The sequence below is a fragment of the Corythoichthys intestinalis genome, chromosome 4 (assembly GCF_030265065.1).
Source record: "Corythoichthys intestinalis isolate RoL2023-P3 chromosome 4, ASM3026506v1, whole genome shotgun sequence".
Taxonomy (NCBI): domain Eukaryota; kingdom Metazoa; phylum Chordata; class Actinopteri; order Syngnathiformes; family Syngnathidae; genus Corythoichthys; species Corythoichthys intestinalis.
The window spans coordinates 15,784,455-16,290,269 of record NC_080398.1 but is presented as its reverse complement, the minus strand read 5'-3'; the positions used below and the strand labels follow the sequence as shown (position 1 = coordinate 16,290,269).

The window sequence follows — 505,815 nt, the reverse complement described above, 5'->3', positions numbered from 1 at the left end:
TCAAATATTAAAACCTACTCTCAATAGTTGAGGTAGTTAAAGTGTTGCTTGGCTCATTTAATGATTGAATTAATTAATAATGAGTCTTATGATTAATTGATCATATCCATACTGTATGTGCATATCACTTAAGACCAAAATGCTTTGTTTGTTATTGTAGTTGTGGTACGTGTCCATAGGAGGCAAAAGTATGGCCTGTATAAGGCGTGCTGCATTCTCCATATTCTGCAATGAAGTATTTAAATATCAAGAGTGGGAAAGTATTTGCCACATTAATTTTTCCGTTTTTCCTCGCAAATGGATTCATTAAAACTTATTTAATCATTTTCAATGAATTTATCTCAATTTTAAATTGTAAACTTATAAATGCAGGAAAGCATACCACGAGACATGACCAATGCACTGCTTCACAGACAACAGGGTGTTGACTTTCACCATTGAGGCTGTAAATGGCGATCGCGTTCAAACAAGCCTTTGAAGCACCACAGCTGGCTTTATTTCCGTGAGATCAGGCCGCGAGATAAGCTCTTTGATTGTCTGCAACAGATGTTCGCGAGTCAGTTATCCTGACAGGAGAACCCTGATGGAGGGTCAAGTATGACCTTTGAGCCCACCTGCAGTCAGTCACCGGTCCCCACCAGACCAGCAAACGTGAAAACATGTGACACTGAAGTATCCCAGAAAGAGACGAGTGGATTGCAGACTTGCTTGGATTTTCTTGTGCTGACTCCACAAGTGCCGCGGGCTGTTTTCCAAAATCCTCCACTGTTGCCATGAAGAGACAAGTCAGTGGAGATGGCTGCGTGTTTGCGCTTTGCTGCCATGTCTGCACATCTATCACAATCAAAGTCTCCTCAGTGTTCTGACATGGACTTGAATAATTGATTTATGCATACTCATTGGAGCGTCCTACAGCGCTGCAGTGTGTGATTCACTGCTGCCAGTCAGAACGTTAATGTTACAGCAGCTTGTTGATATTTCTTATGTCATTATGTGCATGCTTATGATTTTGAAGCTTGAAATTTATCAATAGGACACAGATTGAATGGATATATTTTGGATGGTGCAGAACATACAACACAGATCACACAACCACACAAAAGGCCCTTTAATGGTACACTTTTAAAAAGATTTAAACAATTAAGTACTTTAAATAAGTGGCTTCGGGTATGTTGACCATAGACGGAGTTTGACTTTTGGGGCAGGGGGGGGCACAACATGTTGATGACCCCGAAACGCAGTGTCAGCAATAAAATTAACTTACAAGAATATTTATAATAATAAGTTGACAATGAGCGTTTTTTTGTTTCCCATCATTCTTGAGGGGAATTCTAAATCAGGCTGCTTAGGCAATACTTTTTGCCAAGATCGTAATCTATTGAATTTGGTACGTCCGCTGGTGTCGTACCAATGTAGTTACCCCAGTCAAAAATTGTATCCCCTGGGCAGAGCCATATGGAAGTAGATTTGTGTCTTTATTATTCAATCAAAGAAAGTTCCTTTAATTAAAAAAAAAAAAAAAAAAAAGTTGCTTCAATCAAAATATATATTTTCAACCAAAAAAAAGTGTGTTCGAATGCAAAAATAAACTCAAAACTCAAAAAACTATATAATATATATATAATATACATAATATAATATAATATATATATATATATATATATATGTCCTTCAGTCATATATATATATATATATATATATATATATATATATATATATATATATATATATATATATATATATATAGTTTTAACCCGAGGAACATGTTTTTTGTTGTTGTTGGCCGTACAAGAATTAAGTATAATTGTACATCCACTCCATACTGCAAATTTATAATGTCTTAATCAGATTATTTTTCTTAAATCTAGTTAAAATATTTTTTTCATATCTTGTTTTAAGTTTTAAAAACTAGTTAACGGATTATATCCACTTTAAGTAAACATTACTATTTGTTCTTATTAAGCCCATACATCTAAAAGATGGTAAATTTTCACCTAAATCAAGAAAAAAATGCTTTCAAATAATGTTTTCAACAATATCTGTTCTTGAATTAAGAACATTTGACATTTTATAGCTTCTTTAAAGATTAAATATACTAATTTATTGCTTCAAACAAGTCTGTTGAACTTAATTTTAGCTAGCTATTCTTCTTATTTCAATAAATCTTAGTAAAATTTACTTGCCATACTGGCACATAATTGTACCTATTTCTAGTAGATTTACACTGAAAACAAATGCAATTAACTAGTTTTAAGGAGGTGTGTTTTTGCAGTGCAGTAGGTGACAATGGCGCTCTCGTCGCTATGCCTTGGATCCGGATATTTGAGACTTTGCGCACCTCCACCTTCTGCTTGAGGATCCCCCAAAGATGTTCTATTGGGTTCAAGTATGGAGACATGCTTGGCCAGTCCATCACCTTTACCCTCAGCCGCTTCAGTAAAGCAGTGGTTATCTTGGAGGTGTGTTTGGGGTCATTGTCATGCTGGAACACTGCCCTGCAACCCAGTTTCTGGAGGGAGGGGATCATCCTCTGCTGCAGTGTTTCACAGTACGTGTTGGAGTTCATGTTTCCCTCAATGGAATGTAACTCTCCAACACCTACAGCACTCATGCAGCCCTAAACCTTGACATTCCCACCACCATGCTTGACTGTAGGCATGACGCACTTGTCTTTGTATTCCTCACCTGGTCGCCGCCACACATGCTTGAGACCATCGGAACCAAACAAATTAATCTTCGTCTCATCAGACCATAGGACATGGTTCCAGTAATCCATGTGATTGGTTGACATGTCTTCAGCAAACTGTTTGCGGGCTTTCTTGTGTACGTCTTCAGAAGAGGCTTTCTCCTGGGGTGCCGGTACTAACAGCACTAACAGGCAGATCCCTCACCTCTTCAATCTCTGCAGCAATGCTGACAGCACTCCTCCGCCGATCTTTCAAAGACTGCATTTGGATGTGATGCTCAGCACTCAGCTTCTTTGGACGACCAACCCCAGGCCTGTTGTGAGTGGACCCTGCTCTTTTAAAGCGCTGGATGATCTTAGCCACTGTGCTGCAGCTCAGTTTCAGGGTGTTGGCAATCTTACTCACTACTCACTTTTGTTGCCAGGGTTTAGATATTAATGGCTATATTTTGAGTTATTTTGAGGGGAAAATAAATTAACTCTATTATACAAGCTGCACACAGACTACTTTTCATTGTGTCAAAGTGTCATTTTATCAGTGGTGTCCCATGAAAAGATACACTTAAATATCTGCAGAAATGCGAGGGGTGTACTCACTTTTGTGATACACTGTATATCCTGAGGATCTCTTGGAGAGACGACATTACCAATGAAGAATTGATGAGAAGGGCAAGGGTAGCACCTCTGTCTGACAGTCTCGGACAAGATAAGGAGAATGGCTGGACAAGTACTCTGACTACCAAGAGAAAGACCGGCAAGTGTAGCAACAGACCGGGTGCCTTAAGGGGGGGAGGAGGAAAAGAGCACGGCCAAAAAAGATGTGGAGTCATACAGCCAAGGAAGACCTCAGAGAGATGGGAGTCAGCTGGCATGCAGCAAGGAGGGCCGCCAGTGACCGGAACAAATGGATGGGAGTTATCGCCAAATGAGAGGAACGGGAGGAACTAAGTCCAAATACCGTATTGGCCTGAATATAAGACGGCCCTGATTATAAGACGATACCCTCTTTTTCAAGACTCAAGTTTGACAAAAAGACTTTTTGAACACCAAATTAATTTTTATACAGAAAATAATTACAATACATCCGAAACAAATGATTATAACAATATATTTGAGGGAAAAAGCATGTTATTTTTCCTCATTCAAATCTTAATATCTGAACATTTAAGTATGTAAACTAAAGTGCAATCACATTCGTAAATGAATGGCTTCTGGTTTTTGAAATGTAAATAAACCAATCTATTGTGATAAAACAACAAAATTGCAATAACTGCATTAACCATCAAAGTGAAGGCTAACTGTAACTGTAGTCTTGAAACAAACCTGAATAAGGAAAAACATTCCAATAAAATAATGCAAACTGGTTAAACTTGAGAGTAGCTGAGATCTGTCATGACAAAACATCGCTTTAATGATATCTGGTGCCATCTAGCATCGTGAAAGGGTATAATGTCTAGACTGTGAATATAAACGACCCTCTCTTTTTCAGTCTTATTTCAATGCAAAAAACACCGTCTTATATTCGGGCCAATACAGTAAGTCTAAGTAACATTTGGGCATATTTTAAGGTAGGCTTCATGACAATAGGATTTAACAGTTTACCAATAAGTCAATTTATTGTATAAATCTACTACAAGAAGAAAAAGAAGGTGTTCCAACCTCATATCTATGGTCTGTTTGGGTCTGCGAATGCGGAAGACAAGACTGGACCCAAGAGCAGACAACAACGAGCGATGGGTTCAAAAGGTTTATTAAATAAATAAAAACATGCGATGGCGAAATGGAAATAACAAAAAGGGGTAGTAGACAGCAGACAGCAGGTAGATGGGGATTACAAAACTAGTCCAAAAGGCAAATTAACGTGGTTGGCAAATAAGCCGACAAGGTAACAAAGCGAACTAACACAAAACCACTCAAGTACCTGCACAAGATATAGGATATCAAAACACGGCGGTAGACGAATAAACCCAGGTAGGAGCGAAGCCAGCTAAGTGCAAATGACAGGCTCAAGATTTCAAAATGTCCAATGGCGACCAGCGAGGCAATATCTGAGCAACCTTTCTTTGGGTCGTCTGCATTTGAATATACCACTGATGAGATTGGGCACAGGTGCAACCGTGGGTACATCACCCACACTCTGTAAAGAGAAAACAATCTGAACAGCAGCCGAAATGTGACAAAGTCTAACCTGAGGTGGAAGCCACAACATCAAACATCTTTTTGATGCACCAATGGTGATCGATATGCCCTTCCAATAAATGATGGTCTTTGCGTCATATTTGAAAGCAATGGCAGGCCAGTATCAACAAGGTCAGAAAACTAACTACCTATATAGTGGTTATTCTGTAAGTGCCACTTCTCAGGATACATACTGTACAGTCCATGTTCTGCTTTACAATGTGAATCATCATTCAGCACTCTCTTGGTGTGACATTTTCTAAAAGCTAGCACAGAGTTTGTTTGAAAGTGGAATCCATAATTCTTTCATTCTCTGCTAAATGAAAAGAAAACCTTTGACTGATTTGGCTAAAAAGGCAAGGCAGCAAGCCTTGAATATATGAATTGTTCTTACAAGGTTTTTCATACAGAAAACAAGAAGAATGTGAGTCAGAGTGAAATGTTTTTAACAACTGTGACAAAATATGTGCTGCCCTCATGTGACATTCAAGCTTATAAAGTTTTCTGTCTCATTTTGTTGTGTTGGCCAAAATTTGGGTTGAGAATTTTGATTTTTTTTTTTTTTTTTTTTTCTGCGAATGATCCGATATTCTATAAATAATAAACTTATCTCTAACTTTTAACTTTTATTCAAGTGCAATATTGGCTCTCACCTGTATTTGCTTTGCATTAACTCCAACTTTTTAACTGATTAATCCTCTCCATCTCAATCCTATCAATTATATTCAGCTTTCCCCAGCTCTGGGTCCTTTCACTCAGACGATACACTGAGTTCAGTGCAAGGGGTTGGGCATCTCAAGACCACCTCATACATCGCACCCTTCAACACCGCAACCATTACAAGCACTTGCGTGTCCTTCCCTCTTGTTTACTAGCAGTATAGAAGCTGGTGCCCCACTGTCGCTGCGCTAATGAGGGAACTGTAAGTCGACCTCAGCTCGGCACTTCATATCCTGACTAGCAAAAGCCTGTTTCCTGTGCTGCAACATCAACTAGGCAGAACACCTGAGTTTCCCTCAGGCCAGATTTGGATTTAAATACACTTAAATGTAAAGAGAACAAACATTCATACTAATTCTTTTACATGATAAATAAAGCTCATGTTCTTCAGTGTTCCATCACATATTTGCGATTGCCAACCCATAGCAAAAATTAGCTTAACCTCATCTTGTGAAACGGATTTGATTATCTCAAATTTATCTCATTTTTTGCTTATTTGTTTGTGCTCCTAAGGGTACCCTTAGGAGCAAGGGATGAGTCAAAATGAGCAAAGACATCATTGAGACAAATGAGATTGAGTTAAGAAAACCAGTTTTGAGCAATATTTGAGAAGAGAAATTCTCATAATTGAAAATGGAGTTATATAGCTCCTTTCCACTGTATTCTCATTGAGTTACCGTTGACGCAGCACCAAGTGCAATGTGTGGTTCAGTCATAAGAGGGGGCCGGGGGGGCTATGCTCCCTTGGTGGCCGAAAAGTGTCATTGCATGTAAATGACTTTCCCTATATTTGAGATTGATGATGAGTTTTCCGGTAAAATACTGTCTATGAAAGTTGTAAAGCAATAAAACAAACAACAAAAATGAATCAAATTAACAAAAAAAGATATTTTTATAATGAGTCAAAATTATTTTTCAAACTGATCATGTGACTAGCACCATAGCTGGTCATTGCTAAATGGATTGGACGTCTAGAACTGTCAATGGCAGCCAATTAGCTAAGACGAGGAACCAGAAAGTATGTGTTCCTCATTTACTGTAAAATACGGCCATATAAATTGTCAATCACTTTTAATGCTCATTACCGCTACCCATACACTGAGTTTTAGTGCCCTCCCCTCCCAGTGGCCGAAAAGTGTCATTACATGTAATTGACTTTCCCATCGACAGTGGGGAGAACAAGTATCTGATACATTGCCAATGGGAAAACCCATTGGCAGTGTGTATGATTTTAAAATTAAGAGTTTACCGGTAAAATATTGTCTATAAAAGTTGTGAAGCAATAAAACAAACAACAAAAATGAATGAAATTAACAAAAAAAAAAGATATATTTATAATGGGACAAAATGATTTTTCGAACAGATCATGTGACTAGTACCTTAGATGGTCATTTGCTTTGCTTAGCCAAAACCACCCGAGGACCAAAGTGGCAAGATGGATATACGTAATTTTTTCAAACCTAAGTTTTCAAAAATGACAACAACTACTGAGCAAGAACCAAGGATTGAAAATGTGGACCATGAAACGCCAGAGAGTGCCGCCGTAATGATGAGTGGAGTTTCAATTTGCCCCACTAAAGACGCTAATTGCATAACAGAGCCACCATCGGTACCTTGCCAATGTAGTTACCAGTTGTCAGAAATTGTATCCCCCCCGAATTGAATTACAGTAATAACAGTTATAGGTTATCTTATGAGTAAAACGGTAAAAATTGGCTTTTTTTTACGTTCAGTACGTATGTTACGTTATAAGACAGGAATTTTTTAAAATTCTTTTATGGATGGGCCATGTTGTAAAACCTCATAGATAACTACATCACTAAAACACAGGAAACAAGCAAATCAGTGCAGCGCAGTGGTTCCGCCCAGGCGATACAATTTTTGACAGGGGTAACTACATTGGAACGACACCGGCGGGCGAACCATATTCAATGGATGACGATGTTGGCGAAAATTATAGCTGTCCAAAGAAGCCTAATTTAGAATTCCCCTCAAGAATGACGGGAAACAAAAAAAAACGCTCATTTTCTTATAAGTTAATTTTATTGCTGACACTAACCCCCCCGCCCCAAAAGTCAAACTCTGCCTATGCGTTTAGTGTCTTCCTCAAGGATACTTAAATGAGTTCGTCAGGATGGAGAATCAAACTCACAACCATTGGAATGGGTACGACTACTCTACCACTGAGCCACCCACAGGCTCAAATGCACTGTACTCGATATGACGCAGGACAACTTCGGAAAGAGCAGGTAGCAGCAATGAAGCAAATTTATTTTTCTTCAGTTAATAATTTAAATATTTCTTTAAATATTTCAAAATACTTCCAAATTGCAGACATATTGGCTGTGAGCCAGTAGTTTTAGCGAGACAGTGTCAGCCAGCATGTTGCTTCTTGTCGTGTTTTGATTACGTAAACACAAGAGGACTAAGGTTCTTCACACTATTCGCTGGTCTTCAAATCCGATAATACATTTTTAGCTATTTTCAGCCAATAGTTTTCGGCCCCGAACTTTCAGTCACTAATTTTCACACTCTGTAAATGAACCAGAAATGTTTATAAATTATTCGCCCAATTATATTATTTTCTCAGATTTTGGCACGAGGTGAATGAAAGATGTGATTGGAAATGTCAGAGCAGACACTACTCTTTTCTTACAATGAAAGAATCTTGAGAACTTTACATGAACAATTATAGACTAGAAGGAGATCAAATTGAGAAATATTTGTAACTGGCACAATATAGGGTTGCTTGGCAAGATCAGGAAAAGACGCAGCTTTGAGGCAAGTCTAAGAATAAAATACTTCGCTCATCCATATCTTTCACTGAGACATGACTAAGATAGTGAGGCCAAGTAAGGAGATCAAATTGAGACGCATTTGAGATCAACACAAGATCTCATAGTTGTCTCTTGATGTGATCTTGAAATGAGACAGCTGTGAGACTTCGTGCCAGCAGAACTATTTCTCAAGACCTTCTCATGTAATGCTCACTGTGAGACTTACTAGACAAAGAAAACTGAGAAACCACTCTGGTCTCAATGTTGCTGATTCACCTCTCAGAGATGTAAATGAGACATGAACAAGATCTCATCTTCAATTTTGCTTTGCTATGTGAATTCATCAATTTACGAATTTACCAAACTATTTTTTTTTTTACCCACCCTTCATGGGATGGGATGTGGAGAGGGTCCACACCTTCAGGTTCCTGAGAGTCCAGATCTTAGATGACCTCTCATGGACAACAAACATCACAGCTATCATAAAGAAAGCGCAGTAGCATCTGCACTTCCTGTGAGTCCTCAGGAAGAACAAGCTGGATAGGAAGCTGCTGCTGGCCTTCTAACACTCATCCATGAGGGCCTGTTAACATACTGCATTTCCACCTGGTACGGGAGCTGCATTGCTGCAGCCAGAAGAAGCTTCAGAGAACAGCCAGGGCAGCGCAGAGGATCATTGGCTGTCCTATCCCCTCCCCGATGGACATCTACTCCTCCCGGTACCTCAGCAGCGCTCTAAACATCCTCAAGGACAGCTCACATCCTGATTTCCAACTGTTTGATCTGCTCCCCTCTGGGAGAGGCTATAGGTGTTTAAAAGCAAGAACATACAGACTGAGGAACAGTTTCTCTGCTAAAGCCATCTCCACCCTGAACAACCATATGTAACACCACATCACCCAATGTCCAATATTCATTTACATGCAATATACTATGTGCAATACTTACTACGTGCAATATTCAATGCCTCACTGTCAAGTGCTGCTACTTAACTTCTATTCACATATATCTTATGTGTAATACTTATTTACGTGCAATATTAATGTGCAATATTCAATGCCTTCACTGTCAACTGTTGCTACTTCACTTCAATTATTTGCACTGCCTCAACATAGGACTACCTCATACACATTTTAGATTTATTTAGATTTTATACCTCTATTCTTGCAAGTCACTTTTGTGATTTTTACTTGTCCTGCAACGTAGAGGGCGATGCTCCACAATTTCATTGTACTGTATAATGAAAATAAAGGGCTATTCTATTCTATTCTATTCTATTCTATTCTATTCTATTCTATTCTATTCTATTCTATTCTATTCTATTCTATTCTATTCATAAACAGAGTTTAAGGGGGCCAGAGGGGTCAGGCTGACTTTCCTATATATATAAAATAGTTGTAAAGCAAGAAAACAAACAACCAAATTGAATGAAATGAACAAAAAAAACGATACTTTTATAATGGGTAAAAATTATTTTTCGAACAGATCATGTGACTAGCACCTTAGACGGTCATTTGCTCATTGAATTTCATATTATTTTCAAATATAAAAAATAAAAATTGGGGAGGGCAATTTTATTTTTCGAATTTTTTTTTCGATTGAAAATATTTTTTTTTTTTATGATTGAAGCAACTTTTGGGGGATTGAATGATTTAGACACAAATGTCCTACCCACAATATGGCCCAAACACAAAAAGGATTGCTAAAATCAAATAAAACTTTTTTAAATGAAAATGTATGTGTTCAAATGTAAATGTTTGAGTCTCAAATATTTTTTGGCATTCAAAAACCTTTTTCTATGATTGAATTTTTTTTATTTTTTTTGATTGAAGTGATTTTTCTTTTGAATTTTTTTTTTTTTTTTTGTATGAAGCAACTTATTTTTTGATTGAATAATAAAGACACAAACGTCCTAGCCAAAACGGGGCCCAAACACAAAACATTACTTCAATCAAAAAAATTGACTTAAATTAAAAAAAAAAAAAAAAATCAAATCTTTCAAATGCATTTTTTTTTATTTCAAATTTATTTTATCAATCAAACACTTTTTTTTTGATTGAAGTGACTTTTTTTTAATTGAAAATGTATATTTTGATTAAAGCAACTTTTTTTTTGATTGAAGCAACTTTTTTTTTGATCGAATAATGAAGACATAAATCTACCTCCATATGGCTCCGCCCAGGGGATACAACTTTTGACTGAGGTAACTACATTGGCACGACACTAACGGGTGTACCATATTCGATGGATGGCGATCTTGGAGAAAAATATTGCCTAAGCAGCCTTATTTAAAATCCCCCTCAAGAATGTTAATTTTATTGCTGACACTACGTTTCGGGGTCATCAACATGTTCTGTCCTCCCTGCCCCAAAAGTCAAACTCCGCCTATGATTCTATTCTATTCTATTCTATTCTATTGGGAAAAAAATCCATATTTGCTGTTTTTGGCCATGTCGGCAAGCAATATATAGGCTACTGCTGATCGCCCTTATCCAATTCAATTCTAGTTACTTCTGTTAAACATTTTCAGAATTCAAGTAGAACACACAGTTGGGAAAAATGCTCGACAAATAAATGAAAGGGAAAAAAAAACATTTCACTCTTGGTTATTCAAGCACACTCTTCTGTGGCAGTTTTTACTTTGAAGGTCAATTCCTTGCAAGGTTTTGCTTAGAATTTTTTTCCCCTCTTGTGATTGAAGAGAAAGCTGGTTATCATCCACAGCCTATGCTGAAAACGTGTGGCATTCAGACAGACGCACAAAGTATGTTTGACTGACAAAGAAGGTGAATGTATGAATGCATGTGTGAAGAGAGAGCAAGAACAAGTAGAATACGGGAATTTAGTAAAAGGCAATTGGATGACACTCGAGGGTTAGTGTTAGGAAACATGAAAGATTAGGTGAAACATAGGTCATTCCCGAAAATCAGATGCACACAGTTAGCTTTAATAATGAATAAATTTATTTATAAAGTGTATTTATGAAGTGTTCCATCTCAATGAAGCACTACAAGATCAAAACATGAATTGCATTAAAGGAAGAAAAAAGGAGAGAATATGGAGACATACTAATGGTATAGCTTTGCTTTCCTCTTTCAAGGTTGAGAGTCAAGCTTTCTTCTTTGGATTTTCAGCCATTCATTGTATGAGTGACATATCGCTTTGATGGGTTCACTTGTCACTGCCGCTATTCACCTGCCAATCAAACTGTTACAGGATACTTTGGACGTGATGTGACAGAAGCCCTTCCAAAGAAAAACTTGAGTAGATGTTTGCAAAATACCCTTATAAGTTTGGACAGGAAGTTTTATAATCATATGTTGCTACTTTAAATTGGAGTTGAAACTTTAAATCCAACTCTGGACTAAAAATGCATTGTGTGTGTCTAACAAAATAATTGCATTGGTCAATAATGCCGAGCTCACGAACTTAAATCGAGTAAGTACTTACACACAAAGCGAAAAGTGTGAACTCTGCTCTCACATTCGCTGTAACATGAGCAGTTTACGGGTGGAACTGAGAAGGGGAATTGAGAGAGACGTGTCAACTCAGTATTGGACCGCAAGTTAACTCACCGCGGGGTCCGTCCGTGCTCATTTCTAGCCAGACAAGTGGCTCTTGGGGCCACTCTAGGAAAGGGTTACTTTCACGAAGTGCTCCAGGAATGTGGCTCTTTAGGGGGAAGGGGGAACATGATAGTTCTTTCCATGTGTAAACGGGAGCATGTCATTTCATTAACAGCTGTATTTCATTTTTACAGCTTTGGGTTGTGATGGGTTCATTCCATTTGGCTTTTGAAAAAAAGGCTTCTTGCGCACTACAATAAGATGAGGAAGGGCACAAATTAAATTGATTATAGTCTGACCAGCCACATCATTATGACTAGTTGGTGGTTATGGCAAGTTGGTGTACTTTGTAGTTGTAAACCATCTTTTGGGATCCTGTAATAAGCTACATAAAACATATTCTTCTGAGATCAACAAGAATAATTGAAAACCTAATAAATGTTTTTTTGAAACAGTTGGTTTATAAATAAAACATGTTGGTGTTGTTCTCAAACTTTGTAATATCCTGGCTGCCCTGCGGTTTGGCCGAGAGAATCCAAAGGGAGCCGCACACTAGCAGAGGCGGTATAAATCCATACGCACTGCATGCCTTGATGCCATTCCTTGTGCCTGAGGTGACAGCCCAGGCCTAGAGTGGCTGCCACGGCAACTAGAGCTCAAATACCAGAAAAGACGATTGAAAAGGTCCAAGGGTCATGCTGCAGGTAAGCAATATCACAACTCACAGGAAAAAAACATCAAGACGTTATTTACTTTATAACTGTTGTTGTGGTTGGCTGATGTACAGTATGTTCGGCAAGATGATATTCATACATTCTGTACGAAAATTGTGGAATGAAATAGTATAGCAAATTGGACTTTTTTTTTTTTTAATGCTGTGGGCTAGTAATTCTTACTGTTTATAATTATAAGAAGAATTTTATTGATGTTGTACTCATTCCACTATGATTGTGTTTCTGCAACAGGGTTTGGCAAAATATGACCGGCGGGCGGGCAGTTTTCTCAATCTCGCCCCCTGAGTTTTTAGATTATTGACACACCTGTTTAACATGTTTTAAACTACGGTAATCAAATGGGAGGAATTTCTTTTTGCAGTTTTAAAACTGCATACAGCTAGGTTCTGGGACATGGGCCGGGAACCTTTTTGACCAAGAGGGTCTAAACACCCAACATATCTTAAAATATGATTCCACGAGAGCCATACAGTATTTGTGTGTCGATACATATATACATTAGGGCTGTCCCAAACGACTAATTTTCTCCCGATTAACCAGTCGACTATTTTTATGATTAGTTGACTAATCTTTTAATTAATTTTTTTAAATTTTTTTTTAACTAATTTAGCAATGAAATTTATGTTGACACTTATCAATTCACAAAAACATTTTTTTTTTTTTTACTAATTTAGCAATGAAATTTTTGTTGACGCTTATCAGTTCACAAAAACATTTTGGAACACTTAAATTCTTTATTAAAGTACCAATAAACAGATAAATAACAATAATAAATCACAAAAAATGAGCTCAAATACTGATAGAATTAACTTGTGCAAAAGAATGGAATGTAAACAGATTCAGAACACTGACTTCACCTTTCCAACATGATTCAAAACAATTCTTAAAAAAAATACCTAGCATTAATTTTATAGTATACTGTAGTACTATATATAATAGTATTATAATAATTATTCATTGCCAATCAGACTTTTCTTAAAGGGTGTCATTTTAAAGGTATTGTATGTGGGATTAACTCCAGAATTTGTTATTTATATGACGAACATGACATGCTTTTATTTTGAAATGTTCACCGGAAGTACGCTCGCTAAACCGCTAACTTATGCTATACATTCCGCAAAAAAAAAAAACACTTTTTGTCATTGCATGTGGTGTCAGTAATAGATTTTTTTTTCCTTTTGCAAATGCTGTTAACCGGCGATTTTTCATGTTTGAAGTGCCACCTTTTAACTGCAAGTTTTGGACAAGGCTGCCTCTTTTACAGCCGGCTAAAGTAGGTCGTCTTTTTCCCCAATCACCTCAATGTAGCAATGCTAACGTATATAGTGTTTAATATAGATGTGTTTTCTTATTTTGTAGGTCTGAACTTTAATTCTACAGCGTGTTGATGACAGAAAAGAACTGGAGTCTCGTATGCTATCAGCACGCACGCACAAATGTATGCACGCACGCACGCGCAGCGATAAAATGCAGCCGTGAAAATGACCGCCCTCATTTTTATTTACCATTCGACAAATGGAATCATTGCATATCGCGACAGGCTTAGCAACTTCAATAAAACATATCACTAGTTAGTTAGATGGACTTACAATCTCCTGTCGTTATCATTCACGGCCGACGTGCAGCCAAGCTTGGCATTGAAGAGACAGGACACAACAGTGTACCCTGCTTTGTTTCTTTAAAAATAAGTCAATGTTTTGGACTCGGGTGCGCTTTTTTGACTTTGTGCCGATTTCCTCGCTTGCATACCAAGCGTCCGACATTCTGAACTATCCACGCATATATTTTTTTAACCCTTCATTAACCGTCGACGGGATGTTGTGCTCGTCAACGGATTTACGTCATCGATGACGTCGACAATGTCGACTAGTCGGGACAGCTCTAATATATATGTATATATCTTTTGTAACGAATTCTCTCAGTTAAACAAGACTGTAAGATGGATATTCAATAAACATTTCTTTATTTTATATTTGCGTGTCTGTTCTAACAGGTGGATAGTGGATTTGACATTTATTTTAATCTCCTCGAGTTGGCAGAAAAAAACACAAGTTTTCTCAATGTTTAAATAGTCTACATAATTTTATGATCATTATAAATGCATTTAAACAACGAAATAGCGCTGGAAACGTTTGTTGAATATATTTATCGTATGAGACCAAAGCGCCACATTCGTTTACATTCAGCGAAGCCGACACAGGGTTCTGTATAGCATCTTCAACAATCAATTTGAATCCTTTCCGTATCCCAAGTTGTTTGCTTTTCAGTTCCCCTGTCTTTAGTTTGTTTTGCACTCCTCGCTGCTCCATATCGAAAAGGAAATACCAGGATGCTCGCGGTTGGCGCCAGGGCGGGATGGGAAGATTGAAAAGAGAGCAGGGCCACTGCATTCACGTGCGCAGGCATGCACAGCGCCTTCTCTGTTTTATCCAAATTATTTATTTTATTTAATACCCATACTGCAATTGGCTGGCAACCAGTTCAGGGTGTCCCCTGCCTACTGCCCGTAGTTAGCTGGGATAGGCTCCAGCACCTCCGTGACCCTCGTGAGGAAAAGCGGCATGGAAAATGAATGAATGAATGAATAATATCCATACATCGTTTTAGTATAAATACATGAATATCTATTTATTTTTAAAAAAGTTAGCGAGAGAGAAGTCGGTCCGACCCAACCGTAAATAATCACACATAAGTCGTTCCGGAGTATAAGACGCACCCTCTGCCAAACTATGAAAAAAACTATAAAAACTAAAAAATATGGTATGTAAATAATTGTTCGCAGAAAACACCACACTACCTATGCCACTTTCAATAAAGAATGATTCCTGATAATGACATTGACTCCATACTGAAAGCTGAACTGGATCTCTCTCTGGAGCAGATACTAATAGATTCACATAGAAGTGTGCTCCTCTGAGACTGCCATCCATAAACAGAGAGCGGTAGAAAGCGAGCATACTAACATTAATCTTCCATGCATGCTTCCGTCATGAAATCACTTTTAATAACATCCCCTGTAGCTTCTCCTGTAGCATATCTTATACATGTGACCCATCACAACATTCTTAGGACATTTTACTACACTAGGTTGAACATCACAATGGGCTAGCAGTAGAAAGAAAGTCCTGCTGTGGTCAAAAGGAGATGCTAGTCTGCTTTTTGGCGACTATTGAGATGCCCTAAAGTTGTACTTCTTAAATATTGGGGGGCACCAAACCCCCCCATCTCCCAACTCCCAGGGGGGAAGCAGAGGGATTTCGGGTTGGCGCAAGTGACCGCAGGGAACATACTTTTTTGCTATCCTAGAATAAAGTGTAATTGCACATCCACTCAGTGGGTGGCAGTGGCGCTCACATTTTCATAGCGTGCGCAATATTTTTTAACCAGACAAGAGCACACAGCAAAGCGTATTGGAGATATTAAGATCTAAGACAAGGAAATATGACTATGTGTATGTAGAGTTTGACTTTTAATACAGTGGGAGATGAGGAAAGACCAGTCTGTTTACTCTATCTAAAAATGTAGCTGACAGCAGGAAGCCAAATCAACTAAGACATGGCTTTCAGACATGGGGAGATGTACGGGGAATCACCCGGGTTGGACACTTTCAGACTTGTCCCCTGCTGGTGACTTGGCGCTCTCTGTGCGGGGAGGATCTGGATATTACATCATTTTTAGTCAGCATCTGCAACAAAATAAACCACACATTTCGAAAGATGGATGATGGACTGTCTCTTCGTTGTCTCTAAGATCTAGTAACAATTTAATTTCCTTATGTTTCCATTTTAATTTTGCTATCTTTCCAGTTTGCCATGTTGCTAATTGTTGTTAGTTTCCCGCTTTTCGTCTTACTGCTAAGAAAGAGCAGCCCGCCATGATATTTATGTCATCAGCCTTTGCGCTATGATGCGGGAATTAAATGGCTGCTTTCACACATGCCGCATCCCATAAATCCCGGATATTATACTAGGACGCAACATGGTTAATGTCAGTCGACCCGGAAAAATTGCTTTGAGACATAAGGGCTAACCGTTCAAATCCCGAGTTTTAACCGGAGTTCAGTATGTTTGAAAGGGGCTTCAACGCCTCTGGACCCCAATCACATTGATTAGCCGCTTTATTTTTTTTTCAGCGAAATCGTGCCGAATAATGCTAACAATCGTCCTGCTTTGTCAGTGTTACATCAGGAAACCACCAAGCACTGTTTGCATTATATAGACAAGTTTCAGAGGTACTTCCGCTTTAGTTTCTAATGTCTGCCAGCAACTTCTGTTTTAGAATTTCTCCATTCAAAACAACAGTGGAGCTGGAGCAACATTACTCATCAAAATCCCTTTAAAAAAGACCATTTAGAAATACCACATCTATCTGCCATCTTCGCGACAGAGGAGGACAACATGTTCATGAAGGAAGATGTGGAACCAAGCTCGTGCCACCACAAAGACCGGGTGTTTTGAAGCCATGTTGCTGCTGTGTTATGGAAGTTATCCCTGCATTTTCATGTGTCCGGTGCTCTAAAAATACTAAAGCTAAAACCTTGCGCATTAAACGACTTGTTGCCTTTGATGTTGTTATTACGATGATGATTGTAATTATGATGATTTTTAATATTATCTACTACAACTACTGCATCTGCTGCTAGTCTTTTACTAATCAGTACGTGTAGATGGCACAATTATATCAACTAATAAATGCAAGTGTAACAAGTTTTTTGTTCGTTTGTTTACAGATAGAAAGTGCTGTTAGGCAAGGGAAGATAAGTTGATGTGCCTTACAAAAACACTTACTGTACGTTGATGGACTTATATCGAGACTTTGTGCGTGCTACCAGGGGGCGACCGAGAGGCTGGGGCTGAAGACGGTGGCTCGCCTCGCGACGGACCATCAGCTCAATCCCGAAATCCAGCTACGAGCTTTTTAAATGCAGCAACTTTAAGATACGCTATTGGAGCTGGAATTGCCGAGGACAGCGGGAAAATGCCCGTCTGGATGCCGCGGAAGATCTGCGTAATATCGGGTGAAAGTTCGCCGAGGCTCTCAAACCGCTCCGGAGCTCTGCTTTCTGACAACACATTCTCGTATGCTATTTTTCCAATAATTTCATAAATTGTGATTTATTGAGCTGTTTTGCACATGCGCTAATCATTTTAAATAAAACAAAAAATGGAATCATGTTGTTCAAATGTTTTATTGCGTGGCCGGTGGCCGACGTATCAGTCTATACCTCACGTCAACACAGGCGGACAGGTTGTTATAATTTTGTCCACAAATGATCAACGAAGTGATTAGAATAATCATACAATCTCATCTACGTCGTGCTGAATACATTTTTGGAGATTCCGTGAGTTCCTCTGCTTTAATTTAGCAGTTTTAACTTTGTCAACACTCAGCTTACTTCAACCGTAATTCATGTTTTTTCTGAATCGGAAGTTCGAGGCAGACATTGTCCAAGATGGCGCCGCCCGTGTTTCACTCAGGAAATTTGTCTATAAGGTGGCATAGCAAGTTGCTCAATGCAAAATAACCCCACACCATAGCAAAGGAGCTGATACTGCCTGCAGCAAAAATAAAAACTGTCCCCCTGTCCAGTGATACTGTCGTTTTTGTTCTATTAGTATTATTATTATTATCTATTTATCATTTTTTTTGGGGGGGGGGGGTCAATTGGTTTGGCATATTGTACTCATGAGTAAATGTTACAAATCAATTTGAATTCATGTTTATTTATTGGTTTTATCAAATTTTATTTTTCCGAATCAAATGGTCAAAAAATGTACCTTGAGTGTTTTTTTGTTTTTGTTTTTTTACAGTTTGGAGGTGACTTTTCTTTTTTTCTTTTTTTTTTTAATTCGGGCAAATTAATGTGGTTTACAGTATGTCTTTTCTACTGCAAACAAAACAATGTTAATAAATTTATACATTATTGAAAGTTGATCTATATATTTTTTTTATATTAAAAATGACACAATGTTATGCAGAGGTACTTTTAATAATAATTTTATAGACAAATGATACTATTTACAGTGGTGGCAGAGAGTTGTGGGTGAGGACGTAACAGAAAATAATTTAGAAGCACTGCCTTAAAGCAAGTTCATCATCAGTCTAACCCTTAATAGGGCACTCATTTAATTTAATGATGGCGCTTGACATACAGTCCTTTTTGACTGGATTAGACTTGTCAACGGCACTGAAACATGAGCATTAAACGCAAGTCCTTCCAGTTTAAATATATTGGATGTCTATCGTTGTCAGTGAAAGGTTGTGGGTTAAATACATATTCATTTACTATAATACATATATTTCTTGTTTTAATTATATTTACTATAAATTTGCATTTGAAAGCCATCATACCAGGCTCAGCTTCAAGCCAATGCTGTACTAACAGTGAAGCATTGCCCTCTAGTAGCTGCGAGGGGAAGTGCACAGATTGTAGGGCACAATGTGGTTCGGAGTAGCCAATGACAAGCCTTGCTTTTTTCTATTGGCTAAGAGAAGGATGTCAATCAAATCCCTTGGAGGTTTTTTTCCCCCCTCTAGTCTCTTCATGGGCGGCTGATGGGTGCATACCTCTCCGTGAAACCTGGAAATATGTCAAAGTAAACAATAGATCATAGTATTATTTATATAAATATACATATTTGAACTAAAAAATAATGTTCAAACATTTGGTACCACGACAGGGGATGTCACTGAGCATGTCATACCCAGGTGACACCCATGGGTGGCGACTCTGCTTCCGGACAAGCGACCCATGAGGACGCGGAGGAGACGGATTGGCGTGTGATTGGTCGGCGGTGTGCGCGTTCCCGTCGTCTCCTCCCGGTTTTCCTGGCATGACCTTTTCCCTTGGCAACCACTTCCTTCCTCCGAGCATCCAACGGCCATCTTTAATCGCAACTCGGCCACCGAAAAGTTATTTTCGCGCACGTAAACACGGCGGAGCGGCTCGTTTGGTGCCACCCAGGACGAGGAGAGCAGGTTACTACTGTCCGGACACGTCCCCCCACGCACACGTCCCACCAACCGAACCGAAGGACCGACGCGGGGTTGTCGCGTGTACGCCACAATAACGTACGTGTATTTTTCCCACGCGGCGTGAATGAGCCGAACTGCTCCACGCATACTTTCAGGCTGGAATGTTCAGTAAAGTAAAATATGTGGCGTGTTTTTATGGTAGAGTGTTGTCTTCCGGTTAGAATCCAGCAGGTGGAGCTATGTAAACATACGTCATCTGCTCTTGTTTGAAGGGTACAGTCAGTTTACCAACCATATTGAACAAAGGCATGATTTTTACCCAAAAAAATGAAACGGCAAGGCATCAAGCGAAAATGTCACTAGTGAACTCATTTTACTGTGAAATATGATTACTCAGTTACAAGGTGATTTGGAATCACTGAAAAGTGACCAGGGGTGGGTAGAGTAGCCAAAAATTTTACTCAAGAAACAGTAGCGTTACTTCCAAATGATATTACTCAAGTAAAAGTAGTCATCCAAACAATCTACTCATGTACAAGTAAAAAAAAAAAAAAAAAAAAGTATCCAGTGAAAAGAATACTCCAGTAATAATTAACATTGTGAGTAACTGCTTATTTTTTTAGATTTTTTTTTCAAACAATGGTACTTTTTGTTTTTTTTAAATTATTTTTTATGAACTGTTGTCATAACAAAACAGTATAATAAGCCATTATATAACCACAATAAGCCAAAGAAACACATTAAAAAAAAAAAAAAAAATCATCGAATTCCGGTGATGGAGAGAAAATGACAGGAATGAAGCCTTATTCGCCCAAAGAGCATGAGTGCCCTCTAGGCAAGGCAAGGCAAATTTATTTGTACAGCACAATTCAACACAAGGCAATTGAAAGTGCTTTACATCACATGAAGTTAATAAAAATCACATTAAATCAAAAGAAAATTTTTAACGATCTAGTGGACAAAATAGGTCCTAGTTTGAATACTTCCTTCGTAGTTACTATTATGAAATCAAAAGGATCATATCTCCGGTTTTCTTTGGTCAATCGGTGCCAAATAAAAACTGTTTGAGAAGTTTAAATCCGCGCTTTCGAGTCATCTTGAGGGCAGCGCTCTATGTCAAATACTTCATTTGTTATGGTGCTTTAAAGACGCCACGTGATTGAACAGGCTGGTGTGATCATAGAACGGCAAGCTTGCGTCAGATCGGTGTAATTATTGTTGCGACGTCTCATTGGTGAAACTGGTTGACCTACTATTGACATGGCTGGCAAGAAAAATAATAAATCTAATACGCAGTATAAAGGAAAATGTAACGACTCTTGCGTAGCCCAAAGTAGCAGAGTAAGAGTAGCGTTTCTTCACAAATCTACTCAAGTAATAGTACAAAGTATGGCCGAGTAAAACTGCTCTTAGAAGTATATTTTTCTCAAAAAGTTACTCAAGTAAATGTAACAGAGTACATGTAAAGCGTTACTACCCACCTTTGAGTAAGAGTAGTGCTACTTCAGAATATTATTGCTCAAGTAAAAGTAGTCTCCCAAAAAATGTACTCAAGTACAAGTAAAAAAAGTATTTAGTGAAAAGAATACTCAAGTAATGAGTAACATTGTAAGTAACTCCTTATGATGTTTGATTTTTGTTTTTTAACCCATAAGGTTATTGGGTTATGATACTGTACTTTGAAGAAGACGACTGTAACCTATTATATAACCACATCAAGCCAAAGGGGAAAAAAATGAATTCCAGCGACAGAAAAAAATACGGAAATGAAACATCATTCATCCAAATAGCATGAGTACCCTCTAGTGGAGAAAACAATTTTCCTAATATGAAATTAAAAATATCATATCTCCGGTTTTCCGTTTTCAGTCGGTGCCAAATAAAAACTGGGAGAGAGGTTAAAATCTGCACTTTCGAGTCATGTTGATGGCAGCGCTTTATTTGAAATCCTTATTTTTTGTAAGATACTTTAAAGACGCTTCGTGATTGAACAGGCCAGCTTGATCATAGAATGTCAGGCTTGAGTCTGATTGGTATAATGGAGTCATGCGATTATTGTTGTGACATGTCATTGGTGAAAATGAGACATTTACTGTCAGCATCTTTGGCAAAAATAAAGTCAATTTGTAGAATAAAGAGGAAAAATGTAACGACTCTCGTGTAGCCCAAAGTAGTGGAGTAAGAGTAGCGCTTCTTCACAAATCTACTCAAGTAAAAGTAAAAAGAATGGCTTAGTAAAACTACTCTTAGAAGTACATTTTTCTCAAAACGTTACTCAAGTAAGTGTAACAGAGTAAATGTAACGCGTTACTACCCACCTCTGCTGAAAAGTGACAACATTCAAAACGTCAACAATATGAGGATGCTGTTAGAATGAACTCAATTTATCTATTTCCAGTGCTGCAGGAAGGATGAGGAAGAAGCAGACGGCCAAGCAGAGGAAGCTGGAGGACTCTTCGGGAGTCGTGCAGGAGTTTGTGGTGGAGAAAATCACTCGTCGTAGGATCTTCAATGGAAGAGTCGAGTACTTTCTTAAATGGAAAGGCTTCACAGAGTAAGTGTATGATTTTTCTGGTGAAAAAACTATCGGCAGCAAAGTTGATTGTCGTAAAATAAAAGTATATTAATTGTACTAGGCTTTGATGTTTCACCAAATTTAATTAAAAAGTATTATAGCTGCAAAAATCAAGCCACAGTCAGTCTTTCTAATGGTATTTTCAGAATACTACTTTGCCCAAATTTTAAGTCATTAACGTTTGTAAGCAAGATAATTCACATCAAAAAGCTCAAGCCAATATTTGAAACAAAAAGAATTAGTCTGCTATTTGTCCAAACAATAATTCAATCTACTTAATCAAACAACAAAAAAACATCAAATTTCTATACCTGTAGGGGAGATTGATGGAGCCCAAGTGACTTAAGTGTGGTTAGGCACATATAGCTAAACAAAAATTTTCATTCAGACCATGCACCTACATATTCTCATCAGTCAACCCAACATAGTTTTTTAAATGTAAGGCAAGGAAAATTTATTTGTATAGCACAATTCAACACAAGGCATTTCAAAGTCCTTTACATCACATGAAGATGTACAGAGATAAAATGATACGTAAAAATCATATTAAATCATCAAGAAATTTGAAAACAAAGACTAAACAGGAAATAGAACTAAAACTAGTAGGAAATTAATATAAACAAAACCAAAAAACTATTGAAACAGGAAATAAAATACATTAAAACATATTAAATCATCAAGAGAGTTAAATAAAACAAAACAAAAACAACAACGATTTGAAATCGGAAATGGAAATACAGTACAACAACAAAAAAGCATATAACTTGAAATTTGAAATATATGGGCAGTTATGAATATGCTGTGGTAAACAATAGCATTTTTCGCCTTTATTTAAAGGAGCTAACAGTTTGAGCACTCTTCAGACTTTAAGGTAACTTGTTCCAGAGGTGAGAAGCATTGTAACTAAATGCTGCCTCACCCTGCTTGGTTCTTGTTATTGGAACATACAGCAGACCGGTTCCAGACGACCACAGGGGTAAAAAAATCAAGCATGTATTTTGGTCTAAGGCCCTTAAGTGTTTTATAGACAAGCAGGATGATTTTATAGTCTCATTTGACTCACTGGAAGCCAGTGTAATGATTTCATACCTGGTGTGATACAGTCCAGTTTCCTTGTATTTGTAAGGACTCTGGCAGCAGCATTCTGTAGAAGGAAGCTAAACACTGCACTAGACATGTGCCGATTACCGGTTTCAAGGTATACAGTAGTATGTTAACGTCAAGGTTTCAAAATGGGAAAAAATTTCTGTCATACCATTCCTAAGGTATTAGCTATTTTTTATTTCACAAAAATGCATGAAGAAATACCTCGCTTGCAGCTGCCAGGCTCAACTCTCCCCCACCGGTTGTTGCTCAGTAAGTCAGCTGTGCCACACAGTGGCCGGAGGAGGTTAAACTGTCTAACTTTTTCCCCCATCGAAGAAAACGAAATCGCTAGTATGGGAATACTTAGGTTACAGAAAAGTTACAGACAGCCGCAGCTTAGAGGAGGAGGGCCAACCAACATGTAAAACATGTTTGCGGAGGGTGGCTGCTGAGGAGGCAATACTTCCAATATGATTTTGCATTTGTACAAAGTTAAAGGTTAGTAAACACTGTCATGAACGTTTCCCACAGCTACGGGAGTTAACTCAAGCATGTTTAGTGTGTCTAGCAGTGGTAAAAGGTGGTGTTTTTTTCTCTGGCAACTGTCCGTGTTGAGAAAGAGAGTAATGTAAACACAATACGAGTCATACGCACGTGCTTTTTATGGAAAATTATTCAATTATTTTTGTTCTGGTGATGGTAATATTGTTGAGCTGTGGGTTTAGGATCACCAAAAGGACTGCATTTATTTTAATTTTATTTAGATTTTTTTGATTATCTTAACATTGTACATTATATACAGTGCCTTGCAAAAGTATTCGGCCCCCTTGAATCTTGCAACCTTTCGCCACATTTCAGGCTTCAAACATAAAGATATGAAATTTAATTTTTTTGTCAAGAATCAACAACAAGTGGGACACAATCGTGAAGTGGAACAACATTTATTGGATAATTTAAACTTTTTTAACAAATAAAAAACTGAAAAGTGGGGTGTGCAATATTATTCGGCCCCTTTACTTTCAGTGCAGCAAACTCACTCCAGAAGTTCAGTGAGGATCTCTGAATGATCCAATGTTGTCCTAAATGACCGATGATGATAAATAGAATCCACCTGTGTGTAATCAAGTCTCCGTATAAATGCACCTGCTTTGTGATAGTCTCAGGGTTCTGTTTAAAGTGCAGAGAGCATTATGAAAACCAAGGAACACACCAGGCAGGTCCGAGATACTGTTGTGGAGAAGTTTAAAGCCGGATTTGGATACAAAAAGATTTCCCAAACTTTAACATCTCAAGGAGCACTGTGCAAGCCATCATATTGAAATGGAAGGAGCATCAGACCACTGCAAATCTACCAAGACCCGGCCCTCCTTCCAAACTTTCTTCTCAAACAAGGAGAAAACTGATCAGAGATGCAGCCAAGAGGCCCATGATCACTCTGGATGATCTGCAGAGATCTACAGCTGAGGTGGGAGAGTCTGTCCATAGGACAACAATCAGTCGTACACTGCACAAATCTGGCCTTTATGGAAGAGTGGCAAGAAGAAAACCATTTCTCAAAGATATCCATAAAAAGTCTTGTTTAAAGTTTGCCACAAGCCGCCTGGGAGACACACCAAACATGTGGAAGAAGGTGCTCTGGTCAGATGAAGCCAAAATTAAACTTTTTGGCCACAATGCAAAATGATATGTTTTGCGTAAAAGCAACACAGCTCATCACCCTGAACACACCATCCCCACTGTCAAACATGGTGGTGGCAGCATCATGGTTTGGGCCTGCTTTTCTTCAGCAGGGACAGGGAAGATGGTTAAAATTGACGGGAAGATGGATGCAGCCAAATACAGGAACATTCTGGAAGAAAACCTGTTGGTATCTGCACAAGACCTGAGACTGGGACGGAGATTTATCTTCCAACAGCAATGATCCAAAACATAAAGTCAAATCTACAATGGAATGGTTAAAAAATAAACGTATCCAGGTGTTAGAAATGCCAAGTCAAAGTCCAGACCTGAATCCAATCGAGAATCTGTGGAAAGAGCTGAAGACTGCTGTTCACAAACACTCTCCATCCAACCTCACTGAGCTCGAGCTGTTTTGCAAGGAAGAATGGGCAAGAATGTCAGTCTCTCGATGTGCAAAACTGATAGAAACATACCCCAAGCGACTTGCAGCTGTAATTGGAGCAAAAGGTGGCGCTACAAAGTATTAACGCAAGGGGGCCGAATAATATTGCACGCCCCACTTTTCAGTTTTTTATTTGTTAAAAAAGTTTAAATTATCCACTAAACTTTGTTCCACGTCATGATTGTGTCCCACTTGTTGTTGATTCTTGACCAAAAAATTAAAATTTTATATCTTTATGTTTGAAGCCTGAAATGTGGCGAAAGGTTGCAAGGTTCAAGGGGGCCGAATACTTTTGCAAGGCACTGTATGTTCCAATTTGCTAATAAGTTTTGAAAAAAAAATCCTGTTTAATGGATTTTTTAAAAACCCTGATATCTCAAAGTAACACATTTTAGAGCTGCAATTGAAATATTGTGAAACCGGGAAGTTTTTGCTTAAGGTTATCATACCGTCAGAATAACATACCGGCACATGCCTACACTGCACCTAAAGATTCAAACTCAGAACTTGTTAAATGTAAGGCAAGCTTGCTAAAAACAACAGACCACCACACAGTCCCTCTAAAACAGTCTTAATTTATTTCACTTTCCAGCTTTGTTCTGTGGCCTATAGTGATATGGTAGTATTTCATTTTCAATACACCCCTCCACCAGTAAATCTTACTGTATTGCTTGATAATGACAATGAGGACACAATGCAGCAGTCTTGTAATTCCATCAGAAACATTTCATTTGCATGTAACATTATAAGCATCCTTGAAGTAAGCGCACTCATCCTTGTTGTAGAGCAGACAACACATGGGAGCCCGAGGACAACCTGGATTGTCCTGAACTGATTGAGGAGTATCTGAGAAATCACCTCTCGTCCAAGAATGAGGAAGAAGGGCAGGAGTTTGTTCCTAAGGAAGAAATGTTGGAGGAGACGGAAATAGTGAGTTTTTGAAGAGGCATCTGGGAGGGTGTGTGTTTCAGTGTTTAAAAAAAAAAAAAAAGGACCTAAATCTGTCCAAGGCTAACATACAGTCATCATGGCCAAGAGTTTGGAGGAAATAAATCTTGTTGTATTCTTATTTTTGTTTTTTTGCTAGAATTTGGTCACAACATCAAGCAAGCTTTTAATATTTACATTACTTGACATTAAGTAGACTTTTCTGAGAGTGCAACAACTGACAAGTACAAGTAAAATAAAATATTGAAACGTTTATTAAATGTTGCAGACCACAGATCCTCTTTGTTTAGAAAAAAAAAGTTAGCCACTTTGTTCCTTTTTGTGTTTGTTGTTTCGATTTCAGTTCTCTTTAAGAGCACATGAAACCACATTCCACTCTTTCTACCCTGTGTAGTCCCCACCACAGATACGTGCTCAGCACTGCCTTGATGATCCAGACTCACCCGCAGGCCTGGACGCTTACCCCGAACTTGAATGCATTATCGGCTCCACAGACAGACGCGGGGAGCTGATGTTTTTAGTCAAATGGTAACTGCAGTTCTTCCTGTTTTTAAAAAAAATGTTTAGTTTTACAATGTGCAAAGGGAGTTCCAAGAATGTTGTAATGACTGAAGGTTTGACGCTTAAGTATTGCTTTAAGGTGGTGCTTCTCAATTATTTTCTGTTATGCCCTCCTCCAAGAAGAAAAGATTTGTTGGCCCCCTTAGCTATAAATAGTACAATTTATCTGTAAGTGTCATTAGTACACCTCTAAATAACATTTTATTATTATTACCATTAAAGAAAACTAGAGGAATCATTGTTAAACTTAAAACAAATTATTTTATGAATGCAATGTTAAGCAGCAGCAGGAAAGATTAAAGTGCATCAAATTTCCGGAGGACAAAAAAAACCTAAAAACCCTTTTTTTTAACGTCTTTCTTTTCATCCCTGTTTAAAAATATGTTTCTTGAAGGTTTGTTTGTTTACTCTCTTCATATCATTTGCTTGGCGCAAAATAGCCCTACACCAGTGGTCGGCAACCCAAAATGTTGTGGAGATAAAAAAATATATATATATATATTTCTGGGGCCGCAAAGAAATTAAAAAATCCTTATATATGTAAGCCTTATAATGAAGGCATCACATGTTGTATGTATCTATATTAGCTATATTAGCCTACTATGAAAATGACTAAGTTGGCTACAATACATAATGAGCCTTCATGATTACCGTATTTTCCGCACTATAAGGCGCACCTAAAAGCCTTCAATTTTTCTCAAAAGCCAAATGTTCGCCTGATAATCCAATGCACCATCTAATGGGTGCGTAACACAACCCCAACCACTAGTATTACTATTATTACTACTACTACTGCACCTTATAATGCAGTGCACCCTATACCGTATATATACACGTATAAAGTTTTAAAATGGGCCATTCATTGAAGATAGGCCTTATACTCTGATGCGCCGTATAGTGTGGAAAATACGTTAAATTTTTCTTTTCCCTGCAGTTCCCTGAGATGGACACATTACGTGACTACTCTGTTGTACGATGCCGCCTTAAGTTTAACTTCATTACAATATTAATGAATTTAAAAATGTTTGTCCTCTTACAGAAACCATATTAAACAAACAAAAAAATTTTCCTCCCGTCTTTTTCCATTTTCAAACATTTTTGACAAACCTCCAGGGAACCACTAGGGATTTCCTGGCACAGCCAGACTGTTCTCCCTGTATTTTTCAAACACCGTGAGAAAAGTCTGGGACCTAGCTCCATATTGGCCTCTCAAGCCAGAACGAGCGTATCCGTGCAATCAGATTCATTTATTTGCGTGAGGTGTTCTTAACGAGCAACGTCACTCTTGTGCGTCGGCAGTCGTCTCCACAACAACACAGATGGCGAATGGGAGAGCCGAGAATAAGTTCCAATCCGCTGTAAATTGGGTTTTATATGACCAAAAGCACATCGAGTCGCTAAAACTCCAGCAACTGACAGCACTGGAAGCATTTCTTTTAAAACAAGATGTGCTTCCTCGCGCTAGAGTTTCTTGTCGCTATACCAACGTTATGTCCACCCGTCGCTGATTGGTCCACTCCGCTGTTTGCTTTGGCTTGCTCCGCCCTGGGAATTTGATCCGCGGAATGGTCGCCAGGCTACAGTGGGGAGAACAAGTATTTGATACACTGCCAATGGGTTTTCCCATAGGCAGTGTATCAAATACTTGTTCTCCCCACTGTATATCGCTGGAACAGTGGTGTGTCTGGAGTTCCAGGCAACACTAGGGCAGCGCTAAAGAGCCGTATGCAGCTTTAGAGCCACGGGTTGCTGACCCAAGGCATAGCGACGAGAGCGCCATTGTCACCTACTGCACTGCAAAAACACACCTCCTTAAAACTAGTTAATTACACTTGTTTTCAGTGTAAATCTACTAGAAATAAGTAAAATTATGTGCCAGTATGGCAAGTAAATTTTACTAAGATAGAAGATAGAAGATAGATTTTACTAAGATAGAAATAAGAAGAATAGCTAGCTAAAATTAAGTTCAACAGACTTGTTTGAAGCAATAAATTAGTATATTTAATCTTTAAAGAAGCTATAAAATGTCAAATGTTCTTAATTCAAGAACAGATATTGTTGAAAACATTATTTGAAAGCATTTTTTTCTTGATTTAGGTGAAAAATTACCAACTTTTAGATGTATGGGCTTAATAAGAACAAATAGTAATGTTTACTTGAAGTGGATATAATCCGTTAACTAGTTTTTAAAACTTAAAACAAGATATGAAAAAAATATTTTAACTAGATTTAAGAAAAATAATTTGATTAAGACGTTATAAATTTGCAGTATGGAGTGGATGTACAATTATACTTAATTCTTGTACGGCCAACAACAACAACAACAAAAAACATGTTCCTCAGGTTCAAACTATTTAATCATTATTTGATAAGCATTTCTTTTAAGCTAATAAAAAAATGCCTGAACATCGTTGAGTCAATCAAATCTGGTGAGAACCAGTTACTTGAGTGTGTTTTTCCTGTGCGTCGCAGGAAGAACTCCGGTGACGTGGCCCTGCTGCCAGCTCACGAGGCGAGCGCCAGATGCCCGCGGGCTGTCATCGACTTCTACGAGCAGAAGCTGACATGGCACTGCGGAGATGATGAGCAGTGACACACGCTGTCGTGGGTGGAGGGGAACTGACACCTTAAAGTTTGGAAGATTAGTTTTACCTCTTTAGAGCGGTGTCGCTTGGCTAACCTCAAGCACATAATGGCGACCTGTGCGCCTTGCGATAGACGCTGAACGCTGCCTTTTTTTGCAGCTGATGAACCTGGAGCCTCGTTTTGTGTTATCGTGTAGCACACCCAATCACTGTGGACTCTTTATTACATTGTGAAGGTAGTCATTTCTGATTTCTTGATTTAATTCCCCCCCCCCTTCTCTAGTATGTGTTGTAGCATATTTTGGCTTTAAGCACTGAATGGACATCTCTGCACTAAATCTTCAGTCAGGGGAACAAGTAGTAGTAGCACTGTAAACCCTAACCCTGTCGTGTATAACATGAAGCGCATATCACGTAGTTTGAATAATAAAGAAAAAGAACATAAGTATATGTGTTAGGAATGATCATGAAAAAAATCTGGATTCTTGAATAATTTGTTCAACTTGGTGGAATTGTGCTGAAGCAGTACACACAAAAATAGAGTGCACTACTAACATGTTTCTCACTGAATTCCATTTTCATACCCCCATAATAGACTACATTAAAACACAATTGCAGAGTAGATCCAATGAGGGAGTTTTATTCCCAAAATCTTTTGTTTTTATATTATGAATATAATGGACAGTTTAACCATGACTACACTAGTAAAGAAATGGTCAAGGAATGATCAAGAAAAAAAAACAATTGTTAAAAGTTAAATACATCTGAACTGTACTTAATAGAGGGACTTAACTGGATTAATATACAGTCCCTGACAAAAGTCTTGTCGCTTATCCATTTTGTACAAACAATTGCTAATAACCTGACTTTTAATTGTTCAGTTGGTTTCAGAAATGGCTCATATGAAAGCTAAGACCCTCCCAAATGATGTTGAATGTACAAAAATATATTTGTTTCACTGCAAAAACATTTATCATTTAATAAAGACATAAAGGTCAAAATATGGCAAGACTGAAGTTTTGTGGCCTAAAGAAAGTAGTGTGAAAATTGAACAAAAAATGTACTTCAAATACAAAAACATGTTGCATAACATAAGCGAATTAAGTAGTGGTGCCGTGAGATCCAAATTTAATATTTTGTATAAATTCCATAGGTACAACTAGTCCTATTAAGAAGTCCATGGGCTTCGTCAAAGATTCATACAATTTATTGATGAAGATATCAGGAACATCAGAGAAAGCAGTCTTGCATGCCTCCCAAAGTTCATCAACATTCTTGGGTTTCATCTTCCATGCTTCCTCTTTCATCCTACTCTAGACATGCTCAATGATGTTCATGTCTGGTGACTGGGCTGGCCAGTCCTGGACGATTTTGATCTTTGCCTTGAGGAACTTTGAGGTAGAGATTGAAGTATAAGATGGAGCACCATCCTGCTGCAGAATTTGTCCCTTTTTATGAATAGGGATGTATGAGGCAGCTAAGATTTGTTGATATTTCAGACTATTTATCCCTCAGGGTGCAGACAATTAAAAAACGTGTGGCATTTGCCAAGGCCCACAGCCTGTCAACAGGATGGATGCTGGAAAGGGGCAAAAGGTGGATTTTTCAGATGAATTTTCCAGTGAATTACACCACGGTCGCCACAAATATTGCAGGAGACCTACTGGAGCCCGCATGGATCCGAGATTCACTCAGAAAACTGTGAAGTTTGGTGGTTACATCATTACCAAAATCATGGTCTGGGGTTACATCCAGTATGGGGGTGTGCGAGAGATATGCAGGTTGAAAGGCAACATAAATAGTCTGAAATATCAACAAATCTTAGCTGCCTCTTACATTCCTAACCTTAAAAAGGGACAAATTCTGCAGCAGGATGGTGCTACATTACATACTTCAATCGCTACCTCAAAGTTCCTCAAGGCAAAGAAGATCAAGATCCTCCAGGACTGGCCAGACCAGTCACCAAAAATGAACATCATTGAGCATGTCTGGGGTAGGATGAAAGAAGAAGCATGAAGGACAAAACCCAAGAATGTTGATGGACTCTGGGAGGCATGCAAGACTGCTTTCTTTGATGTTCCTGGTGACTTCATCAATAAATTATATGAATCCTTGCCGAAGTCCATGGAAGTCATACAAAATATTAAATTTGGATCTCACAGCACCACTACTTAATTCGCTTATGTTATGTAACATGTTTTTGTATTTGAAGTACATTTTTTGTTAAATTTTCACACTGCTTTCTATAGGCGACAAAACTTTTGTCTTGCCAAAATATAACCTTTATGTCTTCATTAAATGATAAATCTTTTTTTCAGTGAAACAAATGTATTTTTGTACACTCAACATCATTTGGGAGGGTCTTAGCTTTCATATAAGCCATTTCTGAAACCAATTGAATAATTAAAAGTCAGGTTATTAGCAATTGCTTCTACAAAATGGATAAGCGACAAGACTTTTGTAAGGGACTGTACATATTGAAAAAAGCTTAAATCACTGGAAAATGCACATTTGAACATTTAATACTATGATTCTTTGTGTACTGCTAGAGCGAGCCTCCTTCCAATAGTGGTATTCATATGTCTTGAGAACTACTTGACTACGTCCTAGCAAAGATGCTGCTAATAGCCCCTCCCTTCCCCCACCACCACACACACATGAAGCCAGCAAAGGAAAGGAAAGTAACATCAATGCAACTTTGGGCACATCTCAAACTTGCGTTATTTTGCTGAATTGAGCCATTGCACTAAAAATGACATCTCAAAATATAGAAAAGTCAAATGTCCGTTCCATGTATTCATATTTAAATTTCATCAAGCATATGAATGCACTCTTTTATATACTTTTTCCCAAAATGTTATCTAAAAATCAACATTTCTGCTTTGGCTAGTTATACTGTTTAGTAGATTTTTTATTTTATTTTATTTTTTTAATTAAATTGTGCCCCTGTCTACACAGTAGTGTTCATGTGAAGCGTTAGTTCAATTGTCGTCCTTTGTGTTGCTCATTTTCAAAGTACCTAAACTGAAGCTTTCAAACAAATAGGGGAAAGTATAAGGTTAAGTGAAAAGTACTTGAGTAAATGGACTTTTTTTTTCTGTCTCGCTGTTTCCTTCTAAAACAATGTTTTGTGGGTAATGTTTCATTTTGGATTGTTGTCCAGGATATTTCTACGTAACTGCTTTGTACCAAATGTTTTTTCTGCCATTTTCCCCTAGGGATTGACCTATGTCCATTTAAACTGGTGCTATTCACCACAGAAATAAGCAAAAACAAAAATAGTCGCCTTACTGTCCTTCATGAGTTGTGCATAATGTTTGCATAGTCTCAAAAGGGTTCAATGTAGCACTTTAGATGAAAAGCGGGATGTCATCAGTCTTTATTCCTCACGTGCAAGTGACATGCACGCTCAACTTTACCTTAAACATCATAAGAAAACACCTACTCTACTACTGATCTGTTACTGTGCCTGTGTGTATAGACAGTAGATCTGTAATGTGGCAGCGAATAAAAAAAGAACGTTTGTGTGACCTTTAGTCTGGCCCATGTGTATTCTTTTCCCTCACGCGCGCCCAACCGCAACAATCTCCAAGTCATGCAGCAGTAAATGTGAGCATTTTGATAACAACAAGGATATTACACAAGGTACAAAGTAGGCCTACTGGAGGAGATATGGCTGTTCAGATTATTATTGGGATTTTCGGTTAGTAGTTTGGTTTACAGACAGCTGACTCATTTGGGGGGAAATTTGGGATTCATTTTTCAGCCTAATATACATTGTGAACAGTCGCTCAAAAAAATATTTCCTATCCTGTTCTCATAATTATCCTTATTAATATTTGTTTATATTCAACAAGCTCACAGATTGTAAAATGGTAAAAGATGCGTAAAATGGTAAAAGATGCAAGCAACTCGCCACCACTCATTTATGCAGCTGAAAACATCAAATAGTTGTCTTGCAGTCATCCTTTCTGACTTGAAAACTACAGTCCCTGAAAAGTCTTGTCGCTTATCCATTTTGTAGAACCAATTGCTTATAACCTGACTTTTAATTATTCAATTAGTTTCAGAAGTGGCTCATATAAAAGCTAAGACCCTCCCAAATGATGTTGAATGTACAAAAATAAATTTGTTTCACTGAAAAAAGATTTGCCACTTAATAAAGACATAAAGGTCAAATTTTGGCAAGACAAAAGTTTTGACGCCTACAAAAAGTAGTGAAAATTGAACAAAAAAATGTACATCAAACACAAAAATATGTTACATAACATAAGCGAATTAAGTAGTGGTGCAGTGAGATCCAAATTTAATATTTTGTATGACTTCCATGGGCTTGAAGGACTGCATCCATGCGGTTCGGCAAGGATTCATACAATTTATTGATGAAGTCATCAGGAACATCAAAGACAGCAGGCTTGCATGCTTCCCAGAGTTCATCAACATTCTTGGGTTTCGTCTTCCATGCTTCCTATTTCATCCTACCCCAGACATGCTCAATGATGTTCATGTCTGGTGATTGGGCTGGCCAGTCCTGGAGTATCTTGGTTGAAGTATGCGATGGAGCACCATCCTGCTGCAGAATTTGTCCTTTTTTATTGTTAGGAACTTAAGACGCAGCTAGGATTTGTTGATATTTCAGACTATTTATGTTGCCTTCCACCCTGCAGATCTCTCGCACACCCCCATACTGAATGTAACCCCAGACCATGATTTTGCCACCACCAAACTTCACTGTTTTCTGAGTGAATCTCGGATCCAAGCGGGCTCCAGTAGGTCTCCTACAATATTTTCGGCGGCTGTGGTGTAATTCAATGGAAGATTCATCTGAAAAATCCACCTTTTGCCACGAAACAGTGAAGTTAGGTGAAACAAATATATTTCTGTACATTCAACATCATTTGCGAGGGTCTTAGCTTTCATATGAGCCATTTCTGAAACCAACTGAATAATTAAAAGTCAGGTCATTAGCAATTGTTTCTACAAAATGGATAAGCAACAAGACTTTTGTCAGGGACTGTAGTAGCATAATTACTTTTTTTCTTTTTTTTGTCAGATGATGTGATGCTGCAACAATAAAGGTATTTGATCAAATGAAAACCATTTGGCAAATGTTAACCTTCAACTTATTGAAGAGTAAGGGCAATTGAAACCAATTTAAGTCAGGTGTGTGCCCAATCCCTGATGAAACAGTCAAGGCAAAGATAGCCGGAGTCGACTTTCTCTTTTTACACGTTTTCTGATTCTCTTAAATTAAAATAAGATGATGACACACAGTTCACAGCAACTTAAAAAAGAATTATGAAGAAAACTTGGAATAAAGTATCAAAAGACAGCAAAAGGACTGGAAATAATCATTTTCAAAAGACCACTTGTAAACAAGCCCAGGCCTCGACCCATGCCTATCATTGATGGACTCAAGAGAAAAAGGCTCCTTCTCCGGGGGACAGCTCTGATCGCGAAACAGGGCAGATTTTATATTTTTCCTATGCAAATGAGCTTGTTCATCCCACTGTTTTCTACTCGTGTATGGCAATTTTAAAATATCAACTTTTTTGCCAGGGCTGTTGTGTGTGTAATGTTTGGTGACAGTGTTGTTTTCTTTAATTATGACGATAATGAAAATATTTCATCGACGAACAAATTTTTCATGATGATGATGAGGCAATAACGAGCTAAAAATGTGTCTTGGGAGACTACAAGATAACAAGACGAATGCCAGATTTCGTCTGACGTGATGAAAACGAGACGAAAATGCGCCATAGTTTCTGTCACATGTTCACAATGCGTGGCAATTTATGTGTAGCTAGCCTGCATCTTATCAGTGTTGGGTTGTGTCACTCATGTGATGTGATGTGCCCCACCCCACCCACTCACCAGTGTTCTCTCCAGGCTTTAGGCTCTCTTGTTTTGAAACACACGGTAAGATTGGTTTTATTGTCTTGGCAAGCGAGAATATGCAATGTTGCTTTAGCTTTTAAAAGTCTGTGCTGAGTGATTATCACACACTAAATGTAACTAGTAGCGTTATCATAGCATTCCTGTTAGGATTAGGCTAGTGCTAACGTCGAAACTCTCGGACAAAATTTTTACATATGGGCATCCAGCGGTGTTAATTAAATTAAAATAATGTACTGTTTTCCTACCGAGTGCATTATCACCAAGTTGGCGTTGTCCTTGTAGACGCTACATGTCACGCTACATATGTTAATTTGAAATTGTTGGAGACCTTTGTGTGTTTTTGGACTAAAACAGTTTGAGAAAACGTCAACGGAATTAGGCTGAGTTTCCGTCAACAAAAACTAAAACACATTTTGAAATGACTAAAATATGACTAGGACTAATAAGTATTATTGTCCAAAAGACTAAGACGAAAATTAAAAGGGCTGTCAAAAACAACACTTTTTGGTGAGTTTTCAAGCATGTTTAGGCCCTTAAAACATTGTTTTCACATCAAATAATACGGACAGTGGTCACTGCTCAAAAACTAGGTATTTGTATTCATGTGATATTGTGAATGAATGTGTTTGTACCTTGTTGTGCAAAAGCACCACTGGAGGGGCAAATACAGTAGGTGGGGCCTGTAGAGGTCTTGTGACTAAACACTGTTTTGAAACCTTTGCTCCTTTTTTAAGAGTCAAACTGAAAACAAAAGCCTCCAGCTCACTGAGAATTGCTGCACTATCGCACATTCCTCTGAAAAACAAACACATTGCAGCATTTCAATCTGCGAGAGACAAAACTGACATTCTCATGAAATCAGGTAGGCCTGACAACTCAATCTTGACCTTTAACTCTGTCCACAAGATGTTTGCCTTTTTGGACCAGTGCAATACAAATATTTTATGGATTTTCCAAGCGTGTCATGTAACTTCCTCTTATCTGCTGACAGTAAAAAAGCTTCCTGTTTTCCTCTGGGCCAGTTTGTAGCTTCAGTCCTCCATGCAGCAGGTCATCAGCGTGTGGGTTCGAGATCCACGCATCCAAAAGAATGACTTTTGGCATGCTTATATGGACTATGAAGTTTGTTTGCATGTAAGTAAAAGAGCATTTTCCAACTGACAAATCTTTCTGATGACAAGATTTCTGACTTGTGGACATCTTTCAGACGAACAGCGTGTTCTTCACTAAGAAGATCTCAAGAGTGCGAAGGAGGTTCAGTGAGTTTGTGTGGCTTCGACAAAGGCTTCAAGCAAACTCCATGCTGATGTGAGCGCAAAACATTCGACACTGTCAGAGGGCTTCATTCGTTAGCTGCGCTCAGTCCCTTCAGGGTTTGGCCTTTGAATCTGTCATTTGCAGGGCGCAAGTGCCCCAGCTTCCCCCGAAGAACCCCTTTTTCAGCTTGAACAACGCACAACAGATCTCTGACCGCATGGCGGGCCTCCAGAGCTTCTTGGAACAGTAAGAATATCTACTTAAATTTGTTATAGCCATGAAATGTTTTTCAACTTAACCCTTCACTACGCTAGACGGCCAATCCATTTTGACTGGAAGAGGCTTGCAGCAACTAATCGATTAGATGTCTAACACTGTCACTGGCACTGAAACAAGAGTACTCACAATTAGTCCTCCCAGTTTAAATTAATTGGTCGTCTATTGTTAATGGAAGGCAATGAGTTCAATACTCTGAAATTACAAAAAGTAAAAAAAAAAAAAAATCAAGTTTAGTGTCATTGAGGGGCCACAATCAGAGTGCATTTCTGGTTTTATTTTAATCAATTTTATTTTGTTTTAATTACCGTAATTTTTGGACTATAAGCCGCTATGTTTTTCCTCTCATTTTGAATCCTGCGGCTCATAGTTTAGTGCGGCTTATTTGTTGATTAATTTGGGTTAATAGGCAACACTTTATATGACAGCGGCGTCATAAGACCGTAATAATTATGACATGGCACCATCATGGGCATTAATGAATGCTTATGACAGATGTCATTAAGTGTCGTCCGGCAAATAATGTCACTAACATCAAATTCTCTCACATTTGAATGGATGTAAAAGATCTGAGCTGGACATAAATGGAGTTAGTGACACAATTTGCCGGAAGACACTTAATGGCATCTGTCATAAGCATTCAGTAATGCTAATGGCAGTGTCATGTAATAATTATGATGGTCTAATGGCGCCACTGTGAACTAAAGTGATCCCAAATACCATAACTAGCCCTTAATGAAACAACTGGAACAGTAACTGAAGAAATAATTAGCACCAAACATTAATTTTGATTGGTATTTACAGCTGTAGTGCTGCAATGCATGCTAGGAGGCATGTTGGACAACAACAGTGTTGACAGCAGGTGGCAGCAGAGGTTGACTGTCTCCCCCAAGGAAGCAGTGATGGCCAAATGAAGCTTCTTGAAATAATGAAGCTTTGCAGCAATTGGTTCCAAGCTTCATGGTGGTCTTATGAGGCCGCTGTCATATAGTGTTACCGTTGTTGTTGTAAATATCTCATAATACAGTGAGGACAGCTGCGGTTTATAGTCCAGTGTAGATTATCGATGAGCAAATGCCGTTTTTGTGGAAAATTTGGTGGGTGCCGGCTTATAGTTAGATACGCCTCATAGTCGGAAAATTACGGTAACATTTTATGAATTTTATACATTTATTTATTGATGAAAAATATTTTTGAAAATAACGTTAAAAAAAAAAAAATCTAATTTATATTATGGCTTCATCATATGTGGACATGACATTATGGGTCATGTAGACCACACATGAATACCAAATATATGATGTCCACATATGTGAATGTCAGGTCTTTATGAGGTTAGTTTTTTGCTTTTTGTTTTTTCATTTCCAAAAATGGTCACTTGCCCTGTAAAGATTTAAAGTAGTGATTTTTTTTCTAAAATTTGGTTTCAATTAACATAATGTAAAAATGACATTTTGATGAATTAATCCCTGAAATGTCCGATCCCATCATCTAGGATCCTCAAGAGCCCGCTGCTCCTGTCGGACAGCTGCCTGCACCTTTTCTTGCAGTCGCAGCTCAGCGTGGCCAAGATGGAGGCCTGCGCCGCGGGAAGAACGCGCTACTCTGTAGCTGAGGCGGTGCAGTGTTGCAGTGTCAGGAGGTTTCTGTCCCTAGAGGACTTGCAGAAGGATGCAACCTTGTCCGGCAACTCTGACTCAGACATGTATGAAGTTACATTCAGTTTCATTTGCATCGTTTGTGCACAAAACCAACTCAAAATACATTTCACTTACTTTTGCACAGGGGTTGTCAACGTTTATCAGTCAAAGAGCCAAAAGTATTGGCACCCCAGCAATTCTGTCAGATAATGCACAATTTCTCCCAGAAAATGATTGCAATTACAAATGCTGTGGCAGTAATATATTCATTTATTTTTCTTGCAATGAAAAAACACAAAAGAGAATAATAAAAAAAAAAATCATTATCATTTTACACAAAACTCCAAGTAGGCCGGACAAAAATATTGGCACCCTCAGCCTAATACGTGGTAGCACAACCTTTAGAAAAAATAACAGCGAAAAACCACTTCCGGTATCCATCAATGAGTTTCTTACAATGCTCTGCTGGAATTTTAGACCATTCTTCTTTGGCCAATTGCTCCAGGTCTCTGAGATTTGAAGGGTGCCTTCTCCAAACTGCCATTTCAGCTCTCCTCGGTTGTTCTATGGGATTCAGGTCAAGTGTGTTTTGAGTCATTTTTCTGCTGGAAGACCCATGACCTCTGAGGGACACCCAGATTTTTCACACTCACACAGATTATGCTGCAAAATGTGTTGGCAGTCTTCAGAGTTCATAATGCCATGCACATGGTCAAGCAGTCCAGTGAGCAAAGCAACCCCAAAACATCCACCATTTTTGACTGTGGGGACTGTGTTCTTTTCTTTGAAGGCCTCATTTTTTCCCCTGTAAACTCTTATGTTGATGCCTTTTCCCAAAAAGCTCTACTTTTGTCTCATCTGACAAGAGAACGCTTTTGGCTTTCTCAGGTAAGTTTTGGCAAACTCCAGCCTGGCTTTTTTATGTCTCTGGGTCAGAAGTGGGGTTTTCCTTGGTATCCTACCATAGAGTCCCTTTTCATTCAGACGCCGACGGATAGTATGGGTTGACACTGTTGTACCCTCGGACTGCAGGACAGATTGAACTTGTTTGGATGTTAGTCGAGGTTCATTATCCACCATCCGCACAATCTTTCGTTGAAATCTCTCATCAATTTTTCTTTTCCGTCCACATCTAGGGAGGTTAGCCACAGTGCCATGGGCTTTACACTTATTGATGACACTGCGCACGGTAGACACAGGAACATTCAGTTCGTTGGAGATGGACTTGTAGCCTTGAGATTGCCCATACTTTCTCACAATTTTGCTTCTCAAGTTCTCAGACAGTACTTTGATCTTCTTTTGTTTCTCCATGCTCAATGTGGTACACACTTGCCTGGCACGGCCAGACTGTTCTCCCGTTTTTTTTTCAAACACTGTGAGAATAGTCTGGGACCCAGCCCATTAACGGCTTCTCGAGCAAGAACAAAATCAACCGTCCAATCAGATTCGTTTATTTGCGTGACGTGTTCTTAACGAGCAACGTCACTCTTCCGCGTCGGAAGTCGTCTCCACAACAACGCAGATGGCGAACAGGAGAGCCGAGAATATGTTCCAATCCACAGTAAAATCAGTTTTAAATGACCAAAAACACATCGACACAAGTCACTGACAACAGTCTGTCTCGCGCCAGCCATGTTGAATAAACTCCGCTCTCCTCGTATGTTTACTTCCGCGCGCAAGTCCTTCATCGCTTAACTAACGTCACGCCCACCCGTCGCTGATTGGTCCACTCCGCTCTGTTTGCTGTGGCTTGCTCCGCCCTGGAAATTTTATCTGCTGAATGGTGGCCAGACTCAAAAGCTGGAACAGCGGTGAGTCTGGTGTACCATGCTAGGTACACACAAGGGCACAGGATAGAGGTTGAGTCAACTTTAATCCATTTTAACTGCCTGTAAGTCTGATTTTGTTATTGCCACCACCTGTTATATGCCAAAGGTAAGAAACCGGTGCTGTTAATTACACAAATTAGAGACGTATGACATATGATTTTTCAAAGGGTGCCAATACTGTTGTCCTGCCCATTTTTGGAGTTTTGTGTAAAATGATATACATATTTTTTTCCCCCCATTCTCTTTTGTGTTTTTTAATTGAAAGCAAAATAAATGAAGATATTACCACAGAAGCATTTGTAATTGCAATCATTTTCTGGGAGAAATTGAGCATTATCTGACAGAATTGCCTGGGGTGCCAATACTTTTGGCCAGCATTGTGTATGCGCATACTGATATTTCAAATGATTGTGTCAGCTGGACAGCATATATTTACATAAATATATTCTGTGATGCATATTTGTCGTAAAACCAGAAATACACTGATTATGGCCCCTAATAACACTGAAGTAGATTTATGCTGTACTGTATATTTTCCAGTGCCAGTTACTTGGAAGGCGTACCCACAATTCTTTGCACCTGTGAATGGCACAAAAACTTGTTGTGAGTACACCTTCCAGGTTGCAACCGTGACTTTACATAGTTGGTGATTTCACGAGCAGTGTGAGTGTTCTGTTAACAAACAAAAGAGTCAGACTGACTTGACCTGCCTACTAAAAGAAAGTTAAACCTGTTTGTTAGGTCTCGCAAGCATCAGAAAAAATTCTAATCAAATATTTATTTAATGTAAAGCTGAGCCACATCAGAGGGTTCAAAGAGCCGCATGCAGCTCTGAGGCCGGGGTTGCTGGCCCCTGCTTTTGCATTATCAATGATACACAATTAAATGAGATGTTTACTGTTTGTTTTTCAGCTTCGAGTGCATAAGCAAGGCATCATCTGATCACATGCGGACCGAGCAGGAGCCAAGTGTCTGTTGTTCCTCTGATTCTCTATGATGTCATGATCCTTAAAGTGTATCTCTGGGAGTGAACTGTTACCGCGTGTACTTTTTACTCTTTTCATTGTGACATACGTGTGTAACGCATGTAAAGTAAGAGGTAATCGCTCTGGGAAACAAAATATTTATTTTAGGTCTCGCAGCTGTTTTTTTGTGTGTTAATCCAAAACGGATCCCAGTTATTTCTCTAACATGTCAAGTTTATTTGAACTATAGATGTCCATGTTCTTTAAAAATATGAAAAACCACTATACATATGTATGTTTTTTTGTTTTTTTTTTAGTTAAAAAGAAAAGAAAAAAAAGATAGGCTATGTCTAGTTCTGGACATAAGTAGTGTAGAATTAAACTTCACTTGCTAGGGGGAAAAAACTGACCTTAATTATTATATTAGCATGGCAAGTTTAGTGCTAATCAGTTTAAAAATCTTAACTCAACGGATTTTATTTCCCAAATTGTTGCCCAGTGCATCTATTCAATATGTTGTTTACATGTAAAGTATGCTAATAGAGCCAGAAGGTGGCAGTATTGTAACATCCTTCTATTTCTTGCAAGTGCAGCAACAACTGTAGCATGTTATCTATATTTAGTTAATAATAAACAAATGTATCCCATATCACAGTCATTCAGTGGGCTGACTTCCAGATATGGAAACGCACGTCTCACAGTGACTGCTTTTATTAACTTATTCACTGCAGTGTACAGTGATTGACATCAAATCAATTTGAATTGATAAGGCTTGCAATGAATGATGATTGTCGGCCCTCCTTGTCAAAATGGATTTGATGTTTATTGCCATCAATGGCAAGTTCATAAGCAGTGACAAGCTTGTCATGTATGGAGCAGACATGGCTGCTACTGCTATGTCAGGTTGGAGGTATTGTATTTGAATAAGGCTGAACTCTATGCATAATGATTCTACATGTGAAGAAAGTACTACTACAGTGAGCAGCAGCATGCTAATGCAGAGGTAATGAACACTAAACAGCTAGGATGAGGCTTATGTGACGTATCTCTAGAGCTAATGAGGTGAACTCATTACCCATTCAGAGCAGGCACAGACACAAAGAGTGTTGCGAGGAATTAGTAGGAGGGGGTCGGCGCCTAGTTAGAACACGCTGGGGTGTGACGAGCTCCTCTGTCGTTCTGTCAAAATCCCATGTTTCAGGTTTTTCTGGGTTTGCATAGATCACGGGTGTCAAACTCAAGTCCGTGGGCCAGATCTGGCCTGGCATATCATTTTGTTTAGCCCACAAATGCAAATCATGAAGCTCGGCCTCATACTCCGTGCCAAAAATACATAACTGCAGATTTTCATCTGTTTTAAAAACATTGAGATATTTCAAATATCTATTTCACCAATCCCGATTCTAAAAATACAGGGTGATTGAAAAGGACCACCCAATTTCAAAAATATTTTATAATTTATTCAAATGTCGTAATCTTGTTCTCAATTTTTTTGTGTGTGTCCCTTGATGTATGGCAGAAAACACAGACAAGGATGAAAAAGCAGTTTCTGCTCTTGCACACCTCTTTAAAATAAACTGCTGTATTTTAAGCCAAAAAATCTGTTGTGTTTGATAGAACAATATCTCTACGTATATGCTGCCATAGCAGTTTCATGGCGCATTAAGCTCGCAAACTATTTTTAATTTGTCCGTTTTACCCTGTAGACCCCGTTTACAGACACCGCGCAACCGCTTTTATTTCAACCCAGCCATAAAAAGAAGGTCATTATATTATTCGATTTTCTGTTATTTATAGCTAAGGATCAATCATTGATGTCTAATATTTAATTTTTTTTAAAAAAGGACTTAAAAAATTTATTCACCCGCATGTTTTAAACTTTTAAACAAATTACGTCACAATGAAAAAAATAGTGTCTGTTAATAAGTCACGGATATCTACCTCATAACTATCGCTTGATTGTATTTTATACTGTCGCATTTCCTCCAATATTTTAGATGATAATCGATCCAAACAACAACAACAAAAATAACGTTTAAAAGGGTTAATATTTGAAAAAGAAAATCTCGACCACTTCTTGATGTCTGCGATTTCTGCATCGCGACCATGGTTTAATTATCGTGTTTCACCCATAAAATCCCTAAGTCAGAGGTGATACATGCTACACGGAGTTTTTGAATCGAAATAATGTAAGTACACGATAATATCTTGTTAAAATCATGGTGTCTTTAATTATTCTCTCTCATGCTTTCACCGAATGTAGGGGTTTAAAAAAAAAAATTTTTTTTTATTTATTTATTTTTTTTAAATGCCCTCCTCTTCAAAATGTTTCTTCCCTCAGAAAAAAAAAGATTTTAAGCTTTCCAATGATGTATAACACATGCATATAGGACAATTTTGAAATCTGACCAAATTGGGGGTCTTAGAGCAGGATTTCAAGTCACCTGAGTGTTTTCCGCCGTATGGCAATTAAATCCATGTTCTCATTTCTTTCCAGATCTGTTCATTTGTTCGCGATTTCGGAGCCCTACAAAAATTACTTTTTCAGGTTATGGGTAAACATTTCAACTTGCAATACCCTTGGGTCCCTGGAAGTTGAAGGGCGACCGCTTCTTTGGGTATCAACCACAGATTCTATGAGTTTTCATGACAAGTCCTGATTGTCTTAGCCTCAACTTAAGCATGTCTTCTTGTAATGGTTCTCTCCACCATCTTTGCACTTGAACAAAGAATCTCGAAACTACATCCAGCTGCTTCTGTAGGGCTCTGAAATCTCAAACAAAATTAACAGATCTGGAAAAAAAATCGTGAACATGGATTTAATTGCCATACAACAGGGAACATACTCAAAGAAATTGACAAAAATATGACAACATTTGAATAAATCATAACTGTTATGAAATCGGGAGTTACTGTTCAATCACTCTTTGGATTAGTTGTTATGAAAAGGTTTTGCTGGCTTTTAATATTGAAACCTTCTCCCATTCAATTTGTTGGGTATATACAAATAATATTAGACAATTATATATTTAAATCATACACCTACGATCATAGCTGCGATTTGATTGCTGCCAGTCCTTCCCTATCCAACTGGATTGGACATCTATTATCGTAAATGGCAGACAAGGAAGTAATAGCCCTCAGAGGCAAACCGTGACTATGATGGAGCCCGAGCCAAAAATGAGTTTGACACACCTGGCATTAATTATATACAGTGGTATGAAAAAGCATCTGAACCTTTTGGAATTTCTCACATTTCTGCATCACCATCAAATGTGATCTGATCTTTGTCAAAACCACACAGATGAAAATGCAGTGTCTGCTTTATCTAAAACCACCCAAACATTTATAAGTTTTCATATTTTAATGAGGATAGCATGCAAACAATGAAAGAAGAGGGAGAAAAAAATAAGTTAACCTTCTGCCTAAGGAGAATAAAAGAGCAATTGAAACCATTTTTTACCAAACAATTTAAGTCAGGTGTGTGCCCAACCACTGATGAGTGACTTAAAGCTGCCCTCCCCACTATAAAGCACACACCTGGTAAGAAATGTCTTGATGAGAAGCATTGTCTGATGTGCATCATGGCTCGGTCAAAAGAGCTGTCTAAATACCTGCGATCAAGGATTGTTGATTTGCATAAAGCTGGGAAAGGATACAAAACCATCTCTAAAAGTCTGGATGTTCGTCAATCGACAGTCAGAGAATTTGTCTACAAATGGGGAGAGTATGGCACTGTTGCTTCACTCCTAAGGAGAGGCCATCCACCAAAGATGACACTAAGAATTCAGCGCAGAATATTCAGAGAGGTAAAAAAGAACCCTAGGGAGTTTGCTAAAGGTTTACAGAAATCACTGGCACAGTCCAATATCTCTGTGCACACATTAACTATACTAATACGTAAAACTCTGGCCAAGAATGGTGCTCATGGGAGGACTCCATGGAGGAAGCCACTGCTGTCTAACAACAACATTGTTGCTCATTTAATGTTCGCAGAAAGGCACTTGGACACTCCACACAAGTTTTGGCAAAATCTTTTGTGGAGTGATGAAACCAAAGTTGAATTTTTGGGGAGTAATACACAACGTCGTGTGTGGATGAAAAATGGAACAGCTCACCAACATCAACACCTCATCCCCGCTGTGAAGCATGGTGGAGGCAGCATCATGATTTGAGGCTGTTTTGCTGCCTCAGGGCCTGGACAACTTACAATCATTAATGGAAGAATGAATTCAAAAGTTTATCAGGATGTTTTGCAGGAAAAGCTGAGGCCATCTGTCAAACAGTTGAAGCTAAAAAGAGGATGGATGCTGCAACAAGACAATGATCCAAAACACAGAAGTAAATCAACTTCAGAATGGTTTCAGAAGAACAAAATACACGTTCTGGAGTGGCCAAGTCAAAGTCCAGACTTGAACACCATTGAGATGCTGTGGCATGACCTAACTAAAGACAGCGATTCATGCAAGACATCCCAGGAATCTGACTGAACTACGGCAGTTTTGTAGAGAAGAATGGCCCAAGATTAGTCCTGATCAATGTGCCAGACTGATCTGCAGCTACAGAAAGCGTCTAGTTGAAGTTATTTCTGCCAGGGGGTGGCACAAAATATTAAATGTGATGGCTCACTTACTTATTTTCTGACTTCTGCGATTGTTTGCATACTATTCTCATTAAAATATAAAAACCTATTAATGTTTGGGTGGTTTTAGTTAAAGCAGAAACTGTTTATTCATCTGTGTGATTTTTACAAAGATCAGCTCACATTTGATAGTGATTTTATGCAGAAATGTGAGAAATTCCAAAAGTCCGATACTTTTCATACCACTGTATTTGTTTAGATAATACTGTACTGTACATATATTCAGTATTTGTTCAATGGCACCAACCATAAAGCAACATTTTACCAAGTTTGGCTTCAAATCATCATGTAATCAACTCATCGTTATCACATCATATGCAGTTCGCTGACCTGATTTCTGATCATGCATCACACATGCATTAGTTTTGGAATGAAAAGTAAAAAAAAAAAATCGTAGTAATGATAAAAAAAATTCCTGCCTTGTGATTAATTGGCAACCCATCCAAAGTGTAGAACGCCTATCACCTTAGCGCCTCATGACCCTCAAAAGCGGTATAGAAAACAAATGGCTGGATGGGGACGTTGTTATCCTTCTGATGGGAAACTCATGACTATAGATTCATAAAAAATGGGGTTGCTAATGCAAAAGGGTGGCCCATTTTTTTTCATCATATTGCACTTTGTGGCAAGCAATTAAAGATATAATGTTAGGTTTGGTTAAGTAAATCACACCAAGATTACTCTGCAGTCCACCGCATCGCTCAGCAACGGTCAATAAATCAGAACAGCATTAAGAGCTTGTTTCTTTACTTAAAGTCTGAGCGATTAAAATGTTGCCAATGTCAGTCTGACCTGTCCAGCGGCATCGACCACTTCCTTTAATGGCGTATGACTGCGGCCCCTCGGCTGTTAACCTTGAGCCGAGGTGGCCTAGCCCGCTGCCATGACAACACAGACACCTTTAAACCTAACACATCGATCTGCTAACAGCTCCTCGCTTCATCCTTTGTGACCCCCAAGGGGTCAAAGGGAATTTTTTTCAAAAAAATGGAGGCAAGGGGGTTGCAATGTTGCTGCTGGCCATCGGAGCACAACACAACTACTCAAACAGGATCTAAAAATTTCACATTTATCACTGTAGCCAATATGACTAATGCATGCCGTAATTAACACGCGCGTGGTTTGACAGCGAAGAAAAAACGAAGGCGAATAGAACCTTTGGGGGATGCCCATCTGCCTCCGAGAGATGCGACGGATCTCTCAGGCTGGCAGCTCAAATCTCAAGTCTGTGATTTCATGCTTGTCTCACTGTTATCACTGTCATAGGCGAGGCCAAAAAATCCGTTTTATGTGCGGGAGAAGTACTTGTGTGTTCAAACTCCACCGCAACATTCCCCATTGTGCTCCCAAGCCAAGAACAAATGCGAGTATTGAGGGAGATACGCTCCAGTAGAGGCAAATTACAGATAAATCAGTGGCTGCTCATGCATTTTAAGTGCCACATTATACACAATCCATTAGTAGCCGTAGAAGTTCAGCATGACTTGCGATATTAAATCTCCGTGACCGAGACTATGCGGAAACAGTCGATATGTGCCAATAGATAGAAGATGAGACCAAAGGAATGACGCGGGGATGAGACACCGGCAGTCCAAATGATAATGGCCCGGGCTGGCGAGACTGATGTGTCGCTTTGTTATACGGCCGCGCAGTCCCGTTCAAGTGGGAGCAAGCTAAATGGTGTGGAAGTCCAGAATTAATTAAATTGTTAATTATACTCCACTCTACCCGCAATATTTTTTCACGCTATCTCGCTTTTCATGCCAAAACTGACCTTTGACTCGCAGTGGGCCGCAAAAATCGGCATAACTGAGCAGTCGAGATGATTAATTGGTCCTTCCAAACTTTCCTAGTCGATACAGCCAAGTGTGTGATTGGACAAAAATTGACGGGATGAAAATTGGACAGAAAGTTAAACTATAGACAGTGGTGTCTCGTGATCCAAGTCGTGTTTGGAACAATTTTGAAGCTGTATGTCTGCTGATCGTAAAAAGCTAGTGAATTTATTTCAACTCTTTTGACAACAAGTAGCTATTTAGCAGCAACGCACAATACTTAAAGAAAGAGGTTTAAAGTTGTTGGTGGCCACACTCACATGAAGTTTATCGTCATGCTAATCATGAAACAAAGAATTACATATTGTATTTAAAACACACACCTAGCTAAATAAAGTCAGTTCATCTTCGTGCCAATGAAAAATGCTAAATGCGAATAGCATCAGTGCTGTGGTGTTTAATTTGTTAACCATTTGCAAGTAGCTGTATGAGTTCCACTGGTGGTTCATACTTTCCCTAAGAAATCACTGCCTATGTAAAGTTCAGCTGTAATTGACCTTTTAAATTCAGTAATTTGCACTATTTAATCTTTACTCTTTACGCTTTGTTTTAAAACTATTATAAATGTTGTATGTGGAAAACATTCCAAAACAATCCAATCATTACTTAATTACATTTTTCTATCTTAATTTATTACATTTTGACTTTATCTCTAAAAATGTTTATTGTATTTTGGCTTTATTCTCAATTACCAATGTTTTTTTAAATGTAAAATAATTAAAAATTTTGTTTATTTTGGCTTTGTGTGGGTAATTGATTATACATTTCTTAATAGCTGTAGTTTCATCATTAATCAAGCATAACTTAGGACCCCCCCCCCCCCCCCCCCCCCATGTTATTAGTTGGGGTTGTTGTTTTTCCCATTAAAAATATATATTTTTAAATTAGGTAATGTCGCCCCACCTTAACATCTTAAATGTGCATTTTGAAAACTATATCATTTTTCCTTGGGATATTACAAATTGGAGATATTTGACCTCATTTCATTTTTAATTAGGGCCAAAAACACTGATTTCTTTTAATTTTGGTCATTCTAGCAGTTCTTGTGAGCCGACTATTTTTTGGGTTGTACTTAATAAAAAATCAACATGAAGCGTGGAGTTAACACAAACAGTGAGGAAAATAGGTATTTGAACACCCTGAGAAGTTCTACCACTTCGAAATGATGGGTGGGTTGGAAATTGTCATGGTAGGTGCTTGCCCACTGGGAGAGAATATCTTAAAAAGAAATCCAGAAATCACAGTGTATGATTTTTAAATAATTTATTTGTACTATGCAGCTGCAAATAGGTGTTTGAACACCTGAGAAAATCAACGTCAATATTTGTTGCGGTATTCTTTGTTTACGATTACACAGGTCAAATGTTTCCTGTAACTTTTCATCAGGTTTGCGCACACTGCAGCAGGGATTTTGCAACACTGCTCCATACAGATCTTCTCTAGATCAGTCAGGTTTCTGGACTGTCACAGTGAAACACGGAGTTAGAGCTTCCTCCAAAGATTTTCTAGTGGGTTTAGGTCTGGAGGTCTGGATACTTTTTACTAAGCCATTCCGTGGTTATTCTGACTGAGTGCTTTGGGCTATTGTCATGTTGAAAGACTCAATCAGGGTCCATTTTCAATGCTATAACTGAGGGAATGAGGTTATTCCCCAAAATCTCACAAAACGTGGCCCTGGTCATTTTCTCCTTATTACAATGCAGTCGTCCATTCCCATGTGCAGAAAAACACCCAAAACGCAAAGTTGCTACCACCCCCATGCTTCACAGTGGGGATGCTGTTTTTGGGATGGCACTCATCATTTTTCTTCCTCCAAACACTATTGACAGAATTAAGGCAAGGCAAGGCAAATTTATTTATACAGCACAATTCAACACAAGGCAATTCAAAGTGCTTTACATCACATGAAGATCATAAAAATCACATTAAATCAATAGAATGTAAAAACAAAGACAATCGAAACAGGAAATAAAAATATACATGCAAATTGAATCACTAATAGAATAAAAATATATATTTATTACTACTATCAATAATAATTGAAATCAGCAATGGACATAAAGCACAAGAGGAATAGAAAGCAAATAGACTGAAATATATACAGTAGATAGTTATGGATATGCTGTGCTAAACAAGAGCGTTTTTAGCCCTGATTTATAGTAGCTAACAGTTTGAGCATACTTCTGTCATGTACGAGACGGAGGAACCAGTTGCGTATCGCAGACACAGGATTTTATTGATGTTGACAGACAAATAAAACAATCAGGTCAAGCTGTAATGGCTAGTTGGCATGCAAACGTATGCTGAATCGCTGACGATCTGACACTGAATGCTAGGTGTTCGTGCCTTATATACTGTTCTCAGTTGTTCTTTGTGACATATGAAAGAGTACACAGTCTTTGTGATCGAAGCTTTGTGATGGATGAGTGTGATGCCTTATGCTGGCAATATCATGGTACATTGGTACATGACAACTTCAGACCTTGAGGTAACTTGTTCCAGAGGTGAGGAGCATAATAACTAAATGCTGCCTCACCCTGCTTGGTTCTTGTTCTTGGAACATACGGGGGACCGGTTCCAGATGACCTTAGAGGTCTAGATGTTTCATAGGAATCGAACAAATCAAGCATGTATTTTGGTCCAAGGCCATTAAGTGTTTTGTTGACGTGCAGTAGTATTTTATAGTCTATCCTTTGACTCACTGGAAGCCAGTGTAACCATTTCTAAAACGGTGTAATGTGGTCCAGTTTCCTTGTATTTGAGAGTACTCTGGCTGCAGCATTCTGTACTAGCTGCAGCTTCCTGACTGATTTTTTTAATCAAGACCTGTAAATATACAGTTGCAATAGTCCAAAAGTTCCATTTTGATTGCATATGACCACATGGCTTTCTCCCTTGACTTCTCTGGATCATCCAAATGGTCGTTGGCAAACTTAAAACAGCCTGGCACATGTGCTGGTTAAGCAGGGGAACCTTCTGTGCCATGCATGATTTTAAACCATGACATCTTAATGTATTATCAACAGTAACCTTAAAAACGGTGGTCCCAGCCCCTTTCAGGTCATTGGCCAGCTCCTCCTGTGTAGTTCTTGGTTGATTCAACATTCTTAGGATCATTGAGACGCTACGAGGTAGGTATTGCATGGAACCTCAGTCCGAAGGACATTGACAGTCATGTTTAGTTTCTTGCATTTTCTAATAATTGCTCCAACTGTGGATCTTATATCACCAAGCTGCTTGGAAATTGCCGTGTAACTCTTTCCAGCCTTGTAGAGGTATATAATTCTTTGTCTGGTGTACTCGGACAGAGTTTTGGTCTTGACCATGTTAGGAATTGGACTCTTCCTGTTTGTATGAGGTGGACAGGTGTTCATATGCAGCTAACCACCTCAATCAGGTCAAAGAGTCAGTCTCAAAAAGTCTACCTCCACTCCACTTATTCGTTGTCCTTTTTTAAAGGCGACAAACAGGTCTTTGAGGCTCCCAATTCTAGCTAATAAACAGGTGTTCAAATACTTATTTGCAGCAGTATAATACAAATAAATTGTTTTTTTTTTTTTTTTAAATATCATACACTGTGATTTAAGCATTTTTTCTTTAGACTGTCTCTCACAGTGGACAAGCACCTACCATTAAAATGGGAAACAACCCCATTATTTCTAAATGGGAGAACTTGCAAAATTGCAGGGTGTTCAAATACTTATTTTCCTCACTGTACATATTATATGACAAAACTCACAAGCAGATATGATTTAATCGTTGAAAAAAAAAAAACTGTAGTCAATTTTTTGGAGGTTGAAGGTGAAGTATAGTTCACCTTCCTGTGTCATTTGTGATTTCTTCACATGTATCCATGTTAGGGTCTACAAATGCGAAAACAAGGTTGGACCTCAAAGCAGACAATAACTGAGGGATTCGTACAAGGGTTTATTTAATACAAACAAAAAAAAACACGATCGCGGAAAAGTGGAAACCGTAAAATGGGTCCGTGACAGCAGGTCGAAGGGGCTCAATAATACTAACTCGAGGGTAACTAAGACGATGGGCAGAGAGCCAAAAAGACCAAATTAAACACTCAAATACCTGCACAAGGTAGAGGATACAAATGAGAACAGCAGATGAAACAAAAACCGCATGCAGTAATCAAATAACAAGTAATCGAAACGAGACTAGAGTACGATGTGTCAAATGGCGATCAGCAAGACATGATCTCGGCGCCTTTCTCTTGGATAGCCTGCGTTTATATACAGTGGGGCAAATAAATATTTAGTCAACCACCAATTGTGCAAGTTCTCCAACTTGAAAAGATTAGAGAGGCCTGTAATTGTCAATATGGGTAAACCTTAACTATGAGAGACAGAATGTGTGGAGAAAAAAAAGAAAATTACATTGTCTGATTTTTAGATAATTTATTTCCAAATTAGAGTGGAAAATAAGTATTTGGTCACCTACAAACAAGCAAGATTTCTGGCTGTCAAAGAGGTTTAACTTCTTCTAACGAGGTCTAACGAGGCTCCACTCGTTACCTATATTAATGGCACGTGTCTTAACTCATTAGCGGTATAAAAGACACCTGTCCACAACTTCAGTCAGTCACACTCCAAACTCCACTAGGGCCAAGACCAAAGAGCTGTCGAACGACACCAGAGACAAAATTGTAGACCTGCACCAGGCTGGGAAGACTGAATCTGCAATAGGTAAAACGCTTGGTGTAAAGAAATCAACTGTGGGAGCAATTATTAGAAAATGGAAGACATACAAGACCATTGATAATCTTCCTTGATCTGGGGCTCCATGCAAGATCTCACCCCGTGGCGTCAAAATGATAACAAGAACGGTGAGCAAAAATCCCAGAATCACACGGGGGGACCTAGTGAATGACCTACAGAGAGCTGGGACCACAGTAACAGAGGCTACTATCAGTAACACAATGCGCCGCCAGGGACTCAAATCCTGCACTGCCAGACATGTACCCCTGCTGAAGCCAGTACACGTCCAGGCCAGTACACGTCCAGGCCCGTCTGCGGTTCGCTAGAGAGCATTTGGATGACCCAGAAGAGGACTGGGAGAATGTGTTATGGTCAGATGAAACCAAAATAGAACTTTTTGGTAGAAACACAAGTTCTCGTGTTTGGAGGAGAAAGAATACTGAATTGGATCCGAAGAACACCATACCCACTGTGAAGCTCCACTGCACTACTATTGATGAGTTGGGATTAGCTGAAGGTGTGACGTCGGAACGCTCCCACAGCTGGCTCTGTGACAAAACAAAATCTGACCAGCAGCAGAATGTGACAATCCATATGTGACTGTATTACAGATGAAAGTGACTGTACTCTCTACTGTCTTCACTTCATGCCGACTTGAACGGTGCCTCGACATGAATATAGCAGTTACATGGAATGGCACCTTGCCTGATTCAATTCTGACTGACCAGTGATACCGTCTCCATCACATTGGCCTCAGGGTATACGGTGATCAACAGTTTTATCATTCCCTGAAGTCAGTAGATAAAATATAACGTGATGTCTTTGGAGAGGAAGGTGAGGGATGAGAAGAACCTTGAATTTGGACTGCTTGTCTTTACATACTCTACCTGTTCATTTATCCTTTGTGATATGGTTACACTATGTATTGTGTGGCACGTGAATCCTGACAGATGCTGTCACTGAGCGTAAACTGTTTGTGCATTATGACTTGTTCAGTGCGGTGACATCCAGAGTAGTGCAGTCACGCAGACTAACGAATAAGCGACACACTCACCTAGTGTGAGTGACTCGGTAATGTGCAGTAATTTTATTTACTTTTCCTGAAAAATAAAGGAAGAATAAAGACAATACACTTGTGAGTAGTGTTACTTATATTGTCTGTTTACGGTTTTGACTGGTTTTTTGTTTTGTTTTTTTAAACTTTTTTTTTGTAATTCAGTTGTTGAAAATGTTGACTTTTTTAAACACTACTGTACAGTGGTGTTTTGAGCATTGATACACAGTAAAATGCTCTTTTTTACTTTGTAGGGTGAGAGGCACCATCTGGCTTTTTTAGAGTGTTTGACAAGCTGTCCCATTTCTCATTTAGTTCATAATGTAATTTTTCTCCTTTTTCAGCTTGTTTTCAAGTTGAGTCACCTCCGAGTTTTCAATGAATTATACTTTCATTCATTCCATTGGCATCTTTTATTCAAACTTTTCATTATTTTTACTTAAGTCAGCCTTAACCTACGCCATTGAGCTTCCTGCAGAAAAGTGTTCCTCCCCTACCAGATGTGAAAAAAGGACTTGCTACAGAGAGTTAAGAAGCAGTTGTCAGATCTGAGAACCCTGGTGCGGGCGTATATATATCATATGTAGCATATGGAAGATGAAGGTTATGTCTTGTTTAATGGAAAGGTTGTAGAACTAAAAACTCCAAAGAAAAAGCCACTAATGCTTGGGATCGCCTGCTCGTTTCCTGAAGAAGGTGACGTATCATTGTCTGACTCTACATTAAAGTGTTCGGAGTTGTTGGTAGATTTCTGTTTGGGGAACTTACAGTCAAGAAAATAAGTATTTGAACACCCTGCTATTTTGCAAGTTCTTCCACTTTGTAATCATAAAGGGGTCTGATATTTTCATCGTAGGCGCATGTCCACTGTGAGAGAGATAATCTAAAAAGAAAAATCCAGAAATCGCAATGTATGATTTTTTTAACGACTTATTTGTGTGACACAGCTGCAAATAAGTATTTGAACACCTGAGAAAAACTATGTTATCATTTAGTACAGTAGCCTTTGTTTGCAATTACAGCGGTCAAACATTTCCTGTAGTTTTTCACCAGGTATGCACACACTGCAGGAGGGATCTTGGCCCACCCATCAGTCAGGTTGCTGGGCTGTCTCTGAGAAACACAGAGTTTGAGCTCCCTCCAAATGTTTTCTATTGGGTTTAGGTCTGGAGACCAGCAAGGCCATGCTAGAACCTTGTTATGCTTCTTACAGAGCCACTCCTTGGTTTTCTTGGCTGTGTGCTTCGGGTCATTGTCACGTTGGAAGACCCAGGCACGACCCATCTTCAATGCTCCGACTGAAGGAAGGCGGTTGTTGCCCAAAATCTCACAATGCAGAACCCCAGTCACCCTCTCTTAATTACAGTGCACTTGACCTGTCCTATGCACAGAAAAACACCCCCAAAGCATGATGTTACCAGCTCATGTTTCACAGTAGGGATAGTGTTCTTGAGATAGTACTCATCATTCTTCTTCCTCTAAACACGGTTTGTGGAATTATGACCAAAAAGTTCTATTTTACTCCTATCTGACCACAAAGCTTGCTACCATGACTTGTCTGCATCATCCAAATGGTCATAGGCAATCTTAAGACATGTGCTGGTTTAAGTCGGGGAACCTTCCGTCCCATGCACGATTTCAAACCATGACGATGTGTTACCAACAGTAACCTTGGAAACGGAGGTCCCAGTTCTTCTTAGGTCATTGACCAACTCCAGTCGTGTAGTTCTGGGCTGATTCCTCACCTTTCTTCGGATCATTGAGACCCAACGAGTTGATATCGTACATGGGGCTCCACTCTGATTGAGGTTGACCGTCATGTTTAGCTTCTTCCATTTTCTAATGATTGTTCCAACAGTGGACCTTTTTTCACCAAGCTGCTTGGCAATTGCTGCGTAGCCCTTTCCAGCCTTGTGGAGGTGAACAATTTTGTCTCTGGTGTCTTTGGACGGCTCTTTGGTCTTGACCATGTTACAGGTTTGAGTATTACTGATTGTATGGGGTGGAAAAGTGTCTGTATGCTGCCATCGACCTCAAACAAGTGCATCTGATTCAGGATAATACATGGAGTGGAGGTGGACTTTTAATAGGCGGAATAACGGGTCTTTCAGGATCAGAATTGTAGCTGATAGACAGGTGTTCAAATACTTATTTGAAGCTGTATCACACAAATAAATTGTTAAAAAAATCATGCATTGTAATTTCTTGATTTTTCTTTTTCGATTATCTCTCTCACAGTGGGCATGCACCTACAATGAAAATTGCAGACTCCTCCATGATTTCTAATTGGAAGAACTTTAAAAATAGCAGTGTGTTCAAATACTTATTTTCTACACCATACATATTTAATACATAATTTAATCTTATGGGATTTACCAGAGGGTTGAGTATAAGCTTTAGATTGTATGTTTTCTGAGGTCAAGACAAGGGTTTTGATATGTTACATGCTATACTTTGATGGACATAAAATTTGCTAATTTATTCAAGATGGCTGCCACCACCTCTTCTGATTGGTTGGTCACCTATGACCAGGTGTGCACATATTTTTTTTGCCCAGGTTCTCAGAGGACCTGGAGATGTGACTTGGTCCTCATTGAGCTTGAAAGCCGACCCGCCTGATGCGATAAAATTATGACAAGCTTTACTTAGAGCCAATTACCTTTAATTAATTATAATAACAATTAATGCTTGATTAACATCAACTGGGACAACAAAATTTGCCATCACTTTGAAGTGAAATGTAAAGAAATAAACATAAAAGCACTAATTCAAAATAAAGGGCATTATGCGGCTCCCACATTAACTCCTAGACTTTGTAAAAGTCGGATGTCCTCCTCATAAGAGCTCATTGAACATGCATGTTTAGCTTTGTGAAATGCGAGCAAAAACACGTTTGTCAGTGCATGGCGCTTTTCTTCATTAACTTTATTCCGCCACTTGTCCATAGGGCGAGTGGGGTCCTGTCTGACATCGATAGTTTGCTTAATTGCCACATGCTCTGTTTTTTTCATGCTTTTCAAAGTTTGGATGGCTGAAATTCTTTGACCCTACATAACATGCGCTGCTCTTATCAGGGACATTGGGATTCGCACGGCAAATTTTGTACCACATTTCCGTGCGAGCATCATTTGCGTCTAGCCATGGTATCTCCTGCAGCCATTTTTCAGCAAAAGTCCTTTTTTTCGGTAGCTCCGGTGACGTCTCTGTCGTCTGTCTGTCTGTCTTTTGACGGGGGTGGGGAAACACGGAAATGATTACTCAGTGGGGCCTGCCTCTTTGACATTTTGAGAAGTGACTTTCTCGTGTCCGCCGCAAATAGACCCTACTCACATGACGTCACAACCACGCCCCCGCGCCATATTGTCCGTCAACTCGTCGTGTTGATGCATTACCGCTACGTAAATTCCTCCTATTATGGCGTGTTTTTCTGCTCGTTAACATTAATGATCAAAATGGTGAAGGCGTGTGTGGCGGTCGGTTGCAGTAACAGAGAAGATAGACGGAGAGACTTAAAGTTCTACTGTATTCCGAGAGACCTGGAGAGGAGAGCGAGATGGACTGCTGCAATTCGACGAGAAAACTGGGCTCCAAAAGATTACCACAGATTATGTAGTAGTCATTTTATATCTGGTAAGATGCATTTAATATATATTTAGAGGGTTTTGGGCTGACAACCACAATTAAGATCATTGCTAGGCTAATCGCCGACAACATACCGTTTCAAATTCAAGATGCTTATTTCTTCCACCATCGTTATTTTTTAAATAATATTTAGCTGGTAACAAGTGAAAGAAGCTGGCCTCGTCTACGGATCATCGGTTAAACAGGGGCGTCCAAACTTTTTGCAAAGGGGGCCAGATTTGGTGTGGTAAAAATGTGGGTGGCTACCTGGGCTGATTTACGTAGAACAATACATTTAAAGAAATTTTAGCAAGCCCTTCTATGTGTCACATTTGCTTTATTATTATTATTTTTAATTCATAATTTCAACAATCTCGCCTTTGTGGCGTTCTCTTTCGACCCTCGGGCTCTTGCGAAATACTGCTGCTGTGAAATTAAATTAGCTTCAAGTTGCTTTAATTTCTCGTTGCGTATCTTCCACGACTGTCTCTTTGCAAATGAGGCAGACACAGGTGTGTATTTTATTGAAGAAATAGTCCAATATGCACATATCCTTGACGCGTCGCAGTCAACTTTTTTTTTTTATTGATTGTCGCCATTTTAGAAAATTGGAAATAAAGGGTCACACGGGGTAATGTTGCTTAGAGTGCTGCTCTTAAAGTTTTTCAAAGTTTCTTGAGAATAGGCTGAGTTTCTGTGGACAAGATAGTTGTAGATATCAGGGTAGCAGATGTCAGGCAGAGACGGCGAAGACAGTGGGTCGAAAAACATCGATTAAGGCATCAAATATGGATCTGGCGAATGGATAAACTGAAGCTTTTCCACATAACGCCTTTTATGCAACGCATCCAATGAGTTTACAGCGTCAGATAATACCGGGGCTTCCATGAATTGCTCTATAAATTGCACGACTAATTGAAACCATTGAGAATAGGGCTAAACAATGACGGCCGGATACAGCGACACGTCATTTTGTGACGTTGGTGAGTAGGGTCTATACAGTGGTCAGCCATCGGTACGCAAAAGCGTATAGAAGCCATTGAGGTTCAGTGCGTTTGTCTACGTCCAGTACGCATGCGTGTATGCAGACCACTTATGTGCACCCCTGCCTATGACATAATGTGCTACTTTCCTGCCATTATATTCCCGAATCCGCATTATCCTTGACCTAATTTATAGGGTTGCTGAGGATCAATGAAGGTGATGGTGATTACATATGATATCTAACTTAGCTTTTGACATCTCCTGAAAATATCCTCCAAAAATCTTTGTACAGTGCATGTTTCATTTTGAATAATAGAATAGTGAAAATCAGATAATAAAATGTGCTCCTTTCTCCGTAATAATCATTGAAGCATTTTATACACCACTAAGATTTGAATAAATCCGAAGCGGATTGATCTACCTTTGCAAGGGTGGTACTGAATTGTTCAGTCTTAACTCGTGGCATCACTTAAATTCTTTTCAAACCAGTTACAATTTTTTCTCCAAGTCCCTACTCTTTGCTCACATGGGCAAATGACTGCTTGTAAAGAGAGCTGGGGTGAGTTCACTGCCATCACACAGCACATAAATCACAATTTTCAAAGCAAACCCCGAAAAAATGCAATCGTGTAAGTTATAGTACGCTATGGTATTTGTTGTTTTTATTTTATGTTGTGCTGTCTTTGATTATACAGTGGCATACTTACCGTTGTAAAGATGTATAACTAAGCAATAGCTTTGATTTCATTTTGAGGCTTTATATTGTTTAACTGTACTCATTCTATATTTAAAATCTCAACATATACACTGTAAAATGTTTTGGCAAAGCTATACATTGCACAGACCTTTGGCGTCGCTTATGTCAGAGGGCGAAGCGAGCAGAAGAGACAGAAGTGCACAACAGCATTATGTGAACGCTCGTCTCTCGGAATTCACGCAATAAAAGGCTGCGGAGAGCCCAAACAGCACTTGAAGCCGTGCTATGAAACACGAGCGTTGTAAAATAGCATCAGTGTCTGTGACGGCTTCTACTCATCCTTATTTGTGTCTTGACACAGGGGAACATCCCTTCCGCTGTGAATAACACCCCCTCCCTACTAATGTCTTGTTAGAAATGAGGAACGAGTAGAGGTGGAGCTCTTTCGGGCAGAGCCACTTCAGTAAATGTTGAGACAGCGAGAGGACGAGAGAGGCTGCAGAAAGGCGATGGGGGAGAATGGAGGTGTTAGAGGGCACCGTCTCTGGAGGCCTCGGCGCTCGGCTGCCAGCGCGTGTAAATCAGCAGGCAGCTCACGGCTGCAATGAGGTAGAAAATAAAAAAAACATAAAAATGTCTGGGTGAAATAAGAGGCAAGGAGAAATCTTTTATGGTGAGCCTAAATTCTCCTTACTCTGCAGTAGATCCAGCGGCCAGCTCAGCTTGTCTTCTCCAGAGCCCATACATCATGCCACTGTCTGCATAGCCACAAATTACTCCAATTACCCACCTGCTCTTCATCTAACACACGCATGACCTAATGAGTATCCTAAATTCAACGAATTATCAGTAATGGTGACTTAATAGGTCTGTGTCACATTCCTTGATATACTTAATTGGGGTGTATCATGATGGCCAATAACAAATAAGTGTGTTTTAGAAAAGTGGATTCAATCCTTGGATGTGTTTTCCTTGGACTCAGCATTCAGGACCTGTGAAAATTGGAGCGATATGATGTGTAACAAGAGGATGCAAGGCTGTGTCTGGGTGTTCTAGTACTGACTCGTCTCTGGTTGGCCTTGATCCTGTGCAGTTTGTCTGTTTCAAAATAATAAAATGCGACGAAAGTGTGAAAATGGCCTCGCATTTACTCATCAACCGGATCTATGTAACTCTTCGCAAAAAAAAAAAAAAAAAAAAAGAGTACACATTTTCCCCCCCCCAATATCAGTACTTTACTTGAGCATTTATTTTCGTCGAAGCTTTTCCAATTTTACCGTCTGCAGTTGAAAAACACATCTGTACTTGGACTTTTTCTCAAAATACTAAACACATTTTATTTGAGAGGTGTAAGAAGACAGGAAGAAAATTGTGTCAGGGATCGTGGGCGTGCAAGTGAGAAACAAGGTGGATTGGACCCGAGAGCAGAGATGTAGGGAGGCCAGCCAGGGTGGTGATAAGTCAATATACAGTATTCTAATATCAAAAAGTCCAAAAACAAAGTACAAACAAAGGGATCCAAAAAACAGTGAAGGGCAAAATGAACAGAAACTCCGAAATGTGTTTTGGGTAATCAGTGCAGCCGACAAGCAAAGCGTGGTATGGCGCGTGGTTCCGTGATGTAAGCAATTACCTTTTCTGAACCGCTGTACCACGTGATTGATTCAGGAATTTGTTTGCTGGTTTGGATTAGACTATGTGTCATTTGAAATATAAAAGGCACCGCAAAATGCAATGGAGTTCCACGCATCTTGTGTCGTTATCACTCAACTAACAATATTTGCATTTTGCAAGTTTAAATAATGGACAGAGCTGAAAGGAGGAATAATTCCCTCTTTTGGAAGTTTTTCGTCCTCATCAGTAACAACAAGGTTTGTCTAGTCACAATTAGGCCTGAACGATATTGGAAAAAACTATTGTTTTGATTTTTGGGGGGTTTGCGATATATTGCGATCTTATATTGCGATATTAAAAAATATATACAGTGCCTTGCAAAAGTATTCGGCCCCCTTGAACCTTGCAACCTTTCGCCACATTTCAGGCTTCAAACATAAAGATATAAAATTTTAATTTTTTGTCAAGAATCAACAACAAGTGGGACACAATCGTGAAGTGGAACAAAATTTATTGGATAATTTAAACTTTTTTAACAAATAAAAAACTGAAAAGTGGGGCGTGCGATATTATTCGGCCCCCTTGCGTTAATACTTTGTAGCGCCACCTTTTGCTCCAATTACAGCTGCAAGTCGCTTGGGGTATGTTTCTATCAGTTTTGCACATCGAGAGACTGACATTCTTGCCCATTCTTCCTTGCAAAACAGCTCGAGCTCAGTGAGGTTGGATGGAGAGTGTTTGTGAACAGCAGTCTTCAGCTCTTTCCACAGATTCTCGATTGGATTCAGGTCTGGACTTTGACTTGGCCATTCTAACACCTGGATACGTTTGTTTTTTAACCATTCCATTGTAGATTTGGCTTTATGTTTTGGATCATTGTCCTGTTGGAAGATAAATCTCCGTCCCAGTCTCAGGTCTTGTGCAGATACCAACAGGTTTTCTTCCAGAATGTTCCTGTATTTGGCTGCATCCATCTTCCATCAATTTTAACCATCTTCCCTGTCCCTGCTGAAGAAAAGCAGGCCCAAACCATGATGCTGCCACCACCATGTTTGACAGTGGGGATGGTGTGTTCAGGGTGATGAGCTGTGTTGCTTTTACGCCAAACATATCGTTTTGCATTGTGGCCACAAAGTTCAATTTTGGCTTCATCTGACCAGAGCACCTTCTCCCACATGTTTGCTGTGTCTCCCAGGTGGCTTGTGGCAAACTTTAAACGAGACTTTTTATGGATATCTTTGAGAAATGGCTTTCTTCTTGCCACTCTTCCATAAAGGCCAGATTTGTGCAGTGTACGACTGATTGTTGTCCTATGGACAGACTCTCCCACCTCAGCTGTAGATCTCTGCAGTTCATCCAGAGTGATCATGGGCCTCTTGGCTGCATCTCTGATCAGTTTTCTCCTTGTTTGAGAAGAAAGTTTGGAAGGACGGCCGGGTCTTGGTAGATTTGCAGTGGTCTGATGCTCCCTCCATTTCAATATGATGACTTGCACAGTGCTCCTTGAGATGTTTAAAGCTTGGGAAATCTTTTTGTATCCAAATCCGGCTTTAAACTTCTCCACAACAGTATCTCGGACCTGCCTGGTGTGTTCCTTGGTTTTCATAATGCTCTCTGCACTTTAAACAGAACCCTGAGACTATCACAGAGCAGGTGCATTTATAAGGAGACTTGATTACACACAGGTGGATTCTATTTATCATCATCGGTCATTTAGGACAACATTGGATCATTCAGAGATCCTCACTGAACTTCTGGAGTGAGTTTGCTGCACTGAAAGTAAAGGGGCCGAATAATATTGCACGCCCCACTTTTCAGTTTTTTATTTGTTAAAAAAGTTTAAATTATCCAATAAATGTTGTTCCACTTCACGATTGTGTCCCACTTGTTGTTGATTCTTGACAAAAAAAATTGAATTTCAATTTTGTTGAAAGCCTGAAATGTGGCGAAAGGTTGCAAGATTCAAGGGGGCCGAATACTTTTGCAAGGCACTGTATATATAAATATATATGTATATATTTTTTTTTAAAGAAATTTTCACTAGATGACTTGAATAGCTGTTTGAAAAGACTTTGGATGACTCACCATCACCACAGTGTACAGTGATCCCTCGTTTTTCGCGGTTAATGGGGACCAGAACCCGCTGCGATAAGTGCACATTTTTTTGTGCTCAATGTATTTATTCAGATTTAACATTGGAAAAAGATACATATAAGACATGTTTTTTTCTCACTTTTTCCCTCAAAGCGATTGAAAAAATTGATATAAATAAATGTTTTTTAAGCACTTCAAATGTCATAATTATGATCAGTTTTAAACATAACTGTCCAACCAAATCATTTTTGAACAAGAATGAAGTACTATAGTAGAAAAATGCTTGGCTTTATTAAATGCTTCTGTTTATCTACCTTAGCTGTGACTCTTGGAGGGACATGTACAAATTTCAAACTCCTCATGATAACGTCTGGCATTTATTTTATATGTCTCCAACGTCTCCACACACACACACATTCATTCCAGCGCGGCTTCCTTGCAGAAATTGTTTTACAAGTTAAACGATGATTGACACATTACTCCGCTTTAAAGTCCGCTTCTTTGGCAAGATCAAAGACAACGAGCATCGTTAACTTTAATAAGCAAGTGCTGCAGTGACTGTCAGGAACAAAGGGCTGGGAGAGGGAGGGTGTGAGGCTGCCCGCAGAGCAGAAAGCAAGGTGTATGTGGATAAAAAAAAAAAAAGTAAAAACTATCGCACATGCTTGCGATGGGACTATTGCGCACGCACACATCGCGATGGCGATGTTTAAACGATATATCGTTCAGGCTTAGTCACAATCAAACGAAAAGTTCACTACTGCATAGCTCGCATAGACACGCATGCATAGGCAGAGTTTGAGTTTTGGGGCGGGGGGGGGGGGGGGGGTACAACATGTTGAGGACCCCGAAACACAGTGTCAGCAATAAAATTAACTTACATGAATATTTATAATAAAAAGTTGAGCGTTATTTTGTTTCCTATTGTTCTTGAAGGGAATTTTAAATCAGGCTGCTGGCAGGACAGCTATACTTTTCGCCAAGATCCTCATCCATTGAATATGGGACGCCCGCTGGTGTCGTGCCAATGTAGTTACCTCAGTCAAAAATTGTATCCCCTGGGCTGAGCCATATGGAGGTAGATTTGTGTCTTGTGTCATTATTCGATCAAAGAAAAAAAAGTTCAATCAGTTCACTTCAATCAAAATATATATTTTCAATGAAAAAAAGTCCCTTCAATCAAAAAAATGTGTTTGAATGCAAAAATAAATTTGAAAACTTTTTTTTTTTTGATTGAAGCAACTTTTTTGATTGAAGTAATGTTTTGTTTGAGCATAATTTTGCCTAGGATATTTGTGTCTTTATTATTCAATGAAAAAATAAGTTGCTTCATACAAAAAATATATATTTTCAAAAGAAAAAATCACTTCAATAAAAATAAAAAAATAAAAATTTCAATGATAGAAAAAAGTTTTTGAATGCGAAAAAATATTTGAGACTCAAAAATTTGCATTTGGACACTTCATTTTTTTTCATTAAAAAAAGTTTTCTTTGATTTTAGCAATCCTTATAACACCGTTATATATCATGGTGGATGGTGCTTTGGTGGAAAATATGCAATTTTAAATTCTGACCTAGATGGTGTCATAGAGCAAATGAATCATTATAAAGTGTGATGAGAAGCAGCGGATTGGTCGCACACAAGGAGCAGGCGACGACAGGTGAAATTAAAAAGGCAATCACAATGACAAGGGACACTTTTGTCAACAATGACGATAACGAAAATATTTTATCGACGAACAATTTTTTCATATTGACGATGAGCTAAAAACGTGGCTTGGGAGACAAGAACATATTGAGATGAATGCCGATTTTCATCTGATGAGACGACAAAGAGACGAAAATGGAGACTCATATGTTCACAAAACGTGACATTTTCATTTTGTACGTGGAGTGCATCAGCTTGCATCGTAACAGCTCCCTCAGTCTCCTCACCAGAGTTTAGGACGTGTTTCAAGCTAGGCTGCGTGCTATCTTGCTTGTTTGGAATCAGATGGTAAGATTTGTTCTCTTGTCTTGGCAAGAGAGAATATGCAATGTTGCGATAGCTTTTAGAGGTCTGTGCTGAGTGATCATCACACACCAAATGTAACTCGTCGCGTTACCATAGAATTCGTATTAGCATCAACTTTAGCGTAGTGAGCATTCTCTTAAACGCTCAGACGTTTTTTTGGTTTTTTTTACATACATTTTGTGGCTTCTAGATGTGTTACTTTACAATAATGTATTGCTTTTCCTGCTAAGTGTGTACAAGGTACGATATGTGCTTGTCTATCTATGTTCATTCTTCATTGTTGGAAACTTTTATTTATTTTTGGACTAAAACTTTTGAATTTTACAGACAAAAACATTTTGAGTAACTGTTTACTAAAACTAGATGAATTTTATATGAGATTTTATTGACTAAAACTAGACAAAGACAAACACATTTTGACATAATTAAAATTAGGGCTGTCAAAATTATCACGTTAACGGGCGGTAATTAATTTTTTAAATTAATCACGTTCAAATATTTGACGCAATTAACGCACATGCCCCGCTTAAACAGATTAAAATGACAGCACAGTGTGATGTCCACTTGTTACTTGTGTTTTTTTTTTTTGTTTTGTCGCCCTCTGCTGGCGCTTGGGTGCGACTGATTTTATGGGTTTCAGCACCATGAGAATTGTGTAATTATTGACATCAATAATGGCGAGCTACTAGTTTATTTTTTGATTGAAAATTTTACAAATTTTATTAAAACGAAAACATTAAGAGGGGTTTTAATATAAATTTTCCATAACTTGTACTAACATTTATCTTTTAAGAACTACAACTCTTTCTATCCATGGATCGCTTTAACAGAATGTTAATGTTAATGCCATCTTGGTGATTTATTGTTATAATCAACAAATACAGTACTTATGTACAGTATGTTGAATGTATATATCCGTTATGTGTCTTATCTTTCCATTCCAACAATAATTTACAGAAAAATATGGCATATTTTATAGATGGTTTGAATTGCGATATATTACGATTAATTAATTTTTAAGCTGTGATTAACTCGATTAATATTTTTAATCGTTTGACAGCCCTAATTAAAATATGACTAAGATTAATAAGTATTATCATCCAAAAGACTAAGACAAAAATTAAAAGGGCCGCCAAAAACAACACCAACCAACAACCAACCAGACACAAACCCAAACAAATGACCCGCTACAAAAAAGTGGAAACTATGTCAACACATTGCTCCAGTTTGCACAGTATGTGCTTTTGCACAGGGAAAAAAAATGCCTATAGTTCAGCACAGTTAGTGGTTAGCAGTTCAACCTCTGTAGTTTGGGTTCGACTCTCTGCTTCACCCCATATTCCAAAGGGGTATGTTAGTGAGCTTAATTGATAATGAAGGAGAAACGATATCGTCATCGCACACACCATATAATTGTCTGCATTAGTCTAACACATATATAGTCTAACACATACATATGGTACAGGTTGGCACCGTCTAACTGTTTGCATTACTCTAACACACGTAATATAATTAATCAGGAAATAGTATCATTTTCATATTTACAGTAGGACTACACTAATATAAAATAAACAGCACACCATAGTTTAATGAGAAGAAATAGAAGAGATACACAATGCCGTCTTATCACAAGATTGACGCACCAACTCGTGTAATCAGCTCTCCCAGCAAACTCCAAGGACAAAGCGCTTTGTCCTAAAACAAGTACAACCAGCCTGGACAGCAAAGTTGATATCGGGCGTCCCAATCCGCGCACGAACCTAAGCCGCCCAAAACCAGCCACAGCGGGGATGTCCCAAAAGCAACGCCCAGAAACGCCTTCGACAAGACCCGCGTCAGCAAAGACTTCAAAAAGACTGGACACTGAGATCAGACAGATTTCTTCGGCTTGGAAACATGTAGCCTTGTTTTGGATCCAGAATTGTCCCTCCGTCGTCTGTTTTTGCCTTGTTTTTTACCATTGTCGACGAATAAATTGTCAACCTGTTTTCGGCGAGTGTTCTTCAAGCTTTTGAAACATGGAGTCAGTGTGCAAAGGGTTAACACAGGAACGCGCGGAGTTTAGCTTCCTCCTGACCTGGCTCTTCGGGGGCGTCGAGCGGCGGAGCACATTTCCGTTCTGTTGCCGGCCTCCCCGTGCGGTTTGGGCTGGGAGGACTAAATTCCTTCAGTAATTAATATTGATAATTGGTCAATAAGTATCCTGTGATTGAATAGCAATCAGTCCAGGGTGTATGCAGCGTCTCACCCCAAAGTCAGCTGGGATGGGCCCAGCACACCCACAACATTAATGAGAACTATTGAAAATAGATGGATAGAAAAATAGGAACGGGGAGTGGAGCCTTGATTTTCAAATGTTCTTTAAAGTTGTCTTAATAAAGAATGACTTGCCTCAAGTGGTGGCAAAAGGCAGTGTAGTAACAGAGCAATGAGCTTGCTATTAAAGTTGGCCTGACTGCTCTATTCCACAGGGTAAAAAAAAAAATGTCTGGAAAGAGTCTGGAAAACAAAGGTAGATTTTACACAGCACCCAGACTACTTTATTGGAAAAAAAAAGAGGATCTCGACTATGTGGTCTGGACCAGGAAAGGGTTCCAACGATGCTGATTCACTTGAGCACAGAGGACACAGTTTCGATACAATATATTATCGTGCAACAGAAACACAAAATATGACAAAATCCAGATGCATCATTTTGTGAGTTCAAAAGTGCTTTTTTTAGTTAGCAACAGTGTTGTTTTTGGCAGCGCTTTTAAATAGGGATGTCCCGATCCAGGTTTTTGCACTTCCGATCTGATACCGGCCTATCTGAGCATGTGTTAAAGTTTAAAGTTATTTCACCTCCTTACTTAGTTGTCAGACTCATGTTGAAAAGGGTTTTAGTACTCTTGATAACAACTAGTCAGCTGAATTAGGTGAGTTTGAATAACACACAACGGTTGGTAACAAAAAACTGACCTGTTTATTCAGTGACAAACACAAAACATTATAAATAACAAACAGAAATGGCATAGTCAGTCAGTAAAACGTGCAAATAATATTGTAAACTGTCTTAAAAAAGCAAAACACACAAACAACCTCAGTGGAAAATCCCACAACACCCCCAAGCTATCAGATGCTTTTAATGTTTCGTGCATTAGTTACAATAATTGTATAAAAAGCCTCTCAGGTTTAAATAAACGACTATTTCAGTATCAAGTTAACATTTTAAAACAGTAAATAAAATACTCAAGTCCCCATTCTGTATCAGCAGCTTTAAACTACATTCAATTCATTTAATTTTGCGAATCAACTGTTAAAGTTGTTAAAATTGCTCCCGTTATTCCATAATTTCCCTTCTGTCTACTTTCGACATGTTAAAGTTTTAAAACTGTTTTGAAGATAGATTCAAGTCAAGATTTTGCCGATTTAGGAGTATTTTAGATAAAAAGTTAATTAGGTTCGCTTCGAAGGCTCAGAACAGCATACTAGGGAAGGGTCCTGCTTTAATATGGCGGCTGTTTACAAACCCATCTAGTTTTCCATACTTCAATGTTGCTAACGCCATCGAGTCTGTCATTTTGCATCTAGTTCTATATACATATGATATCTATTATCTACAGTAAAACGATGTTGACATAGTTTGTAGCGGCTGTCAGCAGCAGTCAGGTATTCTTGTGTTTTTTTATCCAGCGGCATGAGTTGCGCTAAAGCCGTGGGTCGAGCATTGGCATTACCCGGGTCTATGACAAGCATGATGTTTACTCTCAGGACGCAATGCGGTCCGTTTCTCATTGTGTCCCGAAGACCGCGCTGTGTATTAGTTCCGCTTAACTTGACATATTTCAATAATCGGAATTTGGATGTTTGTGAATCGTTCTCGAATCTTCCACAGACGAATCGCTCAAGGATGTAATGACGGCTGGGCACGTTGTACCGTGGTTCTAAGTGTTGGATGGTGCGTCTTTACTCACGAGAGATAATGGCTCGTAATCCAGAATGAATTCTTCGGCAATTACTCTTGTTATTCCCTGGGCTTTGGGACAGTCGAGTGCCAGTTTGTCACGCATAGCAAAAGTTTCTGCCAGTTGTGTTGTTAGTTGTGTAGGACCTTTCTTTTTGTCTTCGGTTTTCTTAACATACTCTTCATATTGTTTGTGGTGGTATTTCGCTAAATGCTTGATTAGGTTGGTTGTATTAAAACGTCTTACAGCTTTACCACCACGCTTGATTTTCTTGTGGCATATGTTGCACTCTGCCTCTTCGTCTTTGTCGTCCTTTAAGGTGAAATGATCCCACACAGCTGACATTTTTACCGATAAAGTCTCTCGGTAAATTGGGAGATGGTAATGTAGTGTGTTGAAGGTGTGTGGGAGACGGTAATGAAGTGTGTTGAAGGTGTGCCGTAAAATGCAGACCAGATTTTAGGGAAACCGAAGCAAAAACTGGAATGGATTATGTAAATCGGTGCGCTGGAAAACCCGGACCGGAGTTTAAAAAAAAAAACTGGATCGGAAGTCTGGATCGGAATTTTTCCATGTCAGCCAATCCGATACTAATGTGCATTTTTTTGCCCATATTGGCGTCCGATCCGATATACATCTCTACTTTTAAATTTGTCTTAGTCTTTCGGACGATAATACGTGTTAGTTGTTAGATGTTTTCATCAGATTTTTTTTTTTTTTTTAAATTACTCTCAAAATAAATAAAAAAATTTGTATTTTGAATTATCGAACATTGACAGACCAGCACATATTGTAGCATCTGCAAGAACAACGTCACCTTGGTGATTATATACTCGCCTGGAGAACAGTACATTATTTTCAAATAATTACACCCACCTGGACACCAAGAACTGGATGTAAAAAAAGTCAGAGTTTAAGAGGACACTCGCTGTTAGCATTAGCCTATTGCTAACGTGAATCCTATGCTAATGCTACGAGTTACATTTAGTGTGTGATGATAACTCAGCACACAAAACAAATCTTACCGTGTGTGCAAGCCTTCAAGGAGACTGGAGAGACACGCACTGGTGATTCAAGAAGGGGGGGGGGGGTGCGCAGCTCGTCACGAGAGACACAACCAGTCAAAGCTACGATGCAGGCTAACTACACATAAAATGTCACACATTGTGAAAATGTGACGGAAACTACTGCGCATTTTCGTCTCGTCCTCGTCTTGTCAGACGAAAACCGGCATGTGTCTCGTTATGTTTTAGTCTCCCAAAAAATGTTTTTAGTTCGTGATCTGCTCCTCATCGTCATGAATAAAGTGTTTGTTGACGAAATATTTTCGTTGTCGTCATCGTTGACGAAAACAACACTGGTTAGCAAGTTACTTTCTAATAGAAGATTGCGCCAAATGATGAGACGCCACACTATTATTGATTTTGGCCAAATTTCAAAATTGTCCGATATGCATTTGTGATGCATCATTTGAAAGCTGAAAATCTCAATATTCTGGGAGAAGAAAGTTTTTGAAAAGGAGGGCATTTTTTAAAAAAATTAAACAGCAAAACCCTATCTGGAGGTAAGAGCACACGAGAGCAGATATACAGACGCCATGACTTTAATGAGATATTATCACGTACTTACCTTGTTTCAATTCAAAAACTCCATGTAGCATGTATCACCGAGTGTCAAGACACAGCTGTGAATGGCCACAGCTGGATTTTTGGGGGACTTTATGGGTAAAACATGGTAATATAACAAGGGTCACGATGCAGAAATCGCAGACATCAAGAAGTGGTCGAGATTTTCTTTTTCATATATTTACCCTATATGTTTTTTTATTTTTCAGTTTTCTTTGTTTGGATCGATTATTTATCATCTAAAATATTGGGAAAATGCGACAGTAACGAAAAAAATACAATTAAGCAATCGTTATGAGGTAGATATCTGTGACTTTTTTACAGACTCCAAGTTTTTCATTATGATGTAATTTGTTTAAAAGTTTAAAATATGCAAGTGAATAATTTTTTAAAGTCATCTTTTTTAAGGTAAATATTAGACATATATTGTACGGTCTAACATAAAATTCCAACCTCCTCCTCTTCCTCCAACTCTTCAAAAACTTCTCCTCACTTGGGCTCGATCTGTCGCTTATATCGCTGATTGAATCATTGTTTGAAGGGCTTTGTATGGCGGCCGTATGGAGTGCTGCCATCGCTGTTCTCGGTGTGACGTGTCACTTCCGGGTTCGTCCTCTCTTAGGCTGGAACTTCGGAAACGCGATTATTTTGTGAAATATACAACATATAAACTATTTTTTCATGCTTTATTTGTTGGAAAATGTTTAATTACTTTAATTGTGACCCTATTTGACATTTTATGAAATTACTTCACATTTGGTCTTTAAAGAGGGGTGCAAGAGCAGAAACTGTTTTTTCAGCCTTGTCTGTGTTTTCCGCCATATACATGTGCTGGCAGTGAATGAGTTCACATGGTATTGCCAATTGCCATTCATTTTCAAATATTAGCCCCTGTGTTGCTTATATAGGGCACAGGAGGTTCCATGTTTGATGTCCTGCGCCACACATGTATGGTAATGTGTAAGCAGCGCAGTAAATTAGCTCGTGCAAGCTTGGCAGGCCTGCGTTTGAACAAATATCACGCGGCCACTTAATGAGAGTAATGACGGCAATCTGCTTTTTTAGCGGCTGGCAAAGCCCTGCAACTCGATACATTTTCTTTCTTCCTGTGTACTGAAAAGTAAGAGCGTCTATATAAAGAGATGACATTGAGAGCGGAGTTCACCTCGAATGTGAGGTCACTACGAGCAGGGCAGCGTCATTCCGTGTGTGTGTATGTGTGTGAGTGTAGTAAAAGAGGGAAAGATGGCAGTGCTTAGCGTACTGGAGGACTGGCAGGCAGTCGGCTGCAGTGAGGTGTTGAGCTGAAACAGTGCCCGGAGGCTTGTAATTACACTTAGAGCATCGGTCGCATCACACTGTAAACTATCCGGCCCGGGGTCGTTACTCAGCTAGCTAACTAGTCGAGTAAATCAGAGCTCTGACCTCATATTAGAGCCCTAGGCAGAGAGTAAACAGAGCCAGGATATGGAGGCTGGAGCCCAGTAAATAACCAGAGAGGAGATGGAGCAGGGGGCGAGGCGTAGGAGATGTTTATAGCAGGTGGACAAACACCTGTCAGGTCCAGAAGACTGATTTATCTTGAGTGGCATGTCAGCACATAGCTCTCAAACGCATGACAGCTTGGACCTTAAAAAAAAAAAAATTTTTTTAAAAACATCATGTGAAAATGTGGAATAAAAGTAAAGTAAAACCTCTCAAATTTATTCGGAAGCAAAGCAAATATACCCGAGGTGTGTAAATTTGTCATTTGATGCAAGGCACTACTTGGTCATGGATATTCGTGCATCAATGCAGGGGCAGACCTTGATCAAATTTTTCTGTCTGCAGCGTATAAATTCTTTAGGGAATTTCTTTTTATCCGGAGTGTCAATGAACGACTGAAAACACATGTTGCATGCGAAACTTATTTGGGCAGATCCAACACCTCTCATGTATAGTAAATAATAATAATATTCATTCATTTTCCATGCCGTTTTTCCTCAATAATATCTTTTTTTAATATTTTTTAATAATAATATTAAAAAAAATTTTTTTTTAATGTATAAAATAAAATAATAATATGCATAAATTAATTTACAGAACAAATCCCAAAAATTGCATATTGTTTATAAAAAATTAACGTCATTTTAAAGAGTCGGAGATTTGTTGATTCACTATAAAGCCTTGACCAACAAATCATGCCCCTGACATTTTTTTTTTTTTTTTTTTTAATATTTAAAGCGGCCAGGATCAAACGGTATTTCAACATGCTAAAAAGACAGTTGCATTTTCTGTCTTTTTTCAAAAAGAAGGAATATGGTTCAAAACGACTCAGAAAAGCAACAGCCGGCAATGAGGGCAGCTTCAGCGATCATGCTAACGGGCAGGACCGAGTGCAGCAGGAGGCCAGCAACGCAGCAGCTCGCCAGGTTCACGGACAGCCAGCCAAGCCAGGGCAGGAGGCTGCTACCGTGGCAGCAGCCGGTCAGGTTCAGCGCCACCCGGAGTGGAGGCCAGCTACAGCGCCAGCAGTCAGCCAGCTGGACCACCAACAGCCGGAGCAACAGGTCAGTACCCGTCAGTGGCGCCTTCAGAAATTTTTCATAGGGGTGGCCAGATGGGGCCACTTAAAATCTTGGGGTGGCACACCAAAACTAAAAGCCATAATTTCGGGTTTTCATTATATTATTGCAGTAAAAAGGTCAGGGGGAAACAATCAGAAAGACATAATGACACGGCTACTGATATACTTTGGTGTATTGTGTAATATTTGATGTTACCAATGATTTAATGTACATAGTCCATAACTGTCCAGTCAACATTTTGAGTTCCCAACAATTCTGTTTTATTGTGTCATGTATATATTAGGCATAAAGTGTACCAAAGTTTACCAAAAGAAAATAATTACTGGGGAAAAGCAGGTGCTGGCAGGTACAAATAAAAGCAAGTACAGAAGCAATCATATCTTAACTGGGTATTTCCTAACATAATGTTAATGGGACACAAAAATAATTATTACTAAATGAACAAAACATAAAAAGTACTTCCAAACAGGGATACGATATACTGGCTAGCGGGGTGGCCAGTGGGGTGGCCAACAAATTTTTAGGGGTAGCCACGGCCACCCCTGGCCACCCCCTGGTGGCGCCACTGGTACCCTTATGAGAAATTCAGGTTTGGACTGCACAATTTGAAAGGCGGTGGGACGAAGATGGGGGGGGGGGGCAGAAACTCGCAAAAGAATGGGATGGCGTTATTTATTGTAATCTCTGATTTTTAAAAAAAAATTATGTTTTACAAGTTAGACCTATTGAGTAACTTAATTGCTGACTGTGTACTAGTAGTAAGTCCCACCTGTGGTTATGTGAGCAATTTCCCATGCTGTGGAGAATATAACCTAAATAATTGTAAATTGTTGTCATAACATTTATACCACGAATATTATCTGAAATTGAGGCTTGTAAAGCCTGAGTTATGTTCCCGCGTTGCAGTGACGGCGCTGCGACTACTGACAATCGATGGTTCTCCGACCAGGTGACGCGTTGCTCTGTAATTCACCGCCAAGCCACTAGTGGCGTTATGTTTGTACGATTTTGGGGCATGCTTGTTGACTTCCTCTTGTCTAGTTAAACGGGGGGGGAAAATAAATAAACAATACAAGATGGAACGCTCGAATGTGGATCTTCAGCTCATCAACATTGAATGAATGTTGATCAAACAAATGGTGAGACGCAGGGGACGCAGAAGATGGTTTCGAGGCGGTCTGTCCAACTTTTGATGCTGCATAGAGAGTTCTAGCCTCGGGTGGAAACTAGCTAGCTGTGGTGGCTAGCTTCCAACTGGCATCAAGCGCTGCGTCCAGAGTTTTGTCCGAGGTCTGCAAAGCCCTCCAGCCCGATTTGTTTACCGTGTCCTACAACCAGCCAGTGGGAAGCCATAGCAGATTTCTGGCGTCTATGGAACTTCCCAAACTGCGTTGGAAGCCTTGATGTTAACGTTATCATATAAGCACCGAGGCACTCTCAATCAGTGATGATGTATCGTGTGTGAACTGTCTGTTGCTGAAAATTAAACATCAAAACAACTCTTCTGACACCAAACCTGCGTTTTAATTCTTCATATACTTGAAGTGTGACATGTAAATAAGTCACAGACTCAGAGCAAACATATGTACACAATAAATGAAGAAGTGCACCAACCAAAAATACAACAAAGTGATAAAAATCTGGCAGTTTTTGGCCGACTGAGTCACCACTTCGTGTGGCCACTCGATTCCGAACACACACATACTTGTCTCGTGGTTCTTCCATTTTTTTAAAAAATTCAATCGCTGGCTGACCTCCAGCCCCATATTTTCAGCAATCTCCTCCCACGAATTGCTTGCCATTTGGCAATCTTCATAATGTCTTGATGAGACATTGTAGTAGGTGTCGTACTTGCTCTTCGTTGATACTTTCGTCGGCTTGGTCCATTTTTGCGTGTAGAAAAATAATGTTTGACAGTGATTTCGCATTGAACCGTAAACAACATTCTGAGGGGACCAATCATAGTCCATTTCCACCACGGCACACGCGTTGACGCGACGCGAAGTCAGAAAAAAAGGAAGGAGCCAGAGATGCTACAGCGGAGGGTCGTAAATCGGGTCTTCCTTGATGGAGCAGGTCTGACGCGTAAGCATAACTCGGCATTAAGTCCCACAGCATAGCAAGTGGGCATTTGCGTTTTGTTTTCAGCACCACTTTCTGCGTATGTTCCGGGACCTATGCCCGTCTCCTCATCCCTGCGCTGTCATATGTACTGTCCGTTCCGGCACCGTATGATTTACAAATTAAGCACTGCTTCACCAAAGCTAGAAGTAAGGGATGTTCAAACTTTACTAAAGTGTTCTGCCTGCCCATCATACACAAAAAAAAACGTAACACTACCGATTTTAGGAATTGTGTTAGTGGTTTCCACCCTGAGCTGCTAATTACACCAGCCAAGGAAAATGTACAGCGACCACAGCTAGGAACTAATGTGGGTCTGTCAACAATTCTACCAAACTCAGCCGAAGGGAAAAAACATAATCCGGGCTGGGGGAGCCTTTATAGCGAAGGATTTACAGCCGTATTCCATGGTGGACAATGCCAGGTTTCAACACTTAGGATGTTGAAGCCTCCATATAAGACCCTATGATGCTGCCACTTTACAGAAACGAAAACGCCTAGTCTTTACGATGAAACCAATGCCAATAAAACAGCGCAAATGAGTCGGCGTCCCCCACATCCCTCCACAAAACATACGTTATTGATATTACGTATATTAAATTGTGTGAATATGTGTGTTAACCTGTGATCATAGGGCTCAACCTGACTTCCCTTTTAGTCATGGGGAAAAAATTCCCAAATACCAGTTACACCCATTAGGCTTTATGAATGAGAAATTTAAGGCTGACAGGAAGACGGATAGACATAGACACACACACACAGGAAAGTACTCCAAATCTATAAAGTATTGCATTGCACCTATTGAGGCACTGACTCAATCTTTGGTAACTGTGACGCTCCTCGGGATCTTTCAGAATTTCGGTATGTCACATTTTCTCCCTCTTTGACTTGATTTTTTAAAAGATTTTAATAGATTTGTTTAAAGGGATCCACTGATAGAAAGACTTGTAGTACTTAAAAGATAAACATTATTATGAACTAAAATAATTTGATATTGAAACCTCTACATTATACAATTTTTAAAATTAATTTAACTAGTAGGTCGCCATTGTTGTTGATGTCGCAGGGCGGTGACGTCACATGGTTACGCTGCCGGGCTTCCGGAGTATGACTCTAGTGGCATAAACATGTCATCAGTTCGACCCTTTTAATTTGAATCTGAGAGGAACATGAATGAGCATGACAGCACTGTCAATATTTCTCAAAACGAGCAGCAAAAGCAAAATGAAAAGGAAAGATGGGATGAGACGAGATGAGAGTAAGTAAAAAAAATGGAATGGCTGTCAGAGTACAGTATGTGCAAATAGAAGAGCAAGCGGTGAAACTGAGTGAGATTTTTTCCGTGTTTTTTTTTTTTTTTTAACCTGTCCTGTATAGCTGTTTAGACAAGGAGAATAGGTGTGTCCCTATTGTCTGAACATTTTTAATGTAGGAGTTTGATATACTCCCATTGTGGTTGTTCATTATCTTTTATTTATGAACTCACCTATGCCACAATTGGACCTTTTCCAGGCCAAAGCAGGACTCTTCCCATGGTTAAAGCAGGACTCTCACATATAACATAGTACACATCCCATGAACAATGACACTTTTGTCTTTTTCATTTTAAGTGGGCCAATTCAATTATATTAAACGTAAACTAATGCAAATTGCCGCTGTATTTTCATTACCGTATTTTTCAGACTATAAGTCACAGTTTTTTTCAAAGTTTGGCTGGGGTGCGACATATACTCAGGAGCGGCTTATGTATGAAATTATTAACACATTATGATATCATTTCACATGTTATTTTGGTGTTTTGGAGTGACACTGATGGTTTGGTAAACTTGTTAGCATGTGCATTATGCTATAGTTATCTGAATAATTCTTAATAGCTATGGCCACGTTCGCGTTCTGCCTTTGTTAATGTGTGTTCAATTGTATTATTGACTTTTTTATAGTGATATGCATGCTTTTAGTTTGTGGCGCTTTCACACCCACGTGGGGGCGCACTCGCACTTGTTTACGTGAAGAAGAGCACTCACACGCCAGAAAAAGACAGACAGCTACGCCTACGCAGCTCTGAGTGAGTGGGTGAGTTACGCAGCTCTGAGTGAGTGGGTGAGTTAGCAAGAGAGAAACACGGCTGCAAACCTACCTACATTCATTGTTTATGCTTGTAAAATATCTCTACAGAGGCAACGCCTGTGTGTATCTTTTCTGTTGTTGTGTGTTTTCCACCCGCAATCGGACACTTGCCAGTTGAGTGGTTGTTTGAACGATGTGCTAATGCTAGTGAACGCATGCTAACCATTTGTGTCATTGCTGTAATAGCACCTAATTGTCATTTATTTACGTTGATGCGAACGTTTTTGGTATCGAGGATGAAATGTGCTGTATAGCCAGGACCGAGCCGTAGCGTCCTGGTGAGGACAGTATATTCGCATTTCGTTGTTCATGCGCTGTACTCTGTACACTTATTCAGCATGTTGTTCTCTATTGTATTTTTATATTAAATTGCCTATCAAGATGACATATCTGTTCTATGTGTTGGATTTTTATCAAGTAAATGTCCCCCAAAAATGCGACTTATACTCCGGTGCGACTTATATATGTTTTTTTTTCTCTTCGATGGGCATTTTATGGCTTATACTCAGGTGCAACTTGTGGTCTGAAAAATATGGTATTTTAATATGCCATGTAACTTGCTATGATCCAGTGTTTTGAAGAAGCGTGATACTGGGGTGTGGCCAAAGTGTAAACACTTGATGTTGCTCACAGTGGTCCTCAGTCTGCTCAAGGAGCTTGTGTCTCTGCTCAGACACATGAAAAATTAGAGGGAACATTGATACAGACAGAACATACTAAAGATGCCTTAAGAAAATACTTAAAACCTCAAATAAGGGTGGTTTAAATATGCTACATGACTAATGTGGTCAAGAGATCAACAATCTACTTTAAAGCTACCATAAGAAAACACAAAAGGTTAAAATTATGCCGCTTTCAACCGATAAGCGCATGTGTTGGACGTCTCGCCGCGTAGAAGGAATTGCAGTAACCCGGTAGTATTCGTCGAGTGACAGTGATATCATCACCCCAAGTGTCCATTGCGCGCTTAAAACATGGTGCCCTTCGTAGGTGAAGACATGTACTAAATATTATTGATTTTTAAATCAGTGGCAATACTTTATGTGTTTCCAACAATGTATTTTAGTAAAAGAGAACAATTGTGACTTATTACAGCCGACAAGTCTTTAAGCCCAAGTTATTTTTTTGTTTTTTTTTTCCATTTCAGGTAGTTCATTCATTTTTACAGATACAGACAAAAAGTCAGAGTTTCCCTTTAAGTTGAAATATCCTTAAGTTCAAAAGAGTAAAAATTCAATATCTGGGCTTCAAAGTGATGTTTAAATATCTCTTATTTTTAATATTATTGGCAGAAAAATCTTGAATGAATGGCAGTCACAACAATGTTTGCTGTGTGGCCTTTCCCAAATACGACAGCCTTTAGGCAGCATCATTATCCAAGCCATCTTTGATTACACCCCCAGGACGCTTTATGCCATTTAGAAACATTTCTATTGAAGACAAATAAGAGCAACAGCCCCTAAAAGCATGAGGGCAGGTGGGCCTGCGCAGTGGGTAAGGAACATTTTTATTTTATTCCATTCATTCATAAATTATTGAGTTCAAGGCCCATCCGGGAGCAAGATGGATAGCAATCAATTTGCATGTCTTACAACTACGGAAACCTTTTGCGAGGACATGCCAAAGCTATTAGCATTCTTCCATGGTGTGGTTAGCCTCTACTAAACTGTTGGGTGGATTGTAGGAACTTCAAAGTGAAGTGTCATGTCAAGAGACTAATGATGTCATTATTTCCAAAAAGTTGTGTAATCCATGTCAACAGAATGACACTTGTGAGGCGTTTTAAGAGTTGAGAAAAATGTCAGATGAAGGATCATGAAACAGTGCGTTCGACCACAACCCAGAAATCATTACTGATTTTCCAAAAATGTTTTGTAGGTCAGGCGTAACTCAGACATGATGAAAAGCTAAATATGAAAGGAGGGATTTTGAATAGGCAAGGCAAATTTATTTGTATAGCACAATTCAACACAAGGCAATTCAAATAGGGAAGGCTATCATTCCATTTTACAATGCCATGCCATAAAGCACTTGATTGGAACCAATTTCATCCTCCGGAAGATGAGGCAGCTGGTATTCTCTCTATGATAGAACAGCCAGCATAGTCACCAGATCTCAACCCGTTTGAGCTGTTGTGAAAGCAGGCTCTCTGATACGTAATAAAAAGTGCCCAGCAAGACAATCTTGTTCATAGGAGGGGCTCCTGGCAGCATGAGGTGGAATTTCTCCAGATTAACTCAACAAATCAACAGCTAGAATGCCAAAGGTCTGCAATATCGTAATTGCTGCAAATGGAGCTTTCTTTGCCAAAAGCAAAGTTTGAAGGAGAAAATTACTATTTCAAATACAAATCATTATTTCTAACCTAATCAGTGTCTCGACTTAATTTCTTATTTGATAAGCAACTCATTTTATTAAAAAAGTTTTCATGGAAAACACAAAATTGTCTGGGTGATGCCAAACTTTAAAACAATAGTGTACCCGCCATCATTTAAGGTGCAGGGGTCGTACACTTTTTTTTCATGGCCAAATTCAAGCACTTTTTCAGGACTTTCGAGACCAATTTTACGTATTTTTTTTCCAGTAACTTTTAAACAATACCCCAATGTTTATTTTTGTGGTTTTTAGTGATCAAGTGGAAATAAAATACAATGCTACCTGGACATACGATCGCTTCGACACACGATCTTTTTGACATCTGACGTAAAATTTGACCCGCCATTTGTTTCTACATCCGACGACATGCTTGAAATACGACGATTTATGACAGTGCCGCAGTTTGCTTTCACACAAGATGGACACATGGCGAATTTTCTTGTGAGAGAACTGAACATGGGTTTGAAGAAGTTTAGAACAGGTGGTGAAAAAAGGTCACGCTTACCATTGAAATGAAGATGGAAATGATTAAAAAAATATACGTATACCTGTAAGCGTGCTGTGTGCGTCCGTGAACTGGCTCGACAATACGGCCGTAGAATGTCTACGATCTCGACCGTCCTCCTCTGACCCCCGTAATCTTCTTTCTTCTTTCGTCCTTATAAGTTAACGTGACAATTATTTTTGTGGTAACATCGCCAAAGAAATCACCAGCTTGGTCAGGTTTTTAATCATTTATGTCAGAACTTGGGCAACACAACACTCCTACTGTCCGCCGCAGTTGACGCCAACAACAACAAAACATTAAAAGAGAAAGTAAAATCTCTATCGCACTCACTCATTCTTACTGTCACGTCAGCGACGTGGTGCGGCCAGGTACAGCATGCAAAATACATTGGATCCCAATTCGTACATTAGTACGGGAATTATTATTAATATCATTATACTGTATTATTGTTCTGATTTTATATCTTGCCATTTATAATAGTACCAGCAATATTTATACAGGATTTAGTGTAGGTTTTCGGGCTGTGATACGAATTAATGGAATTATGATGTATTGTTATGGGTAAATCCTGCTCGACATATGACCATTTCAACTTCTAAACAAGATCCTGGAACGAATTATATTCGTATGTTGTGGTACCACTGCATGGTGCCTTCTCAGAAGTACGCAAACGTCTTCCAAAATGTTCTACGACCCCGGAGACTCGAGAAATTTAGCTTGAAAGGTGCTTATTCTGAAACCCCATGGAAGGGTGCGTTCCGGGGAGCAGTGAACGTTTTGTGGCAAACTCTGAACGCGTCCTATTGCAGAGGTGCTGGCGTTGTTATGGCATTCCGTTCGGTGGACGGAGACACACACGTCACGGCTGATGAAACATTAAAAAATGTGCTTTTTTTGGGAAGTTTGGGACACTCGAAAAATGGTTCTCATTCCTCCAATTTCTAAGCTAAATGATATCTCGATGTACGTTTCTGTGGAACTGTAGTTCTCAACAACAACAAAACACTTCTGTTCTCGCCGAAACCAGTAAAGCTCTTTATAAGATTATTACAATCTCTCCTACTCCTTAAAATAAGACTCACCATTTTCTTATTCAGCAAGGGGAGTTGATCAAGAGCCAAGCAAGTACGCCGAGTTCTAGCAGCAACGAGGCCGAGCAAAGTGGCTCCCAGCCGGATTAAACGGCGACTGACAGAGGGGATGTGGAAGTCTTGGGAAAAAATGTGACAAAAAGAGGAAATGGTCTTGCGATAAAAGTATTGTACTAAACCACAGCAAATGCACATGTGTGACACATATATTTAGATAGAGTGCTGAGAAAATATTGTGCGCCTAATGGGCCCGTCACTCGTGTTCAATACATTTTCTCGCGAAACACGACATTCATGCACGTGAAATTTCACTCGTGCATATATACGTGCACATGCGGACCAGCGACGCGATGTAAGAAAATAGGAAATGCTTCTATTTCTGTCACTGTCGCCTGGCACTAGAACCAATCAGTCACGGATTTATTGATCGACAAGTCACCTGCGAGGACACTGGTCAACACAGAAGTTGACATCCACACGCCACACGTTGTCAATATGGGAGGGGGAAAAAAATCTTTGTCAACATGGAGGAGCGTATCATTTTAGCAGTGTGCAACAAGCACATACTTTATGATACCTCTGGATCCAGAGTAGTTTGTTCTTTTAATAAATCAAATGGTAAAGGTTACAATCAGTATCTCCGTTAATTCCCACAAAACTTTCTGACTTTGCATGGTTGCAATCGAAAAAGACCGGAAATTTTCAAATTTCCTCCAAATTTATAGCCAATCAGAGAAGAGCAAAGACGCACTGGCTGAACTTAGGCTGTGCGTGTCGCTTGCCACTGCAGTCCCATTGCGCAACACATGTTGGTTTTCACCTCAATGGTGATGACGTTCGCATTTCGCCATCGCTCATCGCCTTCCGTATGTCGAGCCCTTAACACTTCCAAGCATTTTCAAGGACTTTTCACAAAATTCAAGCATTTTTCATAGCTTGAAAACATGACAGTAGAAAAAAAAAACAAGCATTTTCAAGGATTTCAAGGACCCGTACGAACCCTGCAAGTCTCTTGATTAAGCCAAACATTTTTTGTGTGTGTCTTAGCAGAAAAGGAAGAATGTGGCCTCTTTGTAAAATATGGCCCAAAAAAATTTCAACCTTGGTTTCAAAGTGCCATAACAAAATTTTCTCATGAAATGTAAGAAAATGTGCAATAAAGGTTGAACATTTTGGCCAGTACTGCAAACAAAACATTGTGTGTGGCTGAGAATTTCTACCATGAAAAATATTCTATTCTACTGATTACGCGCCAAATTAAGCTGCATGTTGACATACTGTGGTTTTAACAATAAAATATTATTTATTTTAAAACAACCAGTCCCAACATTCTGTCATCAGTCAGACCTTTATGTGTCAAGTGCGGTGAGTTATGTTAAAAGAAGCTGACCTCAATTAAGACAGACTTGCTCTTGAAAAAGGTCTACGTGGACTTTTAGGGATGTGGACCAGCAGAGGGCTTTAATGGAACGCTGACAAAAAAGCCAGTTGGAGAGCCAATACATTTGCTGTGAAATCCCAGACGATGGCACATAAATAAGGCTGCGATGCTATTCCTGACAGAAAACTCTCAGTGAAGCCGCATGCTGATCTCCTGTATGTCACAACGACCTGGTGAAAGCACAGAATGTGAACAGCTGACAGCTTGATCAAGATGAAGTCTCTACAGTGGTGTTCATTACGTCTTCGCCCTTTGCAGAAGCACCGAGGATTATAAGAGGTCAAGAAGATGCATACGCAAGACATACCTCAACTGTGGTGAGCAGGTATCACTGCTAAACGTTTTCTTAAACTACGCTGTTTTGCAGTAACATGATCGTCTAATGCCCAAACCCCCGTAGAGACATAAACTGCACACATAGTTGAACAACATGTTGCTGACTAATTTTACGTTGTTTTTTTTTTAATGAAGATATTTCAAGTCCCGTAATTTTCAGACTATAAGCCACTACTTTTTTCCTTAATTTTGAATCCTGCAGGTTATAGTCCAGTGTGGATTATTTGTTGATTTATTTAGGTTAATATGTAACACTTTATTTGACAGTTCCGTCATAAGACTGTCATAAGTCCGTTATAGTTATGACATGACATTATCATGGGCATTACTGAATGCTTATGTCATTAAGTTTCATCCAGCAAATTGTGTCAGTCACTCCATTTATGTCCAGCTTGGCTCTTTTACATCCATTCAAAAGTGAGATAATTTGCCGGATAACCATAAATGACATCTGTTATAAGCATTCATTAATGCATTAATGCTCATGACATGTCATAATTTTGATTGTCTAATGACAATTGCGTTCGTTACATCTAGATTGGATTACTGTAACTCCTTACTTGCAGCTTGTCCTAAAAGTTCCCTAAAAGGTCTTCAGCTAGTCCAGAACGCAGCAGCAAGACTTTTAACAGGAAGTAATAGAAGAAAGCACATCACCCCTGGGCTCCAAGCCCTTTACTGGCTTCCAGTCAAGTTTAGAATTAAATTTAAAATCCTCCTTCTTACATTTAAGACCATTAATGGTTTGGGGCCATCTTATCTCACCGATGTTCTGGTTCCATACCGCCCCAACAGAACACTCCGTTCTCAGAATTCAGGTCTACTGGTAGTTCCCAGGGTCTCTAAAAGTACAGTAGGAGCTAAAGCTTTTAGCTAACAAGCTCCTGTCTTATGGAATCAGCTTCCCAGCTAGTATTAAAGAAGCCGACACAGTCTGTACAGTTAAGATTAGACTAAAAACTTTCCCATTTGACAAAGTTTATGGTCAGGCTAGTTGAAATCGGACTAGACTCACAGTTCAGTCTAAGCTGCACTAGAAGCTTTAATGCTGGGGGAAGTACAGCCACTGAGTCCTATCACCTGTTTCTCACTCTACCTACCACTTGTCTTTCCCCCCTCCCCTCTGGGGGAGGGGCTATTTTTCAGCCGCAGCCTCCTGACTATCCTGACCCCTGGCTGGATGGACGTCCTTGTTGCCCGCCCCCACCCCCCACCCGCCTCCGTCTCATCTGGCTAGATGGACCACCTCTTGTTTCTTCACTCCATTGCATCTCTACAAATTGGACCTCCTGCTGCTAATATCCACCATCAGTCCTGGTGCATCTATAACCTGGGAGTGGATCTCTCCTGACTGTGGTTCTCCCCAAGGTTTCTCATTTTTCCCAAAGGGTTTTTGGACTTTTTCCATGCCGACACGGCGGGTCTAAGAATGGGGTATGCCCAGGACATGAACTTCATCTAATTCATCTACTGTTTCTGACTGTATATTGACTCTGCGAAGCCCTCTGAGACAACCTTGTTGTGATATAGGGCTATACAAATAAAATTTAATTGAATTAATGACAGTCTTATGGCGCCACTGTCAAATAAAGTGTTACCAAATACCATAACTAGCAATTAATGTAACAACTGGAACAGTAACTGAAGAAATATTTAGCACAGAAGATGAATTTGAATTGTTATTTAAATCTGTAGCGCTGCAACGCATGCTAGGAGGCATGTTGGACGACAACAGTGTTGACAGAAGGTGGCAGGAGAGGTTAACTGGCTTCACCAGTGGAGCAGTGATAGCCAATGAAGCGTCTTGAGGCAATGAAGCTTTGCAGCCAATTGGTTCAAAGCTTCATGGTGGTTCATTTAGTCTTTTGACAGTCGTTTGATGCCTCTGTCAAATAAAGTCTTACCGGTTAATATCTTTTGGAGTAAATATCCCATAATATAGTGAGGACAGCTGCGGCTTATAGTCCGCTGCGGCTTATCTATGAACAAATGCCATTTTCGTGTCAAATTTTGTGGGTGGCGGCTTATAATCAGGTGCGCCTTGTAGTGCGATAATTACGGTACATTACATACTAGAGACGTCTCCATCACATATTTTTGCACCCAAGTCAGAGTCCCCTATTCTTGAGGATGTGCCCATACCTCGGGAAAGTAAAAGAAAGTTTAGTATAAATGACCTTCGTGTGAAAAACGGTTGCTCAAAGACTCTAAATATGCAGATAACGAATTACTTAGAACTATGATAACGGAAAAAAATAATGTTAAAACACAGAAAATGACACAATTCATAGACATTGCCATTTTGGAACGAATGTCACATCAGGTATTCCCACACTCATTTGTGCTGGAGGCAATTTGGTTTGTCAGGAAGGATGTGTCCGAACACCAGAGAAGGCTGTGGGCTCATCAGTTTTGGGCTTCAAAGCAAAATAAAATGGCGGATGAAGTTCCTAATTTAAGATTGTCCAACCGTTGAGCCTTTCTCAAGTTATGTGTTGGAAAGCCAATTGCAGGCTGAAGGTAATCAGTTTAAGCCGAGCCAAGATGACTAATGGATTTAGCTTCTTCATTGGGAGAAGAATCACTGTGACAATCAGAATGAAGCGATAAAGAAATCAATGTGGAGACAAGTCATTTAGCATACTTAGATATTTATTATATACTAGTATTACACACTTTTGGTAACACTTTATAATAACTATCCCTTTTACTAGTTAATAGATCATTAGTAAACTGTTGATAAATTATTTATTGTTGATTTGTGAAGTATTTGTTAACAGTTTGTTAAGCATTTACAGGGTGTTCCAATATGATTGACCCCATTCTTAATGCCCATGCTAGTTGATGGATCTTAATAAAACTACAGTATATACACTTTATGTTGAAGGTGTTAGTTTTATTGGTTAAATATTAGGGCTGTCAAACAATTAAAAAATTTAATCGAGTTAATTACAGCTTAAAAATTAATTAATCGTAATTAATCGCAATTCAAACCATCTATAAAATATGCCATATTTTTCTGTAAATTATTGTTGGAATGGAAAGATAAGACACAAGTTGGATATATACATTCAACATATGGTACATAGGGACTGTATTTGTTTATTATAACAATAAATCCACAAGATGGCGTTAACATTATTAACATTCTGTTAAAGTGATCCATGGATAGAAAGACTTGTAGTTCTTAAAAGATAAATGTTAGTACAAGTTATAAAAATTTTATAATAAAACCCCTCTTAATGTTTTCGTTTTAATAAAATTTGTAAAATTTCAATCAAAAAAAATAAACTAGTAGCCCACCATTGTTGATGTCAATAATTACTTACACAATGCTCATGGGTGCTGAAGCCTACAAAATCAGTCGCACCCAAGCGCCAGCAGAGGGCAGCAAAACTCCATAAAACACAATTAACATGTGGGCATTTCACTGTACTGTCATTTAAATCTGTCTGAGCGGGGCATGTGCGTTAATTGCGTCAAATATTTTAACGTGATTAATTTTAAAAATCAATTACCGCCCGTTAACGCGATAATTTGACAGCCCTATTAAATATACAAAGAAAACTATAAATATTTGTTGGTTCTATGGCAGATTTTCATAAATGTGCAACATGAGCGCTGCCTACAAAAAGCCTTATCAAAATGCCTTTTCTTTTGAAGTGAACGGCATTTCTTAACCTGAAAAGATAGAAATGCCAAACGTTACACACAAAAACTTGAAACGTTTCTACACAAACTGTGTTTCAGGTTAAGAAAACCCTGTAAATGCTTAACAAACTGTTAACAAATACTTCACAAATCAACAATAAATCATTTATCAACAGTTTACTAATGATCTATTAACTAGTAAAACGGATAGTTATAAACGGATAGTTATTATAAAGTGTTACCACACCTTTACATATCAATGACAAATATTCTGATGTTAGTGCATTCTTCACAGTAGGCTACAATGTTGACACACAGCACGTAAACACTGATAAACTTCAAACAGCTATAAACAAGCAAAAATAAAATAGGTGCACATAATTCTAAGTCACTAAAATCAAAGTTCTTCCTTTTTTCACTCAAGCAAAATCAGTGTGTATATACTGTAAATGCGACTTTTTATGTGATGATCAACATGTAAAGAACATCACCATCGCAATTATCTAGGAAATTGAGGGTATAATTGACGTCACGAGCAATGGCGGACTACCTAAAACAATATCATTCGATTGGCTAAAACAGTTTGGCATTTAAAATGTCTGCTCACTAAAATACTGGCTTTTATTGACGATTTTCTCTACTATTACACATCATAAGAATGACATTGTGGTTTATTTTAAAATTGTTAAGCAAGATTATTTCTGCTGGAATGTCCTTAACCCAACCTTTTAAGGAGATTTTTTTATGAATTCTTTAGATTCTAGAATCTAGAGTAACTTTCTAGTTGAAAGTTTTTTTTTTATATCAGCTTTTTTGGCTTAGGAGCGCCACGAAGGCTGCCCTCACCTCCGGTTGCCATGAGTCCCCCCAACGTGCGCCTTTTTCGGCTTCGAAGCATCATAAATGATGCTCTCATCTCCAGTTCTCTTGTGTCAGCCCGAGAAGCCCCCTTTTCGGCTTGGGAGCCTCATGACGGCCGCTCTACTCTCCGGTTCTCACGTGTTCGCCTTGGGAGCGTCATGGCGCCCACCCTCGGCTCCGATTCTCCCCTGGTTGCCGAGGATGCGCCGTTTTCGGGCTGGGGTTGTGCAGCGACTTGTCCGCCCAAGGAGCGCCATTTTCGGCTTGGGGGCGTCACGACGCCCGCCCTCAACTCTGGTTCTCCTCTGGCCGTCGAGGCGCGCTTTTTTTGGGCTGGGCTGGCGCAGCGACCCGCTGTCATCTCAGCAATCAATCGGTCAACGATCAACAGTAATTTATAACTATTAGGGTGGCCCCCAACAGTATTTTGAAGGATACTCAGCCTTGTTAACAGCACGCGGACGTTGTCGGGTGGAGTTGCAGTACAAAGGAAGGAGTAGGGAGGTTCTCAGTCATGTGCAGGCGAGCGAGTTATTGCTGTTGTTGCGTTCAAGTACTGCTGGGATTTCTAGCCATCAGCCACCTCGCTGTCCACGACAACTGGTTGGTGTAAAACGCAGGGGGGATTGACGGTCGTAACATATGGATAAAATGGAAAGAAAACTTTCGTGTATATCGGCACTTGACGACCCTGGAGAAGATTCTGACCCAGATGAAGGCCCTCGTATGAGTCGTGGTAAAAAAAAAAAATATTTTTTTTTAGGGCTGTCAAAATTATCGCATTAACGGGCGGTAATTATTTTTTTCAATTAATCACGTTAAAATATTTGACGCAATTAACGCACAGATTAAAATGACAGCAGTGTCATGTCTACTTGTTATTTGTGGGGGGTTTTTTGTGTTTTGTCTTCCTCTGCTGGCGCTTGGATGCGACTGATTTTATGGGTTTCAGCCTGACACAACAGTTTCCGCCTGTTTCACAATGAGTATTGTGTAATTATTGACATCAACAATGGCGACCTACTAGTTTATTTTTTGAATGAAAATTTTTACAAATTTTATTAAAACGAAAACATTAAGAGGGGTTTTAATATAAAATTTCTATAACTTGTACTAACATTTATCTTTTAAGAACTACAAGTCTTTCTATCCATGGATCACTTTAACAGAATGTTAATGTTAATGTCATCTTGCTGATTTATTGTTATAATCAACAAATACAGTACTTATGTACAGTATATTGAATGTATATGTATATATCCGTCTTGTGTCTTATCTTTCCATTCCAACAAAAATTTACAGAAAAATATGGCATATTTTATAGATGGTTGGAATTGCAATTAATTACGATTAATTATTTTTTAAGCTGTGATTAACTCAATTAAAAATTTTAATCGTTTGACAGCCCTAATTTTTTTTTCTTAAAAAGCCAAGACGGAGGGCTCAAAGGGCTATGTTTTTTTTCGGATTTACTTTCACCGGGATGATACAAGACCTACTTCATGATGTTTCACGTTCCATTAAATATCACACTGAGTAAATATAAATATTGAGAAATTATATGATAATTAAATATACTGGACAGAAAGTCATTTTGGAACGTTTTTAGTTTGTGGTGTGCCGCAAGATTTTTTCCAATGTAAAAACATGCAGTGACGTAGAAAAGGTTGAAAACCACTGGAGTAGTGTATATGTCATATATCTAACTATGATATAGGAACATCTTTTATGGTTCCAGGTATTAATTGGTGATGTTGTGCTATCATTAGTGTAATTTAGTGAGCTACAGATTAATGATGTTCTGGCATTTATCTATGAAACATTTTATCTTGATGTTAAATTGCAATAAAAGAACCTGTATATTTTGAGGATGTGGCAGTCTACATCTAAACGGGGGATGAGGGTACAGTTGACATCCATTAAGAAAATCCATTATTGTCACATAAAAATGAAAGGCAATATTTAGACTTACTTGCCTCTGGCAACCATATTGGGACGGTAAAGTAGAACTCTGAGGGAACTACAGATACTAAGCCAGACAGCAACGAACGGCATGGTGACACCCTCATGTAAGTCTCAAAACATTAAAGTGTTGGCTAAAGTGACTACATGATATATTGTTGTTACACATATGTCATTTGATGATCTGCACTGACTGAAAATCCCATTGGTCCACTTTGGACATTTCCCGCCCTAAACAAAACATTTCCTCTTTTACCTAAAAAGCACCAGCATAGTAGCATATTCAATAACTAATTATGGCAATTCATTAGATCTCCAATCAGCAGAGAAGCTTTACGGCTGCTCTGTACAGTAAAGAACAGGATTGATGTTTCTTCTGAATATCACCCAAAGGACGCGAGACTCGCTCATCACTCAAGAGGACCAAACCCCACATGCAAAAATGCAGGAAAAAGCAGACACATTTGCCTTCTTACTTTGTCACAACCTTGACGAAACCTTGAGGGGCCTTCTTTGTGCGCCAAAACAACTGTGCAAGAACTTCGCTATTTCACTCTGGAAGGCTGTAAAATGATATGTACAGTGTGTGCCTAACCTCGGCAAGAACGCGCCAAGCAAACGCTGCCTCGCCTGCTGTCAAACGGCCCCTCGGAGGGCGATAAGCGTCCGTGCTATCAGAGTGGCTGTCTGCCTTATTAGTGCACCTCAGGCACACGGCCCAGCCGGCCATCTGGCACGCTGTGATCCGCTGCCCAGCAAACTCTCCCAGGCCCCATAAAACACACCGAGATCCCTTTGAAGCACGTATCCAAAGTGCTGACCGCATGAATGAATCATTTTACAACAAATAGATACATATGTATCGATCTGAAAACTGACTGAAAATATCTCATATTGATAGTATTAATATATCTGACTACAACACTTAAGGGGCAAAGGTTATGGCTCAGTTAGCTCAATGACCTTCAAAGGTTCTACATTGCCACCTTGTGGTATAATTATAGGGTCCAGCCATTTTTCTGACAAAAGCAGACCATTACTTCAGTCATCCTGGGACTTGCTTCTTTCTCTTGCCGCTAAAACGCTGGCCACTTTTATCAAAGTTGAGAGCAATAAAGAAAATGTTGAAAAAGAGCCATTACATGCATGATGTACTGTTTTTTGTTTTGGTTTTTTTTTTAGCTTTAGTTGCCATTGATGGTGGTAGACAAAACATATTTGCTCTAAAAATAAACTGTTTTTACATTGACTGCACAGTAACTTGGCATATTGCCACCTACAACACTGAAACTAAGGAAACAGATCCACAACCACTGTTGTAAGTGCTTTAGAGTGGGCAACCCAAAATGTTGAAAGAGCCATATTGGACCAAAAAAAAAAAAAAATGTCTGGAGCCGCAAAAAAATTAAAAGCCTTAAATAAGCCAAATAATGAAGGTAACACATGCTGTATGTATCTGTATTAGCTATATTAGCCTAATATCAAAATGACTAAGTCAGCTATAAATGCATAATGAGCCTTCATGATTTAATGTTTATTTTCCCTGCAGTGCATCCAACACACCACGTGACTACTCTGTTGCATGATGCCACCTCAAGTTTAACTTCATTACAATATTAATGAAATTTTTCATTGCTTTTATTAAATTATAGAAATGCAATAAAGACATCCGATTTTCGATGTCGTTTTTCGAAAAACAACAAAATGGAACGTGTATAACATGCCCCTTATCTGGGCATGTCCTTGATTTTCTTTATTATCTCGGTTTTGTTTTTGAAGTTAGCAAATAGGTGTTTTTATATGTTGATGAATGTCTCCTTCATGTACTCACCATCTCTAAACGGTTTTCCACGCTTTTTTATCTCCCCGGTTGCAACAAAACATGCAGCAGTAGTGGAGTTTGGCGATGCAATCCACTTCTTAAAACTATTTTTGCACTCCTTTAAGTTCTTCAGAAGTAATGGAATCACACTTTTTCTCTCACTCCTAACTGGGTACTCGGCTGCCAGTTTGTTTACAATAGCCACCTGCCTGGCATCCAGCCCTGCTGATAGAAACGTGAGTCGCTGGCTATGATGCAAATCTTCATTGACGGAAATGTTGAAATTTAATATTTATTCAACAAATTTTTACAGCATTGGAAGACATTAAGAATGTGTCATTTTGTCCTCCTACAGCAGGGGTCCCCAAACTACCGCCCGCGGGTTGGATATGGGCCGCCTCCACATTTGGTCTGTCCCCCTGAACAACACCAGAGAGCATTTTGATTTTTTTTTTTTCCCCCTCAATAGTGTTATCTATTTCCTGGCCTTTGTCTGTGAAGAACTCAGAGAGGGTTATTTGGTTATTATCTATTTAATTAATAGTGTTATTATTATTTATTATATTTAGGGCTGTCAAAATTATCGCGTTAACGGGCATTAATTAATTTTTTAAATTAATCACGTTAAAATATTTGACGCAATTAACGCAGATGCCCCGCTCAGAGAGATTTAAATGGCAATACACAGTGAAACGCTCACTTGTTGTGTTTTATGGAGTTTTGCCGCCCTCTGCTGGCATTTGGGTGCGACTGATTTTAATAGGCTGAGCATGACCCATGAGCATTGTGTAAGTAATTATTGACAGCAACAATGGCGGGCTACTAGTTTATTTTTTGATTGAAAATTTTACAAATTTTATTAAAACGAAAACATTAAGAGGGGTTTTAATATAAAATTTCTCTAACTTGTACTAACATTTATCTTTAAGAACTACAAGTCTTTCTATCCATGGATCGCTTTAACAGAATGTTAATAATGTTAATGCCATCTTGTTGATTTATTGTTATAATAAACAAATAGTCCTTATGTACCGTATGTTGAATGTATATATCCATCTTGTCTTATCTTTCCATTCCAACAATAATTTACAGAAAAATATGGCATATTTTATAGATGGTTTGAATTGCGATTAATTACAATTAATTAATTTTTAAGCTGTAATTAACTCGATTAAAAATTTTAATCGTTTGACAGCCCTAATTATATTATATTATATTATAATTTTTATTTTATTTACTTTGGTTCCGTGAAGAATCCAGAAAGGGTTATTTGATTGTGGCTTTCTGAAAAACAATTTTTTACATTTAGGCACTCCTACAATCGTCGCACTTTTTCTGTTACAAACTGACCCCGGCTCGTCATCAGAGAAGGGAAAAGTTATGTGGCCCTCACAGGAAAACGCTTGGGGACCCTTGTCCTACAAAAACCATATCAAAACAGTAAATATATTTCCCTCAACCATCTTTTTGCATTTTCAAACATTTTTGAAAATGCTCCAGGGAGCCACTAGGGCAGCGCTAAAGAGCCACATACGGCTGTCAAAACACGGCTTAACTTATTGGTGGCTGTTGCCTGTGATAAACATCCAATCGGACATTATCCCCTTAAAAGGTCAATGCCAGCTATCCAATTTCAAATGGACTTGACGTCTAAATCTGTCAATGGCAGTGAATTAAATGGTGTTATGGTAAATGGTGTTATACTTATATAGCGCTTTTCCACCTTTCAAGGCGCTCAAAGCGCTTTACACTATCTCGCCATTCACCTACTGGTGACACAGCAAGTGAACTGTCATTTCATATGGGTACACGTTCAAAGTGAAATGAGGACAAACTATGACAACTGAATGCAGAAATAACACATTAAATAAAATGTCACAATTGGAATAATACTTGGTCTGTAGCTATTGAATATTTTATTAATCGAGTATTCTACTGAAAATTTCATCGATTAATCAGATCAAACTTTTTCAAGTTAAAGGGTAATTATAAATATATATGAGAAAACAAGACATTTCACCTGATATTGAATAATTTTTAGACATTGTCTTTATTTTACATGTACATTGTTGAAAACAGCCAACAATTGCATCTCAGATGGGAATAGGAAAAAAACCAACACCAAATTCACTGCTTTCAGTCAAAAAAACTTAAGATCTTATTTTTTAAAATCTTATTTCTTACCTAAAAATGTCATCATGCTTGATAATACACATCACCTAAAAGTTAGGTATTTTCCCCACGTTTCAATTGATTTTCCATCCGAGGTACAATAACGTTAATCTTATTAATTAGCTCTACGTTAACTTAATTTTACCTTGTCTGGGGTATCGCTCCTCCGCTCACCGGGTAAATGGGGTGCCTTCGGTGGAGCTGCAGCATTGAGGACGTGCTGTAGTGGTATACAAGCACTGTTTTAAAGTGAATACATGAAACAGTGTTGCCTTGGTGTCAAGCTAGAATTGCTCCCACATTTTCTGCTTTTTCTTAGTGCATTTGACTTAGCTTTCATCGGCGTCTTCGTCGTTACCTCTATATTCATGCATGGTTGAAATCAAATGCCGCTGCATTCTTTTTGTAGGCACATGGCGTCAGCGTGTTATGCCTCATTAAGAGTAGTCCAGGCAAACCGCAATCCTGAGAGCTGGCAAAATTTAACGATTCCTCGAGGCGGAGAAAATTCCTCAATCAGTTTTTTAAATCGAGTTATTTGAATTATTCGAGTAATCGTTTCAGCTCTAAATATTTCACCTACAATATTTGTAAATATAAAAAATATATATTTTATACGGCTAGTACAGTGGTAATGGATTTCTCACGCTGCTCTTCAAGCTACTTTACTGCGCAATGCTTGTAACATCAATGTAAACGCAAGAACCCCTGAAATTCTTTATCGGCAATCTGCAACCCACCCAAATAGGGTCCGACTCACCAGTTAAGAGTAACGGACCTACTAAAGTACATTTGATGAGGGGAAAAAGCAGTACAGTGCACAGTGGAGGTGCATGCTATTATACTTTAATGAGCATTTTTTTAACCAAATAAACTTAACAATAAGACCTACTCACAGCAATGTACTTATATAGCATAGAGCTCCAGCATGTAGTCTTTGGGCACGATTCCTATATTTCCATTTTTCTCTCCAACCCACCAACCATAGCTTTGGTACTCCTGAAGGAAGAGAAATACATAAATAATTTCAGATGGCGGATGAGATGATGGCAAGATAAAAAAAAACACAATAAACAACTATATCTCCACTTATTCCCTCCTGAAAATCAGTTTGAAGAACATGAACATATAGTCTGACTTCAAGACCACATTGTTTCAATGTTATATTGCATTTAGAACTGCCCAGCAATCAACAAAATGAAATCAAATAGCGATTACAGTTTTTCATTGTTGAAATAGTGTCAATAAACATTTTACCTTTCAAGCATTCAATGTAACATTTTGCCTTTGCGTAAATGCTGGATATTGCTAAGGACAGCAAGTTATACTTATTGTCCATTTAACGACTACAGGTCAAGATGCTTGGAATTTGTTACTTGAGCAGACCACTTGCATTCAAGGTGCAAAAATTAAATGAACAATAAATGATTTTTAAAATGAATTATAAACTCATTACATATAACTACTGTGTTACCAGAAAGAACTAGTCACTAAAAGTAAAGTAATAAAATATAAAAATCTGTGCAAACCCCAGCAAAATGCATCTTGGGAAACGTGATTGCATTGTCATGTCCTATGATTGCTTGCCTGTATTTGTAATGCTATGATCGTCCCCTAGTAGCTCTTTGGAGTAACTACTGTAAACGTGATTTAATTGTGAATGATTCCTTTTATTTAATTATGGACATTTTGGCTCATTTCAATTTATATCATTTTTGTGGGACATTTATTTTCAATAACTTAAGTTGTTCTCTTATTTGTCACAGAATGTTTATTTTATTTGGAAAACCTTGAAGTCCTTACATTTATCATTATTAAAGCATCCAGTGGGGCATCACAATACAATTAGCAAAAACACGTTAAGTGCACAACCACATATACGGGTATCTGTTTGATATCGGTATCGAATTTTTGGAGTTGGGCAGGATCGGTATATCGGCTAAAAAGTCATTATTGGACAACACTAGTTGCATTGTATTCTGCTCACCATTATTTATCATCATAACATTTCCTGCTGACCGTCTGACTGTACACACATTAACTTTAATGTATGCAAAAGACATCGCGTTTGAATCTGTTACGGCGCAGGCAAGGCAAAAGTTTCTCTGAGTGGCTGCTAGCATCGCAAGCAGAATGGAGGACACTGTGGAGAGGCGTCTCGCCTCTCTCTTTGACCAAGAGCCTGACCTCACATCAAAGTCTTGGCCAGGATATAAATCAGCAACGGGAGCTACACAAAAGGGAGGAACAGAAACCTGCGCAGTGTCTGAAAGCCAGACCTGACCACATCTGTCTCCGCTTATTGAGTGAATGTTTTTGTGTAATCCAAGAAACAAAACCAAAATTCATTATTCTCCCATTCCTTTGTTTCTCGGCTGCTGAACAGCAGCGCCATCGCTGAATGGATTCAAAGAAAATCTGTGGCTCATTTGGGAATGCTGAGCTACCGTTTTTCTCGGTTCAAACATGTATTGTATTGATTGAATATATTGGACTTTTTCTACAAGAAGATTAAATGCGTGCCACAGTGTTCCCAGCATGCATCCAATCCGATTGCTGTGGCGTCATCGCTGTGTGACTCACAGCTCCGCGGGGTACCATATTTACATGATATCGAGGGATTGCTATTACAGTATAAGCTAGGATGCATTAGTGCGCCGTCCTCAATTCCTTTTGTTTTATGCATTTTAGCTCTTTATCTCGCGGCATTCATCTACTATTTATAGTCATTAAAGTCTACTCAGAGTTTCAATAGCATTGGTTGTTGTATTGCTGTGTACTGTCTATTTGGATGACAGAGAAATATGAAATAACACAATATCATTAACACGAAGAAAAAAAAAAGCTGCAGCTATCGATTATTTTAGAAGTCCATTAAACTATCAACTAGTTAGTTCGAATAATCAAGTAATCGGATTAGGAACAAATAATGCGTTGTAAATACATTTTAGAAGATTTAAAACAAAGGCTTGCTAAAATTGTACTTTCAAAAGAGCATTAAATGCGAACACAAAATAAAATTCCGGAGTGTTTCTTCAAAGTATGCAGAATTGCACTTTCATTGAAAAATAAATTAAAATACCTGAGCTCAGCCACAAACAGTATAAAATAAATAAATAAATAAATAAATGAGGATCTAAGTACGACAAAAGAACAACTGGCTAACTTGCATAGCTAAAGTATGCTAACTTAAATGCTATAACATGCTAACGATTTTTAACAATGCCCTGAACTAATCATTCAAACACATATTCCCCCCCAAAAAAACGGCTAAATATACCTTTAAACTAAATTATGAATGTAATGAAAAAACATGTTAGAGCAAACAAAAACTTGGCTTATGTTGGTCTTAACAGGGAGCAGCTGGATTCAGCCATGTTAAATGAGTTATGACATATTCACTGCTGCCACTAGGGGGCAGTGTGTCCACCTAAATCAATAACCCTAAATGCAAACACTTTCGAAACAAACCATAACAATGCAACTCTTAATTAAACGAAGACTCAAAGCAGCAAAATTTTAAGCTTTAGGCTTTTTGTCTCATCAAATTACTCGAGTTAATCGATTATTCGTTGCAGCCCTAAAAACACGGTATACCTACTTTTGACCATGCCCAGATTGTAAACTTTAATGCGATCCGATTAAAACCGTGATAATGATTTTACATTGTAAAAATAACACAATTATTACAACCCTCCATGTCACAGGCATTGTATTTGCTTGTCACGTGATAAAAGTGACATTTTACCACAAGCCACTTGGTAATAACAGATGAGAGTGACCCATGGGTGTGTGCACATAACAGCTTCCTGACACAAGCCTTTGAAAATGGCAACACCTCATTGTGCAGTTCTGGCTAACAAATAAGTCGTGCTTGAGTGGGTGCGGGTCACAACATGAGAGAGAAAGAGAGACAAACGACTAATGGCGCCCTTCACTGGCTACACACACTTCAACACACAGAAGCCTTGGTGAGCAAGTGAATGCAAAAGAAACAATCAGTGCATCTGTTTACAAGCACATATTGTACAGTATGTGTTAAGGAGTGGGTTAATATAGGTTACAGTAACATCTCGCAGCACCAGCATTATGCTGGGACAGTGTTTACATTTTATCAGCCATTCCAGCCACTTAAAGGAAGTGAGACGTTACTTTTCTCCATTAGGTTTATGTGCTGTGACTTGAACTGGGAAGGAGGAGGGAGCGGCTGCTCGGTGCAGCATATCTGGACAAAACCCCCCTCCGTCCTCAGCCACAGTCGGGCACTATAATCCACACTCAGACCCAACTGGGGGGTCCCGCAGCTGTAACACTACGGCTATTTCTGAGCTGAGGAATGGGGGAGGGACGAAAAGGAGAATTGGGGAGGGGAGGGTGTTAGAGGAACGAGGAGTCGGCTGTCCCTCCTGCTGCAGCCCAGACAGGTTTTATGGTCATTGCCCTCGCAGTAGGCCACAACCCCCAACACCAAGGTTCCATCTAATGGCGCTGGCAGTCCGAGTGAAAGGGCAACTTGATTCTTGGCCCTTTTCCACACACAAAGAGAAGAGTCGTAAACAAGCATTTGGTCATTGAGCACTAGAACGTCTTTCTGCTTTGTTTCATTTCATTCCTCACGCCAGTGAAAGGGACATTATTCATTTTGTTGATCAACATCAATGATCATACTAAGAAATTCCGACTTCATGAAAATGTGACACTGTCTCTTATGGAAAAATAGACAATAATGAACATTAAAATGAATCATTGAGTGGTTCAGCTATTATTATTGTGTGTATTTATGATGGTTGTAGAGTGCAGTGGTGGAGAACTGCGCTTAATCATACTGCACTTTATCATTTCTTTTTTTGTTTAGTGACATATTAGAAACATACTGGCGTAATGCAGTAACATCTTGAACTAGAGTTCATTAGATTGTATAAATTCACCTAATTTTATAGGTGTATCCACATTGTGACTGGCAGTTAAAGATGATTTTTTTTTGATTCAATACAAATCTGTTTTATTACATTCTGATTTTTATATATCCTTGACTCTTTTCAATGACTGCACGCAATGGCCACTAGATGGCAGGCTAGACTACAAAAATAACCTGGAAAGCTGTCATCAAACTGCAACATGGCCCAGGAACTCATTCGTTTCCAATGATAACATATCACACATTGGATTCAAACCACTTTCCTTATTTGCAAACAAAAATGTGGTGAATGTCACATAACAAAGTCCAATTCTAGTTACAAGGATTTTTTCAGAATAAAAATGCTCCTGTTTTGTGCAAGTAATTAAAAAAAGTCCTGTCAGTCCTCCACACCCTCCAGCTAGTTGACAAGCTTAGGAAATTGAACGTCCACTACACGTCCTCGCCTGCTCTGAATAGCGTGTCAGACTGTGCCTTGGCTTCCTGAGAACACACATTCCCATTTGGCGAGGTGAGTGAGACGTCTGATAGGTGTGTGGGCCGAAGGCAGCAGCGGAAGCACGCTGAGGCGGCCCAGATGGACGTGATGGAACGGCGCACCGAGCCAACAGCACTAAAACAGTTTCCGTCGTGACACATCTAATCCCCATCAGACAGCCAGAGGCTGACTCCGGCACAGTCGGCCTCCAGCTCCAGGCACCGGGCCAGGTGCTGCCAGTAAAGGATATCAAGAGCCAGTTCCTCTCAGGGCCTTGGAATAACTTTGTTCAGGTGGTCCTGGCTCAGCAGCACCTCGCTCAACATTGCTGTTGAGTTTGCGCATTAAGAAAAATATCGACATTCAAGGTTTTAGACAAGGCAGGTTTTCATTACCTTGCTCAGTATATAAATGGTGTCCCCACGCTTGAAGGAGAGTTCATCTGGGTGGTCCCCAACACAGTCCCATAAGCCCTGGTAGTAGTTTTTGTAGTCTTTGCCAGTGTCTAGATAGATCATAATCATGTAGAAAACAAAATAAGAAAATTGGGCATTTCCAGTTTAGTATTTTACATGTGAAGGAAACAAAAATGCCTTATCTATCCCTCATGGTAAAAGGAAGTTGGTTAACATACTGTAGTTGCATACATGTAAAACTTCCCCTGCAAATGTCACTTCTTCTTTCCAACAAAAGTATAGCGCTTATTGATTGTTTAGGGCCACCTGATGGCATTTTCTTCCATTCAATTTGGCATTTTATATCTAAAACAGAGCAATGATTCAATTGGGAAATGAGTGCATATAAATAAGACTTTTCCCGTAATCCTGATAGTGCTGTTTTGTCAGCCCCTAGTTTGTCATCCAAACAGCCCAGTGTGCGTGGCACTCATGGGCCAATTTTTTAATTGGGCTTTGGGCCTCTTGAGCGTAACCCAAAAGTGACAAGGAAAATGTGTGACAGGACCACGAAAAAGCATCCAAGTCATTCTATTGATCTACAACGCTGCGTCTGCTAGATAGCCAAAAAGTTTATTTCAGTTGTAAAGTTTTATCATGAATCACAAATGATTTGTGTTGCCTCAGCAATTTCTAACAGCTGCGCTGAGGCAAATTGGAATTATACAAAATCACATCAGATAAGAGTACCTCGCTATGCCCAACATTTTTTTCTTCCACACAGAACTGCTCCTGCTTTAATTTTTTCACATTTAGTGAAAGTTGCAAGAAAAAAAACGTCCACATTGAATGATTTGTTCATCACACCAAAGGCGTAGGTTTGCATTGGACGGCAGGGACAAAACACTACCAACTTCAGGATGCTCAAATTGTCCCCACCAACTTTTAAGCAACCATTTTCGCGTTATATAATGCCTTCGGTTATATAGGCCATTATTAAGTGAATTACTTTTATTACATTCAGACTTACATGTACCTCTTTTCACTTGCTGAATGTGCGGGTCCATTTTTTTCCGCCTAAATGCACATTTGATTGGCTGATGACTTGACCTACTCCCCACCCCCACCCTTCACAAACACACACATACAGATACACAGACATTAGATATTAGGGATATTAGACATTTTTTTCAGCCAGCAGAAGCAACTGTAAGAAATGTAAAAAGACGTCAATGTTGTGGAAGTGGGGAACACACCACTATTTTTGCTATTAAAAGTCCGACCTGCATCAGAGTTAGCATAACATTAAACTGTGCGAACTTGCTAACCTGCAAAACTCAAGTAGGTAACTGCTTAGAGAGAAGTGTCCTCCTGTATGTGAATTCTACTGTTAACGTTTATTAAACTGAGAAATGTAGTGAACCGAGGTTTCCGCCCAACTCCCCAGTTTTCTTTATTTTATTTATGTGGTCTTAAAGCAGCCCGCAGGAGCGTTCTTTTTTTTTTTTTTTTTTTTTTTTTTTTTTTGAGTTGGCTATGCTTGTGGACAAAAGCGGTAGTGTTTTACCTGAAGGACGGCTCCATTTTATTTATTTTTGTTATTCCCTGAGAAAATAGTTTTTTTCAGCTCCATTTAATTTCTTGATTTAGACAATATTGAGTAGTCCTTGGACAAATGCATATTTTTTGCATTCCTGGATAGTTAAGAGATGATTAACAAGTGTGTATTTATTGTGTATGTTAATATAATTTAAATTTAAATAATGCAATTTTTGCTCATAAAATCTGGACATTTTCCTGGAAGTTCTCAAAATGTTTCTTTAGTAATTCCAAAAAAAAAAAAAAGGGTTAAATTGAACAGCGTAGGCTGAACCAAAACACATAAAAGTTAGTATAAGTCAGTAAAGAGTTATTTTGCATTGATCATTAAGAATGGCCCGTACACAGCAAAAAGTGTACATAGAGGCAGTGTTGTTAATAATGGCGTTAGAATATAACGGCGTTACTAACGGCGTTATTTTCTTCAGTAGTGAGTAATCTAATTAATTACTTTTCTCATTTTAGCAACGCCGTTACCGTTACTAAGGTGGGAAAGGCGTGCGTTACTATGTTGGTTGACTGACGCGAGAAAAGTCTGAGAAAGACAGACTCACGGAGACGAGAGAGCAGAGCAGGAGTGGGGAGGAGGCAAGGGAGGGTGACGCCGTTGCAAACGCGATGCTACTAGGTGGCTCCAATAATACCTGACTGTAGCCGATAGCCTACAAACTACACCCACATGATGTTTCGGTAGATATCACATATATACAGAACTACAGTAGATGCAAATGACAGACACGGCTGCATTAGCAACATGTATAATAAAGAACTAGATGCGTTAGTAAACAGCCGCCATCTTAAAGCAGTAGACTTTCCAGGAAGGCTCCGTTGTAGAGAACCTTCCTAGCGTTCCTAAGTAACTTTTTATCTAAAATGCTCCTAGATCGGCATAATCTTGACTTAAATCGATCTTTAAATGATGAAACCGTTTTAAAACTTACACATGTCGAAAGTAGACAGAAGGGAACTAATGCAATAACGGGAGCAATTTTAACAACTTTAACGGTTGATTCACAACATTAAATGACTTCCACACATAGCAAAGGTTACTATCTAGTTATCGCAATATCCGCAATACCCCTGTGTCTCTAGTTATGTTTAGGGTAAAGAATTGGGCTAGGGTCAATTGTCCCAAAAACCCTTTAAACTTCACATTGTGTGACCTGTTTTTTGTTGTTGTTTTTTTTTTTGAGAAAAAAAAAAACATGAAAATTATCACCAGTTACTTTGACAAGTAACTAATTACTCTAACATTCAGGTAACTGAGTTACTAACGCAATTACTTTTTGGGTGAAGTAATTTGTGACTGTATTTAATTACTTTTTTAAAGTAAGATTAACAACACTGCATGCAGGTTATGCCATATCGTCCCTATCAATGTTGAGACCAAACCTACGCCTTTGCATCACACCAATTGTGCACTTCGGAGGTTGCACTGTGTAATTACATGACCGATATCATTCAGTACAGTAGTAGACGACTAAAGTGATTTATAAACAATATCGTCGTTTTGTGTGACACGATATCATTACCTGGTAGCACCTCGTAGATGTCTGCATCTGGTGCAAGTCCCACATCATCATACATTAGCTGTTCCACTTCCACCTTCTCCACCTCTTCATCCTCTTCTTCTTCTTGAATGATACCACATTTATCTAGAGATATTTGGGAAAAAAATAGGATCAGTTTCAGTTTATTTTTGCTGAGGCCATAATTGGTAGTAGCTGTATGCCAAACCTTTCAAAACAAGGTCGATACATTTCACCCATTCCTTTGCCTCTTTTGCCGATGATGCACAGAACTAGTGTAAGGAAAGGTAAAAATATGGCCGTCAGAAACAAATTATTCATGTTGCAGTTACCATAAATAAACATTGCATTCATGAATCAAAAAAAATGCTCCACAAGCAAGATATTTTCATGTTGGAACATACACATTTTAATAAAAATATGCAAGGCGGAGACATTGAGAAAGGAGCAATGTCAAATGAATGAATACATTTGCAGAAGAAAAATGAATTACATGCAGACATGCACTCACACACACATATTGACAAAACAGCATAGTCAATATACCTGATAGTCTCGCTTATCTGGAGCTGAGATCTCAAAACAAAAGTCCTTCTTAGAGTCTTTCCTGAAGCTGTTGTTCATTTTTACATGGTAGCCGTCAATGCCAAACTCGCCTTTCTGCTGCTTGTCTGTTACACAGCGACATCACTGTCAACATTGTCGAACCACAACCACTCTGTATGATTCTTAATTCGAAGAGAATGTAGGGTTATAGTCCAGTGTTGTTTTTGGCAGCCCTTTTCATTTTCTTCTTAGTCTTTTGGATGATAATACCTATTGGTTTTAGTCATATTTTGGTCATTTCAAAATGTGTTTGTCTTCGTTTAGTTTTTGTTGACGAAAACTCAGGACTAATTTTGTCTCGTTTTAGTTGACATTTGCTAAAAATGTTTTCGTCTGTAATGCTAACTTGGTGATAATACACACTAAGCAGGAAAATGGTACATTCATCAATGAATAATACCCACCTAGACGCCACAACCTGTAAGTAAAAAAAGTTGTCCGAGAGTTTAAGAGGACGCTCGTCGCGCGAACGCAAATGCTATGCTAACGCTACAAGTTACATTTCGTGTGTGATGATCACTCAGCACATGCAGCGATCCAACGCCAGATTTAGGTTGAAAAAGTACGAAAGCTGTATCACATACAGACAGGAAGGATTGTCTCAGGAGTGATTTGTTAGAGGATTCAAGGTAATTATTATTTTTTTCGTACCATGCATGCATTTTGAACATGAAAAAGATCAAGGGGAGAAATTAACCGCTACGGCATTGGCGTTATAATTTGCAATATTTACGTAAAATAAATGCTAACTGCCAGTTTTTTTTTTTTTGTTTTTTTTTTTGCTTTTAACAAAGAATCGAGACCGTTTTACATCCATATCTATAACGAATTCAGGGGGTTAAGCATTTATTCACAAGAATTTTCAACGTAAGAAGCTCTTTGTGGTGATAAGGCGGCACCACAGTGGCATAAAGACTAGCAGCACATTCGACATATTTACGTAAAATAAATGCATACTGCCCTTTTTTTTTTTTTGCTTTTAACCAGGAATCGAGACTGTTTTACGTCCATATCTATAAAGAATTCAGGGATTTAAGCATTTATTCACAATAATTTCCAAGGTAAAAAGGTTTTTGTCTGTTTCCACTCGTTGAGCTTTGACGGAGATGCTAGGACACTTAATGACACCTGTCATTAATTCATTCATCTTCATGACAGATGTCATGTCATCTGTCATTATAAGAAACATTCAGATAAGGTGTTACTAAAAATCGAATGACACCAATACCTTTTTCGTGGCCATAATAGTAGAAGGTGCGATAGCTTAGCGCACACCATCTCTTCTGCCACTCCTGGCCAAAAAAACTATGATCTGTTGAGACAAAAACAACTTGAAAGAATTGACAACACATTTTTTGTCTTATGTGAGGATGAATGAGACATTACTTGATTTTGTATTCATCAAAATCCTGGCAAACATAATTCAAATACAAGTGTAGGCACAGCTATAACAATTTATGAAATGTAAAATGTATAAATGATTTTTATTGTGTTAATGTTGTGCAGATGTACCGCTAAAAAAACATGTTTCAAATGTGTATTCTATTAGGAGACCACACACCCTTCCTTCGTTTCTCCAGGTATCCTGACATGAGAATAGACTGCAGGTCTTGCGCTGCTATTGGTGGAGACTGCTGGTAACCTGAAAGAGAGTTATGAGCATTGGAAAATGTTCACTAGTAAAACAACGACAGATGGGCTCTAACTCGAGGCTGACATCTACAATCGGATGATGCCTGTCAAAAAGTTGCGTAGCATCCATTGGGGAACATTTTGCTTCGTCAGTGTGCTGTGCAACTTCAATGCAAATGTTCAACTGCTGTGTCAAAGTTGCTTTGTGAGAAAGAGACGCTATAAAAGTGGCAGCTGCTTATTGGCCATAAACCCTCACCCCCAGAATTGCCACTTCACTTGGACTTCCCTGACACTTTATTTTGAAATGTGAATAGACAGCCATCATTGGCTACAATTTTAGGTACACCTGCATAAGTCAGAGAAATATAATGGGGCTCAATTCCCAATAAGTATGTCAAAATCAATTAAGAGTACTGTAACTAAAGAATAATAAGACTAGAGATGTCCTGATCCAATATTTGGATCGGATCGAATGCCGATATGAGCAAAAAAATGCGCATTGGTATCGGATTGGCCAACACGGAAAAATTTCGATCCAGACTTCCGATCCAGTTTTTTTGAAAGCCCAGTCCGTGTTTTCCAGCGTACCGATTTACATAATCCATTTCAGTTTTTGCTTCGGTTTCCCTAAAATCCGGTCCGCATTTTACAGCAAACCTTCAACACACTACATTACCGTCTCCCAATTTACCGAGAGACTTTATCAGTAAAAATGTCAGCTGTGTGGGATCATTTCACCTTAAAGGACGACAAAGACGAAGAGGCAGAGTGCAACATATGCCACAATAAAGTCAAGCATGGTGGTAAAGCTATAAGAAGTTTTAATACAACCAATCTAATCAAGCATTAAGCGAAATACCACCACAAACAACATAAGGAGTATCATGTTAAGAAAACCGAAGACAAAAAGAAAGGTCCTACGCAACTAACACTGGCAGAAACTTTTGCTATGCGTGACAAACTGGCACTCGACAGTCCCAAAGCCCAGGGAATAACAAGAGTCATTGCCGAAGAATTCATTCTGGATGACGAGCCATTATCTCTCATGAGTAAAGATGCACCATTAAACACTTAGAACCACAGTACAACATGCCCATCTGTCATTACATCCTTGAGCGATTTGGCCGTGGAAGATTCGAGAACGATTCACAAACATCTAAATTCCGATTATTGAAATATGTCGGGTAAAGCGGAACTAATACACAGCGCGGTCTTCGGGACGCAATGAGAAACGGACCGCATTGCGTCCCGAGAGTAAACATCATGCTTCTCATAGACCCGGGTAATGCCAATGCTCAACTCACGGCTTTAGCTCAACTAATGCCGCTGGATAAAAAACACAAGAATACCTGACTGCTGCTGACAGCTGCTACAAACTACGTCAACATCGTTTTACTGTAGATAATAGATATCATATGTATATAGAACTAGATGCAAAACGACAGACTGGACGGCGTTAGCCACACGTAAGTATGGAAAACTAGATGTGTTAGTAAACGGCCGCCATCTTAAAGCAGGAGACTTCCCTAGTAGGCAGTTGTGAACCTTCCAAGCGAACCTAATTAACTTTTTATCTAAAATACTCCTAAATTGGCAAAATCTTGACTTGAATCTATCTTCAAAACAGTTTTAAAACTTTCACATGTCGAAAGTAGACAGAAGGGAAATTATGGAATAACGGGAGCAATTTTAACAACTTTAACAGTTGATTCGCAAAATTAAATGAATTGAATGTAGTTTAAAGCTGCTGATACAGAATGGGGACTTGAGTATTTTATTTACTGTTTTAAAATGTTAAGTTGATACTGAAATAGTCGTTTATTTAAACCTCAGAGGCTTTTTATACAATTATTGTAACTAATGCACAAAACATTAAGAGCATCTAATAGCTTGGTGGGTTTGTGGGATTTTCCACTGAGGTTGTTAGTGTGTTTTGCTTTTTTAAGACAGTTTACAATTTTATTAGCACGTTTTACTGACTGACTATGCTATTTCTGTTTGTTATTTATAATGTTTTGTGTTTGTCACTGAATAAACAGGTCAGTTTCTTGTTACCAACCGTTGTGTGTTATTCAAACTCACCTAATTCAGCTGGCTAGTTGTTATCAAGAGTACTAAAACCCTTTTCAACATGAGTCTGACAACTAAGTAAGGAGGCTAAATAACTTTAAACTTTAATACATACTCAGATAGGCTGGTATCGGTATCGGCCAGTATCGGTATCGGATCGGAAGTGCAAAACAATATCGGTATCGGATCGGAAGTGCAAAAACCTGGATCGGGACATCCCTAAATAAGACTCAAATAAAAGTTAAAAGTCTTCCAAATAATTTCACTCACAGCTTACCATATTGTGGCTCACTTTGCACAGTTTCATAGAAGCACAGATTTTTAAATTTCACATTTTCATGTTTATTTGATCATGTTTCAGTGGAGTGAAAGTTTCTGATGTGAGAGTTTTTTCATAACACATTGGTTGCGATTGACAGTGTTAAATGTCCATTCTGAAAAGGGAGGAGGATCATTCACTACTAACCCACCCAGTAAAAATGGATTGGACATTTATCACAGCAAATGGTAGTGGTAGTTAAGGCGAATGAAACTTTCTTTTACACTTGCGATCAAGAGCCACTACGCAAAAACCTAAGAAAGTGTTGGAATAACAAAATATAATAGAAATTATGAAAATAAAGTGCAAAGGGATATAGCGAGGAGATTGTCAGATTGAAAGGCTTTTCGTCGTGGATTCTACACCTGGGATGGGTGACAAATAATAATAATAATAATTGATCAGAGCATCTTGTCTCTCTATCAGCCTCCCTCTCTGTGCACCAGCAGCAATATACAGTGGGGCAAATAAGTATTTAGTCAACCACCAATTGTGCAAGTTCTCCTACTTGAAAAGATTAGAGAGGCCTGTAATTGTCAACATGGGTAAACCTCAACCAGGAGAGACAGAATGTGGGAAAAAAACCAGAAAATCACATTGTTTGATTTTTAAAGAATTTATTTCCAAATTAGAGTGGAAAATAAGTATTTGGTCACCTACAAACAAGCAAGATTTCTGGCTGTCAAAGAGGTCTAACTTCTTCTAACGAGGTCTAACGAGGCTCCACTCGTTACCTGTATTAATGGCACCTGTTTTAACTCATTATCGGTATAAAAGACTCTTGTCCACAATCTCAGTCAGTCACAGTCCAAATTCCACTATGGCCAAGACCAAAGAGCTGTCAAAGGACACCAGAGACAAAATTGTAGACCTGCACCAGGCTGGGAAGACTGAATCTGCAATAGGTCAAACGCTTGGTGTAAAGAAATCAACTGTGGGAGCAATTATTAGAAAATGGAAGACATACAAGACCACTGATAATCTCCCTCAATCTGGGGCTCCATGTAAGATCTCACCCCGTGGCGTCAAAATGATAACAAGAACGGTGAGCAAAAATCCCAGAACCACACGGAGGGGCCTAGTGAATGCCCTACAGAGAACTGGGACCACAGTAACAAAGGCTACTATCAGTAACACAATGAACCGCCAGGGACTCAAATACTGCACTGCCAGACGTGTCCCCCTGCTGAAGAAAGTACACGTCCAGGCCCGTTTGCGGTTCGCTAGAGAGCATTTGGATGATCTAGAAGAGGACTGGGAGAATCTGTTATGGTCAGATGAAACCAAAATAGAACTTTTTGGTAGAAACACAGGTTCTCGTGTTTGGAGGAGAAAGAATACTGAATTGCATCCGAAGAACACCATACCCACTGTGAAGCATAGGGGTGGAAACATCATGCTTTGGGGCTGTTTTTCTGCAAAGGGGCCAGAACGACTGATCCGTGTAAAGGAAAGAATGAATGGGGTCATGTATCGAGAGGTTTTGAGTGAAAATCTCCTTTCATCAGCAAGGGCATTGAAGATGAGACGTGGCTGGGTCTTTCAGCATGACAATGATCCTAAACACACAGCCAGGGCAACAAAGGAGTGGTTTCGTAAGAAGCATTTCAAGGTCCGGGAGTTGCCTAGCCAGTCTCCAGATCTGAACCCCATAGAAAATCTGTGGACGGAGTTGAAAGTCCGTGTTGCACAACGACATCCCCAAAACATCACTGCTCTAGAGGAGATCTGCATGGAGGAATGGGCCAAAATACCATCAACAGTGTGTGAAAAGCTTCTGAAGTTACAAAAAACGTTTGGCCTCCGTTATTGCCAACAAAGGGTACATAACAAAGTATTGAGATGAACTTTTGGTACTGACCAAATACTTATTTTCCACCATGATTTGCAAATAAAGTCTTTAAAAATGAAACAATGCGATTTCTGGGGGGGGGGGGGGGGGGGGGGGGGTCACATTCTGCCTCTCATGGTTGAGGTTTACTCGTGTTGACAATTACAGGCCTCTCTAATATTTTCAAGTGGGAGAACTTGCACAATTAGTGGTTGACTAAATACTTATTTGCCCCACTGTAACTCTATCTTTATGGCGACCCACAAATTCAAGCAGCGCACGAGTGAGTCTCTCTCTCTGACACACACAATTTAGCCACTTAGCTTAGCTTATTTGCTACTTCTACAGCACTTTTGATTCAAGATTGTTATTTTTGATTTGATTTTGTTTCAAAAGTTTTGAAACAGGTCTTAAATTACTTTGGCATTTCTTTCAGTAAAAGACAATAAAAGTAAAGTAGATGAAGTGAACTGACCAGGGTTTGTTTTTCCGGTCCCGCCCACTTCCTCTGGATAGCAGTCCTGCTGTTGTAGCCTCAAACTCTTTGTGTTCGTTCACATGTTTCGTCTTAAAATGTTTTATCAGGTTCGAGGTATTGAAACTGGCTTATTTAACTCCACCTCTCGAAACTTTCAGGCCGCAAATCTTGCATGCAGCCATTCATAGATTTTATAATTGTATTGACGGCCAGCCACTGCGAAACGCCTTCAAGCAGGGGGCCAGGCATCCCACAATCCGCTTCAGTTATTCGCAGTCGGTCACAGCGACACATGCAGCATTCAACGCCGGATTTAGGATAAAAGTACGAAAACTGTACCGCATACAAACAGGAAGGATTGTCTCGCCAACAATGCAGGCCGCCAATTTATCGGCCCGGCGCCCCATGTCCCGTCAATACGTTATGAAGTCTATGAGCCACTGTACTCGACGGAGTTTCTATGCTGAAATATTTCCAGATCGCCGAAATTTCTACTCCTGGTTTGTTTTTCCTCCATATGAAAAAGCTACACCGGCATTGGTTAAGAGCATCTATTGGCCCGCTCTCATTGGTCTGGAGCAGGCAAATAGCAGGCAAAGTGATAATGTGTCATCACACAACACTCAGTGCAGTAAGTCTCAGGAGAAGGAAGGCTGCATTCAAGTGATACCAGCAAATGGGATCGGCGCCCTATTTGCTGGTACTCGCTGATACCGATACCACCATTTTAGTGCCGTATCGCCCCCCACCCCGCCGATGCTGGTATCGGTATCGGTGCAACATTAGCGCAATCAAGTGAGAACTGACGGCGGCATGGAGCTGCCAGACCGCAGTTGTGAGCAGCCGGTATGTTTTGTCCTGTTTTTGACATAGTGTGTGAGCAACGCAGTTAACATGGAGATTGGCAGATTCATACCGAAGACGCGCCCAGTATAATTTGGCCTTTAGGAGTTTGTTCTAAACAATGTTGATAGGAATATTTTATTTATTTCTTTAAAATTGCCACAGTGACTGAATTCACAAGAATGCTGCACTGTCTTCGGTAAAGCTGAAGAGAAAAAATCCAAAGAGCAGTCGGCAAATTTGTAGCGATTCTTAACACTTTTTTTACCTATTCATCACCACGGATTTATTCTGTTGTTTACAATATATATATATTTTTTATATATGTCCATTTTATTTTATATTGATTGACTTGTCTTTATATTGTTGAAAGATTCACTGTAAGTTAATATTGTATTCAATATGGCCCTGAAAATAAAAAAGTTTTATTTTTTTGACAGTTTGTGTGCACGTTTGTTTTTTTTAATGTACTGGCAAGAACCGTTTAAGCACCGGAACATTTAAAAACAGCAGTGAGTAGTAACCAATATCAGATAAACTCCATCAACCCTTGTTCCAACTGAGAATTGCACGCCTTATTTTCACTTCATTATTTCTGCCATGCTTCAATTAAATGAGTGTTTGCTTCTGTGTGGTGCTGCAGTGACTTTGAATGCTGTCATGTGACAGCCTGGCACTGTTTGATTGGTGAAAGCGGCTTTGTTGGATTGGTGAAATAGTCACGTGATAGCACTCGAGGCAAGGAATTCTTAGATGAACCAAAATTAAATAAATTGCACAAGCAGTGATAGCAGCAAATCAAAGTAGAGAAGAGAATGTATTTGAACATAATAGGTGTAAAAGTAGAATTTCTTTTATACTGCACACGGGAAGAATTGAGAAGCATATTGGGTTACATCTACTCTACATTTTGTCATTTATTTATTTCCTCAGACTCAGTACTTCAGTGTCTCTGCGCGCAATAAAACACCCTTCTGCAGTGAAACAGGTGGCGGGAAAAGTAGTTAAGCTCTCAAATGTCTTCCCAAATTGTGTTGCCAAGTTACAAATGGAATGTCTCCTTCACTGTGACACTTCAAGTCACTTTGTTTAAAGGAACAACTCGCCTCTAACAAGTGGCACCTTGGCAAATAGCTTTTACCCTCATAGGTCTCCTCCTCCCTGTCGGTGCGATCAGACTGCAGCGAGCCTCCTTCGTTGTTGCTGCTGTCCACCTCCTCTCCATTATCACCTGAGTCCTCCCCACCTGAAGGAGGAGCGCTGGTTGGTCAATCTGATTGCACAACAAAGGAAAAACCAGCACCGACATTCATGTTTTTGTCATTGAGCAACGGTATCAAACTTCCTTTTACTTGCAGGAAACGTGGTGGTCATGGTTGCCCTCAGGAAGCGGTTAGAATGGTGAAACCACATACTGTAAGTGTACTGTATAATCGATAGGTGTCAGAATGGTAAACCAGAAATAACTATTAAAGTAATAAATATATCATTACAGTGTATTTGTGCAGGGAAACTCATGTGTCTGGAGCATAAGGTAGTTAGAATTCTTGTAATTTTACCGTTGCCTATCAAAATCAATAATCAGCCAACCTATATATCAGGGTTCACTAAATCCAGACCTCGGTGCCACTTTTCCTGTCGTGTTTTCCACGTCTCTCTCCCCTAACACACCTGAATCAAATGATTATGTGTTTTCCGAAATTTCCGGGTTCGCGGTGAGTCAGCAACCAGCACACTTTTGCTCAATAGACGATGTTTATTGATTAAAAAATGCAGAATAAATGAGATTTATTGATTACAATCCCACAAGAGCAAGCAACAAGTATCAAACAAGTGGTAACGATGACGTTAGATCTAGTTTGTCAATCCCAGAATCCCCGCGTTACCGTTGCAGCACAACAAAATGTTCCTTAACGATGAAAATCACTTACCGTTGACAAATGAGCGGGGAGCCAAACGCTCCGGCAAAGCGGCGAAGGAACAAAGCCAAGCGACCCATAAGTAATCCTCTGGCAGACTTCCGGGGAGTTGGGGGAATCTCCCGACTCTAATAGGCACGTCTGACGCGGGGACACGGGTGGCCACTCCCTGCCCCCACGAAAACGCACCACCCGAACTCGTGAGACCCCCCCCCCACAAGGGTATGAGATTCCCTCCTAACTATGGGACTCAAGAGCGCGTACTATGGTGCAAAACAAGTTATCTCGTGAGATTCCCTCCTAACTATGGGACCCAAGGTGAAAAACAATAGAAGTTGTTACAATGTAGGTCACAGAAGCAATCATACATCACAAAGGCATAATGTGCTAATGTTAAGGCATCACATAATATTTTCCCCCATCATTATGCCATCAGCAACCTCTCCAGAAGCCTGATAATGATCCTGATTATTTTGATTCAGGTGTGTTGGAGGAGGGAGACATGGAAAACACGACAGGAAAAGTGGCACCGAGGTCCGGATTTAGTGAACCCTGCTATATATTATATCTATAGATATTTGGAAATTTGAGGTATATCGGTAACGGACTTTCTTTTTTATTCGACTCGCCGATATGAAAAAAATCGATTTAAAAGTGGGTTATTTTGGCTCTGATGCAGCCGCGCCTCTCTCTCCTCCACTGGTATTCACCACGTCCTCTGATTGGTTAAATGGTAATGGTTACACAAGTTACACTAGTATTGAGCCTTTCCACCTTTTTAAAGCCATCAACGTGCTTTACACTATATCCTCATCTACCTACCGGTGATGCAGCACCAGGAGTAACCTGGGTTTTAGTATCTTGCTAAAGGAAACTTAGACGAGGTAATTCGTGTGGCGAATCGAACAAACTCGACTACTCTACCACTGAACCACGCCACCCCCTTTTATTAGCTGTATTTGTGTAATTCAATAAACATGCTTTAAGAATTTCAATGGAGTTCAGTGTGTGCATTATTCAATTTTTTAACGCCAATTTTCACACTTTTACTAAAAATTAATATCGGCTAATATGTAATAATCGACTTTTTCAGAATGTCTGTAAAGAATTAGATGGCAAGTGATTCACTTCCTGAACTGATCTGAAATGATGGCAAGATTTAGTGTTGCTTCGCCAGATTTGTTTGTTTGTTTGTTTGTTTGTTTGTTTGTTTGTTTGTTTGTTTGTTTGTTTGTTTGTTTGTTTGCCCATAAAAGAAAATGCTAATTATTCCAGCAAAACATTTAGTTACAAAATTTTGATGTCCTGTACAGAGACAACTGCAAGACTACTTGAAGTGAAGAAGCTACTTCAAAAAGGGACAGACTTGAAATTCAACCAGTTGCTAAAATATTTGGTTTAGTTGTCTTGCAGAACTTTAGTAAAAAAAAAAAAAAACAATGGCTTTCCCACCGACAGTGCTATGTCCATTTCAGCATCAAAAGAGTATGCTTATTCTGTTAATCCAAGTCAAGGAAATATCCATTAGCCAATCCCTCGATAATTTCAACTAAATCTGAATGTTCACCACTCCTATTTGTTAATCAATATAGTAGACATGTGCCGATTACCAGTTTCAAGGTATACCGTGTTATAAAAACGTCAAGGTTTCAAAACCGCAAAAATTTTCCATCATACTGTCCTTAAGCTATTAGCTATTTTTTATGTCCCAAAAATGCATGGAGAAATCCATCGCTTGCAGCTGCAAGGCTCAACCCTCCCCCACCGGTTGTTGCTCAGTGTCAGTGAGTAAGCTGCGCTACATGATGGCTGGAGGAGGTAAAACCCCTGACCTTTTCCCCCATCAAAGAAAACAAAATCGCTGGTATGGGAATAATTTGGCTACAGAAAAGTTACCAACGGCCGCAGCTTAAAGTAGGAGAGCCAACCGACATGTTAAACATGTTTGTGGAGGGTGGCTGCCGACGAGGCAATACCTCGAATATGATTTCGCATTCTTCAAAATTAAAGGTTAGTAAACACTGTCATGAACATTTCCCACCGGCTACGAGAGTTAACTTCAGCGTGTTTAGTGTGTCTAGCAGGGGTAAAACGTGTTTTTTTCTCTCTGGCAACCGTCTGTGTTGAGAAAGAGAGTGTGTGCATAATGTAAACATGATGCAAGTCATACACACGTGCTTTTTATGGAAAATAATTATTTTATTTCTGACGGTAATGTTGAGCTGAGGCTGTAGGTTTAGGCTCACCTAAGGATTGCATTTATTTTAATTTGATTTAGAACTGTTTGTTTTTTAAATTTATTTTAACTTTATACTTATGTTCTAATTTGATATGTTTTGAAAAAAAATCCTTTTCATTGGACTTTTTTTTTAAACCCAGATATCTCAAAGTAACACATTTTAGAGCTGTAATGGCGTACCGCAAGCAACATGCCTTTTTTGCTCATTAATATTCATGATGTTAGCAATTGTGGCTAGGCGGGTCAACCTCCCGTTTGTCCCTAACAGTAAATGAATGGAAATAGTGTACGAACGAGATGTTTACTAAGCTAAACCTACCAATTCTGTCTGAAAATGACGTCCCCGGTGCTAAATTCACTGGTACAGATGTGGAAGGACATACAAATGTTCAGTTAAAGAGATGGCTTGAGTGTCGAGGGCTGAAAAAGACAAGCCGAACTGATCCAGAGTTAGCTTTTTTATCGACACGTTTTTCTTGTGTGCATTGCCTTACGCCACTGACAATGACATTCTCCTGTTCCAACAAATCTACCCTTTACCACCATATGCCCTGTCTTTCTTATATATTATATACCATTTGTCCTACTTCTGTGACCTTTCTTGGGGGCAATTTACATTGCTATTCTTGTGTAGTGATCGCAAATGCTACTCAGAGACAGCCAACGAACACTTTTAATTTTTTCACCTTTTTCAACCTTAATAACAAATCCTAATTCTATAATTTATTTACACGTCCCCTTTCTAAACTTTTTTTTTTTTTTACAAAACAAAAGGTAACACTGGCAGTCAGATACCATTTTATTTTTTTTCAGGTCATTCATTGTCAGACAGAAGCAGCACGGCAAAACGCTACGCTAAAAATTAAGTAAAAATATCAAAATGGCTTACCCCTTCGTCCTCTGAAGACCATGGCCCCCAACAAAATGTTTACTGCATACGACATGTGAATGGCTTCACCTTGTTGGCGTTAAACCGGTCTTTTAGACATCCGTGCGGGTTGATTTATTCTTCACATTTTTTCCTCCGAATTTTTGGTTTCGGGAAACGTATGAAGAAAACATCCTTCATATATCGTAATGTCTAGAGTCGTTTCTACAAGTTCCATAGCAGCAAAGTTTGATCGGCATGTTCTTTTTTGAAAGCTTACCGGAGAAAACAAGCAGAAATAACATGGTTTGTATGTGAGGGCGTGTCGATAATGTCCCACCTTCGCCTTACGATGGCGACGTCACGTTCGTGTGGTACGCTATTGCAATACCGTGATTCCGTGAAACCGTGATATTTATCATACAGTCAGAATATCATACCAGCACATGCATACAGTTTAGCAATTCTAACGAAACCATGGTATTAATGTCTCAAGCTAGTTTGAAATCAAGTCAAGGAAAATTGCAATGAGCTGTCAAAAGCCATATTAAAAGACTTGGAAAGTTTGAGTTTGACACCAGAAATAAAATAGTTGTCATTCGCAGATCAAAATTATTTTAGGAGAAGAAATACATATCTTTAGACAGAAGTGTGACTCCATTGAATGTGGGATGGCATTCAAATCACTCATACTTGTAAGAATGGAAATGATAAAGGCAACTTACATTTTTCCTTGAAATCATATGGGAAACTGTTGTGAAGAAAGTTTTATTAGTGTCACAGATATGTAGACAGAAACATATATAGAGACTGGATTCATACCCCAATTTGACCTCTTTAATCCGTTTAATGAAGGTTTCCCTCTTATCTTTGGCCTTCTTGCTCAGATTTTCTCCTTTTAGGCAGTCGCAGAGAAAAATCTCAAAGTCTAAACAAGAAGGAAAAATAGATATATTTCTCCCTCAAATGAACACTAGTGCATGTTCGATGGGACGGGAAAGTCACAGAAGGTAAATCATCTTTGCTTCCTCTTTTTAGAAGTGGCAGATGGAGAAGTGGGTTTATTCTCAATTCACAAGTCGCAAAACGACCAAAAAAAATAAGTCTAGCAAGTGGTCTTAAGCGAGTATTTTACCTGAAATGAGCGCGGTGATCTCCTCTGGGACGGCTTGCATTGTTGTTGTTGTTTTCAGCAGCACGAGTACCGTTGAAAGTAGAGGTCACGTGATGCGGAAGTAATGACGAACAGAACCAACGCGGAAGTAAACCGCGCGTTATTTATTAGCGGACACGCGCACGCACGCGCACTGACGTTTATGGGCGCAGCGGCCTTTCTGTGTATGCAGACGATATACGAGACAGCTACTGCCTACTTGATGCTTTAATGGGGCTTGACGCACTATTAAAGTCACAGCACAATAGCATTGTCATATTTTACATTGATTCTTGATAATATCACACTGGGTTCTTGGCACATGTCACGAATGGAGGTGAAAGGGAATGTTTGCTTTATGGTGTTTATGTCAACATTGTAAATCCAAACTGGGATTATTGATAGGCAGAAAGGTGTTTCCTCCTTAGATAGCAGTAACATCTCCCACAGCATCAATAAATGCTATGTGTAGTTTACAACATTGTAAATCTGCAAGGCAAAGTTTGCTCTGTTTTGGTTACGCCCTCTAACTGCAAGAAAGAAAATGGGAAAAATTTAAAGTTTTTAAATATGATACATTTGCAAACTACAATTTCATGGAATTTTTCAAACAATTGAAATTGAATTTTCAATTTCCTCCTTTTCACGGGCAACATCAGTGCCTGTTGTGCAATAACGATCAAGCAATAATGTTTCATCGCATAAAATCTCAAGGTGTCAGATGATGTTGACACGCCGTTGTCTAAATTTGTTTGCTTTATGGTTTTCCTGGGGCGCCCTGGCTTCCTCCAACAACATACAAAAACATGTTCGGGTCATCAAAGACACTAAATTATCTGTATAATGCTTACTTGTCTATATGTTCCCTGCAATTAGATCGCAACCAGTCAAAGGAGTACCCCGCCTACAAACCAAAGTCAGTTAAAATATGTTTAAACTCACCCTGCACAACCCTACCCTATTGAGGCAAGTAAAAAATGGAAGATAGGTTTATTTTTGTGGTTGTAGTTAACATTTGGTTACGTCAAAGAAACTATTGTTCAATATACAGTTTATATTTTGAAATTCAAGTTGATTTGAACAAGTGTCACAGTGTAAATACATCCATTTATTTGCCACAAAATGTCAAATTATTGGTGTTGGGTAGAAACCTGTGTCTAATTTGTTGTTTGTTTGTGTAATATGTTGATCCATATTTTTTCAGGAATCTTTATATACTGTCAGTTCTCAGTTTGTTTACATGGAGCAAAATGTAGTTGACAATAACAAAAAAAACGTGTTTAGCTACATTAACTTTAAAAAACTGACATGTTTGTCCTGCTGCAATCAAGGAATGCGCCTCCCTGTTTTATTGCTTGTATAGGCGTGTCAAATGTCAATCATTCAATAATCATCTTGTGACAGGCAGGTTTCATCATACAGTCCAGGTGAAGAGACCAAGCCTTTGAACTAACCTCAATGTGACCTCATTGTCATTGTACATCTGAGGAGATGGGAGGAACCACAGGCGTGCAGTCAACCTCCTTATTTTCCTGCCCTTTGACTTTGTTAGTGAGCCTGATAATAATTAAATGCAATTGTAATTATTTATATTTTGCCTTACTAAAATAATTTTTTAACATCTAGCTTTATCTGCAAATTCTCTGTGTCCTTTCAAAACATGACCCCCTCCTGACCCGGCAGTTGTTCTTCCCAGCTTCAAGAGGAAAGGAGAGACAGCTTGACCTTTAACCTATGTACTGCTCAGGAATCCATTGGCATACTTTTTGTTGTGTTTGAAGATTTACCCTCCTTTTAAATTGGGTACCAACAAATAGTCAAACACTGTACATACATCATCATAATGATATATTGTAATTTACATTTAGGTGTGTATATAGTGGTACTTTAATAAGTTGAATTTATTTTCCGGTCAATACTCAAAACACTCATATATCAAATCATCTTTCACCACTGAAATAAAAGCTCCAAGCACCAAAAAACAAAAGTTTTTTTTAATTAGAAAAATATACCTTTATGATCTTGCACTTAGACATAAACAAACCGAATTGTTAAAGAGTTTGTGTATTGTTAAAATTTACTGCCTCCTGTGCTGTTTATTTTTCAGACACAATTAAACTGCAATAAAAAGTCGTGCTATTTGCTGAGGATAAAGAATATATGCCTATGCTGAGTCTGCATGTGCAGCTTCTTGTGTTCAAATCATAGATCTTGAAAAGTTTCAGATAACCCGTTATGTCTTAGCATTAAGCATGATGTGAAGTGATGTGAACCATAGCTCATGCTTGTACTAAAAATTGGGCTTTCCACTCAGGACAAAAAATAATCTGCCGGCAATGGCTCGTACCTGAAAATACGCGTGTAATGGATCACTCGTAAAAAAAGGGGGGGGGGGGGGGGGGGGTGCAGAGAAAGAGAGAGAGAGAGAGAGAGAGAGAGAGAGAGAGAGAGAGAGAGAGAGAGAGAGAAATTGAAGTGCTAACTTTAACTGCTTCTATTCAAATGAAACCGTGAATGTTTGCCCTGAAAATGTTTATGGGAGTTGATTTAAAGCTTTTCCATGGACAATGTGGTTATCAAAATGATTTGCCATAGTTTGAGTTTAATATGACAGCAGGGGCAAAGCAAGATGGCTGTATGTGATTACAACTATGAATGTCACATCAATATCTTCATCATTTTAAATCTGTAAACAGAGAGCCATAGGGATAAAATGAATACGACATTGCTTCAGATTGTCTCATTGTTCTGTATTTCAAAAATTATTTCGGCAATTATTACAATATGAAATAACAATTAATGCATTTAAATATTGTACTCAATGTACAACAGTTGTTGTTTTTTTCTTTCACAAGAAGCAGCAGCTCTTATTTAATTCCCAAGTGTTCTGTTGCTCATAAAAAAAAAAAAAAGTTTAAGTGAACCACAATTGTGCAAGCATACTTAATTCAAAGAAGGCATTACATGGCGAAAAAGCCAATAAACAAGCACCCTCACTGCTTTGAGTTTTATAGGCAATAAAATGTAATTAGAGAGGCCAAAAAGCCGTGGCTTTTGCTCTCCTTGACTACAAGCTTGTTTTGTCCAACTTGTTTCTTTGTTTGAACATTCAGATTTATACATTTTTTTAAAATGATAATAATAAAAACAAAAGCCGCTGGAAATAATTATTTAAGAAAAATCAATTTTACAAACGTTGTTGGAAAAATACATTTCGTTACAATAAATATGATCATTTATTTCCAGGTTAAATTTGGATTATTTTCTTTACAAACATATTTTAATATCTTGTAAATTAATACTAAACCCGTTTCAATAACTCAAATTGTGCTAGTCCATCGTTTCAGGTAATAAATGGACAATGGACCGAATTGGTCCAGTGTGGCAAAATGGAAGAAAGTTCCCGCAAAGAGGCGTCCATGCACAAGGAGTGCTCAGTGTGCATTACGGTAGAAGCATCATTGTCCGGGCCTATTGTGGAAGCACATGCAGGATGTTTAAAATTTGTCTCACTTGTGCACAAAGTCGAATAATGGTCTCTATTGTGGCTGCTGGGACAGTATTGCGAATTGAAAATATTTGGTTGGAAATACCTCTCCCCTTTAACGAGGAGCGCCTCCTCTTCATCTTCCAAAAAGTCCTCGGCGTGTATGCTTTCTCTCTTCCGGTTTTCCTTGCAGTGAGTCTGCCTTTTGTGCTTCATCCTGCGGTTCTGGAACCACACTTTGACCTGCTTATCGCTTAAATCCAACGAGGAGGCTATCTCCTGCCGCCTGGGTCTGCAGAGGTACTTGTTGAAGTGGAATTCCTTCTCCAGCTCCAGAAGTTGCGTGTTGTTATACGCCGTCCTCAGCCTCCTGCAGGACACCGCGGGACAATCGCCCTCGGTGATCGATTCCGTTGGAGCTGAAATTAAATGAGAAATATAATTGTGGACGAAAAATGTGCACAAGGTAAATGTGGTTTCGCAAAAAAAAAAAAAAAAAAAAAAAAAAAAGATTTATGCGCTCCATGTTGAATATGACACCATGAGATTAATGCCAGATGTATAATCCATCACGATTTAAAGACATGATTTAAAATCCAAATCCTGCAAGAGACGCCCACGTAGGGCCTGTCAAGCATGCGTGCAGATAACATGGAAGTTATTAACATGGGAATTATGAATCATGTTGTCTTGCCTTGCGGCGGAGAGAAGCCTGCAGGAGTCTCTCGGTGCCTCTTGCTGCTTTTCTCCTTCATCCACGGGTACTGCGCCATAGCCGATGGCTGTGGGCTTCCGGAGACCCTCGCCGGCCGGCCCGGAGGTGGGGGAGGAGGAATCGGCGTCGAGGTGGTGATTGAGGCACTCTGGAAACAGGCATCGCGCTGCTCAAGGGATGTCAGGCACTCGGCGAGCGACGGCTGGCTGTTGATGAAACCACTTTCAAGGCCGAATGTGGAATTCATCTTCTTCTCTCCCTCATTTGTTTCTCATGTTTCTTTGGGGAGATTAGTCATTTGGGAGGAAGAAAGTGAGATGAAGGAGACTGCTATACCAGAGTCGTTAGGGGACCTCTATAATCGGTGAACTGTTGCTTTCCGGAGGACATGGCTCGGAATCAGAGCGTGAGCTTTGTCACATGGTTGCATCTGCCCAATGACAATTTGGCGTTTTTATCAAAAGAGGCCATGCACTGTCCCTCCTCGTGATTGATAGGGTGAGGGAAGGGGAGGGAGGGGGAGAGAGAGAGAGAGAGAGAGAGAGAGAGAGAGAGAGGAGAGAGAGAGAGAGAGAGAGAGAGAGAGAAAGAGAGAGAGAGAGAGAGAGAGAGAGAGAGAGAGAGAGAGAGAGAGAGAGAGAGAGAGAGAAGAGAGAGAGAGAGAGAGAGAGAGAGAGAGAGAGAGAGAGAGAGAGAGAGAGAGAGAGAGAGAGAGAGAACGGTATAACGCAAGGGCGTAGGTTTGCATATAGGGAAAGTAGGGACATAACACTAACAACTTTTCAGGATGCTCAAATTGTCCCCACCAACTTTTAAGCAACGTTATTTGCATTATATAATTAGTTCATTTATATAGTATAAGAAATGTATGTCTTCCCATATGTTGTAAGGATAGAATCATTATTAAGTGATTTTTTTCCCCCATTATGTTCAGACTTACATTTATCCGTTTTGACGTGGTGAATGTGTCGGTCCATTTTCCCCCCCGTCAAACGCACGTTTGATTGGCTAATAATTTGCCCCCCAGCCACCCACCCGACAGATTCATGTCGACAACATGCCGCCTCCTCCGCCCCCTTCGAAGAGGAGGGATATTAGAAGGGTTTTTTTTTTTTTTTTTTTTTTTTGGCCAACAGGAGTAAGTAAATAATGTAAAAAGATGTCAATGTTGTGGAGGTGGGGGAAACACCACTAATTTTGCTATTGAGTGTCCAGCCTGCATCAAAAGTTGGCATATTATTAAACTGTGTGAACTTGCTAACCTGCAAAACTACTGCGGTCAGGCTTCTCCACAAGGAAGAACGAAGTCAAGCATTTGGGTCATTGTTTGCATTGTTTGTATAACGGTAATGCAATGCATTGGATTTAGAGTGCAAGTTCCTTGATTAAAAAAAAAAAAAAAACGGGGGACTTCAGGGTACACTGGCATGAACAGGAACTGACATGAAAAAAAAATCTGTGAAATGAAATCACACATCAGAATTTGATATAGAATACTTTGGTTCGAGTCTTGGGGTAGTCTAGTATGCCTCAGATGTAGATCGGTCCTTGGATATCTCAAATTCTTTTTCATTATTTTTTTTCCCATATCACTTTTATTTTACAGTAATTTAGGTAGGGTGAAGGGGTGCTCCAATGTCACCCAGAAGTGGACCCATTCTGGATGGCTCTCCATCCATTTTTTAAATAAAGGGACTTGCACTTCAAAATGTTTTCGTAGTTTTTGAAAATAAAGGTTTGAATCAAACGTTGTATCACCTGAGCCAATACACATGAAAGTTAGAATAAGCCAATACAGATTTATTTTGGAATTATCATTTAGCCTATCAATTAATTGGGTTCATATTCGTGAGAAATGTAGCTTTGACCCCCGTTCAATAATCTGTTTGGTCTTACTAATGTTCAGTCCTCAGCAAAAAGTGTACATGCAAGTTATGCCTTTATATCGTTCCTACCAATCTTGAGACCAAACCTACGCCCTTGGTATAACATCTTGTTGCAGCTATGCTGTGCTATTGGAAGGTTCTTGTGTAAAACAGTCCCATAGACAGACATACAGTATAACAGGTGGAAAATATATCTCAAATAAATATAAATAAATAAGTGAATAAAAAAATAAACAAATAAATAAATAAATAAATAGGATTTTTAAACAAAAATGCGGTGACATCTTGAATAAGAAACTGGAATATGACGTAAAACCTGCACCATACATGTGTAATTATATGAGACCCCCCCCCCCCCCGCTAAATATGTTGCAGTATTTAGAAATACGTTAGATGATTTAGGGCTGCATCAAATTATAGTAGAGAAATATAAATTCAACTCTATGTTATTAGCACTTTGAAACAACACTGGAACAAAGTACACTCAAAAAAATGCACATACACTATTTTAACTTTTAATTAGATGTTTTCATTGTATATACATATTAGTATTGTGTTTTTACACATTACTGAATCAATTGTTGTATTTAATATGTAAGAGAGTCAATTAAAACATTAATGAATAAGCATTGCTTAATGGTTACCAAACATGATTATAACTTTTAAATAGGTGTTTTTCATTGTATATACACATTAGCTTTGTGTTTTTACACATTACTGAATCCATTGTTATATTAATTATGTAAGAGAGTCAGAGATAACACCCATGAAAAAGCATTGCTTAATACTCTGTATGTAATGTGATTAAATAAATAAAATTAAATTTTAAATAGGTTTTTTCATTGTATATACATATTAGCTTTGTGGTTTTACAAATTACTGAACCCATTGTTGTATTTATCATGAAAAGAATCAATTAAAACACTTAAGAAAAAGCATCGCTTGGTATATGTATGTTACGTGATTGCACAAATTATATGACTCTTGTCCCTCTGAGGTTGCCGTACAAAGCAAAATCTGTGGAGTTGATTTAGTAGTGTTAAGATCAGTCTTGGCGCGGTGTCAATTAAGTGAGTAGAACACAGACACCCCTGGCAGAGTTAAATGTACGAGTAGATTTAATCAACCACACCCAATTTAAGTGCACGTGTTAGAAAACAAAGCAGGCGCAAAAACTTGTGGTTGAAGTGACACCACAACTGTAAGTAGTGCTGTCTGTAAATAGCTGGAGTGTGTCCGGTTGAAAGAAAACCTAGTAGTTAGCCTGACTTCTGTGCTAACTTAAGGGATGCAAAGTCCCTCTGTTGCCGCTCGTGAGTGCAACAGTAGGGTACAATTGCCAGTTTAGGCCCATGTTTTGCTCTAGGGTCTCCCTCTCATCCAGAATATTAATAACATCAGAATGAATATTTAAAATTAACACTCCTATTTTAAGAAAACAAATAGTGGTTACACATTTTGCATGTAAAATATTTGAATAGGAATTGCTTAACTTGTTCAAGTAGTTTTTAAGTCTAACTTAAATCATTCCGGCATTTTTGATCGAACTACATAACTTATGGTAATAGTTACTTAAAGCAGTTGTGTGAAACCACTTTAAATAAGGTTCTTGCATCAATACCATGTTTCATTTTTTTGAGTGAAATAGAACTCAAAGATAAGGCGATATAATATATCTTTTTTTTTTTTTTTAACTACATTTTAACGGTATTGTAGAATAAATGAATTTAATAATAAACAAACAAATAAATCATTAAATAATAACAAATTAGATGAAAGTACTGTGATACTAGAAAGAAGTCACAATTTTACAAGCGAAAGTTGTGTTTACAAGAACGAATCTGGAATGTTACAAGCAAAAGTCAACGTTTTACAAGAAAAAGGTCACAATGTCACAATTTTACAAAGTCCAAGCGAAACAAGTCAGCATTTTACAAGAAGTCAAATAAGAAAGTTTTGTTTTAATGGTTTTAAAGTCATGACTGTTAAACAAAAAAGGTTACAATTTTGCAACGTTAAATTCCATAAGAATTTCGATGAGGGGGGGAAAAATAAACAAGTAGAAATTTTACAAAGAAAAAGACAATCTGTTCAACGTGGTATACATTTATGCTGTTGAAATTACGACTTTCCTCTTGGAAAATTATGACTTCACTCTTGTAATTCCATATTAGCCTTTTCCTGCACCAGACCTCATGCCCCCTGTCGTACTCCCCCTTGGTCTGCACACTCATGCATTGGAGACCGTCTTACAGGGATTCGCCAATCACGTGACAACCCCTACCCCCACACAACCAGACACACAGGGATTTGAAATAATATGGATTTTGTGCACATTCGTTCACAATTCGAATACTTTTCTGTATAGAGGCCGTCCATTTACGTGTCTTTAAGCATTATGGAGTTTGCGTCCTATCCTATTCCACCTTTTCGTGAATGCCATAATACGTGCATAAAACATGGTTGGCTGCAGTGGAGAGTAGAAGTGATGTGCAGCCTACTAAGTATGAGGCAAAGGAAGGGAAAAGGTGCAGGAAGGATGTGAGGGCTGTTTATTGCACGGCTCTAAACAAAGAAGCCTGCATGTAATCAATCTTTCTCGCTCTGAGCCGTGACAGTTCCCTGCCCCAGGAACACATTTAAAGCATCTAACACTTCCTTACATCAGATTAGGACTAGCAGAAATAGCGAGAGGACACTCGAGCTGCATGAAGCGATCCAAAAAAAAAAAGTATTTATTTATATACAAGCGAAAGTCCATCTAAAGAAAAAAAATGAAGGTTTTTTTTTTTTCCGTTTTTTAAAAAGGACTACAGTGGATACGGAATGTATTTTTTGAACGAATGGAGCAGCTTTAGTATTGTTTTTGGAGGTGAGTGGGTGTTGGCATTCCCATTCACTCCTTTAAAAACAAAATATTCCAAGCAACCATATGCACGCATAACCCCAAAAAATCTATAATACCCATACTAAAGTGCTCCTATTAGTGCATGTATCTGAAGTTATGAATTATATATCCATGAAATCATGCACCTAGTGGATGAAAATAACAACAGGCTATGCGATGCCATAAATTTGTGTAATTACGCTTATGGACTCTTTTTATAAATATATACATGAATCAAATTGCAATATTCCGGACAATCGACTGAGTAATATGAATTCAATTCAATAATGGCTTCCGTATTTCCCATGCATGCGTTCAAAGAAGTACGAAATGTTTCAATTTGACACATGCTGTGTCACAACTTGCAAGTTGCACTTAAAATCAGCTATGCCTGTATAAGCAGTTTGGAAAATGGACTGATTTTTATTTGTGAATATATATATACTTGCAAGTTGCACTTAAAATCAGCTAAATAAGCAGTTTGGAAAATGGACTGATTTATTTGTGAATATACAGTATATGTTCGGGTAACTGAAGATAGGGGGTTGGGAGGTGTGTGCTGATATGTTTCCCGTCTGTTTCAACAACACGAGACATCTGGAAAGCAACATGACCGACATGTCGTTTTGGAAATATTTTAGAAAATGTACAATCTGCATATATTAAGTGTGATATATTTCAGCGAAAAATAAACACTTGCAAAAATGGCACGAGGGTGTCTCATTCGTCCTTTGGAGCTTTTACTTGATTATATACTGGATGTTTACAAAGTGTGACATTGTGAAGCGTTATTGAGGCTGTTAGTTAAAATGGGTGAATGTGTTTTTGCAGCCCAAGATCATATTTCACAGCATATTGTACCTGAGAGGCAAAGTGAAAGAAGACCATTCAAGCTGCCTAGACATGGAAAACAGATTTTTTTGTGTGTGTGCGTATACGTGCGTGTGTGCATGGTTTCCAACAGGTTCAGATTTAAAATAAATAAATAAATAAATAAATAAATAAATAAATAAATAAATAAATAAATAAATAAATACAATAAAACTTGATTTTATTTTTTTATTTATTTGTTTGTTCATAAATTCAAGCTTATATTAGTGATAAGCGATAACAAGACTTCAGTTCTAAAATGCCTAATTTTTTGTCCAAAAAACATGCAAAGGTTCCTCCCTAAATTTCTTTACGACTGTATTAATATTGTACGTAATATTTAAACCATACTGCAACACTATGCATGGTTGGTCACCTTACTTAAATAAAGTTTTAAAAAGTTTTTAATTACTTTTCCTAAATAATGTTTACATTAAAGTGTACTGCACGAAAGCAGATTCCAAAATGAACTTAAATGCAGCAAAATAATCAGCCATCAAAGATTAAATGCAAATATATCGTGTGCTTAAAAGTTAAATATAACCGAAATTTATACACATAAAGTACACTGTACTGAATTAATAATAATAATAATAATAATAACAATAATAGTAATAATATATTAATGATAAATGATGAATGATAATGATGATAATGATAAAGCAGACTGCATTGTTATTTATTAGCTTATTCTTGTTTGAATAAAATGCATGTTTCAAGTGTTCTTCATTTTATGTATATACGTAGGTGATATACCATATTTTTCGGACTATAAGTCGCTCCGGTGTATATGTCGCATTTTTGGGGGAAATTTACCTGATAAAATCCAATACATAGTACAGATATGTCATTTTGAAAGGCAATTTAAAATAAAAATACAATAGAGAACAACATGCTGAATAAGTGTACAGTATGATAATGTTACATGGTGCATGAACAACCAAATGCGAACGTGGCCAGGATGTTAATGTAACATAGCTATTAAGAGTTATTCAGATAACGATAGCATAAAGAACATGCTAACAAGTTTACCAAATCGTCAGGGTCACTCCAAAACACCAAAATAACATGTGGAATGATATAATAATGTGTTTATAATTTCACGCATGAGTCGCTCCTGAGTATAAGTCGCACTCCCAGCCAAACTATGAAAAAAACTGACTTATAGTCCAAAAAATACGATACTTATTTTCATACCACTAGTAAGAATTGTGTACTACACATCAAACTTTTAAAATAAGCTAGTTTGTGCAGAAGATTGGATCCCTCCCAGTAATGGGTTCCTCATTGGCTCATGTAGCAAGTTTAATGACACAACTGCAGTGGAGGTACTAAAATGTGATGGCCCACACATTGCATGTTCAAACCACGTGTTGTACAGCCAGGTGGTCTTGCAGGACTTGTTGGCATGTAACAATGTAACGTCTTGTCATACAAATCTTATCTCTGTAGATTTAAATAAACATTTTGTAAATGTTATTTCAAAGAAAAATTATATACACCTCAGATATGAAAATGCCATATAAGTACTGCCAATATGTGATACGTCCACATTTGGCTTTGATCAAAGCAGGTGAAGAGGACTGTACAGTCGATGAATGAACACCCACGTATTTTAGACTTTACTCCCATTTATAGTTCACTTGGAGGATGTCTCAGCTATGTTGTCAAAGATCTCTGATGAATTGGCCGCAGGCTGATAAGGTGATCGCAAACAACATCCTGCTAAGTTCTCTGCTGTTATTCATTGTCATATAGCTCCTTACAAGAAGCGGGGCCATAGTTAACAAATGTCGAAATAATGATCTAATGTTAACTGCCCTCATAAGAGACTGTATATACAGAATGTGTGTGTGAGGGTGGAGATTGGGTGTAATGAGAGGGGGTCATGTGAGGGTGTTATATTTTGGCCAAGTATTCACACCGCATCAGTCAGTTTGTGGGTATTGAGACAAAACCATTTTAATTTCAGTATTACAGAGCAACACATAATGAAATATTTTGTTTTTCTTGTAACCATTCCCTATTTCCAAGTCTCCCAGGTACTTCCCCTTCACTTCCAGCTTTCTGCTAGCGACTTCCGTTTTCACGTTAGTTTACATTGACACGTTAGTTTACATTGACAGCAATGGCGCTGGAGTGGCAACACTCACTAAAAACCCTGAAAAAAAAACACTATTTGGAAATACCACATCCTTCTGCCATCTTGACGTGGGAAGACAACATAAAGAAATGGCAGAAGGGTGACCACAAGTAAAATAATATCATATATATCTTATTGACTCTACGGCATTGGATGGAAACGCCATCAGGAACCTGAAAAGCTCCGAGACATTCCAGTACCTGCACAGCCACAAAGTTGAATGTATCCTCATACAAGAACACGGAATTTTAGTCATCATGAAGGCGGATGTGGAACCAAGCCAGTGCTCAATGCTCTGTACCACAAAGCATGGGTGCTGGTAACAAAGGAGGGAGAGGTCGAAACTACAGGCTGTACTTGTATCGCGGGTTCCGGTTGTTCGTGTAGTCATGCTGCTGCTGTGTTATGGAAGGTATGTTCTCCAATTATTCGAAACCTAAAATCTGGCGTATGAAAGGAATTGTTGCCTTTGCTATTGATATTACAAAGATGATTTGAATTATGAAGTTTAATAATTTTTTTCAACAAGTGGAGTTCATAAGAATAAATGTATAATCTTTTAGGTGGACCCTTTATGTTTAGAGAAGTGATCCACATTCTTGAAATATTGTCTGCTGGTTTCGCATGTAAGACATATGATGGGGTACATCCACAGTGGCGCTTTGTAGCTGGTCGGTGATAAAAATATTCCCCTTCAAACCATATATTTAGGCGCTTCCAGGAGTTCGCACAGCCACGCACATCACAGAAAGTCCTGGACCCTCGTTTACGTTGTGCTAAATCCATTTTTGGAGAATCAGTGGGTTCGTTTGATTTGATTTTGACCTCATCAACACACTGCTAACTTCAACCGCAACTCCTGACGTTTTGTCTAAACCGGAAGTTCGGAGCAGAAATTTTCCAAGATGGCGCCGCCCATGTTTCACTCAGGAAACTTGTCTATACTTTTCAAGATACATTGTGGGACATACTAAGGGAGCTCCGTATAAAAGTAAGGGATACTCATTACATATTTGAACAGCACCACAAAATGGCAAATATCTCCAGACAATGGGCAGTGCATGATTCTGAAAACTGCTAAAGAGCCTTTAAATCCAAACTACCTCCTAGTCGGGGACCATTGAAAGCCCGCCATTACAAATTGCTCCACTTCCTTAATGTGCAAATTTACTGCATAAATGATCACACATATGATGCATGAAGTAATAAATGGATAAAAGTTATAGAGCTGTAGAGTTGTAGCGGTCCTTCACTGCCAGCCCCAAATGGATTGGACGTCTATCACTGTCAATGGCAGCAGATGAGTTCACCACAAATGTGTTGATTTTCAGCAGAAGCCTAAAGGTTGTAATGTACGCTAACTTAGTTGTGACCCTTCAAGGCCGTGTCCTCCTCCATTGGAGGAAGGCCCTGCTAAACGCGGAAACCAAATTGGATGGTCTAACCATTGGAGTACTAGTATATTTTAGTTCAATCATGAAAAAAATGAAATGAATTTTCTTTTACATCAAATAAAATAAAATATAATAAAATAATATAAACTTAGGAAGCACCAGCTGAATTTCAAACATTTTTATACAGTGTACTATCAAGCTATAACCCTTGCCAAGCACTTACAGTTTCAAAAGCATTCTGGATCTGCGATACGGATATTAGCAGTCCACCAAAATCATAATGAGTGCAGGTGAGGCGCATTCAGACCAGAGTTTTAATGGACTGGGACAGGTTTTCGCGCAATCTTGCAACATAACAGACCTTCAAATGCAAACTTAGAGTTTGTAGACCCCAAATTGGGACATAACTATTGAAACCTCTTTTGACTTGGTCATAGCATTTGGTCATAATTTCAAAATGTATGTTTAGCAAAATCACAACATTGCTCACCAAAAGTTCAAGAACATACAAACAGTGAAGCATGGTGGCGGAAGCATCATGTTCAGTTGGAAATTGGGTATAAGACAACTCAATTCAACCAAAAATCCAACCTGTACATCTGAAATTTATTTGGGTCCATCAAATGCAGTGATAAATTCAGTCTGAACAGGAGTAAATCTCAATAAAACAGAGGGTGTGCACACTTGTGCAACGACAGTCTCTCACTGGTATATTTACACACCCATTTTTTTTAAAAAAGAAATTCAATCAATTTGTACAGTCAATAAGTTATTTTAATGGTAGGGAAAGTTTGAAATGATTTATAATGCTTTCAAACCTGACATTAAACAAGGGTTGGCAGATTTTTTTTAATATCCATCCACTGTGGAGATATAAATTGTAAGTGAATTATTTGATAATTTATGTATGCACCGGTCAAAGGAAAAAAAGAAGATATCGGCTTTCAACATTTTAACCCTTTATGTTTGTAAATTCACTGACGTCAACAAACGTCTCAATACAAAACCAGATGGAAATATTTTCTTTGCTCCAAGTAAGCCGGTGCTGCCACCTGCTGATCTCATGAACACAGCGTCACCTCGAGCGACCCAAAAAGATGATAAATTTGCATCATACTTTTTAAAAAAGCTGAAATGTGTCGCAAATCTTTTACACGATACTCAAACTGATACACTTTAACAATGCATTGTATGCATATGTTTTGGTCGCACATGTCATTTATTTGGTGTGGGTGTATGTGTGGGGTATTGATGTTGTTTTCTATCTCTGCAGCAACAAAACAAAACATAAGGGTAAACGTAAACGAACGAAAGGATTTTCCATCGCGACTGTCTAATTGTTAGAAGACGGTTGTAAAGTCATTAAGCTGATGTATATGGGTGTGTGCTTGCGATTGTATGGATATGTGTGTGTGCGTGCGTCTGCGTGGGTTTGGGTTTGGGCCTAACTTGCAATAATCTTCCATACTGGGCAGATACAGGCTCGTTACAAATGTCTGCTTTAGTGCTGTCACGACGTCACGACATGCTTTGCTTTTTTCACACCTTATAAACAGTCCACAATGCGATTGCCACCATTGCGCTTTATGGCATTGGGAACATCACCGCCGCGGGATGTTTAAAGGCCCAGACAACAAATAACACGCTGGGATCGTCCCAAATAAAATTTAACACATGATGCTAAATGTAGTAAATTATTTTCACATACTCCAAATTTTGCCGCCCTTTTGCATCGTTCTTAATTCTGGGAAACATTTTAATTTGTTGAAAATTTATAATAATAAAATAAATCTTTTTCTTAATTTAAAATAAATACAATTGTGCAATAAAACCCAGAGTGAACGTATTTCCTTTTTGATTCTTTTTAATACATTAGTTTTCTCAGTTCAGTCACGTAATTTGTAGAAATAATTAAAATACGTCTTTGGGCGAACAGAACAATACATTATAAGAGCGGTCAATTTTGGTTGACTATTGTACATTTTCTAAAAATGCATTACATTAAGCATAATAAAAAAAAATCATACAAAATCATTACATTTCTCTACTGTTAAAAAAACACCTACGACGATTTATTTTGAATGTGCATTTTGCTTTTACAATAAGAGGACACCTAAAGAACTTCTAAAAAATAATAATTAATGTAAACATTGCAAATAGGTAGCTGAAAGACATTCAGGTAGTCGAGGATTATTTCATGCATTTAAAAAAGAACAACAACATATTGTCTAACTTTAACGAACACACGTGAGATAGACGAAATAAACATTCAACATTATTTACCAACACAAATTCTAGACAACAACATGTGTAACAGTTGAGAATATTGAGGACAGACCCCCCCCCTCCCCAGAACCCCCACCCAACCCTCTCACAGCTCGAATCAGTATTATTCTGGCACTTAACTGTCTCTCCGTCGGTCTTTGTTGTCTTTCTTCATTTTCATCCTGCGGTTCTGGAACCAGATTTTCACTTGTCTCTCAGTCAGATTGAGCAATCTAGCCACCTCGTATCTGCGGTCCCGCGGAAGGTACATGTTGTACAGAAACTCCTTCTCCAGTTCCAGGATTTGGTGCTTTGTGTAGGGGCAGCGCTTCTTTCTAGTAGGCTTCGCGTGGAGCCAGTTGGACGACGGGTTGCCTGGGCAGATACAGGCTCGTTAGGACGACAAATAATTTGACTTGTCATCATATTCAATATTCTTTGCATTTGAAAAAGTAACCATGACATAGGCCTAAGGACCTACCTTGTCCATGGGAATTATGTTATAAATAAATACGTTGATGAAATAAAAATAATAATAATAGAAACCACTTAAAATAACATTCGTATAGAAATTGCATGGTGTTGTTGTACATGTATACGGATATACACTGTTATATGTATACAGCGAGTAGGTGTGTGTGTGGGGGGGGGGGCCTGTGGGCGGAGTGTGTGTGTGTGTGTGTACTCAATAAGAAACGCATGATGTCATTTTCTGTTTTGTAAAAAAAAAAAATAGCCTGAATAAGCACTGTACATAAATATATATGATAATTTATAATTTTTAAATTAAATTATATTTTCCCTCAAGTCGCTGTTTTTTTTCTTGAATAGTAAATGACATATGTTGTCTTTCTTAATACGTGTGTGTTGCATATATGTATACTGCGTGTATGTATGCATGCACACACACCCGCACACACACACACACACCGGTGTGTGTGTTGTATAATTTTGAATATAATTTAATATATTAGTTGTGTTGAAAATATTTTATGTTGCAAGTATGTTAAATATGTTTTTTAATATGTATGTTTCTATTTTGTGTGTTTGTGTGCACACATACACATACATAGTGTCGATATTCAAGCTTTTTTTTTCTTGTACAAAATAGAAAATGACATGTTGCGTTTCTAATTGAGTCTCTGGAACAAGATTAAGAATGGCTTACTATTAAAAAATACAAACTTGCCTTCATCATACATTTAATTCCTATTCTGACTTGTACTAGCATATTGATACAATGATAGACCCTTTAGAAATAAATATGATTTGGAGGTGAAAGAAAGAAAGAAAGAAAGAAAGAAAGAAAGAAAGAAAGAAAGAAAGAAAGAAAGAAAGAAAGAAAGAAAGAAAGAAAGAAAGAAAGAAAGAAAGAAAGAAAGAAAGAAAGAAAGAAAGAAAGAAAGAAAGAAAGAAAGAAAGAAAGAAAGAAAGAAAGAAAGAAAGAAAGAAAGAAAGAAAGAAAGAAAGAAAAAATACCGTTACTGGACCCAAAACAAAATTGAAACGGTTCCATTAAAGCCCCCTGCCCAAGTTTGGGAACCCCAGTGCAATAAGGATAAGGACTGCAAGACAAGTGGTTTTATTTGTGCAAACGCTGCATGTCTGGGATCGTGGTGTGGGTTGGGAATTCTAATGCATTTTAACACATGGGTCAGACAGTGGTGCATGGCATTATATTATTATGTTGATTGATATTTAAATTTTTTGGGGGGGCAGTTTGTATAGGAAATGCTTTGAAATAGGAAATGTGCAGTCAAGCAGCATAAAAATGTTATTTATGAGCAGTGCACAGACCCTCAAATATGGCATTTTGCATTGCTCCAGTGGAAAAAATGCATCTTGGTGTAAATTGCCGTTAAAACCGATGAAGAGTTATAAAAAGGAGACAAAACGCATGTCTTACTGGCATCCATGTCCCTCCTTTCGCCGGACGAAGGGCTTTCAACGGGCGGCTTGGACGTGGATGTGCTCTCGCAGGGGACCTCCGCCTGCAGGGCCGCGGCACTCTCGGCGTCGGACAAAAGAGGGGTGTGCGTCTCCAAAGTTGTGCACTCGCCACTCCCAATAAGGGGCTCCGGTTTGATCTCGTAATGCATGGCGGCCGTCGACGGCAGTCCGGTCAGGCACAGGGGCGCCGACACGGGCTCCAGGGCCCAGGAGCGCGCGAACATGCCGTCGCTATCCCCACTGCCGGTGTAGTGGTGATGGATGTAAGTCGGGGTGCTCGTGTTGGGTGGGTGCGCCGCGATGGGACCCCAAGAGGCGCCGAAAATGGGCGATTTCTGCAAAGGGCAAGCTTCCTGTCCGCCATATTCGGCGAGCATCGCCTGCTCCACCCCTGCAGCTGATGAGAACCTCGCCGGCACGTCCTCTTGCAGCTCGGGGACCACACCGGCGTCCGCGTAGTAGCTCAGCGTCGACATGGCAACGACAAAAGGACAAAGAAACCCGAAAGGAGAAACACGACTATATCCCGCTTTATAATCCCGCGAAGTGGCGCAAACGGCGTGTCATTGCGTGATATTGCGCCTCGTCGTGCACCAGCCCGGCCGCTCAATGCAAGTTGAACGCGGTGAACATTGTCCACGCAAGGATAGGGCGCCCCGAACACGTGACCGTGGGACAGAACAATAAATAATAAATCAGCCTGCTGCTGCTGCTGTGCTCTACTGCTGCCGTTGCTGTTGCTGCTGTTGCTCAACTCAATAGCCACCCTTTTCACCACCATATTTTAATAGCAAATTCCCTCGCCTTTATTGGGGCTGCCCGTGCTAGTAGTAGCCGATTTTATAAGCAATAAACCTTATGATTTTTGTCAAGAGATCTTTATTTATTAATGGAACACGCTTGTAACACCGGAGGCTTCCTAGCGAGACGGCACTGCAAATAAATAGGAGTTCATTAACATCTAATAGGGTTATTAATTGGCCTCGGTTAACACTCAAACGTATTTAAAGGTGATGGGTTAGTGGGCGAAGGAAATCCAATTGAAAATATGATTTTTTTAATAGTTGGGTTTTAAATTGGGGAAAAATCTACAAATAAATGAAATAATTTATGACACTAAAAAACATTTTAAATAAGGCTAATATGATTTAAAAGTCTGAGGTAACAATTAATCAAGTAAAATTTTATTGGTGCAGATCATGTTTTAAATGTGCTATTTTTAAGAGAGACCCCCCCCACCCCCCCAACTAATCAATGTTCTAATTCTATTAAAGCCAGCTCCTGTGTATTTTTAAAAGGCTCGTTTGGATTTACGATAGCAAAACACGTCCATGCAGGGCCACTCTCCAAGATGCCCATCGCTCACGTCGGGGCTTGTTGCTCTCTTTGGGCCCATCGAAAACGAGCGCACACAGGCAGGAAAGTAGGGCGAGGTTTTTTGGGTGCCATAACGGCCTCTTTTATCACGGGCAATTGGGGTTGTTTTTCTTAAGGTTACAACCTGGCTGTCTAAGCTAAATATCCCCCAATAAAGCTGAGCCTTTGTCTCCTTTCTGAGGCGCAAAGCAGACGCATCCGGCGTTTCCTACGGCGAGGCAACTGGCAGACTGCAATGATCATAACCGAGGCCTTGTCTGTGCTCTCTTCCCCAGCCTGCTGGAACCTTCTTCTTTGGGAATAATGCCCATTCAAAGCTTCTCTTAAATTGTAGGCGTGAATAAAAAAGATAGCTGTGGAATAAAACTGTGGCTAAATGGACGTTACGTCACTGGGACAAAACCCACAGAGGTCTAGTTCTTATACGCAGGCGTGCTTTTACGCACAACAATAAAACATAATGTGGCGCTTGTGGGAGGAATGGGTTTTATTTGCTTGCTGCCAAATTATTGATAAGTACAATGGCTAATGAATAGAAAGTCACTTTTCACAATATGCGACGACTTTTTACTGAGGTAATCAAGGCAGTTTCCTGTTGTGGGACGAAAGTCAGATATAGCCCAACAACATGAGACTACCTAAACCACTGCACAGCCCTGCTCTCCTCTTCTGTTGTTACACTGGTGTGGGAAACCATCGGAAAATGAGGCATTTCAACATATAGTGTCCTTGGGAATCACAACAGATGCACTTAACACTGGATCTTTGCAAATAAGATGCATTTTAACACTGCAGGAGGTACCATGAATGTTAACAATGAGTCATAAATGGATATTAAAATGCATTTTAACATTGTGTCATTGGGAGTACAGATATAATTCTCGTTGTGCCTTTTGGAATGAATATCATTCGAACATTTTGTCATTGGTATTACATAACAGTCATTGCGAATTCAAATGTGTTTTAACATTGTGCCATTAGGAATAGCCATAACAGATGCACTTTAACATTGTGTCATTGTGAGTTTCCCTAACATGCGTTTTAACGAGAAGTCATTCGGAATTAAAATGCATTTTACAACTCTGTCATTCAGGGTCATACTATATGATAAATGCATTTTAGCATACCGTTATAGGAAGTGCAATAAAACATGGATTTCATCATTTCACCATTGGGAGTTGCCAAAACATTGGTGTCCATAGGTATTAAAATGCATTTTATCTTTGTGCCATCATAGATACAGATGTATTTATTTATTTAGAATGCATTTTACCTATAGTTCCATTGGGAATAGCGCTGCATTTCAACAATGCCTGTTACTGTTGAATTTTAACATTGGTATAAACATTTATTCTTTGGATTTTTTTTGTTCTTAATTCATTGGCTGCCATTGAGGCGATATAAGGTCCAATCAATTTTGATTCTTAACATGCCTTTTAAAACCATTGGGCTTCAAAATCCATTTTAACATTGTGTCATTAGGGAGTGCATAAAATGTGCATTTTAATATATCATTGATTAAAATGCGTTTTAACATTGTGCCATTGGATAAAGCATTTCACCATCGTGTCATTGAGTTTCAACAAGAATAAGTGCATTTAAACAGTAATAGCGAATCAGAAGGCATTTTATCACAGTTTCGCTTGCAGGAAGTACAGATTCATTTGGATTGTGCCACAAAGATCGAGCACAAAAGAGTGATTTCAACATTTAGTCAATTGCACACACGTACCCTGCCAAAACGTGTACCCGATTTTTAAAGAAAACTAGTTATCAGGAAAGAAAAAATATATGGTAAAATACGAGGCAATTCAGAATAGCACAATTGTTACACAAATCATCGCACTAAAGGGGAAAAAACGAAATTTATCTGGGTTCAGTCATCCGTCATATTCTTTTCAAAATATCCAATATTTCGGTTGTTTTATGCCAGTGTGTGTAAATATGATCAGGGATTTAATATAAAATAAGCATTTTAACATCGGACCATTTGGAATTTAAAATGAATTTGACCATTGTTCCTTTAACAACTACAATGGCGGATTATTAATATTAACAATAAGAATAGACTGTTATAATCATAGAATAATAATGATAACAACAATCAAAATAATAATAATAATAAATATTATATTAAATTAATAATCATTCTTATAATAATGATGTTGTACCATTAGTTGTTAAAATATTGTAACACTGTGCCATATAAATTACTATTAGATGGTTTTCAACATTGGGAATTAGATGTAATTTACCTTTGCGTAACTTGAAAATGCTTCAAAAGACACGTTCGTTGGAAATTATTTTTCTGACTAAACTAACTGTAGTACAGTCCCCCAAAGTCCCCAAAATAATCATTCCTAGGGGAGTCATTAATACAGCGACAATGAAGTATATGGAGTTGGCATTCGTGAAGATTGTATTTTATTATGTTGGCCAGCAAAATGTGCAAATACTCATAAATTTCTCACTGTAACACCAAAGGGGTATAATTCTGCATGCACATATGGTTCGCTATCTATACACAATGTACATTGCGGCCCCATTCTGAACATTTCAAAGACAACGTTTACAAATGTCATTTATATAAATACACGCCCACGACGATTAAAAGCCAAAATAATAACATTCAATAAGTTAGCCAAGTATACAGGGTCCTGCTTATTCTCACAGTCGAATGGGATGGTGGGAAATGAATCCGCCGGGTCTCAGGAAAAGGTGAAGTTTCCCGACAGCTCCCGGATCCTGTTCTCCCGGCTCATTTTTTTCAGTTTCATCCTCCTGTTCTGGAACCAGATTTTCACTTGCCTGTCGGTCAGGTGTACGCTGCGGCTGATCTCCAGGCGCCGCTCCCTGGTCAGGTACATGTTAAAGAGGAACTCCTTCTCCAGCTCCAGAGTCTGGTGCTTAGTGTAAGGACATCGCTTCTTTCTTCCACTCTTGGCGGTCAGCCAGTTGGCCGGACTCTCCATTTTGCCAACATCTGCCGAAAAAATGCAGTGTGAAGGTAGGCAACAGGTGTGGACTACAATGGGCATGCAAAAACATCCAGTATATATGACATGCATGCTATTACAACACATTTTATCTTATTCTGTGCACGAAAATCATCAATAATGCAACATATTTGCAATAAAAAATTAGAACACATTGCTGATCGAAAAACGCGAAGTACTGTATATTCATTGCATTGACATATACCCTTGTGGAAACGTACACCACAACATCAACCCAACAAATGCAATTCATCGTTGCTTTATCAATTACAAACACTGCCAGGCACGCCAACTCGCGTGTTATTATTAGCAGTTTAATACATAAAACACAAAAGCCTCTCTGCTGGAACTACTCCAAGGCAAGCCACAAGACCAATGGGATACAATAGGACTTTGTATCTATTTATCTCTCCTGTGGTTTTGCAAGATAACATGACTATATTTCGGAAACAGTTCCATACAGAACCTCACTATTATTGCACGTGTCAAATTAAATGTTATTATTAGAATGCTCCAATTTTATACCTTAATTTATTATGCTAAGACCACAGCTGTTCTATTGCTTCTATGCATGCATGCCTCATGAACTGATGTTTTGTAAGTGTAAATCCCTATATGCACCTTTTATGGGCTTTTCCTCACAGTCCACACTGCAGGCATCCGCAGGCTCTGGTGACGAGGAGTCATCGGAGGACAGCCGGTTGTCCTCATCCCTGTCCGGGACGCATGGATCGGTCACGGGCGCCTCCTCGTGGCTCTCCCGCGGCCCAGAGGAAGCAGTCCGAGCGGGATGAGCCTGCTGCAGGGGCGCGCGGGGAGGTCTCTGCGGTGGGAAGTTATTCACGCTCGGCTGGGCTTCGTGGTAAAGCCTGGGGGAGGCGTAAGTCTGCGACAAGCGGAAGTAACCGGGAACAGGCACGGTGCTGCCGCCTGTGGGTGGACACGGTGCACCGGAGAAGGAGATATCCTCCACCGTGGCTCCTTTTGGGCATTTATCTGACTCGTAAAGACAATATGCGTTCTCCTCCTTTATGGCGGTGGAGAAAGAGCATTGCTGGCCCATATGTTGGCCGCTGGGCTGCTCCACTCTGCAAGAGCGAGACGCCTCCAGCCACGTCTCCATCCCCGCGGCGTAGGGCGCGGACGGCGGGATGCCACTAGGCGCGCTTCCCTCGGTGCGCTTGGCGATCCCGGGGAAGCAAGAGGAGCCACCGGGGAGTCCGTACGAGTATTCCGGTGGCAAATACACGCCGTTGCTGTGGTAATAGGCGCCAGCATCGCCCCTCACGTTGATAAGAGAGTCCACAAAAAAGGGATTGGCAGCATGGTTGTTCGGGCATGTCATGGCTGTGCTAGGGTGAAGATCGCCCTTTCTGGCCGACATTTCTTGTGCAAAACATTGCTGAATAATTAGCGATACTCACGCTTCTCACTGTAGCCCGCAGCCAATTAAAAGAGCAGGCGGCTGCAGACTCCTCCCCGTCCGGCCAGCCTCGCTCCACCGTGTCGTATATTTTGTTTTAGGTTAAGTCAAGAAAAGTGCAAAAATGGGGAGAAGGTTTACACATGCACAGGGAATTGTGGGTAAAATATCATTTGAATGAGGGGATCTTGAACCGTGAGCACATTCTGGGTGCATGCAAGCTGAACTATAGGGTTCAATGTGTGGCTGCTGAAAGCTGCAAACAGTCATGTACAATGCATTGCTTTATGGCCGTTTTTACTGCATTGTAAAAAAGGGAGCAGTAAAGGTGCATCACGGTGCATCATACTTCCAAAAGGTCCTCAATGCCTTCCAGAGGGACTCTTGACCCCTTCTTGGTGCAGCTCTTATCATTTCTGACGCTTGCTCTGCTACATTTGGCCTCACGAAGCATTAAGCGTGTGCTATATTTTTAATGGATGAAAATGAATCTTTCACTGCAGGAGGCTATAACTTCATCTGTAAATACTCAAAACTGCTTAAATTTCTACTAAAAGGAAAAAACTGAAAAAGCCAATGAAAGCATTGGTGATTGGAGAACAAAAATCCTTAAAGTGATTTCAACAAGTACATAAATACTACCAATTAAATGGACAATTTCAACAAATACATAAATACTACCAATTAAATGGATATTAACTATACCTTTGGAAATGGCGTGTTATTTACATTATTGTTAAACGTGATATAAACTATAACGTAGGCATATACGTCAACATTATAGACATGTTATGTACTTTTAGCCTATACAAAATATTTCGTTTTATTAATGCCGTGGAACACGTATGGTTCTTAAAAAATAATAATAAGTAAAAAAATAAAGTTCATTTCAGATTCGTTTGTTTCGTTTTTTTTTTTTTTTTTTTTTTTTTAGTTTAGATTAGTTTATTTTTTAATTTCATTCTTTATTCGTATTTTTTTATTTTGTTTTATTCAACTGACACTGCACCTTTGCAGAGTTGATGAAATTTTGGACTTAACCCCTTCTTGCCAAATGTATCACATTTGATTCACTTAGAATTTCATGATTTTGAGACTAATTCAGAATTTTGAAATATCTTTCCTCAAAAAAAAAAATAAATAAATAAAATAATTATAATAACAATAATAATAATAATAATGGATACAAGTCAAGTCATGCATCTTCAGGTTCCATGAGAAAAAAACAGGATTTAGCTAGGGTTATAGATATTAGAGCGCTTATTACGCATATTAATATTTTTTTCTTTTTTACAAATTTGGAAAAAAAAAAGGTTTAGTTAAGACCTTATTTTTCAAATTTTGTGATTCCCTGACAATTGCTTCATATTGCAGGCATTAAATGGTTAAATTTCCGTATTTCCTTAAATTCAGTCTAACTTGTGTGCATTTCGTTTATGAAATACACTCAAACCAAAGCTAGCTGGTTTAATTTTATACAATGTAATTATTAAATATATTATTACATTAATATAAAAAAAATACAAAATATGCAAACCGATTACTGCCCATAGTTAGCTGGGACAGGCTCCAGCGCCCCCCGTGAACCTCGTGAGGCTAAGCGGCTCGGAAAATGAATGAATGAATGTATAAAATATGTGATCATTAAATAGTACATTTTGTTGAATTATTAATTTGTTTTACAATAATTTAAATGAATTTAACTGCAGAATGAATACGTTTAGCTTTGTAGTTTGCATCGTTAAATACTTTGTAAACTAAAATTGAAAGTGTGAGACATTTGTAAGAATTGGTTAAATTGTGCTTGTACGTTTACACATCCTAGAGAATAGGCAATTTGCGGAAAATACGACAAATGGATGAAAACACATCATATAATATTTTTGTTGTGCTGTTCTGAAAGGTCGTGATTCGGATACAAAAATAAACTGTTTTTTGTTGTTTGTTTGTTTGTTTGTTTTAAAGTACACATCTTAAATTCTGCCCCTTTATGAGCAAATGCATTCAAAGCAAATGTGTGTTCTGTCACTTGCACTAAATTATTATTTTTATCAGGCGCTGTTAAGGTGTCATGTGTGATGGATGATTAGCTTTTGAGTTTTATCACTTCCATTTTGTTCTTTTGAATCGTTACAAGTCTATTACAAAATTTGCCTGCAGGTTGCCACACAAATAAATGTCAAATAATATCATAGTATCACTTCCAATTCACTTGTGAACTAACAAAACAAACCCAATTCAATGTTCATCGCAGAACATTAGTGTTTGATCTTAAAAGTGAAAAATTGCATGCGGTTATTAAGACAATAACTTTTGCACCATCTCAAACCACAATGTTTGACTTTAACCCAATACTTTTATTGCTCGATAACATTCTTGGCAACAATGTGTGCCTCCGTTGTATTTTGCAATTGAGAACGTGAATTTAAAAAAAAATCCAATGAGCAAACACGAAAACCACAAATCATTATCATATCATGTTCTTACCTGAGCCTGCGTCTTTAATCTGAAAGAATCAAACGGCAATGACATTGATCGGTGGAGCGCCCTCCAGTGGGTGAAAGCAGCAAGGCCTTGCAATGCACCACAATGGGCAACAGGAAGTAAAAAAACAATCCAGAATATATTCCTGCAAAAGCCTGGCGAGCTGATGCTGCACCAAGGCGAGCCACAGCCTTCAATGGTGCAGCACCTCTTGTTTTGCAAGCCTCCTTAAAGTCGCAGTTAATAACCTTGGTTCTCAGACGCTTTATTGCACTCCACTCCAAATGCTCCAGACGAGTCCGCCTTTTTATGACCAAGTTACTGGAGCAACTGGGAGGATGTGCAGCAATCAAAGCGGAATTCCTGGGAGTCTCACAGGATGTACGGTATAAGGAAGCCATATTATCTTATGGCAGGCCAATTCAAGCTCTTTTTAGGATCCTGCAGGGGGAAGACTACACGTTTGCACCTTTAAATGTGGAGTTTAACTCCAAAAAAACGAATTTTGTTTATATTGCGAGTGAAATTAATTCTTTACTGCACAATTCATTGTGCTTTAGTAAATAAATAAAATTTAAAAAAAGCTCATAAAACATTTAACATATTTAGATGGGACAATTCAGACTCTCAATTTCTCACTAAAACGTGGGGATTTTTTTCCTATCCACTAACAGGCATGTTAGGTTAGAAATCAGCCTGCAGGAAATGGGCGAGCGCTTAGTAATGGATATCAAATTAAAAGCTGCAGCAGATCCTGTTACTGAGGCTCCAGAGAGCAGGCGTTTTGCATATGAACTGTACGTGCTGCAATATAAAACAAAAATAAGGGCTTTACTTTCATGACAGGGATTTTTGTTTTATATCACTGCATAGTTTACAGTTTAGATTAAGCCAAGCAAAGGAAGCAGCGGTCAAGTAGATGTTAAATGACTGAATATGTCCCGGTTAAAGCATGAAACACGCGGAAATCACACAACCCCCCATCAAAAAAAAAAAAAAAAAAAAAAAAAGAGAACACCTTCAGCCAACAAACAATATACAATATATATAACGTATAACATATAATTTACACAATAAAATAATAAAAGTCTGAATAAAACAATTCCAGTCTGCGTGTGCGTGTAAATGTGAGCATACAAATTTGGGGTAGAACATAAGAGCATTTTTGTCACAATAATATTAATAATTATAATATAGAGAATAGAAGGTTGAATTAAAAAAAAAAAAAAAGTGGACTTTTAAAGAGTTCACGATGGAGTCCAAGTGTTTGGCGTGTTATTGTACATGTTTTATAGCAGGGGGTTGCTGGTGTAGTACTGTAAACGGTCCCTGTTGAGTTTCTTCTCCTTCATTCTCCTGTTCTGAAACCAGATTTTCACCTGCCGGTCAGTCAAGTTGAGCATCCGGGAAAGCTGCAGCCGCTTCTCCTTGTTGATGTAAACACTGAAGAAGAATTCTCTCTCCAGCTCCCTGATTTGATACTTGGAATACGGGCATCTCTTCTTGCGCGTCTTCTGGCCACCTAATCATCATAATAAAGATCATATCAGTAAATTAGTGAAACAGGGCCGAGACAAGAGTTTGACGCAAATTCGTTTCATGGTTCAAGTGTCGCTCTTCTTTCAATGCCTTGTAAATAAAAACTGATATGATGAATTAAAAGTCATTTTATAAACGTCCAATAAGTCAAAGAGGACATTTAGACCCAAAGTATTGAGGCATAGCAGTATCAAGCGCAGTTTTTATAGTCCGCTTTGGGTTTCACTGGTCTGCGCGTAAAGTGTTGCATATAGTCTCCATGTTGGTGAGGCCAGCTGCGTATTAAATCCCTAGAAACCCAGTAAATTTGTACACATATTGCTCATTAAATTATAAGCAGCTCTTAAAGGCAGAGGCTTGAAAGTTGGATTAAACGCCTCGCTGGCTTTTCAAATTGTGGATATGGAGAGAGCGGGTGGTGGGGGGACAAATGGTCAAGTTTAAATGTTAATTCCCTGTTTAAGTAGCTAATTAACAGCTACAAAACACTCGAAAGTTGAATCTGAAACAACATTGAGAGTAACGGGAAGTACAAGTCAAGATTTCAATTTAAGTGGATGTTCTAGTGGTTTATTTGGATATAAAACAAAATCACAGTCGTCGATAGCTTTTCATTGGGGTAACGTTACGAAAACTAGGGGAAACGTGGTTATTCAATTATATATATATATTCTATTATATATTTTAGCAGTGAAACCAATGTTGAATTTGTTAATAATTAAATTGAAAGAGTTTTTAAATATTAACAGGTTACAAAGTATTTCACACTCTGTTCAACGCGTGAGCATTTATTTAAATTTCCCGTTTAAATGAATTGTAAATACCCTAGTGCACTAAAGTTTTTAAAACACAGAAGTGGGTTATTTGCATACAGTTAAAGAAAATGTTTAAAATTAGAAAAGGAAATTTTCCGTGTCTTTAAATTTTCGCTATATCAAGTCTTCATCAAAATTGCACAAGTGTAAATATAAATCCACGATTAAAGATTATTAATTATTATTCTGATCTGCTAAAACATGCCGAATGTGAGTAAATGTTTTTCAAATATTTGATATTCCCACACAGGGCGGAGGTGGGGATTGTTGACAAAGTGAGTCAATGTTTATTGTTTAATAATATATAGACGTGAAGTTGTAAGTATAAAGTGTAGATGTGTTTATTTTAAAGTGAACCTGCTGGATTAAATTGTTGATTAAAGGAGTGAAAAGTAAAATATGAGTATAGTATGTGCCTTGACTTGAAACCCCTCACGGCCAATTTCAAGCCCAAGCACGTGATCTTGTCGTTTATCCCATACTTTTTGTTGGGCTGAATCTCGGGCCCTCCATAAACCTGAAGAGTGTATAAAAGAGCACATAAAACGACTTTTATAAGGGCATCCGAATGACCCGGTCGTCCATACTCACCACCGCCTTTTCCGCTCCTGTCCTCGCCGAGGCCGGGTGACGACTTGGGGCTGCAGCTCTCCGCCGTGTCCGAGCCCGGAGCATGAAGAGCCGGCGCCGGGCTCGTCTTGACGGTTTCCGCATGTCTGTCCTGGGTCGGCGTGGCTCGGTGCTCCTGGCCGCTGTAGGCCGAGTCGAAGAACTGATCGAAAGCCTGTGGCAGGACGCCGTTCCTGGCCGCCCCGCTGCCGTGGAAGCCTCCCGACGGAGTCGTCGAACCGGAGGAGGAGACGCCTTTCCCCGGCACGTCTCCCCCACGAGGGGTCGGCCCTGACCAGCCGTCGTCCGCGTAGCAGTGCGGTAGACTCCCCCTGCCGTGGTGCCATTTAGCCGAACCGTCCATACTATAGTCTCTGAACGCCACATCTCTCACGGACGGAACCTGAGGAAGAGCCGATGACTGGTACGAGTACGCCACCGGACAGGAGGGCTGACTCTGAGCGAGATAGTGCGGGAGAGCCGCGAAATCCGCTCCGGGGACGTAGTAAGTGCAACTGGGTAGATACATATTGGAAGCATCAAAATCCATATTCTCGTCCTCCTTCAGTACTGGCTCATCCTCACATCGTTGCCGTGCGGTACTGACTGAGTGAGCTGCAGTGACTTTAGTGAGGCGCACTGCTGAGCCTTGCAGGTCCTAGGCTGACGTGCGTGAGATCCATGTCTATCCCGAGCCATGTGACCATTGGCACTACATGACACACGCCTCAATGGGCCCGCATGTGCATGTGAGTCAATGGCTCTCCGCTATAAAGTCAACCTTTGGCTGCACGGCCAGAGGAAAAATACATGGGGAGGAGTAGGGGGAATATTGCATCTCTTCAATGCAAGCTATTTTAGAAGCACTTGCGTAAACTTTAAACACTATTTTTCCTCTTCTGCATATATGTAGGCCTTTAAATCAGCTCTTACATGGTAAGAAATGAAACGAAGAGGGTTTGTCGTCCCAAGTGCAAAATGACTTTCTTCTTCATAGTTTTTTTAATTATTCCTTCCACGAACTCGAGGTTTAACATGTAAATAGTACATTTATTAGCTAGTAAAAATAACTGAAAAAACTTTTTAAAAAATAGTTTCATACATTTTAAAGGCTATAAAATCCTTCATTTATAGTACTTTTCTCATGCAGGCGTCATTGGCATTATTTTTGTGCAGTCAAAAGGGACATAAAAATGATCTTGACATTGTTATGCTTTTGACCGTCAACGCAAAGGCGCATGTGCAAACGATGTTTATGTAAATATTCATGTACGTTCCAATGCTGGGAAAATAAACGCTAATGTGTACACATGACATTTCAATGAAGTCAAAAACGCAGTGTTAAATGGCTGATTTTGATAGTGACGTCATGATTACTTGATTTATGATGACCTCAAATATTGACATTTTCGTTGAAAGTTTATAAACCTACATGCGTTAAAATTGTAAAACCAAAATGGCCACAATTTTCAAGGCCCGATTGGCTAATCTACAACGTTCAAAAGAAACAATTACAAATGATTAAAAAGAAAAACAGTACACAAAATATCTGGCACATTAAAGAATGACAGTTTTAGAAAACATCGTTCGTTTGACTTTGTAGGAATTTGCCTGGAGACAACTGGGGAGGGGCACTATGGGCAAAATAAATACACTATATTTAGAATTGGTAGTTCTTTTAAAAATTGGTTATTATTAAATGGTTAGTACGTCATCAGTAGTTACAGTGATATGTTATTGCCAAATAGTGAGCCGACTTTGTCCATACTATCAGGCCCTTAAATAACTAAAACGTAGCAGTACCCTTATACCTGCCACACTGTGAGTCGACGCCCCACAATTTATGACTTATAATTAATGGTTTAGAAAACTCTACACCATCACTTATAAACAATTTATAGCACTGCATAGGCATTCCAGTTCCCAAAGTGTTTCCCATAGTTCTCTTCTATCTGTGTCTATTTAAAAGGATTTTTTTAGGCTTGAACCAAGGTAATGCTGAAGGATCATATTTTATTTTGGGGCAAATGTTACACTACCCTATATAACAAATAATACAACCACAAGTTAAGCTCTTTAAGCCTATAGATTTGCACATGGATACCCAAATAATATCCTGTCACTTTGGAATAATATTATTTGCTCTTAAAAAGCATATAAACATAGCATACGCGTACGTATATCTTTCGATTTACAATGTGGTAAATGTACAACATCGCCTCTCAGAATTGTTGACAGGACAATTGGAAAACAGGTGCACTATGCTAGCCCCCTTGAAAAAAAAAAATTCAAGTGGGTACATCCTGTAATGTGAGACCCGATGCCAAAAATAAACCAACACAGAAATGTCAAAAATGGCTTGGTTTGACTGTAAATTTAAGTCATTCATTTGGGACATGAGGTATCACAGTTTTGTCTTAATTGTGGTTTGGCCAAATTGAATTTGCAAAAGAATTAGGGGTTTACAGTGCACTGGACTGAATGCATTTGAACGGTAATATTTTGTAATATAATCCTCTACAATATGATAACTCAGTTCTAGAGTTGTTTGAAAAACAACTGTCTTGGTGCTGCATAGAATAAAGACTCGACGTAAAACACAAGAAATAGAGCAACATAACAAAACAAAGCTGTTTTACTCACTGTTTATACAGTGTTTGACACTATTTGTACAGTATAAATACATACACTTGTCCTCTGCATTATAAATTTTCATTTCTCGCAATTTGCTGTGTTACTTGTTTTGACGTCAGAGGTGATGAACTCAGTTGAAACAAAACTATAGGTAAGCTGAAATATGTTCTAAAATTATGATGATACAGAAGAGACGGACAAAAGGAAAACAAGTTATGTACTAAAGCATTCGGTGTGTTCTATATTCAATTATGTCATTTTGTTTTCTGGAACAAGTTGTGATTTGTCAGATTTTGCCGTTACTTTAGAAGGTAACTAAATAACTGGTTAAAGCTTAACAGGGCTTCAGGATGAATATAAATACAGTAATATACAGTATTATGGAGAGGATAAAGGGGTGGAGTTTAATCAATATTTTAGTGATGTACTATATGGCTTCTAAGTTTTTTTAATATTAAGCCTTATTTAATTTGAGTGGCCGGAATAGAACTCGAAACTTTATAGCTCAGTCAACTAAATTATGACAATTAACTGTTACGACCTTAATAGTGATGAGCTACTTGAACTGTTTGGGATTACAGTGTAGTTTTGTTACGGTCAACAATAGTAATGAAAAGTTGGATAAATGTTTTTTGTTCGGTTACTGTTCAATTCAAATGTGTTCAGTAGGAAAGATGAACAAGTATGTATTCTATTGACGTGAATACTTTTTGGCTTTGTGGATCACATAAAATAATGTTGTGGGCCAGGTCTGGCCCCTGGGCCTTGACTTTAACTCCTGGAGGATAAATATGTAGATTTTTACACAAATTGCATTACGCAATTTTGTACTAGAATTTTTTTATGTGTGTGTGTGTGCAGTTGCTACGGTATGCTGACCATTTACTATTTGACGTGACATATAAATTTAAAAAATTATATGTACAGCATATGAATTTGAATTGGTTGTTTAGATATGTTTTTCAAAAGAGTTTCTAAGACATTGACATAACCCGAACCAACCAATCACTAACCTACGAAAATGCAGAAGTCATGTTTGTATTGGATAATAAACCTATAGTTCAGTCAAATGAAAAGCAATAAACAAAACAAACAGTGTATAAACAACTATAACATAGTATAGTATATATATTGTACTGTATTTATAGTGAAGGTGGGGTGGGGGTTGTTCTGAACTGTACCAAAGAAGGAAAAGACTACAAGAAAAGCTTAATTTTACCATGGATAATCAGATCAGAGGCACTCTATATGCGAGCGTGTGTATGTTGACTCCCATTTAAGATGTATTTAATGTGACTGGTTCCTTTTTTATAACAGCCCCAAGCCTAGTTAGAAGTGGGTATGCACACTTGTAAGATCTCTGTTTATCCTTACTTCAACTCTTGGAATGATCCACCCCCCAAATTGTCTTGTATAGATCACACTAATGGTGGGGAAAAAAAACATTTGGAAATGATTTATCTTGGTCTTTTTTTCTTTAATATCCCTAAATCCTGGCATTTGAACAGGGGTGTGTAGACTTTTTACATCCACTGTTCGTGAGAAAAGAGTCAGGTTTTGGTCAGAAAAGACTTGCAGCAAATAGGAAAGATGGCGGAGGCTTCAGAGAACCCCCAAAGGATGCACACACCTCAGTAATCACACTTCTATTAGTATATAAATACACATGTTCCACATTAATTTCCCCCCATTTCTATGCCAGTGTCCCAATGCTGACCTGGCCTAAAGAACACTGCAAACCTAAATGACATGTGGTGTTTTTCCAGCTCGAGAGTCCAACCCCACCCGCACTCGATACATTCCCTGCCTCTGGCTTCAGCCAGAGATGAAATAAGTGAAGCCCTAAAGATGAAGTTACCAAGGCAACGAAGAAAACAGGCGTATACATGTCTCGTAATGCTTCCAAAGCATTAAATTTAAGGTTAATACTGACCATTTTCAATGTTTAATAGCTGCGTTGACAGCTTATGTATATATGATGGGGTATTCTTTGGATCAAATAAACAATCTTGTTGATTTTTGAGATGCTAAAAGATCATTTCTTGAAATGAATACTGTGTGTTACTGTTTAAATCTTAAATAGGGTATATTGGAAAATATATTCATGTCATTTTATATTATTTATATGCAATATTGCCAGTGTCTCGTTGTTTAATTTTTATTATTTTTTCTTAAATTTTATCATTCAATAGCCATTCAGTCTGTAGCAACTTTGTAAAACCAACTTTCTATTCTCTTTGCACGTACAGAGTATGATCAAGAAGGATCGGAATCTTTCTAACATTTCAATCCAATGCCAAGAGGTTTTAAAGCTTTTAGTCAATGATGAAAAAAAATATTTTATGAAACAATTGTTGCAACCATTTATCCTAACAAGTTTGCATGTAAATCTAACTTTATAACTACCTTTGTCTGGAACTGTAATTCATTTCCATAAGTGGCCACACGTGTCACATATATCACACTGCCCTCTTGTGTGGACATTTTCTAAATGTACTGTACTGACTGATTTACTGCTCACACATCAATTTAAGTCATTTCATTCTTTCCCTCATTCAAGATGAAAAACATTTTGGTCATTCTCATTCATCTGTGAACAGTTTCAGCTTCCAGAGTGGCATAGTGGTGGCGTGTTTGGCCCACCAAAAGAGGTTTTCAAATAAATATTTTGGGTTAACCAGACGCTCATAATGTATGTTATTGCATTAATCCCAGAGAGGCACTTTCACTGGGATGGAAGTCATAATAAAAACATGTCTGCTATGAAGTAAAAGCCACACTTCTCTCCCGCCTGCACTTAAAATGATGACCAAAAGCAACAAGCAAACAATTATTCTTGCTGTGCAGTTCATAGGCTATTGACCATGTCTGTGACAAGTAAATGAAGTGATTATTCGGAGCTCTGTTTGTCAAATTTACATATAAAATGAATATATATATGAAACCAAAAGTGATGGGGAAAAAAACTATTTTATTTATTGTAATTGTACACTTAAGACACACTATTTAAGAAACTGATGAAATATTATTTTATTTTTTATTTTTTATTTACGTCCTTTAGTTGGCATCGTCCTGTACGAATGCATTCTTGAAATCTGCTGTTGAGAGTCCTCACTGACCGCTGCAACATCTCAGCTGAGATATTGTGAATTTCATCCTGAATTCACAGTTACTAAAATGGGAGAGTGTTTACTTGCTCAAGGTCAGTCTCACAATGCTTCCATTTGCTCATGTCTGCTAATAGGCACTTCAAAAAATTCTTGTTTTTTTGGGGGTCATCCTGTATATGCATAAGTCGGAAAACAGACAAGGCTGAACAAGCCGTTTCTGCTCTTGCATCCCTCTTTAAAATAAACTGATGTATTTTAAGCCAAAAGAACTGTTGTGTTTGATAAAACAATAGGTCTATATGCTGCCATAGCAGTTTCATGGCGCATTAAGCCCGCAAACTATTTTTAATTTGTCCGTTTTACCCTGGAGACGCCGTTTACAGACACTGCGCAACCGCTTTTGTTTCATCCTAACCATAAAAAGAATTTAGGTAATTATATTTATTATTAGAAATGTATATCATTTTTAGCTTAGAATCATTAGTTAATGTGTAATATTTGGTTTAAAATACCTGACCTAATGAAGTTATTCACTCGCATATTTTAAACTTTTAAACAAATTATGTCACAATGAAAAAAATATTATCTAAATAGGTATAGATATCTACCTCATAACTATCGCTTATTAGTATTTTTGTTGTTGTTGTTGTTTTTGTTACTGTCGCATTTTCCCTATATTTTAGATGATAAATAATCAATCATATTAAATAAAAATTGGAAAGAAAAAAAAACATTTAAAAGGGAAATATTTAAAAAAGAAAATCTCAACCACTCCTTGATGTCTGCGATTTATGCATTGCGACCCCTGTTATATTACCATGTTTCACCCATAAAATCCCAAAGAAGTCCGGTTGTTGCCATTCACAAAGGCCATTCACAATTCACTTGACACTCGGTGAGACATGCTACACAAAGTTTTTGGATCGAAACAGGTAAATACGTGATAATATCTGGTTAAAATCATGGTGTCTTTAATTATGCTCTCTCATGCTCTCTCCTCGAGTTAGGGTTTAGGGATTTATTATTATTTTTATTTAAATGCCCTCCTGCTCAATTTTTTTTTCCCTCAGAAAATTGAGATTTTAAGCTTTCCCATCATGCATCACACATGCATAAAGGACAATTTTGAAATTTGGGGTCTCAGAGCGTAACTTCAAGTCACCTGAGTGTTTTCCCGCTATAGGCAGGGGACACTCTGAACTGGTTGCCAACCAATCATACATATATATATATATATATATATATATATATATATATATATATATATATATATATATATATATATATATATATATATATATATATATATATACATATATACATATATACATATACACACATGGTTACCATGTCCAAAGCACTTTACATTAGCACACATTTACCCGTTCATGCACACATTCACACACCGCTGCCATGCAAAGCGCTGTCAACCCATTGGAGGCAAATCAGGGTTCAATGCCTTGCCCAAGGGCACTTCGACAGTGGGCAGTCATAGCCAGGAATCGAACCACTGACCCTTCAGTCCAAGGATAGCTCCAGCTACCAACTGCGCCATGGCCGCCACACACAACTAAAGTAGTTCAAGCCTTTCATTGTTTTAATATTGATGATTTTGGCAAAAAAGAAAAAACAAAAATCCCTATCTTTATTAGCTTATTAGCAAATTAGCATATTTCATCCGACCAATACAAAAAAGTGTTTTTTAATACAAAAAAAAGTCAGCCTTCAATTATTTATATTAGCTATGCACTCAATACTTGTTTGGGAATCCTTTTTGCAGAAATGACCGGCGTGGCATGGAGGCAAGCAGCCTGTGGCACTGCTGAGGTGTTATGGAGGCCCAGGATGCTTTGATAGCGGCCTTAAGCTCACCCACAGTGTTGGGTCTGGTGTCTCTCAACTTCCTCTTCACAATATCCCACAGATTCTCTATGGGGTTCAGGTCAGGAGAGTTGGCAGGCCAACTGGGCACAGTAATGCCATGGTCAGTAAACCACTTAGCAGTGGTTTTGGCACTGTGAGCAGGTGCCAGGTCTTGCTGAAAAATGAAATCTTCATCTCCATAAAGCTTTTCAGCAGATGGAAGCATGAAGTGCTCCAAAATCTCCTGATAGCCAGCTGCATTGACCCTGCCCTTGATAAAACACAGTAGACCAACACTACCAGCTGAAATGGCACCCCAGACCATCACTGACTGTGGGTACTTGACACTGGACTTCAGGCATTTTTGCATTTCCTTCTCCCCAGTCTTCCTCCAAACTCTCGCACCTTGATTTCCGAATGACATGCAAAATTTCCTTTCATCTGAAAAAAGTACTTTGGACCGCTGAGCAACAGTCCAGTGCTGCTTCTTTGTAGCCAAGGTCAGGCGCTTCTGCCATTTCCAGCGCACGCCTGTGCACGGTGGCTCTGGATGTTTCTACTCCAGACTCAGTCCACTGTTTTTGCAGGTCCCCCAAGGTCTCGAATCGGCCCTTCTCCACAATCCTTCTCAGGGTGCGGCCCCTTCTTCTGATTGTGCAGCATTTCCTGCCACACTTTTTCCTTCCCCGCAGACTTCCCACTAAGGTGCCTTGATACAGCACTCTGGGAACCGCCTATTCGCTCAGAAATTTCTTTCTGTGTCTTAGCCTTTTGCTTGTCAATAATGGCCATCTGGACAGCAGTCAGGTCGGTAGTCTTGCCCATGATTGCGGTTTTGAGTAATGAACCGGGCTGGGAGTTTTTAAAAGCCTCAGGAATCTTTCGCAGGGGTTTTGAGTTAATTCCTTGATTCAGATGATTAGGTTAGTAGCTTCTTTAGAGTACCTTTTCATGATATGCTAAATTTTTTAGATGGGTGTTTTTGGTTTTTCTTTACTTACTTTTTTGCCAAAATCATCAATATTAAAACAATAAAAGGCTTGAACTACTTCAGCTGTGTGTAATGAATCTAAAATATATGAAAGTCTAATGTTTATCAGTACATTCCAGAAAATAATTAACTTTATCACAATATGCAATTTTTTAAGAAGGAATAGTATATATATATATATATATATATATATATATATATATATATATATATATATATATATATATATATATATATATATACGCAGTGTATCACAAAAGTGAGTAATATACGCAGTGTATCACAAAAGTGAGTACACCCCACGCATTTCTGAAGATATTTAAGTATATCTGAAAAGATGATGAAAAGTAGTCTGTGTGCATCTTATACAGTATAATAGAGTTAATTTAGTAACAGTAACAGTTTGCTGAAGACATGTCAACAAAGCACATGGATTACTGGAAGCATGTCCTATGGTCTGATGAGACGGGCCGGCTTTCTTGTGTACCGTCTTCAGAAGAGGCTTCCTCCAGGGGTGACAGCCATGCATGCCAATTTGATATAGAGTGTGGCGTATGGACTGAGCACTAACAGGCTGACCCCCCCACCTCTTCAATCTCTGCAGCAATGCTGACAGCACTCCTGTAACGAGCCACATGACATTTTGAATGGAAAATGACAAGCAGTACTCAATTTGGACATTTAGGGATGTACGTTATTTCAAAGGGGTGTACTCACTTTTGTTGCCAGGGGTTTAGATATTAATGGCTATATTTTGCGTTATTTTGAGGGGAAAATAAATTAATTCTATTATATAAGCTGCACACAGACTACTTTTCATTGTGTCAAAGTGTCATTTTGTCAGTATTGTCCCATGAAAAGATATACTTAAATATCTGCAGAAAGATATCAATTGAGCCATAGGAGATTAAATTAATTAATTATTATTAAACATGCATGCCTTTCTAAAAAAAATGTATAGTTAATTTCTTAAAAGTTAGTGATTAAAATTATTCCCTTGCTGAAGTCATCTAAAAATGAAATAGTGTTTCTTTTTTTAACACTTAGGCTGTTTTAAATTCCATGTAGTAAACCTATAATACTTCCTTTCTTAAATCTGAGTGGAGGATGGCGAGCAAATGTCAATAATTTTGCACACTGATTCACTGTTTAAGATGAAGTTGATCATTGTTCAGCACATCACAAGTTGAGGACGCATTTGTACACAAGCACATGATTTAACTTATTCAGTGGCTTTGGATTCAATTTTGAGAAGTGTGACAAGTCTTTCAAATTACAAAACCTACATTGATAAACACACCCCCGTCTTTTTTTGGAGGATGGAGTGTTGTTACGTTTTTATGCCGTAGGGGGGCACAACAACACCATATAAGTGACTAAAGACGTGAGGTTTGTATAGACAGTACTAAAAGCTACTACCCCACCTGATGAAGGAAATCTAGTATTTTACGACTCTGCAAAGATATTTATTGATCCGTAGAGCATTTTAAATATGCAAATAAGACCCCTCAAACACACCTCTTTTTTACACAAAGACAACAAAGTTTTCTTTTTGCAGAGCAAAAGGTCGTACGAGTGATACATGGAGTTTAATCGGAAAACATTTGGTTAATATATGATATACTGTAATTATGATCAACAATAACAACATTAAAACTATGCGAAGATTATGCGATTGGGATGCTGTTGATATGCAAACCTTCAGGTTTCCAACGTACATAGTTTGTATTTTGAATATTTCGATTTCAGTCAGATGAGATTCCAGTTTAACAACCATAGTTAGGGGTATCTTTAAAAACTTACCTTGTAGAAGCTTTTCACATCCTGGGCCTATTGAAGAAAGAGGCATTCATTATTTAAAAAATGATTCTACAGTATCCAAAATAAAGCAAACATACTGTTGACAATAACGTATAGTCAATGATGTGTTACTCTCCAACAACTAAACAATTCCACATATCTAATATTTTAGCCAGTAATGATCTCATTATTATTGTGGAGGAAAGTTAAAACAGTGATGCCTCGCTACTTCGCGCTTCAAACTTCAATTGAAAAATAAATAAATACAGATGAGCCATCCCGAGCCGATCACGTAGTGTCACTCGTTCTCTTGCTGCTCATTGTTGGTCAGGCAGTGCACTGGAGTTGCTTATTAAAATTAACGATGATTGACACACATTTAATATTTGATCTTGCCACAGATGCTTGGAAGCCGAAGCTTCAACACGCCGCATGCGTCAATCATCGTTTAACTTGTTAAACAGTTGCTTTGGCAAATCATTGTGTGTAAGTGAGCAGCTTGAGCAGATTTGAGTGGACTCACTCAATGAAGCATTTAATAAAGACAAGCATTTTTCTTAAAATAATTCGCTGGAACAGTAACATGTTCAAAACTATAAAATTATACTTTGGGGGGGGGGTGAAAAAAACATGTCTAATATTTATCTATTTCCAATGCTAAATCTTAAATAAAAACATTGAACACAATTTAAATATATACACACACACTATATATATATATATATACACTATATACTATATAATATATATATACTATATATATACTATAATATATATATACTATATACTATATAATATATATATATATACTATATATATACTATATACTATATATATATATACACACACACACACATATATATATACACACACATATATATATACACACATATATATATACTAGGGCTGTCAAAATTATCGCGTTAACGGGCGTTGATTAATTTTTTAAATTAATCACGTTAAAATATTTGACGCAATTAACGCACTAGGCCCGCTCAGACAGATTTAAATGTCAGTACAGTGAAAGGCCAACTTGTTAATTGTGTTTTATGGAGTTTTTCCGCCCTCTGCTGGCGCTTGGGTGTGACTTGCATATGTTATGTGGCGTAATGTCGCCCTCTGCTGGCGATTCAGTGCAGCTGATTATTTGGGTTTCGGCGCGCTTTTCTGACGTGATTATATGTCGACGCGAACTCACACTAATAGACAGTGCTATTCAGACCAGCTAACGTCCGCATCCAGTATTCAGTGGCAGTTCTCATAGCCCCATCACACTGTTTGTGTCTAATACATGCATCGCTTGTGAGTTATATTCCTCCTTTGTTTATATTCACGAGCATTAGATAGTTATTGATGATGTGTATTTGAATTTGTTCACATATATGGTGAAATGCAGTTACTTGTTAGACGCTTGTGAGCTAATTGGCTAGTGCTACTGCTCAAATGGACACGTGTGTGTACATTTTATGTTATTTTGTGATTTATGCAAGTTATTGACACATTGCCTTGTTATTTTCAGTTTTACAAAAATACAAGAAACGTGCTCCTGTCAAAAAGAGATGACTTCAGTAAAGCCCATGCAACTTTGCCACACCGTCTGATTTCTTTTTGGAACTTATGTTCGCTATCTGTCAATTTGTGTACTCACACACATTGAGGACAGAATAGGGCTACTAGTTTATTTTTTGATTGAAAATTTTACAAATTTTATTAAAACGAAAACATTAAGAGGCGTTTTAATATAACATTTCTATAACTTGTACTAATATTCATCTTTTAAGAACTACAAGTCTTTCTATCCATGGATCACTTTATCAGAATGTTAATAATGTTAATGCCATCTTGTTGATTTATTGTTATAATAAACAAATACAGTCTTTATGTACCGTATGTTGAATGTATATATCTATCTTATCTTTCCATTCCAACAATAATTTACAGAAAAATATGGCATATTTTATAGATGGTTTGAATTGCGATTAATTGCGATTAATTACGATTAATTAATTTTTAAGCTGTAATTAACTCGATTAAAATTTTAATCGTTTGACAGCCCTAATATATACATATATATATATATATGAGGGGGGCGCTACTTCGCGGTTTTTCACTCATCGCGGCAGGTTCCCATTAACAGCGTAAAACGAGGGAACACTGTACAGTATAAGGTTTTCTTAAGGCCACTTTATTACAGTCCAAAGAAAACAGTGGGTGCACTTACAAATCATGTGCACTAGATGGCTACAAACACCAAATATAGCCTCAAATTCAATAGCATTCAATAAGACACGCTTTTAAAGCAGCTCTGAAACATTTATTGACATTGTCGTTTGGCTATGTCTCAAAAATATTTACAAATTTAAATACGTCCATATTCAATACTTTTCTTTTTTCCTTCTTTACTTTTCAAAGTCATATTTACAATCAAGAGAATTACACAGTGATGACCACCTCGATAATAAACACTATGTTTCTTATACAGTTGACTGAAAATGTCAGTGTCTGGAATTAATATTTAGAATTTTAAGAGGGCATACGAGCAATTCAAAGGAGGTGTCCAGTGCCACGTATACGCAATGCAATTTACAAACAACACAAAAATCAGTTGAACTGATATTTGTTTGATTTTTTTAAATTTGTTTTTAAATTGAGACTTTGTTTTAGATGGAACTTTTTTTGTAATCGAGCCATGAAGGCATGTTGCTACTTTGTAAATCAACATTTTTTATGACGAATTTGACTCAACATATTGCCACACTCCAACAGCTTGTTTGGTTATTCTAAATCGAAGTTTGAAAATTAATAAAGACGTCTAATTAAGACGAATATGCTTTGGGTCTTATGGTAGAAGTGGTTGGGAAGCAGTTTGTGGCAAACAGTTCCGACTTTCTGTCAACGCGCCGCGTGGACTGCTTCCAATTAAAACGCGAGGAAGGAAAAACGTGAAAGGAGGCACTCTGGCGACAAAAGTGAAGGTAATAAATTATAGCAGAGTTTATTTGTGATAAGGCACCACTGTGTCCATTTTCCTCCAAAAGCAAAATAGACGAGGAGCTAACAAGAGCTCTTGAATTTGTTGACGATTTTCTTCTCCTTTACGCGTCGGTTCTGAAACCAGATGGTGACTTGTCTCTCTGTCAGGTTGGTGTGCGCCGATATTCTCCTCCGCTTGTCCTTGGTGATGAACTTATTTGTGGCGTACTCCCTCTCCAGTTCTTTCAGCTGCACCTTGGTGTAGGGAACACGCTTCTTCCTGCCACGGCGGATTTGGCTGTCCCCTCCACATGCGTTGTCTGCTGTTTGGGGGATACAAGATGATGTGTGAATTCAAGAAAACAGATGAACGTGACTTAACGAGCACAAATTATGCACATTTACGTTTCCTCGTGGATTATTGTACACGACGGAATAACAGACTAACGGAGTTTAATTGCGAAGAGGAATAAAATAATTAAAATGGTGTGTTATGTGGAAGAACTATATGAGTAAATGCATTAGGGGGAAAATCATTAAAGCAATAAAAGAGTAATGTGATACTTAACCCTTCAAGAGCTGCAATATGAAGCAATTATCTGAGAATGCCAAAATTTTAAAAATAAGATCATAATGAAACCTTTTTTTTCCTCCAAATTTGTACAAAGAACTGTCAAAATGAATATGTGTAATAAACGCTCTAATATCTATAACCGTAGCTAAATCCTGTTTTTTGTATTTTTTTTTGTTTGTTTGTTTGTTTTCTTTTCTCATGGAACCTGCAGATGCATGTGTTGACTTGCATCAATCTTTTTTTTTTTTTTTTTTTTTCCAAAAGAAATGTCAAAATTCTGAATTACTCTCAAAATCATGACATTTTAGGTGTATTAAATGTGATACATTTGGCAATAAAGGGATAATGACGTGCTGGGAAAAAAATACTGAGGAACATTTGATTAGTGAAAGTATATCGTATATGATACATATACGGTAGCAGATTTTATTTTTTAAAATTAATATTCAAACAAATGTTACTACTGTATAATATATATATATATATTTTAAAATTTTATTTATATATATACATACATACATACATACATACATACATACATACATACATACATACATACATACATACATACATACATACATACATACATACATACATACATATACATAATGAAATAGATACCAGTAAAATATGTTTGAATATCCAGCAAGTTATTCAAGATGTGGCATTTTATTGAGTTCAAGATTAGGAAACTCATTTTTTGTGCAATATTAAGTACTAAAATTATACAAATATATATATATATATATATATATATATATATATATGTATAATAGACATATATTTTATTGGGTCAGCAAAAGATATTTTAATAATTTTTCCTTTACTTACATGAAGATGACGATTATTCCAGCACGACTGAAATTCTGCGTATTATGTATATATATATATAAGTTTTATATTTTGGCACATCAGGCATTTTGTCTGTGTGTGTGTAGTTGACATTTTAGCAAACGTCCTCACACACACATGCACTTTTAAACAATACTTTGGTCAAAATCAAGAAAATTGATTCTTACATGCAGTTTAATGGGGGAAAGGAAGATTTATTTCAATATTGGTACGATACTTTATTTTGCTGTCATACTCAATAACAATACTGGGGTAAAATGGTAAATATTTTATAAATATACAAGTAAAAGAAAAACTATATCCCATTTGAACGGGGGAAGAATCAATACTTTCCTATAGTGAATTAATTTCCTGACGCTTGTACTATATTGTACATAGGAAATAATGCATGCAGGCATGCACGTATAGACCACAATGTATGTCCTAATAAGATACACAAAAAAAAATAAACATGTCACCGCTGCAATGAGCTTATCCTCAATTTTCGTGCATCAAAAGAAAACATTTCAGATAGTACACTTGAACTCTGCGTGAAAAGGGAAAAAAATATATAGATTTATTTTTTTTAAGGAGCAAAAGTGTAGAGCATTGCATCGATATCTGTCGATTTTTACGAAGTGGAAAACCTGAAGAAATACGACGTATTACATACATCTGAAATATACAATATATATATATAAATATATAAATATATAAATATATATATATATATATATATATATATATATATATATATATATATATATATATATATATATAAGAAAACAATGAAAATATATGTTTTATGTTGTGAAAAATCAATTCACCTTGCAATGAGGCCTTCCACATGGGATTGGCCTGGGGCTGCTCCTTGGTGCAGTACACTTGGCTTGCACTCCAACCGTTGGTGGAGATGGACCACGGCTGGTAGGGCTCCATTGGTAACAGGGGCTCGTGTCTGGGCTCGGGAGGCGCACTAAGTGCGGGGACCACGGGTACGTCCAAGTAGCTCGCCTGGTATGGAGTTGGAGTGTAGCCTTGATAAAATGCGAACTCCTTGGCTCGGTTGGAGAATTCCTCAGTGGGGACCGATGAGTCCACGTACTTGTCGCTGTAAGAGGAGGGCTGCGCGCAGGCCTTGACGCCACCGTGGGACACCGGCCTGCACGGGTAGTAGCCGCTGCCAAAGTATCCGTAAGGGAGAGAGGCGTTGGGTGAGCTCTGCGTGGCCGAACACGGGCTGCACTGCTTGCCCGGCTCCCCTAAACCGGACACGGGCACCTCGTTGCTGGCGTAGGCGTTGCTGCTCGGAGCCAACGAGGCGGGATGCGCCAGCAGATTCCTGCACTGGTTGGGCGCAAAGTTCCCCCCCGGGAACGGCGCGTCCTGCATGTTCTTGCCGCGCTCCTCCGCGCTGCTGTCGTAGACGAACATCAGCGGTTCGGCCCAGTGCGAGTGCAGCAGCAATGACGCGGTCATAGCATGTCTCAACACATGCACGCGTGCGGCTCTTTTTCCTCAAACCCCCCTCGACCGAATGCACCCAGACAGGGACTCTTTGGCAGGGGAACCATACCCGCACGGAACCATCGCGAGGTTATTGGTCCGAGCCAGACACGTGATATGCAAAGGAGATGATAAAGGTCTGTACAGGAGATAATCAAGCCACATTAGCCCAACATGCTCACGTAAATGCACTATTTCCTTTCTTTATTCTTTTGAATTTGGATTAGAAAACTGCTTTGGCATGTCTAACAATTTTAGACTTGAAATATTGATGCACGGTTGCATATATTCCTGTCCTAAGTCTTCAAAGCATTCATGAAACACTTAATGAGTCCAAGGTGCAGCTTTTTAGCCCCTTTATAGGGAACCCCAGATTTGACAAATGAAGTCCACTTATTTATCAATTGAATGGAACATTCATATCGATATTCCTCTTTTGGTTAAAACGAGGTATTTCATGCCTATACTAAATGCAAATAATAAAAAAGACCAAGATATACCAACATTTGGCTGCAAGGAGTCTAAAAGCAGCTGGGCGCGGCTGGAGTCCAAGGTCAAGTTGAAAGACAAAAGAGCTGTAAACACAATTAAACGGAAGAGTAAAGAGAAGAAGCTCAAAACAGAAACAAAGCTGCCCATCAATCAGCATTTGCTTCACCTACAAACAAGACAAAATCAAAAGAAACAAACACAAATGAAATTGTCAACAGCAAACACGGGATTAGCTCAGGGAATTTTTTAAAAAAATGAATAAAAGCAATGTAATTTTGACGGGAAAACACTTTTAAGCAAAGCATTTCTGTAAAATTCTATTTGCTTAGTGGTTTATGAAGTAGTACACGTTAAACTAAATCTGAGTCCCTTTCGAATATCTTTAATAGAATTTTCCTCACCTTTTGGAGGTTGTAAATTTTTATGGGCCAAGTTCGTATATAGGCATGTGCAGGGAAATGTTATAACCTCCGATTTAATGTTGCTAAAACATGCGTAAACATTTAAGAGATAAATAAAACACATCAAACCTGACATAACTTGGCAATACCTTTACTGCGAAAATTGAAACATTCAATTAAAAAGTAGAGCCATATATGGTAGATTCAAAAAACGTATCACTCTCATAAGCATAGTTTTGACACCTTTAAAAAAAAGTTAATACGCAGGATTTTTTTTCTCTTTTCATATGTTAACTTTTTTCCTATATTAACTGCACCAAATTGAAGAAAGTAAATATTAATAATATATGTATGAAATATGACAAGCAACAACAAAAATGATCTACAGCCCACTACTTTACGTGCTAATGTTCTGGCCTTTGGAGCAGTATTATTAATCAAGAAGATCTGATTGAAAATGTTGGTTACACATGGTAAACATCATTAATAATCTATTAAAAAGATATGTTGAGGGTAGAAAATATTCGATAATTCTAATTTATTACAAAATGTGATTGTTGCTCTTATTGAGCAATTGTGTAAAGTCAAATATAAGTGCGCAGATGGCCTAACAGTTATCCGATTTGAGGGGAGCACCTCCACATTAAAATGGGTGCAGCACAATTCACTACTTACTGTATATGAAGATACACAAGCACACTGCCCTATACCATTACAGTATATCTGCAACCACATCCGAATCCTGACCCCACCCCCACAAAAAAAAACAAAAACAAAACAAAACAACATTGTAGCAAGCACTATCACTTCAAAGGGATAAGCGGCTCAGAAAATGAATGAATGAATGAACATTTTTTACATTATGTGTGTAACGTGAAGTGAGCATGGGCCCAAGACCATGGGCGTAGGTTTGGTCTTAACATATAGGGACGGTATAACAGCATAACCTGCATGTACACTTTTTGCTGGGGATGCAACATTAATAAGACCAAACAGATTGGGTGAACGGGGGTCAGGGCTACATTTCTTAACAATATGAACATGATTAATTGATAGGCTAAATGATCAATGCCCCAAAACATCTGTATTGACTTATATTTCACGTGTATTGGTGATACACCGTTCGATTCCAACCTTTGTTTTGAAAAACTACTAAAGAAACATTTTGAAAACTTCCAGAATAAATGTCTGGATTTTATTAGCAAATTTAAATTGCAATATTTGAAAATAAATTATATTAACAATAAATACCAACTTGATAATAATTTAACTATCCAGGAATGCTAAAAACAAAAAGATTTGTCTTAAGACTACTCAACATTGTCTAAATAAAGAAATTCAATATAACTAAAAAAAAAAAAAAAAAAAAAAAAAACTCTTAGGTGGGAACAATAAATAAATACATGAATAAATGAAGGTTTCCTTCAGGTAAAACACTACTGCTTTTGTCCACAAGACAGCCAAGTCAACAAAAAATAAAAAGATCTTTTGGGCTGCTTTAAGACCACATAAATAAAATAAAAATTGCGGAGAAGGGGTAAACCTCGATTCACTATATTTCTCACAGTTTAACGTTAACAGTAGAAACACATACAGGAAGACACTACTCTCAAAGTAGCTTCCTATACTCAAGTTTTGCAGGTTAGCTGATGCAGGTTGGATTTTTAGTAGCAAAATTAGTGGTGTGTACACAACCTCCACATTATTGACGTCTTTTTACATTACCTACAGTGGCTCTTGGTGGCTGAAAAACTTCTAATATCCCTACGATTTGAACGGGGTGGAGGAGGTGGTTGTGTTTCTGTCGTGGCTGTGAGTGCGCGTGTGTGTGTTGTGTCAAGTCATCAACCAATTAAACGTGCGTTTGAGGAAAAAAAATAGACTGGCACATTCAACAAGTGAAAAGAGTACATTTGAGTCTGAATATAATGAAAATGATTCACTTAATAATGGTAGGGTCAATTCTATCCTTGCAGCATATGGGAAGAAAATCTAAATTATCGTACGTATATACTGTACCTGAAGTCATTATATAATGCAAATAATGTTGCTTAAAAGTTGGTGGAGACAATTTGAACGCCCTGAAAAATTGGTAATGTTATGTCTCTACCGTCCCTATGCAAACCTACGCCTTCGCCCAAGACTTTCGCACAGGACTGTATACATATTAAATGGCTCAAGATTACAGTCAATATGATAATCTTATGTTGATTTGAACTACATACAGCCTATATCTTCTTTTTACAATAAGTGGTGGATTTAGAATGAATGTTTCCCTTTATAGAAATGTGTGATATCAACTTAACAGGAACAAAATATGCACAAGATGGTGGCACATCTGCTGCATGCAAAGAAGTAGCCATTTTGAGTTTAAACGGGTGAGAGTTGGCGTGACAGCGTGCATGCAGGCCTGAGAGCAAAGTACTGCTGTGTTTGCAGTACCTATCAAGCAGTTGACAACACAGCTCTCAGCCTACAGTGCTTAATGGACTTTTTATGGGGTTGTCTTGTGATCGCATGACCTGTGGCACCTTGGCCCTTCAGTGGCTCTCTTTGGAGGAGCAGATCAGAAACATGCCGCACCAAAGTAAGGATAAAATGACTAATGGTTCACATCTCAAATGTTTCTAAAAAAGGTCAGACAAAAACAAGTCAATAGTATGCATTTTTTATCCATGGGAATTATTGGTATTATTTTTCCCATTTTATTTGCTTGTAGGGTTATTAAAAAAAAGCCCATTCCATATGAAAAGCTTTTTGGATGTTTTGTTACTACTTTGCGAGTCAAACTAGGATCCATTGCATTTATTAGTGGCAGAAAACGTATGTGGCACAGACGCATGGTATTGATCTTTTATTTAGACATTTCATTGCTAATAAAACCGTTTCACCAGAAGGTAAAATGTGCATTGAACATCTTTGAATTAAACAATGCTGATGTAAACAGTATTATGATGGCAAATATATATTACTGTAATTTAGAATTCAGGTTTCAATTAAAGTATAAGAAAAGGATTTGTTTTTATTTCTTTGCAAGATATTATCACACACCGTTGAAATGACATTGCCATTGAAAAGTAACAAAATGATTATAAACGAGAAATACAGTCTCATTCTTGTAACTAAAAACCCCAGCTGACACATATTGTGAAGTAAGCGCTCTATTGGGACAGCCTTAAACATTTTATTCCTCTCCATGTCTGACAGTATGGCCTCCAATTGAGAAAGGAGTGTTGCATTGTTTAGTCATAAGGTTGTTTTGGGAGCTCATGTGGCTCTGCCACTGACAACTTCGGAGAAGTCCTTATCAGGCCGCTGAAGATGCCCCCTACAGTGCAGTGGCAACAGGCCAGTGACGGTAAGGCTTGCGTGGGACGGAGAAGAGGAGGCACATATTACTGTCCCTCCTCCTCGCGCAAGAACTGGAACACAGAGGAGAAATCTTTACTGGCGTAACCACGGGCGCACATCATCCGGTAGATCTGATGCGCTAAAGAACCGAGTGGAACAGGAGTCTTTGTGTTGGTAGCTGTGTTCTGGGCCAGACCAAGATCCTGAAAAAGACAATAATTTTGGATTTTTTTTTGGGGGGGGGGGGCGGGGGGGGGGAATCGTTGGTACTGTATATTAAGGCATAAGGTACAGTGGTATGAAAAAGTATCTGAACCTTTTGGAATTTCTCACATCTCTGCATAAAATCATCATCAAATGTGATCTGATCTTTGTCAAAATCAAACAGAAGTTAAAACAGCGTCTGCTTTACCTAAAGCCCCCCAAACATTTATAGGTTTTCATATTTTAATGAAATCGCAAACAATGATAGAAGGGGGAAAAATAAGTAAGTGAACCATCTGCCTAAGGAGACTTCAAGAGCAATTGAAACCAATTTTTACCAAACATTTTAAGTCAGGTGTGTGCCCAATCACTGATGAGTGGTTTGAAGCTGCCCTGCCCACTATAAATCACACACCTGGTAAAAAATGTCTTGACGAGAAGCATTGTCTCATGTGTATTATGGCTCGGTCAAAAGAGCTGTCTGAATAGCTGCGATCAAGGGTTGTTGATTTGTATGAAGCTGGGAAAGGAAACAAAACCATCTCTAAAGTCGAAGTTCTTCAATCGACACTCAGAGAAGTTGTCTACAAATGGAGAGAGTTTGGCACAGTTCCTTCTCTCCCAGGGAGTGGCTGTCCACCAAAGATGACGCCAGGAGTTCAGCGCAGAATACTCAGAGGTAGAGTGTCTGCTAAAGATTTACAGAAATCACTGCACAGTCAAATATCTGCACACATCAATTATATGTAAAACTATGGCCAAGGATGGTGTTCATGGGAGGACTCTTCGAAGGAAGCCACTGCTGTCCAAAAAAAAATTGTTGCTCCTTTAATGTACGTAAAAAGGCCCTTGAACACTCCAAGTTTTGGCAAAATATTTTGTGGACTGATGAAGCCAAAGTAGAATTGTTTGGGAGTAACACACAACGTCATGTGTGGAGGAAAAATGGAACAGCTCACCAACATCAACGCCTCATCCCCACTGTGAAGCATGGTGGAGGGAGCATCATGATTTGGGGCTGTTTTGCTTCCTCAGAGCCTGGACAACTTGCAATCATTAATGGAAGAAAGATTTCAAAAGTTTATCAGGATCTTTTGCAGGAAAATCTGAGGCCGTCTGTCAAACAGTTGAAGCTAAAGAGAGGATGGATGCTGCAACAAGACAATGATCCAAAACACAGAAGTAAATCAACTTCAGAATGGTTTCAGAAGAACAAAATACAAGTTCTGGAGTGGCCAAGTCAAAGTCCAGACTTGAAACCCATTGAGATGCTGTGGCATGACCTAAAGACGGCGATTCATGCCAGACATCCCAGGAATCTGACTGAACTACAGCAGTTTTGTAGAGAAGAATAGGCCAAGATTGATGCCAGGCTGATCTGCAGCTACAGGAAGCATCTGGTTGAAGTTATTGCTGCCAAAAGGGGGGCCACAAAATATTAAATGTGATGGTTCACTTATCCCCCGCCCCTTTCTGTCATTGTTTGCATACGATCCTCATTAAAATATGAAAACCTATAAATGTTTGGGTGGTTTTAGTTTATGCACTGTTTTTTCACCTGTGTGATTTTGACATAGATCAGATCACATTTGATGGTGATTTTATGCAGAAATTTGAGAAATTCCAAAAGGTTCAGATACTTTTCCATACCACAGTATATTAAGGCTAGGCAAACAACCATCACAATGCACAATGAAAATCAAAAGTTTCAATTGTAGAAATATTACATTGGCTACTCATCTTGATAGTGCATTTAAAAATATTACGCATACAGTTAATAGAAAGGTCTTGTTTAAGCTTTAGACCCAAGATGGTTTACAGTTTTCATTGAGCAAAAATGTGCCTTAAAAAGGATGTTAATTTAAAAATGCAGGATTCAACCTTCTGCTGTTGGATGCATTATTGGATAGCAGCTGCAAGCCTTCATGTGACAATTGTAAAGGAAGCAGACGAACCTTTGCCATGAGTTGGGTGCCAAAGCCTCCCTGGTAGTTATTTGCAGACGGGACTCCCTCCATCACTCCAGGCACAGGATTGTAGGTGTCACTCGACCAGCAACGTCCTGAACTCATGTTTAAGATCTTTGCCAAGAGTTTTGGATCAAGACCAAGCCTGGGAATTAGGAATGCTTAAGAGTGTCAGTACATTAAATTTGAGGACAAATTCGTGTCATAACAACAGTGAAATGCTGTTACCTGATTCCCAAATTCATTGTTTCTGCCGTACCGATCATTCCAATAGCAAGGAGCATGTTGTTGCAGATTTTGGCAGCCTGAATCCAGCAAATGAAATACTATGCTTATTAACTTGAACAACTTTCAGATATGTTCTTTTTTTCCATACAAAAAAGCCATTTTGAAATCATGATTTTTTTTTTCGTTCATACCTGTCCAGTTCCAACCTGACCACAGTACACCACATTGGCTCCCATGCAGCTAAGTAGCTCTTTGGCAGCAGTAAATTCTTCCTCAGCTCCTCCCACCATAAAAGTCAGCTTTCCTAAATTGGCGGCACCCACACCTAACAATGGAAATTGTGGCACTGTCACGGTTTGTTGCAAGTTTCAAATAGTTCCAAGAGGTTGAAAGATAGATGAAATGGAGCGAAGATAAACCAGATCAATGTGTTCATAAAATGGCCATGTGAGTTCATATTTGTCTCACTCCCTGACAAATTTTGCCTGTGGAGTGCCGTAGAACCAGAACAGAAAGAGACGATACGTTATTTGCTATAGTCTAACAATGAATTTGTTTTAATGTCAGACCATAGACTTCATTATGGTATTGACGGGTCGGATCGGTCATGCACTGCGCCTCGCATTCAAGTAGGGGGGCTGCTCACATCAAGAGGAGCTATTTACAAAGACACGTACGCAGCGATCTAACGCCAGATTTTTGTTGAAAAAGTACGAAAGCTGTACCGCATACAAACAGGAAGGATTATCTCAGGAGTGATTTAATGAGGATTCAATGTAATTAAATTAATATTTTTTGTACCATGCAAATATTTTGAAATGTGAAAAAAATAAACGGGAGGAATAAGTCGCTACAGCATTGTCATCATAGTTCACAATATTTACGTAAAATAAATGCTAATGGCACGTTTTTTTGGGGGGGCATTTCACCAAGAATAAAGACTGTTTTACGTCCATATCGATGAAGAATTCGAGGATTTAAGCATTTATGCACAAGAATTTTCATCGGAAAAGCTCAGTTTACATAAGGTGGCCGCTTTTTACATTCACTAACAGACTAGCATTGTGATTCGATATATTTACGTAAAATAAATGCTACCTGCACTTTTTTTTTGTTGCTTTCTACCAAGAATCGAGACCGTTTTACGTCCATGTCTATAAAGAATTCGGGCATTAAAGCATTTATTCACAACAATTTTCACTGAAAAAGCTGTGTTTACATAAGGCTGCTGCTAGCTACATTCACTAACAGACTAGCATTGTAATTCTACTTATTTACGTAATAGAAATGCTAACTGCATGTTTTTTTTTTGCTTTTAACCATAAATTGAGACTATTTTACATCCATGTCCATGAAGGATTTGGGGAATTAAGCATTTATTCACAAAAAGTTTCACCGGTTTAGCTATGTTTACATAAGGCGCCCGCTAGCTATATTCACTAACAGAACTGCATGTTTTTTTTGCTTTTGATCAAGAATCGAGACTGTTTTACATCCATATCTATAAAGAATTTGGGGATTTAAGCATTGATTCACAAGAATTTTCACCGGAAAAGCTGTTTACATAAGGCGGCCGCTAGCTACATTCACTAACAGACTAGCATTGTACTTCGACATATTTACGTAAAATAAATGCTAACTGCACGTTTTTGTTGCTTTTAGCCAAGCATTGAAACGGTTTCATGTCCATATTTATAAAGAATTCAGGGTTTTAAGCATTTATTCACAAGAATTTTCAACTAAATAAGCTCTTTGTTATTCCACTCTGTCAGCTTTGATGGCCTTGCCAACAATGCAGGCGCCCTATTCATCGGCCCTGCACCCCATCAATACATTATGAAGTCTATGGTCATTGGTCAGACATTGAACAAAATGAACCTTTATTAAACCTACATGTAAAGTAAACAGACTATTATATTATAAATGGCGACTACATATCAGAAGTAAATACTATCCATACAAGTATTTGTAAATGTAAGGTTGTATGACTACTTCGCATTTCAACATGGTTTATAGGGGAAGAAACTAGTTAAAGTAAGGAAAAAAAAACAAACAAACACAAAAAAAAAAACAAACAAACAAAAGCAAAACAAAACAAAAAATACCAATCAAATCTGAAAAAGAAAAGCAGACCCTTAACTACCAGTAAATTCAATACAGTAGTTAAAATGTAGTAGGTACATATAGGGTTAAAGCAAGCCACACGAGTACCAGGAAATGTTGAAATCAGTCATCAGGTTTACAGGACACCTAATGGAAAGAAGCCAAGATCCCCTAAGGTCTTCCAGATCATTGGTCTTGAGAGCAATTCAGCGCTGTACAATTTGGGTGAAGAAGTGAAGTAAACCAATTAAACTCTCGCTTTTAAAAAAAGATTGCAAAAGAAAAATGTGATTTGAAAAAGGTGGTTTGATGCAATGAAACGGATATACTGTATTTGCAGTTCATGAAAGCAACTATTATTAAGTTTGAAGTGTTTAGGTGAAACTGTCTCTAATTCTTGATTTATTCTCCACAATTATTTCCCATAAACTATTCTCTACAACTCAAATGCACAGTTTCCATTATTCTGAAGTTGTTGGCAAACACTAGTGTTAGTGAATAAGACAAATCAGAAGGCAGTTCTCTCATCTGGTTCTGACATTTTTTCACATGAAGAACCAGCAAGACACATGCTGACTCAATTAGGTTCCCAACTCCATGTGTGCTTTTAACATTTATGATTTAACCATACAAAATTAAACAGTAATTACCACACCACTGTACGTCTTTTGATTGTTGCACACACAAAGTTTGCTTCTTATGATCTTAGCATGGTGATGGAAATCAGACGTAGACATGGACACATTTTCAGACTCCTGCCGCCAGCGAAGAATTTAATTCACGTGCACTGTTTGCCAGGCTGTGAGCCCCTGTGATAAAGCAACTTTCAAGTCAAGAGAAGCGAGCTTTCCTGGGGGGAGATTTCAGGGTTGACCCAGGACATATTAGGACGACTATGTCACTTGGATGGCCTGGGAACGCCTAAAGATCCCCCTGGAAGAGCTGTAAAAGTGGATGGGGAAAATAAAGTCTGGGCCTATCTGCAAGAGTTGCTGCCTCACAACCTGAATTCAGATGAGCGGGAGAAGATGGATGGATGAGCTATTGTGTAGGTATAGTTCAAACAAAATGTTTGTGTAGAAACTGATCTAAACGTCATATCACCATGACGGAGTACAAATATCAACGAACAAATGAAATCAAACAAATTAAGAAGGTAGTATCCGAAGCTATGAATGTAAGTCAAAAGAGTCTTAGGAATATATGATATGAACAATATGAATTTAAGATTGCATTGTAGAAACTAATGACTCCAAGTGACCAAACAGTATGACGACAATGTTCAAATTGTCTTGACAAGAACTTCTTAGCTGACTGTTGTATAATATGTAGGCCTGTTGTCTTCATGGTTCACATACGGGTCCTTCTCAAAAAATTAGCATATTGTGAAAAAGTTCATTATTTTCTGTAATGTACTGATAAACATTAGACTTTCATATATTATTGATTGATTACACAAAACTGAAGTAGTTCAAGCCTTTTATTGTTTTAATCTTGATGATTTTGGCAAAAAAGTCAAGAAAAACCAAAAATCCCTTTCTCAAAAAAATAGCATAACATGAAAAGGTACTCTAAAGAAGCTACTAACTTAATCATCTGAATCAAGGAATTAACTCAAAACCCCTGCAAAAGATTCCTGAGGCTTTTAAAAACTCCCAGCCTTGTTCAATACTCAAAACTGAATCATGGGCAAGACTGCCGACCTGACTGCTGTCCAGAAGGCCATCACTGACACCCTCAAGCAAGAGGCTAAGACACAGAAAGAAATTTCTGAGCGAATAGGCTGTTCCCAGAGTGCTGTATCAAGGCACCTCAGTGGGAAGGAAAAAGTGTGGCAGGAAACGCTGCACAACCAGAAGAGGTGACCGCACCCTGAGAAAGATTGTGGAAAAGGGCCTTTTCCAGACCTTGGGGGACCTGCAGAAACAGTGGACCGAGTCTGGAGTAGAAACATCCAGAGCCACCATGCACAGGTGTGTGCTGGAAATGGGCAAGAGGTGCCGCATTCCCCAGGTCAAGCCACTTTTGAACTTAAAACAGCGGCAGAAGTGCCTGACCTGTGCTGCAAAGAAGCAGCACTGGACTGTTGTTCAGTGGTCCAAAGTACTTTATTCAGATGAAAGCAAATTTTGCATGTCATTCGGAAATCAAGGTGCCAGAGTTTAGAGGAAGACTTGGAAGAAGGAAATGCCAAAATGCCTGAAGTCCAGTGTCAAGTACCCACAGTCAGTGATGGTCTAGGGTGCCATTTCAGCTGCTAGTGTTTGTCTACTGGGTTTTATCAAGGGCAGGGTCAATGCAGCTAGCTATCAGGAGATTTTGGAGTACTTCATGCGTCCATCTGCTGAAAAGCTTTATGGAGATGAAGATTTCATTTTTCAGCACGACCTGGCACCTGCTCACAGTGCCAAAACCACTGGTAAATGGTTTACTGACCATGGCATTACTGTGCTCAATTGGCCTGCCAACTCTCCTGACCTGAACCCCATAGAAAATCTGTGGGATATTGTGAAGAGGAAGTTGAGAGACACCAGACCCAACACTGTGGATGAGCTTAAAGTGCATGTGACACGAAAAAGCATGTTTATTTCATAATACACGCGGTATTTTATGCTCCTGAATGATATGGATCGCTTGGATGTGTGTGGAAGCGATCGCTATATTTATTTAGTTTTTTTAATCCCGCGCCATGAAAATGAGTGACTTCCGGCTTCGGTCTTGCATTGAGGAGGAGGGCGCTGTGACGTGTACGGGTGAAGGCGTACTCTTCACTATACAACGTACTGCTGTGTATGAGGACTAAGGATTCAGCTGATTTTTCGGATTAACACGTTTATTTTTCGCATCACGCCAGCCAAACGGCTGCAGAAAAATCTTGCTGTATGAGGGAGAGGCGTGTGCGCCTTTTTGGAGTTTCAAAAGAAGAAACAATGACATTTTGCGGCTCTCTTCGTCGCGTTTTCCTCGTTCTGAATAATTCCCCCTCAATGGGCTGTATAGTAAAACCGATGAGCCCAGTCACCCGCTGACGTTATCCACCTGTTGGGGACGCTTGAGCCCTATAATGGTAGGCGTGGCTAACCGGCAGATTAAAAGACTAATTTCTCGTCATCTACGCTTTGCTAAATTGTTGTATATAGTCGAATCGTCTCAAAATATGATTCTAATTCACATAATAATGCTATTTAAGACTTTTTTTCTCCTGTCGTATGCTCTTTAAGGCCGCTATCGAAGCATCCTGGGCCTCCATAACACCTCAGCAGAGCCACAGGCTGATTGCCTCCATGCCACGCCGCATTGAAGCAGTCATTTCTGCAAAAGGATTCCCAACCAAGTATTGAGTGCATGGCTGATATAATTAATTGAAGGTTGACTTTTTTTTGTATTAAAAACACTTTTTTGTATTGGTCAGATAAAATATGCTAATTTTTTGAGATGGGGATTTTTTGTTTTTTCTTGACTTTTTTGCCATAATCATCAATATTAGAACCATAAAAGGCTTGAACTACTTCAGTTGTAATGAATCTAAAATATATGAACGTCTAATGTTTATCAGTACATTACAGAAAATAATGAACTTTATCACAATATGCTGTTTTTTTTTTTAGAAGGACTAGTATAGTTTATGACAATGCATAAACTAAACTCTTAAATTATAAGGAAATGTACTGTCCACTGTAGATCGCTGGTGTCAAACTCTAGGCCCGTGGCCAAATCCAGCTCGTCACATCATTTTGTTGGGTCAAATTAAATCCTGTGTATTGACTTCATGCTTCTTGCTAAAACCCCAAAATTGACAATTGTTGTCACATCTAAAAATGTGACATTAAAAACCTTTCTACATGCATACATGTATATGGGCTTGCAGTCAGAGCTAGGTTTATACCGCAGGTCTTAATGGGCAAATCTAAATTTTTCGTGTTTTTTCGATTCAATTGAGGCACTAACTTGACTGTCTGAATGGGACAAGTTGCATAGAAGTGGACCATTTCAAATCCGATCTAGGTCACTTTCGTATGTGGTTAAAGTCTGATCTGGGTCCCATTTTTCCAAAGATCTGGCTGTGGTCTGAAATGTCAAGTCTCCCAAATTGGAATTCATGCAGCAATAACATCAGTAAAGAGCAAGAGAGGTAGGGAGGACGTCAGCAATGGAGCTGCGCATTAGCGCAAGCGCCTAGCTTGAACTCTGCTTTTAGAGAGGACACTGGCTTGACCACAGTCATAGGCCTGTTTAATAGATCAAGTGCACCCATTTAAACGCGATAAGAAATCACAACTAAAAACAATAGACCATGCCCCTTAAGTAAAAGACAACAATATTAACACGGCAGAGAAACACAGAATAAATAAAATGTGTTTTTCAAGAAAAAAGAAATACAATTGCAGTTAATAACTAAAGCACTTAGGCAAATGAAAACTTCCCCCCTTGTAGCATCTGCAATGGTGCTCCATAGGGATGCAACGATACAGTTAAGTCACGGTTCGGTATGATTTTCGATCTTATTCAATACATTTTATGCTCTGGGAAAAAAAACAACCCAACAACTGTATTTTTTGTTTCGTTTTTTTTTTTTTTTTTTTTTTTTTTTGCAAATGAGCAAAAATTAAATTGCCATCATATAAACATGCATTTTAGTGCATAATATCTATGTGCTTACTTCTTACTGATCTGAAGAAATTTAGTATAAAAGTGCTGAGAACAATTTTTACTGTAAAAGAGGATGGATGCTGCAACAAGACAATGATCCAAAACATAGAAGTAAATCATTTTCAGAATGGTTTCAGAAGAAAAAATACACATTCTGGAGTGGCCAAGTCAAAGTCCAGGGGAGATTAAATGTGATGGTTCACCAACTTATTTTCCCCCTTCTGCATACTATCCTCATTAAAATATGAAAACCTATCAATGTTTGGGTGGTATTAGTTAAAGCAGACACCGTTTTTTCATCTGTGCGATTTTGACAAAGATCAGATCACATTTGATGATTTTATGCAGAAATTTGAGAAATTCCAAAAGGTTCAGATGTTTTTCATACCACTGTAGCTACTACAATGCCATTAATATTAGAGATATTCTAAAATAAGGATACCATTGTAAGGTGAACCACAAGTAGCACAAAGAAGAAAACGACTGTAAAATGGACTACTGTAGATGCCATTAATATTCGGCCACATTTCCTTGTCACACTGAACAACTTCCGCCTCGCTCTCCATCTTGAGAGAAATGGCAGTGTCTACTTTTTTTTTTTTTTTAATAATCGCTCGCTTTACCTGCCTTTTCTCTGAAGGACTTGAATCGAATCGTTCAAACAAATTCCTTCAAATTACTGGACAAAGGCAGTATGCGTCGAATGATATTCACAATTAGGAAGGCAAGTTAGCATGCATTCATGTTTGCATGCATTGCCTACTAGTGGGTACTTGCACCAAGCACTCAGGTGAACTTATTTATAATCGCTTTTGTCTGTGGTTTTCTATAAGGCACTGTCTTGAATTGTAATCGTGTTAAAGTTCAGTTTCAAATACGGACTCCGGAGTTTAACGATTTGATCTGAGTGCTTCAAGTACCGGTAGATAGGAAGAGAGCAAACTCCACAAAGTCAGAGTTCAAGCAACCTCTACAGATATAGCCTATAAGCCGACCATTGAATGAACCTTTCAGCCTTAACATCTAGATGTAGCACAATGACCTCGCTCAATTGGCAACCATGATAACCATAATAGCTATTGGCCTCGATGTTTCTTCTGCTTTTACCTCAATCCTTCCTTTTCCGATTAGAGTTTAGTCATTTAATTATCTAATTTATTATACGTTTTATACATGGGTTTGATGAATGTATGGCTTAAGCAATTTACTGGTGTAGCACTCAAATTATGTTGTATTTTACATGCAATGACAAAGGTATTCAATACATAAAACTGTTAAAGCGTAAGAAAAGGTTTTGATCATGTGCATCCCAGTGGAAAGAATCTTTTTATGGTGTAATAATTGAGAAAAACGCAATCAAAAGCCAATGTTTCCAGGAAGTAGGCAAAATAGCAGTTGTCAGAAATTTTTAAATGCCTGAACCAACTAGCCAAGCGAGTATTTTAGATTGTCCCGCCTACTCGTCATGCATTGGCTATACAGCTACAACGATGTCTTTACCCCTGTCCATTCTCATAAGCTGTTAGACCTCCTATTGTGTATATGTATTAGGTTGATACTGCAAAAAAAAAAAAAAAACAACTAGCACAATGTAATTTAAATAACTTGTGTTTCTTTACCCACCAAATGCTGCACTCCACCTGCAAAAAGCAGGTACACAGCAATGCTGACCGTAAGTGTACATTTGTCTGCTGATGTATTAATTTTTCTGGTCCTGTTGACAGATACAAATCAAGCCAATATAGTGAGCTGGAAATAGTCGCACCCCTTAAAATTTGTCACCGCAAACCCCGCCATCCCTGTGGCATATACTCCTTAAAAAGGATGAGATTTGTTGTGTAAAACGGAACAGAACTTACCTGATAGAATGCTAGGTCTTGTACTGTAAACGCATTAGCCATCTTGCTAAAGGCTGCAATTTTAGATCACCCACCTTATTCAGCACAACAGCAGCACACCAACCACATCCTCCAAAATTTCCATAAGGCACGTGAGGGAAAAAGTTTGCACACAAAATCGTGCACTCTGCCTATATTACAATTAAAAGTACTGCTTATAAAATTCACCTCCTGACACAGGTGCATCCATAAAAACTGCTCCCATCTTCTCAGCAGCTGCCGCCATCTCTTTGGAAACAGCCGGATCAATTGTACTGGAATCAATCAGCAATGAACCCTTCTTCACTTTCCTATTGTGAACAAAGGGGCGGGTGTATTTAAAATATAATTGCTATGCAAGATTTTAGTGAAAACAAGGTGAAAAAGAAAGCCATACTTGAGAATTCCATTAGCTCCAGTATAGGCATCAATAACATTGGGATTGGAGGGAAGCATGGTGATAATGCGGTCAGCCTTGTCTGCTACATCTGCAGGATTGTCAACAATCTGAAAAAACACCCAAAATACACGACAGTTGAAGAAAATTAACAAGTGGAAGCAGTGTTGTTTTTTCCAAGATGTTTTAACATCTTTAATATCCCACCTGGGCACCCAGTTCCTGAATTTCCTTACAGGACTCTGGGAAGACATCTGTGGCAATTACTGGGTATCCGTTTTTCAGCAAATTCTTGGCCATTGGGTTTCCCATATTTCCAAGGCCAATAAAGCCCACCTGTGTCTTGGAGGCCATGGACCTCTGGGAGGCTAAAACACAATGATGTTATCACCAGGGGTCCCAAGAAAATGATATTTTTTAAAATTTCATTTAGTATTCCAATTAATTTTAAAATACAATACGCTCATGAGAAAACGTGATGGCATTAAAATTTCAATAATCTTGATTTTGACTTTTGTATTTCCCTCTTTGATAATGATATAGAAAAAGCAGTGACAATGACATAGTATTTGTACAAAACAAATTTGCTTTATTTCCCTTGAAACCTAAACAAGCTTTAATGTTTTTGCCTTACTAAACTATTCCCCTCTGTGCAGTAATTTACTGCAGTTCAACTTCTGGAACACAATACATATGACGGAAAACACAAACAAGACAGAAAAGCAGTTTCTGCTCTTGCACTCCTCTTTAAAAGTAACTGCTGTATTTTAAGCCAAAACAACTGTTGTGTTTCATAGAACAATATGTCTATATGCTGCCATAGCAGATACATGGCGCATTAAGCCCCTGAACTATTTTTAATTTGTCCGTTTTACCCTGAAAAACCCCATTTACAGAGGTCGTGAAACCGCTTTTGTTTGAACCTAGCCATAAAAAGAAGGTAAGTAATTGTATTTATTATTCGAAATGTCTGTCATTTTTAGCTTACAATCATTAATTGATGTCTAATATTCCGTTAAAAAAAAAAAAAAAAAAAACTTATAAAAATTATTCACTCGCATATTTTAAACTTTTAAACAAATGACGTCACAATGAAAAAAATGATGTCTGTTTTAAAGTCACGGACATCTACCACATAACTATCGCTTAATTGTATTTTTTTTGTTACCGTCGCATTTTCTGCGATGTGTTACATGATAAATAATCGATCCAAACAAAGAAAAATAGAAAAAAAATGTTTAAAAGGATATATTTATGAAAAAGAAAATCACGACCACTCCTTGATGTCTGCGATTTCTGCATCGTGACCCTTGATATATTACCATGTTTCACCCATAAAATCTCCCAAAAATTCGGCTGTGGCCATTCACAGCTATGTCTTGACACTCGGTGGTACATGCGATATGGAGTTTTTGGATCGAAAAGAGGTAAGTACGCGATAATATCTCGTTAAAGTCATGCAGTCTGTAATTCTGCTCTCGCGTGCTCTCACCTCCAGTTAGGGTTTTGCTGTTTTATTTATTTATTTATTTTCAAAATGCCCTCCTGTCCAAAATTTTTCCTCCCCCAGAAATTTGAGATTTTAAGATTTCCAATGATGTATTATATGTGCATATTGGACAATTTCGAAATTTGTCCAAATCGTGGGTCTCAGAGCGGAACTTCAAGTCTCCTGAGTGTTTTCCGTCATATACATTTTTTCTTCTTCCAGGGATGGAGTGATATTCTATGGACTGAAGAAAAAAAAAATCTTTTTGGATGGGTTGTTACATTTGTCAGACACTGTAATCACACCAACAATCAAACATGGAAGCAGAAGTTTTCTCTACTCTACTCTACTCTACTCTATTCTGTGATTGATGGAACCATAAATTTTTGTCTTTATCAAAAAAAAAAAAAAAAAAAAAAAAAAAAAAAAAAGAGGCCTGAATGACAATGTTTGGGTATCCATTTCTTTTCTAAAGCTCTTCTGCAGCATGTCATCAATTCAAAACACAGCAGGAAGTTAACTTCTGAATGACTTTAAATAAATAAAATAAAGTTTTTGGAGAGGCCATGTCAAAGTGGATCCAATCAAATGCTGTGGGATGACCTTAGAAAGGCCATTCACTCTAGAAAATCCTCCAGCGTGGTGGTTGAATTCAAACAATTCTTCAAGGAAAAGTTCTCCAAAATATTTCCAGAGATATGAAAGTCTCAGTGATAGGTATAGAAAATATTTGATTTCAGTTGCAGCTGCTCAGGGTGGTCCAAATAAGTATCGTCCCACAAAAACACGTTTCACTGCAGTGTGTCAAATTTATAATAACCCACCCTCCCTACACACTTTAAAAATCAAAATGAGCTGTCAAACAGCATGGCAGCACAGTTCGTTTTTGTAAAGTCCTGTAGGTTCTCTTTGGACTTGTGTTTTTCATGTAGTCAATTGCACATCAGCTGGGATGTGCCAAACAGCTTTAAAAAAAAAAGTGTACAAATGAAGTTGAATCGATTGCCTTATTGACAGTGCCATCAATTATGGGTAAGTTTGCTAGTGCCGGCAGTTTTTCCAGACACTTTTACCCCGAAATTAGTAAATCAACCAAATTTGCACCCACTACCATAGAGTACACAAGAAAAATGACTTCACTTTTCATGTACCCTTATCATTGATTTTATTACAACAAAAACATTACATAAATTTACAGAAAGAGCAAGTGGACAGACAAAAGCTTTTACTAGATTAAAATTTTCATGTTTTCCCACTTAAACAGCCTGGCCTTCAGAAAGGTTCCGTCCAATGACATGTTAAGTAGAGTTACACAATTATCCCTTAAAAAAGGACTAGACTCAAACAAGAGAAAAATATGGACCGTTTTTTACATTGCAAATTTATAATGCAAACACGTTTGGCATATTCATATCAATAAGTTTTATAAACTAACATTAGTCGGCAAACGCAGTGAAGCCGACACAGGTAAAAAGTACTAAAAACGTGGAAATCAGAGAAGCACCCTGAACTAGCTTAACAGTGTCAAAAATGTATCAAACTTCTGACAGTATCAAGCAGACCTACGTGGGTATTATGGATGCAAAGAGCGTTAAAACGCAAAGAAAGTAAGAGCAGCGCCTGTCAGTCTGTTCGATATCCTTACCAATCGCATATTGAACATTCCTGCACCGCCTTCCCACTAGGTACTGGGTCCCTCGCAACACGGCCGCCATACTTGTCTCCTCTTAACCCAGGTTGCGTGACGTAATTACATAGTTAAATGACGGACTTCTCGGCCAATCAAATAACGTACGGACCCAGGACGCCCCTGGATTTCAGCCAATGGGCTGCAGCGGTGGGTGGACGACTTTCTGCCATGGTTTGGTTAAAATCCAGCACATTTTGCGTATTTTTTTTTTTATTATTATTATTTTTTTAAATGTATCTAATTTAATTAATAAATTTTTTAAAATATTTGTTTTACTTTTTATTTTTAGTAAATATAGTTTTGGAAATGTATTTACCAAGTTTTATACTTGACGTTTTATCAGTTGAAGCACATCGGAAATGGTTATATTAGAAATATTATAATGTTTATATTTTGGGTTCCCAAGTTTTAGTAAGGATGATAATGATGCGACCGTATTGCTGCAACCAAATACTGTATATAGTTTATTCATAAAACCAGTTTTCTCCAGCAAACAAATGCCCGGAAATGACGTATGTTGTTGTTGTTCCAGGAAGAGCCGACGGGAAAGCACTGAACTGCGTCAACAGGCATTTTTATGATACATAACGATTTTTGTCGAGGTTCAGCATGTCAACTGGGTATGTACAAGGTCTTTTCCCACTACTTTGCTGATAATATAGTTTTCGTTTAATTTGGACTGTTTTGATACGACGCTTTAAACGCTCGAGAGTCGGCGTTTGTTATCTGTTGACGTTAGCTAACTGTCGTCGAGTCGACGAGTCGCTATTAGGTGGATATATGTTCTGGATTGAAGCCAGTATTATAAGGGATTTTATTATTGCCAATAAAAATATGGTTTCTTTTTACTTTATAACTGGGCATTACCCTTTATTGATAAACAGGAGGCTAACCTCATCCAGCTAATCGCACAGCCGTCGCTTTAGGCCTCGCCTGGAAGTTTCAGTCCTTTAGTCTTTCTGGAATGTTAGGTTTCAAAAGTTTAAACCTCTGAATTTACTTTGATATTAAGGAAGTTCAAAGTTTTTGGAGGTCCAATTTAGTTAAAAGATGATTTTCGAAATACGTTGGTATCGTTAAATGCATTAGTATTTAACGTTGGAAACTCAAAAGACATGAGTTTGGGTTTATAAAAAAAAAAAAAAATCATTACATAAATAGTAGCATCTCACTTAATTAATTCAATCTAAGGTTCAAACAGAAAATATTCCACATTTATGCCAGTTGAAGGGAAAAAGCATTTTAAGACAACATTCACTTATAGACAAAAACCCGCACCCCGTGTGGGAAATATATGTATGGGCTAACGAAACTTCGCATCCATATGCATAACCATAATTCCTGTAAATTTTGTCTTAATAAGCATTACCTACCTTTGCAACAACAGACCTGTTTTACTTGATAAATATCAATATTGAAAAGGGGCAGGCCTCCATAAGCCTCGGCTTCTGCCCGCTCTTTTTGAGCATTTCTGTTCATAATAATACGTGGAAATGTCTGTTTACGCTTTCATGTCTAATGATGTACAACATGTTAAAATAAAATGAATAAATGAAAAATTAGAGTTCAAGTATATAGATAGGTTCCCTCAATTACATGTTGAATGTGTAATTTCCTTGATAATGCTACATAAATTTTATCGAACTCTTCAGCTGTTTCAGACAGCTTGTTACACTGCACTTTGTCTTGAGGTTTTACTTCAACTTTGACTTTAAAGAAAAGAATGTACAGTATTTTAAGTTCAGTTTTTCAAATGAAGAAAAATATCACTGTTTAGTGAGATAATCAGCAGGCCCGTTGAAATAAGATGGCTTTATGAAAACAATGTGATTTGAAAGTAATACTTCCTTTTTATAAAGTGTAATTACTGTCTGTGTTGAATATTAGCATTGGACGTGTGCCTTTAAGGGCTGGCCATAGTGAGTGATGATCAAAGCTCGATTCGGGTTTACAAAGATATTCAACAGCTCCGGGGCAATAGCTGTGGCCCGACTAGTGATGGCCAAACAAAACGGAAGCTCCTAAGCTTGTGTCACTCTAATGAACTTCAGCATTTCGAATGAAAGTGTTTTATCAAATGGCAGCTGTCACGTGACTGATGATGTCCGAAACTTCATCCGTCCCAAAAATGCTTCAAACTTCATCAATCACGTGACTTAAAAAGAAAAAAAATTGGTACCAAAAGCTACGCCACTTTAAAGTCGACACGTGGCGGTTCATTTGAATTTATAGTGACACAAGTTGGTATTGTTTGTCTACAAACATGGCTTAAAAAACATAAAACATGAAGCCTCAATGCTTCAGAGGACTTCATTTGCCCACACTTGGCGTGACGAGCCTTCAACATGGTTTCTTCGAAGAACAACAGAAAAATAATAGACAACTGACATGAAAGCCTCAGTGCTTCAGAGGGCTTCATTTGCCCATCACAAGGAGTGACTAGCCTTCATTGTAGTTTCTGCAAAGAACCTCAAAGAATATAACAGATAAATAATAAGCTGTTCAAACATGGATCCCTTAGCTGTCCAGTGACGTGCCTGACGTAAACTTAAGGAACTCAACAAAAAATTAACACCTAACTGCAGCAACACTAAGGACTTCATAACATAATGACTGAAAGTGGATCAGTGATTAGTTGGGTATATTTTTGTCATTCACGCCTAAAATTAGTTTGGAATCTGTGAATTAGACAACACCCTATTTGAAAAAAAAAAAGTAAGTTAGACGTGATCTTTAAGTCATGTGTGGGTTTTTGTGGATTTTGCTTGAGGGTTTGGCTTGGACAAAGATTGTTGGCATTTGACACTTGACACTACCACAAGCTCTTACCGTGATCTCTGCCATGCATTCATGGAGAGTCATTACCAAGGCAACAACGCACGTGTAACTGTAACCCTGTGATGAAAGATTTATATTTGGCAGAATTACAAGACCGTTAGTGCAGTGAAGCTCCAAAGTCAAACACACGCCATTGATGGCAACTATGACCAAGTGGTTAAGAATTTTGCCTGTTCCTGTGGTAGTCGTGGTTCAGGAAAAAAGTAGGCAAAAAAATAAGCCTCGCCAACTTTGTCAACTGCAGCTAAAAGTAAGCTTGGGCGATATGACAAAAATTGTTCTCACGATAAAACTTTCTTATCAGTCGATATTGATAATTGTCACAATCATTTTTCTTTCAAATTTAAAGTCTAATTATTGTCACTTAGTGAAAGTTGACAAAACCAGATGCTGCTTTAACCACTCTTTAATGTCAGAACAAAGATGCATTGTGAAAGACTACTACAAGGCATTTCACAAATATGAGAATCATTGCACAAAATTAAAGTTAACAAAACGCAGAACATTGCTCATGAGGTAATCAAAATACAGAACATTAAGGGTGTGACAAAATATCTAAATGGTGATATATCGTGATACTTTGTATCCCAAAAGGTTATCGATATGCTCCTGCCAAGAATCGAGATATCGTTTTAAAAAGGTGCCAATTGTATTAAAAAAAAAAAAAAAAAAAGGAACCAACAAGTTGCAACCACCAAAATCTACCACCATGATAGTGTCTCAGTTAACTCTAAGGCTGCATCTACGGTGCTCGACGCCCAATCCATTTAGACTGGGAACGTTCATTCATTTGAAACCAGAGCATTCACAGTCATTCTGTCCGATGTTCAGGGCATTTACAGGTCACTTGCTGTTCATTTTGGGGCATTTCCAGGTCATTTCCTGCTGAGTTTAAGTCACTGCCTATTCATTTGGGTGATTCCCAGGTCACTTCCTGTTCTGTAACGCAAAATAAACAGGAAGTGACCCATAAAATATTCCAAAATCAACAGGAAGTAACTGAAAATCAACAGGTAAATGATCTTAAATGGCCCAAAATTACCTCATTGCCTGGCATTGGCTGCCACTTACGGCCATAGACGTTCAATCCGTTTGACGTGCGAGGGATGGCAGCGAATGGACGAATGTTCATTCGCTGCCACCCTCTCATCTCAGCTACTGTCCCCATTCACGACGCTAGATGACACCATTAATCATTGAAGCTATGTTCTGTCATGACAGATCTCAGCTACTAGTTTAACCAGTTTGGTCAATTACAGATCTTCTATTTTCTGTATAAAAATTAATTTGGTGTTCAAAATTTTTTTTTCTCAAACTTGAGTCTTGAGAAGGAGGGGGTGGTCTTATAATCAGGACTGTCTTGTATTCGGGCCAAAACGGTATATCAAACTAGATGCAAAATGACACTCGGCAGCGTTAGACTATATAAAGAGAAATGGATGCGAAATGTCTGACTCGTTGGCGGTAGTAAACAGCCGCCTTCTTAAAGCAGTAGACGCCTCTGTTAAAATCAACAGTATTAAAAGGATTTTTGTTTTGGAATCTGTTGTGTTGCTTATTTAGAAAGAAGCAACCATATGAAGCATCCAATAATTTTTTAATGAACTCGTAGCAGTGAAAACATAGCATCACATCACAAAGCATCCTAGCCAGAAGTTCTCATCTTTTCTTTCCCGCATTATACGTACACACTCCTACAGCATCACTGGTATTGTCACAACATAAACATTGCATTTGTCTGTTATCATGACAGAATTGGTTGTACAAATAAGGAAACCTTACTATTTTGCCTCATCTAGATCAAATTATGATCAATAGAAGAATTTGTACTAATGCTTCGTTGTAGCTCCCAGCTAAGGTACAGTATGGCAAAAGAACAAAAGTAAATGTTTTCTCGGTGAGCTTTTGAAAAATAAACATCCTTGTGAACGTTTACTCCTGTGGAAAGAAACTTCATCACATTCGAGTTCAAAGATTGATATTTATATAAAGGTTAAAAATAATCCTGTGAGCAGTTCATATAATTTATAAATTTAATATTACCGTAATTTCCCGAATATAACGCGCACTTTTTTCCCCCAAAATCAACTTGTAAAGTCATGGTGCGCATTATAAACGGGTACATGGATGGAGACAGAAGTGTATATATATATATATATATATATATATATATATATATATATATATAAATCGTTTTTTTTTCTTTTTTTTTTTTTTATTGACACGGCCACGTTGTGTAGAAGAAACGTATGCGGCGATGCATTGCCGACCATTACGGTACGGGACGTCACCATTTTGTTTCGGTAATACTTCACTCTGATCAGCCGAATGATTTCGTCTGTGTTAAATTCTGCTTTCTTCACTCTTCATAAAGCACAGAATTTAGTTTCTTGAACTCATTTGAGTCAATGTTTATTGCAGCTCCGCAACTCGGATCATAACAAATGTAACAACACAGACTTCCTGTGTGTGTCCGTCAACTATATCTGTCCCTTGGGAAACTCAAACTCAAATAACAATAGTTCCGATTGTTACTATCGGGTCGACAGCGATGAGCTCTCTCGGATTCCCGACTTACGTTCTTACTTTCATTTTACCGTATCAATCCATGGAAGAAACATTTATTCATCATGATGAAACGAGCAAGTTATACAGCAGCCTTTAAAAGAAAAGTCACATCTGTTTTGTTTTCTCCTAGATTCTGGTAAGTTGGAGAAGTTGTCAAATCATATTATTACCGTAAATAGCAATATGCTATGCTTGTGCTGTGTTTCACCAGTCAGTAAAATGACATTTCTGTATCTGTACACAAGCTTATATTCATCTATTTATTGGTGCTAAAATTAGGGTGCGCTTTATAAACGGGTACAATAATTTTCACTCGATTTTACAAGTAAATTTGGGGTGCGCATTATACACGGGTGCGCCTTATATTCGGGAAATTACGGTAATTGAATTAATAATAAATAATAATTTTAAATATAAATATTAATAATACATTTTAAATTCATAGAATTTAAAAAAAAATGAGAAGTTAAGACATTAATATAAAGTAATACATTTTTAAACTAAAGATTTTTTGACCCTGCTTTTTTTTTGGGGGGGGGGGGGGCCCTGCCTCTTAAAAGAATTGGAATCGAGAATCGTTTGGAACCGGAATCGAAATATGGAACTGGAATCGTTCAATTTCAAATGTTGCCCAACCCTACTGGTACCTACAGTATCTGTGGGGTCTAGGCACAGACCTTATGAGATCCTTTGAGAAACTCTTGAAATTTTAACTATAGCAGTAAAATTTGATGGCTTCGACACACGTAAAATATGAAAACACACAAGTAACATTTTTGTCACAGCTTTTAGCTTTATCAGTTTTTTTATCAGTCATTTCATTACAATAGTGATCAGTGGAAAATGTTCCTTATTTATTAATTCATTTTTAAATTTCTTACAGCCATCGTTGACTGATTAATGGCGCTGATTGTGGATGGCCCTTCATTAGACAACAACATGGACACATCAAATTTTGCTCACGTCCTCTTCCAGAATGTAGGCAAGAGTTACCTGCCTCATGCTGCCCTGGAGTGTCATTATACTCTCACACAGTTCATCAAACCACACCCAAAGGACTGGGTTGGAATCTTCAAGGTAACAAACCATTTTGGTATTTGAAAGCAACCTATTACAAAGAAGAACAAATAACTGGCTACACCTTTGTTAAAATACACGTTTTGATTAAAATACTGAATATTATTTAAAAAAAAAAACCCAATATGTTAGCAAAACTGACAAAGGTCATATAATGAGTTTTTAGTCTGTGTTTACTTAGATTAAGCAATGTGGTAAGGTTTTTGTTATTCTGTGCACACCCAAATTGCTCAAAGTGCTTTAGTATTTCAAGCAAATAACCACTTTAAAAAAGTCTATATGCTATTGATTACCTTGTTAGTGGATTTATACATTTAATGTAACCCTATTTTTTAAATTGTATTCAACAACCTGCCAAGGGATTAAATAAGTAAACTAGCCTATGGCTATAATCTGGCATACATACATGCTATTGATAATTAATATGTACCTTTTAGATTAATGAACCAAATAAATACATGTTAATATGAGTAGGTAAGGTTTTAAAGCATATGATAGATCCAAAACTAATGCTCAGTCATGTTAGTATGTATATTAAAATCCAGAACTTCTTCGAGACACTGTTGATGGAAGAATGACTGCTGCCAAAATTCTGCTTTGGCATGCTGTGTTTGTTCAGTACAAAAAGTACTTTCCAGCCAGCAGTTTTTTACTCAAAGTTAACTGTTCAAATAGAATGTGCAACTACAAAACCTAACTAAAAGTGTAAAATGTAAAAGTTCACATTCAGTTTGAAACAACCTTGCAAACAGTTGATAAAACTGGGAATAGAAATGTGTTCTGTAGTTAAAGTCACAATCTTAAAACCTTTATTAACTGCCAGTGTTGGCCATTGAGTTTCAAGAAGTGGGAACCTCAGGGCACCTCACGATACGATACGATTCGCGATACAAGGCTCACGGTAACTATTATCTCACGATATCACGATACAGCGATTATCGATATATTGGTCAGAAATTGGATACATGACATTCTACGATACAACTGTTGAAACGAGAAAAAAAAAAACTTCAAAATTGAAAAAATACTGTTTAAGTCATTTATTCAACAGTGACACCTTTTCTGTGCTACATTGCTGTAAAATATAAATCTACTGTGAATTGTGCACCTGCACATGTAGAGGAAACAAACCACAACCACTGATATCGCTTGGAGAGATCATGATGAATGGCACCCTTAATTTCTTCAAAGTTTTAAATCTTTAAAAAAAAAAAAAAAAAAAAAAAAAAAAAGTTGTTGTCAGCAGTTGAGCTTGGAGTGGGGCAATGATAAAATTGGTGGGTCTTTCGTATGTGACCTTTTTTGCTTGGTTTGAGCACTTCCACTATCTGCTTCAGCATTTAAGATGTCAGACTTGCTCAGTCACAGTCTTCCTCACCTTAAAAAAAAAATAAATAAAACAAAAAATATTAGCTACTTCGTAGCTTTTGAGTTGAAATCCTGATTTTTTTTTTTGTGTTGGAAGTATTGAATTAAAAAACAATATGAATTGAATGTATAGAAATTAAAAATGCAATAATTACCTATTTTTAATATGTAGGCTACATTAATTATCACGCACATCACTTTATATATCTTGGAAGCTTTTCAAACCATTTTCATAGCTTATTCTATCAAAATGAGAGTAATAACAGTTTGTGTAGTAAACTAGATGGAAAGTGGTTCTCAAATAATATCAGATAAATTGGTAAATTCATGTGGGCTTGTTCGATATTCATTTTCATCTAGTTTAGTGTCCTGGTTTATTTTATATCATTCAACACCAAATGTCATCAAAATAATACATGTAAATTAAAAATCAATTACATTGCAAAACTTTCTTACCTCAAGTGATGAATGCGATGCAGTGAAGAAATCCTGTGTGCACTTCGTCACCAGCTCCCAGTGAACCTTATTTTTGTTAGACAATTCTTGCATACAGCAAAGTCTTTGTTCACCTTACTTTCTTTCTTGTTGGTGTAAAATCTAAAGTGTGTCCCCATGTGTGATTTGTAGCAATATTTTTCTCATTTTTTCCTCCACCGTTCTCACAGAGCTTTTTTATTTTTTCAGCCCACTTGGAGCTTCCTCTCTTCTTCTCTAGACTACTTGTGCGCACTTTACCTTCACCGCCACTCCCGAGCGCTCCTAGTGGACCGCCAAGGAATTGCTCAACAAACATTGAGCAGTTTACAGCATCCATACTCCATTGTATGGCCAATATGTTAAATAAAAGTATCGATACTTGGCGGGAGCATATCGATAACCGATCGGGTTGCAAAATATCGCGATATATCGCTGTATCGAGATATTGTCACACTCTTAATTCAGAGGCTACGATTCGATTATAAATCGATTATTGATGCCCCCCCGGCTTTTAATGTTTCGTACATTAGTTCCAAAATTCTTCAAAAATCCTCTCAGGCTAAACCAAACTACAATTTCAGTATCAAGTTAACAGTTCAAAAGAGTAAATTAAATACTCAGGTCCCCATCCTGTATCAGCAGCTTTAAACTAAATTCGATCAGCCAGGTTCAATGAAGTTAATGTTGATTCCAAATGCCATAATTTTCCTTCTATCTACCTTCGACGTGAAAGTTTTAAAACTGTTTCATCATTTAAAGATAGATTCAAGTCAAGATTTTGCCGATTTTGGAGTATTTTAGATAAAAAGATAATTAGGTTCATTACAACAGAGCCTTCCAGGAAAGTCTATTGCTTTAAGATGGCGGCCGTTTAGTAACGCTGGCAAGTCTGTCATTTCGCATCTATTTCTATATGTATGTGATATCTACCGTAGCATTTTGTGGCCTTACGTTTGTAGCAATTAGCAGCTGGGCATTGTTTGTAGCGACTGTCGGCCGCAGTCAGGTATTATTATTATTATTATTTTTTTAATTTCTATTTTTATTTTTTAACCTAGCCGCATGAGTTAAACATGACATTTACTCTCGGACCGTTCCTCATTGCGTCCCGAAGACCGTGCTGACTGTGTTTTAGTTTTGCTTTACCTGGTATGACTAAATAATCGGAATTTGGATGTTTGTGAATAGGCATGTGCCGGTATGATATTTTGACGGTACGATAACCGTGAGCAAAAATACCGCGGTTTCACGGTATCACGGTATTGCAATTATAGCTCCAAAAAATTTTGAGATGCATGGGTTAAATTTTTTTTTTCCATTTAACAGGATTTTTTTTTTTTCAGACCATAGTTGCAAATTGGAACATGAATATATTGTTAAAATAAATAAATTATCTATATATATATATATTTTTTTAATAAAATTAAACTAAATATGACTTATAGACTATACTCACAGCCACAGCTGAAGTTGCTCAAGATTAGAGCAAGAACAAAATAATTTCTATAAAAAAGTAAAAACACTTCTGAGTATTTTTTTTTATTTTTATTTATACTGCATGACTTTTTTTTTTTTAATGTGGAAAACCTTAAGTGAAGTTTTGCCATTTTCAGCCACTGTGTCAACTCTAGTCTACATGATGTCATGCCTTTGTGTTAAAAAGAACATAAAGAATTCATAAGTTAATTAAAAATGTATAAGTTAGTTAAAATGTCAATATTGTTGTGGAAAGGTTTCATCTAAAAAATAAAATAAAAAAAACATTGGGAGTGAGACCTCCTCTTGATCCAGCGAACGTGGATTTGTGCTTAGGGCAAGATCATCTTTTGCAATTAGCGATCTTTGATGCTTTCACTTTTTCCCCTTCATTCAATCGAATCAAGCTTGTTTTCTCACTCTGCGGCTGTCACACTCAACAAAGTTGCTCTCCCAGGTAAGCCTAGGCTAACAATCATCTTTGTAAGCTTTTAGTTAGTTTTTATATTGAATATAAAAGGAAAATGTGTGTTTTGTTTTTGGCGAACTTTTACCATGGTGCTAATCTGTTGAAGCTACTCACATGGAAAAATCTAATTGTACAACATTTTAAATGTATTCATTTTGTACATTACACTTACCACGATTTGACAGCTCAATAAATTGAAGAACAGTACGCCCTATGTTTGGAGTAATTGTTTTTGGGTTAGCTGGCTGGCTAGCCGATAGCGTCACTTTCACACTCAGCAACAAACGGGAGGGGGTGAGCGCTGCTGCGCCAAGCCGCTTCTGGCTGCATTTTTGAAACAAGAAAAATAGCGAATACCGAACTACGGTCTGACGGAAAATTTTAGTGGTTTTGAAACCGCAACGTTTTCACACCGCGGTAAACCGTGAAACCGGTAACCGGCACATGCCTATTTGTGAATCATTCTGGAATCTTCCATGGCCGAATTGGAAATAATCTAAGAATCAGAAATTTCACACGCCTCTCATGAAATCCCTAAATTTCCTGCATTTGTATGTTTAAAACAGTAGTTTCCAAACTGTTGGACTTTTTTTTGCTCATTCAGTTCCCGCTAAGTGGTAAAACACATCCCATCCTTTCCAGGGATCCTCCGTTTAAACTCTCTTATGACACTCACACTGTTCCTATTTAGACATGTGCCGGTTACCGGTTTCACGGTTTACCGTGGTGTGAAAACGTCGCGGTTTCAAAACCACTAAAATTTTCCGTCAGACCGTAGTACGGTATTCATTTTTCATGTGTCAAAAATGCAGCCAGAAGTGGCGTGGCGCGACAGCGCTCACCCCCTCCAATTTGTTGCTGTGTGTGAAAGTGACTATCGGCTAAACAGCCAGCGAACCCTAAACAAATACTCCAAACATAAAGCGTTCTTTTCTTCAATTTATTGAGCTATCAAATCGTGGTAAGTGGAATATACAAAATGAATACATTTAAAACGTTGTACAATTGTATTTTTCCATGTGTGAGTAGCTAAACAGATTAGCACCATGAAAAAGTTCACCAAAAACAAAACACATATTTTCCTTTTGAAATTCGATATACAAACTAACTAAAAGCTTATAAAAGACGAATGTTAGCCTAGGCTTAGCTGGGAGAGCAACTTCATCGAGTGTTACAGCCGCAGAGTGAGAAAACAAGCTTGATTCGCTTGAATGAAGGGGAAAAAAGGCATAGCATCAAAGATCGTTAATTGAGGAAAGATGATCTTGCCCTAAGCACAAATCCACGTTCGCTGGATCAAGGTGAGGTCTCACTCCCAATGATTTTTTTTTTTATTTTTTATTTTTATTTTTAATTAATTTTTTAAATTTTTTTTAGATGAAACCTTTCCACAACAATATTTACATTTTAACTAACTTATACATTTTTAACTAACTTATGAACTTTTGAATTCTTTGTTCTTTCTAACACAAAGGCATGACATCACGTAGACTAGAGTTGACACAGTGGCTGAAAATGGTGAAACTTCACTTGAGCTTTTCAATCCTCAAAAAAAAAATTATGCAGTATAAATTTTTAATCCTCAAAAAAAATTATGCAGTATAAATTTTTAAAAATTTTATTCAGAAGAGTTTTTACTTTTTTTATAGAAATTATTTTGTTCTTGCTCTAAACCTTGAGCAACTTGAGCTATGGGTATAGTCTACGTTATATTTTAATTTTTATTTAAAATATATATATTTTTTATTGATCATTTATTTATTTTAACAATACATTCATATTCCAAATTGCAACTGTTCTGAAAAAAAAATCCTGTTCAATGGAAAAAAGTTATTTTTTAGTTTTAACCCATACATCTCAAAATAACACATTTTGGAGCCATAATTGCAATACCGTGATACCGTGAAACCGCGGTATTTTTGCTCACGGTTATCGTACCGTCAAAATCTCATACTGGCACAAGCCTATTCCTATTTTAAAAAAATTAACATTCCTCAACCTTTTGCTGGCTATATACTGTATATTGTGCGACAAGTTAAGTGTTTGAGTTGACAGGAAAAAATAATTTTCTAAAATAATACTTTTACCTTCTTACAATTCACATGCTTGTATTGTAGATTTTACTTTGCAAGTAAACTATAACCATAAATCTGCAAAAAATTCATTTACACCCTCAGGTCATAAATGTCATCCATCACAAATATATACAGTACTGTACTAGACATTTTTTTCCTTTTGTCACATCTGCTAATGCAGCCTTCGGCCCTTTGAACAGTTCTCATACAGAGTTGCTCCAGGGCTCACAGAGGGTCGTGCTGGCTTGCGAGAGGCAGAGGAGAAAGCGAATGCTGCTTTATAATTAATGCCTTACTCACCATGTGATTCATGAACACTTCCTGCATGTGTTCCCTCTGACTGGCACTTGGACAGCAGATAGTGTCCTGCAGCAACCTGTAGTGTTTTTTTTAAACTGTTAATCTGTAGATCTCTTTGTTTCAACACAATGAGTCTCTCCTATATCACAGTTCATATTTCACACCGTCACAAGATTGGATTTTTAAGACAAATTCACATGTCTTTAATGGTCTGAATTCGACTCTTATTTAGTTGTATTTTTTGGGTGCCAAATCACAGCAAAAGTTGGATTAAAGACACTTAACAAAGGGAGTAGATTTCGAGTCGCAGTCCTTTCACATTAACAGTGATAGAGTTGCACATCAACAATGTAGAAATGTGGAATATTGCATTATGCGCTACTAAATCGAGATGCAGCATAAATAAGCAAGTAGAAGAGGCAGAGAATACTGAGTTGCAGTAATAGGCATTGTTCCCTGAGAGCAAAGACAATACATACTCATTTTTACATTTGTGGTAGCAACACGCAGTTTGCCACGCGGAAACCCAATTATTGTATATGTTGGAGGGGGCGTTCCTGGTGTTGTTGAGTGTTGGGGGCCATAAAGGATAGAGCAGAAAAGAGTGAGTGAATTTGCCCTGGAGGGGCGGGTCCCATAATAGTAAGTTGTTCTGTTTCAGAGTGGCAAACTCTGAGAGTGTCCAACAACAGAGGTGCTGGCCTAGTGATATCTTAACCATTACTGTATTGATGGATGGATACACACAAGTCATGGCAGAGGAAGCCTTGATAAATATGCTTCCATGAGCTTTGGGACACTTGATAAATGGTCTCACATCTCTCCCTGCTAGGATAAATGATATCTTGATACTTCTTGTTTGGAACTGTAGTTTATGAACGACATAAACTGTCCAGTGAGAAATAAAGTCCTTTTTATGGCTGTTTTCCTCTCCCTTTCATCCGTATGATGAGAAAAGTTGTGGCTGTCTTGAACAAAAATAAATGCAAACGTGCCTGTGACTATAGTAAAACGGCTTGTCAGCGTCGCTTTGGGTACTTAATTTTGCCGTCGTTTTGCACTTTAATGCAGGACCTTTTCACACTGTAGTGCCGCAAGTGTAATGCGTTCATGCTGTAATGTGTTAAAAGTGGCAGTTGTTTGATTGTTTCATTATTACTATTACACATATGCAAATTTTCATTAGCCCAGCTATAGAACTTTGCATTTTGTGTCAGAATTAGGCTGAGATTTTTTTATGTACTGATTAATATGCTGATACTGACTGGAATTAATGCGACCTTCAACTTTAACAAGATTGACAGTACCTGCACTGGCCACACAGCCCCACGGCATGATGAAACTACCACCAAAATTTACTGTGGATAGCAATTTTTTGTCTTGGAGTGCGGTGTTAAATGCTAAATGGACTTAAAAGTGCATGTGACACGAAAAAGCATGTTTATTTCATACTACACGCTGTATTTTATGCTCCTGAATGATGTGGACTGCTTGGATGTGTGTGGAAGCAATCGCTATATTTATTTAGTTTTTTGAATCATGCGCCATGAAAATGAGTGACTTCCGGCTTGGGTCTTGCATTGAGGAGGAGGGCGCTGTGATGTGTACAATAGAAGACGTCCTCTTCACTATATAGCGTACTGTTCTGTATGAGGACGAAGGATTAAGCTGATTTTGCGGATTAATACGTTTATTTGTCGCATCACGCCAGCCAAACGGCTGCAGAAAAATCATTCTGTATGAGGGAGAGGCGTATGCGCCTTTTTGGAATTTCAAAAGGTTCCCATTCACCGTGGATATTTACTGTGGGACCATTGGACTTACGAGGAAGTGAGTAAACATCTTGTTTTGTATTATGTCAAATACGAATACAGCGACTACAAAGTAAACACTACAAACTTTCTTTAAATAAAGGACTACTTACGTTTGATCATTGATAGGCATGTAAAAAACTTTCCTCATGCACATTAGCAGCACGTTAGCTGCACAACAACTGCAGCCACCCTCCTCCGGGGAACGAACTGTAAATTGCTCTCTGCCGGGCGGTTTGCCGATCCGCAAAGACAATCGACAACCCAGTCGTCATGTCAATAAATCCAGGCTAGTTATGTGTGATTTTCAGCTTCGAAGACTTTGAAACATCACTCGGTTCGGGTTAGCATGTCGGCTAGCTGTCACGCCTTTTGGTTTGTTTACATTCTCCGAAGCCGGGGAAGGGAAATGACATGTCCAATTTAGGTGTCATAAAATATCGTTCGGGAGGTGCGACAGTGAAGGTGAAGTCGACAGTTTTGACCATTATGGAGTAATTTTGCCATGTCGTCCTGAATAAATGTATTTTTATTATTTCATATTCCATTTAGCACAAGACTGTTATTTGTCATGACCATGCCATTTATTTAGCAATTGGGAAAAATACTTAGATAAAAAGAATATCCTGTAAAAATTTTGAAGTAAAGAGACCGAAACAATGACATTTTGCAGCTCTCTTCGTCGCGTTTTCCTCGTTGTGAATAGTTCCCTCGCGACGGGCTGACTGGTCCTTCTCAAGCCATTTATATAGCTATTGGGGAAAAATACTTGGATAAAAAGAATATCCTGTAAAAATATTGGAGTAGAGAGACTGAAACAGTGACATTTTGCGGCTGTCTTAGTCGCATGTTCCTCGTTCTGAATAATTCCCCCTCAGTGGGCTGAATAGTAAAACCGATGAGCCCAGTCTACCGCTGACGTCATCCACCTGTTGGGGACGCTAAAGCCCTATAATGGTAGGCGTGGCTAACCGGCAGATTAAAAGACTTAATTTCTCGTCATCTGTGCTTTGCTAAATTGTTGTATATAGTCCAATCGTCTCAAAATATGATTCTAATTCACATAATAATGCCATTTAAGACTTTTTTTCTCCTGTCGTATGCTCTTTAAACTTGGATAGCGCCTTTCGAAGTTAATGGCACTGAAAGCGCTTTGACATAATATTCGCATTTACCTAGTGATGACGCCGTATCAGGAGTAACGTAGGGCTTAGTATCTTGCTGAAGAATACTTTGGCAACGTGACTAGGGCAGGAAATTGAACCAACAAACTCTGAGTTGGGAAGCGACATCTCTACCACTGAGCCACGCCACCACACAATCCTCCATGCTTACTGTACGTCCCCTGTTGTTTACAAATAACTCAGTTTCTTCTAGGCTATGGCTAGTGTGAAACAACCAATACTGTTTGTCGATAACTTTTTCCCATATATATTTTTATTGCTTTTTTTTTCAAAATAAAGGGGTCGATGCAGAAAAAGCACTATATTCGCTGAGAGAAAGATTGATCTCGATATTCATGACACAGTTGAAAATAACTTCTTGATTAAAAAAGTGAATCAAGAGAAAGGTACCCTTCCCGCTAAAAACATTCTCATTCACAACTTTCACACCACAATTTGACAAGACAGGTTAACTAATTGGTAGGAAACGTAGTAGGAAAATAAAACAAATTTTAAATAAAATGTCAAACATACAGTAATAATCTTAAAATTAAAAAAAAAAAAAAAAACGGGGCGTAATGTGCAAACAGGTAAATAAATCAATATGACATGTTTAACTTCTTAATACCAATATGGTTGTGTTCTAACTTCTAGTCCAATGTTGTGTGAAATGGACACCTTTGATTAAGTTGGTTGGCCGCCTCCTATTTCCGTATTAAAATGCAGATTTATGCAACAATTATGTTCTCACATGAAACACGAGGGATGTGACGATACAGTTAAGTCACGGTTCGGTACGATTTTCTGTACGAGGGACATGATTTTTAATTTGATTCAATACATTTAATGCTCTGAAACAAAAAAATACAAGTGTTATTTTTTTTTCGAGTTTTTTTTTTAATTTTGCCAACAAGCAAAAATAACATTGCCCTCATATAAACATGCATTTTAGTGCATAATATTTATGTACTCCTTACTGATCTGAAGAAATTTTGTATAAAAGTACTGAGGACAATCATTAGTGTTTGTAAAGTGAGGCGGGGCACACTCTTGATTGCTACAGCTCTCTTAGCTCCTAGGTTTACCACATGAGCAAAACATCCTATTTGTGGTCCGAGTTCATTTGTGCCACGTGCTGAATTGCCAATATTTGCAGCATTATTGATAGTCACTGGTATGGATTTATTTGGCCTGCTTAACTTCCATTCAGTCATGGCAGTTTTTAATTCATCGTTGTAGTATATGACATCGTGTCCCATGATCACTCTGGGCTCACGTAGCCAATGGCATGGGACGTGGGGGATCTAACATAGCACATCTAGTTTGCTTTTGATGATATCTAGTTTGTGTGCCCAAGTTAAAAAAACGCCACAGAAGTCACATCTGCTCATTACTGCACAACATTAGCATATGACAATCGACTTTCATAAACAGGACGAGTGTGAAGTACAGTGCTCTTAATTTGCCACTCATTCAGTGTCACTCAATGTCCCGGGTTATCCAGCTGTCTGTTGTCAAAGCAAGGTTGTTCGTAGCAGCCAAGTCAGTAACAATGTTTTAGCAGACTTCGTTGTAAATATCCGGGAAGATAGTCTTTGTGAAATATGTACGAGAGAGGATAGTGTATCACCAAGCCCAAAATGCTGCTACACAGCGGATCTGTACGACGCTCAAGCCGCCTCCTCAAACTTCTGTCTTTCCTCGTTAGCCATGATTGTCGTGTCTGTTATCTCTACCACAAACAAATGCAGTGTGCTTCACTCTGCCCTCCACGCAGTTTGGGGGAGGATAGGAGGAGGCTCAAGAGTTTTTCAGGGCACAGCCCTCAGTTTTCGATGCACCCCCGGGCATATTAGCGAGCGCAAGCAAGAAAAAATTTGGAAAGCACATTTTGGGAGCTTTTCATTTGCATCGAATATTTTTGCTTATTGAATCAAAGAGGGTGTATCGATGGTTTCAATATAAAACTGAGTATTGTTGCATCCTTATAAAATACGACATCTACTTAATACAATGACAGTCAGCAATGGTTATTAGAATATACAGTACAATACAACGACAGGAGCAAACATTGTTAAACTAATAACTTTCTGAAGCTAATGTTGAGGAATGCGAATTTCCACACACATTGTGGGCATGGCTGAGGCAAGTGAGTTTCTCTCGAGTTTTCAGCCGGTGTCACTAATGAGTGGACTGGTGGGGGTTTGCCTCCAGTAATGACATAAACTCACTGTGTGCATGTTTTAATTGCTTCCTGTTCTTTACTGCTAGAGGCTGGAAATGCACCGGTTAACAACTGGGGTTTTCGTAGCACACGTGGGGGCATTCTATCTCTGGCTCTGATGAACACTCGCACTGTTTTAGCTCTAGGCTTTTATAATATTGTTTAACACAATCTTTTTTTCCACATGAGAATAATGAGTGTAGACAGGTAAGGATAGATTTCAAATGACACAGGACTCTGACTTCAAGAGTATGGTTATGCTGTAGGTAGATTTGTTTTGGTTGCATGTGTGAAAGCATGCACACTAACAGCTAGCCCATTCCTTTGACTCTGATTTTGTTTGACGGCTTTATGGCAGCAGAAGATTTTAAATTTGTATTCTCTGTACTATGCTTTTCCCAACCGTCATAAGCCGTCGTTAACACATGAAAAAATGCTAGTTTGAGTTGTCATTCTTTTTTGGGGGTGGGGTCGGTGGGGTCTCTGGCTTTGAAGTAACAGCATGCTGATGATAACTAAGAGTTAATCAATTTGTTTTTTATGTTTCTTTACCTTGTATTTCCTACGTACATTTCAGTCATCATGAAAATGTTTCTGCAATCACAACACACTTAAACGGTTGTGTGTAACCTCTGAAAAGTCTTCGTTTTTGACATCTTCATTGTTGTTATAATCATACAGATGCAGTGTTCCCCCTAGGATTTTTTGAAGCTGTGGTGGTGTTGGTGGGCCGCGTTAGAGTCTGACAACCCCATCATGTGCCGCAGTGAATTTGTTTAATATCATGACAAATAAGGTTTTTTCCAAAGCATTTTTTTTTTTTTTAAGAACCTTAACCTTTGCAAAGTTTGCATCCTGCCTGCAAACATTTTATTTTACTGGACTAAAAATAAATAGATAAAAAGGCAAACCAGCAATAAATAGTCAATTTTTAGTGAGGCGTGCTGCAAGATGGACCCCCTGATTCTCAAGTCTGTCTTCACCTACACTGGAATAAGAAAAAATGAGATTTAGGAAATGAAGACACTCAAGCATCTCTAACTTACATTGTACAGTTGACTAAGGCTACGTTCATACTACAGGTCTTAATGCACGAATCCGATTTTTTCGTGTTTTTCCGACTCGAGTGAGGCATTAACTTGACGGTCTGAACGTGACAAGTCGCATAGAACTGGACCATTTCAAATCCGATCTGGGTCACTTTCGTATGTGGTTCAAATCCGATCTGGGCCACATTTTTCCAGACTGTCGCGGCGGTCTGTACTGTCCACTCTCCCAAATCGGATTTCATGCAGCAATTACGTCATCAAATAGCGAGAGAGACTCTACCGTAGCGATGTAGCTGTGCGTTATTAGCACCTAGCTTGCAGTGAACACGGCTTTTGGGGAAGGGCTGGGCTTGACAACAGTCATAAAAAATAAAAATGGGTTGAGGGTAAGCCTGAGAATGCTCAATTTTCTCTCTGCTCCAAGTGAGCAATATTTCAACATTGCCTGCCCTTATGTGTGTGTGACATGCACGGACAGTGCGTGCATGCTATCGATCCATATAAACTTTGAATATAAGCCTAAACGGGGATTATTTATGTCTGTTATTTGTGTCCTCCTTTTGAAAAGCAAAATATGATATCCCTGGAATGACGGATGACGTGTGTCATTTGTTTTGATGCTTCTGCGCATGCGGGTCTTCTTGCTCAGCGTGTGTCGGACTGCGAATTAGTGCGCATGCGTAATACTTGAACGGTCTCAATGGACGAAGGCAGTCTGAACGGGCACCACAAAAAAACGGATATGACAAAAAATCGGATTCGTGCATTAAGACCTGTAGTATGAACATAGCCTAAATGTCTTACTCTGTTCATTGCAGACAAATCTCTCTCACAGTTCACTGTTGAGATGGGCACTGTCAACGCAATGGCCGACAGTTGCCGTCGGCAGCACTCCCCATTCATCAGTCTGTGATGCCATTTTTGACTTCATGACATATGACCTGGTTCATATTCTGAAACACATTCAATGTTTTACCCATTTGGATTTAAATCAAATATGTCTAGATTACCCTCGTATTCAGGAACTTTTGTGTTTCCAAAATACTGTACTTCGAAATCCTCATCTAAAATTACCACGAGTGACGTTAGCGCCGAGCAAATACTATTATAGGAGGCGACGATTCGGGTCAAAGACACGCCATAAAGAACTTACGTTAATGTCAATATCAAGGTCGTTTTTACAGTATAAGCCATAGGTAAATTCCTTAACTTCAAATGCCTTTCTGTGGATTTTTCTCCCCATTTCAATCTCCGTGCCGACGTCCTCCATGCGCAAACCTTCAATAGGAGAACTGATGCGCTTTTCAAAATAAAACATGTAAAGGAACAATTTGTATTTTTCGTGCTATTTCAGACGACTTATGACAAATAGTGCGTAAAAATGAGCTTCTTATATTCATTTAGACATCAAGTTGAATAATACGAATTAATAATTAGAATGAATTTTAAAAAAATAAAATAAAAATCCCATCTGCGAGGTGTGGCGGCTTTTATTTTGGTGTGGCGCTGCGCGACGATTATTAATATGTAGGGGAAAGCCTGAGATGTGATGAAGACGTCTGGTTGAACAGATTCCTTGCAATATCTTGTAGGTCGGTTGGAGCACAGCAAGGGACTATTACACATTCTTGTGGTCCCCTCTCCCTGAGAATTATGTGGATGGTACTGCAGTCAACAGAACAGTGGTCTTTCAGGGTAAGATCAGTGTTATACTGCAAATTTTGTTATTGCAGATCATATGCCTGTTTAATTTGTTGAATGTGGAATATGTGATGTGTTAGAAGTAATTGAGTTGAAGTGTCGTGTGTTTTAGTTAAAGTCTCTTCTCAGTGATGTTTTTAGCCTTCCACTCCTTCCACCAAACTTAAAATATAACTTTTATGCCATTTTCAATAGCTTTTTCATATTTTGTCACCTCATCCCAGGTTACTATGTGCCCAATGATGACGGCGAGTTCTACCAGTTCTGTTATGTGACCCACAAAGGGGAGATTCGTGGTGCCAGCACACCCTTCCTGTTCCGTGCCAATAGCCCTTCAGAGGAAGAGCTGCTGACTGTGGAGGATGAGTGCAACTCTGACATCCTGGTGGTCACCACCAAGGCTGGCTTTCTTGAGGTAAAATCACTACAGGTAGTCCCCGTGTTACGTCGTACCCGACTTATGTGATTTCGACAGTACGAAGCTGGAGTCTCGTCCGCCATTTTGTCTCCAGTCGTTTTATTTTATTTTTTTTAAATCATGTAAACAGTACTTAGTTCCCGCTGCCGTTCTTTATGTCAAGATCCCCTCTCCAGGCAAGGTCACCACTGTCCTGCGCTGTCAGGTCCTGCTTCCTTCTTGTCATGCTGCTGCTGCTTGTCCCACGGCGCCAACTCTTCTTGCGAGTCAAAATCCGTTTGAGTTCGGACAGCGGACTCGCGTTGAGAGAGGCGACGCTGGCCTCCCTACTCTTTCTAGAGTGCCCTTTTCTATCAGCAAGGCAACTCACTCGCGAACAAAGCCCGAATTGTCATTGCATAGAACCGCATTTAACACAACGTACCTCACAGTATCTTTATTTATTACTAGGGCTGTCAAACGATTAAAATTTTTAATCGAGTTAATGACAGCTTAAAAATTAATTAATCACAATTAAAACCATCTATAAAATATGCCGTATTTTTTTGTAAATTATTGTTGGAATGGAAACATAAAACACAAGACGGATATATACATTCAACATACGGTACACAAGTACTGTAATTGTTTATTTTAACAATATGTGAACAAGATGGCATTAACATTATTAACATTCTGTTAAAGCGATCCATGGATAGAAAGACTTGTAGTTCTTAAAAGATAAATGTTAGTACAAGTTATAGAAATTTTATATTAAAACCGCTCTTATTAATGTTTTCGTTTTAATAAAATGTGTAAAATTTTCAATCAAAAAATAAACTAGTAGCTCGCCATTGTTGATGTCAATAATTACACACTGCTCATGGTGCTGAAACCCATAAAATCACTCGCACCCAAGCACCAGCAGAGGGCGACAAAACACAAAAAACACAGCAAGCGGACATTACACTGTGCTGTCGTTTTAATCTGTTTTAGCGAGCCATGTGCGTTAAATGCGTCAAATATTTTAACGTGATTAATTTAAAAAATTAATCACCTCCCGTTAACGCGATTATTTTGACAGCCCTATTTATTACTTTATTTTATTAGTATGGCGTACAATACATGTTTTTTGATAATTATTTAGAGATTTAGGGGGTATTTAGGGATACTGAAAGGGTTAATTCTGATATACGCGGAAATTTGGGTTACATCGCCAGCGTAAGAACGGAACTCATTCCTAACCCAGGGACTACCTGTATTTGTAGCATCACTGAACAGAGATGCTCACGTATTAACTCTTTATAGGGCACTTGATTAATGTGTTGGCTGCCACTGACAACAAACTAAACAAGTTTTAAATTCTCTGTCCAGCAAAAAGTGGAGGAAGCACAGCGAGTGAAAGATGAGCTGGTAAAGAAGGTGGCTGTGTTACAGCAGGAAATGGCCCAGCTGGAATCAACCAAGGAAAGCCTGGAGAACGCGTGCAAACAAGAGGAGGAGAACTGCGCCCTGTTGAAAATGCAGAATCAGGTAATCTGGGATTAGGGGCCTGGAGAAATTGACATTATATTAGAATGTAGAAAAATTTACATACCTTCAGCTAAGGTTTTTGCTCTCCTTGGCTTTTAAGAGTTGTTCAATTGGGTCCAAACAGTCTCATAGCACCCCCTAGTGAAAGACATGCAGAGCTTTTTAAACGTATGCCACTGATGGCATAAATCAGATTTTGACAGATATGTATGTGCGTATTATCAACTCGCAATCCAACATTTTTACAACTCAGCCATTAAGTCTTAAAAGTAATGTCAGTTAGAATTCATATGACTGCCTTCTGCCATAAATCTGTTGGTTTGGAAACAGCTTTCATAAGAGAGCAATAGTATTTTTTGTGGCTGTTAATTTTATGTCTATACTTTTTTTTTAATGTGGTGTAGCTATAAAGAGTCACAAATGATGCTCTTAAGAAGTATAAAAATGTGCAAAATTGCTTTAGAATGTTAACAATTATTTTGCATGCATTTTACTGTACCTGCTGTAAGCCTTTATTTTGTTCTTTAACAGATAATAACTATTTACTCATTTAAAAAAAAAAATGAATTAAAATTATATGATATAAATATTTTATTACAAAATGTATGATTTTTTAAAGATACACTAACTAAATTTTATGACAAAAGTTTTATTAACTGATGTTTTTACATGTTTTAGAATTCACGTTTAATGAATTATTCCTTGGTTTAACCAGTGTTGTTAATAACGGCGTTACAATATAACGGCGTTACTAACGGCGTTATTTTTTTCAGTAATGAGTAATCTAATTAATTACTTTTCTCATCTTGGCAACGCCGTTACCGTTACTGAGGCGGGAAAGGCGTGCGTTACTATGCGTTACTAAGTTGGTTAAATAAAAAAAAGTCTGAGAGAAACGGACTCACGGGGACGAGAGCAGAGCAGGAGTGGGGAAGACGGCGCCGTTGCAACCGCGATGCTAGATGGCTCCAATAATACCTGACTGCAGCCATAGCCGACAAACTACGCCCACATGACACGGTAGATATCATATTATAGAACTAGATGCAGATGACAGACACTGCTGCATTGCCAACATGTTTTAAGGACTACATGCGTTTGTAAACAGCCGCCATCTTAAAGCAGTAGACCTCTCAGGAAGGCCCTGATGTAGAGATCCTTCCTAGCGAACCTAAGTAAATCTTTTAAATCTAAAATGCTCCTAAATCGGCAAAATCTTAACTTAAATCTATCTTTAAATGATGAAACAGTTTTAAAACTTACACATGTTTAAAGTAGACAGAAGGGAACTAATGCAATAACGGGAGAAATTTTAACAACTTTAACGATTGATTCACAACTTTAAATGACTTCCACACATAGCAAAGGTTACTAGCTAGTTATCGCAATACCCTTGTGTCTAGTTAAGTGGAGGGTAAAGAATTGGGCTTGGGCCAATTGTCCCCCAAACCCTTTAAGCTTCACATTGTGTGACCTGTTTTTTTTTTTTTGAGAAAAAAAAAAAATATCACTAGTTACTTTGCCAAGTAACTAATTACTCTTACATTCAGGTAACTGAGTTACTAACGCAATTACTTTTTGGGAGAAGTAATTTGTAACTGTAATTAATTACTTTTTTAAAGTAAAATTAACAACACTGCATGGCACTAAATGCGTTAGTAGACAGCCGCCATCTTAAAGCAGTAGACTTTTTAGGACGGCTCTGTTGTAGAGAACCTTCCTAGCGAACCTAAGTAACTTTTTATCTAAAATACTTCTAAATCGGCAAAATCTTGACTTGAATCTATCTTTAAATGATGAAACAGTTTTAAAACTTTCATATGTCGAAAGTAGAGAGAAGGGAACAAATGCAATAATGGGAGCAATTTTAACAACTTTCAACAAGTGATTCAGGGTAAAGGGTAAATTAGGGTAAAGAATTGGGCTCGGGCCAATTGTACCAAAAACCTTCACAAAAAACTTCACATAGTGTGGCCAATGTTTTTTTTTTTTTTTTTTTTTTGAGGAAAAAAAAAAAAAGTAATTATCACCAATTACTTTGCCAAGTAACTAATTACTCTTACATTCAGGTAATTGAGTTACTAACGCAATTACTTTTTGGGAGAAGTAATTTGTAACTATAATTAATTACTTTTTTTCAGTAAGATTAACAACACTGGGTTTAACAGTGTATGTTATGACTTTTAGGAGCTTCAGAGTTCTTCAAGGGTCTTGCAAGAGGAAAAGGAGGAAGTCAAGAGTAGGTTGGAGGAGGCCACATCCAAGGTGTTACAGCTGGAGGCAGACCTTATTGGTGTTACCCAGAGAGGCTTACTTAAGGAAACTGAGCTGGACTTGTAAATACATATAATATTCACATTTACACTGGTTCATTTTCTTAACATAGTCTCTTACAGACCAACATCCACTTAAGACAACAAGCCTACATCTACACCGTCTCTCTTTGATTTGTTTTTGTAATCGATAGAAAGATAGATAGGCCACATTTTATTCTACTGTTATAAATGTTTCTTAAAATCTATTCGACTCTGAAGCATTGAATAATTTTATACCACAATATTATTGGAATTCCATACAGATAAAGACACTTGTTTTCTGTTTTACAGCCTGAAGGACAGAATGAAAAAACTCACAATCGAAAAAGAAACTCTTGAGTCTCAAGTGAACAACGAGAAAGATGAGAAAGAACTTTACAAGGTAATATGACGGTACTTTTAGGTTGTTTTTTTTCTGGCAGGATTTTTGCTAGGGAAAACCAAGGGTCTCATTGCAATGGTACTGCTCGATACATGTGTTATAACTCCCATGATGAAAAGCAGGGCCCACGACAAGGCAACAAAGACCTCTCCTGTCACGTAATAATTTTCTCAATTTGGTTGGCAGTAAATTTACTTGACAACTATTTTCAGTGACAGCTTTATGTCACATACAATTTACGTTTTTTGTGATATTAGATTGGCTTAAAAATGAGCTCCGTTTTGAGCTTTTTTAACTACTGTGATTATTTTGAACTATTTTCTCCCTAAACGTCATCTAAAGAGGGCTTGCCATATTAAGCCATCTTCTGCTGTGTCTGGTGTTTCTGTTTCTTTGTTGTGGTGGGCAAAGCGAAGGAAATGGCATTGCCGCAAACAACACAGTCACCACGGAAATGGTACCCAAAAAAAACTCCACCTCTTATTTAACTTGCACGATAAGTGTTGGTTTGCGTCCCCCGCTCTCCCTTTTTCTTGTTGGTCATGATGGATTTATTTGAACTGTCACATGGTTATTACAATGACTACAATAAAAGTAAAACTTGCTTGTTTGAATGTGGTAAAAAAAAATATAGCCAGAATTAAGGGGCTTCTGACTTAACAAGACATGGAAAAACTTATGCATGCATTCATTTTCAGCAGACTGGACTATTGCAACGGTATATTTAAAGGTCTTGATAAAAAAATCAGTCAGGAAGCTGCAGCTAATACAGAATGATGCAGCCAAATTCCTCACAAATACAAGGAAACTGGACCACATTACACTGGTTTTGAAGTCGTTACACTGGCTTCCAGTGAGTCAAAGGATAGACTATAAAATACTACAGCTCGTCAACAAAACACTAAATGACCTTGGACCAAAATACATGCTTGATTTGTTAGATTCCTATGAAACTTCTAGACCCCTAAGGTCATCTGGAACTGGTCTCCTGTATGTTCCAAGAACAAGAACCAAGCAGGGTGAGGCAGCATTTAGTTTTTATGCTCCTCACCTCTGGAACAAGTTACCTGAAGGTCTGAAGTATCCTCAAAACTGTTGGCTCCTTTAAATCAGGGCTTAAAACGCTCTTATTTAGCACAGCATATCTATATCTATATTTTTCAATCTATTTGCTTTCTATTCCTCTTGTGCTTTATCTCCATTGCTGATTTCAATTAGTAGTAGTAGTAGTGGTATTTTTTATTGTATTCTATTCGTGATTAAATGCGATTTTTATGTATAATTTTATTTCCTGTTTCGATTGTTTTTATGCTCTATTGATTTAATGGGATTTTTATGATCTTTTTGTGATGTAAAGCACTTTGAATTGCCTTGTGTTGAATTGTTGGTATATACATAAATTTGCCTTGACTAAAAATATACCTGTGTTTGCATCAGATTCACCTGAAAAACCGTGAGTTGGACAACACTAGGCTGAATGCAGAGCTGCAAATGATGAAGTCAGTGGACGTTAACAAAGAGAACACCATCGCTCAGTTCAAAGACGAAGTGGGCCGCCTGCAGCTGTGCCTTACGGAGAAGGAGCAGCAGTACAAAGAGATCTTGGCCAAAGTTTCCCCCTTGGTACGTACTGTTGAATTTATTGCTCATATTCCATGTCATAAAAACCACGTTGCCCACTTCCTAGTACATGTTTTCACATATGACAGGGAGATTTAAAAGCCCTGAAGGAGCAACTGCGTCAGAAAGAGGAGCAGCTCCAGGCCAACCAGCAGCAGTCGACCATGCTGGCCGCTGAGCTGAGGGATGCATCGAGCACCCGCGACCGCACAATGTCCGAACTATACCACATGAAGGTGGAGGCCGATATCCTGCGACAGGCAAAAGCTGAGGCGCAGGCTAACTGTAGCCGTCTGGAGAACCTGGTGGAGCAGATGAAGGCAGAAGCCAAGCAGGAGGCTGTAAGTTACTACAGCAACTTTACAATTCATCAGGTACTTCTGATGTAACTGCAAGTTGAAAGGAATTGTCTACCTCATGTCTCGTCTTGGAACACCCAGAGGGAGGTCTCAAATTCTATCTTTTTATCTTAAAATGGCTGCTGCTCTGTTATTCGATCATATTGACATTTTGTTGGTATATTTGGACTGGGAGTATCGCTAACAACACTCTCAATCCAAATGGATTGACCGTATACTCCTGTCAAAGGCATTAAAACTAGAGCATTTAATGCCGGTCACCCCAGTTCAAATGGATTTAATGTCTGACCCTGTCAATGGTTGATGGCACTGATTGAGGCAAAAGTCACGTAGACAAAAAACTTTACGTTCCTACCTAATTTTGATAAGATGACTATGTGTTCTTTGATATTGGAGTTTTGACTGTTTCAATATAAGGTGGCTGACTTGACATAACTGTTGGTGTAATTTGGTACCTTCATAAAAGTGTTGCTACCAAAAGTTGGATTCATGAGCGCGTTTTAAAAGTGTAAAAAAATGCTCCCATGCTGATGGTGGCCCAAGTGCCCATAATGATTACACACAGTGAGAAAAATGAGAACGCAATCCAGTCTATTTGAGTACTTTTGGAAGTTAAGGCTTTCATATTTCCTTTGGGGTCGACTGCAACATAAGCTTAAATAGGCCCATATGAATTTACCCCAAAAAGTGTTACAAACACAATACTGTTTGATGTTTGCATAGTAATTGTCAAAAAATAGAAACTAAATGATTGACGGCTGAAAAAGTTGCAGCTCTACAATTTTTAAGGATCATTGACAGTTATGTAACCTAATATGGGGTGTCCACCAGGCCAAAGCGGAGGAAGCCTTTACGGACCCTGCTCTTGTGGCAGAGCTGCAGAGAGAGGTGGAGGACCTTAAGCTGCGTCTGCACATGGCTGCTGAGCACTACAAGGAAAAATACAAGGAATGTACTCGACTGCAAAAACAAGTGCTCAAACTGTGTGAGCAGCAAGGGGTAAGTCTGCATCCTGATTACTAGTGCGACTATGCCTCTACATTCCCACACTCATGCTTCACATATTAATTTTTAATGTTTGGAAAATATTTTCTAGTCTGTATTTATTTTTAGCAATGTGGTTCTTTTGTTGTGTGTAGGAGCTTAAGAGAAACTCTGCACAAGACCTGACAACAGTACCTGCTTCAGCGAGTCCAGACACATCTGTTCCAGGTAGGCTTGTCACTCTGCTTTATTACTGAATGTTGTTGGCTTTTCCTTGTTATATGGAGTCTTGGTTCTGCAGATCCTATGTTGGAGGCCATTATCCAGGAGAAGCTCAAAGAGGGTTCTGACAGACAGTCCAAATACAGGAAATACAAGCAGTTGTTGATGGTAAAAATCTTCAATGCCCACTGTGCAAGATCTATGGGCATTTTTTTAACCATCTGTTGATGTTTCAGGAGGAAAAGGAACGTAGCGGCATGCACGATGAGCTTGCCAAGATGGTGTTAAAAATGAAAGAGCAGCAGAAGATTAGTGAGAATCTGAAGCTGCAACTGGCGTCAGGGGAAGACCGTTATATGGTGGGTGCATTCACCACTAGCTGGCTTTTAAAGATCTTTCTGGCCTTTTGTCCACATCCAAAATTGCTATTACTGCATTTATAAGATGGTGGAGAATTTACAGTACCTTTGTTGCAGTGTTTGAGTGTCGACAAGGAGAAGACTATAATTTTCAGACTTTACGCGCACCTGCCTATAGGCCGCCACTAACCAAATTTGACACAAAAACGGCATTTATTCATAGATAAGCCGCACGGGACTATAAGCCGCAGCTGTCCTCACTTTATTATGGGATATAGACACCAAAAGATATTAACCGGTAACACTTTATTTGACATAGGTATTATAAGACTGTCAAAAGACCAAAAGAACCACCATGAAGCTTGAACCTCTGCTTCCACTTGCTGTCAATATTGTTGTCGTCCAACATACCTTCTAGCATGCATTGCAGCGCTACAGATATAAATAACAAGCAAAATTCATGTTCTCTGCTAATTATTTCTTCAGTTTCTGTTCCAGTATTTCATTAATTGCTAGTTATTGTAGTGTGGTAACACATTTGACAGAGGCACTATAAGCAAACATGAAAATATCTCGCCTTTCGGTGAAATTCGCCGTTTTGAAGTAAAAGGGAGACCTATGAAAATTTTTAAAGAGGGGCAGTTGGTAGATATTTTGTGATGTCGGACGCTTGGTATGCAAGCGGGGAAAGTGGCACAAAGCCAAAAAAGTGGCCAAAACATTGACTTGACTTATTTAAACGAAACAAAGGAGGGTACACTGTTGTGTTCTGTCTTTTCAATGCCAAGCTTGGCTGCACGTCGGCTGTGAATGAAAACCTAAAGCGCCGTCACCCAGTTGTAATTTTTGGAAGACGACAGGACACAACTACAAGCTGGCAGATTGTAAGTCCATCTAACTAACTAACGACATGTTTTATAGAAGTTGCTAAGCCAGTTGCAAAATGCAAAGAGTCCATTAATTGCACGGTAAATAAAAATGAGGGCGGTAATTTTCACGGCTGCGTTTATCGCTGTGCTCGCGTGCATGCATACATTTGTGTGTGCGTGCTGATAGCATATGAGACTTCAGTTCTTTTCACAGATGTTTATTGGTCATCAACAAGCCGTCGAATTAAAGTTCAGACATACGAAATAAGGAAACACATCTATATTAAACACTTTAAATGTTAGCATTGCTACATTGAGGCTAATGGGGAAAAGACAACCTACTTTAGCCTGCTATAAAACATTGGCAGTCTTCTCCAAAACGCAAACTTGCGGCTAAAGGGTGACACTTCAAACATGAAAAATCGCTGATTAACAGCATTTGCAAAAAAAAAAAAAAAAAAAGAAAAAAATTGATGACTGCCACCACATGCAATGACAAAAAGAGCTTTTTTTGCGGAGTGTAAAACTTAGGTTAAGCAGACGTACTTCCGGTGAACATTTCATAATAAAAGCACGTCATGTTCGTCATATAAATAATGATTTCTGGAGTTAATCCCACATACTTCAGAATTCGGATTCTACACTAAAAATAGCTTTAAAATGACACCCTTTATGAAAAATCTGATTGGCAATTAATTTTCATTATTCTACTATTGTATATAGTAGTAGTAAGTATAACACCATAACCATATGCTATATTGTATATTATTTTTCACTGTTGGAAAGGCAAAGTCAGTGTTCTGAATCTCTTAACATTCCATTCTTTTGCACTAATTAATGCTATTACCATTTGACGTCATTGTTTATTTGTGATTTATTTTTGTTATTTACGTCTTTATTTGTACTTTAATAAAGAATTTAAGTGTTCCAAAATTTTTTTGTGAATTAATGTCATCAAAAATTTAATTACTAAATTGGTAAAAAAAAAAAAAGGAGGGGGGGGGGATTAGATTAATCATAAAAATACCGTAGTCTGCAGACTTATCGGGAGAAAATTGTCATTTTGGACAGCCCTTGTTGTACAGTGTACCGGAACATATTTCCTCCACACCCTTCTCACCTTTTTAACCCCTGACCCATTTTCATGCCTGCATAAGACTGTCATAAGACCATCATAATTATGACGTGACACTTCCATGAGCATTAATGAGTGATTATGTCATGTCATTTTGTGTTAACCGGCAAATTATCTCACTTTTGAATGGATGTAAAAAAATCCGAGCTGGACATAAATGGAGTTAGTGACATACTTTGCCGGATGACACTTAATATCTGTCATAAGCATTCATTAATGATTATGATGGTCTTATGGCAGTCTTATGACACCACTGTCAAATAAAGTGTTACCTATTAACCCAAATAGATCAACGAATATGTCGCACTGGACTATAGGCCGCAGGATTCAAAATGAGGGTTAAAAGTAGCGGTTTATAGTCCGAAAACTACTGTAGCTTTTATTTTGGGATGTCGTGTTAATAATTTATAACACGTAAAATGGTGTTCGCTTTGTGACTTCCTTTAGATGCATAATCCTCTCACGAGCTGTTGTTTATATGTACTTCTATTGTTTTACAATTCATGAAAAACGGATGGGTGAAACTCTTGGAGTATATGTTCGGAAGAATACGAATGGAAAATTTTACAAATGTATGTTTTCTTTTAAGTGTATAAGTGGTTTGATAAGAAAGTGTAGAATTTAATGGAACTTGGGCAATGATGACAAGCTCAAACGATTACTTCCATGATACAGGAATCCGTATTGGAAAGAAAAAAGTTATCATATGGCCAGACCGAGCAGTTATGGACTTGGTCTAAATCAGTCCAGTTATGTGTCCTCATTGTATGGCTAATGTAAGCCCAGGGGGATCAGAATTTGATTAGAAGCACAATCCTTGTGACAGTGTTGTTTACGAGCAGGCCTGTCTGGGAGACAACACTTTACGTTTGTTTATGTCCGCCACTGGAGACAAGTGAAGCTTGGCTCGAACGAGTCCTCTCCAGTTGCCGGCCTAATGCTTCGCTTGGCTCCGGGGCAGGCGGATATTTGCCCTCGTGTCTGTGAGGAACTCAAACATGTTGTTTTGCTCCCAGCGGCACGGCACATAAATCAGCACTCTGCATAGAGAAATCTTTTGTAGAGTATTGCAGTACACGTTGGCTACTTTTTGACTGAATTTTCTCCATCGGAGAGCGCGTCATTCCTTGGTTGTTGTATCCCTTTGTATACTCTAGAGCCAGGTAGCAGAGAAGGGGCGGGAGCTGATAGAAGTCAGGGAAAAACAGGAGGTTCCCTGCAACCGATTCCTTTTCCTCTTTTATACAATCATTCCACCCTTAAAATGCTTCCCGAAAAACAACAGCCATTTTCCCCACTCTGGTGGAGAGAGTCAAATGGCTCTTAATTGTAAAAGAGAAGTGAATGTGTTTTTGTTTTGCTTTCCATTAGTTTGGACCACAGCAAGACCTATATTGCCCTGAAATCATGTTTGGAGTCACTTTAAAGGGCCCGAATGACCCAATTAGAGGGTTAGACTATAAATTCAATTGCCGTCTGCCCCTGACGTCTATAAAACAAAATGGTTGCATTGCCTTTGAATTGAAATTAGTTTTTGTTTTTTCTTTTTTTTTTTTTTTTTTTAATGTTGGTACAACTTAAACGTTTGTGTAAGCGCCCAGCTGGTGAGTTTAAATTAAAATAACGTTTGACACAATTTAAAATATAAAATGTCATACAGACCACATATTATTCAATCACATAAGCTTCATTCTTTAATCTGATCCACTTTATCAAAAGAGCAGTAATACCTGTTGCATTCTTTAAAGCAACACTAGATAACTTTTCAAAACTTGATAAATATTTTCATTACATTTGTGATATGTCAACTGACAACTAGTTGAATGACAGCTCTTTTATATCTTGAGGGGGTCTATATCGCTTTCAATTACATTAATTAACTTCGAGGAGAGTGGGAGGGGTGCCACACAAAAAAAAAAAACCTACAAATGTGCTGACTGCTTTACGGCATACGTCACTTCCCCCTGTCCCCATTTATTATAAAGACGGAAGTCGATGCGAACGCTTTCATGCGAATGCTGCAAAGATGGCAGACCAGCAAATGAGGAAAGAAGTTTCGGTAACACTTTATAATAACTATCCATTTTACTACTTAATAGATCATTAGTAAACTGTTGATAAATGATTTATTGTTGATTTGTGAAGTATTTGTTAACAGTTTAAGCATTTACAGGGTGTTCCAATATGGTTGACCCCATTCTAAATGCCCATCCTAGTTGATGGACCTTAATAAAACTATATACACTTTAAGTTGAAGGTCATGTTTTATAGGTTAAATATACAAAGAAAAGTATAAATATTTGTTGGTTCTATGGCAGATTTTCATAAATGTGCAACATGAGCGCTGCCTGCAAAATACCTTATCAAAATGCCTTTTCTTTTGAAGTGAACGGCATTTCTTAACCTGAAAAGATAGAAATGCCAAACGTTACACACAGAAACTTGAAACGTTTCTACACAAACTTTGTTTCAGGTTAAGAACACCCTGTAAATGCTTAACAAACTGTTAACAAATACTTCACAAATCAACAATTAATCATTTATCAACAGTTTACTAATGATCTATCAACTAGTAAAACGGATAGTTATTATAAAGTGTTACCGAAGTTTCATCTGGGGAGGAAAAAAAGAGAGGCTGCCAGGATATACAGAATAAACATTGACCCGGCTTTCACTCGCTGGTGTGACGTCGACTCGTTAGCGCTGAAGAGTTCGAGTGGGGTTGGGGGTTAGCGACACTATGCTACATGGTTGCTAACAGTCATATGCTATAGTTTGGCCTCAACTGAATTCAATACCTTATTACTATTCATTCTTTACACAGCCGCTGGAAACGGAAATGTTTTTTAATCCATCTACAGGCGACCGGGAGATTGATTTTTGATTCACTGATAATTTTACGACACTGTTCGGTGTTGATTTTTGATTCATTGATAATTTTACGACACTGTTCGGGTGTGCGCTGGTCCTCATGGGAAACACAGGCTTCCTTAAGGCAAAACACTACTGCTTTTGTCTAGCAGCGTCGGTGAAATCGACCAAACTGAAAAGTTACAAAGTTTTGCTTTAAGCTCTTCTTCCTGCCAGTGGTGGACTGAAATATCGACGGTTTCTGAAAATAGAGTAAAATGAGAGTAAAAAAAAGGGAACTGTTTGTTGAAATTTGGGTATTTACTGACATTTTTTTTATTCTTGTAAAAGAAATGACAGCCAATTATAAGAAGGTGACGACATACTGAATTTAATCAGGATTTATTTCTATCGTTAGGTAATTCAGAATTTATTATGAATTTAATTTTCAAAGGGTGTCCTTGGCAACCAAAATTAAATATCACCCAAGTTGAAAAAAGTTATATTTATCAATCATAATTCTGACATTTTCAAACTGATCAACTGATTCAACACAACACAGTGCTACTCCTGAGCTGTTTGAAGTCGTCATAGGCAGTGCTGTTAATAACAGCGTTAGAATATAACGGCGTTACTAATGGCGTTATTTTCTTCAGTAGTGAGTAATCTAATTTTCTCATCTTGGGAACACCGTTACTGGGGCGGGAAAGGTGTGCGTTACTACGTGTTGTGATGTTGGTTGACTGACGCGATAAAAGTCTGAAAAAGACTCATGGAGATGAGAGAGCAGAGCAGGAGTGGGGAGGAGGCAAGGGAGTGTGACGCCATTGCAAACGCGATGCTACTATGCTAGGTGGCTCCAGTAATACCTGACTGTAGCCGATAGCCTACAAACTACGCCCACATGATGCTTCGGTAGATATCACATATATACAGAACTTGATGCAAATGACAGACACGGCTGCATCAGCAACATGTATAATAAAGAACTAGATGCGTTGGTAAACAGCCGCCATCTTAAAGCAGTAGCCTTCTCAGGAAGGCTCTGTTGTAGAGAACCTTCCCAGCGAACCGAAGTAACTTTTTATCTAAAATGCTCCTAAATTGGCAAAATGTTGACTTAAATCTATCTTTAAATGATGAAATAGTTTTAAAACTTAAACATGTAAAAAGTAGACAAAAGGGGACTAATTCAATAAAGGGAGCAATTTGAACAACTTTAACGGTTAATTCACAACATTAAATGACTTCCACACATAGCAAAAGTTACTATCTAGTTATCGCAATATCCGCAATACCCCTGTGTCTAGTTGAGTTTAGGGTAAAGAATTGGGCTAGGACCAATTGTCCAAAAAACCCCTTTGTGTGAAACATTGTGTGACTTTTTTTTTTTTTTTTTTTTTTTTTTTGTGAAAAAAAAAAACAAACAGGAAAATTATCACCAGTTACTTTGCCAAGTAACTAATTACTCTTCCATTCAGGTAGCCGAGTTACTAACTCAATTTCTTTTTGGGAGAAGTAATTTGTAACTGTAATTAATTACTTTTTTAAAGTAAGATTAACAACACTGGTCAAAGGAATGAAATCCATACTTTTTTGTGGCCTGCTTTGAGAGGGAGCAGTGTGATACACTTCATAACCTATGTGGTAGGACTGCCCCTCAAAATATCTGGGAGGAGACAATCGTAGGGTAGAAAGTGTCCTGTCATTGATCCTTTGCTGTTTTGACAAAAGAATGTCATAGAAGTGTCTCAAATTGTGTGTGTCTGTGGGTACACAATATGTCCTCTGAACTTAGTGACAACTTGTTGTTATACGACTGAAGCTATTGAACACATTGCATATAAAAGCCACACTTAATAACAATTCAACCTTCATCAAACAAATTCTTAACTTTTGTGATTAAAAATGGACTATAAGTAGTTGAATGCACCTCTGTCATGGCCCCAATAGGTCTGTATCACTTTTACTGGCACTAAACATAGAGGAGGATACTGGGAACTCTGCCACACAAAAAACTTCAAATGTGCTACCTGCTTCACGGCATACCGCTTTCCCCATTTGTTACATTGTCATATGATATTGTTTAGCTAGAGTTAGATTAATTACCTCATAGCTTTTCATCCTTTGCATGGCCACTGGAAACAGAAATGTAGTGCAGTCTGACTGCAGGCGACACTTGCGCAGGTCTTCATGGGAAATGTGGTCTGCCATTCGGCAAAACACTATTGTTTTTGTCCACTTGCGTCGTCAAGATCACCGAAATCTGAAAGTTGTTAAATGTTGCTTTAATGAACCCTGTCAAAGTTATTCCAACGCTGCTTTTGCCTCCCCAGGAGATCCAGAAAAGCAACAAAAAGACAGAGCAGGTCACGGGTGGGAAAAGCGCTGCGGAGAATAGTCATTTCAGGCTTCCTCCATTCAATCCGCAGTACCAGATGCCATACACCCAGGATACTCCCAACGCTCTGTTGGTCTCTCAGAGCCCCACTAAGCTGCAGTTTGGAAACCCATACACTTCAGTGTCTGACTCTAAAGGTCAGTGCAGTGGAACCTTGAATGTCAGGCACACATACAGTAAATGCTATAGAAATATACTTTATTTTTGCCACAAATATTTTTCACCGTGCTGTCTGCAGACGAGGATGATGACGAGGTGTCGGACGAGCAGCTGCTTTGCCTCCCCCCGATGGGCCCGCCCTCCTGGGACAGCAACGTGGTGTGCATCCAGCCCACCCGCAACCAGGCCCGACCCGACGGCCGTGAGGAGTCTGATGAGAAGCAGAGCAACACCAACAACAACAATGTAGCTTCCTCTCCTTGTTTGTTAATTAAAGTGCCTGTGACCGCATTAAAAAAAAAATCTTAAATAGCATTATTATGTGAATTTTAAATCATATTTTGAGACAATTTAACTATGTACAACAATTTGGCAAAAGGCAGATGACGAGAAATTAGTCTTTTAATCTGCCGTTTACCCCTACCTGTCATTATAGCGCTCTAGCGTCCCCAAGTGAATGATGACGTCAGCAGGGTAACGATTTCAGCTGATTTAGAATTCAGCCCATTGAGGGGGATGATTCAGAACGAGGAAAATGCAAGAGAGCAGCAAAATCATTGTTTCAATCTCTGTACTCCCAATATTTTTACAGGATATTCTTTTTAAGTATTTTTTCCCAATTGCTAAAGAAATGGAATTGTCATATGCTAAAGTCTTGTGCTAAATGGAATATGAAATATTAAAAATTCATTTATTCAGTATAACAGGGCAAAATTGCTGCATAATGGTCAAAACTGCTGACTTTTTCACCTCCTGAACGGTATTTTATGCCACCGGAGTTAGTCCAGCTTTTGTAATTTCCCCGCCCAGGCTTTGGAGACGGAGGAAAGAGCATAAACAAAACAGGAGGCGTGGCAGCTAGCCAATGTGCTAACCCAAACCGAGTGGCTGTTCCAATCTTTTTCAGCTTTCCAAAACGAAAAATCACATAAGAATCACATAAGACTACCCCAACTCATGTCACACATGGAGGCGAGGGTGACAGCCTTCACCGATCGGCCAGCCCTTGGCGGCGAGCAAGTTTCTGCTCGTCGTTCCCCTGCTGCGGGGAGCAGTGCTGTTGCCGGGGACGCAACTGGAGAATGACCGCCGGACAAACCGGCCAATGTCGGAGGAGCGCAAGGTTGCCCGAGCCCAAGCCGAGGATAGTAGTGTATTGGCCGGCACACAAAGAGGACCAATGGGGTGGAAGTGATCGTGGTCTGTGACAAGCCGCTGGTCGATGGCCGAATGGCCTTCTCTGTGGACAGGGAGCATTGTCAGCCACCAAATGCAAGCCACCTCCATATTAAAATGTGTCCCATGATCCCAGTATTTGACATAATACAGAACACAATGTTTACGCACTTCCTTGTTTGTCCAATGGTCCCACAGTTGTCGGACTTGTTTTGGCCATTCTCCGCAGTGAACAGGAACTTTTTGAAACTCAAAAAGGCTCACACGCCTCTCCCTGTTGCAGCAACAAAAGCCTGCAGCACATTGAGCTGGCGTGATGCGAAAAATAAACGAATTAATCCGCAAAATCAGCTGGATCCGCAGCCATTCTGCATGCTATGTAGTAATTAGCTGCATTATGAGATGGTGACCTGGCTGACGTCACATTCTTCCTTAATCCAGGAAGTCACTCATTTTCTTGGAACGGGATATAAAAAATGAATGAAACAATCAATCGCTTCCACACACATCCAAGCGGTCCATTTCACGTGAAATATGAAATAAACATGCTTTTTGCTGTCATAGGCACTTTAAAGCATATATAGACTGTGGAACCTCCAGTTTGATTTGAATCTTATCAGTGTGTGTTTTATCTCTCAGGTTAATACCAATGAGAAGCCTGCCACAACAGAACCCCCCAACCCATTTGTGAATGATGGCCAAACTCCGTATTGCTTTGATCCCAGGTAACACGCAGTCTACGAAATGCTGAACTGGGTTTCCACGAATGCCGCGCGCCGTAACGTGTGTAATGTGTTTGTTCTGCTGTAATTGACTCCCCCCTGCCATTTTGTGTGCGGTGGCGGCGGCCCACCCACGTCGCATCAGACAGACGTGTTTTAACTACCTCGAGCTCCTGCTTTTCCCACGTCATCGCATGGCTGTTTGTTAACCAGCGGTGTGAAGTTGTAATACTTTGGGCTTGTTTATTTTTTTTGTCGGTGAATCATTGCATGTCATATTAGTATTTGCAATTTTTAAAAAATGAAATAATAAAAAAAATATTAGTTAAATCAAATCAAAACAAATTGAATACTGTTTTACATTTAAAAAACAAGGTGATTAAAAAAGAATGTGCCTAAAGTATCACGCGATATGTCAAAAATAAAAAAAATTACAAAACTCTGGCAAAGGCAAATGTGTTGAACATAACTTCAAGTATCTGATGTATTTCAAGTGCCGATGTTGGCCACCTTTGAGCACTTAATTTGAAAACTTGGTTATGTAATTTTCGGACGACAAGCCACTACTTTTTTCCCCTCATTTTGAATCCTGCGGTGTATAGTCTAGTGCGGCTTATTTGTTGGGTATATTGAGCATGTGTCCAATCTAGAGTATTGTAACATTTTAAATTTTTTATTTTTATTTTTGATCTATCGCATGAGGAATATGGCATTCTTTTTGAATCACCCTGTATTTTAAAATATTAACTTAAAGGGTACCACGGATATAAAGACAGGTAATTAAAAGATAAATGTTAGTATGAGTTATAATAATTTGATATTAAAACCCCTCATAACTCATTTACTCCCAGCCATTTTCACCGGAGCAAGGCCCTTCGCTCCCGGCCGTTATACTGGATTTTGACTGATTTTGCGAGGCTCACAGAAAATTCTGTTCTATTGCTATATAAACATGGAACCCACCAAAAGAAAGATTACTCTCTTCTTTCAACAGAAAAAAAAGTTATTTCATACCTTTTTCCATTCTTTAGAAATCAGCATTAGAAAATAGCTTAGTCTGAGCAATTTTCCAATTTCTGATGAAAAAAACTGGGCTTTTTGTGAAAGCATAATTTCTAACATAACTTTGACTTATACACAGCTATTTTTTGGTTTAGTTACATCCCAAACATCTGAATAATGTTTTCCTTTTACTAAATAAGATAAACAACAAGTCAAATAGAGCTTTTAGTAACAATTTGTTTACACATAACTGAAAGATGACGCTGTTCTGGCCGCGACAGCCGGTTAAACTTTTCTCTCATCGCCGTCTGTCTCATAAAGATGAATTTTTTTGTCTCTGCTTGCTCTGCTCGCGAGCAGCACGTACTCAAAGGCATCGTCCGCTGCACTCGTGGTCCTGGTTGTTCTGCTCGGTCGTCCAGTGCCTGGTATCCCGGGCGTCCTACCGGTTGTTCTGCTCGGTCGTATGCCCCCTGGCATCCATTCGGTCGTCTTCCGCCGGCGCCCGGCCATGCGGCTTGGCCGTTCGTTGCCGTTGAATCGGGTTGCGGGTCTTACCAAATGCGCTACTGCCCTCCAGTGGCCAGTTTTATTGCTTTAAAATGGATTTTCAGCTTTGTGCTGTGGAGCTAAGTTGAATCACGACCCAGAGATGTCTTTTTTGGAGGAAAAAAAAAAAAAACGTAAAAGACGTATAAATACGTCTTTGGGACACTGAAACAATTAAAAATAGAACGTATTTATACGTTTTTGGGAGCAAATGAATTAATGTTTTCGTTTTAACAAAATCTGTAAAATTAGTTCAACTTGTAGGTCGCCATTGTTGTTGACAACGCAATGCACTCTGGGCGGTGACGTCAGTTGCGGCGCTGCCGGGTTACCACAGTGTCACTCTTTAGTTACATAAACATATCGTCGGTTCTGCCCTTTGAATTTGAACTGTCAATATTTCACAAAACGAGCAGCAAAAGCAATTAAATGAAGGTCTCCAGGGGGATTCACAAAGGTGTTTCCTGTACGACAGACGAGCACGTGGACGACAGGACTATACTTCCACGAGAAGTCATGATTTTCCTTATAAAGCAGACGCAACCCAAATGCGTTGTCTGTCTCTGCGTTAAAACCTGAAAGGGAAACGCAGACAATAATAACATATGGATTGCGTAAAAGGGTTTATTGAACACACAAAAACACACGATCGCGAAAATAGAGACACAAAAGGGTCCGTGACTGTAGGTCGGGATCAAAAAAAAAAAAAAAAAAAAAGCAAATAGCAGCAAGTCAACTCTCGGTGAGCCGCCTAGCATCGGTTTAAAGACACTGCTGATGAGTTGGATTTAAATGCAGGTACGACGTTGGGAACTCATCCCACAGCTCTCTAACAAAACAATCTGACCAGCAGCAGAATGTGACCATATGATGCCAGTCGTCATACCAGCTTCACTTGCTGGCTAGCACGGCTATCCTCCTAGTCCAGCCAACCGCGTCATCATCCCCAGCGTGCATTGTGTGCGTAAAACATGGCGCCCTCCTCAGGTCAAAACATGTACTAAATAGATTTTTAAATCAATGGAAATAATGTGTTTCTAATAGTATTTTAATAAAAGAATAATTGTGGCTTATTAGACCCTACAAGTCTTTTAAGTCCGAGGTTCGCTTAAAGAAAATCAAGAGTATATAAAAGAAATTATATACAATAAAAAAAAACAAAACAAGACTTAAGACTGCCTCACTGACATTGACAGTGATGATGTCCAATTGATTTTGAATGCTGCTAGCGGACTGCCCATTCCAATCATGCTGCTTGTCCTTCCCATTCAAAATGGATTGGACATCTAGAAACATGATCATTCACTGCTAACCCTTCAATTCAAACGGATTCAACTTATCTCACCGTCAACATTAGCGATTGACTTAAAATTTGCCTCTTCCTTTTGCTTTGTTTGTACAGCATGGACATGAAGCGTTGCCCGCTGTGTGAGGTCATCTTCCCGCCCAACTACGATCAGTCCAAGTTTGAGGAGCACGTGGAGAGCCACTGGAAGATCTGCCCCATGTGCAGTGAGCAGTTCCCACTGGACTGTGACCAGAAGGTGTTTGAGAATCACGTGCTCACCCACTTCGATGGGAACCCGCTCGAATTTGACTAGTCACAGGCCGAATCGACGCTTGCATTGGCGGTGTCATTCAAAATCTTTATTTTAGTTACCAACTGGCGTTTTAGGGTTGGAAATGTCATTAATTAACGTTTCCAATTTGCAGTTAATCCTGAAAATGAAATGTTTAACCTTACACTGTTTAAGATTTTTAGAAACTGAGGTGGGGAACACAATATATACAACGTAATTAACAACCAAAACAGTTGCCCCACTACTTCTCTTAAGAAAGCTATATTGAAATGAAGTCATAAATACAGACGTTTGTCAGATTTTAGAGTAAGCCAGTGCTATTGTTACAGCCTTGATACTATGTGTACAACTCTGGGTTTCTTTTCTATTGGCTTTACCTATTTCGTCGGTGAGTCATTGCATGTCATACTCCCAACTTCTATTATTTTCTTCATATACTTGTTTTATCTGTTGACAAAACTAATAAAGATCCTTTGAAACATCAGAACGTCCTTTATTCCAAACACAAAGCAGCAGCTTTTTGTGGAATTACAGTACAATAACATTTTGTTTTTTAATTAACATATGAAAATATACTTTAATGCACTTTGCACCTAACGCAGTACATTCATTGTTCACCATAGTATAAAGACTTGTGGCAGTGCAATACTGTCAATCACAACTTGACACGACTGCAGTGATAAATGCTCAAATGGCTTTCCATTAATCCGAAATGGTTCACGATTCAAGGCAATGACATACGTCAAAATACGGGAAACACTGGAATTTTAGTGCTCATTTTTGCAAATGGCTGACATTTGAAATATACTGTAGGCTATTATGTACATAACACCAGAAACATAGCGTTGTCAAAAATGCTTTGTTGGCAAAAGTGCTTCGAAAACTACAAAATAGAAATTGGCTAAACAATAGCGTACTGTAACTTTCATCGACGACGACAGACGTCCAATCATGTTTTTCAGCCTTCTGTGTGAAATTAAATGACTGTTACTCACTGACGTCCAATGCATTTGAACTGAGAGGGCTGACACGGAATGAACATCTATCGCTGTTAATGGCAGCTAAAACACTGAAGAGCTGTGAAATGCTCTCAAAGGTCACCTGAGTTCACCCTTGGGCGTTTGCACACACACAAAAACTTAAATGCCGGAAAAAATAAAAAATGTATATACAGTGGGGCAAATAAGTATTTAGTCAACCACTAATTGTGCAAGTTCTCCCACTTGAAAATATTAGAGAGGCCTGCAATTGTCAACATGGGTAAACCTCAACCATGAGAGACAATGTGGAAAAAAACCAGAAAATCACATTGTTTGATTTTTAAAGAATTTATTTGCAAATCATGGTGGAAAATAAGTATTTGGTCAATACCAAAAGTTCATCTCAATACTTTGTTGGCAATATCGGAGGCCAAACGTTTTCTGTAACGCTTCACAAGCTTTTCACACACTGTTGATGGTATTTTGGCCCATTCCTCCATGCAGATCTCCTCTAGAGCAGTAATGTTTTGGGGCTGTCGTTGGGCAACACAGACTTTCAACACCCTCCACAGATTTTCTATGGGGTTGAGATCTGGAGACTGGCTAGGCCACTCCAGGACCTTGAAATGCTTCTTACGAAGCCACTTTTTTTGTTGCCCTGGCTGTGTGTTTGGGATCATTGTCATGCCGAAAGACCCAGCCACATCTCATCTTCAATGCCCTTGCTGATGGAAGATTTTCACTCAAAATCTCTCGATACATGGCCCCATTCATTCTTTCCTTTACACAGATCAGTCGTCCTGGTCCCTTTGCAGAAAAACAGCCCCAAAGCATGATGTTTCCACCCCCATGCTTCACAGTGGGTATGGTATTCTTCGGATGCAATTCAGTATTCTTTCTCCTCCAAACACGAGAACCAGTGTTTCTACCAAAAAGTTCTATTTTGGTTTCATCTGACCATAACACATTCTCCCAGTCCTCTTCTGGATCATCCAAATGCTCTCTAGCGAACCGCAGACGGGCCTGGACGTGTACTGGCTTCAGCAGGGGGACACATCTGGCAGTGCAGGATTTGAGTCCCTGGCGGCGCATTGTGGTAATGATAGTAGCCTTTGTTACTGTGGTCCCGGCTCTCTGTAGGTCATTCACTAGGTCCCCCCACGTGGTTCTAGGATTTTTGCTTACCGTTTTTGTTATCATTTTGACGCCACGGGGTGAGATATTGCATGGCGCCCCAGATCGAGGGAGTTCCACAGTTGATTTCTTTACACCAAGCGTTTCACCTATTGATTCAGTCTTCCCAGCCTGGTGCAGGTCTACAATTTTGTCTCTGGTGTCCTTCGACAGCTCTTTGGTCTTGGCCATAGTGGAGTTTGGAGTGTGACTGACTGAGATTGTGGACAGGTGTCTTTTATACCAATAATGAGTTAAAACAGGTGCCATTAATACAGGTAACGAGTGGAGCCTCGTTAGACCGCTTTGACAGCCAGAAATCTTGCTTGTTTGTAGGTGACCAAATAGTTATCTTCCACTGTAATTTGGAAATAAATTCTTTAAAAATTGAACAATGTGATTTTCTGTTTTTTTTTTTTCCCACATTCTGTCTCTCATGGTTCAGGTTTACTCATGTTGACAATTACAGGCCTCTCTAATCTTTTCAAGTAGGAGAACTTGCACGATTGGTGGTTGACTATATACTTATTTGCCCCACTGTATATGTATATATACCCTGGCCACGATAAAAGTTCAGATTTGAAAAATGCTGAAAACACATGTCATAAAAGTGACAAACTCAGCTGCTATAGGCTCCTGCTTAACTGAACCTACTGAGGATGCAGAAAATGGATGGACAGACCATTTTTTTAGTTCCATAAAATTGCCACGTTTTCTGAATTACAGTACAATATTCTTATCAAATTTGGAACAACTATGGTTTTATCACAACTTCTTGTGCAGTCGTGACTTGATTGCAAATCAAGTATGCAAATATTACAAGCTCATGCTTGTAGGAATCAGACTTATTGTAAAGCTACCATTTATTTTTCTGCATATATTTTGTCTTTTTCTCTTTGGCCGCAACATTCCATATATCCATCCATCCATCTTCAATACTGCTTAGGTATGTGAGATTGGAGTCTAGTCCAGTTGACAGTGGGAATTCAGAATACTATATACTAAAGATTTGCCAGCCAATCACGGAGAATTTAGAATACTCAACAGGTTTTTGGGACATAGAACATAATATATACTGTCATTACATGATATAATACAAAAAAAATAATTTTAACAGTGCATGTACATTGGCTTCTTTAAGGGTTTGGCACATGTCGAATTACAAAGGCATTTTAAAAAGTAAGCCGTTTGGAAAGTATTAACAAGCACCATAGAGGCCTAAAGTAAAAAAAAAAAAAAAAAAAAGTGCAAATTACAAAATTGTGTCCTAATCGTACATTTAAACATCCAGAATAAAACCTATCCCCTTTTGAAGCATTCAACAAAATCTTGTGTCCATAGCACAAGGTAAGAAAGTGTGTGAAAAAGCTGAAGAACAAAGTGCCGAAAACAGCAGCTATGCGTTGAAGTCCCTACTACCGTATTTTACAATGGATGACATCAGCAGTGACAGGTGGGTGGAAGTTGACGCTGTGGTAACGGAGACCCTGAGATGTCTTGTAGCTCTTCCCGCAGCGGCACTTGAAGGCTTTTTGTACTCTTACCTGCATCCGGTGGCCGTTCTTGGCGTGATACTTGATCCCGTTGACATTCTGCAATCAAGATGAGGCAAAAGAGAAAAAAAACATAAAATTACTTGCAGTGTTATTAAACTTCTGACCGAACAAAAAATGGGAGGGGAATTACGTTTTATGTTCTCAGACAGAAAAACATATCAGATTGACAAAGAAATCATATTATTGGTTCAAGAAAAGTAATTAATATCTATTCCCATATGCTTGCATTTTTTCGATTTCTTATTTTCCTAAATTTAATGGTCATATAACCACATTATTATTGTAATAAGAATAAAAATATGATTTTGTGTAACATCACAACGTGTAAAATTCACAATGGACTTTGGTTTCCTAATATCATATTACAACTCAATTTTGCTATGACTCTTATAATATTACCTTACATTATTATTACTTTTCATGAGAAGTGTTATTTTTTTCAACATACTAATGCAAGTTTATTTTCCGGAATACATACATCTTTTAAATATGACTTTAATCCTGTAAATTTATTCATCATAGTATTCCAGCTGTCAGCGGGTAATACAACAATATAGTGGTATAATTATTTAATGCAATGTTGTTGTTGTTGTTGTTTTTTTTTTTTTAAATAATCAAATTACCGCAAGTAAGCTTTTACCCTCACGCAAATAGCATAATTTTCACATAATGGAAAGAATTCTTCAAAAGAAATACTTTTTTTTTCTAGAAATAATAATAATAATGTAATTAATAAGACAATATGTAATTGTTGTAATAGTATGACTTTGGTCTTTAATATTTTTTCACTGTAATTCACATAAAATTTATTTATAAAAATTATAAAAACATTACTTCATGCTATTAAGACTTTTATTCTCGCAAATGTTTAATTTTGCCATTAATTTATTCATGTAAATTCAAGACCGTTTTTGTCATCCTGTTTTAACCGCATTCTTTTATATATATATATATATTTTTTTTCTTTTATGTTACCACTTTACTTACTTAACCCTCTTCGTTCCCTTTGGAACATAAGGCCGTGACAATCTGCTTCCATTTGGTACGGTCTTGTGCAGCATGTTGTGCCTCACACATGACATATTACCATTTTAATCAGAAAAATGAGGACTTCACTTCATTTTCAACATTTTCCTCGTAACATTAAATTGAAAGTTTTGTAGGTATTCATTTTTTTTCCTCCTGGAAAAAAGGCAGAATTCTTAATTTTGAGAGAATTTCAACTTTTATCTTGAATTTTTTAAAATGTTCCAACAGCTTGATTGTTTTAAAAGACCCCCTTTTTTAATGAGGACTTTAGCTTTATGTAATCTTACAGTACTGTATATATACAGTACAGTATATATACAGTATAATACATGTATGTATTTGTACCTTTTATGATTTCATCCACATTTTTTTGGTTTTGTTTCTGCGATTGTGCCAATAATTCTTAGATCCAGACATGTGGCTGTGAATGCAACTGTAAAACCAACCTTATATCTCTTTTTACAGCCCGGAATGGGGCAGGCAAAGGGTTTCTCATCGTCACCATTCATGCACATTGAGCTGAGGATTGACTGCGAGCTGATGGCGTTCTCTGTAGTCCACGACTTGTCGCTGTCAGAATCCTCAAAGTCCATCTCCTCTTCGTCGCACTCGCTGCCTGTGCGTGGGAAGCCGTGTTAAAAAGCAACCCAAAAAACAGTAACATGGTAAATGAGTCTACTGAGAAGTTGTGCTGAATAGTGAGTAATGGTAATAATTACCATTTTTATTTTATTTTAAGTTTGAATAATTAGCCAGCCTCCAGTCAAAAAGTTACCGAAATTTTCTAAGCGGTCACGTTTTTCTTTCATTTTGAATCCTACGGCTTATAGTCCAGTGCGGCTTATTTGTTGATTTATTTGGGTTAATAGGTAACACTTTATATGACAGCGGCGTCATAAAACTGTCATAAGACCGTCATAACTAGACATGACACTATGATGTGCATTACTGAATGCTTATGACAGATGTCATTAAGTGTAATCTGGCAAATTTTGTCACTAACTCAATTTTTGTCCAGCTTGGATCTTTTACATCCATTTAAAAGTGGGATAAATTGCCGGATAACACTAAATGACATGTGTTATTAGCATTCATTAAGGCTCATGACAGTGTCTCATGTCATAATAATGATTATCTAATGACAGTCTTATGGCCCCACTGTCAAATAAAGTGTTACCAAATGCCGTAACTGGCAATTAATGAAATATCTGGAACAGTAACTGAAGAAATATTTAGCACAGAACATGAATTTCGATTGTTATTTACATCTGTAGCGCTGCAATGCATGCTAGGAGGCATGTTGGACAACAACAGTGTTGACAGCAGGTGGCAGCAGAGGTTGACTGTCTCCCCCAAGAGAGCAGTGATGGCTAAATCACACTTCTTGAAGCAATGAAGCCTTGCAGCCAATTGGTTTAAAACTTCATGATGGTTCATTTGATCTTATGACAGTTCAATGATGCAAATAAAGTGTTACCAGTTAACTCATTTGCTCCCAAAAACGTATAAATACGTTCTATTTTTGTTTCAGTGTCCCAAAGTCGTATTTATCAGTCTTTTACGTTTAAAAATTTTTTTTTTTTTTTTACAAGAGACATCTCTGGGTTCTGATTCAACTGAGCTCCAAAGCGCAACGCTGAAAATCCATTTTAAAGCAATAAAACTGGTTACTGGAGGGCAGTCGCGCCTTTGGTAAGACCCACAACCTGATTCAACAAAACGAATGGCCGGGCTGCACGGCCGGGGCGCCGGCGGAAGATGACTGAATGGACGTCCAGGACGCCAGGCGGCGGACGACCGAGCAGAACAACAAGGAGGACGCCCGGGATACCAGGTGCCGGACGACCGAGCAGAACGACCAGGACCACCAGTGCAGCCGACGATGCCGTTGAGTCCGTGCTGCTCGCTGAGCAGAGCCCGCGCCACCATGCTCGGCCGCTCGCATCCCCTGCACCCTCCAGTGTTTCGCACGGAAATGCGCACAGCCAAACCAGTTCCCCCCCCAGGAACACAAGTTCCCCAGGCGAACTCTGCCACGAGGCAATGGTCACCACAAAAGAACGACTAAAAAAAAAATCCATCTTTATGAAACAGGTGACGATGAGGGAAAAGTTTACCCCGGCTGTCACGGCCACAACAGCATCATCTCTCAGTTATTTTTGTGTAAATAAATTGTTACTTTGCAATCAAAAGCTCTATTTGTCTTGTTATTATGTTTTTTGTTTTATTGTTATATTATGTTATTTTGAAAAAGAAAAAAAATATTCAGATGTTTGGGATGTAACTAAAGCAAAAAATAGCTGTGTTAAGTCAATGTTTGAAATGTATGCTTTCACAAAAAGCTCAATTTCTGTTTTTTCATCAGAAATTGGAAAATTGCTCAAATTAAGCTATTTTTTAACGCTGATTTCTGAAGAATGGAAAAAGATATGAACTAACTTTTTTTTCCTGCTGAAAGAAGAGAGTCTAATCTTTCTTTTGATGTTTATATAGAAATAGAAGAGAATTTTCTGTGGGCCTGGCAAAATCAGTCAAAATCCAGTAAAACGGCCGGGAGCGAAGGGGGTTGCACCGGTGAAAATGGCTGGGAGTGAATGAGTTAATATCATTTGGTGTAAATATCCCATAATAGAGTGAGGACATTTTATAGCTTATAGTCCAGTGCGGCTTATCTATGAACAAATGCTGTCACACTGCCAAATTTGGTGGGTCGTCGCTTATGGTCAGTTGCGCCTTATAGTGCTAAAATTACGGTAGTCAATATTGTCTCCATGAAGACTGTCCTCAAGGTACTTAATTATTATTAGTATTTCTTTAATTTGTGTATTATTGTAGGTTCTGTGTTCACTGTGTATCGTAACATGACATTTCAGTAACATTGTGTCACTTTGTTTTACCATCATGCTATTGAAATAATGTTGATCCATTTTAAACGTGGTGTGAGTGGCCGTGTAGACGACAAGTTACCTGTGGGCGTGCTGCAACGAAAAGATGAGGATGGAGTGATGGGCGGTGTGACGGGAGGGGTGAGATTTCCGCTGGTGTGGCGAGGTTGTGCGGCCACATTGCTGCGACACAGACTCCCCATTAAAGACAGATAGACTTTGGGCTGAATCTTCTTCTTCAGCGAATCGTGCTCTTGCCTAGCGGCTCCTGTCATAAACCTGCAGGACAAAAGAAAACATCAAAATATATCGTGTGCTTGTTGTCTACAGAGTATACAGTAGATAAATGCTCGCAGTTTCTCCAAAACAAAAACGAATTTTATCAATTTTTTTGCCTGAAATTATTTGCGAATAAACCGTTATCTGAAGGTTTGCATCTTAAGGTTTGTTTGAACATGCTTTTATAAATGGTTGTTTTTCAAAATGCGCCCTGAGATTGGCTAACAACCAGTTAAGTGGGTACCTTGCCTCCAGTCAATAGTCAGCTGGAATTGGCTTCAGCACCCCCTTCTTGTTAGAATAGAATATTGACAAGTGCGGAGATTGAGGGGAGGCCGGCGGGGCAGTGACCCCCCGGTGGCCGAAAAATGTCATTGCTTTTCTTATATAATTTAACATAAAGACCTAGCTGGTAAAATGTTGGCTAGAAAAGTTGTAAAGCAATAAAACAAACAACAAAATGAACTAGGCCTGCAAGCAGGACTGAACGGGCCCTCGCAATCTAGCGCAACTCGGACGTCACGCTACTCGGACAGTGTGCAGGTCAGGGTGGTGGCAGATCGTCCTCTCTAATCATTGCATTGGAACCTAACATGCTTGAAAGTCGCCCATTTACATTCACACACCTAAGAGATAAAAACCCCTATTGGAGAGAGTTCTACAAAAAAGGATCGAATAAAGGGTCGTCACGGCAAAAGACATGTGGGCATAGGCCGTAAAACAAGTATTTCAAAAGGTCTTGAAACTACAATGACCAACCTGAAAAGAACTAGACATTTATTGGAAAAACGACTTTCTATTGCCACTAGTTGGCGCTTTAGGGTTGATGCAAATGACCCCTACAGGACCCTTCAGAGTATGACTCAACAAGCACGAGATGTTTGGCGCAGATATGCTATAGAAGTTATGACTGTTTAAAACTTGTGGTGAGACAAAATGGCTTCAGTCATTTTCACACCTCCTGTTGGACCCCTCCGCTTCAACGAAACCTCAATATTTTTCATCAGGCACCTGAACACATGTCTTATTGCTCCCCTGATGCAGGTTTGAGGTCAACAGATTTTTTTCCCTTGGAGAAGGAACCTGTCTCGTAAAAAAAGGCATTTCCTGTTTTCACTAGGGGGCGCTAGGCCTAATGGGTAATGTTTCAATGCACTCGTGTTAAGGGTGGGATCCCGCACATACATGCCAGATATGAAAAAGATTGAACGTTGTGTCAAGGAACCATTAGTCATTTACAGAATTTGTCATTTTGCCGAAAAAATGGCCGACTTTGGCACCACGCCCAGGTCAGACCCGTGAATGAAAACGCACCATTTTGAAAATTTTAGATCTCCTATGTCTCCTGAATAGTCTCACGAATTTTGAAGATGATCCAACTAACTCCTTCTGTGACAAGGTCTCAAATGTGCACCCTGTTAATTGATAAAAATTTAACATCCGATCCAAAGTACCCGATTTCCGGTTGGGTTTGGAATATGGGTTCAAGAGACTTTTTGGAGCAGTTTTGCACATGGTATCGACTCCCCAAATTTCATTGCTTTACATTAAAAAAACCTAATAGGAAACGCCTTTTTGAAAAATTCAAGGGGGCGCCACTGAGCCATTTTGTTACATTTTTTTGTAACGTCGCAACATTATCGAAATCCACGCAAAGCCGCATGTATGTGCAAAATTTGATGAGTTTTCGTGCATGTTCAGGCCTCCAAATGTAAACTACACTACAAATGGATAAAAATTTCACATTCGGTCTAAAATACCCGATTTTCTGTTGGATTTGGAAAATGGGTGCAAGAGACTTTTTGGAGCAGTTTTGCATAAGGTATGGACTCCCCAAATTTCATTGCTCTACGTTGAAAAAACCCAATAGGAAAGGCCTTTTTAAAAACTCCTTTCTGTCGCCACTAGTTGGCACTGTAGAGTTGATGCAAATGACCCCTACAAGACCCTTCAGGGTATGACTCTCAACAAGCACGGGAAGTTTGGTGCAGATATGTTGTATATCTGCTGAGTTATGACTGTTCAAAGTATTTTGCGAGACAAATTGTTGACGGTTATTTTCACTTTCATGTTTGGACCCCTCCGCTTCAACGAAACCTCAATATTTTTCATCAGGCACCTGAACACAGGTCTTAAGGCTCCCCTGATGCAGGTTTGAGGTCAACAGATTTTTTTCCCTTGGAGGAGGAACCGGTCTCGTAAAAAAAGGCATTTCCTGTTCTCACTAGGGGGCGCTAGGCCTAATGGGTAATATTTCAATGCACTCGTGTTAAGGGTGGGATACCGCACATACATGCCAAATATGAAAAAGACTGAACGTTGTGTCAAGGAACTATTAGTCATTTACTGAATTTGTCATTTTGCCGAAAAAATGGCCGACTTTGGCACCACGCCCAGGTCAGACCCGTGAATGAAAACGCACCATTTAAAAAACTTAAGACCTCATATGTCTCCTGTACAGTCTCACCAATTTTGAAGATGATCCAACAAACTCCCTCGGTGAAAAGGTCTCAAATGTGCACCCTGTAAATTGATAAAAAATTTCATATTTGATCCAAAATAACCGATTTCCTGTTGGGTTTGGAATATGGGTGTAAATGCTTTTTTGGAGCGGTTTTGGACAAGGTATAGACCCCCCAAATTTCATTGCTCTACGCTGACAGACCCTAATGTTATAGGCCAATTTTAAAATTTCAAGGGGGCGCCACTGAGCCATTTTGTTATATTTTTTTGCAACGTTGCAAAATTATCAAAATTTACAATTTTCCGCACGTATGTGCAAATTTTGGTGACTTTTCGTGCATGTTCAGGCCTCCAAATTGGCCGTTTTCATTTGCCCTGAAAAAAAAAAAAAAAAAAAAAAAAATCCTTTGCAAAACAATAGGGCCTTCGCACGCCTAGTGCTCGGGCCCTAATGAAATTCACAAGAATCCTACGAAGTATTTCATAATGGGTCAAAATTATTTTTTCGAACGGATCATGTGACTAGCACCTTAGAGAGGTCCTTTGCCTTGATTAACCAAATTAACACCTGAGGAGGCAAGATAGATATTTGGAATTTCTTTAAACCTAAGCTTTCAAAAGCTTCAACAACAACTGAGCTTGAACCGAAGATTGAACACGAACATCTTTAATTGTTAAAAAAAAAAAAAAAAATCGTTCATTAGACTCCTTTGCGCATGCGCGAACCGGCGATGGTCACCGGCGACTAGAAAGCTGGTTCGCAGTAATTTTAGTGGGAAAGTGGCAAACATACATGTCGTTGTGCCTATCTATCTATCTATCTATCTATCTATCTATCTATCTATCTATCTATCTATCTATCTATCTATCTATCTATCTATCTATCTATCTATCTATCTATCTATCTATCTATCTATCTATCTATCTATCTATCTATCTATCTATCTATCTATCTATCTATCTATCTATCTATCTATCTATCAAAACTCACCTGTTTAGACTAGCTCAGGGTTCACTAAAAACTCACCTGTTTAGACTAGCTCAGGGTTCACTAAATCCGGACCTCGGTGCCACTTGGCCTGTCGTGTTTTCCATGTCTCCCTCCTCCAACACACCTGAATCAAAATAATCAGGATCATTATCAGGCTTCTGGAGAGGTTGCTGTTGACAATCATTTGATTCAGGTGTGTTAGGGGAGGGAGGAAAACACGACAGGAAAAGTGGCACCGAGGTTCGGATTTAGTGAACCTTGGACTAGCCTATCCACAATAATCACTTAGTTCTGGTCTTTTTAACTGCCCTTATATCTCTTTTAGTATTTTAAATTTCCTTATACGTTATATACTTTCATTTTCTCACTTTTAATATGTTTAAATGTTTTAAATGATTGTACGGCGACCTTAAGTGCCAGAAAGGCGCCTCCAAATAAAATGTATTATTATTATTATTAAATACTCCTTAATGATTAGCAACAACATAACAATGTTATTAAAAAGAATTCAGAGAATTACTATACTTTAAAAGTGTTGAAATTACATAAAATGCACACATTACTTGTATTTTTAGTTGTAAACACATTGTATGGCTCTCACTAGGATTGTTCCGATCATGTTTTTTTGCTCCCGATCGTTTTAGTTTGAGTATCTGCCGATCCCGATATTTCCCGATCCAATTGCTTTTTTTTTTTGCTCCCGATTCAATTCCAATCATTCCCGATCATATACATTTTGGCAATGCATTAAGAAAAAAATGAATAAAACTCGGACGAATATATACATTCAACATACAGTACATAAGTACTGTATTTGTTTATTATGACAATAAATCCTCAAGATGGCATTTACATTATTAACATTTTTTCTGTGAGAGGGATCCACGGATAGAAAGACTTGTGACTTTGTATATTGTGACTAAATATTGCCATCTAGTGTATTTGTTGAGCTTTCAGTAAATAATACTGCAGCCATTCAACCCAAATGCATGATGGTAAGTGGAACCATGACTGTGCGTAGTGCTACCAATGGATATATCTTCTCTGCGTTGGGAAATAACATAAGGTGTTAGGAAAAAGATCAATTGCTACCTTGCTTCCCCACATTGCTTCCCGTGATATTCCTAATCGTAGGGAGAAGGATTGTAAGGCTTTAGCCTATAAAAAAAAGGCTCCAAAGGCTGACAAAATTCACTCTACTCATTTTACGTTGCCTTTTATCTCTCTAAATGGGTAAAACGGCATCATTACAGATTGAGCGCGACATTGCGTGAGTGGATCGGGCAACGCATGCATTAATTGCGTTAAATATTTAATGTGATACATTTTTAAAAAATTAATTACCGCCGTTATCGGAATAAATTTGATAACCCTACCTTAAGCCTAAACTAAAGACTCTGGATGAGTGTAACATATTATGTCTGTAACGTTAAATACAATTAGAAAACGATTTAATTAAAAAATATATATATATTAAAAAAAGACATGGCCGATATTTTTTTGCCGATTCCGATACTTTGAAAATGACGTGATCGGACCCGAGCGACATCTCTAGCTCTCACGGAATTACATTTAAAAATATGTTGTGTTCATGGCTCTCTCAGCCAAAAACGTTCCCGACCCCTGATATATACCGGTATGTTGCAAGTTAATTTTATTGCTAACACTGCATTTCGGGGTGATCAACATGTTTTGCCCCCCACAAGAGTCAAACTCCGCCTATGAATATTTGTGAATAACTTATTTTTATTTTTATGGGTGTGTGGTATCTTTAGTCATGATTTCTTTTGTTTTCTGTCAAACCCATATCCTCATTTGCTGTTCATAATGATAAATCTCTGCTGCAACACAGTTCCATATCGTGTTAATGGATCTGCTCATGGATAAACACCTACTACTTGTTCGAGAGTTGTACAAAAGTATAGAATATACACTACTGTATGTTTTAGTCCCAAGTGTGGAGGGGGACACACCACACATCACTAACTCTAGTCCCATAAAAAGATGTATGCAAGGAGTTTATGGACAGTTAGTTTAAACGCACGCTATAAAAATAAAAACGTTCAAGCAAAAAGTGGAATTTAAAAATGAAGTGATAACCACATAAACATGCTTTCACGCAGGCAGGGAGACATCGGCAGACGTTTCGAGGTAATGCCCGTCTGAGTCACCATATCAAAGCTGACTTGGTGTCGTAAAAACGAACCAGCTACCAAATCCCGATTCAGATCCTCTGAACGATCCCCCAGATGACGTCTGAAATTGCTGTGGGGTCTTTAAATGAGCATTCATTGGGCTAAGCGCTTGAACTCAGTGACGCACATCCGGCACTTGTTGAAAAACTGAAGTGGTCGATTGATCTTCTAGCTTGTTGTGTTTATTTACCTGTTGATGTAGCTGAGGGCGACATAGGTGGGCTGCTGCTGCTCCTGTGTCTCCAAAAGGCGTGGATCTGTGTCTAAGGAAAATAAGGGTATGCTTTAGCTTTTTGCATTTAAGAACGTTGGAACTTTGTCAGGTCGGTTTGAGTCAAACATCGCATGCTAGGTGCATTATTTAAATTAGTTTATTAATAATCATAGAACCCAATTAGAATGCAAATCCAGGGCTGCATGGCGCCCGTAAATAATCTCATGATGCAAGGAATGCCTCTGCATTATTGGATGCTTTCGTTCAAAAGTCATGGTGTGGTCCCCAATCCTCCCCTGACCTCAACCCTGTTGAGAACCTTAGGAACATCTTCAAATGGATGGGAGGTGGTTATTCTGACAGTCTCAAAGAAATCCATGCCAAGAATCTGCAAAAGCTCACTAGTTTAACAAATTTAAGAATTGTGAAGCTGCTATCAAGATAGGGATCATGCACACATTTATCTACTGTTGATATTTTTAATTGAAATACAATAGTTTTTTCCTTGCGGTTTATGTGAACTCTAAATGCTGCAAATAAAAAAAAATGACTAGTATCGATTCTTTATAACGTATAAAATGTGCTCAAATGACAATGTCCAAGTGTGGCCTCAAAACACATACTCTGTCAAGATTACTTTTACGCTTCAGAGCATCCTGGTGAGGTAATTGCGTCTGAGTACTGCTGTTTTTTGTTTTTTTTTAACATCATTTATCACTAACCTACACAAATACAGTTAATAATTACAGTAAATATCTATATGACAAAACAAACAAACAAAAAACAGCAGTAACTTTGCATGCATTATTCAGTGTGTTTACAACCTTTAAACGTATGCGATAGTCCTGAACGTCGTGAACCTAGGACCCCCTACAGTTCTAAATTAATATAATCTGTTAACTGATCTTGTAGAACAAAATCTACCGTTGTAACATCTATTTTTCCTTAAAAATAGGCTTCCTGTCATAATCTTTAATACTGTACTTTTTGAAAAGCAGCCCAGCACACTCACACATACACGCAGCGTTGCTCATTGATGACTAAACTGTCAACACACACTGAGCTGGGAGCCACACATAAATTTTGTTTGGTGGTGCTAAATGTACAACAATAGCCAGTCTCCACAGCCCGAGGTGGAGCAGGCTTGACTTCAAACGTTCCTCACAGCAGCATCCATGTGGGAGAAGAAAGATGGACCATAAAAGTGAGCTGGCTATGCAGCTCCGCCTCTGTTTGCCTGCCTCTGACTGAGCTGTGAAAGACTGCTTCCCCCATGTGGTTGCTTTTCATCCACCAACTCGTTTACTCACTGCAGCTTACACCCCAGGCTGTTTGTACTATTACTTTGTACATGATGCCAAACACAACGAGGCCTAATGCATCTGTCAGCAAACTGGTAACACGCATCAATTGACTTGAGAGTGTTTTTAAAGCATCTATATTCTAAACAAAACTATATCGCTGCCTGAAAAAGGGAACATTTATCTTCTCCAAACTATTGTCTTACATCTTGTTGCCTATGTGGTTGTGTTTTATATATTCCTGAATACCGGTTCAGGAACTAAATCACAGCAAAAATGAATTACGCATGCCGTAAACTAGGACAACTGTGTTGTGAGGGTATTGATCAATAAAACTCACATGAGGGGTATAATGGGTTCATTACATGTACCGTAATTTTCAGAATATATAACCCTACTTTTGTACCTCATTTTGAATCCTGTGTCTTATAGTCCAGTGCATCTTATTTGTTGATTTATTTTGGTTAACAAGCAACACTTTATTTGACAGTGGCATCATAACACTGCCATAAGACCGTCATAATTGTGACATGACACTATCATGGGCATAAATGAATTCTTATGACAGATGTCATTAAATGTCATCCGACAAATTATGTCACTAACTCCATTTACTGTATGTCCAACCCGGATCTTTTACATCCACTCAAAAGTGAGATAATTTGTCGGATGACACAAAATGAAATCTGTCATAAGCATTTATTAATACTCATGACAGTGTCATGTCATAATTATGATTGTCTAATGACAGTTTTATGGCGCCATTGTCAAATTAAGTGTTACTAAATACCATAACTAGCAATGAATGAAACAACTGGAACAGTAACTGAAGAAATAATTAGCACGGAACATGAATTTTGATTGTTATGTACATCTTTAGTGCTGCAATGCATGTTAGGAGGCATGTTGGATGACAACAGTGTTGACAGCAGGTGGCAGCAGAGGTTGATTGTCTCCCCCAAGGGAGCAGTGATGGCCAAGTGAAGCTTCTTGAAGCAACAAAGCTTTGCAGCCAATTGGTTCAAAGCCTCATAGTGGTTCATTTGGTCTTATGCCAATCTTATGATGCCGCTGTCAAATAAAGTGTTATCCATTAATATCTTTTGGTGTAAATATCCCATTATACAGTGAGGACAGCGGCGGCTTATAGTTCAGTGCAGCTTATCTATAAACAAATGCCGTTTTCGTGTCAAGTTTGATGGGTGCCCTTATAGTCAGGTGTGCCTTATAGTCTATAGTTTTTTTTTTTGTTTGGCTTTTTTTTAATTTTCTTGTATCTGTTTGAAGTGAAAATTACCCCACAAAAAGCAGAGAGGCAAATGGAACACTATCAGAATCAAGAATGAGGGCATTTTCAAACAATTTAAGATTATGTACCCCAGTAGGTGCTGCCGTTTCTGTCAGTAAAAGTGTCACTTGGCTTTGTTTACATTGACAGGGTACACTTTGCCCATTTTTTGCTTCAGTATTCAAATCTTGCAACGTTTTCTGTCTAAAATGGTATCCCTGATATGTGTGTGTGTGTGTGTGGGGGGGGGGCACTATGTTTAGGACTGGGGTTTACCACAGATGCCAGTAAGTTCCCCCCCTGCCTGTCACATTCCGTCAATGCTTTTTACGGGTGAAATGTGGACACTCGCCAGCTTTGGTTTGTTTCAAATGCCTGGGTTCCAGAGCCAGCATATGCACACGAGTGCTGTTCAGTTATTGGCATTAGTTTTTTTTTTTTTTTTTGGTCAATAAATAATTACATACAAAAAACAATAATTATAGCATTGCGAGACTAGCATGGATGTCATGTCATACACGGGAATTAAAGGGGGGGCTGGGGGCATAGCCCCCCCGGTGGACGAAAATATAATTGCATGTAATTGTTTTTTTCCTTTATATGAATTTAAAACTAAGACCTTGCCGGTAAAATGTTGTCTATAGAAGTTGTAAAGCAATAAAACCACCAACAAAAATGAATGAAATGAAAAGAAAAAAAAAAAAATTTTTTATAATGGGTCAAAAATTAATTTTCGAACAGATCATGTGACTAAAAGACTAGAGCACCTTATAGACGGTCATTTGCTTTGCTTAGCCAAACAAACTTAAGCTTTAAAAAGCGACAACAACCAACGATTGAAGATGTTGACCATGAAACGTGGGAGAGCACTGGCAAAATGGTGAGCGAAGCTTCAGTTTGTCCCACTAAAGATGCTAATTGTACAACAGAGCTACGACCTGGCATACCATATTCAATGGACGACGTCCTTGGTCAAAAGCATAGTTGTCCTAAGCAGCCTGACTTAGAATTACCCTAAAAAATTATGGGGAACAAAAAACGCTCATTTTTAATGTAGGATTATAAATATTCCTGGCTGGAATATTCAGTCAAAATGGATGCAGTCTCCTGTTTTGCCTGCTGCTATTTTCAAACTCATCGCGTTAAGGATTTGTTTCACAAGGGTGTGAGTGACTGGAAAAACTTGGCATTAAAATGGATTTAATTATCAGACCAAAAATCTGCAAAAATCAACGTCTACTTCCCCGCAGAAAAACGCACGAACTCACACACGCACGCAAACCCACATAGCTGAGGTGCCTGTATTTATGAGCATGCGTTAAGCTACTAATCGAGCGTCTATCTTCCAAGTTAATTTTATTGCTGACACCGCGTTTCGGGGTCTTTAACATGTTTTTCCCATTCCTGCCACAAAAGTCAAACTCCGCCTATGATGGAAGTAACAACACACTGAACACACTACATATTTTGTTTCATTCTATTTCTATTTATTAGTTTTATTCATATAAAACATGCATTCTAAATAAATGGAGAAAAGAGAACATTCCCACAGGTTTTGATGCAAATTTCAAAAAACATGCCCGTACTCAGCTGGGATAGGCTCCAGCACCTCCGCGACCCTTGTGAGGAAAAAGCGGCATGGAAAATGAATGAATGAATGAAAATACTGCATTGCGTAATTATCCGGATTTAGAATATCTAGATATAATCTCAATATAAAAAAAATTTAACCAATTTGCCACAGCAGAATTTGTGATAGAGCTCCTGAATTAGATCTTATTATGTTCTTATGTGTGTGTAATGAAGGTTCCAGTGTACACGCCAGCATTCTGCTCTCTGTAATTAGGATTTCCAAAGACACAGAGCATCATGTGGTAATTGTCCAAAGCCTGGCTGCTTGGCTGACAACATACATGTTTTATGATACTGGCAGGTAAGAATCTGACTGAAAACAGCTCAATGTCTGACACTTTCAAGGACACGCCATAACGTAAGCATGTGTTTCATTAGCAGTGGATGCGGTCAGAGCAACGGAGTCACTACTCACCGCCCACCAACCAAAGTCGTGGAAACTGTTTAGGAAAGATCCTGAAACCTTCCAAAACCAAAGGCGGCTCAGAGTCCTGTAGTTGTGAGTGTTGTACGTTGGTATGTGTACACCCACCAGATCACTAATGAGCCTCCGTGAGTGGAATGGCAGTTCGCTCACACAGCGGATCAATCTTTTCCCACACGCTGTAAATCACACACACCTAACGTAGGGACCACAGAGATGGATGGTCTCCGGGGGCTAATTCCCTACAGCTTCTGCTATTCTTTGGGGGCCCACCAGTATCCAGGCCAGTAGAGATGGAAACCCCTTTAAACATACTACACAGGTGGTCCACCTTGGTGGGCAAAAATTACCAGGCCAAGAATAGACAGATTTTAGTCACTATATCTAGTTACAGTTCCTTCCTATGAACCTAGGTGAGTGTTAACATAGATGGGGGATTGCTTGGTGTATATTCAAGCACTAACCAGAATTGATGGTCACTAGAAATCGATCTGGATTACTAGGTATATCGATTGGTTAAGCAATGACCGAATTGAATCGATTCAAATGCAAACAACTGATCAACATCAGCATCTTTTAGATACGATATTTTAATTAATTTATTTATTATTTTTTTTAATTTAAATGTCAGGAATATTTCAGCAACAAAATTGATGAAAAGGTCATGATTTCTTCATATACCGTTTTAGGTAAATACTAACTGATTGTTTTGGGTACATGATATTTTATCAAATAGACCAAAGGCACTGGAGTTGAATCGTGGCCAGCTTTGTAATATCAACAAATATCATTGTTATCCAAAGAATACAGTATCGTCATGAATTTGGTGATTTTGTATGTCCCTAATAGTTGCATTATGATTTTTACTTCTATTTAATCAGAATTCCATAATATTAAGGCTTATTATTAAGGCTTCACATTCGCAGCTCAGCCGTCAACGCGTACAGCGCACTCTGAGCTCCTGAAACACTCTCTTATCTTAACCAATAAGCGCTCAGGGCCCGCAAGCTCGACTCCCAGTATGGCTTCAAAGAATCTGAAACCTGGAGACTTGGATGAAATAAAATCCTTCATACAGAAGTTGGAAGTGACCTTGACTGGCTTGATTCAAAACCAGAATCAAGAAATCGTCAGAGAGCTCCAGTTACTTCGCGCTGAAAACGAGAAACTCAAGCAGGCGGTCGAGGAGAGAGATGTTCGCATCAAGAGGCTGGAAATTTTGGCTGACAATCTCGACCAGTGCCGACGCGCAGATGAGCTCATCATTTCTGGATTACAACTGACGCCTAGCCCAGGGGACACAGTGGTGCCTGGCAATTGCTAAGCTGAAAGAGTATGAAATAAACATGGAACCGCTGGACATCCGTCGCTGCTTTCTGCTCCCATCTGGGGGGAGAGGACCGGCGACGGTGCTCATGAAGCTGGCAGACCACAAGACCAAGACTGCCCTGCTTAACCAGCGCCATCACCTAAAAGGGTTGAAGATTTTTTTGAATGACAACTTGACTCGCCGAAATGCCGAAATTGCAAGAAAAGCACGTCAACTCAAGAAAGCAGGGAAAACAGCCAAAACCTGGGTCTCGGATTGCAGGTTCCTTGTCCAGATGCAAGATATGAAGATAACAGCTATCATGAGTCTTGACTAGCTAACTATAATAGCTGGATAGCTGTAAACACCACACAGCGGACCAGTATAACAACTCGTGGATGTGGACGGTAAGCTGAAACCTATCAACGGCAGGAGTCTCTACAAGAATCTCGAACACACTAAGGATTATCTACTAAAGATAACAAAGGCTGTGACTTTAATTTGCACGGACATAACATGACACGAATGGATCGGGCTTCTAAGGGGAGAGTGGGTGTTGCAAATATGATTGACAATCTCCTTGAATGTATTACAATTGAGCTCCTAATGCCCAGTTGTAAAAACATAATTATCTGCTGTGTCTACCGAGTTCCTGATTCAAATGTCTAGTATATGGAAAAGATACCGTATAGAACGAATAATAAGCATGTTTTCGTTGGGGAGACATTAATCTTGGGATAAAATATGTACAACATGTTGTTTGATTTTATACATACATGTCTGATGAAACTGTTACAGTGACCTTTGTGTGCGCCAATTGTTGCCGCTACTCACACCAGCTGTGATAACACATAATCACTTTTGCCACACACATAGCCATAACAAAATGTTCCACAGCAAACAGATGCAAATATATGTTAGGGACATGACTAAGACTGGACGCTAACTTACTAAACTCAGATTGTTGATTGTGTTATTGTACAGTTTTGATGTATGTTCCATGCCTGAATGTGCGTCTTTAGTTGTATGGGGGACGGGAAACTGATAAGCATATGCTTCATCTCGTTCGCCTTTGTCTTCTTCGGTTCCCTCGGGCAAATCATATCACATTTTGTAATTGTCAATGATACCGATGATGATGACAATAAAATTCCATTCCATTGCCGAGAAAGAAAAATGTTTTTGATTCCAAGGTATATTACATTGCAAAGAAATAAAAGTTTCCAGTTTAATGGCAAACATTGAGCATTCTAACATCAAAATTGATACATCTGATTCAATTTAGGTGTTGTAAAGAACATTTCTTTTGTTGTTTTGACTGTGCCAACATAGCATTACGTTTCCAGAACACGGTGACTTCTACGTCGCTTGACCACTACATAAAATACACTGCTCAAAACAAAGAAGGGAAGACTAAAGTAACACATTGTCGATACGAATGAATATTAAACACTCTGTTCTTACCATAGTTGAATGTGCTGACAAAAAAAAAAAAAAAAATCACACCAAAAATTATCAATGAAATTCTTAGTATCAATCCATGGAGGTCTGGATTTGGAGTTTTACTCAAAATGAAAGTTGAAAAACACACTACAAGTTGATCCAACTTTAATGTAATGTCCTTTAAACAAGTCAAAATGAGCCTCAGTGGTGTATGTGGCCTCTATGTGCCTGTATGACCTCTCTACAATGCCTGGGCATGCCTCTAATAAGATGACGGAGGGTGTCCTGGGGGATCTCCTCTCAGATCTAGACCAGGGCATCACTAAGCTCCTGGACAGTCTGAGGAGCAACTTGGTGGCGCCAGATGGACCTAAACATAATGTCCCAGAGGTGTTCTATTGTGTTTAGGTCAGGTGAAAGGGGCCAGTCAATGTTATCAGTTCCTTCTTCTTCCAGGAACTGCTTGCATACTCCAGACACGAGGTTAGGCATTGCCGTAATGAGAAGAACCCAGGTACCATAGCACAAGCATAGGTTATGACAATAGGTCCAAGGATTTAATCTATATACCTATTAGCAATCAGGGTGCCATTACCTAACCTGTACAGATTTGTGTGTCCTTCCAGGGATATGTCTACCCTGACGATCACTGACTCACCACCACGCCAGTCATGCTGAATGATGTTGCAGGCAGCATTACATTTTCCACGGCATCTCTGGACCCCTTCACGTCTGTCGCATGTGTTCAGGTTGAACCTGCTTTCAGTTGTGAAGAGCACAGAGCCAGTGGCGTAATTGCAAATTCTGTTGGTCTATGGCAAATGCCAATGGAGCTCTACTGTGCTGGGCAGTGAGCACGGGCCTCACTCCAGGATGTCGGACCCTCAGGCCATCCTCATGGAGCCAGTTTCTGATTCAGTCAGAAACATTCACACCAGTGGCCTGCTGGAGGTCATTTTGTTGGGCTCCGGCAGTGCTCATGCTGTTCCGCCTTGAACAAAGGAGCGGATACTGATCCTCCCAAGGGTTTAAGGACCTTCTAAGGCCCTGTCCAGCTCTCCTGGAGTAACTACCTGTCTCCTGGATTCTCCTACAGGCCTCCATGAAACTGCTCCTCAGATTGTCCTAGAGCTCAGTGATGCCCTTGTCCAGATATGGGAAGAGCTCCCTGAGAACATCCACCGCCTCATCAGGAGCATGCCCAATTGTTGTAGGGAGGTCCTACAGGTACGAGGAGGCCACGCACACCACTGAGTCTCATTTTGACTTGTTTAAAGGACATTACATCAAAGTTGGATTAGCCTGTAGTGTTTTTTTCCAATACCTCAATGGGTTGATACATTTGATTTCATTGATAATTTTTGTGTGACTTTGTTGTCAGCACATTCAACGATGGAAAGAACAAAGAATTTAATAAAATATTTCATTCATTCAAATCTGCAATATGTTACATTAGTGTTCCCTTTATTTTTTTAAGCAGTAAGGAAATTACAACCAAGGATCTCCCTGCCCACCGAAAATGTAATGCAGGACAGTAGTGTGCAGTTTTGAGAGGAATAACATCATGTTATGGGAAGTTAGGCAATATCTATGTAGATCTCCACTCTGACACAACACCTTTGTGTGGCTTGAATATATACAACAGGACGTTGGCATTAAAACAGGAGGAGAATCGATATATATGCAAATGTAATGTATGTATGTATGTATGTAATGTAATCAATGTAAATAGAACAATTACATTGATGAAGGAGGTGTCGAATGTCCATCCTTAGTAACATGCTCTCGATGGAACCCAAGTGGTGGTCAACACAAAAGAGGAAGTGACGCCTGCTGCACGCCAACAACGCCCGCTACAACCCTCCCCCCGTCCGTCTCTCTCACACACACAACACTCATTTCCACCGTTGTCTGGCTCACCCCATCCACCCTCAAGGCCAGATGCACCGTGGGGTAGGGCCGAGTGGCGAGCCTGACGGTGACATGTTTATGGCGGCTGTGAGCAGCAGGGGACACTAGCAGGAGTGGTGGCACAGGCGATTCATTATGATGTGGCCTCTCAGAAAGGAAATGAAACAGAGTAGTGGAGCTCAATGTGTCGCGCAACATATGAAGGGTTTCAAACGATTTGTCAAAAAAATATTCACAGTATGTACACCAACTCCGCAAACACACAGAGATGTTTGTCATTTTCAGACAAACATTTTTTGCCCAACTAAATGCGACGTCTACCAGCAATGTCTATAGTTACTTTCAAACCATTTTGCTCAAAGGCACACACTTCCATTACCACTTTGGCAACGATAATCTTTAATTTTTTCTTAAGATATGGACTGTACATTCTGCACGTTTTTTAGCTGTTCTTTTTATCCTTTTACACAATAATATTAACTCATTAACTGCCAGACCCTCCTAATTCAAATGGATTGGACGTCTATTGCGGTCAGTGGAAGTCAATAAGTAAAATAGTATTGCTAGTAGCCTACATTGTTACCTTAAATAAAATGGTGTTTCAATCAAAAGTTTAAAAAAAAGATTCACAGCCTACTAATTGTCATCTACATAAGATAAAAAAAAGTTTACAAAAAACGATGAGTGTTAACACTTTCATTATACCTTGACAGGTTGCTTATGTGTGACAATTCTGCTATTTTGGTGAGCAACAGATTGCGAATTAACACCACAGTTATCATAACCATTTAACTATTTGGCTGACATTGACGGAGAAAGATTAACTAGAGTTGCTGTACTTCGAAAACAAGCCGTTTTTACATTGACCACACAATTATTTTGATGTATTACCAATTATAATATTGAAGCTAAGGAAACATATCAACAACCGTCCTATTGTTCTATCAGCTTTAATGTTCTTTAACAAATTAACTCATTGGCTGCCATTAACAGGGATAAACGTCTAATCCATTTTGACTGGGAGAGTCACCGTCATCCCTCCCAGTCAAAATGGATTGGACCTCTATCATTGTCAAGGGCACTGAAACACGATCATTCAATGCCAGCCATTGTTCTATCAGTTTTAATGTTCTTTCATAAAATAACTGACCACACAATTATTTTGATGTATTTGTTAGGGTCCGCGAACGCGGAAACAAGGTTGTACCTCACAACAGACAACAAACGACTGAAGGAAGCGTACATGAGTTTATTAAATACAAAACAAAAAAACACGCATTCGCGGCAAAAAGGGGAAATAACAAAACGGGTCCGTGACAGGAGGTCGACGGGGATCAATACACAAACGCGAGGGTAAACCAAGGTGCTAGGCAGAGCCAATAAAACAACTAAAATACACTCACATACCTGCACAAGGTAGAGGCATACAAAACTAAAGTGACTGGCGACTAAAACCCCCGTAGGGTGCGAAATTACCAAAGTAGCAAGTTACTCGAAATGCAAGGATGTCAAATGGCGACCAGCAAGAATAAATATCTCGGCGTCCTTCCAGTGGATTGCCTGCGTCTTTATACTGTTGTTGATGAGCTGCAGGTGTGACGTCGGGAACGCCCCCACAGTCGGCTCTGCAACAACACAAAATCTGACCAGGAGCAGAACGTGACAGTACCCCCCCCTCAAAGGGAGCCCCTTGGCGACCCACCTGGCTTCCCCGGACAGCGTGTGTGAAAGTCTCGGATGACAGATGGATCCAGGATCCAGGAGCGGGGGATCCATTGGCGTTCCTCAGGACCGTAACCCTCCCAGTCGACCAGATATTGAACCCCCCTGCCCCTCTTCCTGGAGTCTAAAATGGACCGAACCGTGTAAACCGGGTCACCATCGAGCAGACGCGGAGGCGGAGGAGGAGGTTCCGGAGGGCAAAGCGGGCTGGTGGAGACAGGCTTCAGCAAGGAGACGTGGAAAACTGGATGGATCCTGAGGGATGGAGGCAGCGCGAGTCTTACAGCTACCGGGTTGACGACCTTATCAACCTTATAAGGTCCAATGAAGCGGGGACCCAGCTTCTTCGAGACCCCAGCAATGTTCAAGTCCTTGGTAGAAAGCCAGACCTCCTGGCCTGGTCGATACTCAGGGGCCGGTCTCCGGTGACGATCCGCCAACTGCTGGTTGCGCACTGCCGTCCTCGAAAGCGCTGCACGGGCGTCCCGCCAGACTCTATGAGCTCGTCGTAGGTGGTGCTGTACCGAGGGTATGGAGATGCTCGATTCCTGGGTAGGGAACACAGGGGGCTGGTAGCCGTAAGCGGTCTTGAAGGGCGACATACCTGTGGCTGTGCAGACCAGCGTATTGTGAGCGTACTCCACCCAAGGGATATGGGTGGACCAGGAAGATGGGTGCTGGTGGCAGACGCACCGAAGAGCAGCAGCAAGGTCTTGGTTGGCCCGCTCTGTCTGGCCATTGGTCTGCGGGTGGTACCCAGACGACAAGCTAGCTGTAGCTCCCATGGCTTTGCAGAAGGCTTTCCACACTCTCGACACAAACTGGGGACCCCTGTCAGACACTAGGTCCGTGGGCAGGCCATGGATGCGAAAAACATGATTCACCAGTAGGTTTGCAGTCTCTAGCGACGAAGGCAGCTTGGGCAGAGGAATGAAGTGTGCCATCTTGGAGAATCTATCAACGACGGTCAGCACCACAGTCTTTCCCTTGGACACCGGAAGACCAGACACGAAGTCCAAGGCTATGTGAGACCATGGACGGGGTGGAATTGGAAGTGGGCGCAGGAGGCCAGAGGGAGCATGATGGGACTGCTTGTTGCGGGCACACACCGAGCAGGCAAGAACAAACGCCCGGATGTCCTTGTTCATCCCAGGCCACCAGAACTTCTGGGAAACTAGGAACCGCGTCCGGGAGACCCCTGGGTGGCAGGCGACTTTAGAGGCATGTCCCCACTCTAGTACCTCAGACCTGTGCTCTTGAGAAACAAACAGTTTGTCCCTGGGGCATCCGACCGGTACGTTCCCGTCTTGCAACGAGCGGGCAACCTTCCTCTCCACTTCCCACCGAAGTGCTCCCACCACACGTACAGCAGGCACAATAGGCTCCGGAACAGTCTCGTGGTGGACTGGGCTGAAGATCCTTGATAAAGCATCTGGTTTGGTGTTGCGGGACCCAGGGCGGTAAGTGATGGAAAAGTTGAAACGGGTAAGGAACAGGGCCCAGCGTGCTTGACGGGAATTCAGACGTCGGGCTGCTCTGATATACGACAGGTTTTTGTGGTCCGTGAAGATTTCGAAGGGCACAGACGTCCCCTCCAACCAGTGCCTCCACTCGTGTAGTGCCAGAACGATGGCCAGCAGCTCTTTGTTACCGACATCATAGTTACGTTCGGCGGGACTGAGGCGACGTGAAAAGAAGGCACAGGGGTGAACCCTCTGGTCGACTGGGGAACGCTGTGACAGGATCGCCCCCACTCCCGTATCCGAGGCATCCACCTCTACAACAAATGGCAAATCGGTGTTAGGGTGAGTGAGGACAGGAGCACGAGTAAACGAACTTTTAAGTGCTACGAAAGCAGCCTCAGCCTCTGGGGTCCATTTAAATGGAACTTTTATAGATGTAAGCCTCGTCAAAGGTTCCACCTTCTGACTGTAGTTTCGAATGAAGCGCCTATAGAAGTTAGCAAACCCGAGGAACCTTTGCAAGTGCTTTCTTGATGTCGGAGAAGGCCACTCGACCACAGCCTGTATCTTCGCTGGATCTGCTCTCAACTGGCCCTTCTCCACAACGAACCCCAGAAACTGGACCGACTGGGAATGGAACTTGCATTTCTCTGCTTTGACATATAACCGGTTTTCGAGTAACCGTTGTAAGACCAAACGTACGTGCTGCCTGTGCTCATCAAGGTTTCTGGAAAAAATAAGGATGTCGTCGAGATAAATGAAACAAAACCGCCCGATCATGTCTCTGAGAACATCGTTAATCAAGTTCTGGAAAACCGCTGGCGCGTTAGTGAGCCCGAACGGCATAACTAAATACTCAAAGTGGCCGATAGGAGTGTTAAACGCCGTTTTCCACTCGTCCCCTTCCTTTATCCTCACCAAATGGTAAGCCTCGCGTAAATCAAGAGTGGTAAAAACAGAGGCGGATTGCAACGGAGCGAATGCAGAGTCAAGGAGAGGTAGGGGGTATTTATTCTTGACGGTTATGTCGTTTAGACCCCTGTAATCAACGCATGGGCGAAGTGTTTTATCTTTCTTACTTATAAAAAAGAACCCAGCCCCAACTGGAGATTTGGACGGTCGGATAAGCCCAGCTGCGAGGGACGACGTTATGTAGTCGTTCAGGGCCCCCTGCTCCGGTTTAGACACCTGATATAGTCTAGAAGTGGGCAATTTGGCGTTCGGAACCAGATCGATGGAACAATCATAGGGGCGATGTGGAGGAAGTGACTTAGCTAGGGTCTTGCTGAAAACTAACTTGAGGTCATGGTATTCGCAGGGCACCAAGGACAAATCGATCGGTTCCGGCTTAGATGGCACTGACGCTCCAGGGAAAGATGACGCTGCACGTAAGCAATGGGAGTGGCAGTGAACACTCCAATTAACGATCCTAGGGGCCTCCCAGTCAATGTCTGGGTTGTGCTGCTTTAACCATGTTAACCCGAGAACAACTGGAGCAGACTTGGTTGGCATAACAAAAAATGGTCTACGCTCGGCGTGATTACCAGACACAACCAATGCGAGGGCTTCAGTTTCGTGGGTAACTGTGAAAACAAGGTCTCCATTAAGGTCCCGTACCTCCCGGGGCTCCTTCAATTTAATTAGGGAGCCACCAAGCGAGTCCACGACCGAATAATCCACAAAGCAGTCATCTGCCCCTGAATCAACTAAGACAGTTACCTTTAAGCTGTGACCGTTCCCCGTAATAATCCCAGGCAGTTGCAGTCTGGTGTTCTTGAGCTGTCTTGCGGCTTTAGCGGCCGTAGACGGGTACTCACATGGCCGCGGTGGGGTGCCTCTTGAGGGGGACTTCCCCGCTGCGAGCCCGCTGTTTGAAGTAGGTCCGCCCCTGCAGGCTGCACGAGGGTTTGATGGACAAGAGGCGACGCGATGGCCAGGCTCACCGCAGTAAAGGCACAGCTGCGCCGCCATGCGTCGTTCACGCTCCCTTGTGTTGAGCCGCTTCCCGCCGAGCTGCATGGGCGCCTCTCCTGTTGTAGACTGCCCACCGAGACCAGGCGAGGGAGGAGAAGCCGGATTGAAGACACTCGTGCTCGCCGCTGGATCGGCTCTCTCGATGACGGCCCTCGGATCAGCTCTCTCAATGACGGCCCTCGTCGACCGGTTACGCCATTCCACGCCTCTTTCACGCTCCCGTTCGAGAAGCCGATTGTCCAAACGCACCGCCAGACCTATAAGATCCTCCAAATCAAGTGCTTCGTCACGGGCGGCTAGTTCGTCTTTTACTAATGGGCGTAGCCCCCTCCGAAATATACAGCGTAATGCCGCGTCATCAAAGCCGCTCTCCGCTGCCAAAATGCGGAAGGAGACGGAGTAGTCCGCTACAGACTGTTTGCCCTGAGTCAAGTCGAGCAAGCGACTACCTGCCTCCTTACCCCGAATAGGGTGATCAAAAACTCTCCTCATTTCCTCGAGAAAATCCGGAAATGAGTCGTGTATCACTGGGTATTGATTGCTGATCGCCATCGACCATGCGGCCGCTTTACCGGTGAGGAGGCTCATGACGAACGCAACCCTGGACCTATCGGAGGAATACGTGAGGGGCTGTTGGTCAAAAACTAACGAACACAGATGCAAAAACTGCCCACACAAGCCGGGTTCCCCCCCATAGCGTGGTGGGTGCGGAATGTTAGGCTCACGCGACGGAGAGGAAGCCGGAGCCGGCGGAGAGGCGAGGGGAACGTGGACGGATGCCGTAACCGCCGGTGAGACGGGGCGGTGAGCGCAAACCCGGTCTACACGTGCCTCGAGAAAGCGCAGGTTAACGGTAAGAGCGTTTATCGCTGACCTGATCTCATGGAGAACGCGATCGTGCGGGTCTACAAGCTGCCTCGAGTCTGAGGACGCCGGGGCTTGGGACTCGCTGTCTACGGGGTCCATTCTTGTGGCCGAGATATTCTGTTAGGGTCCGCGAACGCGGAAACAAGGTTGGACCTCACAACAGACAACAAACGACTGAAGGAAGCGTACATGAGTTTATTAAATACAAAACAAAAAAACACGCATTCGCGGCAAAAAGGGGAAATAACAAAACGGGTCCGTGACAGGAGGTCGACGGGGATCAATACACAAACGCGAGGGTAAACCAAGGTGCTAGGCAGAGCCAATAAAACAACTAAAATACACTCACATACCTGCACAAGGTAGAGGCATACAAAACTAAAGTGACTGGCGACTAAAACCCCCGGAGGGTGCGAAATTACCAAAGTAGCAAGTTACTCGAAATGCAAGGATGTCAAATGGCGACCAGCAAGAATAAATATCTCGGCGTCCTTCCAGTGGATCGCCTGCGTCTTTATACTGTTGTTGATGAGCTGCAGGTGTGACGTCGGGAACGCCCCCACAGTCGGCTCTGCAACAACACAAAATCTGACCAGGAGCAGAACGTGACAGTATTACCAATTATAACATTGAAACTATGGAAACATATCAACAACCGTCCTATTGTTCTATCAGCTTTAATGTTCTTTAATAAATTAACTCATTGCCTGCCATTGATGGGGATAAACGTCTAATCCATTTTGACTGGGAGAGTCACTGCTATCCCTCCCAGTCAAAATAGATTGGATTTCTATCATTGTCAAGGGCACTGAAACACAATCATTCAATGTCAGCCATCGCAATGTAAATGGCTATTGCTGTCAATGTCGGTAAATTAGTTAATGTATGTGAATAATAGCATGAGTCACTGTTGTTAATGACCATTAGTACGTCTTGACATGAGCTGGGCAATATTACGAATTGATGCCATAAGCATATGCAAAATACGACGAAATATCTTTTGGAGAAATATATTCATTTTCTTCGTAAATATTTCTAACAGACGGCATCTCACCTTGTGACATGTCAAGTTCACACGCACGCATCATTCTCGTTTGAAGTAACCACAGACAATGGATACAAGACACTTCATTGAACTGGGCATGCCAGACGCAACTACGTAAATCATCATAATCTCAAGATTCTTTTTCAACTCATTTTCATACTGTTGTTAGAAATTTATTTATTTGTAGGCCTGGGTACAGTGGGGCAGATAAGTATTTAGTCAACCACCAATTGTGCAAGTTCTCCAACTTGAAAAGATTAGAGAGGCCTGTAATTGTCAATATGGGTAAACCTCAACCATGAGAGACAGAATGTGGAAAAAAACATCACATTGTTTAATTTTTAAAGACTTTACTTTCAAATTAGAGTGGAAAATAAGTATTTGGTCACCTACAAACAGGCAAGATTTTTGGCTGTCAAAGAGGTCTAACTTCTTCTAACGAGGGCTAATGAGGCTCCACTCATTACCTGTATTAATGGCACCTGTTTTAACTCATTATCGGTATAAAAGACACCTGTCCACAACCTCAGTCAGTCACACTCCAAACGCCACTATGGCCAAGACCAAAGAGCTGTCGAAGGACACCAGAGACAAAATTGTAGACCTGCACCAGGCTGGGAAGACTGGATCTGCAATAGGTAAAACGCTTTGTGTAAAGAAATCAACTGTGGGAGCAATTATTAGAAAATAGAAGACATACAAGAACACTGATAATCTCCCTCGATCTGGGGCTCCATGCAAAATCTCACCCCGTAGCGTCAAAATGATAACAAGAACGGTGAGCAAAAATCCCAGAACCACACGGAGGAACCCAGTGAATGACCGACAGAGAGCTGGGACCACAGTAACAAAGGCTACTATCAGTAAAACAATGCGCCGCAGGGGACTCAAATTCTACACTGCCAGATCTGTCCCCCTGCTGAAGAAAGTACACGTCCAGGTCCGTCTGCGGTTCGCTAGAGAGCATTTGGATGATCCAGAAGAGGACTGGGAGAATGTGTTATGGTCAGATGAAACCAAAATAGAACTTTTTGGTAGAAACACAGGTTCTCTTGTTTGGAGGAAAAAGAATACTGAATTGCACCATACCCACTGTGAAGCATGGGGGTGGGAACATCATGCTTTGGGGCTGTTTTTCTGCAAAGGGACCAGGACGACTGATCTGTGTAAAGGAAAGAATGAATGGGGCCATGTATCGAGATTTTGAGTAAAAATCTCCTTCCATCAGCAAGGGCATTGAAGATGAGACATGGCTGGGTCTTTCAGCATGACAATGATCCCAAACACACAGCCAGGGCAACAAAGGAGTGGCTTCATAAGAAGCATTTCAAGGTCCTGGAATGGCCTAGCCAGTCTCCAGGTCTCAACCCCATAGAAAATCTGTGGAGGGAGTTGAAAGTCCGTGTTGCCCAACGACAGCTCCAAAACATCATTGCTCCACAGGAGATCTGCATGGAGGAATGGGCCAAAATACCAGCAACAGTGTGTGAAAAGCTTGTGAAGAGTTACAGAAAACGTTTGGCCCTCGTTATTGCCAACAAAGGGTACATAACAAAGCATTGAGATGAACTTTTGGTATTGACCAAACACTTATTTTCCACCATCATTTGCAAATAAATTCTTTAAAAATCAAACAATGTGATTTTCTGTTTTTTTTTTTTCACATTCTGTCTCTCGTGGTTGAGGTTTACCCATGTTGACAAATACAGGCCTCTCCAATATTTTCAAGTGGGAGAACTTGCACAATTAGTGGTTGACTAAGCACGTATTTGCCCCACTGTATAGGGCTATAGCTAGCTTGGTATAATTCCTGAAAATTACAGTAGCATGAGATAAATAGAACGTGTTAATCATATTTGGTGTTTTTGTTCATCTGTAAATATATTTTTTTAAAACTTTGAAAAACAATATATTGCAATGCTTATTGCAATATACCTTTGCCATATTGGATCACATCGTAATACGCTTCAAGCCGCAAACTAACCAACCCTAGTCTTGACGGGCAAGACAGCCTCTTGTCTGACAGCGATTGCGGAGGAACAGGAGCGTTTGTGTCGGGGGATGGGGGATCTAATTAGGCCAACCAGGTGCACAGATCAGGGAACTAGTTAGGGCTTTTCCAAATTTATTACTTCCGCACTTATTGGGGGGTGGGGAGGAGGGCTGCAGGGCGACATCTTCTAAATGAGCCTCCAGTGAGGATTGGCAACAGGCAGATGGATTGTTAGCTGGCTTGGACACTGCAGGCCATCATGACGCCAGACCCCGGCAGCGAGCACACACACACACCCACACACAGGTCGTAACAACACTTACTGTGTGCTTGGAGTCAACTTAGGTCTGGTTTCTTAGCAACAAAGCAAACATTTCAGTGATGTTTTTCCTGCCACACATTACTAACAGACCACTAAGGACATCTTTCAAGCTTAATAACTTGATTTAGGCTCCATGCAGAAAAGTTCCCCGCAAACTCCATTTTCTGGTTCTTGTTATATCAGCTCATTTTTTTTGTGGGTGAAAATGTTCACAAAGTTGGAGCCCGTTAGAATTATGTTCTGCCTTTTTTTGCAGATGTTACAGCTTCCGCTCTTAACATATTGTTTCTGTGGTTGTGGTATTGATTTAGGATTGTGACTGAGTACAAGGGTTACCATGAAAATATGTAGTTTTCAAACGTAAAGTAAAAATGCATGTTGACAAATACTTACATTGACACTACAGGAAATTTTTTTTTTTTTTTTTTTTAAATGTAAACATTTTCAGAATACGTACCACGAATTTGTCCTCATATGATGATTTTAAACTCTTAAAATTTTATTTCAATCTGTAATTGTGCAAATTTTGAAAATATGTAAAGCAACATTAGTGTTTAAAAATGATTATCTTTTAAGAAATGTTTGAAAATTTCTTGCAATACAGCATCTTCTAAAACTTTACCCCCCTTATTTTTCATAATGTAATGACATTAATTGCCAAATTACAATTTATGCTGAATTTTTTCGGGAATTGAATCAAACTTCATGGTGGCAACTTTAATTCTCAGTGAGCTATAAAAATTATTTGTAGACGACCACTTCGTGCTCATAAAAATGCTTTGTAGACGACCACCTCGATTCAAGTACACTACATGGAACAACAGCTAGCCATTTAACCAGAGGTGGGTATCAATACGTTACATGTACTTCGTTACATTTACTTGAGAAACATTTTGAGAAAAACGTCCTTCTAAGAGTAATTTTACCAAGCCATACTTTTTACTTTTAATTGAGTAGATTTGTGAAGAACAAAATTCACATCTTACCCTGCTACTTTGGGTTACATTTTTCCTTTTTATTCTACACATTACTAGTAGATTTATTATTTTTTTTGTTAGCGATGGCAAGAGTAGCTCTACCAATTTTATAATGGGATGTCGCTACAATAATCACATGAGTCCATTATACCAATCAGACACAAGCCTGCCTTTCTATGATCACGCAAGCCTGTTCAATCACGTGTCTTTAAAGCACCGTAACAAATGAAGTATTTGACATACAGCTCTGCCCTCAACATGAATTGAAATCGCGGATTTAAAACTCTCTCCCAGTTTTTATTTGGCACTGACTGACCACGGAAAACCGGAGATATGATCCTTTTAATTTCGTAATAGTAACTATGAAGGAACTATTCACTATTCAAATCATTAACTATATTCTCCACTAGAGGGCAGAGCACTCATGCTCTTTGGACGAATAATACTTCATTAGGTTTTTTTTCTCTCTTTAATTAAATGATTTTTTTTCTTTGACTTAATGTGGTCATGTAATGGGTTATTATACAGTATCATAACAACAGTTCATATAGATATGTTTGTGCTGAGAGAAAAAAAATACAATTGTTTAAAAAAAATCCAGCAAAAATAAGCAGTAACTAAAAAATGTTACTCATTACTTGAGTATTATTTTCACTTTTACTCTTACTTGACTAATATTATTTTGAAGTAACGCTACTCTTACTTGAGTAAAATTTTTGGCTACTCTACCCACCTCTGCATTTAACCTCCAAGAACTTTACATGACTGATATGAATTTGGTCCATTTTGCAGCAACCATAGCTGGGTAGCGCCATCTATTGTCTCTTAGCCTTACCTGGCGTTCCGTTGTTCTGGAAAGAGAATGTCGCTGCTCATTTTCCAGGCGCCTAATTACAAAGGAGAATGTGCTTTATGCAGCAGGCCACCAGATGAGGAGGAAGAGCGGCCAAATCAGGCCCTCTGTCTGTAATTATGCTTCACAGGCACTTGGCACAGAGCGCAAGATTTCGCACTTCTTCGTATGGGCACAGGCAAAGCACACAATGGGGGTTGAGGGAGGGATTAGGGGGGCACAAACTTTTTCCACATCGAGCACACTAATTGCCTCATTATTCCCCAATAAGTCATTTTGGGGGATTTTTCACCCTGCGACTAACACCTTAGACACACGCACAGCACACAATGAGAGAGAAGAGGATATTAAAGCCATTCAAGCAACAAACAAGACCAACAGAGGCACCTGGGTCTTGTCAGCTACAATAACGATCCTGAAATATTAGATCAATGCAACAATTGCAGGAATTGACCATGTTGTGGGACACACATTCTATATAAAATGTTTATCATTTTAAATATTATGTAAGAAAAACAAATGTTCCCACTGTCACAAGAAACAGAAATAAAACAAATAATAACACACCAAAAAGGAAATGTAAAATTTAGTTTAACCATTTTAATTTGAGATGGAGGTTGGGATAAGAGAAAATTATATATATATATATATATATATATTTTTTTTTTAGCGTGTTCCCAATACTTATTTGGTATTTTTTAAACTATTTTCAAGCATTCTTTATTTATTTATTTATTTTTAATTAGATTTAGTATTTTGTATGTTGATTATTTAAATTTTGATGGGTAGGATGTAAAATTTCCTCAAATTCTGGAATGACCCTTATGTAATTTCACACTAGATGAGTGACCGGCACTTTAGACACATTTTACAGTATATAGCAGTGGTGTCGTTAGGCCTATTTTAGGGGGGGGGGGGTCCTGAGATATTCGTAAACCCCTTTAATAATTTGGTGTTGTTTTATTTAAAAAAAATACCAAATAAATAAACAAACAAATAAATAAATATAAATATATATAAATACAAATATATATATATATATATATATATATATATATATATATATATAATGCTGACAAATTTACTATGAAGTTGCCAGAATATTAGTTTGAATCAATAAATATATAACCTGTCATTAATACCTGAAATATGATCATAAATCTATCATTTTCCCCTCAGTTATTAGAGTAAGGTAGAGAGCCCCTTCTGTGCGTCGTTACCCAATCCATTCCACTCGTTCGTATAGAGAACACACACATCACTGAAAATCCAGTCCGCGTTTTCCTTGTGACCTTGCTCATACCGGCACCGTGAGTGTGTGTGTGTGTGTGTGTGTACCTCTGCCGTACACAGAGCAGAGCATGAATAGATGGATGAAGGATGAACATAAGAAGATTTTACAAGAAAGTGAGTATTTATCACTGCTGGTAGTAACAGTTAGTTAACTCCAGCGCCCAGCTAACAGCAGAAAGTCCAATGTAATTAATAAACCAAATGCTCTGTGTTTTGTGGTCAAACGTTACATCCTAGCTCTAAAATAATGCTGCTACTTAGCTGCTGCAAGCTAGTTAGTCTGAAATACATTGTGAAGGTCCTAGAAGAGTTATGTGTGCACTCTTTTTAACACTAACTTTGGGGTGACTTCCTTCTGGCGCATCAGCTGTGTTTCTCGCTTTACGCATAAAGGAGTACAGTGCATGCATAGTGATTATCAAAGACTTGAGTAAATACTTCATCTTGAAGTGTTCGTTATTTATTATGTACCAGGACGGGTGTCCAAAACCTTTTTATTGAGAAACTTAAAGAATATTTCAAAGGTGTCAAAAATGTCTTTGTCACCTGGTCAAATCAGGTGAATCAGGTACTTTTAACGTGTCAGAAATGCCCTCCTGTTAAAAAAATTCTTCCCCCAGAAAATAGAGATTTCAAGCTTTCCAATGATGTATCACACATGCATATAGAACACTTTTGAAATTTGGCCAAATTGGGGGTCTCAGAGAGGAACTTTAAGACACCCGAGTGTTTTCCACCATATATATAAATTATGAGTCTTTGTCAGCTGTTTGTGAAGTTTTGTGATTGTAAGCTACGTTCAGTTACATCCTGTGCAACTCGTGGGGGCCAAGCCCCCCTGTTCTTAAAACCTAGTGACGCCCCTGGTATATAGTTTGTGGATAACTTTCAAAAACGTCTATTTTAAAAATAGTCATAAAGTTATCAACGAGAATAAATAGCTTTATTTTTTCCAGAGCTTCATTCATAACTTTAATGGAATTCTAAAATAATACAGTAGGTAGAGGTTGATGCAGACTGCCTGCCTGTAGTTTCGCTCGGTGCCTCCTGGCTGCTGCTACAATAAAATGTTGATGAGGGTTTTGAAAACACAAAATGTCAACAACTCGTCTTTCTGTCAGACTTAAATAAGTCGTCACGTTCCCTGATTCACACGCCAAAAAACACGGCGTTCGCATCGCGGTATGATGGACCGGAAGTACCAACACCCACCACACTTAGCAACAGGGTTGTCAAGGAGCAGAATCTACATGCTAGCTCGTTAGCCTAGCCACCAATGCTAACCGCGAAACTCGGCCGTCGGCTTTCTCACCGATATGGTTATCCTCGATGTGCAAGATGAGCTCGGCCAGGGAATCGAAGTGCAGCCCGCAGCTGCCGAACCTGCAAGCGTTGGAAAAGAAAGAAGCAGCGGCGATGCCTGTCATGGTCCCTGATGCATTGGAAGCGCGGGGCTGACGGCCGGAACACAGCGGTGGGAACCGCTGTTGTCGTAGGAGCAGTGCGCGCCGCGGTACCTACACCGCCTGGCACTTTTACCGAGCTGTGTCAAACTCGACGTAGACAGGTAATGGTAGCGGAAGTATTGTGACCTGCCCTTCACAACAAAAAATAGGTCTGGAAAGTAGTCTTTTGATAAATCTAACATTGGGTAAAATAGGTTTTAACTTCACCTTTTCTAATACTGCTTGTTGTACATTATGTATTTGAAATGTTTCCTCCGTTTTTTTTAAAAAAATGGTTTTTGTTTAACTTTTTCCCCCCCATTTGTCTTATAAATAAACATTGCACCCATGCCCATTTCTTCAATATTTTATTAAATGTAAAAACTTTTTTATAAAACAGAAAAAATGTTCAGGGCAGATTTTTTTTTTTTTTTTTACTTTGCGTTTTAAGAAAACGGAGTTCAAAAACAAATATGTGAGGGAAAAGGTTTATAGATTCCATTCCCAAATTTTGTTAAAACAGCTGTCAGATCTAGATGACAAAAATTATGATCCCTAGTGGAATGTGTTTGTCACATGACATGAGGTACAAATGTTCTACATGACACGTGTTGTAACACTGGCCTGAGACAAATCGATATATTAAAATCTGTCTTCAATACACATTTTTCATTATTTGTTAAGTATGCCATGTACTTCGAAGAAACAGTGAAAATAACGTTACTGCCACAAGAGAGCAGTGTTGGTCAAGCAATATACCGAATTCATGTTGAAACCAAATATCTCCAGTTTAGATTTTTACCAATACCGTATGGTTGGTGTGTTTAGTCATCTTAAAGGTCCACTTCAGAATGAGGACTCTCCATTATTTAGATTTAGATTTTTAAAAAAAATACATTGCGTACATGCACAGCATTGATAGTGTGAGGCACATCTGCTTTTACAGTTTTAACAGAGTTCAGCCTTCCACTGTGGGGTCTACATGCTCATTTATTTATTGATGTTACTTCTGAAAGATGCTGAAGTTAATCATTATGTTTCAATTTCGACGGTAATTATGGATGAATAATAGACTTATTTCTGTTCACTAAAAATCATAATTTGCGGAACTGTTTACTCATACAGAAGACGAATTTCATTGTTGTTGGCCTTAAGAAATAGGTCAATGTAAAATATTGTCACATTATTGATGATAACACATAGACTTCATAATGGTATTGACGGGACACGGGGCCGATGAATAGGGGGCCTATCTCTGTCAAAGCTGACCAAGTGGAAACACAGACAAAGAGCTTTTTACGTAGAAATTCTTGTGAGTAAATGCGTAAATCCCTCAATTCTTTATAGATATGTACGCAAAATAGTCTTGATTCTTGGTTAAAAGCAAAAAATCAGGAAGTTAGCATTTATTTTAAGTATAATTTATTTTACGTAAATATGTCAAATGTGCTGCTCGTCTTTAAGTCACTGTGGCGCCGCCTTACCTCAACGAAAAGCTTTTTACGTTGAAATTCTTGTGAATAAATGCTTAAAAAAGTCCAAATTCTTTTTAGATTTGGACGAAAAAAAGTCTCAATTCTTGTTTAAAAAGCAAAAAAAACCAACCAAAAAAAAAAAAAACGGGCAGTATGCATGTATGATACGTACATCATTGGAAAGCTTAAAATGTTCTGGGGGAAGAAAAATTTTGAGCAGGAGGGCATTTAAAAAAAAAAAAAAAAAAAAAAAAGAGGGCACGCAAGAGCAGAATTAAAGACGCCTCGATTTTAACGAGATATTATTGCGTACTTACCTTGTTTTGATCCAAAAACTCCATGTAGCATGTATCACCGAGTGTCAAGAGACAGCTGTGAATGGCCACAGCTGGATTTTTGGGTGATTTTATGGGTGAAACATGGTGATATAACAAGGGTCGCGATGCAGAAATCGCAAACAGCAAGGAGTGGTCGAGATTTTATTTTTCATATATTTACCCTTTCAAACGTTATTTTTCCATTTTTCTTTGTTTGGATCGAATATTTATCATCTAAAATATAGGGGGAAATGCGTCAGTGACGAAAAAATTCAGTTAAGCGATAGTTATGAGGTAGATATCCGTGACTTTTTTACAGACGCCAACTTTTTCATTGTGATGTAATTTGTTTAAAAGTTCAAAACAGGGGTGTCCAAAGTTTTTGCAAACGGGGCCAGATTTGGTGTGGTAAAAATGTGGAGGGCCGACCTTGGCTGACGTCCTTTACGTAGAACAATATACAGTATTTAAGCAAATTTTAGTAAGCCATTCTGTGTGCCACATTTGCTTTATTATTTTTTTGATTAATAATTTTAACAATCTTGCAACTAGCCTTTGTGGCGTTCTCTTTCGACTCTCGGGCTCTTGCGAAATACTGCTGCTGTAAAATTAAATTAGCTTCAAGTTGCTTCAATTACTCGCTACGTATCTTCCCTGTGATCTTGTCGTACATGTTAGCGTGTCTTGTTTGGTAATATCGCCTCACATTGAACTCATAGCGACTGTATCTTTGCCAATGAGGCAGACAAAGTTGTTGTGTATTTTAGTGAAGAAATTTCCACCTATCCTTGAAGCGTCGGCCGTCGCAGTCATTGGTCATTTTTGTTGATTGTCGCCATTTTACAAAATTGGGAGTAAAGGGTCACACGGGGTAATGTTGCTTAGAGTACTGCTGGCTTTTAGTGGGTAAATGAGGAGCAGCATTTAATGTGTAAGATACTTCATATGCTGGTAGCAGTACTGCTGACCAATTTATTAAGTCTGTGTGTGGGCCAGATGTTATTGATTTTATGACAGAGGCTGGGGGCCGGATGAAATTTGACCACGGGCCGCATTTGGCCCCCAGGCCGGACTTTGGACATGTCTGGTTTAAAATATACGAGTAAATACGTTTTTTAAGTCTTTTTTTTTAAACTAAATATTAGACATCAATTAATGATTCTAAGCTAAAAATGACAGACATTTCGAATGATAAATACGATTACTTACCTTCTTTTTATGGCTAGGTTGAAACTAAAGCGGTTGCGCGACATCTGTAAACGGGGGTTTCCAGGGTAAAATGGACAAATTAAAAAATAGTTTGGGGGCTTATTGCGCCATGAATCTGCTATGGTAGCATATAGACATATTGTTCTATCAAACACAACTGTTCTTTTGGCTTGAAATACAGCAGTTTATTTTAAAGAGGGGTGCAAGAGCAGAAACTGCTTTTTCAGCCTTGACTGTTTTTTCCGCCATACACACTTGTACACATGCAGTACATGTGAATGTTACTGCTTTGTTTGTAATACAGAAAAGAATTAAAACTTCAATTGGTGCTATTTAAATACTTCTTGAGTTAAGATGTTCTTCCTATACTTTTTAAAAAGTAGCTCTTAAGGTGGGATCTCATGCAGACATTGCTTTTTGTGATGTGGACGTAGAAAATTTAAATCATGTTTTTTCACTGCAATGTAGTTAATTCCTTCTGAAGTCAATTAAAGACTTGGCTGTATCTAAAAATGTTGATATGCCCCTGACAGAAGAAAAAAAATGTTTGGTGTTTATAAAAAAAGATACGAATTTAGAATTTGCTTTAAATGTGATATTGCATATGGGGAAGTTTTTTTTTTTATTCATAAGTGTAGATTTAAAAATTTTATTTTATTATTTTTTTTTAAACCAAACCATGTTTGGCTCACTGGAGAGCTGATTTGTCTATCTTATGCAAAGCCTTAAATTTGATAGATGGGAAAGCCCTTCATCTATTTTCTTTAGTTGAACAATAGACCCTACTCACCTACGTCACAAAATGGGCGTGTCGCTGTTTCCGGCCACCATATTGTACCTCTTTTTCAGACCTATTCTCATTGTTTTCAATTAGTCGAGCAAGTTATAGAGCAATTCCTGGAAGCCCCGGTGTTATCTGACGCTGTAAACTCATTGGATCCGTTGCATAAAAGGCGTTACATGGAAAAGCTTCAGTTTATCCATTCGCCAGATCTGTATTTGATGCCTAAATCGATGTTTTTCGACCCGCTGGCTTCGCCTGACATCTGATATCGATATTTACAACTATCTTGTCCACACAAAATCAGCCTATTCTCACGAAAGTTTGAAAAACTTTAAGAGCTTGGAGGCTTATAAATGCTACGTTGCTGGTTGGGTGAAACACGTCCTCGTACACGAAAATTCGGCAGGAATCTTGTGCTCGGAAGGTGAGTTACGAAATTTTCAATTCAAAATCTTTTGTTCTTGCTAACATCCACTGTCAAGTCTAATGTATTTCATGTCATTTGTCAATGGAGCTAGGGCTTTTAATGTTTATATGGTTTAGCGATAGCACTCACTACATACATACGTATATGTTGTCGGCGATTAGCCTAGCAATGATCTTAATTGTGGTTGTCAGCCCAAAACCCTCTAAATATAGATTAAATGCATTTTACCTGTTATAAAATGACTACTACATAATCTGTGGTAGTCGTTTGGAGCCCAGTTTTCGCGTCGAATTGCAGCAGCCCATCTCGCTCTTCTCTCCGGGTCCCTCGGAATCCGGTAAAACTTCAAGTCTCTCCGTCTATCTTCTCTGTTATTGCAACCGACCGCCACACACGACTTCACCATTTTGAGTATTAATGTTGACGAGCAGTAAAACGTGCAATAATAGGAGGAATTTACGAAGCGCTAATGCATTTCTATGACGAGTATGCGGACAACATGGCGCGGGGGCGTGGCTGTGACGTCACATGAGTAGGGTCTATATAAGTTGCTTTAGAAAGTCCTCTCTTGAAAGAAAATTTTTTGACGTTTTCTTTGTTTTCTTTTGTGTGTGTGTTTGTTTTTTGTTTTTGTGGTTGTCGTTGCTATTGTCTGCTTAATTATGCTCAGTCTATAATATTTTATTATAATATTGTATTTGATGTTGCTACTTGAGTGCTTTGTTTTGTGTGTATATGGTTCAATTAACAAACAAAAAAAAATTACTCGTTGCGCGGTGTAATGTCACCCGCTAGGTGTCAGTATGGGATCTCTGTTTGACCTAGCATCTAATTCAATTTTATTCGAACTCCAACACGGTCACGACGGTCAGTGTTCTTGTTGAGACCCAGATTTGTTAAATTTCTCGAGGTATATATATATTAGGGGTGTCAAACGATTAAAATTTTTAATCGACTTAATTACAGCTTAAAAATTAATTAATCGCAATTAATCGCAATTCAAACCATCTATAAAATATGCCATATTTTTCTGTAAATTATTGTTGGAATGGAAAGATAAGACACAAGGCAGATATATACATACAACATACTGTACATAAGTACTGTATTTGTTTATTGTAACAATAAATCCACAAATGGCATTATTAACATTCTTTCTGTTAAAGTGATCCACGGATAGAAAGACTTGTAGTTCTTAAAAGACAAATGTTATAGTTACAAGTTATAGTAATTTTATATTAAAACCCCTCTTCATGTTTTCGTTTTAATAAAATTTTAAAAATTTTCCATCAAAAGTAGAGTTAATAAAATAATAATAAGAATAAAAATAAAAATAACAATAATAAGAATAGAGTGACCAAAGTCTGAGTAAGTTTTACGTGTATTTTGCATAGCTATTTTGATATGGAATGCCAGTTCATTTTGCATTGTTTAACTGTGAGAATAGGGCCTCATTACTATAGACTGAAGTCCTTTTCTTTTTGTGAACAACTGAAGTGCTTTTCTTTTTGTGAACATTATTTTTTTTAGAGGGATAGGAATTTTTATATTATTATTATTATAGGATTTTTGTTGTGCTTTCACTAAACGATACTTATGTTTGTTGTGAAGGAGAAGCTTATGCCAATAAACGGCGCGGTCCAAAGAACGCCTGTGTCCACTCGCCTTTATAAGATATATACCTCTGCACATATCTTACCCAAAATACAACAAGAGACACATAATTGCCACTAAAAGAAAGAAAAAAAAAATTAAATAACGCCCGTTAACGTGATAATTTTGACAGCCCTAATATATATATATATAGCTTAGCTGTCCCTAGGATTGCGCTCTTCTGAACGGAGATGTCGGACGTTGTTCCTGGTATCTGTTGGACCCATGCACCCAGCTTGGGGGTTACTGCCCCTAGTGTCCCGATCACTACTGACACCACTCTTGCCTTCACTCCCCACATTTTCTCCAACTCTTCCTTCAACCCTTGATATTTCTCCAGCTTTTCATGTTCTTTTTTTCCTGATGTTGCTATCGCTCGGGATAGCTGCATCTATCAATACTGCTGTCTTCTGATGTTTATCCACCACCCCTATGTCAGGCTGGTTGATCATCACCAGTTTGTCTGTCTGGATCTGGAAGTCCCACAGGATCTTGGTTCGGTTGTTCTCGACCACCTTTGGAGGTGTCGCCCACCTTGACTCTGGGGTCTCCAGTCCGTACTCGGCACAGATGTTCCTGAACACTATGCCTGCTACCTGGTTATGTCGTTCCATGTATGCCTTGCCTGCTAGCATCTTACACCCTGCTGTGATGTGCTGGACTGTCTCAGGGGCCTCTTTGCATAGCCTGCACCTGGGGTCCTGTCTGGTGTGATAGACCCCAGCCTCTATTGCTCTTGTGTTAAGGGCCTGTTCTTGTGCTGCCATGATCAGTGCCTCCCTGTTGTCTTTCAGTCCGGCCTTTTCCAGCCACTGGTATGTTTTTCCCATGTCAGCTACCCCCTTAATTTTTCGGTTGTACATAACATGCAGGGGCTTGTCCTTCCATGATATCTCCTCAGGGTCTTCCTCCTTACTGTGCTTCTGTTGCCTGTGGCATTCACCGAACAGGTCATCACTGGGGGCCATTTTCATGATATACTCTTGGAGGGATGTAGTTTCCTCCTGGATAGTGGCTCTGATGCTCACTAGTCCTCGGCCTCCCTCTTTCCGCTTTGTGTAGAGCCTCAGGATGCTGGACTTAGGGTGAAACCCTCTGTGCATTGTAAGGAGCTTCCTTGTCTTGATTTTGGTAGCATGCATCTCTTCCAGTGGCCAGGATACGATGTCTGCAGGGTATCTGATTACTGGTAGGGCATAGCCTTTAATGGCCTGGATCTTCTTCTTGCCATTCAGCTGACTCTTGAGGCCCTGCCTCACCCTCTGTAAGTATTTGGTTGTGGCAGACCTCCTAATTGCTTCCTCATGGTTCCCATTTGCCTGTAGGATCCCCAGGTATTTGTAGCTGTCTTGCACATCAGTTATGTTGCCTTCAGGTAGTCCAGCCCCTTCAGTTGAGATCACTTTCCCTTTTCTGGATACCATTCGCCCACACTTATCGAGTCCGAATGACATCCCGATGTCATTGCTGTATATTCTCATGAGGTGAATCAGGGAGTCGATGTCACACTCTTTCTTGGCATACAGTTTGATATCATCCATGTAGAGGAGGTGACTGATGGTTGTTCCACTTCCCAACTGGTACCTGAAACCACTCCTGGTGATGATCTGGCTGAAGGGGTGTAGGCCTATGCAGAACAGCAGGGGTGACAGAGCATCTCCTTGGTGGATACCGCATTTGATGCTCACATGTGCAACTGGCTTTAAGTTGGATCCAGAGTTGTCTTCCACAGCCCCATTGAGTTCTGGAGGAAAGTCGTTAGTGTCCTGTTGATGTTATACAGCTTCAAGCATTCCAGTATCCATGTGTGTGGCATTGAGTCATAGGCTTTCTTGTAGTCAATCCAGGCAGTGCACAGGTTGGTGCTCCTGGCCTTGGAGTTTCTGGCGAGTGCCCTGTCCACCAGGGTGCTTGGCTACCCTGGTGTTATTGCCAATCCCTTTCTGTGCCCTGTGCATATATAGCTCCATGTGCCTGCTCATTTTAGCCATTATGATGCCTGATAGGAGCTTCCATATGGTGCTGTGGCATGTGATAGGCTGGTAGTTGGATTGTACTGTTCCCTTTCGGGGGTCCTTCATGATGAGGATGAGGACTGTCCGACCCTGGGTTAGCCACTCTGGGTGGGTCCCCGACTTCAGCAGCTGGTTCATTTGTGCTGCTAGGCGTTCATGGAGTGCAGTTAGCTTCTTAAGCCAGTAGGCATGGATCTTGTCGGGCCCTGGAGCTGTCCAGTTCATCATTTTGGACAGTCTTGTCTGAATGTACAGTATATATGTATATGTATGTATATATATATATATATATATATATATATATATATATACAATATATGCAACAGCAGACATCCAGACAAGACTGTTCATATATACTGGACTGTCTCAGAAAATTAGAATACACAATATTCTAATTTTTTGAGACAGTCCTGTGTATATATACAGGACTGTCTCAGGAAATTAGAATACACAATATTCTAATTTCCTGAGACAGTCAGGAAATTAGAATATTGTGTATTCTAATTTCCTGAGACAGAAATTAGAATACACAATATTCTAATTTCCTGAGACAGTCAGGAAATTAGAATATTGTGTATTCTAATTTCCTGAGACAGTCCTGTATATATACACAGGACTGTCTCAAAAAATTAGAATATTGTGTATTCTAATTTTCTGAGACAGTCCAGTATATATATATATATATATATATATATATATATATATATTTTTTTTAGGGCTGTCAAAATTATCGCGTTAACGCGCGGTAATTAATTTTTTAAATTAATCACGTTAAAATATTTGACGCAATTAACGCACATGTCCCGCTCATACAGTATTCTGCCTTTTGGTAAGTTTTACAGCAAGGCTTTTTGTGCTGTCTAACAGCGAACTCTTGTGGTCGCTTTGCGACATGGTTTATTGTTTTCTTGCCAGTTCAATATGGCTGCACGACGTCTCGGGCTGACGCCTACGTTGTAATGTTGTGCTTATATGATCCTTGGACAAGATTTGTCCGTAAGTATGGTTGTTGTAAAGAATGTACATACTATGTTAGTAAGCGAAATGTTATATTTTTTGTATGAGACGCTTTTTGTTTATGTTTAGTGAACCTGTATAGCGTGCTAAGCTAACGTTGTTGCTAATGCAATGCTTGTGTACTTTTTTTTGTAGTTTTACGACGGCGCGCGGATAACAAACGAGGTTGGAAACAACGAAGTTGGAAAAACAGCTTGTTTTGGTGATTGCTTGTTCGGCGTGGTTGCGGCCAACAGTAACCATTAATCCTGCAATAAAAAAGTAGGTGAGACCAACTCTCCGTGTGTTCTCTATATACAGTGCGACGCTACAATAGATATTCCTGACATTTTGATTGGGTGGGCACGACTCACGTCTGGGTGGGTCGTGCCCACCCCAGTCCCCCCATACACCCGGCCCCGAACACAACGCAGAACATTAGCATTTACAACCACCACTGATTGTCAAGGGTGCCCAACTTCCCATCATGCATTTGGGCGGAACAGTTAAGTCGCTACAGTATCATTTAGTAAACGCACAACAAAAATAATATTCCTGTCCCTCAAAAAAATAATGTTCACCAAAAGAAAAGCGCTCAATGTAACGAGAACTGGCATTCCCAATCAAATAGCTATGCAAAATACACGTAAAACTTAGACTTTGCCTTGGCTAGATCTCTAATTAATTTGAAACTTGCCATTGACACCTTGTGGCGTATTCAGTCACTACCTTATGTAGTTAAAGACACTGTGGAAGAACGGCAGGGAGGCCATGGGACGTCCCGCTCGGCGACGTCAACAATGGCGAGCTATTAGATCATTTTTTGATTGAAAACTTTACAATTTTTATTAAAACAAAAACATTAAGAGGTGTTTTAATATAAAATTACAATAACTTGTACTCACATTTATCTTTTAGGAACACAAGTCTTTCTATCCGTGGAACCCTCTAACAGAAAGAATGTTAATAATGTTAATGCCATCTTGTGGATTTATTGTTAAACAAATACAGTACTTATGTACAGTATGTTGAATGTAAATATCCGTCTTGTGTCTTATCTTTCCATTCCAACAATAATTTACAGAAAAATATGGCATATTTTAGAGATGTTTTGAATTGCGATTAATTATGAGTAATTAATTTTTAAGCTGTGATTGACTCAATTGCTTCTCTCTCTTTCTCTCTCTCTCTCTCTCTCTCTCTCTCTCTATCTATCTATCTATCTATCTATCTATCTATCTATCTATCTATCTATCTATCTATCTATCTATCTATCTATCTATCTATCTATCTATCTATCTATCTATCTATCTATCTATCTATCTATCTATCTATCTATCTATCTATCTATCTATCTATCTATCTATCTATCTATCTATCTATCTATCTATCCACGACGAAGAACAAGTGTAATTAACATTACTGCCACAAGAGAGCAGTGTTGGTCTCGTAATATACCGAATACATGTATAACCGAACATTTCCAGTTTAGATTTTGACTAACACTATTTGGCTGATGCGTTCAGTCTGTTGTGTTAAGCAATCCCCATGTATTCATCTATGTATATACTTGCATTGCGGACGCAATACAGTCATCTTTGGGGTCCACTTCAGAATAACCACTCTCCATTTATTTAGATTTAGATTAAAAAAAAAAAAAAATACATTGCCTACATGCAGACCATCAGTAGAAGGAGGAACATCTGCTTCACAGTTTTAACATAGTTCAGCCTTCCACTATGGGGTGTACATGCTATTGCCATGCTTGCGTGGGATTTTCACATTCCAAAAACACCTGGGATCCAGCCCACCACTGACACTAATGAGGATAAGCGCAATAGGATGTGGATGCACCATGGATGGGTACATTACATTCAGCGATAAATGGCTTTCTGCGATTTTGGCATCGTTCATTTATTTATTGATGTTACTGATGAGAAATGCTGCAGTTAATCATTATTTTTCAGTTTCAACTGTAATTATAGATGAAGTAATAAAATTTTTTTTTCTTTGCCAAAAATAAAAATTTACAGAACTGTTTACTCATACAGAAGCCACATTTTATTGTTGTTGGCCTTAATAAATAAATGGCTGTGTCTTAAAATGGATTTCAATTAGTAGTGGTAATAAGTAAATCACTGAATGTAAAATATATTCACAAGATTGATGATAACAATAGTCTATATAACTGCTATTTAATCACAATCAAAATGTTGCAGCTCGATGAATCGCATACAGGAAAACATACTGCAAAAACTGGCCGTCTGAATGATAACAGACCTGTTTTAAGGACCGTATCTGCCAGTGCGCTGAGAAAATTACATCTGGTATAGCAAAGGCCAAAGGACAAACTGTGTATATATATATATATACATATACAGTGTATCACAAAAGTGAGTACACCCCTCGCATTTCTGTAGATATTTAAGTATATCCTTTCATGGGACAACACTGACAAAATGACACTTTGACACAATGAAAAGTAGTCTGTGTGCAGCTTATATAATAGAGTTAATTTATTTTCCCCTCAAAATAACTCAAATTGTAGCCATTAATATCCAAACCCCTGGCAACAAAAGTGAGTACACCGCATGGGAACTACATACAGTGGGGAGAACAAGTATTTGATACACAGTCAATGGGAAAACCCATTGGCAGTGTATCAAATACTTGTTCTCCGCACTGTACATCCCTAAATGTCCAAATTGAGTACTGCTTATGATTTTCCCTCCAAAATGTTATGTGACTCGTTACAGGAGTGCTGTCAGCATTGCTGCAGAGATTGAAGAGGTGGGGGGGTCAGCCTGTTAGTGCTCAGATCATACGCCGTACTCTACATCAAATTGGTGTGCATGGCTGTCACCCCAGGAGGAAGTCTCTTCTGAAGACGGTACACTAGAAAGCCCGCAAGCAGTTTGCTGAAGACATGTCAACAAAGCACATGGATTATTGGTCTATGGTCTGATGAGACGAAAATTAATTTATTTGGTTCTGATGGTCTCAAGCATGTGTGGTGGTGACCAGGTGAGGAGAACAAAGATAAGTGTGTCATGCCTACAGTCAAGCATGGTGGTGTGAATGCCCCCCCCACACCTCTTCAATCTCTGCAGCAATGCTGACAACACTCATGTAATGAGTCACATGACATTTTGGAGGGAAAATAACAAGCACTACTCAATTTGGACATTTAGGGATGTACGTAGTTCCCATGCGGTGTACTCAGTTTCGTTGCCAGGGGTTTAGATATCAATGGCTATATTTTGATTTATTGTGAGGGGAAAATAAATTAACTCTATTATATAAGTTGCACACAGACTACTTTTCATTGTGTCAAAGAGTCATTTTGTCAGTGTTGTTCCATGAAAAGATATACTTAAATATCTGCAGAAATGCGAGGGGTGTAATCACTTTTGTGATACACTGTACATTTGTGAATGTTATTGCTTTGACATGTTTGACAATGCAAAACAGAATCATTAAAATTTTAATTGGTGCCATTTAAACACTTTTTGAATGGAGAGGTTCTTCTTACTTTTGAAAAAAGTTCTTAAGGTGGGATCTCATTATGGGTGCACGATATCAATTTTTTGAAACCGATACCGATATCGATAACTTCCTGCTCCTGAAGGCCGATGCCGATACGATAACCGATAATAATTTTTTAATGTATATCAATTATTCAATATCATTGATGATGTGTCCCCTGAACAATGAGTATTTATCTGAAACAAACATAAACCCAACAGGTATTTTGCTTTGTCAGCAGATAAAACATTTGGTGCAACAGGAGAGGAGACTCTCTTGTCGTCTTGGTCAATGAAACAACTTTCTCAACCTGGCAATTATAGAACAGCATGCCTATCAATAAACAAAAGGCCTCTCAATAACTTGTAAACATAACACTGTAAAATACGAACATTTGCTAATTGCCATAGTAAGGTTTATAACTCAGTGAAGGAAAAATACGGCCTCTAGAACAATTACAAGCCTTTGCATACTGGCAAAACAGGAGTGGAAACAAACGCACACATCCCAATCCGACACCAAAAATATTATTAATAGGCCCGATAACATATATTGATATTGGATTTATTAGGATGATGTCATAATTCCTATTATCGGACCGATAATTATCGGACCGATAATTATCGTGCACCTCTAGATCTCATGCAAACATTGGTTTTCCCATGTTACTAATACTTCTGTATTAATACTGGCTGTAAAATGTCATTGAGGAGTCAAATCAAAATGATTGTCAATATGAGGACATAGAAAAACCATTTTTGACAACAAAATCATTCATTTATTAGAGTTTACTTTTTTACAGTTTACAGTTTGAACATAATGAAGAAAAACAGCACTTAACATCTATGGAATAAAATGTCAGGAGTACCATTTCTAATTATGTATCAAGTAACAGAACGGTACAAATGTACTATGTATAAATAGGACTGTAAGGGAGAGTGTCACGTTATACTTCACAAGAAAGGTGTATATTCCTATTCGTTTTTTTGTTTGTTTGTTTGTTTTTTTGTTTTGGTCATAATGTCCCAGCACTATCATAATAGCATTATATCCCTTTTGTAGTAAGTTTATTTCCCAACCTCATAAATTTTTTCTCCCAATTTTAAACATTTTTCCCATTTCAGTGTCACAGCAGCTCCATTCAGATGTTAACAGAACTCTGGCCCCATGGTAAGCACAGTGAACATTATCCTACACGCTAATAAATCCACAGAAGCATCAGACAGGCAGCTGCATTCTCCAGCCAGCTAATGTAAATGTTAAAGGCTTGGGTGTTTGAGACCTGGAATGTCACTGGGGTTATCTATGGAAGCTTCCCAGCTCATACATTTTGTTGAAATAGGCTCAGCGGTCATGCTTGTATAGGCTCAACTGTTAATCTGCTTGTCGTTTTCAACTAGCTTTTTTTTTTCATTTGGATGAAACAAGGACACAAAAAACTCTTTGTTTTAAAAATGTCTTGAAATAGTTCTATACACATATCCGTTCTTTTAGCTCATACTGTGTTTTCTCAATATTCAGTATCTCGTCTTAGTCGCAATGCACTTGAGCACTGAACATGTGGGATGAACTGTAACGTACAGTGGAGCCTTCAAGGCTCTGCTGGTTGACTTCCAAGTTATTCTAATTTTCAAAAACAATTCTCCCCACTGGGAATAATAATATTGTTGTTGTAGTCACTTTTAGCGCCACAGCAACACACTCGCTTGTTTTGTTTGGCACAGTTTATATAGCAGACGGGAATCGCTTGGCCGATAATCGAACCCACAGGCTCTGCGTGAAAGACATCAGCATACACTTTTGTTAACAAGAATAAAATAGGATTAAAATTCAGTAAAACTGTTCATACTTTGAAGGTGCCTGACAGACATTTAATGGTAATGGAGGTTTTTTGGTTACTTTATACTATTTAAGTGAAAAGGCTGTGAAATATGTAGCTGGATTTTTTTTTTTTTTAACATCAAGAAAGATTTTCTTGCCCACCCTCACCCTCAGAAATGCATTTATGTGTGCACTGTTCAGACTGCTAGATTTTTTTTTGCTGGTCAAATTCTGACAGTTTTGCTCTGACCAACCAGTAAGAAGACAAAAAAATGCGGATTACAAATGGGTCGATTTGTGGTTGAAATGAAAATCTGATGGTTTAGAGCAGTGATCTCCAACCACTGGGCTGTGCAACGGTACTGGTCTGTGGCGCATTTCCTACCGGGCCACAGAAAAATAATAAATCCTTTGTTAACGACTGCAGTCTAGCCTGTGACTCTTGACACATCAATATCCCTGTCTAGTGACAAATCCAAGTCAAGCTTTGTGTAGGTCGCCATCTAGTGGTTGGCTGCAATTACTGGTATGTTTGCACACCTACTATAGCAGTCCAGTGCCAGTCAATGTAAACAGTAAGTTTAGCTGCTGTTGACTGTGTGCTGCAGGCGGCGATATCTTTGGACAGCTTTTTTCAATTCAATTCAATTCAATTCAATTCAATTCAATTCAATTCAATTCAATTCAATTCAATAGACTACAAAACGAGGCAACAAAAGCGAATGCACTGAATGCATCATACCTCATGGCAAACTATTGCTAAAGCCAAGAAACCTCATTATGCTTGTGACCACAGATATTTGACGTCAAATTTTAGGAGAAGCCGCTGTTAAAAAAAAAGGTTAATTCAGCGTATGGTGAGTGACATTTTCCCTGCACTAAATAATCATTTTTACACTCGTCGTGTTATTTTATATTTTTACAATGTCATTTTTTGCTACACATTGCCAGTCCGTGAAAAAAGGCCCACACCGCACCGGTCCGTGGTGCAAAAAAGGTTGGGGACCACTGGTTTAGAGAAACTGTCCCATTGCTCATTTCAGTAGTTTCGGTTACAGTACATTAGTTAGAGCAGGGGTTCCCAACCTATTCCACTAAGGCACACTGTGGGTGCAGGATTTCATTCTTACCAAACAAGATGACAACACTTTTTCCCCAATCTGGTGTTTTACAAGTGCAATCAGTTGATTGCAGTCAGGTGTGGCTTGTTTTAGCAGAAGCCTCATTGGTTCAACTGTCTCTGCTGGATCGGCTGGAACAAAAACCAGGACCCACAGTGTGCCTTGAGGACTGGGTTGAAAACCCCTGAGTTAGAGGGTCTAGGCAGATTTCATGACATGATGGCATCATATGGAGTCTAAAATCAAATAGGACAGAACATTTTTAACATCAGTTTACATGTGAAATGCTACAAAATGAGGTGAATAAAATTTAAAGAATGGAAAATATATAATTTTACAGGAAAAAAATAGTGTTTAGTGATGCACGATAATACATTTTTCAACTGATACTGATAATCGATCATTTCTTCCTCGTTCCAGCCGATAACCAATAATGTCAAGCAAAAAATTCTATTAAAAGATATATGTAAAATTTTAAAGTATACACAAGAGCAAATATTACTGTGCAAAAATAGAAATATTGCTCTTTTTTTTTCTACATCAAATGTGAACAAGTAGTAAATTCCAACATCTAAACAATTACACATTGTCTGACATTGTGTAATGGTGAACTTTTGGCCACAATTACTTACAGAGTAAATACCTAAGTTGCACAAAAATGCCTTTAAAAGTAAGCCATTCCCAAAATATATAACATTACTACACTGCAAAAACACACCTCCTTAAAAATAGTAATCCCCTGGTTTTCATAGTAAATCTATTGGAAATAAGTGAAATCTGCCAGCGCTTTAAGTGAATTTCCCTCATTTCTTGAAATGAGAAAAATAGCTAACTGAAAACAACAGCCTTATTTTAAGCAATAAATTATATTATATATATATATATATAAAATATATATATATATATATATATATATATATATATATATATATATATATATATATATATACATACAGTATATATATAATATATAATAAATTATAATATATTTAATCCTTGAAAAATGTTTGTCAGAAATGTTCTTTATTCAAGAATAGATATGGTTCAAAACACTATTTGAAAGATATTTTTTCTTAATTTAGGTGAAAAATGACAATTTTTTTTTTAGATGTATGGGCTGAATAAGAGCAAATGGTAATATAACTTCACGTAAGTGGAATAATCTGGCGCATTCATCTGTAAACTAGTCTTTAACACCCAAAACAAAAATGAGAAAATTATTTGACTAGATTTAGAAAAAAATAACCTGATTAAGACGTTATCAATTTGCAGTGTAATGAATGCATTACTGACTGACTGACTGACTGACTGACTGACTGACTGACTGACTGACTGACTGACGGATTTCTTGTGAGTGTGGTTTGGTGCATGTTGAAATTATCATCTAACCACAGTTCCCGTCATGATAAGCATGCTTACTTGACTGACGTCTCGTGTCCAAATGTCCTTGGTGAAACTGATGTGATCGGCATGTTTTTCATGAAAAATGGTGCATTATTTTTTAATCCAGGGCGTTGGCTCTCGAGTCACTTTGGTCAAAACGTTTCTTGTCTGACCGAGCCTGGCCATAGACTTCATAATTATTCACGGGGTGCGGGGCCGATTACCGTAATTTCCCGAATATCGCGCGCACTTTTTTCCCCCAAAATCAACTTGTAAAAACATGGTGCGCATTATACACGGGTACAGGGATGGAGACAGAAATATATATATATATATATATATATATATATATATTCAATATATAAAGACCGATTTTTTTTTTTAATGACACGGCAATGTTGTGTTGAAGAAAGCGTATGCGGCGATCCGTTGCAGACCATTACAGTACATGACGTCACCATTTTATTTCGTTAATATTTCACTCTGATTGGTCGAATGATTTCATCTGTGTTAAATTCTGCTTTTTTCACTCTTCATAAAGCACAGAATTTAGTTTCTTGAACTCATTTGAGTCAACGTTTATTGCAACTTGGACCATAACAAACGTAACACAACACAGACTTCCTGTGTCCGTCAACTATATCTGTCCCTTGGGAAACTCAAACCCAAATAACAATAGTTCCTCTTGTTACAGTAGCGACGCGCTCGTTCCGATTTCCGATTTCGGTCCTCACTTTTATTTTACCGTATCAATCCATGGAAGAAGCATTTATTCATCATGATGAAACGATCAAGTTATACAGCAGCCTTTAAAACAGGGGCACCCAAACTTTTTCCTGTGAGGGCCACATAACTCTTCCCTTCTCTGATGAGGGGCTGGGGTCAGTTTGTATCAGGAAAAGTGTGACGATTGCAGGAGTGCTGTAAGGGAAAAATTTATTGTTTTTCAGAAAGCCACAATCAATAACCGTTTATGGATTCTTCGGGGGAAAAAAAGTATATAATATAATATAATATAATATAATATAATATAATATAATATAATATTATAGACTAAGCGGAAGATAATGGATGGATGGATGGATGGATAATATAATATAATATAATATAATATAATATAATATAATATAATATAATATAATATAATATAATATAATATAATATAATATAATATAATATAATATAATATGATATGATATGATATGATATGATATAATAGACTAAGCGGAAGATAACGGATGGATGGATGGATGGATGGATAATATAATATAATATAATATAATATAATATAATATAATATAATATAATATAATATAATATAATATAATATAATATAATATAATATAATATAATTAATAATAACACTATTAATTAAGTAGATAATATCCAAATAACCCGCTCTGGGTTCTTCATAGAAAAAGCCAGGAAATAAATAACACAGGTAAAAAAAAAAAAAAAAAAAAAATTGTTCAGGGGGCCGGACCAAATGTGGAGGCGGGCCGTATCCAGCCCGCGGGCTGTAGTTTGGGGACCCATGCTTTAAAAGAAAAGTCACATCTGTTTTGTTTTCTACTGGATTTTGGTAAGTTGGAGAAGTTGTCAGATGATATTATTACCGTGCATATTGTCAATTTACGGATATGTTTTGAGCTACCAATGTGCTATGCTTGTGCTGTGTTTCGCCAGTCAGTAAAAAGACATTTCTGTATCTCAGTACTTCTCAAATGGTGGGGCGCGCCCCCCCAGGGGGGCGCAGAGCGATGCCAGGGGGGGCGCGAGTGACCTCGGGGAACAATTTTTTTTTTTTTTTTTTTGCCGTACTAGAATAAAGTGTACTTGCACATCCACTCCGTGGGTGGCAGTGGCGCTCTCATTTTCAAAGTGCGTGCAGTATTTTTGAAGTAAGCAAGAGCACACGGAAGAGACTCATGCAGAGCTGGACTCACGCAGCGACCCACTGACTTCTTCGGTTCTCACGTGTCCGGCCGAGAAGTGCCGTTTTCGGCTTGGGATCGTCACGACCACCGCCCTCACCTACGGTTCTCCCTCGGCCGCCGAGAATGCGCTTTGTTCGGGCCGTTTGCCTTTGACTTTTAATATAGTGGGAAATGAGGAAAGACCACTGTTTACTGAGTCTAAAAATGATTATACCGGAGAAGCCAAATCAGTTAAGACACCACTTAAAGACATTAGACCTCAATCTCATTGATAAGCCGCTTGATTGTTTTTCAGCGAAAATGTGCCGAATATTGCCAATTGTCACAATCGTCCCGCTTTGTCAGTGTTATATCAGTAAACCAGTGAGCACTGTGGTGAATCAGCGAAAATAAAAACTTTCCTTCTGTCCAAAGACCCCCCCCCCCCCCCCCCCCCCCCTTCTATTCAGTTTTGTTTTTTTTTCGGTCAAATTTTTTGGCATGTTGTCCTGAAGAGTAAATGTTTCTAATCAATTTGAATTTGTTATTATTTACTGATTTTATTACATTTTATTTTTCAGTATCAAATGGTCAAAAATGTACCTTGAGTGTATTTTTACAGTTTGGATGTGACTTTTTTTTTTTTTTTTTTTTTTTAACTTCAGGCAAATTGATGCGCGTTAAGTCTTTTCTGTTACAAGCAACACAATGTTTAAAAAGTTATACTTTATTATAAGTTGATCTATGTTACTTTTTTTCTTTAATAGAAAAAAAAGGACACAATGTTAGGCTGAGGCGTACTTATAATAGTAATATAGACGAATGATACTATTTACAGTGGCGGCAGCGAGTTGGGGGGGGCGCGAAACATTTACGTCTTCCTTGGGGGGGCGTAACAGAAAATAATTGAGAAGCACTGCTGTATCTGAACACGAGCTCTGTTTTCTTGTATTCTTCTATTTATTGGTGCTAAAATTAGGGTGCACGTTATACACGGGTACAATAATTTTCCCAGATTTTTCAAGTAAATTTGGGGTGCGCGTTATACACGGGTCTGCCTTATATTCGGGAAATTACGGTAATAGGGGGCCAGCATTGTTGGCGTGGTCATCAAAGCTGACCGAGTAGAATCACAGATACAGAGCTTTTTCCGTTGAAAATTCTTGTGAATAAATGCTTAAATCCCTGAATTCTTTATAGATATGGAGGTAAAAAAGTCTTGATTCTTGGTTAAAAGCCAAAAAAAACATGCAGTTAGCATTTATTTTACGTAAATATTGCGAACAAGGATGCTAGTCAGCAAGCAAATGTAGCGGCCGCCATATGAAAGCAAGAGCTTTTTGCGTTGGAAATTCTTGTGAATAAATGCCTAAATCCCTGAATTCTTTATAGATATTGACGTAAAACAGTCTTGATTCTTGGTTAAAACCCTCAAAAAAGCGTGCAGTTTGCATTTATTTTAAGTAAATATTGCGAACTATGATGCCAATGCCATTGTGGCTAATTTCTCCCATTCATTTTTTTCACGTTTCAAAACGCATGTGTTTTCCGAAATTTCCAGGTCCGCGGTGAGTCAGCAACCAACACACTTTTGCTCAATAGACGATGTTTATTGATTAGAAAATTCAGAATAAATGAGATTTATTGATTACAATCCCACAAGAGCAAGCAACAAGTATCAAAACAAGAACAAGTGGTAACGATGATGTTAGATCTAGTTTGTCAATCCCAGAATCCCCGCGTTACCGTTACAGCACAACAAACTGTTCCTTAACAATGAAAATCGCTTACCGTTGACAAATGAGCGGGGAGCCAAACGCTCTGGCAAAGCGGCAAAGGAACGAAGCCAAGCGACCCGTACGTAATCCTCTGGCAGACTTCCGGGGAGTTGGGGGAATCTCCCGACTCTTATAGGTACGTCTGACGCGGGGACACGGGTGGCCACTCCCTGCCCCCACGAAAACGCACCACCCGAACTCGTGACCCCCCCCCCCCCACCCCCGCAAGGGTATGCGATTCCCCCCCAGTTGAGGCTTCCAGCGGTTAAAGTAGAATGTTTATTTCAGTTATCTCGTGAGATTCCCTCCTAACTATGGAACTCAAGCGCGTACTCTGGTGCAAAACAAGTTATCTTGTGAGATTCCCTCCTAACTATGGGACCCAAGGTGAAAAACAATAGAAGTTGTTACAATCTAGGTCACAGAAGCAATCATACATCACAAAGGCATAATGTGCTAATGTTAAAGCATCACATAATATTTTCCCCCATCAGCATGCATGGTACAAAAAATATAATTATTACCTTGAATCCTCGAACAAATCACTCCTGAGACAATCCTTCCTGTTTGTATGCGGTACAGCTTTCATACTTTTTCAACCGAAATCCGGCGTTAGATCGTTGTGTGCGTGTGTTTGAGAATAACTCCTCTTAATGCTGGATGTGGGCAAGCCCCCTACTTGAAGGCGTGGCGCAGCGTCTGACGGATGTGACCCGTCAATATAATGATGAAGTCTATGGCTTGGCATCTCTTTCCGCCTGTGCTCTTCAGTTCGTCCGGCCACAAAATGAGCACCCGTGACAGGCCTTAGTCGGGCCATGGTGCTCGTTGAGTTGAACCGGAGATGAGTGGGGGCGGCGCTGCCTGAGACCGAGCTGTTGGCTGCTTGTCAAAGTGTCTTCGATTGTCACTAGCTATTTTTTTAATCTTAGTTTATGTTTGTTCACATTAGCTTTAGCCTTCGCGCGAGTGGAGCCTCGTATTTGTTCCACAAATCTTGGTGATGCAGCTTTAAATGGCTGATCAGGTTAATGGTGTTGAATGAGGACACTTTCTTTCCACCTCGAAGAACTTCTGTAGTACATGTTTTGCAGATGGTGAGAGCGTTATTTGTTTCACACACGGAAAAGTAAACGAACTCTTGTGACGGAGCCGCCATGATATCAAGCATTTCCTGTGACATCACTCATGCGACAGGGCCTTCAGAGGGTGGAGGGGTTGAGATGGCGGTGCAGAATTGGACAAAACTACATCGATTGTATACATTTGGAGGCTAAATGACGTATATAATTATCAGATTGCATTATCGTTTGAATATATATATATTTTTTAATCTGGATTATTTGTGTGACGTTATAATTGCCATTATCGGCCGATAATTATCGGTAACCGATATTATCATGTATCTTTAGTTTCTATAGTCGCTTTGCTGTGTGATACACTTCTTTGGCGGAATTATTAATTTTTTTAATTACACGCACTAGGGATGCAACGATACAGTTAAGTCACGGTTCGGTACGATTTTCGATACAAGGGACACGATTTTCGATTCTATTCAATACATTTAATGCTCTGAACCAAAAATACAAGTGTTATTTTAAAAAAAAATGTTTTTATATTTTGCTAAAAGGCAAAAAAATTACAATGCCATCATATAAACATGCATTATAGTGCATAATATTTATGTGCTTACTTCTTACTGATCTGAAGAAATTTTGTCTAAAGTGCTGAGAACAATCTTTACTGTTAGTAAAGTAAGGCGGGGCACACTGTTGATTGCTACTGCTTTCTTAAGCAGGTATGTTTACCACATGAGCAAAACATCCTACTGTATTTGTGGTCCAAGTCCATCTGTGTTACGTACTGAATTAACAATATTTGCAGCATTATCTATAGCAGGGTTCACTAAATCCGGACCTCGGTGCCACTTTTCCTGTCGTGTTTTCCACATCTCTCTCCCCTAACACACCTGAATCAAATGATTATGTCATCAGCAACCTCTCCAGAAGCCTGATAATGATCCTGATTATTTTGATTCAGGTGTGTTGGAGGAGGGAGACATGGAAAACACGACAGGAAAAGTGGCGCCGAGGTCCGGATTTAGTGAACCCTGATCTATCGTTACTGCCTCACTGGTATGGATAGATTTGGCCTGCTTAACTTCCATTCAGTCATGGCGGTTCTTAATTCATCGATGTAGTTTATGGACTACGCGTCCCATGATCACTCGGGGGGTTTACGCAGCCAATGGTTTGGGACTTGGGGGGGATCCAACGTAGCACATTGAGGTTGCTATTTGATGATATCTAGTGTGTGCACGTGAGTGTTGTCGGGCATTAAAAAAGTTAACAACGCCACAGAAGTCACGTCTGCTCATTACTGCACAACACCAGCATTTGACAATCAAATTTAATAAACAGGACGAGTTTGAAGCACAGCACTCTTAATCTGCCACTCATTGTTCATAATGTAACCATGAGTAAGCGCTCTGTGTTCCAGGGTCTTAAGGTGCCGTTGTGAAAGCGAGGTTATTCGTAGCAACCAAGTCGGCAACAATGTATTGGCGGCCTTTGTAGGTATGTAGCCGTAAAGACAGTCTTTGTTAATTATGTACCAGTGGGGATAGCATATCAGCTCACCCAAAATGCTGTCAAACAACGGATCTGTACGACATTGAAGCTGGCAAGCCGCCTTCTTAAGTTTCTGTCTTACCTCACGAGCAGTAATCCTCGTGCGCCACAGCTCCCACCTATCAGGCAGTTTGGTGCAGTGGAGGAGGGGAGCTGCTCGCGGCAGAGTTTGTTATGTCAAGGCAAAGCTGCGCTGGACATTTTAGCGAGAGAGACGACAAAAATAAATTCAGAAAATACATTTTGGACGCTTTTCATTTGGATCGAATAGTTTTGCGTATTGAATCGAAGAGGGCGTAATGAACGGTTCAATATAAAACCAAGTATTGTTGCATCCTTAACACACAAACACACTAACAAAACAAGACCCAAGAAAAAGCTAAGTGGAGGTCATATCTCATACTGTAAATGACTTGAACTCAAAATAAAGTTTAACCTTTAGGTCTAGCTTAGCAAAAACATCAAATCATCTACAATGGCACTCAAAAGATCTTCTTTTGATTTTTAAAGTCTTCATAGATACCTGCACCTTTTGCCATCCATGCAGCAGGGCTATTGCCTTCCAAGGTGAACTTCCTCATGAGTGTTGCACAAAGGCATAATAATAAAAGGTTTAGTATAATATAGATCAAATCGGCTTTAGTGTGGGTCACTGACCTAAACCGCATCTGCGCTTTCCAGCCTTAATAGTCTGCTTCTCTTAGAACATAATGTTTGGACTGCTTGGGTAATATATTGGCAATAAAGAGACAAAAGGATGTCATAAACGTTGATTAAAGCTCTGGTTAAAAGACACAGGCGGAGGAGCTCTGAGTTATGAGGGCTTTTCAGACTGCGTTATTGTTTCAGTGACAGTGCTCTTAGCGGAGTGGTCGCAGGCAAGTGGTAAACATCTCTCAATGTGTGAAGAGTCATTAATCCCAGGAGCCGGGCAGTGGCTTCACGAGCAGTGTCTGTGGCCCTCAGAAATCACAGCCAGTTGGCACCAGCAGGTCAAACAGCAACTAAATAAATTGTCTGTTCTCAGAAGTCCTTTAAATCTCTTCTTGGGTGCTGAAAAAGGCACACATTAAAACAGTATAGTGGAACAACCGTAGTTGGTGTGAATGCAAAGCAGTGATGGAAAATATCTGCAACATTATTACATTTTAGTATAAGGCAATTACTGTCCATAATAAACCAACATAGGGAATAGACTTGCCACAGCAGTCATCATGACATGATTGGCCTAAGCAAATATGATGTTTGACAACAATGCAAAAGAAAAGCAAAGCTTTGAAAGAAAGCAGAGAACTCAATGCATACCTGTCAAGTTGTAAGGTTTCGGCGTAATTTGCACAAGTGAGCACTGATTTCTAAAGTGTACGCCGTACGTTCAAAATCTGTTCGTTTTTCGTGCATTACTTTTTTTTTTCTCCATTCGGATTTTGTCACCGTTTCGAGAATGAGACGAAGCACGGAAATATTCTCTAGCCATTTGCTCACGAGAATTGCACGTTGAGCGTCTGCTTCCTCCAAACACGTGACTGCACTTGCACTTCCGCCACCATTTTGTGACTCACAGTCGACAAAGTTGATACAAACATGATAAAAATATGGATGAACCAGCTCGTAAGAAAAGAAAAACTGTAGCCCACGGACGCCATCTACCAGAATGGGAGACACAAACTGGTGAATACGCTGGATGGATAAAAGTGTCTTTGAAAGGACCACAGTATTCATTTTGCGTGCCGTGTGGACCGAAAAAGTTTCGGCATCAGGATTCTGCGATATCAGAAAGCACTTCGAGACAAAAGTTCATAAAGATGCAGTCTGCAGAAAGCTATACTGTGACAAAAGCGAAGATTTTATTCTGCCAATTTGTTGCCAGAAACAATTCGCCTGCAACTATTACTGATCACTTCTCAGAATTAGCAAAACAAATGTATGATTGCATCGGTAAGTTAATTTTATCAACTGATCTTTTTAATTTGTAATTAGACACACTAACAAACTACTTTCAAGTCAAACTGAATTGCGAGCTGATGTGCCATGAAGTGCAGCTATCAAAAGACATGATAGAAATTGCCAAAAGTGGTACATACAAATATAACAGAAGTCACTGATAAATTTTAGTAATCATGATGTTGTTGAATATATTGTTATTTGATTGCACCAGGTTATTTGTGACAATACTGTATTACCAATACATTCATATTATTTAAAAAATTGGGTTTTATTTTTGTTTCATATTGCACTCTATACAAAACGTTGTAAGATAAGTCACCAATTTGTAAGGGCATACGTCTCTATTTCAAAGATTGCCAACGGCCTCGGGTTGAGAGGTATGTAAATGTGAACAACTTGACAGGACAACAAAGCACACCTGAACAACACACAAGTGACTTGTTTGATATTAATGGCAGACACAACGAAAAATGCAGTTAGAGATATTTTGTTATGTTTGGTAAGCTGTGCTGTTGATCTTGAATGCACCGTCATGCTTTAAAAAAGCAAGCACACATGGCAATTTTCTCACATTAAAAAAAAAAAAAAAAATCTTTTAAGAAGTAAAAATTGGTACATGTGTAACTCATCTTTATCTTCACCTTTGGGAAAATTTAATTTAGCCCATATTTTTTCCATTAACACATGGAATCTACACTTCAACAATTTGAGCCACATGGAGGAAGAATCCAGGGAGGAAAGAAACAGTGATTTGAAGATTGGTGCCTAATCAAGAGCTACGATGATTGAAAGTGGACTGGCTTCTCTCCAGCAACTATGCCAATTTCCATATTTCGGTGTAGAGTTGAAGTCCTGCACGAATTGGAGGACTCTTGAATGACAGCGGTTCAGCTTTCTGAATAAGTGTTGCCAAAAAACAAGCAAACAAACAAAAAGCCACTCACAAACACCAAGAATCAATCCTTTAAAACATTCTGTGATCTTGCAAGATTTGCTAAGGTTTTTGCTTAGATCAAATATAATAGTGGTTCAAACTACACAGTTCAGGTCTACTGCTTTTGCTTTGGTAACCTTGAGCTTGAACAGATTGAGAGCAAATGTGTAGCTTTTTGGCAGTGGTACAAATAGTTGGGAGTCCAATAATTAGACCTATTGGGTGCATTAGTGTAGATTGTACCTTGAGACACATAAATGTTCTCCTCTTACAGGCCATAAAAACTCTTGGATGGGTCTTAGTTTAATCCATAAAGACTTTTCTTAATTCTTGAGGACAGGAGGGGGTTGCAGCTTTCAGGCTGCTGGAGAACAAAATATGGAAATTGAGCTACAGTATAGGCCTGCAGCCGCTTGCTACTGAAAATATCGTGGTTTACAACACTGGCATTAAAACAGACATTGTTTTTTTATGATTAATGAGTAATTCATAGTTTGTTTTCCCTGAGTTAAATAATCCCTGTACAGCATTAAAATCACAATCTAAATCTATCAAGCCACACTTTAATTTTCTATATCACTTTCTACAGATTAAGATTAAAGGCACATAAAGAAAACCAAGTATTTACACATTTGCACAATTTGGAGCAGTGGTCGCAAACCTACATCCCATAGGAGAGTTGCGGCTGCTGGGTTATATTTTGCAGCGATCTACTTAAAATCAAAGCTTTGTGTTATTGTGGCCCATACCTTTTTTGCATTTGTCCTTTTTAAGCATTCCTGTTGCTCAGGTTCGTGGGAGTTTTTGTGTTCGTCAATAATTTAGTTGAATTGAAGCAGTCACATTAATCCTGAAGCGATCATCGATATTCTACATCACCACTTACTCCTATAACGGTGTGGGCAAGAGCCTATCCAAGATGACAGGTTGCCAAACAATCAAATGTCACGGATAGAAAAACACCTATGGAGACAATTAAGGAGTTATATGAACTGAACATGAATGTTGGTATGTGAAAGAAGCTAGAGTATGCAGATAAAAATTCCCACAAGCCCAGAAAAACACGTGGATGCAAACTCAACACAGCAAGGGGCAGATAATCGAACCCTGAACCTCAACTTTGAATTACTTTGACTCGCAACATGTCAAGCAACTAGTGTTAATGCAACTAAAAGTGACTATCACGACATCCTTGGTTTTGCCTCATTTCACTTTATGTGAGTGACAGTTTTAACACTTTGCAGGATGATTATTTAACTCATTGGCTGCCATTGACAGTACTATACGTCCAATCAACTTTGACCAGGAGAGCCACTCCCAGTCAAATTGGATTGGATGTCTAGCACTGTCAGTGCCATTGGCAGTACTAGACGTTCAATCCACTTTGACCGGGAGAGCCACACCCAGTCAAAATGGATTGGACGTATATCAATTTGCCCCATTTAAGATTCCAATTGTACAACAGAGCCACCATTGGTGTCTTGCCAATGTAGTTGCGCCCGTCAAAAATTGTATCCCCTGGCCGCAGGAGCGCACACACACATTAGTTATGAGTTATGTCGACTTAAACAATTAATTGAAGCCACAAAAGAACCACAGTTATATGTTTTGGACATCGACGTTTATTAAACTGGAGAAACTCCATACAGGACTTGAATTACACTAAAACAGTTATAGGTCATCCTCCAAGTAAAACAGTAAAACATTGCATATTTTACGTTCAGTTCGTATGTTACGTTATACGACAGAAATGGATGATACATGTTTTAAAAGCTCATAGATACCTACACCACCAAAACACGGAAATCAAGCAAATGAGTGCAGCGCAGTGGCTTTGCCCAGGGAATGCAATTTTTGACGGGGGTAACTACATTGGCACGACACCGGCGGGCGTGCCATATTCATTGGATGACGATCTTGGCGAAAAGTATAGCTGTCCTAAGCAGCCTGATTTAGAATCCCCCTCAAGAATGATGGGAAACAAAAAAAACGCTAATTTTCAACTTATTATTATAAATTTTCTTGTAAGTTAATTTTTTTTGCTGACACTGTGTTTCGGGGTCATCAACTTGTTGTGCCCCCCGTGCCCCAAAGGTCAAACTCCGCCTATGGTACCACTGTATACCAAACTTTAATATTGTGGCCTATATGACAAAAAAATGTATTGTTCAACAAGGGCATAGGTTTGCTCTCAACTTTCGGAGGGACAGCATAACCTGCATGTACACTTTTGCCGGGGATGGGACATTAATAAGACCAAACAGATTGGGTGAACGGGGTGTCAGGGTTACATTCATTCATTCATTCATTCATTTTCCATGCCGCTTTTTCCTAACGAGGGTTGCGGAGGTGCTGGAGACTATCTCAGCTAACTATGGGCACTAGGCAGGGGACACCCTGAACTGGTTGCCAGCCAATCGCAGGGCACAAGGAGACATACAACCATTCAGGTACACTCATACCTACGGACAATTTAGAGTGCTCAATCAGCCTACCATGCATGTTTTTGGGATGAAACCGACGCGGGCACGGGGAGAACATGCGAACTCCACACAGGAAGGCCGAAGCCTGGGATTGAACCCTTGATCTCAGAACTGTGAGGCGGACGTGCTAACCACTCAGCCACCGTGCCGCCTGTCAGGGTTACATTTCTCACTAATTTGAACCTAACTCATTCATGGGCTAAATGATCAATGCAATAAATAAATTTATATTGAATTATACTGTACTAACCTTAATGTGTATTGGCTCGGGTGATACACCATTAGATTCAAACCTTTGTTTTGAAAAACTACCAAAGAAACATTTTGAAAACTTCCACAATGAATGTCTTGATTTTATTAGCAAATTTAAAATTGCAGTCTTTGAGCATACACTATATTAACATGCACAATAAATACAAACTTGTTAAAAATCTCTTAAGCTATCCAGGAATGCAAAAAAATAAACATTTGTCTTTAGACCACTCAACATTGTCTAAATCAGTGTTTTTTAACCTTTTCTGAGTCACGGCACATTTTTACTTTGGAAAAAATCTCGCGCCACACCACAAATAAAAAATGTTCCAAAATTACTTTCTCTACAGTATATTTGATTAAAAAAAATAATTTCTCGGTATTTATACTTACACAGTGGGAAACTTGAGCCTGTTTAGATTAACACAAAGCAGATATCCTGTCAGGAATCTTCTTCAACAGCTCTCAGCCTATGTTTTTTTTTTGTTTGTTTGTTTTTTAGCAGTTAGGCTTGAAAAGCTCGGAATTATCAGACAGGGGGACTTTAGCAATGTCTCTAACTGCATCAGGGCCGAGCATCTTGCTGACAATAGCTTTGCAGGCAGGTAGTATTAATGTCTCTGCCACTGTGTGGGACTTTTTGGATTAAGCAACAAGTTCGGCAACAAGGTAACTGGGTTTGAAGGCTTTCTCATTTACCTTTGTAGTTTTTCCTCAAAAAAGTCTGTTTCTCTGTGCTTTCACAAAGGCGAACAAAATAGTTCATCGACTTGTTTTGAAGTGACGGGTGTTTCGTTTGGAGATGACGTCTAAGCTTGCTTGGCACCCAGGTGCTGTTGGAGAGCTGCTCGTGTCACGTTCAAGAACTGCTCAGATTTCTAGCCATCAGCCACCTTGCTGTCCTCGACAATGTGTAGAAATAAAACACAGGGGGAGGATTGACAGTCGTCACATATGGATAAAACTGAATGGACATTTTTGTGTATATCGACACTTGACGAGTCTAATCAAATGATGTACAGTAGACGTGCTAGGGTCCTCATTGTCGCGGACAGCAAGGTGGCTGATGGCTAGAAATCCAAACAGTTTTTGAACGCGGCACGAGCAATACCTCACTCATCTGCACACAACCGAGAACTTTCTACCTACTCCTTCCATCCTACTGCTACTCCGCCCGACGACGTAAAAAAAAAAAAAAAAAATCGATATTGGATAATTTCTCGCGGCACACCTGACAATCTCTCATGGCATACTAGTGTGAAAAACACCAGTTGAAAAACACTGGTCCAAATAAATACATGAAATATAACTGAAAAAAATTCTTAGGTTATGACAACAATGAATAAAAATAGAGCCATCCTTCAGGGAAAACACTGCTTCTTTTGTCCACAAACACAGCTAAACGCAACAAAAAAATGAAAACTTTTACCTCGACGATGTTTTACAAAAGATCGTCGAGGTAGAAAGTAAAAAATGTCTGCATAGGCTGCAAATAAAAACATTTTTAAGTAAATAATGTAGAAAATAAACAAATACATTATAAATACATGCAAGTCATCAGCCAATCAAACATGGGATTAAGGGGAAAAAATGGACCGGCACATTCAGCAAGTGAAAAGGGATACAGTGTATCACAAAGGTGAGAACACTTCTCGCATTTCTGCAGATATTTAAGGCTATCTTTTCATGGGACAACACTGACAAAATGACACTTTGACACAATGAAAAGTAGTCTGTGTGCAGCTTATATAATAGAGTTCATTTATTTTCCCCTCAAAATAACTCAAAACATAGCCATTAATACCTTAACCCCTGGCAACAAAAGGGACTACGTCCCTTAGAAACTACATCCCTAAATGTCCAAATTGAATACTGCTTGTCATTTTCCCTCCAAAATGCCATGTGACTCGTTAGTGTTACTAGGTCCAGTTATCCATAGGGAGCAGGTGTGTTCAAATTTGTAGTGCAGCTCTCACGCTCTCTCATACTGGTCACTGAAAGTTCCAACATGACACCACATGGCAAAGAACTCTCTGAGGAACTTAAAGGACGTATTGTTGCGCTACATGAAGATGGCCAATGCTACAAGAAGATTGCCAACTCCCTGAAACTGAGCTGCAGCACAGTGGCTAAGATCATCCAGAAAAGAGCAGTGTCTACTCAGAACAGGCCTCGGGTTGGTTGTTCAAAGAAGCTGAGCGCACGTGCTGAGCGTCACATCCAAATGTTTTCTTTGAAATATTGTTGCAGAATTGCTGTCAGCATTGCTGCAGAGATTGAAGAGGTGGGGGTCAGCCTGTTAGTGCTCAGACCATGTGCCGCACTCTACATGAAATTGGTGTGCATGGCTGTCACCCTAGGAGGAAGCCTCTTCTGAAGACGCGACACAAGAAAGCCTGCAAACAGTTTTCTGAAGACATGTCAACAAATCACATGGATTACTGGAACCATGTCCTATGGTCTGATGAGACGAAGATTAATTTGTTTGGTTCCGATGATCTCAACCATATGTGGCGGCGACCAGGTGAGGAGTACAAAGATAAGTGTGTCATGCCTACAGTCAAGCATGTTGGTGGGAATGTCATTGTCTAGGGCTGCATGAGTGCTGCAGGTGTTGGAGAGTTACATTCCATTGAGGGAAACATGAACTCCAATATGTACTGTGAAATACTGCAGCAGATCATGATCCCCTCCCTCCAGAAACTGGGTCGCAGGGCAGTGTTCCAGCATGACAATGACCCCAAACACATCTCCAAGATGACCACTGCTTTACTGAAGAGGCTGAGGGTAAAGGTGATGGACTGGCCAAGCATGTCTCCAGACTTGAACCCAACAGAACATCTTTTGGGGGATGTGGGTATGTGGCAGTTTTGCATGCCATGCACATCCATGCCACTGACAGCTATGCACATCCAAATTTTCCTTTAATTTTAGCAGAAAAACACGTGTGGTTGTGGTTTTTGGCCATCCACATACCATTTCAGCGCATTGACACCTAAGTCAGGTGCTGCCATTGACGGCTATGCACGCATGCAAAAAAAAAAATGCCACATAGCAAAATCCATTTTGCCACATGGCAAAAGAAATGCTACATGGCAAAAAATGCCACATGGCAAAAACAATTTTGCGACCTGGCAAAAAAAATGCCAGGTGGCAAAATCCATTTAGCCACATGGAAAAAAGATGCCACATGGCAAAATCAATTTTGCCACATGGCAAAAAAAAATGCCACATGGCAAAATCAATTTTGCCACATGGGAAAAAAATGCCACATGCCAAAATCCATTTTGCCACATGCAAAAAAAATGCCACATGGAAAAATCCATTTTGCCACATAGAAAATACCACTTTTGGTTCTCGGCCCTGCTGCTGAATTACCTGTATAACTGAACTCATATAATGCAAATTAAGTTGCTTAAAAGTTGGTGGGGACAAATTGTTGCCTGGTATACCAGACTCACCGCTGTTCCAGCGATTGAGTCTGGCGACCGTCCGGTGGATCAAATTCTGTGGGCGGAGCAAGCCACAGCAAACAGACGGCGGAGTAGACCAATCAGCGACAGGCAGACGTGACGTTGTTAAAGCGACATGTAATTAGCGTGAGCGGAGAATGGAGCATTTTATTCAACATGGCTAGCGCGAGCCATGTTGAGTGTTGTACATGACTTGTTTCAATGTGTTTTTGGTAATTTAAAACTGGTTTTACCGCGGATTGGAACATATTCTCGGCTCTCCCGTTCGCCATCTGTGTTGTTGTAGATACGACTTTTGGCACGCAAGAGTGACGTTACTCGTTAAGAACATGTGACGCAAATAAACGAATCTGATTGGACAGTTGATTATGTACCTTGCTTGAGAGCCCGTTAATGGGCTGGGTCCCAGACTATTTCTCACAGGGTTTGAAAAATACAGGGAGAATAGTCTGGCAGTGTCAGGCAAGACAAATTGAACATCCTGAAAAGTTGTTAGTGTTATGTCCCTTGTTGTCCCTTGTTGTCCACATAAGCAGATGACAGATCTTCTTGGAGTTAAGTTAAGAACCAAATTCACGTGTGGAGTCCCCTCAAGGGTCAATTCTTGGACTACTCTTATTTAGCACACTCTTATTTAACATCTATATGCTTCCGTTAGCTCAGATAATGGAACAGTATGACATCTCCTATCACGCCTATGCAGATGACACACAACTGTACATTTCTGTGTCCCCACATGATTATAGTCCCTTAGTCTCCCCGAGTAAATGCATTCATCAAATCAATGAATGGATGTGCCAGAATTTTCTCCAGTTAAATGTGGAGAAGACAGAGGTGATCATTTATGGGTCAAAAAAGGAAAGGTCAAAGATAAGCAGGCAACTTAGCACAGTGTCACTTACAGCAACAAATCAAGTCAGAAACCTTGGCGTAATTATTGACTCAGACCTAAAATTTGATAAAGTCCGTCACTAAATCCGCTTATTACCACCTAAAAAATATAACCAGAATTAAGGGGCTTCTGACTCAACAAGACATGGGAAAAACTTATGCATGCATTCATTTTCAGCAGATTGGACTATTGCAACGGTATATTTACGGGTCTTGATAAAAAAATCAGTCAGGAAGCTGCAGCCAGTACAGAATGCTGCAGCCAGAGTCCTCACAAATACAAGGAAGCTGGACCACATTACACCGGTTTTGAAATCGCTACACTGGCTTCCAGTGAGTCAAAGGATAGACTATAAAATACTACTCCTCGTCTACAAAACACTTAATGGCCTTGGACCAAAATACATGCTTGACTTGTTAGATTCCTATGAGACATCTAGACCCCTAAGGTCGTCTGGAACCGGTCTTCTGCATATTCCAAGAACAAGAACCAAGCAGGGTGAGGCAGCATTTAGTTATTATGCTCCTCAACTCTGGAACAAGTTACCTGAACGTCTGAAGTATGCTCAAACTGTTAGGTCTTTTAAATCAGGGCTAAAAACGCTTTTGTTTAGCACTGCATATCCATAACTGGCTATATATTTCAAATTACCCACTTTCTATTCCTCTTGTGCTTATCTCCGTTGCTGATTTCAATTATTATTGGTAGTAGTAGTTTTTGTTATATTTTTGTTTTATTTTTATTTATTTATTTTTATTCTATTTGTGATTAAATGCGATCTTTTGTCTTGGTTTTTACGTTGTATTGATTTAAATGTGATTTTTATGATCTTCATGTGATGTAAAGCACTTTGAATTGCCTTGTGTTGAATTGTGCTATATAAATAAATTTGCCTTGCCTTGCCTTGCCTCAAGTTAGTGATTTTTTTTTTCAATTACCATAAATAGCAGTGCTATTTTCCTTCACTGTAATGGATAAGAACATTAAGTCCAGTTCTAGTGCCAGTCTTTGCCGTCTACTTAATTGGTCTGCTTTGTACCACACCCACCCGCCCCCATGCAGCTCATGGAGTCCGTCATCCGGGTCCATCCTTTCGGTGTGTGCACTTGCAAACCCCGCCCAGCTCGCACCGCCTCCAAGCGGACCGCAATGATTTAGAACTTCAGGAATCCCACGTGACGTCACCCCGGGGTGACGTTATGCTTCTCTAAATAGATCGTATTGTAATTTTTCCTCAGTCCAACGTGGTTTCTTCTGAGGGCTGCTTCACGTTTTCTACACTTGTTTGGTAAGTTGAAAAGCCCCGCCGCATGTGTCCCTGCAGCCTTCTTAACGCCATCTCCGCTACTTTTGAATGCAACAGCTTGTTTTGTCGTTCAAGTGACACGCTTTTGGAATGTTTCTGTCTCGTTGATACACGTTACTTGTGATTAAGTGTCACGATGCCCTCGCCGGACTGACCGCATTGTTGACATGTCACTTGGGTGTTAACCGTTAAGTGTGAAGTCCACAAAACTGATAGTAAGCTCAGCTGATTATCTAGATACAGATAATCATACAGTATGTTTATTATTATATTGGACCCACGGGCTATTCGTTTGCTGAGTTCTCGCTTCACGCCAGGGCTTTCATTGTCATGCTTGTCCCATCTCGGGATAGGCAGAGCCGGTGTGCTGTGCGCGCGCTGCAGCACAGCACAGATCCTCTTTAAAACATTGTTTTTTCATCACAATGACTGCAAGAAAATGAGTTATTCTCGTTTTGCAATAAATTCGTCCACATCTTGACGTCATTTTGCTAAATCGATGTTTAATTTTGTCGTGGCTTACTTTGCACAAAAACACACAACTACGCTCCAATCATTTGATTAGTCCCCACTGTCATTATGTTTATGTGACACGCTATCAACCACTTGTGTCCAGTGCATGCTGGTGTTAAGAGTTGATAAATGATTATGTAGGCTTCTACTATTATCTAGTGTGTTCCTCTTAATTATTCATAGCAATCAAACGCCTCATATAAAAGCTCTATGCTTGATGACACTATTATTTATTCTGCACAGCTTACATTTGTGGGTACTGTCAATGGAGGACATTGCATAGTACTATAAAATAGGATAACAGTTTTAAGTGAAGGCTGTTGCTGACTTTTACACTTAAATGCATTTATTATAGGATAAAATAACAATGCTTTTCATAAGATTAATGTTTTTTATTGTCATGGTTTACTCTAGCTTTAATGTGTCGTCTCCTATTAATCTGTTGCTATAAACACATGATGATAACATGGAATGACTTGGTTCAAGGGCATCATGATTGAGCCTGGGAATTTAACCAGCGACACTTTGGTTTCAGCATTATAAGCTCGATGGTTTCTTTAATCTTTTGTCTAATGTCCTAAAATCATAGTAATAATAATATATATGGTGGAAAACACTCAGGTGACTTGAAGTTCTGGTCTGAGACCCCCAATTTGGCCAGATTTCAAAATTGTCCTACAGTATATGCATGTGTGATACATCATTGGAAAGCTTAAAATCTCAATTTTCTGGGTGGAAGAAAAATTTTGAACTTGAGGGCATTTAAATTAAACCCCTAAACCCTAACTCGAGTGAGAGAGTCACAGAGCATAACTAAAGACAAATCGCAGACATCAAGGAGCGGTCGAGATTTTGTTTTTCAAATATTTACCCTTTCAAATATTTTTTTTTCTTCAATTTTTCTTTATTTGGATCAATTATTTATCATCTAAAATATCGGGGAAAATGGGACAGTAACAAAAAAAATACACATAAGCGATAGTTATGAGGTAGATATCCTGACCTATTTACAGACACTTTTTTTTTCATTGTGACGTAATTTGTTTAAAAGCTTAAAATATGCGAGTGAATAATTTTTTAAAGTCGTTTTTTTTTTCAAACTAAATATTATACATCAATTAATGATTCTAAGATAAAAATGATACATATTTCGAATGATTAATATAATTACTTACCTTCTATTTAAGGCTAGGTTAAAACAAAAGCGGTTGCGCAATGTTTGTAAAAGGGGGTCTCCAGGGTAAAACGGACAAATTAAAAATGGTTCGGGGGCTTAATACGCCATGAAACTGCTATGGAAACATATAGACATATTGTTCTATTAAACAAAACTGTTCTTTTGGCTTAAAATACAGCAGTTTATTTTAAAGAGGGACGCAAGAGCAGAAACTGCTTTTTCAGCCTTGTCTGTGTTTTCTGCCATATATATATTTCATGTAGTACGTGCATCTCCAATACTTTTGAGATCATTAAAAAAAAAAAAAAAAAAAAAAAACCACACAGGAATGTGAAATTATATTTTGTGCTCTTCTTAATAGGTCTGCTTTTAACTTAACATTTTACTTTGTATGGATAAACTGCATACAAAAGTTATTTTCTGTTGAACTTAAAACAACAAAATTATTATTCATCATTACTTACCAGGCGCTAAGAACTAATGTAAATATAAACTATATTGTGTACAGACAGTACTGTATGTATAAACTAGCCCAAGGGTAATTCTTGCTCATATGTGTAATGATTGACATGTGCCTACTGTGACTGAAATAAAGACCAATTAAAAGTGCAGTATGGGATGACTGACATTTAGACGGTCCAATGATTGCACAAAGAGTGACTGGGAAGATGGGTCATGCTGGTACAGTCAGACTGCACAGCAAGGAACAAAAGAGAAACAGAAACGCAAGTTGCAGCATACGGAATAATGCACATCAACTGTTTTTTTAATTAAATCACAGACAATAAAGAAAGTCATAGCACGTTGTAACTGCATAATTACTTTATGTATAACATGAAAGGTACGTGTTTTGTTGCGTTTGTTTGTTTTTTTATCATGAAGCAAAAAAGAATGTAGATAATTACTAATTTAAAAATGTTTAAAGTTACACTCAGTGTTCTTCGCTACTTAGTAGATCTGGTTCTAAACTTGGGCACACTAGAATGCCTTGCTCCAGGGCAACTTGGACAATCAACCCATAGACCTTTAAAGCATGTCATTCTTAACTAATAAGCTCCGATTGTCTACAGAATTGAAAATGTCACTTATGTTGAGAACTACACTCATTATCTTAACGCGGAGCTAATTCTTACCATATTTGAATCAGCTTGTTGATTATCCAGCTGCACATGAAATATGATCTGCATTTCCATTCCATTTATTTTGTGATGGTTGTTACATGTATTCAAGGTGAAACCATCCTCTCTTAACTATGGTCTAAATCTAGGAAATCAGTCATGGTTCAGTCAACAGTTTTGCTCAGGCACATATAAACAAAGATCCTTATAAGTAGTCTTTCCCAACGTTTTCTTTTTTTTCCCTTTCTTTTTTTTAATTGAGGTGTACACTTGTGCTCTTGTTTCATGTTTAGTCAAAGAGCTGGAGGTTGTGCACAGATATTGTCTAGCTGGACCATGTTCCCCGCCTCAGGGATTGTCGTGATCCCACCTTGAACCTGCGCTGTCAAAGGCCTAGGCAGTGGGGGGCAGGAGGTTTGAATTGCTGTGCATGTTTTCGCTTGCTTTAACCCCGTATGCCTTTGCACCATCGCCACTCATTCCCTTGATGTGCTGTTGAAATTCAAATATGCACTCAACCTGGAGAATTCATTCCCGTATTTCTTCATGAAATTGAACTCCGCAACCTTAATCCTTCCCATGCGCACACATCAGGTTATAGTTAATGTAAAGCGTAACAAAATAGCCTTTGCTAAACTCGAACATCTCTATCAAATTAGAGCCAAGTGGCCCCTCTGAGGAAAGGACATTTAGCACTGATTATGAGAAGTGTGAAAGTGATTGGGTCATTTAAAAAATAAATCATTACACTTTTTTTTGTCCCATATGGTTTGAATTTCTTGGTAAATGAGGTGAAGAAACGATTGGCATATTTTTACTTTACATTGTTAATATTTTTCTTTTTTAATTAATTTTTGAGTCAGTTGCCACGGGAATGTGTCTAAGCAGAACACAGAAACTGAACAAGTAACAATGGAAAAACGCATGAAAATTGTCATTTTGTGACCAGCTTAGGTTCATATTTTGTTTGTTGTGTCAAAGGGGACCAGCTGGGTTTTCAGGCGCCCACAGCAACCTGGTGACAGCAAGAGAGAGCAGGACCTCGTTGGTCCCTGACAAAGAGACCCTGTCCAGACCCTGTTCTGCAGGCTTTCCAATGAAGCACAGCTTGTTTGGAAAACAGCACTGCTTAGCATAACACAATATTTGAGTGTTTTGACTGTGCTTGAGGAAATAAGTCTGTAGCCCTGAAAAAGACACATTTAAGTAATTTACATTTGGTGCCCACTTCAACTTGCCCCAAGGTAAAATAATCATAAATGTGTTGTGTGGAATAAGTGACAGATATTGTGTGCAATAAGGAAGAATTAATCAGGCTCAGTCATCAGACGTCAATCCACCACTCCTTGTAAAGTATTTTTCTTAGTTAAGAGATGCAGCAAAATTGCAGTTAATTTAGTCAAGGTTTTTTTTTTTATTATTATTTTTTTAAAATCATGTTTCTTGTGTTTTTGACATATATTGATAACGTAGTACTAGGAGTGGGAACCTCTTGGTACCTCACGATATGATACGATTTGCGATACAAAGCTCATGATAACAATGATCTGACGATATGGCGATACAACGATTATCGATACATTGGTCAGGAAATCACTCTAGGATATTCTACAAACAACTAATTAACAGAAAAACAAGCTTCTAGTGTGAATTGGAATTAGTTTATCACTAGTAGACGTCCAATCCATTCCACTTCAAACGTATTGAACGTCTATGGCTGTCAGTGGCAGTCAATGCCAGGCAATTAGGTAATTTTAGGCCATTTAAGGTCTCACTGGAACAGGCAATATTTGGAGACTCGACTCAACTTGACTCGTGAGACAATGACGCGAGATTCGACAAGCTGACTCTAAAATTGGATTGTAGATTGCTTCTTATATGCCAGTGATCTCCTTGGAACACCTTCATGCTGGTTTATTTCCATGCAGACTATACTAAAGTTGTTTGTTGTTTTTTTTACTTTGACTTACAGTAAGGTTTCCCCTCAAAGATTCATCTAACTGCTTTGTGAGTGGTCTGGGGAACACTGGCGAAGGCCTTGACTAACCTGTGACTCGAATTGACTTGACAACGTTTTGACCTGACACAACTTGTCTTTACAAGCTTTGACCCTGCTCAACTCGACCTCGAAACTCGACTAGACTTGACTCGACATAACCTCGTGACTCGACTTAACTTGCCCGTGTAACTGGTGTGTCAGCGCCGCCCAGCGTTCTGCTCCCACCTCTGACTAGGCTGGGACGCGAACCCGCACTGACACATGGTTTACAATGGTGCCGTGACCCGGATGGGTTTGACTTTTTATTGTCTGCCTCTGCACAACACATGCACACGATGCGAGCTGGTCAGTCTCAAAGGCCTCGCCATAACGTGCTAAAGAATAATTGAAAATGGTTAGCTCTTTGGCGCTAAGCTAATAGCAACTTAGCAATGCTATCCAACTAACCTTTGCTGATGACAAAATACAACTGGCGCCATCTGCGGCGCGCCCAGCTATTTACAATCAACCTTTTGGGGGCGCTATTGTGCCTTCTAATGTGAACAAGTGGAATCACACATATCCATAATAACTCTGTTACACCCACAGCAGCTAAGGCTCGCGACTTACATGTGACATGGTTCATACTGACTTATGCAATTGTCATGGAACCATATTTCTGTTTTGACTCTCGAAAAATATGAATACTTAAAAACTAATTCAAGATATACTATATTGTACTATATGAAATGCGGAACATTGCTTAAATTGTTTGGAAATGACTCCAAAGTACATCATTTTAGTTCCCAGTAAAACCAACTTGTTGCAAAAACATGTTAAAATTATACAATTAAGGCTATCCAACAATTACATTAACACTGACTGAAAAGCTGGCAATGACTATCCAGGCAGGACATAAAAAGAAACGTGACTTGCAGCGGAATAAAGAATACATGCTGACTCTACTTTTTAAAAATCCACAAAAGGCAACCACAAGGCTAGAAAGCAGTTATGCGTGTGCTGAGATCGCAAAGAAATTTCTGTTGTTTTCCTTAAGTAGAAAGCATTTTTAGGCCTTTCAAAGTGCATTGAAGTTCTTGCATTTGTGAGATGTATGGGAAAACTGCCTTCTGATGTGTTGGATAGGTTAGTGCTTCACATACACTTTGGGTTTCAAATGTTCTTGAAGCACTAAATAATGATCAGAGCCTCTGCACCTGAGCAGGGACTCGAACTCTGGACCCTCATAAAAAAGTCTGATGCTTTACCAGCTGAGCTACTCATGCTCTTTTAGGGTGCTCTCTACTTTAAGAATCTATTTCTACTATCATAGTTTATACGCCAACTGTCCTTGAGTTACAAGTAGATCTCATCTTGTCAACAAGTTTGAGTGTTAGATAAAACGCTAGACTCTGCAATTGAGGCAGGTAGTCAAACCCTGCTTGTAGTTTTGCATTTGCAACACCGAGTCAAGGTTGTATTTTGCTAAACGCACTTGGGCCTCAGAGTCTTTAAACCGCCACATATCCGGCCTTGGACCGATCTTGAGAAGTCGTTAAAATGTTTTGATGTGTTTTTTCCCCTCCAATGCTCTACCATGAATGCATTTTTAGATCAATTCAGAATGTACACTGTGTGTTGTTGCCATGTCTACATTCCAATTACTATAAGTGAAAAGAGGGATGAGCGAGTCATATAACTTGTAGACCTATAATTCTTTGTGGGGATTTATGGCCAAAATATTTCTTAATGGAAGCTTGTATCACACGCATTTTTCGGAAATGTGCTATATTGTACTGTAGATTCTTTGAGTCCTCTTTTTTTTATATATATATAAAATTATTGCCAAAATGCGGCATGATACCAGGTCATTGCTTTTGGGTTGATCCTGGCAAAAATAATAAAACCTATTTTTACTGTCTTCATTTTGAATTCCCTACAGTCAAAGAAAATGGCAGGGTTGGAGAGAGTGTTCCCTTGGGCGAGGCATTAAAGTTCCCCGATTCTACCTCGGTGCTTCAGTGTGTCTCTAAATGAGGGGTGGGGGGACTCAGTGATGCCCATAGCCAGGCCTCCATATTCTGGAAAACTGAAATGGCAATAAATATTTTAATGCTAATTAGGGCTGCCGCTATCGATTATTTTAGTAATGGATTAATCTATCAACTAGTCAGTTCAAATAATCAAATAATCGGATTAGGAAAATTTAATGCGTTAATAAATCTTAAGAGATGTAAAACATGAGCTTGCTAAGATTGCAATTTCCAAAGAACATTAAATGTGAATTCAAAATAAAATCCCCAGAGTGTTTCTTCAAACTGCAGAATTCCACTTTAATTTAAAAATAAATTAAAATACCTGAGCTTAGCCTCAAATGGTTTAAAAATAAAATGTGGAGAACAATTGGCTAACTTGCATAGCAAAAGTCCGCTAGCTTAAATGCTATGAAGTGCTAACGTTTTTTTTGTTTTTTTGTTTTACAATGCTCTTAATAAAACGTTCAAACACATATTCCCACCAAAAAATATAAATCAAATAAATATAAATACACGTATGAACTAAATTACGAATGCATAAACATTAGCTCAAACAAAAACTTACCTGTTGTTGGTTTTAACAGAGGGCAGCTGGATTCAGCTACGTTAAATGAATAATGCCATACTCACTTTTGCCAGTAGAGGGCAGTGTATCCACCCAAATGAATAAAACTGCAGTGGTACCTCGACAGGCGATAACTTCGACACACGATATTTTTGACATCCGACATAAAATTTGACTCACCGTTTGTCGCTACATCCGACAAATACGACGACATGATAGCACCGCAGACGGACGCACGGCAGATTTTCTTGTGAGAGAAATCAACACAAGTTTAAAAAATATTGGTACAGGTGGTGAAACAAGGAAAAACGTGACGCTTACCATTGAAATGAAGATGAAAATGATAGAAAAATATGAGCGTGGGGTGTGCATCCATGAACTGGCTCAACAATACAGCAGTAGAATGTCTACGATCTCCACGGTCCTCCTCCGACCACCGTTCGCCAGTCTTTATAAGTTAAGGTGGCAATTATTATTGTAACATCGCCAAAGAAATCACCAGCTTCGTCAGGTTTTTATAAATTATTTCAGAACTTGTCAAACACAAAACGCCCACTGTCCGCCGCAGTTGACGGTGTTCTCAACAAAACATTAAAAGTGAAAGTAAACTCTCAACCACACCCCTCCCTCTCTCAGTCACGTCAGCCACGCGGTGCGTTCAAGTACAGCAGAAAACGTCAGCCACATTATAACCCGATTCTTTACATTATTACATGAATTATTAATATTATTATATAATTATTCCGATTTTTATTTGTTATCAATTTTTTTTCTATGTGTAATTGCCATTTGTAATTGTACCAGCAGTATTTATTAAGGATTTAGTGTAGGTTTTTGGGCTGTGGAACGAATTAATGGAATTATAATGTATTCTTATGGGAAATTCCTGCTTGGCATACGACCATTTCGACTTACAAACAAGGTCCTGGAATGAATTAACTTCGTATGTACTGTAGAGGTATCACTGTAAATGCAAACACATTCAAAATAAACCATTACAACGCCACTCGAATTAAACGAATACTCGAAGCAGCAAAATTTGATCGAAGCTTTTTTCTAATCGAATCACTCAATGTAATCGATTAATCGTTGCAGCACTAATGCTAACCACAATGAGTGCTACATACTTCTGATTGCTCATTGAATTCCCTTTACTGGTTCTCCAAGATGTAAAAAAAAAAAAAAAAGTCAAACACTCTTCAATTCAATCAAAAATGAAACCTTGAATGTAAAATAACTAGTGCTGTCAAATTTATCCCGTAAACGGGCGGTAATTAATTTTTTAAATTAATGTCTTTGAAATATTTGACACATTTAATGCATGCACGGAATGACCCGCTCATGTAATGCCTCAAACAGATTACAATGACACTGTTTTTGCACATTTAGAGATAAAAGGCAGAGAAATGGGAGTGGACACAGGCGTTTATTAGACCGCGCCTTTCATTGGCATAAGCTTCGGCAACTCTGTCACAACAAACATAACTAATGTGGCGAGCGACGTGGGGAAGAATGTCAGGAGATGATCTTTTTTCTTAACACGCTGTGCAGAACACAACGCAGAACATATACCATTTACAGCCACCACTGACAGTCATGGTTGCCCAACTTCCCATCATGCATTTGGGAAGAACAGTTAAGTCGCAACAGTATTATTTAGTGAAAGCACAATAAAAATAATATTCCTATCTCTCAAAAGAATAATGTTCACAAAAAGAAAAGCGCTTAATGCAAAGAGAACTGGCATTCCCAGTCAAAATAGCTATGCAAAATACACATAAAACTTACTCAGACTTTGCCTTGGCTAGATCTCTAATTAATTTAAAACTCACCATTGACACCTTGTGGTGTATTTAAATCTCTACCTTACGTAGTTAAAGACACTGTGGAAGAACGGCTGTGACCTCACCGCTCGGCGACGTCAACAATGGCGAGCTATTAGTTTACTTTTTGATTGAAAATTTTACAAATTTATTTAAAACGAAAACATTAAGAAGGGTTTTAATATAAAAATTACTATAACTTGGACTCACATTTATCTTTTAAGAACTACAAGTCTTTCTGTCCGTGGATCACTTTAACAGAAAGAATGTTAATAATGTTAATGCCATCTTGTGGATTTATTGTTTTGATGAACAAATACAGCACTTATGTACAGTATGTTGAATGTATATGTCCGTCTTGTGTCTAATCTTTCCATTCCAACAATAATTGACAGGAAAATATGGCATATTTTAGAGATGGTTTGAATTGCGACTAATTACGATTAATTAATTTTTAAGCTGTGATTAACTCGATTAAAAACTTTAATCGTTTGACAGCCCTAATAATAACTACAACACTCTACCTATGAAAACGTGACAAAGCTGAAATGAAGCTAGTTTGTTGCTGTCTAACGTTAGCGACTAACATTAGCAGTCTGTCCAAAATTTTAGGGGGGGGGGGGATATTTCTTATGCTGTGCTGTTCGCCGTTCAAGTTCTTACTGTCGTAAAACCTGATTAAGTGAATTTGACAGTGAAATGACTGCTTTATGATGGAACTTGAAGATATAATCCTCCAATCCAAAATGAGATTCAAGTGTATTATTTAAGTGTCTTAACCAATTTGCCTCATTTCCACTAATTGGCAAATTACAGAAACAATTGAGGTGAAAACAATTTTCTGGTAACCTTTAAGCCAGCAGCTGTGGGCTTCCTCCAAATTCTGTACGAGCTTTGTTTGTCAGGTGTCCCAAGAGGCAACTTTGCTAAATCCATCATTTTCAGTCCTTGAAAACCACAGCCCATTACATTAATGTAATTTAAAGTGAAATGTGAGCAGACGTCTTTTATTACTGAAATTACCTTGCAGCTGCTACAGGTGCAATATAATTTTATGCCACACAATGAGTGTATTTTTTCCCTCCACTTTGCTGCTGTGAAAACCTGCGTCACTCACTTCCTCTCTTGATTTTCATTTTTTTGCTGCTTTTTCTAGTTTAATGAGAAGTTGTGATGAACTCAGACCCGGAAAGGCCGTATGTTTGTAACGCTCCTGGCTGTTCTCAGGTAAGTGTGTCAAGACAAAATAACACATGTTCAGCATGTACGAATGTGTGTTCATCTGTGTAATACGAAGAAGACATAAAGGTCACTTGAAGAGGTTACTGCCTGTCATATCAAGGGGGAAAAGAAAAACAGCTGTAAAAAAAAATCTTCTGTATCTTTTCTTCTTTAACAACGTTGATATTGTTAACCGTATTCCATAAAGCATGTTTTAAATGAGTTTGATGTATGTTTTTAATACAATTTTTTTGTGTGACAGCGATTCCCTACAGAAGACCATCTGATGATACATCGACACAAACATGAAATGACCCTTAAGTTTCCTTCTATAAAGAATGACAACTTGTTATCAGGTGAGTTGCAACTTGCCTGTAATCTTCCCACGTGCCTTGTGACACACATAGTGTCTTGCTGACATATAACCAGGGGTGAAAGTGGGCCAAACGCGCCGGATCGGCGTTCCCCCATGAAATACGATGGGGGAACGCCGATCCGGCATACGATGCTTTGATCCCAAAAATATGACGGCAACTGTCAAAACCCCATGTTAAAAAAAAAAACCCTGCCACGCTGCCACACATGTATCTCCAATAAGAACAATCTACTGACATCAGATTTACATACACAGGTGTTAACAACAAGCCTAATAAAGAGCTTGTTTAGCGTCATCCGTTTACACTGATATGTATTATTCATTTATTCTACGTAGTTCTTCGCAGAGTCTCTCTCTATCTGACAAGTCGCGTCGCCCTGCACATACTAGTTTTGTATCGGTCGTGAAAGATTCGTTCTTTTTGAACGAATTGTTTGGGTGAACGAGACCGAACTAATCACCTTCTGCACTGATTTGTTCTATGAAGTTGGGGCTTGTTAGATGCGTGGGAGGGCGTTGAGCAAGCAGCAGCGTCTTCTGACATCACAAACGACCAATCAGACGCCAGCCTCATCGCGGGCAGGGGAGGGAGCGGAAACAGAATCAGGGCGTCTGTCACTCACTTCCACATGTGGCCAAAAAGCAGCAGGCGTGCACGCAGGGGGCAAGACTGAGTTATGTCACTTCACGTTCCCTTACTCGGTCGTCCGGCTCCTGACTGAGCTTGTTGCTAACTTGACTTTCCAGTCATGCGGTGAATGAGTCAAAAAATGAAAGGAAATGACTTTGTCACATATTTGTTAATGTGGAGCTTAATATGCTGCTCAAACAGACAAAAACACCATACAAACCTAGCGAGCATGGTTTAGTGTACTACTTTTCTCAACAGACTCGGGACTACATATGGCGACATACTATCAAATTTACAGTAGTTTAAAACACTTTCGTGGGTAGCTACGAGGCAAGCAAAAGCTGAGCAGCGGTCGCGTGACGGTAGTGCAGGGGGGAGAGAACTGTCATTGTATGGAGGCATCATGGCAGCGATATTTACCTAATATGTGCACAGAAAAAAGAATATTTAGTATGATCATCATAATACTGATTAGCAATGAAACTGTATATACATGTCAATTTTTTCCGAGTGTTTTATTGATTTTTTTCGTGTCAGAGCGTGTTGGGTGTGGTTGTCTTGACAAATTATGTCTGTCCATCCGTCCATCATGTGCTACTCAAGCACCCAAAAACAACGCACGCGGGCACGGGAGATGTCGCAAGATGTCTACATTTTTCTTCACAGACTAATGAGAGTAGAAAGGCGACATCGTAAAGAGCAAGCAATTATTTCTCGTCAGCATTTGACGATCTGAGATGAGGGGATGACAGGGGAGCTGACCGGATTATTTTATTTATTAATACCAGTGATTTGCAATGAAACTGTCTAATATCAAAATGTAGTATTGTTTTCATTTCACGCAACACATTTGCCAACTAGCTATTTACTTTAGTTTTAACAATACTTACCATAATTAACAGTGATGAGCATAAAAACAAAAACACAACAAAGCGTGAGGTAAATATGATGTGTTGGTCGTTCCATATTTAGAACATAAACTTTTGATTTATTTTTATTTTCGTGACAGCAAGCATGCCGCGTTGGCTGGTAGCAGCAGCATTGTATATGTGATCAAGATCATACTAAATAAAGTCCGTGTGCCCCCAAGTCCAAATCCACAAAAGGAAAATGTTTAACAGTGTCCTAAATCGAGATGCAAGCACAAGCCATGACTTTGATCCCATAGAAATACGACAGACGACGCGGGAGTTCTCCCTCGCTTTTGCAGCAGCGGGAGGGAGACGAGGCTGGGAAAGAATGAAATCGTCTGTCACTCATTTCTGAAACTACGACGAGCGGTCAATGAAGAGCCTGTGTGCAAAAGAGGGAGGGACCAAGCAATGTCACTTCCCGTTCAGTTATACTGCGAAGCTAACCGTTCACTAACCGAACGATTCATTTGGGCGGGGAGGGTGATGAGGGGGGCAAACGATTCGTTGAACGATTTGTTTGAGTCTTTTTACTGAACGAACTGGAAATGATTCGTTTCCTCAAGTGAACGACAGATCCCGTCACTCACAGTGAGTGCACATGCATACTCTGCTGTCCGTTCAATTGGCTGACATACTGACATGTGATCATGTGATCCTTTTTACGTTATACATTAATAATATTTTTCTTCCTAATCAATATTGTAATGTCCACTTTTATGCTGATGATTGTATTCTATATGCGCCCGGTTCTTCCCCATCGCTAGCTCTGAGTCATTTACAGACTGCTTTTGATAGCCTACAAATATCTCTTCATAATCACAGATTAGTTTTAAATGCTGAAAAAACTAAATACATGGTTCTCTCCACTTCCACCATGACTGACAATGACTTACCCGGAATCAAATCCCTAAATGGTACTCAAATTACTCTCACTGATTCATACAAATACTTAGGAATTTGGATTGACAGTAACTTATCATTCAAAACTCATATTCATCATCTAATCCGTAAACTTAAATTTAAACTTAGCTTCCTGTATAGAATCAAAGGCTGCCTGTCAACTTCTAACCGAAAAACATTATATTATCTTCTTTTCTTTCTGTACTTGATTATGGGGACATCCTGTACTGTCATGCAGCTCCATCAACTCTTCAACAGTTAAACCTGGTCTATCATTGTACACTTTATCAAAACGTTGGTTGGTCCTCACTACAATCAAGAAGAAATATCCATATCATGTTATTCATCTATACGGCTTTACTGTGCAAACTTCCGAACTACCTCACATCTCTCCTGTCATTCAAATCCAGTAACTACATAACACGATCATCCAACTACTTAACCCTAAACGTTCCATTCACTCGCACTAATGTTGGCAGAACTGGCTTTAGCTACTATGCTCCTCTTAAATGGAATGAATTGCAAACTACTCTTAAACTTCAGTCAATCATTCATCTTGGTGATTTTAAATCTCTTTTGTCTGATGTTTTTACTGATTATTGTAACAGTTTCCGTTAGTGTATTTTGTGTTGTTTGATATTTGTGAATGTTTCTTTGTACTCAGGCCTCTCTTGTAAAACAGATATTAATCCCAATGAGACTGCCTGATAAAATAAAGATAAAATAAAAAATAAATAAATAAAATAAAAAAATCAGCATGGCTAGTTAGCTGTGATTGGTTCAAAAGCACCTTTTTTTGGAACAACAAATAGAGGAGGGAAAAAGCTGGTTGAATTAAAGGGGCAATGCAACGGAAATTTGATCAGATCTTTAAGAGAAAGGAAACAGCTGAATGAGGTTTATTTTATTTTATTTTGGTGGTTCAGAACACCTTCCATTTTAATGTGCACTTTGAACTTATTTTTGTTCATTTATGTAAGGTTACATATTTATTTCCTTATAATTAAAAAAAAGTCAATGTTTGTGTCTTCAAAATATATTCAATTTCACTGTGCATAATGTCATTTGTACTTTTTTATGTACGTTACTAATATCTTTATGATTAAAAAAATGTCAGTGTTTATATTATCTTTAATTTTAAAGTACATCCTATGTTCTTGAATAGTTAAAATTGATGTTTCGCTTTTAGATTTGCGGAAATATAATAATTAGAATTTTGTAAATAAATTTTTTAAATGAAAATCAGTTTCTCATTTATGGCTTGTTCCAGTGTAATGCAGCAGCCTAATGCATGTGTGAAACCTTCAAATTCATTCATCCATTTTCTGAGCCGCTTATCCTTACAAAGGTCACAGGGGCGCTGGAGCCAATCTCAGCTAACTATGGGCAGTATACGGGGTACATCCTGAATCGGCTGCCAGCCAATGGCAGGGCACAAGGAGGCACGCACAGTCATACCTAGGGACAATTTAGAGTGTTTGATCAGCCTACATGCATGTTTGTGGGAGTACCAGGAGAAAACCCATGCAGGCATGGTGAGAATATGCAAACTCCACACTGGAAGGCCGAAGCCCGAGATTGAACCGTTGATCTCAGAACTGTGAGGGGAACGTGCAAACCACTGTGAAAACTGTTTTTCAAATAGTGTATTATATTTATAACTGTGCCAAAAGCAGTTTTAGCATAGCCTGGTACTCCAGACTGACCGCTGTTCCAGCTATTGAGTCTTGCAACCATTAAGCAGATAAAATTTCCAGGGCCGACAAGCCACAGCAAACAGACAGCGGAGTGGACCAATCAGCGACGGGCGGGACGAGGGACTTGTGCGCGGAAGTAAACATACGAGGAGAGCGGACTTTATTCAACATGGCTTGCGCGAGATAGAGTGTTGTCAATGACTTGTGTTGATGTGTTTTGGGTAATTTAAAACTGATTTTACCGTGGATTGGAACACATTCTCGGCTCTCCTGTTCGCCATCTGTGTTGCTGTGGAGATGACTTCCGACGCGGAAGAGTGACGTTGCTCGTTAAGAACACGTCTCGCAAATAAAGTAATCTGATTTGTCGATTGATTTTGTACTTGCTCGAGAGGCCGTTAATGGGCTGGGTCCCAGACTATTCTCTCAGTGTTTGAAAAACACAGGAAGAAAACTCCGGCCGTGCCAGGCAAGTTTTAGCATTTAGGTGGTTTTAGGAGGTTAAAGCCCCCCCGTCTCCCCCAAAAAAAGGGCTCCGTGCCGAACTTTATGTTAGGGAGTTCTGGCAAGAAATTCTAGCCACTTTCACCCCTGCATACGACTGAGAAAATCCTCATTATTGAATTGCATTCGGCCTGCATTACAGTTGGTATTTTGCTCAGGTGTTTGAGAAACATGACATGCTTATTTATAAAGAAGGCAGTTATGAATGTGACTTGTTAAAGATAAAACATATTTGAAATTTACTTTTAAATAAAGTTTTTGGAGTTTCAAAATGATAGCACCCTTTCTGGCAGATGTTAAATCGCAAATCCTTTATTCCTCTATCCATTAAATTGAGTTTTAAACTGTTTGAGAAGGACCAAAAAAAAATGGTTATGCATGGGCTTGATTTCCTCATTCTCCTAATCTTGTTATGCAAAAAGGAAAACCAGCTCTTGCTTTTATCACTCTGGTTACAACTCCAAATTGCAATATTTTCACCGTACACTTCACTATCAGTTGATGGGACACGGGCCTCGGGGCCGACCGTATGGGGCCCATTTTCAAAAACTTACAATTCAAATATTTTCAAAACCAAAGCCGCTAGTGACCTAAAACCGGAACAGGCACCTCTCTTAGGCATATATGAGTCTATATAGGCAACAACATTAAAAAAATTCACGTTCCCTAATAAAGTCGCAATTACTGGTAATTATTTATTATACAAGTATAACGAAACTTAAAATGGCTATAAAATTCTCAAATTTTATAATGCACAAAAATCACCAAACGCAGAGATAACCACCCATATTTTCAGGGTCAATAGCAATATTTAACATATATAGGTTTTTGCCCAAAATAGCAACTTATATATATTTTTTATTTAGTGCAAGTTTTCAACAGCTAACAAATCACTCAATTTTCACATCAGGAATTTAATACTTGAGGAAAGCATGCAGAATCATCTTAATTCTACTCAATAAAAGCAAAATTTGCATTTTTCTGTATACAATCACAACTTATTTAGGTCGAATTCTGAAGTTACTATTGCCTGAGCACGGAGGCACGTCTTGCCGGCGATCTGGCCCTCGTCTTATTTAGATTGAAATGTTACATTAAATAAAACATGTAAATGGCGATTTTTTTTGGGGGGGGGGGGGGGGGGGGATATGGATGCAAGTTCAAAATTCTTGTAAATAAATGCATACATCCCTGAATTTCAATAGATATGAACATAAAACAGTCTAAATTCCCGGTTAAAAGCAAAAAAAACCCCAGACAGTTATCATTTATTTTACGTAAACCTTTTTTCCCACAACGTTTCAAAGTGCATGCATGGGGCTATTTTAAATAATAATTACCTTGAATCCTCGACCAAATCACTCTTTGGACACTCCTGCCTCCTTGGGAGCTGTCTTGTCAACTGATGGTGAAGTCTATGATTTTCACAAGAAATTCGTTAAATTAATGTCTTCCTTTGAGCCTCACAAATTAGAAACATTCAAGAGCTCTGTGAATTTTTTTTTTAACGTGTACTTCATTGATTCATTCCCTTGCAAAATCATTTACTCATAGGTCTTATCAGCAGCTAAATGCCGGTACTCTCATTTTTTCTCTAGCACTTTTAACCTCCAAAAGAAAGAAAGAAAAAAAAAAAAAAACGAATATGCCGGACCAAAAAAAAATTATGTAGGGTTCATAGGTCAGCATGCCAGTCAGCGTAAACCAAGCCATGGTCTCCTGAAAGTAGATAAACAGACCGAGCTATGCTTTTAGTCTTTGAAACAACCCTGATCCCAAAATCGCCCACAACTGTCTGAAACCTGATCTGTGCGCACCCCCCACAAAGCCAAGTTGAATACCACAGGTTTTGAGTGAGCTCAACAAATGAGACCCTGCATGGCAGGTGAAATCTGTACTTTATCAGCTGCGTTGGTGCTGTCAACAGACGCGTCTCTCCTGCCCCATCGAATTGAAAAGTTGTCATCTTTTCTGGAAGATAATAGCAACAACATTACCATCACCATTACCAACATTAGTAATGCACCTTTTGTTTTTCAAGCAATAATGTGAATGCTACACATGTAACATGCCCCTGTGATCCCTTTTTCCCCAATTAATGACATTTTGGCAATAGAAGAACTCAACTACCGGGGAAAAATACACAGTCCTCAAAATATATATGGTGTAAAACACTCAGGTGACTTGAAGTTCCACTCTGAGACAAAATTGCCCTTTACGCATGTGTGATACATAATTGGAAAGCTTAAAATCTTAATTTTTTTTTGGGGGGGGGGGTACATTTTGAACAGGGTTTAAAGGGGGATACATTTTGAACAGGGTTTAAAAAAAAAAAAAAAAAAAAAAAAAAAAAAAAGAAGAAGAAGAAACGTCTAAGCCCTAACTCGAGGTGAGAGCATGAGAGAGCATAATTAAAGACACCATGATTGTAAAGAGATATCATTGCGCACTTACCTTGTTTGGATCCAAAAACTCAGTGTAGCATGTCTCACCGAGTGTCAAGACACAACTGTGAATGGCCACAGCCGAACTTTTTGGGGATTTTATGGGTGAAACACGGTAATATAACAAGGGTCGCAATGCAGAAATCGCAGACATCAAGGATTGGTCAATATTTTCTTTTTCAAATATTTACCCTTTTAAAAGTTTTTTTCTTTCAGTTTTTCTTTGTTTGGATCGAATATTTATCATCTAAAATATCGGGGAAAATGCAACAGTAACAAAAAAAATACGAAAAAATATTAAGCGAATGTTACGAGATACATATCCGTGACCTATTTTCAGACACTATTTTTTTCCATTATGACGTAATTTGTTTAAAAGTTTAAAATATGCGAGTGAATAATTTTAGAAAGTCATTTTTTTAAACTAAATATTAGACATCAACGATTCTAAGCTAAAAATGATAGACATTTCGAATAAAAATTACTGACATTCTTTTTATGGCTGGGTTGAAACAAAAGCGGTTGCTCGGTGTCAGTAAACGGGGGTCTCCAGGGTAAAACGGACAAATTAAAAATTGTTCGGTTGCTTAATGCGCCATTAAACTGCTATGGCACCATATAGACATATTGTCTATCAAACACAACAGTTCTTTTGGCTTAAAATACAGCAGTTTATTTCAAAGAGGGGTGCAAGAGCAGAAACTGCTTTTTCAGCCTTGTCTGTGTTTTCCGCCATACATATATTCAATACGGACGATAATAATGCTGCCACTTGTTCATTGATCTGCAGATCAGACGCCAACGCCAACACGCTTCTTAAAGAACTGCGAGGAGGTGGGACTGTTTAGTGAGCTTGACTGCTCAATTGAGCAGGAGTTTTGCAAGGCCCAGGAAGAAGAGGACTCCAAACAGGTACTGCAGGAATAGAAGCCTTGGGTTAAAACAGGTGAACCTGAAGCCACAATCTCTTTGTCAGAGGTGGGGTCAGGTGCTGATGACTTCCTTTCTAGTGAGGCCATCAGTCATGTCAGATCTCCACTCGAGGCAGCACAGTTTAGTTTGCTTCAAAGTGTTACCGTCAGAATAGCACAATTAGTTCATTTTGAAAGTTTACATAGTGATTTCCTTGTTCCACATCTTATGTTTTAATGCTGTAATCCGATTTTTTTTCCTTTCCAAATTTTTCACAGGTGGCCACAATGACAACATAAAAAATGCAAACAGATTTTTAAAAAGAGAGGGAAAAATCAATCACTTTAAAGTATTTTTCTAATCCTGGAGCAATTGTAAAGAAAATTGTTATCATATTTTTTTTTAAATACTGTATTTCTGAGGGCAAAAATATTTTTTCCCGAGGAAGTGTTAATGCCAGATATACAAAAGATAACTTCAGAGCTATTTCTACTTTTTAGCTGCTACTTTGGACACAGAAAAATGAGACATGGAAAATCTGTTCCAGTAAATCTTTTAATATTTTCTGACTTAAAAGACTTAAAAGAGCCACATGCATGCATTTATGTTGATCCGAGGAAAATATTCACCTTTTTAAAAACAGAAAAAACAGAGTAATTCTTTCCTGATTTGGCCTTGCGAAAATACCGTAAGGGATTTTATGCATCGTGTCATACTGCATGTCACGACATCTGTGGTAGCATCAATTTGCTTGAAAATAAAGTATTTTTGTATATATTAAAACATCTAAAACACAACATGTATTTTTCTTGAATTTAAAACTATTTAAAAACAATTATTTTTCTCACGTTGGCCTTAAAATCAAAATTGTCAATCCAATCTTAAGTTTAACATCACAAATAACTCTTTGTACAAAAAATAATTTTAACTTCAATTATTTAATTTTCCACTTCTGGAAGCTACGCAAAATCCTTAACATGGAGTTGCTAACTGTGAGCACTAACACTGTGCCTGCAACTCAGCCAAGATCGTATCCATTTGCGGAGCAGCTTTTATCTATCAGCGATCAAGAGAACGATAATTTGCAACGTAATAATCATAAGAAATAACTGCGATTTTTGTGCCAGATTGCTTTGCTGTGAACACTATGCGACATCCGTTACATACCAAGGACGTAGGTTTGGTTTCAACATTAGTAAGGACGATATATACCAGCATAACCTGTATGTACACTTTTTGCTGGGGCCGGGACATTAAAAAAAAACTAACAGATTGGGTGAAAAAGGGTCAGGGCTACATTTCTCACGAATATGAACCTAATTAATTGATAGGCTGAATGATCAATGCAAAATAAATCTGTATTAACTTATACAAAATTTAGTGTGTATTGGTTCAGGTGATACACGGTTCGATTCAAACCTGTGTTTTCAAAAACTAAAGAAACCTTTTTGAAAACTTCAGAATAACTCTTATTAGCAAGAGAGATTATAATAACATTCACAATAAATACACACGTGTTAATAATATAACTAATTTAATCTAATATATGCTAATCTAACTATCCAAGAATGCAAAAAATAAACATTTGTTTTACGGCCACTCAACATTATCTCTCTAAATAAATAAATATAACTGAAAAAACTTCTTAGTCGAGGTATTTAAAAAAAAAAAAAGAAAAAAAAAAGTAAGATAAAACATTACTGCTTTTGTCCACAAGCACAGCTAAACTCAGTGAAAAATGTTTTTTTTTATTTTTTTTTACTGCGACTATGATTAATGTATGGCTATGTAAAAAAAAATGTCTGCATAGGATCCAAATAAAAATATTTTGAAATAAATAATGTAGAAAATAAATTCAGTAAATTATAACAAAAAATGCAGGTCATCAGCCAATCAAACATGCGTTTGAGGGGAGAAAATGAACCAGCACATTCTGCAAGTAAGAAATGGTAAATGTAAGTCTAACCATAATGAAAATAATTCACTTAATAATGGTAGGGTCAATTCTATTCATACAACATATAGGAATACAATCTAAATGGCATATATAACTGAACGCATTATATAATACAAATAAAGTTACCCAAAAGTGGATGGGGACAATTTATGAGAGACAGCGAGAACCAAAAGTGGTATTTGCCATGTGGCAAAATGGATTTTGCCATGTGGCATTTTTTCTGCCATGTGGCATTTTCTTTTTGCCATGTGGCAAAATGGATTTTGCCATGTGGCATTTTTTTGGGGGGGTATGTGGCAAAATGGATTTTGGTTTAAAATGAATGGGAAATTTGGATGTGCATTTTCAAAACCAAAGCCGCTAGCGACCTAAAATCAATCAAATTCAAAGTCTAGCATAGTCGTCAATGGCATAGCCTTACTTTGGTGCCAGTTGAATGTCAATGTGCTCTAATGGTAAATGTATAATCAAAAATCACAGCCACACGTTTTTCTGCCATTTAATATGAATGGAAAATTTGGACGTTCACAGCCGTCAATGGCATAGCCCTATTTGGATGCCAGTTAAATGTCAATGCGCTGTAATGGTAAGTGTATGGTCAAAAATCAGAGCCACACGTTTTTCTGCCATTTAATATTAATGGAAAATTTGAACGTGTATAGCCGCAAATGGCATGGACTTGCATGGCAAGCAAAAATGCCATGTACCGCCAAAAAAATGTCACACACACCCCCAAAAATGCTGCAAACCGAAATCCATTTTGCCACTTACCAAAAAAAAAAACACATGTCAAAATACATTTTGCCACATGGCAAAAAAATGCCACATGGCAAAATCGTTTTCGCCACATAGCAAAAAAAAAATGCCACATGGCAAAATATTTTTTTTCCCACATGACCAAAAAAATGCCACATGGAAAAATCCATTTTGCCACATGTCAAATAGCACTTTTTGTTCTCGGCCCTGCTGCAATTTGCGCATCATGAAAAGTTGCTAGTGTTATGTCCCTACCATCCCTATGCAAACCTACGCTCTTGTTACATACACAAAACCAGAGCTAAGAAGCGATGCAGTTTTCGGAATATTGTCAATGAACTATCTTTACTTCATACGTTTTACTATTATCACATGAGCTGTGATCTCAGAAAACTGCTTGCTACAAACTAACAACTCATTGGAAATTTAACTCTCTCTGTCACATTCTTGTGCACCGGTATTAGAAACATACACCCATACAAAGTATACACAGCTTTTGCCATAATCTAAAAATTGAGCTCAGGTGCCTCCTGTTTTTACAGATCATCCATGAAATATCTCTACAGCCTAATTGGAGTCCACCGGTGGTAAATTCAGTTGATTGGACATGATTTGAAAAGACACACACCTGTCTATACAAGATCCTGCAGATGACAGTCTGTGTCAAAGCAAAAACGTAACATGAAGTCATAAGGAAATGACTGTAGACATCTGGGGAAGGGTACAGAAACATTTCTGCTATTATTTCAGGTCCAAATTCCTAATAAGCACAGTGTCCTCAATCATCTAAATTTCTGAGCTAAACTGTTGAAGTAAAAGTGCCCTTGTCAGTCGATTCTGAGGAAGCATTATGACTTAAACAAAAAGAGAAAGTAAATTCTTTTGAATTCATTTGTGGTCAAAGCTCATATATTAGTAAGCTTCTTCCTCATTCTTCTAGAATGACATATGTAACACTACTGTCATGTTATATTGCGTAACAACTAAATCAGTTGCATTATTGTCTCTATACCACAGTACTGCACTTCAGGTTACCTCATATAGTTGGACAAATCTATCACTTGCACAGGACCTTTGCACTACTTCTATCCTTACGTGGCTAAATGGTTGTCTGTACTTAAAGTATGTGTTCTGCTAAAGGCACTTATGTTGTAGTGGCTTCTTTAGGATATTATTTTACAGCTACACTACTTACCAAATATTAAATTCATTGCGTGTTTTTTTTTTTCCTGCGTGTATTCTAAAATAAAATGGGCAGGCAGAGGATTCTACCATCATTCGTTGGTGGGGGAAATGTTCCTTAGTAAATCAAACATTTGCAAACATTAAAAGTAGAATGATCTCTCTATATTTAAAAAAAATAAAATAAATAGATTTTACTTTTTGACATTCTTTATTTTACTTAATTTAAAGTTAAAACACTCTAAAAGTGTTTGGGATAGGATAAATGAACAAAAAAAAAATCTTTCTCCCTTTAAATTTAAGATTTTAACCTTTGTAAGCAGTCTGGCATTGATAAATGATGGTTCATTGTTGACCGGAGTTCACTGCTTCCTCCACACATAATACACTTTCATATTGTAACAAAATAATTTTTCAAATCCATAAACAGCATTCTACTTTCACCTTTTCGGGTGCAATTTTGTTATGTGTGTGTTCGATTTTAAACACCCAATCTTTCATTGATATTGACAGACCTGGGTAGCAGGTGCACATTTGTCATCCACTCCAATTGAGGAGATGAGAGATAGAGTTTCCACCTGTAACTTCAAATAATACTCCAGTCTCGGAAGGAAGTCCTCCATCTTTCTCGAAGCTGACAATACTGCACATGTTTAGGGAGATTCTTTTTCACGTTAAAAATAAAAATATCTTCAGACAGTATGCTATGTAGATTTGGCAGACGAAGTCGATGTGTTGCTACTTGTCAAATCATAGCGAGACGGATTTCTTATCTAATCTGCCTGTCTGGAAAAATGTGTGGTGCACGTTGTATATAAGCATGTTGTCTAAGTGTTTTGACTCTGGATTTCGTCTCTGCCCGGGTGGACCCTGTCTAGCCTCCCTACTCTGTATTCTTTATGATGGGAGGCTGTGCCAGTTTAGTCGGGGCCTGGTGTCCCAGCAAGCAAAATGCACAGAACTGATAGCATTGAAAGAATTGGCCTTTGAATGAAAACTACTTCTCTGTAAATCCTGTACACAAAATATAGTGTATGTTCAAAGAACCCATAAATAATAAAAAATCATATCATCCAATAATTACAGTGGAGCAAATAAGTATTTAGTCAAGCACTAATTGTGCAAGTTCTCCCACTTGATAATATTAGAGAGGCCTGTAATTGTCAACATGGGTAAACCTCAACCATGAGAGACAGAATGTGGAAAAACCCCCAGAAAATCACATTGTTTGATTTTTAATGAATTTATTTGCAAATCATGGTGGGAAATAAGTATTTGGTCTATACCAAAAATTCATCTCATTACTTTGTTATGTACCCTTTGTTGGCAATAACGGAGGCCAAACGTTTTCTGTAACTCTTCACAAGCTTTTCACACACTGTTGCTGGTATTTTGGCCCATTCCTACTTGCAGATCTCCTCTTGAGCAGTGATGTTTTGGGGCTGTCGTTGGGTAACACAGACTTTCAACTCCTTCCTCACCCCGTGGCGTAGAAATGATAACAAGAACGGGGAGCAAAAATCCCAGAACCACACGGGGGCACCTAGTGAATGACCTACAGAGAGCTGGGACCACAGTAACAAAGGCTACTATCAGTAACACAATGCGCCGCCAAAGACTCAAATCCTGCACTGCCAGACGTGTCCCCCTGCTGAAGAAAGTACACGTCCAGGCCAGTCTGCGGTTCGCTAGAGAGCATTTGGATGATCCAGAAGAGGATTGGGAGAATGTTTTATGGTGAGATGAAACCAAAATAGAACTTTTTGGTAGAAACACAGGTTCTCTTGTTTGGAGGAAAAAGAATACTGAATTGCACCATACCCACTGTGAAGCATGGGGGTGGAAACATCATGCTTTGGTGCCATTTTTCTGCAAAGGGACCAGGATGACTTATCTGTGTAAAGGAAAGAACGAATGGGGCCATGTATCGAGAGATTTTGAGTGAAAATCTCCTTCCTTCAGCAAGGGCATTGAAGATGAGACATGGCTGGGTCTTTCAGCATGACAATGATACCAAACATACAGCCAGGGAAACAAAGGAGTGAGTGGCTTCGTAAGAAGCATTTCAAGGTCCTGGAGTGGCCTAGCCAGTCTCCAGATCTCAACCCCATAAAAAATCTGTGGAGGGAGTTGAAAGTCCGTGTTGCCCAACGACAGCCCCAAAACATCACTGCTCTAGAGGAGATCTGCATGGAGGAATGGGCCAAAATACCAGCAACAGTGTGTGAAAAGCTTGTGAAGAGTTACAGAAAACGTTTGGCCTCCGTTATTGCCATCAAAGGGTACATAGCAAAGTATTGATATGAACTTTTGGTATTGACCAAATACTTATTTTCCACCATGATTTTCAAATAAATTATTTAAAAATCAAACAATGTGATTTTCAGTTTTTTTTTTTTTTCCACATTCTGTCTCTCATGGTTGAGGTTTAACCATGTTGACAATTACAGGCCTCTCTAATAGTTTCAAGTGGGAGAACTTGCACAATTAGTGGTTGACTAAATACTTATTTGCCCCACTGTATATACGACAGAGTGATTATTAAGAAATTGCAACTTAAATAGGATTAATTGCTATCATCAACAATCGTTTGATTTAAAAAATTGTTAATGTACTCTAGTAGTTTTCTATGGCTAGATTTAGGAATTTGTTAATACAGTAATTTATTGTCAGCCCCAATCAACCAATCCAAAATATGAGCTCTAAATTTTGGTGTCACTCTAACAGATTAGCATTGCAAGTGATTCGCTAAGATTATAATCTTTTCTCAGAAATCTTGAAGTGCTATATTTCATGTTCACTAACTTTAACAGATTACATGCAGGCGTAAATGTAACAAGGAAACACCTCTAGTCATTCAAAAGTGGATTCTTTCATTCCGGTAGAACTCATGGTTTCCACAATGAGGCAATCGGTAGCGTGATGCAATTCAAATTGTTTGTGTTGAATTGACGAAGACAACATCTTACTGAGTTGCAGAAAAGGAATCTATTGTCCCGGTAAATTCAGAAAACGAAGCAACTGCATAGAAGCTGCTTTCTGTGTGATAGAATTGTCTCAAATGCCCATGACCGGGGTTTGAAAGTTCGGACAGCATGCCTGGAAAACGTTCCGAAGGCTGCTATCAGAAAAAGTGTCAAAGTGTGTTAAAATTCTGTGCTAAAAAATCCTAACTCTGCATTTCAGAACATTGCTCTGCACAGTCAGGGTGGCCAACACCAGCAAGCCCACTCAAGATTGGGCAACCACGATACCAGCATAGTGATCCAGCAGGCTTTACCATCTCCCCAGTCCAGCTCCGTCATCACTCAGGCTCCATCCACCAACAGACAGATCGGGTGAGTCGGCCACACAACTTGCAACGTAACCAACCTCACATTTAATTAGGAATGAGAGAATGCAACAAAACTAAATGTCTCATAGACATTGACATTAGAAACACTGGCCACCAGTTGAAATATATACGCAATGCAAGAATTTGTAGGTTTCTGTTCACATGAACAGGCTCAACCTGTCTTTGTGTTGGATGCAGATTGTCATTCTCTTTAGTTCCTGACGTAATGTCAGTGTTTTGTTCCATTTCCAGAAATGTACCACAGGGGATGGCTGTCCGTGTTTTGCTCTTCATTCAGCATTGTCCCTAAGCAGAACATGCCAAAGATGAGCTCATTGTTGAACCCCCTCAGTAATGTTTGCTTTAACAGTGGTTTAACATTTCATCTTCTAATATTGCTCTTTTCACTGCGGGGGGAATGACAGCTATAGCAATGTGTTTTCTGTGAGTTTTGTGCCACCTAGCCACAGGTGTGGACTGACAACACTAGCGGTCTGTGTGTGAAATGAAATATAGTGGAACCTCTAAGGCTGAACATATTCCGCTCCTGGGTGTTCATATTTGGTACAATTTGGTTTCTTGTTTTGGAAATGTGACATGAGTTCATCCTTTATTCTGAGAGCGATGTGTTTTGTTTGACTTTAAAGATGTTTTTGACAGAAATGTTTTGGCTGAAATAAACTGTATGACCTCATTGACACGCATAGCTTTATGGGCAACTCATTGAAACACACGAGACCAGGGATTCGCAGAGTATGGTGTATATATAGCCCACTGTGTGCTTTAATATAGCTCACGGGGCATTTCAATATTAACTGGCATGGCTCAGTCGTAGAGTAGTTGTTCGATTCTCCGCACTGATGAACTTGTCTAAGTAGTATGAGCAAGATACTGAACCCCGTGTTTCTCCTGGTGCTGTGTCACCAGTAGGTGGATGGGGATGTAGTGTAAAGTGCTTTGAAGGCCTTGAAGCTGGAAAGGTGCGATACAAGTATAATTCCATTTACCATTTTAACTTGTATGCTGCCATTCACCACCAATCACAGCGGTACCTGTCATCCTTTTTAACTCATTGGCTGCCATTAGCGGTGATGTCGGTATGTCCATTTCATTTTGACTATTGAGGCTTGCAGTGAATGATCTCTATCAGCCCTCCCAGGCAAAACGGATTGGACTTCTACTCCCGTAAAAGGAAGTGAATGGGTTAAGATTCCCCTAATATTTATTTTCTTTAAAGAGGCATTAAGTCATTTTCCGATATTTTTCACTGCATCATGCATAAGATAGTTATAGACGGGAGTGTGCCCTGAATGAAGTGTGTTATCTATGTTATTTTTATTTGATTGAATCACTTTTAGATAGGAATGTCCCGATCCGTTCACGTAATCAGAAATCAGAGGATCATAATCGGCTGAAAAGGATCGGGTTTTAATTTAAAAAATATATTTTTGTTTTCTGCTTCATTCTCGGACAGCCTCTCACTCTCCCTACTGCTGCTTTTCTTGGTCACCTGTGCATTGGAGTTTGCTTGTTAAAGTTAATGATGATTGACAGGCGTTGAAGCTTTGATCTTGCCAGAGAAGCTTGGGAGTGCTACCTTCAAAGGCGGCAAATGCGTCAATCATCGTATAGCTTGTTAAACACTAGCGGTAGTGTGTTGTGGCAACTCATTGTGTGTGTGTGTAAGTAAGCGGCTGTTCTCAGCAGCGTGAGCAGATTTGAGTGGACTCACTCAATGAAGCATTTAATAAAGACAAGCATTTTTCTACGTTATTCTTGTTTAAAAATAATTTACATTATGATGGTGGCATGGTGGGACAGTAACATGTTTAAAACGTTTTTTTGGGTTTTTTTTTTTTTTTGGTATCTTGGTATCGGCAGATTCTCAAAATCAGGTGACTCGGACTAAGGTACAAAAATATGTGATCGCGACATCCCTACTTTTATATGTTAATTGTTTTGCAAACAGTAGGTTTTGAACCTGGTCTTATATTGCAGGTACCTGCCCTCTTTATTCTTCCTCCATGGCCACTAATATTGGTTGCGCTGAGCACTAAAAAAAAGCCGTCTGGGGGTTGCCACTTCTTCGTTCTTAACTGAGATGCATCAAGCATACAGTATATACAGTATATAAATAATCCAGCATTTAAATCTGCATTTGCTGTGAAATAGTACAATACCGAGGGCACTTTACTCAGATTGCTCGCCACCCAAAACTTGTCTTCCTTGCCTGGTTCTCTTGACTTGGTTCTACCTCTTGTGTGTGCCTACGGTTGTCTGCATTTTTTTTATTTAACCAAAATCAAAGCACAGTGTTAATGTTCAAACTGTGTCTAAGAAAAATTAAACCTTTTGGCTTACTATTCATGTACTTATGTACTGTATTTTGTTGTTGGCCGAGATGTTGGCACTCGGAAAGCCAAGTATTCTTTCAGATGGTACTTATTGTAAAATGTTGGGAAAGCACTGGCTTAATACAATCTAATGAAAATAATGATAAATATTGAAATTTAAAGCAACACTATGTAACTTCTCAGTTTTTGTCAATTTTAGCAACGCCAGTGGACAAAAGCAGTAGTATTTTGGGCTTCGGGAGGAGGGATGGTCTGCCCTTGACCCCCAACCCCCGCCCGCCCTCCCTCCCTCCCCGGGCTGGCTGGGTGGGGGCCGTGGCCCTGGGTTGGCGCCCGCGTGGCGTCTGCGTGGCTGTCGCGCGCCTGGTGGGGCTCACGTACGGCTGGATGTGATAGATTGCGCTCGGGTGGGGGGTCCAGGTGCCGGGATTGGCGATGGGGTGGCGTCGGGTTGGTCGCCAACGGGCTTACACTCACAAGGGATTCACACGATTACTGGGTTCTAGTTCACAGAGCTGATTTGTGTACACTCTACCCCTTTCAATCATTTAGCTTATAGATTCCCCCACCCCTGTCCCCCTCTTTCCCTGGTCAACAGGCCCCCTACATGGTGTCAACCGGAAATACATCTAGCTGACGATAGCACCAACATATTAGTAATTGTTCTTGATGTTCAATGTATTTCTTGTTGTAGTTTGTGTTTTTCTTTCTTCTCTTGTGTTTTTTTCTTCTGTACCCCCATAACCCCTTCCTGTTCGCTGCTTTGTCATAATAAACAAGGTATGTTGAGTGCCTTGAAAGGTGGAAAAGTGCTATATAAGTATAACACCATTTAATCACAATGGGAGTATGTCAGACTCTCAATGTGAAACATTAAAACTTTTCAGACTATCCGGGCACTTAGACTTCCATTATCCGTGTCAAACAGCTGAACAGGACAGGTTTAAAAAAAAAAAAAAAAAAAAAAAACCTGTAGTATTTTGCCTTAAGGAAGACTGTGTTTCCCATGAGAACCAGTGCACACCCGCATAGTGTCATAAAATCATCAATCAATCAATCAAAACTCAATCTCCCGGTTGCCTGCAGATGGATTAAACGACATTTCTGTTTCCAGCGGCTGTGTGAAGGTTGAATATTAATGAGGTAATGAATCCAGTTGTAGCTAAACAATAGCATATGACGGTTAGCAACCATGTGGCTTAGTGTGGCTAAACCCACCGTCAATGCTGACGAGTTCGGGTGGGGTCGGGTGTCGTCACGCCAGCGAGTGAAAGCCGGGCCAATGTTTATTCCGGCGTATCCTGGTAGCTTCCCTTTTTTTTCTCCTTGGACAAAACTTTTTATTTCTTTTGTTGCTCTGCCATCTTTGCAGAATTCGCGCAAAAGCGTTCGCATCGACTTCCGTCTTTATAATGAATGGGGAAATTTTATGAAAAATATTTTATAAAGGTTGGAAAGTTATCCCATGTTGCTTTAAAAGGAAATATTTTATTATGAAAATGTTTTACCTAAATATTTGTTGTTTTTTTTTAGTGCTGTCAAATGATTTAAAAATTTAATCTAGTTAATCATATGTCAACTGTGTGATTAATCATGATTAATCACATTTCCCTCGGGATGAATAAAGTTGCTCTTCAGGAAAGAAAATCTAGGAAAATACTATAATTGACTTAAAATTTGTTTTTAGATGAAATGTATAATGTATGAATGAATTAATACTTAACCAAATAGAGTTTTAAAATTTTATTTAACAACTCAGCTCGTATAAAATAAAATAAATTGTATTATACGGAAAAGAGTTTAACAGATTAAAGTGCCTCAGACGAACAATGTGGCTCAAGTACCGTTTGGCATATTGCCCAAAATTAACTGCTAACTTAAAGTGCATGTGACACGACAAAACATATTTATTTCATAATACACGCGGTATTTTATGCTCCTGAATGATATGGACCGCTTGGATGTGTGTGGAAGCGATCGCTATATTTATTTAGTTTTTTTAATCCCGCGCCATGAAAATGAGTGACTTCTGGCTTCGGTCTTGCATTGAGGAGGAGGGCGCTGTGACGTGTACGGGAGAAGGCGTCCTCTTCACTAAACAGCCGTACTGTTGTGTATGAGGACTAAGGATTCAGCTGATTTTGCGGATTAATACGTTTATTTTTCTCATCATGCCAGCCAAACGGCTGCAGAAATATCTTGCTTTATGAGGGAGAGGCGTGTGCGCCTATTTGGAGTTTCAAAAGGTTCCCATTCACCGTGGATATTGGCCAAGACTTACTACTGTGGGACCATTGGACTTACGAGGAAGTGAGTAAACATCTTGTTTTGTATTATGTCAAATATTAATACAGCGATTACAAAGTAAACACTACAAACTTTCTTTAAATAAAGGACTACTTATGTTTGATCATTGATAGGCATGTGAAAAGCTCTCCTCGTGCACATCAGCTGCACGTTAGCTGCACAACAACTGCAGCCGCCCTCCTCCGGGGAACGAACTTTAAATTGCTCTCCGCCGGGCGGTTTGGCGATCCGCGAAGACAATCGACAGCCCAGTCGTCATGTCAAATAATCCGAGCTAGTTATGTGTGATTTTCTGCTTCAAAGACTTTGAAACATCACTCGGTTCGGGTTAGCATGTCGGCTAGCTGTCACGCCTTTTGGTTTGTTCACATTCTTCGAAGCCGGGGAAGGGAAATGACATAAGCCCGATTTAGGTGGCATAAAATATCGTTCGGGAGGTGCAACAGTAAAGGTGAAGTCGACAGTTTTGACCATTATGGAGTAATTTTGCCATGTCGTCTTGAATAAATGCATTTTTATTATTTCATATTCCGTTTAGCACAAGACTGTTATTTGTCATGACCATGCCATTTATTTAGCAATTGGGGAAAATACTTGGATAAAAAGAATATCCTGTAAAAATATTGAAGTAAAGAGACAGAAACAATGACATTTTGCAGCTCACTTCATCGCGTTTCCTCGTTCTGAATAATTCCCCCTCAATGGGCTGAATAGTAAAACCGATGAGCCCATTCTCCCGCTGACGTCATCCACCTGTTGGGGACGCTGGAGCCCTATAATGGTAGGCGTGGCTAACTGGCAGATTAAAAGAATAATTTCTCGTCATCTGCGCTTTGCTAAATTGTTGTATGCAGTCGAATCGTCTCAAAATATGATTCTAATTCACATAATAATGCTATTTAAGACTTTTTTCTCATGTCGTATGCTCTTTAAAGAGCAGACAAGCACAATACAGTAACAATAGCTAGTGTTTCAAAAAATGTGTAAACAACTTGTCTGTTAAATTAAACATTTCACACAAATAAATGCAGCATTTGCAGTTTTACATTAAATGGCCTGAAAGCTGTGTGAGATTTAAAAAAATAATAATAATAATTTGTCAATTTTCACACACTTAACTGAAAAACATTACACTAAAATGTGTGTAAAGGTGTTTAGAAACACTGCTTAAGTTAGCCAGTCATACCCTTTTTTTGTTTTTTTGTTCAGTGGTCTCCTGTCAGTGCAACAAACGTAACTCTGGCTAGTTGCTCCACCTTCGTTGCCTTTTCATTTTCAAAAAGTTCATGATTTTTTGTGGCAATAGTTGCCCGTGAAGGAGTTCTGTATGTTGGGTCGCCCGATGCTATCTGGATGAGATTTTCAAGGCCCTTGTCTTCGACTAAGTTAATGGGTCTACTCTACAGTCTCTGGCTACCCATCTAGCGATAGCAGTAGTCAACCTACTTGTTGTCCTTTTGTTGACAAGTTGGAGTCCGCACTCTGCCAGTGTAGCTTGATGACTGCGGCTTGTGTTTGCGGTGTTAGCGTCATTGCTAACACTAGCGAAGATATGCTTTGCCCGAAGGTGGTACTTTAGGCTGGTTGCGCTTCGATGGAAGGACAGTTCATCACAGCAGTATGTGCACACAACTTCTATTTTATCCAGATTTCCATTAGGCAGCTTTTTAAAATGGAATTTGCCATGAAGCAGTCCTGGGTCATCATCCTCACTCATCGTGGCTGGCTGCATTTTGTCCTGCATTGCCGCGCGGAGAATGTAAACATCATCGTGTGGGACTACGGGAGGCAGTTGTGGCCAAACTTAGTGTGAGCGGTAAATTGCGTTATTTATTTTTTTAATGCGTCAATATTTCCAGATTAATCATGGACGTTAACGCGTTATTGTTGACAAGTTTTCTTTTTCCTCATGCGACTCTCTGTTGTTGTGACAATCAAATTTCATCAGCAGAATGTAATTCTGGAGTCACATGAAAAAAAAGATTTATCATATTTTTTCTTTGCTGCCTGATTGAGTGTTCAGTCTCATTGTGAAGTGTGCAGAAATCGTCTCAAAGCACTCACTGTAAGTTACCAAATATGGCCCTTGTCAGATAAAGCAAAGTACGGTATTTAGTGACAGTGAAGTCTTTCAGCTGTGCTAAGATTTGATATGTATGACCGAAAACCCTCTGGGAAAGTCTTCTTGTGGAGGTTGTTGTACTCTTTATCAAACTCTTATGATTACGCTGACCGACTGCCTGTGTTTCCAACCCAACCACCTTCAGACTTGTGCCAACTCTGTGTTACTTTAAACCAGGCCTGTAGAAAGCTAGACATTGAGATGTCTCAGTGTTGGGCCTGTGCTGTTTCGAGGTTATCCTGTGTAGATTTACAGCTTGAGAAGCTTGTGAATATTGGATGGGAGCCCCATCGCTGCTATAAGCCTGACTGACATCCCGTCAGGCTCTTTGTCAAGGACAAGGATGGAATTTCATCCGCTTTGGAGGTGCAGCGGCAATCACAGCCAGTAACCTAGACTTTGCGGGACCTGCTTCACCTGAGTTTACCTGTCATTAAAAACTCCTCACCTTACTGAAAAATGTTCCCCTACTCCCTGGTTTATGATTACATATGTGCTTGTTTAATGTTTAGCAAGATGCCTTCTGCTTGTAAACAATCATCTTGTTATTATACAAGTAATCTCCGAATGCAACTTTAGTCGTTTGGTGGTTAAGATATTGCAAAGCGAAATAATTTGGCTGATGTTTGCATGTTCTTTCCATGCCTCGGTGGGTTTCACCCAAGTGAGAAGAAGCCATTCAGATGGGTAATCTCCAGAAGCACATTTTGGTGATTTAATTCATGGAAAGACTGTCCACAGAACCACCATTTCCTATGCTAGTATTCTTCAGTAGTGCCATCACATAAAAATCCACAGAGCTAGTTGATTTAACCCATTAGATAATCCAGTTAGTCAATGTTTTGACTTCTAATTGTTTGAATATTAGGGAAATAATGGATTCACAGAAGGGAGGGAAAAACGTATGAATTGCTAATTACCTGCCAACTAATTATGTAAAGTAGAGCTGAAACGATAACTCGAATAATTTGAGTAACTCGATTTTAAAAATTGTTCAAGGAATTTTCTCCGCCTCGAGGAATCGTTTAATTTTGCCAGCTCTAAGTATGACGTGTTGCCCGGATTACTTTGAATGCGGCACAACGCGCTGATGTCACGTGCATACAGAAGGAAGACAGAGGTGGCATATATATTTGATTTCAACCATGCGTGAATATAGGGGTAACAACGAAGAAGCCGACAAAAGCGAAGAGAAAGGCACCAAGAAAAAGCAGAAAATGTCAAAAGTATGGTAGCATTTTAAGCTGGACACCAAGTAAAACACTGTGTCATGTTCATTGTAAGACAGCGCGTGCATGACACGACCGCACAGTCTTAAATGCTGCAGCTCTACCGAAGGCACCATGTTTGCTCCGAGAACAGAGGAGCGATACTCGGGAAAAGTTAAAATTAAGTTAAAGTAGCGCTAATATATAAGATTAACATTACTGTACCTTGCTAACATAACATTAGCCCTGACTACTGTCGATGCGTGGCTAACGTGTCTTTCATACAGGCTTTAATTACCGGTAATCTGTAAAAACACAGCGCTGTAGAGTGATGAGGGTTTAAAATAAAAACATAATAAAGTTAACTGTCAATTTTAGCTTAGTAGTTATAGATGGATAAATCACCAAGTAGCACTGGTGACTATATGTGCTCCAATACAGCAGGCATCATACATTTATTTTGCACACTGCAAAAACTCAAAATCCTATCAGGACTTACAATTTAGACTAATTTAAAACTTAACTAGAACTTAAAAATAACTTTATACAAATGAAAATTTGATTGAAACCCGTGGGAAAAACACCCAACTTGAAGTGATGCGTGTTATCAAGCATAATGACATTTTTAGGTAAGACATAAGAATTTTTTTAAAGATCTTAAGTTTTTCGAGTGAAAGCAGTAAAGTGTTTTTTGTAGTCACATCTTAGATGCGATTGTTGGCTGTTTTCAAAAATGTACAGTACATCTAAAATAAAGACAGTCATTGTCTAAAAATGGTTCAGTATTAGGTGAAATGTCTAGAGGTAAGATCTTAAGTCCGAGCCTGAGTCCGAACCTGGCTATGGCCCAAAATGTCAATTATTACGTACGGGTTTGGTTGGTTATTTAAAAAAAAAAAAAAAAATATATATATATATATATATATATATATATATATATATATATATATATATATATATATATATATATATATTGTTGTTGGACCTGACCAACAGGGAATTTTGCTGGAACACAGAGAGCTTGAGTTTGGAGATAAGGTCAACACTGAAGATGTGATTGAAGCTGTTGGGAAAATATGGCAGGAACTTCAGCCCATGAAAAATATTACAGAGTAAGCTATATATATATAATGTATACAACAATATATGGATGTTAAACTAAGGAATACTTATTATAAAATAAATAATTTTATAATAAATTAAATGAAATAATACACAGAGAAGGCGCTGTATGGTAATTGCAAACAGGAGCCACAGAACCAGAACATGCCCTTCGCATGTGAACGCCGCGGTCCTACCCTCTTTTTAATGTTCCCTTTCACATCCATTACATATTTTTGACCTGGTATTTCGATATGGAACAGCAAGAAGTTAAAAGCAAACTAAAGATGGTGGAATTGAAAAAACAAACACGCACCGGTAAGAGTGGGGTGTGAAAAGGTTCCAAATTGATTGTTGAAGATGCTGCAGAAACCTCTGTTGGCTTCAGTGAATGTGACAAATGTGGCACTTTGCTCTCATATGAGAGCAGAAAGACTTTCACTTCGACACTGAGCAGGCATTTTAAAAACTTTACTGGCACGTAGACTTCATAATGTAATTGGATGGACTGATAAATAGGGAGCCTGCATTGTTGGCGAGGCCGTCAAAGCTGTCTGAGTGAAATCACAGACAAAGAGCCTTTTTCGTTGAAAATTCTTGTAAATAAATCCCTGAATTCTTCATAGATATGGACGTAAAACAGTCTCGATTCTTGGTTAAAAGAAAAAAAAACGTGCAGGTAGAATTTATTTTATGTAAATATGTCGAATGTGCGGCTCATCTTTAAGTTCACTGTGGTCCCGCCTTACCACAACAAAGAGCTTTTTATGTTGAAATTCTTGTGAATAAATGCTTAAATCCCTGATTTTTTAATAGATATGGATGTAAAACAGTCTCGATTCTTGGTTAAAGGCAAACCCCCCCCCAAAAAAACGTGCAGGTAGCATTTTTTATTTTATGTAAATATTGCGAACTATGATGCCAATGCCTTAGAGGCTAATTTCTCAATTTTTTCACGTTTCAAAATGCATGCATGGTACGAAAAATATAACAATTACCTTGAATCCTCAAACAAATCACTCCTGAGACAATCCTTCCTGTTTGTATGTGGTACAGCTTTCGTACTTTTTGAACAGAAATGCACCGTTAGTTCGCTACGTGCGTGTTTGTGAATAGCTCCTCTTGATGTGGGCGGCCCGCTGCTTGAAGGAGTTGCGCAGTGCATGGCCGAGCTGACCCATCAATAATAATGCTGTCCAGGTCTTACTGACCCATCCCCTCACTTTCCTCTTGAGTCTTAAAAATAAAACATACATTTTCAGGTTTGTTTCGGGCTCGGGCCTGCAAATCAAGTTAATTGATCGGGCTCGGGCCACGTCTGGCTTTAACACCCGCGGACCTGGGTCGGATTGGGCTGGATTTTTTTTAGGCCCGATCTTACTTCTAGAAATGTCTTATTTTCTCATGCATATTTATAATGTCTTTACCTAACAAAGAGTATGTTTTATCCCATTACTTGATTATTCGGTGGAATTTTCAGTAGAACACTCGATTACTACAATGTTCGATCACTTACAGCCCTAATGTAAAGAATTTCTGCAATAATTTTTTATGCTAAACTAACAGGTTTCAGGACATTTGACATTCTTCGTAAGTTAAAGCCAGGAATTAAGTATTGTGCTCAAATTCATTGTTTGACCCTGGCCACGTGTATTAGTAATCACTGCTGCTGATCTAACATTGGATTTTCCCCGTCTACACTTATGTTGTATTTCATCCTTTGAGGCTAATTTATTGAACGAAGTTGCATAACTGTACTTAAAATACCTTTACGTACAATAAAACAGGCATCCTGGTTTGGGATTGATAGTTTTCCAAGCAATTGCTGAAGGCCTAGGCTATAAACTTTTATTCTTTCTATATGAGCTCAGCAGAGGTTATATTGTTAAAAGAGGAAAATACGACCAAACCGCATCATTTTGCTTCCTTGAATTGTTCTTCAGCTTTGTAAAACACACAGTGCGAGCATCCAATGAATTAGGATAACAAGTCATTTTCATTGCCCCACAATGTTTACTAAAGAGCTTTGAGGCTTGGAATCAATTAGGATTGGCTTTCCTCAAGTCCATTTACTTTAGAGTTGAGCTGGGCCTGCAGCTGTGAAACCTGAGGACTTCTTTCGCTCGCCCTCCTTTTTCCTCGCCTTTCTCTTTCCCGTGTCCCCAAAAATGGTCTTTGGGGAGCGACACTGACACAAACCAGTGTTAAAAACTAAGAATAAGAAACTCTGAAAGTCATGGCTATCATTATCATACAAAGGAAAGGGGTCTCCAACTGATTTAAATGCTTTTCAATTGTAAACATCTGGGGCTGAGTTGTGTCAAAGTTAAATGAGTTGAACATTACTAGTCAACCATGAGATACAACATTCTACGCAAACCTCAACTTATTTTTTTTGTCAAGTTATAACGCGGGATGTCCTGGAAGATGGGTGTGGGCACAAGACTTTTAGAATGACATTATTCTGCTTTGGCTCCTGAGAGGGTTTTAGAATGACATTATTCTGCTTTGGCTCCTGAGAGGGTTTCAGTCCAGTTGTTTCCATTACGTCGTACAATTAGCTTAAATGCAATGGAGTAAATTGAGTGGCGATTTATTTGTTTTATTTGTAAGATGTCATTTCTGAATGGTTGATGTCATAGAAATGTGTTATTTCAATCAAGGGTCAACAGTTGAGCATAGCTTTTAGTCATACGTGTTGTTTTGGACAAGAACCCCTTTAATTATTATCATAAAATTAATCATAATAATTAAGGCTAATTTATTACTACCATTTAATAAGTTGTTCATTGAAAATTTGGTCAATGTTATCGGTTTTATTTTGATTGTTAATGTCTGGAATTTATTAAGACATTGGCATGCACTACTTGGTTCAGTCTAGTTCATTAAAAAAGTGCGTTTATTGATGGAAAGTTAAATTCACACAGTGCATAATTTCTCTGTTAGCATTAAAAAAGGAATTTAGAACATTCAGTGAGTAATTTTCACATTCTCAATAACTGCCATTAACAACAGTTGAAATGGATTAAACATGTTTTGCAGTCACTGTCAACCAATAAATTCATATATTTAAAAAGTCAGTATCAATTAATTACTGTAACTGTCCTCATAGTCAGTCAAGGTTAGTTTAGTCATTCCCATTCCCATCTTAATATGACAAAATGTCTCCAATGTTTCACATTTTGGTGTTTAACCTCGTGTATTGCATCTCAGCACTGAAGGAAGTCATTTGTTTCCATTCTGCATGAAAATGCACAGTAATTTTCACACCTTTGAGCCACCAGCTATTTGCGGTTCTTATCTTTGCCTTTTAAGCAAATAGAAGTTAGTCAATCTAAAACATGTATGAGGCCTTACACATAGCTTTGTTATATTAAAACTGTGATTTTCAATTATTTCCTGGTATAATAAAATAAATGTATAAATAAATAAATAAAGGTAATATCATTTGTTGATAACATTTTAATTAGTACACCTCCGTATAACATTGTATTACAGTTCACTCACAAAAAAGAATGACACAATGGTTATCAGTACCAGAAAAAAAAAAATATATAGTGCATCTATTTGCCTGAAATAATAATAATTAAAAAAAAAAAAAAAAAAAAAGAAGTCCTTTTTTAAACTGGCTAAGTACTACAATTGTATGAAAAGGTATCTGAACCTTTTAGAATTTCTCACATTTCTGCATAAAATAATCATCAAATGTGATCTGAACTTTGTCAAAATCACACAGATGAAAAAAGAGTGTCTCCTTTAACTAGAGCCACCCAAACATATATAGGATTTCATATTTTAATGAGGATAGTATGGTGATTTTATGCAGCATTGTGAGAAATTCCAACATTTCTGCATAGAAAAACCACCAAATGTGATATGATTTTTGTCAAAATCACACAAATGAAGAACAGTGTCTCCTTTAACTAGAGCCAGCCAAACATATATAGGTTTTCATATTTTAATGAGGATAATATGGTGATTTTATGTAGCATTGTGAGAAATTCCAACATTTCTGCACAGAATAACCACCAAATGTGATCTGATCTTTGTCAAAATCACACAAATGAAAAAACAGTATCTGCTTTAACTTAAACCACCCAAACATTTATAGGTTTTCATATTTTAATAAGGATAGTATGGTAATTTTATGCAGAAATGTGAGAAATTCAAAAAGGCTCAAATACTTTTTCATACCACTGTACATATGCAACTACATTTTGTCATACTTCCTCTTCCTAGAGTTAGGGTAACTTTCTTTTGTCTCATTATCTCCGTCTTTTGCAGCATTTCATTTCATCTCTGTGCAAAAAAAGTTGTTTCTGAAGGGTTTCTTTCATTGTTTATTTACACTCTTCATATCGTTTGCTTGGTGCAGAAAAGCCTGATACCATAACGATGGGAGCGCAGTGGATGAGAAATTACACTTTATTCTAGTACGGCCTATAACAAAAAAAAGAAAAACATGTTCCCAAGGGTTACATTCCCCCCACCCCTCCTTCCCGGCATTGCACGCACTGTTTGAGAAGGCCTGGATTTAAGGTTTGAATACCTCTGGGTTTGGATTTATCTAGTATACTAATTATTTTTTTTTCTTTCAAATTTTCCATTTTACATTCTACACTTTTCTTTCCATTTATCAAGAATTTTCGAAAAAATAAGAACCCTTACAGCAGTGATTTAGTACTGCTCTGATTGTGAGTCCTGAATGCAAAGCACATTAAATATACATTTTCCCCTGTCTCCAATTGAACAAGCGTGCCAACAGAAAGGCATCTGGTATCGTTTGACGTTTCTTAAATACAGCGCCGTTTAGCATTTGAATATTTCAGTCTGCTTATGGTTTCTATACCTGCCAAAACGATGAAATGCTCCGTACTAGACAGCGCTTTAGGCATTTTGTGTTCTATAGATAAACTTTAACCTCGTGGAGTTGACAATTTAAACAAAACACATTTTATTAGTGTTTCGGCTTGGTTCGATGAGATAAGAAGGGAGGTCTTTTCCTGAGTGCAGGAGAGCAAGACCTCTACAAACTGCCTGAGGTGTCCTCGTGTCCCGACTTGACAATTACACTTCTCCCCATGAGCCAAAAAAAATCCACCATGCACAGCACTTAGTGTATACAGTACTTTATAGGATATTACAGGACTTCAGAATACGCATAAATTAAAAGTTCCAGAGAATGGTGTGGAGTTGATTAGAAAATGAAAAGAGACAAAAAGAAAGCAAGAGAACATCCGATGTACATCTGACCTGAATTAAGATGAGCTCATTGTGTACTGCAGTGCGTTTAATAGTGCGTTTGTAGAGGAACGCCCAGTCTCTGTTCCCTCTCATTCCAGCGGGGCTCTGTCATCCCTGCCCCGGGGCCACCACACATGCAGCCTCCTGCACAAGCAGCTCGCACTCAGGGACATGCCTCACCGGGATCACTGCATGGGGAAGTGTGGAAAAGGGGGATCAGAGGTAGACAGAGGAAAGGAAGAAAGGGATCAGAGGTGGATGGAAGAGAGGAAGAGGGGGCAGGAGGTAGATGGAGAAGAGGAAATGAAGGATTCGGAGAGGGAAGGCATCAGATGGCTTAGGTAAGACTGCGGGAGAGGATCAGAGATTTGTTTGTGCAAGGAAAGGAAAAGATAGATCATGTTTAAATTGTACTAAGGACAAATGTGATTACAGAAATTAAAGATTAGGGACAATGCAGTTGGAAAATCAAGACAGAGTGTCGATGTAAAACTGAGAAAGGAGAACTTGGGCGCAAAAGATGTGATTCAGGAAGGAGAGTGAGTTGAAGCCAAATTAAAACCATCAAGCGCTACAGTGGCGTTTGGTCTGCCACGGGACATTTTTGTTAAGTCAATAGTGTTACACCATACCAGTGATGAAGCACGTCATTTGCAGAATAAAAACAAGAGATACTCAAACATTGCTCCCTTAAACAGCTTTAAATGCTGCTGCTTACCTCTGAGCTGGAGCATGGAAGAGGGAGCACATGATTGTTTCTGGCCTCCCTCCATAGTCTGCCTATGCACATTAAAATTCATTTTAAGATTATTTTATTCTTTGTCAATTTTAGTTGTTTGAGCTACTCCAGCCCTACTCGGCTGACCGGTGCCAGGTCATCTGACTAACAGCTGCTGGAGATACTGAGGTCGAGGTGGAAGCTCAAAGAGGACAGAGCTTTTTCTGTTGTTGATATGAAACTGTGATAATCTCTCTTTCTGTATATTAGAGAAGTCCCTCAATGTTTCAAAACACATCCTGAAATTATATGGTATGTTATTGTTTTTAGGTAATGCACCATTTTCCCTTAAAGCAACACTTGGTAACTTTTTAGTTTTGGTCGATTTTAGCGACGCCGGTGAACAAAAGCGGTAGTGTTTTGCCATAGGTAAGACTGCGTTTCCCATGAGGATCAGAGCACATCCACATAGATCTCCCAGTCGCCTGCAGATGGATTAAACAACATTTCTGTTTCTAGCAGCTGTGTGAAGGATGAATAGTAATAAGGCCATGAATCCAGTTGTGGCTAAACAATAGCATATGATGGTTAGCAACCGTGTAGCTTTGGGGCCATTTACATGGTGTTAATCCGAAAATACGAAAAATTTCAAATTTGCAATTATATGGTTCTGTCACCATTCGAACAATGTCGCAATTTCGCATGAAAACGATGTAGTATTCATGCCAGGCCATAGGGGGCAGTGCAGATTTATAAGGCGACAGCCAATGATGCAGTTTGACCCCAACAACCTCTTCATCCCTGAAGACAACATACCCGCCCACTACAAGCAACGGCATTTTTCTTTTGAACCAAAAGGCACAAAAATGGAAACATTCAACATATGTAAATTAACCATAATATAAAAACAGTGAATTAAAGCCGACGTTCCGCCATATTTGCTGTTTTTTTATGTTTCGTAGCACCGCTGCACACGCCCAATGTGACCTGTGCGAGTGTTGACGTTATTGGCACGGGAGCTTTCCATTGATATGGATGTGGAGCAAGCCCCCTCAAGCCTCCGCAATCGAATCCTTTCACTTTGGAGCTTGGATTCAATGCATCTTTGCGTCTTAGCCTTCCGTTTTCACCGACACCATATAAAGGCGAGGCCATTCCACAACACAGTCATTGCGTCTTGGTGTCACAGAGTCACCATGTAAACTGCCCCATAGTGTGGCAAACCCCACCACCCACTCGAACTCGTCAGCGCTGACGATTTCGGTTGGGGGGGGGGGGTGTTACGTCAGCAAGTGAAGGCTGGACCAATGTTTATTCTGTATATGTTAGCCTCCCTTTCTTTTTCCTCCTCAGACAAAACTTTTTGTCTCTTTTGTTGCTCTGCTATCATTGCAGAATTCGCCCAAAAGCGTTAGCATCGACTTCCGTCTTTCTAATGAATGGGGAAGCTGGCATATGCCGTATAGCAGTCAGCGCATTTGTAGTTTTTTTTTTTTTTTTTTTGTGCGCAAGGTTCCTGCCATCCGTCACAAAGTTAATTAGTACTGATGAAAGCGATACAGACCCCCTCAAGATATGAAAGAGGTGTTATTCAAATAGTTCTCAGTCAACATATCATCCCAGATGTTATGAAAATATTTTATAATGGTTGAAAAGTTTGGTATTGCTTTAAATCAATCACTTTTTCTTTCTTTTCAATGGACCACTAAGACTACCTGTATCATGTACCTACGATCTTGCCAGTGATCAGCAAGTTTCCAGTTAACTTCAGCTGGAAAATCAAGAACCACAAAAACCTGAGTGCTTTAACTGCCAGAAAAATGAGTAAAATTAATGAGAAAGATACCTTTATGAGATATACAACAAATTTAAAATGACTAAAACAACTTCACTAGAAGCAATGTTGTCTCGACCAACATTTGAAAGTTCAATGTCATGTTTAGAGCAAAGTAAGGAGGTGTCAGAAGGGCAAGAAATAACATGTTCTACAGTTTTCAACCAATAACAGCCAATAACACTTGTGACTAAACCCCATCAACACCTAGCACTACAATTAATTTGATCCTAACCAAAATGTCTGTTTCAGTAGCCTACATATCTTACTGTACTACAGTCCCTGACAAAAGTCTTGTCGCTTATCCATTTTGTAGAAACAAATGCTAATAACCTGACTTTTAATTATTCAATTGGTTTCAGAAATGGCTCATATGAAAGCTAAGACCCTCCCAAATTATGTTGAATGTACAAAAATATATTTGTTTCACTGAAAAAAGATTTTTCATTTAATGAAGACATAAAGGTCAAATTTTGGCAAGGCAAAAGTTTTGTCGCCTACAGAATGTAGTGTGAAATTGAACCAAAAATGTAATTCAAATACAATAATATGTTACATAACATAAGCGAATTAAGTAGTGGTGCTGTGAGATCCAAATTTAATATTTTGTGTGACTTCCGTGGGCTTGAAGGACTGTATCCATGCGGTTCGGCAAGGATTCATACAAGTCAACAAACAATCCTAGAAATCCTCCCCCAGACATGCACAATGATGTTCATGTCTGGTGACTGGGCTGGCCAATCCTGGAGGATCTTGACCTTCTTTGCCTTGGGGAACCTTGAGGTAGAGATTGAAGTATGCGATGGAGCACCATCCTGCTGCAGAATTTGTCCCTTTTTATGGTTAGGAATGTAAGAGGCAGCTAAGATTTTTTGATATTTCAGACCATTTATGTTGCCTTCCACCCTGCAGATCTCTCGCACACCCCCATACTGGATGTAACCGCAGACCATGATTTTGGTAATGATGTAACCACCAAACTGCAGTTTTCTGAGTTAATCTCGGATCCATGTGGGCTCCAGTAGGTTTCCTGCAATATTTGCGGCGACTGTGGTTTAATTCAATGGAAGATTCATCTGAAAAATCCACATTTTGCCACAAAACAATTCAATTAAATTTTATTTGTATAGCCCTCAATCACAACAGAAGTCTCAAAGGGCTTTACAGAGGCAATATGATACACAATTAGAAATGAAGCAACAAAGATGAATAGATACAGTTCAAGTCCTGGGTATCCCCTATCCTTAAGACCCTCCATGCCGGCAAGGAAAAACTCCAAAAACTCCAGAGACAATTGGGAGAAAAATGAGAAACCTTGGGGAGTACCACAGTCAGGAGAGATCCACTCCCAGGACGGATAGACAGGAACCCCAGAACTACTAATGGGAATTAGCAAGCGAAGTTATAGTCCGTAAAAATACAGTGGAGTAAAGGAGCAAGAAGAGGTCCCTCTAGTCAGATGAGACGGGGGTAGCAGCGAACAGAAACAGAGAAGTTTGGTGGTGGCAAAATCATGGTCTAGGGTTACATCCAGTATGGGGGTGTGCGAGAGATCTGCAGGGTGGAAGGCAACATAAATAGTCTGAAATATCAACAAATCTTAGCTGCCTCTTACATTCCTAACCATAAAAAGGGACAAATTCTGCAGCAGGATGGTGCTCCATCGCATACTTCAATCTCTACCTCAAAGTTCCTCAAGGCAAGGAAGATCAAGATCCTCCAGGACTGACCAGCCCAGTCACCAGACATGGGTAGGATGAAAGAGGAAGCATGGAAGACGAAACCCAAGAATGCTGATGAACTCTGGGAGGCAAGCAAGACTGCTTTAATGTTCCTGATGACTTCATCAATAAATTGTATGAATCCTTGCCGAACTGCATGGATACAGTCCTTCAAGCCCATGGAAGTTATACAAAATATTAAATTTGGATCTCACAGCACCACTATTTAATTCGCTTATATTATGTAACATGTTTTTGTATTTGAAGTACATTTTTTTATTCAATTTCCACACTACTTTCTGTAGGCGACAAAACTTTTGTCTTGCCAAAATTTGACCTTTATTTCTTCATTTAATTATAAATCTTTTTCAGTGAAACAATTATATTTTTGTACATTCAACATCATTTGGAAGGGTCTTAGCTTTCATGTGAGCCATTTCTGAAACCAATTGAATCATTAAAAATCAGGTTATTAGCAATTGTTTCTACGAAATGGATAAGCGACAAGACTTTTGTCAGGGACTGTACATGTCTTACTGTTCTCGTTAATCCAGAAGATGGATCATTTTGCTGACCAATCAATGGCCGGCATCATATCTACCAGAAGTGTGCTGTTGAGTCACAACAAAGGATTACTGGAAAATTGAACAGTTTAAATAGTTTTAGACCTTTTTAATGTACAGTAAATGCAAATAAATATAAATACTGTACCAAGCGAACCTGTAGAAATAGCTAGCACTAGCCGACTTTGCACAGAAAGATTCTGCAAAATTGGTAACAAAAAGCCCCTCATTTATCAGGATCCCAAAGAAGTGAGACTTCGATGTAACAGTGTGCACTTTCACTGTGACACAGCATCTTACCCTAAGACAAAAAGCATCTGGACAGTGTAAAAAATGTTGCCAGTAGGTTTATCTCATTTTGTGGTGAGATGAATTTATAGACAAGCTTTCACAATCTTTCATATGGAATGAAAGACAAATCCTTGGTGTCCTCATAGTGCCACATCACATCTAGTAAAATTATTGAGCAACAAGCCACTAATTCATAGCAGACTATCATTCACGAGCTCTCCTCACTTTGTCTTTGCCTCATCCAGTGTCTCCGTGAAATGTGAACACCCCCACCCGAGATCCACCCCATCTTTTCTTACAGCGTAGCGCCATCCTAGTATCCATCCTCCACTAGCCAGCTAATAAAAGTCAGCCTGTGTCTTAACCCATTAGCGCTGATTTATTTGATCAGATTCGTTTTATTTCCTCAGCCCAAACCCCATGGCACTCTCCTCCCACCAGTGATTAAAGGCAGTAAATCAGGGGCAGGTCCTGTGTAGTGTTTACTCGGAGAGCCAGGCAGCTGCAAGCTGTTTGAGGCCCTTGTTTCTCCCTCTGTTTACTTCGGTTTCCATGGCAACGGCACCACCGTCTCCCAAGCGTCTGGAACTTGGCCCTGGGATGTTTTGGTTACGTCCGAAAGTTTTTAGCTGCTGTGTCTACCCCGAGCCCAGTGACTTCACCCCGGCACGGGGCGAGTGCATCAACGTTGGATGTTGGAGGGAGAGAGCGAAGGGGAGAAAGGCGAGAGGACTCCAGGAGGGAGGGACAAAATCTTGGGGTAGGCAGGCACAGGGTGGGGGGAGGGCGGAAAGCCAAAAGCATTACATCATTCCTGGAGTAGACTCAGAAAGGGAAGGATATGAGTCAGTGGACCTGTGCCTTGCTCTCTCTTTCTCTCTCTCCTTTTGGAGTGTAGCCAAGGCCCTTGTGTTGAAGCATACAGTTCTCCAGTTGGAGTCGGAACACTTCATGCGCATATAGACTACATTGTGAACTAACAAGCTAATCTGGAAAGTCTTGAGCTGAAGTGGTGGGCAAGTGATTGGTAAGGGTGAAGCTGTGAATGTGGCTAATTCTTAATAATGAAGAGAATGCGCTTAATATAAGATACATACAAGAAGGTCTGGCAGTGATGTAATGGTGCACTGAAGGTGGGTGGTGGGTGGAGGCTCTGTGGTTCAGGGGTGGGGATTTGGACGGAACAGAGACGTTGTGAGAGCCCAGCACTTGGTAACGTGAGAGCGCAGGGTCAGGACTGTGGAGTGTCTACCTGCTCTCCCCAGAGACCCACAGCCCAGGCTATTATCAATCCCCTCAGAGGAGCCGCAGCCTGTCATTATTCACTCATCTACACACACAAACACACATAGGAAGGAAAAGAACGCATGAGGCGCCTCAGTGTCATTTAAAAAGCTGCTGTCTTACACAAATGTAAGCCATATTCAAAGCACAACTGAGATAAGGTAGAATAATGGTAGCTTGAAAAGCTACCATCAACGACCTTAACAGCAAATACAGTGGTACCTCGACATACGATCGCTTCGACATTCGGATCTTTTCGACATCCGACATAAAATTTGACTCGCCATTTGTTTCTACATCCGACGACATGCTCGAAATACGACAATTTTTTACAGCGCTGCAGTTTCTTTGTTTTGTCGGAAGACGGACGCACGGCCAGGGGTGAAAGTGGGCCGGAACGGTCAGGAACGCAGTTCTGCTAAGATTCAGGGCCGGAACGCAGTCCCGGTATAAGATTCAGGGCCGGAATGCTGTTCCGGTACACGGTGTCTTGATTCCGAAAATATGACGGCAACTGTCAAATCGCTATGTAAAATAACATGCATTTTATCTCCAAGAACAAAACAAACTATCAACATCCGATTTACATACACAAGTGTTCACAACAAGCATAAAAAAGGGCTTGTGTAACGTAAGCCGTTTCCACCGATGTTTATTTATTTTATTCCACGGACAGCATGGAGGTTTCCCCAGCTGCTGCTGTTATCGGAGTCTGACGATGACGAGTCACGTCAATGTGCTAATGCACGCAGAAAAGCAAAACACCTGGACTCATTTATCTGTTTAATTGGCTGACATACTGAAATGTGATGACCAGAGATAGTTAGCTCTGGTTGGTTCAAATGTGAACGTTTTCTGAAACAGCAAAAAAAAAAAAAAAAAAAAAAAAAAGTTTGTTGAATTGATGCAACAAAAAAAGGGCAATGCAACGGAAAATAGATCAAATTTTTAAGAGCAAGCCAAGAGTAAAGGAAGCTTATTTATCATATTTAGTTTTATTTGCTCTGATGGGGAGGTTCAGAACATCTTAGCTGTCAATGTGCACTTTGGACCTATATTTGACTTGTACTTGGACTTGTATTTGTTAGGCTACTTATTCATTTCCTTATGATTTAAAAAAGTCAATGTTTGCGCTATCTTCAAAATGTATTCCATTTCACGCATAATATAATTAATTTGTACTTATTTTTCTGAATTTATGTTACTTATATCTTTATTATTAAAAAACACAACATAGCTAAATGTTTATATTAACTTCAATTTTAATATACATCTTATGTTCTTAAGTAGTTAAAATTTGGCATTAAGTATGTGAGGAAATGAGGGAAATAAAAATTAGGAAAAAGAGGTTGGGGTTATTGCTGTTTTTGTTAACTTTTATTTTGGAAATCATTATAAAAAGTTTGAATGAAAATCAGTTTTTATATGTGTTATAGAAATAGCTGACCAAAACCGTTTTCTTTGCATTTAAGTATTGTTTATTGCACGGCTGATTTTCTTGTGAGAGAAATCAACACTGGATCAAAAAATGTTTGTGCAGGTGGAGAAAAAAACGAAAAGGTGACGCTTACCCTTGAAATGAAGCTGTAAATAATAGCAAAATATGAATGAATGAATGACTAAGCATGCTGTGTGTATCCATGAACTGGATCGACAATAGGGCCATAGAATGTCGATCTCGGCCGGCGGCCCTCCTCAGTTCGCCAGTCTTTACAAATTAATGTGACAATTCTAATTGTGGTAACATCCCCAAAGAAATTGCCAGCTTCTTCAGGTTTCTAATCATTCATTCCATCAATTTGTGCAACACAGTGGCAGCATCGAAACAGAAAGTAAAATAGTCACGTCAGCCCCGCGGTGCGTTCAGGTAAAGCAAAAAAAGTCTGCCATATTAGAACCCGATTTGTTACATTATTACAGGTATTATTATTACTATTACTATTATATTATTATTATTCTGATTTTTACTCATAATGTATTTGTTTTGCTCTTTGTTATTGCTATTTGCAATAGTAACAGCAGTATTTATTAAGGATTTAGTGGATATAGTGTAGGTTTTTGGGCTGTGGAATGAATTAATGGAATTATAATGTATTCTTATGGGAAATCCTGCTCGACATATGACCATTTCGACTTACAAACAAGGTCCTGGAACAAATTTCCTTCATATGTAGAGGTACCACTGTACTATACCGGACTATAAAATCTTCATTGTGTGAACGCAACCATAATAAAATCACATTCAAATGGCTGTCAACATATACAGTATTAGGCATGTGCCGATAACCGGTTTCAAGGTATACCGTGGTATGAAAACGTCACGGTTGCAAAACCGTAAAAAATTTCCGTCATATGGTCCCTAAGGTATTAGCCTATTTTTATGTACCATAAATGCAAGGAGATATCCCCAAGGCTCAACCCTCCCCCACCGGTTGTTGCTCAGTGTCAATAAGTCAGCTGTGCTACACGGTGGCTGGAGGAGGTAAAACCCCTGAAGTCCTCCCCCATCGAAGAAAACGAAATATGATTTCGCTTTTATACAAAATTAGATGTTACTAAACACTATCATTAACGTTTCCCACCAGCTATGAGAGATAACTCTAGCGTGTTTAGTGCATCTAGCAGGGGTAAAACGTGTTTTTTTTTTTTCTCTCTGGCGTAGCGATAGAGAGTGTGTGCATTATGTAAACATGATACGAGTCTAGCCCTAACCCTAACACTATACACATGTGCTTTTTATGGAAAATAATTCAATTATTCGTGTTCTGATGATAATGATGTTAAGCTGTGACTGTGGGTTACGTTCACCAAAAGGACTGTATTTATTTTAATTTTATTTAGAATATTTGTTATTTTCTTTATCTAACTTAACATGACCACTTATGTTCCAATTTGCTAATATGTTTTGAAAAATCCTGATCAATGAAAAAAAGTTGTTGTTTTTTAACACAGATATCTCAAAGTAACGCATTTTAGAACTCTAATTGCAATACCGTGAAACCGTGATATTTTTGCTTAAGCTTATCATACCGTCAGAATCTCATAATGGCACATGCCTATACAGTATACATACAGTATAATACAGTGCATGTCTACACACCCATATTCAAATGTTATTTGTAAGGAAGTAAATATAAACAGGTGAAATAATGTGGTTGCACAAATGTGTTAAGACCTTCCATTTGACTTGATGTAGACTTTATATCGCTGTAAATTCAAAGTTAAATATTTAATCAATGTAGCTTGTGTCCTGGAACCCATTGTGTTTACTTTCGCGAGCGTCCACTTTATTTTCATTTATGTTCATAGTTAGAAACTACGTACTTATTTAACTAATCTTTTACAACAGTTTTATTTTATTGTTTATATATCATTTTTATATAGCACCACATCAAATGTCATCGTCACAGAGAATTTTATTGCAAAAGGACTAAACTTCTGTATTTATCCTTTTACTCATATCCGAATTGAAATGTTACTCAATAAAAACAAAATACAATCATCTAAATTAACAAAAATTTCACATTGCCCTGAAATATTTAAAATACAGAGCTGTGAAAAAGTATTTGCTCCTTTCTCAATTGTTTTTGGTAGTTTCCCAACTGAATATCACAAACATAGACCAGTTAATAAAGATGCAAATTTTAAATTACTTTATCAAGCCCTCTGTGAAAAAGTAATTTCCCACATGTTAAATCATTAATTCATCAGAGCTGATGACATTTTTGGAATGCAAAGTTTTTTTTTCAATGACCACACCCAATTCCTAATACATCCACACCTATTTAAACAATAAATCACATAAATACAACCTGTGAGACAAAAAGAAGTTGGCCAAAAGAGCTCCAAAAAGTGCAACCAAATACCACAATCAATAAAAATCTCTAAATCTCGTCACAAAGCTTTTTCTAAGCCAGTGTGAGAGGCATTATCCACCAGTAGGGAAAAAATGCGATCGTGATAAACATTTTCCCGTTTCCACACAAAAAAAGACCCCAAAAGCACAGTGACATGTATACTAGGTCACAAATGAACGCAGCTCAACAAAGAAATGTCCTTCCCTTAACTAAGGTCAGGACTAAAGAATAGGGAACAGATTTGGCAAAAATTGTATAGACCCTACCCACGTGACGTCACAACTCCGCTCTCCTGAGTGGTACCGCCCAATTGTCCGTCAAAACATAGTGTTAACCTGTTACGGCTACGTACATTCCTCCTATTTACGGCGTGTTTTTCTGCTCCTTAACATTAATAATCAAAATGGTGAAGGCGTGTGTGGCTGTTGGTTGCACTAACAGAGAAGATGGAAGGAGAGACTTGAAGTTTTACCGTATTCCGAGGGATCCAAAGAGGAGAGCGAAATGGACGGCTGCAATTCGACGTGAAAACTGGGCACCAAAAAATCACCACAGACTATGTAGTAGTCATTTTATATCCGGTAAGATGCATTTAAGATATACTTAGAGGGTTTTGGGCTGACAAATAACCACAATTAAGATCATTGCTAGGCTAATTGCCGACAACATACAAGTATGTATGTAGTGAGAGTGCTATCGCTAAACCATATAAACATTAAAAGCCTTAACTCCATTGACAAACGACATGAAATACATTAGACTTGACAGTGGATGTTAGCAATAACAAAAGATTTTGAATTGAAAATTTCGTAACTCACCTTTCCAAGCACAAGATAGATTCCTGCCGAATTTTCGTGGACGAGGACCTGTTTCACCCAACCAGCAACGAAGTATTTATAAGCCTCCAAGCTCTTGAAGTTTTTCAAATTTTCGTGAGAATAGGCTGATTTTGTGTGGACAAGATAATTGTAAATATCAGCGTAGCAGATGTCAGGCAGACAAGGCGAAGACAGTGGGTCGAAAAACATCGATTTGGGCATCAAATATGGATCTGGCGACTGTATAGAACGAAGCTTTTCCACTTAACGCCTTTTATGCAACACATCCAGTGAGTTTACGACATCAGAAAGCACCGGGTCTTCCATGAAATGCATTTTAAATTCCTCGATCAATTGAAACCAATGCTAATACAGAGACAAAATGACGGACAAGTGGGCTCAACCATACAGCGAGCACGTGGTTTTGTGACGTCGGTGGGTAGGGTCTATACGTGGGAGAGTCACAAGGTGAAAAGCAAGCAAGAATATTCTATTGGCTGATAAGTCTAAAGTTGAATTTTTGAACAGTGTGTGATGTAAAGCAGTGTTTCAGGAAAATTAACATCACACCAATTGTCAAACAGGGTCGTGGTTTTGTAATGGTCCGGGGGTGCATTGCTAATTAAGGACATGGACAACTGGCTGTAATTGATGAAATCACAAAATCTGCTTTTTACCATACAAAACTGAAGGAGAATGATGGGCCATAAGTTCATGACCTCCAGCTGAAACACACTTGGGTTCTGCAGCAGGACAATAATTTCAGTCGATGCTACTGAGAGTGACTCAACCAGTTAATAGGTTTAAAGGTAACTAATTTTTTTTTTCGCAAAGGGCCTTTACTTGGGGCTATCTTAGTATGATATATATAGACTTCACTATCAAACACACACCGCGTTCTAACGCCGGGTTTAGGTCGAAACAGAACGAATGTTTTAGTGCATACAAGGAGGCAGGAGTGTCTCAAGAGTGATTTGGTTGTATAGAATAGCACCATGCATGCACTTTGAAACGTGAAAAAAATGCAATGAATGGATAAAATTTGCGTAACTTGAGCTTGAAATGTTTACATAAAATGAATGATAACTGCCCGCATTTTATCTTTTAACCAAGAATCTAGACCAGGGGTCATGAATTGAAAATCCACAGGGTCCGAAATTAAAAAATTACAACAATCTCGGGTCCAGAAATATTTTTAATGCTTCTTTTTTTCCAAAAATACAAACGTATCTTTACGTGGCCATGCTGATAATTACAACATTCAAAAATGTAAAAAAAAAATATAAAAGGCGCATAAAACTAAAAAAGTGCTCTAATTGATTAAATAGCAACATAAGAGCATGTTCAAGACTTCTTTTTTATTTTTTTTTAATTGTGGACGATGACGGGGGATTTGCTTTATTTTTTGACAGACCTCTTCTTTTTGCTTTCCATCAAGTTTCAGCAACTGCGCTCATACAATCTTTGACAATCGGTGTGTCACTGAAAGACTTTTTGTTTTGACCCAATATCCACACTATTGTGAGGGAGAATTCATTTGTGCGTTGCTATGAATGATGTGAATATGTGAATAAATGAACCATGAGCCTTGAGATGCGATCATATTGAGTGAGCCCTTAATTCCGCTATTTTTTGAGAACGGATGGCAAAGTTCATAGGGATACTTTGCAAAAAAGCTGCGTGCTTCGTCTCATAGTGCCTTTTCAAATTGCTGCTTTTTACAAGCGCTACCTTCTCTGAACAGATGACGCATAGTGGTCTTGTGCTGCCGCCAGGTAAAATGAACAAAAATGTGTTGGTCCACTGTTCCTTAAACACTCAGTTTTCTGCATCAGTCTTGCGTAGTTTTGAGCACGCCATTTGCCGTACCTTTTCGCATCTTCCTCCAACTTCATTTGACTCAGTTTTTGGCTGTCACTTTGCGGAGCCTGGAAAGCAAGTGTGAGACATGCTGTTCCAAAAATAACTTTCAAATGCTTCACTCCCATTGGCTGGCTCACGAGCGTCACCGTTTGCAAACCCGCAGAAAAAAATGATTTTGTTGTTGCAACGTGTATTAGTCCGGACAGCTTGAGATCCGGTCCAGATGGCTTGGGGGTCCGGAACCGGACCGAGGTCCACGGTTCCGTGACCTCTGATCTAGACTGTTTTACGTTTTATATCTATGGAAATTGTGGGATCTACGCATTTATTCATACGAATTTTCAACTTAAAAAGCTCTTTGTTTTGTGATGGCCGCCAAGTTTGATTTTGTATCCATACACAAAAGCGTAACTTTCAAATAATCAGGTAATTTTCGGCCAACTGCTCGTTTTTGGGCAAAAAAATTCTTGGAGTCTAGATATTTCTGTGCCCATACAGAAAAAAAATAGGCTTTTACGTGTTTTATTTTATGTAACATTTCAATCTAAAAACGATGAGGGACAGATAGCCAGGAAGACGTGCTGAAGCAATAGTGACATTGGAATTCTACCTGAGTAAGTTGTGATTCTATCCAGAAAAATGCAAAAGTACTTTTGTTGAGTGAAATTACGATGATTCTGCATGCTTTCCTCAAGTATTAAGTTTCTAATGGGAAAATTGAGTGATTTATTAGCTGTTGAAACTTATCTCAAAATTGCAATACACAAAAAAAAATGAGGTCGCTATTCTGGACAAAAACTGACATGTTATGACATGTGATGACATGTTAAATATTGCTCTTGATCCTGAAAAATAGGTGATTATCTCTGAATTTGGTGATTTTTTTGTGCTTCTAGTGTAAAATCTGAGAATTCTATAGCCATTTTTGCTTATAAAAAAATAATTAATCGGGATTTTATTAGGAAAAGGCTTTAAATTTTTTGATGCCGCTGCTCAATGAGACTCATATATGCCTAAGGGAGGTGCCTGTTTTGGTTTTAGGTCGCTAGCGGCTTTGGTTTTGAAAATATTTTCATTTCAAGTTTTCAAAAATAAGCCCCCTACGGAGTGGCCCCGCGCCCCATTTCCCGTCAACTGATATAGAAGTCTATAATATTTACATAGGTTTAATCATCTTAAAGTGGGGAAACTGTGAAAAAAAAAGTAAGAATTTGAAAGGTGTAAATTTTTTTTTTTTTGCACTGGCAACCCTCTTGAGGATAAGCGGGTAAGAAGATAAATGAATGATTAAATGTATTTTTTAATTAAGATGGTTTTGTTTATTTCAACAGTGTACATGACATGAATGAATTTCCAAAAGAAGAATAAAAAAAATAATTAGAAAATCAACAGTTTATTTCTGTCGCTACCTTGTTATTATTCTGTGTTCTTGACAGCTGGAGGATGGAAACTGTTCTACTAGTGCACAGCCACACTACATACCTCATTGTATTTTCATGACTTTTCCCATGTGGAAATGTTTTGATATGTAGCACTGCTCAGGTGTCATATGTGCTGTTAAATGAGTGTGATTGTGATAAATTGTTATGTTAGACTGAAATGACACACAGTCGGGATGGTAATAGTGCTATGTGTACAGAGCAATCCAAAATGTCTGGAGGGTAAATGCACATATTTAGGTTTGGAAAAATACAGGTATTTATTCAGGTGTGGGACCATTGGCACTGCTGCTGTAGCCCTCCATCCCACACGGGACCATCACAGCACATGACCTTACCTATATAATAATTCAGGCTTTGATGTGGTCAATTGATTACACTGACCTGCTGAACACAGTTAACCTAACTGCTTCTTGTTTGCACTTATTCCTAAATGTTTCTGGATCTTTATTCATTAGAGATATGCAGTGCTGGCCAAAAGTATTGGCACCCCTGCAGTTCTTTTAGATAATGATCAATTTCTCCCAGAAAATTATTGCAATTACAAATGCTTCGGTAGTAATATCTTCATTTATTTTGCTTGCAATGAAAAAACACTAAAGGGAATGGGGAAAAAATCATTATGATTTTACACAAAACTCCAAAAATGGACCAGGCAAAAGTATTGGCACCCTTTGAAAAATCATGTGATGCCCCTCTAATTTGTGTAATAAACAGCATATGTTACTTACATGTGGCACATAACAGGTGGTGGCAGTAACTAAATCACACTTGCAGCCGGTTAAAATGGATTAAAGTTGACTTAACCTCTGTTTCGTGTCCTTGCGTAACACATTGAGCATGGAGAAAAGAAAGACCAAAGATCTGTCTGACGACTTCAGAAGCAAAAATGTGAGGAAGCATGGGCAATCTCAAGGCTACAAGTCCATCTTCAAAGACCTGAATGTTCCTGTGTCTATCGTGCGCAGTGTCATTAATAAGTGTAAAGCCCATGGCAATGTGGCCAACCTCCCTAGATGTGAACGGAAAAGAAAAATTGACGAGAGATTTCAACCAAGATAAAGAACCTCGACTAACATCCAAACAAGTTCAAGCTGTCCTGCCGTACTATCCGTTGGCGTCTGAATGAAAAGGGACTCTATGGTAGGATTTGTCTGGTACACCAGACTCACCGCTGTTCCAGCAATTGAGTCTGGCCACCATTCAGCGGATACAGTTTCCAGGGCGGAGCAAGCCACAGCAAACAGACAGCGGAGTAGACCAATCAGCGACGGGCAGACGTGATGTTAGTAAAACGACGAGGGCAGGACGAGGGACTTGCGCGCGGAAGTAAACATACGAGGAGAGCGGAGTTTATTCAATATGGCTAGCGCGAGACAGACTGTTGTCAATGACTCGTGTCGATGTGTTTTTGGTCATTTAAAACTGATTTTACCGTGGATTGGAACATATTCTCGGCTCTCCTGTTAACCATCTGTGTTGTTGTGGAGACGACTTCCGACGCGCAAGAGTGACGTTGCTCGTTAAGAACACGTCACGCAAATAAACAAATCTGATTTGTCGATTGATTTTGTACCTGCTCGAGAGGCCGTTAATGGGCTGGTTCCCAGACTTTTCTCTCAGTGTTTGAAAAATACAGGGAGAACAGTCTGGCCGTGCCAGGCAATGGTAGGATACCCAGGAAGACCCCACTTCTTACCCAGAGACATAAAAAAGCCAGACTGGAGTTTGCAAAAACTTACCTGAGAAAGCCAAAAACGTTTTGGAAGAATGTTCTTTGGTCAGATGAGACAAAAGTAGAGCTTATGGGGAAAAGGCATCAACATAGAGTTTACACGAAAAAAACAAACAAACGAGGCCTTCAAAGAAAAGAACACAGTCCCCACAGTCAAACATGGCGGAGGTTCCCTGATGTTTTGGGGTTGCTTTGCTGCCTCTGGCACTGGACTGCTTGACCATGTGCATGGCATTATGAAATCTGTCTCTAACCCACTGCATCAATCTGTCTCTGCTCTCTGGAGTGGTGCCCCAAATCGCAAAAATTGCACGAATCATACCAATCTTTAAATCTGGGAATAAAAATGATCTGAGCAATTACCGGCCAATATCAATTCTGCCTACCCTCTCCAAGGTTTTAGAACGAGTAGTCCATAACAAACTCAATAATTATCTAGACAAACTAAACATCATTGTCCCATCACAATATGGATTCAGAAAAGAAAATACTACATATATGGCAATACTTGACTTAACAGAAAAAGTCTATGATGCATTCGACAAAGGTGACTTTGGAGTTGGCATTTTTTTAGACCTATCCAAACCATTTGACACCATTAACACTGAAATACTCATCAATAAACTGCAGCATTATGGGATTAGAGGCTTAGCACTAGACTGGTTCCGCAGTTATCTGTCTGGACGACATCAGTGTGTCAACATTAACAATTCTAAATCATCATACAAAGTCATCAAACATGGAGTCCCCCAGGGCTCCATCTTAGGGCCGCTCCTCTTCAACCTGTACATTAATGATTTTGTTAACTCCACGTCCGTTTTACATAAGGTAATATTTGCTGATGATACAAATTTGTTTTTTTCCCATAAAAATCCAACTGCACTTGAGCAAATCGTAAATAGTGAATTAAAGAAAATAGATACATGGTTAAAATGTAATAAACTATCTCTAAATATCAATAAAACAAATTACATTGTGTTTCGCTCCCATAAAAAACAAGCCACTAAACAAATCTGCCTAAACATAAACGGAGAAAACATTGAAAGGGTCGACTCTACAAAATTTTGGGGAGTCCATATTGATGAGTGCCTTAATTTTAGAAAACATATTGATGAAATTACACATAAACTGTCAAGATATGCTGCTCTTTTCTTTAAACTGAGACACTATCTCCCACTCTCTGCACTTCTCATTTTGTATAAATCTTTATTTGAACCACACTTACAATACTGTAATGTCATATGGTGCAACACATATCCAACTTATTTAAAAAAGCTTGAAATACTACAGAAAAAAGTTAGACGTGCCCTAACATGGTCTGAGTTTAATGCTCCAACTAAAATAATTTTTCACCGCCACCACCTCCTGAGGCTTAAAGACCACAACTATTACCAAAATGCTTGTGTAATGTATAAGATTATCTATAGACTAAATTATAAATTAGGTGACCTCGTCCCAGTCTGTACTCCTCAACACACATACACTACCAGAAGAAAACATCAAATCACAGGAAAAAAACGAAGGCTAAAGTGTACAAGTTTTAGCATTGTGTGCAAAGGACCACACATTTGGAATGAACTGGATGAAACACTTAAAATGTCACACTCCATCTCCATCTTTAAGAAAAAACTCAAAACTCATCTCCTAGCAATGTATATATAATATGCTGATTCTTTGAATAATACTACTGGTGTCTCTTATCAAATCCAATGTAACCAAAATTTTGAAATTGCCCACAGTTAATTGTGTGTGTGTGCATGTGTGTATGTGTGTTTTGTCTAACTGGGCCCCTGCTAAAAGCTTTGAATAGCTTCTTTGGAGTGTCCGATTCGCCCACCTTAACATGTGAACTGCTAGCGTATGATCATGTACTGTATTTGTTGATGTGCGAATAAACTGAAACTGAAAAGTCTGACGACTACCAACAAATTTTGCAGCATAATATAGGGCACATTGTGAGAAAGCTGGGTCTCCCTCCGAGGTCATGGGTCTTCCAGCAGGCAATGACCCAAAACACACTTCAAAAAGCACTAGAAAATGATTTGAGAGAAAGCACTAGAGACTTCTAAAGTGGTCAGCAATGAGTCCAGACCTGAATCTCATAGTGCACCTGTGGACAGATCTGAAAATGGCAGTTTGGAGAAGGCACCCTTCAAATCTCATAGACCTGGAGCAGTTGACCAAAGAAGAATGGTGTAAAATTCCAGCAGATCATTGAAGAAAACTCACTGATGGATACCGGAAGTGGTTGTTCGCAGTTATTTTGTCTAAAGTTTGTGCTACCAAGTATTAGGCTGAGGGGTGCCAATACTTTTGTCCAGCCCATTTTTGGAGTTTTGTGTAAAAGGATAATGATTTTTTTATTTTTATTTTTTCTCTTTTGTGATTTTTCATTGCAAGCAAAATAAATGAAGACATCACTACCAAAGCATTTGTAATTGCAATCATTTCCTGGGAGAAATTGAGCAGGGGTGCCAATATTTTTGGCCAGCACTGTATATATTTTGATGGCACTGATGACTAGAGGAATTGATTATTTGATTATAGGTGATATGTAAGAATCATGTTGTGAAAACTGGGGCATTTTAGGTTGGCCTTGCAAACAGGGAATGTGGTGGTTGTGCGAAGGATGTTACTGTGTGTGGCTTGTTAGTGTGTGAGTGTTGTATTGCTGCAAACCCGATCCAGTGACTGTGACGGAAAATCTGTCCGTTGTTGAAATGTAGCCAGAGAACTTCTCTGTTCGCTGTGGTATCACTGAGAATTTTCCCACAAACCTTTCTGTTTGTGAATGGGAATCTCTGGTTTTCGTTATGATAAATGCTTTGACTTTATCATCATCTGTCATTGTACATGAAGTGTGAATGTTTTAAGCGCATCCATAATCCATCCCCTGATACCTCTACTTTTGCAGCCTGACTTTTCCATCCTGACATATCACATCTAAAACAGAGATTCACTAGAAAAAAAGCTTGCTTTGAAAATGATTAATATAAGAGCAATTACTCATAGAGGGAAGTAAGATAGTCTGTGGGTTATAACCACACTTTTTAACAGCTTTATGTAGAGGTTTCAGAAGTGTTCCATAATAATCTGACAAATGTTTTAGATAATTCTCCTGCTCTCTCTTTTGAATGATTTCTTCTCTCTGGGTTATGAATTGTGAGTTATGAACTGAGTTTGTGTGCTCCCTTTAAGTTTCGAGAAATCCATTTGTCTATATCACTATCATCACCACTTTTTATAACTAGCAGCCTGCATCGACCCTTATTCTTGAGGAATGTGACAATCAATAGCTCTTTGGCAGCTTCAACATGGAGCATGCTGTAGTTAAAAAGGTCGCAAAGCTATCAAGCACTCTAAGTAAAATGATTACCCTTCATCCTCGGTATTTAATCTTAAACTGTCATAGCACTTTATTTTTTTTTTCTTAGAACTCATGGTAAACTTAGTTATTGCTGCTGTTTTTTAATTTACTCAGTGTTTTCGTGAGAATACGTAAAAGACTTGTGCAAAAAAATTGTTTTTTTCCCATTTACTTGAATGTCATTAGTCTGTGTGAGCTTCATGCACAAATCCTCCCAGCTCTCCCTTACCAAATTGGCCAGTGGTGCTGTAAGTCACTCTGTGGAAAATGTAACAGATTGCCATGAAATCGTAAAAACTTGGTTAGCGGGTTAGGGCATATTATTTTCATTACATTCATTAACAAAAAAGAGGCTCGTTTTCCAATAGTAATTACAGTACAGTATATTGCTTTTCTATGACGATCCTAAGTCAAATTCCTACTTTGAATGTCGGGTTAATTGATTTGACCTGGTATTTTTTCATATACTCCCATGACAATTACTTTATGTGTCCTCTCAGGCCTGTCCCTGGCTCTCTGTCCTCACTGCTGCACCTACGAAACAGACAGAGACAGCCTCTGCCAGCCTCCATGCCTGGAACACTGCCAGACCCAACCATGCCTGGCTCCTCTGCTGTGTTGATGCCTGTGAGTACAATGGAGCACACAGTCACTCATGAGCAACCACATGCACCATAGTTTTTCACTCACATACTGTACATTACATTTACACACTGAACCTTGCAGAGGCGTTCTGTCTGTTCTGTTCTGTGGATTAAACTGACTATGCACATGATAACAAGGAAGTAATTACTTAAGAATAGAGAAAATCTATATCTAATAACCCTTTCCCACTGGCCAAAAAACCCATGTCAACACACTAACAATCGGCTTTTTGTGGCAGTGGGAAAGGTGCAGCGACCCGCCTCCACCCGTGTCAATCAACCCATCAAGCGACCCGCGTTAAAATCACCTCGGCTCTGATCGTCATGCAGTGTGAAAGCAAAACCCCAGGTCAACGGTCAACACCCTAATCTACTGTACGTTGTGACGTAGGCTCTTACGTGATGCGTCATAACAACGTGCCAGTCGCCTCCCATTTAACACGCCCCACAACCGTAGTTACGTCGATGCTCATAGCAAAGCTAGTAGAAGAAGAAGAATTCACGTCGTCTACATTGCCTCAGCAGAAGCAGAGTGTTGATCCTTTGCTGCATTTCGATCATTTTGAGCGCAGTAAAAAGCATGAAAACAGAACACAAACGGAAAGGAGGCTTCCATGTTGCTCTGCATTGTTTACTTCCTTGAACTGAATGAATTTGGTCGCACTAGTCGACGCGCATTTTAGCGTGGTGACGTCACATAACCTTACGCACGGCTGAGGAGGGGTGGGGGGGTTAGACAGGTGGGGAAAAAAAAAAAAAAAACACGGCTTTTTGTTTTTGTCCATGGGAAAGGTGCCAAATGCCAATTGCTACTGGTTTGCATCGGCTTGGAAAAAACGCGCGTTGACCCACTAGTTTCAGTGGGAAAGGGGCATAAGAGGGGGTGTACAGTAAAGGAAATTACGTAGGTATTTGAACATCCTGCGAATTTGTTAAGTTCTCCCACTTAGAAATAATGGGTGGGTTTGAAATTTTCATGTTAGGAGGCTTGTCCACTGTGAGAGGCAATCTAAAGAAAACAAAATCCAGAAATAACAGTGTATGATTTTTTTTTAACAATTTATTTGTATTATACTGCTGCAAATATGTAAGTATTTGAACACCTGTCTATTAGCTAGAATTGGAAAAGTCCAACGAACAAGTGGAGTGAGGTAAGACTTTTAGAGTCTGACTTTTTGACCTGTTTGAGGCAGTTAGCGTTAATGGAGTTCCTCTTTTTTTTTTAGATTGTCTCTCACAGTGGACAAGCACCTACCATGAAAATTTCAAACCCGCCCATCAATTCTAAGTGGGAGAACTTGCAAAATTGCAGGGTGTTCAAATACCTTCTTTCCTCACATGCTATTTTTTATTGACTTGACGCCAAAGAGTGCACTTTTAAGGATGGGAGTTTAGTCGTTCGGCTATTGTAATACAGAATGTAAATAGTGTTTGTTTGTTTTTTGTAATTAAGTGACACCCCATTAAAAGTGAGAATTTTTGAGAAAAGAATCAATAGTTGCCTATACCAATAATGTGGAAACGAAAAGTCGAATTTAGCTTTGTTGAAGCTGAACTTTAATTGGAAAAAAAAGTTTAGTGCTATGTTAATCTCCTCTAGAGACTGTTCATCAGGTAACTACCTGGGCTCTTTTTTTATGAATCCAACCAACTGTGGTGAAGTACATAAAATAATCATGAATATGAAGAATTCAAATTCAGCTGGAGCAGATGGAATATCCAATAAAATTCTGAAAAGCATCTCCAACATTATTACTGCACCTCTAACCCACTGCATCAATCTATTTTTACTCTCTGGAGTGGTGCCTCAAAAAACAAAAAATGCACGAATCACACTAATCTTTAAATCTGGGGATAAAAATTATCTGAGCAATTACTGACCAATATCAATTCTGCCTACCCTCTCCAAGGTTTTAGAAAGAGTAGTCCACAACAAACTGAATAACTATACAGACAAACTAAACATCATTGTCCTATCATAATATGGATTCAGAAAAGAAAATACTACATATATGGCAGTACTTGACTTAACAGAAAAAGTGTACGATGCAATTGACAAAGGTGACTTTGGAGTTGGCTTTTTTTTTTCTTTTTTACCTATCCAAAGCATTTGACACCATTAACACTGAAATACTCATTAATAAACTGTAGCATTATGGGATTAGAGGCCTAGCACTAGACTAGTTCTGTAGTTTTCTGTCTGGAGGACATCAGTATGTCAACATTAATAATTCTAAATCATCATACAAACTCATCAAACATGGAGTCCCCAGGGCTCCATCTTAGGGCTGCTCTTCTTCAACCTATACATTAATGATTTTGTTAATTCCTCATCTGTTTTACGTAAAGTAATATTTGCTGACGATACAAATTTGTTCTTTTCCCATAAAAATCCAACTGCACTTGAAAAAATCGTAAATAGTGAGAGAAAATAGACACATGGACAAAATGTAATAAACGATCTCTAAATATCAATAAAAACAAATTACATTGTGTTTTGCTCCCATGCAAAACAAGCCACTAAACAAATCTGCTTAAACATAAAAAGAGAAAACATTGAAAGATTCGACTCTACAAAATTCCTGGGGGTCCATATTGATGGGTACCTTAATTTTAAAAAACATATTGATGATCTTACAAATAAATTGTAAAAATATGTTGCTCTTTTTTTTTAAACTAAGACATTATCTCCCACTCTCTGCCCTTCTCATTCTGTATAAATCTTTATTTGAACCACATTTACGATACTGTAATATCATATGGTGCAACACATATCCAATTTATCTAAAAAAGCTTGAAATGCTACAGAAAAAAGTTATACGTGCCCTAACATGGTCTGAGTTTAACGCTCCAACTAAATTAATTTTTCACCGCCACCACCTTCTGAGGCTTAAAGACCACAACTATTACCAAAATGCTTGCGTAATGTATCAGATCATCTACAGTATAGACTAAACCATAAATTAGGTGACCTCATCCCAATCTGTACTCCTCAGCACACATATACTACCAGAATAGAAGAAAAAAATCAAATCAAGGGAAAAAAACGAAGGCTAAAGTGTACAAGCTTTGGCATTGTGTGCAAAGGACCACAGATTTGGAATTAACTTGACGAAACACTTAAAATGTCACACTCCATCTCCATCTTTAAGAAAAAAACTCAAAACTCCTCTCCTAGCAATATATATATATATATATAATATGATGATTCATTGAATAACATTCCTGGTGTCTCATATCAAATCCAATGAAACCAGAATTTTGAAATTGTCCACAGTTAATTGTATGTGTGTGTGCAGATGTATGTGTGTGCTGTCCACCTGGGCCCCTGCTAAAAGCTTTGAATAGCTTCTTTGGAGTGTTCTATTCGCCCAGCTTATCATGTGAACTGTTAGCGTATGACTATGTACTGTATTTTGATGTGCGAATAAACTGAACTGGACTGAACTGAATCCTGGCCTTACGCCAGGGGTCCCCAACCGTTTTTTTTCACGGACTGGTGTTCTGTAAAATTTTGCACCCTTATAGAATTTTGCTCCCGAAGCTTTTGTGGCGGCGAAAAAAACAACAACTATTTACATCGTAAACATGCATGGGCAACACGAAAATGGCGTAAATTAATGCTTAACGACACGGCAAAGTCATTAAGTGAGAGAGCTGCGTGCAGTTGTTGTGTGCAGCTAACGTAGCAAACGTAAGTTAATATTCCTTTCTTGAAAGAAAGTTTGTAGTGTTTACTTTGGAATCGCTGCATTCGCAGCCATTTTTAACGTTACGCGCATGCAAAATTTGTCAGAACACAGGCAATGTGCGGCAGAAAAATACAGCAAATATAAAATAACATTTGTTTTTAGCATCGTCGTGTTAAGTGCAGGGAAAATATAACTCACCCGGTGAATCATTGGGAGGCCTGAGCTTGTTTCGTTGAGACGTGATGGTCCCATCAATGTGTGATGGGAGAGTGAGAGAAGCCCGCTTGACAAAGATACGATGTTGGAAATTGTAGCACGGTTTTCAATGCTCTCCTAGCGATGTCAGGATATTCCGGAATGACTTTAATCCAGAAACTCGGTAGAGTTGTTTTCTCAAATGTACGTTTAAGGTCACCGTCACTTGTGATCTTTACAAATTGATCCTCCTGTTGCACAGACATGCTCGAATCACTCGGTTTATGCACAAATGTGTCACGAATCCACTCCTTCGCAGTTCGTGGGTCTTTAGTGATTGGGAAGTAGTGTAGATTTTGTTTTCTTCGAGGTTGTAGGCTCATCTTCTGGGCTCGTCAGGTGCCCTTTTCCCCGTAAAAATTCTGTCCAAAGACATCTGTTTTTCAGTCATTCTAGTGTAGGGGCTAATTATTTCCGGGAACAAATGTAATGCGCCCGCCCTGCGGCCTACGTCATACGTTATTATCGAGGACAAGCGCACATAGATATAAAAAACAAAATGTACTGCTAGCAGTCCAATCAATGGATTTCTATGACGACATTCCATCCTGTAGTATTATATCTAGAGTAGACAGGGATACTGGTGTGTTAAGGGGCACAGGCCGAAGTTAATTTTGCCATTATGCAGTCGATAATAAATTATTATTTCTTTTGCGGCCCGGTACCAAATGCGCCACGGACCGGTCCGGTTAGCGGCCTGGCGGTTGGGGACCCCTGCTTTATGCCACTTAAAGGAGATATATAGTACAGTTTTTCCAATATCCAATATTGTATCTACTAGGGCTGTCAAAATTATCACATTAACGGGTGGTAATTAATTTTTTTAATTAATCATGTTAAAATATTTGACACAATCAACGCACATGCCCCGCTCAAACAGATTAAAATGACAGTGTCATGTCCATTTGTGACTTGATTTTTTTTTTCCTGTTTTGTCGCCCTCTGCTGGTGCTTGGGTGCGACTGATTTTATGGGTTTCAGCACTATCCATGAGCATTGTGTAATTATTGACATCAACAATGGCGAGCTACTAGTTTATTTTTTGTTTGAAAATTTTACAAATTTTATTAAAACAAAAACATTAAGAGGGGTTTTAATTAAAAATTTCTATTAACTTGTGCTAACATTTATCTTTTAAGAAATACAAGTCTTTCTATCCATGGATCACTTTAACAGAATGTTAATAATGTTAATGCCATCTTGTTGTTTATAATAAACAAATACAATACTTATGTAGAGTATGTTGAATGTATATATTTGTCTTGTCTTTCCATTCCAACAATAATTTACAGAAAAATATGGCATATTTTATAGATGGTTTGAATTGCGATTAATTACGATTAATTCATTTTTAAGCCGTGATTAACTCGATTAAAAACTTTAATCGTTTGACAGCCCTAGTATCTACACAATATGTCCGTGCACATTCATTTAATAATATTAGGTCTTTCTACCATGTAACAGGATGAATTCAACATAGGATTTTTCCCTAAAAAAGTCTGCGGTGTCCCTTTATGATATAAATCAAAGCTGTAAAGTGAGATAAAGGTCAGATGATTACAAAAAAAGATTTAAAGCTCATGCTTAGATGAAACAGTCGTACTGGATCCATCCAGCCCACTTTTTTTTGTCCTGTCAACTTTCATCTTCATAGCTGTGTGTACACGTTGCTTTTCTGCCTGCTCCTTTCAAACGTGTACAAGCCTTTCTACACCGAAAGAAATCCATCGTGTCTGACTGGGTGAGCGGAATTGAAATTTGCATTCATATGGTACGGTTGACCTGCAAGCTTTCTTCCACAGAGCATTACATTTTGCAAGTTCAGATGGAGACAGCCTCTTGTATGTCTCTCTTTTAGGCAGACACAGATGACTGGTATGACATAGCTTTTCTGTTTTTAGTAGTCCGCTCCTGTATTTTCTGTACAGATCACCCTCTTTTGGGTCAAAAGTGAGTTGGGCCTTATGACCCTTATCTGTAAGGTAAATATTTTAATTTCTGTCTTGCATTAATTAAATGAGTCACTTTAAGAACTTTGCTTTTGTGTGTGACCGACATTGAAACAAAGACTGTTTTGTAGCATGACTGCCTGGCCTGATCAAACAAATTGAGTCTCTCTGACAAACAAAAATAGATGATGCATATAATAATAATTACCTTTATATCAAAACACAAATAATCAACTGAGTGTAATGCATATGAGCACCTTTTGAAACAAAAATGCTCCAGGAAAACTGAAAAGTACATTGCTTTAAAACTACTCAAATGCAAATACTAAACATAATGGAGTAAATGTAGCTTTTAATTTCGCACCTTTGCTGTAGATAGTTTGACGTATGAAACTCCAACATCTTGTTGAGTGGAAGTTTTTCTAGCTTCAAAGAGGAGACCAACTCCATATTTTCTTTTGTTTTCACTTTCTGGACGGCCAGGTGTCCCAATACTTTAGTCCATTTATGGCAGGTTCATATTGTAACCAAAGACAGTCCATGTTTATGGTGCGAGAAAAAAAAAAGAAGCTCCCATGTTTATTAAATTAAGAGCTAAGCCATTTGGGGGAAGATTGACGGTTCAGGAAAGGGGTGCAGGTTAGGGTGATATTTTTACACAAAACACACTTAGTGCAATTAAGGCTGTGTGTCAGGTTCTAGCCCACTATTCTGTGGCTGAAAGGGGGTGGGGATCCCGTGAAGGGGGGTCTTTTCCCCTCAGAGGCCACACCACCAGCACTAACACCACCACCCAGAGTTAGCAGCTGTGAAGTTGTAGCGGCTCGCATACGCACATTTATGCATGCATGCACTCACACAAAGGCTCCTTCTTTCCTGTACACTCGCTGGTCTCAGCCAGCCTGTTACTTGCTCAGCTGATTTCCACATACATGACCACGCTGACTAAAGCCATACACCAGGAGTGGCAGATTCTAATGTATGCATATGTCTACCTCATATTAATGCTATTTCTGAACACATCCTGCAGCAAGAGGGGCCCAAGGTTTTGACGTGTGAGTGCGACTGACACTCGACACACAACTATCACTAACACATACACACACACCCCAGTTTTACCAGCTTCCTGTGTTAATTCTCTCCATGCTAGCTTCCTGTTTTGGGTCAGCTCCTGTTATCATCACACAAAGCTGTGCAGATCATGTCTTTCTCATTGTTTTGCACACATTTTGTGTTTTTTTTTTTTTTTTTTGGGAGGGGGGGATGTCATATTTTGGCCAAATATTCAGGATTTATTGACTCACAGTTGCCGTTCTGTTGTCAGATGGAGAGACAAATGTCTATGGGTGGCAACATGATGGGTATGCAAGGTCCCGCCCACAGCAGCCCCTGTTCCTCGGCGCATATTCCTTCAATGCACTCAGAGGCCAAACTGGTGAGTAGTGTATATGCATACATACACATTCATGAGCACATATACTTTTAAGCTTGGCTGCTTTTCTTTTCCACTGGGTTTGCCAAGCACGCCCTCATTCTCTCAGGCCAGTACGGATTTCATCATTTGATGTGTAATCAAAGCTGCGTCTCAACCTGCCAGTTGGGGACTGGAATAAAGGGCTCTTTATGCAGTTGTGGCACAGTTGCCCATTCGCTGCCTGATCTATATCTTAATGTACAGAACATGTTATGAAGCTCCTCCAACCTGTTAGCACTAGTTTTAGAGATTGTAGAACTCGTATGATGTCATACTTCATAATGAGATGAGTTAGGAATGAGACAGCGTTAAGAGTTACAAAATTCTGAATAACCCATTTGCATAGATTCTACAGCAGGGGTCCTCAAATACAAATCTTGAAGGTCCAAAATTACTTTTCTCATACAAGCATGGGTGCATTTATTAATGTCAGTCAAGTGCAAGGCAGTTCGAAGGTGGTAAAGGTGGTTTTCTTTTCACCGAACAAAACCACAGTGCACATTCTGATTAAATAAAAAAATAATAATAATAACCAAACATTTTCTTGACTTAAAATTAGGGCTGTCAAAATTATCGCGTTAACGGGCGGTAATTAATTCGTTTAATTAATCACGTTAAAATATTTGACGCATTTAACGCACATGCCCCGCTCAAATAGATTAAAATGACAGCACAGTGTAATGTCCACTTGTTACTTGTTTTTTGGTGTTTTGTCGCCCTCTGCTGGCGTTTGGGTGCGAATGATTTTATGGGTTTCAGCACCATGAATAAGCATTGTGTAATTATTGACATCAACAATGGCGAGCTACTAGTTCATTTTTAATTGAAAATTTTACAAATTTTTTTTAAACGAAAAACATTAAGAGGCGTTTTAATATAAAATTTCTATAACTTGTACTAACATTTATCTTTTAAGAACTACAAGTGTTTCTATCCATGGATCGCTTTAACATAATGTTAATATTAATGCCATCTTGTTGATTTATTGTTATAATAAACAAATACAGTACTTATGTACCGTATGTTGAATGTAAATATCCGTCTTGTGTCTTATCCTTCCATTCCAACAATAATTTACGGAAAAATATGGCATATAATATATATATGGTTTGAATTGCGATTAATTACGATTAATTTTTAAGCTGTAATTAACTCGATAAAAAATTTTAATCGTTTGACAGCCCTACCTAAAATAAAAATACAAAAAAAACATTCAAGTACAATGTTTACACATGTACACTAAATAATTGACTAGATCTGTCATTAAGGTGCAAACAATAACTACTGATAGTACATTTTGTAACTGTAAAACACTGCTGGACAAAAAAGGAAATGGGCAAGTAGTACAGTACATGTTCCACATTAATGGCAAGCTCCGCCATTCAGGTGCAAACATAATTATTGACAGTAACTTTAAACTGTAAAACACTGCTCAATGAGAGAAATGGCATTTGGGGATCACAAAGCTGTTTACTCACATCATCACCCAGTACTTTAGTGCGTCTTGTGGTTGATGAATCTGAGAGTGAGATTTGTTTGATTTTTGTTGCCATTCCCGCCTTTTCTTTTCCTTCGAAAATTGCTGCCATCACTTCAGTCATACACTCTTTTATTATTCCTCCATTAGAGAACGGCTTCTTATGTTTGGCCAACACCCACGACACACTGAGTGAGCACTCCGTTGCAATTTGTTGTTGTGTCATAGATATAACAATAACCGTCCTTGACTCTTGATATGACCGCTTCAACCTGTTAATTTCTTGCCTTGTCAATTCTGGTTTAGGAGGAAGCTTCTCATCAAAGAGCTGTTCTCTTTAACTAAATGGCGTTTCACATTTTCACTTTATCAGAGCAACTGTCTTGAAGCATATTAAGCACATAGGTTTGGTACTTGCAGTTGGTAAAATGGACACATATTTGTCAGTCCATTCCTCAATGAAACGGCGATTTTCGTTGTCTACTTTTCTTCTCTTGGTCAACTTTGAGCATGCCATTTTGTTAGATTCGGTCTTCTACTGGTGGCATGTTAACAAACAGATTGCACAAACACATTGCAAAGTGCCGGGTGCGACTCGTGTTTCACACTGCTGCGGTCCGTCCACTCTAGCTAGCTAGCAGCTAGCTAGCAGCATGCAGGCTCTCAGCCAATCAGCGCATCTATGCATGCTCTCTCCGCCAATCAGAGCATCCATGCAAGCTCTCCCAGCCAATCAGCGCATCGTTGTCTTAGAGATGACAACAGAGGTGGGAACATGGAAGAAATTTGACTAAAAATGAAACAGAATTTAGCGATAGAACAGTAGCGCATAGCGATAGATCGGCAATTCATACAAATTATACATATTTAAAAAAGTATTTTTTTCTTTTGAAAAGTGCCGTTTGCTCTGGGTCCGCAGAGAGGTGTGCCGTGTACTGGTCGTGGACTGCGGTCGGCTAATTGAGGACCCTGGTTCTACAGTGTGTATATATAGCACTACACTGTGCATAATATTAGCATAGATTCAACTTTTAAATCCAATATAGTATCCAGCCCCAAATTAAGTTTACCTTTGCATATTGTCGTATTAAGTTAGTATGTCAATATGGTAGTACAGTGGTACCTCGACATACGATTGCTTCGACACACGATCTTTTCGACGCCCGACGTAAAATTTGACTCACCATTTGTTTTTACATCCGATGACATGCTCGATTTATGACAGGGCTGTAGGTTTTGTTTGCCCGCAAGACGAACGCACAACGGATTTTCTTGTGAGAGAAATCAACATGGATGTTGATGAACAAGAATGTTAGTGCAGGTGATGAAAAAGGGAAAAGGGTGAGGCTTACCAATGAAATGAAGATGGAAATGAAAGAAAAATATGAGCGTATTGTGCGCGTCCGTGAACTAACTCGACAATACCGCCGTAAAATGTCTACTCTCGACGGTCCTCCTCTGATCTTCGTTCGCCAGTCTTTATTAGTTAAGGTGACAATTATTATTGTGGAAACATACCAAAAAATCGCCAGATTTGTCAGGTTTTTAACCATTTATTTCAACTTGTGCAACACAAAATGCCTACCATCCGCCACAGCTGAACACGAAAAGTGAAAGTAAAAAGTCCTCTCTCTGTCAAGTCAGCCACACGGTGCGTTCAAGTACAGCACGCAAAACATCCGCCACATTAGAACCCGATTTATACATTTTTACAGGTATTATTATTACTGTTATATTATTATTCTGATTTTTTATTCATAATTTATTTGTTTTGTTCTGTGTAATTGCTATTTGCAATAGTACCAGCAGCATTTATTAAGGATTTAGTGTAGGGTTTCGGGCTGTAGAACTAATTAATGGAATTATAATGTATTCTTATGGGAAAATCCTGCTCAACATCTGACCATTTCAACGTTATTATTCCGATTTTTTATTCATAATTTATTTGTTTTGCTCTGTGTAATTGCTATTTGCAATAGTACCAGCAGCATTTATTAAGGATTTAGTGTTGTTTTTCGGGCTGTGGAACTAATTAATGGAATTATAATCTATTCTTATGGGAAAATCCTGCTCAACATACGACCATTTCAACTTACAAACAACGTCCTGGAACGAATTAATTTCATATGTAGAGGTACCACTGCATTTGCTTGTACAGCCACATATTTTTCGAGGTGGTATTCGGTTTAAAACCACTGATATACTGTATATTTACTTTCACTATCGGAGCTGTTGCTCAAATACTCTGTAGCTGCAATTCCCAGCATATGCATCATCTATTTCAACCATACAGTACAACAAACTTCACCCCAATCTTGTGTTGATAATGTGAAAACCGCATTAAAACCAACATCAGCCAGTATTTGGTTGGTTTAAATGGCAACCAAAATGTGAGCTTTCTCCATTGGACAAGCCAACAATCAAACTTGGAAATATTTCGATTAATGAAAATCTTGGAAACGTGAAAATGGCCACTGACAGCTGAATTTGCTGGAGAGATGGAGTGGACGGAGAGCGAGAGAGGGAAAGGAGTAGTAGAGGTCATTAGAAGAGTTATTGCTCTGATAGAGAAGCGCAGGAGCATTCCCAGGGCATTTAATTCTCCCTCTTCCTCCTGCTCTTTCAAGATTGATCGTCTTTGTGGTCTTTTGAATCTCCTCAACGGTTTCTATGGTAACATTCTGGGGTAACACAATATTAGTGTATTAGGCTTATCTCTCCTCTGGCTGTCATCCAGACACATCTTACTCGTTTTTGTACTCCTCCTATCTCTGTAATTGAATTGTAAATGCTCCATTGGGCCTTTCATAAACATATGCAGTCACTAAGTGGCTACAGGCCACCGCTTTAGTCTGCCATCCGGGCGCAAGGCACAAAAACTAACGGCGGCTCATTCCAGATTCTCTTCCCTGATGTCGGAACACGACTGATGGATTTTGGTGATTATGGGGGGAAAGAATTGGATGCAATTGTGTTATCAGGGCTGCGATCTCTGTTTCATAAGCAAAGAAGGAGTCGAAATTCCATAATATCCGCGCCCGGGCCGGGTCGATAAATAGGCTTCGCTATCGGATAACTGGGCCATGATCAGGCCCATGTGTCCCCTGCGACGTTCACGATCCGGCTCTAATCGCATTACCTCGACCATGTTGACGTTCCGCCAATGGGAAATCTCCACACTGTAACCCCACACTCCTAAAGCATGGACCTGGGTGCACTCTCTCTCTCACCAAAGTTTACATTATTAGAGCAGGGAAGGGGATTGAGTGGGACTTTGATAGACATGAGGGAAATAGATAGACAGGGAGTTGAAAAGTGAGAGACATTGATATTCCGAGACATTAAACACAGGGAAATTGGTATAATTCCTTACTTGAAAGGACTCATTTTGTGCACTTGTTTGATATTTTGCTATAACTGGAGGCCCCTGTTGCAGATTTAACCCTCCCCTGCCAGAGAAAGCACACTGCTGGTCCAGCGCTTGGGGGGCTAATGAAGGCAAATTGATTTTGTGGTGGGCCAGAGCAGCAGGGAGGCCTGTCTCTGGTGTAAATAGTTAATGAGCCAAAGGACTGCTGTGGCCCCCTGGGGACTCATATCCCGCACTATACTCTGTTAGTGCTCTGCGGATCTTTGAATCAGAGTCCTTATTTTTGAGCCATTCCATTAAAACCAGGCACTTGGGTCAAAAATTGAAAAATTAGATTTTTTTTCTGTCCATATTGTGCTTTTAAAGAGTTTCCCAAAACGTAAACTACAGCGGTACCTCAATTTACGAACGTCTCTACATCCAGAATTTTCATGTTAAGACACGCCTGAACGGGAAATATTGCTTCTTGCTACAAAAAGTGTAATGCATTACTATAATCTGATTACTTTCTTTCAGTAACGTGCAATCTAACGCATTCATTTTTCCAACCCAGTAATCTAATTAAAGTTAGTTTCCTTCATCTCTGTGTGTTACTATTTTGTTATTGCCTCATAATGTATGTAGAATGAAGAATATTGTAGACATGTACGAAGAGCATTTCGAATAGAAAATGTTAGAAAGGTTCCCATCTTCTCACTACGGGTTTGTTTCCATTGTACCCGCTCACCGTTACTCCTGTTTTGGTCTTGAGTCACACGCATTTATTATTTTGGGACTGAGAAAAGCGTTTGCCAGCGCCAGACGAGGGTGCAAACTCGAGCCAAGTGCAGCCACCTTTTGAGATGTGTGAGGGAATGTTGATCAGTTTGTGTCCATGAATGAAAGTATTTTTCCTTCAATCTGGAGGGTTCCAGCGATAGGTCGAGGCTGCATAAGCGGCCGTTTTGTAGCTTTGCCGTTGCAACGTAGGGTAGTCATCACTCCAACATCGTATTTGCCCATTCATCATGTTGCACATTTATGCTGTGAGGTGACGTGTTCGTTTAGCATTTTTGGGATGTGTTGTAAGTCCAATGAGTGTAAAGTGCTTAGTTGCCGCCACGTTTCGTTGCCAACTTGACAGCATGTGTGTACGGCGTACTTCCGGGTTGTGCGTGCGCATTCGTGCCTGCCCCCACCTTTGTGTTGATTGCACTGTGCAATTCATTTGTGTGTTGTTTATTATTGTATGCAGTCAATTTGCATTGTTTTACAATGGCAGTGATATGCTGTTAAACCCTAACTTAAAGTTCTGAATTTTTTACATTAGGCTTAATCTTCGAGTTCCTTACAGTTTGTCAGTTATTTTTTTGTTTGTTTCAGGGCTCTGAGTGGCTATGTTAGCATGAGTCAATGATGGTTGGACTCGACTCCATTGAGTAATTACACCCCCGCTAAGTCGAAGATTAAGCCTTATGTTAAAAATTCTGATCTCCACCTTTAATTATCAGAAAGTCAATTACATGCGATTATTTTTGTGTTGTCATTCCTATGTTGAAGAAGCAAAGAGAGAAAAATTGGTGAAAAGTAACTGATAAATTACTTTTAAAGTAACTTAGTTACTTTGATAATAAAGTAATCAGTAAAGTAATTAGATTACCTTTTGAGGCATAATCAGTAATCAGTAATTAAATTACTTTTTTGAGTAATCTGTAACCACTGGAATTAGGACACGAAAGGCGAAAATACGGTATTGCTTGTACTCGGCGCTCCCAGAGTTTACATACTTATAGCTGCTCTGCCATTGGCCATTGCCTAGCATTCCTGGCATCCAATTGGCTAAGAGGGACCTCTACTGTATGTGTATGTGTGTATCCTAGCGTCCTCTTCATTCGGCCCTCGTGTTCTGACAGCTTTGCATGAGTGTTTCAACTTTTATTCTTTACTCATTTCTTGTTTGTTTGTTTCTTTTTTAACATTATGCACAACTCTGATTTTATGTTTATTGTGCAATAATCTAATTGTAACATGTGTTTGTTACATGTTTTGATGCATTTGTATAAATTATAAAAGAATTATGTAAGATTTCGGAATTTTGGGGGTGCTTGGAACGGATTAGGGCATTTACATGGAAAACACGCCTCTACTTACGGAATTTTCAAGTTACAAAACTACTTCCAGAACCAAATAATTTCGTGAGTAGAGGTACAACTGTATATTTGAAATGTATCATTGGTCAAGGATGACACCTTTTCTCCATAAAATCTGAGAAAATTGCTAAAGATGACATGTTTGCCATTTAAAAGATTTTATTAACATCCTTTTTTCAAGGAAACTGAATTGTGACCATTATTTTGATCATTTGTGCAAAGCTCTCTTAAATACCCTGCCTTGCATGTAGCCGCAGATATGGGTAAAAATTGTACAAACACCTAAAAATGGGAAACTATGGTATCTTTCACCTGTTTTCTCTCCATTGCTATTAATGAGCCTGCTTAGAAAAGCACACTCAAACACATCTTTATGGTGCAAATCTTGCAGTGAAAGTGTCTGAGTTAAGTGGTTAGTTGTAAATAATTTTATAAAAATATCACCCAAAAGGTTGGTCATACAGTATCATTTTGACATTGTGCCAGAAGCGTCTGGTTTCGGTGAACCGGCACACATTTGTTCTTTTCAATTCCTTTTTGCGCCATTATGTCACCAGTGTTTAAGTGGTACAGCAAAACCCAAAGGTGTTGTAAGGAACTATGTTTTCAGACTCTAGCTTTTAGTTGTCTGGGAGGGCTTGCGGAGATTGGAGTGTTTTATTAGTTTTGTTACAAGTGATTTTTGTGTGCAGCACTAGGTGCTGGCGGTGCTGGGTGTGGTTGTGTTCTGTTCTGTTGTGGTCTAGGGAACAGAATGGCGTGTGTTGTGGGCTAGAGGTTGTGGGATCGTTGACCTTCGTAGTGTAAAGGAAATCGGGATGAGGCCAAGTTCCACAGCGTGCCGGCCAATGCATTACATCACCGCTCAGTGCTGGTTCTCCACGGGGCCTCGTGAGCACTCACTCACACATGCACACACAGTCTTATCCAGCTCTGTTTCATCATCCCTGCACAATAACAAACACACATACCCACAAAGGCATGCAGGTAAATGTGCATAGTACCGGTACTTAAACAGAATGCAGACCTTTACTGTACGTGCTTTTTTTCTTCTCAAGCAGCCTCTTTCTGCTCCCTTATCAAACGTGTTCCAAATAACATGTGCGAGTGCCACATGAGCGTGACATGACTCAGCTCATGTCCCTGCATCCATTTCCAAAATGGTGCAGATCGTTTTTTGTGTTCCTTTCAAATGAGCTCTTTGCTTTTCTCCATCCCGCTTGCCTGCCAATTTTTGACAGCCGCCTCTTTTTAATGTTTGAAAAATGTGTTATTTATTAACTTGCAATTAAATATTGTTTACATTGTTACTAAGGACAATAAATGTGTCACTAAGCATCGAGTTAGGCGCTGAGTTTTTAATGAGGTAAACAATACTATATGTTGCTCCACTGAAGCCCTCTTGGCTATGGAGCTGGCACACGACGGCTGGATGACATAATTCCTGGCATGTCCTAAATGTGCTCCTTTTTACTCCGCGTAGGGGAAAAAAACTTCGGCTCTTAAAGAGATATTTCATAGTGCACAGGAGGACCCATATTCAAAGTGTTTCTAACCAGACTAAAGTAGCTTTTTACATTCCGTTTACACAGCCCTTAGTGTTTGTTTTTTAAAGTACCGGTACTTGGATTAATGGGCATTAAGTTGAATTTTACACTAATAAAAACCATGAGAACATGTCATTCATATTCTGTACAAAAAAATGCCAGATTACAGCACATGTTTATGCGTCACCCTTAATGCATGTTACACACTCATAATTGTTTTAGGATGACATACTTTGCTTTCAGTTGAGCACGGTTGCATTTGTTAGTTGTGGAATACCTCAGGGTAAGCTGTTTGTAGTCATGCACACAAACACACACAATACAAGTGGAACTCCAGGTTTTGTAAGTAACATCTGTATGAATGGCAACATTGTTAGAACGTGATGTCATCGGAGCGGGACCGTGAGCTAACAGCACAGCTGAATGCGCAGGCGGATCTGCAGTGTATGTGTACAGTATATACTGTATTTGTGTCAGTGTGTGTGTACGGCGTGCACAAATGTGACTCACTCTTATTGCATTGGCCGTGGCAATCATTGTACTTTGAAATCAAAATATACAGTGGGGCAAATAAGTATTTAGTCAACCACTAATTGTGCGAGTTCTCCCACTTGAAAATATTACAGAGGCCTGTAATTGTCAACATGGGTAAACCTCAACTATGAGAGACAGAATGTGAAAAAAAAAAACAGAAAACCACATTGTTTGATTCTTAAAGAATTTATTTGCAAATCATAGTGGAAAATAAGTATTTTGTCAATACCAAAAGTTCATCTTAATACTTTGTTAGGTACCCTTTGTTGGCAATAACGGAGGCCAAACGTTTTCTGTAACTCTTCACAAGCTTTACACACACTGTTGCTGGTATTTTGGCCCATTCCTCAATGCAGATCTCCTCTAGAGCAGTGATGTTTTGGGGCTGTCGTTGGGCAACACGGACTTTCAACTCCCTCCACAGATTTCCTATGGGGTTGAGATCTGGAGACAGGTGAGGCCACTCCAGGACCTTGAAATGCTTCTTGCGAAGCCACTCCTTTGTTGCCCTGCCTGTGTGTTTGGGATCATTGTCATGTTGAAAGACCCAGCCACGTCTCATCTTCAATGCCCTTGCTGATGGAAGGAGATTTTCAATCAAAACCTCTCGATACATTGCCCCATTCATTCTTTCCTTTACACAGATCATTCGTCCTGGTTCATTTGCAGAAAAACAGCCCCTAAGCATGATGTTTCCACCCCCATGCTTCACAGTGGGTATGGTGTTCTTCAGATGCAATTCAGTATTCTCTCTCCTCCAATCACAAGAACCTGTGTTTCTACCAAAAAGTTCTATTTTGGTTTCATCTGACCATAACACATTTTCCCCGTCCTCTTCTGGATCATCCAAATGCTCTCTAGCGAACCGCAGACGGGCCTGGACGTGTACTTTCTTCAGCAAGGGGACACGTCTGGCAGTGCAGGATTTGAGTCTTGGCGGCACATTGTGTTACTGATAGTAGCCTTTGTTACTGTGGTCCCAGCTCTCTGTAGGTCATTCACTAGGTCCCCCTGTGTGGTTCCGGGATTTTTGCTCACCGTTCTTATCATTTTGACGCTACGGGGTGAGATCTTGCATGGAGCCCCAGATCGAGGGAGATTATCAGTGGTCTTGTATGTCTTCCATTTTCTAATAATTGCTCACACAGTTGATTTCTTTACACCAAGCGTTTTTCCTATTGCAGATTCAGTCTTCCCAGCCTGGTGCAGGTCTACAATTTTGTCTCTGGTGTCCTTCGACAGCTCTTTGGTCTTGGCCATAGTGGAGTTTGTAGTGTGACTGACTGAGATTGTGGACAGGTGTCTTTTATACCGATAATGACTTAAAACAGGTGCCATTAATACAGGTAACGAGTGGAGCCTCGTTAGACCTCGTTAGAAGAAGTTAGACCTCTTTGACAACCAGAAATCTTGCTTGTTTGTAGGTGACCAAATACTTATTTGGAAATAAATCTAAAAGTCAAACTTTGTGATTTTCTGTTTTTTTTCCCACATTCTGTCCCTCATGGTTGAGGTTTACCCATGTTGACAATTACTGGCCTCTCCAATCTTTTCAAGTAGGAGAATTTGCACAATTGGTGGTTGACTAAATACTTATTTGCCCTACTGCATTTGTGGATTAACTCATTTGCTCCCAAAAACGTAAAAATACATTATATTTTTAATTGTTTCAGTGTCCCAAAAACGTATTAATAGGTCTTTTATGTTTTTTTGTTTTTTGTTTTTTTTTGACAATGGGCATCTATAGGTTCTGTTGCACCTAAACTGCTATGCACAATGCTCAAAACTATTTTTAAAGCAATAAAGCTTTTCACTGGAGGGCAGTAGCACGTTTAGTAAGAACTCATCTCAGGCCAAGAAAGGAAATGAAGAAAAATAGTCAGGAAACGGAAGTTGGATGGATCATGTGAAGACACGTGAGAATTTGAGAAAAATGTGGATAACGATCGGGAAAAAAAGGCAAATGACACTGGAGGAGTGTTTTGAAAAGAAAACGAAACCATCGTCAAAAAATCTATCTTGATGAGACAGATGGTGACGGCCACAACAGCGCCAGGTTCCACACGCGTTCTGCGGAGCTCACGTTGCGTTACTCCTGAGCCCGAGGTTGAAATTATCGATGAAGATGATGAAAAAAGTGAGACCGATCTTGAGCCGGACTTATCAGACGACTCGGAGCCACGCCATTCAACCGGGAGCAGCCGAGAGCCTTCCCCGATGTTATGTGCGCAAATAGTTCAATGGTTCAATACTTTAGTTATGTGTAAATAAATTGTTACTTTGCCATCAAAAGCTTTATTTGTATTGTTGTTTATGTTGTCGAACAAAAAAATTATTCAGATGTTTGGGATGTCCCAAAATTGAAAAATAGCAGTGTTAAAGTCAAAGTTATGTTTGAAATGTATGCTTTTACAAAAAGCTGAATTTCTGTTTTTTCATCAGAAATTGGAAAATTGCTCAAACTAAGCTATTTTCTAATGCTGATTTCTAAAGAATGGAAAAAGATATGAACTAACTTTTTTTCTGATGAAAGAAGAGACTCTAATGTTTCTTTTGGTTGGTTCCATGTTTATATAGGAATAGAACAGAATCTTCTGTGGGCCTTGCAAAATCAGTCAAAATCCAGTAAAACGGCCGGGAGCAAAGGGCCTTGCTCCGGTGAAAATGGCTGGGAGTGAAAGAGTTAACTGGATTGGAACAAAGGTTTTGCATATAGTCTTAGATTCAGAGCTGTCTAATCGGTTTCGTACGGGAACCTCAGAGGACACATGCCAACATGTACTGACACGGTGATACGGATGATGAATATACAATTGTTTCTTTCATTATTGAGGTGAGTGGAGTCAGAGTGAGGAGCTGTGAGTTTATCAGTGTTGGACTGAGACCAAGGAGGAGGCCCCCCTCTCACACTGTTTCCACTGTATTATTGTTTTCCTGACACAGGGACGTACTGTTTCTTGAATTGTTGTTTTTATGATGACGTGCCACTCTTTGAATAGATCTTGGACAAACTGTGTGCAACCGACATAGTTTCTTAAGAGCTCAGCAAAACCTCTGAAGGTTATGTGGGATTTTGGAAATATTTTCTGGGTTTATCCCGATTTTAAAATTTAATGTGGCGTTTCAGTAATGCTTGGAACGGATTAGGGCATTTACATTCAAAACGCATCTCTATTTACGGAATTTTCAGGTTACGAGACTACTTCTAGAACCAATAATTTCGTAAGTTGAGGTACCACTATACATGGTATTTTTTCAAATGTACATTTTCTTAAAAATGTTTCCAATTTTTTTTTGGGGGCAATTCATAATATACAGTCTTGGGACACTGATAACACTGACCAGTGTTGTTAATCTTACTTTAGAAAAGTAATTAATTAAAGTTACAAATTACTTCTCCCAAAAAGTAATTTAGTAACTCAGTTACCTGAATGTACGAGTAATTAGTTACCGTATTGGCCCGAATAAAAGACGGTGTTTTTTGCATTGAAATAACACTGAAAAAGAAGGGGTCGTCTTATATTCGCGGTCTAGACATTATACCCATTCACGACGCCAGATGTCGCCAGATATCATTGAAGCGATGTTCTGTCATGACAGATCTCAGCTACTCTCCCCATTCACGACGCTAGATGGCGCCAGATATCATTGAAGCGATGTTCTGTAATGACAGATCTCAGCTACTCTTTTTAGTTTAACCAGTTTGCATTATTTTATTGCAATGTTTTTCCTTATTCAGATTTGTTTCAAGACTACAGTTACAGTTAGACTTCACTTTGATGGTTAATGCAGTTATTGCAATTTTCTTGTTTTATCACAATAGATTGGTTTATTTACATTTCAAAAACCAGAAGCCATTCATTTAGGAATGTGATTGCACTTTAGTTGACATATTTAAATGTTAAGATATTAAGATTTGAATGAGGCAAAATAACATGCTTTTTCTCTCAAATATATTGTTATAATTATTTATTTCGGATGTACTGTAATTATTTTATGTTTAAAAATTAATTTGGTGTTCAAAAAGTCTAATTTCAAACTTGAGTCTTGAAAAAGCGGGGGTCGTCTTATATTCGGGCCAATACGGTAGTTAATTAGTTAGTGACTTGGCAAAGTAACTGCTGTTAGCTTTAATTTTTTTTTTTTCATTTAAAAAAAAAAAAATAGTAACCTTTGCTATGTTTGGAAGTCATTCAAAGTTGTGAATCAAAAAGTTGTTAAAATTGCTCCTGTTACTGCATTAGTTCCCTTTTCTCTACTTTTGACATGTGAAAGTTTTAAAACTTTTTCAACATTTAAAGAAGTCAAGATTTTGACAATTTAGGAGTATTTTAGATAAAAAGTTACTCAGGTTCGCGAGGAAGATTCTCTACAACAGAGCCTTCCTGAGCAGTCCACTGCTTTAAGATGGCGGATGTTTACTAACGCCGGTGAGTATCATTTCGCATCTAGTTCTCTATACATGTGCTAACGCCGCATTATCTGTCATTTCGAATCTAGTTCTATACACATGTGATATCTACAGTAGCATTATGTAGGCGTAGTTGTAGGCTATCAGCTGCAGTCAGGTATTATTGGAGCCACCTAGCATCGCGTTTGCAACGGCGTCACAACTCACTTCCCTGCTCCCCACTCCCGCTCTGCCCTCTCCGTGAGTCTTTGTCTCTCAGACTTTTCTCGCGTCATTCAACCAACATAGTAACGCACGCCTTTACCACCTCAGTATCGGTATCAGCGTTGCCAAGATGAGAAAAGTAATTAATTAGATTACTCACTACTGAAAAAAATAAAACCGTTAGTAACGCCGTTATACTCTAACGCCGTTATTAACAACACTAACACTGACACCCTGAGTAATGCAACATTTTATACATTCATATTACCGTAGAATCTTGATCTGTTTAGATTTTGGTCAAGCCTCTATGAAGGTTTTCACTGTTTTAGAATGAACATTTTTGTCATTATGGGGGGAAAAAAACAGTATGATGGTCTTAAAATGTGATTTTGTAAATGGTGTTCTAATATTTATGGAGTTGTACATGTGTGAGCGATAGTCAGTGGATCAGTGTGAATCTGTTGCATCTGTTCATCTTTGGATTGCTCCTTGTTGTTTTTGCTGTGCTGACGCGAAGGCCATTTGGTCATGGTCCAGGGCCTGTGAATGAGACGGAATCCGACAGAGACGAGCCTGGGTAAACCAGCTGCCATCACCCTATGGACCTATCCGCTGTCAATGAACCCAAACACCCAATGACACAGGGTCCCAACCCAGACGCCATTGAATTATTTACTCCACGGACTACAAAATAAGCCCCCAAACACTAGACAGGTGATTGGATTAAGATTGTTGGGTCAGGGATTTCACTCTGATTATGTTCCAGTCAACATTGACGACTTTGGTCAATATCTGATCTCCTTGGACACTAGGAGATCTTAGTTGCTTCCACTGTATTTTTCTTTTGGCCAATTTGAACATATTAAATTTGATAATCACCTCCCTTTTGAGTTTTTCTTTTAACCCTTTACCACCTAAGCCTATTTTGTTCGAATTTGTATGCCTTTGATGTTGCCTTTATATTTCAAAGAAAAGATGGCCTGGTTGGGACCCTTTTTTTAGGACATCATAACCTTCATATGTCCACACTTGTTTTCTTCACATAACCAATTATAATCAACATTTTGGACCCAAAAAGACAAAAACATCCCCTTTTTTTTGGTCAAATTGTTTTAATATTGATGCCCCATTGACAACCAAACATCCTCAATGAAACATTTTAAACCTTGATAATATTTATTGAACTTGTTAGGATAAACATTCAACAGAAAAAAATGAGACTGAATAGTTTTATATTTGATAATTCAACAGAAACAGCAGGTATGGTCATAGGCGTTTTTGCCCTGTCGTTACTATGGTCAAAACAGGTTATATGCAGTGGACCAACAGTGCAAAATAGTTAATATACAGTGGTACCTCCACATATGATCGCTTCAACACGTGATCTTTTCGACATCCAACGTAAAATTTGACTGGCCATTTGTTTCTACATCCAATGATATGCTCGAAATACGACGATTTATTACAACGCCGCAGTTTCATTGTTTTCCCGCGAGACGGACGTACGGCGGATTTTCTCGTGAGAAATTCACATGGGTTCCAGCAATATTAGTGCAGGTGGTGAAAAAAGGAAAAAGGTGAGGCTTACCATTGAAATGTAGATGGAAATGCACGCATCCGTGAACTGGCTCGACAATATGGCCGTAGAATGACTCCTATTTCAGCGGTCCTCCAACGTCCTCCGTTCGCCAGTCTTCATAGGTTAAGCTGGAAATTATAACTTTAGTAACATTGGCAAGAAGGTCGCCAGCTTCGTCAGGTTTTTCATTATTTCAGAACTTGTGCATCACAACACCCCTTCTGTCCCCCGAAGTATACGCCAAAAACAACAGGACATTAAAAGTGAAACTAAAATCTCTACCGCACGCCCCTATCTCACTGTTCAGGTACAATACACAAAACACATCCACCACATTAGAACCCGATTCATTACAGGAATTATTATATTATCATTCCGATTTTTATTTATAATTTATTTGTTTTGCTCTTTGTAATTGCTATTTGCAATAGTAACACCACAGTATTTGCGTATTAAAAAAAAAAAGTATTAGTATAAAAAAAAAAAAAAAAAAATTATAATAAAAATAAAATTAAATTAAATTTAATTTAAAAAAATTACGAAATCTGAATGTCAAAAATTGGATATTTGATATTTTCTGCGTCCTTTATGGTATACTGGGGACAGGTTTCAATAAGCTTCGGCTTCTCCCGTCAGCCCTTTTCTTTTCGGGCTGAATTAATTGTAAACACATATACAGTAAATGCTGTATGTTTGTTTGGATTTGTCATGCCTGAAGGGAAAATAAATAAAATAAATAAAAAATAAATAAAATATTTATTAAGGATTTAGTGTAGGTTTTCGGGCTGTGGAATGAATTAATAGAATTATTATGTATTAAATTTTTTCAGGCATGCCACTCAGTTTCCTCTTGAACAGGACTCAGAGCCCCTTCACACACGTCACACAGCCCGCTGTTCCGCCGCTTGCTCGCCTAAATGTTGACTCATCCAAAGAAAATAATGCATTAGCTTGCGCTAAATTTAGTTTTCGATGCATTCCGCACGTTTCAAAGTCGCTCGCTCAATCGAACCGGCCGTCGCTCGCTACCTCACCTCCCTATCCTTTATGAAAAATGTTCACATTACGTCAATCCTTCGTGACCTCACAATGGCTCCTTGGATATGTAGGATTTCTTTGTTTTCGGCTTTGAAAAGGACAGGAAATGATGGAAATATGGACATAAACACATGGTCCATGCAACGTTTTAATTTTTATTTATGAGGGCAATAAAACTAAAACTTAAATGACATTATCTCCCGTTTTAATTGGTCGATTGACTTCAAGTAAAAATGGGCGTGGACCTCAACTTCCGCACTTTCAAATGACACCAACCAGCGGGATATGGGTGACATAATTACAATGTGATGAGCCTGCAAAGATAATATGCGCAAACGTGTCGCCCCCGACACGTTCACTGTTAAAGGTTATAAGATGATAGCCTCTGTCCCAGTGGGCAACCTGATGGAGTGATTACGACTCATTGTATGTCAGTGTGTATTGGGCCTGAACGATATTGGAAAAAACTATTGCTGCGATTTTTGGGGGGTTTGCGATATTATATTGCGATATCAAAATTAAAAAAAAATTTTTTTTTTAAAGAAATTTTCACTAGATGACTTGAATAGCTGTTTGGAAAGACTCACAATGACCAGTGTACAGTGATCACTCGTTTTTCGCGGTTAAGCACCCCGTCCCCCCAATTTTTATTTTTTTGTGTGTGTGCTCAATGTATTTATTCAGATTTAGCATTGGAAAGAGATACATATAAGGCATGTTTTTTTCTCACTTTTTCCCCAAAGTATGATTAAAAAATATATATATATATATATTAAAAAATGGTTTTAAGCACTTCAAATGTAATAATTATGATCAGTTTTAAACATAACTGTCCAACCAAATCATTTTTGAACAAACGTCTCCACTCACACACACATTCATTCCAAAGCGGCTTCCTTGCAGAAACTTTAACAAGTTAAACGATGATTGACAGCTGCTGCGCTGTGATGTCCTTCGCTTTGGCAAGATCAAAGATACCAGCATCGTTAACTTTGATAAGCAAGTGTTGCAGTGACTCTGAGGTTCAAAGAGCTGGGAGAGGGAGGGTGTGAGGCTCTGCGCAGAGCAGAAAGCAGGGTGTATGTGGATTAAAAAAAAATAAAAACTATCGCACGTCTTTGCGATGGGACTATCGCGCACGCACACATTGCGATGGCGATGTTTAAACGATATAGCGTTCAGGCTTAGAGTGTATTATAATTTTAAAATGTTTTGGCCTCTGTCAAACATAATTATTAGGCCTTCTGTTGGTTATAGTGGTGAGAATCAAATGGTCTTTGAGAGCTATGGCGCAGACTGCAGTCAGAAGCCCATCCATTAAATTGACAGGGCGGAGAAGCAGCTCAAAGCATGAACGCATGCTTTGGAACACGCTCCTCGATGGGTGCACTCGTCGCCAAACCCGTCCCGTTTGTCCGAGTGCCTAGCCTTGGCAGAGCAGCCAGAGGTGTCCATTCCCCAGCCACAGTTGGGCCCAGCTCTTCGGCACTTGGCCCTGGACCTGAAAGAGGAGAGAGGGGGCGATGTTACAGCCGAGCTCTCCCATCAGACTGTCTGTCTCGCTGTTCCCTGAGGAAATCAGTTTAACAGTCCCCAGCTCTTGGCAAGCACAGGGAGAAAGGGGGGAGGAAAGGGAGAGGAAGGGTGTATGAGGGAAAGGGGGTGGAGGGTTACTGCCTCTTTGGGCGAGAGGGAAATCTAATAAAAGTGAACTAATGGGGGGTGTGGAGTTTAAGGGGACAGAGAGTGGGTTCTGCAGGCAGGCACGTAGTGGGTAGTAAGTGGAATTAGATCCTCTTAGCGCTTGGCAAAGCTACACAGACAAACCCCAGCTTTTGAACTGCAGATGGTAAACCATGATGGGTTTAGAGTTCGGGGAACAGTCCACTCAAAAATTTTGTGTGAAAAGTTAGGACAAAGAGGAATCATCCAGCAAAAGATACACTCAAATGAAAAAATGATGAATGGAGAACAGTAAAGCTAACACAATCTGTTCTGCGATGCTGTTAGACGTCTTCATTTCAAGAGAGGAAAAGCAAAACATAATCTCTACTGGTTTGAATTTTAATGACTAGAAAATTGAATTTCAAGAGAAATATCATGGGAATGCTTTCATGCCAATAATGGAATTTGGTGCTGTCAATTTTTGGGGCACTTGCGGTACACTTGCCGTTGATTTTCAGGCTTTTCCGGATCACTTCCTTTTCATTTGTGGTTACGTCCTGTTGATTTTGGGTCAATTCGAGTTAATATTATAGCAATTGTGGAAGTCAGTGTGAATTTTTTGGCAAATTTTGGTTGAATACGACTACTTTTGGGACATTTCATGCTTGAGGTTATGCTGTATTTTTATGGCTAACTAACTACTTTATGATGCAGTGATAGCTAAATCTTTGTGAGATTTTGTGTGGCGCCAGAGGGACACCAGTGGCCAAATAATACCCTTTTCCACTATTAAGGGGGATAAAAGTGCTCACCTTGACCTCACTGGGCTTGATTTAGCCCTCCTGGCATGGTCTCGTCCCCTTACTACCTGCTCAACACTTCCTCCATCTCTCTTTAATAGATATGAGGTCATTTGAAAAAGAGAAGCCTGGTTGTGTTCTTCGAAGGTGCCCAGAGCACGAAACAGGACATCACTCAAAGCACCCCTGTGTCAGAGAGGAAGTGCCCATTAATAAATACCATTAACGGTTCATCACCTGGTCTCCCTGATAATACATAACAGAACGGTTTGGAGAGCTCGGGGGGCAAAGGGCTTGAATGGACAAAATATGACTTTTTAAACAGTAAAAAAAAAAAAACAAACAGGACAGCAGTTTTAAATTAAAAACAACTTGTAAGAAAAATGTGAAATCTCATGAGCAATTGGTCAGTAGAAGTTGGTGTCCTGTAAAACAAAAACACAATAACACAGTGACGACAAAGATAATAATAGAGAACGAAGAATAGAGGCAAAATTGCTTCATGAACACCGTCAAGAATAATTTAAGTCTGTTGTGTTTTCCTACCCTCTTTCTTCAAAAGAACAAATTCTACAGCCTGAACATAACAGGCTAACACCTGTGTTTATTTAATGACTGTTTTCTGTGGCTCCCATGTAAAAACGGACAGCATAGTATGTGTGTTATTAGACTTAAATGCACGTGGCGCTTTAGTTGTTGCACTCAGCAGTCTAGTGAAATGCAACCATGTGTGAGAAGGCATCAAGAAGCCTGATGAAGGATGTTTTGGGATGCTCATCAGAACTTGGCAATGACTTTAACTGTGTCATTGTGGATGTGGATACAAATGTTGAAGCTATATATATATATATATATATATATATATATATATATATATATATATATATTAGGGCTGTCAAACAATTAAAATTTTTAATCGAGTTAATTACAGCTTAAAAATTAATTAATCGTAATTAATCGCAATTAATCGCAATTCAAACCATCTATAAAATATGCCATATTTTTCTGTAAACAATTGTTGGAATGGAAAGATAAGACACAAGATGGATATATACATTCAACATACGGTACATAGTGACTGTATTTGTTTATTATAACAATGAATCAAGATGGCATTAACATTATTAACATTCTATTAAAGCGATCCATGGATAGAAAGACTTGTAGTTCTTAAAAGATAAATGTTAGTACAAGTTATAGAAATTTTATATTAAAACCCCTCTTAATGTTTTCGTAAAAATTGCAATCAAAAAATTAACTAGTAGCCCGCCATTGTTGATGACAATAATAACTTACACAATGCTCATGGGTGCTGAAGCCTATAAAATCAGTCGCACCCAAGCGCCAGCAGAGGGTGTCAAAACTCCATAGAACACAATTAACATGTAGGCATTTCACTGTAATGTCATTTAAATCTGTCTGAGCAGGGCATGTGCGTTAATTGCATCAAATATTTTAACATGATTAATTTAAAAAATTAATTACTGCCCGTTAACACGATAATTTTGACAGCCCTAATATATATAATTAATTTTGACAGCCCTAATATATATATATATATATATATATATTTTTTTTTTTTTTTTTTTTTTTTATTCACATGTATTAGCGTGTATCACATCACATGCCTCCATAAGTAATACATATGGAAGTAGCAGTGGTACAGGATATTTTGGACTACCGTAATTTTCGGACTATAAGGCGCACCTGAGTATAAGATGCCACCCACCAAATCTGGCACAAAACTGCATTTGTTAATAGATAAGCCGCATTGGACTATAAGCCGCAGCTGTCCTCACTTTATTATGGGATATTTTCCCTCAAAGGATATTAACCAGAAACACTTTATTTGACAGCAGCATCACAAGACTGTCATAAGACCAAATGAACCACCATGATTGCTTCAAGAAGCTTTATTTGGGCATCACTGCTCCCTTGATGGAGACAGTCAACCTCTTCTGCCACCTGCTGTCAACACAGTTGCTGTCCAACATGCGTCCTAGCATGCATTGCAGCGCTACAGATGTAAATCACAATCAAAATTTATGTTCTGTACTAAATATTTATACAGTTACTGTTCCAGTTGTTTCATTAATTTCTAGTCATGGTATTTGGTAACACTTTATTTGACAGTGGTGCCATAAGACTATGATTAAACAATTTGTGACGAAGAAACGTTACTCTTCCTCGGCTACCTTGAGCTACACGAGTGGTTACATTTTTTCCTCTTTATTCTATATATTCAACATATTAATTCATTTTTTCCAGAGATGCCAATAGCGGCGCTACCAGTTTCACCAATGAGACGTCGCAACAATTGACTCCAGAATGACTCCATTACACCAATCGGGCTCAAGTTTGCCGTTCTATGATCCCACCGGCCTGTTTACAGTAAACCTTAAATGTTTCTTCTAGTTTTAGTTATTCCTCCATTCGTCACCCATCGCTACTCAGCTACCAAGTAATTATATATTTGACCCGCATCTGGATTTTGGTCTCTGGCTAATTCAATTACTAAACAGATAGCACCACACGGCCAGCTGGACTTCAATCAAATACTGATAAACGAGCTCACACTGTGGCACGCTGATTTGTTAGAAGGACGCATCTAATCTCCCACCCAACCCGGTCTAACAGGGGTATCTCACTCTCTCACAGCCTGCCTTCACCTTCCCATACTCTCTACGTCCTGCTATCATGGCGTCCAGTTGGCTAGGAGCCCCCACATGTGCACGCTGGCCATTTTATGTGTTATTTCTTGTGATAACCCAAAGTGACTTCGAGGATTGTGAACGGTTGAGTCTGATTGGTTTCCTCTTACACAAGAAGGGCGGGACTCACCTCCCTGGTGCTGAGTGACAAGTTGAAGGTTGAAGGGAATGTGTTTTGTGTGGGTTGTCATCCTTTGAATTCATCCCGTGGTACGGAGACGATGTCCCCGTCAATACCGTTGGCCGTGATGGATGTGTGTAAGATTGATATAATCCATTTTCTGTCTTAGCTGCATCATCAAACACTTTGTGGTTGTTTGTGGTAAGTCCTCTCATCGTGCTATTCCTCGCAATGTGTTACAAACTGTACTGTGATTGCTGTACAAGCAGGACAGCTGCAGGCCTGGGGCTGCATGCTGTGTGTTAGCGTGGCCTCTGTGGTATTTTAACCCCGGTGGTCACAACATAGAGGAGCTGCCCTCCTCCCTGTGAGAGCTGACCTTTTGAGGCTGCGGTCAAGGTGGCTCCCAGGGGTTGAATTTTAGGTCCAGGCATAAATGCAAGTGGAAATATGAAAGAAAATACAATATAAGTGCTTTGCCACTCTGTCTGGCATCTCTTGCATGACAAACTGAAACTACACTCAGCCAAAAAAGGCTTGGCAAGGTCATTTTTTTCACAATCCTTGTTCATGCAAAATATGTAGATAATACAGGAATTGGGCATTGTAAGAATAGTTCTAAATCAAGGTCAGAAAAGAATGTGTTGGTGAACTTCTTTTTCTTGTCTGGAAAAAAGCTTTCCACTCATGGATAGTGTGAGAGAGGAGAGGGCGAGCTGATGGTGTGCTCCGGTCGCGTCTATGTATTGTGATCCAGACCAGCTGGATGACGTTCCCTGTGGGAATCATGAATGTAGAGGTTGTTAAAAGATATGGAGCCCTGGACACTCTATGGACTTACTGACAGCAGCTGGGAGGAAGGGGGTAGGGACTTCAGAAATGAAAAGTGTGGGATTCATGACAGAAGCCTTGAGTTGAAGTCTTTCATTTGCTGACTTTTTATTTATTTAAAAAAAAATAAAATCATAAAACACACAACATTTAAATGCATTTATGCTTCGTGTTAGACTAAACAGGTCTGACCTGTTATTTGTGGGCACTGCTCATGTGAATATGAATTAAGACTCAGACATTTTTTTTTTTTTTAATTAAGTCTAGGTTTTTCTGCAACATTTGAACCCTAGTGGCATACTGGCATGTTTGAGAAATATCTCTTCTTGATGCCATGCCCAGAAAAACAGCATCTTGAGGAAAAATGAAGCAGGTAAATTCAACCAACATAAGAACACCTAGAAAGAGAAGTGAGAAGAACCGCCTCCTCTGTCTCCATAGTAGACTGACTAAAGGCTTAAAGAAACAAACCTGCTGCTAGGTCAACAGTCAGAGACTCACACCTTGCCAGAGAACTCATCTAATAAGCAGACAACTACGCACACACAGATACAGAGGGAGGTTATTAGGAATATGAAGAGACAAGAGAAGGAATCAGGCAATCAAGGAATGTAAAGGAAAATGACAGGGCTGAAGGGGAGACAGAGGACAGACTAAGTGCTTTGATTTCTTCCCGAGACATATAGATTTATGGTGCTATTCATCCTCTTATCTAGGCAGCACAAGTAGCCATAATAACTGTTAGTAATCAGCAGGATACAGTCTAACATATCAGTTCATGTAAGCCTGATATGATTTACCTATGGAGAATGTACAATATAGACTGGTATTTGTCGATGATGACGATGAGGAAAAATATCAACTAATTGTTTGTTTGTACATTAATTTTTCTAGATGATCACTGATCTAGATGAATACTCAGAGAGGTACGAAAAAAAAAAAAAAGAACCCTAGCGTGTCTGCAAAAGGGCACTTGGACACTACACAGAAGTTTTGGCAAAATATTTTGTGGACTGATGAAGCCAAAGTTGAATTGTTTGGGATTAACACACAACGTCATGTGTGGAGGAAAAATGGGACGGCTCACCAACATCAACACCTCATCCCCACCGTGAATCATGGTGGAGGGAGCATATTGACTTGGGGCTTTTTGGCTGCCTCGGGGCCTGGACAACTTCAATTCAAGAATTCAAAAGTTTATCAGGATGTTTTGCAGGAAAACATGAGAACGTCTGTCAGACAGTTTAAGCTAAAAAGAGAATGAATGGATACTGCAACAAGACAATGATCCAAAACACAGAAGTAAATCAACTCAAGAATGGTTTCAGAAGAACAAAATACACATTCTGGAGTGGCCAAGTCAAAGTCCAGACTTGAACCCCATTGAGATGCTGTGGCATGACCTAAAGACAGCGATTCAAGCCAGACATCCCAGCAGTTCTGTAGAGAAGATTGGGCCAAAATTAGTCCTGATCGATGTGCCAGACTGATCTGCAGCTACAGGAAGTCTGGTTGAAGTAATAGCTGCCAAAGGGGCACGAAAATGTTAAATGTGATGGTTCACTTACTTATTTCCCCCCTTCTGTCATTGTTTGCATACTATCCTCATTAAAATATGAAAACCTAAAAATGTTTGGGTGGTTTTAGTTAAAGCAGACGCTGCTTTTTCATCTGTGTGATTTTGACAAAGATCAGATCACATTTGATGGTGATTTTATGCAGAAATGTGAGAAACTCCAAAAGGTTCAGATACTTTTTCATACCACTATATGTCGATGCTGAGTTTTTATGAGACTGTTTTTTTTTTGAAAAACCAAAAATAGTCATTTGCCCTGTAAGTGGGTAAACACAATATAAAATAAGAATTTAAAAAAGTAGACAAACTGTGTTGGTTCGTGAGTAATATGCAGTCAGCGTGACAATACCTCTCTCCGTATTGTCTGTCCGACAGTTAGATGTAAGCATAATGGAAATAATGCAAAAATCCTGACATATTACTGTGTGAATTTTGATTTGTGCATTTAAAAGGCATCAAAATGCTTGATTCTATAATGAGTGTTCAGAGTGTTCTTTGTCCTATCTCATGAAAAGTACTAGTCCATCGTCGTATTGCATGAGCGCATGGTTGATTTTCAAAAAACAGTAGCAAAATTAAGTCGGTGGGGACTGGTGAAGAAAACAAGGAGAGCTATACTTGTAGAATGAAGAATAAAAGGTGTGAGGAAAATCAGTTATTTTTTTATTCGAAGGTTTCAAGCCTTCTTTTAATTAGGTATCGTACGCTGCTACGTGTGGGCAATACTCCGAAGTCCTGTTTGTCTTTAGGTCATCAATTATATGAATTGTAGACCATCTTATTATTGCTTAGTAATACGTAAACTAATCCTTTGTAATGCCAAATCCTAGTTGAAAGATGTTACATCTAAGATTTGTTGTCCTTTACGTTCAGAGGTTGAAGGCTGCACTTTCACACCACCCGGGCACCATCGCCAACGGAAACATGAACTCCATGGGCCATATGATGGAGATGATGTCGTCGCGGCAGGAACAAGGCAACCACCATCACATGCATTCTCACTCGCACCCGCACCAACACCTTCAAGCGGCCCAACACGCGTACCAGCATCATGGCCATCACCACCACAGCCAGAGCCACGGACAAAGCCACGGCCAGGGAGGCCACCATCACCCGCAGGGACACAACCCCCATCACAACTCCCACAACGCTCATCTCCATCCTGGGCACCCACATCAGACATCACCACACCCTCAGATGCACTCAGCTTCACAGGTAAGAAAGTCTCAACCAGTGACAGTCTTACTATTATGGATCTTATTGGTTTAGGATTATACATTTGTCCTGTGGTAACTATCCTCTACACCCATCTACACTCCCTGGTTAGACGTGGTGTACAAACAAAAAGCAAATACTGTACTGTAATTTTTGCACTATAAGGTGCACCTGTCTATAAGCCGCCACCCACCAAATTTGACACGACAACGGCATTTGTTCATAGATAAGCCGCACTGGACTATAAACTGCAGCTGTCCTCACTGTACTATGAGATATTTACACCAAAAGATATAATCCAGTAACACTTTGACAGCGGCATGATAAGAATGTTAGGGTGAGAAGCTCGGTCATCCGGGAGGGACTCAGCGTCGAGCCGCTACTCCTCCACATTGAAAGGAGCCAGCTGAGGTGGCTCAGGCATCTTGTTTGGATGCCTACTGGACTCCTCCCTGGAGAGGTGTTCCGGGCATGTCCTACCGGCAGGAGGCCCCAGGGACGACCCAGGACACGCTGGGGAGACTATGTCTCTCGGCTGGCCTGGAAACGCCTTGGTATCCCGCCGGAGGAGGTGGTTGAAGTGACTGGGGAGACGGAGATCTGGGCTTGCATGTTAAAGCTGCTACCCCCGCGGCCTGACCCCGGAAGTAAGCGGTAGATGATGAGATCATAAGAATGTCATAAGACCAAATGAACCACCATGAAGCTTTGAACCATTTGGCTGCAAAGGTTCCTTGCTTCAAGAAGCTTCAATTTGGCCACGGGTTCATTTGGGGGAGACAGTCAACCTCTGCTGCCACCTGTTGTCAACACTGTTGTCGTCCAACATGGCTCCTAGCATGTGCAGCATTCATGTTCTGTGCTATTTATTCTTCAGTTACTGTTGTAGTTGTTTCGTTCATTGCTAGTTATGGAATTTGGTAACATTTTATTTGAAAATGGCGCCATAAGACTGTCGTACGACCATCAAAATTATGACATGACACTGCCATGAGCATTAATGAATGATGGTGACAGATGTCATTTTGTGTCGTCCGCCAAATTATCTCCATTTTGAACGGATGTAAAAGATCCGAGCTGGACATAAATGGAGTTAGTGACAAAGCTTGCCATTCAAGTCTTCTTCTGTATCACTTTCGAACGCCTCTGTAGATATAGAGCACACCAAGAGTGCCCTTCTCGTGGATGTCATCATCTGATTGTAAGTCGAAGGCCCAGCCAGTCTATGAAAAGTAAATGTAATTTGAGATTTCTAATCAGATTTCAAGTACCTTTTCAGTTAGGAAAAATCTGATTTTTTTTTATTTTTACAAGTGTGCGGTTTGGTTGGAAAGCCTCACATATTTGCTTTAGTGTTCAAGTATAGCTCACAGACTTACATACAACTTGATGTAAGCCACTTTGTCCTTGCATTGTCTTAGTTCCTCCACTATGTTGGATAATGGACTGTCCTTGCAAGTAATACAATTCACTGTAAGCTCCAAATGTGCCATTAATGCATTAAAAGTAACACCACTTTTGATGTATACTTGGCATTCATTGAAATGGCTTGCGCTTTCTGTGCTTCTCATAAGAATACTAACGTTCCAAACGGCTAACACTTGACTGAGCCAAGTTTGTGTCAAGATCTGTCCGTCTGCGTACACTTCTGTCTACTGGTGTTAGGCTGAGTGGAAGTGGGTGGTGGAAAAGTGCCTGACGCCTCTTTAACTAGGAAGGCAGCTTGGTGAATCAGTCCAGTCACTCACTCATTGAAGCAGATGTTGTTTTCAGGCAGTTGGCACACTTGAAATAGCTTTGGGCCTCATGTATGGACGCTTGTTTGTGTTTGGAGAGCAGCGGGGTGGCTGCAGCAGTCAGGTGTTTGGATGTTTTCCAGGTGTGTCACAAAGATTGCGTCTGTGGTTGAAAACTGGCAGATGCAAACTGTCTCATTACAGAGCTGGGTTATGATTAATCCCGCCACTGACCCCCCCTTCTGTGTTTCAGATGTCCCCCGCCACCCAGCACATGCAGCCAACGCAGACGCTTCATTCTCCGCCTCCGAGCAGCGGACGGCGGCGGCGAGTGGTGGACGAAGATCCAGATGAACGTCGGCGAAAGTTTTTGGAACGAAACCGAGCAGCGGCGACACGATGCAGACAGAAGAGGAAAGTGTGGGTGATGTCGTTAGAGAAGAAAGCGGAAGAGCTCACGCAGACTAACATGCAGCTTCAGGTACAATAATGAAAGAAGAGCAGAAAGTATTACTTTACCACCAACTAATTACAGCAATCCTCTCCATGAATACTTTTTTTTTTAAATACAGGACACTATATCAAAACAAATGTGTCGCATGAGTCAAACTGTCACCATAATGAAACATTTACTGCATCATACATGCATCAGTGTTGTTGACATAGAAAAATATTTTCAAAGAAACAATCTTTAAATTCAATGATAGTATAATGGAATGTGACAACCTGTCATACAAGTGTAAACAAGAACAAATGTGCTACAACAGATAGCAACCGGCTGTGACCAGTTGCATAAACCAGTTTTTCAACCTTTTCTGAAAAAAAAAGAAAAAAATCTTGCGGCACACCACAAACCAAAAATGTTCCAAAATTACTTTCTGTACATTATATTTAATTATAAAATAATTTCTCAATAGTTATACTTACTCAGTTGGAAACTTGAGCCTGTTTAGATGAACACAAAGCCGATATCCTTGCAGGAATCTTCCTCAACGGCTCTGTCTCTATTTTTTTTTATAGCAGTTAGGCTTGAAAAGCTCAGAATTATCAGACAGGGAGACTTTATCAATGTCTTTAACGGCATCAGCCGAGCATCTCGCTGACAATGGCTTTGCAGGCAGGTAGTGTTAAGGTCTCTGCCATAAGTGTGGGACTTCTTGATTTAGCAGAAGTTTAGCAACAAGGTTTCTGGCTTCAAGGGCTTTCTTATTTACCTTTGTAGTTTTCCTTAAAAAAAGTGCCTGATTCTCAGTTTTCACGAACGCGAACAAAGTCTATCGACCTGTTTTGAAGCTACAGGTGTTTCGTTTGGAGATGACGTGTGGGATAGATGCTCATGTCATGTTCAAGAGCTGCTCGGATTTCTAACCATCAGCCGCCTAGCTGTCCTCGACAATGTGTTGGAATAAAACACAGGCGGAGGGTTGACGATTGGCACATATGGATAAAACGGAAAGGACACCTTCGTGTATATTGACACTTGACAAGTCTAATCAGATGATGTACATTAGACATTTTCACGGACAGCAAAGTGGCTGATGGCTAGAAATCCGAGCAGTTCTTAAAGGCGACGAGTAATACCTCACTCATCTGCACACGACCTCAACGTTATACCTACTCCTTCCTTCCTACAGCAACGCCACCTGACGATGTCAAAAAAAAACAAAAAACATATTGGATAACTTCTCACGGCACTCCAGACGATCTCTCATGGCACACCAGTTGAAAAACACTGGTATAAACTGTATTTATCCCTAATTGATTTGACAACAAACCCAACTATTTTCTGACCATTTTGAAAATTGATTGGATTTTAATTGAGTGTCTGTCCCCTAAAATCCAAATTGTTTTGATATCAAAGACAACAATATTATGACCAATTTGAACATTTATAGGATTTGAATCAAGTATCCATTAACATTTTTGTTGAATAATCATGTCCTTCCATAAACCCTACAGATATGTCCTACGCTTACTCCCAATTGATTGGATTCAAAATACAACTATTTTCTGATGACTGGAAATTCGTTGGATTTTAATGAATTTAAGTAATTAAGGAAACAACAATTTTTAAAAAATTAGGCCCTGAGCGTCAATAATAATATATTTCTAGTAAATGCATAATGAAGTTTCAGATCAATCCAGCCATTATTTAGGGAGAAATAAGCCTCGGAAAACAACACGTCAATAATGACTCATAAATGAATAAAATGCTAATTAATCAGGCTTGATTGGTCATATCTATTGAATTTCAAGAGGATACGAATAACTGAAAAATCTCATTGTTTTCCATTAAGTACAGATTTATCAGGGAGGAAACTGGAAATTAGTTCCGAGGTTCGATGAGCATTGACCCATAGAATATACCTACCAAATTTCATTGTGATCGGTGCGTGAATAAAGGAGAAATGGATGAAAGATGATACAATACACACCCATCAACAACAACATGACCTTTCAACCTGTAAAAAGTTACATTGAAATTTATGTACTTGAGGTGAAAAAAATTACAGGGAGGGAGGTGGGAGGGTTCAAATAGTAATTTGCATTGTTGTTCTTCTTGTTGAGGACAGTAACATTATTCATGGATGGGTCAGAATTAAATTTGGTAGGTACTGTATATTCTCGGGGATGTAGACACATTGATGCTCAGGCTTGTCATGTAATTACTCCAGTTTTTCAAAACATGGCAGTATTGGGTCACTTTTTGTTTTGCTACCGTGCAGTCGTAGTTCATTTGAACTTGTTTTTTAAGTACAAAACTGTGAAAAGACTGTAAAAAGGCATTGTTAACTTTGTTACTTTTCTCATTAAACACACTTTCCCAATTGATATAACTGTGAAGCATTGCATCTTAAAACATGGTTGTGTTTTTTTTTTAATTGCAGAATGAAGTGACGATGTTAAAGAACGAGGTGACCCAGCTCAAGCAGCTCCTCCTCACACACAAAGACTGTCCCATCACCACTATGCAAAAAGACTCCCAAGGTTACCTCAGTGAGTCACTTAAACACACACACATCTCACACCAAACACACACTTTAGTCTCACGGTGTAGCTAACGCTGCCGTGGAGATGCTTTGTATTATTGAAAACAAATGAAGACATTTCACATAGAGCTTATTCTCTGAAACCCGATGTGACAAATACGTCATGAGCTGCAGTTTGTATCCCAGCGTGACGTCAGAGCCCCACCTTTTGATAGGGATACGAGACATTATAATTAGGATAGTAGGCCTCCCCTGTGTACTTCCAGAGAGGAAAAAGAAGCTCATATCCCTCCTGTCTGAATGTTGCTTTTGTAAAGGGGAGACACTCCTCCCAGACTGGGCGAGACGTTCATCAATGAGTCTTAAGTTGTGCACACATGTCCACTTTAATGTGACCGTAATTCGCCTGGCGTGTTTACAGGGCTGAGGGATTCCATTTTCCATTTTTGTGTTATCTGCTCACGGTGTATTTTTACAAGAGAATGAGTGAGCGAGTGTTTGAAATCTATCTAAAGAAGGTGTGTGTTAACGTATGCCCCTTAGCACCATAGTGTATACAGTCCATCCTGTGGGATTAACACGTAGATTTATTTTTGAGAGTTTGTGTTGTTGTAGTTGGATATATCTGACAGTCATGTCACCAACAGCAAGCAACATTACAAATGAGTGCGTTTATATAGTCAAATATGATTATTTTGCTGTCAAAGCCTTCCCCTATTGTGCTTTTAGCTGCTTTTATGAGTAAAACCTCTGTTTGGATACTAGATGTCACAAAATTAGAAAATGTTAGTAACAACATTAATTTTCTACTTGACATGTGCCGGTGGGAAATTCTGACAATATGATAACCTTAAGCAAAAATATCACGGTATCACGGTATTGCAATTACAGCTCTAAAATGAGTTACTTTGAGATATCAGGGTAAAAAAAAAAAAAAAAAAATTCCATTGAACAGGATTTTTATTTTTCAAAACATATTAGTAAATTGGAACTTGGTATAATGTTAAGTTAAAAATAAATAACAAATATTCTAAACAAAATTAAAATAAATGCAGTCTTTTTGCTGAACGTAAACTCACAGTCACAGCTTAACATTATTATTATCAGACCACTAATGAATTATTTTCCATAAAAAGCACGTGTGTATGACTCATATCATGTTACATTATGCACACACTCTCCTTCTCAACACAGACAGTTGCCAGAGAGAGAAAAAAATGTTTTACCACCACTAGACACACTAAACACGCTGAAGTTATCTCTCGTTGCTGGTGGAAAACGTTCATGATAGTGTTTGCTAACGTTTAATTTTGTATAAAAGCGAAATCATATTGGAGGTATTGCATCCTCAGCAGCTACCCTTCGCAAACATGTTTTACATGTCCGTTGGCCTTCCTCCTCTAAGACGCAACCGTATGTAACTTTTCTGTAGCCGAAGTATTCTCATACCAGTGATTTCATTTTCTTCAATGGGGGGAAAAAAAGTTCAGGAATTTTCACCTCCTCCAGCCATCGTGCAGCACAGCTGACTCAATGACACTGAGCAGCAACCAGTGGGGCAGGGTTGAGCCTTGCAGCTGCAATCGAGGGATATCTCCCTGCATTTATGGTACATAAAAAAAAGCTAATGCCTTAGGCATGGTATGACGGAAAATTTTTACAGTTTTGAAACCGTGACGTTTTCATACCACGGTTGATTATCGGCACATGCCTATTTTCTACTTGTAATATTTTGTTTCACAAAAAGCTCATTTTAAGTAGCGCACCTAAAATTTGGCTAACGAAAAGTGTATTCTCTTATTTGGTAAAAAGTGGTGTATTGTTAATAATATATAATAACAGTTTTTGTTGAGTTTGTTCTGACAGCTGTTTTAACTTAATTTCAGGTGCAGAATCCAAGACGATCTTAGTTTTTCTCGATCAAATACATTTTTTTTATTGATAGGATCAGTATTTTCTTTAAAAAAAAAAAAAATGTATGTAAGTAAGTATGTAAGTATGTGGTTGTTTTAGGGCAAGTCATATTATTTTTGTCGTTATGGAAGAGATATTGAGAAAAATAAAAAAGGCATTTTGTCTCACTAACTAGGCAATAAAGAGACATTTTGGGGCTAAAAAGAATGACTCTTTCCAGAGGCTCATAAAAATGCATCAAATTTCAAATTTCTGTTAGTTCCATTATGGATGGGACAGCTGGCGACATGACTTTTTAGTTGCTTTGGGAAAATAAAAAATTCTTGTTATCCACACAGAATTCCAAGCAATTCTCACTTACATGCTATCTAGAGAGTTTGTATAGAACATCAAATGAAAATTTCGGGGGGGAAAAAAAATAAACGATGGACTCCATTAAATCCATTGCAGAAGAGACAAATTTGTCGCCCTTTGTTTTTTAGGCTATTTGACAGTTTGATGGCATTAGTTCACATAATTTTCAAGTAGGAATGCGATATTTAATGTTTTTACATAGCATATGGCTACTGTAATTCTAATTGTGTGCGTATGGTGACAACATAGTACAGTGGTACCTCTACATACGAATTTAATTCGTTCCAGGACCTTGTTTGTAAGTCGAAATGGTCGTATGTCGAGCAGGATTTTCCCATAGGAATACATTATAATTCCATTAATTCGTTCCAAAGCCTAAAAACATACACTAAATTCTTAATAAATACTGCTGGCACTGTTACAAATGGCAATTAAACATAGAAAAACAAATAAGTTATAAATAAATAATTCAGAATAATATAATAATAATAAGAATAATTAATCATTATTCCTGTAAATAATGTAACGAATCGGATTCTAATATGGCGGACACTTTTTACTGTCCCTGAACGCACCGCGAAGGTGACGTCTCAGTGAGATAGGTCGGTGCTGTAGAGATAATACTTTCGTTTTCTTGAGAGCGGTCAACTGCTTAAGACAATGGGCGTTTTGTGTTGGATAAGTTCTTAAATAAATGATAAAAACGTGACGAAGCTGGCGATTTCCTTGGCAATGTTACCACAATAATAATTGTCACCTTAACTTATAAATAGTGGCGAACGGTGGTCGGAAGAGGACCATGGAGCTGTATTGTTGAGCCAGTTCAGGGACGCGCACCCCAAGCTCATATTTTTCTATAACTTGCATCTTCATTTCAAAGGTAAGCATCACTTTTTTCCTTGTTTCTCCAACTGTATCAACTTTTTTTGAAAACTGTGTTGATTTCTCACACAAGAAAATCCACCGTGCGTTCGTTTGCAGTGCTGTCATGTCGTCGTATTTCGAGCAACTCGTCGGATGTAGAAACAAATGGCGGCTCAAATTTTACGTCGGATGTCGAAAAGATCGTGTGTCGAAGTGATCGTATGTAGAGGTACCACTGTATAGGTAAACTAGATAAAAACCTTACATGCTAGATAAAAACTGACTGCAATTTGAAATCAACATGCCAATTTTAGTGTTAATCAGCATAAAAACCTAATTCATCAGAATTTTTTTGTCGTTAGTGTTCCCGAAACCATTTTTGAGAATAGACGGCAGTCAAATCACCTTTTTTACACACAGAAAAGATACTTGAAGTACTCAAATGTTGATGTGTAATCTGAAGGTCATTTACCATCGGCAGCGATGTGTCCGCAGGTCCAGAAAGCAGTCCGTCAGGAAGTCCATCTCCAGCTTGCACGCAGCAACAAGTCATTCAGCACAACACCATCACCACCTCCACCACCACCATAGGTGGCAGCAATGTGCACGGACAAGCCAACAGCCGAACAGACATTAACCCCATCCACTAGGGGAGCTGACGAACTATTCAGCCCTTGTGGTCGCCCCTCACGCCTGCCTCCGCCCCGAATCACCTCTGCTTTTTTGAGGCTCTGCAGCTGCACATGTCACCCCCCACCCTCAACCCATCAAGAGAAACCTCAAAGGCCTCCAAGGCTGTTCTTTTTACAGTAGCCATGGTATGTATTTTTATAGACCCTATAATGCATACATGTTTTATGGTATGTTGCCTATCTTTTTTCTTTTTTTACACTTGATTTTGTGAGCAGCATTGGTGTGCATTTTTTTACCCTGATGTGTAACGGTACAAAATGGACCAAAGTGTTCGTGGAACAAGAGGGAAGAGACTGGAGACTTAAGTTGGACTGGATCATGAGTCAAATATTTCCCTGCACAGCTTTCTATGTGGACAGATAGCATGTTCTCACAATTGTTTAGTAGAACATTTTACTCAAGGTAAAATTTAATTTTTTGGAAAAAAAAAATTCTGTAACAATTGTTAAAACCTAAAGATACGAGCTGCATTCTAGCTGATTTGCTCAGTGATGTATTTTTAGGATTTCACTTTAGTAGTTTCTTGTATTATTTTCATTGCAAGAAAAAAAATATATTGAGCAAAACAAATTGTTTTTTGTACAATGGCCAACTAAATTCTTGTGAGAACAGGTATAGACTTTATATCAAGTACATTTAGGTCCTGATGTATTTCAGCAATTAGGATATGACTGCATGAAAAAAATAACATCTATATCTGATTGAAGTCTTGACTTTTGTCACATTTTTCCCCCACAAAAATACACTACAGTAGCATCTTGAGGTATAAACGTTTTGAGTTGCAAAGTCACAGAACAAATCTGTACATCAGGACACCACTGTAAACAAGGCATGTGCCAGTATGAGATTTTGACGGTGTGATAACCTTAAGCAAAAATACCACGGTTTCACTGTCTCACGGTATTGCAGTTATAGCTCTAAAATGTGTTATTTAAAGATGTATGGGTTAAAAAAAAAATCCACTGAACAGGATTTTTAAAAATAATTTTTCACATCATATTTGCAAATTGGAACATCAACATGAATATGATGTTAAAATAAATAAAACAATAAATTACATAATTGATCATGAATATGATGTTAAAATAAATAAAACAACAATAAATTACATAATTGATGAATTAATCAATAGAACTTATATACTAAACCCACTGCCACAGCTCAAGTTGCTAAGCATTAGAAGAAAAATATTTTCCATAAAAAAATAAAAGCACTTCTAAATAAAATTAAAATATTGCGGGCACTTCACTGACTTTAAAGCGCAATCTCAATTTTTCCAGACTTACTCATTTTCTACATATTTCTCACTCAGTCCAAGTTATGATGCAGGAATGTGAGTATGTTTACCTTTTCTGGGTTAATATAACATTACTACTATTAACATTAATTAGCAAATAATTAACAAAAATGGCGCGTGTGTGTATGATTCGTATCATTATTTACACATTATACACACACCCCCACACACACCTTCTCTCAACACAAAGTCACCAGAGAGAAAGAAATAGCACAGGCTGTATTAAGAAAATGTTATTTTGAACAGATGTTTACAATGGCATAAGACTTTACAAAGTACGCTTATAGTGAGGATAGTGAGAAAACAAGTTAGCCATCTTGACATGCTAACGAGCCACGTTAATAGCCTCGTCAACAAGCTTATATTATACTGTAGTATTTGTTTTACCATTGCTAGACACACGAAGCACGCTGGAGTGAACTCTCATAGTTGGTCGGAAACGTTCATGACCGCGTTTACTTATTAAATTTTATGTAAAGTGACAGATGAGTTCACGTAAATGTGAAATCATGTTGGAAGTGTTGCCTGTGTCAGTTGTCCTTCCCCCTCTAAGCCGCAGCCGTCTGTTTTTTTTTCGGTAGACGAAATACTAATACCTAATACTAATTCCATACAAGTGACTGTCTTTGTTGAGGGGGGGAAAACTCAGGTGTAGTGTGATTGACAGACACAGGACAGAGCAACAACTGGAGGGAGAGGGGGAGCTTTGCCGCTTCAAGCCATTTCTTTCTGCATTTTCGGGACATAAAAAATAGCTAATACCATACAACGGTATGACGAAGCATTTTAGTGGTTTTGAAACCATAACGTTTTCATACCACAGTAAACCTTGAAATCGGTAACCGGCACATGCCTGCTGTAAACTAATACCAATTAAGTTCCATTTATATCCAGACAAAAGGACAAAAGTGTAAATACATCCCACCCATAACTTTCTCTCCAAAACATGACCAAAAAAACCTGTTCAAATACATAAGGACCTAAATGTAAATGTGTATGTTGCCATCTCAACAAGTAAGGTGTGACGGTGTCACCTCTAAACAAATCACCATACTCCTTCTTTCCTTCCCAAGGAGACTGTTTAACCTCATTGCTGCCAGTCTTAAAGAATCACATGAACTTCATGGTGATGGTGAAAGCTTCGTGTTGTGTGGGTCACATCAAATAACTTCTGAACACTGTGATAGCAGCGGGGCAGCTTTTCGAGTCACAGCAATCTTCTCCGGGACCACCCTAAGCTTTAAATGAGCGGTGGGGAACCTTTTTCCCCATCAGTTTTTATAAGTCCTCCGAGGGCCATTATAAATTTGACAAAATATGACATAGCGATCAAACAAATGTGTATTATTACATATTGTGAGCACTTTTTTAATTATTTTTAACAGCTCCTCTTGAGTTTTTATAGTTGCATGAAAGTCCGGATCGAATCCGCATATGGATAATAGGGTGCATGTCTACGTGAGAGCGCATCTCTGTTTAACTGGAGAGAAGCAATTTATGCCAGTGATTTCCCAAAATATCACAATGTGCCTCGGTTATTGTCTTTACTTACTCTGAATGTTCCTATCTATTTCAGTCTCGTTATGCTATTGATAGTTTTGCCTTATTGGCGTCTGTCTTGAATATCGTTTTCATTATTCATTATCTTCATTAATCTTTCTCAGGCATTTTTCGGTTTTGAACTTAATGGCGACATACTGTATGCGCTCCCCTTAAAGGAAACAGGAACTTTTCTTCCACCTTGTGACCAGGAATGTCCACGTGAGCACCCTAAAGCACTGTGTTGTATAGGAAAGTGAAGCAGAGCTGTCTATGCACTTTGTCCTCTGCAGTGCCAGAGGGTCGAATAGCCATATTAAACTGTCATTCTCAGTGACCTCCTTGCCCTAAATACACCAGCGAGAAACTTGTTTGGGTCTCAGTTGAAAGGAGTTAACTAAAATTCTTCTGTTACAGTTTCACTTCACGTGTTGACTTTAGTTTCTCCTAAAAAGGGCTTCATTTGAACTTTTTTTACCATTTTTACCATTAATTAGTAACTCATTGTTGGCAACGACATCCAAACCATTTGAACTGGGAGAGATGGCAGCAGTGTTGTTTTTGGCAGCCCTTTTAATTTTTGTCTTTGTCTTTTGGACAAAAATACTTATTAGTCTTAGTCATATTTTAGTCATTTCAAAATGTGTTCGTCTTCTAGTTTTAGTCAACAGTAGGGCTGCAGCCATCGATTATTTTAGTAGTTGATTAATCGATGAACTACTTAGTTTGAATAATCGAGTAATCGGATAAGGAACATAAGAAATTAAAATATTTGGGCCTGAAACGATAGAGAAAAATAAATGAGGATGTAAGTACAACAAAAGAACAATTAACTAACTTAAATAGCAAAAGTCCACAAAAAACGGCTAATTATACCTATAAACTAAATTACGAATGCATTTAAAAAAAAAACATTAGCTAAAACAAAAACTTAGCTTATGTTGGTCTTAACTGGGAGCAGTTGGATTCACCCATGTAAAATGAGTTATGTCATATTCACTGTTGCCTTTAGAGGGCAGTGAATCCACCCAAATCAATAAACTACAGTAAATGCAAACACCTTCAAAACGACTGTGCCACTTTAATTAAACGAATACTCGAAGCAGCAAAACTTAATTCGAATCTATTTTCTAATCGAATTATTCGAGTTAATCGATTAATTGTTGCAGCACTAGTCAACAGCTACTCAAAATGTTTTCGTCTGGAAAATTCAAAAGTTTTAGTCCAAAAATGTTTCAGTAGCGTCTACAAGGACAACACCAACTTCATTATGATAATAGACACTCAGCAGGAAAATTAGTACATTATTTTCAATTAAACTCGTCTAGAAGCCACGAACTCTATGGAATAAAAAGTTGTCCGAATGTTGAAGTTGATGCTCGCCACGCTAATGTTGATACAAATGCTAACGCAATTGCTATGCTAACAAATAGTTAGATTTAGTGTGGGATGACCACTCAGCTCAGACCTTTAAAAGCTAAAGCAACACTGCATATTCTTTCTTGCAAAGAGAAAACAAATCTTACCACGTTTTTCCAAACAAGCTAGATGGAGCACAACCCAGCTTGAAACACATCCTACACTCCAGTCAGGAGAGTGAGGGAGAGGCGCAGCACATCTCAGATTAGTGTCAAGAGGTGGGTAGTAATGCGTTATCTACTGGAGTAACTTTAAAAGAGAAAAAAAGTACTTATAAGAGTAGTTTTACTAAGCCATATTTTTTACTTGAGTAGATTTGTGAAGAAGAAACGTTAATTATACTCAGCTACTTTGGGCTACACTAGTCATTACATTTTTCCTCTTTTTTCTACAAATTACATTTTAATTTTTTTTTCAGTGATGCCAACAGTTGCTCTACCAGTTTCACCAATGAGACATCACAAAAATAATCACATGACTCTATTGTACCAATAAGACTCAAGTGTACAGTTCTATGATCACACCGGCCTGTTCAATCACATGGCGTCTTTAAAGCACTGTAATAAAATAAAAGTATTCGACATAAAGCGCTGCCCTCTACATGACTCGAAAGCGTGGATTTGAACCTCACTCCCAGTTTATATTTGGCACTGACTGACCACAGAAAAGGAGAGAGATGTTTCTTTTATATATTTGGCACTGACTGACCACAGAAAAGGAGAGAGATGTTTCTTTTAATTTTATAACAGGAACTATTCAACTATTCAAATAAGGAACTATTTCCTCCACTAGAGGGCACTTATGCTCTTTGGACCAATGACGCTTCAGTTCTGCAGATTTTTTTTTCTCTCGCCAGGTTTTTTTTTCCCCCCCCTTTGGCTTAATGCTGTTATGTAATAGCTTATAGTACAGTATATGAACAGTTTATTGAAATAACTGTGCTGAGAAAAAGGAATACCATTGTTTAAAAAAAATCGTAAGCAGTTACTCACAATGTTACTCATTTCTGAGGATTCTTTTCACCAAATACTTTTTTACTTGAGTATATTTTTTGGATTACTACTTTTACTGGCGTAATATTATTCTGAAGTAACACTTCTTTTACATGAGTAAAATCTTTGGCTACTCTACCCACATCTGTGAGTGACACGACCCAAACACTGCTACGATGTAAGCTGACATACTCCACGTACGATATGAAAATGTCACGCATATGACAGAAACTGTCGCATCCTCTCGTTGTCGTCTCGTTATGTTGCAGTCTCCCAAACCACATTTTTAGCTCGTGAAAATATGGGTCGTCGACGAAATACTTCGTTATCGTCATTGTTGACGAAAACAACACTGGATGGCAGCGAATGAATATCCCTCCAGTTCAAATGCATTGGATGTCTATTAGTGATGAACTAATTTCAAATTCACAGAAGAAGGATGAAAAGAGCCAAATGATTGGACATGTGTGGTCGGCAATGGCGCTGAAAGAGTTAATGATTCTCAAAAGTGGATCTAAGAATTGTGGAAAAATGATTTGCAAAAAATTAAATAAAATACACCAATTTCTCCCAATGTGATTGAGATGTATTAACAATAAAATCTAACATTTCTTTACGAATAAATTCATATTTTGTTAATAATTAGACATAAAGCTTTCTTTTCAACTCAATTTTTTCACTTTGCATATATTTTAAAATTTTGTTCTCCTAGGATTATACTATTTTACCCCAACAAAACACATCTTTATTTTAGTAAAGATTTAAAACAAAATGCATGATTGAAAAATTACTTTTTCTCTCCAAAACAAAAATGTGAATTTTCTCATATTATTATTTTTCCCCCCACTCAAATATAAGCTACTTTTTAATCCATATGGCATTTAAAGGTACATGTGGTAGCTAGGTTAATGAGGGGAGAGTTCTTGGGGGAAAAAAATACCTGTACAGGGTCCGCAGACAAAAAAATAATCCCTGGATTACATTCCAAATCAAACTCTTCTGAATGGGATATTTACAGTATTTCAACTGGAATTCTAATGAAGACATCACTGTGGGTGGGGAACCTTTCTAGTATAAGTCCTCAGGGCCATACTAAAAAAAAACATGAAGTGGTCATTTTATATCATAAGCTTTTGTCTGCCTTTTTTCTAACACTTCCTCTTGGGTTTGTTTTAAATTGCATTGTGGGCCGTATCAAATGCTCGCGGGATGTAGGTTTCCTGCTCCTGCACTCCAGGAAAGCTATGTGTTGCTTTATATGAAAAAAAGAAATACGTTCAGTGCAACTGTTTGTGTACAAGAACAATTCTTACGCGTTAATACATGTATAATTTTATGTGTAAAAGTGTAAATATTGTACATAAGGCAATGAATTTCTATAATCACATACATGTAATGCAACTACCTTTCTTTTTTGAAGGGAATACATGTGTGGCACATGTGTGTAAATAATGTTTGCATACAGCACTTGTACCTTTTGTCATACGTCGAGGCTCATTTCAGCGCTTAATTTGCTTATATGTCATGAACTGACCCTGACCCTTGCCTGCATAACTTTGTACATTTTTTTGGGTGTCCTTTTGTCGGCTTGTTTTGGCCATTTGTACAGATGTTCAACATTATCTCTGCAGTAACATTCTGAAAATAAAGCACTTGCTCTGCAACATGCAGCAAAGAGACTTGAGTTGATTTCGTAACTGGATAAGTGGAAAAGTGATTCCAGCAGGTCTTTGCGACATAAACGCTCATTATTTTATTGTCAGCAATTGATGGTGATAGACATCCAATCCATTTCACCTGGGAGCTGCCCAGATTTCCCAATTGGAATAGAATAGAATAGAATAGAATAGAATAGAATAGAATAGAATAGAATAGAATAGAATAGAATAGAATAGAATAGAATAGAATAGGTCTTTATTGCCATTGTCAACAACGAAACATTGTGAACATTGATCGCCGTCCATGGCTGTGAAAGTGTTAACCTGTTGATGCCTATTGTCGCGAAGAGGCATGTGCAGGTAATATGAGATTCTGCCGGTATGACAACTTTAAGCAAAAATTTCACGGTATCTCGGTATTACAATTACAGATATAAAAAGTGTAACTTTGAGATACCTGGGTTTAAAAAAAAAAAAAAAAGCTCTTTTTTTCGTTGAACAGGTTTTTTATTTTTCCAAACATATTAGCAAATTGGAACATTAATGTTCAGTTAAAATTAATTAAAAAAAAACAACAAAATATTCTACATAAAATTAAAATAAATGCAGTCCTTTAGTTGAGCATAAACCCACAGCTCAACATTATTACCATCAGAACAAAAATAATTGAATTATTTATAGAATAGGTCTTTATTGCCATTGTCAACAACGGAACATTGTGGACTTTGATCGACGTCCATGGCAGTGACAGTGTTAACCCGTAATGCCTATTGTCGCGAAGAGGCATGAGATTCAGACGGTATGATCACTTAAAGCAAAAATTTCACGGAATCACGGTATTACAATTACAGATCTAAAATGTGTTAGTTTGAGATGTTTTTTTTTTTTTTTTAATGCTTTTTTTCATTGAACAGGCTTTTTATTTTTCCAAACAAATTACCAAATTTGAACATAAATTTAATGTTCAGTTAAAATGAATCAAATTAAAAAAATAAAATATTCTAAATAAAATTAAAATAAATGCAGTCCTTTAGTTGAGCATAAACCCACAGCCACAGCTCAACATTATTACCATCAGGACAAAAAAAATTGTATTATTTTCCATAAAAAGCACGTGTGTATGACTCGTATCATGTTTACATTATACACACACTCTCTTTCTCAACACAGACAGTTGCCTGAGAAAAAACATATTTTACCACTGTTAGACACTACACACGCTGGAGTTAACTCTAGTAGCTGGTGGTAAACATTCATCACAGTGTTTACGTTCTTATAATTTAGTATAAATGCGAAATCATATTGGAGGTATTGCCTCCTCGGCAGCCGCTCTCCACAAACATGTTTTACGTCTCGGTTGGCCCTCCTCTAAGCCTAGCTGTAAGTTTTCTGTAGCCGAAGTGTTCCAATACCAGCGATTTCATTTTCTTCGCTGGGGGAAAAAGTTTGCAAGTTTCACCTCCTCCAGCCATCATGTAGCACAGCTGACTCACTGACACTGAGCAACAACCTGTGGGGGAGGGTTGAGTCTTACAGCTGCGAGCGAGGGTTTTCTCCATGCATTTTTGGGACATAAAAAATAGCTAATACCTTAGGGACGGTATGACGGAAATTTTTTGTGGTTTTGAAACCTTGACGTTTTCATATCAAGGTATACCTTGAAACCGGTAATCGTGTCTAGTCGCGAATAAATATAGAATACACCAGTGGTTCTTAACCTGGGTTCGATCGAATCCCAGGGGTTCAGTGAGTCCGTCTAAGAGGTCCGGTGAAGATTAAGACACGAAGGGCCCTATTTTTGGATGCTGACTAACTCTAGGCATAGTGAGGTTTTAAACCAGCTTTTGGAATATTTTATTTTGTTATCATTTTGTAATGTATTTTAATGAATCTACTTGAACGCAAAGACAAGTGCAACACTTTTTTTTTTTAAAAATAGTTTTTTAATTTTGGCATCACTTAATAGTCAAAACAGATCAATGTATTTTTTTTTGGGGGGGGGGGGGGGTCCGTACATTTAAACCCCTCGTTAACTTCCTGCAACCTTGCAGATGAGAGTTATAGTATAACGAGGACTGGACAACAATTGCCGATGAGCAACAGCCATTAATTGTATTGTCATACACACAAAGCCATAATAAATACAGCCAAATGTTTTTAGACACCTCATCATCATACTGAATGGTCAAGGGTCTCAAAAGCTTTGTCTGCAGATGTAGAATATACTGTAGAGTGGTAATAGTCTTACTCAAATTTGTCTGGACTTTCCTTTTTCCTGTCCTGTCAGTTCTTAAGTGTATCCCCTGAGTAAATGAAGTTTGTAATGCTACCAATAGCTAAGGAGCATACAGTGTATATAGTAGAAGTATATGCAAAGTAGTAGTACATACGAGTAGCACATGTTAAGTGAGCCAAATAAAAGGCTCAAGTTTTTCTTTGGTGGCACTGCTGTTAATGTGAGATTTAAATAATATCATTAATTAATTTATGAGTTAACTCCAATTTAACTAGGGTAGCCCGGTGATATTTAATAAGGGTTTTAATGTTTACAAAATTTAAGTTTATTTGCTGTTTTGACTTTTAGCGCGATGCGTTCTGTTTTATTGTATAATTCTTTCTTGCCTTTTATCATGAACTAAATTTCTCATTGTTGTAAAGCACTTTTGAGGTTTTTGCAAAAGGCTATATAAATCAATTTGATTTAACTGGTTAACATGCCCAGCCTTAAATATAACCTGTTATTTTCAGCTAAAATCACGATTGTGCAAAAACTATTCTCTTCATATCTGAAAAACAAATAGGCGTAATTCAGTTTTATTACGTTTTCTTACAATTTTATGACGTGTCTTCACATAAATGAGTAATAAGCCAGTTTTCATACTTGCAATATTTTTTAAGAAGTCCTTCTTAATTGTTCCAGCATGGGCTAACAGTGACCGTCATTGTGAATACATGAAAAATCTAATCACACAGCGTCTCTTAGTGGATATTATGGTTACTACATACATAATACCTGGCCTAGGTACATTTGAAGAGGACAACAGTGAGTTTTAAGTACCTTTTATTATAGGGAAATTCCACTTAAAAGATATCTTTTAAATGTTGTTTTTTTAAAAGCTAATGAAAAGAAAATCAATATTGTTATGCCACATGGTCTATGAGTGTAAAAATAAAAACAATACCTATAAAACATTCAGAAAACTGAGTGAGGGCACGAGAGTAAAAACGATATTTCATCACTCTTGGTGAATAACAATTAGCCACACATTCAAAATGCATTTTACACAGTTTCATTTAAGAGACATTTAACAGTGATTGGGGAGATTAAAAAAAAAAAAAAAAACATTTAGAGCAGATTAAAAAACAATTTCATTCAAAAATGACTGAATTGTGATATTTTAAAAATGTAATGTGCTATTTTTAAGCACAGTATTATTGTGATAGGCAGCAATATCATCCATCCATCATCTACCATAAGTACCAATCATAATCAATAAGCAATAATCATTATATATATATATATATCATAATCATAATCAATAAGCATTAATAAGTACAATATACATCCACAGTGCTTGATCATCTCAGCTTTTCAAATCCAGCCTCGTGTCGAGAGGAACCTGTCAATCATGTCATAAGACCTGGCCGGCTGGTCGTAAGGCAAAATATGTCCCCCTCCTCTGATGATGACCTGCGTGATAAGAAAACACATTTTAAATTAATCTGCTAGTGAAGTACTACTCCACGAGTAGGAGTTGCTTATGAGCCCACCTGGTAGAACTCTCCCACTTGTCTGACGTAACCGGCCACTTCAGTGTCCTCTGGCTGAAGCTTCCAGGGAAAGCGCGGTGCCGTCTTGTATTCGGCTGCTCCGGTCCAGTTGACGGTGGGCAGGAACCGCTCGGTCAAAGGAGCTGCCACAATCACATCCAGCTGACCACTGTAGAGCAACACCTGCGGTGTGGGGTCAGGGAACAATTTAGGGCTGTCCCAAACGACAAATTTTCTCCCGATTACTCAGATGACTATTTTTACGATTAATTGACAAATCTAATAATTTTTTTTTTACATGTTTTTTTTTTTTTTTTTAACTAATTTAGCAATGTAATTCTTGTTGCCGCTTAATAATTCACAAAAACAACACTTAAAGCTGTAATGTGAAGTAATTTCATAACATGCCAAATAGGGTCACAATTAAAGTAATTAAACATTGTCCAACAAATAAAGCATGAAAAAATAATTTATATGTTGTATATTTGACAAAATAATCGCGTTTCCGAAGTTCGAGCCTGAAAGGGGACGAACCCGGAAGTGATACGTCACACCGAGAACAGCGATGGCAGCGCTCCATATGGCCGCCATACAAAGCCCTTCAAACAATGATTCAAACAGCGATATAAGCGATAGATCGAGCGCAAATGAGGAGATCCAAGTTTTTGAAGAGTTGGAGGAAGAAGAGGAGGTTGGAATTTTATGAAGGACCTAACATGTATTAGCCAGACGCTAATCAGGATGCAAACAATGTGCCTAGACTACCTGACATGGAATGGAGACAAGGCCCATCGAGATTACAAGATTGGTAAGATATAGGCTGTTATTATTTTCATGATTTGAAGATGCAGGCATTTGCACATAATTTAATGTTTTTGTCTATCTGATGACATTGTTTAAAAAAATAATCAGACTGCATGTTCATTTTGGCAGATCCGGCAGCGCTCATGCATATAAAATAATAATATAAAAACTTTCTGGGGGGGGGGGTGAGTCGTTGATGGCTTTCTCCACTTTATTGTGGCAACAATAAGAAGACAAAATAATAGCGGACTGCCGCCACATTCGACCGCGAAGTTTTGCTTCTCGCCCATCTCCGCCTCGCCTCGTACTACCAGCTACTACTTCCAGTCCCAGCGTCTCTTAAACGGATCATGCATAGTGTCTTGTTATGAGCGTTTTGTTGACAAAGGTATCGAACACACGACGTGCTTACAACTTTGTTTCTTTATTAACACATGGAACTAACAGTAGCTGGGGCTCTCGGCAGCAAGTGGCGTCTAATGGCGTGAGGAAATGTAGTTTTTTCACACAAGCGAACGGATAACAAAGCACCACTTCAGTGTTGTCCCGAGACTACATTTCCCATGATTCACTGCGTGACTTGAGCCGCTCGCTGATTCGCTGCGAGATTGACTCAATGCCAACACGCTCGCTGTCACCTGTCAGTGGCTCGCGCGAAAAACAAACTAGAAGGCTATCAAGCGATCACCGTGAAAGAAACGCCGCTACAAATGCAATGCAATGCTTGAAGCATGAAGGTGGAAATACATAATACAAATACAAATAAATGTGCACAAACTCACCGGCGGTTTAAACCTGCCGCTGTCAACGCTCTGGGAGGTCGCATTTCACAGCATTCTGCCGCGGTCCTCCTCGCCAGATTTTTGCTCGCCATTCACGCTCGTTTGCATTTGATCTATAGTCTGATACACTCCCGCTTTTTCGGTGAGGTCTTTTGTGTTTATTCGTTATTGGATCGTGTTTGTTCACCACAGTAAATAAGAGCACTGAAGCAATAGGTGTAAGTCGCCATTTCTGTTCAACCCGTTTTCCCCTGTTTTGTTTAGTGTAAGAAGCTCTTTGTTCTTTTTCATGATCAGGGTTTAGTTAGCGGGTGGGGTTCAAGTGTAGATTCTTTTTGTTTATTGTTTTGGCCTGGGCTTACCCTGAAGCCGCGCTTCATCCACATTTTGTACATATTCATTGCGAGTTTGATTGTTGTGTAAATAAATTTGTGCCACTTGTGAAATTGTGTGGCTCGTTTTATGTTACGCCCTTGGGACGTGACACTAGCGAACACAACAACAACTATGCCACGACTATTGCCACGAGTTGGCTTTCAGCTAACGTCGCAAGCTTATACTGTTCAACAGTTGGCAGCTCTGCTTTGACAAAGTCATCAGTCATCTATCCAAAAATCACACTTACTTTTTGGCAAATACTTGATCATAAGCAGACCGGTTAAGGAAGCAGGCATCTTCGAAGTGTTTGCAGCAGAGAAGACTACTCGATGATGGCGTGAAATTCATTCGCTTTGTGCGAACGAAAGATGTCCATTTACGTGCCCTGCTATCCTTTGGCCACTCATACAACTTTTCGTTTGAGTGAGAACAAAACATCGCCACACACCGCCGTGTCATCTTACCGAGAAGCAATGCAACAAACAATACTGTTCTATGGCAGACTTCCCTCGCACTTCCCGGTGTGACGTAATTTCCGAAGATTTCCGAAGATTGCCGAAGATAGCCGAAGAAAAGCATTTTTGTTGTCAAGGGCGTTGCCATGGGTTAAACAAAGAATCTGGAAGGGTTGCGTTAAAAAAAAAATGAAAATAAGCTTATAATTGTTTAGCCATTGATATTATTCAAAAACATGGTTGGCCAACCTTAGTTCACATTTCCCCTTTAAAGTACAAATAAACATATAAATAACAATAATAGATCACAAACAATGAGGTCAGATGCTGATAACTAGTGCAAAAGAATGGAATGTAAACAGATTCAGAACACTGACTTCACCTTTCCAACATGATTCATACCAATGCTTAAAAAAATATCTAGCATTAATATTATAGTACACTACTTTACATAGTATTATAATAATTATAATACCTATTCATTGCCAATCAGATTTTTCAGAAAGGGTTTCATTTTAAAGCTATTCTTGGTATAGAATCTGAATTCTGAAGTATGTGGGATTAACTCCAAAAATCGTTATAATATGATGAATATGACGTGCTCTTAATATGAAATATTCACCGGAAGTACGTTTGCTAAACCGTAAGTTTTACACTCCGCAAAAAAAGCACTTTTTGTCATTGCATGTGGTGTCAGTAATAGATTTTTTTTTTTTCATTTTTTGAAGTGTCACCTTTTAACCGCAAGTTTGCCTTGTTTTGTATGTCTGAACTTTAATTCTATGCCATGTTGATGACCAATAAACATCTGTGAAAGGAACTGGAGTCTCATATGCCATCAACATGCACGCACAAATATATGCACGCACACATGCTGCAATAAAACAGCCGTGAAAATTACTGCCCTTGTATTTTTTTACCGTGCCATAAATGGACTCATCGCATCTCGCGACAGGCTTAGCAGCTTCAATAAAACATGTTGTGAGTTAGTTAGATGGACTTAGGATCTGCCAGCTTGTTGTCTCCTGTCGTCTTCCAAAATTACAACTGGGTGAAGGCGCTTTCGGTGTTCATTCACGGCCGACGTGCAGCCAAGCTTCGCATTGAAGAGACAGCACACAATAGTGTACCCTCCTTTGTTTCGTTGAAATAAGTCAATGTTTTCCCACTCTGGTGTGCTTTTTTGGCTTTGCCGCTTTCCCCGCTTGCATAACGAGAGTCCGACTAATCTCAACATTCCACGCATATATTTTTTCAACCCTTCATTAACTGGCGACGGGATGTTGTGCTCGTCGACGCATTTACGTCATCGATGACGTCGACTACATCGACTAGTCAGGACAGCTCTAGAGCAACTATGGGTGAGGAAAAATACAACAGAGTCCCCTCTTAATCTTTTCCGAGTCATTGCTCAGTACAGTAGACAGCTTTTCAAAAGTTGACACTAAAGATCTTTAACCCTTTGCAGAGAAAATGACTATTTTTGCCAATTAAAAAAAAAAAAAAATCACGCTTAATAATTTAAACCAGGAAGAGTGGCTGTGAATGCTCATGTTTCACTGGCAGCCCATGACTTAAATAACGCCCCGTTTATAAAAAAAAAAAAATCAAATAAAAATAAAATCATAATTCATGCATGAAAGGGTTAAACCGGGCATTTACACTACAAAGAGTTCTTCAATCACAAATTTAGGTGTTTTTTTTAAAATAAAAAATTGGTGACCTTATAGTTGTCCATAAGCACCCCGAGCCAGGGCTTGATGCTCTTCATCACGTCCTGCATCAGGTGCTTCTCCACCTGCCAGCCGCTGTGGAATTCCAGGTTGCCCACGTGAATTGCGCGACGCACTTCCGGGAGCGTCACGAACATTGAGAAGTACTCCTGGTCTTTAGGTTCCTGTCGTATAACATGCAAACAGAAGTGGACACTTCATGAGGAACACCTGAGAACCTATTTAACACTGTAATGCAACATTCTAAGAAACATGCATGTTCAAGATATAAATGTCTTTGGATGTGAATATGAATGGCACTGAAACATGATCATTAACAACCAGCCCCTCCCAGTTTAAATGGACCAGAAGGTCTGTCGTCAATGGCAGTTAATAAGGTTAAAACCGATATTTCCAAGTACCTGGCATGACAAGTAGTTGTAGTAGTTGGTGCAGCCTGTTGCATTCTGGTAGAAGGAGGGGTATGGCACCAGGTCACCATTCAGCAAACTGTCAAAAACCTGGACAGAATGTGTACAGGTGCATCTCAGAATGTGTGAATAACAGGGAATTATACTTCAGTTGTTCTGTTCAAAATCAACTTCTTTTGTTTTAACCTAGACATTAAAATAAGGTAAATAATCATATTTATTATTCGAAATATCCGTCATGTTTTAGCTTGGAATCATTAATTGATGTCTAATACTTAGTTTAAAAAAAAAAAAAACGACTTAAGTTTAAAAAATTATTCACTCGCAAACTTTTAAAGAGGTAAAAAATTAGCATCTGTAAAAATGTCACAGATATCTACCTCATAACTATCGCTTAACTGCATTATTTCGTTACTTTTGGTTTTTCCCCAATATTTTAGATGATAAATAATCGTTCCAAACAAAGAAAATCTCGACCACTCCTTGATGTCTGCGATTTCTGCATCGCAACCATTGTTATATTACCATGTTTCACTCATAAAATCTCCCAAAAATCCGGCTGTGGCCATTCACAGTTGTGTCTTGACACCCGGTGACACATTCTACATGAAGTTTTGGGATCGAAAAGAGGTAAGTACACGATAATATCTCGTTAAAATCATGGCGTCTTTAATTATGCTCTCGCGTGCTCTCACCTTCAGTTTGCTGTTTAAATTTTTTTTTTTTTAAATGCCGTCCAGCTCAAAATTTTTCTTCCCCAAGAAAATTGAGATTTTAAGCTTCTAATGATGTATCACACGGCAATCTGGCAATTTTGAAATTTGGCCAAATTGAGGGTCTCAGAGCGGAACTTTAAGTCACCTAAGTGTTTTCCGCCACATACTCAATGCTACTGCTCCACCGAAGGCACCCCGTTTACTGCGAGAGCGAACAATAAGATTTAACGTTAATGTACCTTGCTAACGTAACATTAGCCCTGCGGAGGGCTAAGTTTCTATTAATTATGACAACCTGTCTTTCATACAGGGTTTATTCATTCATTCATTCATTTTCCATGCCGCTTTTCCTCACGATTTAATCTGTAAAAACACAGCGCTGTGGAGTGATGAGGGTGTAAAATAAAAACATAATAAAGCTAACTGTCAATTTTAGCTCAATAGTCATTGAGTAGCACTTGTGCCTAATGTGCTCCAATACAGCAGGTATCATACATTTATTTTGAACACTGCAAAAACTCAAAATCCTATCATTACTTAGAATTTAGACTTATTTAAAACAGCTTCATACAAATGGAAAATGAAATGAAACACATGGGAACTAGACCTAGCTTTGAAGTGATGTGTGTTATCAAGCGTAATAACATATTTAGGTAAGAAATGCTCTTTAATAAGATCTTATGTTTTTTGAGTGAAAGCAGTGAATTTGTTGGGGGGTTTTCTAGTCACATCTAGGCATGTGCCGGTATGAGATTTTGACGGTACGATAACCGTGAGCAAAAATACCGCGGTTTCACGGTATCACGGTATTGCAATTATAGCTCCAAAACTTTGAGATGTATGGGTTTAAAAAAAAAAAAAAAAAAAAACTTTTTTCCATTGAACTTTTTTTTTTTTCAGAACATATTTGCAAATTGGAACATGAATATAATGTGAAAATAAATTAATGTGAAAATAAATAAACTAACAAAAAATAACAAATATTTTATATAAAATTAAAATAAATAGAACCTAGACTATACCCACAGCCACAGCTCAAGTTGCTCAATATTAGAGCAAGAACAAAATAATTGCTATAAAAAAGTAAAAACACTTCTAAATAAAATTAAAAATATATACTGTATGACTTTTTTTGAGGGGGAGAAGCTGCAATTTCGCCATTTTCAGCCACTGTCAACGCTCTTCTACATGATGTCATGCCTTTGTGTTAAAAAGAAGAAAGAATTCATAAGTTAATAAGTTAGTTAAAGATGTGTAAGTTAGTTTTATAAGTTAGTTAAAATGTAAATATGTTGAGGAAAGGTTTCATCTGAAACAAAAAGTGAGGAGTGAGACCTCCTATCGCAATTAGCGATCTTTGACGTGATCCTTTTTTTTTTTTTCTCTCCCTCCTTCATTTAAGCTTGTTTCTCACTCAGCGGCTGTGAGACAAGAAACGTCGACGAAGCTGCTCTCCCAGCTTAGCCTAGGCTAATAACATTCGTCTTTGTAAGTTTTAGTTAGTTTGTATATTGAATTTGAAAGGAAAATGTATGTTTTGTTTTTGGCGACCTTTTTCATGGTGCTACTGCTATCCTGTTGAACCTACTCACATGTGGAAAAATACAATTGTATAACGTTTTAAATGTATTCATTTGTATATTTCACCACGATTTGAGAGCTCAATAAATTGAAGAAAAGTACGCCTTGTGTTTGGAGGGTTTGTTTTTGGGTTTGCTGTTTAGCAGAATAGCGTCACTGACACTCACGGCAACAAACGGGAAGGGTGAGCGCTGCCGCACCAAGCCACTTCGGCTGCATTTTGGCACATGAAAAATAGCGAATACCGTACTAAGGTTTGACGGAAAATTTTAGTGGTTTTGAAACCGCGACGTTTTCACACCACGGTAAACCGTGAAACCGGTAACCGGCACATGTCTAGTCACATCTAGGATGCAGTTGTTGGCTGTTTTTACAATGTATATCTAAAATAAAGACATTGATTGTCTAAAATGGTTCACTGTTAGGGGAAATGTTTTGCTTTCTAATATATATTTATAATTGATATTAATCAAATATATATATATATATTTAATCCGATTAATCAATTGAATTTTCAGTGGAAATTCTTGATTACTAAAATATTCAATAGGGGCACCCTAGCGGCATTTGCTCATTTGAACAACCTAAACATAAACTCATTTTCCAAATTTATTGGGCATCTTTTAGGTTCAAATCAACTTTGCGTTTTACCTCAAAAGCCTCCAGCCACTTCTGCTGCTGGATTAGCTGGACCCCCAAATCACTCTGCTTGTTGACATACTGTTTCTGGATTTCATCGATCATGCCCGTTTGGTACATAAATTCACCGTAACCACCCAGCATCTATAAGAGAAAGAGAAGAACGTTTGTATCCACACAGAAGACACCTGACACTCGTGTTGGCAGTTACGCACCATTTCTGGATCACACAGGCCATCACCAATGGCCATGCCCTTGAAGTTGATTTTGATCTTGGCAGTCGGGTTGTTTTTATGAATGTAATAAGAGATGGCTGGAACGTACTTCCCTGCGTAGGACTGAATAGACACACGGATAATTAAAATGACAATAAAGTGATACCTCGCTACTTCGCGCTTCAAACTTCGTGTCCTCAGTCCATCGCAGATTTTTTTTCCCGATTAAAAAATAATTAATGCAGTATTTTATAGAGCTGTCCTGATCCGATCACGTGGTCTCTCACTCTCGCTCCTGACGCTTTTCTTGGCCAGGCAGTGCACTGGAGTTGCTTATTTAAGTTAACGATGATTGACAGATGCTAATGTTTGATCTTGCCAGAGACGCTTGGAAGCCGAAACTTCAGAGCGCCGCATGTGTCAATCATCATTTAACTTGTTAAACAGTTGCTGTGGCAACTCATTGTATCTAAGTAACCAGCTTGTGCGGATTTGAGTGAACTCACTCCACGACGCATTTAATAAAGACAAGCATTATTCTACTTCATTCTTATTTGAAAATAATTCGGTGGGACAGTAACATGTTTAAAACTTATCATAATTATTACATATGAAGTGCTTAAAAAACATTAAAATATTTATATCCATAAGTTTTTTTTTTATTATATTTTGGGTTGGGGGGGGGGGGGGGACATATCTTATATGTATCTATTTCCGATGCTAAATCTGAATTGATACATTGAACACATCCCCCCCCAAAAAAACATTTTTTTTTTAGGTTGGGGGGGGCTACTTCAGGGTTTTTCACTTATCACGGCAGGTTCACCATAAAAAAATGAGGTAATCGTGGCTTTTGAGGCCTAGCTGTACCATACATGCTTGTATGACCACAGAATCTACGAACTGACGATTAACTGCCAATAAATTATAAAGACTTGCCTCTCCTGTCGCATAGAAGTCATTGGACTGGTATTCGGGAAACAGTTGGAAAAACTGTATCAAAGCACTTGGAAAGCAGAAGAATGGTAACACTTAGATGCAAGCAAATGAAACTGAAGCTACAACTTGAAAGCAGTATTGCACCTGTACAGATCTCTGCCGACATCGTCCTGATTCTGAGCGTAGCCACGATCGTCGTCCGTGAAGCTAAAGCCTGTACCAACCTGAAAAAGGGAAGAAATAGAAAAAAAAAACATTAAGGTATGTTAATTGTTCTATAAACAGCATGCATTTTAACACGATACCTACTGGATTGTCAATGTATAACACTGAATATTTTGTGGTCCAGGCGTAATCCCTCAGTTTCACTGCAACATAAAATTTTCTAATTAAATGGATATGCGGTATTATATATATACAGTGATCCCTCGCTACTTCGCGCTTCAAACAACGTGCCCTCAGTCCATCGCGGAATATTTTCAATTAAAAAATGAATACATGATTTTATTTTAAAATGTTAAATTATATACATGTACTAATCATTATTTTCTTAAATTTATATCTCATTTATATCGTAATTAATACATTTGCAGTGCTGAAAAACCATTTATAAAAATATACATACATTACACATATTCGGTTTTTTTTGTTTGTTTTTTTAATAATTTGTGAAAAAAGGGAAAAACGTGTCGTATATGTACAGCGGTATGAAAAAGTATCTGAAGCTTTTGGATTTTCTCACATTTCTGCATAAAATCACAATCAAATGTGATCTGATCTTTGTCAAAATCACACAGATGAAACTGTCTTGATTTAACTAAAACCACCCAAACATTTATAGGTTTTCATTTTTTAATAGCATCCAAACAGTGACAGAAGGGGGAAAATAAGTAAGTGAACCCTCTGCCTAAGGAGACTTAAAGAGCAATCGAAACCAATTTTTACCAAACAATTTAAGTCAGGTGTGTGCCCACTCACTGATGAGTGGTTTAAAGCTGCCCTGCCCACTATAAAACACACACCTGGTAAGAATTGTCTTGATGAGAAGCATTGTCCAATGTGCATCATGGCTCGGTCAAAAGAGTGTCTGAAGACTTGCGATCAAGGATTGTTGATTTGTATTAAACTGGGAAAGGATACAAACCCATTTCTAAACGCCTGGATGTTCATCAATCGACAGTTAAAGAAGTTGTCTACAAATGGAGAGAGTTTTGCACTGTTGCTTCTCTCCCAAGGAGTGGCTGTCCACTAAAGATGACGCCAACAGTTCAGCGCAGAATGCTCAAAGAGGTTAAAAAGAACCCTAGAGTGTCTGCTAAAGACTTACAGAAATCACTGGCACAGTCCAATATCTCTGTGCACACATCAACTACATGTAAAACTATGGCCAAGAATGGTGTTCATGGAAGGACTCCTTGGAAGAAGCCACCACTGTCTAAAAAAAAAAAAAAGCATTGTTGCTCATTTAATGTACCCAAAAAGGCACTTGGACACTCCACATAAGTTTTGAAAAAATATTTTGTGGCCTCATGAAACCAAAGTTGAATTGTTTGGGAGTAACACATAATGTCATGTGTGGAGGAAAAATGGAACAGCTAACCAACATCAACACCTCATCCCCACCGTGAAGCATCGTGGAGGGAGAATCATCATTTGGGGCTGTTTTGCTAACTCAGGGCCTGGACAACTTGCAATCATTCATGGAAGAACAAATTCAAGATTTTATCAATATGTTTTGCAGGAAAACCTGAGGCCATCTGTCAGATGGTCTAATGCTGCAACAAGACAATGATCCAAAACACACAAGTAAATCAACTTTGGAATGGTTTCAGAAGAACAAAATACACGTTCAGGAGTCCAGACTTGAACCCCTTTGAGATGCTGTGGCATGACCTAAAGACATCATGCCAGACATACCAGGAATCCGACTGAACTACAACGGTTTTATGGAGAAGAATGAGCCAAAAGTAGTCCTAATGGATTTGCCAGACTGATCTGCAGCTACAGGAAGCGTCTGGTTGAAGTTATTGCTGCCAAAGGGGGGGGGGGCCAAGAAATATTAAATGTGATGGTTCACTTACTTATCCCCCCCCCATCTGTCACTGTTTGCATACTATCCTCATTAAAATGTGAAAACCTATAAATGTTTGGGGGGTTTTGGTTAAAGCAGACACTGTTTTTTCATCTGTGTGATTTTGACAAAGATCAGATCACATTTGATGTTGATTTTATGCAGAAATGTGAGAAATTCCAAAAGGTTTAGATACTTATTCATACCACTGTATCTCATTTCAATGCTGTAAAATCTGAATATATGGGGGGGGGGGGGGGGCTCCATTAACCGTGAAAAACGAGGGATCACTGTATATATATATACATACACATATATATATATCTACATATATATATATATATATATATATATATATATATATATATATTTTTTTTTTTTTTTAATCTATTAAATTGTAAATATATTTTAACTCTTAGGCTGCCATTGACGGCAATGGACGTACAATTGAGCTCCTCCCAGTCAAAATGGATTGGACGTCTATTGCTGTTAGTCATTATTTTTAACATAAACTTACTTTCCCTATTACTAACTACCACAGCACATATTCTTTGTATACAATACGTAAACCTGGGCTGCAAATAAATAAGTTAAAACAGACTTTTCGTCTAGTTGTTCATTGGCAGTAGAAGTAATACATGTATCAGCATGCACTTTAATCTTGATTATGAATATCACATGCTGCTTGCAAATGCTGTCATAATACAGTAAGGCCGTTTTTTAAGGGCAATGGTAATTTCAGAGCAGCTTGTGCACCGTCATCTTTGCCATTGTGTTTTACAGATTATTTTCATTCCCAGATTAGGACCAGATTACTTCACAAACAAGAATTCCACATAAAGAAGCTTGTTCACGCTCTGCACTCGCTTCAAATATGTAATGTGTGTCCTGTCAGCATGGGCCGATTACCGGATTGCGGAAGGGTGTTGAGTCATTTTCTCACCAGTCAGGTTCTTATAAACCACATAGGGGCCATGCTCCACGAAGAGTCCGAACATGGAGCTGCCTCCGGGGCCCCCTTGCAGCCACAGCAGGACAGGGCTGTCAACTGATGGCTGGATTAGTCAGGCACAAAAAATGACATGGGATTTCAGCTTGATCTTGTGGTTGTTATTCAACAGGAGTTGAGGGCACTTTTTCTTTTATTCTTTAATTTCTCAATAAATAGAACAAAGAAGAAAACAAAGGGGTTATTTATAGTAGGAAATTTGAGTTTACCATGAACGCAGGGAAGAACCAGAAGAAAAGATTACTGTTGTATTTCTTGTTGACAGTGAGGTAGCCGGCATAACCTTTTACGTTTTCGCCAGGCAGATCTCCAACCACACTCAATCTCCTGGCTGGGGAAAAGAAAAAATATAAAATAAATTATTTATTTTTCCAATTTCAACACACTGCTTACCCAGCATTCACTCAATTTGTACAGTTGTTGCGATACGTAAAGAAGCACTTTACCTTCGTCAATGGCACCCTTTTCAAGGTAAGGCGTGAGAAAGAGAGGTGAACCGGGGTCCACGCCATTGAGGCTGCTAACGTTGAGCGATTTTTGGCAGAAAAAGAACGAGCATCTCCGTGTTTCGACTGGAACCAGAGCGGACCACAGTAGTACAAAAACACCCGCCGATTCTATCCACGTTCTGACAATATTCACAAGTAAGCAGGCATACACGTTAAGCACTTTGATATACTATAACACGCGTCGTCAATATGATTTTTTTTTATAATCATTTAATATAGTTTTGTTTAAACTCACCTCATGTTGTCGGTTGTTGATGTTGAGTGCCCCAAAACCAATTGAAAGTCACATGACCGGCTCAGCGAACCATCACGTGATCGTTAGAGAAACACGTGGTAAAAATTTCGTGATTTTCCCTGACTCATGTCTTGCAGGAGACTTCACGACTAATCACGTGCTTTTAAAACGATGCTGTTGTTGTTGTTGTTGCTGTTTTTTTTTATTGCAGCATGTTTTACTTCAATTTGACGAGGTTAAGTAGGTCACTGTGCGCCCACGCGGCACTGCTGAAAAGGAATACTATCTTGTTATCCAGTAAAGTTAATAATTACCTGAAAGTTAACATTACTACTTTCAGATGATTTTTCTTCACATTGTGAAGTACAACAAATTAAAATGTTTCTTTAAAAGGAAAAAAAAAGTTTTGGATCCTTTGATAAATGTCTTGACTATATCTGACTGTAGTTGTAGAATCAACCAATTTAGAAATGCTTATTATTATAATTCTTATTATTTTAACAATTATAGACGTACATCAGCAGAACGGTTATATAATACATAAACTTCATAATGGTATTGACTAGGGTGACCAAATGTCCTCTTTTGCCGGGACATGTCCTACTTTCACGTAGTATCCTCCTCGTCCGGGCGGGTTTTATAAATTTATAAAAATGTCCGGTTTTTAGGGTTTTTCACAGGACCAATTTGAATCCCTTCGGCCGCTGGGTGGCAGCAGTTGACATGGCTCCTACTAGAAGGGAGGGAAGGAGTAGTTCTTCTTGTTTTTGTTGGCAGTTTACCCCTATCATGAAGCATTACCGCTATCTACTGGGTTGACAATTTGGCCACAACGCCTGCCCAGTCGTTAAGTTTTTTACACTAAATACGTATATAATGGCAACTGTTGACTTCAGTCGGAGCGTTGACTGTAAAATCCCGTTTGGTGTCGCATCGTTACGCTGCCGATGATTGTAAACTTTTATAGCAAAGTTTGATTTTTGCCTCAGCTAACTATCAGTAAGCTAAACCACGCTAGGCATTATGGGAAACGTAGTTTTGAACTGCTACGTTTGGAAACATGCTGGTTGAATAGTTTGGCAATTTTTTCAGTTATTGTTTGTGTGCAATCTATAGCATTGAATGGGAATAACAATTTGTCAATGACAATTGTCGCTATAGTAATTTATAAAAATGTTTAGTTGGCACATAGCCTACTGTGTGTATGTGTATTGACTGGTTTGTTTTCAAAATGCATTTTTCCATCCAGAGTGAGGGGGCACACTTTAAATATATTAAAGTGATAGAGCCATCTTTGAGTGAACTTCGAGTAAAATTCAAGTATCTTAAGGCTGGGCTGAGTGTCCTCTTTTTTGGAAATCAAAATATGGTCACCCTAGTATTGACGGGCCGATTAGTAGAGGGCCTATCTCCGTCAAAGCTGACCAAGTGGAAACACTGACAAAGAGTTTTTTATGTTGAAAATTCTTGTGAATAAATGCGTAAATCCCACAATTCTTTCTACATATGGACGTAAAGCAATCTCAATTTTTGTTTAAAAGCAAAAAAAAAATGGGCAGTTAGCAATTGTTTTAAGTAAATATGTCGAATGTGCTGCTCGTCTTTAAGTCAATGTTGCAGCGCCTTATCACAACAAAGAGCTTTTTATGTTGAAATTCTTGTGAATAAATGCTTAAATCCCTGAATTCTTTATGGATATGGACGTAAAACAGTCTCGATTCTTTGTTAAAAGACCAAAGAACCAGGCAGTTAGCGTTTATTTTAACGTAAATATTGCGAACTATGATGCCAATGCCGTAGCGGCTAATTTTCCCCATTGATTTTTTTCACGTTTCAAAATGCATGCATGGTATGAAAAATATAATGATTACCTTGACTCCTCGAACAAATAACTCTTGAGGCAATACTTCCTGCTTGTATGCGGTACAGCTTTCGTACTTTTATCCTAAATCCGGCGTTGAATCGCGCCATGTGTCGATGCGACCGTCTGCGAATAACTGAAGCAGATTGTGGGATGGGCCCCCTGCTTGAGGGCGTTGCGCAGTGGCTGGCCGAAGTGACCCGTCGGTACAATTATGAAGTCTATGTATAATATAACCTATATTATATTAATATGGAAATAGAAAATATATAAAGTTATATTAATTTTAGATCTGATTCCTTTCCACTTTTCACGTGCGTAGGGCACATTAGATTCCATAATTAAAAAATAAGTAAATTAAAAATTAACCAAAAAAAATCATCACTGAGGGTCAATAAAGGATAGTTCATTCAATTTACAATTACTTTTTTTTTTTTACTTCACCCAATATACAATTGCTTTTATGACATTTTGTTCACAACAAATACGATTATACAAACATGGGGTGAACAATTCACATACAATCTGCAAATTTACAACAACAACAAAAATACATAAATGGAAATAATCATAATAAATAAAAAGGGCGGGGGTTATTTTGAACACAAGTTGTATTGTTTGCAAATTCTCTTGGTCCTTATAGCCTTGGGGTTCAAAGAGAAACTTAAATCGTCCAAATATAAAGAAAACATTTTTCCAAAAACATGAAAATTTGGTCTTTGATTTAAATATTCTACACAGTGAATTTGGAATTTTGCCAAATTTATACAACAATTACACAACAAATTGTTTATCTTTTCCTGTTTCTTCAATGTTGGATAGACCAAATAAAATACGTCTAAATACTATTTTCAATGAGGGCTCAACATTGTAGTTGATCAAATTGTTCAGGTCAACCCAAAAGATGTGAGAGTAAGTACACGCCCAAAACAAATGGGAAACAGTTTCCTCTGCCTTTGCACAAAAGGAACATAATGTATTAATATTAATTTTAAATTTTACCATTGTTGTCTTTACAAGATAACACCTGTGAATTTTTTTTTCTATTTTCAGTGTGATTTCTTTAACTTTATTTCTTCATATATATTTTCTAGGCAAAAGCCAAGTATGTTTCCATTCTATATTTCCGTATAAATTATTCCAATAATAAATTGCTGCAGGTTTGGAAACGATCACCCTTTGAAGAAGTCCTCTCAAACAATGGTTTGAGGCTTCGCAACTTCCACTGCTGGCCAACAGTATTGGCACCCCTGCAATTCTGTCAGATAATGCTCAGTTTCTCCCAGAAAATGATTACAATTACAAATGCTTTGGTAGTAATATCTTTATTTATTTTGCTTACAATGAAATAACACATGAGAGAATGGAAAAAAAAAAAAGAATAAATCATTATCATTTTATACAAGACTCCAAAAATGGACTGGACAAAAGTATTGGCACCCTCAGCCTAATACTTGGTAGCACAACCTTTAGACAAAATAACCGCGAACAACCGCTTCCGGTATCCATTACTGAGTTTCTTACAATGCTCTGCTGGAACTTTAGACCATACTTCATTGGCCAACTGCTCCAGGTCTCTTGAGATTTGAAGGGTGCCTTCTCCAAATTGCCATTTTCAGATCTCTCCACAGGTGTTCTATGGGATTCAGGTCTGAACTCATTGCTGGCCACTTTAGAAGTCGCGAGTGCTTTCTCTCAACCCATTTTCTAGTGCTTTTTGAAGTGTGTTTTGGGTCATTGTCCTGCTGGAAGACCCATGACCTCTGAGGGAGACCCAGCTTTCTCACACTGGGCCCTACATTATGCTGCAAAATTTGTTGGTAGTCTTCAGACTTCATAATGCCATGAACACAGTCAAGCAGTCCAGTGCCAGAGGCAGAGAAGCAACCCAAAAACATCAGGGAACCTCTGCCATGTTTGACTGTAGGAACCGTGTTGTTTTCTTTGAAGGCCTCATTTTTCCCCCCCTGTAAACTCAATGTTGATGTCTTTTCTCAAAAAGCTCTACTTTTGTCTCATCTGACCAGCACATATTCGTCCAAAATGTTTTGGGCTTTCTCAGGTAAGTTTCGGCAAACTCCAGCCTGGCTTTTTTATGTCCCTGGGTCAGAAGTGGGGTCTTCCTGGGTATCCTACCATAGAGTCCCTTTCATTCAGACGCCAACGGATAGTACGGGTTGACACTGTTGTACTCTCGGACTACAGGACAGCTTGAACTTGTTTGGATGTTATTCGAGGTTATTTATCCCACAATCCGCACAAGCTTTTGTTGAAATCCCTCCTCAATTTTTCTTTTCCGTCCACATCTAGGGAGGTTAGTCACATTGCCATGGACTTTACACTGATTGATGACACAGCGCATGGTAGACACAGGTCTTTGGAGATGGACTTGTAGCCTTGAGATTGTCCATGCTTCTTCACAATTTTGCTTCTCAAGTCTTGAGACAGTACTTTGCTCTTCTTTCTTTTCTCCATGCCCAATGTGGTACTCACAAGGACACAGGACAGAGGCTGAGTCAACTTTAATCCATTTTAACTGGCTGCAAGTGTGATTTAGTTATTGCCACCACCTGTTATGTGCTACAGCTAAGTAACAGGTGCTGTTGATTACACAAATTAGAGAAGCATCACACGATTTTTCAAAGGGTGCCAATACTTTTGACTGGCCCATTTTTGAGTTTTGTTTACAATGATAATGATTAGATTTATTTCCCAATCTCTTTTGTGTGTGTTTTTTTTTTTTTTTTTGGGGTTCATTGCAAGCAAAACAAATGAAGATATTACTAACAAAGCATTTGTAATTGCAGTCATTTTCTTGGAGAAATTGAGCATTATCCGACAGAATTGCAGGTGTGCCAATACATTTGGCCAGCAGTGAAATATTTGTATTTGTTGTTAATAAAGTTTAAAATAAATAAATAAATAAATAAATAAATAAATAAAAACTATTGACAAATACTTTTCTTTCACAATTTACAAATACAGTACGAATGAAGTTGCGTCTGTGACGTCATAATATGCATCGATGAGATTATGAAGTAGACACACCAGATGGCACCATTACCCCTCAAACTAATTCTGACTGAATATGACACTGTTTTAGAATTGAATGTATTTACAATCTGCTTAAATATCAATTTCTAGACCATGCCTAAAATTGGTCCATGAAGTCAAGAATTCCATCGGTTTTGTTTTACTTAACATAATCCAATTTGGTCGCTTGGATTTGCTTTAATACGCAGCGAGTCCAACTTTCACTTTAAGAAGGCGCGTCTGCGCTTCTGCGGCTAAAGTGTGTTTATACTGCGAGCCTCCTGGAGGCACATGGAGGCAGGCGGCCGTACGTTGTGTGCATCCACAACCTGTAGACATGTGAGCCTCATTCGGTGGATTGTCTCGCCGCATTTCAAAATCTGCCTTACCTTGGTTTCTTGCACCAGTTTTGAGGCTTCACCGGGTGCGCAGCGAGGGTCGGATCGGCTCATTCACAGAAAAAACGGACCGTGAAATCCGTCAACGGACCTGAGTGACATGGAAGCACCGCCGGGCAGGAGCTGCTGGCTGGAGATGCAGTGAGGGAGAGGAGAGACGGGATGGCAGCCTCCAGTAACTCCAGTCTCTCCGGTTCATCAGTGTCATCAGGTAAGAACAATTGAAATACACCGTCACACGTTTTTGTGTGGTGGTTTCAATGTAGACCATTATAGATTATTGAACACTGTACACTGGAGCACCACTGTCCTCTCTCTGCACATGCATATGTTACATTACATGTTGAATTTGGGTCTCAGGACGTTACTGTCAATCACATCCATAGTTTCCTACTTGCCTTTCCACTTGGTGGTGGGCTTGCAAGGAAGGATCGTGTTTGGCATGTGGAGTCCTCTTTCCATGCATGCGGCGCCAAGCTTGAAAGTTCTGCGGGGTTGTGAAAACCCAAATATGTCACGATACAGTGACACACTGCCTTTTTATATAATCCAATTTGAATTCAGTGGAGTCTTGTTCAGCAGGAACGTGTTTTGAATTTAGAGTCAGTTTGGGAATTATCACATCATTTATTACATTCAGTACAGTAATTCATTTCTTTAATTTTGGTCTGTGTGTTTAACCCTTTATATGCAACTCGTTTAACTCATTGGCTGCCATGGACATCGCTAAATGTCCAATCCATTTTCACTTGGAGTGCTAGCAGCGATTATTTGACTGAGATATGAGCATTCATAGTTATCTTCCCAGTTTAAGTTAATTGGACAGCCATTATTATCAGTGGCAGTCAATGAGTTAACTAGTATGAAAAACAATCAATTTTTGAGCGGTATTAGGGGCAGAGGTGGGGAGAGTAGCCAAAAATTGTACTCAAGTAAGAGTAGCATTATTTCAAAATAATATTAGTAAAAGTAAAAGTAAAAGAAGTCGTCCAAAAAATATACTCAAGTACAAGTAAAAAAGTATTTGGTGAAAAGAATACTCAAGTAATGAGTAACATTGTGAGTAATTGCTTACAAATGTGTTTGATTTTTTTTTTCTCAACAAAGTTATCTATAAGAACTGTTGTTACCATGATACTGTACAATAACCCATTACATAACCACATTAAGCCAAATGAATATATATATATTTTTTTAATCATTGAATTCCGGCGAGAGAGAAAAATGACAGAAATGAAGCATTATTCGTCTAAACAGCATGAGTGCCCGCCGCGTTTGAATAGTGAATACTTCCATAGTTACTATTATGAAATTAATTCATTTTACAATAAAATGTAAAAAAAAAAAAAAAAAAAAAAATCGCCCCTGGGGGTGGGCATGCACCCGGACCTCCCTAGAGGGTCTGTGTTTCCCTTTGTACAGCGATTCTTGTAGGCTGGGCTGAGTCAAAGTTCAGGGCTGCTTTTTAGTCCCAATCCACCCCTGCTTCTGCTGCTCTGTATAATGATTAATAATTTGAAAAAAATGTAATTATAATGAAGACCACTCTTGCAGTGCAGACATCATATTTCGGGTCATATAGTCCACAATATAAACATTTGGTACATAAGTGTTATTATTATTTTAATTACCAAAAATAGTCAAGGGTTAAATAAGCACACAAGACACAAAACCCTATGATATTAAATACAAGATCTAGGCCTCCAATATATGATTATATTTGTGGTTAAAGGTGACGGTGATGTGAAACTGCACTGCATCAAACCTCAATTTAAGGTGGTACAGTGCAGGACCACACAACTTCAAACTATTATCACAATACTAATGTATTGTATTGCCATTTATGGGGATAGTGATTCAATCAATTTTGGGACATTCAGCACTGTCAATGGCAGGCAATGATTTAATAGCCCTATCATCAAGCATTGTTATCCTTGTGGAAATAGAATTTTTAATAACATTCCAGTTTGGAATGTCTTTTTATGTGCAAGTGTGCCTCATATTATAGCTGGTGAGAGTTCAGGTTTGCTTAGGATGAAAAGTACACATTTCTGCTCTCACACTGCTATTTGAAGTGGAGGCCCCAGCCACTAACCAGAGGTGGGTCTGTGTGAGGTAGTGGTTGAAGGAGACTGGTTGCTATGACACAAGGCCCACAAAGCTTATTTTGCCCCAAATATTAAACATATTATGTACATAAGCCAAAAATGTGTTCACTGAATGCCCTATCTATCGCATGGCATAAATTCCAGACCCACCTGAGACTTAAAAATAAGCTCTAAAGTGATCATAATCTGAATATTTAGTTGTATTCATTAAAATGCAAAAACAGATTAATTAAATTGTGAATCATGTCGTTGTTTGCAAACAGTGTGACAATACAAATTACAGAAGGCAGCCACTTGTATATACTGTAGTGTCTGACAATTGCCTTGCTTGCTTTGAGAGGAAACACTTTTCTTTTCGATGGCATTGAGAGAGCTGTCATTACTACTCGGCGTAATTATCAGAGGTTACTAGCTACACTGCCGCCAGGGATGGAGTGGTTGTCACAAGGGTATGATTACTTTCAAGCAGAGCTTTTTGGCAGGCAGACTCAACATTTGAATAATCTCCACCACGAGGCAAAAATCCTGGCTGGTGCTGTTTGCTGACCCAAATAAGGCCGTCTGTTCTGACTGCAAAGGAAGTGTTTTTTGGCTCACTCTGTCTCACCAGCATGTTTTTGAGTATGGGTAAATATAATGCTGCATCTTTTCTAGGTGAACAAAACAGTGCAATGCAACTATGCACACAATTGATACAGTCTTAGGTGAGCTGTAGCTGCCTGTTTATTTCATACAGAAAAAGCCCAAATGTCAAAAACACATGGTTGGCACAGGTACAAACAGGTCCATGTACAATAGCAACAATGCTCCATTTCCCACATGGCTCTCAGGAGATAGATTATGGGATGGAGTAAAGAAAAGAGCATACCCCTGAAATTCAGGATGTGATGACTGCATAGTTTAAGAAGATGGAATGAAAGCTGAATTTCTCTGCTCCACACAGCACATGGTTCGGCTAAATACCACCATTCACCTCAAAAGTCTTTCCACTACTTACGTTTTTATTTTTTGCGAGAATTGTGTGAAAGTGGATTTTGAAGATTACTATGATTTAGCTGCATGTTTTACAATATCGCTAGAGCCATCTAAGTAGGACTGCGCCTCTGAAGCACATTGTTTGCCATCTCTTATCTGCCTCAAGGCAGTTTCGCATCACTAGTTCTCTTTTTTGGACCGGGGTCATCATACACAGATGGTCTCTCCACTACTGACACTCACATACTGTACACAGAGCGTGGCAGCAACAATACCCTTGTTTTTGGCTCTCCTCTTGGTTGGTTAGGTAAAGCTTTTCTACAGCTTGGAAACAGTCACATGACCTTATGAGCTTAGAATTTGATGTGATCTCTGCAAAAACAAAACGTCCATGGTGTGAAGGATAATGCCCAACCTTCCAGCATGACTAGACACATTCCTTTCATTGCATGGCTTATAACAAACATTACATGACATTGTAGCACCGTATTGATTGGTCCTATCTGAGAAACCCTTTTTCATCACATGCTCAGCATTCAAATGCAACAATAAATCATTTGTTGCCCTTTTACTTTTCTACAGGGTAAATCTAGTTTCTTGGAGGAGAATGTACAGTGCCCTCCATAATTATTGGCACCCCTGAAAAAGATGTGTTTTTTTAGCTTCTAATTTAAAAAAAAATTTTTTTTTCAAATAATATGGAACCTTAATGGAAAAAACAGAAAAATCCAACCTTCAATACAAATGCATTCATTCAGTGAGGAAAAATCCCACATAAAGAAAAAATTATTTGACATCAAATAATAATAATAATAATGTGTGTCACAATTATTGGCACCCCTGGTGTTAATACTTTGTACAACCCCCTTTGTCCCAACAAAACAAGGTCTGGGGACTGAGATGGCCATGGGAGGAGCTTGATTTTGTGTCTGGTGAACCATTTCTGTGTAGATTTGGCCATATGTTTAGGGTCATTGTCTTGCTGAAAGACCCAGTGACGACCCATCTTCAGCTTTCGGGCAGAGGGCAACAGATTTTGATTTAAAATGTCCTGGTATTTCAAAGCATTCATGATGCCATGCACCCTAACAAGGTTCCCAGGGCCTTTGGAAGCGAAACAGCCGCACAGCATCACTGACCCACCCCCATACTTCACAGCGGGTATGAGGTGCTTTTCAGCATGCGCATCTTTCGTGGCACGCCAGACCCACTTAGAGTGTTTGTTGCCAAAAAGCTCAATCTTGGTCTCATCTGACCAAAGCACACGGTCCCAGTTGAAGCCTGGGACCGTGTGTATTTTTGTGTGAGATAAAAATATCAGAAGCTGAAAAACACATCTTTTTCAGGGGTGCCAATAATTATGGAGGGCACTGTATAACACCAGAGTGTGATGACAAAATGTTGGACGGTTGATTTATACAATTTTTCGGACTCAGTCTTAAGCCTGAGTTATACTCCCGCGTTGCGGTGGCGGCGCAGCGACTATGGCGTCATTGGACATTCGATAGTTCTGCGGTGAAGGGACGCGTTGCTCTGTAATTCACCGCCAAGCCACTAGAGGGATGTGGTGTTATGTTTGTACGGTTTTGGGGCATGCTTGTTGACTTCCGCTAGTCGGAGAAAAAATAAACAATGCAAGATGGAACTCTTTAAAGTAAATATTCTGCTCATCAACACTGGATAAATATTGAACATACAAATGTTGAGGGGCAGGCGATGCAGAAGACGTTTTCGAGGCGGTCTGGCCGACTTTTGATGCCGCACAGAGAGTTTTAGACTCGGGTGGAGAGAGCTAGCTGTGGTGGCTAGCTTCAAACTGGCGTCGAGCACTGCGTCCAGCATTTTGTCTGAGGTCTGCAAAGCCCACCGGCCCGATTTGTTTGACGTGTTCTACAACCAGCCAGTGGGAAGCCATAGCAGATTTCTGGCGTCTCTGGAACTTCCTAAACTGCGTTGGAAGCCTGGATGTTAACATTATGATAAAAGCACCGAGGCACTCTCAATCAGTGATGATGTAGTGTGTGTGAACTGTCTGTTGTTGAAAATTAAACATCAAAACATTCTTCATATACTTGAAGTGTGACACGTACATAAGTCACAGACTCACAGCAAACATATGTACACAATAAATGATGAAGTGCACCAACCAAAAATACGACATAAAGTGATAAAAAGTTGGCAGTTTTTGGCCGACTGGGTCACCGCTTCGTGTGGCCACTCGATTCCGAACACACACGTCTCAGTGGTTCTTCCATTTTTTTTTTTTTCAATCGCCGACCTTGCCATTTGGCAATCACAATAATGTCTTGATGAGACTTGCTCTTCGATGATACTCCCGTCGGCTTGGTCCATTTTTGCGTGTAGAAAATAATGTTTGATTCTATTCTACAATGGCGGTGATTTCGCGCTAAACCGGAAACAAAAGTCTGAGCGGACCAATCACAGTCTGTTTTCGCCACGTCATACACGTCTACGCGACACGAAGGTTAGAAAATTCGAGAGGCGCGCGTCAGGCTACGGCGCAGGGTCGTAACTCGGGTCTGCCTTGACGGCGCAGGTCTGACGCGGAAGTATAACTCGGCCTTTACTTGGAAAAATGTTTACTGTAGGGGTTTGCATTGCCTCATACCTAGCAATACGCATTGTACCATAATTCAAAGGTCACGATTCGATCCCGATTAATCCCGATACTACACTTGAACACGATTATTGTGAGATTTGTATATCACTTTAGAAAAAACAAATCAAAATGGACATAAAAGCATAGGCTGAATTTGACTTTTGTGGGAAGTGGGTGGCAAAATATATAACAAAGAAATTCCAAATGTCCATCTTGCCTCCTCAGGTGTAGTTTTGTCTAAGCAAAGCAAAGGACTGTCTCTAAGGTGCCAGTCACATAATCTGTTTGGAAAATAATTTTGACCCATTATGGAATACTTTCAAATCAGATTTATTTCCATAGCCCTTTACCCAAACCTGAAAGGTCCTCAAAGTGCTTTACAACAATGATAAATAAAGTTAATGTTGAATAAAAGGCAGGAAAGTATTACACAATGACATTAACTCATTCACTCCTAGCCATTTTCACCGGTGCAACCCCCTTCGCTCCCGGCCGTTTTACTGGATTTTGACTGATTTTGCAAGGCCCACAGAAAATTCTGTTCTACTGCTATATAAAAAATGGAACCCACCAAAAGAAAGATTAGACTCTCTTCTCTCAGCAGGAAAAAAAAAGTTAGTTCATATCTTTTTCCATTCTTTAGAAATCAGCATTAGAAAATAGCTTAGTTTGAGCAATCTTCCAATTTCTGATGAAAAAACAGAGAAATTGAGCTTTTTGTAAAAGCATACATTTCAAACATATTTTTGACTTCACCACAGCTATTTTTTGCTTTAGTGACATCCCAAAGATCTGAATAATGTTTTCCTTCTACAAAATAACATAAACAACAAGACAAATAGAGCTTTTGATAGCAAAGTAACACTTTATTTACACATAACTAAACTATTGAACTGAGAAATGACCCTGTTGTGGCTGCGACAGCCAGGGTAAACTTTTCCCTCATCACTGTAATATTTTGATAGGATGATCTATGTCATCCTAGATCGATTGGTTCGCCTGCGAAGAACATCCTTGTTTGACATGTCATGTCTGGCTGTGCGGGGAATATATGTTTGTTTGATGTGTGTGGCGCAGTGCAAAGTAGTGAGATTAAAGACGTGTGCTACACGGTGTTCACCCACAACGGCCTGATCATTCTAATATTTATAAGTATAACGAATACACAACAATCACCGCCTGTCTCATCAAGATGGATTTTTTTGAGTCTTTCTTTTGGTGAACACTGCCTCGTGGCGGAGTTCGCCTGATGTACTTGTGTGGGGCATGTTGTGTTTCTAGGGGGGAACTGGTTTGGCCGTGTGCATTTCCGGCTGAGTCGCGGGACACTGGAGGGTAGCGGGGGATGCGAGCGGCCGAGCACGGCGGCGCGGGCTCTGCTCAGCGAGCAGCACGGACTCAATAGCATCGTCCGCTGCCCTGGTGGTCCCGGTTGTCCTGCTCGGACTTCCCGCGCCTGGCGTCCTGGTCGTCCATTCAGTCGTCTTCCGCCGGCGCGCCAGCCGTGCAGCCCGGCAGTTCGTTCCGTTGAATCGGGTTGCGGGTCTTACAAAATGCGCTACTGCCATCCAGTGGCCAGTTTTATTGCTTTAAAATGGATTTTCAGAATTGTGCTTTAGAGCTAAGTTACATCAGAACCTAGAGATGTCTCTTGTGAAATAAAACGTAAAAGACGTATAAATACGTCTTTGGGACACTGAAACAATTAAAAATAGAATGTATTTATACGTTTTTTGGAGCAAATGAGTTCAGAAAAAAAAACATTGCAAATGAGTTCAGAAAAAAAAAAAACATTGCCCTTGTAGGATTCGTGTTCATTTCATTCGGTTTTGTTGTTTTATTGCTTTTCAACTTTTATAGAAAACATTTTACCAGCTTGGTCTTTATTTTAAATTAACATATATAGGAAAGTCAATTACATGTAATGACATTTATCGGCCACTGGGGGGGGTTCTGCACCACCTGCCTCCCCTCAATCTCCGCATATGCATAAAAGTACATTTATATCAATTTATTCCTGAAACTTCATCCAGCAACCTGCTTGAGTCCAAACCTGCTTAAATGCAGGATTCTAAATACTCCATGCCTTCGTATTTTTCAGTAAAAGCCCAAATGAGCCCAAATTTCAGACTTCTAATAGGACGAATCCGAGCAAAACGACTGGAAGTACGCCGTTCGCCATTGCTGAGATGTGCCGCCCGCAGCACACAGCCAACAGCAGCTAATGTTACTGTTTTCAGTGACTGACGCTGTGCTGGTATAGGTGTCTAAACACCCCAGTAATGGCGGCCGACCACTAAAGGGCAACGTACACAAATCTTACTCAGAATAGTCTAATGCTGTTGTTACTTCACCAGACTGCAAGGCAATGCCGCTTCACGCACCAACTACTGGACGGGAGTAGAAGTGCAGCCATTGAATTATTTCCATCAAAAACACGTGTAAGGATCGATACAGACAGATTTTGAATCGATACGGGAATTATGTGACGTAATATCGCGATATAGCTCAGAATAGATTTTTTTTAACACCCTTGTGTACAGTATAAGTCGCAATGGTGATTGTTGGGGAAGTTTTATCAGAGACGAAGAAAAAACAAAGGGCTAAATAGACATCTGCTAACATAACATATGAACAGTTATTCAAATAACTATAGCCTAAACAACACAACATGACAACTTGTTTACCAAACTCTCGATTTCACTCCAAATCACAACCAAATCCATTTAAAGTCTTCATCTTTAATATCACCTCTGAACAATTTACAGTATATATACTGTATATATATGTAAGTACTACTCAGAAAAGGTTGTAGTAGTACTGCAATTTATTTAAAAGGTAAATTCGACATATTAAACGAAAGAATAAAATGCAAATTAATATATTTCTGGCACAACATAATTTGTTGGTTTCATCTTTTTTTATTAAATTGCCAAAAACTACTTTTACTTGATATTTTAATTTTTGGGATAGTACTATGTAGTTGCACCTGAGCAAAAGTTGCAGGCCTAGCAAAACTATGAAAAGAAGTGCAATTCATTGTTCAGAAAATACGGAAGGCCTACCTATTTTTGTAGTAGTATATTGCCTAGATAGTCTTTAATGTCAAGTCTAATATGATGAACATTTTCAATTTGACATCAATTGATTTTGTTGATTGCATGGAATCTCATGTTGATTAACACGTGAAGGCAATTGAGTCCAAATGAAGTGCACTACTTGCCTGCAACCAGCAAAAGTGCTGCATATTCACTCCAAGCTAGAGGACTGAAGAACAAAATGACATCAACCACTGGAGGTTGAGTTACGTCCCCAAAGACCTTGCTAGGCGCAATTCGTCTGAGCAAGAATTCATCTATTTAAAAGACACAGACTTTGAAAAAGGAATGTTGAGACCATTCAGTAGGAGGGTATTCCATCTCTTTAGAAATCATATTTTTTATTTTTTCATTTCATCATTGATTTTCAGGATTTATGAATGAATTTTAGTTAGATTGCATTGAGCAGCAGCCAGGATAGATGTGTATGCAGCCGATTTTTTGGTGTTGGCCTTCATCAATTTGTATTTTAGTTTGAACACTTCATTATACGTTTTGCCCTCCACGTCTGCCAACTCCCATCATACTCTGACTGATGAAGGTCAGTATTCTTGAAATTCAATTCCAATAAAACGCAAACATCAAGGACACACCATCCCATCAAGGCCAGTGTGAAAAAGTCACTGTTTTGTTAGCTCTGCAATGTCGATGAATTTAGAGAGGTTTGTGGGTGAGCAATGCTGTGGCCTAAGTTGTGTTTGTGAATTGGCTGTAACACTTCTGACTGACTGAGCACGAACAAACTAAAAGTCATTGATCCAAGACCAAAGCATTTGCGCTGGTATGAATGTGTTTGTCATGTAGTGCACTCGCAATAACATCATGCTGGCTTCATCAAGGTCCTCATAACAACAGCACCAGGGGTCACATGTGTAATGTAATGAGATATAGATATATTGGATGCACGTGTGATGGTTGACAAAATGTCACAAGTCATTATTGACTCCATATCATTAGCCTTGCCGAAGGTCTTCCGCTCTCCGAGGACGAGTCCGGCTACTAGTTTTCACGAGTTGGTGAATGTTTGCCACACATTTTGCTGCAATTCCAAATCTGAATTCCTTGTAAAAGATGTTTCAATGCCAAAGATGTAACAGCCAATACAAAATACATATACGGTAAGCAACACCCCAATTAAATAAACACTTAACACGTACTCACTTGTACGTTGTTTGATTACAATACTGAAATACATTTATTTACAATTCTTCTTTTTTTTCCCACTTGTATTTATTCCGTGACAATGTGATTTTTCCTTGAGAATCGCACCATGTTTTTATGGTTTATAGAAAAATGTGGAGCATCAAATCCCACTACAGCGTTGCAGTTTTTCTGTTACTACACTTAGTTGTGCGATGCTCAGTAGTTTATTGTGTAGCAAAAAGTATCCAACCGTCATTTTTTTCCTCTTGATTGTCCACTGCAGTTTTATTAGGCCTAATTTATAGTCGAATGTCTTTTGAACGCAAGAAAAAAAAAATACAGCAAATTCAACGAACAAGAAAGGGGCCTCGATTAAAATTTTGCAGATTAACAGGAAACAATATAATCTATTTTGAATTTATTCACTCCCAGCCATCATGTCATAAGACATCCCCTTCTTTCATGTGGCACAGAATATTATGTTCTAAGGCTACGCGAACACAGAATTTACCAAAAGAAAGATTAGATTCCCAACTTTCATCATGAAACAAATGGTTTGTTTCTACTCTTTTTCGTTCTTTATTTAGGAGTAGTTTAAACTACAGTGGTATGAAAATATATCTGAACCTTTTGGAATTTCTCAACTTTCTGCATAAAATCACCATCAAATGTAATCTCATTTTTGTCACAATCCCACAGATGAAAAAACGGTGTCTGTTTTAACTACCGTAATTTCCCGAATATAACGCGCACTTTTTTCCCCCAAAATCAACTTGTAAAATCATGGTGCACATTATTAACGAGTACATGGATGGAGACAGAAATATATATACAGTATATTACATATATATAAATCGATTTTTTTATTGACACGGCCACGTTGTGTTGAAGAAACGTATGCGGCGACCCGTTGCCAACCATTACGGTACGTGACGTCACCATTTTGTTTCGGTAATACTTCACTCTAATCGGCCGAATGATTTCGTCTGTGTTAAATTCTGCTTTTTTCACTCTTCATAAAGCACAGAATTTAGTTTTTTGAACTCATTTGAGTCGACGTTTATTGCAGCTCCGCAACTCGGACCATAACAAACGTGAGCACACACACTTCCTGTGTCCGTCAACTATATCGGTCCCTCGGGAAACGCAAACCCAAATAACAATAGTTCCTATTGTTACTGTCGTGTTGGCAGCGATGAGCTCTCACGGATTTCCGACTTACTTTCTCACTTTCATTTTACTGTATCAATCCATGGGACAAACATTTATTCATCATGATGAAATGAGCAAGTTATACAGCAGCCTTTAAAAGAAAAGTCACATCTGTTTTATTTTCTCCTAGATTCTGGTAAGTTGGAGAAGTTGTCAAATCATATTATTACCGTAAATATTGTCAGTTTATGGTAATGTTTTGAACTACCAATGTGCTATGCTTGTGCTGTGTTTCACCAGTCAGTAAAATGACATTTCTGTATCTGTACACGAGCTCTGTTTTCTTGTATTCTTCTATTTATTGGTGCTAAAATTAGGGTGCGCGTTATAAACGGGTACAATAATTTCCCCTAGATTTTACAAGTAAATTTGGGGTGCGCATTATACACGGGTGCGCCTTATATTCGGGAAATTACGGTAAAACCACCGAAACATTTACTGTATAGGTTTTCACATTTTAATGACGATTGTATGAAATCAATGGCACAAGGGGGAAAAACAAGTAAGTGAACCATCACATTTAATATTTTGTGCCCCCCTTCTCTAAAAAACTCCTGACTCCAGATTCCCGGGCATGAATCACTGTCTTTACGTCATGCCACAGCATCTCAATGGGGTTCAAGTCTGGACTTTGACTTGGCCACTCCAGAATGTGTATTTTGTTCTTCTGAAGCCATTCTGAAGTGGCTTTACTTCCGTGTTTTGGATCATTGTCTTGTTGCAGCATCCATCCTCTTTTTAGCTTCAACTGTCTGACAGACGGTCTCAGGTTTTCCTGCAAAACGTTTGAATTTATTCTTTCATTAATGATTGCAAGTTGTCCAGGCCCTGAGGCAGCGAAACAGCCCCAAATCATGATGCTCCCTCCACCATGCTTCACGGTGGGGATGAGGTGTTGATGTTGGTGAGTTGTTCCATTTTTACTCCACATATGACATTGTGTGTTACTTCCAAACAATTCAACTTTGGTTTCATCAGTCTACAGAATGTTTTGCGAAAACATCTATGGAGTTTCAAAGTGTCTTTTGCAAACATTAAACAAGCAACATTGTTTTTTTAGACAACAGCAGTGGCTTCCTCTGTGGAGTTCTCCCATGAACACAATTCTTGGCCATAGTTTTACATATAGTTGATGTGTGCAGACATATTGGACTGTGCCAGTGATTCCTGTAAGTCTTTAGCAGACACTCTAGGGTTCTTTTTTTTTTTTTTTTTTTTTTAAACCTCTCTGAGTATTCTGCGCTGAACTCTTGGCATCATCTTTGGTGGATGGCCACTCCTTGGGAGGGAAGCAACAGTGCCAAATTCTCTCCATTTGTAGACAACTTCTCTGACTGTCGATTGATAAACATCCAGACTTTTAGAGATGGTTTTGTATCCTTTCTCAGCATTATACAAATCCAAAAATTCTTGATCGCAGGTTCTCAGACAGCTCTTTTGACTGAGCCATGGTGCACATTAGACAATGCTTCTATCAAGACCATTCTTACCAGATGTGTTTTTGATAGTGGGCACGATAGCTTTAAACCACTCATCAGTGATTGGGCACACACCTGACTTAAATTGTTTGTTAAAATTGGATTCAATTGCTCTTAAAGTCTCCTTAGACAGAGGGTTCACTTACTTATTTCCCCCTCTCCTGTCATTGTTTGCATGCTATCCTCATTAAAATATGAAAACCTATAATGTTTGGGTGGTTTTAGTTAAAGCTGACACTGTTTTTACCTCAGTGTGATTTTGACAAAGATCAGATCACATTTGATGGTGATTTTATGCAGAAATGTGAGAAATTCCAAAAGGTTCAGATAATTTTTCATACCACTGTAGTTTAAACTACTCCTAAATAAAGAACGAAAACAGAAACAGAACGATATTGGGGGGGAAAAAACCTATCATTGCGATTTTGGGGGGGTTTGCCATATATTGAGATATTAAAAGTAGAACAATTTTTACCAGATAACCTAAACAGCTCTGTTTGGGATAGGCCTGAATGATATTACAAAAACATTAACATTGCAATATACAGTATTTTGCCAAGACACACTTACTTTTTGCACTGGTTGCACCATTTTTTTTCTTATGTAGGACCAGCACAAAATGTAGGTGCACCCCCATTTTTCACTGCATCACCTTTAATGCCATACTTTTAATCGCTCTCCATAACATTCATATAATCGCTTTATTCATTCATCTTTTCAACTGCTTATCCTCACGAGGGTCTTAGGGGTGCTGGAGCTTATCACAGCTAACTCCAGGCAGAAGGCGGGGTACACCCTGAACAGATTGCCGGCCAGTCGCAGGGCACATATAGACATACAAACATTCACACACACACTAACACCTACAGACATTTTGGAATGTTCAATCAGCATGCCATGCATGATTTTTGGGGATGTGGCAGGAAGCTGGAGAAAACCTGCGCAGGCATGAGAAGAACATGCAAACTTCACACAGGAAGGCCGGACCTGCAATTGCCCCTACAATCACAGAACTGTGAGGTGGACGTGCTAACACTGTCCCACCGTGCCGTCTTTATAATGTGAATTATTTTTAAACAAGAATAACTTAGAAAAATGTTTATCTTTATTAAATGCTTCATAGCTCACGCTGCCGAAAACAGCGTCTCTCTTACACAGCGAATTAGTTGGCACAGCACACATCGGACTGGGCTATAAGTTTAACAATAATTAACTCATTTGTGCTTTTAATTGTAGCGCTACCGAAGCTTCTCAGACCAGATCAAAGCTACAAACCTGTCAGTCATCATTAACATTAAGTACCAAACGCAAGCTGCACTGGTGAAAAGAAAAAACAGTTTGGTAGCACTGCTTAGCAGGAGGAAGGGTGAGAGGCTGTAGGAGCATAAAGCAGAAAAACATGATTTTTTTTTTTTTTTTTTTTCAAAATAAAACCCGATCCTTTTCACCCGATTCCGATCCTCCGAAAAATGGCACGATCAGCCTAATTTCCGATCACGTGATCGGATCGGGGGCATCCGTGATTTATATAATGCCCTTTAATCCAGGTTTGCTGTATATAAAAGGGATCCAGCATCTCCACACTTGCTGCTTTTATGAAGTAAAACAAAACATGTAAAATCAAATCAAATCAAATTTATTTATATAGCCCTTTATAAAACCCGAAAGGTCCCCAAAGTGCTTTACAACAAAGACAAACATGGCACATAGTAAATAAAAGGCAGGAAAGTATTATACAATGACATTAGGAAGAAAAAAAGAAAAAAGAAACGAAACAACGCATCACGATTAAAGTCAGACAGCAAATAAAACAATAAAACAGATAAAATCCAAAAACATTAAAAACCCTAAAGAAATACAACCAGGCTAAACTAATCTTGGGGAAAGGCGAGTCTGAAAAGGTGTGTCTTTAAACAAGATTTTAAAAGGCCCAAATTTGTAGTGGTGCGGATTTCAGGGGGAAGACTATTCCATAACCTGGGTGCAGCAACCGCAAAAGATCGGTCTCCCCACTGTTTGAGTTTGGACCTCGGGACTTGCAAATGAAGTTGGCCGGTAGAGCGAAGAGTCCTGCCAGAGTTACGGATGGTTAAAATGTCTGATAAGTAAGAAAGAGCCTGGCCATTAATAGAATTAAAAACAAACAGTAAAAGTTTAAAATCAATTCTAAAATGGACTGGAAGCCAGTGGAGCGATGATAGCACGGGGGTAATATGTTCACGTCTAGGTGTATCTGTTAAAAATCGAGCAGCAGCATTTTGAACAAGTTGAAGACGAGAAATTGAGGACTTGGGGAGACCAACATAAAGTGCGTTGCACTTGCGTTGCGTGCGTTATCTAAAACATAAATAAATAAACAACAAAACAATTGCACATCTTGCTATGTGACTATTGCGCATGCGCACATTTCAACAGCAATGTTCAAACGATATATGGGGCAGGCCTAGTTTAAACAAAATTGTTTACACGTCTTTGGTAGTGAATGAGTTACAAACAGGAAATATTTCACACTATGTTAATTAAATAACAGTTTCACCTTTGTATTTTATCCACTGAAGCAAGTTCCCTTTGATATCTTTTGTTTATGTATTTATTTATTTTGCTTTGTTTGTTGTATGTCAAATTGTAGCTTTTGCACTTTTTAAAATACGTTTCTAAACCTCAGGTCATAAAATGTTCTGAATGCATGTCCAGTATGGTATCTGGGCTTCATTCATCACATATGTTTTGTTACTTGAGTAAACATAAATTATTTTAATGAGTGTCTTCATTAAAGAACTCTGGGCAATGTGTCTAATTGCTTTCTCTTTGCGGGTGCCTCTAAATGTGTCATCAGGCACTTACACGGAAAATCCTTTTGATGTTTTACGAACATTTGCATCATCTATGCATGTTTGCTTCTGTTTTCCTTCGTACATCTGTGTGTGCTTGTCTGTTTAGGCGTTTTGGTGTGATCCTATGCTGATTATAAGAAGAAACTAGGTTCAAAGGATTTCATTAAAAGGAGTATTTGGCAGGCAACCAGATGAAATCAGATTCTTTGAACAAGCTGCAGGGAAATAAATCTTTTAGACTGCACTGCAAAGCCCAGCGACACAGCCTCAGCGGACAATATTCTCGACTAGTCTGCAACATATCTGCAAACACAACCTAATGTCAGTACTTTTCATTGTTTGGATAATTTTTATCCCCTATAATCTGCATGGGGACCTGACTCAATAATATTTGATCTGACTTCCTTGCAATCATAAAACTAAATGAAGATAATCCATCATGTTTTCACAATTCTACTACTATGAAAAACTGCTATTTTCTTTTGTTTTGTGCCATATTGTGGTGGTGCTGCACCTTCATAAATTAATACATAAAAGAGCTCAAGATAGAGCTGGTGAAGCAGTTAGATATCGATAATATTTTACAAGCTGTTCTACAGTAGCCATATCCAACAAGTACTTACTGGTTGAGACCTTATGAATCCCCTCCAGCGCTCAGGTGTGATTCATTTCACCACCTTGGGCCTGAAGGGTGTGGATGGCAAAAGAATGCATGTCCCCAGGATTGATATGATTCATTATGCGAATAGTAAATATTACTGTAACTGATCCGTATTATCTATCAACGAGGGTGTGTTAAACCTTAATGAGTGGGAGAACATTGTTGGCAATTAAGTGCATATTCTTATAAGTTTTTGCTTTTCCCACAGCAACTATAATAAATTAGGTCAATGATACTTATCGGCTTAATGATTCTCAAACAGTAGTACAATACTATTACGATGACTAATACATAAGGGAATCAGTGCAAAAGTTCAGCTCTACTATGTTTCAGTATTTTGTTGTGGATCATGATAGTGATACGTTTTTAATGCAGTGCTTGGTGTAAAAAAAAATATGTTACACTAATTTGACGTAATTGAATTGAATTCCCACATAATAGCAAACAGCAAATGTTGTGTACCCTGCAGGCGGGTGCCATAGATCCAGTGTGATTTGGAACGATGTTCAACAAAGCCAGCAGACGTGTATTGATTGTCCTTGAGGCAGAAATGCTGATTATATGTTTACACTGTTTACAATGGCATACTGACCTGCTTCCACATTTTGCGTTTTTTACAGACCCTGAGGATTACCAACCACCAATATGGAAGTCCTACTGTGAGTATAATGATTAACAATAAATTTTCTCTTGGTGTAACAAACGTATTTGTGACTTGGAAATCACGCACGCTATTCTGATACTGTATACAGTATATCCAAACTATAGCTAATATAGCATTTGGCCCGCAGCAAAATATGAAAATATAATTGAATATGACCCAAACAAGAGGCTTAAATTCAGCCTACATTCCGTGGCACTATTCAGCTTTAACAGTAGATAGAGCTCGTCACTCACACAGTGCCTCTCTATCAGCTCAGGAGTCAAAACCTGACATGTTGAAATCAATGGAGAAAAGAGTAGAATTTCAGTATTTTGTTTCACATAGATAAACTTGGTTTTAATTTTCTTTCTTCTTTTCTGATCTTTGTTCTGTGAAGTTTGTTTCAGTAGTGTAAATATAAATATATATATACTGTATATTGCATAGTGACATGGCAAGGGTCTCCTTGGGTTGCAAGCAACTTCAACTTTTTTTGCACTTATGAATACACATTAAATAAATAAATAAATGTATAAGGCCACACAAAAAGAAAAATAAAGTTGTCTGACAGTATATGTATATTAAAAAAGTTAATAGAAAAACATTTAATAGTCCCAAGAGTGAGCTTCCGTAGCTGGGGGTCAGACTGCCAAGGCCCCCGCCTTTGGCTGCCGCCCAACTCACTACGCACCCGACCCATTTGGTCTCTCCCACAAGTGGTCTGTGCCCGACCGGGCCCTATGGATACAGGCCCGGCCACCAGATGGTCTCCTTTGAGCCCCACCTCCAGGCCTGGCTCCAGAGGAGGGCCCCAGTTACCGATGTCTGGTCAAGGGAAAATTGAGCCCATTTGTCTTTGTCATCATAAGGAGTCTTTTGAGCCATGCTTTGTCTGGTCCTTCACCTATGACCTGTTTAAGCATATACATTACGCCCCTGACAACATAGCTCCTTGGATCATTGGGACACATAAGCCCCTCCACCACGAGGTGATGACTCACAAAGGAGTAGTAATAGTAGTAGAGGTGTTCCGGGCATGTCCCACCGGGGGGAGGCCCCAGGGATGACACAGGACACGCTGGTGAGACTATGGCTGGCCCGGTAACGCCTTGGGACTCCGAGGGAGGTGGTGGTTGAAGTGGCTGGGGAAAAGGGAAGTCTGGGCTTTCCTGCTAAAGCTGCTTCCCCCACGACCCGATCCCGGATTACGTGATAGATAATGGATGGATGTAACAGTTAAATGTCACTTTTCACGAAATACTCGGAGTCTAATGTCAGGTTGTCACAGCAGAGTGAGTGGAGCCCAAAAGGGGTTTGCTACTGCGGCGTCATTTCAAATGGCCAATTCTTGTCGATTCTATGGATTACATTTTGATAGCCCTCGGGCGCCCCTTTATTGCCCGGGGCCTAGGGTGTCCCAGGCCCCCTATATAAAATCACATATTAACAGATTCGGGCTCGCACACCCCTTCATTGTATTCCACTTGCTAAAAGAACCGAGCACACGAAATTTCACTCCCATAGCTGGTTCCTAAGGCTTCCCTCATTGACATTCCTACTGGACTGGCAGTGGTTAACGTGTCGGTCTCGCACTCTTCTGACTAATGATCGCCTCTCTCCCAGACCGATTGTCTACCTTGCACAATTCACATTGGACAAGGTGTTACATGCACTGGTGCAATACAACTGAAGTGCAATACAACTGGATAGTAACAATACAACTGAAGACAGGGAAGTGACAGCTGCACTACTGGAAGCTGGCCTTGTCAGCCGTGGGGAATTGGCGGCGGTGATGTTCGACGACCTGAAAGATGAGCTGCCGCTCGTTTTCGTCCTTCATCAGGCACTGGTTGAAGTTGGTCACCAGCTTCACCGCTCGCTCGGCAACATCATTCACCGACTTCAGCTCGGACACGACAACTGGAACTTCCCGCAGATCCGCGACTGTAGCTGGGAGAGGCAGTTTCAGGCAGTGGAACAGGTTCTGCGACCTCCGGGTGATGAAGTCGCCCAGGTCAGCCCTCTTGAGTGTAAGGGTCCTCCTTCCTTCCAGCCGCCGCAGTTCCTTCCCTTTCTCCTGAGCCTCGTAGAGGTTGTGCAGCATCTTGGCCTTCTCCTCTTCCTCGGTCTTCATTGAAAACATCGCCAGGGGGGCCAAGTCCTCGCTAAAGTAACAGAGATGCCCACGGAACTTCTTAAGGGCAGCCGAGCCGACTTCACTGTCAACAGCTGTGTATCTGTCCAGCTCCTCGCACATCTCCAGGTCATTGACAGGTGCATCGACGGTCACTGGAGCTTCGAACCACCGCTTGAGGTAGACCGTCACTGCGAACACGTTGATCTTGCGCAGAGCTCTTGCTTCATGTGGAGTGAGTTGGAACTGCTTCCGGAAGATGTAGATTTTCAGCGAGTAGATGCCTTTGGCCATCCATCGAACCCGGTGGTACGCCCCAGGCCAGTTGAAGCGGAAAACTTCTGTCCCGGGGCCCGTTAGGAAGAAGCGGGCGAGGAGGAGGAACTCGCGGTAGTCGTCCCTGTGGTGGGTGGTCTCCAGCTGGCTGTCGATAAACCCGACGACTTCGTCCTTCTTGAGACGCACCCACTCAAAGAGGTTGTCGTTCGGATCGTCGTCAAAGGGAGATGCCTTCTAGTGGTCCAGAAAATTCCATTCTGCTTTAAAGCATACGAAACAGGGAAATATCAAGGCCAGAGGATCAGAAGAAGAGGTCGAAGACAGCCGCGATGACCAGTTCCATGCTATGATCGCTTGAAAGTGCGATTTTCTCGAAATAAAGTCATATTCTGTCAGAAAAAGACTTGACACCTCCCACGTGATAAGCTTCCCAAATCCGATGAGTTTTTCAAAATCAGTGATATTTTGGGGGGAACCCCAACCCCCCCCCCCCCCCCCCCCCCTTCGAGTTTCAGATAGCTTTTCTGGATCGGCCACTGTCAACACCAGGTCAAGGCAACACCGCATACGTTCTATGCATGTGAGTGCAAATGGACAGTTGAGAACAGATCAGGATTACGCCCCTACCCGGCTGGCCCCTGTATACGGCATAGCAGACATTACATGTGCTCTGAGGGAACCCTAAATATTAAGCGATCATTGTGAATTTTTTCTCACAGTACTTTGGCAAGAAGTGGAATGCATTGAGAGGGTGTGCGAGATTAGTTTCCTGGATTTACATTTTTTGGGACACCCTACCGGGGCCCCAAGTAACTGCCTGGCTTGCCTGTCCGCTAGCCCCACCTCTGATATTGCATATCCTTATGCCTCTGGATTATTTTCTTGCATGTAGCCCTAAACTCATTCACTGCCTTTGACAGTTATAAACATCAAATACATTTCACTGGGAAGGCTGGCATGGAGTGATCATTTTTCACTGCAATTCTGTCATATAATGCGGAATTTCTTCCAGAAAATGATTGCAATTACAAATGCTTTGGTAGTAAAATCTTCATTTATTTTGCTTGCAATCAAAAAACACAAAAGAAAATGGGAAGAAAAAAAAAATGATCATTGTACACAAAACTAAAATGGGCTGGACAAACGTATTGGCACCCTTTGGAAAATCATGCGATGCTTCTCTAATTTGTGTAATTAACAGCACCTGTTACTTAGCTGTGGCACATAACAGGTGGTGGCAATAACTAAATCACACTTGGAGCCAGTTAAAATGGATTAAAGTTGACTTAACCTCTATCCTGTGTCCTTGTGTGTACCACATTGAGCATGGAGAAAAGAAAGAAGACCAAAGTACTGTCTGAGGACTATAGCAGAATTGTGAGGAAGCATGGGCAATCTCAAGGCTACAAGTCCATCTCCAGAGACCTGAATGTTCCTGTGTCTACCGTGCGCAGTGTCATCAAAAGTGTAAAGCCCATGGCACTGTGGCCAACCTCCCTAGAAGTGGACAGAAAAAAAAAATTGACGAGAGATTTCAACGTAAGATTGTGCGGATAGTGGATAAAGAACCTCGACTAACATCCAAACAAGTTCAAGCTGTCCTGCAGTACAAGGGTACAACAGTGTCAACCCGTACTATCCGTCGGCATCTGAATGAAATGGGACTCTATGGTAGGATACCGAGGAAGACCCCACGTCTGACACAGAGACATACAAAAGCCAGGCTGGAGTTTGCCAAAACTTATCTGAGAAAGCCAAAAACGTTTTGGAAGAATGTTCTCTGGTCAGATGAGACAAAAGTAGAGCTTTTTTGGAAAAGGATACAATATAAGAGTTTACAAGGGAAAAAAACGAGTCCTTCAACGAAAAGAACATGGTCCCCACAGCCAAACATGGCAGAGGTTCCCTGATGTTTTGGGGTTGCTTTCCTACCCCTGGCACTGGACTGCTTGACTGTGTGCATGGCATTATGAAGTCTGAAGACTACCAACAAATTTTGCAGCATAATGTAGGGCCCAGTGTGAGAAAGCTGGGTCTCCCTCAGAGGTCATGGGTCTTCCAGCAGAACAATGACCCTAAACACAGTTCTAAAAGCATTAGAAAATGGTTTGAGAGAAAGCACTGGAGACTTCTAAAGTGGCCAGCAATGAGTCCAGACCTGAATCCCATACAACACCTGTGGAGAGATCTGAAAATGGCAGTTTGGTGAAGGCACCCTTCAAATCTCAGAGACCTGGAGCAGTTGGCCAAAGAAGAATGGTCTAAAGTTCCAGCAGAGCATTGGAAGAAACTCACCGATGTATACCAGAAGTGGTTGTTCGCAGTTATTTTGTCTAAAGGTTGTGCTAACAAGTATTAGGCTGAGGGAGCCAATAATTTTGTCCAGCACATTTTTGGACTTAAGTGTAAAATGATAATGATTTTAAAAATAAATAAATTTTAAAAATCATTCTCTTGTGTCTTTTTTTTTTCATTGCAAGCAATATAAATGAAGATTTTACAGTACTACCAAAGCATTCGTCATTGCAATCATTTTCTGGGAGAAATTGAGCATTATCTGACAGAATTGCAGGGGTGCCAATACTTTTGGCCAGCATTGTAACCGTAACCCAGTCAAAACAGATTGGATGTCTATTGCCGTCATTGGAAGTCAATGAGTTAATTACAATAGTATTGCTATTTAAAAACACAGCCAAATCTTCTCTTGTACTGAAAGAAATGAATGTCAGTTTTAAAATGTGGCTTACTTAATGCGCAGCAGGTAAATATAAGCAGGTCACTCTCCCACACAACACGTTTAAAGCAGGGTTTGAGAAAATAGGTTACACCCGCTGGAGAAAATAAGATTTTCTCTATGTGAAGAGGCTTTTAACATCCTCATTGCGCCCACTTCAGCATCCAATGTTTTTGCCGTGTGGGAGGAAATGGATTCACTCTTCCACATTTGATGTGACTCCAATCATTTCGACTGGGGCGACACATGAGTGCAAATGGAAACTGTGACACAGTGTGGCAATTTTCTTTTGCATTTGTTTTTCCATATATCAAAAGCGTGCATAGTTTTCTAATAATTATGTTTTGTCCCTCTGTGCTCGCATCAGCACTCAGGATGGATGACGTCTAGAGCTTAATAAGTCAGTTGACAAAAACATGAAAATTCACTGTTGTTCCCTTGCTGTAGAATCTGCTGTAACAAAGACAGAATTCAGCCTCACGCAATTTGCTGCAGCTCTGTTTAGGATCCCTGAACAGTCTTGCCTTCTATTATTTGTTGTTTGTGTTAGAGTGTAAAGTAAGAGAAAAGTAAAAATTCACTGCATGATTTGTTCAGTTTCACGTTGAACTGTTCTAAAAGAAAACGATTGATCCTTCATTGCCTTTATTATAATAAAGTTGTTTTCTGTGAACAGCTGCTATCCAAATTCTTACAAGATAACATACAGTAGTAACGTTGAATATTGTAATTGATAAGTCATTGTGGAGATGTGCAGTCACAATACATAACAACATTCATGCTTTTAGATGTAGGATTTCTGTGTAGTTTCTGGTTAATTTTCTCTTTACTCATTTCAAAATGTTCAGGCCACACTTGCTGCTATCTCACAGCTTATAATTTACTATACCTCCTCTTAAATGTACATCGACGACTTTATTTTGGGTTTCAATCTACCATTTTCAAGTAATTACAACTTGCACTGAACTGCACACACGCAAGGCCTTAATTAACATCCACATATGTCTCTTTAACAGTGTACCAATTACAGCAGGAGGCCCCAAGACCGAAAAGGATCGTATGTCCCAAGGAGGTGCGTACGTCCCTTGACGAGAGAGCTCCGTCATGTCTTCGTGCTCTTGACCTGTCTAAAATGTCATACACTGGAGGAAATATCCTCATTAATGTGTCACCCAGCTGATGGGTATCTGCCGTTGCCGATACTGTACTGATACGTTTTCTGGAAAAAATAAACTTTTTATCTCTCTTTAATACTAATTTATTGCATATGTACTTGAATGTAAAGTAATTACTATTATGGCTCAGTCAGGCACTCCTCAACTCATTGTCCGCTATTGACGGTGCTAGACGCCCAATCAATTTGAAGAGGGAGGGCTGGCATCGAACATTAGTTGCCACCCTCCCGCACCAAATGGATTGGATGTCTACTAGTGGTAAACTCATTTTAATTCATGACATAAGCATGAGAAGAGCTTTCATTGCCCTTACCAACATGGCCTCAGGGCAGCCATGTTGGTAGGGGCAACATTCACCCCAAAGTCAATACATTGACATTAAAATTAAGTCATAACTGGACGAAAATTTTTCAAAAGATTATTTTATTGATGTCAGTTGTCAATGTCAGTGCTGGCTTTGACATCTTTTACGTCCTTTGGCAGCTGCCACCCTTCCACTTCAGATGGCTTGGACGCCTATGAGTGATAAACTCATTGAAATTCACACACGATTGCCATACAATTGGACGTCTATCATCGTCTTGGGGAAGACGACAAATGTTTGTGGCCATCTTGGGTAGGGTGACCAACAGTTAGAAAATAGATCAGGAAAAGTACATATTGCAAAGAATGTGCACATTATTTCTTAGTTCTCCCCGTCATTTAAGTATCGTACTGGTAAATGGTAAATGGAATTACACTTATATAGCGCCTTTCTACCATCAAGGCACTCAAAGTGCTTTCATACTGTGTGCTCATTTACTGACTGATGACCAGTTTTGTTAATAATGGCGTTAGAGTATAACGGCATTACTAACAGCGTTACCTACTGATGACCAGTCTTGTTAATAACGGCGTTAGAGTACTGTATAACGGCGTTACTCACGGTGTTATTTTGTCAGTAGTGAGTAATCTAATTAACTTACTTTTCTCATCTTGGCAACGCCGTTACCGTTACTGAGGATGTAAAAGCGTGCGTTACATGCGTTATATGCAGGACAACGTTGGTTGAATGACGCGAGAAAAGTCTGAGAGACACTGACTCACGGAGACGAGAAATCAGAGCGGGAGAGGGGAGGAGGGAAGTGAGTTGTGACACCGTTGCAAACGCAATTCTAGGTGGCTCCAATAATACCATAGCCTACAAACTACGCCCACATGATATTACGGTAGATATCACATATATATAGAACTAGATGCGAAATGACAGACAGTGACTACATGCGTTAGCACATGTATAGAGAACTACATGCTAAAATAATTGACTCGCCGGCAGTAGTAAACAGCAAGTATCTTAAAGCAGTAGACTTCTCAGGAAGGCTCTGTTGTAGAGAACCTTCCTAGCGAACCTAAGTAACTTTTTATCTAAAATACGCCTACATCGGGAAAATCTTGACTTGAATCTATCATCGGTTTTAAAACTTCTCATGTCGAAAGTAGACAGAAGGGAACTAATGCAATAACGGGAGCAATTTTAAAAACTTTAATGGTTTATTCCGAGGCCGTTGGCAATCTTACAAATAGTGACGTATGCCCTTACAAATTGGTGACTAATCTAACAACGTTGTATATAGTGTGCAATCTGAAACAAAAATAAAACTCAATTTTTAAAATAATATGAATTTACTGGTAATATTGTAACATGTATAACATGGTGCAATCAAAGAACAATCAATAGCTTCAGCTACATCATGATTACTAAAATTGAACGGTGACTTTTGTTATAATTGTATGTAGAACTTTTGGCAATTTCTATCATGTCTTTTGATGGCTGCACTCCATGGCACTTCAGCTCGCAATTCAGTTTGACTTGAAAGCAGTTCATTAGTGTGTCCAATTATAAATTTAAAAGGTGAATTGATAAAATTAACTTACCGGTGCAATCTTTGAGTCAGGGAACATTTATTTTGCTAATTCTGAGAAGAGATCAGCAATAGTTGCAGGCAAATTGTGTTTGGCAACAAATTGGCAGAATAATATCTCCGCTTTCGTCACTTTTCATTCTGCAGACTTAATCTTTATGACCAGTGTTTTTAATCTTACTTTTAAAAAAATAATTAATTACAGTTACAAATGACTTCTCCCAAAAAGTTATTGAGTTAGTAACTCAGTTACCTGAATGTAAGAGTAATTAGTTACTTGGCAAAGTAACTGGTGTTACCTTTCATGTTTTGTTTTTTTTTCATTTTTTCAAAAAACAAAACAAAAACAAACAAAAAAACAAAGTTAACTTTGCTATGTTTGGAAGTCAGTTAATGTTATGAATCAACCGTTAAAGTTGTTAAAATTGCTCCCGTTTTTGCATTAGTTCCCTTCTGTCTACTTTCAACATGTGAAAGTTTTAAAACTGTTTCATCATTTAAACATGGATTCAAGTCAAGATTTTGCCGATTTAGGAGTATTTTAGATAAAAAGTTACTTAGGTTAGCTAAGAAAGTTTACGACAACAGAGCCTTTCTGAGAAGTCTACCGCTTTAAAATGGCAGCTGTTTACCAACGCAGCCGAGTCTGTCATTTCGCATGTAGTTCCATATGCATGTGATATCTAGGCGTAGATTGTAGGCTGTCGGCTACAGTCAGGAAATATTGGAGCCACCTAGCTTAGCATCGCGTTTGCCACAGCGTCACAAGAAACACTCCTCTCTCTCTCTCTCTGACTTTTCTCGCGTCATTCAACCAACGTAACGCATAGTAACGCACATTGTCTCGTTGCCGAAACGGTGACAAAATCCGGAGAAAAAAAAAACGTAATGCACGAAAAACGTACAGATTTGAACGTACAGTGTACACATTTAAAAATCAGTGCTCACTTGTACAAATTACGCCAAAACCATACAACTTGACAGGAATGTTATTCACATTAAATGACTTCCAAACATAGCAAAGGTTACTATGTTGTTGTTGTTGTTGTTTTTTTTTGGGGGGGGGGGGGGCATGAAAGGTAACACCAGTTACTTTGCCATGTAACTAATTACTTTTACATTCAGGTAAGTGAGTTACTAACTCAATTACTTTTTGGGAGAAGAAATTTGTAACTGGAATTACTTTTTTAAAGTAAGATTAACAACACTGCTGATGACACAGCATAAGGAGCAACATGGGGCTCTGTATCTCACAACCTCTAGGTTGGGGAACGACTACTCTACCACTGCTCCACACCATCCCCATCGGTACAGATACTAATATTGCACCGATACCAATACTAGTATCGGTATTGCTGCAACACTAGCTAGAAGCAGTATTATATACTCTCAAACTGAATATTCGGTATCTGCGCTGTATGTGCCTATAGTATGTAAGCAATGTCATTTCTGTTTCCCAGATGGAGACCAGGCCCAAATATTACGGCAGAGAGTGAGTGAATAATTACTGTACTTGTAAAAACATGAAGGAAGTGGAAAGTTACATTTTTTATATCCAAGTTTTTTATAATCTGTCACAGATTTCATGGCATGATATCTCGAGAGTATGCAGAGGACCTTTTGAGAGGAGCCGATGGTTCCTACTTGATTAGGGAAAGCCAAAGACAGCCCGGGACTCACACATTAGCCTTAAGGTACCAGCAATACGGTATCACTATGCATTCTGAAGAAATTCTATCCTGTGTTTAAACTCGTTCAAACGTTATGCTACTGGAAACAAACCACTCACCTTTTTGCGTCTGTCTAGATTTGGGCCGCAGACCTTCAACTACAGGCTGTTCTACGATGGGAAGCACTTTGTCGCAGAGAAGAGGTTCGAGTCTGTGCACGACCTGGTCACAGATGCCCTCATCACTCTCTACATCGAGACCAAGGCGGCGGAGTACATCGCCAAGATGACTGCAAACCCCATCTATGAGCACCTTGGTTATACCTCACTACTAAAGGACAAGATGGTGCACAGGATGAGCCGCGGGCGCACAGATTTCCGCAAAGTCACCCTTGTGAGAGATGAACGGGTGAGTTTATGTTCAAGTTATTGCCACGCATATAAGTCCCAAATTTCAGAGTGAGGAATTAAGCTGGGGCAGAAATTAGCCTTTATTTGGGACAAGGCAGTTAACGTTACATGAGAAAAATCTCAGTGCACAACACTAAGCAAAAACATTATTAGAAGTGTAAAATATTAACGATTTCATCATAATTTAATCACAAATCGACTTCCTTAGGGGGAAATCTGAAAGTGTTTAGCGTCATACTGGAATTGAAGGACATTTTACATCCTATCCTACAAATTTTAAATAACCCATGTACAAAATACTACATAAAACATGAAGCCTCGGAGTCAACTTAGTTGTGCTGAGACCAAATCTTGAAAAAAACATGGTGGAAAATATATTTTATAATACCAATTAAGTCTTGATTACCCTCTAAAATGCCCTTTTAATTAGCACATCTCAAATTACTATAATTTTTCAATTGTTTTATTTGTTTAATTGCTGTCTCCTGTCTCTGTGGGAATATTTATTTCAATAAAAGTAATTGGTCCACTGTTATCTCGTATTGGTGGAACGTGCGCCTACTACATACATGCAAACCTTGTTACCATAATCTTTTTCTCATGGTGGATGATAAACATGATAAACTGGGCTTGACATCATCAAACAGTTTTCCAAAAGAACAGATAGAGCAAATGTATGTCCTCTCTTCTATTTTTCATATTTCTTATAAAATAGTTACAGTGGCCTTGATTGAATTCACCTCATGATGCAACCCTATGCATATGATCAGAAGATGACCTTTTTTCTCATTTACTTACGTAAGTAAGGCTGTCCTCTCGGTCAGCAGTAACGGCTATTTTTTGGCAGCCCTTTTAATTTTTGTCTTAGTCTTATGGACGATAATACTTATTAGTCTTAGCCATATTTTAGTCATCTCAAAATGTTTGTCTTCATCTAGTTTTTTGTTGACGAATACTCTAGACTAATTTCGTCTAGTTTTAGTCGACATACACTCAATTCAATTCAATTCAATTTTATTTGTATAGCCCTCAATCACAACAGAAGTCTCAAAGGGCTTTACAGAGGCAATATGATACACAATTAGAAATGAAGCAACAAAGATGAATAGATACAGTTCAAGTCCTGGGAATCCCCTATCCTTAAGACCCTCCATGCCGGCAAGGAAAAACTCCAAAAACTCCAGAGTCAATTGGGAGAAAAATGAGAAACCTTGGGGAGTACCACAGTCAGGAGAGATCCACTCCCAGGACGGATAGACAGGAACCCCAGAACTGCTAATGGGAAATAGCAAGCCAAGTTATAGTCCGTAAAAGTACAGTGGCGTAAAGGAGCAAGAAGAGGTCCCTCTAGTCAGATGAGACGGGGGTAGCAGCGAGGACGTCTATCCAGCCAGGGGTCCGGACAGTCAGGAGGCTGCAGCTGAAAAATAGCCCCTCCCCAGAGGGGAGGGGGGAAAGGGGACACCGGGTGACTAGTGATGAAGAGACTAGACAACTAGATATTAACATTGGAAAAATAGAAATAAAATAAGACAAGTGGTAGGTACACTAAATCAACATTGACAGACGAACACATATTGTAGCATCTACAAGGACAACGCCAAATTTGTAATTATACACACTCAGCAGGAAAACAGTACATTAAGTACAGTGGTACCTCGACATACGATTGCTTCGACACACAATCTTTTCGACATCCGACGTAAAATTTTACTCACCATTTGTTTCTACATTCGACGACATGCTCGTGTAACGGGTACACGCAGGTCCGCGTGTGTGAAGCGGTGCGTGGAAAACCTCCGATGCCTTCGTGTGGGGACGCTGGTGGCTGTGCTGTTGGCCTGAGCTTATGGCACAGCAGTTAAGTGTCCCTGCACTAACACACCGGTTACACTTGAAATATGATTATTTACACCAGCACCGCAGTTTCTTTGTTTTCCCGCAAACGGCGTATTTTCTTGTGAGAAAAATCAACATGGGTTCCAAGAAATGTTAGTGCAGGTGCTGAAAAAAGGTGACACCACTGAAATGAAGATGGAAATGATCGAAAAAAATGAGCGTGGTGCACGTCCGTGAACTGGCTTGACAATCCGGCCGTAGAATTTCAACGATCTCGACGGTCCTCCTCAGACCTCCGTTCGCCATTCTTTAAATTAAGGTGACAATTATTATTGTGGTAACACCCCCAAAGAAATCGCCAGCTTCGTCAGCTTTTTAATCATTTATTTCAGAACTTGTACAACACAACACGCAAGAGTTGACGCCAAAAACAACAGGACATTAAATGTGAAAATAATATCTCTACCGCACCCACCTATCTCACTGTCACGTTCAGCACGTAAAACACATCCGCCACATTACAACCTGAGTCGTTACATTATTACAGGAATTGTTATTATTATTGTATTATTATTCCGGATTTTATTTATAATTTATTTGTTTTGCTATGTGTAATTGCCATTTGTAATGGTACCAGCAGTATTTATTAAGGATTTAGTGTAGGTTTTCAGGCTGTGGAACGAATTAATGGAATTATAATGTATTCTTATGGGGAAATCCTGATCTTGAATGAATTAACTTCGTATGTAGAAGTACCACTGTATTTTCAGTTAATTATATCCACCTGGACGCCACAAACTTTTGTGAAAAAAAGATGTCCAAGAGTTTAAGAGGACGTTCACCATTAGCATTAGCCTATTACTAATGCAAATGCTATGCTAATGCTATGAGTTACATTTAGTGTGTGATGATCACTCAGCACAGACATTTGAAGGCTAAAGCAATATTGCATATCAAATCTTACCATGTGTGCAAGCCTTCATGGAGACTGGAGACAAGACGCTGGTGAATCGGGGCAGAGGGGGGGGCACAGCACGTCAGGAGTGACACAACCAGACACTGCTAAAATTGTTATGATGGTGGGCTGAGAACCCCAAAACAGGCACGTGAGATATTGAGGGCAGAAATTCAAGCAGTTTATTATTCACAGAGCTGTGGAGTCTGTGGCGTGGAGAGTCTGGGCGAAGGTACCATAAACAAGAAACAAAGCAAATAGGTCGATGATCAGATGAGTCCACACAGAAATATTCACAACGCGAGAAGGCACTAACAGTGATCTGAAAGAGATGATCTAGCGACGTGATGGAGCTCTGGCTGACTTATGTAGGCAGATGGTGAATGCTGACACCTGCCGCTGCTCCACCCGCCAGGTGCTGCTGGCCCTGTAATGGGATGACAGACTCACCCACACACTTGTCCAGTCCGGGGCCTGACAAAGATGTAGTAGGCTAACTACACATAAAATGTCACACATTGTGAACATTTGACGGAACCTATGGCGCATATTCATCTCGTCTCGTCAGACGAAAGCTGGCATGCGCCTCGTTACGTTTTAGTCTACCAAAACACGTTTACAGCTTGCTATCGTCTCTTCATCATCATGAAAAGTGTTCGTTGACGAAAACAACACTGGTAAGAAAAAATACTATTGATCTGTAAAATGATCTTATCAAGCCATTGATAGTGCAGTACATATTCTTGATGAATGAAAAACAGAAGTGAAGGCTTATTTTGCAAGAATTTTGAAGCCAAAATGTCCTCCAATTCTGGAATTACCCTTTAGTTAAACACCTAGCTTTTGGTCAAAATGCCCCAAAAAATAAAGAAAATCTTAACCCCATCTGTCACTGATTGTATTACATACAGATTTTGTTTCTTACGGTAATACCTATGTTTATCTGTTATCTGGGCCTTTTACTAGAATTAGAGTGATACTGTGATTTTGATCAGCTTTTGCCCTCCTGAACATTTTTACAGCGGTACAAAAGTGACTTTAGAGGACGCATTGTCCTATGAGTTAAGTGCACATTATTAGCTGGCAGCCTCAGGGTGTGTTCACTGCTGCCGTGCTTCATTGCCTCCTCTGAAAGGTAACGATGACCGAGTGATGGGGGGCCTTTGCTCTCCCTGGCATGCAGTTCAGATACACGGATCCACACTGAGACAAATAGTACATTGTTTTCACTGGAACTGGGGCGATGATATTCCGTAATAGTCTGTGAATGTCTTACCATGTAGGAATGAGGAAGGTGGCTCCTGCTTCTTCCCGGAAGATGTTCAATAATCCCACCACTAGGGGGCAATATTATTATGTCTGCTCCTAATGGGATGTTGGTGTTTCTTCAATTTTTAGCCAAACTATATTTCTACTCACAAACTAATTACAATGTATTATAATATTTCATCACTTAGTTTTGTTTTGCCATTCAAAGACATATCACAACTCATTGGCCATGAGCATCAGCTGTGGTATCAACATCAGTCATCACTTTGCCCGCTGTAACCAGACACTTAAGACATTAATACAGCAAATGGCCATCGATCAATATGTCGTCAATTGATTTACAATGCCTCGGTGTGTTCGTTTAGGGATAAGAGCCAAACAATCGTCAATGGCCTTTTGAGTCAAACTAATGGTTTATGTACTAAAAGTACTTCATCCTCTGTGTACATTTAGAGCATTTCTGCACTCTTTTTGATCTTATTTTTCATACAGCACAGCACACAATGATCAGAGCTGTCAAGTGATGTTTGCACCAAATTTTTTTTTGCCTTAATGGATTCGTCCAAAAAGCACAGCTCACCTCTGATGGCTTAAATGTGGAAAAGTCTTTTTGACCTTCATGTTTACCATTCTCACAGCCGCGCCCTGAGGCTTTAGTTGCACACTGGCTTCACTGTATAGTCAATATGTGCATGTATTTACCCTCCTAATGCACCTCCACATTGCTGTGGCTGCGAGTGCAACCAAAATGCTTCCCAAAGGCCGAAAGCAGAACTTAGCCTGTAGGTTTAAGTATCTTCCGAGTTAGTAGATTCCTTTCGCATGCTGAATGTGGTCAGACATTTACCACATTCCTGCTGATCCTCACCATTCTAACTGGCTGAATATCAGCGAGGTGCCGGTCAGGCTGGTCTGGTTACTTGCCCTGAAATGATTTCCACAGTAATGGCTGTGTTGTTTGTTCAGATAATGAGCTACTCTGTCAGTAAATTGCCCTAATCTTATCCCATGAAAATCTTAACCAAAAAGAAGCGGCTTACTTTTTTCCCCAAAAATTTGTGGGAGCGTTTGTAGCATAGGCGGAGTTTGACTTTTGGGGCGGGGGGGGGGGGGGGGGGGGGGGCACAATATGTCTGATGACCCCAAAACACAGTGTCAGCAATAAAATTAACTTACAAGAATATTTAAAATAATATGTTGACAATGGGCGTTTTTTGTTTCCCATCATTCTTGAGGGGAACTCTAAATCAGGCCGCTTAGGCAATACTTTTCCCCAAGATCGTCATCCATTGAATTTGGTAGCTGGCCGGTGTCGTGCCAATGTAGTTACCTCAGTTAAAAATTGTATCCCCTGGGCGGAGCCATACGGAGGTAGTTTTGGGTCTTTATTATTCAATCCCAAAAAAAGTTGCTTCAATTAAAAAAAAAAATGTTGCGTCAATCAAAATATATATTTTCAACCAAGAGAAGAAGTCGCTTCAATAAAAAAAAATTTTTTTTTAAATGTGTTTGAATGCAAAAAAAAATTTGAAACTCAAAAAACTCGGGGAAAAAAATGCACGTGAAAGCTATTTTTCTTTGATTAATTGTTTTTTTTTTGTTTTTGTTTTTGTTTTTGATTGAAGTTGTTTTTAAGTCGTTTTTTCTTTTTTTTTTTTTTTTGCTATTGAAGCAACTTTTTGATTAAAGTAATGTTGATTTGTGTTTGGGCCACATTTTGGCTAGGACATTTTTCTCTTTATTATTCAATCAAAAAATAAGTTCCTTCAAAAAAATATAGATTTTCAAAAAGAAGAATCCCTTCAATCAAAAAAAGAAAATTTTCAATATTACAAAAAAAAATTTCAATGTGAAAAATATTTGAGATTCAAAAATTTGCATTTGAACACTTAATTTTTGATTGAAGCAATCCTTTTTTTTTTTGTTTGTTTGTTTGTTTGGGCCATATTATGATTAGGACATTTGTGTCTAAATCATTCAATCCCCCAAAAAGTTGCTTCAATCAAAAAAAAATATTTTCAATTAAAGAAAAAAAATCATCATTAAAAATATTTTTTCCTCTAATATATATATACTAGGGCTGTCAAACGATTAAACTTTTTAATCGAGTTAATCATAGCTTAAAAATTAATTAATCGTAATCAATCGCAATTAATCGCAATTCAAACCATCTATAAAATATGCCATATTTTTCTGTAAATTATATATATATTCTGTAAAATAATTTGTTGGAATGGAAAGATAAGACACTAGATGGATATATACATTCAACATACGGTACATAAGGACTGTAGTGGGCATTTCACTCTACTGTCATTTAAATCTGTCTATGCTGTCCTCACTCCGAAGCGTCTACTTTTTCCAAAGCTAGACAGCTAGTGAAAGACGCCTTAATAATCAGACTTCTTCCTTTTTCATCAGATTTATTAATAAAATTGCCTACAAAACTACAAAAAAAAAGTACACAAGCATTGCATTAGCAACAACGTTAGCTTAGCACGCTATACAGGTTCACTAAACATAAACAAAAAGCGTCTCATACAAAAAATATAACATTTCGCTTACTAACATAATATGTACATTCTTTACAACAACCATACTTACGGACAAATCTTGTCCAAGGATCATATAAGCACAACATTACAATGTAGGCGTCAGCCCGAGACGTCGTGCAGCCATATTGAACTGGCAAGAAAGCAATAAACAATGTCGCAAAGCGACCACAAGAGTTCGCTGTTAGACAGTACAAAAAACCTTGCTGTAACACTTACCAAAGGGCAGAATACTGTCTGAGCGGGACATGTGCGTTAATTGCGTCAAATATTTTAACGTGATTAATTTTAAAAATTAAAAACCGCACGTTAACGCGATAATTTTGACAGCCCTAATATATACATATTAAATTATTTGCAAAGCAAATGACTGTCTAATGTGCTCGAAAAATAATTTCGACCAATTATAAAAATGTTTTTTGTTTTGTTAATTTCTTTCATTTATGTTGCAGTTTTTTGCTTTACAACTTTTATATATATATATATATATATATATATATATATATATATACATATACTGTATATAGGAAAGTCAATTACATGCAATTACATTTTTCGGCCATCAGGCCGATCCTTAAAATCCGCTTATGGTTTTTATTGAGTTAACCATCTTCTTTTTTATCCACTAACACTAGAAATACTGTAGATAAATGCTACGAAAAAAGAACAGTGGTAGAATGTGAAAACTTTGTCTAACTGTGCGATTCGTCACAGTGTCTATTTGTGCATTTGTTGGTGAGGTTTTGTCTCACATTTGGGGGCGGTGTGTCCTGTTGTCTCAGTATGTCAGTACCCACTGTGTTGTTATCCCATGATTCCAAGCGCTAACTCACAGGAGTCCACTCAGTTGTGCCTCACAAAGACAAGTAATAAAGGAGTCGAGCCACACCAAAAGAAAGCGGAGCTTGTTGTATGTGACCACCTTTTGTCCTTTTCTTCCATGCTCTTTCTTTGGTCAGACAAGAGGCCATCTGCCCGCAGACAAAGCTCAGCCCTCGTCGCCCACCCCCTCACGAGGCTAAAATATCTCAGAGTGGTATATTTCTCATCCAACCCTTCTGACTTGTATGTCAAATTCTACCCTTTGGTATGCGTATGTCTTGTCAAAGAATGTCAACCAGAATGACAAAAATTCTCACCTGTCATGTCAGTCCGCAGCAATGTTTTAACTTCCCTCGAGGCATCAGGACAAAGAGGAAATAGGCTACAGTAGTTTTATGCACTGGTGACTTCAAAGTCAGCTTGGGGGGACCAACATCTCCTTGAAAAAGATTTCTCAAAAGTGAAAACATCATGCATGGCGTCATGTGATCAAAAAATAAATCCCGGAGTTACAGTGGTATAAAAAAGTATCTGAACCTTTTGGAATTTCTCACATTTCTGCATGAAATCACCATCAAATGTGGTCTGATCTTTGTTAAAATCACACAGATGAAAAAAAACAGTGTCTGCTTTAACTAAAACCAAACAAACATTTATAAGTTTTCATATTTTAATGAGAATAGTATGCAAACAGTGACAGAAGGGGGAAAAATAAGTAAGAGAACCATTACATTTAATAGTTTGGGCCCCCCACCCCCTTTTGCCGGAAATTCAGCCAGATGCTTCCTGCAGCTGCAGATCAGTCTGGCTTTTGAACTTTTGAATTCATTCTTCCATTAATGATTGCAAGTTGTCCAGGCCCTGAGGAAGCAAAACAGCCCCAAATCATGATGCTTCCTCCACCATGCTACATGGTGGGGATGAGATGGTGATGTTGCTGAGCTGTTCCATTTTTCCTCCATACAGGACATTGTTTGTTACTCCCAAACAATTCAACTTTGGTTTCATCAGTCCATAAAATATTTTGCCAAAACTTCTCTGGAGTGTCCAAGTGCCTTTTTGCGAACATTAAACGAGCAACAATGTTTTTTTAGACAGCAGTGGCTTCTTCCGTAGAGTCTTCTCATGAACACCATTTATTGCCATAGTTTTACATATAGTTGATGGTTGCACAGAGATATTGGACTGTGCCAGTGATTTCTCTAAGTGTCTTAAGCAGACACTCTAGGGTTCTTTTTTACCTCTCCGAATATTCTGCGCTGAACTCTTGGCGTCATATTTGGTGAACGGCTACTCCTTGGGAGAGAAGCAACAATGCCTAACTCTCTCCATTTGTAGACAACTTCTCTGACCGTCGTTTGATGAACATCCAGACTTTTAGCGATGGTTTTGTATCCTTTCCCAGCATTATACAAATCAACAATCCTTAATCGCAGTTCTACAGACAGCTACTTTGACCGAGCCATGATGCACATCAGACAATGCTTCTCATCAAGACATTTCTTACTAGGTGTGTGTTTTATAGTGGGCAGGGCAGCTTTAAACAACTCATCAGTGATTGGGCACACACCTGACTTTAAATTTTCGGTAAAAATTGGTTTCAATTGCTCTTTAAGTCTCCTTAGGCAAATAGGCCGAGGGTTCACTTAATTATTTCCCCCCCTTCTGTCATTGTTCGCATGCTATCCTCATTAGAATATGAAAACCTATAAATGTTTGGGTGGTTTTAGTTAAAGCAGACACTGTTTTTCATCTGTGTGATTTTGACAAAAATCAGATCACATTTGATTGTGATTTAATGTAGAAATGTGAGAAATTCCAAAAGGTTTAGATACTTTTTCATACCACTGTACTTCAGTTCAATGTGCATCCAATGGATTAACTTAAGTGTTTTTGTCCTTTTGTTTGACTATTTTGTTGGGGTGCACCAATACCATTTTTTGGCCCCAATACTGATACCTGGCTGTGCAGTATCCTGATACCGATACCATACCGATAGCACTTTTGAAACAGGTGTCAAATTACTGCGGCATTTCTTTCAGTAAAAGACAAGAAAAGTCAAGTACCTTTGACTTCAGGATGCTCCAGTTGAGCAGCAATAGCTTGGCCGTTGTGTGTGATCCCTTGAATTCATTCGCATGAAGTACTACACTTTCCAGTCGGCTGTCAAACTAAGCAGGGAAAGTTGGGAGACTTGGCTACTCCAGACATCGGTTGCAAAGCTTATGGCCCCTGCCTTCTCCAGCTTTTCTATAACATGTTTCGTTACTTTAATTTTTGTAGTGCAGGATAGTCGTCTCCTTAATGTATTTGCGACTTGGGACCTTATACTTGGGTACTGTGTGAGCCATAAAAAGCAGGATTCCCACGCTTTCAATGAAGGCAAGGGGCAGGTTACAGACAACGTCATTTCGGTGATTTTTTTCGGACATCTGTCTTGCTGCTTCACTCTTCTCGTCCCACTGCTCAGGGTTTGTTGCTGCGGTCCATCCCCAGCCATTGTACTCGACGCTGAAATATTCCGAAACCGCATTTTGTTGTCCTACTCCTAGTTTGTTTTTCTTTCATATGGAAAATCTACCCCGGCATTGGTTAAGACCAACTACTGGCCCGCTCTCATTGGTCTGGAGCAGGTCAATAGCAATTGCTGCTTGACATGCAAAGTAATCACGGTACTATATTGTTTGTGATGACAACACACAAGCTCACCATTATTGGAAATATGATTCGTTGGCGCACCAGAAATTGAACATGAGACACTGTCAGGATTCTTAGTACAATCTGATCAATATTGTGTCTATACTGATAAATTAATGTAATATTATTGCCACGCACAGATAAACTACTAAGGCGATGTTTATGTGAATTTCATACTAGCTGAAAGCATAATGGCTTGGACATGATCGGAAAAGTTTGCCCATCAACTGTTTCCTGTTCTTTTCTGTTCAGTGTCGGATGTCTTTAGACAATGAGTGCTTTTAATTTGTTTTGAATTTAGAACCAGTGCCACGTTAAATGCATTCAGCTATCTGTGACTCTGGCGCTTCTATTACACTTTTGTTTTGGTTTATTGATTACTTCATGGAATGTAAATTGAATACTTTTGTTCTCTTGCGTTTGATTGAGCCACACGCTAAAAATAATTAGGTATGTCCAAATCGCATATTTTTGCACCCAAGTCCGTGTCACCTAATTATGAGAATCTGCTGATATGGACTCCAGAGCCGATACCGGGGAAAAAATTGTTTTTTTTTGGTTTTTATTTGAACAAAAGTTCCAAACGTGTTACAGTACTGTACTTTTTACAGTACTTCCTCTTCCGCTTTTTTAAGGATTGTTGCGCAGTATAAAGTGTATATATTTTTGTATCTTTTAGCAATGCCATTGTATTTCTGGATTATTTTGTTATTTTTTAGCCCTTAAAAAGTAAATATATATATATATATATATATATATATATATATATATATATATATATATAATAGGCCTGAATGATTTTTTTTTTTTTTTAATTATATTGCGATATATATTGCCGAGGCTGCACACTTACTGTACGTGCTTTTTGCATTAGTTGCACTGGTGCGAACGAGCACAAAATGTTGGCGCACCCACATTTTTCATTGCATCACCTTTAACGCCATACTTTTTATCACCAGTGTTGTCAGCAATGTGTTACTAATGCGTTACTGTAATCTGATTACTATCTTTCTTTCCAAACCAGTAATCTGATTAAAGTTAGTTTCTTTGCGTGTCTATTTTGTTATTGCTTCATAATGTATGTAGAATGAAGAAAATTGTTGTAATGCACGAAGAGCATTTCGAGTAAAAAATGTTAGAAAGGTTCACATCGACTCATTAAGCGTTCGTTTCCATGGTAACCGTTCATACCTACTTCGTCTTTTGGTCTCGCGTCACGCTGCACATTCGAGCCGAGTGCAGCCACCTGTTAAAATGTGCGAGATAATGTTGATTTTTCCTTCATTCTGGAGGGCTCCAGCGATAGGTTGTAGGCACTTCATGCGCGGCCGTTTCGTAGCTTTGCTGTTGCAACAGCGGGTAGTCATCGCTCCAAGTCGGCAAGCATTTTTTTATATCATATTTGTGTGCACATTTATGCCGTGAGGTGACGTGTTCATGTAACATCTTCGGGATGTGTTGTAAGTCTGACTGAGCGTAAAGTGCTTACAATTTTTGTGGCCAAATTGACTGATTGTGCGTATGTTTACGGCGTACTTCTGGGTTGTGTGCGTGCATTCGCACCCGCCTCTACCTTTGTGTTTATTGCACTGCGCAATTCATTTGTGTGTTGCATGCAGTTTGTCAATTATTTTAGTTTCAGGGTTCCAGAGTAGCTAAGCTAGCGTGAGTCAATGGTGGTTGAAATCAACTCCATCGACTAAGTAAACCCCCGCTAACTCGAAGATTAAGCCTGATGTGAAAATGTCTGATCTTCCCCTTTAAAATTTAATGATTGGAAAGTCAATTACATGTGATTACATTTTTCTATTGTCATTCTTACAGTGGGGCAAATAAGTATTTAGTCAACCACCAATTGTGCAAGTTCTCACACTTGAAAATATTAGAGAGGCATGTAATTGTCAACATGGGTAAACCTAAACCATGAGAGACAGAATGTGGGAAAAAAACAGAAAATCACATTGTTTGATTTTTAAAGAATTTATTTGCAAATCATGGTGGAAAATAAGTATTTGGTCAATACCAAAAGTTCATCTCAATACTTTGTTATGTACCTTTTGTTGGCAATAACGGAAGCCAAACGTTTTCTGTAACTCTTCACAAGCTTTTCACACACTGTTGCTGGTATTTTGGCCCATTCCTCCATGCAGATCTCCACTAGAGCAATGATGTTTTTCGGCTGTCATTGGGCAACACGGACTTTCAACTCCCTCCACAGATTTTCTATGGGGTTGAGATCTGGAGACTGGCTAGACCACTCTAGGACCTTGAAATGCTTCTTACGAAGCCACTCCTTTGTTTCCCTGACTGTGTGTATGGGATCATTGTCACGCTGAAAGACCCAGCCACGTCTCATCTTCAAAGCCCTTGCTGATGGAAGGAGATTTTCCCTCAAAATCTCTCGATACATGGCCCCATTCATTCTTTCCTTTACACAGATCAGTCGTCCTAGTCCCTTTGCAGAAAAACAGCCCAAAAGCATGATGTTTCCACCCCCATGCTTCACAATACTGGTGCAATTCAGTATTCTTTTTCCTCCAAACACGAGAACCTAAATTTCTACCAAAAAGTTCTATTTTGGTTTCATCTGACCATAACACATTCTCCCAGTCCTCTTCTGGATCATCCAAATGCTCTCTAGCGAACCGCAGACGAGCCTGGACGTGTACTGGCTTCAGCAGGGGGACACGTCTAGCAGTGCAGGATTTGAGTCCCTGGTGGCGCATTGTGTTACTGATAGTAGCCTTTGTTACTGTGGTCCCAGCTCTCTGTAGGTCATTCACTAGGCCCCGTGTGGTTCTGGGATTTTTGCCCACCGTTCTTGTTATCATTTTGACACCACGGGGTGAGATCTTGCATGGAGCCCCAGATCGAGGGAGATTATCAGTGGTCTTGTATGTCTTCCATTTTCTAATAATTGCTCCCACAGTTGATTTTTTTTAACACCAAGTGAAGTGAAGAGTTACAGAAAACGTTTGGCCTCCGTTATTGCCAACAAAGGGTACATAACAAAGTATTGAGATGAACTTTTGATATTGAGCAAATACTTATTTTCCATGGTGATTTGCAAATAAATTCATTTAACAAATCAAACAATGTCATTTTCTGTTTTTTTTCCACATTCTGTCTCTCATGGTTGAGGTTTACCCATGTTGACAATTACAGGCCTCTCTAATCTTTTCAAGTAGGAGAACTTGCACAGTTGGTGGTTGACTAAATACTTATTTGCCCCACTGTATGTTGAGGCAGCAAAAAGAGAAAAAATGGTGAAAATAAACCGATAAATTACTTTTAAAGTAACTTACATTGATATATTACATTACATACATTAGGCAAAGCTCTCGATTTACCAGTCGATCTACGTTCCTACCCTCACCTATGGTCACGAGCTTTGGGTCGTGACCGAAAGAACAAGATCCCGGATACAAGCGGCCGAAATGAGTTTCCTCCGCAGGGTGTCCGGGCTCTCCCTTAGAGATAGGTTGAGAAACTCGGTCATCCGGGAGGGACTCGGCGTCGAGCCGCTACTCCTCCGCGTAGAGAGGAGCCAGCTGAGGTGGCTCGGGCATCTGGTTCGGATGCCTCCCGGACGCCTCCCTGGAGAGGTGTTCCGGGCATGTCCCACCGGCGGGAGGCCCCGGGGACGACCCAGGACACGCTGGAGAGACTATGTCTCTCGGCTGGCCTGGGAACGCCTTGGGATCCCGCCGGAGGAGCTGGTTGAAGTGTCTGGGGAGAGGGAAGTCTGGGCTTCCCTGTTAAAGCTGCTGCCCCCGCGACCCGACCCCGGAACAAGCGGAAGATAATGGATGGATGGATGGACATTACATTGATAAAAGAAATCAGTAAAGTAACTAGATTGCTTTTTTTTTTTTTTAAGGCTTAATCAGTAATCAGTATTTAAGTAATCACTGACAACACAGTTAATCACTCTCCATTCATCTAATTCATATGAGTGAGTCCACTCATATCACTCATGCTTTGACGCTCACGGTGCCAAGAACAGCCCATAGACAATGAAGATTGACTAAACGATGATTAACACATTTGTGCCTTTACTCGCCAGATCAAAGTTGTTAAGCTGTCAGTCATCGTTAACTATAAGTAACAAACTCTGCTGCACTGCTGACCAAGACAAGCAGCAGGAGGGAGCATGAGAAAATGGCGCGATCACATGACTGAATCGAGACATCCCTAATGATAATGATAGTAATATTCTGTAAAAAAACGAATATCAGGGGCACTTAACAGGATTCCCGTCCAGTTAGATTCTCGCTTACATGCGTAAATTCATCTTGACTATAAAAACAGCCCCCACTGGTAAACCACCTTATGTCTGCAAAGCAAAAAATGAGCTTCCTTTGCTCTTTTACGTGGATTTGTGCACTCTAGGATTATTCCCTGTGTCAGGATTATTGCTGTAATCCCCCCTCTGCCCCCAGTTGCTGATCTGGCCCTGCTGGTCCTGGGTTATAGTTTTCCTTGTGACTAGTGGAAGTAGACTTCCGTTGTAGTTTCTGGAATTCTGGCAGCTAGCTGACAGTGATGGAGGTCAGGATCTCCACCAATTAGGAGGACAGAAGCACCTCAACTGTCCCACCTAGTAATCTTGAGTGTGTTTTAGAGGCGGCTGGCCAGTCACACATTTAGGAGGCCCAAGTGCTTGGCTGGCTGCGTGCTGCTGTCATTTGAATTCGCAGCTAAGTGGAGTGGAGTGTGTCCGGAAGGCAGTGAGCTAATGTGAGAGTGCTCGGTGATATAAAGAGGGCGTCTGCACTATTGATTCTGCTTTACAGAGCTGTTGAGCTGTTTGAAACAGTCCTGACAGCAGCACCCCCTCTACAGCCCCTCCCATTCATACAGCCTGTTCTCTCTCTCGCTCCTTTCTGGGCGTGTGAAAGAGGGCCATTGTGCGAGGCACACTCCAGCCCTCAGGCCACCCACCCACCACCCGTCTTGTTGCCCCAGCTCGTCTCCCTCCCCGGCTGACACTCTCTCAGGCCAAAATTGGAGCCACCCCCTCGCTATCAGCCTTCAGTCGCAATCTGAGCTGAAAGGAGAGAGGATTCTACTTGCTCACTGGGCCGACACCATCTCCCTTCCACATCTTCCTCAGGAGGAGATGGAGGGTCTGTGGGATCAGTCCGGCGTGGAGGCCGAAAAGAATAGAGGAGGTTTAGGAGGGGAGCTGACCAACCACAAGGCGAAACGACAAGATCGCAAGCGACAGGAACTGTTAGCTTTTGCTCTAGGAGTCAAATTAGGGAGCAAAGGGACACTATTGTGGAAGCCTATCAAACTGTTGACCTCCTGTCCGCAGATCTCATCCCCTGTGGTTAGGCAGAGCGCCTTGAAAGACACCGCAGAGAAGCAGTGCTCCTATGAGAAGATACACAACTTTAAGGTGAGTTGATCTTTTAAAACATGCATCTTTATTTAAAGTATAACTGCGACAAATCTGAAGAGTTGTTTATATGGGGCACACAGCACAGCTGACTTTCTGCACAAAATGCGTGACTAATGGGCAAAGCTGAGCACAATCTATTAACAGCGGAGCACATTGGTCAGTATAGATTTTAAGCACTTTGTTTTAATCTATCGACCCCAAACAAAGTCAACAATTGACCTCTGTCTGTCCTGTAGTATTATTGTATGCTATTTTTCTTGTCTGTAGACAGAAATAGTTTTAAGTTCATTTTGGATAATTTAAATTAAGCATTTAGCTTGCAAATGAGGACAATATCAAATCCATCTGCACTTGCCATGTCCACTTAACTCTTCGCATCAACTTAAGTTGCGCTGGTACATTCGACGGCACACAGGTGTCATCGTAACCATGTTATGGGATGCACATATATTACTCGGGCCCGCAGATTTGCATCCGTGTATCTGATTGCCTCACAGCAGATGCCAGACACATAATCGTAAATCCTTTAATCTGCCTCATATGTACACACGCTCTTCCCGCGACCACTCGCCTCCCCTCTCCCGTTACGTTGGATCACAAAGTAAGCTCTGTGCAGGCCATCAAAGGGGGTTTCTTCTGCTCAGCTGTGTGGCTATGTCTGTAATCATGGGGTCTGCACCTGCAGGTACACACCTTTCGGGGGCCACACTGGTGTGAGTACTGCGCCAACTTCATGTGGGGCCTGATTGCCCAGGGGGTCCGCTGTTCAGGTAACTCCATCCTCTAGCAATCTCTCACTAGACAAAGACTGTCTCGTCTGTCAAGGGTTTCACAAATTATGCACAGAATGATGTGGGGAAAACACGTCACAGGTGTTTGAGTTGCACAATAATTTCCTACATTGTTAAAATGACTTTTTTTCCACTTTTTGACCCACCCAAGAAGACATAACAACAGTGACGCATACAAGGGAGATGGGGTGGGGAGCCTTCCAGGGCTCATCATCAGCTGTCACTATGAACGACCTGAATTGTTTCGGGGAAAAGGGAAAACCAAGAGAGTGGATGAGGGAAAAGAAAAACTCCCTCATACACGAAAAATCAGCTCGGTAGATAAGCAACAGAATCAGGGCTCGAAAGTTAAAAGGGTACCAATATCAATCCTAGTATCGGTATCGGTGCAACACTAATTATATTACATGTTAGAGAGAGAAAACTTGTGTTTGCTGTATATGACTTTTTGCGTGTATATGTGTTAGTCCGTGATGTTAAAAAAATCCACCCCCATTTTGTCAATAAATGTCAGTAGATTTTACTTTTATTTGGTATGTAAAACCAAAGAAGTGCTAAACTTACCTGTCAAACATGATTGTTGCTAATTCCGCATCGTTTCTAAATCTGCTGCAATTCTGAAAGGCATCTCTTAGAATCACCCTTGTTTTGTCTTGGTATCCGGTACATTGTCTTTTTTTCTAAACGTGACCTGCAATGGTGTACCAAACGCATGCTATTTTTAGACCGTGACGTTGCATCGTAAAGCGGAAGTAAAGCAGAAGTGGGACATTATAGACCAGCCCTTGCATAGAAACCATGTTAATTCTGCTACTTTTCTCTGGTGATCTTTCAAAAACGAACATGCCGATTACACATTGCTTTTTTTGGAATTTGTAGAAACGACTCTAGACATTACGACATATGAAGGATGTTTTCTTCATACATTTCCCGAAACCAAAAACTCGGAGGAAAAAATGTGAAGAATTAATCAACTTACGCGGACTTTTAACAGCAGCTCGGTAAATCCATTCACATTTCATATGCAGTAAACATTTTGTTGGGTTGGCATGGTCTTTCAGAGGACAAAGAGGTAAGCCATTTTGATATCTTTCACTTATTTTTAGCGTGACGTTGTGCCGTGCTGCTTCTGTCTGACAATGAATGACCTGGAAAAAATTTAAAATAGTATCTGACTGCCAGTTACCTTTTCTGTTGTAAAAAAAAAAAAAAACTTTAGTGAGGGGGAAGTATAAATAAATTATAGAATTAAGATTTCTTATCAATGAAACATTTAAAGTGTTCGTAGGCTGTCACTGAGTAGCATTGGCGATCGCTCCACAAAACTAATAATATAAATTACCCCCAAGAACGGTCAGAGACGTAGGACAACCAGAGGATACGGCTGGTGGTAAAAGGTAGCTTGTTGAAACAGGAGAATGTCTCTTTAACTGAACATTTTTATGTTGTTCCACATCTTTGCCAGTGAATTTGGCACCAGGGACATCATTTTAGGAGATAATTGGTAGGTTTAGCTCTGTAAACATCTCCTTCGTACACGATTTCCATTCATTTACTATTGGGGACAAGCTCCCGTTTGTCCCCCACTTAGCAACATTAGCTAACATCATGAATATTAATGAGCGGAAGTGACGTGTTGCTTGCACTACGCCATTAACCTTTCGCAAACTCCGCCTCTTAAATGGCCATCGACCAATTCAACGTTGTAGAGACCGTTGTTAAGTGAGCATGATTCGACGAACTCTCAAATGCCCCATTGTATAATTGATTGATTTGGTGGTTTTGAGATCGCCAACTGCCATACAAATTCACGGAAGAAGAAAAAAAAGGCATAGACAGACAAGTAAGCTCGCAGAAACATTGCACCAAAATTCCCGTTGGGGGCCGACCCAAGCATTTGGCTTTCACTGTAATAAACTCAAACACACGCTGCGTTCAAACGCCGGATTTAGGAGGAAAAAAAGACAAAAGTTTAACTGAATACAAGCAGGCAGGAGTGTCTCAAGAGTGATTTGGTTGAGGATTCAAGGTACTGTAATTATTATATAAAATAGCCCCATGCATGCACTTTGAAACGTTGTTAAAAAAAAAAATGCATGGAAAAAATTTGCATATCTTTAGCTCGAAATATTTGAATGAAATGAAATTTATGAATGATAACTGCCTGTTTTTTTTATATCTATAAAAAATCAGCGATGTACGCATTTATTTACAAGAATTTTCAGCTTAAAAAGCTCATTGTTTTGTGATGGCCACCACTTTGGATTTACACAATAGCGTAATATTAGCTCGAATTGTTTACGTAAAATCAATGATAACTGCCCGGTTTTTGCTTGAAACCAAGAATCTAGACAGTTCTATGTTCATATCTATTGAAATTGCGGGATGTACACATTTACAATAATTTTCAACTTAAAAAGCTCTTTGTTTTGTCTTGCCGTGTTTTATTTTATGTAACATTTCAATCTAAAAACAACAAGGGCCAGATGGCCAGCAAGACATGCTTCCATGCTAAGGCAATAGTAACATCGGAATTCAACCTAAATAACTTGATTGTAAATAGAAAAATGCAAATTTTGCTTTAGTTGAGTAAAATTAAGATGATTCTGCATGTTTTCCTCAAGTATTAAGTTTCTGATGTGAAAATTGAGTGATTTATTAGCCGTTGAAAACTTTAAGTTCAAAATTTATATGATATGTTAAATATTGCTATTAATCCTAAAAATATAGGTGATTACCTCTGCATTTGGTGACTCTTGTGCATCTAGTGTAAAATTTGAGAATTTTATAGATATTTTAAGTTTTCTTATACTTGTACAAAAATAATTAATCAAGATTTTATTAGGGAACGACTTTTTTATGTTTTATTGTATGATATATTTTTTTTATGTCGCTCCTCATGGAGACTCATATATGCCTAAGGAAGGTGCCTGTTTTGGTTTTAGGTTGCTAGTAGCTTTGGTTTTGAAAATATTTGAATTTTCAGTTTTTGAAAATAGGCCCTCTACGGATCAGCCCCGAGCCCCGTGTTCCATCAACTGATAGTGAAGTCTATGGAAAAAGATTAACAAGCTGTCCGAAATGTTGAAGCTATGTGCCGATGGAATATCTAAATTTGGCATGAAGTACTCCAGGAGTATATCAGTATAAAAAGGTGGTTCTTTCCTTTCCCAAAGCTGAAAAAAACAAATGGATTTCAAATGTATTAAACAGTCTGCACATACAGTGTCACTCACTGCTAAATGTCTCCAAAAGACAAGCACGCATACGTAATTAAGACTAAGGCTAACTATCGAGCTGTCTTGCCTAACTCACGGTGAGGCAAGAACATTCATAAAACTGGGTATCAAAGTTGTAGTTGCTATTATTCAATATTATATCTTATTAGGATGTCACTGCTATACCATTCAAGTATAGCTTTTTCATTAGATAAAGTTTGTTAACATCATGTCTTTTTTCGCAGTCAGTTCTATGAGTATGCTAACATTATAGCGATGCTAAACATGGCATCCTAATAAGTACTTTGAACACATTTTGTTTTTATTTTTCACGTAACATTTTGCGAACAGACACTTCAATATCCCAAGTCCCAACGCTCTGCTCTGCTGTAGGTGTTGAACCTGTAAGCTTTTGCATCAATAACCTTTTCACAAATTTCGACAGTTTTTATATATAATCCTTGGATGCATATTATAAACCCTTTGGCCTCAATCTGGATGATGTTGCACTGGTATGGCTCCAAAATAAATCTCTTAAAACACTCTGGTATAGGTTTTCCTGCAATGGGTTGTGCTGTTGGAGTCATGAAACTTGTCAGCTTAGCAACTGTAACTAAGGGGGGTGGAGCTTTTGCGAAAGCACAATCGACTAGCATCCAGTTCGCCTCTCATCCGCTGCCCTAACGAGCATTCGCGATCTAGAAAATGGATGAATGTTACCGACATATTCAGGCCTAGCATAATTGAATTGAACAATGCAAAATTTGATTAGGTTTGCAATCAGAAATGAAGGATAATGTCATCTGTCTCCGCAGTGTGCGCAATCCACAACAACAATCATCAAAGAAAAATGTAAATGACTAATGGAAGTCTAAAAGGTTAAATAAAGGTCAAATGCAACTGAAAATAAAAGATCACAAGATATTCTATTCCGAACACAGACATAAGCCAAGATCTAGTGGTTTTACCCCCAAAACACAGTGTTTGTTGTTAACACATTTTCCATGCTGATAAGCCTGGAGCGCAGCCTGTATCATCAGACCTCATGTGCTTTTGGAAGCAGGAGGAACATTTTTGCGCTCACTCATTGTGTTTCTAACGTCCATTTATACACATCCGCACGAAGAGATCAGCCATTTTTTTCCCATACCCACACTCACACAAAGGCTAAAATGACTTCCTGCTGCGACGTTTTTTTATCTACTTTTGTCACAGTGAAGCGAGAGGGAGCAGGAGCTGCAGCCGTGTACAGTGACAGCGCACGTCACTTTCACTCGCTTGTAATCCCACTGCTGTGTTTGTGTTATCATCACTGCGAAGCTGATGGCCCTTTCTTTATCTCACTCCACTAGATTGCGGGCTTAATGTACACAAACAGTGCTCCAAACTGGTTCCTAGCGACTGCCAACCGGACCTGCGGCGGATAAAGAAAGTGTTCAGCTGTGACCTCACCACGTTGGTAAAGGCGCACAACACCCCAAGGCCTATGGTGGTGGATCTCTGCATCCGAGAGATTGAGCTCCGAGGTAAAATGGGCAACAATGGATTTTGACTGGTGCTGCATCCAAAGATGTTTTATGTCATCTCAATGATTGCGTTGCAGGTATGAAATCTGAAGGTTTGTACAGAGTATCGGGCTTCTCGGAGCACATCGAGGACGTGAGACTCGCCTTTGACCGAGGTTTGTCATCTAAGCAACAATTTGGAGCAGGAAGTTTCAGGCTTACTCGTCCATAATGTGTACAACGTTCCCATGGGTGCTTGACATTCTTATAATTACTCAGTCTTATGTTGCATTTTCAACTACCTTAAAAATGTAGTTTCATGCCAAACGCATGATTACTTGCATATATTGTACAAAGAATATCTTCTTACACGGAACGGAACGCAACAGTAAACTATAGTTGAAATAAAATATATGATTGTAGTTTTATCTATTTATTGTTTGTGTGTATGTTTGTGTGTTTAGATCAGTTACATTTTTGCCCCATCTATATTTTGGAATACTTCATTTGTTTCTTTAATTCAAAAAAAAAAAAAAAAAAGACATTTCTTGGTCTGATGAATATAGTTTTTTTATGAGTTGTAACTACATTTATCAAACTATAAAACAAACACTTCGCCTCTCTGGAAATCTGTACTTTTCCGAATTTAAGTCACACCTGTGTAGACGATTTAAAGGTGCTATATGTAGTTTGTCATTTTTGCCCACGACTGCCACCCCTAGCCTCAAGTGTAACTGCTGCCTGTGTTGAGTTTGTGCATGGCGCGTATGCTTGTACAAACGTGAACATAATGCAATGAGCATTTAGCCCATCAAATCAGCACCAGAAAGGTAAAAACAGCAAATGTGATTGTTTAGTAGTGCGTGGGTTGGAAAAGTGTTTTTGCCAAGTGGACACTAGGCGGAGGCTCGGTGAAAAAGCTGTGCTGCCTCGTGGACATGCATGCCACGTGTTCACTTAGGGTGTTTGAAAAATGTTTTTTTGGGGCAGTTTCAGTTAAAATGTGTCAAAATGTTTGTTTACTCTTTAGGGCATCAGGAGAACATGCATTGAGTATTTTAAAAGTAAAAGTATTTTAAAATAACACTGAAAAAAAATCTGTGTTGTACCTTTAACGTAGCATTAATACTAGTTCTGCAACGATGAATCGATCAACTCGAGTATTCGATTAGAAAAAAAGGTTTGAATTAAATTTTGCTGCTTCGAGTATTCGTTTAATTAAAGAAGCGTTGTAATGGTTTGTTTTGAAAGTGTTTGCATTTAGTTTTATTAATTTGGGTGGATACACTGCCCTCTAGTCTGCCTCATTTCACGTGGCTGAATCCAGCTGCTCCCTGTTAAGACCAACATAAGCTAAGTTTTTGTTTGAGCCAGGGGTCGCGTTAACCGAATATTTTCCGTCGTTGACCGATTTTTTAAAACGGTGACGGAAAAAACTGAAGTCCGCCTGTCATTTTGACAGGTTGCAATTCATACCCCAGACCACAGGGTGGCGAGTGTGCATATTAATTAGCTATTGTCTCTCTTGATGCATGACGTCGTTGGCCTTACTCTGAAAAATGTCAAGGCAACTGAGTGTTCGAAGTTTCTTAAAAAAGCCCCAAAACGACGATGGTGTTGATAAAAGAGGTGAAAAAACAAGGACTGCACAAGCGGGCACGCAATTCAAGTCCATGCGCACCAGGAGGAAGGTGTAAGACTCCGTTCAGGCCACAGCAGCTGAACTGTTAATTTCATTGTTCCATATGTAGCCCATTTACCTACTGGGGCCACAGTCAGCTGTTTTTGTCACTGCGGAGAAAAAGTTACATATTCATCTGCTTGATGTGTGATGACACGGTGTGGATTCTCTGTTAAGCTTGTTCGGACAGAATATTAATTTAAAATGAATGAAAACTAAGTACTAGTAGAAATATGTTGAAGCGGTATGCAATGTTAAGAGTCTTGTTAGCTTGAATTGCTGTGTCCAGCCGCTGTAGCTCTGCTGCTCTCTGTGAACTCTCTATTCAAGCCGGAACGCGCGCGGCTCTTAAGTGTCTCTGTCACGTGACTGTGTCGTAGCCGCTAACGCGCTCGGCCAAATGGACACACAAGTACGGAAGGTGAATTATGCCAAACAAAGGGTCACCACAATGTCATTATCATCATTTTAAAAATTTAAGTGACGGGTAAAAATAGATTATGACCGGATTTTTATGACCCTGTCAGTCAAAATGACAGACAACGAAAAAGTCTAGCGCAACCTCTGGTTTGAGCTAATGTTTTTTTTAATGCATTCATAATTTTGTTTATAGGTATATTCGGCCATTTTTTGTGGGAATATGTGTCTGAACCATTTTTTAAGAGCATTGTAAAAAAATGTTAGCATTTTATAGCATTTAAGCTATCGAACTTTTGCTATGTAAGTTGGCCAATTGTTCTTTTGTTGTACATAGATCCTCATATATTTATGTTTTTTGTTATGTTCTTTATCTGATTACTCGATTATTCGAACTAACTAGTTCATCGATTAATCGACTACTAAAATAGTTGCATCCCTAATTAATACATTAATTACACTACACAACGTAACTTACCGGGCTTTCACACGAGCATTGTTGGTCTGTTTTATAAGGACCCCGGTTCTTTTTCTCAGATAGTCCGCTTCATTTTGTAAATGTGAACGCGCATCTGAACTGTAGTTCGGATCAAATAAACTCTTGTACGCTCAAAAATCGTTAGGGGTCTGCTTTAAGCGCACCCTGCTTCGCTTGTGAATGCAACCGGAGCAGGGGGCGCTTTTTCTCCTTTATGTTGCATTTGCTGCCCCCAGATTTTTTTCCATTTTTTTTTCCTCAATGTCATTTGTAACGCTTGGTAGGACAGGATGGGTGCCTAAAAAGACTTCCACTTATGCACTTTTATTGTACAAAAAAATAATCAAATCCAACTCGTCAATCGGGAGCATTTATTATGAACTATATCGTTGTGGTAAAGCACTTTGTGGACCTTTCGTTTTTTTTTAAAGGGCTATAGAAAAACATTTGATTTGATTTGCGCTGTGATGCTCCAGTCTGTGACGCTACACGCAGGGCATCCTTGGAAGCAGAAGTACAGCACACACGTTATTCAAAATCAACAATGGCAAGATGACACGATTAATCATGGCCAAATGTTGTTGTGCTGTGCTAAGCAATTGCATTTGATACATAGAATGGGGGATCTAATGTGGTGATTGTGTTTTGCAAGCTGTAATGGACCGTGTGAGAGTGACGGTGGCCGAGACAGACTGAGCCTCTCGGGCGGCCGTTTCGTGAGTCTTGCACTCCTGAAAGTGGCGACAATTTGACAGTTCAAAAAGTCACGAAAGTGAGAGCGATTGTGCCCCTGTGAGACTTGGAGTACCAAGCGGTTCGCTTTCGTGGTTTAAATTTCCCCTCTGCATTTTTTATATACTCCAGTTCGCTAGGCATAGATTCGAGAAGGAGCGACCCCGCCGCTGGCCAAGTGGGGAGTTAATTTATGTGACATTACGTCACAGCGTGGTGCTGTGACGCTGTACGCTCCCTCCCCTCCCAAGAGGGAGCTATTTCCTGTATTTGTCCAATCAATGAGTGCGTCTTTCGTCCGCGTGATGCTACTTGTAAAGTTTGGTTGATGTGAATGCTGAACTTTGTCAACAAGTCATTTGCAAGAGTTGTAGCGAGGTAGCTCTTCAACCTGACCCTGGTCCTCTTGGTCTAATGTGACAGCGCCCTTATTTACCAAACTCTAGGTTTCACTCCAAAACATTACCAAAATGAATTAAAGTCTTCCCCTTTAGTATCACTTCTGAAGAACTCGGCCAAATCTGGAATAAAAAGTGCACACCTTGAGCACCCTTGTCAAGGCTGTCAGTATGAAATACATATAAAAGTTTTACCGGAGTAACCAAACCATCCTATGTGTGTTTATATTGTTGTCAACAGAAGGTGAAAAAGCTGACATCAGTGCCAGTGCCTATGCAGACATCAACATCATTGCTGGTGCTCTGAAGCTCTACTTGAGAGACCTCCCCATCCCTGTCATTACGTTCGACTTGTACCCCAAATTCATTCAGGCAGCAAGTAAGCACTTCTCCCTATCTGACATGGATGTGATTTTTTCTGATACTCATATCAATGGTATGTCCTCACACACTGCAGAAATTCCAAATGCTGAATGCAGACTGGAGGCAGTCCACGAGGGATTGCTACAGCTTCCTCCAGCCCACTATGAGACCTTACGCTATTTGATGGCTCACCTCAAGAGGTAAATCACACAAAAAGAAGTCTTTGAAATTCAGCCTATCTCTGAATGTCAAGCACAAATATGGCGCATATGTTACTGGATCATAAAACAACAACAGCAACGGAAAAGCTTACCACACATGTGGATCACATACTTGAGGCGCTTACAAGAGCTTGAAGTCTCGTGTTTTGCAAGTTTTCACACGTGATGATGACTTTGGATTTTTTGATACACATACTGGACTGTCTCAGAAAATTAGAATACACAATATTCTAATTTTTTGAGACAGTCCTGTGTATATATACAGGACTGTCTCAGGAAATTAGAATACACAATATTCTAATTTCCTGACTGTCTCAGGAAATTAGAATACACAATATTCTAATTTCCTGACTGTCTCTGTGTGAAAACACGAGACTTCAAGCTCTTGTTAAAATTAGAATATTGTGTATTCTAATTTTCTGAGACAGTCCAGTATTGTTCCCCAGAAAACATCTGTTAAGCTACAGATGCTATAACTAACGATAAGACTAAGGAGGTTCTAATGTATCATCTTTTCATTTTGCCAGTTTCATGACATTACAGAATGTATAGGAAAATATTGTGTAATATCATATACCATAATTTTCGGACTATAAGCCTCTACTTTTTTCCTTCATTTTGAATCCTACTGCTGATAGTTGGGTGCAGCTTCTTTGTTGATTTATTTGGGTTACTTTGTTTGACAGCTGCGTCATAAGACTGTCATAAGGATGGGGATGGCGTGGCTCAATTGTGGGTTCAATTCTCTGCACTGATGAACTGCCTCAGTATCCTTGAACAAGATACTGAACCCCACATTGCTCCTGGTGCTGCGTCACTAGTAGGTAGATGGCAATGTAGTGTAAAGCGCTTTGAGCGCCTTGAAAGGTGGAAAAGCGCTATACAAGTATAACACCATAAGATGGTCGTAATTATGACATGACACTATCATGGGCATTACTGAATGATAATGACAGATGTCATTGTCATCCGGCAAATTATGTCACTAACTCCATTTATGTCCAGCTCGGATCTTTGACATCCATTCAAAAGTGAGATAATTTGGCGGATAACACTAAATGACATCTGTTATAAGCATTCATTAATGCTCATGACTAGGGGTGTGACAAAATATCGAAATAGTGATATATCGTGATACTTTGTATCCCAAAAGGTTATCGATATGCTCCTGCCAAGAATCGAGATATCGTTTTAAAAAGGGGTCAATGTTTAAAAAAACAAATTAATTAATTAAAATTTTAATTTTAAAAAAGTATGCAATCACCAGTCTCGGACGAGCACTCACTCAGACATTTTATCATGTAGAACAAAATCAGATGAAAAGCTTGTAAAATAATCACTTAGTTGAAAAGTGCAACTCTTTAGCATTCAGAAACACTAAAAGAAATGAATAAAAAACATTGTGGTGGTCAGTAAATGTTAATTTTATTGAGCAAGTGCAGGGAAATCTATATGGAATCACTCCATTCTGAGGAGAGGAAAAAATATGGAATCATGAGAAACAAACAAAGAAATAACAATCAAAACACATCTCTAGTATTTACCTCTGGCTTTTATGACAGCTTGCAGTCTCTAAGGCATGGACTTGATGAGTATTCTTCATCAATTTGGTGCCAACTCTCTTTGATTGCAGTTGCCAGATCATCCATGCAGGCGCCATGCTGTGGACCATTTTTTCCATTTCCACCACAGGTTATCAATAGGGTTGGGATCTGGTCTATTTGCAGGCCATGACATTGACTGGATGAGTCTTTCTCCAAGGAATGCTTTTACAGTTTTAGCTCTGTAGCATGATGCATTGTCATCTTAAAAAATGACAAACATACAGTATTTTCAATTGAAGGGATAAGAAAGCTGTCTAAAATTTCAATGTAAACTTGTGCTTTTATTGAAGATTTAACCACAGCCATCTCCCCAGTGCCTTTGCCTGACATGCAGCCCCATATCATCAGGATTGAGGGAATTTTGATGTCTTCTTCAGGCAATCATCGTTGTAAATCTCACTGTAACGGCACCAAACACAAGTTCCAGCATCATGCCTGGCATTGGCTGCCACTGACAGCTATAGACCTTCAGTCTGTTTGAAGTGGGAGGGATGGCAGCAAATGATTGACATTCGCTGCCATCCCTCCCACCCTCCCAATTCAAATGGATTGGACGTCTGCGACTGATAAACAAATTCCAATTCACACTAGAAGCTTGTTTTTCTGTGAATTAGTTGTTTGTAGAATATCCTAGAATGATTTTCTGACCAATGTATTGATAATCGTTGTATCGCCATATCGTCAGATCATCGTTATCGTGAGCTATGTATCGCAAATCGTATTGTATTGTGAGCTACCAATAGGTTCCCACTCCTACTCGTGACAGTGTCATGTCATAATTATGATTGTCTAATGAGAATCTCATGTCACCACGGTCAAATAAAGTGTTACAAAATACCATAACTAGCAATTAATGAAATAACTGGAACTATAACTGAAGAAAGAAGCAGCACAGAACGTGAATTTTGATTGTCATTTGCATCTGTAGCATTGCAATGCATGCGAGGGGGCATTTTGGACCACAACAACAGTGTTGACAGCAGGTGGCAGCAGAGGTTGTCTGTCTCCCCCAAGGAAGCAGTGATGGCCAAATGAAGCTTCTTGAAGCAATGAACCTTTGCACCCAATTTGTTTAAAGCTTCATGGTGGTTCATTTGGTCTCATGACAGTCGTATGATGCCGCTGTCAAATAAAGTGCAACCGGTAAATATCTTTTGAAGTAAATATCCCATAATACAGCGAGGACAGCGGCGGCTTATAGTCCAGTGCGGTTTATCTATGAACAAATGCCGTTTTTGTGTCAAATTTGGTGGGTGGTGTCTTATAGTCAGATGCACCTTATAGTCTAAAACTATTGAGAGCCACTTCATCAATGGCTCTCAAACTCTGACACACAAATTTAGAGTAGTAGACTGAAGTGTTAATCAATAAGAGGCAAAGATTTTATTCTAGGAAAGTCATTCTAAAATAAATAAATACAAATAATTACCATTATTGGAACATTAGGCGTAGTTTGAACTTTGAACATTGTTATGTTGTTTAGATATAGGATAATTTAAGAAAATCATTCACGTAAAAATGTATTTGCTCATAAAATTCAGTCCTTCAAGATTGTTTTTCATGTTTTAAATGTCTTTGATTTAATTCAAAGATCCTTGTGACACTGGTAGTACCGCACTTTGAAAATTGCTGCATTAGATCCTCGCTAAAGCTTCATTCTTTTTCCTCCAAAACATTCCAGGGTAACGACATTTGAGAAGGAGAACTTAATGAATTCGGAGAACTTGAGCATCGTCTTCGGTCCGACGCTGATGCAGCCACCCGAGCAGAGCGCCCTGACCACGCTGAACGACATGAGGCAGCAGAAGCTCGTGGTGCAGCTCATGATAGAGCACGAAGATGTCTTATTTTAGCAATCGCACGCCACAGATGCTTATTTATTCTGTCTACTAGGAAATCCAATCTTCCTTGTCGAGCGTCATTGATTATCATCATGCTCTTGAGGAGCTTCCTTTCATGCATGACTGTTTTGGTGTTGACATTGTCTGGTTTCTGTCTGTTATCGAGTGTGACGCTGCCAACACGGTCATGTTTGATTTAGCACAGGATCCAAAATGTTTACAACCCGCAGCGCTGTTCCCTGTTCTCTTTTATTTGAAGAGTCGCTACTCTCGTGTACGCCGTGTGCAGTCTGTGAATGTGTGAATTTTAAGTGAACTTTCCCACGTGTGCAATTCGCGGATCATCTGTGGGAATGTCAGCTAACTTTTATAGGAATGAAACATCCTGTGATTGTAGGCTAAGAGAGTTTCTTGTAATGATCAATATTTGATACCTACAAAGGATGAGATATGAGACATTTGGTCAATTCATGAAGCACTTTTTTGCAACGTGTGTACAGATTTGTTTTGTAAAGATGTTTATTTTTGTCTTTTTACTCTGAATCATGTTGTTTTGTCACAGTAATATATATACAGTTGGGAATGATGCATGTTCAAATGGTGTCAGGATAGAAGAGTTGAGAAAAATAAAAAGTTACATTTACAGTACACTTGTGTTCTTTTCGATCAATGTATTTTAAGTGTTCTTAAAATGTTTAGATCATTAACTTTTTGGCTACCATTTAAGGCGATGGAAATCCAATCCATTTCAACTCAATCCATTCATTCATCTTCTGTGTCACCCCAGAAGTTTGCACTGGTGCTTGAGCCTACCCCAGCTAACTATGGGCAGTAGGTGGGATACACCCTGTGTTGGTTGTATGTTTTTTGGGTTGTGGGTGGAAACCAGAGTACCCGGAGAAAACCCACGCAGGCATGCAAACTCCAGACAAGAAGGCCGGAGCCTGGGTATGAACCCTTCCTTAAAATATTTCAGCAAAGACAAGAGCTGCTTGTCAGGTTCAATTGTGCCCTCTAGTGAGCAAGACAGAGAATACACATCACCAGGGATGGAGTGCAATCTCAAATTCCATCCATTTCAATCTACAAATTATTTTATGGTTAATAAATGAATACAGTGATCCCTTGTTTTTCTCGGTTAATGGGGACCAGAACACACTGCGATACGTGCAAAACCGCGAAGTAGTGAGCCCCCCCCCCCATTTTGTGTGTGTGTGTGTTCATTGGATTTATTCAGGTTTAGCATTGGAAAGAGATACATATAGGATGTTTTTTTTCTGTTTTTTTCCCAAAGTATAAAAATCTTTTTAAAATGTATAAAATGTATGTATGTATGTATATGGCAGAAAAGTTCTAATGTGAGACCCCCAATTTGGCCAAATTTCAAAATTGTCCTATATGCATGTGTGATACATAATTGGAAAGCTTAAAATCTCAATTTTCTGGCGAAAGAAAAATTTTAACAGGATGGCATTATTAAAAAAAATAAAACTCAAACGGCAAAACCCTAACTGGAGATGAGAGCACTAGAGAGCATAATTAAAGACGCCATGATTTTAACTAGATATTAGCGCGCATTTACTGCTTTTCGATCCAAAAACTATGTAGCATTTATCACCGAGTGTCAAGACACAGCTGTGAATAGCCACAGACGGATTTTGGGGGGATTTTATGGGTGAAACATGGTAATATTACAAGGGTCACGGTGCAGAAATCGCAGACATCAAGGAGTGGTCCAGATTTCCTTTTTTATATATTTACCCTTTTAAATGATTTTTTTTTTCAATTTTTCTTTGTTTGGATCGATTATTTATCATCTAAAATACTGGGGAAAATGCGAAAAAAAATAAAAAAATAAAAATACAATTAAGCAATAGATATGAGGTTGGTATCCGTGACTTATTTACAGACACTATTTTTTTCATTGTGACATAATTTGTTTAAGTTTTTTTTTTTTAAACTAAATATTAGACATCAATTAATGATTCTAAAATAAATATGACAGACATTTCGAATAATGAATATAATTACTTTCTTTTGATGGCTGGGTTGAAACAAAAGCGGTTGTGCGACATCTCTAAACGGGTGTCTCCAGGGTAAAACGAACAAATTTAAAATAGGTCGGGGGCCTTAATGCACCATGAATCTGCTATGGCAGCATATAAACATATTGTTCTATAAAACACAACAGTTCTTTTGGCTTAAAATATAGCAGTTTATTTGAAAGAGGGGCGTAAAAGCAGAAACTGCTTTTTCAGCCTTGTCTGTGTTTTCCGCGATATATATTTTTTCATAACAGTTTTTTAAGTACTTCAAATGATAATGATATGTTTTAAACATGTTACTGTCCCGCCGAATTACGTATTTTTAAACAATAAACTACAAAAATGCTTGTTTTCATTCAATGCTTCCAATGAAATCTGCTCAAGCTGCTCACTTACACACAATGAGTTGCCACAGCAACTGTTTAACAAGTTAAAGGATGACTGATGCGGTGCTTTGAAGCTTTGGCTTCCAAGCATCTGTGGCAAGATCAAACATTAAACGTCTGTGAATCATCGCAAAATCTAATAAGCAACTCCAATTCCCTACCTGACCAACAAAGAGCAGCAGGAGGGAGATTGAGACCACGTGATCAGCTCGGGACGGCTCATCTGTTTTTTTATTTATTATTATTATTTTTTTAATTGGAAAAAAAAAGTCAGCGATGGACTGAGGGCACGAAGGTGGACGCACGAAGTAGCGAGGGATCGCTGTAATATAAATAATATTACAAAAATAATACTTTTTTTTTTTAATTTCCTGAAAAAAATTCTCCCTCTTTTACAGTGCATGATGAGCGAGCACATGAATCTAATTCACAAATTAAATAAACAACCCAAGTTCTGAGGTACAATATATTACAAAAAAGAAAAAAATACATATTTAACATGCGAGTCAGGTGTGGATGAAATGTATCCTTCACAGTTCATCGTGTTGATAAGTGAATTCTCTGGCTGAAATGAAACCGTCTTTATCCTCGTCCTCATTTTTGAAGATATCCTCCACCATCGCTTCATTGTGTGTGTCGTTTGGGCTGTAGCCGTGTTTCTCAAACTCCTTCTGCAGATACATTTTCACCTGTAAGATACAAAATAATACTCTATTAATACAGTGTAATAGACATGTGCCGATTACCAGTTTCAAAATATACCGTGGGTATGAAAACATCAAGGTTTCAAAACCGCAAAAATTTTCCGTCATACCGTCCCTAAGGTATTAGCTATTTTTTATGTACCAAAAATGCATGAAGAAATCCCTCGCTTGCAGCTATAAGGCTCAACCCTCCCCCACCGGTTGTTGCTCAGTGTTAGTGAGTCAGCTGTGCTACACGATGGCTGGTGTTGAAGCTCCTGAACTCCCCCCCCCCCCCCCCCCCCCCCCCCCATCGGAGAAAACAAAATCGCTGTTGTGGTAATGTGTCGGCCACAGAAAAGTTACAGATGGCCGCAGCTTAGAGGAGGAGGACCAACAGACATGTAAAACATGTTTGCGGTGGGTGGCTGCTGAGCAGACAATACCTCCAATATGATTTCACATTTATACAAAATTAAAAGGTTAGTAAACACTGTCATGAACGTTCCCCACATGCTACGAGAGTTAACTTCAGTGTGTTTAGTGTGTCTATCAATAGTAAAACTAGGGCTGTCAAACGATTAAAATTTTTAATCAAGTTAATTACAGCTTAAAAATTAATTAATCGTAATTAATCGCAATTCGAACCATCTATAAAATATGCTATATTTTTCTGTAAATTATTGTTGGAATGGAAAGATAAGACACAAGACAGATATATACATTCAACATACGGTACATAAGTACTGTATTTGTTTATAATAACAATAAATCAACAAGATGACATTAACATTTTTAACATTCTGTTAAAGCGATCTATGAATAGAAAGACTTGTAGTTCTTAAAAGATAAATGTTAGTACAAGTTATAAAAATTTTATATTAAAACCCCTCTTAATGTTTTCGTTTTAATAAAGTTTGTAAAATTTTCAATCAAAAAATAAACTAGTAGCTGGCCATTGTTGATAATATACTATATTAATATTATAATATTATTAATAGTATTAATAATAATTACACAATGCTCATGTGGTTCTGAAACCCATAAAATCAGTCGCACCCAAGCGCCAGCAGAGGGCGACAAAACACCGAAAAACACGAGTAACAAGTGGACATTACACTGTGCTGTCATTTTAATCTGTTTGAGTGGGGCATGTGCATTACATGCGTCAAATATTTTAACGTGATTAATTTTAAAAATTAATTACCGCCCGTTAATGCGATAATTTTGACAGCCCTAGGTAAAACGTATTTCTTTTTTTCTCTGGCAACTGTCTGTGTTGAGAAAAAGTGTGTGTATAATGTAAACATGATGCGAGTCATACATATGTGCTTTTTATGGAAAATAAGTCAATTATTTTTGTTCTGATGGTAATAATGTTGAGCTGCGGCTGTGGGTTTAGGCTCACCAAAAGCACTGCATTTTTTTTTTTTTTTTTAAAGAATATTTTGTTATATTTTTTAAAACTATTTGAACTTAACATTATACTTATTTTCCAATCCTGTTCAATGGAAAAAGTTTTTTTTTTTTAAACCCAGATATCTCAAAGTAACACATTTTGGAACTGTAATTCCAATACCGTGAAACCGTGATATTTTGGCTGAAGAATATCAGAATATCATACCGAGACATGCCGACTAAGAATGCACTCATACTCAAACTTTGCATTATTGCAACTTGCCTTTTCAGTAAATAAAATAAATTTTCCAGAAAAATGGGTACAATCAGAATAACGATGCAATTTTAGCTCATTGGCTGCCATTGTCAGCCAAAATGGATTGGATGTCCATCAATGGTGAAATTTCACAATTTGGAGGGTTTATCAAGATGTAAACAGCAACAATCGGGCTATCTTGTGGTAACATGTTCACATAGTGAAAGTGTAGTGAATTGCACACCTCCTGCTTAGACAGCTTCCAGTCATCGTCAAGATCCATCTCCCTAAAGGAATCATGCGACCTTGGTCCATTGCGGATATCGATGAGCTCAATGTCAAAAAGCAGGGTGCTGCTCGGAGGGATCTTGCCTGCAAACAAACAACGTCCAATAATGTACTTTCCCAATTTCTTTCAGCTGCTGGTACATACATACCTTTGCCTTCTTTCCCATAGGCCAGAGCAGCAGGGACAGTCAGTTTCCGCCGTTCTCCTGTGCACATCTTCTGCAAACCCTTATCCCAGCCCAGGATCACTTCTTTGGTTCCGAGGGTGAACCACACTGGGTTTTTATCACCTTCAATGCGGCTGTAAATGTATATCAGTTATATTTTGAAATACAGAAATGTACACAAAAGCTCCTCTGCAGACTAATGGAGAAAACTGTGATTTAATTAGTTTAACCCTTTCATACACGAGTTATTAGTGTTACCCTAACAGGGCACTCATTTAACTCATTGGCTGCCATTGACGGCGCAAGATGTCCAATCCAGTTTGACTAGGAGTGGCGAATAAACGAATACAAAAATATAAAGATTATAATTTTTAAAATATTAAATAATAATTGCTGATATTTAAGTTTTTTGTTTGACCAAATATAGTCACTTGCCCTATAAAGGGCGTAAGGTTTTAGGAGTGAAAAATACTCTTTTTTTTTCTTAAATTAATATCTCCAAATAGTCACTTGTTCTTGAAAGGGTTAATGTCTTCAATGTCAACTTTTGAGTAGCTGTCCACTGGAGTGACCACTGTCTCTGAAATTCAAGTGATGTGACATTTGACATCCATTGAAGACATTACCTTGAGTGAAACATGGTGCCATTGCTCTCCAAGTATCCCTCGTAATGAACAAGAAGCATATCTCCATATTTTGTCTTGCGTTGACACAGGAGAGGTTTATGCAGAACTTCAATTTTGACTTCAGGGTCGGGTAGTTTGCCTCCATGGGCTAGCATAGCTAAAAACGATAATATCGAACAAGTGGAAAAAAATATCATTGTGTTAAAGAAACTTCAATAACGTACTTACAAGATTTGCAAAAAAAAAAATCCTTAATTAATATTCATTAAATATATTCCATAACGGTGTTTGGCATACCGACGTGGCACCAAATTTATGAACACTGCTACTGTTCAGCAATACTCCCTACTCCGATCCTTATTGGTTCATGTAACAAAGCTCCGCCCTGTATCTAAATTCTATCATTCAATTGGTTTTTGCCTATGTCAGTTATTTAAATCCACACCCACTCTACGCAAATCCTCTAAAGATAAAGCAGAGTGACCGCTTAGAATAGTATTCTAGAAAGACTTTACGTACTTTTACCAACGTAGTCGCAATGTGTTCTATGTGTATGTTTACTCTACTCCGCAATTTTACTTGGAGGCAGATGCAGTGGTTCCAGTCAGCTGGGAGTCTAATCTTATCATGACAAACAAGTAATGAAAGGCAAAAAACGCCTCGACGATGGAGGGAATTTTGTACAAGTGGACCAATTACATTAGCGGTACGTTGGCATTTTGCTTGTTTTAATGTTTAAACTGAATTTGTTGGTGGAAGCTAGCTAGCGTGACGACGTCAGCGTTGAGTTTATGAATAAAATAAAGGTGGAGGGCAAAATAACGTAACTCGATGCTGTACATGAATTAACAGAGATTTGTATTGAAAACAAGGATTTACTGATTTATACTAGATGTCTAATAATTATGATCGTGACCATTATTTGCTAATCGATTCGATTTAAACATGGATCAAGGCGTTAAAACAAACTTAGGTGTCATTTCCCACTACCTTTCAGTCCCTAGGGCTAATTAACTTTGATAAGTTTTGCCGACAATGCCAATGAAGTGACTTTTTTGTGTATATGCATCCATTCTTCCAGGATGGCAGCCTCGCTGGTTTGTGCTTGAAGGAGGAACTTTGTCTTACTATGACTCTCAAGAGGATGCTTGGAAAGGCTGCAAGGGGAGCATTAAAATCTCTGTTTGTGAAATTCAAGGTTTGTGCATCAAACTTATTGTCCATTGAAGAAGCCTTGGCAACAATAGATGCCCAAATCATTTAAACCGTGAGGACTGGCTGTGAATGCTCATTTTTAAATGCCATTGGCATGGGACTAGATCAGTACTTCTCAAATAGTGGGGCGGGCCTCCCCAGGGGGGCGCAGAGCGATGCTGGGGGTGGCACGTATGACCTTGGGGAACATACTTTTTGCCGTACTAGAATAAAGTTTAATTGCACATCCACTCAGTGGGTGGCAGTGCCACTCTCATTTTCAGCGTGTACGCAGTATTTTTGAGCCAAACGAGCACACAGCAAAGAGCACCGGAGATATGAAAAGCTAAGACAAGGAAATATGACGAAGCGTATGCAACATTTGGCTTTGATTTTTAGTACAGTGGGAGACGAGGAAAGACCAGTCTGTTTACTTTGTCTAGAAATGTTCGCAGCGGACAGCAGGATTTTTTTTTTTTTTTTTTTTAGCGAAAACGTGCCAAATATTGCCAACAATCCTCCCGCTTAGTCAGTGTTACCTAAGTAAATTAGCAAGCACTGTCAGCATCATATAAGGTGGCATACCTATTTGCTCAGTGCAAAATAACACTACACCATAGCAAAGGAGCTGGAACTGCCTGCAGCAAAAATAAAAACTGTCCCTCCGTCCAATGACACTGTCATTTTTGTTCTATATATTTTTGGGTTTTCGGTCTAATTGTTTGGCATATTATCCTGATGAGTTAATGTTGCTAATCAATTTGAATTTATTATTATTTATTGATTTTAATAATTTTTAATTTTCAATATCAAACGGTCAAACTATGTAACTTGACTGTATTTTTACAGTGTGGATGTTTTGTTTGTTTTTTGTTTTTTTACACTTTATTGAAAGTTTATCTACATTACTTTTTTCTTTTAATATTAAAAAGAACACAATGTTATGCAGAGGTGTACTTATAATAATAAGAATTTTATATACAAATGATACTACAGTGTATTTATAGTGGCGGCAGAGAGGTGGGGGTGGCGCGGAACATTTACGTCTTGCCGTGGGGGGCATAACAGAAAATAAATGAGAAGCACTGGACTAGATGTACGATCCATTTTGACTCGTTCGGATGTCCAGCATCGTCGATGGCAGCCAGTGACTTGAAATATGAGGTGAAAATGGCTTGTGTTGAGTATTGCTATGTCTTGACTGCTTTTGTTTGCTCGTTAGTTCATTCGTCCGACTCCACACGGCTCGACCTGACCATACCAAGTGAACAGTACTTCTACCTGAGAGCCATCAATGCAGCAGAGAGGCAAAAATGGCTGGTGGCTCTTGGAACTGCCAAAGCTTGCCTGACGGACAACCGAACAAAAAGAGAGAAGGGTAAATATGTTGTCATATTACCTTGTAACTGCTACCAACGATAAGGCACCGTTTGTGAGTTAATCTATCTTTGTAGAACTCCAAGAGAACACAGAAGCATTAAAGACAAAGATGTCCGAACTCAGGTTGTACTGTGACCTTCTTCTTCAACAAGTTAACAAAATGAAGGACGACGACAACGAGCCCGATGTCGCAGGAGAGGTAAACACGGCGGACTAGATCCAGTCTTGAAATGTTAACGAATATGTCAGCCAGAGATGGGAGTTAGTCTCTTGTTTATGATCTCTTTGTAGACTGGTCTAGACACGAGTGACATGGTGAAATCGACATGCACCACTTTCCTCAAGACACTAGAGGAGTGCATGCAGATAGCAAATCGTACTTTTATGCCAGATGCGTCCAAGCAGAGCCCACCGGCGTCGCCCCCCGTAGCTGCTATCAAACCTCAGAAGGTACCTTTCTTTCCACGACCCCATACACTCCAGCACTCAAAGTGTGACACTTTAATGTCTTCTATAGATTAAACATGTCAGCCAGTTAAATCACCACCTTGGAGAAAAGTAAGTACTGCTAATCATAAATGTTATGTCAGTATTTGAATATGACCATGTTCACACAGGCTGTTTACATCTATGACAATATTGCAGGTGGCAAGATTTACCAGAAACAAACGTGATGTCACATGAAACCCGCAGCCTTGATGCTGACGCGGAAGGACCAGATGAACCAGATGGACCGGAACGTCAGTCTTTTGCATCAAGTTAGTGCGCGATTTAAAGGATTTGCTTAATGTTGTACCATTCAATTTTACTTAGCTTTGTCCCACACTGTCATGCACACAGCCAATGGCGACAACGCCAACCAAGTGGAGAATGTCGCTCCTCTTCCTCCCGTATCCCAGAATGCCGCTCAGCCTGAAGTCACCGCACCGACCGATGGACATAAAGAGCAAAATGAAACACACAAAAGGGACAATGATGTGCCTCGACGGGAAGAGGTTTCTACTGAAGAAGAGGCCGAGTGCGAAGACGAGATTTTCAAAGATTCTGCAGAGCCAGATGAGCCAGTGGAAACTTTTTTCAGCACAATGAGTCACAGGTATGAACATGTGTAAATTTGTTGCCACAAATATTCAATCAAAACCCTCCCAGACTAAATGGATTGGACATCTATCACTGTCAATGGCAGCTGATGAGTTAATAGCTTAGATACAAGAAATATTAGCACTGTAAGTACAGTATAATTTTACTAGTGTTCCACCGATAGTATCGGTATTGGTACTGATTAAGCACTAAAATAACGTCACCGATATCGTGGAGTACTAAAAATTAACGTGCGCATTATTTACTCGTCAAGAACAAACAAAATGTTTACTGCATATGAAGGTGAATGGCTTCGCCTTGCTGGCTTTAAACTGGTGTTTTGGTCGTCCGCACAAATTGATCCATTGAGTTTTTGGCTTCGGGAAACGTATGAAGAAAACATCCTCCATATTTCGTAATGTCTACAGTCGTTTCTACAAGTTCCATAGCAGCAGTGTTTGCTTGGCATGTTCTTTTTTTTTTTGAAAGATTACCGGCAAAAAACAAGCAGTACTAGCATGGGTTGTATGCAAGCGCGCTTCTTTTTTGACCCCCTTCCGGTTTACGATGGTGACGTCACGGAGCCTTGCAGTCTAAAAATAGCATTCGTGCGGTACACTATTAACTAGATTAGAAAAAAAGCTTTGAATCAAATTTTGCTGCTTCGAGGATTCGTTTAATTAAAGTGGTGTTATAATAGTTTGATTTGAAAGTGTTTGCATTTAGTTTTATTGAGTTAGTTGGATACACTGCCCTCTAGTGGGAACAGTGAATATGACATAACTCATCTAACATGGCTGGATCCAGCTGCTCCCTGATACGACCAACATAAATTTGTAAGTTTTTGTTTAAGCTAATATGTTTATGTATTCGAAGTATACAGTGGTACCTCGACATACGATCGCTACGACACACGATCTTTTCGACATCTGACGTAAAATTTGACTCACCATTCGTTTCTACATCCGACGACATGGTTGAAATACAACGATTTATGACAGCTCCGCAGTTTCTTTGTTTTCCCGCAAGACAGCAGATTTTCTTGTGAGAGAATGGTAAATGGTGTTATACTTGTATAGGGCTTTTCCACCTTTCAAGGCTCTCAAAGCGCTTTACACTATCTCGACATCCACCTACTGGTGACGCAGTAGGTGCAGGTTGCCCAAGGATACTTAGACGAGTTCATCAGGGCAGAGAATCGACCTCTGGGTTGGGAGACAACTACACTACCACTGAGCCACGGCGCCCCCACAGAAATCCACATGGGTTCTAACAATGTTAGTGCAGGTGGTGAATAAACGTGAAAGGTGGTAGGTAACTGCTGAGAAAAAAAAATTAACACATTTTTAAGCAGTTACTCACAATGTTACTCATTACTTGAGTATTCTTTGATAATACACACTCCACAATAAAACCGTAAATTATTTACAATTAATTATACCCACGGGGACGCCACGAACTGCGTGTAAAAAAAAAGTTTGAGTTTAAGTGGATGCTTTCCATTAGCATTAGCTGAATAGTAACTCAAACGCGAATGCTATGCTAACTCTATGAGTTGCATTTAGTGTGTGATGATCACCCAGCAAAGACCTTTAAAGGCTAAAGACACATTGCATATTCTTTCTGGCAAAGATTAGAAAACAAATCTTACCGTGTGTGCAAGCCTGGAGAGTGGAAAGCAGCTTGTCACCTGATAGACAAAACCAGACGCTGCTAAGATGCAGGCTAACTACGCATAAAATGTCACACACTGTGACCATGTGACCAATAATATGAAAATAGATGATAGAAAAATATGAACGTGGGGTGCGCGTCCATGAACTGGCTCAATATTACGGCCGTAGATGTAGATGTATGATCTCGGCGGTCCTCCTCCGTTCGCCAGTCTTTATAAGTTAAGGTGACAATTATTATTATTGTAACATTGCTAAAGAAATCACCAGCTTCCTTAGGTTTTTGATCATTTATTTCAGAACTTGTACAACACAACATGCCTCCGTCTGTCGCAGCTGAACTTGTAAAGTCCTCCCTCACTCTGACACGTCAATCACGCGCTGCGTTCAGGTATACAACGCAAAAATACATCAGCCACATTAGAACCTGACTTGTTACATTATTATAGTCAGGTACTATTATTATAATTACTATTATATTTTTATTATTATTCATTTTTTATTCATAATTTATTCGTTTTGCTCTGTGTAATTGCTATTTGTAGTAGCCGGAAGTGGATTAGTGGATTTAGTGTAGGTTTTCGGGCTGTGGAACGAATTAATAGAAATATAATGTATTCTTATGGGAAAATCCTGCTCGACATACGACCATTTCGACTTACAAAGCCCTGGAACGAATTAACTTCGTATGTAGGGGTACTACTGGGTTTTTTTTGTTTGTTTTTTTTTTTTGTTTTTTTGTGGAAATATGTTTTAACCATTTGTTCAGAGCATTGTAAAAAAAAAAAAAAAAAAATTAGCATTTTATAGCATTTAGGCTAGCGGATTTTTGCTATTCAAGTTAGCCAATTGTTCTTTTGTTGTACTTTGATCCCCGTTTATTTTTTTTTTTTTTATACCATTTGAGGGTAAGTTCAGGTATTTACTAGTATTTTTAAATGCGTTTATTGCTCTTGTGAAATGAAGGTGCAATTCTGCATCGTTTGAAAAACATTTGGGAATTTTGTGTTCCCATTTAAAGCTTTGCAAGTACAATATTAGCAAGCCTTTGTTTGACATCTCTTAAATTTATTCTGCAACACATTAAATGCTCCTAATCCGATTACTCGATTATTCGAACTAACTAAATAACAGATTAATCGATACTTAAATAAATAGTAGCTGCAGCCCTACTTGTCATCCTTCCCAAGACAATGGTAGATGTCCAATCAAGTGGCATCTATCCATCCTTCTGCCGTGAATTTAAACGAGTTTATCAATAGTAGATGTCCAATCCATTTAGAGTAGTAGGAGGGACATTAGCGCCTTCAATAGCAGCCACTGAGAAAATAGAAAATGCCTTGACATTGATGAAAAATATTTTTAAAATAGGTTGAGGAATAAGCTAGTTATGACTTAATTTTAGTGTCAGTGCATTGACTTTGATGGGAATTTCATACCAACATGGCCGCCCTCAGGCCATGTTGGTAGGGGCAATGAAAGGTGTTTTCATGCTTCTGCTGTAATTTTAAATTAGCTAATCTGCTATGATTTTAAATCAGCTCATCACTAGTACATGTCCAATTCGTTTGAACTGGGAGGGTGGCAGCGGATGAACGTTCATTCGCTGCCACACTCCCAGTTCAAATGAATTGGACGTCTAGCGTCGTCAGTGGCAGTCAATGAGTCAAGTCTGACCAAGGCGATACAAGACAGCCAGGTATCGGAATCAGTATCAGGAGCCAAAAATGGTATCAATGCAACACTAATTTTTAATAATATATTACTAAAATTATTGGGCGATATATTACATCATATCCCTCAGAATTAGAACAGAGTGTGTTTGCGACAGATAATGCAAGAAACCGAAATGGAGGAAATCTGCATGTGTCTCTATTAGGATGTTGTAGACAAAGCAGCTCTGTAATCATTTGGCATTTCTCAATTGTTTTCATCTCTGTATTGTTTTATTTCTCCTTATGCTGGAATAAAAGTTGATGTGGTGTTTTTTTATTGTTCTGTCTGAATTTGGTTGCGTCCCTTTTGTTTTCTAGATTTAGTGATATAGAGCTGGATGACGACAATGGCATCCCCACGCAAGAGTTTTTGGACTCATGCTATGCAATAGTGCCTGTATTAGGTAGGCCCGTCGCGCACGCCTCGTACCCTTTCTTTCGTGCCATTGCTACCAGGTCTTTGATTCACAAACACTTTCTGTTTGGCTTGCTCATTTTTCTAACGCTTATTTCATATAATGGTTTGCACTTTCCACTTGTTGCATCATTGGTTTACTCATAGCAGCACAAACATGTTGAGAACATTTTCTGTCAAAAGGGTCGTTCATATATACGCACCCCTTCATCTCTATAATAAAGTTACACATTTGGATAATTCTGTATTCTAGTGGTTCAATTGGAAAATTGAAATCCATCAATTATACTAATTCAATTCAAAATAGTGTGCATGGAGTTGAATCTTGCGTGATTTAATTGATTTTTTAATTATTGTAGCCAAAAATAAAAAATACCAGGTCATTAAAATTGATTTTAAACAATCAAACATTTATTAAATTTGGAAATGGATTTGACCTTTTTATGATATTATGATTTCTTAATCTTAATATTAATACTGAATGATAAAAAAAATATTGTTGTCGATGTATTTCCAGGATTATTTTTAATACTGTATTCCTAATTTATTACATACAGTGGTATGAACAAATATCTGAATCTGAACCTTTTGGCATTTCTCACATTTCTGCATAAAATCACTATCAAATGTAATCTGATCTTTGTCAAAATCACACAGATGTAAAAACTGTGTCTACTTTAACTGAAACCACCCAAACATTTATAGGTTTTCATATTTTAATCAGGATAGCATTCAAACAATGACAGAAGGGGGAAAATAAGTAAGTGAACCCTCTGCCTAAGCTGGTATACAGAGCTATTGAAACCAATTTTTAACAAACAATTTAAGGTAGGTGTGTGCCCAATCATCGATGAGTGGTCTAAAGCTGACCTGCCCACTATAAAAGACACACCTGGTAAAAATTGTGCTTATGAGAAGCATTGTCTGATGTGCATCATGGCTCGGTCAAAAGAGCTGTCTGAAGACCTGTGATCAAGGATTGTTCATTTATATATTTCTGGGAAAGGATACAAAACCATCTTTAAAAGTCTGGATGTTCATCAGAGAAGTTGTCTACAAATGGAGAGAGTTTGGCACTGTTGCTTGTCTCCCACAGAGTGGCCGTCCACCAAAGATGACGCCAAGAGTTCAGCGTAGAATACTCATAGAGGTAAAAAGGACCCCTAGAGTGTCTGCTAAAGACTTACAGAAAACACTGGCGCAGTCCAATATTTCTGTACACACAACTATATGTAAAACTATGGCCAAGAATGGTGTTCATAGAAGAACTCCACGTAGGAACCCTCTGCTGTCTAAAAAAAAAAACATTGTTACTCAGTTAATCTTCGCAAAAAGGCACTTGGACACTCCACAGAACTTTTGGCAAATTATTTTGTGGACTGATGAAACCAAAGTTGAATTGTTTAGGAGTAACACACAACGTCATGTGTGGAGTAAAAATGGAAAAGCTCACCAACATCAACACCTCATCCCCACCGTGAAGCATGGTGGAGGGAGTGTCTTGATTTGGGGCTGTTTTGCTACCCCAAGGCCTGGGCAACTTGCAATTATAAATGGAAGAATGAAATCAAAAGTTTATCAGGATGTTTTGCAGGAAAAGCTGAGGCTGTCTGTCAGACAGTTGAAGCTAAAAAGAGGATGGATGCTGCAACAAGACAATGATCCAAAACACAGAAATAAATCAACTTCAGAATGGTTTCAGAAGAACAAAATACACATTCTGTAGTGGCCAAGTCAAAGTCCAGACTTGAACCCCATTGAGATGCTGTGGCATGACCTAAAGAAAAATTCATGTCAGACATCCCAGGAATCTGACTGAACTACAGCAGTTTTGTAAAGAAGAATGGGCCAAGATTAGTCCTAATCCACAAAATGGCCACAAAATATTAAATGTAATGGTTCACTTACTACCCCCCCCCCCTTCTGTCATTGTTTGCATACTATCCTAATTAAAATATGAAAACCTATAAATTTTTGGGTGGTTTTAGTTAAAGCAGACACTGTTTTTTCATCTGTGTGCTTTTGACAAAGATCAGATCACATTTGATGGTGATTTTATGTACAAATATGAGTTTCCAAAACGTTCAGATACTTTTTCATACCACTGTATATTTTGTTTTATGGTAACATGATTCCTCTACCCTTTTTCATGCACAATTAGAAAAAAAAAGTGTAAGAAATTAAATAAATAAAGAAATTGCCAAGTTCAGCATGTTAGAACCAAATTGCCTTTTTCTTTTATTATTTCTTTCTGCTCTTTTAAATACAGTCTACCTTTTATTTTTTTAAAATCACAAATTATCTCAGTATCTCAATTCTTGCGGGGAAAATCAGTCATCAAAAGTCTCCTTTTTATTAAAACCACTGTAAAACTACTCTATAATACAGTTACAAACTTGTTTCATTTTTTAAAATAAAAAATCTGTATAAAACTTGTTGGTAACATTATTTCATTGTTATATTTTTACTTTACACTCTTAAACGTTGGGCATTTCCACGTTTAACAAAAAGTCAGTCATTCTGATGAGTTTTTGTTGTCCTCTTAGACAAACTCGGCCCAACTGTCTTTGCACCTGTCAAAATGGACTTTTTGGGAAACATCAAGGTGAACGGACGCACAGAAATTTTTTTTTTCTATTATTAACAGTTATCTTAAAGTGTTTCTTCAATGCTTGTAGAAAATCAACCAGAAGCTGATGTCAGACCCTGCCAGCTTCCCAACGCTGCAGTCCATCGTGCTGCACGAGCTACGCGACGAGGTGGCTCAGGTACGCAACTCTGCCACCGAAGCGCTGCTGTGGCTGAAGCGAGGCCTCAAGTTCCTCAAGGAGTTTCTGTCGCAGGTCAACGCGGGGGAACAAAACATCCACTCAGCCCTCAGTCAGTAGAAACTCAACCGACCCAGTTTTTAAGAGTGCATTTCTACTTCTAATCGTGGTCTTATTCAGATCACGCTTACGGCAAGACTCTTCGCCAGTATCACGGATGGGTGGTCCGAGGAGTCTTTGCGGTACGTCTACCTCAAACCCCGACCCTAACCACAGATATGGACCGCTTATCCCTCTCCTTACCTTATTCTTTTTCCTTTCAGTTGGCGCTACGAGCCGCTCCGACCTACGAAGGCTTTACGGCTGCCTTGGTGTCGATGGAAGGCCACGAGCGGAAGAGCAGCTTTGTCACCAGCATGCACAGAGACCTCGGCATCTACCTGCCCGCCATGGACAGACATCTGGCCATACTGGACGCCCTCTACGAGGAATATAATCTGGAGTCGGACGAGGTGGTCTAAAACAAAAGCACAGAAGCAGAAATAGGGTTGGGCATCGTTTTAATTTGAACGATTCAGATTCCACGTTTTGATTCCGGTTCCAAACGATTCTCAATACCTAATCTTTAATAGGCAGGGTAAAAAAAATTGCATTGTTTAAATTCATTTCTTAACTTCTAGGTTTTTTTTTTTTTTTTTTTTTAATTATATGAACTTTCAATTAACTGTGAATTTCTCACAGGCCTATTTTTAACTTGTGTATAACAATCAGTCTTTGAACTTGAATATGATGAAGTTTCTTTCCAGAGGAGTGCACTTTGACAAAGATGTTTATTTTTCAAAAGCTCGCGGAGAAAAAAAAAACATTTACACATTTGCCTATGTTTTAGAGTGTCTTATGCTGGAGGCATTTTTACATGTTAGTGAACTCCCACTAATGGGCTAACCTGGTGCAGAATATGAAACAAACAAACAAAAAAACACTTGTAAAACACAGTCCAGATTAGCGGCGGATACAGTATAAAATCGAAAACCTTTTTTTTTTAGGAAAGTGATCATAGCTGCCTTCCCAGGCAGTAAGCATGAGCGTTTTGGACAGATAGTGTCTCCTGCAGTGGAGGACACACGTTCACTGGGTGTAGATGAAGCTTGAACACATAAATATGAGAAAGAGAGAAAAAGTCGCAAATATTTCGTAGGAGTAAGGTAGCTTTAAGCCACGCACTTTAGATACATGTACCTTAGTTGGGAGCTACGACGAAGCCTTAGTATAAATTCTTCTATTGATTATATTTGGATGTACAGTCCCTGACAAAAGTCTTGTCACTTATCCATTTTGTAGAAACAATTGCTAATAATCTGACTTTTAATTATTCAATTGGCTAAAGCAAAAGCTAAGACCCTACCAAATGATGTTGAATGTACAAAAATATATTTGTTTCACTGAAAAAAGATTTATCATTTAATGAAGACATAAAGGTCAAATTTGGGCAAGTTTTGTCGCCTACAGAAAGTAGTGTGAAAATTGAACAAAAAATGTACTTCAAATACAAAAATATGTTACAGAACTAGGGCTGTCAAACATTTAAAATTTTTAATGAAGTTAATCACAGCTTAAAAATTAATTAATCGTATTTAATCACAATTCAAACCATCTATAAAATATGCCATAATTTTCTGTAAATTATTGTTGGAATGGAAAGATAAGACACAAGACGGATATATACTTTCAACATACTGTACGTAAGTACTGTATTTGTTTATTCTAACAATAAATCAAGATGGCATTAATATTATTAACATTCTGTTAAAGCGATCCATGGATGGAAAGACTTGTAGTTCTTAAAAGATAAATGTTGGTACAAGTTATAGAAATTTTATATTAAAATCCCTATTAATGTTTTTGTTTTAATAAAATTTGTAAAATTTTCAATCAAAAAATAAACTAGTAGGTCGCCATTGTTGATATCAATAATTACACAATGCTCATGGTGCTTAAACCCATAAAATCAGTCGCACCAAAGCGCCAGCAGAGGGAGACAAAAAACACAAGTAACAAGTGGTCATGACACTGTGCTGTCATATTAATCTGTTTGAGCGGGGCATGTGCGTTAATTGCGTCAAATATTTTAATGTGATTGATTTTAAAAAATTAATTACCGCCCGTTAACGCCCAAATTTTGACAGCCCTATACACAACATAAGCGAATTAAGTAGTGGTGCTGTGAGATCCGAATTTAATATTTTGTATGACTTCCATGGGCTTGAAGGATTGCATCCATGCGGTTCGGCAAGGATTCATACAATTTATTGATGAAGTCATCACGAACATCAAAGAAAGAAGTCTTGCATGCCTCCCAGAGTTCATCAACATTCTTGGGTTTCGCCTTCCATGCTTCCTCTTTAATCCCACCCCAGACCTGCTTAATGATGTTCATGTCTGGTGACTGGGCTGGCCAGTCCTGGAGGATCTTGTTCTTTGCCTTGAGGAACTTTGAAGTAGAGATTGAAGTATGCGAAGGAGCACCATCCTGCTGCAGAATTTGTCCCTTTTTATGGTTTGGAATGTCAGAGGCAGCTAAGATTTGTTATTTGAGACTATTTATGTTGCTTTCCACGCTGCAGACCATGATTTTGCCACCACCAAACTTCACTGTTTTGTGGCAAAAGGTGGATTTTTCAGATGAATCTTCCATTAATTTACACCACAGTCGCCACAAATATTGCAGGACACCTACTGGAGCCCGCATGGCTCTGAGATTCACTAAGACAAAAAACAAAACTTTTAATACTGTTGATTTTAACGGAGGCGGCAACGGGCTACGTAAAGTATGTAGTTGCCTATATAGCTACATTAGCCCGACGTAATAACATGACTTATTCATCCATCCATCCATCGGGGCCGCAGAAGACAGACGTAATTTATTGTTTTACTTACCTGGTTCTGACTGGTTAGAGGACCGGTGCACCGTGTCAAATACGCGGCACTCAGCTATGCACTACTCGGGAGTCAGCACTTGTATTCCATGAAGCCGGAGGCGTTTAATCATATTGGTCGTGCAGCCACCTTTGCATGATATAGCAGTGTTGCAAATGTTGCACTGAGCTGACTTGTCATTTTTCTTTGAGAAACTGAGCCAAATTTTTGAGCGGCGCCGCACCGTGTCCATGGTTGAAATCAAGTTGCAATGCACAAAGACACGCTTCAAGTGGCTGCTTCGTCATGGTGTTCGGCAGCTATTTTTTTCCAATCAGCGGACAGGGCACCGAAACATGGAATTGAAATTTTAAAATTCAAACGGTTCCGGGATCATCGGAGTGTTAGTCCCGGATCCCATCGATGCTCGATGCCCAACCCCTACACAGGAAGGAGCCAGATGCTTTTTCAGCGGGGAAGTTACAAGACAAAGTCTGCACTTTCAGCGTCAATGTAATGTCGTTTTCTGTGGAAATCGTATGTACTTCAAAAGTACATAAGGTCACTGCAAGGAAAACAACTTTATTTCTGAGTGTGAAATCAAATGACAGAATGTTTATTAACACGCCCAGAAAATGAGAAATAAAAAAGTTTCAGTATTTCTAATACAAAGGTAACTAATTGATTTGCCAAATGGACTTTTTCTAATTAACTTGCTAATGTTGCACTACATATGTTTAGTGATAAAAATCTCAAATGTCCATTTGTATTTTGATTCTTAAGAGGGACCAACAAGAGTGGATTCAGCACACAACACTGGAGAAGTAAATAAATATTCGCCTACAAACATACTGGCATCTTAACAACCCAAGGCATTTTTTAATGTTTATTTATTTTGTCTAAGTTATTATAATGTTATTGGATGCATCTCATTGGTATCTTTAGAGGTACATTCGTATGGGGACTGCCTTGAATGAACTGATTCAATAACACTATTTGACATAGTGCGATCTTATCCATCCATTCATCCACGTGTGTTGTATTAATACTTTTATCTGTTTATCTGTGTGGTAACTTATTACTTTAGAGCCAGTCAGAAATCTTTTTTTTTTTTTTTTTTTTTTTTACTTTGTCACCCCCAAAAAATCCATGCAGTGAACTTGCACAACACAGTAATTTGAAATCTGGTTTTAGATATGTGCAAATGTTAATCATTTAACTGTTGTAATATTAACATTCTCTTTGCTCTTTCTATCAATTTCCAGAACTATTTGATATGTACTTAATAAATATAATTAAGTTGTCTTTGTTGCCATATCTTTTTCAAGCCCCCTCATTTCACAACACAAACACAATGTTGAGCGTGAGTAGAGTATAAAGAGTTTGAAATAGGATTAAAAATTTCTTTGGCACACATCATGTGGCTCGGCTTGTCTGCTGCATCTCCTGTTCTCAAAGCACATCTAATTTACACAAGACTGATAATACAGTAATAAAGTTACACGCGGCTCGCATTCAATGCGACACTGGCTTGCTGCCCGTCGCAGACCTGCATCAGCATCTGACACCCAAGTGGCTGTTGCTTTGAGACATAACTGTCATGTCTGGGATTGCTCAAAAAAGTTTGGTCTGTTTGTCGTTTCGTTGAACGCAGCAGTTTGCGAGAGGCTGCTGACAGTGTCAAAACCACAATTGATGGACGTACTTCAAGTGAGAAGCCTGCCCTCGAGGAGCATCCATCAGGGAGCTTTCACTGTTGGCTTCAGTCTTGCAGACTGCTGCCAAGGCAAATATCTAAAATGGTTTTGCTGCTATGTCTAAAATTTTCTTCAATTTTTGTAGGGGGAAAAAAAAAATCATAATTTGGAATCACCATAACGACTAAATATGTTTAAACACACTTCATGGAGGCAGCGTGGGTTCATAGTATATAAGTGAGGAGCAGGGGTGAAAGTGGGCCAGAACGGTCAGGAACGCAGTTCCGGTATAAGATTCAGGGCCAGAACGCAGTTCCAGTATAAGCTTCAGGGCAGGAATGCTGTTCTGGTATAAAATTCAGGGCAGGAATGCTGTTCTGGTACACGGTGCTTTGATTCCGAAAATATGACAGCAACTGTCAAAACACTATGTAAAAAAAATATAATAATAAATGCTAAGCTGCCACACATGCATTTCAGCTCCAAGAAGAAAACAATCTATCAACATCAGATTTACATATACAACACAAGTGTTAACGACAGGCATAGTAAACTGCTTGTGTAGTGTAATCCGTTTCCACTTATATTTATTATTGATTTTATTCCACGGACGGCATGGAGGTTTCCCCAGTTGCTGTGGTTATCTGAGTCTGACGATGATGAGTCAGGTCAATCTGCGAATGCACAAAGCAAAGCAAAACGCCTGGACTCGTTTATCCGTTCAATTGGCTGACTTACTGACATGTGATAAGCAGAGATGGTTAGCTCTGATTAGTTCAAATGTGCATGTTTTCTGCAACAGCAAAAAAAAAAAAAAAGCTTACTGAATTGATGCGACAAAAAAAGGGCAATGCAACATAAAATGGATCAAATCTTTAAGAGAAATGAAAGAGTTGAGAAGGCTTATTTATCTTTTTTTTTTTTTTTTGCTCTGATGGGGAGGCTGAGAACATCTTATATTTGTTCATTTATGTTAGGCTACTTATTCTTTTCCTTATGATTTAAAAAAGTCAATATTTGCGCGATCTTCAAAATATATTCCATTTCACTCTGCATAATATAAGTCATTTGTACTTATTTTTCTGAACGTATGTTACTTATATATTTATTATTTTAAAAAAAAAAAGTAAATGTTAACATTAACTTCAATATTAATATATATCCTATGTTCTTAAGTAGTTAAAATTGAGATTTGGCATTTAGCATGTGAGGAAGTGAGGGAAAATGAAAATTAGGAGCTGGAGGTTGGGGTTATTGCTGTTTTTGTTAACTTTTGTTTTGCAAATCATTGAAAAAAAATACAATTTTGAATGAAAATCAGTTTTTGTATGTGTTATAGAAATAACTGTGCTTAAACCGTTTTCTTTGCATTTCAGTAGTTTAAGAGGATCAAACCCCCCCCTCCCCCTCCCCAAAATGAAAGAAATTAATAAATAAATACAATTTCTGGCTCCGTGGCGACCTTCACGTCGGGGAGTTCCGGCAAGAAATTCTGGCCACTTTCACCCCTGGTGAGGAGCAGAAGTATTTGCACCCCTTGTGATTTTGCAAATTCACCCACTTTATTTAAAAAAAAAAAAAAAAAAGGTAGAGGTCTGAAATTGCATTCATAGATGCATATCAATTTATAGATTTAATCTAAAGAAAAAATCCAGAACTCGTATGATTTATCAATAATTTATTATTAATTTACTGGGGTTTATAAGTATTTTACCTCTGAGAAAAGCTGTGCTAATATTTAGTGCAGAAGCCTTTTTTTGCAATTACAGAGGTCAGACGCTTTCTGTAGTTCTTCACCAGGTTTTCACATTTGGAAACAGGGATTTTGGCGCATTCCTCCACACAAATCTTCCCTAGATCTGTCAGATTTCAGGGCTGTTGTTGAGAAACACGAAGTTTCAGCTCCATCCAAAGATTTTCTATTGGACTGAGGTCTGGAGACTGGCTAGGCCACCCCAGAACCTTGATATGCTTTTTACGCAGCCACTCCTTGGTCACCTTGGCTGTATGTGCTTCGGATCATTGTCATGTTGGAAGATCTAGCCACGACTCATCTTCAAGTCTCTGACTGAGGGAAGGAGTTGTGACTCAAAATCTGACAATACATTTCACCATTCATCCTTACAGTCATCATGTCCCCTTTGCCGAAAAGCATCCCCACAGCATGAGGTTTCCACCCCAATACTTCACAGTGGAGATTGTGCTCTTGGGATTGTACTCATCCATTTTTCCTCCACACATGATGAGTAAAGTTTGTCCACGACATGTTCCAGAACGCCGAACAACCTGAAATGGGAGACGACAGCATAGAGGCAGAGCCTAAAGACGGCAAGTACGCCGACAACGGCCTCAAATCGTAAACCGGCAGTTTGTTGTCGCCGCTTGTAAAATCTATTTCTAGCCACTCGTTTAATTGTCATAGTTTTTGGTCATGTGCAGAGGCGTAGCAAGGGTCCCCGGGGGCCCCAGACAACAAGCAACATGGGGCCCTTCGAGCGTGTGCAAGTAAGGGGGACAGTTGGATATGGACCGATAGAAGAAAGAGTAGCAACACAAAAATACCACCATCGGATGCGGGGCAGTGGAACCTTTGTGTGAAATCAGTAGTGAGATTGGCCCTACGACCCATCAAATTCAAATTATTCCGTAAAAACCACTGATCGAAATGAGTATTAAATTTGCTAATAAAATTGTTTACGATTATTTTAGATGCATATATGTTATATTTTTCTTATAGAGTATTCAAGGAGGAATACGATAGACCCATTAACAGACTTTTTTGGAAAAATCACCATTTCTTTAAGTAGTCACATGAATAATGATGTGTCCTGTGAAAATCAACATTAAACAACTCGGCAAGGACAATCCAGAGAGTACTTGGTGAGTCACTCTTTTTAAAAAATCATGTGGTATTGATAGCTGGTTGGACTTTCGTAAACATGTATAATATACATGACATGGTTAGAGCTGATTGGGATTGATAACAGAATTGTTAGATAATTTGCCAAATGATTCCGTGGTATTGAAACACTCCCGACACTTGTCGCTGCGACAGAGCAGTAAAGCTGAGTGTGCTAAATCTGTTGGCCCTCTGGGGGCCTCTGCTGGCTAGGGGCCCTAGGCAATTACCTGGTTTGCCTAATGGGACGCGATGCATCTGGTCATGTCTTCAATGAATGCTTGTTTGTTTGTTTTTTTAAAGTTTGCACCAAAAGGTTCTACTTTGGTCTTATCTGAGCACATGACTTTCTTTCATGACCCCTCTGCATCATTCAGATGGTCCCTGGCAAACTTCAGACGCGCTTCACATGTATAGGTCTCAACAGAGGAACCATGCATGATTTTAAACTATTGCACCCTAGTGTTCTACTGACAGTACCCTTTGAAACTGTGCAAAAGCTCTACTTGGTCATTGACCAGCTCCTGCCGTGTAGTTCTAGGCTGAGCCCTCACGTTCTCATCATGAGTGATGCCCCATGAGGAGACATTTTACATGGAGCCCCAGTCCAAGGTAGATTATCAGTCATGTTTAGCGTTTTCCATTTTCTAACAATTGCTGCAACTGTTGATTTAGTCTCACCAAGCTGCTTTCGAATTGTCCCATAGCCTTTTCCAGCTTTATGGAATGCAACAATTTTATTTCTGTTGTCTTTCGAAAGCTCTCTGGTCTTGCACATGGTAGCAGTTGGATTATGACTGACTATAAGGGTCCACAGGTGACAATATTGAGCTCAAACGGGTGGTAGGTGAGGGGTTACTCATGGGGTAAAGGTGGACTTTTTTTTAAGGTAGACTAACGACTCTTGAGTGTCATAATTATTGCTGATTCTCATGGGTACAAATACTTATGAACCCCAGTAAATTACAAATAAATTATTATTTTTAAATCATACAATGTGATTTCTGGATTTTTTTAGATTATGTCTCTATGAGTGGAAATGCACCTATGATGGCAATGTCAGACATCTACCTATTTTCCAAGTGGGTGAACTTGCAAAATCACAACGTGTGCAAATACTGCTTATCACTGTATGTGCATATTATTTCTCAGCTTTTTAGAAAATAACAATAGAATTAATTACACTGAGGAACAATTTAGCAAAAAAAATGTGTTGTTGAGTATTGTTATGCTAATTAACATTTTAAAAAATGACATAATGAATCTACAGGATGGATGACTATTGTTGGAGCATCAAAAGCGACAGTCCTCAAGTTAAACACTCCAAAAACAGCTATGAAAGTAAATTTTTACTTACCAAGTTTTTTGCAAATAGTTTGCACTGTTTCATGCATTACGTGAAATGAGAGTGTAGCCTAGTTGAAGTGGGCTACCTCATCTGTATAGTTTTTTTATTTGGTTGCAACTACGTTAGCAAGTTTGCAAATTCATTCTGCAAACGGTAGGTTTTGAAATTGGTCACGGTGTGACATCACACCGTACTTTATTATGCAAGTGCCTGCCATCGTTGTTATATGTTTTTATGTATTTTAAATGTTAGTATGAGGTATAATAATTTGATCCAACCCCCTCTTAATTTTTTCGTTTTTATAAAATATGAAAAATTAGTTTAACTAGTAGGTCACCATTGTTGACGAGGCAATGCACCTTGGGCAGTGACGTCACTGAGCAGCACTGCCGTACTTCCACATTGTCACTCGTTAGCTACATAAACATGTCGTCGGTTCTGCCCTTCCAATTTGAACCTAAGCGGAAAAGTGATAAGCAGGACAGCACAGTTCATATTTCACAAAACGAGCAGCAAAAGCAATTAAATGAAAGTCTCCAGCGGAATTCGAATCTGCGTTTCCTGTGCGACAGACGACCGCGTAGACCACCGTACTATACTTCCGTATGACGATAGAGTCATGATTTTCGTTTATAAAGCCATCGTAACCCATATGCATTGTCTGTGTGGTAAAACCTGAAAGGGAAACGCAACTGAAAAGAAAGTGCGGCTGGCTAGACCACGGAATGAAATAACGTGGCTCACCTCAGACAGCAAGCAGACAAAAATAACAGGAATTGCGTAATAGGGTGTATTGATTACACAAAAAAACATGCGATCACGAAAAGGGAGACACAAAAAGGGTTGTGACTGTAGGTCGGATCAATTAAAAAAAAAAGTGTAAACCGTGGTGAGAGGCAGACAATCGGAAAAAAAACAAGATAATTCAACTAACAACGAAGGGAATTATCAGCTGTCAAATGGCAGCACGTCAATATCTCGGCAAGCCGCCTAGGATCGGTTTGAATATACTGCTATGAGCTGGAATTGGATGCAGGTACGACGTTGAGAACTTATCCCACATCTCTGAAACAGAACAATCTGACCAGCAGCAGAAGTCATCGCTAGCACAGCTTTTCTCCCAGTCCAGGCCAACCATGTCATCACCACCAGTGAGCATTGTCCGCGCAAAATATGGCGCCCGCCATAGGTGAAAATGTACTAAATATTATAGATTTTTAAATCTATGGGAATAATTTCTTTCTAATAACATATTTTAGTAAAAGAGAACAATTGTGTCTTATTAGAGCCTACAAGTCTTTAAGTCCGCGGATCACTTTAAGAACTAAGCAGTGCAGAAGGTGAGTAGTTCGGTCTCGTTCCCCCAAACAATTCATTCAAAAAGAACGAATTATTCACGACCGACTTCACACTACTCCAATATCGGGAGCACTGTGCACGAGAAAAAGCCATCAGGAGGTTGGCACTTGCCGGTTCTAAAATGTGCTGCATGAAGCATACAGTAAAAAGAGCATTTATATACATATATATATATATATATATATATATATATATATATATATATACATTATGGCTGTCAAAATTATCGCGTTAACGGGCGTTAATTAATTTTTTAAATTAATCCCGTTAAAATATTTGACGCAATTAATGCACATGTCCCGCACAGACAGTATTCTGCCTTTTGGTAAGTTTCACAGCAAGGTTTTTTGTGGTGTCTAACAGCGAACTCTTGCGGTCGCTTTGCGACATGGTTTATTGCTTTCTTGCCAGTTCAATATGGCTGCATGACGTCTCGGGCTGACGCCTACGTTGTAATGTTGTGCTTATATGATCCTTGGACAAGATTTGTCCGTAAGTATGGTTGTTGTAAAGAATGTACATATTATGTTAGTAAGCGAAATGTTATATTTTTTGTATGAGACGCTTTTTGTTTATGTTTAGTGAACCTGTATAGCGTGCTAAGCTAACGTTGTTGCTAATGCAATGCTTGTGTACTTTTTTTTGTAGTTTCACTACGGTCTAAAGAGGACAAAGGTTTGAGGCCATTTTGTTAATAAATCAGATGAAAAAAGAAGAAGTCTGATTATTAAGGCGTCGTTCAATAGCTGTCTAGCTTTGGAAAAAGTAGACGCTTCGGAGTGAGGACAGCATAGACAGATTTAAATGACAGTAGAGTGAAATGCCCACTACAGTCCTTATGTACCGTATGTTGAATGTATATATCAATCTTGTGTCTTATCTTTCCATTCCAACAATTTATTTTA

The 505,815-nt window shown here is 38.9% G+C and overlaps 16 protein-coding genes across 26 annotated transcripts; 6 read left to right on the top strand and 10 right to left on the bottom strand.

The window, feature by feature from the left end:
• Positions 1–19,418: 19,418 nt before the first annotated feature.
• cbx3b (chromobox homolog 3b) lies at positions 19,419–30,397 on the top strand. 2 transcript variants are annotated; one of them, XM_057833258.1, is made up of 5 exons: positions 19,419–19,639; positions 22,035–22,190; positions 26,205–26,349; positions 26,762–26,895; positions 29,401–30,397. In XM_057833258.1, the coding sequence occupies exons 2-5, from the start codon at positions 22,048–22,050 to the stop codon at positions 29,519–29,521; spliced, it is 543 nt and encodes a 180-aa protein (XP_057689241.1). In that variant the 5' UTR covers positions 19,419–19,639; positions 22,035–22,047; the 3' UTR covers positions 29,522–30,397. The 2 variants fall into 2 exon arrangements, with proteins under 2 accessions (XP_057689241.1, XP_057689240.1); XM_057833257.1 differs by having other exon boundaries at positions 19,423–19,732; positions 29,401–30,396.
• A 5,694-nt stretch (positions 30,398–36,091) lies between these two features.
• On the top strand, positions 36,092–42,887 carry snx10b (sorting nexin 10b). Of its 2 annotated transcripts, none has more exons than XM_057834559.1 (6): positions 36,092–36,273; positions 36,434–36,545; positions 36,619–36,719; positions 36,813–36,914; positions 38,440–38,649; positions 41,326–42,887. In XM_057834559.1, exons 2-6 carry the CDS (start codon positions 36,453–36,455, stop codon positions 41,408–41,410), a joined length of 591 nt encoding a protein of 196 aa, XP_057690542.1. In that variant the 5' UTR covers positions 36,092–36,273; positions 36,434–36,452; the 3' UTR covers positions 41,411–42,887. The 2 variants fall into 2 exon arrangements, with proteins under 2 accessions (XP_057690542.1, XP_057690541.1); XM_057834558.1 differs by having other exon boundaries at positions 36,403–36,545.
• A 51,188-nt stretch (positions 42,888–94,075) lies between these two features.
• On the bottom strand, positions 94,076–116,228 carry skap2 (src kinase associated phosphoprotein 2). 2 transcript variants are annotated; one of them, XM_057833296.1, is made up of 11 exons: positions 116,109–116,228; positions 115,796–115,901; positions 115,699–115,724; positions 111,089–111,193; positions 104,333–104,413; positions 104,000–104,083; positions 102,712–102,836; positions 102,374–102,437; positions 102,169–102,291; positions 99,038–99,147; positions 94,076–94,245 (listed from the first exon to the last, which is right to left on the bottom strand). In XM_057833296.1, exons 1-11 carry the CDS (start codon positions 116,146–116,148, stop codon positions 94,153–94,155), a joined length of 957 nt encoding a protein of 318 aa, XP_057689279.1. In that variant the 5' UTR covers positions 116,149–116,228; the 3' UTR covers positions 94,076–94,152. The 2 variants fall into 2 exon arrangements, with proteins under 2 accessions (XP_057689279.1, XP_057689280.1); XM_057833297.1 differs by lacking the exon at positions 94,076–94,245 and adding an exon at positions 94,520–98,970.
• A 2,737-nt stretch (positions 116,229–118,965) lies between these two features.
• Positions 118,966–120,677, bottom strand: LOC130915020 (homeobox protein Hox-A2-like). Its single transcript, XM_057834688.1, has 2 exons — positions 120,308–120,677; positions 118,966–120,032 (listed from the first exon to the last, which is right to left on the bottom strand). Exons 1-2 carry the CDS (start codon positions 120,573–120,575, stop codon positions 119,470–119,472), a joined length of 831 nt encoding a protein of 276 aa, XP_057690671.1. The 5' UTR covers positions 120,576–120,677; the 3' UTR covers positions 118,966–119,469.
• An 11,232-nt stretch (positions 120,678–131,909) lies between these two features.
• hoxa9b (homeobox A9b) lies at positions 131,910–134,202 on the bottom strand. Its single transcript, XM_057834765.1, has 2 exons — positions 133,680–134,202; positions 131,910–132,148 (listed from the first exon to the last, which is right to left on the bottom strand). Exons 1-2 carry the CDS (start codon positions 134,197–134,199, stop codon positions 131,910–131,912), a joined length of 759 nt encoding a protein of 252 aa, XP_057690748.1. The 5' UTR covers positions 134,200–134,202.
• A 3,222-nt stretch (positions 134,203–137,424) lies between these two features.
• Positions 137,425–139,480, bottom strand: hoxa10b (homeobox A10b). The gene is made up of 2 exons (XM_057834674.1): positions 138,718–139,480; positions 137,425–138,083 (listed from the first exon to the last, which is right to left on the bottom strand). Exons 1-2 carry the CDS (start codon positions 139,478–139,480, stop codon positions 137,809–137,811), a joined length of 1,038 nt encoding a protein of 345 aa, XP_057690657.1. The 3' UTR covers positions 137,425–137,808.
• Positions 139,481–143,084: 3,604 nt separating this feature from the next.
• Positions 143,085–145,572, bottom strand: LOC130915001 (homeobox protein Hox-A11b-like). Its single transcript, XM_057834631.1, has 2 exons — positions 144,949–145,572; positions 143,085–143,525 (listed from the first exon to the last, which is right to left on the bottom strand). The coding sequence occupies exons 1-2, from the start codon at positions 145,514–145,516 to the stop codon at positions 143,293–143,295; spliced, it is 801 nt and encodes a 266-aa protein (XP_057690614.1). The 5' UTR covers positions 145,517–145,572; the 3' UTR covers positions 143,085–143,292.
• Positions 145,573–158,353: 12,781 nt separating this feature from the next.
• hoxa13b (homeobox A13b) lies at positions 158,354–161,236 on the bottom strand. Of its 2 annotated transcripts, none has more exons than XM_057834521.1 (2): positions 160,570–161,236; positions 158,354–158,660 (listed from the first exon to the last, which is right to left on the bottom strand). In XM_057834521.1, the coding sequence occupies exons 1-2, from the start codon at positions 161,219–161,221 to the stop codon at positions 158,419–158,421; spliced, it is 894 nt and encodes a 297-aa protein (XP_057690504.1). In that variant the 5' UTR covers positions 161,222–161,236; the 3' UTR covers positions 158,354–158,418. The 2 variants fall into 2 exon arrangements, with proteins under 2 accessions (XP_057690504.1, XP_057690505.1); XM_057834522.1 differs by having other exon boundaries at positions 158,354–158,657; positions 160,570–161,221.
• Positions 161,237–164,947: 3,711 nt separating this feature from the next.
• On the bottom strand, positions 164,948–180,157 carry hibadhb (3-hydroxyisobutyrate dehydrogenase b). Its single transcript, XM_057833231.1, has 8 exons — positions 180,053–180,157; positions 177,126–177,286; positions 176,919–177,028; positions 176,711–176,832; positions 168,083–168,216; positions 167,892–167,968; positions 167,652–167,808; positions 164,948–165,695 (listed from the first exon to the last, which is right to left on the bottom strand). Exons 1-8 carry the CDS (start codon positions 180,120–180,122, stop codon positions 165,537–165,539), a joined length of 990 nt encoding a protein of 329 aa, XP_057689214.1. The 5' UTR covers positions 180,123–180,157; the 3' UTR covers positions 164,948–165,536.
• A 415-nt stretch (positions 180,158–180,572) lies between these two features.
• Positions 180,573–221,794, top strand: tax1bp1b (Tax1 (human T-cell leukemia virus type I) binding protein 1b). Its single transcript, XM_057833402.1, has 17 exons — positions 180,573–180,717; positions 186,387–186,580; positions 200,585–200,687; positions 200,918–201,108; positions 202,465–202,623; positions 204,811–204,959; positions 205,230–205,320; positions 206,758–206,943; positions 207,030–207,281; positions 208,131–208,298; positions 208,439–208,511; positions 208,585–208,673; positions 208,742–208,864; positions 216,055–216,256; positions 216,358–216,524; positions 218,094–218,179; positions 221,130–221,794. Exons 2-17 carry the CDS (start codon positions 186,404–186,406, stop codon positions 221,326–221,328), a joined length of 2,415 nt encoding a protein of 804 aa, XP_057689385.1. The 5' UTR covers positions 180,573–180,717; positions 186,387–186,403; the 3' UTR covers positions 221,329–221,794.
• A 2,169-nt stretch (positions 221,795–223,963) lies between these two features.
• On the bottom strand, positions 223,964–258,453 carry jazf1b (JAZF zinc finger 1b). Its single transcript, XM_057833407.1, has 5 exons — positions 258,202–258,453; positions 235,049–235,121; positions 229,013–229,209; positions 226,492–226,661; positions 223,964–225,052 (listed from the first exon to the last, which is right to left on the bottom strand). The coding sequence occupies exons 1-5, from the start codon at positions 258,314–258,316 to the stop codon at positions 224,876–224,878; spliced, it is 732 nt and encodes a 243-aa protein (XP_057689390.1). The 5' UTR covers positions 258,317–258,453; the 3' UTR covers positions 223,964–224,875.
• Positions 258,111–401,588, top strand: creb5b (cAMP responsive element binding protein 5b). 3 transcript variants are annotated; one of them, XM_057833405.1, is made up of 13 exons: positions 258,111–258,456; positions 267,367–267,492; positions 271,860–271,905; positions 303,038–303,108; positions 303,365–303,458; positions 311,359–311,480; positions 318,562–318,713; positions 353,036–353,162; positions 360,400–360,510; positions 385,416–385,757; positions 387,747–387,974; positions 390,382–390,490; positions 394,111–401,588. In XM_057833405.1, the coding sequence occupies exons 4-13, from the start codon at positions 303,055–303,057 to the stop codon at positions 394,263–394,265; spliced, it is 1,494 nt and encodes a 497-aa protein (XP_057689388.1). In that variant the 5' UTR covers positions 258,111–258,456; positions 267,367–267,492; positions 271,860–271,905; positions 303,038–303,054; the 3' UTR covers positions 394,266–401,588. The 3 variants fall into 3 exon arrangements, with proteins under 3 accessions (XP_057689388.1, XP_057689389.1, XP_057689387.1); XM_057833406.1 differs by lacking the exons at positions 267,367–267,492; positions 271,860–271,905; XM_057833404.1 differs by lacking the exons at positions 258,111–258,456; positions 267,367–267,492; positions 271,860–271,905 and adding an exon at positions 292,562–292,653.
• Positions 401,589–403,869: 2,281 nt separating this feature from the next.
• cpvl (carboxypeptidase vitellogenic like) lies at positions 403,870–418,908 on the bottom strand. The gene is made up of 13 exons (XM_057835437.1): positions 417,461–418,908; positions 417,163–417,344; positions 416,926–417,047; positions 416,651–416,762; positions 413,946–414,004; positions 413,781–413,860; positions 413,637–413,703; positions 412,698–412,820; positions 412,495–412,626; positions 409,538–409,636; positions 409,127–409,300; positions 404,985–405,167; positions 403,870–404,904 (listed from the first exon to the last, which is right to left on the bottom strand). Exons 1-13 carry the CDS (start codon positions 417,463–417,465, stop codon positions 404,806–404,808), a joined length of 1,437 nt encoding a protein of 478 aa, XP_057691420.1. The 5' UTR covers positions 417,466–418,908; the 3' UTR covers positions 403,870–404,805.
• A 3,705-nt stretch (positions 418,909–422,613) lies between these two features.
• On the top strand, positions 422,614–479,531 carry chn2 (chimerin 2). Of its 3 annotated transcripts, XM_057834518.1 has the most exons (14): positions 422,614–422,693; positions 422,762–422,963; positions 439,502–439,540; positions 445,688–445,743; positions 449,208–449,239; positions 449,328–449,441; positions 449,555–449,825; positions 465,282–465,365; positions 466,054–466,138; positions 470,730–470,903; positions 470,981–471,058; positions 474,830–474,967; positions 475,046–475,151; positions 478,458–479,531. In XM_057834518.1, the coding sequence occupies exons 2-14, from the start codon at positions 422,915–422,917 to the stop codon at positions 478,627–478,629; spliced, it is 1,398 nt and encodes a 465-aa protein (XP_057690501.1). In that variant the 5' UTR covers positions 422,614–422,693; positions 422,762–422,914; the 3' UTR covers positions 478,630–479,531. The 3 variants fall into 3 exon arrangements, with proteins under 3 accessions (XP_057690501.1, XP_057690500.1, XP_057690502.1); XM_057834517.1 differs by having other exon boundaries at positions 422,620–422,963; XM_057834519.1 differs by lacking the exons at positions 422,614–422,693; positions 422,762–422,963 and adding an exon at positions 438,280–438,541 and having other exon boundaries at positions 478,458–479,529.
• A 1,798-nt stretch (positions 479,532–481,329) lies between these two features.
• On the bottom strand, positions 481,330–484,784 carry fkbp14 (FKBP prolyl isomerase 14). 2 transcript variants are annotated; one of them, XM_057834817.1, is made up of 5 exons: positions 484,695–484,784; positions 484,467–484,623; positions 483,823–483,974; positions 483,630–483,757; positions 481,330–481,737 (listed from the first exon to the last, which is right to left on the bottom strand). In XM_057834817.1, the coding sequence occupies exons 2-5, from the start codon at positions 484,619–484,621 to the stop codon at positions 481,579–481,581; spliced, it is 594 nt and encodes a 197-aa protein (XP_057690800.1). In that variant the 5' UTR covers positions 484,622–484,623; positions 484,695–484,784; the 3' UTR covers positions 481,330–481,578. The 2 variants fall into 2 exon arrangements, with proteins under 2 accessions (XP_057690800.1, XP_057690799.1); XM_057834816.1 differs by having other exon boundaries at positions 484,467–484,781.
• A 250-nt stretch (positions 484,785–485,034) lies between these two features.
• Positions 485,035–498,734, top strand: plekha8 (pleckstrin homology domain containing, family A (phosphoinositide binding specific) member 8). 2 transcript variants are annotated; one of them, XM_057835279.1, is made up of 13 exons: positions 485,035–485,172; positions 485,548–485,664; positions 486,883–487,038; positions 487,115–487,239; positions 487,332–487,490; positions 487,558–487,598; positions 487,686–487,798; positions 487,881–488,136; positions 491,827–491,912; positions 494,470–494,528; positions 494,602–494,803; positions 494,872–494,933; positions 495,015–498,734. In XM_057835279.1, exons 1-13 carry the CDS (start codon positions 485,133–485,135, stop codon positions 495,210–495,212), a joined length of 1,614 nt encoding a protein of 537 aa, XP_057691262.1. In that variant the 5' UTR covers positions 485,035–485,132; the 3' UTR covers positions 495,213–498,734. The 2 variants fall into 2 exon arrangements, with proteins under 2 accessions (XP_057691262.1, XP_057691263.1); XM_057835280.1 differs by lacking the exon at positions 491,827–491,912.
• Positions 498,735–505,815: the final 7,081 nt, after the last annotated feature.

What these genes read in the sequence shown, in the direction of transcription:
- creb5b (XM_057833406.1), top strand. Translation starts at nt 303,055, where the DNA reads ATGAACTCAGACCCGGAAAGGCCGTATGTTTGTAACGCTCCTGGCTGT. An exon ending in AAGAAGAGGACTCCAAACAG is followed by an intron (nt 311,481 to 318,561) that starts GTACTGCAGGAA and finishes TCTGCATTTCAG; the next exon opens with AACATTGCTCTGCACAGTCA. An exon ending in TGCACTCAGAGGCCAAACTG is followed by an intron (nt 360,511 to 385,415) that starts GTGAGTAGTGTA and finishes CTTTACGTTCAG; the next exon opens with AGGTTGAAGGCTGCACTTTC.
- fkbp14 (XM_057834816.1), bottom strand. Translation starts at nt 484,663, where the DNA reads ATGATATTTTTTTCCACTTGTTCGATATTATCGTTTTTAGCTATGCTA. An exon ending in GGCACCATGTTTCACTCAAG is followed by an intron (nt 483,975 to 484,466) that starts GTAATGTCTTCA and finishes ATACATTTACAG; the next exon opens with CCGCATTGAAGGTGATAAAA. An exon ending in GGAAGCTGTCTAAGCAGGAG is followed by an intron (nt 481,738 to 483,629) that starts GTGTGCAATTCA and finishes TGTATCTTACAG; the next exon opens with GTGAAAATGTATCTGCAGAA.
- jazf1b (XM_057833407.1), bottom strand. Translation starts at nt 258,316, where the DNA reads ATGACAGGCATCGCCGCTGCTTCTTTCTTTTCCAACGCTTGCAGGTTC. An exon ending in CATCGAGGATAACCATATCG is followed by an intron (nt 235,122 to 258,201) that starts GTGAGAAAGCCG and finishes TATTTTCCTTAG; the next exon opens with ACACAGATCCACGCCTTTTG. An exon ending in TCGTTGCAGCACGCCCACAG is followed by an intron (nt 226,662 to 229,012) that starts GTAACTTGTCGT and finishes TCCCACGCACAG; the next exon opens with GCAGCGAGTGCGACGAAGAG.
- plekha8 (XM_057835279.1), top strand. Translation starts at nt 485,133, where the DNA reads ATGGAGGGAATTTTGTACAAGTGGACCAATTACATTAGCG. An exon ending in GTGGACCAATTACATTAGCG is followed by an intron (nt 485,173 to 485,547) that starts GTACGTTGGCAT and finishes CCATTCTTCCAG; the next exon opens with GATGGCAGCCTCGCTGGTTT. An exon ending in ACGTCAGTCTTTTGCATCAA is followed by an intron (nt 487,799 to 487,880) that starts GTTAGTGCGCGA and finishes TCATGCACACAG; the next exon opens with CCAATGGCGACAACGCCAAC.
- tax1bp1b (XM_057833402.1), top strand. Translation starts at nt 186,404, where the DNA reads ATGGCGCTGATTGTGGATGGCCCTTCATTAGACAACAACATGGACACA. An exon ending in CAGAACAGTGGTCTTTCAGG is followed by an intron (nt 200,688 to 200,917) that starts GTAAGATCAGTG and finishes ACCTCATCCCAG; the next exon opens with GTTACTATGTGCCCAATGAT. An exon ending in CAGGGGAAGACCGTTATATG is followed by an intron (nt 208,865 to 216,054) that starts GTGGGTGCATTC and finishes TTGCCTCCCCAG; the next exon opens with GAGATCCAGAAAAGCAACAA.
- hoxa13b (XM_057834521.1), bottom strand. Translation starts at nt 161,221, where the DNA reads ATGACCGCGTCATTGCTGCTGCACTCGCACTGGGCCGAACCGCTGATG. An exon ending in GTGGAAGGCCTCATTGCAAG is followed by an intron (nt 158,661 to 160,569) that starts GTGAATTGATTT and finishes TCCCCCAAACAG; the next exon opens with CAGACAACGCATGTGGAGGG.
- skap2 (XM_057833296.1), bottom strand. Translation starts at nt 116,148, where the DNA reads ATGCAAGCCGTCCCAGAGGAGATCACCGCGCTCATTTCAG. An exon ending in ATATGATTTCAAGGAAAAAT is followed by an intron (nt 111,194 to 115,698) that starts GTAAGTTGCCTT and finishes CTCCTCCTTCAG; the next exon opens with GTGGGGAGGACTCAGGTGAT. An exon ending in CCATTTATATACTGAGCAAG is followed by an intron (nt 94,246 to 99,037) that starts GTAATGAAAACC and finishes CTCTTCCTTCAG; the next exon opens with GAGTACCAAAGCTATGGTTG.
- hibadhb (XM_057833231.1), bottom strand. Translation starts at nt 180,122, where the DNA reads ATGGCGGCCGTGTTGCGAGGGACCCAGTACCTAGTGGGAAGGCGGTGC. An exon ending in TTCAGGAACTGGGTGCCCAG is followed by an intron (nt 177,029 to 177,125) that starts GTGGGATATTAA and finishes GTGTTTTTTCAG; the next exon opens with ATTGTTGACAATCCTGCAGA. An exon ending in GGATGCACCTGTGTCAGGAG is followed by an intron (nt 168,217 to 176,710) that starts GTGAATTTTATA and finishes TTCCATTGTTAG; the next exon opens with GTGTGGGTGCCGCCAATTTA.
- snx10b (XM_057834559.1), top strand. Translation starts at nt 36,453, where the DNA reads ATGCAGCAGGTCATCAGCGTGTGGGTTCGAGATCCACGCATCCAAAAG. An exon ending in CAAGCAAACTCCATGCTGAT is followed by an intron (nt 36,720 to 36,812) that starts GTGAGCGCAAAA and finishes TGTCATTTGCAG; the next exon opens with GGCGCAAGTGCCCCAGCTTC. An exon ending in CTCCAGAGCTTCTTGGAACA is followed by an intron (nt 36,915 to 38,439) that starts GTAAGAATATCT and finishes CCCATCATCTAG; the next exon opens with GATCCTCAAGAGCCCGCTGC.
- hoxa9b (XM_057834765.1), bottom strand. Translation starts at nt 134,199, where the DNA reads ATGTCGACGCTGAGCTACTACGCGGACGCCGGTGTGGTCCCCGAGCTG. An exon ending in AAGGAGGGACATGGATGCCA is followed by an intron (nt 132,149 to 133,679) that starts GTAAGACATGCG and finishes GTATCTGCCCAG; the next exon opens with GCAACCCGTCGTCCAACTGG.
- cbx3b (XM_057833258.1), top strand. Translation starts at nt 22,048, where the DNA reads ATGAGGAAGAAGCAGACGGCCAAGCAGAGGAAGCTGGAGGACTCTTCG. An exon ending in AAATGGAAAGGCTTCACAGA is followed by an intron (nt 22,191 to 26,204) that starts GTAAGTGTATGA and finishes TCCTTGTTGTAG; the next exon opens with AGCAGACAACACATGGGAGC. An exon ending in CTGATGTTTTTAGTCAAATG is followed by an intron (nt 26,896 to 29,400) that starts GTAACTGCAGTT and finishes TGTGCGTCGCAG; the next exon opens with GAAGAACTCCGGTGACGTGG.
- cpvl (XM_057835437.1), bottom strand. An exon ending in GCCTGTGTGATCCAGAAATG is followed by an intron (nt 412,627 to 412,697) that starts GTGCGTAACTGC and finishes TTTCTCTTATAG; the next exon opens with ATGCTGGGTGGTTACGGTGA. An exon ending in AGTGGCTGGAGGCTTTTGAG is followed by an intron (nt 409,637 to 412,494) that starts GTAAAACGCAAA and finishes CATTCTGTCCAG; the next exon opens with GTTTTTGACAGTTTGCTGAA.
- LOC130915020 (XM_057834688.1), bottom strand. Translation starts at nt 120,575, where the DNA reads ATGAATTCCACATTCGGCCTTGAAAGTGGTTTCATCAACAGCCAGCCG. An exon ending in AGGCTTCTCTCCGCCGCAAG is followed by an intron (nt 120,033 to 120,307) that starts GCAAGACAACAT and finishes ATTTAATTTCAG; the next exon opens with CTCCAACGGAATCGATCACC.
- hoxa10b (XM_057834674.1), bottom strand. Translation starts at nt 139,480, where the DNA reads ATGTCGGCCAGAAAGGGCGATCTTCACCCTAGCACAGCCATGACATGC. An exon ending in TGAGGAAAAGCCCATAAAAG is followed by an intron (nt 138,084 to 138,717) that starts GTGCATATAGGG and finishes TTTTTTCGGCAG; the next exon opens with ATGTTGGCAAAATGGAGAGT.
- chn2 (XM_057834518.1), top strand. Translation starts at nt 422,915, where the DNA reads ATGGCAGCCTCCAGTAACTCCAGTCTCTCCGGTTCATCAGTGTCATCA. An exon ending in GGATCGTATGTCCCAAGGAG is followed by an intron (nt 445,744 to 449,207) that starts GTGCGTACGTCC and finishes TCTGTTTCCCAG; the next exon opens with ATGGAGACCAGGCCCAAATA. An exon ending in GAGACTCGCCTTTGACCGAG is followed by an intron (nt 471,059 to 474,829) that starts GTTTGTCATCTA and finishes TGTTGTCAACAG; the next exon opens with AAGGTGAAAAAGCTGACATC.
- LOC130915001 (XM_057834631.1), bottom strand. Translation starts at nt 145,516, where the DNA reads ATGGATTTTGATGCTTCCAATATGTATCTACCCAGTTGCACTTACTAC. An exon ending in CAGGAGCGGAAAAGGCGGTG is followed by an intron (nt 143,526 to 144,948) that starts GTGAGTATGGAC and finishes TATGATGATTAG; the next exon opens with GTGGCCAGAAGACGCGCAAG.